This window comes from Monodon monoceros, unplaced genomic scaffold, assembly GCF_005190385.1.
Source record: "Monodon monoceros isolate NGI ecotype Baffin Bay Population unplaced genomic scaffold, NGI_Narwhal_1 Super_Scaffold_14, whole genome shotgun sequence".
NCBI classification, from domain to species: domain Eukaryota; kingdom Metazoa; phylum Chordata; class Mammalia; order Artiodactyla; family Monodontidae; genus Monodon; species Monodon monoceros.
In genome coordinates, this window is record NW_021703770.1 from 62,981,937 (window position 1) to 63,423,511 (window position 441,575).

Below are 441,575 nucleotides of genomic sequence, written 5' to 3' on the forward strand. Positions count from 1 at the left end.
TTTGTAATACTTAATGAGAAAACTTTATAAGATAGATTGGAATGTTTAAGATTTATTGACCATGAATGACTAGTTAACAAGTATTTATGAATCAGTCCCATATTAAGAACCAAAATTTCTAGGTGTGACCTTCCCTTTTAGGTGGAGAGAGGCAGATGTCCAAACTCAGAACTTCAAAGTCATCAGAACTTGGAAGAACTGTTAGCAGGCTTTTGTAATGTTTAAAGGTACACTGCTTGCAGAGGAGTATGTGAGCATTGAGGTAAACCCATTCTAAAAACTCAAGGCCAGTCTATGGTCATACCACCCTGAACATACCCGCTCTCATCTAAAAACTCAAGGTCAGTTAAATGTCCGATGTCACACAGAGGTACATCATGGTGCTGAAGAGTTGTCTTTATTAATTCACTCATTTGACATTTTTTACTGTTATCACTGTTTTGGAATCATAGTCAAATTTTATATCATGTACTATTCCAGACTTTCAAAGCATATCTAAAACTGTTATCTTCAATTATGAGGGATATATCATGTTTTTTCAGATTGCAACAGCATTGGGTTACCTCATAATGTGTATCCAGAATGGTAAAATGTCCAGGGAATCCTATGGTTTCCATATATTAAAGGCATTTTACACATTTCAATTCACTTTTTTCTCAGTATAAGATGTATAGTTTAATGGCCCACACCACACATAACTCCAACTTTACTAACAAATAATTGGCAATATTACATTTCCTATATTAATAAGGAAAAGCAGCACAATGTATTAAGAAGACAGACTTCCTGGGTTCAAACCCTGCTTCTACCACTTGTCAGCCATGTGATCTTGGGCAAGTCACTGGACTATTCTTTGCTTTACTTCCTCAACGGTAAAATGGGGGTGATGCAAAGAATATCACCTCAGATCACCATTAGGGTTAATGAAGCAATAACAACAAAGTATGGGTGAAGCACCTGGACGTATTGCTTGGCAGGTAGAAATTACTTAGGTTTTAGCTACAGTTTTTATTACAATCAAAAATCACAGTGACTGATGGTAATATAAGTCATCACTAACTTCTGAGATTTTAATAAGTGCCAAGCACTCTGATAAGATGGTACACTTACACCATGTTTAACCCTTAAAACAATGTTAAGTAACCCTATTATATAGAGATTTGTAATACTAAATTATGCTAATTTGTAAATACTACAATAGCAGATGGTTTTCCCCGATGAAACAGCAAAGTACGACTGAAATGTTTAAGTGATCTCTTCATGCCTCTAATAAGGAACACTACTTCTAGGGTAGTGATTAGCAAACAGTAATGACAACATGAAAAGTACTTGCTAGTTAATCAGTTTTACTCACTCATTAGCCCTGTGTTAAATGTAATCAAAATTTCAGTACAGGAAAATCACAATTTACTAATTTCATGGACCTTCAGGATCACTTGCAATAGTATCAAGAATGTTAAACCCCTGAAAGTGAAGAATATGTTTCATGTAGATATTTATATTAAGGTCATATCTTCATTAAATTCAAAGTGTTCAACTTTTTCTCTGAAATCTCTGATGTTGGTTTATTTTTCATTATAGATGTGTACTTAGCATAAAAGTCTTAAGTGCTTCTGTGCTGAATAACATTTGTTATTAATTTGACCAGTATATAAAGGCCTCATGTATATGCAACGCAGTATTTGTTATTCAATGCACAACTGCTAGTGATGAAAGTTTGTTTAATAAGTGTTTGAAAACTATTATCAAATTTCATAAATTAAAATTTCATAATGGTTTGTATATACTTTAGTTATGAAAAGCATTTCACGTAAGCAATTAATCTAAATCCACCTAAGTATCACAATCACAGTAAGGGCATAATTGTTTTGAAAATTACAGATTTAAAATCAATATTACTATATTCATTATGCTAAAAAAACATGTTATTTTATCAATGTAGAAAGGATAAACATTATGTAAACTTTAGCATGAAAACAGAATACACCTTGTACTTTCATAAATTATCAAGGTCTCTAACAGTCCTTTTAAAGTTCAACAAATAAAGCTTTATTTTCTCATCTTATATATATATTACCTTGATAGAAGAACATTCAGCATGGTGTATTCTTTTAGGAGTCTGACATCTCATATGAAAGCCTTTAATAAAATAAGAGCTTTAGGTATCTTTCAAATTTAAAGGTTGGCTTTTTAAATAAGCTTATTTTTCCTTCCTTCACCCTAGTCTTCCTTCCAACCCTCCCCCATCCCTGCCTCTCCCCATCTCCTGGACACCTACGGCACAGCATCAGGACGCATCGCCCAAGGAAGCCACGCCCACTTCAGAGGCCAAGGACAGCATGGTTCCCTGGAACTGTCCACGAGCATAAAGGGTCCCTGAAAGCAGCTGGAAGAAGGTCTTGCTGGAGACCTCAATCAGCTCTCTTCTCCTCTACTGAGAAACACTCCCTTAGAAAGAGTAAAGGATGCTCTTCACCTTTCACCCGCAAGCTACTTTCTCAGATGCAAGTGGGAGACAGAAAACCTAAGACACCCAGTCTCTATCGTCTGTCACATTTCTGTGTGATGATCTGGAGAGTGTGACCGCATTTCTTCAATGACAGACTTCTTCAAACGGAAATATCCAACATAACGTGCTCCATTTGGAGAAGAGGAAAGAAAACACAATACAATAATTTTAATAAATGGGAAAGGAGGCACAATGGTTAATGTTTTATCTCTGATATTTTTTTATGTAATCTCCAGGGATGGATCATTCACGTTAACACACATGAAAGATCGGTTTGTGAAGCTGAGTTGTCTGAATGGACTTCCATCCATTTCCAGCACAAATATCTACGTGCAAGCTGAACATTAGTTATTTACACCATGATGAAAGACCAAGAGAAAAAAATCCATTTTTTTATGTTGAGTGGAGAATGTTTAGCCAGCACATCCTTTGTCTAGTCCAGTGTTCAGAAGCTTCTGCTTGCCTGGTTCCTTGGAGAGTCTCCTCATTCTTCTCCAGCTGGGGGAGGAGGCTCGCACAGCTTGTACAGCCTACAAAAGGCATGGGAAGGTGTGACAACAGCCCGGCATATTGACATTGCTTGACATGTTTTTATTTGTTTAACAAATACATTGACAATAATTTCTTGGTTTGGGAGTCAGTCACGATCATATCACCAATTTCACTAAAACTGGCCTGTGCATTAGCAAACTCCAAAATTCCGGTTCTGTTATTACAAAACACCAACGTCTCTTTGCACATCTAGATGCCTATTGATGCTGCCGCTTTTACACCAGCTGCTTCTGTTGCAGTGCTGCCAACCCAGGCTGCTCACCTTGCTGGTAGCAAAAGTGACTCTCCGAATTCTAGGAGATAATTACCATCATGTCTATCACGATTATCTTGTAGCAAGACAGCATCTACCTCTTACGGGTTACTGATTTTCTGACTTGTCTTAGAAATTTGCTTCCTTCTGTGCCATCCTGGGGGTGCTGGCAGCTGGTCATGGCTAGGCTGATGTGGCACAGTCCTGAGGCCTGAATATCAAGGCACGATTAGCTGGTGTTTCCTAAGGAATACCTGTCCAGCTCTGCCCACACTGTCACTCATCTGTCAGTAGAATCAGGTGGAGATTCAAGTGGACTAAGGAATCCATTGGAACTGGCAGAGATGCTCCAAGATGCTCTCTCTTTGCATCGCAGGTCTAGTTTTTTGAAACCATACGGCATTGAAGGCAAAGCTCAGGGGACTGAACTAGGAGGATTATACAAGTTCTAGTGGTCCACGTTTCTCTGAATGGTTGAATCCTAACTCCAGAACTCAAATAAAGGGGGATATAACCACTGCAACGGTAATACCCAGGGCACACCCACTATTAAGGCAGAACCTGAGAGAATACAAGCTGATCTAAGGTGGCTGGTTGTAAGCCTGTAGTCCTCAGAAATGCCCACGGCCACGCTGGTCCTACTTCAGAGCTTTGTCTGATGATCTAAAAATTTAAGGTGCAGATTTCAACTCTGCTCCATTTTAAAAGCACTCCAAGCCCAGGACTTGCTGCCGTGACTCACTCTTTTACAGATGAAATTGAACACACTTTAAATGAGTTGTTGACAAATTTATCAAATTATAAATTTCCTCTCCCTTCCACATTTAATCCCATGGTCATTCGAAATCAAAGGGGAGAGAATGAAAAGGATGTAATATCGAGTTAGAAACCTTGTTAACAAAATGAACTTTCCTACTCTGGAAACACAGAGAAGTTACTGCCTTTGGAGTCTGGAAGGTGGTTAATACTGTACATGTCATCTCCATGGAAGAAAATGAATGCTGAAATGAGGACATCTCACATCAGAAAACCTATTTCATCCTTCCCGGAGAAAAGAATACACTAAACTGAGCTGATATTCTTAAAAGCTGCTTTTGCAGCTGAAGGATATGGTGTTGCTTCAAATTGCGTTCCCAGTGCTGGAATAATAGAATGATGGGAAAGTTCTTCTCCTCTTTTACTTCTAACATTTTATTTCCCTGAAAGTGCTGCTTAATGAGTGAAGAGGCACAGTGGACTTAGGTAGAACAGGAACAGTCAGCTGGGTGGCAAATGTCCTAAGTCTTGAGATCTGGGCTAAGACGTCACTTTCCATTACCTTGCACTGCATGTTTCCACACAGCATAACTAATGCCACTGGGTAGAGCAGTCTTTGCAATATCTGTCTCGCAAATTGGAGAAAAGGCTACGCCCTGTGATCACCTAATAAAGTAATAGCTCTGGGTACCGTAGAGCTGGGCAGATGCAGCTTTTGGGGGAGGCTTCTTGGAAGTAACTCAGGGTTATCTGAGTTCAGACACATCTGTCGTGGAAATGGTGGGGCTTCGGGAATTGAGCACAGGCAGATGAAGTTTGTAAGTCAAATGTAATAGGTACGAGTTGGACTTCTGCTCTCTGCTGAGGCATCTGCTTTTTGTCAGCTAAAGAGTTAGGTCACGGGAGTACTTTGCCCAACATTTTGGAGCCCCTGCCGTATTCACATCCCACTCGTGCACATCGGGCCCTGCACGAAAAACGTTTGTTTCTGGGTCCACTTTCTCCTTTTCCTGTTGGGCTCAGGAAGCCATCCTGGAGCTGGTATTTCCAGCCCCAATTTAAGTCTGCAGAGAATAGAACTTTCCAAACTTCAGTCTATAGATCATGCCCTTCATCTTTCTACATGGCACAAATAACACCTATGTTAAAGGAGACCACAAAGTGAATGCCTCTATTCAAGGCTAAATTATCAATAACACTCTGACCCGAGGCAATTCTCCCAATTCAACAGAGGGCAAAAACTGTCTCAGAGAAGATAAATAACCTGACTAAATAAGGTCACTTGGCAGGAACGGGACCCAAAGTCATTTTTTTCACTTTTAACCACTATAATATGCTGTCTCCCAAGTATGTAAATAAAGGAAATCAAATTTTCATTACACAGTAGTTTCCAAAGTGTGTAATGCGATAGAAAATAAGCCCAGGGCGCCATTACATCTGGAATGTAATATCTGGTTCTTGGTGAAGATATGTTCATTGTTCTGGCCAGTCAATATATGCTAGTTACAAGGAGGAGGAACCTCACTTGTATCAAAAACATCTCCACGTGGATGCCCAGCTGCACTTTACTGCCATACCACCAAGTCAAGCTCATCATCTTTCCCACGCACGCTCTTTCTCCTCCATCTACTATCTCAGTGACTAGAACCTTTCACCATTGTCATCCAAGCCAAAGATTTGGTGGTGCTCCTACAGTCTTCCTTTTCACTAACCTCCTACATCCAATTAGTGTCCAAAGCATCTGCTGCCTTCAGTCTTAGTTGCCCCCAAATGGCTCCTCCTAATGTTGCCAGACATAAATTCTAAAATCCAAATCTTCCAGAAAGATGGTTTATTAATGGCCCCTTATTGTCTTCAAGTTAAAATCAAGACTCTTCAATATCTTGCACAAGTCTCTTCCTGATCCAGTCCCTGCCTATGTCTCCAGCCTCACCCTGCATCATTCTTAAATCACATCCAACCATCAGTCCTAGAGATCTAGGCGTAGTTCTCAGAACGTGACGTGTTCTCTAGGCATCGGTGTCACTGCATCAGCTGAGGAAGACACTGATTACCGTGCTGACTGGGGAAGGAACACTCTGCAACCTCTCCCCTCCATCCTTACGCTGAGCTATGTGCCCCTTCTCTGTGTTCCCATGGCAATCTGTGCCATTCCTGTGATGGTTCTTTTTTTTTAAAATTGAAGTACAGTTGCTTCACAGTATTGTGTTAGTTTAAGGTGTAGAGCATAGTGATTCAGTATTTTTGTGGATTTATTCCATTATAGGTTATTACAAGATAATGGGTGTAGTTCCCTGTGCTATACAATAAATCCTTGTTGTTTATCTATTTTATATATAGTATTTGTATCTATTATCCTGTATGTCTAATTTGTCCCTCCCTCTTCCCTCTCCTCTTTGGTAGCCACAAGTTTGTTTTCTATGTCTGTGAGTCTCATTCTGTTTTATATACATATTCATTTGTATTATTTTTTAGATTCCACATATAAGTGATATCACATAGTATTTGTCTTTCTCTGTATGACAAATTTCACTCAGCATGATATTCTCCAGGTCCACCCACATGGTTGCAAATGGCAGAATTTCATTCTTTTTTATGGCTGAGTAATATTCCTGTGTGTGTGTGTGTGTGTGTGTGTGTGTATACACACACACACACATATACCACATCTTCTTAAGTCAGTTTGTCTGTTGATGGGCATGGGTTGATTCCATGTCTTGCTATTGTAAATAGTGCTGCTATGAACATTGGGGTGCATATATCTTTTCGAAATTAGTGTTTTCGTTTTTTCCAGATACATGCCCAGCAGTGAAATTGCTGGATCATATGGTAGTTCAACTTTAGTTTTTTAAGGAACCTCCATACTGTTTTTCATAGTGGCTGCACTGTCATGGTTCTTATCACACACACACACTGTATACTAGTTTCATTTTATTCAGTTGTTGCTCTGTGACACCTCACTGACTGGTAGAGGGGATTATGTCTTTATCCCTAGCTTTTATCAAAGTGCCTGACACCTACAAACACACAGCAGAAATTCAATAAATGTTTGCTGAGTGAGTTTTTTAAAAATGAAAGGCAGTGAATGGAGAAAGGAAAACTATAATAGAGATTCGTTGGGGATATGAGTCAAATACTATGTCAGTCAGAGACAGCAAACTTTATCTCCGTGAAGATGTTTCCAGAAACATTACCTGAGTCTTGCCTTGGAGGGCCTGGCCTTGAGAGACAAATGTGTTCACTTCGCTCTCTTTGGGATAGGAATCCTGGTTACCAGATGGGAGGGATCCCAGATGCTCTGTGGTCCTTAGCATCCTCTCTGCACCCTCACAGAGTGTTTCTCACTTTCTCCCTCTTCTTGCGGCTGTGTTTCACTCATCCCTCTTTAACTGAAAGTTCCTTGAGGGCTGGAACTATTTGTGTCTCATGCTTACATTCTCCACGGGGCACAGCGGAATGCTTTTCATTTCTTAGGTCCTCTAGAAATGTTTGTAGAATGAATGAAGGCATAACTAAAATTGAAAAATTACTCTAGATTTCTCTCTCAGGGCTGTTACCCCCTTGTACAATATGTCAACTTTAGAACTGGCAGGTTTTATTGTGTTTCAAGTGTTTGAAACGTAACCCAATAGAAAACAAAGTGAGCTCACCAGCTTCTTTTCTCACGTTGAGCTTGCACATCGGTTTATCGATCAGGATGCTTACGTCTTATCCCCACTCTTTACTAGTGTTTATAAGCCCCAGCTAAGAAGACCTCGCTGAGCCATTACATTGTTTTCTTATTGGAATTTTAAAGCTTCACTGGGTTTATTATCCAAATATACCATGACTGCTAAGGTGCTGGAGAGATAATGCCTATGTGAAATGATTCTTTAGCAACAGAAAGTCTTAGATTCTAATCTCATCAACTATGAAAGATAACATTAGCAAGACTTGAGGATGAAAGAGAGTTAGGAGCCAGCACTGAAAATAAATGCGATTAGAATATGAGCACTCCATCTACTTTCAGGGGGAAAATGTTTTCCCTTTTGCAAGTACTTTCACTGCCCACATAGTTTTTCAGAATGAAATAGAACTTCCTAAATGCTGCAGTCATCAATCTCACTCTGGTAGTTGCTTTGTAAATAGAAACAAAGAGTGTCTCATCTGTGACAGTGCTTGGAGGGGGCTACTTTTTGTTAAAATGCAAATGTAGAAAAACAACCAAATGTAGAAGAAATTATTTAACTTTGCCCTACTTCAAGATAGATGGCTGCCTACCCTAATGTCACCAGGGAAGTCAAATCTTTGATGGCTGTTCCCATGTTTATTTATTTTAAAGGTGGATTACAGTCCTTTCTTATGATGATACGTGCACTGTGAACATTTGGTAGAATAACGAACCAAAAGCTCATTCATTCATTCATTCATGCATTCTTGAAATCAGTTCAAATATTCTATGTAGGCACAAAAAGAACATTCCCTGACTCTAAAGCATTCTTATTCAGGTTAGGCAGAGAGACATGGAGCAATACACTGCAACACATCAAGGCTATAATGGATCAATATACAAGATGCTAAGGGAACACAGAGAGGAAGAAAACTCAACCAAAGCTTCAAGGAGAAAATGGTACCTAAGTTGGGTTTTGCGCTTATGTAGCAGTCTTTCATACAGACACAGATGGGACAGGTGATCATGCCAGAGGGAACAGCACATGCGATCAGAGAAGTATAAATGGAAATGGCATCTTGGTGGTTTGGCACAGTTGGAATACAAATTTCAGTAGTACTTGTGTAGATTTTTGTTTTTGAATTCATGAAGGAACTTGAAAAATAGAATCATGTTGATAATGTTACCTCTAAGCTTGCTTCACCTAAAATTTCATTTAATATGAGAGCATTTAAGCCTAATCCCATTTTGCCACCGAATGCTTACAAGGCTGATTTCCATGAGTATATTCAGTACTACACTGGGTGTATCGTGGGGTCGTTGCATTAGCTGTAAGTGACACTGCCTGGGAAATGGTGGCAAGTCCTCTGGGAAAGAGCAGACATGGGGAGTCACTCACCTCGGAGCAGACTGTGGGGTCCGGTCCCTGACTCCCAAATTCTTTGCTGTGTTCTGAACTCTTGCCCCCTGAAAGAAGTAAGGACAATCACTTCTAGCTCTGCACTGTATTACAAACCATTTAACATACCATTAACATTTGAGTGTAGAGTATTGACTGCAACAATATATTTATGTTTAACATCAAGAGAGACTGGATGAGGAGAAAGAAATCATCATCTGAGCATTTTCAGAATTAATGCTTTTAAGAATCAAAATACACTGATGTATTGTTTCAAAGGATTGATACTTATTTCAAAAGCCGTCTAAATCATTTCAAAGTAAGGTAAAATGACAGCTTCCCGTTTACTATCTCATCTATGTCTTTATTAAATATTTAAGCAATTAACTTTTAAGACACTGAAACCAGGAAAGGAGCAGACTAGAAATACCTGCTCTGTGTCCCCACTTTCCTGGAACAGAAATCACAGTTCTATCATATGCATACAGCCTGTTTTGTCCTTAGCTGAATATTTAGCTATTTTAAACTTCATAGTATTTATCAAGAAAATCTTTCCTTAAACAGTTTAAAGCAATTTCTGGATGAGGCATATGCATGTGGATCTCTGAAATATAAGAATTCTGCCTCAAAGTTTATAGTACAAAGATAAAATGCTTTAGCAATGAAAAAGTCTTTGCAAATCTGTCAAGTTCATAAATATTCATTGTTCAGTTCCTGAGGGGAATGAGTTACTACATAGAAGCAAACACCAGGGTTTGGGGCTGAGTATAAATGGAGGAGAGTGGTTTAAAAAACCCAAACCTCTCTCCCTGCTACTAAATTCTGATGGATGGGAAGGGAAGAAAGAAAAGGAGAAAAGAAAGAAAGAAAAAGAAAAGAGTATATTCTCTCAAGATGGACCAAATAAAGGAAAGCAAATAGGGAAAAGGGGATGTGTATGGCAAAAAAACAGATGGGAAGAAATTTAGGAACTGCAATTATGAAGTTAAAAAAACCTCTTTATTTTGAAGTAATTTTAGACTTAGAGAACAGTTTACAAGCAGAACAGAGAGGTCACATACTTCACCCACCAGGTAAACTCCCTCTAATTTTAACCCTTCACTTAATCACAGCATCATGATCAAAACCAGGAAATGCTATTAGCTAAGCTGCATGTCTTATTCACATTTCCCCATTTCCCTCCACTAATGTCCTCCTTTTCTATCCCAGAATCCAATCCAGGATCCCACACTGCATTTTGTCGTTGTATCTTCATGGTCTCCTCCAATCTGGGACAATTCCTCAGGCTTCCTTGGTCTTTCGTGACCTTAATACTTGGCGTGAGTACTGGTCATTGTTTTGCAGAATGTCTCTCATTTTGGGTTTGCCAGATGTCTCCTCATGATTAGATAGAAGATCTGTATTTTGGACAAGAAAATCACAGAAGTGATGCTGTATCTTCTTAGTGCATCATATCACTGAGGCTGATCATCATCACATCATATAATGTCCAGATGTCTTGTCACCAGTGACATTAACTCTCATCACTTGGGTAAGGCTGTGTCCACCAGATTTTTCCACTGTACATCACCAGCTTTCTTTTTGTACTTAATAAATCTGTTGTGAGAGAAACTGTGAGACTATGCCCATATCCTGCTTCTCTTCAAACTTGTGCTCACTGATTTTAGCCTCTATTGGTGCCTCTTGCCCGCATCAATACCACTGTAGTGTTTGTGAACTGGAATGCTTCTGTAAAGAAGAGTTATCCCTTCTCCCCAAACTATTTATGTATTCAAGTATTTATTTAAATCAGTATGGATTCATGGCTATTTATTTTATCCTATGATTATAATCCAACATTTTTATTATTAGTAACATTTTGTTCAAATTGCTCCAGTTTTGGCCGCCGGGAGCTCCTTCAGTTTGCTTCTCGTGTCCTGTTCATAGATCCACCATCATTTTTGAGTACCTGTTTATTTTCTGGAACCTCAAGATGCTCCAGGCTCATCTTTCCTGTCTCAGCTGGGAATTAACCTCTTCACCAAGAATCCCTGGCTCTTTTTTTTTTTTTTTGAATAGATCTTTATTGGAGAATAATTGCTTCACAGTGCGGTGTTGGTTTCTGTTGCACACCAAAGTGAAACAGCTGTACGCATACATATGTCTCCATGTGCCCTCCCTCTTGAGCCTCCCTCCCACCCTCCCCAGCCTACCCCTCTAGGTCATCGCAAAGCACCGAGCCGATCTCCCTGTGCTATGCGGCTGCTTCCCACTAGCTATCTATTTTACATTCGGTAGTGTATATATGTCGATGCTACTCTCACTTTGCCCCAGCTTGCCCCTCCCACCTCGTGTCCTCAAGTTCATTCTCTATGTCTACATCTTTATTCCTGCCCTGCAACTAGGTTCATCAGTACCATTTTTTTTCTTTAGATTCCATATATATGCATTAGTATATGGTATTTGTTTTTCTTTTTCTGACTTACTTCACTCTGTATGAAAGGCTCTAGAGCCATCCACATCACTACAAATAACTCAATCTCATTTCTTTTTATGGCTGAGTAATGTTCCTTTGTATGTATGTGCCACATCTTCTTTATCCATTCATCTGTCGATGGACACTTAGGTAGCTTCCATGTCCTGGCTATTGTAAATAGTGCTACAATGAACACTGTGGTACATGTCTCTTTTTGAATAATGGTTCTCTCAGGGTATATGCCCAGTAGTGGGATTGCTGGGTCATATGGTAGTTCTATTTTTAGTTTTTTAAGGAAACTCCCTACTGTTTTCCATAGTGGTTGTATCAATTTACATTCCCACTAACAGTTCAAGAGGGTTCCCTTTTCACCACACCCTTTCCAGCATTTATTATTTTTAGATTTTTTTCATAATAGCCATTCTGACCGGCGTGAGGTGATACCTCATCGTAGTTTTGATTTGCATTTCTCTAATGATTAGTGATGTTGAGCATCTTTTCATGTGCCTCTTGGCCAACTGTATGTCTTCCTTGGTGAAATGTCTATTTAGGTCTTTTGCCCATTTTTTAATTGGATTTTTTGTTTTTTTGATATTGAGCTCCATGAGCTGCCTGTATATTTTGGAGATTAATCCTTTGTCTGTTGTTTCATTTGCATATATTTTCTCCCATTCTGATGGTTGTCTTTTTGTCCTGTTTATGGTTTCCTTTGCTGTGTAAAAGCTTTTAAGTTTAAATAAGTCCCATTTGTTTACTTTTGCTTTTATTTCCGTTACTCTAGGAGGTGGGTCAAAAAAGATCTTGCTGTGGTTTATGTAAAAGAGTGTTTTTCCTATGTTTTCCTCTAAGAGTTTTATAGTGTCTGACCTTACATTTAGGTCTTTAATCCATTTGGAGTTTACTTTTTGTATGGTGTTAGGTAGTGTTCTAATTTCGTTCTTTTACATGTAGCTGTCCAGTTTTCCCAGCACCACTTACTGAAGAGACTGTCTTTTCTCCATTGTTCTTGCCTCCTTTGTCATAAATTAGGTACCCACATGTGCATGGCTTTATCTCTGGGCATTCTATCCTGTTCCATAGATCTATATTTCTGTTTTTTGTGCCAACCATACTGTCTTGATTACTGTAGCTTTGTGGTATAGTTTGAAGTTGGGGAGCCTGATTTCTCCAACTCCATTTTTCTTTCTCAAGATTGCTTTGGCTATTTGGGGTCTTTTGTGTTTCCATATGAATTGTAAAATTTTTTGTTCTAATTCTGTGAAGAATGCCATTGGTAGTTTGATAGGGATTGCACTGAATCCATAGATCACTTTGGGTAGTAGAGTCATTTTCACAATATTGATTCTTCCAATCCAAGAACATGGTATATTTCTCCATCTGTTTATGTCATCTTTCATCAGTGTTTTATAGTTTTCTAAGTACAAGTCTTTTGCCTCCTTAGGCAGGTTTATTCCTAGGTATTTTATTCTTTTTGCTGCAATGGTAAATAGGAGTGTTTCCTTAATTTCTCTTTCTGATTTTTCGTTGTTGGTATATAGGAATGCCAGAGACTTCTGTGCATTAATTTTGTATCCTGCAACCTTACCAAATTCATTGATTAGTTCTAGTGGTTTTCTGGTGGCATGTTTAGGATTTTCTGTGTGTAGTATCATGTCATCTGCAAACAGTGACAGCTTTACTTCTTCTTTTCCAATTTATATTCCTTTTATTTCTTTTTCTTCTCTGATTGCCATGGCTAGGACTTCCAAATTTATGTTGAATAAGAGTGCTGAGAGTGGACATCCTTTTCTTGTTCCTGACCTTAGTGGAAATGCTTTCAGTTTTTCACCATTGAGTATAATGCTTGCTGTGGGTTTGTCATATGTGGCCTTTATTATGTTGAGGTAGGTTCCCTCTATGCCCATTTTCTGAAGAATTTTTATTATAAATGGGTGTGAATTTTGTCAAAAGCGTTTTCTGCATCTACTGAGATGATCATATGGTTTTTATTCCTTAATTTGTTAATATGGTGTATCACATTGATTGATTTGGATATATTGAAGAATCCTTGCATCCCTGGGATAAATCCCACTTGACCATGGTGTATGATCCTTTTAATGTGCTATTGGATTCTGTTTACTAGTATTTTGTTCAGGATTTTTGCAACTATGTTCATCAGTGATATTGGTCTATAGCTTTCTCTTTTTTGTGATAACTTTTTCTGGTTTTGGTATCAAGGTGATTCTGGCTTCGTAGAATGAATTTGGGAGTGTCTCTCCCTCTGCAATTTTTTGGAAGAGTTTGAGAAGGATCAGTGTTAGCTCTTCTCTAAATGTTTGATAGAATTCGCCTGTGAAGCCATCTGGTCCTGGACTTTTGTTTGTTGGAAGATTTTAAATTACAGTTTCAATTTCAGTGCTTGTGATAGGTCTGTTTGTATTTTCTAATTCTTCCTGGTTCAGTCTTGGAAAATTGTACCCTTCCAAGAATTTGTCCATTTCTTCATGCTTGTCCATTTTACTGGCATAGAGTTGTTTGTAGTAGTCTCTTATAATCTTTTGTATTTCTGTGGTGTCAGTTGTGATTTCTCCTTTCTAATTTTATTGATTTGTGTCCTCTCCCTTTTTTTCTTGATGAGTCTGGTTAAGCGTTTATCAATTTTGTTTATCTTCTCAGAGAACCTGCTTTTAGTTTTATTGATCTTTGCTATTGTTTTCTTCGTTTCTATTTCATTTATTTCTGCTCTGATCTTTATGATTTCTTTCCTTCTACAGACTTTGGGTTTTCTTTGTTCTTCTTTCTCTAGTTGTTTTAAGTGTAGGGTTAGATTGTTTATTTGAGATTTTTCTTGTTTCTTGAGGTGTGATTGAATTGCTATAAACTTCCCTCGTAGAACTGCTTTTGCTGTGTCCCATAGGTTTTGGGTCATCGTGTTTTCACTGTCATTTGTTTCTATGTATTTTTTAATTTCTTCTTTGATTTCTTCAGTGATCTCTTGATTATTTAGTAGCACACTGTTTAGCCTCCGTGTATTTGTGTTTTTTACAGTTTTTTCCTGTAATTGATGTCCAATCTCAGAGTGTTGTGGTCAGAAAAGATGCTTCATACGATTTCAATTTTCTTAAATTTTCCGAGGCTTGATTTGTGACCCAAGATATGATCTATCCTGGAGAATGTTCCATGTGCAGTTGAAAAGAAAGTGTATTCTGCCACTTTTGGGTGGAATGTTCTGTAAATATCAGTTAAATCTATCTGGTCTATTGTGTCCTTTAAAGCTTGTGTTTCCTTATTTATTTTCATTTTGGATGATCTGTCTGTTGGTGTAAGTGGGGTGTTAAAGTCCCCTACTATTATTGTGTTACTGTCAATTTCTCCTTTCATGGTTGTTAGCATTTGCCTTATGTACCGAGGTGTTCCTGTGTTGGGTGCGTAAACAATTTATAATTGTTATATCTTCTTCTCGGATTGATCCTTTGATCATTATGTAGTGTCCCTCCTTATCTCTTCTATCAGTCTTTATTTTGAAGTCTATTTTATCTGATATGAGTATTGCTACTCCAGCTTTCTTTTGATTTCCATTTGCATGCAGTATCTTTTTCCATCCCTTCACTTTCAGTCTGGATGTGTCCCTAGGTCTGAACTGGGTCTCTTGTAGACAGCATATACATGGGTCTTCTTTTTGTATCCATTCAGCCAGTCTGTGTCTTTTTGTTGGGGCATTTAATCCATTTACATTCAAGGTTATTATCGATATGTATGTTCCTATTACCATCTTCTTAATTGTTTTGGGTTTGTTTTTGTGGGTCTTTTTCTTCTGTTGTGTTCCCCCCCCCCACCCCCAGAGAACTTTCTTTAGCATTTGTTGTAAAGCTGGTTTGGTGGTGCTGAATTCTCTTAGCTTTTGCTTGCCTGAAAAGCTTTTGATTTCTCCATCAAATCTGAATGAGATCCCTGGTGGGTAGAGTAATCTTGGTTGTAGGTTTTTCTCTTTCATCACTTTAAGTATATCCTGCCACTCCCTTCTGGCCTGCAGAGTTTCTGCTGAAAACTCAGCTGATAACTTTATGGTGATTCCTTTGTATGTTATTTTTTGTTTTTCCCTTGCTGCTTTTAATATTTTTTCTTTGAATTTAATTTTTTGTTAGTTTGATTAATATGTATCTTGGTGTGTTTTCCCTAGGGTTTATCTTGTATGGGACTCTCTGTGCTTCCTGGACTTGGGTGACTATTTCCTTTCCCATGGTAGGGATGTTTTCGACTATAATCTCTTCAAATATTTTCTCAGACACTTTCTTTTTCTCTTCTTCTTCTGGGACCCCTATAATTCGAATGTTGGTACCTTTAGTGTAGTCCCAGAGGTCTCTGAGATTGTCTTCAATTCTTTTCATTTTTTTTCTCTTTATTCTGCTCCTTGGCAGCTATTTCCACCATTTTGTCTTCCAGCTCACTTATTTGTTCTTCCGCCTCAGTTATTCTGTTATTGATTCCTTCTAGTGTATTTTTCATTTCAGTTATTGTGTTGTTCATCTCTGTTTGTTTATTCTTTAGCTCTTCTAGAGCTTTGTTAAACATTTCTTGTATTTTCTCAATCTGTACCTCCATTCTATTTCTGAGATTCTGGATCATCTTTACTATCATTACTCTGAATTCTTTTTCAGGTAGATTGCCTAGTTCCTCTTCATTTATTTGGTCTTGTAGGTTTTTACCTTGCTCCTTCATCTGTGACATATCTTTTTGCCATCTCATTTTTTTTTTTTTTATGAGTGGAATTGTGTTCCTGTCTTACTGGTTGTTTGGCCTGAGGCTTCCAACACTGGAGTTTGTAGGCTATTGGGTAGAGCTGGGTCTTGGTGATGAGATGAGGACCTCTGTGAAACCTCACTCCGATGAATATTCTGTGGGGTCTGAGGTCCTCTGTTAATCCAGTGGTTTGGACTCAGAGCTCCCACTGCAAGAGCTTCGGCCCCACCCCCGGCTCATGAACCAAGATCCTGCAAGCCACATGGGATGGCAAAAAAATAAAATAAATAACAATAACAAAGTAAAAAGTAAAATTAGACTAGGAAACTAACAGATATGTTAGAAAGAATCTAAAAATAAAAATATAGATGAATCAACAACTGTAATGTACAACAGTACCACAATAATAACAAAAGAGGGGGAGGGAAAAGAAAAAAAAAACGGGGGGGAAGGCCTTGGCTGTGGAGGGCGGGGTCTAAGCAAAGGTGAGGTTTGGGTGGTGGGCGGGGTGTATACTTAAAAGACCTTCCAGGCTGGAAAAGGCCCTGAGGGCTGTGGGGGGGTGGGAGGGGCTTAGGCTCAAGAAACAGAAGCTGCCAGGCGTGCCCCCCACCCCTGGTCTCAGAGGGCTGGGGACCTCACCTCGGAGCCTAGCAGGCTCCCTGGGCCCAAGTGGATGGGGTAAACACCCTCCGTTCTTCTCCCGCTCCTCCTGGAGGGCACCTCCTGCGTGCCTCTCCTGATCTCCCCGGCCTCAGAGGCACCGATCCTGTCTGGCCTCCACTTCTCCTCCCCCCTTATTCCCCCCACATCCTACCGGTTCATTTGGGGGTTCCTCCTGTCTCCTTGGGCCTCAGGGTCTCCCACCAATGGCTAGCAGGCACCCTAGTTGTGGGGAGATGCTAACTCGGTGTCTTATCACACCGCCCGAATCACTAGCTCTTTTTTTTTTTTTTTGCGGTACGCGGGCCTCTCACTGTTGTGGCCTCTCCCGTTGCGGAGCACAGGCTCTGGATGTGCAGGCTCAGCGGCCATGACTCACGGGCCTAGCCGCTCCATGGCATGTGGGATCTTCCCGGACCAGGGCGGCACGAACCCATGTCCCCTGCATCGGCAGGCGGACTCTCAACCACTGCACCACCAGGGAAGGCCCTCCCTGGCTCTTTTTAACGGAGAATGATATTTAGAACTCAAGATCTGGACAGTGGGTATGCCCATTACTACTACTGGTGTGTAACTGCTTCTAGGTCTTCTCAGTGGGCTGAGCTAGTTGATTAGTGTAAACGTACTCAAACATCTATATTTCTTTCTACATCTATCTATATCTCTGTGTGTATGTGTCCATGCATTCAAGCTGATACTTCCGGTTCCAATCCAGTACCCCAGGGTTCATTCTAAATTCCAGGCTTCTCCCTTTCCTTATTTGTAACTTCTTTCTCAGACAGTAAGAAACCTGACTCTCAATATTCACAATATACTTACTTATTTGTTCAGTCCTACCAAAGACATTAACTAGTTTTAGAATCTCTAAATCGTATCCCTGTGAGAAACAGATTTACTAACTGGAATATGGTATTTTTGTATAATTATTTTTGTCTTTAGTCTCATGATATTCCATTAAATAATTTCTAGAAAGATTTTTGCTTAAAAGATTTCAAATAAAATGGAAGCTCATCATGCTGAACACATCTGCTGGTATACTCCATTTGGAATTCAGCCGTATAATTCTTCTTATACTCAATGTGCCAGCGACTTGCATTTTTACACCTTGCTCATGTTTTCCCTCTACTAAACACCCTCTCTGTCCTTTTCCCTATATGTCTGCATCACATTTATCCTCCAAGGCCCAAATCAATTATTGGCTGGTCATTCACTATATTAGGTACTGTTTTAAATACATTCAGTATTCAAGCCTCAAAACAACAGTATGGAGCAAGCATTATACCATTATTATCTTTGTCTTAATAATGAGGAAACGAAGCAACAGAGAAGCTAAGAGTCTTGCCTCAAATCACACAGACAGTAAACACTAGAGCTGGGATTCAAGCTGAGGGTGCGTGGCCCTAGAATCTGTGCTCTTGGCTACTATCATATATTTACTTTCTGCATGCAGCCTTTTTCTAGTTCTCCTAGGTAGAACTAATTCATTGCCTAAACATCACTTAGCATTTCCTCTATACTGGGCATTAATGTAGAAACCAGTGATACCATCATGACATACACTCGGTGTCCCAGCCATTCAGGGGCTCACAGTCTACTCGTTTACTTGTTCCCTGTTTTACGTCCTCATGCACTGACGTTGTGCACCCCGGAGAGCACTTGCCTGTGGGTGCACCATGATGATGTGCCCATACATGTCTGCCATGAGGCTAGGCAAGAAGCTGATCATCCTTGGTCTTTGTCCTCAGTGCTCAGTATAAAGCCCTGATACTGGAGGTCAGGAGACAGGATTCTTCAGAATCCAAATTTTTATTAAAAAGGTCAGAAAAGAATTTGGGGTAGACTTCTACCAAAAAATACTTGGAACATATAATTTAGAGGATAGGAGACTTTAAGCTTATAATGTAAATTAGAGCTTCTACCTCAAACCATTTGTGTTTTTTTTGGCCACACTGCACGGCATGCAGGATCTTAGTTCCCCAACCACGGATCGAACCCGTGCCTCCTGCATTGGAAGCACGGAGTTTTAACCACTGGACCTCCAGGGAAGTCCTCAAACCATTTATTAATCATATCAGTTGGTTATGTAAAAATGCTGCCTAGGATTACTATAATCATTACACACAAATTGCATGGGGCATAGTACCTTTCCCTTCTTTTATCTTTTCTTCTAACTCAACCAGATAATTAAAACAACTCTATTAAAACTACATACATGAAATCTGTTCATGAAAACTATACAGTTGGCTACCATATTTGTGGGTTTTGCATCTGCAGATTCAATCCACTGTGTCATTGATCCACAGTTGGTTGAATCCATGGATGTGAATGCATGGACTCAAAACCCGTGGATATGGGGGGCCAACTGTATTCATTGTGCTCCTCCACCATTTTTTGTAAAGGACTTAAGCATCCAAGGACTTGTTATCTGTAGGGGCTCCTGGAACCAAACCGTGGCAGATATGGAGGGAGGTCTACACTGCAATTAGAAATAAAAACAGCAAATCATGCTGAAAAGCTCCTTGTTCTTCAAAAAGAAACTAAAGATCTTAGAAAATATTATTCATTAACCAGGTAAGCATTCTAACCATTCTGTCTCTGGAAAGCTGAATCTAAACGATTAAAAGACAGAAGGGTCAGAAAAGTTAGAGTTTTGATTCACACTTGTGTTCGAACTACTCAGATCCCACGTGGGTAAGAGTTGGCTTGTAGACTGGATCCCAGCCATTAATCCCACTGCCTGTAACTGCTGAATACTTGAAAGAGGATTGGCCACAGAAGGAATATTGCAAAAATCTCCTCTGGGCACCAGTCCATCCCAATTTCTATGAAAAGAGGACCCAAGGCTCCATGATCTTTCACAAAGAAGGCAGAAATCAGGTCTTTGTCTGGGAACCACTTGGAGGTGTCATAACTTGTAGCAGAGAAACAAGCAACAAAGGTAGGAAGCTACCCACCCTAAATGGATTTATTAACAAAAAAGAGGAGGAGGGAGTGATAAACACTGAAAAATACTGCAGTTTAGAAATCAACTTACAAACTTCCTAAGTTTTCAGTCTTTTAAAATTATACTTTATAAATATATAAGATATATTAATAACTATAATTAACTAATAATCATTTATTGTTAATTAATATACAAATAAATTTTAAAGAGGCTTGAACAAGTTAAATAAGTCATTAAGGCCTAGGTAATATTGTTTTTAACTTTTCCCATCTTTATTTTATCTATCTCAGTTTTCAGTTGTAAGAAATTAAAGCTTTTGATTATTCAAATCCATGTAGTAAGAACGTATATGTAGCCAGCTCATAATGACCTCTTTACTGGATTATTCTTAAAAAGATCAATTATCGGGGCTTCCCTGGTGGCACAGTGGTTAAGAATCCGCCTCCCAATACAGGGGACATGGGTTTGAGTCCTGGTCCGGGAAGATGCCACATGCTGTGGAGCAACTAAGCCCATGCGCTGCAACTACTGAGCCCACGTCACACAACTACTGAAGCCCGTGTTCCTAGAGCCCGTGCTCTGCAACAAGAGAGGCTGCCTCAATGAGAAGTCCACACAACTGCAATGAAGAGTAGCCCCCACTTGACGCAACTAAAGAAAGCCCGCACAGAGCAACTAAGACCCAACACAACCATAAATAAATAAATAAATAAATAACTTTATTAAAAAAGAAAAAAAAAGATCAATTATCAGTCTCTTAGTCTTCCCTTGGAGAGGGCTCCTCCAAGTCTTACTGCAAACTCACTCTAACAGCAACAGAGTGAAACAGAAAGCTTAATCTCTTGCTGTATGTTTTAGCATCCAAATCCCAACCCTGATATGGATAATCACAAGTTTACTTTGATCTACTTTTTTAAAACCAAATTTGAATATCTACCCAAAAAATCCTTCCCAAACCTGCTGGTATTTGCATCTGTATTTGCCCTTTTCCAGCCGAACCACACTGTGTCACGTGCTTCTCACGGATCTGACCTTTACTTAGCAAATCCCTCTTGGACCTTGTGAGATCTTGGTTTTCAGTATTCAGCTCTGCAGTTCTCAACCCGAAGCAACAACGTACATGTGCTTGCTCTACCTCATCTCTGCAGACCCCAGGCTGGGCACTGGCCTCACTCAGGACTGTTTCCATGAATTATTCTTTTGACTTGGTTGACATTCTGTAGTGTAATCTTGGGAGCAAATCTATAGGGATTTATATGTTTGCTTGAGAGTTATACATTAAGTCTTTAGTAAATAAAGCAGACATAATTACAAAAGTATGTCTTAAAAATTAAGTCACTCACTATCACTGGATAATTCAAACCCAATCAGCAAGTAGAGAGATTTGTTAAATCAATTTTCTGAGGTAGCCCTAATAAAAGGTGGAAGAATAAAATATAAAATTGATGTCTTTTAACTTCTTTTGTCTCTCTACTGACTTGTGTTTTCTTCTACTAGATTAAGCACATTTTCCTAATAATCGGTACATTGGAGGTTAGTGCATTTTTGTTAGCCTTTTAAAGAATCTTAAGGGTTCAAAACCAAACTACCACACTTAAAATACTACTGAGCTATTGTACAGAAAGTTCAGGGAATTCTCTGGTGGTCCAGTGGTCAGGACTCCGAGCTTTCACTGCTGAGGGCACAGGTTCAATCCCCAGTCAGGGAACTAAGATCCCGCAAGCCATGGGGCACAGCCAAAAAAAAGAAAGTTCATTCACTTTGTAAGAGTGTGTTCTCACCTATAAGTACTACAGTGACCTAAAGATAGTCCAAAGGCAGCTCTTCGTCTTCTGCAGGAAAATTTGAGGTACGTGCTTTATCTTCAGAATAAGGCACAAACTTCTTAGCATGGTGCGGAAGTCCCTTCGAGATCTCCAGAAGCAAGCAGGGCCCTCAACTCTGTCCTCTTCCTCCTTGCCCCTCCCCCTTCCCCAGTCTATTCCCCAGCCTTCCTAAATCACCTGCCTTTCCCAGAAAATGTCACATGTCATTCTTTTTTAAAATTAATTAATTAATTTTTGGCTGCATTGGGTCTTCGTTGCTGTGCGCGGGCTTCCTCTAGTTGCGGTGCGTGGATTTCTCATTGCGGTGGCTTCTCTTGTTGCAGAGCATGGGCTCTAGAGTGCAGGCTCAGTAGTTGTGTCTCGCGGGCTCTAGAGCGCAAGCTCAGTAGTTGTGGCGCACGGGCTTAGTTGCTCTGCAGCATGCGGGAGCTTCCCGGACCAAGGCTGGAACCCGTGTCCCATGCATTGGCAGACGGATTCTTAACCACTGCGCCACCAAGGAAACCCACATGTCCTTCTATCTTGTAGCTTACGCTGCCCCAAATCCACTCCTGTCCATTTGCCTGGCCACCTCCCTGTCTTCCATCAGGATACCTCTTAGACTTCCCTTTTCTCAGGTTGTCTAAGCTTCTTGGAGAACCCTCAGAGAGATGCCTGCGTGGTCTTCTTCCCCGGGAATCAGTGTTTCTTGTTCACCACTCACTTTCTGAGCCTGGAAAAGTGCCTGCCACATCCAGGTACCTGTCAGACACCTGATAAATGAACCAAGGAACCTTCAAATCCAGGGCGTGAGAAACAACTTCCTAAAATGTGTTGTGAGACTCACCTGCTTCCGCATCACGTCTGTAGCCTGCATGATGTAGCAAGGAGGCAGTCCGTGGCTTCTGGCCAGAATGATGGCCTGCTCCAGGGTCACGCTCAGGGTGCACCTGCGGGCAAGGGCAAGGGCAAGTCAGACTCCACCGGTTCCCGTTAAGCTCTTCAAGACATCTGGGGCTGCTAATGAAGGGTGGAACAGTATGCCTCCTGGGAGAAGTACTCATTTTTCCCTGGGTATCTCCCATGTACTCATGAGGTACCCATGTTAATAAACTTCTGTCATTTTTCTCTTGGTAATCTGTCTTTTGTTACAGGGGTCTCAACTGAGAAGTCAGAAGAGTAGAGGAAAAATTATTTTTCCTCTCCCACATGAATATCAAAATCAAATAGCACCAGCCAAGTTCAAAACAACTAGACAACAGACCACTGATTTTTCTACACAGAAACACCTGTTTAAAAATAGATTATAGAGGTACACTGCTGGGGTCCTAAATTAAGTATTTAAATTGAAAACAAACCCGTAATGAACTCTGTTGAGGAGAGAGTTTATACACAGAAAATTAAGTAAGCAGAATTATAATAAATTTTATCGTCAGATATGAATTTTTACTGGTATTTCATGTAATTTAAAAGAAATGACTTACTAATATCTTTCATTCATGCTTACATATTCATAGTTAATAGAATTATACTGATTTATACCCAATATCTTAGAAAAAAGTGAAATTAATATTCACTAAGATCAGAATTTTTTTTAAAAAGTGTGTTTCTTGGACCCAATCCAAAAGACTAACATTTTGAAAAGGAAATTTTAATGAGTTATCCAGCAATGTGGTGCCCAGAGCAGCCCCAAAGAAAATTCAGAATTCAGCACCCAAATTCAGTGATTGGTGAGCCTTGGTCCTCCTTCCCTTTAGGGCATTTCTTCCACATTTTTCTCTATGGCAACTCATAGGGAGCTAAGAACCCTCTACATTTGATAATATTTTCAGGTGCTGGTCTCTGAATTGTTTTTTTAGGGGTACCTTCTGCATACATTCCATAAAAATGTTCGTTACTTTTTTTTAGATGTTTTGCCTAACATCTACATTAGTGGACTTTGTTTCACTTCATTTTTCAATTTATTAGTATTTTGATTGTTTTTTCTCCATTTTTGCAATTACCTCTCTGTGGTTCGGTATTTTACAAATGTATTTTTCTAGATCTGTTTAGTTTTTCCCTACAAATGAAAGTTCTACAGTGCAATTATATATGAGGAATGTCGAACTCATTTATCCCTGGTTGTGAGGCTGTACCACAGAAGCCCAGTACACCTGGCAGATTCAGATACTCATGACTTGCAGAAAAGAGAAACGGATTTAAAAGATTACTGCTGTAATTTTAGAAAGAACCTGACAAAATGCAACTTTATTATTACAATAATTGCATTCTAAGGAGAAACAACGATCAGTTCCATTGGCTGCTAAATGACGTGAAAAGCAGCTTCCTCGTTAACATTAACAGAGAACTCTTTAGAAAGCATTAAGAACACATATTCACATGGGCTAAAGTTTTATAATTAACTTCTAGTAGTATACGATGTTTATAAATATTTAATGTACGAGTCTGACAATAATATAAAATTGTATATTACATGTACCTGCATGCATATGCCAATGCAAGCCAAGAGCTATAACTGACAGTTCATGTTCAAAAAATATCAAATGTTTACAAAGCATTTCATTGTCAGCTAACTCAACACACCATAACCTTTCTCTCCTCCTTAAGGTCTCCTCTCCTCCAACTTTAAGTCCTTACTGATCTTAACATTTTAATCAATACTGGTCATTACACCAGCTGAATGAAGCTAAGAAAAAAATCTTGATCTTTTTCTAATCACTGAAATATGTCTCTGCTTCCAGATAAAGCCTCACTTGCCCTCATCAACTTACAACAAACACTTACTCATTGTGAAGGACCTTTAACAGGAAGCCTGTAATTTTTATCCATTTTCTTAACCTTTTTAAACTGATTTATTTCTCTCTACTTCAAGCTGTAGTAAACAGCAGTACAGCAGCAAATTATCTGCCAGAGACTTTAAAAGATTTTACTGTAATCTCCTGATCAATCAACGCGACCCGTAACATGCTCTCGGACAGGGTGCCTCAAAGTGTCACACCTTTAGAACCAATCACATGTACATCATCTAATAGAAAAATCTAGCTTAAAATGGATACATAAGTTTTATTTCGCCAGCATATCAAGAGAAGATGGCTTCGTCTATACTTGCCTTTTTGTACTAACCGCTGTGTATATTCCAATTAGGTCCCACCATTAATTTGAAATTTTTAAAAAGTGATAAAATTTAAAAGAGACAGCCAGGTCAATGAGAGAAATATTGCCTATTCGATTCACAGTTGATTTATCCAATGGAGGCCTAGTTTTTCCATCGCAGCATCACAGAGTTCCATTCTCCTAAATTAAGCATGTGGAAGAGCACCAGCACTAAGCCCACAACTCTGCTTCCAACATAGCATTACTCGCCTCATAGTTGTTTTGTTTTTTTTTTTTGCGGCATGCGGGCCTCTCACTGTTGTGGCCTCTCCCGTTGCGGAGCACAAGCTCCGGACGCGCAGGCTCAGCGGCCATGGCTCACGGGCCCAGTCGCTCCGCGGCATGTGGGATCTTCCCGGACCGGGGCACGAACCCGTGTCCCCTGCATCGGCAGGCGGACTGTCAACCACTGCGCCACCAGGGAAGCCCGCACCAGGTTTTTTGATGGTGCAGAGTCAGGCTTTACAAGGGATCATTTGATTTTATAGGTACTTCTCTGATTACCAGTGAGACTGTTCTGCTAATTCTTGGCAAGAGAATGAAGGAAACAGACCAAAGGCCAGGAACCCTAAGCAAATCCCATTCCATACGAGATTTCTTATCTGACCTGCGAATTTCCTTTCTAGAACTATCTCTGTTCTCACATTAGGCAGTTAAATTAAAATTTAAATAAATCTACATTTTTACTCCGTCCTGGAAAATACGGGCTCTCAATTGTTCAGCTCCTTCTAGCTGCAATATCATTTTAAAAATTTAGACAATTCTTTCTCTCGGAGTCACAAAAATGAAATAGTAAAATAAAGGTAGCAGTGTAGAATTTGTCCTTCATAAAAAAGCAAATATAACATATACACTGAGGAAAGTTGTTCCATGATTTTAGTAATAAGACATCCCAAGTAACAGCTCTGCTTAGGGTATACTCCTGAGAACGTGCACTTGACAGGGCTGCAAAATTATGCAGAAATTGTGCATTTCCTCATAGAAAGAAAAAAGGAAAGGGTCAATACACCTGTGCTTATAATGAATAAATCTTCTTGACATATTTCATATTAAAAACAGATCCCACATCACTCAGGGATTTAGCATAGTTTTAATATGATAAATGTAACCTGTGGCCAATGGGTCCAATTTAATTTGAAAAGCACTTTGATTTAGCAATGCTATGGAAGAGTCACAAAGAGGTAACTTTCTATTCATCCACTCATTCAACAAATATTTTTGAGTGTCTACTTTGTAACTACAAGTACCATTAAGTGCTGGCAGAAGTAATTTACTTTCAAGCTAAAATCGTTGAGTTTCGGAGTCCCTTTTTCACAGGATCCCTAGCAACCTGTTCACATAGTCATATGCTTTTACAGATTTGCAAAAGCCAAATGTTTTGACTGCAAATGGTTATGACTGCTGTCTTTTTATGTCCCAGCTTTCCTCTGTCATGTTCTGCAATGTTCCAATGGCCATAGTTCTTTCTGGAACTGAGCTAAAGGAAGTAGAATTAGGGATCCATTTAGGCTAGGTTTACTGGGACCTATGGATATGATTCACAGTCACTTATAGTTAGGTTATTACAATATCCTAGTGTAGGAATGGACTCCAGAGTATTCCCACTGCGCATTGTACAGACTCACCCAAGGTTGAAAAGGACGTGCAGGGCCCAAGGCTGTAATGCAATGTGTTCATATCCTGGTGCACCCAGGACTCTGTGTGGTGCAGGAGAAACAAGGTTGGAATGTATAGAGCCAGATGCTACTCTGTGGAATATTCTTCCAATACATTATGGTCCTCATGCTAAAGAACCTTCTGGAGGTTTTCATATTTGACAACAATTTTTAAATTTAAAATAATGTTGATGTTGAAATGTGTTGTCAATTCTTCCGTAAGATTATGATGTTATTAGATTATGATAATTACATGAAGTTCATGACAAACTTCCACCAACATCTCCTTCATAAACTGGGGTTTGGTTGAAATAGAGTTCACATGACTATCATTTGGCACTTGCTAATATGATTCTCTGTGATTTTTATTTCATATGTTTGTCCCAACTGATCCTAGAACACCCGGTATCAACTTTATTTTGTGTCGAACTGTAGAGCTTAGGGTCAGGAAAAGCATGTGAAATGGTCTCCTGTTTGCCAGTCCTATTTCTCGATGCCAGGGGGCTGCAATGAGCAATAACCAACACCCCCTCCCTCCCTCCCTCAACTCAGTCTCACTGGAGAGACAAAGCTTAGTTTTCCTAAATTAGTTTAAATTTAACATATTGTATTTCAACCATTTATTAACTCATATCTATTATACTACATTCAGTTCACTTTTAAGACTTCAATTCTTATTTGAAGCAGGTTATGTGTTAATCTTTTTATAAAAACATGGTAATCTTTTCCTTTAAGATGACTCATCACATTTCTATAATAAATCAGATAAAAGATTCTCCAAACCCGAGGACCTTCTACATATTTGGTCATTTACCATGATCACAAAAACACCAGTTTTACTTTAATTACAATTTAAAACCTCCAGAGCTCTAAAGCCTCATTTAATGTTGATTCGAACGGTACTAACAAGGAAGCCAATCTCCCAAGGGTTGAAGTGCATCAAATTGAACACTTGAGGAGATGCATCATCCCTTTCGGGCCACCAGGGTGATGCAGTAACTCACAGTGAAACTGACATGGCAAACCAGAACAACGGTATGTTTATGGCTTTGCGCTGTGGATTTCTTTGCTGACTTTCAGCATGTTCACTGCCAGGAACTCTGATGTTTTGCCTGGCAGCTAACCATATTGTTCTCTCTTGGGTGGTCCCAAACTTTGTTATTACTAGTGGAGGAGGGGCATTGAGATTCTAATTATATAAACTGACACCTTAAATGAAACACATGAAAAACTAGTGTAATGAGGATCTCTGAATTTGTAGCCACAATAATTTGCCTTAAATTCACATTATGTAGATGTTGAAGTGAAAAACAAAAAAAACTTAAAAGGTAATTAAAGAGAGAAAAATGCAATCTTTCGCAAGGGATAGTTTGCTTTTATTTCTCCATATTTTAAAAATTGAGAATGAGACTGAATATTACTTTGAAAATTTCTATTGTATCCCTCAATAATGTTACATACTCAATTACCACTAAAAACTGTGCCCCAGAACAAACCCCACTGGAGTCACTGAATTTAGGGATACATGTTTCAACTTAAAAAGTTACTTGAGCAGTGATTTTTTCACTCTTTTGTGCCATAACAGAATTGAGGCACTTGGATAAGTTATGTTCATTTTTTTGTGTGTGTGCTAGCACAGTATAATTAGCAGGATAATTTCCTGTTAGAAAAATATGATAAATGGAAGACACACACCCACAGTTGAAAGGCATGTGTTGGGGTCTCTGAGTTTAAAGGACCATATGCCAAACAATGGTTTTGACCTGCTCTGGAAAAGGCAACATCAGACATGTCCCCTAACAATCTATATAAACTGGCTAAATATTTCAATATTTACTTCAACATTTCATTTGGAATTATTTGCATTCATATACAGGTTAATTTGATTTTGTGCTAGATGAATATAAAGTGAAATAATTATTTAACCATTCTGAAATCAGTGAGTTTTGCCTCAATGTAGAATTCCACCCAATGATCAGAGTCTTGATTTTGTTTTTTAGCTCCGGATTTCCATGTGTATTGCCTCATTTTCACCATCCTTTCTAACTGTGATACTGCCTTTAGTCACAAAAATAAGAGGGAAAAAATTCCCTTAGGGAAAATGCATGGCTCAGAATCTATGTATAAAGACAGCCTGAAGACCCTATTCTTTGATGACATTCTTCCCATGAATTCTTTGTCTTGATATAGTTGCAGCTGCTTATATTTAGAATCTTACAGATTTAGATCTTAAAACGTACAATCAATTTCCCCGTATTCTATGAAAGTCTTTTTTGCTCCTTTAATTAAAAGCCAGGTCCATTATCCTTGTTCAGGTGACTGCCACTAATAAGTTATTAGGAATCTAATCAGCTGTGGTTCTCCAGGCTACTTTATTAAGGTGAAGTTACCTGGGCAGCATTCAAATTCTGGAGAGGATAATAATGACTATTTCAATCCCAAGAGCGCGAAGTAGGTGAAATAAGCTGGAATATCGGCAGATACTACTGCTATTTGCCCACCACTCTTTCATACCCAGCTTCTTATGACAGACGGAAGATCCTGTGATCACCTGGTCTTATGCACTTTGCAGCATCATCTGAACTTCAGTCCTACAGAGCCTAAGGCAAACTAGTTTCAACCATCTTTGAACTAAAGACACATTTTCTCCCTGTTGGAAAAAATGTAAATGATTCTGCTCAGTTTCCAAACATTTTTACTTCTTCCTTGTGTTTTTCTCATAATCCCATTTAATCAGACAGTAAAAACAAACAGTTGTAGGAAATACCTGAGTTAGAGATTCTTCATTAACATTTTTCAAATTTAATCTAAATGTTAAACTTCTTGAAATGTGCTACCAAGTTACTATAATTTGAAGTGTCTGATGAGTTAGTTTGTAGAAACATTGTTTAAAAGACACTGTGTAGTAATGGGTATAGTAAGTATGGTGAAATCCCAGATCCTCATATTTACTAATTTTTAAATGTTAAGTGCCAGCATTCAAAGAAATAAGAAAGTTGTTTGAAGAAATAAGATGCAGAAATTATCTAATTCCTTAAAGGTGTATTGTGCGATATTTTTAGTGTCTTCAACCTTCCCATTTTTGCAAAGCCTTCCCAAGGAAGAAGATGTGGTCGAGATTAAAATTATTGCTTTCCTAAAATCTTTGTCTAGTCTTTTATGATGACCCCCTGTTTCACCTCCAGACTGAGATATAAGCTTCCAAGCCGTTCAAACCAAACTCATCAATTACAAGAGATTAATGTATGTGCGGCAGGTCCACGTGCTAATATACCTACTCTAGTACCTTTCACACTTATTAATTTCATATTTCTTACCATCCCTCAAACCTCTCCTCTCTGCCGCACTGCTAATATCAACTCTTTGCCTAGATTGGTGCAACCTGGCTCAGACTCTTCTTGTCTTGCCTCTTCCCACTATTCATCAAAGGTGATCTTTTAAAAATGCAGATGGCTTTCCATTGCGTAACTTGAAATACGAAGTCTTCACAATATGGTCTCTGATTTTCCTTACTTCTACTCCATGCTTCAACTATACTGTTCACAGTTCTCTGAAGTCACCTCCTCTCAGTTCTCATATGCTGCTCTCTTCCTGATATGATCTCAGATGCCCTGCTTTGGGTCACATATCATGCCTCTGGTCATGCTATATTATACTTGTCTGAAAGGTGTAGGGATGAAGAATACGGGCATTAGAGGCAAACTTCCTAAGCTGGATCTTAAATTTGCTAATAAACTCCGTGACTCTGGGCAAGTAACTTAAGCTACTGAAACTGTTTCCTCATCTGTAAATTGAGTTTAATGATAGTACGTACCTCAGAGTGTTGTTTTCAGGATTACAGGAAATAATTCATATATAGTACTTAGCACAGGACATAGCATGTAGTACATTCTCAACAAATGTTAGCAATTTTCATTAATATTACTACACCACCACCAATAGGCCAGACTAGTGTCTGTATTGATTGTAACCTTCCTAGACCCTAGCATACTTCCCAGGATTAAGTAAGCATTCAATATACAGTTATTGAAAAGAAATGACACGAATTCCTAACTCATGCCAACAGTATTATACGTAACTCCTAAAAGATACAATTCATTTCTTTATACTCTGCATTTGCCATCTATGTGTTCAAGAAGTGTTCACTTATTAAATAAATTTGGCAAAGTAATAAATGAACTGTAGAGACAATAGATTTTAGTAAAAGAACAACCACAGAGTCCCCTACAACTTCTAAATGGTATATAGCTTTTCTTTCATGAACACTGACTTGCATTTCCCTTTCTCAGGATTTAATTACTGCTCGTACCATGGCTTCTGATGAACAACTCTTGATGAGTTTTGTTAATGCTTGGAAATTATGTATTAAAATATACTGATTCATTATTCTTACATTAACTCTATTAATTAACACTTATTTGCTCATCAAAATGGTCTATGTAATCATTTACCTATTTTCCAGGTTCAGAAGAATACGTTTGGAACCCTTGCAGAATCAATTCTTTAACACTGTCAAAATGACATGTATGCTTCCCCTCTCCTGTAGTTTCAAAAACATGTGTTCATTTCTTTGAGTCACTTCATGAAAAACCCAATCCTTTGGCTCTCTTTCTCCTATTGTCCATATTAAAGGAAACTGGCGCCACACAGTATGGCTGGCTGGCTTCCCAATGTGGGCCCCTTGTCAAGACCTCAGAATTGCCGGGAGAGCAAGGACCTCTCACTACCCTAGTTTGGGGTAGCACAGTGCATGCCCCATAGCAGTGCTCCATAAATAACTCCTCTGTCCTTCAATGAATGAATGCACAAATGCCAGCACCTGATTCTTTCCAAGTCCTAAATACCTGTCGTTATTCTAACACATACTCTTGATTTTTGACACGAGGGAAGAAGACTTCCTGTCTTTGAATTCAAGGGGATCCCGTTCTGCTGTCCTTGAACAACTGTCTACAAGCTATCAATGGAGGATTCTAAAAATAAGCTCTAACAGGGTCCAGTGCTTTGTGTATTCTACTTCTTATAGGTCAGAGGAGTGAATTCGTATTTTTCATACTCTTCTTACATCCTATCGTGACTCACCACTGTGATTTCTCCAGCTTTACTGAGGTATAATTGACATATAACATTGTGTTGGTTAAAGTTGTGTATGTTGACTTGATACACTTACATGGTGCAAGACGATTACCACTAGTTAGCTAACACCTCCATCACATAATTACCACTTCTTTTTTGTGGTTGAGAACATTTAAGATCTACTCTCTTAGCAACCACTGTGATTTTGTTTTACATACAAAGGTTTCCCTATTTTATTTTATTTTCCCTTTACATATAAAAGGTTTCCCTATTTTAGTAGGTATGATCTAGTCATTTTAAACAGATGCATTTCATATTTCTACCTCTGCAATGAGAAGATGGATTCACCATCAGAAACACAGATGAAGATAGAAACAACTGAGTGTACACTATTGCCAGGTCCTGCAGTAGATGTTTTCACATATGTTACTCACTTAATCCTCATGCCACCTTTTGCAAAAAGAAATTATTATTCCCATTCCACCAATAAATCTCTGAGAGACCATGACGGAATCATGGTCACACAGTAAGTAACAGGATTCAAAACCAGTTTTCTAATTCAAAATCCAGAGCTCTTTCCATTATTCCAAAATCACATCACATAGATCTCTGCTTTTAGAGAATCCCAACTCCCCACATCCATAATTCAACAGTCCCAATCTTGGTCTCAGCATTGCATGCTAAATGCAGTGTTTTGGTAGAGACTAATGCAGCCAGACCAAACGACTTCACTACGAATGCAGACCTCATCGTACTGAAATGTGTTCATGATTAAAAGAAACTAGATTTGAAACCTGCTGAACAATTCTATCGATTGTAAAGCAATCACGTAGTAAAAATAAACTGAAGGAAGACTGCGTTCCTTCTCTACTACAGATGTGCATTTTTCTATATAAAATGCACTGTGCTGGGTAAGGCGTGTTCATTCCTGCAGTGATCTCATTTATTCTGGTTTCTAATTACTTCTAACTACTGAGCACAGGGCACCACTGTGAAAAGTATACTGACAACTAGAAGGAAGCGCCCGATTGAAGAAACTAATTGTTTACTGTTGCAGGGTTTTATTTTCCCTGCCTCCTTTTATTACCTCACACGGAGGAAGAACTACACATCTGAGGGCTAAGGCAGTATGTTAAATAGGAATCAATGCCAAAGTGGCTGCTATGGCTCAACACAGGCAGAGTGTCTGCACAATTAATATGGAAAGGACCTCTGCTGATCTATTGGTCCTGCCCAACTTGGTCACCCTGAGCAATGTGTTTGTGATAAATGAAAAGCTTGAGAAAATTGCCACCAGTCAGCAGGGATTTCAAAAACCCAATACCTCTGTCCTTGTTCCCCTATAACAGAGAAGGCACTTTTCTTAATGAAACACGGAAGTACTCTTACGTGAAAAAAGGGCAAACAGTTATTTGTTTTCAAAAATACAGAGTTCACTTATAGACACATATGCATGGATAATAAAATATTAAATATTTACATTCTCCCTTTAGGAGAATTTGAATGGCTGTCTAACAATAGGTGCAATCCAAAAGCCAGTGATCGTTCAGGCAAGTTTCCAGTACACTTTATAGACACAACTTCCGGGTGTCTATTGATAATTTCAACATTATTATGTGACTCCTGTCAAAGAGACAGTACTGATGAAATCTTCCCATGACTGTACTAACTCCTATGTCTCATAGTCTGGAGCTGAAAGACAAGGGGTTAATGAGTATTTGAAAAAAAAAAAGCAAAGAGATGGCAAGCAGAGATGGGCACCATGGAAAACAACTGAACACAACGGAAAAGCAATGGGCAACAGCTGGAGAGAGATCCTGGCAGCAGCAGCAGAGTCAAATTGAATACGCGGTTCACTCCATATATCTTAAGGCAAAAAATAAATCACATTTAAGGGGCACATTTTCAGCATTGCACAGGGAATTAGCCATGAAATTCCCATTAAAGATAACAGGACTTTCTACTGCAACTTTCAACACATTCTTGGAAAGTTCTCAGTGTCTAGCTTTAAACCTAGGCTTCAAAAACATTCCACATCCCTCCTTCCTTTCTCTTCAAGCACATTAGGGTGTGTTTTTCTTTGACACGTTTCATTGCTGAGGTGTGCACAGAGGTAACTGAAGACCTTTGGGGATGGGTAATTGAGCACTTAGGGGCTAGAGGAGGTATTTGCTCGGCTGAAAATGTGTATGAATATGAAACATCTGTGTGTAAGGTAGGACTCTACCACTGTCACCAGGTTTGAATCTGCTCCTCTGCATTTTAAATTCTTCCGCCTGGACTCTTTCACCAATTGGTTTTATTTCTGTTTCATGTTTTTGGAATTTAACTGAATAGGTCGGGTACCTATCCCAGCTACTCGAAGTTCCTCAACACTCCCTCCCTAGTTCATCTTTTCTCTTGGCTCTCTGACTTCTGTCCTTACTCCTTGTAGGTTCTTTGATGACACCAATACTTAAGGGGTGTCCAGTATGCGATTTTCATCTGTTTCCCCCATACTTTGACATTGTACCATAATTGTTTCTCTTTGACCTGTTTATCCAAGATACTAAATAGATTTGTTTGAATATTTTTCACTCCTTTCTCGTGGATCCTACAGTGTTTTATTCTGAGGCTCCACGGGTGCACAGAGGACAGGGCAGCGGAGAACCAGGGAATATTAATACTCTCTCTACACTCCCTGGTGATTTTTTCTCACCTTCCACAATGGGCAGCCAATTATTCTTTGCTTACACTTCTGTGCCTTTTCCTGGAATACCTTTTCCCTGCTCCTAACACCTGGTTTGTTCCCAGAAAATTCCTAGCAGTGTTTTTCCATTACCCCTTGAGATTACATATATATGTTATTATTTATTGTTATTATAACCATTTGTACTCATATATACTTCTAGTCCTTGCTGACTATGAATCCATCAAAGTACATCCCATATAGGTACGTTGTGAGCATCTAAAACTGAACATGTAACAGATTAATTCAACATCCCTCTCCCCAGTCCCCTCAAAGACAAATGCATATTCCCCCCTCCACTGTGGCATCTTCCCTCCCCCAATCTTTCCCAGCTGGAATCATCAGAAACTCTCCCTCTCCCCTGTTCTCTGTTCCTCACCAGTTCATCTAGTTCTGTTTACTGCCTTTTCATACCTTTCACATCTGTCTTTTCCCTTCTAACCTCTGTGCCAATACCTTAGTTTTGTATCTCATCATGTCACTGTGCTCCTGTAAAATCCTAGCTGTCTCCCTGCCTCCATCCTTGTCCCATCATAGACCATGGTACTGATCTTTATTTTTAAAATATTTTTTAAAACATCTAATCATGTTATTCTTTTGCTGAAAACCTTTCATTGGCTTCCCAGGGCCTCTAGGAGGGAGTCCCAAACCCTTAACCCAGCAGGCAGGGCCGTCCATGCTCCAATTCCTGTCTTTCTTGCTCCTTTCTTCTCACTGCTTCCTTCTCATTTCACCGCCCAGAAACAGCCAGCTCTTTCTTGTGACCTCCAGCCCCGTCGTACGCTATTTCACACCTCGATATTGTATTTTCATACTATTCCTTTACACGGAACGTCCTTCTCCATTTCCGTCACCTGGTAAACGCTATTCATGCTTTAAAACCTATAACAGGTGTTACATTCCATCCTTCCTGCTTAACAGGATTTAAATCTCACTCCTCAGTATTCCTCCCCAGGATGTTAGATGACCTATTGCCAATTTAAAATTAACATCTTAGAGGCAGAAATTGCTGCTTCCTCCCTTCAACTTCCTCCACACCACCTGCTCTCCTGCTCTAGGTCACAGAGAAAAAGAGGCAGTTCAGAAAGTGCTGGCAAACGAACCAGTTATATTGGTGAGATACCCATATTTCTTCCCTCCCTAAGGAGGACAGAAAATTTGGCTCATGTCATTTATTACAGCACTTATAAACCCACTAGCATTGAAGCCCTCAGGAAGAGATCCTAGAGAATGACTGGAATTTTACTTTGCTTTAAATATCATTTTGCAGGTTTAGGAAAAATAACTTAAGTTTCTTTAAAAGAAAATTTGAAGAATCATGCCCTATTTAACGCTTTTTAAAGTCAATTCTATCAATACATTTATCACTTTTAAATAGCTACATTTTAAAAATGTAAATACTTAAATTTTACTAATATAATAATAAAATTGAGTTTTGCAAAAACAGATGAAATATCACTCCAAATTACGTATTTAGATTATTTTATCAAGGTATGTTTAATGTGCCTAGAATTTTCCAATCTTAATGATAGGAGGTAATAATGTATAAGCTCTGGCTTTATATGTACTTAAATTAAAGCATGTCTGGCCCATGATTACTGGCTGGGAGAACTAGAAATCATTGCAATAAGAAGTGACTCTCATTATTACTGTGTTATTCTTCTTTCATAGTAAACTAATGAAAACAACGAACATTTTAAAATAGAATAATTTAATGCACTAGTTTATCAAGATTCATATCAATTGCAAAGAAAAATCTAAGGAAGGAAACAAATATATATGTAAATCTGGCCATCTACCTCTTCAGGGTAAAGAACTTTTATAAAAGATAATGAAACAAGGTAAAAGAATAAAACTTATATTTGAAATATTTGATTTCTTCCCATAATTTTAAGAGAATAAACTTATTTATCTGTTTGTTTAAATTAACATAAATCGTGGAGTTTTATTTGCCTACTTTACAACTCAGTATAATTTGAAAATCTGCGTTTACTTTTCTTTTTTCCCCCCAGCTTTACTGAGGTATAACTGACAATTAAATATGGTATAAATTTAAAGTATACAACCTGTTGATGTGATATACATATACATTGTGAAATTTTCATCACAATCAAGCTAATTAACATATCCATCACCTCACATAGTTACCATTGTGTTTTTCTTTTCATTTTTGGTGGTGAAAACACTTAAGATCCACCCTCCCAGGGCTTCCCTGGTGGCAAAGTAGTTGGGAGTCCGCCTGCCGATGCAGGGGACGCGGGTTCGTGCCCCGGTCCGGGAAGATCCCGCGTGCCGCGGAGCGGCTGGGCCCGTGAGCCATGGCCGCTGGGCCTGCGCGTCTGGAGCCTGTGCTCCGCAACGGGAGAGGCCACAGCAGTGAGAGGCCCGCGTACCGCAAAAAAAAAAAAAAGATTCACCCTCCTAGCAAATGTCAAGTATATAATACAGCATTATTAAGTATAGTTGCATTGTTGTTATGTGACATCTCCGGAATTATTCACCTTGCATAACTGAAACTTTGTACCCTTTGACCAGTTGTCTCCCAGTTTTCCCCTTCTCCCAGCCCCTGGTAACCACAATTCTATTCTCTCTTCTTTGAGTCTGGCAGAGTCATTAGGATTTATGCTTATAGATGAGTAGGATATATTCTGTCTTTCTCCCAGAGCCCCATTATTATAGCATCTTATTTTTTCTCTTCTAAAGATTAGTACACAATTTTATATTTTCATTTTTGAGGTTTTTTTGGTTTTCATTCATTAATGATTTTATTAGATATCAAACAAATGAGAATGGTTGCATTGATCATAATCAAATTATAACTGTTAAAGAAAAATAATCAAAACTGCGGCCATATCGAATAACAATTTTAAACACCACCTCTGTCATTGCTACTACTACCTTTATATAAAAGAAGTGTTTTAGACTAATGTGTTTCAGATTCCTGACTATACAAGCATAATTTTAGGACTGCTTATTACAAATGTACAGGATCCTGGCATCATGAGTTAGCAGTTTCTTTTGTTCTATTTAGCCATCTTTCTGGAGATTTAAAATTCAAGATTTCCACTAATCTTGCTGCTAATCTTCCAAGTCATTTTTGGACAGAAAAATAAATGGATACATTTCAAACCTACATTTGCTTATTGCAGTAATTTATTTTTGCCCTCCCATACCTAGAGTCTAACCTACATATGGAAATCCCCGGAGTAAATCCACTCCTCTTACTTGATGTGTTCTTGGCTGCACAGTGGAGAAAGATGCAGCTTCACCATCTGCCCTGTTAGGACTCTCATCACCTAAGCCAGGTTACCTTGAGTGCTCTACTTTTATAAGATCCTGCATTTCCTTAATCTGGGCCTATTTGTCAATTTGTCCATGGTGATGACAGAATAAAATATTGCTAAGAAAGAGTCCTTAAATGTCAAACAAAAGTGGTTTTTAAAATTGTTAATTGATAGTTACCTAAAAAATGTTTTTTTTAATTGCTTATATGAACCAAGAATCACTACACTGCTTCATCTGAAATGAAAACTGTTTCATTAACCAAATTGGTAATACATATTTCCCTTTAGCTGTTTTTATATTTTAACTCCTGGATCTCAGTTTTCTAACAAACGCTTATAATCATACTTTGGGTCCTATACTATGGTCACATGATAGGTTTTGTAAGTTTCTGCTGGAAGAGGGATGATTCTAAGAATTCAACCACCCTCTGCAGTCCTGTCCAATGTGAAAAAATGTCTCAATTTCTAAATAACCAACTAAGAAATGCATTTTGGAAATATACCCTTTTAAGCTGGAAACTTCATATTATATAGTTTATTAGTTCCTAAAATTTTATATATGTTAAAGTGAGTTTCCACAATGTATAAAAGGAAAAGCAGTCTAACGCTGGAATACATAGATGGCAGCCAACTTGATGCTCATCATCATTATGCTTTTTAATAATGAGAACAGGCTGACCTTGCCACAGACTGTTTCCTCCTCACACCTGTGTGGGGTTCAAAACAACATGATTACGATGCTGCTGTTACAGGTGCTGGTGAACCCCTGACACAGTGAGCCCCTCCTGACGCTGCTGTTCACATCCCTCACTGATGACTGAACACCAAGTATGTTAGCTAAGGCAGGGCCTTGTTTCCTGGAAGAGATTCATCCTCACAACAAAACATAAAGATAAAAGGGAATTTATGTGTACAGATCTCCAAGGTTTTGGTACTAAGACGTCACAGGTGAGTCAGACATGAGGCCTGTGTTCAAATCACCCCACCTTCCTGCAGGACCATCCCAGGACTCCGACACTGCTGAAAATCCATTATTAACAGGTACAAAGAGTACGTGTACAAAAAGTCCCTGGAACAGGTCCTTAAAGGGAAACACTGTGATTCCAGATTCCTTGCCCTCACTAGAAATTTTCTTGACATAACCTTTCAGGTAGCCTCTGGAAATGTCCACCTACTGTTTCCACTGGTGAAGGAAGCAGAAGCAAATGTAGTGCGAGGAATATGGCGTCTCTGTTTTCGGATGTGATAGGACTCATGCTTAGGCTTTACAACATTTGCGGTATGCTGATTCATAACAGTTAAAGGAAAACAGTTGGCTATTAGGCAGGGATGGGAATAAAGAAGCAAAACAAAATGAAATACCGCAGTGAGTGGAAGGATGCTGCAGTAGGAAATAAAAGGGAAATTTAGAACCCATGTAGCATGCTTGTGGGTCTGCAGCAAATAACTGCATGGAACAAAAGAGAACGTTAAAAGCCACAGTGCTGATTCAATACTTTACAAGCTTTCAAACTGGCAAAAAATAATTTTGCCTAAAAGGCAGATATATGGACAATATAAAGCATGACTCTTTGTGGGAAAGAAAATTCAAAAGATATTCAAATGTTTGTATTTGCTAATCAAAGAAGTATAAATTAAAGCACTGAGGAAATACAATATCGTTGTACACCCAGTAGAGAAGCACAATAGGTAAATGGGTTCTAACACCCTCTGAAGACAAGGTAAAGATGGCAAACAACTATGTAACCTTCTGTTGGGTTTTTACAAGGACAATCCTTTTGGGAACTTAAATAATAATATATTAACCAAAGGGGTTTAAGCTCTTTGACACACTCATTGTATCTGGAGGATATTTTTGTTTACTTTTAGCTTAGTGGAAAATAAAATTGAAATCTGAACAGCTACATAAAGATGTCTCTCTGCATTAAGGGCAGTAGAGAAAGAAGATAAACCACTAAATTAATAGTTTAGTAAACTGCGGTGTATCAAGTGGCTAGAATATTATGTAGCAAATAAAAGTGATCACGGGAAAGTCTGTGCGGACGTTTTAGATAGATGATAGACAGGTAGATAGGTAAATAGATACTATGAGCGTAAAGCAGATTATTAAACTATACTAATAAAACTATGATCAGATGTATGTTGTTTGATAGAAGGTGCAAGAGATGATTCAAAATGAAAATGAAAGAAGGCAGGTCAGGACAGGAAATTTTGGAAAATTTCCATTTATGAAACTACCTTTTAATATCATGTATACTGTTTAAAAGGCAAAAATCCTGAACTTAAAAAAAGACAATCTTCTTTCACTATTTAATAGCAATGGAGATATTTAATGTAAGTAAGTGACTGAGGAAAGTGTGTGCAGGAAAGTTCATCAGCAGAATTGTAATGCACATAAAACACTGCCCCAGGAAAGAGAATTTAATACACAAAGCTGGGCTAAACGCTCTGAAAAGATTTTAATAATTCATCCTGAATCCTATTCCTCCTAATCTTGCATTCACTATTGTATGCCACCCTGCCATCTAATTCAGGTTGGCATTAAAACGTCTAAACATTAATGCTAATTAAATCTGCCTTTTCATTCTGAAAAATCACATTCTTCTCTTTAATGTCAAACATAAGCCATAGAACTCTATACTTGAAAAAATGTTAGATTCCCTTTTTTGGTGAATACAATCAGAAAAGGCAGGAAGCTGATTATCTAATGTGGATACCATATTGTTAACCATTTCTCATCTTAATTTCAGAAGCAAATGGTAAAAGAGTGTGTGTAGTATTAATTCTGATTCATATTATCAACTTCTCCCCTTTGCCAGAACCTGAGGGTAAACCTCCACGTTCAGTGTTTAGTGTAAATGTGGATCTACTCGGGTTCCTTTCTAGCTGTCTGAATGATAATTACTAAAGAATTGTTTTAGGAACGGTCTTATGTGAGATTTCTGATTCCAATATAAATTAGCACACATTTTATCACCATGAAAAATCTAAGTATAGCCTTCCCTGAAAGACTAAAGATAATGTTAAACTCCTATTTTATTCTGCATAATAGAAAAATAAAACCGTACTATTTTCAAATAGTTTTAACCTTAATTTCGGCATCTGTCATGGGGAGTTTGTGCCTACACCTCAGTAAATGTCTCTGAAATGAACTAACTAAAGCCATATTTATTTTGAACAGTAGAAATGGAAAAAGTCAAAATACTTTGAAATTTCAATGTTATTTGTGATTCCAACACACCAATCAATGAATACAGCAATTATAAAATGGTTGTGGAACATCGATCTGTTTCTCCTACCCATCAGTAGTTAAATTCTAAAATTGTTCATGGGGTACCTCAGAGAATAATTTGGACAAGTTGGTCACGGTTCTAGGATTAAATGGCAATTAAAAAAGAATTTTTTTTTTTTTGGTCTCACTGTGTGGCTTTCGAGATCTTAGTTCCCCGACCAGGGATCGAACCCAGGCTCCCTGCACTGGAAGCACAGAGTACTACTGGACTGCCAGGGAATTCCATTAAATGGCAAATTTAACTGCATTAACTTCCAGTAAATTCATGTGGAGATAAGAGCGTATGCTTGTAGTTTGAAGCCTGGAGTGTCCCTTGGTTGTCACAGTCCTCAGATAACTATGATCTTGCACCAGAGTAGGATAAGAACATTAATCAAGGGGATGACACTTTGCCGAGGCCACAGTGGCTGCTGTGCTGGTCCTTGAGCACATCATGCCGGTCCCCACTCGGCCTCCCACATTTGTACTCTGCTCCCTAGATGGAACGCTCTTTCTCTGAGATATATGCATAACTCACTCCTTCATTTCACACAGGTCTCTAATGAAATTTCCTCCATGGAAGGTGCCCACCCTTCATCCCATCTTGTCCGTTTTTACCTCTCTGACTTCTGTTCTTTTCTGTATTTATTCCACCTACTGTATTACTCATTTATTTGTTTACTTGATCATCTGTTTCACCCCAACATGGTTTACATTATATGAGAGAAGGGAGGGTTTTTTTTCAGTGCTTTATCCTAGCAACTAGAACAGTGCTGGCACATAAACAGTGCTCAACGCATATTCACTGAGTGACTGAATAATAAACGAATGAATGAATGAATGGGAACAGAATGAATGAATATGACTGATCAGAGGGAGAGAGCATTTCTCTGCTAGTAAAAAAAATGATGAAATAATATTTTACTCATTTAGTTACAGATGATATTTCAATTAAGCTCTTAGTAAGCTTGCAATAGAGCACAAAGTACACAGCCATTAAAATAAAGCAGAAAACTCTGTATATTGTATCACCCACAAAACTTTAATTCTCCTTGTAGTGAAATAAGGTCTTGTCACACTTCATAAGCAAGGACATGCTGCGTAGGACTCGTAAACTAGAATTCAGGCACATCAAGTCGAATGGAATGTCACAGATGAGAACCTGCTGATTTGAACTTTCTCCCTCTTTCTACCTCTTTAAAACCCTGACCCATCAAAATCCATTTCAAACGCTACCTTCTCCACGGCAAGTTCTAACCATCTCAAAGATCTATGTTCCTTCCGAATCTTATTTTTTAGCTGTAACTTTCCTAGATCATTTATTTTTCTTCGTAGTCTAGGTAATCTGTTATTTTTGTTACTTTTCATTATGTTTTTGTCATCTTATTTTGTCATACGATTATTTACTATGATTTTTGTTGTTTGTTGTTCATGTTTTATGTCTCTAACATGAATATCACCCATTTATGACGTTACCCAGCCAATAGCACCAACTGCAGTCCTTTGCATGGGTTAATTAGCAAGTAAATTTGAATAAACAATAACCACCATCCACTCAAAATCTAACTGGCCTCATACTCAGAAGAGACTATGAGTGGTGACAGCAGATTCTCTGCTACAATGAGGACTAAATGCTGCCCTCTTGTTTCCACCTACATGGTTTCCTTTCGCTGTGAAAACGGAGAGGTGATAGAAGAGGAACAAGTGATGATGAAGAAGGACCTGACTCGGGGTTCTCCCCTCACATTTGCGTCTGATGTAGCTCTAGGAATTTATGCACCTACCACAGCTTTCCCAGACACAGCACTACTGCTTAAGACAGACCAGCTGAAGAGGACCTATCTAAGACTTCTCCTTACATTTTCAGGAAGAGCATATTGTGTGGGCTCCTGGAGTATGATTTTTCCAGGAGCAGGAAGACAGTAGTAACTCCAAGGCAGCATCTAGCTCACCACAGCTGGGTAACAGGGATCCAAACCACTGAAGAAAAAGTTTTGTTTTGCTAGTCACCAGCCCCTACCAAGTTAAGTTCCTAGAGTGAATAAAACAGATGCAAAATTTTGTACCTAAAACATAAATCTTAATATAAGTACAAGGGTGATAAGATTCTAGGCCACAGTGATATAAATGTGGGACTGCATTCATTTGTATGAATAAACAGTCACTGAAAATAGAAGAACCAAAGCCAGAAATTACTGTGCAAGAATTATCTGATTTCTAAAGTCTTATTCCAAATATATCTGAGCCCTTTCAATGTTTCCAGCTATAATTTCATGGAGCTAAATGTAATAAACAAGAACCTCCGAATGTAATAAGGTATAGCAAAGATGCAGGCAAAGATGCAGGCAAGGGCTTCCCTGGTGGCGCAGTGGTTGGGAGTCCGCCTGCTGATGCAGGGGGGCGCGGGTTCGTGCCCCGGTCCGGGAGGGTCCCGCGTGCTGCGGAGCGGCTGGGCCCGTGGGCCGTGGCCGCTGGGCCTGCGCATCTGGGGCCTGTGCTCCGCGGCGGGAGGGGCCACAACAGTGAGAGGCCCGCGTACTGAAAAAAAAAAAAAAAAAGACGCAGGTAAGGCGGGAAGTCACGTACCGATGCACGCCGCTGTTGCACATGATGACGTGGCAGGCCCCCAGCCTACTGCACAGCTCCGAGGACACCGACAGCAGCCCGACACCGGAGGCGCTGCAAGCCGTGTTCGCACAGGCAGCTGTGCGCTTGGATCTGATAAACGAGGCTACCAGTCGATACAGTTCATCCAAAACGTTGAGAGGCCTCATGAGCTGCAGAAAAAAAAGATGCCCGTAAGGTTCAACATGTTTAGTAGAAAGAAATCCTGTTAGATGGGATGTAATTCACACTTTATAACTTATAGTGAACAGTCTAAAATATTTCATTACGGAGATAACAGGATCAGAGACCACGATGTTTATAAATTACACAGTGCTCCAGAACACCAGCAAAATTAAATAAGGGAGGTGAATGGCAAAGCAACAGTCAATGCAATCTTCTGTTTTTACCTTATCTACATAAGCGGCTTTGGATGTGGAGTTTGGTGGTGAATTTGACTTGTCCAAGTAGAGTGCCCTGTAAGAATACAAAGAATAAATGATCATTTATTGTTAGTAAAATTAAAAAGCATGAAGACATCCAAGTTTCACTGACTTCCTTTTTTTTTTTTTTTTTTTTGCTGTACGCGGGCCTCTCACTGTTGTGGCCTCTCCCGTTGCAGAGCACAGGCTCCGGATGTGCAGGTTCAGCGGCCATGGCTCACGGGCCCAGCCGCTCCGCGGCATGTGTGATCCTCCCGGACCGGGGCACGAACCCGTGTCCCCAACCCGTGTCCCCTGCATCGGCAGGCGGACTCTCAACCACTGCGCCACCAGGGAAGCCCAGCACTGACTTCCTTTTAAAGACAAATGAATAGACAAATGAGTGGGACTGCAAAGAACAGTCTTCCACTCAGAAAAAAATGATTGAACCTACCATCAGCTCCATTACTTATCGTATGGCTTTAGAGGGATTACTTAGTGTGTGTCTCAATTTCCTCCTTTGTAATTTGGGGATCACATTAGTTTCTACTTCACAAGGTGACCAAGAAGATGAAGTCGGCGCTAATAAAATGCTTAGGATAGTACAGAATAAGTGCTCGTTGGTAGTTACAGTAATTAATATTATTATAAAAGTTGAAAAAAAGGTATTTTCTAAAAACATCCAGTTTTCACTTACTGTGCAAATGTCCGATGCCAAAAATAATACTCAAAACACAAATTTTAAACAGACTGCTTAGTTGGATTCTTTCAGCCACTAAACTATGCTCAGATTGGAAGTAAAACCCTCTTTGAAGATACACTGGCTCTTTTTTGTCACCAGGATGCAATACGCCAACAACTATTTTAATACACTAAGTGGAACCCTAGTGGCCTGTAATAATTAGATGTGATTTCCAAAGAATTACTGCTGAGTTCGTTTAGCTATTGGCTCAATACTAAACAGAAATTGTAAGAGAATGACCCACGAAGACAGGACATTTAAGTTATATTTAAGCGATTATGTTTTTAATGAAGTGAAATTATTTAAAAGCTGTCAACACTTAACACTGATATACCAAAATAATATTAGAATGATTGTCAGACTAGATATTGAAATAAAACTCATTAGACTGGTGTTTCAGAGCACCTTTTAGGACCTCAAACTACTGGTGGATCATTAACCAATGCATGAGTAGCAATGGGCATAATCAGTAAATCAGTGAGGGAGAACTTCATGCCCAACACTGGTATTTTGAGTCCCACTAGAGACACACACACACACACACACACACACACACACACCACTGCTATTCCAATTACTAGAAGTAGCAAGCAGTAGTGCAGCTTGTTTTTTTGTCTTTTTAAGCTAAAGTAGCATGGATTAATCAAAATTCACACTTTAAATTAGGAAAGCTTTAACTTCTTCTAACTTCCAAAATGTAAATTATGTACATTCTCACCGAGAATGTCTGTTCATCTCTCAAACACAAATTCAAACTACAACAGAAATTTGACAACAGTTCAGCATCCAAAGCGTTTTGAACTCCTAGGAGATTTCCATGTAGCATCTTGAAACAGAGGTGGTGCCTCAAACCTGGAATCCACAGAGATACCTTGATCAGATGTCCCTATGCCTTTCCTCAACTGTGCTTGGTAGAAAGATGTGGCGAAGAAGAGTCCACAGCAGGGATGAATTATTCCCTCAGCCTGGATCCCAGAGCTACCTACCGCTCCTGAGCATATAATGCTGACAGGAGCCTGGGGACTACAGCAAACCCAGGCAGTGCCCGGCTCATGACAATTGGGTTACCATGACAGGTACCACTGCAAAGTGGAACATCCATCACGTGCCATGAAAATATAGTTCCACTCAGATGGCTGCACCAGCAGCTACTAAGAGTACTGGATTGAGAGGAAAATCAAAGGGATTTGATACATCTTAAAATGTTCTAGATCTTCCCCAGTCTCAGAAGGAGATAACAACAATCTAAGAGGATTGCTGTTAAGAGGAGAGGAAATGAGCTTGAATTGTGAGAAGTACAGAAACATGCAATGAGGTTGAAGCTATTGGAATAAATGAGCAACTTAGAGAAGCCAGAGGGGGTAGACTCTGTATGGCCTGATAGGCCCTGATAGAGTTGGGTTTTAACTAAAGGCCCTCATTACCAGAAGACAGGGTATTTTATAAATTTTACTGCTGTGCATAACAATTCAGGGTCTCCTGAAAGTTCTGTCTTTTCACTTCAATTATACAGGTACGTATTTAGGCTGATGCTATGAAAACCGATGTACTCACCTCCATGCTTTATCAAATTAGTATTTTGCACTTTTGCTTCCCCCCCACTTTTTTTTTTTTTTTTGGTACGCGGGCCTCTCACTGTTGTGGCCTCTCCCGTTGCGGAGCACAGGCTCCAGACACGCAGGCTCAGCGGCCATGGCTCACGGGCCCAGCCGCTCCGCGGCATGTGGGATCCTCCCGGATCGGGGCACGAACCCGCGTCCCCTGCATCAGGAGGCGGACTCTCAACCACTGCACCACCAGGGAAGCCCTTGCTTCCCCTTTTAAAGGAATGAAACCTTATAGATACAGGTGATCCCTTGTATCACACTTGTCCACTCCCATTGTTCCAGACTCTCCCCTCCCAGGGTTAACACCACCCAGAAGCTGGCATTTGTCACTTCCATGCTTTACAAGGTCACCCACACAGTTGGCCCAAGTGGAGGCACCAAGGAACAGGTGTGATCATTGTTCCATATCCTTGTTCACGTTGATGGCATTAGAATTTCAACCTTTGGTGTTGTAATTTTCAATTTGCACATATTTGTCATCCATCTGGATTTCTTCTTCTTTTATAGCCTTCTCATATTGCTTACTTTCGTGCAGTCACATGTTTTTTTTTTTGGCTGTGCCTCATGGCTTGTGGGATCTTAGTTCCCTGACTAGGGATTGAACCTGCGCCCTCAGCAGTGAAAGCTCGGAATCCTAACTACTGGACCGCCAGGGAATTCCCAAGTCTCACCTTTTTTATTTAACATAGAAATTTGTTACTACTTTTTATAGCAAGAGTTAAATTTGATGACATTTAGAAGTTTCTATTCCTCTTTATTTTTTTAAAATCCAGACTTTCTTTCTACACTTACTTCCTCAAGAATATTCAGTTTTTCAAGTTCATTATTCAATTAATATTTTTGATCAGTGTCTGTCAGTGGTATACTCTGGCATAAAATTTCTAGAATCTAGGTTGACAGTGAATTTTTCCCCGCAATACTGCTCTTGGTGTCTGCTCTCAATTAAGTTGTCTTTGTTTGGGGGCTAGTCTATATTTTCTGATAGGTTAAGATTTTGTTTTTATCCTCAATGTTCTAAAGTTTTACCACAAAGTGTTTAGGTGATGATTTATTTTTATTTATCCAGATAGGTCCTTAGATTGTACTTTCAATTTAAGGAGTCTTGTCTTCAATTCTAAAATAATCTCAGGTATCATCTTTCCCCATAATCTCATCCATTTTCTCTCTCTCTCTCTCTCACACACACACACACACACACACACACTCATAAACACACATACACTTTCTTTTAAGATCTTATTTTCCCATTACTGCAATTTTGTTGATTTCCTAAATAATATTTTCCAAATGAAAAAACCCTGTCTTTGCCAATCTAGAGTTTATCCTTTCTACTGGGAATTTTATTTCAATGACTATCTTTTTCATTTCCAAGATTTCTGCCTATTCTTATTTCATTTCTGTAACTAAAAGGTAAAACTCCCCACAAGAATGTAAACTCTCTATGCGGATATGGATTTGATTTACTTATGCTCATTGCTGCATCTCTAGCACCTATAACAGAGTGTAGAACATGGTTTGATCTTAATAAATATTTGTAAATAAATGCCTTTTTTTTTTTTGCGGTACGCGGGCCTCTCCCTGCTGTGGCCTCTCCCGTTGCGGAGCACAGGCCCCGGACGCGCAGGCTCAGCGGCCATGGCTCACGGGCCCAGCCGCTCCGTGGCATGTGGGATCTTCCCGGACCGGGGCACGAACCCGTGTCCCCTGCATCGGCAGGCGGACTCTCAATCACTGCACCACCAGGGAAGCCCATAATTGACTATTTTTATCGCAGGATTTTCTACCTTCTTCATGAATGGCGATCCTTTGTTTATACTTTGAGCATCCAAAATACACTTTGCCATGGTGTCTCAATATTTTCATTTCTTTGGGTCAAATTTATTTCAGTGGTCATTTTCCTTGGCCCTTTTGTAGCTTTAGGCTACCTCATGTGCTTTGGAGTTTTGTTTTGCAAGCTCATTTGAAGTGGGAGGATTGTTTTTTTAACATCTTTATTGGAGTATGGAAGATGTTCTGTTCAGTTGTTTTTCTTTTTTTTTTTTTTTTTTTTTTGCGGTACGCGGGCCTCTCACTGTTGTGGCCTCTCCCGTTGCGGAGCACAGACTCTGGACGTGCAGGCTCAGCGGCCACGGCTCACGGGCTCAGCCGCTCCGCGGCATGTGGGATCCTCCGGGACCGGGGCATGAACCCGTGTCCCCTGCATCGGCAGGCGGACTCTCAACCACTGCGCCACCAGGGAAGCCCTGTTCAGTTTTATTTAGTGCTTTGAAACAGCTCCATCCAATATCTCTCATCATCTTTTTCTTACAAATGATCCTGTGCTCATTTTGTGCCCAGAATTACCCATCGGTAATCAGTTTCACATTGGTGATTTGAGTATTACATTGTCCAGACATCTGAATTATTACCAGTCACGTCACTGAACCAGCGAGTGATTTGGTTCAGTTCTTAGTTTAACAGCCGTGTTGTCTTTCTCTTGCCATCTTAACGTCTACAAAAGTGATAGAGTCCGGAGTTTGCATCCTTGCTCAGAAGTAGAGGGGCCCTTCTCTACAACCTGGTTTCAGAGTGAGGCTCGCTCTGGATCTCCACCTAGTGTAGGATGACTTTAATTTCTCATTTCCCTGCACAAGTTGTACCGGCCCCTTGTCCACCTGCAGAGCCCAGGAGGCCAGAGGCCTCAACACAGCTTACAAATCAGCACTTGAATTCCCGCTCCATTTGTGGGCCACTGAGATGATAAATTATGAGCTCAGCTGCGACTCCTGCATTTTCTGTTTTCATCTTTTGTCTAGCATTGCTATACGCTTGGAACAGAGAGGATGCTTCACAGCTGGAACCCACAGAGAGAATACCGATCAGATGTCCTCACGCTTTTCCTCAAGTGTGCTTGGTAGAGAAAGTAATGTGGTTAAAAAGAGTATGCAAGTCCATGGACAAATTATTTAGCCTCATGTGGCCTCAAGTCCCTCATTTTTACAATGGATAGTAAAATTGTCTAATATATAGGTAGCATAATGTTGAAGATGAATCAGTGCATATGAAGTGCTCAGTACTGTGGTGAGCAAATAGGACTCATGCAATAGACAATAATAATCACTATTCATGTGTGCACAGTAGGAGGGGACTCTGGGAACATTTTTATCCATAGCCAGGAGTAAAATAAGGCCAAAACCTTCTGCTTTCCCCTGAGGTCATCTAGAATATTTTATGATACATGTAAAAAATGAAAATTAAAGTAGATATTTGGAATCTACATAATTCCATCAGTGTACAGAGTTCAAGTCTAAAAAGAAAAGAACGTTTTTAGGTTAAAGAAAAGGAGAGTGTCAGTTAAATGGCTTAATCAGGTGCACTGGTTGTAAAAACTGCAGTTCTTCTATACCTTGAATAGATGGGGAAGAAATATATTCTGTAAAAGCAGTCCATATCATCAACACCACCTGAGGAAAACGTCACTCTAGAAACCTACCACTACAGCAGGCCACACTGAGCCCTCTTCCTGCTTTCTGAAAGAGATGTTCCTTTAAAAAAAAAAAGTTGTCACTGATTCAGCCCGTTTAGAGCATGATCATGTTGATCTAATCCCGCTATAGTCACTTAAACTGACTTGGAAGAAATCTTCAAATTTTCCTTGGGACAAAATCTTTAAAGAAAAAAAAACATATTTGATGAAGCGAGCCAACAGAAAACTAAAATTAAAAATTTTTATAGATTTAAAATGTATAAATGCTCACATCAAGTTAAACCCTTATTCAGAAAGAATCTTGTCTTTTCTAAGCTGCTATAGAGCAAAACTAAAATAGAAAAAGCATCTAATGATATAACTGCACCATTCAAAATACTTTTAGAAGATAAAAGCCTAACAAGTTCAGAGTTAAATGTATTGGCTGATCCAGACTTGTGAAAGTAGTTAATATTTGTTAATCCATGATTATAGAAAGCAACAGATTATTATAAAATATATCTATGGGCTGATGACATCTAGAGAATAGAACCATGAAAAACAGCTTCTTTGTGACTCCTGTGAAATTTACACAGCCAAGAAATATTTTAATTCAATCAATTATTTGTTAAAATAAAAATTAGGGCTTCCCTGCTGGCGCAGTGGTTAAGAGTCCCCCTGCCAATGCAGGGGACATGGGTTCGTGCCCCGGTCCGGGAAGATCCCACATGCCGCGGAGCGGCTGGTCCCGCGAGCCATGGCCGCTGAGCCTGCACGTCCGGAGCCCGTGCTCCGCAACGGAAGAGGCCACAACAGTGAGAGGCCTGCGCACCGCAAAAACAAAAACAACAAAAACAAAACAAAAATTTGGACTTGAGCCTTCAACTAGTTTTGGGTACTCCCCCCTCAGAAAAATGGTTGTTCAGCCATGTATTTTACCATCCCTAAGGTTTACAAGCATTCATAGGACTTCAGTATTTTTCAGAATATGACAAATAAATTCTCACAGGGAATAAATTTCTAATGCAGTTCCCTTAATTACAAAAGTCCTGCAATACCCCTTAATCAAAATTTACAAGAGAGTTAATGGTAAAACTGGATTAAGGCCAAAACTGACTGTGGTTTATTATGTTTCTGAGGTTAGTAAGAATGAAGTCATGGTTCTCTGTCTCAATACAGCAAATCTTATTAAGACCATTTTGAAAGCACTCCTGCTACTTTATGTAGGAGGAACAGTAAGTTTCCTTTCATGCAGGCATACATCAGGCTTTGTTGTCACAACTTGTAAATGAACCCTGCCATATAAAATGGATATATTATGATATTTTCCATTTAGTCCCTATAGAATAAAATACCAATGAAAGAGGTGATAATGTCATGTTACAATAAATAGTGGTATAGATATATCCAAATTAAATAGTAACTACAATGGAACAAATCTTGGGAAAATATCTCATACAATCTAGCCGCAAAGGCAAATACACAGGTATCTAGAATGCAGGGCAGAAAGTGATAGGTACCTTAAAAGGTCCATAAAGTTATTGCGATACACCCACATGAGGAAGAAGGAAGGCCACATAAGCATATGGTACATGAGTTGGATTTTGACGGATGGATGGGACAGGTCAAAATGGGAAAACAGCATTTCAAGTGGAGGAAACGCCATAAACAACAGAACAGAAAGAGCAATAGATGGAGCCAGGCTGGCCAAAGAGCAGGTTCATGTAAGGCAGGGAGAGAAAGTGCTGGGTAAGTGGGCTGGATCCATATTGTGAGGAAATTAAATACCAAACTAAGGAATCGTAATGAATTTGTTCAGCAGTAGAGAAGCACTGCACAGTAAAAACTTTGCTACCCGTAAAAAAGTAAGAATAAATGGAAAGAAGTACATGACCCATAAGATATGACAATTTAGGGAAATTAGAGATGCAAGAGACCCTAGAAATGAAAAGACTAGTTCAGCATTCGTAACAAGACCATGGCAATGGACATAGGGAATCGATGTTTGCCAGGAGAGAAAGAAAATGAGTTTGGAGAACATCGAGATTAGTTTATGGAGAGCTGTGCAAGTTAATGTATTGATACTAACAAGAATTAGGAAAATGATTTCTCCAACAAGTAAAGAATTAGGGTCATAGCTCTATAGGGTCAGGCTGATGCTCCAGGAATGGTCAGGTTTTTACATAAAGAGAGACCACACAACAGCCTGACCTGATATAAAATTTAAACATATTAATTTTGTCATAGGAGATACTCAGAGGTTAAATCAATGACAAAAGTGATTGGCATTTGGCAATCTCATTTGGCACTTCTTTTTGCTTTTTCTGGGCATGCTGGAGGATATCCAATTTCTAAGATAGGTGATTAAGGCATAAGAGCCACTGGTGTTTTATAAATAAGGAGGAACAAACTATAGTATTCAGCTCAGGTCTCTACTATATTCTTGTTTCTTCTCCAGATCATTGCTTATGAGATCATCTCTATATTTATAATAATTTATGGAAATTTCTCACTTAGCCAGACTCATATATACTTCTCCTAATATCATGTCCTACCCCTAAATATTCTAAACTGTATCAGGTAGCTTTGGGATTTTAGCGTTTACTCTGCATTTCAAAAAGGAGCTATGACAATGGTCAATTATGGACATTAACCATAGACATGGTTATATATGCCATTATTACAGTGGTACAGCAGTCGACTATAGGTGTGACTGTTTCATTGAGTATTACTGTTAAACTGCATTTGACTATCATAGCACTTAAGTTAGGAAAAAAAAATTCCACAGAAAATCTCATTAAGATACACCGATCTTTTGTATAAAGGAGAATCACCGGACAGGTTCAACCTGTGCCTACATATGGGCAAAGAATACATGATGAGTAAGTAGGTAGGAGAATGTTGATTTGTCCCTTCATCCCACCCACCTTCTGTGTCCATAAACATTAGCCTGACTTCTCTGGACTAGGCTTTATTTAAAGTTACATGAAGAGAAACTCTGAATAATGAGATAGACTTGGATTTGCTTGGATAAATTTGTCTTTTGGCTTGTCAAAAACAGAGCACCTAGGGTTATAGGTGTTGTTACAAAACTGCCTGTTATCAATTAAGAGCTCCATTTCTACTTGAGGGAAAAAAAATTCCTGGAAGGTTAACAAGACAACATGTGTGACCACAGAGAGCAAGACTTTCTCACATTATAAAAAAAAAAAAAATTCCTCTGAGATTTCTCTTAGGCACTGAAAACAGAATTATGGTGTCAGAGACGGTGGAGACGTACCCCACTCCTCCCTACTGCTGTTGATAACCCAATTTCACTCTTCTCCTTTTTTTTTTTTTTTTTTTTTTGCGGTACGCGGGCCTCTCACTGTTGTGGCCTCTCCCGTTGCGGAGCACAGGCTCCGGACGCGCAGGCTCAGCGGCCATGGCTCACGGGCCCAGCCGCTCCGCGGCATGTGGGATGTTCCCGGACCGGGGCACGAACCCGTGTCCCCTGCATCGGCAGGCAGACTCCCAACAACTGCGCCACCAGGGAAGCCCCACTCTTCTCCTTTTTGACAACCTTCACTCAGTGAGTTGACTGGATTAAAATCCTCTTCTCTGCTTCCCAAACTCTCCTTTACTCCACGAGGAATTTTGCTCTTTTCATGAGTCCTCTAGGGTGATATTCCTTTCCTGCACCTGCAACATGTACATACCACCATAGGCACCATCTACTGTTAAAATTCTGCATATAAACAGATTTCCCAATGGCAACACCAGGCCCAGCCATTACAGAACACAATCTTCGTGAAAATGGACAGAAAAAGCAAATCCTTAAAAATAGGAAATCCTTCCCAAGAATAAAGTTTAATTATATTTTTAAAAATCTCATTACACCCAGGAAAAACCATAAAGTCAAGGAATATTTCTATTTTTAAACTAATTCTATTTAATTTAATAACAATTATGTTTCCAGAAAGTGTGGCATGCCCATATTAAAGGATGCTTTTTTAGGTTTAAACTCATAAAAGTCTTATAAATGGCTCAACTGACAAGAAGTTGACAGGTCAGTGCCTTCTGCACATCTTTCTGTGTATTCCTTACTTGACTCCAGTCGGCCTTCAAAATTACCTTTATAAAGCACAGATATGAGCATTTCATTAACTTGCTTAAAGACCTTCAAATTCTCCCAGCACCCAAAGTCTACACCTGGGGTATTCAAGGCCTCTCTTAACAATTCAGCAACAAACTTCCCGTCCCATCTCTCACCTCTTCAGCCTGCCATGTTCAAGTTCGAGTCCTCTTAACATACCATCCACATGAAAATCTCTCCACCTTCTCTCGTGTTACTCTCTCTGCCTGGAATGGCCTCTCACCTCCTCTGCTTGGCAAAATTCCACTGATCCTGCAACACCCTGCTCAAATATGACATCTTCTTGAGAACCTCCCCACTGAAACAAATTTATCTCACTGTATGACACCAAGTTGCACTCATTCTGTCCACTCTGCTAAATTGCATACTCTCAGTGGGCAGAGACCCTTTTTTCTTTTAACATCTTTATTGGAGTAGAATTGCTTTACAATGTTGTGTTAGTTTCTGCTGTATAACAAAGTGAATCAGCTATACGTATACATATAATCCCCATATCCCCTCCCTCTTGCGTCTCCCTCCCACCCTCCCTACCCCACCCTTCTAGGTGGTTTGCTTTTTTTTAAATAAAAATTTATTTATTTATTTATTTTTGGCTGTGTTGGGTCTTCATTGCTGTGCACGGGCTTTCTCTAGTTGTGGCGAGCAGGGGCTACTCTTCGTTGCGGTGTGCGGGCTTCTCATTGAGGTGGCTTCTCTTGTTGCAGAGCACAGGCTCTAGGTGCGTGGGCTTCCATAGTTGTGGCTCTCGGGCTCTAGAGCGCAGGCTCAGTAGTTGTGGTGCACAGGCTTAGTTGCTCCGCGGCATGTGGGATCTTCCCAGACCAGGGCCCGAACTTGTGTCCCCTGCACTGGCAGGCGGATTCTTAACCACTGCGCCACCAGGGAAGTCCAAGACCCCTTTTTTCTGAGTAAGGATCAATTTTTTTAATGTTCATGCTGTTTTTAAATTGTGATATAGTGGATGTACAATATTATATGTTACAGGTGTACAACACAGTGATTGACAATTTTTAAAGGTTATATTCCATTTAGAGTTATTATAAAATATTGGCTATATTCCCTGTGTTGTACAATATATCCTTGTAGCTTATTTATTTTATACATGATAGTTTGTACCTCTTTATCCCCTGACCCTATCTGGCCCCATTTTTAAAAATTTTGTGATCCCATACCCAAGACAGTGCCTGACTCATAGCCTGCAACTAATACTTGATGTAGTACTGAACTGAATTGAGTTTTATTTTATGAGAGCTATAAAGGAATTGGGGTTTCCACACTGTCAAGCAACTAAATATATGTGCGACCTAATAGAGAAAAAGAAATATATTAAATATGTTAATTTTTAAAATAGATAAAATTATTATGCACATTTGAAAAAGAACTCTTTGTAGGAAGGGTTCTTCTTAAGTTTATAAATATTAGGCTACATCTCAATTAACACTGAAGCACAATACTTAAAGGATTTAACAATCATCAGAACTTAAAAATAGGGAGGGGCTTCCCTGGTGGCCCAGTGGTTGAGAGTCCGCCTGCCGATGCAGGGGACACGGGTTCGTGCCCCGGTCCGGGAAGATCCCACATGCCACGGAGCGGCTGGGCCTGTGAGCCATGGCCGCTGAGCCTGTGCGTCCGGAGCCTGTGCTCCGCGGCGGGAGAGGCCACAACAGTAAGAGGCCCGCGTACCATAAAAAAAAAAAAAAAAAAAAAAAAAAAGGGAGGAAGGGCATTTCAATATTCCCTCCTTGGTGAAAGACAACTATGATTAAGAGAAAAATATTCATAAGGTCTCTTGCAAGACTCACAGGAATGCTGTTTTACCTATAAATGACTAGCAGAAATGATACAGCAAAATTCTTGTTCAGTTCTAAATAAGAAAAGACAAAAATAAACATGATTAAGTACTATCACATTTAGATGTTAAATGCCTAACTCTTGGCTATTATACTTTTACACTAGAACCTATAAAAAGCTGTGATTTCCTTTAAGTGGCAAAATCCAAGGCCCTTAGTACAATACTTGACACATAGCAAATTACTCAATATTAGCAATCATTATCATCATTTTTATTCATTACTTAACATTTTTAAATTTTTTAAATAAAAATTGTATATATTTAAGGTACAGAATAAGATGATCTGAAACACATAATGCAATGAGTACTAGAGTCAAGCTCATTAGCATATCATTACCTCACACAGTTACCATTTTTTGTGCATGTAAAATTTCCTGGATTCTACTCTCTTAGCATGCTTCCAGGGTTCAATACAGTATCATCAAGTATAGACAACATGCCGGTACATAAGCTCTCTAGACTCATTCATCCTACATAACTGGAAATCTGTACCCTCTGACCAACATCGTCCTATTTCCCCCACCTCCCTATTCTACTCTGTTTCTCTGAGTTCAACTTCTTCTTCTTCTTCTTCTTCTGTTTTTCCAGATTCCACATATAAGTGATATTATACGGTATTTGTTTTTCTCTGTCTGGCTTATTTCATGGAGCATAATGTCCTCCAGGTTCATCTCGCTCTGTCCTGGCCATAAGGTTTCTGCTAAGAAATCTGCTGATAGCCTCATGGGGGTTCTCTTGTATCTGAGCAATTTTTTTCCTTTGCTGTTTTAAAAATTCTCTCTTTGTCTTTGAGTTTAGACAATTTTATTATAATGTGTCTTGGAGAAGAACTTCCTGGGTTGAAACTTTTTGGAGACCTACAAATTCATGAACTTGGATGTCCAAATTCCTACCCAGATTTGAGAAGTTATCAGCTATTATTTCTTTAAAAAACCATCCTGCCCCTTTCGTCCTCTCTTCTCTTTCTGGGGCTCCAGTAATATGTAGGTTGTTTCTCTTAATGGTATCCCATAATTCATGTAAGCTTTCTTCACTGTTTCCCTTTATTTTTTCTTTTTGTTCCTCTGACTGGATAATTTCAAGTATCCTGTCTTCAAGTTCACTGATTTTTCTCTTCTTCTTGGTTGAATTTGTTGTTGAAGTTCTCTATTAAATTCTGCAGTTCAGTCATTGTATTCCTCAACTTCAGGATATTTGTTTGGGTTTTTTAAATGGTTTCTATTCCTTTGTTGGACATCTCATTTTGTTCCTTCACTGTTTTCCTAATTTAGTTGTCTGTGTTTTCTTATATTTCACTGTATTTCTTTGAGAATCCTTCTGAATTCTTTGTCAGGAGGTTTATAGATCTCCATTTTTTTAGAGTCAGTTATTGAAGCTTTTTTTTCCTTTGGTGATGACATGTTTCCTTGATTATTCATGATCCTTGTGCTCTTGTGTTGGTGTCTATGCACTGGAAGTAAGAGGCAACTCTTCCAGTCTTTACTGACTGGCTTCAGCAGGAAAAGCTTTTCACCAGTCAGTCCCCAGAGAAATTCTGCTGGAGCCATCTGGTGGAATCTGTAGGCAGGCAGGTCTCGTGCCTGGGTCAGCAAGTGGACAGGCTTGGTGTTTGGGTCTACAGGGACCAGCCTGGTACTTGGGTCTGCAGGAGCCCACCTGGATCCTGGGGCCATGGGGGCTAGACTGGTGCTGGGGTCCACAGGGAAGATGGGTGCTCACGTCACTCTCCTTCCCCCAGAGGGAGGGTGCCTCTCTCCACACTGGGATGGCCAGACTTGAGGGAGGGGTGATGGGGATACTGTGAAATGGCCTCTGCTATCCTCTTCAATGCATCCTTTCTTATTTATGTGCTCCATTCAGGTGCTGTAATCCTTCACCTAGAATCCTTAGCTCTTATGAAGTCATTTTTATTAATAGATAGTTGTTCAAATTGATGTTTTTGTGAGGGGAGGAGCATTGGAAACTACTAAACTACCATCTTGCTGCTGTCACTACCCCAGTATTATTCATTCTTTAAGACCCATCTTTAACAACACCATCTCTCTCAAACTTCCTAAGGATCTTCAGAGTCAGTGGCTCTTCCATGGACCCCAGCAGCTACTGCATCCCTACACATCAGTACCTATTGTTGTGATCTGAAAGGCTTTGTTTACATGTTTCTTTCCCCCACTAAACTATAAGCACCTTGTAGACAGAGACAATGTACAGTGTACCTTTATTACTTTATCACCTTACACAGTGCCACGCACACTGTGAGTATTCAATACATTCTGGTTGAATAAATAAACGAATAATTAACTTTCCTAAAATTCCTGCTGAATAACAGGTCTAAACCATTTCCAAGAAGAAAGTGCCTTCTTTCAAGAAAGAGTCTGTGTCCAAAAGTATTAGAAATCATCTATCACAAATAGCTGTTGGTCAAGAAAAATATTGCCAAGCATAGTAAATTTTCCCCATCACAAAGCAAACATACACTCTCACTATTTTGCTTATGAACCTTACTTAAAATGGAAAAATATTAACTGTCTGAAAAAGACAAACCGGGTCACTGCCCTATTTTGAACTCTGAAAGTGTTTAATTAAGATCTGCTGAAGCAGTGTGGAACTATCACTGTCTTCTAAGATATTAAGGCAGACAATTCAAAAATGAGTCTCATCTCGTAAAAAACTGCACACATCTGCTTCAGAAGGAAGGCTTGGGAAATTGTAATATGACTAGAAATACTGACATACAGACATCTGAAAGATGTCATTAGCAGAATTCAGAAATAGTGAGTATGGTAAGTGAAAATACATTAAGAAATTGAAGGTCCCTCGGGACTTCTTCTTTGTAATTTCATTCCTCAGATGAGCAAACAGATCACAGGTAAGTTTTAAAGAACTATTTGGAATTGAACATGATCTCTGTGAGGGCAGGGGCTACACCATGTTACCACTGTATGCCTAGCACCTAGAATATTGCCTGAGCCAAAGCAGTTGCTCAGTAAATACTTGTTAAATGAATCATTAAGGAAAAGTGAAAATCGTCACGGATAGACAAGAAATCAAGTCGTCCACTACTGAGTCCTCCTGCAAAGAACTGTAAGTTTGATCAAGTGCATTCTAATAAAAATGTAAACTGAGTGAAGTAAGTCAGACAGAGAAAGAGAAATATTGTATGATACTGCCTCTATGCGGAGTCTAAAAAAAAATAAAAAATAAAAATAAAAATAAATGATACAAATGAACTTATTTACAAAACAGAAACAGACTCACAGACTTAGAGAACGAACTTATGGTCACCGGGGGGAGAAGTGGAGGGGAGGGATAGTTAGGGAGTTTGGGATTGACATGTACACACTGCTATATTTAAAAAGGATAACAAACAAGGACCTACTATATAGCACAGGGAACGCTGCTCAATATTATGTAACAACCTAAATGGGAAAAGAATTTGAAAAAGAATAGATGCATGTATATGTATAACTGAATCACTTTGCGGTACACCTGAAACTCACACAACATTGTTGATCAAGTCTACTCCAATATTAAATGAAAAGTTAATAAAAAAGTAAGTACGTCTTCATCTATCCATGTATCTTTTAGACACTGTCCAATAACGTCCTTCCTCTTCCAGTCCAAATTTCTCCCAAAAAAGTCTACCTCGGTAATTCTCCTTCCAAACCTCTGAACCACTCCCCTTAGCTGACCGCAGTCAGATCTCCACCCATCACACTACTCACACCGTTCTCCCTATTAATGCCAAATCCAGTGGACATTTTCCAGGTGTTATTTTCTGAATCTCTTCTTACAGATGCACTCTTGATCACCCACTCCTTCACATTCTCTATCCACTAAGTCTTTTGACATTGGGCTGGTGCCTTGTTGGTTCCCACACAATTCCTTAACTTTGCCTTTCTGCCTCTTCCATGGGCTCCTCTTCCTGACCTGCCCCTTCAGCATCTGATTCTGCCTCACCTCACTATTCTCCCTCTGAACCCTCTCCTGGGTCATCTTTTTTTCCTCTCAGGGACTCAGATCTGTGCATCTCTAAGCTCTGGATTTGTGTGTTTACTTATGTGTTCAATAAATAAATACTTTACAAGCCAGGCACAGTACCAGGCACTGGGATAAAAGGTGAAAAAAAGACAGTGTTTACCTGCAAAGAATTTATGTTTGAGAGTGAGGACGATAAATAGGTAATTAAAATCCAGCGTGATGAGTGATCTAAAAAGGGTTATTAGCAGAGTGTTAGAAAAGCACATCAGTGAACACATTAGGACAAACAGTGAAGTAAGTCAGAAAGAGAAACAGAAATACCGCACGCTAACACATATGTATGGAATCTAAGGGAAAAAAAAAAAAAAAGGTCATGAAGAACCTAGGGGCAAGACGGGAATAAAGACACAGACCTACTAGAGAACGGACTTGAGGATATGGGGAGGGGGTAGGGTAAGCTGTGACAAAGTGAAAGAGAGGCATGGACATATATACACTACCAAATGTAAGGTAGATAGCTAGTGGGAAGCAGCCGCATAGCACAGGGAGATCAGCTCCGTGCTTTGTGACCACCTAGAAGGGTGGGATAGGGAGGGTGGGAGGGAGGGAGGTGCAAGAGGGAAGAGATATGGGAACATATGTATATGTATAGCTGATTCACTTTGTTATAAAGCAGAAACTAACACACCATTGTAAAGCAATTATACCCCGATAAAGATGTTAAAAGAAAAATAGGTACTAGGCAAAGGGAATGAAGGGTCTTTAAGGCATAAGGAAAATTTAGGAGTGAGAATAGAAGTTGTCCATTTAGATCGTGGAACTTAAGTCTCTGCAAAGCTTCTTACTTCCCTCCAGAGAGGCGAAGGCATGAGAAATGGCAGTTGGGTGATGACTCAGCAGATCTAAACAACAGTTGAATGAATGAATGAGTGAATGAAAAGGTAAAGAAGGAACAAGGGGGGGGAGGAGGTGATAGAGAAGAGAGGGACAGACACGGGGGGGGGGGGGGGTGGGGGGCGGACGACAGGGAAGGAAGGGGGGAGGAAGAAGGAGAGGGAGGGAGAGGGTGCCTCACCCTTTATTTATCATGGATTCCGCTATGTTGTTGTAGATATAAATGACGAGGCAAATGATGTAAGACTTACAAGATTCTTCCATTGTCCTGACTGTTGATAAAACAGTCTAACCTTCCTGAAATCCTTGTAGCATTCAGCAACAGGGACTTGAGAATAATAAGAAATACTAACCCTACACTATGGATATGAGGGCGTGTTCTAATACTTTCACTCAATTACTTCAATACTCTTTAAGCAACTATTTAGGTATAAAGCCATGTTCTGTTTTAGGAATGCGGCAATGAGCAGAGACAAAGCTCCTTCCCTCAGGAAGCTTGCACTCTAGCACACACGAGGGGTGGTGAGAATCTGTCTTTCTTCCCTGGTGAAAGTCTGAAAAACCCGACTCCAGAAGCCTTTCTGTGTGGGAAAACAGCGATTCCTAATGCTGGCTCTTCCCACATCTGCGTTTCTACTATAGGCAGCCCTGTTCCCTATGTGGTTTTCAAAGACATTTCTTCACCCAGACGTGAGACAAGCTTGCTCTCCCCGCTTCAGAATCTGCTCTCAGTTCACCTTCCAATTGCCACCTCTGTTTAGGGAACACGCACACATATATGAAAGACCAAAGCGACATCTCTCACCAGCAATTGTTTACTTTAAATTCTAGCCTATGTGGTCTAGCTTAGTACCTCTCAAAATGTGGTTCTCAGACTTAAGTAAAGAACTTGTTCCCAAGAATTCAGAAATTGCATAACAATTTATATTGCCTCAACATGCAAATAATTAACAGTACTTTTGTTATTGAATAGGAAATTGATCAGTCCAGTAAGTCGGACGTGGCGTGAGCTGCAGAAGAGACACGCACAGGAGGGCTACAGGGCGATAAGTGATATCTGAAGGTTAGTTTGTCAACCATAAACCAAAAGGGTATAAAAACTGAAATCAAACATAAACATTTGTTTTTATTTACAACTTATCTCTACTGTCACTTTGTCAATCAGAATTTTAAAAATTGATGGTTTAATATAATTAACTATATGAGAGAAATCAAATTGGTAGAATTTATCCATAATTTATGGATGACAATACAATTTCATTTTATTTTTGTTAAGAAATTGTGTTTAAATCTTCCCTTCCTGTGAATATATATCTCTGTGAGACTGGTTTTCTTCTATTAGGAGGGTTACGGGTTATTAAAACAAGCATTGAAAGAGTTTAGAGGCGCATTTTCCCCTGTAAGCTAGGCTGCCATCCCAACCTAGATTAGTTACCAAACAAGAAACTACTCATTTCTCACATTTAAAACTTTCAATATTGGTATATGCAGTGTTTGTTCAAAGTATACATAAAGATGTTGAATATGGGGAATCACTATTTCTCTCATAACTTTAATTTTGATTTTGCAAAATAACAAAAATGACCTCAATGGCAATACTTTACTAATTGCCCAAAGAATCTGGGAGCATTCGAGGTAGTGTAGAACAGAGCTGAATGTGATACCTTCCATTTAGCTTTTAATTACAAATTGTATAAAAAGTTATTGCTTCTAATACTGTCATTGGAGGTATGTGGAAGCCTTCTTCTGCTTTGCTCATAGCAGTTGGGCAATCACCGTTTCTGTCTTTGGGCTAAATCCAGGCCTGGAAGCATAGCTGGGGCTGTACATCCTTCTGGATAGTTTTTCACAATTGCCTCTTTTATAGTTTTTCTGGTGTGAAATCGAATGAAGCATCTAGGTTGCTTTCAGGAGTATCTCTGTGTACAAATAAAACTCTTCCAGCTCCATCTTGAAGAGTTATTTTATGTAGATTCCCTCTGTCTTCCCCACTGGGCAGTGAGGTCACCTGCTCCAACACTGAGTACCCTGGGAAGCCCTTGATACTAATTTTATTCTCCAAGTAAGTTGCTCTGCAGGAAACCCACAAAATCCACCATCCATGAAGCTCACCTTCAGGTACAAGTCTTTGTGATCAGCTACCCCTTATGCTAGGCAAATACTGAGGACTGTACAAGCCTCCTCTCAGCTAACACTCCTGTCAGCCTATGAGGCATCACTTAGCTCCACTGGACAAATAAGGAAATCAAGGCTCAGATATTGAGAAATTGCCCCAAGTCAGACCACTAGTCAATGCAAGAGTGGGGACTGGAATCCAAGTGTGACCAACTTTCCCTCCTCTAGTATATTACTGCAGCAGGCAATTCCAGATCATTAACCTTCTGGTTTTTCGCATTTATATCACTGTACAAATTGTAAACCAACTGAAAAAAAAATTTTCCCTTGACCTAAATGTAACTTGGTCTATTAAGCATATTTCTGTTTTCTCTTACTTAGCTCATAAGAAATGCAATGAGCATCACATTAGATCTACTAAAAATGCTTCTCCTTTAGACTAGGAAGGGATTTGTTCATTTTTTTTCTGTGTTTTCTGAATGTGTCTGGTGTTACATCTGACTTCACTGATTTCTCAAGTATCAAGATGAAGTTCAAAGTTTATATCAATGGAAGCACCTCTAAGAAGCTTTTAACTTATTAATGTGTACACAATTGTATGAAATATGCTATGAATGGAACAGAACTATAGGTTTTTAATTTTGCATGATGAACATGTCAATATTGACTAGGCTTAAAAGAAAATATCCTATTGAGTTCACTTTTATTCTACTAAGATATTTTATATTTAATTATAGTGTGTCATTATTATATAATTAAATTATATTATTATATCTAATATTACTTAGTATATATTTCAATACTTTATTTTGGGATTTGATGCAAAGACCATGGCTGATAATGCATGCTGATGACATTTAAAATTTATGCACGTGAATTCCCCTTCCCTGACAACGTGTAATATCCTATGAGGTGCCTTCATTATGAGGGCAAAAAGAAATACATTAGTGAGTTTGATTCACAGTCAGACTCCAGACATAATTTCTTTCATTTCCAAGTAACAATAAGACTCCAACTATTTCAGCCCCTTTTACTTCTACTCTGGTCTTTGGTCATAGCTTCTTTTCTAGTCCTACAGCTATGAAACTACCCCTTTTCAGAAACAACAAATCAGAATTCTTCCTTGTCCTTTGAAATTCCCATTTTCTTCAAAGGTTTTACATATTTGTGTTGTACTTAACGCTTTTATTGTAAGTGATTAAAGTTGCATTAAATCACTTCCCCAAGCCAAACACATTAATACTGGGATCATTCCCTACTTCAGAGAAGTAGTGGAGTGCTGTAATAAAAGTGAGTGTTGTGACAGGGAGATCAGCTTGGTGCTTTGTGACCACCTAGAGGGGTGGGATAGGGAGGGTGGGAGGGAGACGCAAGAGGGAGGGGATATGGGGATGTATGTATATGTATAGCTGATTCACTTTGTTATACAGCAGAAACTAACACACTCTTGTAAAGCAATTATACTCCAATACAGATGTTAAAAAAAAAAAAAAGTGAGTGCTGTGGAGCTGGAAATAGCTAGTTTGAGAGGCTTGGTGTCATCACTGCCGGATGCCTGCATTTGAGCAATTCACCGACCCTCTCTGTATGTGAGGTGTTACCACCCGGGAAGTTTCATGCCTTATTTTGGCTTTAGCTACGTCTGATCTCTATGTGAATGACTCCAGCCTACTGGACCGAGACTCTTGGATGTCAGTCTCACATCTCAAATCCAATTCAATTCAGTATCTTGCACTACAACCCCAAAGGAGCTTCTCCGCTTGTTTCCTCACGATATCAGAGAATAATCCAGGCACCCAAACCTGTATGTCTGTGTCTCCCTCTCAACATACCATGCATTTAGTGGAGAAGATTTTTTTCCCCTAGTTCTCATATATTTCTAAAATCTATGCCTTCTTCTCCATCTCCATTTCTATCTGCATAGGGTTTTTATTATCACTTGCCTGAACTATTTTAAAAGCTTCCTAGTCTTTCTGACTCTAGTCTTGTCCTCACCCCTAACTGGTCCTCAGTGGTATCCCCAAGGCTGCTCAGTTAAAAATGTGTTGCTCCCTCGCCGCTGAGAACTCACAAGTGAATAGTGTCACTTACAAGGCTTCAGCCTAAGCTCCTCAGCCGGCGGGCATCTGAGGTCCCCCGTGGCCTGCGCCTGCCCACCCCCCTCCTGCGTCCTTTCTGCCTGTCCTCACCTGTCACGGTTCTGCAATGCCTTTGCTCTTATCACTCCCTCCCACTGAAACAGCCTGTCTCCTGTCCTGCATCTGGCCCGCCAGCAGTCATCTGTCTGAACTCCCCCATCCTCGGTCTCTCCTAAGTGATCCCCTTCTACGCTCCCTGGGCATCCTGTAACCACCATGATGGTTAGCAGAGAATTTCAAAATTACCTGTTCACCACATCAACTCTTCCTTACCTTTCAGATTCACAAGGTCATGTTGTCTAACTCATCTCTGTATCCCCAATACTGTACACATTTCTGCAATTGCATACAGGTGCACAATAAATACTGCTGAGACATAGGGAATATTTCCAAACCCATTCAATACTGACATCAGAGCCCACACCATTCACCAGACATTCTGTTGGAAATCATCATGAGGTCAGTCAGGACCCCACTACTGTTGATGTGCTGTGTTCTGGTTTGCCCCAAATCATCTACATACAAGCATTCATTAATCACCTATTAATAGCTACCTTATCAGCAACGGGTAAACCAAAAAGAGAAAGACAAGGTGAAAAGGAGAAACAGATACATATAAAAAGAATATAAAGCATAATGTGGTAAATATTATAACAGATGTCTAAAAAGGGAAAATAAGGAAAAAAGACTAGCCTTAGGGAGGTGGGAAGCCCTCTCAGGGAGGATGGATTTTGAGGTGTACCAAGAAAGATGGGAAGGAATTGGTTAAAGCAATGGAAACTGAAGTCCTTGTGGCTGAAATTACCAGAAGCCAAGCAAAGATGTGTTTGATTTTCTTCCTGAATGACCGACAGAACTTCACCAACTTGAACCTATGTAAGATAGAACTTTGCCCTCAGTTGAAGTTGGGTGGTCTATATAACTAGACAGCTAATTTACAAACATAAGGCTCTTACTCTTCACATAAATTATGATTTTCAATAAATCCATATTAATTTCTTCTATGTTACAATTATGTCTTTTCTCTCAAAAGCTCTGGGCCCAGGCTAAATTTCCTGACTGGTGAAGGGGTAAAGTTTTGAAAGGATAATTTGTGATTCACTCACTTTCCATGGTCCATCCACCAAACCAAAGAAGTTTGAAATGTCAGCAAAAAGGAACCGAACAAAAGCAATAGGAAAAAATATTCACTAAAAGAGCTTGACTAGGATGCTTTGAATATATTTTTTAAAGACTGACTGTCCTCATGATCAGCTAGAAAAGTCAGCAGAGTTAAAAATAAGAATCAGTCTTGCTTCCATAAGCACGGACCATTTTTCCTCAGAGTGTATTTCTCTAACTGATTCTTCAGGGTGTGCTTATTTTCTCTTTGATACTTCCAGCTCTAATTTATCCTTTGGGAAATTCGGAACACAAGGTACTTTGATCTTCCCTTTGCTTTGGTGAAAACAATAGCTTTCCTTAGCTTGCAGAGAGATAATTCTCTTCAAATGTTTCTTATTGAAGACGATTTTACTTGCTTCTATTTGTCAGCCAGAAAATCTATTCATCCTTGATAAACATCATCACAGTGGACTTATCACAAAAATGTGAAAACTCAGAGTTAAGTCATTCTAATCTCTTTTGTTGCCCTTATCTTAAAAATTGAATTAAAAATTCCTTTAATGTAAAAGTAAAATAAATATTAGACATAATTACAACTTCTCAAGGGCAAACGGATTAGTTTGAATTCAGACAGAAATAAGTACAGTTCAGATAATTAAATGAGATTATATGCATAAATACATAGGCAACTATATCATATTTTCAGAAAGTAATGGTGGCAACGTTTAATGGAATTATAGCATTTTTCAAATAAAGAAGAGATATGTTGCTCTCAAAAGTGCCACTATAATTTCAGCTTTGCCTGATCTTGTCTCATGTGAAATGTATGAACCTTGGCTATGCTGATGAATTTTCTCGGAAGAGGTCTCCAACAGAGTCAGCATCTGTACCATTCAAATGGCCCAGAATCTTCTGAATAGAAAATGAAGCAGACTGGATACTGGAATAAATTCAATAAAATACCCCACCCAAAGAAGACCAATACATTGCAATTAATCTGATTTCCAATTAAATTCAACTATTTTTACGGTACTTACTATGTACCAAACACTGTGGGGAACTAGGACCTGGCTGCCCTCATATATACATAGGCAGGTAAATAGCCCACAAATCAAAATCAAACAAATGAAAACAAAGAGGCTTTCAAAGAGGTTTAAGGAAGAAACCCAAGTAATTCCAGATAAGGCTATACCTGAAGGCTTCCTACAGGAAGACAATTTTGAGATGGGTCCTAAATAATTATACTCTTTCGGCACAAGGAAATAGGGCTGGAGTGTGTCCTGAATGAACTGGGTTGAAAGAAGCTGAGGAAGAGCTGATGGTAAACGAGGGCATATTGATTCTGTTCCTATATTTGTTTCATGCCCCTCTTTCTCCTGAATTCCAGCCTCTGGACCACTTCATCTTTCTCCTCCCCACTTTAGGATTTTCATACATACTATTCTCTCTGCTGGAAAATACCCGCTTCCCCACAACTTTATCTCCCATCCCCTCTCCCTTAAACACTGTAACTCCAACCTCTCTTTCAGAGAAAGAGTCACTTCCTCAAATAATTCATTCATGTCCCTGATACTTGGTGGGGGTGAAGGGTTTGTCAAATACAAGTATCCAGCAATTCCTTTAATTTTATATTGTGCAAGAATATGACACTGAAGTATAATTCTATTTTGTAAATATAGATCCTTTATATATGTCAGATATAGGAAAGAAACCTTGTACACTTTTAAGCATTGTAAACAAATTCAAATTCTTTGTGGATTTAGTTGTTTTCTCCTTCTATTGAAGAATCACTTCCCACGTTAAAAAAAAAAAAAAGTACAACTCTGAAAACTCCATACTCCTAATCTGAAAGCAGAAATAAATTGAATATACATATTTAGTTTACAGCTAGTCTTCGAGAAACAGAAATGTGGTTGTATCTTAAGGTATAAAAAATGGAATTCGGCTGAAAGATAGGATGGAAAGCAAATATAAAACTGCTCTAGAGGAGATAACTATGCATCTGGAATGTTTCCAATTAATTAAAAAAGAATAACTCTAAAATCTGCACCTTTATAAAGAGAAACAATTGAAGGACAAAGGCATTATCTGTATTTTAATTGATCTTCTCTCTGTCTCTCTTGCTCGCTCTCAGATTTTACTAAGTTCATACTCTTGTTGATTTAAGGTAGCTTCCACAGCTCCTCGTCAACAGAAGCAAAATTTTCTGTTTCAAACGTGGGTATACTGTTTGCTATCAAAACAAGGAACAGGAAAGCGTGTTATGAATTGAAGACTCTGACGGAAGAAAGAGATGGGATGGAGGATGTACCTGTAACAGAGCAGGACCCTATAGGGCCTTTGGGGGACAGACTCCTGCCCCCAACCATGTCCTCCATCTGCCTCTTGCTTGTAGAAAAGGCCTCCAAGGCCTTCCCCAAGTTCCAAAGAATAAATTTAATCAGAGAAGTGAGAAAATGCAGAAACAAAGGAAAACAGCCAAGCAAGACAAAATAAAAATTGTTTAGCCATTAAATAAAGTCAAGTGTCTTTAGCTCCTCCTCAAGAGCTACAGAGAATACTCTGAACCATATCCTTAAGCTGTTTTGCAGATACTGAAACCCCCACCAGCTGGAAGAACTTCACTGTATGCTGACCACAAGCACAAGCACCAGACCCCAGACAGGTTGGAACCAGAAGGTTGATGATGTCGACTCCCAATTACCTCACCACCAACCAATCAGAAGAATGTCCATGAACTGATCACACACCCTGCAAGCCTCTCCCTCACCCTACCTTTAAAAAACCTGTCTGTGAAAGCCATCGGGGAGTTCGGGCCTTTTGAGCATTAGCTGCCTGGACTCCTTGCTTGGTGCCTGCATAAAATGCTGAACTCTCCTTGATTCTCCTTGACCACAACCCAGTGTCAGTGGATTGGCTTTACTTTGGATTAGGCAAGGGGACCCAAGTTTTGCTTGGGAACGTGCCTAGGATCGCAGATTGGATTGAAAGGCTGATGTCCTGCTGTTCTTGACTTTCTTATGCTGGTTGATAGTTGTAAAGACATGAAATGGTAGTAAGTCCATGCCATTCTTCATATCTGTCTCATGCCAGGAGAACATACTCACTTTTTTTCCCTCCAGAGGTAGAGAGAAGTGACACATTTCACAGAGGTGCTATCACGGGAATGGCCAAAACACATACATATTTCTGGCCAGACAATTCTCAGTTGAAAAAATTGTTCAAATATATGACTCTGAGATTGATATTTGTGTAGCATTTCTTGTTAACATAAATAAAATGTCTATCTTCTTTCTATTTGTTACATAAAATATATTTTGGCTTTTTGAAACTTTCTTTAAAGAAAATGTGCCATTCTTTATCAAAAAAGGCACACCTTAAGGGAATATATGCTTTGAATAATTTATTTGTCTGCTTTCTGTAAAGATGATGAATTTACATTTAGATATCCCAAATCATAAGCCCTAAAAAATTCAGTATGGGCTTCCCTGGTGGCGCAGTGGTTGAGAATCTGCCTGCCAAAGCAGGGGACACAGGTTCGAGCCCTGGTCTGGGAAGATCCCACATGCCCGTGAGCCACAACTACTGAGCCTGCGCGTCTGGAGCTTGTGCTCCACAACAAGAGAGGCTGCAACAGTGACAGGCCCGCGCACCGCAATGAAGAGTGGCCCCCGCTCGCCGCAACTAGAGAAAGCCCACACACAGAACCAAAGACCCAACACAGCCAAAACTAAATAAATAAATAAATAGATTTATTTTAAAAAAAAATTCAGTATGAAGCTTTACCAAAATAATAAAGTCTCAGTAACTAATTATACAACTTGTTTCCTTTTGATTTTTCTTTTTAACGTTGACTTTATACTGAAAATAATATGTGTAAAAAGCTAAGCTAGACCCCTCGAACTGAAAGGAGTACTTTAATATGAGGAATATTATTCACATTTACATTTATCTCATTAGTCACCATGCAGTGATGCCTTCTGCCAATAAATAGGATACATTAAAATGAAAGGGTTTGGTAATGATAAATTACATTTACGTAAGGTAGGAAAAAATGAGGCTAACGGGGATGATGGCTCATGGACAGAGGAAATACAAAGGAAAGCCTCAGTTAGAAAAGAGAGAATAAAATAGCATGAGGATGGTGAAGGTAGGGAATAAGAATGCCCATCCTCCAGAATTCCTTGGTTAGAATTTCTGAGTTAGACATTTACATGCTGGACTTCTTAAGAGTCTGAAGGAAATCTATCAAGAACTTTACCTGACTTGACACAGGAGGATATATTTTAGAAACAGCTGTAAGACATTTCTGCTGGCTCGATCCTGTTCACTGGGGGTAACAACTAACCCAGGGTGTCTGCAGGCAACCAGTGTCAGGGCTCTGACGCACGTGGCAAAGAGTCCCCCAGGTGCACAACCTCATCTGAATTCCCCTGGAGACTGGAGGAGAAACTCTCAGAACAGCCAGCTGGCCTCGGCATGCTTCACTACTGCTTTCTGAAGACTTCAACCAGTTGAATTTTTATTTGCAACAGATGCATGAGATATAATTGGACAGCAGGAATTCAATAAAATCCGTTCCAATGGCTTCTTTCCTTACAATAAAATCCGAACCTCCACAATGGCCTACAGCCCTACATAATCAGACCCCTACACATTTCTCTCAACACCTAGCATCCTTCTCAATGTGCTAGGATCACCCTGGCCACCTCTGTCTTCCTCACACATGATAAGCTATTGCCATGACCTGTATGCGTCAATTCTCTGCTTTGGGAAAGATCTTCCCCCATACTCTGGCAAGGCCATCTTGCTGTGATTCAGGTTCCTTTCAAATACCACCTAAGGGACTTCCCTGGTGGTCCAGTGGTTAAGACTCCTCGCTTCCAGTGCAGGGGGCACGGGTTCGATCCCTGGTCGGGGAACTAAGGTCCTGCATGCCACGCTACATGACCAAAAAAAAAAAAGAAAAAGAAATACCACCTAATATTTAAGTCCTTCCTAACCACCTGCTCTAAATGACCAACCTCTTACTATAGAAACTAGTTTTAGATTTTCTTCATTGCACTTTTCACTATCTGTAATATGTTGTTTATGGATTGATTTGCTCATTTTTTTGTCTTGCCCGTTCTCACAAGAATGGAAACCTCATGAACATTCAGTGAAGAAATGGTACGGAATCAGAGCAATTGGAGGCATTTGATAATATCTGGCACCAAACCTTCGTAACAGAAAACTGGTTTGTAGTGTATAATGTTCACTCCATTCAGTGAGATGGCCAAATACAGTACAAAACTTATGGACTTTAAAGAGAAAAACGTCTTTGATTTAAATCCTGGTTTCACCATTTCTTATCTGGGTAAACTTGTGTAACTTCTCTTTAAAATGGAAATGATAATATGGAACTCACTGGCTTATTAAATAATCCAGATAACTTACCTAGTATTGTTACTGACTTCTAACATGTTCTTAAAAATTGGTAGGTATTATGGCTACATTATATTTTTTTTTAAGTAGCAAATTATTTCCACCTATTCTTTGCTGTTCTGAAGAAACCTCTGTAACTGAAGTGGAATCCATTATTTCAGCTTGTCCAGTACTCTTACCCTGTGTTTTTTTTTTTTTTTTGCGGTACGCGGGCCTCTCACTGCCGCGGCCTCTCCCGTTGCGGAGCACAGGCTCTGGACGCGCTCACGGGCTCGCGGCATGTGGGATTCCCCCCAGATTGGGGCACGAACCCTCGTCCCCTACATCGGCAGGCGGACTCTCAACCACTGCGCCACCAGGGAAGCCCCCACCCTGTGCTTTTTGTGACAGCCCATTGTTCTTCTGTGATGCTAAGCCCACCTACGAACAGGCACATGACTCAGGTCTGGCTAATAAGACCAGGTCCTTTGCTGGAACCTTTAGTTGTTGGGGGTGGGAGGGATGGAGGGGGCACCTTCTCTTCTTCTTTGAATGCAACACTGGTCTGTAGTGACCATCTTTACCCAAATGTGAAACAAGTCTGCCTGAAAATGAAGCCCACAGAGGAAAGGAGTACCAAGAAGAGACAGGGAGAGAAAGAGTATCTTGAAGACGCATAGCCCTGGATCCAGCTGTGCCTGAAGCAGCCATATCCCCTGGACATACCTGTTAAATAAGCCAATCCATTATTTTGTTTATGCCAGTTTGAGTTTGGTTTCTGAAACTTGTAATCTAAACAATGCTTTCCAATAAAATATTAGCCTATTTATGTTTGTTTGTTGTAAGGCCTTTGTATGTTTGCTTCCAGATAATAATTTTAAACCATGTGTCTTACCATGTCACTCTTCCACTCAAAGCATTTAGTGATTTCTTATTTCCTTACGTTTGCTTGTTGTAAGGCCTTTTCTGATGTCTAATTAGTAAAGTAACATCCAGAATGAAACGGTTTTCAGTGAAAGTGTTAGAAAGGCTCTGGGGCTGTGAGGAACTAGCAACACCTGAGGGCTATTTTTTTTTAAGGCGGACATTAAGAGCTCCTTTAAAGAAATGGTCAATGTCAGCCTTTGGCTCGGAAGACCAAGAACAGATTGTTCAAAAGCAATCTCTGAGTCTTTGTGGTTACAAGTAACAGGAAAAATTAAGGGAGAAATTAACACCCTCATTCAAGAAATCAGCAGGAAGAGAAGGCATTACTGGGAGTAAAGAGGAAGATAATTGTCTTCCTGTGCAAAGGAAATCTAATATGCATCAAGAAGGATATATAGCTGGTAATTGCTGACAAAGGCACACACTTTGTACGGAGGAGTCTGTACTTTTAAAACTGCTTTCTTCAGGAAAGATACATTAAAATGTTTTCTTATGTGAAGAGGATAGCATGCAATTAATGCACACAGGCTGTTTTTCTTAACAAAGTATCTTAAACATCTTTTCATGTACCTGTTATATATGAGCATATATTTCTGTTTAAAAAAAAGATCCACAGGCATGTGAAAGCTATGCCTCATCCCCTGCTTCTCTCTGTTAGTTATAGCTAGATAATTTAATGCAACTAAACATATACTCATGGAGAGCTTCCTATGCAAAATACTTTGATAAACACAATGGGAAACAGTAAGATAAACTTAACCCTCATCTCAAAAGAGCTTACAACAGAATAAAGAAGGTAAGGAATCTGTACACAGTAACTGTACCATCAGGAAGAAGAACTGAATTCTACAATAGCCATAAAGTAAAATGAAGTATTAAAATGGAAGACTGGAAGGGAAATCTGACATTCATTTAGCCTCAGGCAGTGACTCTGAAATTTGAGTGTGAGTTGATGAAAATCACCCGGAAGGCCTGTCCCAACACACACTGCTGGGCCCACCCAGGAGATTTTTTTAACAAGTTTGCAAATGATACTGATGCTGCTGGTCTGAGGATCATACTTTGACTCCCCTGATCTAGGGAACTGGTTTTCAATTCTAGCAACACATTAGAATCTCCCAGGGGACTTCTACAAAATTGGATGCCGGGGCCTCATCCCAGCCCAATAATAGAAGAAAAGTATTTTATGAAGGACACTATCTTAGAGTTGGACATTGACTCATATAAATAGTAGCTTTATAGACATTTGGAGACAGGAAGCAGATGCTAAGTGAAGTGTGTGGAAAGTCAGGGAAGAAGGACAGGCGAGGGTATGGTTAGAAACGAGGAGAGTACGGCCTGGCTGGCGCACAGGAAGAGAAAGGAAGTCTTAGACCAAGTCATAAAAGACCTTGACTGCCAGGCTAAGGAGCTTGTGACTCCTTTTGGGGGAAATAAGAAATCACTAAATGCTTTGAGCAGAAGAGTGACGTGGGAAGACACATGGTTTAAAATTATTATCTGGAAGCAAAATCCTAAATAGATGAGAACAACACTGGTTCTTAGAGACGGGAGATTGTTTAGTATGCTATGGCAATGGTCCAGACCCATTTTCTCCAACTGAACTCTGGGGATGTATTCTCAGGGCCCACATGTTCTATATAAATGCTTTCATTTTGTATCCTTATTTGAAAGATAACCTAAGAATATATTTTATCAGTTATGAAGGCAAAACTTTTCTTTTGTGCTAACGGTACTCAAATGAGAGATGTTCACAAGATGCGACTGATCTTCTTAAGTCAGTATTTCTTAGGAGACACAGTATTGAAGAATTCACTTTTCAGTTTTTTTTTTTTCTGTGAAAGGGGTCAGTCCATTATATGTCTTTGAGAAATAGTGATCTAGACAAGGTAATAAAACTAGGGCAGTCTAAGAGATATTCTAGTCAGAATCATCAGGATCTCCAACTACATTTTAAGAGCAAAAGAAAATGAGAAATCAAACAGATATTGGGGGTTTGAGGCTGAGAACTTGAGAAGATGACAAAATGATGGTATGAAATAAAGAACCTAGGAAAAGGGACAGGTTTGTGTGAGGCGAGGGTAAGGGGGTAGTGCATTCAAAGTGAAAAAAAGTGGACCCGGTGGTAATCACAATAACCAACACCTCCACACACCAGGACTTTTAGGAGTTAATTTATCTTCACGGTTTAGCCATATCGAAGACAAAACCAAAAAAAAAAAAAAAAAAAATCACAACAGTATTTTTGAGTTACTAAGGCCTACGGTAGAACAAATGTATTTTTCTTTTAAAAATAAAAGCCATAATCGGTTAGTAATTTTAAAAGGTGACCTGTTAACACAGTAACATAAAAGGGAACTATATATGCTAATAATTGGTTAAAAATTGAAGCTTCTAAATTATAATACATTTCCCTTTCACTTACTGTGTTAATTTTTCCCTTCCATTGATCATAATACCAGCAAGATTATTTTTAGAGGAAAAAACAATAAAATGTAATATTATCTGAAAGTAGATACTTTTTCCAATATCAAGTAGTACCGTTTTTTTTCATATCTTCCATGTTAAACATATTCATCTCTTGGTGTCAGGGTGCCTGCTGTTTAATGGTACATAAAGGAACCTATTTTACCTTTAATCCACTGAACCTCCTAGGAGACACCACTATATTAATTTATTTATTTTTGCTGTGTTGGGTCTTCGTTTCTGTGCGAGGGCTTTCTCTTGTGGCAAGCGGGGGCCACTCTTCATCGTGGTGCGCGGGCCTCTCACTGTCGTGGCCTCTCTTGTTGCGGAGCACAGGCTCCAGAAGCACAGGCTCAGTAGTTGTGGCTCACGGGCCTAGTTGCTCCGTGGCATGTGGGATCCTCCCAGACCAGGGCTCAAACCCGTGTCCCCTGCATTAGCAGGCAGATTCTCAACCACTGCGCCACCAGGGAAGCCCGGAGACACCACTATAAAGCAATGCTTTTTATCCTGGAAATGGTCTACTAAATAATTAATCTCTTGATCTTCTTCAGAAATTAAGACAACAGCATGAAAAGGTTAAAAAATTTTTTCTACTTTATTTGCAAGAAGTGTACCCCTTGGAATATCTGAAACATTAAACCCTAAATAAGAGGACTTTATATCAAAAGAAATATCATCATCCATCATCTAACACAATGAATAACATCAAAAGCTTTATTCATCTGTTCTTGTTAAAACCGGAAACTCTTCTGTTAATTGAACAATAACATACCTGAGCTTCTGGTTGTACTGTTTTACCTTTTCCAGGGAGGCTGCATTTATTTGGGCTTGAAATTCTTCCACCAAAACATTGTCTCTGTAATAATATCCTTCCATGCTCTCCAGTGCTGTGAAAACAAGTAAATGTACTTTTCATGTGATTTTATAACACAATTTCTCCACAGCTAGTGCAATCTTATTAGTAAATGTATTAAACAGTACCAAATATGACCACATATGCAAGAAACAAGCTTTAACCAGTCTAAAAATAAATAAAAATCATTTTTCTGCTCAAAATAAATATCAAACATTTGGTAATTATCTCTGTTAAGTAGGTAAAGGTAATTTCTAACTTACACTGTCTTCTATTCTTTTAAAAATTTTGTATATGTTCTTTGCGAAGCTAAACTCAAACTTCATATATATTATTTATACACATATAAACACACAAATGTATATATACACATATATAAACACAACATATATATACATATATATGGACATGAATGAGAGGCAGAAATGTGTATTAACATACATAACAGTAAAAAAATTGAAGTTGTCACTCTCCATGCATATTCATATTCTCTTGCAGCTGCAATGAGATTATGAAATAAGAAGTATAGATAAAGGAGGAGGACCTTCAAGATGGCGGAGGAGTAAGACGTGGAGATCGCCTACCTCTCCACAAATACATCAGAAATATGTCTATATGTGGAACAACTCCTACAGAACACCTACGGAACGCTGGCAGAAGACCTCAGACTTCCCAAAAGGCAAGAAACTCCCCACGCACCTGGGTAGGGCAAAAGAAAAAAGCAAAACAGAGACAAAAGAATAGGGATGGGACCTGCACCTCTGGGAGGGAGCTGTGAAGGAGGAAAAGCTTCGACACACTAGGAAGTCCCTTCGTGGGCTGAGACGAGACTGCGGGTGGCGGAGGGGGGGAAGCTTTGGAGCCATGGAAGAGAGCACAGCAGCAGCGGTGCAGAGGGCAAAGCGGAGAGATTCCCGCACAGAGGATCAGGGCCGACCGGCACTCACCAGCCCAAGAGGCTTGTCTGCTCACCCGCCGGGGCGGGCGGGGCTGGGAGCTGAGGCTCGGGCTTCGGAAGTCGGATCGCAGGGAGAGAACTGGGGTTGGCTGCGTGAACACAGCCTGAAGGGGGCTAGTGCACCACAGCTAGCCGGGAGGGAGTCCGGGAAAAAGTCTGGAACTGCCTAAGAGGCAAGAGACCATTGTTTTGGGGTGCGCAAGGAGAGGAGATTCAGAGCACCGCTTGCTCCAGAGACAGGTGCAAGCCACAGGGCAGACACCAGAGACGGGCATGGGATGCTAAGGCTGCTCCTGCAGCCACCAAGAAGCCTGTTTGCAAACACAGGTCAATATCCACACCCCCCCTCCTGGGAGCCTGAGCAGGGTCCCGGCATCCAGGAACAACTTCCCCGGGAGAACGCATGGCGCCTCAGGCTGGTGCAACGTCAAGCTGGCCTCTGCCGCCACAGGCTTGCCCCTCATTCCATACCCCTCCGTCCCCCCAGCCTGAGAGAGCCACAGTCCCCTAAACAGCTGCTCCCTTAACCCTGTCCTGTCTGGGTGAAGAACAGACGCCCTCAGGCGACCTACGTGCAGAGGCGGACCCAAATCCAAGGCTGAACCTCAGGAGCTGTGCGAACAAAGAAGAGAAAGAGAAATTTCTCTGCGCAAGCTCAGGAGTAGCGGATTAAATCCCCACAGTCAACTTGAGATACGCTGCATCTGTAGAATACCTGAATAGACAACAAATTATCCAGAAATTGAGGCGGTGGACTTTGGGAGCACCTGTAGACTGGGAGTTTGATGTACGTGCCTGACTACTTTCTGATTTATATGTTTATCTTAGTTTAGTTTTTAGCGCTTGTTATCATTGGTTGATTTGTTTATTGGTTTGGTTGCTCTCCTTTTTTATTTTCTATTTTTTATTACTTTTTTATTTTAATAATTTAAAAAAAATTTTTATTTTAATAACTTTATTTTATTTATTTTTTTCCTTTCTTTTTTTTCTCACTTTTCTTCTGAGCTGTGTGGCTGACAGGGTCTTGGTGCTCTGCCGGGGTGTCAGGCCTGAGCCTCTGAGGTGGGAGAGCTGAGTTCAGGGCATTGGTCCACCAGAGAACTCCCGGCCCCGTGTAATATCAATCAGTGAGAACTCGCCCAGAGACCTCTGTCTCAACACTAAGGCCCAGCTCCACTCAATGACCAGCAAGCTCAAGTGCTGGACATCCCATGCCAAACAACTAGCAAGACAGGAATACAACCTCACCCATTAGAAGAGAGGCTGCCTACAATCATCATAAGGTCACAGACACCCCAAAACACACCACCGGATGCGGTCCTACCCACCAGAAAGAGAAGATACAGCCTCATCCACCAGAAAACAGGCACCAGGAAGCCTACACAGCCCACTGAACCAACCTTACCCACAGTGGGCAGACACCAAAAAAAACCGGAAGTATGAACCTGCAGTCTGCGAAAAGGAGACCCCAAACACAGTAAGTTGGCAAAATGAGAAGACAGAGAAATACGCAGCAGATGAAGGAGCAAGGTAAAAACCCACCACACCAAACAAATGAAGAGGAAATAGGCAGTCTACCTGAAAAAGAATTCAGAGTAATTATAGTAAAGATGATCCAAAATCTTGGAAATAGAATGCAGAAAATACAAGAAACGTTCAACAATGACCTAGAAGAACTAAAGAGCAAACAAACAATGATAAACAACACAACAAATGAAATTAAAAATTCTCTGGAAGGTATCAATAACAGAATAACTGAGGCAGAAAAACGGACAAGTGACCTGGAAGATAAAATAGTGGAAATAATTACCGCAGAGCAGAATAAAGAAAAAAGAATCAAAACAATTGAGGACTGTCTCAGAGACCTCTGGGACAACAATAAAGGCACCAACATTTGAATTACAGGAGTCCCAGAAGAAGAAGAGAAACAGAAAGGGACTGAGAAAATATCTGAAGAGATTATAGTTGAAAACTTCCCCAATATGGGAAAGGAAATAGTCAATCAAGTCTATTGAGAGTCCTCAAGCGCAGAGAGTCCTGAACAGGATAAATCCAAGGAGAAACATGCCAATACACATATTAATCAAACAATCAAAGATTAAATATAAAGAAAAGATATTAAAAGCAGCAAGGGGAAAACAACAAATAACATACAAGGGACTCCCTATAAGGTTAACAGCTGATCTTTCAGGAGAAACTCTGCAAACCAGAAGGGAGTGGCAGGACATATTTAAAGTAATGAAAGGGAAAAACCTACAACCAAGATTACTCTACCCAGCAAGGATCTCATTCAGATTTGACAGAGAAATTAAAATCTATACACACAAACAAAAGCTAAGAGAATTCAGCACCACCAAACCGGCTTTACAACAAATGCTAAAGGAACTTCTCTAGGCAGGAAACACAAGAGAAGGAAAAGACCTGCAATAGCAAACCCAAAACAATTAAGAAAATGGTAATAGAAACATGCATATCGATAATTACCTTAAATGTAAATGAATTAAATGCTCCAACCAAAAGACACAGACTGGCTGAATGGATACAAAAACAAGACCCGTATATATGCTGTCTACAAGAGGCCCACTTCAGACCTAGGGACACATACAGACTGACAGTGAGGGGATGGAAAAAGATATTCCATGCAAATGGAAATTAGAAGAAAACTGGAGTAGCAATGCTCATGTCAGACAAAATAGACTTTAAAATAAAGACTATTACAAGAGACAAAGAAGGACACTACATAATGATCAAGGGATCAATCCAAGAAGAAGATATAACAATTGTAAATATTTATGCACCCAACATAGGAGCACCCCAATACTTAAGGCATAGGCTAACAGCCACAAAAGGGGAAATCGAAGTAACACAATCATAGTAGGGGACTTTAACACCCCACTTTCACCAATGGACAGATCATCCAAAATGAAAATAAATAAGGAAACACAAGCTTTAAATGACACATTAAACAAGATGGACTTAATTGATATTGATAGGACATTCCATCCAAAAACAACAGAATACACTTTTTTCTCAAGTGCTCATGGAACATTCTCCAGGATAGATCATATTTTGGGTCACAATCAAGGCTTGGTAAATTTAAGAAAATTGAAATCGTATCAAGTATCTCTTCCAACCACAACACTATGAGACTAGATATCAGTTACAGGAAAAAGTCTGTAAAAAATACAAACCCATGGAGGCTAAACAATACACTACTAAATAACCGAGATCACTGAAGAAATCAAAGAGGAAATAAAAAAATACCTAGAAACAAATGACAATGAAAACACGACGGCCCAAACCTTATGGGATACAGCAAAAGCAGTTCTAAGAGGGAAGTTTATAGCAATACAATCCTACCTCAAGAAATAAGAAACATCTCAAATAAATAAACTAACCTTACACCTAAAGCAATTAGAGAAAGAAGAACAAAAAACCCCAAAGTTAGCAGAAGGAAAGAAATCATAAATATCAGATCAGAAATAAATGAAAAAGAATTGAAGGAAACAATAGCAAAGATCAATAAAACTAAAAGCTGGTTCTTTGAGAAGATAAACAAAATTGATAAACTATTAGCCAGAGACATCAAGAAAAAAAGGGGGAAGACTCAAATCAATAGAATCAGAAATGAAAAAGGAGAAGTTACAACGGACACTGCAGAAATACAAAGGGTCATGAGAGATTACTACAAGCAACTCTGTGCCAATAAAATGGACAACATGGAAGAAATGGACAAATTCTTAGAAAAGCACAACCTTCCAAGGCTGAACCTGGAAGAAACAGAAAATATAAACAGACCAATCACAAGCACTGAAATTGAAATTGTGATTAAAAATCTTCCAACGAACAAAAGCCCAGGACCAGATGGCTTCACAGGCGAATTCTATCAAACATGTAGAGAAGAACTAACATCTGACCTTCTCAAACTCTTCCAAATTATAGCAGAGGGAGGAATACTCCCAAACTCATTCTACAAGGCCACCATCACCCTGACCCTGATACCAAAAGCAGACAAACATGTCACAAAGAAAGAAAACTACAGGCCAATATCACTGATGAACACAGATGCAAAAATCTGCAACAAAATACTAGCAAACAGACCCCAACAGCACATTGAAAGCATCACACACCATGATCAAGTGGGGTTTATTCCAGGAACGCAAGGATTCTTCAGTATATGCAAATCAATCAACGTGATACACCATATTAACAAATTGAAGGAGAAAAACCATATGATTATCTCAATAGATGCAGAAAAGGATTTCAACAAAATTGAACAGCCATTTATGATAAAAACCCTCCAAAAAGTAGGCATAGAGGGAACTTACCGCAACATATTAAAGGCCATATATGACAAACCCACAGCCAACATCGTTCTCAATGGTGAAAAACTGAAACCATTTCCACTAAGATCAGGAACAAGGCAAGGTTGCTCACTCTCACCACTATTATTCCACATAGTTTTGGAAGTTTTAGTCACAGCAATCAGAGATGAAAAAGAAGTAAAAGGAATCCAAATGGGAAAAGAAGAAGTAAGTTGTCACTGTTTGCAGATGACACGATACGATATATAGAGAATCCTAAAGATGCTACCATAAAACCACTAGAGGTAATCAATGAATGTGGTAAACTAGCAGAATACAAAATTAATGCATAGAAATCTCTGGCATTCCTATACACTAATGATAAAAAATCTGAAAGAGAAATTAAGGAAACACTCACATTTACCATTGCAACAAAAAGAATAAATACCTAGGAATAAACCTACTTAAGGAGACAAAAGACCTGGCTGCAAAAAACTATAAGATACTGATGAAAGAAATTAAAGATGATACAAATAGATGGAGAGATATACCATGCACTTGGATTGGAAGAGTCAACATTGTGAAAAATGACTATACTACCCAAAGCCGTCTACAGATTTAATACAATCCCTATCAAACTACCAATGGCATTTTTCAGAGAACTAAAACAAAAAAATTCATAATTTGTATGGAAACAGAAAATACCCAAAATAGCCAAAGCAATCTTGAGAAAGAAAATTGGAGCTGGAGGAATCAGGCTCCCTGACTTCAGACTATACTACAAAGCTATAGTAATCAAGATAGTATGGTACTGGCACAAAAACAGAAATACAGATCAATGGAACAGGATAGAAAGCCCAGAGCTAAACCCAGGCACATATGGTCACCTTACCTTTAATAAAAGAGACAAGTATATACAATGGAGAAAAGACAGCCTCTTCAATAAGTGGTGCTGGGAAAACTGGACAGCTATATGTAAAAGAATGAAATTAGAACGTTCCCTAACACAAAAATGTACTCAAAATGGATTAAAGACCTAAATGTAAGGCCAGACACTATAAAACTCTCAGAGAAAAACATAGGCTGAACACTCTATGCCATAAATCATAGCAAGATCCTTTTTGACCCACCTCCTAGCGAAATGGAAATAAAAACAAAAATAAACAAATGCTACCTAATGAAACTTAAAAGCTTTTGCACAGCAAAGGAAACCATAAATAAGGAGATGGGAGAAAATATTTGCAAACAAAGCAACTGACAAGGGATTAATCTCCAAAATAAAGAAGCAGCTCATGCAGCTCATGTAGCTCAATATCAAAAACCAAAGAACCCAATCCAAAAATGGGCAGAAGACCTAAATAGTCATTTCTCCAAAGAAGATATACAGATTGCCAACAAACACATGAAGGATGCTCAACATCACTAATCATTAGAGAAATGCAAATCAAAACTACAGTGAGGTATCACCTCACACCAGTCAGAATGGCCATCATCAAAAAATCTACAAACAATAAATGCTGGAGAGGGTGTGGAGGAAAGGGAACCCTCTGGTACTCTTGGTGGGAATGTAAATTGATACAGCTATTATGGAGAACAGTATGGCTATTCCCTAAAAAACTAAAAATAGGGCTTCCCTGGTGGCGCGGTGGTTGGGGGTCCGCCTGCTGATGCAGGGGACGCGGGTTCGTGCCCCGGTCCTGGAGGATCCCACATGCCGCAGAGCAGCTGGGCCTGTGAGCCATGGCCGCTGAGCCTGTGCGTGCGGAGCCTGTGCTCCGCAGCGGGAGAGGCCACAACAGTGAGAGGCCCGCGTACCGCAAAAAAAAAACAAAACTAAAAATAGAACTACCATATGACCCAGCAATCCCACTACTGGGCACATACCCTGAAAAAACCGTAATCCCAATAGTGTCATGTACCACAATGTTCACTGCAGCACTATTTACAACAGCCAGGACACGGAAGTAACTTAAGTGTCCATCGACAGATGAATGGATAAAGAAGATGTGGCACATATATACTGGACTCTAGGACACGGCGAGGGGGAAGGGTAAGCTGGGACGAAGTGAGAGAGTGACATGGACATGTATACACTACCAAATGTAAAACAGATAGCTTAGTGGGAAGCAGCCGCATTGCACAGGGAGATCAGCTCAGTGCTTTTTGACCACCTAGAGGGGTGAGATAGGGTGGGTGGGAGGGAGACACAAGAGGGAGGGGATATGGGGATATTTGTATACGTACAGCTGATTCACTTTGTTATACAGCAGCAACTAACACGAGAATGTAAAGCAATTATACTCCAATGAAGATGTTAAAAAATAAATAAAAACAACAATGACAAACCAAAAAAAAGATGTATAGACAATGACAAACAAGAAAAAAGATGTATAGATAAAGAGAAATCTTAGAATACTGCTTCAACTCCAATGGTCAGTTACTTTAGTTAAAAATAAATAAGCATAAACACATATATAACTTCCCATTAATTTTAAATGTCTTTTGAGTAATATATATTTCTTTCATAACTAACATTTTTGGTTGTTTCTTTTTCCTTTAAACTTTATGCAGTGGTATTTTTAACCTTTTGGAGAGGAAATGAATTATAGGAAAGTGCCTAGAAATACAAGATTTCCTTTCGAGAGGCTGCCAGGAATGGCAGGAACGGTGATGGATCCAATTTGGAAATGTAAATTATTTCCCCTTGAAATTATTACTATTAATGAGCCTCAATTTTCAGCAGACTATGTCAAAATGGATAAAAGAATAATCTTTCAAAATCGCTAAATGCAGTAGTCTCTAAACTAATAACGTTTCCTCAAATTGATAAAAACATCACCATTTTGGTGGCAAAAATAGGAAAGTCACTGCTAATTAGTTTTAGCTGTGTTGTGTTTCTATCTATTCAGATTTCTAGAGCATTGAAGAAATGACAAAAGTTTTAGAGTATTGCTAAATTTAATTTTTTTAATGGCATTATTGGCTTATAACTGAGCAAAGCACTTGTGGAAAATTAGACAGAAAGCTTCCTACGTTTGCTTTAGTACAGAAAATCGAATTTGTGGGCTTCTTTCAAGGATTATTTATTTGTTTATTCCTTATGATTTCTGCTTTCGTTAGAATATTCACAACTGGTTCAGCAAGCTTCTGGGCCTGAATATACACAAGAAATACAGGAAGTCTTTCTGATAAAACAATCCTTAAATACATGCCACATTCCCTTCAGTTAACAAAGTGTTATTTGCGAAAGGCCAATATTCCAGGAGGATTCAGTCTATCAGCAGTCATACTTCAATGTGAATTCCTCTTCCGAGTTGTAAAGCTAATAATGAAAGCCCTTGCACTGGAGTAAAAGCATAACTTTCACTGCTTAGTAACTTAGTGTGACCCTGGGCATGTTAATTAATATCTGAGATCCTCAGGTTCCTCGTTTGTGAAATGGAAAATAAGAGCACTTACTAATTATGGTTCTTGAGAAATAATTAAATTAAATAATAGGATTAAGAGAGCCCAGGACTATTCTTATCATTTATGGAATGTATTTTCTGTACAAGGCAAGGTGCCCAATGCCCCCCAGGCATGATCTACTTCAACTTCCACAGGAGATATAGATGACGCTTGAGTGTGCTTAGCCAAACAGGGAGTTTGGGGATCTAAGAGTAGGGTCCATGCAAGGACACTTGAATTTGTGATTTAATAAGGTCAGAAAGACTAGAAGGCGACCACCAGGAAGGGGCAACAGGGGAACTAGAGGCAGGGGGTCGGGAGTGGGCGGGAACAAGAAAACCCCTGGTATCTAGTTTCTATAAAGTCTTGATGGCTCAGCTTTGGCCAGAATGTCCAGTCCTGCTCTAAAAGCTTGTTACAATAGAAAAAAAAATTTTCCTTATATTTCTTAATGATATTTTCAAATTAACACCAGTTAAGATTCACAATTATGTAATTTTTTTAAAAAAATGAGAAAAGAGTTTAACAGTGTTGTGAAGAGTCTCAGCAATATTTTATAGCTCATGTATAGGGTTTTAGGAAAATGAACTAAAAAAAAGATGTTTTATATTTAAAAAGTAAACTGTGCATGGCAAAGTAGAGGAAGGAGAACAACATTCCCTTTTTTAGGTGAATAGTTTGGTTATTTATAGCTATTTTTTTAATAAAGAGAGTGGAATGACATTTTACCAAACTAAATTTCTATTCTCAGCAAAAAAAAAAAAAAAAAAGGTTAAATATATAATAATGTCCAAACTTCAAAGTTTGACCCCTCTTTTGCACTTTCTTGTCTACTTTTCTTAATTCTCATCCATATAATATTTCTTAAAAATAGTATTGACATATTTGAGTAAATAAATATTTAATTTATTTAAAAGCACTTAATTAAAAGCAGTATTTAAAATACAACTCGAATTTCTTTGCTTGTTTTACTTCTACTACTTTTGAATTTAGAAGCAAAACATTCCATTAAATGTAGGTATAGTCCGTAAAAAAGGAAAACATAATGAATGTTAGCAGAAATTAAAAATTAAATTATTCTAAGACTGAAAATGAGCCTCACTTCCACTCACTCAAAGTGCATTTCATGGCTTTTACAAGAAAGGGATTAATCAGAAATCTCTGAGGAACAATTTTAAGAATAGTTTCAATCAACTAACACCCTCTTCTGATAGTGCAACAATGGTACTTTATTGGTTAAATAAGACACTACATACGCACTGTTACAAATCTCCGGAAATGGTCACAATTGGTCAGAATTCCTCAGAATTGGTTGCAACGTTTGTGAGGAAGGCAAGTTTTGTCCATGTTGCCATGACCAACATTGCAAAAGGCTGTGCTGCTTTGTAAAGAGAGGGGGGTTCACAGGCTCATGTACCCACTCTTAACATTCAGGAAATCTCAACTCTGGGAATTGTTCCTTCCTCTTTTCAAAAGGTATTTAATGTTTTGTTTATAAATACTGTGCAAAACCCAAATGGAAAACTAAAGGATTCATCTTTTAAAGGATCTTAAGAAGAATTCTGCAGGAAAAAAACCCCCACATGAATGAAGGTAACTTAGAAACTGACACTGTTTATAACAAAATATTCCCTTTTGTTTAAAAAAGAGAAAATGCTCAAGTTTCTGGGTGATTTTAATTATTCTCTGAAAATAGAAAGACAGCTTTTAAAGAGGTAAAAGTTAGGAGTAACAGTTTTGGGTGCCAGCTTTTTGCATAGGGGGTGAAGAAACCAAATAGCCCCAAGAATGTGCTTGTGGAGAAGGAACCAGCGTTGCACGTCCCATTTAGTTTAAGGAAAATCACCACCAGAGACTCAGGGAATAGGTACTTAACAACACTTTACAAGGAAGGGATACCACATTCCAGGACATAGTACATAACTAAAGACATAGTACATAACTAAAAAAAAGACCTTTATCTGATGCCATGTCCCAAAGAGGTAGAATATAGGGGTCTAGAACCAAGGGTAGAAGCAGAAATAGCCATGCTAGCATCTGTGGAGGGTTAAATTGTATCCCTGAAAAAAATATGACAAAGTCCTAACCCCCGGTGGCTGCAAATGTAACCTAATTTTGATATAGGGTCTTACAGATGAAATCAAATTAAAATGAGGTCACACTGGATTAGGGTGTGCCAGAATCCAATGACTGCTGTCCTTTTAAGAAAAGGGAGATTTGGACAGAGACACAGAGACAGACACACAGAGGGAAGAAGGCCATGTGAAGACAGAGGCAGAGACTGTAATTATGCTGCCACAAGCCAAGGAATGCTGGTAACCACCAGATGCCAGAAGGGGTAAGAAAAGATACTTCCTTAGAGCCTGCCAAGGGGACATGGCCTGTGAACATCTTGGTTTCAAACTTCTAGCCTCCAGAACTATGACAGAATACACTTCTGTTGTTTTAAACCACCCAGTTTGTGGTCATTTTTATGGCAGTGTTGGGAAACTTATCAATTCCAGTGGCTCACTTGGGGTATGTGTGCTTCCCATCCCTGAAACTCTGGCTCCATAGTTTTAAGGGTCCTGATCCCCAAAGGGGCACACTTTCCCTAGGAGACAAAGAAGGGGCCCCACTGAACTGTAAACTCTGGTTGACACCCAGGCACCTGAGTCTCCTTGTGCCAAGGCACCATCCAACAAGAAAAGAAATCACTATCTTGACAGGCTAATCTACCCTGATCATCGTAAGGCAGTAGGGCTACTGTTACATAACGAGGATAAGAAGAAATATGTCTGGCATTCAGGTAATCCGCTCAGGTCCCTCTTGGTACCCCCTCGCCCAAGTTTGATGGTAAATGGACACACGCAGCAATCCGGGCCTGAGAAGGGCATAGTGACACCAGGGAATCAGGCCTCTTGGGGCTGAAGGTCTTAGTCGTGCCACCGAGACCAGCAGAGGTTCAGGCTGAGAACGAGGCTACCGTACAAAGGATGGCATAAGAGGGAAAATGAGAATCTGTTGTAGCCCCAAGACCCTCTGCAGCAAGGACTATAGCTTGTCCCATTAATATGCTGCTCAATTATCCCCCCAGGAACAGAGGCCCATCACAGTCAGGAAGGACACCCTCCCTGCACAAAGGAATAGATCAAGATGCGGACTATGGCACATACTCTAAAGCTACCCACTCAGAGCCCCTTTCAGAAACGAAGGGCTCTTTGCCCAGCTGCTGTGATTGCCAGAAGACATCCCTCAGCTGTCAGCTCTACAGGGCATCTTCAGCCTCTGCTAAAAAAAAACTGTCCCACCCAAATCACATCTCCTTCTCGGTGTAGCCCAAGTCCTAATGAGCTAACAACGCGGAAGCAAAAAGGTCCAGCTCTCATTGCCCCGGCTCCTCAGAATCTAGAAGTGTCAAACACTTGTGAAATGGATTAATGTAACTAAGCAAAGATTAACTAGATAACTGCACAGTGGTTTATAATCCACATAGCTCTGTGCTTTCTCACTCTTGGTGGATAAGCTTCTAAAATATACTGGTATCTGTGCCCCACTTCCCAGAGATTCTGACTTCATTGGTTCGGCGTGGAACCAAGGAACCAAGCATGGGTATTTTCTAACACGTTCCCAAGGTGATTATAGGGCAGCCAGCTTGAGAACCACTGAGAGACAGCATGAAAGCAAGCCAGGGACCCTGGATATCGATCTTCCTTGGACTCCCATTTTCACCCAGTTTATAGTTACTTGCTTTATCTTACCAAGGGCTCAGGGAACCTAAAAGGATTAATTCTCTGACTTGTAGGAAGTAATTCTAGAAGACTGCTTTAGTGTGATCTTTACCTTCTAGCATTTTGGTTATGCTTTGTGCTGACTTTTCTGTCTGGCTGTTCCTGTGTTCCAACCCTTGGAAATCTGCCTTTTTGCCATTTTGTCTGCCTAGACTCTTTTTCTCCAGCAGCTCTGGTTTTTAGCAATGTACGTTCCCTAAAAGTTTACCCTGCTTGCCTCCAACCCTGGAATTCCTGATTTACTAGTTGGTCCCATCTCTGCAGGGGGCCCCATTCATCCATGTGCCCTCCTTTGCCCAAGGATCCATGCAGACAAGAAAAAACGAGAAGGCAAGACATTTGCTTCTTGTTCTAGGTACATGGTACCACGGACAACCTTAGGAGCGCTGACTCTAATACATTTCCCAGGAAATTTTCAAATTCACCTACTTTTCTCTTTATTATTTGCTAACAAAGACTCACATACCCACAAAACTAAAATCCTTCCATTAAACTTTCATCCCAGGAATAGACTCCATTTGGAATCTCTCCCATTTACCACCACCTTCAAATACCAGATGGTAATCGCCGCTCAAGCTAGGGCTGAATTTCCTGTGCTTCTCTCAAGCTGATGAAAACTCAGAGTTACTAATGATTCCTCATGGGAGTTTTATGAATGCGGCGGAACCTCTGCAACTCCTTTAAATAAACAACCTTATCACTGACAGATTTTTAATGAGACAGACTATTTTCCAGTCTTCTTTACCTATCTGTGACCTCCACTGCAGAAGTGTTTCCACTGTCGCCTCATCAAATCATTTTTCATATTTTACTGCTGTGTGAATGCTAAAACCTAATGTTTGCTAGAGTTTTTCTTTACATTACACTGTAAAAGCAACAGTGTACTCAATGAACTCATATATATTTCAAGATTGTTTTTAAATTAGCTTTAGCCACAGTTATAAAATAGAGGTTACTTGCAAAATCATTTTCTCCCTATGCACACTGAATGCTGGGTATGAATATTCAGCTATTTATGGATGGTGTGTCACAAATGTAATCACTTTTTTAGAAAAGATGATTAATGCCATCTGTCATCTCAGTAATGATTTCAAAGACAAAATTTTTTAAAAGAGAGAAATAAAGGAAAAGAAATGAAGAGGCTTTAACAAGGGCAAGGTCTGGTTAAACCCTATAAAAGTTAATATTCCAGACCAGCAGCCTTTCCTTTCTTCTAAAACTACTGATCTCTGTAATGGCTTTTAACATATTTTAGGCTAAACTATTCTCCTAACATAGTTCCAAAGGTCTATTTCTGCTCAATTTCTTTTTCTTTTTTATTTCTTTTCATTGCAGATTCTTTTATTACCTACATAGACCCTATCACATAAATGAAAATACCTTCGAATAACTCCTAAGATCTCTGTGCTGAAATTTTTCTCTGCTTAAATGTATTCTTGCCAAGTATCTGAGGTAGTCATTTTTAAACTATGGCAATTGAAGGAAGAGTAATCTATCTTTTAGAATTATAACAACATGCATGTGGTACAAAGCAGAATTTTCACTTGGCAGTGAATTTAGATTTCATATGCCTCTCTGTTCTTCCGTTACTGAGATGGATTTTATTCCTCTACTCTTCTCATTTTTTATTAGAATATAAAAATTCTACAGCAATAACAATGCAGTCTTAAAAACTCAAAAGAAAAAATGAAATGTTCTGTGGTACCACTCAGGGAAATTGATACAATCTTGATCACAGCATGAATTAAAAAAAAATCATAGACAAAAAGATACTACACAATAATCTGAATTTCTGATCTTTTCTGGCAGCATCTGTGACCACAGAAATAAAAAAGATCCAGGACCTTCCCTGGGAAATCACGTCACTGCAAGAATCTTCTTATTCGTGTTATGCTTAATTTCTTCTACTGCAGTTAACACTCGTTATTTGCCAAAACGATTTTTTTACTATGAAAGGAATACATTTTTACTGACAAAAAAATTGACACAATGCAAAAAAACTTAAAGATCAAAATATCATCAATTTAATCATCCAATGATACATTTTACACACATGTAAGTATATACATACATGTATGACATAATTGACACTATAATATAAATTCTTTTTTGTAATCTGCGTGGGTATATTATCAAACTTCTTCTACCTCATAAAATATCTTAACCAACCAATTTTAATGGTTCTACCATAATTTACCTAAGCCAAATTAATTTATCTTTATTTAAGCCACTCATGCCTTATTTCTTCACTATAAATAATGCTGCAATCCTAGTTGATAAATATTTAAACCATACAAAATTCTTTCCTTAACAAACATTCCCACCAGTAAACATATTACTTAGGTACTATGAATAAATTTTTGAATTAATGAAAAAAAAAGGATAGTCACAAGTACATTTTAAAAAATTGATAAAGATAAAATAATTTAAGTACATGAAGTATAGTAAAGAAATCAGTTTACCTTGTGCAAAAAGAACAGGATGAATTTTAAACCCTCCTCCGTTTTTCAACCTTTGCGGCAGTTGTTCAAAATGGTAACTATCGATGTAGAAGTAAACTTTCAGAGCTTGCCGGCTTCCTTCAGCTTGATAAGTAAGAGGAACATCTAAAATGACATTTAATGTTATATTACTTCCTAAAATCAGGATATTTTATTTAGTACATTTGTTAAGCTTTAAAAAGAATCCCGGGGCTTCCCTGGTGGCGCAGTGGTAGAGAGTCCGCCTGCCGATGCAGGGGACGCCGCTTTGTGCCCCGGTCCGGGAGGATCCCACGTGCCGCGGAGCGGCTGGGCCCGTGAGCCATGGCCGCTGAGCCTGCGCGTCCAGAGCCTGTGCTCCGCAACGGGAGAGGCCACAGCAGTGAGAGGCCCGCGTACCGCAAAAAAAAAAAAAAAAAAAAAAGAATCCCGAAAATTACTAGAAACTAATATATTAAAAGTACCCACGTGTATTAAAGCTCAGGTTTGGCATACTGACAGTGCTATTTGGTGAAAGAGTATTAAATCAGGTTCTCATTAGCTAAAGTAACAGATTTATTACTGTACTGTATATAAAATTCTGTAATAGAAAACTTCGTTACACTTTAACACACCAGGTGTCTCACTTAACTAAATGAGAAGTTTAGCTACACATGGTTTGGAATCACCATTTCCCAGGACAGCTGCCTCATTCATATTTTAGTCAAGATGAGTCCTTGGGGTACACTTCTGAAGCGGTGTGCAAGAAACTGAGCACATAGCAACCATTATCACAATTAGCACATGTTTTGCAAGTTCCATTCCCCGAGCACCAGATCAAAAATGCCCTACCTGTCCCTTCATTTTCATCCTTTGCTCTTTTTCTATTTCCTGTCATGCATTCATATTATCTTCTAATTTATTATCAAAATAACTTATTTATCTCACTTATTATTTATCTCTGTTTAGTTCTCTATTGTATCCAACACTTGGCCATAAGTAGGCACTTAAGAAGTTTTCGATGAATAAATGATTATAATTTCTAGATAACAGATTAAATGAATATTTATTGAGTCCCTATTTATTGTACTAGACATTGGAAATGTGCAAATAAGTAAAAACCTTTCCCAGACCTGAAATATCTGTTTAGATCTTCTACCATAATACACAGGGGATCCTCAGACTTATGAACAAACAAGAAACAGAAAAATAACAAACTGCTGAAGATTTCTTGGATCGATAGACACATTTTAAACCTATTTGTAACAATGTTGAAATGGTAGATAAATGATCATAACTTGCAGAAACTAAAAGATATAGAGATTAAACCCTAGGTGTTGCTATTTCTCTGGAGGTATACTTCTAAAACAATGCCTTTGTTAGGTTTAATGATGGCCAATTGCTAAAGGAAAGGGATACTTTTCAATCTTTCAATTCAATTTCATAAAGTAACTTCTTTGCAACATTAGATACAACCAAGTTCTGTTGAAATTCTATTCTTCATTCTGCACAGCAAGTTTGTTTATCCTTCTACGTTTATAACCATAAAGCCTTTCTGCCTGATGCACTGTATAAACTGAATTGATATTTGTTCATCCATTTACTTGAAAAAAAAATATTGGCCTTTTTGTTCCAGGCATCTCTTGAGTGCTGGATATACAGCAATGAACAAGATAGGTTGTGCCGTCTTGGAAATTGTACAGGATGAATAAATGAATCAAGATAGTTAATGTGATTATATTTGTACACACTAAATTTTTTGACACTTGGATAATTTTTAATTTTCATTTTTAAGCTGGCAAAAATGTAGACTCTGTGTCTACTTCAGAATTAAATTATACATTTTATCAATTATTGTCAGATCAAACAATTATAATGTCTCTGTATATTCTTGGCTCTAAACACTGTTTTCATTGCTTGCTAACACACTGTCTACAGGATCAACTGAAGATAAGGAGTGGAAACCCAATTCAATCAATTTTGCTAAGTAATAATTATATATTTGAGTGAACGTTCTGCTGGCCTCAGAGATTATCCACATAGCCAGAAATGTTAGGGCAGTTCTTTTATTAAAAGAAGTCTTGACATGAAAAAAGCAGCAGAAAGGACAAATGTTCTGTGATTCCACTTATATGAGGTACGTAGCATAAGCAAATTCAGAGCCAGAAAGTGGAAGAGAAGTTACCAGGAATTGGAGAAGCGGGGGAGGGTAGTGATTGTTTAAGGAGTATGGAGTTTCTGTTTGGGAAGATGAAAAAGTTCTGGAGACGGATGGTGGAAATGGCTGCACAACATTTTTTTTTTTTTTTTTTTCGGTACGCGGGCCTCTCACCGTTGTGGCCTCTCCCGCTGCAAAGCACAGGCTCTGGACGTGCAGGCCCAGCGGCCATGGCTCACGGGCCCAGCAGCTCCGCGGCACGTGGGATCCTCCCGGACCGGGGCACGAACCCACGTCTCCTGCATCAGCAGGCGGACTCTCAACCACTGCGCCACCAGGGAAGCCCCAGGCACAACATTTTGAATGAACTTAATACCACTGAATTGTACACTGAAAATGGGTTAAACGGTAAATTTTATGGTATGTATATTTCACCACAATAACAAAAAAGAAAGAAAAGGCAATCTTGAGTAGCACAATATTTGACACACACACTCCGAAAAAGTTTTAGAGGTCAGACTAATAGCTAAAAACAAAAGTATAAAATTAGCTGTAAATTTAATTTATATATACTTTCTATCACTTCCCCAGTTGGTTATTACTATTTTACCCTAAATATAATATTTTATATAAAACTTAAACTGCATATCAAATATATTCATATCAAAGTTATGACATATGTTGTCATCTGATGCCAAAGAAATTTTACAAAACATACATGAAATATTTAACTACTTACTTGCAACCAGTGGTTCCTCTTCTGATGGTTTAAAGTAAAAAGAAACCTTTTCCAAATCAAATAGTGCAACCAGTGTATCTTCTAGCATGGCTTGTTCATCTGTCTAGAAAGAAATAAAAACAATACATGATATGATAGGATTGTTTGGGATAAAACATAATATAACATAATACAACGTAACAACTCCAGATCAAAACTAGGTTCACTTGTGTTTTATTTAAGTACAAACCAAATTATCAACACATCTAAGAATTTACTGCCTAAAATGAAATTAACAAATCCTCAGTTATGTTTCTTTTGTAGTTTTATATTTTCCCTTTTCTCGGCTGTCTAAATGATTTTTTCAGTCTATTTTGTAGCTAGATTCTAGTTCTATTGATTTTGTTTATTAGTTACAAATGTGTACACACACAAAAATGCTATTTGCCTCTAAATCTCTATAATCTGACAAATATAACAGCTGAAAGACAAAAATATTGTTTTCTTAAAAAGCCCAGTACATAATGGTCATCGTACTTTACGATAAGATAACCTGTGCATTATTCAATTTGCAATTTGTGAAAACTGTGATAAAAGCAATTTGCATGTATGTAATGATTTTTCTTCCAAAGAGCCTGGGGACAAGAATCATTTTCACTTGCCTTTATGGGGCCTTAATCTAGAATCTTGTGAATATGAGATTTGATTTGTTTTAATCATTCATTTCATTCCTACAGCATATTTTACAGCTGAGGCAGGTAAGGCCCAGACATGGTAACAAGTTCACTGCATATCTCAGTGACATCATCTTTCTATTATTGGATCTGGCCTTCCTATTAGCAGTTCAGTGCACTATCTAAAGTCTTTTACTAATTTCCTCATGAAAGAATAATTAACCTAATCATACACAACTTTTCTTTCAAAGGTACATTTGTTTCCTTAAGAATGTCAATGATCCTTTTTTTTTTTTTTTTTTGCGGTACGCGGGCCTCTCACTGTTGTGGCCTCTCCTGTTGTGGAGCACAGGCTCCGGACCCACAGGCTCAGCGGCCATGGCTCACGGGCCCAGCCGCTCCGCGGCATGTAGGATCTTCCCGGACCGGGGTACGAGCCCGTGTCCCCTGCATCGGCAGGCGGACTCTCAACCACTGTGCCACCAGGGAAGCCCAAATGATCCTTTTTAACAATAATTTTAACATGCTTTACCCGCATTTTAAAAGTTGCTGTAAGCTTATAGCCATATTTGGGGGGCAGCATGAGTAGAGGGTGAAGGAGATGGTAAAGAATTTCCATTGTGTATGGGAAAAAACCCACTAAGGCAGCCTCAGACCCCAAAGAAGGACTGCATGGATACCAAAAGGTTAATAGCATCATCACCTTTGTACCTTAGCTTGGTACTTAATATAATGGATGGTACACAGTAAGTGCTGGATAAATGTTTATAAGACTGTTACTTTTTAAAGTCCTTTGAAGCAGCAGAAAAATGCCATGAACCTGGAATTGTAGGGACAGGACTAAAGAACCAGCATTCTTCCAATTGAGAGGAATACACACAGGAAGAAATGTCCCAAACAGGTTGCGCTCTGATTGTAACTTGCAGATGTGGCTAAACCCATACCCAAGGACCTAGGACTGTGCTCAGAGCCCAGGAACACACAGACCGCCAGTGCCTGCAGCTCCCAGGGAGCTCTTCACAGTTTTAGGAGGCCCTAAGCGCTCTTGTTACAAAGGCAGAAAGATTACAAGTTTATTTGACTTTTTTTTTAACTACCTTTGAATTTTTTTAATCAATTCTTTAAATAAACTTAAGGGTTTCATAAGACCTATTTAAAACAACAAAACAGCTTTCTGGAGATATAATTCACATACCATAAAATTCACCCATTTTAAGTATACAGCTCAGGGGTTTCTAGTATATATGCAGAGTTGTGTAACTATCACCATCATCCGATTTTAGAATATTTTCACCACCTCAGAAAAGAAACTCAGTAGCCATTAGCATTCATCCTCCATATACCTTCCTCCAATCCTTAGCCCCAGGCCACCACTAGCCTATTTTCAGTCTCTGAAGTTTGCCTATTATTACATAATAATGTAATCAAATAATACGTGGTCTTTTGTAACTGGTTTATTTCTCTTAACATGCTTCCAAGGTTCATCCACGTTGTAGCATGTATCAGTACCTCACTCCTTTTTACTGCTGAATAATATTTCATTGTATGGATATACCCCAACTTGTTTATCCACTCATCAGACAGCTCATGCACATTTGGGTTGTTTCCACTTTTTAGGTATTATGAATAATCTTGCCAGGAACATTTGTGTACAAGTGTTGCTAGAATATAAGTTTTCTTTTCTCTTGGATATTACCTAGGAGTAGAATTTCTGGGTCATATGGAAATTCCACATTTAACAATTTGAGGAACTGCCAAAATGTTTTCCAAAATGGCTGCACTATTTTCCATTCCCCCCAGCAGTGTCTGAGGGTTACAATTTCTCTACATCCTCACCAACACTTGTGCCTGTCTGTCTTTTGGATTGTAGCCATCCACATCACTGTGACATAGTATCTCACTGTAGTTTTGAGGTACACATCCCCAATGGCTAATGATGTTAATCGTCTTTTCATGTGCTTTTGGCCATGTTATATCTTCTCTGGAGAAATGACCATTCAAATCCTTTGCCTGGGGCTTCCCTGATGGCGCAGTGGTTGAGAATCCGCCTGCCGATCCAGGGGACACGGGTTCCCGGTCCGGGAAGATCCCACATGCCGTGGAGCGGCTGGGCCCGTGAGCCATGGCCGCTGAGCCTGCGCATCCGGAGCCTGTGCTCCGCAACGGGAGAGGCCACAACAGTGAGAGGCCCATGTACCGCAAAAAAAAAAAATCCTTTGCCTGCTTTTTAATCGAGATGTCTTTTTATTCTTTAGTTTTAAGGATTCTTTATATAGTCTGGATATGTCACTTACCAGATGTATGAATTACAAATACTTTCCCCCATTCCTTGAGATTTCAAATAAATGTACCAGCACTTGCCTAGACAATGGCAGTTTTTAAGTAAGAAAAGAATAGAAATGAAGCCTCATTCATTAATTTGTTCAACAAATACTTAAAGTCTACCATGTATTAGGAAGAGTGCATCTTATCTTACGTAATTTTTATTTGATAGGCAATGATTAATAAGTATTTATTTTGTTTTTAAACACTTTTCAAGGGACTTATTTCAAAGTTTTCATTAATTAAATCTTTCTTATTTGGTTATATTAGCAACCAAATAAAAAACTGATCACCCACATGGAGTGTATAGAGTCTTTTCAAAAGAATCTAATCCTGTTTCTCTGAATTTCACTCAGCTGAATGGACTTTCCTACCTTACCATTCCAGAACTTTTTATGACCGTGCAGTACAGCAATTACCCCCTGTCCTCAATACCATTGAAGAAAAACATTATTTTGACGTATAAACTCATATACATTCGTTTAAAAACTCAACCATGTTACTTGGTAGCTACATTTTCTATGTGTACTTTAACAGATAAAATAGCGTCTCGTTTCAAATCAAAATTATATTTAACACGCACCTTAAGTTTAAATAAACTGAACATATTTGCCTTTATACATCATGACAACTATCAGAACCACAGGAAGTGTATGGGAAAAAACTCTAAGTTCACCACAGTTTTATCAAATATTTCGAGATGCTTTCTTCATCTCCGCTGTGGACAAATGATGCATAAACACGGAATATTTTACAGTAATTAAGGCAATGTTCTTAGATTTAACAGGAAAAACATGCACACAAAGGAAGGAAATAAAATCATTTAACACATGCAAATTCTAACCAGATTGTCAGACAGTATGGCATGCAAGTTGTCAGAGCTCTTCTAAGAGCACGTTCCAGAACATCAACCTCAGGGGGAGCTCGGGTCTCATGGCAGACTCTTCCTTCTGGACTGCAAATAAGCAACCGCAGCAGATACTCTTTCCTCTGCTGACCTTTCTCGGCCGGTGCTTAGGGATACAGGAATTGGTAACAGATGGAGGCTTTCTCAGCTTTTAGCAGCCATTGAGAATAAAAATCAGGAAAGATATTTCCACATACTTATTAAAGCTATATTTGCCCATGGAAAAACATATCCTTTTAAAGGAGCTGGATGACTGTGGATACAATAACGAAGAACCATGTTTTATTGGGAACAGGTCCCAATGTACGTTCCAGTTGACACAGCCAGTGGGAGGCATTGTGGTTCCTTACCAAGTTTGGTGACAGAAGTGACTGAAAGTGAAAAAGAACTCCTGCATTCGCTATCTGGTCCAGCCACCTTCTGCTGGCTTCCCAAGTCTCCATCTCATTTTCCTTGCTGTTGTCAAACATCTGGTTTAAGGCGGCCATGAGCTGCTCGGAGAAGGCACAGACTGTGGCCACAAGACTCTGGCAGAAAACCATGTCTCTTCGGAGCTGTGTCTCACTGTCTGTGATCCAGGAGAACATAAAGGCAGTTTTGGAAAACGTCATAGTTGAATAAGACCAATTCATTCAGCATTTGCATTCACTGTTATTTCATCCTTTCCCTAAACTCACACCATGGGAAGAACGTGAATTTGAGCTCTATTCATGAGCACATACGTTTGAGCAAGTATGCCTTTTAGAAAACACTGAACACCCAAAAATGTTAGAAACATTAAGCTCATTTTTCTTAATTGATATTGTAACTTTATTTTGCGATCACTAAATTGTTTTATAAAACCCAATACAATAAGCCTTTATTTTATTTACTTTATTTTTCATGATGGAACACAATTTGTACTAGTACATGACACTTTCCTAAAGAAAACTCAAAGTCCAGTTTTTCAGTTTGTGCTGGTAAATGAAATAAAATATTATTAGTACTAAATTTTAAAAAATTACCTACTAGACCTATTCAAATATTAATGTGAAACACACATGGGGAAGAGTATCATGTCCAATTGCTTGTAATAATATGCAAATCTGCATATCTTAAATATGCAAATGTATCTCCTGAAGTCACCTATTCAACTTCATAAGGTATAAACAGGTCCAGTTCATAAATTCCTATATATTTTTTGAAACAGGTAAAATATTTGCAGTTCTAGCATAAATTGATTTTTACTAGCATTCTTATTCTGCAATTAACCGGACTTTTGATTGACCCACTTTGAAGGTATGTTTACCCTGTGAAGTGCCAGTCCTGGACCTCAGGTTTTTCAAATGGAAAGCAGCTGTGCCCCTGAGAACCTGATCCCGAAAGGTTCACTTCTCTGGGGCGCTGGATGTAACACAAACTACATAAACAACATGAGCACCAAGCCATACATTCTGTACACTGAGAAATCTCTTGTACTAGAGGAACGGCACAGGTAAATATCATCGTACTCCCAAAAGTGCACTGAATATTTTGAGAGCTCAGAATCTCCTGAAATGAAGAAGCATTGTCAATAATCAGTGTATAACGTAGATAAACATGCTGCCTTTACTCAGCAATGAGTTCTTGCTTTATTGATAGAAAGGCATAGTTTTTAAGTTGTTTACCAAGAACATGGAACACCTGTTTTTAATGACCCTCAAAGCATGTGTACACATAATTGCTGCTTGTTACTTAGTTTCACTGTTAGTAAAAGCTACTCTTGAAAATTTTGTTAGAAACAGGATAATATATTAAAAATATTTAATTATATAATAAAAATATTCATTGACTAGGTGGAACTATATGAACTTGCTGTTTTAGTAGGTCAACATGATTGAATATGGCAACTCCATATAGTTCAACCTCTTAATTTAACTAACAACATGTGTCAGACATTTCCTTTAAGTAGTTATATACTATGTTCCTGTTCTAATAGACAGAAAAGAGCATTTTACAGGTCACTATAAAATGGCTAAACTGGGAAAGAACTTTTTCCAATTCTCAACTAAGAAAAAAAAAAACACTTATTCCGTTGTGCATAATTTCTAACTGGGTGTAGACATTCAACAAATATTTACTGAATGAAAATAATGAACCAGTAGAGCAACTAACAAACAAATGAATTAAGTGAAATGAAAATGTATGAGCTCATTCTCTGGCTTCTTGAAATGACTGGGTTTAGTTTGACTTAAAAGGGTGATCCTTGGGCTTCCCTGGTGGCACAGTGGTTGAGAGTCCACCTGCCGATGCAGGGGACGCGGGTTCGTGCTCCGGTCCGGGAAGATCCCACATGCCGTGGAGCGGCTGGGCCCGTGAGGCATGGCCGCTGGGCCTGCGCGTCCGGAGCCTGTGCTCCGCAATGAGAGAGGCCACAACAGTGAGAGACCCGCGCACCGCAAAAAAAAAACAAAAAAAAAACGGTGATCCTTGGTCCATGGGCCCTCTGGCTGCGGGCCACCCTCCTCCCCTCACCACCCAGCAAACTTGAAATCATTCTTCAAGAGTCAACTCATTGAACTACTAAAATATTATCTCCCTTTGGGGAATGTCCTCTCTCCTTCAGGAAGTCTGTGCATTTCTTTCTGCCCCTGCAGGTCTGGGGGTGTCTCCCCCTACTGAAGGACTAATGACCTGGCATTGTGAGAGTCTGCTCACATGCTTCTTTTCCCCCCAGGGACCGTCAGCACATCAACGCCAGGGGAAGTGGCATATCATGTGATTTATGCTCAGGGACTTGAGAGGCATATAATCTGCTTTCAACTTCCCATTCTGCCAATTTTAATCTATAAATTCTAGGTATCAGATCCCTATTCGTAAAATAGGGGTTATTCCTACTTCTTAGATCTGTGATGAAGATAAATGAGATAAAAACATTTAAAGCACTTAGCAAGGTGAAAACGGACAGTGATATTATCATGATTCTTCTTCTCCCTAGCATCTAGCATGGTGCCTGGCACATGCGTGCTTAGTTTTATTGCTAAATAGAGAAGGAACATCGTGATAAAGAAAGAAACCCAATAAGCAAACTTTCAGCAAAAACATACAGGTCTTTTCCTTTTAATTATGCAGCTGTTCGAAAGTCACAAGTGTCCATCCTTTACCAAAGCTATTCTCATTCCTCATTTTTATCAATAAGAACTACAGCAAGAATCACAACAGCTGCTCCCAGCTTCTAGTAAAAGAAGAAAAGCAAGTTCTGTTTTTTTTGACAGCTCGTTTATTTTCGCCAAGTAAAAATTCCCTTGTAGTGGGAATACACTCAAAACAAATGGATTTTTACCTATCAAAGGCTTCCGTTTCATTTCAGTATTTAAGCACCTACTTAAATTCATCTTCTACAGACATGTTTAAAAACATTAACACTTAATTTAGTCTCAACTGTTTAAAAAACTCAAATTCCATTGTAAGCTTGCTGATCTGAAAAGAATGAGATGGTTTCTAGACATGCAAGTAATCTGTCATTATTCTGAGATTGTAGGGGAAAGAAAGCAAAAAAACCAAAGAAACAAAAAGAAGAGATCAGAGAGACAGAAAGACAGGAATAAAAGACAATTAAGAATAATGTTTAGCAGACCCAGTCCACCCTTTTCAAGTGAAAAGCATAATTTTATAGCCAACAATATGGAGCAATCTGGCTATGTTTGGTATCATTCAAATGTAACAAAGAAAAAAGGAGTAAATCAAGTAGGAAAAAGGAGAATTATGATAGAAATAGAAAAATGAAATTGAAATCAAAATAAGAACAGCCATCTGAATATTAATAAATAAAGCAATGCATTCCAGGACCATTTCTGGAATTGGCAGAACTAAGTTTGAATTTCAAAACTGCACCTACTATTTATTTATTCACCCAGTAAGGCACCTCTATGCCTAATCTTCTAGATGTCCCAAAGTATGTGTTGATTGACTACCACGTGCTAGTTATTCATCTGCTTGAATGTAGATTTCTTCACCTTTAAAACTGTGGAAACAATAATAATATTCTCACAGAGTAGCTGTGAGAACTCAGTGAAATCCATAAAAATGAGGTCCATCGACTACGCTGTCATTATTAAAGCTCAAAAGATGTAAGATACTTTTGATATTATTACTCAGTCAAAAAGCAAAGCAAAAACCAAGCATCAAAAAAAACAAAACGCCCTCTTGGTTAAGTTGGCTCGTTCATTCGTTTATAATTTAAATTTTCCAAGTGTGACAGATTGTAAAAGTGCTCACAAATTCTTCCCCTCTCTGTGTCCATGCCCTTGCAAAACGATTTCAGATTGAGAGTCCTCCTATCAAAAGCACAGTCTGTTTCTCCTTAAATCTGAACCCGCCTACATCCTTGTTATAACAAAAGTTAGACACAGTTTCACAAAAAAGCCTGTCTGTACAATTAACTTTACCAAAACCTCCTCCCTTTCTCCTTTTAAATTATATTTTGTAGAAATATACATTTATATGTTTTCATGTTTTTAACCTTTAATTGAAGATGAGCATATGTTTTATGTTTTTATCAAAATACTATCTAAGTATTTTTTTAATCTCTGCCAGGCTTTAGAAAAGGTAGAGATCATATTTCCATCTATTTTGTAAACAGTTGAAGACACTGCCTTCATATCATAAGACATCTAAGGTCGTGGGCTATAATAATCTCAAATAGTAAAAATAATGTAAAATATTACCTGAATATTCAAGAAGAGCCAGGAGTATCCTACACTTTACCTCTGCAGAGAAAGAAAACATACCAGTCAGTTGTTCAGTCTTTTTCTGCAACTAACATCACATTTTAACTGTGTAGTAAAAATTAGCACAACCTTATTATATACATTAGATAATAAAAATCCCATTCACTTGACATGCTATTTTTGCCTATCTACCTATATAAATTCTCCTCACTGCTCAAGACCCTAAAATCTCTTCCAGATCTGAATTACATGAGCCTATGAAACAGCATTCAAATCCTGCTACCGTTGTAGGTCATCATTAGCTGTTGTAGCTTGCGTGATGTTCTCTGAACACCTACAGCTATTCTGGTCTTGATCAATAAACTGTCAAATAGTATTTTTAAAATTTAAATTTTAAAAATTATATATACAATATATAAAGAATATATGTAATATAATATATAAATATATATTAATAAATACGTGTACATGATATTGTGAATTATCTGTGTATTATTATTAGAAATATATGTATATATTGTGGCTTTCCTATCTGTAGGTCAAGATACTGCCCTATAAGACAGAAAAATACTAAGTATTTCCAAATACTCTTCTCACCCCATCCCCACACAGGGTCAATCACAGATGTCTGATAAATGATGTGTATTAACATCATACTGATTGCTATGTGCCCAATGAGCTCTGTGTCCCTTTGCTTCCAATTGGTAAATAGTTTACTTGCAATAGGAAAATATTAAAACATAAAGAGTTCATTTATGTAACCAAGATTATGGGAAATAAAAAAGGCTAGGTTGTACCTTATTCTAAATAGGTTCACAGCAGAATCAGAGCAACGAAAGTAACAGGTAAGAAATGCAGGAAATGCCTGCAAGGGCATTAAGTTTTACAAGTGAGACACAAGAACAAATGGATTTCAGAGGCAGAAAAGTACACTGGACTGAGTCAGGAGACCCATCTGTTATACACTAGCTTTGTCATCTTCAACTCAAGACAGATAACATCTATCTTATCTATTTTATAGGACTGTGTATAAAAAATAAATGGGAATATATATTAAAAGCCTTGGAAAATTAGTTAAAGTGCTGTGTACCCGTGAAGCACTATTATTATTGTAACCTGGATATGGCTAAAATTGGTATCGAATTTTTTTTAAGAGAGTCTCAAAATTTTTTAAATTTTCAAAGTTCATTGTCAGGGGACTAAGTACATATCCTAAGAGTGGGAAATAGTGCTAGCAAGGGAATAGAGTAGAGAATAAATGCCAAACATTCAACAATCTAGCATAGAAAAGATTTTATTATCTCATTAAGAGATTGAGGTTGGGATACAATTGGAAAGCCCTATTGAAAAATGGCTTTCAGCATCAGATTGATGAGTTCAGATCTAGCTAACGGAAAATAACTCTAAGGCTCTGAGGCAGGGTACTGAACATGATATTTTAGGAGAATGAATCTGGTGATGGTGTATATGAACCAGAAAAGATAGAGACAAGGGATTAGCTAGAAAACTATTTTAGTAACTGAGATATGAAGAAAAAGGGAAAAACTGAACAGACTTTTGAATTAAAAAGAAGAAGAAGAAGAAGCTCTTTAGGATATTAGGACAAAGGCAGAGAAAAAAATGAAAAAAAGTAGGTTGCTAGAGAAATAGGAGCTTTTAAAAGGAGTATAACTTTTGTAGGCAACAAAGAGTTGAAATGTCACTAACAGACATTTGAATTTAAGGTGATGGTGGATCCAATTAGATGTGTATTCTTCCCCACACCACCAAGCAACTCTTCAACCCCAGTTGGGTGTCCTACGATTCAATTCAGTTCTGACACTATCTACCTGTAGATCCCACAGGATAAGGGCTCAGCCCCACAGGACTGTCTCCCCACCCACTCACCCTCCTTCAGACACCAATCACAGGTCCAGGTTATCATCTGTGCTTCTGACCAACTGGCTGTACACAGGAGGTTCCAATGATCCCCTCCTTGGGTTCGATTAATTTGCTAGAACAGCTCACAGAACTCAGAGAAACATTTTACTTACTAGATTACCAGTTTATTATAAAAGGATGTAACTCAGGAACAGCCAGATGGAAGAGGGCAAGGCACAGGGCAAGGCATGGGGAAAGGGCACCGAGCTCCAGGCACCAATGCAAGTTCACCAGCCTAGAAACTCTCCAGTCCTCTCCTTTTGGGTTTTTATGGTGGCTTCATAACATAAGCATGGTCGATTAAATAATTGGCCATTAGCAACTGAACTCAATCTCCAGCCTCTCTCCCCTCCCCGGAGGTCAGGGGTGGGACTTAAAATTCCAACCTTCTACTCACAAGGTTGGTTCCCCAGGCAACCAGCCACCATCCATTGGTGATTTCCAAAAGTCACCTCATTAACATAAGAAAAGACAGCTTTATCCTCTCATCACAGGAAATCTCAAGGGTTTTTTGATCTCTGTGCCAGAAAAGGGGATGAAGACCAAATATATATTTTTTATTATAAATCACAATACCGCAGTGGGCTAACCACGTGAAAATATCTTCAGTTAGCTGACACTGATTCTGTAACTCAGCTGAGGAATTGAGGAGGAGATTATCTTAGTGATACCACACAATGACTCTGTCCCCCATTTAGTCCACTATTTCTTCTGCTCTCCTCTACCCTCAGTTTACAGGCTTTGAGTGAATGGCGTGCAGTGTGATAACTTATGGATGGCACCGGAACAGTCCCTCCTACATAAAGACCATACACTTATTATACTTTGATATCGTATTTGGTATATACTTGCTAGGATATTTTGAAATCAGAGATGAAGGAATGATGGGGTTTGGAACATGCTACCCCCAAATACGGCACTTTGGCATATTGAATTATTTTAAGCTGAAGGAATCTGAGAAACAGTGAGGGCAGGAAGGACTCTCTGACCACCTCCCTCTTCCCCAGAAGCAGGTCATAAGCTGCTCAGGAGAGCGATACCCAAAGGAAAGGAGCATCCTTATCTCCAAAGAGGGAGGGATGCCAAGAGGAACAGGCCTTGCTGAACACCCGCCCCCCCCACTCCGGTTACTACACTTAGCTCATACCCTTTTGTTCTATAAATTTTTCCAGGACTTTCTACTCTTCTTCAAACCTAGTATAAAGACACTCAGGTTTAACCTTTTCTTCTGGTCTTCATTTCCTTATGAAGGCTCCCGTGTTCATGTGAAAATTATAATAAATAAATTTATGTGCTTTTCTCTTGTTAATTTGTTTTTTGTCAGACTAATTTACTGGAAGAGTTAAAGAAAAAAAGGATATTTTCTTCCTCCCCTACGGGAACATCAGAATGGGGTCATCCCAGCTGTACATAAACACCCTGACATTCCGGCAAGGTAACATTATGTTAAACTTCCAGCCCAGACCTAACCTTCCATTAAATCAATCCTTCCATAAAGACAATTTGGGAAATAGAATGAAAACCACTTTAACTTGAACAGGATGAATTCATGCTGAACGGGTGAGGTTACTTCTGAGTCTGTCCACAGAACAAGGATCCCAGAGCTGCTGCTTCCACCCCATACAACAGGACCAGACACCACACAGATCACCAGGAAATGGTAGCTCATCCCCTCCCTTGATGGTCCACTGAGCTGAACTCCTGATTAATTGTTTTTAAAGACTCACTTAACACGGTGACAATCACAGCTCTTACCCAAAGAGTAACTGCATCTCTCTGAGACTTGCAGCCAGGGATGCAACTTAAATTCTGCCAAGAGCCCTCCCTCTGTTGACTCTCTTGACTGGAGGACTCAGCACAGCCAACCATGCTCGATCAGCTGCTGGGCTCCCATGACCAAGAGTGACACTAATATTCACAACATCTATCAATCAATCAATATATGCAGACAGTTGTCATTGCAATGACCGCTCATTGTGAAAAGAAGTACTGAGTATATAAGGCAGGACTTGAGATGAAAATGTAAAATTCTTAACAAAAAAACTTTTTAAAAAATAAGTTTTTTGCCCCGCATTAGAAGTGACTTTCTTAAAGATAAAGCTCTTCAAAAAACAAAACAAAAGAAAAAGTTTGAAGGGTTTCTTTGTTCTCGATTGATAATTGCATTTATTCTAAAAACAAATATAATGTAAAAAGAAAAAGTCAGAGATGATGAGAATAACTGCATTTAGATTCACAAATTATAACTTTTAGGAGTGTTATGACACTGGCATCCACTCAGCGAAAACATACCTTTTACTCAGTAAAGTATATGCTTAAATTCCTTAAAGCTCGCAGCCTTTAAAAATATGTTTGTCATTTTTGCTGTTCATTATTTTGGGGGGTTTTAAATTCAGACTTCTGACTGAACGTGATGTTACAATGTGTCACAAATAATCATTATATTTAGCTATAAAATAAAGATACAGTCAAGAAATCCAGTTGTCAAGAATAAAAGATTTCATTATACAATTGTTGTGATTTATTTGGAGTTTTCCATTTCTGTACAAATTTCTTCTCTATTGATCTCTAAACAATATCTAAGCTGTTATACTTGAGTATATTTTTAGGCAGAAGACCGGGTAATCACAGAACATTTACACCATCCCTGTCATTTAGTAAGTGAACACACTGAGGCACGAAGGAGTGACATCACAGGCTCAGACCCTACAGGGTGTAAGAGCTGTCTTCCATCAGCAAAGTACGCAACTCTCTCTAATTTACCCTAAAAAAATGGTAGTGATGGGTTAAAAAAAAGTGGGTTATGATGTAATTCGGCTGAATACTATTCACCACATCCCAATGACATACAAATGACGGGGAAATACAGCCATGATATTTATTGTACAGGTTTCTCAACCTTAGCCCTATGGACATTTAGGACCAAATAATTCTTTGTTGTGAGGGACTGTCTGGTACCTTGTAGAATGTTTAGCAGCATCCCTGGCCTCTACCCACTAGATGCCAATAGCATGCCCACGATTGTGACAATGGAAAAATGTCTCTAGACACTGCCAACCACTGGTCTAATACTGGGAAGAAAACCACTGATTTAGACATTACAAAAAAATTAAACAAATTTCTCATTTCATCTTTTTCACCACAATCACTTTAGAAACTCTCAGAATTTTCTACTTAATAACTCTGACCCTAAACAACATGCAGCCAGGCTCACTAGAGTTGTCTTGAAGTCTTTTATATCTCCAATCAGAGGCTGTATCAGTTATGGGATGCTGAGTAGACAAACTTATGCTAGTTAATAACAATCAACTTAGACAAGCGCTTCTGAAAGAGAAACTTAGAAACTAATGATGCAACCTATGTCATTATTTTGATTCTCACAGACTCACGATTGATTTTGTAGACTTTCCATGAAGTATAGCTTCATACGTTTTGTGAACCCTTTAGGAATTTTTCTCATACTGTTTCATGTTATAAAATATGAAAATCCCTCCACGTTCCACTTGTCTTCCTAAGAATGAGCCCTTACTTTATTGCCTGAGAATATTTTCTGTGATACAGTCCACGTCATTTAGATCCTTGGGACACAAGGTTCTGTCATCTTATTCCTTCTTTCCCTCCTCCGCCTTCACTCACCCTTTTCAGTCCTTTTATTTTCCTCCTAACATGAAAAACTTCAAAAAGTAATCAAGGCATGATGGGTTTTTAAATGAGTATTGCTAATGTCACGGTATGTTCTTTGCTTTTCATCCTGACCTTCAACAAATTTTCTGATGTTCTGAGCAAGATTCCGGACACTGCTGGGAAGATTCCAAGGATCTTGCTTGATGTGAAGCCTTAACCTTTTTGGACAACTCAGCTTTGGTTCCATTTCCTGCTGAAACTCTAAATAAACACAGAAAAGCTCTCTTAAGTCTCAACCATTTACCAGTTCACAAGCCCATAAACAAAGAATCCTCTTTCTTTCATTCCTGTGGTCCTAGGCTATTATCATGGTAGCAATTTCTTTAGCTCTATCACAGGAGAAAATCTGTTAAATCTAAAACGAAGTCAAATCTTATTATTCTCTTTTTACAAATGTTTAAACAGAGGAGCGAATTTAGATAAAAACTCTATTTCAACATCCTAAACTAGACGTCAGAAAGTGGCAGCTCTAGATCTTGTTCTGTTTGCCAACCGCCATTCCCCAAACCCCTCCCCCCATCACTGGGCTACCTACCACCAAGTAGGCATTAAGTCTAGTTTCAGCAAAAGCAACTCAACGCTTATATTTCTTCAATTAACTCATTCGGTTTGGCCCCTACAGGCACTAAACGTTTTAAACTTTCAAAGAACTCTAAAAGGCCTTGATTTATATATATATATATATATATATATATTCAACAATTATCCAAATAGTAGTATTAAATGAATTATGAAATGAGCACCCAGAACTTTTGTTCTCATGCCATGCTTTTGCTTCACTATACTGTCTCCCACTTTTGTTTCCCAGTTGCCTCTAACAGTTACTTTGTAAACCTTACCTTGTAACCCTCGACCTGGTGTCAGGTACTTGGTTTGCTCAAAGGCCCTCACAACAGCTTGGCCTTTCAGGAGATTGGTAATGGAATCCACCTATCATAACAGCAGAGATTTCTGGGAGTTACATAACTTCTCAATATTTCCAAGAGTCAACCTTGTAAAATACTTTTTTCCTCAAAGCAACAATTATTTTTGAAATCCCACGCTGCTTGCAAAATCTATCTTTAAATAAAATATTAGGATAAATTCACCTGATAACATTTACAATGACATCTCTTACTATCCTACCAAATATTCATACAAAATATAAATTTTCTTTATAAAAGAAGTAAGAGTTCTAGAATTATTTTTTAAAAACATCTAAAAGTTATCATAATCCTTTTCAAAGTGGTAAAAGCTTCTACACTATGAATTTTGGTTGTGGATATAAATTTTTAAAAAATGCAAAATACAACATGAGCACAAGACAACCCTGTCCTTCTTGAGATTAGGAATGAAGGTGAACAAGAAATGTCACGGAGGAATCTGAAAACCCACAAAGAAACAAATAATGAACAGAATAGCTCCTGTTTGTAGGACACTTTATAATTTTCTAAGGACTGTGAAATACTTGACATTCATAACAATCCTTTGGGTTAGCTGGCTGAAGGAATCTCTTTTCCATTGTAAACTACAGAAATTAAGGTACAGGGGATGTAGGAACAGATTCCGTTCTAACTCCAAACTCCTTTCACTATGTCTGAAAAACGAATTTCCGACAGTTTAGTCTGTGGAAAAAATACCCACAACTGTCCCAACTGTACCTGGCTGAAAAGATGCTCAAGGCAACTGTGGATCTTGTCCTGTTTATCACGAGAAATGCGAACATTCAGGGGAAGCTCATCACCTAGATATTAAAAATAAATCATTCATCTTATGTTTAACATTCCAAAGCATTTTAATGTCAATAAAGTAAAAAAGAATTAAACACCAGCTCTTATTCCATACATTAGTTCTCATGTTCAGAAAAAGAATTCCAAAAGCTTTAATAACTATTAGGATGTCAGATTATTGGTCCTTCAAAACTGAGATGAAAGCAGAGGGTCTCACAGAAAGAATCCTGTGGTACCCACACTAATGATTCTTTCAAATGGTGCATTTTTCTAATGGTCAAATAGTTGGAATAAACTGCGCATCTCAAAATTAAGATTTTTCCTAACTCGATGGAAAGTCTTTTTCTTAGCACACACAAAATAAAACATTTATAAGGTATTTATTTCAAGCAGTGTTTTTCTTATCACTCCCTTCCCCACTGCCCGTAAGGCTAGCTCAGGTGCATCTGCTCCCTTCAAATCCTGCTTCAAAGCCCATCCCATCTCCTCACACAATCAGCAATGCCTAGTATCCTAGAAAACTGGTTTCTTGTGTACCTATCATACAGGTACCATGTAGTAACACAGAAATATCATGAAACATCATTTATTAACATAAAAATGAGTTTGTTTCTTCCATCTCTTTAAAAATTCACTCTGTTTATAATGGGATTGGGAAGCTGACTTTCTCAAGCATGTAAAACTGAAAGGCAATGTGTGTGGCCACCGAGAACGGCTAATGACAGGTAAAAGTGGATCAGGCAAATTAATCCCTTAGGCTCGGCATCATCAAAGCGTCCGCGTGCCTTCACCAAACGCACCTGAGTCCATTTCATCGCTGTGAAAATACGAGCTGCACTGGCTACTGCAGATGCTGGTGAAGGAGGTGACGGAATTCCTATTGCTGTTGCAGTCGCTGCGAAGAATGAGGTACGTGTCACTTTAGCAGTGCATCTGGCAAAGTTTCCCTGCCACTTCTTACTGGATAAACTTATTATGTCACGGTTATATGTGTTAATATGCTTTACAGAAATTTATGAGAAAGATAAATTTGTTCAACTCACATTTTATCTTACTTTAAACGAAAGTATTTTCAATTCGATCATATTTCAACTTTTCTTGTCATATAATCTAATCATAATTGAATTTTAAAACGCATAGCTATTTACAGGAGTCAAACCAAACTTAAAATTCGTTATAATCCATTTGATGGTATATGTCTGTAGTTGATTTGCTAAGAGTGACAAAATCCTGTTTCAAGAGCTCTGCCTTTCAACCCTTTCTAGTAACTTAAAGGATAACTTATTAATTGCACTCTGAGCTCCCACCCCTCCCCCGCCCCAGGAAGATGGCATCTTGTCTCCATCCCGGAGCCCAGCACAGGACACCACACCTGCTAGGTGCTGGATAATGATGAACATCAAGGGAAAGAAAGTTAGAAATGTCTGTGTGTGAATATGGACACATGACAGATTTCAGAAGTAGTGCAGGAGACATAAATATTTTTTTCTCTCAGAATAAGTAAAAGGGACTTATTTAACTTTAAATGTACGTTTAAAATTTCTATTTTACCCTAGAGAGAACCTGAGAGTAATGTTAATTATCTGATAACTAGAATTTGAGGGAAGAAAGTATTTTTAGATCTGTAATTTCCCACTGGAGAGGAACCACAGGTTCTTATTAAAGAGCATACTGGTCTCCTTAGAAGCTAAAAGTAAGTGAAATGGTAAAAGTGGTTAATTTGTTTTATATATCATTAAATTTCTAGGAATAATTAACTCACGTATTCATCAAAATCCTTTTCACATAGAAATTGGAATAGTAGAGTGGTTAATAAACTGAGAGCCAGGCCACCTGATTTCCTAGGTAAATTATGTAACTCCTGCGGGCCTCAACTTCCTCAGATGCAAAATGCAGTTAATATCCGAACCTGCCACAGAGGGTTGTGGGAGGAATTCCGTGAAATCATCCTGCTTCCCCGTGTCTGGTAAGAATGTTTTAATGTTAGCTACTAGTTTGTGCTAAACATCTCTGATGAAACAACTTCGATTTAAAGATAATTACTAAATATCTTTTCATTGTAAAACACTGTATAATAAATAAGAGTAAGAGAGGTTTTGTCTTCAGTTAATGTAAATAAAACGGGAGGTTCTGAAGCTGCGCGCTCAGCCTACGTGGCAGGTTGCCACAGGTCTCAACGAGGTTCCAGGTGACACAAGGATTCAACGGAGAAAAAGCACTTTCAATTAAGGAAGTTCATTGGAAGAGCCATCATTTGAGAGTCTGGTAAGAAGATGACTCGACAGAGTTTGGAGGGAAGGTGTTATGGGTTGAATTGTATCTCTCCCTCCCCTGCCCCTAAATTCATATGGTGAAGTCCAACACTCAGTATTCCAAACTGTGATCTCATTTGGAGGGAGGGTCTTGACAGAGGTAATCAAGTTAAAATGAGGTCACTAGTGGGGGCCCTAATCCAGTATGACTGGTGTCCTTATAAGAAGAGGAAACATGGACACTGAGACAGGCTTGGAAGGAGAAGGATGGGAAGAGACAGAGGGAGAAGACAGCCATCTGCAACCAAGAGATTGAGCCTTCCTTCACAGCCCTCAGAAAGAACCCAACCCTGCTGACACCTGGATTTCAGACTTCCAGCCCTAGAACTGTAGGATAATAAATAAATTTCTGTTGTTCAAGCCACGTGGTTCTTGGTACTCTGTTACAGCAGTCCTATCAAAATTGTACAGAAGGCATGTGAGGGAAGAAGAAACGCACAAAGCTGGTCACAGAGGTAAGCACGTGAAACTAGTTCAATTAGCTTGAATCACAGAACATAGGAAGGAGGAAAAACAAAACAGAAAGAACTCCTATTCACTACCCAATAGTCCAATAATCAGAAACAGATATTTAAAAAAAAAAAACCTGTTAATATAGGCACAACTTGTTTATTTGCCATACGTGTTACACAATCCATAAGAGAATAACAAATCTCCTAAATTAGGTCCACTCGGTTGGAGAAAAAATGTTTTTTCCAAATTACTCAGATTATAAAAGGGAAGAATTTGAAAGACAGTGATGTCTCACTATGCTTTGTCTGAGGTTGGTAACAGCCAGCAGTTATTTTGTGGGAATAAAAAACAACAGTCAAAAATTTTTTCAAGGGCTTCCCTGGTGGCGCAGTGGTTGAGAGTCTGCCTGCCGATGCAGGGGACACGGGTTCGTGCCCCGGTCCGGGAAGATCCCACATGCCACGGAGCGGCTGGGCCCGTGAGCCATGGCCACTGAGCCTGCGCATCCGGAGCCTGTGCTCCGCAACGGGAGAGGCCACAGTAGTGAGACGCCCGCGTACCGAAAAAAAAAAAAAAATTTTTTTGCAAGACCTTTGTGGAAAATACAGAATCACATTTGACTTGGTCGATGAGATGAGTTTCAGGAATGAATGAATTACCTGTAAGAGTCTCTATTGCTGATGGTGTCGTGACCTGAATCTTCCTGCTCATCGCCTGCCACGTTAAAACAGACGCGTTTGCTGTTTCTCTCTCCTTTCTCGTTGTCACTGTCTGTTGGGACTATGGACTCTGATGCCTTACGTTCTAATTTAGGAGAATATGTTATTGAACACAGAAGGCTGCAGAGGGATATAAAAAAAAAAAGAATAAGTGCACATTTTCACACTGGTGGCTACAGATACCTACCTTGCTCATTGAATATGATAGGCTTACAGATATTTCTAGAGCTTCTTCTAGGTGCCACCTGAAATTAATACCCTGTTGCATAAAACGCCTGTCATGCACAGTTCACTTTTTCCTCTCAGAATAAGTAATGGAAACAGCTCACAATTTTGATGAGAAAGCTGTGTTCAAATCCAGGTTCTGCCACGGACTAGCTATGCTCTCTTGGCAAAACCAGGATGGTTCTCTCTGACATCTATGAAATGTGGATAGTAAGAATAGCTACCCACAGGGCTGCTGTGAGAATGAAATGCATAGAACATATTGCTGGTACTCAACGGGCATCACCTCGCTCCCAGCCATTGTCACCACCACGTGAAAATACCTGAGAAACTTTAAAGTGCTATCCAAATATTAAAATAAACACTAAATGGGCTTAAACCTCTGCACTGGCTTACCTTCAGATGTTAAAATCCCACTGCCCCTCTCCGCCTGCCCTGGGTTTCCCCCAGGCTTTCTCTATTTGTCAGGGAGAATATCATGTGGACAAACTGTCCTCACACTCATGTAAACAGGAGTCCTGCCCGTCCTGACCCTAAGACGCTAAACAGAGTCACACACAGGTGAGGACAGGCGGTAGTAGGGGCTACCCCAATACCATCCACAACCCAGTCATCATGAAACATCGTGAATCTGCCCAAACGCAAAGCTCTTCCACTGGGCTCAAGGCTAAAACACACTTTCAGACTCTGAATTGGCAGAAAACTTGATGCAGACCCTAGGCAGCACTGATTCCACCAGGCTAGACTTGCACGTTTGGCTGTAAATTGTTTCTTATAGAACTAACTCAAAATGACACAAAAATGGAATCAGTCTTTACTATCAAACAATGTGATATAGAATTTGCAAAACAAATTAAACCATAACTGAACAAAGGGCCCAGGCATAGTTTCTCCAGCCCACAATCATCTTCTCTTTTATTTACCAAATACCGATGACATGCTGTTCTAGTCAACAGCACATATGCGCATATCTTGACACTCATTTTTCCACAGCAATGTCATGTTTATTTTATTTCAAGGCCATGAAAAGATCTTCTACCTCTTATTTATATCCCATAATGTCAAACCCAAAGCTGTGCAGAGTAAATATTTGTTAAGTCATTTCACTAATGAATGAATTAAACACATTTATCGAACCATGCATTGCCCTTGGTGCTGTGCGTGCAGCAGTTTACAAAACAAACAGAAGTCCGTGCCCTCCTGGCGCTTAAATTCTAGTGGGAGGAAACAAATGGTGACCAGATAAGCTGTATAGTGTATCACATGGTGACAAATGGGAGGGAGAAAACTTTCTAAAAAGGGAATGAAGCCAGGGCTGCAACTTCAAATAGTGGCATCAGGTAAGGTCTCACTGTGAGATGACATCTGAATAATATTTGGGTAGTTTATAGTTTTTAGACACCTGGGAAAATCAGGGAGCTCTGCTAGATTGCTCAGGGCCCTGCAAAGCTATGAATTACTTTAAACACACTTTTTCTATTTGGAAAGATATGTTTATGTCTCCTGAGACAGACAGTGTATTTCTTCACTCCCTCCACCCAAAAGATTAAAGCATTAGATTAACTCCAATTACCCAAGCTGCACGCTGCACAGACAGATGAACTCTGACTACCAAAGAGGAAAGAGATGCAGGAGTTCTCATTCTGCAAGGAGTCCTCTGTGCTCTATGGACCTTTTAAATGAGAAGTCATGGGGGCTCAACATAAACATTTTTTTCAGAGCTCTACGAATTGTGTTCACATATTTGCTTTTCATGTTAAACAGCTGCAGTCATGCTTGCACTGACCCTGTGGGAACAAGTGTTAGGCTAACAAACAAATGATAGAAAAACAATGTTTTTGACACCACGTTTTTGCATAAAATCTCTCGATTCTTAAAAGTAATAATAGGGCTTCCCTGGTGGAGCAATGGTTGAGAGTCCGCCTGCCGATACAGGGGACACGGGTTCGTGCCCCGGTCCGGGAGGATCCCACATGCCGCGGAGCGGCTGGGCCCGTGAGCCATGGCCGCTGAGCCTGCGCGTCCGGAGCCTGTGCTCCGCAACGGGAGAGGCCACCACAGTGAGAGGCCCGCGTACCGCAAAAAAATAAATAAATAAAAAATAAAGTAATAATAGAGCATAAAGCTTAATATTTGTGCTCGCAGAAATATTTTCCTTTACCTTTGCTTGTATGTGGTGTTAAGCTCCCTCTGACAGTGTGTAGGTCTGTTGATTCTGAATTAACATCCTGAGCTGAGTACCATTTCTGGTCAATCTCCACCAAATGCCCTTGATGAATAAAGATTTCTGTATATGGTGGATTGCATCTACCTGTGCGTTTTCTATTTGACTGAGATTTCAATATCACCATCACCCTCTTCAGCACAGCTAACGTTTGTTGAGCTCTTATGCTGGTCACTTTGCTAAGTACCTAACAGGTATTAATTCATTCAGACCACCTTATGAAGTGGGCATCCTCGTTATTATTATCAGTATTATTATTGTTATTCTCATCTTAGAGATGGGCTGAGTGAGACACACTCATAATACTGTGCAAACTAAGCAGAACACCCCTCCCTGCATATCGCTCACCCGCTCTGGAGGGCAGGGGTGGGCATGAGTGCCACCCACCACATGCCAGTTCTCTGGGACTCATGACTGGGTGGCTCCCCTTCCCCTGAGAGGGTAGGAATGACCACGTGCCTTGCTTTCGCCAATGCAGCGCGAGTGGAGGTGACACGGGTCCCTCCCGGGTGGACATCTTCATGCAAGTGTGCTCTCTCTGCCTCATTCCCTGCCTGCTGTGACCGTCAGAGGCGCTCCAGCTAATGGGGCTTGGCCAGCCTAGACCTGAGTGAGGCTGACGTGGAGCAGAGACCCCGGGACCCACTGGGCACGGAAAGCGCGCAAGAAAGGAACTTTGTTGTCTCAAGTCTGGGAGGCTTTAGAGTTTTGGTGAACGTAACAGTGAAAGGGGTAAAAACCAGTTGTAGAGGAAGCAGGAAGTCCAGAGGAGGAAGACACGAGTGACTGGGACTCAGGGTACAGACTGTGTCCCGGGGAAGCTGGCACCGTCTCTCCACAGACCGGCCACCAGCCTGACACTTGAGTGCCTAGAAGGCCAGCCACGCCGGCCTTGGGAGCAGGGCTGACCAGGCAGAGGTGTGTCACGTTCCGGGATCAGAAAGAGACTGATGCAAGAGGAGCTCAGAGAAATGGGTTTGGAGAGAGGGACGGGGGCAAATTGCGTAGAAATGTGCAGGCCACAGTAACGCATCTCCCATGATTCTAGTTGCATTGCAATGCCATTAACTGGCTTTAAGAAGGGGACTAGCACAATTTACCTGTACAGATCCCTCTGGCACCTGCCAAATGTAGAATGTACTAGATGGAGAGGCACAGCTGGAAAATTCTACAGCGGGTACTAGGGAGGAGACTATGGTGACCCCGTCTAAGGTGATGTGGTGGACACATTCTGAGGTATAACTGGCAGGACCTGATAAGGTACTGGAGGTGAAGGGAAAGGAAAGAGAAGAATCACAGCTGATACCTAGATTCTGGCTTCATAAACTGAAGAGATGGAGAATACTGAGAAGGGGGACAACCTTGATGGGGGAGGGGGCAAAGCAGATTTGAGTATGAGGTCAAAGTAGATTTCAGTTTCAGAAACAAATTTAAGTTTGAGGCATCTGTGAGACAGCCCAGGGTTTCATAAACCAACTCACAGCTGGTCTGTGAGAACGAAAGCCATCAGTGCACGTAATCATGTAACTGTGCCCGGCGCATGAGCCCCTATAATACATGCTAGTTTTTATGAAACTGTGCCCAGTTTTTTACATTTACCAGAAAAATGCTTGGGAAAACCTCAAAGATAATTCCACCACCAGCCCTACCGTTCCTATCTGTAACCCCCAGCTCACTAACCGTCCTACAATGTGTTTTGGTTGTCACTCAATCCTGGGACGTGTGGCACCTGCAAAATGAAGTCTATTCTCAAATTTCCTGCCTTACTAGCCCCCAATACTCTTTATTCATTTCCTCTCTGTGAGAATACACAAACCCTGAATTTTAAAACCCTGTCAAAGGTTCTGGACTCTCCACGAATTATTTTTTCCCTTTACTTATATCTAATACCCGAGCGTCATTAACCAGAAAATCGCCCATTAAAGGGCTAAAGTATCTAGCTTCCTGAAATGAAACAGGAATCACAAAATCTTGATGAAATTCATAACATCACCTTACTTCCTGTTACTACACAGCACATCTGTCTCTAGTTCTATTTTTGGATCTGAACAAGGTAGGAGGATTTAGGGGAATGCCTGTGTGTCAAAGGATGTGTTCCCAAGTGACTGGAAAACCAGACTTCACAATTAGACAGGCTCAGCACCAGGACCTTTCACAGGAATGAATGACTCCTAGAAAGGCTAGCAGGGAGATATTGTGAGGCAATTCTCTTAAAACTCGGCACAGCAGCTGAGATCTGCTTCTCCACTCTGCAGAGGCACCTATGTTAGACCAAGAATAATTTCTACATGGTGAGAAAACTGTTTAGTAACTAGCTTTTTAAATAATTTGTCAAGCTCCACTGCACTGCAGCATTTCTGAACGGGGCAATGGGGCATCCAGGCACTTGGACAATGGTACTGTTTTAAAGTGATTATGTTACACACTGAATTACGGTGGAACATATTTATATTTAGAATTAAATTATATGGTGCACACAGGGAAGACCAAGGAAGTGTCTCAAATCACTGGCTCATTTCATGTCACTTTCCTAATAAACAAGCACAGTTGGTAAAGACTTTTAGAATAACAGAGTGGCGAAATCACAAGTAAAAATAGGTAATCATTTTAACTAGTTTTGGTTAATAAAAATAGCTTAACCCTCTTTCTGAAATTAGTGCTTTAAATATAAAGCATTTTAAACCAAGTAAAGGGAGCCCCTTGGCTCTAACCATTTCCTTGAAAATATATCTACATTAGCTGAACTTAAAAAAAAAGAAGTCAATAAATTCACAAAGACAGACAAACTCTGGACAAGTGCCAGGAAGTGCTGGGTAGTCAGTGCATTAGAGAGCCAGTCTCCAAGGCAGTGTTCACTCAGGCACATCAATAATCCTGCCATTGACAAAGGACTCATCTGAAAAGGAGGAATAATAACTCTTGGTTTAACTGGAATCATGGGATTGGTCCAGATGCTCTCCTAGAATCCCTTTGAGATCTAGGATCCATGATTCAATGCTACTATCCATTGCCTTATTAATAAACAGTCTTCCTCTTGAACCTCCTGAATACTTCAGGGGGAAAAAAGAGACTGGTTTCTAAAATACAATATAACATATATGATAAAATCAATTTATTAAATAAAGCAAAATATAATGTCCTAAAATATTAACTTCTCTGTCACAAGGTCATTCTAAAACAATTTCAAATATCATATGTTTGTTTAAAAATAACCACCTGTTCTCTCAGTAACCTCAAACTGTTTAAATTGTCTAGGAATGGGGTGGTCCCAATATAATACACCAAGTGTCGTAAGTAATTTTAAAAAACTAGTGTATTAGACAAAGGAAAACAGAATTTCAATTCTAAATTAACTCATAAAAATGTCAGAAAACAGTAGGCACAGTAAATAGTAACTACTTAAAGATAATCTTAGAAATATGGTGCACTAATACGGTAATTTTGATCTCTAAATTTCAAAGATGTATAGAGATCATGTCAATTAAAATTTCATTAGTGTAATGTCTAATTACAACAAAGCCTTAGAATCAGTTCTAAATATTTTATGTGAAATCCGAATTATCCGTGGAAGTAGGGATGATGTGTGTGTGAACTAAATAATACACATTTGATAGCCATCTAAATCTGCAACTTCATAAAGGGAGTACATTAAAAAGAGGAAAACGGTCCTTATACCATTTTCAGATTTTTCCCACTATGATATGTTCAACAATTTCAATCCCCTGAATGATAAGCAAGCATGTCAAGCCCTAGGCTGATTGCTTTTCGTATTAATTTTTATATTTTTCACCACAAATAGATAATTTGTTATGATTATTCACCCTCTTCTATACACGAGAAACTGAGCTACCCCAAATCCCATTCTGCCTTGACTAGATGTGAAGCATAGTCACACTCCACGATGTAGCAAACCATCCTACAGAGTTCAGGCAATTCTCCAACCTTCAAATTCTTGAATAAGAATCAGAGTTGACCTCTGGAAAAATTTTATTCAACTCCCTCCTCTTCTCCGTTCTTGATAAAAGATTCCAAATTACTGGCACAGTGATTTGGGTACTTCCTTAGTAAACCATTAATTCAATCAGAAGAGAAGAAAGGGTGTTGGTCATTGGTCCTAGGGTTACGTACTTTGGCTTTTACTCATTTAACAAGTATGTTAAGGACTCGGTATGCTTTACATTTTTTCATAAACATCTATTGAGTGCCTATCCACCAAATGCTGTGTTCTGGTCTGTAAAAGGTACACAAGGAAATCCCTACACGCAGTTCGTACTCTTTCAATCATATTGTTCAATTTAACATTGGCACACTGAAACTTAGCGTTTTCTATATGAAAGAACCTTGTTGTTCTCTTCCCTGGTATTAAATGCTTCCTTAAGATACAGATCTACAGAACTGCCACGTTTTCTCATTTTTAAGGTGTTGGCATTAAGAGGATGTATACGCTCAGCAAAAATTCCTACATTTTCAAACAGTAAAAAGAATAACGGGTATTCAGGAGCACCATTTCCTACAGCTATTGTGTTACGTACATTTAAAAGTACAGTAAATAAAATGCTTACTCATCTGTTTGACAAACACACATCTCCACCTCCTTCAGTGCAGTCTGAAGTTTGCCCAGCAGTTTCTGATAGATATCTTGGGTTTCTAAGTCGTCTTCTTTCAACAAATACCGGAGACCGTGCCCATCTTGCTGCCCCAGAGACAGACCTGAAGGGGCCGCCATAGTTGTAATCGTATGTTGAATGTACACCATAGGGCTTAGTTTCCCTGAGGAGTTGAAACCATTCCATAGCAACCGTTATTACCTTTAGCTTACAGTAGCAATCCAGCGCCATTCATTTTAGACGTCCAAGCTTACAAAAGATAAAATGCCAATCTAATGTTGCATTTAATTCAGGAATTAAAGCTTATGGGGAGTTGTGATTAAAAACTAGGAATACAGTTCGATTCCATGTCCCACTGGGATGGCATGGGATGGTACTCTGCATCCCTTGCAGCTGCTCCTCTACTATTTTTCTCATAGTTATAGGGCCATCTCAGATGAGTGATTTCACAGCAAGATGAGCTGTGCCTATCAGGCATGTAAGGAAGACAAAAACAATTATTCTTCTTAGAGGAAAACTAATGAACACTTATGCATAATTATCCAAATGATTAGCGTGAGGAATCCTTTCTTTATAAAATTTCAGACTTGCTGACATGCTAATTTCAGGGATGCAGGAATAGGTATGATTGCCTAAGTTACGTGTCATAATTTGATAAAGTTGAAAAAGCTAACATACCTTGTTCCGATTTATTTTCTTTATCATGAGAATTATGCTTCCTGCTATCCAACTGAACACCAAATGCACTCCCCAGGTACGCTGATGTTTTGGGATAAGAAACTTCCATCACATTGACATGGCAGTTGGTGGGGCAGAAATCACTGCTGTGCAGTGGGGAGATCTTAGATTTGGCCTGTTTAAAGGTGGGCCAGGCTCTATTCTTTAGTACACGAGAAAACTGTAGATGAAAGAAAAAGCAGTTGAATGCAGTGATAATTCAAACATTTCACTCCTGTCATCCATAGCAAAATCAAAAGAAAATTAAAACGTGTCAACTGCAACGGGTGAAATAAATTACAAGCTGTCAGAAATTAAGTCATTATTTTAAAATTCACACGTTCTCAGAAAAGCAAAGCAATATAGGCAGCAAATGCGAAGGATTCTTTTGAAACACTGATTGCAAGTTAAGCGCTAAAAGAGATGAATTCAAGCGATCAACACCACTTACTAGGACTCAAATCCACAGGCTCCCAGCAGCTGAGAGTCAGAGAGAGAAACTGAATCAGCGTTCTAGGACACCAAGATAGGAGAAGGTGCAAGGTGGTAGAACAGGGTAGCTGTCAAGTCAAGGATGGAAGAAGATGGATTATTCCAAACATCGTCAGAAAGCTGACCCAGACCTGAGTCTGGGAACAGGTTAGACAGCAAAGCTTGGTGGTGGGGACCCCGAATGGCAGGACAACAGGCAGAACAGACTTTACTTCCCACCCGTGCTTCCTGCTAATCACTGTTGAGCTTTGGGTCAGGGTCAGCCTGAAGACCGGCGTGGATGCTGCTTCTATGCCATTGAGAATAGTGATGCTCAAGGAAGTTACACAACTTGCCTGGAGAGCCACTCCCCTACTTAAAACCTTGCCATCCAAATCCATGGTCTACACTTGCCATGGTCTATACAGCCTCCCAAAGTCCGCTCCATACCCGGTTTATTTATCTCAAGTTCTCTTCCCCTTGTTCCCTGTGCTCCTCCTGGCTTTCACCCCGTCCCTCTCACATACCATCTACTCGTTCGAGGTCTTTGTACAGGCTGTTCAGTGTGCCTGAAATGTTCTTCCATCGTTTCCAAACTTACTCCTATGCATTTTCAAGTTCTATGAAATCATCAAGAGGCCTTCCCTGAGCCCTAGTCTAGGTTCAATTTTCCTGTTTAGGTGCTAGGTTACAGCACCCTGTAATCCTCCTTACAATTATGAATAATTTTCTTTTTATTTATTTATTTTATTTATTTATTTTTGGCTGCGTTGGGTCTTCGTTGCAGTGCACGGGCTTCTCATTGCCAGGGCTTCTCTTGTTGCGGAGCATGGGCTCCAGGTGCACAGGCTTCAGTAGTTGTGGCTCGCGGGCTCTAGGGCGCAGGCTCAGTAGTTGCGGTGCACGGGCTTAGTTGCTCTGCGGCATGTGGGATCTTCCCAGACGAGGGCTTGAACCTGTGTCCCCTGCATTGGCAGGCAGATTCTTAGCCACTGCACCACTAGGGAAGTCCCATGAATAATCTTCTTATTTCTCTCTCCCTTAGCAGATGGTAAACTCCATGAAAGTCATGCTTACATCTGTCTTGTGCATCACACACAAGCATCTCATAGAATTGAAGTGGATTGTAGTTTCAAAAACAAAGGACTGAGAGCCACCAGCTCCCTGTGTTTTAGTTATGTCGTCCGCATAACTGATGTGATGCTGGGCAAGTCCCTGTCTCTTTGTCATTTCTAGTAAAATATGGAATGTGGATTAAATAATATCTATGCTCGCTTCTTCCTTGGAAACTATAACCAGATTCTATCTATTTATTCCACTAGTAGAGTAGTAATCTGGACATTGAAGAGAATAAAAATTAAGACTACTACCGGTTACTGTCTAACTTTTCTAGGTTAAATTCAAGAATAAAGATATGATATAAAAAATCATATCTAACTAGCTCACCATTAGAATATGAACTATCTTACAAGTGTATTAAACTTTCTTTTCAAATCACATGTCAGAAGCTATGTATCTCAGCAAAGGGCTAGCGCATAGTAGGACTCTAAATAGAACTGGACAGAAATGCAGGAATCTATTAACAGAATTACTAACACATTTGATAATGATACATAGTGAAAATAGCCTAAACACTGAAAGACAGGAAGGCATTTAGAGAACTCCTGAATTATCACTTTCTCTTTATTAATAACGAAACTGTGACCTGGAGACTTATCTCGGAAAGACCTAGAATTTAAGGCCAGATGAAAACTTTCATTCAGAAGTTCTTTTCCACTGTAGTTGCAGGATAAAAATCTCAGATAAGGCTCCCACGGCACAAAGACACAGAGATCGATTTTATTATGTCACAGCATCCATGGTAATAGGCAGTTACCCTTCTGTTGCTTTCTTTCATTTTAACCAATTATTCATTTATTCAAAAATATGAAAAGAAGCATCTATTCTGGATCCTGTGCTATGCTGGAGACACAGCCCTTGCCCTCATAGAATTCACGGTCTAGTAGGGGACACAGGTGAAAACAATATATCACCCTTATATATAACAATTATACTATTACAATTATATGTAACATATATGTATAAACATATATACAACTGTATATGCGTATATACACATATGTAACAATTATATAATAAATATGATAGCCAGATAATTAGAAGTTTTGGTAAGTGCTGAGAAGGAAGTGAACAGGGTGATGTAATGAAGTATCACCACAGTGATCAGGCAGAGGAGGGGGAAGATTCCATTTTCAGTGGGACCCATTTCCTGCAGCTTTCCGACATCTATCTCAATACAAATGTCTTCTATGCCCTCTCCCCATGCACTCAGAACGGTGCGTAGCCACATGTCTGAATGTGCCTAGTTTCTTTCAAAGAGTAAGTGGAGGGCTTCCCTGGTGGCACAGTGGTTGAGAGTCTGCCTGCCGATGTAGGGGACACGGGTTCGTGCCCTGGTCCGGGAAGATCCCACATGCCGCGGAGCGGCTGGGCCCGTGAGCCATGGCCGCTGAGCCTGCGCGTCCGGAGCCTGTGCTCTGCAACGGGAGAGGTCACAACAGTGAGAGGCCCGCGTACCGCAAAAAAAAAAAAAAAAAAAAGTAAGTGGAAACTTCTTTGATACGAGCCTCTCTTGGAGAAGGAAGAGCCTTATGAAAGCAGTGCTGTCTTCCATCCTGGGGTATCCCTAGGAAAGGGGGAGGGGGCGAGGGGGGCCCATAATCATGGGTCCTGGAAATGTGGATATATTTTGAAGATCAAAAATGTGCTGGCAGACGGCATGCCCTGCTATTTAATGGTGAGCCCTTTCTGAAACACAGACCTGAAATGAGGAAGGCAGAGTTCTTGTACTGACCGTGGTGGGCACGTGAAATGCTCTGATCATGCCATACAGTAGTAAAGGGCCCTGGAAATGTGGACCTGTCATCTTCTTTAGCAACATCAAATGAAACACTGAGCTCACTCATCTGCTTTGGAGAAGCTCACAAGGAAAGACAAAAGTTCTTTTCCATAAATAAAAACTGCAATTTTGCAATAAAGAAACGTACAGGGTATGGGATGGGGGGTGGGAATGAGTTGGGATGGAAAATGCTTTAGACCTATTGTGGACCAAGCCTATTACCAGCTTCATTCATTCATCCAACAATGACCTATCCAGTGCGCTCTAAACCAGGCACGGTTCTAGGCACATTGGGAAACAGTGAATGAACAAAGATTCCTGTCTTCTGGGTGGTTACGTTCTAATGAGGGGAGAGGCAAACAATAAACATAGTAAGGCAAAGTCAAAGGTACAAGCTCAACTGCATCAGATGCTACTAAAACAAGGACTACAATGACAACAGTGAATAAGATGTGGCAAAATATAGGTCACCAGTGACCTTAGGAAGGGCCAGTTCAGTTACATGGAGGGAACCAGAGCCCACCTTCAGTGTGCTGAGAACGAAAGGTGAGTGAGACAGCAGGTGTGGACAGCGGGTATGAACAGCGGGTATGGACAGCGGGTATGGACAGCGGGTGTGGGCAGCAAGTGTGGACAGCAGGTGTGGACAGCAGGTATGGACAGCAGGTGTGGATAGCGGGTGTGGGCAGCGGGTGTGGGCAGCAGGTGTGGGCAGCAGGTATAGGTAGCTCTTTTTAGGACAGAGATCAAAGATGTGGAAGAGGAGGTAGAGAGGAGTGTGGCGGGCAAGGGAAATATTTATCTTTAATACAGATATTAAGGCATACTTGTGTATTGACAGGAAGAAGTCATTCTTGGAAAAGGAATTTCAGGTTTTTAATGCATTGGTAGTTAATTCATGAATTACTGAGCATGACAACAAATTTAGATCCAATTACAGTCATTTGACTACAAGTCAAAAAAAAATACAAAGGTAAGCTATTATTCTGCAGACAGTCTCCCATTTCAATGAAGTGTAAAACCCCACTGGCATGGACCTACAGAAATTTTGTATCGGGGAAGAGGACATGGGGAGAGATTTTACCCACAGTTTTCCCAATCCATACATCCGTTTGGGGATTATGTGGCATTCATAACTAAAGATACTCAGAAGAGTCAACGTAAAACTTAGATTCCTACAGATAGTATTTTTGTGTAAAAAGGAACTATCTGTTAAAAGCTCATTAAATATTTATATGGAAGAAGTATCCCCAATGCCAAAAATAAGGCCAATTATGGAATTATTTGGAAACAGGAGAATGAATCTAGAATTTTTAAAAGTTCTCAGGACAACAGAGACTGAGCACGTTCCTCCAAACAGTGCATACTTTTATGTCTGGAACGACTGCCCACACTTCCTGCCCCACAGAGATTAAATACCAGCTTAGGGTTCATTCAGGTCCCCAGTAAGGTCTGAACATCTGTGGCCTATAACGCTGGCCAAAAACTTAAATGTGATTGCAGCAGCCTGGCTATGGAAACTGTAGAAATATCAACTGGTTTCTATTTCTAACATGTAAAACTTTTAGAGTCTAAATAATAAGGGAAAGCCAGCCTCTTTGAGATTTTAGTTTCTATGGATACATTTTATTTTATACAAAGAGGGCTGTTTGAAGCTTTCATCTGGGAGACAAATAGGTTGCTAATAATAGTTTAAAAGTAAATATGTGGAAATTAAAAATATATATTCACAAATGCCATAGTTTCTGTTGACATACATCTGTTACGTGGATGAAACTGACCTTACCTGACAGGCTGTTACCGTAGGTATCGACATTTTGTTCAAACAGAAAAGGTCCTTGAAATGTTTTCTTGCTAACCTTGTTTCTCTATTTCGTGAGAAAGATAGCCAGTGATTCTAAACAGGTTTATGGTCAAGAAGGGATGATGAAAGGACTGCTTTTAAAGCACTCATGTCCTGGTTAACTACAAGTTTCTCTTTATTTCTAAATTAAAAATAAAGATAAAAATAAGTGAGACGGCACTCCATAGGACTGATACCTAGTTGGCTACCTGCCACGTATGTGACTTGAAGCAAATTCTTACTTCCTGAGAAAGAAGCAGGATAATAAGACTACTCAGTACACATGGCTACTTGGAGGCTCAAACAGCAACAATGTGCGTACGAGAGCTTTCCAAACTTCAGTGACATTCTTTTTATCATCTCAAATCACTGCCCAGTAGCCTGTCCACCTCTCATTTAAAAGCTTCCCAGGTGCCCAGTTACTCCTGAGGAAATGGAAGATGCTTCTCACTCCCCGGGATAATGTTGTTGAGAATCCCCGACATTTGGGGAAATACTCTGCTTATAATCCCCCAAAACATACATCTCTCAGTTTATTGCAAACCAGGTTGTTGTTAGAAACCAAGAAATAACAACTTCTTTATCACCATAACCAATTAATCATAGATGGTATATATTTTCCTCCTACGCACAGCTTGAATTGATCTTTTTCTCTCTGTCCCGAATGCTTCTACATGAGTCCAAGTCCCCTCAACTTGGACATCTTACAAACAAATCTGATGATTATGTCACTTCAAAACATCACTGGAGGGGCTTCCCTAGTGGCGCAGTGGTTAAGAATCCGCCTGTCGGTGCAGGGAACAGGGGTTTGAGTCCTGGTCCGGGAAGATCCCACATGCCGCGGAGGAACTGAGCCCGTGCACCACAACTACCGAGCTTGCACTCTAGAGCCCGCGAGCCACAACTACTGAGCCCGCAGGCCACAACTACGGAAGCCCACGAGCCTAGAGCGTGTGCTCCACAACAAGAGAAGCCACTGCAATGAGAAGCCCACGCACCTCAACAAAGAATAGCTCCCGCTCACCGCGACTAGAGAAAGCCCGCGCGCAGCAACGAAGACCCAACGCAGCCAAAAATAAATAAAAATTAAAAAAAGAAAATCACTGGAAAAAAATCACATTTTGTCAGGTTTCCTTTTTAACTGCATCCAACTAAAATCCTCCTTTCTGGCTCAGGCAGTACGTCAACTCTTCATCAATCAGATCAGTCTCATTTCTAAGTCTTTGCCTTCATTTATGATCTCTCCCTTTACTTGAGAGCCATCTCTCTTCCTTTTCACTCTGACAGATCTTTCCAGCTGACAGCAGCTAGCATCTGCTGACCACTCAGTCCGAGATGATTTCTCCATTACTGAAATGCTATTGCCCTTGCAGTCAGAACCATACTGTTCAGCACATCAGCTGTGTAGCAAAGTATCAACTACAGGTAAACAACAACCACCAGTTTTAGAATAAAAGGGAGCAAGGTTCAAATTCCACTGCCGCTCCCAGCTGTGTGCCTTTGGGAAAGTTACTTGATCCCTCTGAGCTTCAGTCACTTCATCGATGAAATGGATAATATGTCTCATATCACTGTGTTGGTAAGATTATACAACACAGGCAAACTGTAAAATATAGCCAGCATGCAATGCCTGATATAGACTGCTATAAACTGTTGTGCGCTCTATAATGGCACAGAGGACCAGCATATACAGCAAGGTGCTGGGTGCCAGCATGTTCAACCATTCATGGCAACACCTCCTAGTTGGCTAAGTAGTATTATTATTACTTCATGTATTTTGACCTTTCCTCCCAAGTAGATTGTACGTGGGGGAGGGCAGACTTCTTCAAATAACTGACGTAAGCCCCTATTGCCTATGTAAAAGATACACATTTAGTAAGTATTTCCCCAGTCTTCCTGTCCCATCCTGCAACAAACTTGCTTTTGTGAACTTGAGTTTCTAACCAATGCTCTTTCATTAAAGAGTATCTTAAAAATATGTTCCACATAAAACAAATTGCCGCTTCTCTTGCAGGGCTATGTTTATGGACACACGGCCCTGACACTCCTGGTGTTGCCTCTTTGAAATCCAGGGTGACAGATTTCCTTTAGAACTTAGACCAAGAAAACCTTTACTTCTCTTAAGAAACATGTATGTATCACAGGGTTGCTGATAAATAAGTAACAGACTGTTTCCCTTTTCATTTTGGCCATCAGGAACTTGAAGGCCAAATATAATATTCCACTTTAGCAAGTAAATAGAGTCTTAGGACCTGCTTACCTATAGCCCCTTTTTCCCTGATGGTCTATACCATCTGTTCTAATATAGCTTTACCTCTAAATTTACCTACTCATTTTCCTCCAATATTCATCCTCTCCTTCTTTCTCTTAGTAATAAAATTCCTTGAGTTTTAGTTTGGCACATGGATGCCTAGTTTGAGACTACATTTCCCAGCCTCCCTTTCGCTAAACAACAGGATGTGAACAGTAGTGATGTGCACAACTTCTGGGTCCTGCCCTCAAAAGGAAGTGCTTTACTCTCCACTTCCTGTTTCCCCTTCTAAGGAGCATTCACTTAGACATGGTGGTGGTGCACCAAGTTTGGCTTTGCGGAAGAGGGCAAAATCCTAGGGGAGAAAACAAAAATATAGAAGGATCCCTAGAAGATCATCAAGCCCCACTTCACTGGACTCCTATCAGATTGTACTTTCACATGAGTGAGAAATAAACTTTCTATCTGGTTTAAGCCTCTGTTGTCTTGGTCCCTCTTAAAGCAGCTGAATCAATACCCTATGTAATATACCCTCATCTTAATGTTTTATTTTTATTTCTATATTTTACCTTTTCTTATGTGTATTTCTTTAAGCTACTTCTACTGCTTTTGCTGTTTGAATGAATGGAGAGAAGAAAATAGGAACAAAATCCAAAACAGGTAGAAAAATGACACACGCAAAAGTGACAAGCTTGACAACCAGAATCTGCCTGAACCCTACCATACTTTATACAGATCCATCTCTGAAGTAGAATGACTCTCTTTTCAAAATGTGTTCAAAAGGTGACTACTAATTTGCATTTTTTTAGAGCTTTTAAATTTAACTTCAAAGCATTGTCACCTCTCATAGAGACAAGAGAAGTAAAAAGAAAATCTTCCGTTCTTCAGCTTCAACGAGACATATCCATGGAATCTTTCCCAAACTTAAAGAGGTCAACAGCAATCATGGAAAGAAGGTGAACAGATGTGACACTTATGCAGTGATCTTGAATATCATTTTTTCTTCATGTAAATGGACTTATGAAAAATTATGACATCAATACATATTCAACTTAACAAGCCTAACAGTGTAGGAAAGGCTTAAAGAAAAACACAGTGAGCCTGCTTCCCCTTCCCCTACCTGAGGCAACCAAACTGAAATCCCTTGGGTATTCGTTCACACATTTCCCTGTTTTTGTATGGACATATCTGGACACATATTGACTTATCTTTTATTTGCCATACCAAACACAGACAGTTAACTCATATTCATAAACAGTGGGATAAATAATATTTCCTAGTATGACTACCAAAATGTAAGCAACCAGCCTCACTTTGAGGGAAATAATTAGCTAGCCTCCCACTGACACAAACAGAAAAAAAAAAAAAAAAGAAAGAAAACCTACTATATGTTTTAGAGATCAATTTTTATTTATTCTACCTCTAAAATATATCCTCGAGTTCACCAAATGTTCTCTGTCTCCTCTGTCTTCCCCAGAGTCCAAGCCATGACCGCCACTCACCTGGACTATTGCAATCGCTTCCCACCCCTCTCTACGCCTCACTTCTTGCCCCTTGCAATCCATTCCTACAGAGGAACCGGCATCATCTTTCAAAAACCTAAATTAGATGAAGTCATCCTTCTATCTAAAATTTTCCAACTGCTTCTCATCGATGTAAGAAGAAAATCCAAACACCTTCCGAAGTCCCGAAAGGTACAAAGAGCTTCCACGGCACCTCATATCTGTCCCTGCCAAAGCCTCTGCCCTTATGACTGACTGGTCACTCTTCCCCTGACACCCTGACCTTCTTTTTGCTTTGGGGCCTCTGTACCAGCTGCTCTGTCTACCTGGACGCTTCTTCCTCCCATTTAAAGGAAGAGTTCTACCTGTCATTCAGACACAAGTTTCCCAGAGAGGCTTTCTCTATAGCCACCCAGCCTAGAGTTCCCACCCTGGCACTTCCCACCGTAGCTCTCCTCATAACTCTCTCCAATATTTGATTTCCCCCTTTGTAGAGATTTATTTACTTCGTTGTTGTCTCCCCCACTCAAGTGGAAGCACCGTGAAAGGAAAGACCTTCTCTCCTTGCTGCCGTATTCCTGGTACCAAGAACACTGCTTCACACACAAAAGGTGCTCAATTAATACGTCAAATGAATGAGGCAATGAATCCATTTAAAACAGCTGATGTTCCATGTACTTTCTGATTGAGGGCTCTGTTCCCTCTGTCAAGAGAACAGGGAAAGAAGAACTATAGTGTAATAATAAAAATCTGATTTCAGAATTAGGTGGCCTGGATTTAAACCCCAACTCTATTCTTTCCAGTAAGTAATTTAATTCTTTAGGTCTCAGTTATTATATTTGGAAAATGTGGAATAATGGCCTAGCTTACAAGTTTGCAAAGATCAAATGAGGCAAAGGATGTAAGGGCATTCAAAAAACTCTAAAATGTTACATAAATGTTATCATTATTTCAATAATGCGGTACATAAATAATGAAAAATACCAAGAATTGAATTAAATTTGACATTAAAATGATAATTTAAATAATAATTACTTGTAAAATACATACATAGAGCTTTTACCTTTTTATAACTGGATATTCTCTGACATATGCGCTCAATTTTTTCATTGCAAACAGCACTGAATTTACTCTGAAGGTCAGTAGGAATCACCTCGTTCAAAGAGTTAAGGCTGGTGCAGTTCTGTACAAAATGATCATCGCTTTTAGCCAGGGCTTCAAGAATCTGTAGACACACATACACACACACACACAAAATAGAACAAGAAAATAAAACCTTCAAAATCAGCCAAACAAAATCTTCACGATTCCACAGCACAGGGTGACTTTCCCCAGTGTGCTTCTTTTAGATGCCCAGGATTTGTATGTTCAATAAACCCTGGCAGTGAAGTGATGGACTTCTGTGTCTGGCATCTCCTGTTTTCCCTTCTGCTGGCTATGAAAGGCTGCCTGAGGGAGGTGAGGGGGCTTCAAAGACTCCCTGCTGGATAAATCAGTACACTCTGATGTGTACACTCTCACATTTTAGTCAGAGTTACTCAGAACATTTTTTTCTCTCAGTTTGGTAGTAGAACAACAAAAACTAAGGAAAACCATACCCTTGCTTGCTACTGAGAGCCTGGTACAGAGAGTGCGTTTAACAAATGTTTGCTGAAGGAATGAATACATGAGGCTTTCTCTTGATAAAGTAAAAAGCAATGTTGCTTTCAGTGTCTGAACTCCATCTGATAAAAGTGTTAGATAAAAGCATCCATATGATGTATTCAACTAGTAAATCCTTTTGGCTGTTTTAATCAATTATAAGGCAGCATGTGTGTGTGTGTGTGTGTGTGTGTGTGTGTGTGTGTACACCATGAATCACTGAGAACTTCCCATGAACTTGGAGTTAATTGTTTATTATTTATATGTAGCATTCATGATTGTTCAAAGATCACAAGGATTGATTACACCCTTACCTGACAGTTCTATAATATTGTGTGAGACAACCTACAGATGCTGTGATTATTTGACCTCCTTCACCACCTCCATTTCCCTGTCTTGCAGAATATAGAGTGTGAGCTTTTTGTTTAATCACTAGTCTAGAAATTAGAGCTCACTTTATCATCAGCAGTGTGATCTTGGTTAAATTTCTTAATTTCTTTGATTTTCTTTTCTTCACGTGTAAAATAGAAATCTGTGCAGACTAAGTTGTACAGTTGTCATATATAAAGTAATCCACGTAATCTTGCCAATTTGAAATAGCTAGAAAATGAGATAAAATAATTACAGTAACCTGATCCCAAACTCTTCCATGGATCCTCTTAATAGTATAATGTAGCTGGGAAGGGGTTGCATTTTGAAAATACAGACGCTCTATCAGTAGGTACATATAGTGGTACAATGCCATCAGAATGATGGGATTTTTTTCAAAAGTTAACTTTCAGAATATAAAACAAAAACATAAAATAATTATTTTTGAAATAGTGCGTTTGGATTTTTATATTATTTTTCCGCTAAAATAAAAAAATACATGTTATTAATGCTAGATCTATCTCAACTACACACATTCAAAACAAGAATTGAAATGAAGAAATAAAGGTGGCAAAGCTATACAAAAGCAGATGGAACACTAAAGCTCCAACCTGTGGAGGGTCCAACAGGAGTCTGATCGATTTACCTTGTGGAAGGATCATGAAAAGCAAACACAGGGTTGCCTCTTAACTTAGCATATGTTTTATCCATTTGGATGAAGACCCCCTTTCTCCCTTCCTGTTTTGCTGTAGTCTAAGGACTAAGTACAAGATCCTTTGCAACTAAGAATTGTATAAATACCTGAAGATTTATTCATAAACTGATCTCTAAGCTTCGAGCAATTTTATGAAATAAACATGAGACTTGCAGAATTTGAATGCGTTTTACGACTTCAAATATTCTTCACAAGATTATGTACATTTAGGAAAGCACCACCTGTCATGAAAACCATCTGAAATGTATTCATGATACTGAGTTAACAGACGTAGTAAACTTACTAAATGCAAAGACACCTTTGCCAAATCAACTAATGCTCGCCTGGGCAAACGTCCCATCTAACATGACACTGTGCTCCAAGAGATCAATTAAAAAAAAAGACTGTACATAAACTGAGTAATGGGGGAAAAAAGAAAAAGAACTTCAATGAGTGGACAGCTGAAACATGTACAGCTATTTACATTTTTTGAAGTGGGGGTGAGGGAGGGTTTTAGCTGCTTAACCAAGAACAAAATCCCTTCTTTGCAGGGATCGCTTGTACCTTGGCAGTGAGGCTGAAGAAACCTTTGGGCTCGATCATCTTCTCCACCACATTGCACTTGATCCCGGCGGTGCTGTCATACTCGTACACGACGCCATACTCTAGGTGGACGTTATCCACCGTCAGACTCACGTGCTCCTTCTTCCCGTCGATGATGGCCATGGTGTTGAACTTGTCAATTACCTCTGGAATAAAGATAGCTTTAATTCAGCAAATTCAGGAAGGGTTTGTTAATCTCTTCAAATAATTTGAGTCTCTTTGAATAATTTTTAAAGAGTTCTTTAAAGGGTGACTAAATCTGCTGTGCTAAATGAAGCGTCTATTCTTGTTAACATTTTAAAAAATAAGAACATTTAAAAAAATACATGATTGACCGATCCAAATCTTACCACTCTAATATGACTAGTCTTATCTTCGCACACCCATTTTGATCTATGGACCATATGTATGCCTATTTATACCTATATCAACATTAAACGTACAATTTTTTCATTAAAAGCATGCATAACTTAAAGTCAGGGTTCCTAAAACTGCGTCAAACATTGGATGAATATTTTCTCAAAGCAGAAAAAATACAGAAAACCATATTGAAGAAGCAGAAAGGAGATGGAATAATTATTTTTTTAAGCAGGGAGTGCCTGAATTTTCCCAAACAGCATCTTCTGAAGCTGACTCATTGCAAAAATGTGTCATTGTTCACTGTAATAAAATTTCCATCTGGAATGTATTCCTATAGGTTTTTGGCCAACGTTCAGTCAACTAGGGGAAAAAACACCTAAAGTCTCAAGCAAGAAACTGCTGAGGAATCTAACAGTAAATATTAAATAAGCGAAAAGAGAATATTAGCTTACTTAACACAATTAAGCCCTAGAATAGCAGAAACAGTAAATATAAAATAGGCAAAAGCAGGGCTTCCCTGGTGGCGCAGTGGTTAAGAATCGACCTGCCAACGCAGGGGACATGGGTTCGAGCCCTGGTCTGGGAAGATCCCACATGCCACGGAGCAACTAAGCCCACGCGCCGCAACTACTGAGACTGCGCTCTGGAGCCTGTGAGCCACAACTACTGAGCCCACGCGTCACAACTACTGAAGCCCACGCACCTAGAGCCTGTGCTCTGCAACGAGAAGCCACTGCAATGAGAAGCCCACGTACCGCAACGAAGAGTAGCCCCTGCTCTCCGCAACTAGAGAAAGCCCGCACGCAGCAACGAAGACCCAATGCAGCCAAAAATAAATAAATAAAATAAATAAATTTATTTTAAAAAATAGGCAAAAGCAGAAAAATGGTTTTCTTTAAAATAATTAAGTCCAAGAATAGCTATAAATCAATTTCCAGAGCATCTCATTAACCCATTCTACCTTTCACCGCGGCACCAATGATGATTAGCAAAAACTAACTATAAATGAGGAATAAAAGCCTCAAGGTAAGGTCCTGAGATTTGTCCTGGTTTGAATAAATAAAAGAGCTGATTTAGCACTACAGCTTTGCTGCTCCAATGAGATTGAAATATTCCTGATGTTGTTCATGATCTGAGAAGCTCCTCCCAAGTGCCCTTCCAGGAATGGAGGGAAAACCGCTTTTCCTAAGTACCCCCATATGATTCAGTGTGCATGGCAAATTCTCCAGCTATGCTGGTTCGGAAGAAACTAGTAGTACAATAAAAATGTCCAGAGACATCCACCAATAGTATAAGTGGAAAGATACCAAGAAAATGTAGGAGAGGATTCAAGGACTTCCATGAAAAAGTTTATACTGATATTTCAAGGTATTTGTTACACGCAAACGTAAACGTAGTTGCCTCAGTCCCTTCACCCTTCACACTGAATACAGTGACCTGCAGGTTTCCTTCACTGAGAAAACAGAAATGGTATGAGTCCTTATCAAAAGATCTCTCTCCCCGTCATACTCACATTATTAGTTTGCCTCCTTCATTACTGTAAGAATACAGTAAAAGTTACTTGAATCAAGAAAGTATTTTCAAAACAAGGACCTACTGTATAGCACAGAGAACTATATTCAATATCTTATAATAACCTATAATGGAAAAAGCTCTGAAAAAGAATACATATATACGTATAACAATCACTTTGCTGTACACCTGAAACTTACACAACGTTGTAAATCAACTACATTTCTATTTAAAAGAAAAGGAAAAAAAATGTATTTTCAAAGGAACTATGGACCTTCTAAACTAGGGCTTCTCATATTGTAATGTACATACAGATAAGATCTTGTTAAAATGGAGATTCCCATTCAGCAGATCTGGGGTGGGGCTGAGATTCTGCATCTCTGTCTTACTCAGGTGATGCTGATACTGCTGGTTTGTGAACCACAGTGGAGGGGGAAGGTGCACACAATGCTTAAACTCAAAATAAGGAAACATCATAACTTGGGTTTGAATCCTCATTCCACTGCTTCCTAGCTTGGGCACGCCCACTCACCTATATGGGTCTCTATTTCTTCTCCCATAAAATGAGAATGATGATAATCACACCTTTAATAGATTTTCGTTTTTGATGACTCGATGAGATAATCCATGTAAAACATTTAATAAGGTACCTAAGAAAGTGTCATAGCTATTCTATGTTAGTCACCAGCAATTATGACTTAGGGATTTGACGTGGTATCTATTTGAGATGACTAAGAAGTGGCTTGAACATATAAGGTTTTCAATAACTGGGATGCGGCAATGGCACAACGACAAAGAATACTATAGGGCAATGAGGAGAAAAAGGAGGAACCCACCTTCTACTTTACAGTCAAAAGCATCCCCTGCTTCATCTCCTGGGGGTTTGGAGTTAGACTTCTGAAGGTCTTCCTGAGCGCTCTCAATGCTGTTATAAACCCACTGAATGGAATCTTGCTGGAAATGAGGGGGAGAAAGAAACCTCAGAGGTATTAGTGCTTCCTGAAATGCATATCCATTTCATAAACCTGCTTCAAAAGGAGAGTCGACAATCTTACTTATTCTTTTAGTTTAAATACAATAAAATACAATAACATTTGAAAGAGAAGGAAAATCAATGTCAGAAACTAATAGAAAGTCGGTGGCATTATTTTTCAACAGGGACCTCCCTGGTGGGGCAGTGGTTAAGAATCCGCCTGCCAATGCAGGGGACATGGGTTTGAGCCCTGGTCCAGGAAGATCCCACATGCCATGGAGAAATTAAGCCCATGAGCCACAACTTTGGAGCCTACGCTCTAGAGCCCACAAGCCACAACTACTGAAGCCTGCGCGCCTAGAGCCCATGCTCCGCAACAAGAGAAGCCACCGTAATGAGAAGTCTGCGCACCACACCAAAGAGTAGCCCCCACTCGCCACAACTAGAGAAAGCCTGCATGCAGCAATGAAGACCCAACACAGCCAAAAATAAATAAATTAAAATAAATAAATTAAAAAAAGATTAATAAGTCAGTGAGAATCTGATAGGATGATAAAGCTAAAAAAATATATTTTCAACAAACTGACAAACTTTCTAAGCTTGAGATTTTTTCTTCCAAAGATAGATAGGCTTCTAAATAAGATGTATTTCCCAAATGTTTACATAAATGTTAGATGGGTACTTTTCTGAAGAAGCAATGGTCTATAATTGTACAAATGATTTAAATGCTCTCCTAACAGTCACATATGTTTCAACACATTTAATGGTTTTTGTGAATCAAACCAATAAGAAAATTGAAAGAACATCTTTCATCTCATGGGGTTCCCAATTGATATAACTATCTTTTAATCCTTCCACGTCATAAATCATCCTACATTTTCATTGAAGTAGCAGTTCCTGTCTTATTTAGATAAATGAGAGATGAAATGGCTACCAAGTAATGCTTTCAGGGTTGCATTACTACTTTAATGTTTGTATTTTTCCTAGGTAAGATGATAAGCTGAGTTACATGACTGAAGTGTGATATGATTGGTACTATCCATTTTTCTCTTGTATTAACTTCACAATTGTGTTTGATTATTATATTGCTATCCATCATTAAAATGCTAGTTAACATTTAATCATTCAAGTACACCTTGGTGACCTGTTGTGGCCTCCAAGTAACCACTTCCCCCAGAGTCCACACCTTTGTGTAGCTCCTTCTTACACTCATCCTGGGCTTGGTCACGTGATCTGACTCTTCAAAGGGAGAGCAGTAGCAAGCATGATGTAAAGAGTTGACTGCCTGTAATATTCCCTCTTGAAACCCAGATACCATGCAGAAAGGAGAATTCTGCTAAGGAATGGAAAGGAAGGCCAGGTGGAGGGGCTCTGGAGTGAGAGGACATCAGGAGGGGAACCCCAGCACTAGGCAGTTCCCAGCAGAACAAAGCCACATCAGGACGAAGCCCTCACAGGAACCAACACCCAGTCAACCCGGAGAACCAAGAGAAACAATTAATCATTGTTGTTCTAAGTCACTACGTTTCGGGACAGTCTGTTTTGTGGCAATGGATACCCAATAGAGCATGTTAGTCACTTAGTGCCTTTTTCTGTCCGTTTATTGCTTTTCTTAATTATTTCACTGATCAACACCTCTCCAACAAGGAAGACAGGGGAAATGAAAAGAAATGAAACTCAAATCAATTTGGCTACCTTTTAAAATTTTGATAGAAGGGGAAAATTTTGATCATTTAAGTAGTATCTTTTTAAAACTTCATTTACTAATACAGTTCAATAAATATTTATTAAACTACTGTCAACCCAAATAACCTACGCTTCTACGTGTGAATTCCAATCTGCTGTGCTCTTTTGACCTTACTAGTAAGCAAAATTCATCAGCTATTTTCTTGTGGGCTCAGTATTTTGCAGGATGTCAGTCCTGGCCTAGGAGAAAATAGCCACTCATCTTTCTGTTTTGGACACAAAGTCGTATACTCAAATCTAGAAAAGAGTACTTCACCTAGCATGACAGAAAAAAATAGAAAGCCTGTCCTTTAAAATTCCTTTTGCACTCAGTTAATTAATTTGAGAGAATTTTCTCTTATAATCCAACACTCCCTTGTATCTCATGAGATAATAAGCTTTACTTATCAATTAGGATTCTAATTTTATTTTTGTACAGCACTTAAACTTTGGATCAGAGGACACTGCTTAAGATTTTAAGTAATGGCAAGCACATATTGGTATTTTCTTTTAAAAGCTAAATCCAGCTACCTAAATAAAAATATATCCAACAGTCAATCACAGACCCTATAAAACCCACAATTTTTTCTTTTTCACAGAAGTTTTATAATAAACAGTGTAAGCATTAATAACTCATATATACAGATGGAGGTACAGCTGACCATTATAGATTCTAAGGCAATCACAAGAGTCAAGACCTTTGGATTTCAATTTGATAAACAGTTAGCTATTTGAAAACTCATCACAATGAAAATGAAAATAGCCCAGAGCACTTTTTAAACTGGTGACAATACTGTAGCAGCAAAATGTGGCCATTTAAGCAGAATCGATTATAACTAATTATGCAGATAAAACAAGCATTATGCGATTGAAAGTTCTGCACTTAACCGTGAACTTGTCAGTGGAAACCACAGACAGCCCTGGCACTATCCCATGTTGTCCCCGGGGCCTTCTGTGCAAGTTTGTGATCACAGCTACACCAGCCAAGGGTAGTTTACCTTCGTTGGTCTCCTGTACTTCCTGCAGGCCGTGACATGGGCAATAACACTGGCGTGTGTCTCTTTGCTGACATTGATCCCATTTACTTTGATGATACACTGTCCAGGGTGAAGACCAGCGGCTGCGGCCACAGTTCCTTTAAATACAAATGAGAAAACTGCCAAAAACTAATTTTAGGAATATGATTCATTTTTATCCCATATACCGTAAGGAAAGCAATCTTAAAATATGATAAACATCTAGCTAGCATGTTCTTGATGAATCTGGCTCTAACGGCAATGCCCTCTCAAAAATTCCCTGCTTGGGCTTCCCTGGTGGCGCAGTGGTTGAGAGTCCGCCTGCCGATGCAGGGGACACGGGTTCGTACCCCGGTCCGGGAAGATCCCACATGCCGTGGAGCGGCTGGGCCCGTGAGCCATGGCCGCTGAGCCTGCGTGTCTGGAGCCTGTGCTCCACAACGGGAGAGGCCACAACAGTGAGAGGCCCGCGTACCGCAAAAAAAAAATTCCCTGCTTTTTAACTGGCCATTCAAACTGTGTTGAACAAATATCTTCCCACCCCCTGAAGAATTAGTTTGAAGAGATACTGTGAAGAAACCTTTATAACGCTAATCAGTTATTTTCCCTTTCAAATGTCTAATCGATCTAATTTTCTAAATATGCATATATAATGGCACAATGAGAAAGCCAGAAATACAGGCCTTTTTACACTTCCTTTAGTCTACAAAATCTCTAAATATTTAAACAGTATTCAGTTTCATTTTTTAAAATGCCAACAATTAAAAGAAATTCTTAAGGAAAAAAGTCAATTAGCAAATAGGAGTGGACTGGATTTGCTAAGAAAAACAAGACTTCAGGATATGTACAAAGGGTCAGGAACCAGACAATCTGTGGAGAATAAAATTAATCAGAAAACATCAACTGTCCATCATTTATTTGCAGAGATATAGTGGCATATCCTAACAGGTGAGCTAAGATTTTCAGAACCTTCCAATCATTACTATTTGATATTCTGAGCAAATCAACATTTACAAAGCACCATTGCTAAATACAATGTACATAATTAACATCAATGATTATAAAACTTATCATAAGTATGTTAGAAGAGCTTTCCTTTGTAAGCAATTTCTCCCATGAAGGAATTATTAAACATCTTAAAGAACATAATTTATATTCAAGAAGACAGTATACATTTCTTCTCACTAAAATTCACTCCCAGAAATATTAAGTGGTTTTCCTGGATTGAGCTGAGTCTTGAGGGAGGGAGGGAGAATCGCAGCAGAAAGAACAGCCTAGAATCTAAAAAAAAGGGTACAAATGAACTTATCTACAGAACAGAAACAGAGTGACAGATGTAGAAAACAAACTTATGGTTCCCAGGGGGTGGTGGCAAGGAGGGACACCCTGGGAGACTGGGAATGACATATACATACTACAATATATGAACTAGATAGCTAATAAGGACAGGGGACTCTATAGCCCAGGGAACTGTACTCGTCTTCTGTAATGGCCTATATGGGAAAAGAATCTAAAACACAGTGTATGTATGTATATATATAAGTGATTCACTGTGCTGTACACCTGAAGCTAACACAACACTGTAAATCAACTCTACTCCAATAAAATTTTTTTAAAAAGAAGAAGGAGAAGAAAAAGAGCCTGAAAAAAGGCACTGAGTCAAGAATAACCTGGACGTTTGGGACCACAGGAGCAGTCAGTGTGAGCTTAGAATGAAAGTGGGTGAGAGAGACTGGAGAGCAAAGCAGAGGCAGGTTGTGAAGTCTCTGTGCGCTTTGCGTGAAGTCCTGAGTGTGAACCTTACTATACACGCAAGAGGAAAAACATTTAAGAATTTTAAGCAGAGAAGATGATCGCTCCCAACCCCCGCCTACACAGAGGATGGATCATCGGAGTTTAAGTCAAAAATCAAAATCACAGCAAGCATCCACTGCAACTTCCCAGGATGGAATTAACGTAGCTTTAATTATAAAGGGGAGAACGAGATCAAGTTTCTGATGTTTGATGATGGTGTTGACGGAAAGGCTCTAGTCTGCACTCAGGATCACTCCTGTGCCTTCGGACTCAGTGGCTGAGTAGACGGAGTTATTTAAATAAAGAGAGAATACAGAAGGTAAAGCAGCTTCAGAGAATAGATAAAAAGTTCAGTTGGGGATAATACTGGGTTTCTTAAGGTGCCAAAGGTGCATTTAGGTGGAGATGTTTAATAAACAATTAGATCTAGGCTATAGGACTCATGAGATCTGGGCGGGAGAAAGAGATTTAGAAACCCCCAGCGAAGAGGGTCAATATGATTGTTTATGGAGAACAAGAAGGCAAAGAAGAGAAGAGAGTGCCAACAGTTCAGGGGTCAATAGATGAAGAGCTGGCAGAGGAGGGGTAGGAGAAAAATCTGAAAAGTACCATCTCAGAAATCAAGATAATGAACGTTTTAGGCCAACGGGAGCAGTCAGTTTAAACAAATGCAACAGAATATTCAATTAAGACAAGAACTCTCAATGTCCATTGTAATTTCCAGTTAAGTCCATGATTACTCTTATAAGACATGGGTTACTCTTGGAGACATGGGTAGGAGGTGGGAGGAGATGTCTATAGCCCTGGGCTAAAATTCAAATAGGAAGTGAGGAAGGGCCAGCCAAAATAAAGACCAGCATTTCAGGAAGTTTGGCACGACAAAAATAAGTTCTGAGAGCATTACTCTAGAGCGAAGGGTCTCAATCTTTGACATGCATACAGATCACCTGAGGATCTTGTTAAAATACAGATTCTGATTCAGTAAGTCTTAGATTGGGCCTGAGATTCTGCATTTCTAACCAGCTCCCAGGTGATGCCAACGTTGTAGGTCTGTGGACCACACTCTGTGTAGCAAGGATCTAGAGAGGAAAATACGGGAAGAGGGAAGGTTTTGTATTTGCTGTTCAGTTTAAGACAGTTTTGTTTCTTTGTTTATTTCAATGAGAAACAACTGAGCATGTTTATAGCCTCTACTATAGTAACCCAGTGAAGAGAAACATTGAAAATTCTGGAATCGGAATATCTGACAGTGTAATACCCCAGAGGAGGTATCTGAAGGGGTGGGCTCCAGAATATCTGTAGGGATATTAACCTTGAACTCCAGAGAGGAAAATGGAAGACCTCTTCCTCTAGACTAGGAGAAAAATTGGTGATGGTAAAACAGCCAACAACGTGTGCAAAAAAAAGGTGTGGGACTTGGAGGCCTTCATACCTGGGAGCCTGAATATGTCTGTGAGGTGAAAAAGGAAGTCATCATGGGGGACAGGAGGCAATAATGAACAGAAAAAGAGACAGCTGATCAGACACATAAAAAGACTACTGAGTAGTGACAGGGGCTCAGTAAAAGATAAGACAGTGAATTGGGATGATACTAATTCCATATCCATGATAGATTTTTCCTAGCTGCTCAGGAGCAAAAGCGAAGAATGTAGTTAGGTTTATCCAAAGCTGAAATAAGGTGGCCTGGATGCACTTGAGGGATAAGCACAAGAGGACCCTGGATGCACCTGAGAGACAGGGATGAGAGGACCCTAACAATGCTGAGAAGAGTGATGGAAGTGCCCCACCACGGGGATAAAGCTGGCTAAGGAAGGAAGTGGCACTTTGAGGGATATAATTAACCAGGAGAAAAGGAGAAGGATCCCGAGACTGGAGGTCCCAGCGGAATTCTGTTTACCATTTTTTATTGAAGAAGCAACCAAATTTCAAAGCAACCAGATAAGAGACCCAAAAAAAGAGACTGTAGTCAGAAAATGGCATATTAGAATTGTAGATTCCACAGGTGAAAGTCCCATTATTGATATGCTCTAGTGTGTGACCATGGGAAAGGGCTGAAGAAGAAAAATGGGAAAGAAGTTTCTTTTTCTTACGGCAAAATTACAGTGCAAAAGGAAACCACAGACTGATACCATATTTAATACACACTCGAAAGGAAAAGCACATGAGTCTTTCTTTTACTCTTCAGGAGCAAAAAGCATAGTAACCAGAATTGGCCCTACCCTATGATTAAGTTCCCAAAATACAACCCTGCTCTTTAAAAGATACTGTAATAGGGAAACAGACACAGTTTGATTCACTTAGGTTTTCGGTTATTTCATAGTATCAATAATGTGATTGGCTCCTTTTTGGTTTAGTGAAAATGAAGGAGATATTTGATGTATCAAATATCCCATTTCGGTATGCAATGAATCCCATTTCAGTTTTATAATTTTAATGAGTTACTGGACACATTTTAAATGTCTATTAATCTATGTGTTTTAAAATTCTGAGTGAAAAGACAAGTTTTGAAATAAGATTAATTTTTATCATACATACACTAATGAAAGCAATTTCATAATCTAATAGGGGTCTAGCTAGTATATTCTTGATAAATGTGATTCTGATAGCAATGTCCTCTCAGATTTTTCCAGTCTAATATTGGAGTGATCATGTTAAGATGCTCTGCAGTTCACATATCTTAGTAATGAAAAGCATGTACGTCTCTTGTTAAGATAAACACATGGCTTCGTATGCTTAGTGATCCTTCTTGCTACAGCAGCAATTTATTTACTACGGTCAGCAATGTGGGATCTAACAGTTATTCCCTTAAATCACATTACTGTTAGCATAAAATTTAAAAGTACATATGTTAACAAGAGATATCAAAGGCTGATTTGCCTATCAAACAAAAAGAGAATAAAATATAAACATAAGTTTTGGGTCACATAAATTATTTAATTTAAAATGCATTTTATGCTTTATAAAATGCATGGCTTATGAGAATAAAGTAATCGTATAGCAAAAGACGTTATATAAAGGAAACAGATCATTCTTAAGCCCAAACACTCACATCTCTGAATTGCCGACAAAAATATAATAATTTGCCGTCAGAGAAAAATACAAAACCTTAAAGTCATCATATCCTTTGATTAAACTAAAGCATGCAGAAAAGTGAGACTGGGAAGCATCATTCTCTTATGAATTTTTAACAATGATAAATATGTCTTACAATTTGAAGAGCTTTTTTGAAAATATTGCTTTAGAAATATACTATCATTGAGCTAATACAGTAGAAATACCAGTGAGAAAATCCACAGCGACATGATTATGCACTTTTAAACATACTGTTTTTCAGCAGGGAGTATCCACACCTGCTGGCAAGCTGGTTATCACACGGGATGGATTTCTCACCTCTTCCCACCGCATGCACCACCGAAGGGCCGTATCCTCGGATCTGGAAGCCAAGTCCCTCCGCTGAATCTGGGATTTTCACTGTCCTAAAGCCAATCAAAAATAAGGTAAGATGATTTTAAAACAACACAGTTGGTTGAAACAATAGTTGTCCACACCTTTATTCAGTCCTTCAGTAAATGCGTATCATAGTCTCCCGTGTGAAAGACACTGGCCTGGACAAGCATGGAGGGTGCCCTTCCAGGGGCCCAGAGCAGGCACGTCACCCTGAGTTCCTCCACGGAACACAGTCGTTGTGTAGAATATCCTGAACAAAGGCTCTGGGGTCAGACAAACCTCGCTTTGAATCTTGATTTAGTCACTTCATAGTTGGATAACTTGGAAGAACTCCTCAACTGAGCCAGTTTCCACGGAAAGATGATGATGTTAACATTACTTTGCAGGGTGTCAATGGAGACGAAAAGAGAAAGCTCTGGTAAACTGCCCCGCTGTGAACTATGTAAATACTTAGTAAAATGGACGCTTCTCTCCTTAGTTTACTCTGACAAAGAAGGCATCAGTGCGCTGCAAAATCTCATCGTTAAAATTAATATAAAAGAAACACAGGGTTCACACGTTTCTACCTGTTGGGAACTTCAGCAAAGAGCGACAACAAAGAGCTGGTTTTAAAGAACAGATCTGTCAAACACAACATCAAAAGAATTTAACAAATATGATTAACTTTTGTGTTTATTCAGTGGAATTTTAAAAGGATAACACACCAAAAGGTAAACCAGAATAAGAAAAGCTGTATTTTTTGTTTTTTGGGTTTTTTTGCGGTACGCGGGCCTCTCACTGTTGCGGCCTCTCCCGCTGTGGAGCACAGGCTCCGGACGCGCAGGCCCAGCGGCCACGGCTCACGGGCCCAGCCACTCCGCGGCACGCGGGATCCTCACAGACTGGGGCACGAACCCGCGTCCCCTGCATCGGCAGGTGGACTCTCAACCACTGCGCCACCAGGGAAGCCCGAAAAGCTGTATTTTTAATGAATCCACATGGAAAAGAAGATGAAGAGATGGAGACCTTGAGTCAGCCATCATGACAAACCAGGGACGGATGTCCCACTGGTAGTAATCAACAAACTACTCCACGGAAGGAAGGCAGATATCAGAAAGCAACCATGAAAAGCAGAGAACATGAGACAAGACAGAACATCATAACAATAAAAATGAGTTTAAATAAACTGCCAGGGAGAGCAAAGACAAATGAATACAACCCAGTACATTTCGACGGATGGCCCCTGACGCCCCAGAAACAAGTGTTTTCCAAAAGACGATGAATTAATCATGAACTAAAAGTTGGCAGCACTTCAAGGGCACATTAGACAGAATCAGAAGTTAGGTACAACAGCACTTATTTGCAGTCTATGAAAGAGCAACACCGCATCTAGAAAACTCGAGAAAGCCATACACGGCCCTTAGGGCTGAACGCAGGGGCTGGCCCCGCAATTTAAAATATAACTCCGGGGCTTCCCTGGTGGCGCAGTGGTTGAGAGTCCGCCTGCCGATGCAGGGGACAGCGGTTCGTGCCCCAGTCCAGGAAGATCCCACGTGCCACGGAGCGGCTGGGCCCGTGAGCCATGGCCGCTGAGCCTGCGCGTCCGGAGCCTGTGCTCTGCAACGGGAGAGGCCACAACAGTGAGAGGCCCACGTACCGCAAAAAATAAATAAATAAATAAATAAATAAAATAAAATATAACCCCAGCAGGCATTCAGGCATTCCGTGATAGAAATGCAAACTGTCTGTTCTAGGGAAGCCTGAAAATGTTACTATAAATTAGATTACACACTATGAAGTGATCTGTATATTGGCGGCACAGAGGTTACGGGACTAATTCATCCTGTATCCTTAATTAAACACTTTGATGGATAAGGCTGTATCTGCTTTCTTTGAACATCACCTTGGCACTACTGTGTGTCAAAGGTACACTGGAAGATGGAAGACAGAACTGACTGAGGAAAAGAAAAGGGAATAAATACATCTTCTGAGCATGAAATCAAAAATAGAGGTAACTCATGCTTCTCTATGCTACAAATGACAGTTCACTTTTGCTGAAATAACTTGGAGCTTTCTGGCCATGGTGAATTACTGTTGCTTTTGGACTGCGAAAAATTCATAGTGAACTCTCAAAACTCTTTCTGAGTAAGGTCTTCTATCTTCTATTGCTAAGCAAGGCTGATCTTACTCTAATCTTCAAAAAGATGATATTTTTTCTTAACAAAATTTATACAGAGCACCGTGAGATGCATTTTGTTCATAATACTGGGCTCTCTTCATAAAACGACCTTTGGAAAACATGTTCCCCTGCTGGGACCACTATACGATTAAAAGAAGAATTAAATTTATACAAGAGGAATGCTCATTTCCTGTAGGAAAATAAGTGCACTAAATTATCTGCTACAAAGCCTTCTGAAACATTCCTTGATGGTATCAAATGTAAAATACAGCTAGGTTCAAAAGAAAAATTCTGTTGTATTTACCCGTCGTATTTTGCCTTTTTCCCCCCAAACAGGATACTACATAAATTATAAGTAGCTATTATAAGAAAATATGAGAATGGTTTATAGGAATCATATGTTAGAATAAGGACATATGAAAGGAAAGGTTATAATACTTCAGACAAATTAAAAATAAAAAGGAAAAAATTGAGTACTCCATCCTCAAAACAGTTTTGAAGTAAAATGTGCTCTTGATGTAATAAAGAAGCAGTGAAAAAAAATAAAATGAGAGAATAGATAAGCGTCACAGATAACATCACTGGAATACATACTATGTGTGGAACACCTGAATATGTTATTCTTTTTTTTTTTCTTGTTTAATGCTACCTTTCATAATGTACCCAGCACCTCACAGGTGCCCAATACATTTTACTTATTTATTTATTTAACATCTTTATTGGAGTATAATTGCTTTACAATGGTGTGTCAGTTTCTGCTGTATAACAAAGTGAATCAGCTATACATATACATATATCCCCATATCTCCTCCCTCTTTCATCTCCCTCCCACCCTCCCTATCCCACCCCTCTAGGTGGACACAAAGAACCGAGCTGATCTCCCTGTGCTGTGTGGCTGCTTCCCACTAGCTATCTATTTTACATTTGGTAGTGTATATGTGTCCATGCCACTCTCTCACTTCGTCCCAGCAAACCTAGATTTGTTTAATATTCTTAGCACCTCTGTGACATAGGCACTCTTATTATCCCCATTTTTTATGGATGAGTTTGTTGAAGCAACACAATTAGCAAGCAAATGGTGAAAGAGAGGCTTGAACCTGGACGGGAGATATCGGGTTTCAGATACTGTGCAGCAAACATGGACGGAAGAGAGTCAAAAGACCCAGGTTCCAACCCTGCTCATCTAGCAATTAATTCTAGGACTGAGGATCTGCCCCTTTCTATTCAGTATTGAAGCTGATGACTTCAAAGTCCTCTAAATTGAAATGTCTATGATCAGTGAAATGTATTTGCCGGGTTAAATCAGGGGGCATGGGGCCATGGAGAGGGCCTTTAGTTTACTAATGATTGCTTTGGAATACTACTGCCTCAGTCCTTTCCAGTCTGTCCTTTTCCTTTTAAATGCCCTCAAATTGTCCAGAGGTTGGCAACTAGATAGCCTCATCCTAGATAGGGTTGGAGAAAGGGTGACTAATAGATCATAATTAGGTTTAGAGAGAAGACACTGTCATGGTTATTTGCTGCCCTGTATCTCAAAGTCTTCCTAAATTACTAACTTTATTGAGTCACTCTCACTCCTTCAGACCCCTTGGTAAGCTGTGGGTAGAAGCTAAAGCCTCTACCTTGATGACACTGCAGAATCTAGCCCATTGCACTGCACTTTAACTCTTAAGATAAATGATGGACCCAGCTATTGCTGAAAATATATACTAAGGTAGGGAAGAATACTATACCATATATACTTAGAATATTTTTATAAGTAGTTAAAATAAACCTTTTTGTTTCTGAAGTGGTAACCTTCATTTATCTTCAAATTAATGAAGTTGCTTATTACTATTAAAATAATATACTTCAATTTTAAAGAGTAATATTGATATAATCATAGTACATTAAGACATTATGCTAAGCACTTTATATATATTCTCTCAATTAATAAATTAGTTAAACAAATCATGGAAATCTAATACAGGAACACGAGACCATCAATGATTTGCAGACAAAAAGCTAATGTTTTCCAAGTATATCCATAATATCTTGTTAATTTTTTTCAGCCCCCCCAGATCATTAATCACGTTCCCATTTTATAAATACTTGATTGTATGTACGTGTGTCAATACTTAGAAAAATCAACTAGCACTGAATTTCAAAAAAAATAACAATGGTCATTTATGGATAATATGATTATAAGAAAATGTCTTCCTTTAGAAAAACCTGTACTCACTAACTTTTCTATAATAAACATAAGTTTTTTTCTAATCATAGGTAGGTAGACATATTTTTTTAAAATAATGGACATGTTACTAAGTACATGAAAGCATGGAAGTGTCTGTCACCCAGGTTTGATCCCACCTCCTATGAACATTTAATCATAAATGGTATCATAGTCCCTGAAATTCTTAGAGCTGAACATGGCGGAATAAAGTTTTCACTGCCAAGTGTCCTACTAGTTTTCTTCACTCATAATCAGACTCAACCCAACCCAGACCAGAAAAGTTGGGGCATCAAAAGGAAAATATTTTTCTGTTGAAACTACCTGATTTAAGTAGCAAGCATTTAACCATCATAAGCAACGTATTTTTTCCCATTATCTACAGACCAGTATCAGTGATGTTGGTGACGTTTAAATGTGCCAAGCAGTGAGATGCTTAATTCCAGATGTTCACTCTTAACTTTTCTATTTTATTCACCTATGTCTAATTTTTTTAAAAACCGCACATAAATTATACAACTTACTCTCTTGGCTTTGTGCTCACAAGAACTCTTAGAGGTTTTCTGCTATTTAAGCATGATTTCAGGAAGCAATCCACTTCATTGAAAGGTCTCATAAAAACCAGGTCACCATTAATAGCAAAAATCTTTTTCCCAACTTCCATGCCAGCCATCTAGGAGAGAAACAGCAAAAAAAAAAAAAAAATCAAATTTTATTTTAATAAGGAACCTATTTTTTCACAGAATTAGAATCTGAAAGGGTCTAGAACTTAGAGATTTTGACATTTTAACACATCTGCAATGTTTTCATACAATGTCACAATACAGAACTGTGGAAGAGATAACACAGTTATTCTCTTTGACCTACTTTTAAATTTGATCACCCATCTCTACTGAAATTCTCCTCCCTCCCTCCCTCCAGGACTTAACACTGTACTTCTCCTGTAACCCTTTTTTCTGTTGTATTTTATAGTTCTTATTTCATCCTTTTAACTACAGTCAAACCCCAGGTTAAGTTTTTGCCTGTGTTTTCCATCTATATCCAAATAACTGAGAGAGTTTCAACCTCTATATAGACATGGATAACAACCAAATATACATCTCTAGCCTGACATAGCATAGGGGACCACAGGGCAGGAGAGAGAAATGGCCTGGAACCAACGAAGAGCTCCAACAGGCACAGATCACAAGATGCTGGAAAGATGACAAGGAAGACATTATCTCTCCACGCCAACCAGGCCAATCTTCTTAACCAACCCTACTGCCTGTAAACTATATACTGTTTTGGTTACCAGCCAAATGACGAAAACCCGGGAGAGGGCATTTTATTGGTGGCAGAGTCAGATGAAGCTGGGCTCCAAGAACACCCTCTGAAAATGACTGGGGAAAACATTTCCTCATCATAGAAAATAATAAAAACAGTCATTTGTTGGCCAGGCCTACCAACAGAGTATGGGCTGAGCAGAGTTATTTTGTTTGAAATTAATATGCTGTACATAGAGCTTTGTCTTGCACGAGGTTGGTAAAAGACAGAAACCTTGGGCGCCAGCAAATAGGGTAAGTGACATTTTGCTACTAACTTTAAACAGGCTCAAAGTTAAAAAGCCATGCTTCATTCATTTTCTCATTCTTTATTAAAAATTTATAAATTGAGACATTTGCTTGAGGATTAAGCATTTTATAAGCCAGGCAGAGGTAGGAATACTTTTAACCTGACATACTTGGGATATAACATTAGAAGGTACGTTCCATGAGGGCAGAGAACTTTGTTTTGTTCACTGTTGTATTACCAGAGCCTAGAACACTGCTAATCACATAACAGGCACTAAATAAATATTTCTGAATGAATGAATGATCAGGAGATTCCTTTGTTTAAAAGTCTGGTAAGGTGAGAGTACATTAATCAATTTATCGGCATTAACCCAATAAGAAAATAAACGAAAGCATGTGCTTTACTCATGGAAATTGTACTTAAATAAGACAATCAAAAGTGATAGGAAAATAGCAGATACAGCCCTAGATTTAATGGAAGAATCATGTGACATACACAATACGGTCCCACCCTATGCAGTCTCCACAGGGCTGCAGGCTAGAATCAGACATGGAATAAGCCACCTGGACTCCTAGGAGGTCGACAGTTCAAGCTGTAGATCTCTACAATACCTCCTCCCACTAGCCTTAAGTACCCAGACAACCTCTGTCACAAACCCAACAGTATTTAAAAGAACCTCAGAATAAGATTATTCAGAAACATTATTTTCCGTCAAGATACTTAAAGGCTGATTTCACTTTGTGTAAGACTTTTATGTTTGTATGTTACGGACAAAGTTAAATAAAAATGCTAATTTACATTACCTCAGCATTAGACCCCTTTTCTACCAACTTTATTATTGGAACTTTATTTTTGTCTTCTAACCCAAAACCATAGCTGCCTTCATTGGATTTAATCTGAAATGCAAAATATTAACACTATTAATAAAACAACTACGAAAAAACTTACAAATCAAACAGAATAAAATAATACGTTGCATCACTGTCAAACATGTTTATGGAATCTCCTGTTAATGTCTAATCAAGAAGAAAACCTGCATAGCACAGTAACAAACTTACCAACAATGATTTGGCTATAACATTTTCTACAACTTTTAAATCATGTTTCATCAGTCGATGTTTCATATTCGATCCTTCCACTTCCTCATCAGCAAAAAAGCGGAAAAGTAAGGGTTCGTCTTTGAATTCACTTTTTTCAAGGACTATGGAAACAGAGAGAGATTCAAACTGTTTCAATTACCCCCAAACTGACCTCAGTTTCCATACTGACAGACCCTTCAGACCCCTAAATTAATACCCTGTCCCATTACCTAGAACAAGTTACATTCACAAATATCCCAACAACCCTTTTTTATTTCTTTCTATAATTTCAAGCCAATGTTTCCTTTAGATTACTATTACCTAAATAATTTTGAATTTTTAAAATAAGTAATATTTTTTTCATTGTTAACTTTTATTTCTTAACCAAGTCTGCCACCTTTCCGGATTAAAACCCAACTTTAAGTCAAAGATTATATTGAATCAAAAAATGTATACAGTTCAAAACATAGAAACCTACAGTGTTTCAAATTTGTAGTAAACATTTTAAGTAAAAGCACAAAAACATTTCTGTTTTTAATATCCTGCACAATTATGGGAAAATTCAAATGGGTTAACTGTTGCCCTTACGTGTGTGAGCAATTCCCACTGTGGTTGCTTTTATTCCAACCCTTCAAACCAGAAAGATGTCTTCTGGGTGAAAAGTGATTTTAGTTCCCACTAATTCCTAGTTCTTTTCTGTAAAAACATTATTCTCAAATAACCTTATTTCTGCAAAGGTCAGTTTCTTCCCTTTTATCTGAACATTAATATTTCCCCCCAAAGTCCCTAAGCTTCCTGGCACGCTCTCATGATATAAGGTATATGTTTTGTTAGCCTTTTTAAAAATAAAGCTAAATACTAATAGAAAGAATTTGTACTCAGTGAGGACCTGACAACTGTCAAAGTGTCTTAAAAGAGAAATCTTCTCTATTTCTCCTTATCTACCCTTATACCCTAAAGCTTACTTGTTGAGACAGGTTGAATCACTGAGTCAGGGATCTAAGATCTGCAGCCCCAGGGCACAGAAGAATTTTAGGCTTTATCATAAGACAGACCGGGAGCTCAAATTCCAGGTCTGGGACTGATTCTGAGTGAAACACTAGGAAAGTTACTTAAAACTCCTTGAACTTCAGTTTCCTCACCCGTAAAATGCAGGCAGTAAAACCTTCTTCATAATGTTGGACAAAACTAAAATGAGGTAATAAGTGTAAATAACTTGGCTTATAGTAGGCAACCAAAAATGACAGCTTTTGATTTCATTATTTTAACGGAGGTCCAAATAACAATTGTTGACTAGTTGTATGTACGAACTGACCTTTGAATGAAGGACTGGTTGGCAACGTGAGTTAACAAATGAAACTACCAACCACAAATTAAAAGGTAACACAAGTTGTACGTGACAAGAGAAATGAGGATATAATTGAGATCGAGTTAGGTCTTGCCTACATGACCTAAGCAGTTTCCCAAAACTCACATGGTGTTTCTGCTACTACTGTTTTCCTCCACCAAATAGTCAGTCTAAAGGCAGGGAGAGAGAACATCAGTAAGGCCAGGAATGAGCGGAACTAGCTGTGCTTTACCGACAGAGACTTTCGTAGGGAAAACCTTTATTGTAACTCAATATTAAAAAAAAAAATATTTAGATAAAATTGCTGCTTGTTGATACTTTAAAGAGAAAAATAATCAAAACCTTTGAAGGTTGATATTATAGTTTTAATCCCCTATAATAACGTCATTCCTTCCATTCCATTGTTGGCTCTTCAAAGACAGATATTTCTCCTATCACAACTCATACAGTGGTCCAGAGATACTAGAATGTAATGGAATTCCCAAAGGAATATACGATAACCAAGGATGCTCTCAAAATCGCTGTTAACTTTTGCTGTACTTCTTTTCTTTGGAAAGAGGTAACAACTTTCTGAGTGTAATTGACAAATAGGTACAAGAGCTATCAAATATACACATATGCAAATATTAACAATGAAAAGAGATTGTTTGGGTTTATGGAATCTATAAGATGGTATGAATAGAGAGGGAAAACTAAGTCTCATTATTTTTATAAATTGAAGGGAAATGAAGTCATCAAACAAGAAAGAAATTCAATCTTTAATTAGTAGCCAAAAAGAAACAGATTTATAATTTTGTTCTCTGAGATAATTTTGAAAGCATTTTTCTAAAAATAACAATAAATGTTCAGATTAAATGCTCTCATTTAATCATTTTAATATATACTGGCATTCAAAAAAAAAAAACATGGGTCTGACCTAAAATAGTTTCAAAAAGATATATCAGCTTTTTTTTTTTTTTTTTTTTTAGAAACTTCTAGTTCAAGCTGTTGCTTTTTTGGGATCAGTCGAGAAAAACAGAAGAGAAGTAATGGCAACTGGTAGACAAGAGTTGTTAGACACAGCAAAGGCACCAAAGTGACATTGAATGCAGACGTGGTGACCCAACAGGGACACATGGCAAGACCCAGACAGTCTTGCTGGTTTGTCTCTAGATGACTTCCCTGGAACACTGAGACACTCCCAGTGTCCTAACAAAACAAAACAGTGAAATACATCTGTAAGCTTCCACAATAACAATCCCTACCATGGTGCATAAATCCATTGTCACAGAGTCCAACGCCAAATATCATTGCCTCTTCTCGGGTGCGGCAATCCCCCTGTTAACCACAAAAGCCCCGTACAAGTTAATAGGCAACTGAAGATTCTGCTGCATCTTCACCGCGTTTGACATTTCAGCACTGTACTGACAAAGCCGTTCATACATTAGGACAGACGCTGCTTTCATAAGGCCACGATCCATCTAAGGGTTATAAAACATTCACTTGATTATGAAAATATCTTCTTCTGACATTACATAAAAAATAAAGATTTCATACTTCTTGAGAAAAATCATGTCTCATTTAAAAGGAAAAATACACAGGTAACTAAAATGTATTGCTACCACAAATGATCCCTTTCTCTTATTTCTTTGATCTTATATCGCAATTATGTATCAAGGAAATATCCTACATATTGAAAACTCACTAAATAAAACTTGCTAAGTAAAAATTATTATGCGTGATCTCAGCTATCACCTCCCTTCCACAAAATGGCCTTGCTCTTTAAGTACCCCCCCCAAAGAAACCTACTAATCTAGGGTGACTCGTAAGACCCTAAGAGTGTGTTGTTCAGTGAAGTCAGCAAATGCAAGCTTCTCTTTCTCTATCTTGCCAAAAAAAAAAATCAGCTCATATAACTGATCCCCAAAAGAAAGCCCAATGCAAACTTTTGTTATGATTTTTATCTAGAAAACATCTATTTTATTCATTTAAGTATGAATTCATATACAGTCTGCCCTCTGTCACCACGGGTTCAGCATCTGAAGATTCAACCAACCACGGATCAAAATTATTCAGAGAAAAAAAGTCCAGAAAGTTCCAAAAAGCAAAGCTTGAATTGCAGGACCAGACACTGTTTACATAGCATTTACATTACATCAGGTATTATAGGTAATCTTGAGATTACTTAAAGTACATGGGAGGTTATTTGCAAATACTACTCTATTTTATGTAAGGGACTTGAGCATCTGTGGATTTTGGTATCTTCAGGGGTCCTGGAACCAATCCCTCGTAGATCCCAAGAGGGCCGACTGCATATGAATATATATGTGTATGTGTGTGTGTCTATATGTCATGACAGTTGTATGTTTTACAGTTTAAGAAGTGCTTTCGTACATATTATCTCATTTTTCCAAGTCCTATGTTTTAACTCTTAGGTACAATACTCTACCAAATCCATCCCCTCTTCTCTCTGGCTTCTATTTCATTTCTGTCTCAACACCCTAACCCAGTGTTTCTTCATTTCACTTCTAAATTGCCATAATTTTTTCCTGTACTTTCTCTAACTTATTGCCTTTATAGAATTAAACTTCCTTACACAGGAATATCATGTTCCAAAACTTTACACTGACTCTCTTTTTTAATAATCGTAAAATATCAAAATTTTCTGTTGGGCTTTCCAGGCCTCCCATAATCCTAACTTCATTCTACCCCTCCAGCCTCATTTTCCAAAGGTGGGGTCACCTTCACTCTTGTCAAGCTGACCCCCCCAATTGTTACCCTTCACACATTTAAATTCTACCTATCTGTCTATCAAGGACCAAAACAAGTGCCACCTCATGCTGTGACAACTCCACCCCTCACTAATCCTGTTAACTAACAAGACATGTATAATCTGTATCTTTGGACAACGCATCTGTGCCCTTTTCAAAATATAGCTGTTACGTAACTTTTATGAATTTACTCAAAAGATTTTTTTTTCTGCCACAAAGTGTGCCAAGTGCTACAGAGAGTAAAGCACTCAAACAAAAAATACTTCCCTGCCCTCCAGCAATTCAAATCTGGTGAAGAACTTAGTCACTTAAAATATGGTATATAATAAGTACCATCATCCAAAAGCTATCAGATCTAGACTATACTCCAAACAACACATAGACTATCACATTGGAGTCAGTTCTCTATTTGGTCCCCTTAAGCTCTCCAAGTCAACTCAGTGTCCCGGTCAATGCTAGAAATTAAGTTTTATTATCACTTGAGAGCCTTGGTGGAAAGAGACCCTTACTTTTAAAATATCTCTTTTTCATCTTAGATTAAGAACTGTAACTTATCCTTCTCTTATCACACCATTACCATGTCTTTCTTTTCACAGCGAGCCCATATTGTCCTAATCTGAAGCTAGAGTTAATCAGGTCTGATACGTACATTTGGATACGTTTTACACCATCAGAATCATAAAGCTTAAGTGACAGAGAAGAGCTGACATATACAGCTAGTCCAGTAAGCAGAAAACAGCTGTGAATATAAAATCTAGAGAGATTAAGTGACTCAATCAAGTTTGCAGAACTGCTTATCAGCAGAACTGTCATCACACACCAGATTACCTGAATCCCAGTCCATTTCAATTTCTATTACGTACAATTTCTACAGATGCTGTCATAACAGACTACTAGGAAAAGCTGAAGAAAAAAAGAATTGCAACTTGGTCCGTTTTTTGAGCAACTTATTTTAGTCTTCTAATATTCACACTTGGAAAGTAAATGTGCCAAAAAGGAAAAAAAAAAAAAAAGTTGATAACTGACTTCCTGAGTCAGAACTTTAAATATTTACTCAACATCAGCTTTTGCTTCAAAAAAACTTTCTTCAGTTTTCTCATATAATCAACATATAGTACAAGAATTCATGTGAATTCTGGAACAGTTTAATTTCTAGGTGAGATTCCAACTCTGTTACCAAACACAGAACCAATCCCAATGACACACACTGACCATAGTGTTATAAAAGGCTCTCACACTAGTAAACCCCCTGGACATAGGAATTTGGGTTTTATCTAAAAAGAACTGTTTGGTTTAATCTAAGATCTTAATTTCTAGATAAAATAAATCTAAGTGCCATAAAATGCAAAAATAGGTGGTCTTGGATAGTGTAGAAGTTAATATTAAAAATAAAAATCTCAAAATGTATGTGCACAGATGAATCAAATGGGAATTAAACATTAATATTTGAAACAAAAAATAAACATTTCTATGACTGAGCATCAAACGTTATTATCCACTTGCAACAAAGGAGGTAGGCTAATTTCTTCAATAACAGAAAAGTAAATTGACTCAAATATCCAAATGTAATGAGAACATTTCAACCAAGCAATATCCCCTTTCTCAAAATAGTAAGTTCTGTCAAAGTGGATATCAGTTTTCTTAGCCTTTTCTTCAATCCCTGGAAAACATTTGACTATTTATTACTTGATCTAGTACAATAACACATTTAAATAAATTTATATTTGAATATCTATTATGATGGGCTAGATGCCTTGAGTTGCAAATAACATTTTCTCAATACCAGCTATCAGCTCCCACATTCTAAGAAGCAGAACAACAACCACAGCAAGTTTTATACTTTCCTATTTACAGTGTATGCAGATGGATACTGTATTTTTTTGGGGGGGGGGGAGGGGAGTGAAGCTTGAGAGTGGGCCCGTGGGGAGGGGTAAATATTTTGTGATGCTGTCTACCTATGGGCTTATAAACTTTACAGCTGCATTAGGAGGACAAGCATTACCATTAGCATGAAAAGTAGGGCAGATCTCAGTTGCAAAAGCTTCTAGCCATACACATAGGGCAATACGTAAACGATACATCTTATCGCATTCACCCATTCACCCTCCCCTGTTCACACTAATTGGAAATTTCAATCCATTTCAGAGAAGTAAAGCTCATATTATCAAAACACAATTATTATCTAACAGAGAAGAAGGCACAGGGAGATTAGAATATAACCTGCTAGGACTAAAAACCAGATACCTTAAAACAAATCAGTGAACAAAGCATACAAGTAATTTTAGTACATGCACATTTATTTAAATTATACTTCGTTTCTTGATGGATCTCAGATGATATTTTTGAATCCAGAAACACCTTCCTCTTGAAAGACAATACTGCATAAAAATCAACTCTGGGACTCTGAAGTCAGATGATCCAGGTTCAAATCCTAACTCTGCTTCATTTTAGCTGTATGAACTTGGTCAAGTTATTTCACTGTCTCATTGGCAAGTGGGAGTTTTAAAAAGTACCTAAATCACTTCAAAGTCTAAAGCAGCAATGAATGTAACTCAGTAACTTCTATTTGTCTATTTACCTGTGCAATTAACCAGTCTATCAGCTTGTTGGCCATAACCACAGATTTGTAGGTTCTTAAGTGGTAATCTTTATCTCTATAAAGGAAAGAGAAAGAAAAAACATTAAGCAAGAGGACAAGTAAGCACAAGGAACCATTTCATTTCGTATAAGTGTGCAACAGAAGAGTTTACTCAATGTAATTTGAATTGACTGTCCCACTTATGTGTAAATAAGACAGCTTTACAAGGTGTACACACCTGAAAATTCCCTTCACCAGCTCACACCAGAAGAAGAAACCCACAAGGATACCAAAACAGGACATTTCTTCTTTCACATTTTCCTATATCCAAACTGATTGTTAATGTTATGTTACCTGGTGATAACTTGGCTAGAAATACAATAGCTCATTAGTAAAAGAATAATAAAATAGAATTCCCTCCCTTTAAATCAAGACAGAGTCTACGAAAAATCTCCTCAAAGTATGGGAAATAAAGCAGCCCCTTGTATTTCTGCTCCTAAGTTCTCCAGGAAGGCAGGATTTGCCCCAGAGGATTATTCATTAGGCTCAGCTGTAGTGGGAGACCTGAGGCCTGTCTTGAGGGAAACACACCGAGAACCTCGTTACTCATTTTCTCTGATCAGAGCACGGACTCAGCCACGCTGCATCCCCAGGCAGCCCCGGGAATCCTGGCTCTCCACAGCAGACTCTCCTTTCTGCAGACTTCCCAGCTCTGAGAAACGTTTCAAAGTCTAGTTAGATACCAACAAAGTGCTCATGATCAGAGTAAGGTCCCAAGGGTGGAAACCTGTAATTCATTTACTTTGCAGGCCTGGATCAAAATGGAATGAGAAAACGACAGTCTTTTCAACATGTCAAAAAAATCCAAACTGCAATCAACTTGGCGTGACAAATAATTACTGGCTATATTCATGGTTCTTTAGCTTCTGTCAGTAGTTTACAATTAATATTGACATCATTTCATCCATTTTCATAAAAAGCTCCCTGAAACATGAATGAAATTTCTGAGAGTTCAACAGTGAATGAACTAGTTAGCCAGTAATCAAGAGCATATTTTTAAAAATCTTTTTAAGTCTACCTCCTTACTTCTGATACCTCATCACCCATTTCATCTTGGTTTCCATGTGTCAATAAGAAGGACAGGGTAGTCTTTTATAGACCACACGTGGGTCTGTGGATTCTTCACCCAAGTCATTTTTCTTTTCATAAGCTGAGTTTACACATGACTATCGTACATTCCATCTGTTTTATGGGGTTTTTTCTCGTAAATTTACCTTGCACAACTCATCGTCATTTCTAGCCAAAGAACAATTCCTTCTTATCAGCTCTTTCAGAATGTAACTTTCTTGATAAGAAATCCCACATGGCTAAAATATATTTTCAGAACACATTTTCTCACATGTGAAACCTACATATACATACACATGTGGCCTGAAAAAATTATCCAGTATCGTTTTCTATTAGTTTAGCAGAAAAAAACCTTAAGTATCGAACCATCTTTTAGCATTACGTTATCCAACATATTCACAGAGTGCCTGTGCCAGGAATATAGCAGAGAATCAACGAATGTTGGTTCCTTTCACCTCTTTTTACTTTGTGAAGCCTGCTTGTGAAAGTGGACAGGGCATTTTCAGGAGTAACAGGTAAAATTCTGTCTTCTCCTTCGGGACCTGCAGTGTGGGCATTCCAACACTTACCAGCAACTTTTGGAATCTTTTTTTTTTTAAGCTCTGCATTTCCTTGGAATTGGAAAGCAGAGTGAAAAACAGAAACACTGTCCATCAAACGTTTGGATTCTACAACCACGACTGAAAAGCCTCTATATTCATTTTAGAAATAGTATGTTCATTTTTCTGTTTCGAAAAGTATGTTTTAGTCAATAAACTCCAAATGATATCTGGCCGTCTGAAATTAGTTTTACATTACATTACATCCTACCAGTTAGTGTATACCAGTGCATATTACAAAAGTACTGATGATCTCTATTAGTAATCATAACATAGAACTCAAAGTTTCCTGCTGTTTTTCTAAAGAGATAAACTGAAAATGAATCCTGATTTCTCTTTAAAAAACAAAAAGGCATCTCTTCAGAAGTTAAAACATGGTACAGAAAAAAAATGAGAAAATTATAATTATTAACTCCAAATCAATTCTTAATTTTCAAGTGCAAAATTTTTTCTTTGGATAAAAGATGATTAAAAAATTATTGTGAAATAAAATACATATCCAAGATTTGATTACACAGTCTAATGAAAAAAATTAGTATACAAATAACCATAATGGTAAATATTTATAGTAAACAGTATTTTGGAATCCTCTACCAACCAGCCAACTATTATTTATTAAATATTAACTGAAGGTGGATCATTTCAAAATCAAGCCTGTAATTTACTATGAATTAATGGCAAATAATTTTAGAAATCAGAATAAAAAGAGCAGAAGAAATGGTATAATTAGAGCCTCAGAAAATTCAGAAATATTTTCAGATAAATTGTGACTTAATCTTTAAAAGTAAAGTTTTCACTTTGGGAAGAAAAACAAAATAAGTTAAGTTCCAGCTTAATAATATTTATCTAATATGCAATATAAATATTTCCATTTAACCTCCCAGAACTTAGAAACTAGACTCACCTTATCACTGGAGTAAATAGACTATGAAGACGGCAATATAATCGTACGCCCTATTGTAAAACAAAAATATGTCAAAAGCAAGTAAGATCACTCAAAGGACAAACCAATGAAATTTTGAATAAAACAGATTCACTGTCAACATGCTGAAATCATTACCGTATTATTCAAATGATACATTACATCATAAAAATAATATAACTTAAATCTTTAAAAACAGGATTAAATTGTGCTATGAATTTTTCATATACATATGACATATACATACACAGAGGACTTTTAAAACTATTTTCTTAAAATATAAAATTTCGAGATATAATGTAAACAGAATATAAATCTATGTAGTGGTCCATCACACTACTTGATCATTACATGTCAATATAAATTTTGTCAAGTGTACAAAGAAAACTGATATTACATAAATTTTATGTATTTATCTTTTTGTTAAATTTATTCAAGTATCATGACCACTTGTTGCTACATGTGAAACAGTTTTCAACAGATATAATCTTCTGAGTTATGCAATTGCACTATTCCCTTTTAGAATTAGATAAAGAGAATAAAAACAATGATCTAACATTCTAATTCTTAAAATAGCAAGAAAAAAATCAAGAGGTTTGCTTACGTACGTCATGTAAAAATTTTCTATACCGGCAGAATTATTTTAAGTCTCTCTACAGGATTTTATCTTGCTGAAGATAAGAATATAACGACAACACGAATTCTTTTATTGATAAAAGGTTATGGGAGAGGTTGTTACCTTTGAAATCACATCCTGCATCTCATTTCTTGGATAAAAGGTTCCATCATCATAGCGAAATCGATATAACATCTGTTCTGGTTTGAATTGATGTTTATCCGTAACTAAGAACATAAGAACAGTATATTAAAATCCTGACAATCTAAAAACTGGCAGATAAAAAACATATTCCCAAATACTGAAACTTTTAGTTTTATCAAAAGCTTTCATTTTCCTAACATAGTAATGCTAATCCAGTATTTTGATAGTAACATTCATGATAAGATTTTGTTATATAATATAGTTACAACTTCCATGTAATGACTGAAGAACTAAATTAAGGTTAGCCACATTAGGTAGCATAGCGTATGCATTTGTGCGTGTGTGTAGTGATTTACACTTAAATAGACGAGTTTGTGTTTTCTATTTCTTCACAATGCCACAAGGTCAAGCAAAAAGTGCCCTTCGAATAGCAGATACTCCAACTAGTGGGTTATAATTTGATTCTCAGCCCCAGAAGTGAATTTTAGCATTTATCTGTCTTATCCCACAGCGATCAGGCCAAGACCACACATATACCAATCTTGACCATTTATCCTGTGTTTAGATCTTCAGAGTAGATTAGATAAATTCAGTATGTAACTGATTCCAAAATTTTAACAGTTTTCTTACACTGACAAATGCTTTTCTTACACGTCACTTAATTTTTTTTTTCCTCAGTGGAAAATGAGAGTGGTCAACCTTCACTTCCATCCTTAAGATAAGACTTTCCATTCATAAAGACTCCTACTAAACTTTCTCTCAAGTTTCCTTTTTTTCTAGGTAGTCTGATAAAAAAAAAAAAAACTGTTCTAGAAAGGAAAGACCTCAAATTAAATCTCAAAGAGTTTACATTTAAATGTTTTATTTACAGGGAATGAAAAATTTGCAGAAGAGATAATTTTTGCAATCGGCTCTATTTTCACGATTACATAGAAGACTTTGACCTTTACTTTTTGCTAAAAATGTTGAAGGGGGAGAAAAATCTGTCAGAATTCTCATGAACTACATTGGTGAATCCAGAATAAAGCCAAGAGACTTGTAACACACACATACACATACACACACACACACGCACGCATATGCAAAGTTTCAGCAATTTCACCCTCATCTATCCAAACCAAATGCATGGCTTGCAGCCATAAAACTGAGACAGGCTTGCTGCCAAAAAGGGATAGACAACACAACTTTTGGCATCTTTTTTCCAGATTAAGCCAAAAAGAAAAAAAAGCATATGTGAAAGAAAAATAAAATCGGAAGAAATATTTTGAAATCCTACGGCATGTTTCAAGACCAGTTATTTATTTCTCCTGTGCAATCTACCTATTCCCATTTTTATCCCTTAAGATTCATTGAAATAAGTTATTATATTGATGTTCCAAAATTCAAGGAAACTTGGGCCCAAAGGTATCTTGCCACAATAAAAGAAGTGGTGGTTCAACCTGTTCAAAATGGAATGCTTCACTGTAAGGTAAACTCTTGCGACTTTGCTAATGAATCTTGGGCTAATCTGCAACTCTATGCTGTTGCCTTGGAAAAACAGTGAATAGTTCTGCATACAAATCCACTCCCCCAACTTCTCGAGCATGGAAAATGGGTTTATAACCTTTATGAGAAAGGTTGCTGAATGACATTTTTTAAACAACTCTGTGATGCTGGATATTACCAGGGATGTACTGGTAAATGATGAACAGCTTGCTCTCTAGTGTTGTGGAAGAAGGAGCACTGATGTGTAACATTCGCCAGTTTCCACGGTATCAAATACTCCCACGCTGGCCAATTTCCAGCTACCAAAATAAAGTCACTGAACACAGAATGAGATGTACAGTGACACACTATTATTTAGTATTTCCATCATACAAAAATAATAGACATAAGTAACACCAAGACCACAGATAACAATAAAATGTAGTAAAATAATTAGGAAGTGATGAGTTCTAATGATATAGTACCTTTGTTTATAATTTAGGTACTTATATGTTTATATAATTTAATTTTAATAATAGCTGTGCTTAACTACAAGCTTGCAATTTTTTAAAACATTTAATCACCAGCTCTCTACAGCTTTGACCAGCCAACTTCAGCACACCACTGGCTATAATGAATGAGCTCTCTGAATTCCCACATAAGCACTTATAATGTAAATAATAAAGCCAGACAAGAAGAACATTATCAACATATCACAGAGAAAGCATATGCTGTCTCAGCCCAAGAATTCCCAGTACAGCAAGGCTTTGCCCCTGATGAAGTTCTCAACAATATTTGCAATGTGAATAATAGCATTAACAGTCAACTTTTTTTTTTTGCTGGCTCTTTATAAAACAGATGGCTCATTCAACTTTATTTTAGGAATTCTATTTTCACTAAAATGCAGCTGGAACCACATACTAATGAAACTAGCCTGCTTGGCCCATATTTCTTCATTCTAATAAAATTATTAACGTGAAATTGCATAATATGTTCTCTTATCCTAGGCTTGGGAGAATCTCTATTAGTTAACTTTGGACACTAAAAAAAAAAAGGTTACTTCCAGCAACAAAAGTTCTGTATACCAAATCGGACATTACAACTGATCAGATCCTGATAACAGTGACAGCACAGGCCCCTAAAATCAAACTGTGACCAACAGGACTTTTAATACAGTGTACTCAGTGCTAAATTTCTCAGCAAAAGAGTTAAGCAGGTTATAAATATCATTGTTCAAAAAGATTTCAATTCTTTTAAGTTAAATAATAAACTGTTCTTGAATTTGAAATTTCAGAATAAATTTTAATACAGAATTTACTACTTTCTTTTCAAAATTGTATTATTGGAAAAGGTGGTGTCTGAGGAAGGGGAGGAAAGTTGATTAGGACTGAGATTCTGATATCCGTTCCAAAAAAAAAAATCTTATGCTGTTGAATTTTTCTCTTTTAAGAGGAAGCAATTAAAATATTTTGAGACATATGTTAACAAAATAAGTAAGGGTGGTTCTCTCTGTGATTCCTTCCAGATCTTTCAGCAGTCCTGAACTGAAAAGGTCAGACTCTAGAGTACTATGTTCATGAAGAGATTGAATAAATATTATTCCAACTCCACTTTGTACTAACTTAAAATTGACTTGAATGTGTCTGCCTAGCTACGCATGTCTTCAGGGAAAGTAACAACAGTTTTGTTATTGTAAAGTAAGTAAAATTCCACCCATAATAGTTGTCTTCAATTTTCAGAACCTAATTCATTAAGTAAACAAGCAACTCTTCCTCATACAATTGCTGGATGACCTGTGTTGAAAGATGAAAGCAAGAGTGGATGGGTGACTTGAAAATAATCTTACAGCTCCTCTGAAAGGATAACCTCTCCTTGCACCCTGACCTTTCCAGCTTTGGGAATAAAGCTTCTCTAATATCCTGTTATCCGTTACAAGGTACCTCATAGTCAAAAAGGAAAATACTGTGACAAACTTAGCATAGCTCTTTCTAGAATATAGTTAAGTAATCCCATAGAAGTACAAAAACTTACATATCCATAATTTTTTAAACAATTTAATAGCAGCATCTGTTGTTGATAGATAGCTTTAAACCATTTTTTTCTGTTATTTCTAATTCATAAAAGATTAACGTGACTCAAATTAACAACAGAAGTCACAATAACCTCAACTGAAAACAGAAATGTTAAGAGTGATTTTTGTGACTATTATGTGCTGATATCATTGTAAAACATTAACAAATAAATATAATGATTACTCTGTCTTTCATATGATTTCATAGATCTTATACTGACCCAGGAGCTAAGCCTCAGGGGCAGAAATTGGGTAGTTTTTTACCAAATTGGTTTAGCTTTTGTTTTTCCCGCATATGCACATACAGGACATTTCTAGGAGCCTCTTGCAGCCAAGGGTGACCACATATCTGAGTTGTGCCCACGGACATGTGCACAAAAGTGATGCACAATGGGAAGGGTACAAACCCATTTAAAACAAACAAGAAACTCCACCCTTCCTTCAAGGTGACCTTTAGGAGCACTGTATTGAAGATGGAAGAACTTCTGTCGGGCACCAAAACTCTGCATGGAGCAGGGTGCCACCACCTCATCCTCCACCACTGACTGAACTGTACATGAGTGACAAATTAGCTTCTATAATGTAAGCCACTGTATTGGGGAGGTTTATTTGTTACAGCAGCTAGTGTTAACCAATACAGTTTTCCTTCTCAATAGTCCTTGCAAAAAATTAGTTCTCCCATCCTAGTAGATTTCTGTCTTGTCTGAAAGGAAATATTCCAGCAGCTGGATTTCTTGATGGACAAGGTAAAACGATAGGCTTAAAACTATTAGACCGTAAGAAAAAAAAGGTCGAGGGTTCATATTTACATACCTTCAAGTACCTAGCATAATATCTTACATGTAGAATGAAGGAAAGAATCAGTAAGGAAAGGAGTAAATAAAAGGTATCCCTAAACAGATTTTCCCTTCCTTGCTCTATTGGTAATACACAGGCCCTGGAAGTACACAGTCTGAATGGGAAAAGAATAATCACTTCTGAAGGTCAATGATTGTATACAAAACCTCTTTACATGCCACCTACTTCAGCTTTAATAGATTGCAGGATAAAACAAATACAGTCCATTCTTGTCCCAAATATATACTTGATCATGGGGTTAGAAGAAGGGAAAGAGAAGCATAAAGAGGAAAGCCATCTAACTCAACATCTTTTCATTTTTACTTATAAGATACTGGATGACGCTTCTTAGCATACTAGATGCTAAATGGTGTTTTAATGGCATTAATGAACCAAGTACAAAATCAAATACAATTTATCAACATTATCTGTTTGCTCAAAATATAATTATTCATTTATTCACTCACTCAGCAAATAATTTATTAAGCACCTATATGTGCTGGGCATTCTAGGTGTTTGCTGTATATTAACACACAAGGCTCCTGTTCTCACGGTGCTTATGTTTTGACTGCAGTCTAGAGCAGGGATGGGAGATAAAGAGAGAAATATTAAACAAAGAAACAAAACAACATGATAATTTCAGAGAGTGATAAGTAGTACATGAAGAAAATTTCAAAAATTTAAGAAGTAGTTTATTGGAATAACGGGACTGGGTAGGATTCTAAAAGGCAGAGTGTCATGGAAGATGAGTCATAATACAGAGACTTTTGTCGTTTCATTCACTGCTGTGTCTCCAGCACCTAGAAAGGTCACTGGCATATACTAGGAATTAATAAGCAATTGTTGATTGAGAACAGCAAGAGCAAAGATCCTAAATGGGGAGTCATCTTGGAGTGTTCAAAGAAGAGAAAGAAGGTCAGAGTGGCCCCAGTGTAACAAGTTAGGTACAGCACTATGTGATAACTCAGAGAGGAAGTCAGGGGCCCTATCATGTAGGGCGCTGTGGGCCATGGTAAGAGATTTAGGTTAAGATGTCTGGACTTTTCTTTAAGTGTAATGAGAAGCTAGTAGATGCCTGTAAGCAGGAGAACGCCTGAATCTTACATATGTCTTAAAAGGTCTCTTCAGCCATTACCTGGACAGCGTTCTACGGGGATGGAGGACAAATGTGGAAGCAAGGACAGAGAAGGTGGTGACTGGGAAAAAGGTGGAGATCCTGGAAGGGAGAGCGGTGGTCTAATTAGAGGCCTGTTTGGTGGTAGGGCTTACAGGGCTTGATGGCATGAAGGAGAAAAAGGAATGCCAGGGGATTCCTATCTGGGTAGATGGTGGTACATTATATTGGCAGCATCTACTGTGGTGGGGAAAAATTTGGAGGATTTAGTTTGTTTTCACCTCACTCTAATTTAGAAAAAACAATGAACATCAAAACACCATAGCCAAATATCCATATTTATTCACAGTTCCCTGCCTTTTTCTCCTCTCCCACATTTTGCATTAGAAATTCTTCAAGCTTTTATTCTTAGTCCCATGATCACTGCTTTCTTGTTTTTTGTTTGTTTGTAGTCTCTTATAGATGTGCTAAGAACCTCATGCTCTCTTGAAATGATTCCCAAATCTGACCCTCACACTCTCTCTACCCCGAGTGTTACACCCACACATTCTCAACCTCTTGCCGAACGCTCCCCTGCAGATGTTTCATACCCAATCCACCGCAAACCCTTCACCTTCCCCCCAATGCTCATCCTCTTGAATTAACTATGTCTGTCATCCAGACAAAAAGCTCAGAATAATCTGACCTCACCCCTCACTCTTCACCTCCTAAGTCCAAATAGACATCAAATACGCTATCTCAGCTTCTCCAGAATTTCTTGAATGGGTCCCTCTCATCATGCCATGGACACGGCCCTGGTCCTCTCCCTCCTGGGGAAGGAAGGGTCCCCATGGGCAGGGATCTCTGTAATCTCTAACTCTCCACTCATCTGTTATCTCCAAAATCAAGATCTGGTCACTCCTCTGTCTCCAGATGCCCATCACCTCCTCATGTCCCTCAGAAGAAGCACCACATACACAGCCAGCAAGTTAAAATCTGCTGGGATCAGGTATTTGCCTACCTTTCTCACCACACCCCTCATCCCAGCATATTCATCCGTGAAGGATACGGTCCTGCCACGTGAGACTCTGCGTTAGTTCTGAAGAGGCCACCGTGAACCTTCCCACTCCCGTGTCTGAGTGCTACTACTTCCTCAGGGTGGAATGTCCTTCTGTCTTCTGTCCTTGTCAGAGTTCCATTCATTCTACAATGCCCAGCACGAAGGCCAATTCCCTCACAAAGCATCCCAAATACTCTAGCTAGAACTCGTCGTTCCTTCCTCTTCAGTCCCGCATCACTTACCTGGAATTCTGTGTTGGAACTGTCTGTTTCAAGTTAAATATATCACCATAAACCTATACTCCCTGAAACAATATACTATATAGATGAGGCACTCAAAGATGTTGGAAAAAACATAAGCATCCTATAATGTGGAGAAGTTTTATAAACTAAACTGATCAATGCAATGAAGATACACGTAATTTGTGGATAAATAAATAGGCGATTAATAAAATAATTACCATGATGGATGATTCCATTTTCTAACAATGCTTGTCCCAAGTGAACACCTTCCTCAGGCCTGTGAATCTCTCCAATTTCCAACAGCCATGACACAAATTCACTGCAACAGAAATCCAATGAAGTTAAATCATTAATTTTTTTCCCCCAGGAAGTCTATCCTTACCATGCATTAAATTCAAGCAGCTATGAAAGGAGTCTCAAAATATAAAGGAATGCTTGCAGTGCATTTCACATACATTGTTTTCACATATGCAAGGCCCACAGATATAAATTGGACCCTATTCTAGAAAACTCATGTCCATACATTCAGACTTACCTAAGCTATACTTAATAACTATTCAGCTTATTGAGACCTTTAGTAACACAAAGGGAAAATTCTAAAGTAGCTTTAACTATAGGTTATTATGCACATAAAAGCAAATTTGGGACGAAAGAGAAAACAACAGATCCTAAAGACAGCTAAACGACAGAACTAGATAGAGTAATAATGACTTAATATAAGACATAAACTGTCTAAAAGTAGCTTTCCAGGCACAAAGAACCAGTGGGTTTGAAACTCCAAGAGGGCAGACAAAATTAAACTGCATGCCCTGTATGGTAGACAGACTTCTAAAGATGTTCTCCCACCCCCCTATCAGGAATCCTACCCCTTGGTTTGTCAATCAAATTCCAATCTAGGTAGCCCTGTGAATGGACTGGCATATGTAATTAAAATCCCATGTCAGTTGTCCTTAAAATATAGAAATTATCCACGTGGGCCTAACCTGATCAGTTGAGCCCTTTGAAGCAGCATTTTCTCAGGCTGGTGGCACAAGAGGAAGTGAGAACAAGTAAAAGCACAGGAAAGATTCAATGTGCCACTGCTGGCTTTGCAGCAAGAGGGGGGTCATATACCAAGGAATATAGACAACCTCTAATGGAGAGCAGCCCTGGCCAATGGCCAGCATGGAGACGTGGGCCTCACGCTTACAACTACAAACGATTAAGTTCTGCCAACAACCCGAATGTGCTGGAAAGTGGATTCTTCCTCAAACGCTCAAGATAAGGGCCCAGCCCCTGCTCTGCCAACACCATGATTCTGCCCTTGTGAGACCCTTAGCACGGAACCTGGTCTAACTCACCTGGACTTCTGACCTACAGAAATACAGGCTAATACATGGGCATTGTTTTTAAGTCACTAAATATATGGTAATTTGTTTCGCAGCAATAGAAAACTGATACACACCAAAAGACACAGAGAAGTCTGACTACCTTGTTTTCAAATTTTAAAATTACTTGGTAAATTCATTGTTATATCTAAACTGTCATCCATAAGGAATACTCCAACACAAAACCAACCGTCAGAACTGTCTATCGCACACATCTGCTGTGGCTGAGAAAGGCCACTGAGGACCACAGCTCACATCTTTCAGCATTTCGGGAGAGGATGGGGGGCCCCAGCATCTCAGATAAGTAAGAGAAGTGATGTTTTATAACACTTAGGAGAGCTTCAGCTCAGTACTGATTTTTTTTTATGGCCAGGTGGTATCATTAGGAGAACACAGAGACTTATTACAATAAAATATTTAATCATGCTCATATTTAAAAAGCTAACATTCGAACTCTTACATTAACTAATGAATATATTTTAGAATGGTTTTATTTTTTGCACAGAGGCCAGAGAAGCAAAGCTATGGAAAGTGTCAGGAAATTACTTTTCCATTTATTTCAAAACTAAAAGAAACACATATGGTAAAGCCAAATAACCAAGGGATACAGAAATTCAAAACTGGATGTCTAGTCTACAATGCACATTTTAAGGCAGAAGAAGTTGTTAAAGTTCTTTATATGCTTCTATTAAATAAGAACCATCCAAAAGAAAGAAAATAAAAGTAAAGTAGAATATAGTATAGGGGTTAAGATCATGTACTTTGCAATAAAACAACCTGGATTCAAATCCTGTTTCTGTCTCTACCAGCTGCATGATGTTGGGTTAGTAAATTTAGCTCTCTAAGCCTCAGGTTTTTTCCTCAATGACATAGAATTAATAAGACTATCAACCCCATAGTGCTGTCCTGGAGTTAAACATAATAGTGTGGGTAAAGGGTTAATAAAACCCCTTCTTCAATAAGGACAAATTTGACCCTGGGTTAGCTTTCTAGCTCTGCTTCCCTAGAAACCTGATGAAGGTCAGGTGTCAGATGTGTAACTAGGCAGCACTGCTTGTGGTAAAAATGGCTTCTGATGGCTCAACTCCATACTTATATGGTGAGAAGCCATAGCCTGGTATGACTCTCTTGTAAGTGGGCACGTGATCTGGGGACCCTGGAAGTTATGCCCATGAAGTTGTTACGAGAAAGAGCGTCTTCTTTGCAACATGGGACTTAGAAACCAAGAGGGGCTCACAGCTGCTCTTTCCTTTGCACAAGAACCTTCACTTGGGGCACAGCCAACACAAGCAGCTCTAGCTTGCTGGCAGCTGTGTGTCCTGCTGGGAGCACCACCCCACTGAAGAAGAGGCCCCCTGCTGCCCTGAAAGCACTGGGTTTCCTGGCCTGTATTCTAACGGGGTTGGGATTGGTGTGGCCTATGGTGAGCTTGTGTGCCTGCATAACTAATTAAGAAGACATGCTAAAATATAATGAACACTGCTGTAGAGTAAATCCTAAGAGTCAGCACAGGGAAAAAAAGTTTTTCTATTTCTTTAACTTTGTATCTAAATGAGATAATGGATGTTCACTAAAGTTACTGTGGTAAACCTTTCATGATGTATGTAAGTCAAATCATTATGCTGCACACCTTAAACTTATACAGTGCTGTATGTCAACTGTATCTCAATAAAACTGGAAGAAAAGAAAAAAAACCAAGACATTCTGGTAGGTATTACAGGTAAGCACTACAATCATTTCCACTGTTAGAGAGGAAAGAGAAATTTAACTCTCCCCAGTCTCTCAACTAGCCAGTGGCAGGACCAGATTTGAGTGGGGACAGTCTGATTGTGAAGTCTGGGCTATGAACTACCTCTCCAGTCTACTTTTATAGCGTTGACACTGGCATTTACTAGCTGTATGAACGTGGGCTAGTCACACTCCCTGATCACTAGTTTCTGAATCTTTAAAAACTATAAGGTTTTTTGGGCTTCCCTGGTGGCACAGTGGTTGAGAGTCCACCTGCCAATGCAGGCGACACGGGTTCGTGCCCCGGTCCGGGAAGATCCCACATGTTGTGGAGCAGCTGGGCCCGTGAGCCATGGCCGCTGAGCCTGCGCGTCCGGGACTGCGCTCCGCAACGGGAGAGGCCACAACAGTGAGAGGCCCGCATACCGCAAAAAATAAAAATTTTAAAAAAATAAGGTTTTTAACTCCTAAGTATGTATTGGAGGATTGGAAATAATTATTGAAGAAGCCAGCACAAAGCCTGCCCTAAGCAGAGCTACCTGAAGGCATCCCCCCCACCTGCTTAACCAGGGACTCCCACTTGCAGCCGTGCAGTCGGCTACAGAAACCAAAGGACATACAATCAATCTGCTCTGGGCTGAACAACCAAGCGACCTCCTTGCCTGTTCCTGTGTGCCTGGCCCCTCGCGTGACCCACTTTTTCAGACTCTCCATCTATATCCTTTCATCCTTAGCCCAGCTGTCTAAATTCTGAATTGGTAGTGTAGACTGTGTGCCCTTCAGCGTAACTGACTCTCAGGCCCTGTATTCATGTCCCTGCCGGACTCTGTCCCTACAGGCAAACCCGCCTGCCCTCCCGCCCCTGCCTGACCCCAGCCTCTGCTTCACCCCTGAAACACAGTATATCAGAAATTACTGAAGTCGTGGATAAATGGATGAATGCCTTAACTTTTCTGGTCAGGATTCCTGGCTCTATGTCCACTCCCTCATCCCACTATGGCCCAGGAAATGCTGATAGTAAAGAAAGATTCAAAAACACTTAGGAGAATATTTTTTAGAGAAAAATGAGTGACTAAAAAAAAGTTAACACACGAGATCATGAAAATATGAAAGAAATACATGCACCCGGACTACCAACCCTACCTTCCAAGAAAGCATTTAGGGAACGTAGTCAGTTTTCTTTTTCTGTCTTTGATCAGATTTCCTTGTTTGCACATCATTTTATAAAGTTTCTCACCCTGTTCAGAGATCATTACCCAGGTGTCTTGCTCCATTCCTAATTTTAAACCTATCGAAAACGAAACACAGGACAGGTAACTGAAAAAGTCTCTTCACTCGTTCATGTCTTCGTTAAACAAACATTCATTGTGTGTCTACCAGGTGCTGGGGGCTGTGGATACAGAGCTCCTATGATAGGGCCCTGGTTGTCAAGAAGCTCATAGGGTACCAGGGAGACAGTCAGGGCAAGATGCCCGGGGCCATATGGCACCTTTGGGCAAACTGTGCCCCAGAGGCACACAGTTTGGCCAGCGGAGGAAGAACAGCTGTATCTCAGACACTACTGAACCCCTTCTGTAGGACTAGATCAGCACAGCTGGACACGGTGGCCCTGGAGACAGCCTTAGAGGGAAAACTGTGCCACAGCAGAGACATATTCAGAGAACTTCGCCTCTATCTGAGAAACAATAGGAAAAGTTTCACAGAGGGCTGTGTTTGAATGCAAAGGTATGAACAGGATTTCCAGAGAAAGAAAGTATTCACGAGGGCCTCTGAGGGATGCAGCATGGAGCCCTGGGTTTCAGGTGACAGGACAGGAGGTGGATGGAGGGGTGAGCAGGGTCCATACTCAACTGCAGTCTCAGCGTATTTCATTCCTTCTCTACTGGGAGAACATCTACATGTTTTAAACCAGAGGGAGGGGGAAGGCAGAGTAATGAAGGAAAGGAAGTTCAGAGGACAGTGTAGGGAACAAACTGAAAGCGGGAGGGTTTAAAAAGAGGGAGACAATTAGGAGAGACCCGCCGAAGTTCAGGGAAGCTCAAGTCTCTGTAAACAACAGCAGGTTTGGAAGTTCAAGTGGAGTCCAAGGGTCAGCTGATTAAGTGGGCATGGAGCTCCAGAGAGACGACAAGGCTGGACATAAAGATTGAGAACCTGGCAGTGCAGAGTGGAAGTTAATCTGATGGGAAGAGACAACGCAGAGCAGGCAAGGAAGTTTAGAGGTGACCAGTGCCAAAGGGGAAATCCTGGGAACACTGACAATCAGCAAATGGGACTGATGAAGAACTGTGGCAGAAGAAGAAGAAATTCTTGGATTATTTTTAGTCTTCTAGCTACTAAATTCCTTACTAAAATTTTATTCTTTACTATGGAGAAGCCATTAACATTGGTCAGTAATAGTGAATAAGAGTAAAGCCTGTTGGGGCTTCCCTGGTGGCGCAGTGGTTGAGAGTCCGCCTGCCGATGCAGGGGACACGGGTTCGTGCCCCGGTCCAGGGAGATCCCACATGCCGCAGAGCAGCTGGGCCCGTGAGCCATGGCCGCTGAGCCTGCGCGTCCGGAGCCTGCGCGTCCGGAGCCTGTGCTCCGCAGCGGGAGAGGCCCGCGTACCACAAAAAAATAGAGCCTGTTAACATAAGCAGAGTTATAGAATGTGCTTTCTTTCTTCCTTTTTTTTTTTTGGTCTTAAGGGTATTTATATGCATAGCCATTCTGGGAAGAGTTAAGGTTCAACTTGATGAAAAATTCAATTTACCTTCTAAATGATTTGTTATGCTATTTGAATTGACTGCTAGATTCAACAAAACTTAAAAGAGCCAATTATGCATTCATGATCTCTGTTTTAAATTTTTCTGTCTGGTTCTTCATCTAAGATCAATCAAAGGAGTAAGTATTTTTAAATGTTTTGGAGATACTTATAAAAAGGTATGCTATGCATATTTTAATCAAGGTAGAAACTCTCTACACCCTTCATGGGGAAATACCTAAAGATGGAGGAAGCAACTCTTTGTGTTCCAAAATTTTGTCACCAGTGAGATATTTTATATCTAGATCTCTGAGAAAAGGAATAAACACTGTCACGTTTCTCATCAATTATTTGGTAAAGAAAATAGTAGTTATACAAGCATTTCTATTTCCTAGCTGAATTACAGAAATACGAGTACTTGCAGATAAACGTCATACAACTGAGTATCACCAGACCAAATACTGTTTGCAAACCTTGATAAAAACATGAAGTGAATTTGAGCTAGGCCTCCTTGTGTGAACAAGCTCCTTACTGAGTTACATTACATTCTGTGGCACTGTAACAATATTAAAAAGTTAATATTCATCCAAATTGCCTTATTTTATAATTAGAATACCAAAATATGTGGCCTAGGAATTTCCAGTGTACTGCTAAATATAGAGGGAGCAATTGTTGCAGGCCCCACAGCACTGCATTATATTATTAAAGCATGTTTCTTAAAGGAAAACTCTATAATGATGCTTTAGAAATGGCAAGAATAAAGTGCAAAGAAAACGGAACAAATTTTAAAGCAGGTGAAACTATTTGCTGTAAATTGAATGTCTGTGTGCCCCCAAATTCCATATGTTGAATCCTAATGCCCAATGTGATGGCATTAGGAGGTAGGGTCTTTGGGGATTAGCTCATGAGGGTGGAGCCCTCATGAATGGGACTAGTGCCCTTATTCAGGAGACCCCAGAGAGCTTTCATCCCTTCCGCTAGGTGAGGACACAGTGAGAAGATGGCCATCCATGAACCAGGAAACAGCCCTCACTGGATACTGAATTTTGGCCTTCCCAGCCTCCAGAACTGTGATAAATGAATTTCTGTTGTTTATAAGCCACCCAGTCTAGGGTAATCTATTACAGTAGCCTCAGTAGACTAAGACATTATTTAAAAGACACCACTAGCCACAATATAATTATTTTGCTAACTATATAATGTTTTCTTTTACTTTATTTCAGTAACAACATTGGAAGTATTCAAGAAGTATTTTAGCCTGGCCTTACATCACATAGTTAATCTAAGTGAACATCAGACACCATCTACTTTCTCATAACTTTTGCCCATTTTCTGCTTTCTTGTTAAATTGGAACCTTCACAAAGTATAATAATGCCCAATTCACACACCCACCTTTCCGCCGTTCTCTTTCTTTCAAAATAGCTTCAAACCATTCATGTTTCTCTTCAGGTGTTTTTGCCATACACACAAACCATTTATTTTTGGCTGTGTTATGTATCTTCCACCCATTAACAACAATGTGTCCACTGCTGTGGAAGTCAGCTGAAAATTAATAGGTAAAGGTGAATGAACAGATATAACATATATTCGAGTAATGCACTCATTCAAAAAAGGTCCAAAACCATGGAATTCTTCAAAATACCTTTGCTTTATATATGTGTATTGAAGACCATACAAATTTTAAAACTTGAAGAAACATTTATATATTAAATGCAGTCAGAACATTTCTAACTCACATTAACATATTACAGGAAATTAACCACCCAAACTCATTAACATTCCTTTCCTCAATGTCCAAAAATATTGTTCAAGTTCCTAAAGCAATAAAACTTTTTTTAAGATTTTTTTAATGTGGACCATTTCAAAAGTCCACATAAAAAGAATTTATTGAATTTTTTACAATACTGCTGCTTTATGAAAGAAAAAAATTCTTCTTTGAGTGTGAATTCACATTTAATTGTCTTTTTCTAGATCTCACCATAATTTTGGCTAAACTGACATCTTGGATTTGAAAATGTCATCAGCAAACCCTTTCTGGCAGCTCCCTACCTAACGTCAGGCGGAGAATAGACATTAATTGTAACCAGCCTTTACTGGCATGAGAGTCTGCAAAGCAAAGATTTCAAGACAGAAACACATACAACAAATGCCTGACTCAGCATCTGTCTCAATTAAAGTGACATCTTCCACTGTCTCCCCCGAGAGACACTAAGAAGCTATGGTGGATTATAGGAGGTAAGCCACAGAACATAAAAGGTCGTGGCACTACACCTGTTGTTTGTTTCTTTTGATCTATTTTATTTGCTAAGTTCTGAGTAGAGGGAGAAATGGTTTGGTACTCATTCTCCCAAAATCTGGTTCTCATAGTCTTTTAGCTCCAAAATCACCATAAATTATCTGTGAACAGAATGTTCCAAAAATGCATTATCGAATGATTCTGTCTAGGTGGGGGAGAGGGCTACTTTAAAAATTCCAGGTTACATTTGAGCCAGGATAGGATTATATTATATATATCATATATTAGCTAGATATTCTTCTAGCCATGATCTCATGAATACTCAATAACAATTTCTGTTAATACAGAGATTTAACCTGACAGAGGATTTTCCCTTTTAAAGAAATTACCATCTGTTTTTAAAAGGAATTTTTGTACTTTTCTTCTTACCTTTACTTATTTAATTCATATTCACAATGCACACAAAATAGCAGAACCCAATAATACACGTCAGATAAGCATCATTGGAATTAGTAAGGTAATAAAAATTATTATTATAGTTCCTAATTAGGCCACCATCCCTCCTTAATATCTATAAAAATAACCGAGAATTTATTATAAATTGCTGGAAAAAAAGAACAAATTATACGTGTTTCCACACCTCCCTCCCACAAGCTGTCACCTTACAAGGCCATTATCACAAACAAGAACAAGCTCTTCAGATTCTCTCCCCTCTTCAAAAGCCAGGCAAAGATTGCTAAGTGAACCGTAGCACTGCAGCTTAAAAGATCCCACATTCCCACTAGCGTTATTACCCCTTTACCCATACCCTAGACAAAGAAAACCACAAGAGCCACCTGCAGCCTGCAGTAATAAAACATCAGACTTACTTTAAAATGAGCATAATGTATTCCGCCCACAGAACATAGGGGAACTCAAGTTCAAGTGCCAAACTCACCAGAGTGATGCTTCTGACCTTGTAGAGTATGTGCCCTGGGCAAGCCACCTCTGTAACCTTCCTTTCCTCCTGGGATTACTTGAGCCTGGCACTGCCCTGTTCACACCCCGCTGACTTTTCCTCCAATATTTTTCATTAGCAGCCATTTCTCAGCTCAAAAGCCTTTGGTAGCTCACCACTGAATCAAGTCAACACATGTAGGTTTGCTTTAGAGATTCTCCCTAGACTGACTCCACCCTACTAGCCAACTCCATTTCCCACTACGTTCCAGTGTGTTCCCACCACTCTTCTTGTCTGCTGCTTTCCTTCTTGTCCTGAGAATATTCATGTGTCCCCCAGGCCAAGGCTCTCATCAAGCTATCCTGCTCTGCTCTCTGCCTCATGGACCCTTACTTCTCTTTAATAGGTACCCACATATTCCAGGAAGCCTTGCCTGACCACTCCAGCCTGTGCATTCAAACTTCCCTTGGAAACTGTACAACTGAAATCAGAACCAGCATGTGATTGCACGTGGCTACTGTTTCATGTACAAAGAGCAAGATCATTAGCTGACTATAAAATCTATTATCTCAATAACAGATTAATTGCTGTATCAATATAAGGTTTTCAAAGAACAGCTGTGTCACCCAATAATTTACAATGAAAGGATAATGTTCCTTTTTAACATTTATGTGCTAGCTGTTCTCTACCATGACAATTTAAAAAATCATAAGCAATTTAAAACACGTATACACACATGTGTATATATATGTATGCACACACATATATGTAATACATACAACAGACCTCAAAATGCAGTATAAGTATTTTGTAACGATATCAGTTACTAAATTATCAATGTTGTACAAAATAAGCAATTTATTTTTATTTATTTCAAAAGACTTAGTGATATATAAACAGCTTCATAATTTTAATCATAGTACCTATCTCAATATCTTCATTTAACAAAATAAGAATTAAACTCATCTATAAAGAACACCCTCATTAAAGATCACAGAAAAGTCCAACAATGCCTTTCCTTAAGTAGGAATTTTAAAATATTTTTTGAATGAAAGAACAAATAATCTATTCATTGCCAGTAAACACAGAAATCTGTAAGTTTCAGTGGATCTAAAATATTAATTTTATAGGAAGTGTCAAGAAGAAATGGAATTAAAACTGTCATTCATTAAGTGTGGAATATCCAAGTTCAACAGTCTCTAGTCACTGACTTTTTTTTTAAAAAAAAAAGAAAAATCCAAGAGGCAGCCCTGAACAAGTTACTAATTATTTTGAAGCTATCCAGTTTGCAAATTCCTTACTCTTAATTCTGCAAAGCTTTATACAATGAGATGGGGTTTTTCCAAAACTGATACAACTAACTATAAGCCTCATGGGATAGTCTGGTATCCTTTCAATAACTTGCATTTTAATAAGACGAACAATAGCCAAGTATTGTATTGTTAGGCTAGAAAACAGAAGAAACTGACAATATATTATTTAGAACATCAAGAAATTGGTGTCTAAATAATGTATTTAACCTGAATTCTGGTGATCAACAGTGGGAATGCATAAATTTCTAAGAGAAGGTTTTAAAATTACAATACACTCACATTACAAGTATTTAATGTTGAGAAAATTATTTTTTTAATAAATGTTTGATTTTGTCAAACAATAAAAGAACATTTTTCTGGCATCCAAAATAACATATGACATTATTTATGGGGAAAAAAATGTTTCTAATTTTTCCTTTTAAAACTCTAAAAAGTAGCTTCTCCATCAACCTTTTTAAATTCCCAAAACACTGCCTCAAATTAATAACACTGAAAATTTAAGTGTATCAGAAAACAGCTATTATATTCTCGGTACTCTTTTCAACATTGTAAAGTTATGCCACTTTTTAATTAAGAATGTATTAAATCCAGCTTATGAAACAATACTAGTTGTTAAGGTAACTATGGTTTATCTGTTTAATTGACTGTTATGCAACAATAAAAACTATGTTTATTTGGTGACAAGACATGAAGATAAAGAGGACTATCGTTAAGATAATGCTTTTATTTAAATGGAAAAGGATACAATATAAAGTTCATATTTCAAGTATTTTTTTACCTATGCACCAAAGGAAAATTGAAGACATTTTTTAAAAATTTTCTCATTTATTTATCTTTGGTTGATAAGATTATCTACTACTTTTCACCTATTTTTCTGCAAATTCCAATTTTTTTAATAAGCAAAATTTAGTTTTATAAAAACAATGCATTCAGTATCTTAAATACATTCAAATATTTATATTAAAAATGACAGCTGAACCTTATCTTTGAAATATCTTTTCAAGAACGCCTTAAGAATAAAGAATTTCCATCTTATCCAATTCAAATTTGACTACTGTATTGCAATCTATGGTTTGTCCAACACTGCATTACAGACCACATTTTCTAGAGGTCAAACATTCTCGCCCTCTGTCCAACCACACAAATAAACTAGTAGTCAGGACAGAATACAAATGATCTGGTGCTACTTTTTGAATGGCTTTCCAAGCCTGTACCATGAAAAGTAATTCTAGGAGGTTCAATGCTTTCCTACGATAGCTCTTAAGCTGGACAATTTTAATAGCACCATGATCAAACAAATATGTACATTATGGACATTACTACTACTTTATGACACTCCCAGCTATTTTTGTATCTCTGTGTTTAATGCTAGGGTTTAACATGTTTCAGCCGAATGTAATTTTCCATTTTATAAGAGTCCTCCTCTCCCTTATCTTGCCTTTTTCCTGTGACTGTTCTACCTAACAAAGTATTTCTAAGCTGAAAATCACTGCCAATGAATTATTCAAGTGAAAAGTCTGTCGTACAAGGGAGTTTATTATTGGCATTCCATTTTAAATCTACCAATCACTTACCTGTGCCATCATCCACATTCTCCACCTCCATCACCTCTGTATTGATCCGGCCACGAAAAACGTACCGATGTCCATCGGTAGATGCTTTGCTATTCTTCAACCGTCTTCAATTGAATGAAATCACAAAAACTTGGTTACTAAACTTAATGCAAAACAGTGTTAAAGCAATAATTCTTTGAAAAAGAGATACCAGTTCAGTCAATAATATCAAATGTTAGGCTCTTGGTATTTTTTACTTGTGTCCTCCCATTCATAACAGCACAGGTTGCTCTATAAGATGTGACTTGTGTGCTATTTTTTTAAATAAACTGAAGCTGTAGGCTAAGGACAACATACAGGTAGGAGGGTAACTATGTACTTTTGCTCAATATATGACATCAAAGATGCCTAATCAAACTCTGACAGACACTAAAATTGGTTATTCACAATTTCATTTGATTTATTTCACCTTCATTTCTCATTTTTCAGTAACCAGCTGGTAATTCCCATTTTTTCTATTAAGCAATATCTAGCCATAAAATATTTCCCTATATTGTTTTTATGATATGATAACTGTATACTTGAGGGATAAGTCTCTCAATACATTTATAATCCTTCATAAAGATCTTATTTATTTTTAAAATAGTCCAAAACATTTCAAAATTTTGTGTATGGTACCAGCCTTTAATCTTAAAACCTATGCAACACAAGGTAAAAAAAAAAAAAAAAAAAATCCAGGTTTACAGATGAACATTTGTAAGAATGAATTAGGCAGTTATGTATATTTATACTTGAATCATTGAACACTCAGGGATAGTGTTTTCAAAATTTAAATATATTAAATTAAAGAGGAAAGATTCTAAGAAATAATTCAAGAAGATTATGTAATACCTAGTCATTCAAGAGACTTCAGTTGACCTGAACTGTTCAATTTGACTCATTGACAAAAGTCTGCTAACAATTGAATATACTGAAATAATTATTAATGTATTGTGTTACAAAGACACACCGAGCAAAAGTTAAGATGTCAAGTACATTAATGCAGTGCCCCCTTCCCTCCTCTCCTTTGCATTTGACACCTGCCCTGGAGTGGAAGAGGGACGTGAAGGGAGGGGAGTCTCAAGGTGCTATCATGCTCCCTGAGTTCTTTTAGAAAAGAGCATATTCCAGCTTACATGTCCTAAACCCTCATCAAAACTTCATAATCCTTCATCACCACTAAACAAAACTAAATTGATTAATTAATCTGACTGACCGTCTGCCAGCCCTAGGCCTTCACCATCCTGCACACCCATGCTCATTTTGAAAGCGACCTCTAAATGTCCTTTGCAGAAAGCCTAAATAACTGCTTTAAATTAAGGATTCAGGCCAGGTAGCTATGAAAGTTGGCATCGTTGGAGGCTGAAGAGAGAAGAATGCAGAGCAGAATAACAGGCAGGCAACTGCGTTGTCTCTCAGGGAGGAAACAGTGTCATGGTGTCTTGCAGAAAAGAATTTCTTATAAGTTGGTACATCATACTTAAAATCAATCATATTTTTCAAAGCTTAATATCCCCAATAGCAGTTTTAGTCACAGGCAAAAAATTATGGCATGTTTATATATTTTTTTATATATTATAATCAATATATATATATGTATACACACACACACACGCGCGTGCGCACACACACACACACACACACACACACACACACACACACACACTACAGAATCTATCTTTGGGTCCTATTTTCCAAAGCATTAATTTTCTTTGTGATCTTGCTGTGATCTCTTTCCAGGTTTTTTATATTTTTCTTGACCTGTAGATATTAATACTCAAAATGAAATCCAAGTAAGTGTCTGACCAATACTGTAACACTTAGCTTAAATAAAAAGATCTTTGGTCCCTTCAGAAAATAACCCTATTGAAGTATCAAAATTGAAAAACCTTTGGTTTCAAAATAATTTTGCTCTTTATTGTAGTGTTGAGTATTTGCATAACTTGATTCTATGACTTCCCTCCTGATGAATTTTAATGGTCACCAGGATATGTGTACAGTAATGTTGCAATAGCAGAAAAACTGGAAACAACCCTAAAGTCCATTGATAGGAGAATGAATAATTAAATTGTGATATATTCAACCAATGAAATCTTTTTTTTTTTCCCTTGGCCGCACTGCACGGCATGTGGGATCGTAGCTCCCCAACCACGGATTGACCCCGTGCCCACTGCATTGGAAGGTGGAGTCTTAACCAATGGACTGCCAGGGAAGTCCCTCAACCAATGAACTCTTATGCAGCAGTTAAAATGAATAAATTATTGCTACACACAGGGATATATAGTTTACAAACTAGTTTACAAACCATATTGTATACAAAATGTAAACTGCAGAAGACAATACACTGTGATACTATCTTACAAATATCATAAACACGCCAAAGGAAGCAATATCATGTTATATGTATCTAATATCGCACAATAAATTGTTTTTAAACTAGTTTCTCCTAAAATGAATAGCATCAGAAATGTCCAGAGTTGGGAGGCCTAATCCAGCACTCTGCTCTTTAAAGAATGTAGCTGTAGAATTAAAGTAAAATCACCGGTCCCTGACTCCTATAATTACAAAATTATGGAAGTTTCAGAAAAGGTTCAGTTTACTCATACTCTCTGAAAGATCTTTAGAGCTTAGAAAGTATATGGTAACGGAGATGACATATTCTAAAATGAATGAAACAGATGGTATATTCACACCATTCCAATTCAGGAAGGGAATGGACATATAGGTTTATTTAGTGATTTCCGTTTTTAATCACTATGTATTTGGTCCACGTTCACTATACATACTTTAAGGCTATTTGCTAAACTGCATGATTTTAATTTTGTAAAACTTTTCCTATTGCTTACTTTATTTAACAATTACAGCTATGAGACCATGAAGGTTCACGTCATTTGTACACTGTTAATTTTGCAAAAGCTTTGGCCTTGGGGGCAGGCATATATATAAGGATGAGATAACTCTAATGAAGAAAAGATCTCATTCTCAAACTGATGCCTTTAATAATCGCACCTAGATGGATGTGTTAATTAATTCAATGGGGGAAATCCTTTCACCATGTATACATAAATCATCACACTGTACACTTTATCTTACAATTTTATTTGTCAATTATACCTCAGTAAAGTTGGGGGAAAAATAATTGCACCTAAACAACTTGAATCACCTTATAATTTTTTAAAGAGTTTCATACAGGTAGAATTAACAGCCTCTTCTAGATCTTCCTAAAGCCCATTTCTACTAATCCCAATCTTGTTACCAAACACAAAGAATTTAGGAGAGCATATTACAAGAAATAAACAGGTTCATTTTCACGGATGGTAAAAAGGAATTTTTTAAAAAGCTCATTAAGATAGAGAGACAGCAATTTAATTATCTCTTGGCTCTAATCCTAACCCGTTCCCTTTCTTCAAGGTGCAAGGAGAGGAAGCTAAGAGTATGTGGAAGTTTACTGATGAGGTCATGAGTTCCTGGGAACAGAGGAAAGGTTGAACCTGTGCGATGGATAAACAGTTTCTGAACTATTACCTGTCTATATTCTTACCTGTGTTTTCGTTTGCAATACACCAAAAGGTTATCGAAAAGAAAAAACACCCGTTCTTGAATATTTCCAGAAGAAATTTTTAATAAGACTCCACACATTAGCATTTCAGTACAGGTGTCGGTAATGTTGGACCCCTAAGTCAGGAAAAACGGAGAAAGTAATGTCTGATTACTTAACAGAAACTTTCGTGTGTAATTCTTTTTTCTCCTTAAAAGTGGTTTGTTTTTATTTTAAGATGCAATATATGGACAGGATAAAAGTTCAAATAGTATAAATATTTATACACTGAACGTAGGTATCCTTCCCTCCCAGTCTCCTGGTCAGTATCACTAAATACAGCTACTCTTAAGAGATTCTATGTCTCCTTTTAGCTGTTTTATATATGTATGCATACACAGCATATATGACACATTTCACCTTTGTTCTCTAAAAAGGAGGTGATTTCAAACTAACTCATAACATTCATGTCCCTAATATTCCGTTCATCCTCCTCCTTTCTTTCCCTGGTCTGGAAAAAGAGCTCCATGAACAGATAGCAAAGTACATGAAATTGTCTAAATGTTTAGCAGGTCTCAATTTATATACAGTCATCCCTTTGTATCCATGGGGGATCACTTCCAAGACCCCTGAAGATACCAAAATCTGAGGGTGCTCCAGTCGCTTAAGTAAAATGGTGTAGGATTTGTATATAACCTATGACCCTCTTCCTGTATACTGTAAATAATCTCAAGATTACTTCTTAGAACTAATACAATGTTAATGCTATGTAAATAGTTACAAATACAATGTAAATGCTATCCAATAGCTGCTGGTGCAAGTTTCGTTTTTGAAACTTTCTGGAATTATTTTTCCTGAGTATTTTCAATCTGAAGTTGGCTAAATCTTCAGATGCGGAACCCGCAATATGGAGGACCATCTGTATCCACTTCTAGGATGGAGAGGAAGAAAAAAGAAGAAATAAAAAGAAAAAAAATCTATGTAAAGAGAACAACATTCCATAGGACCTCTTGCCACAGTTATTAATAGTTGCATTGGCAAACTCATTCATTAAAGAAACCTTTATGGAGTGCCCACAAGGTCATGTGATCAGTGACAAAACTGATGCTTAACACAAGTGCTTACCATTGGAAGTTGAAAGGAACCTCAAGAGGGAAGGAGCCTGGGTCCCTGAAGTATCAAAAAAGGAAAACTGGGACTTCCCTGGTGGCGCAGTGGTTAAGAATCCACCTGCCAATGCAGGGGACATGGGTTCAAGCCCTGGTCCAGGAAGATCCCACATGCCACGGAGCAACTAAGCCTGTGCACCCCAACTACTGAGCCTGCGCTCTAGAGCCTGTGAGCCACAACTACTGAGCCTGCGTGCCACAACTAATGAAGCCTGCGCACCTAGAGCCCGTGCTCCGCAACAAGAGAAGCCACCGCATAGAGCCCGTACTCCGCAACAAGAGAAGCCACTGCAGTGAGAAGCCTGTGCACCACAACGAAGAGTAGCTCCCACTCACCGCAACTAGAGAAAGCCCACGTGCAGCAAAAAAGACCCAATGCAGCCAAAGATAAATAAAATAAATAAATAAATAAATAAATTTATTTTAAAAAAAGGAAAACTGCCCACTGAGCAGAACACACACATTGGGTTGTTGTGTGAGCTGGTCAAAAACGCCTATTTTGAGCCAATATAAATGCTGTAGTCTACTCTTTTCTACAACCTAGACTAGCATAACTAATGCCCTGAGTCACTGAGTTGGACCAAAAACAAGGAAGTTTTCAGTAGAGATCTGTTAAGTGTGCTCTTCAAGAATACTTCTGTTTTAAATATAAACATGCCTGGTCTCTTTAAATCCGGGAACAAATTTCTGATTCTTTTTAAACTTAATGCATTAATTTCAATTTTTGATATTTTAAACTCAGAACATTAATGTTAATTTCATATTTTTACCATAACAATAGGTATAGTTTTTCTGATCAATTATAAAAATTTAAATTAAAAGGATAACTCATGTTTGGGGTTGGAAGATGCAAACTATTGCATTTAGAATGGATAAACAACAAGGTCCCACTGTACAGCACAGGGACCTATATTCAACATCCTGTGATAAACCATAATGGCAAAGAATATAAAAAAAGACTGTCTACGTGTGCGTAACTGAGTCACGCTGCTGTACAGCAGAGACTGGTACAGCATTGTGAAGCAGCTATAGGTCAATAAAATTCTTTTTTTAATTAAAAAATAAATTTTTTTCAAAAGATAACTCATATAACTATAATAAGAAACTTCCCGAAAGGGAAGTTAATTAAGACAGTGTTACTGTGTTAATCTGAGTATCTACATTACAAACACATTTTAAATTTTAAATACTTCCCTCTCTTCTTTCCTTTTGTCAAAAGGGTAGATATAGAAATGGAGATCTGTGAAAAATTTACACTATTTCATATACCGTGTCATGTGATAATTAAGCAAAAAATGTCATCAAATATCAATATAAATCCCAGTTTCAGTGGCAATGATTTCTAATTTATAGTGAATACCATCCTCTCTTAGAAAAAAATTAAGATACAATAGTATTAAAAATGTAAAAAGTGTAAAAAAAAAAAGGAAACCATATTGATCCTTGCACAAGGGACCTACACAACCTTACGAAAAGTGGCTTTATTTGTAGCAATTTTACAAAAGGTACAAAACACTTCACCTTAGACTATTCCATACAGCAGCCCATAAGTGCCAAGGCAGGAAAATAATTCATTACATTATAAAGGGTTACTGCCAGTATTAGGCTAATTTTCATATTAACCAGTCTTCCAAGTAAGTTTCCCAAATTAAATATGTAGGTATTTATTTATAGATGTATTCCTAAATGAAAGAATTACTAACAATACATTTTCTGACTTGTTTGTGGTTATTATCTTTGTTAATAAATATAAGGAGAATTTAATGTGAATTTGAGCGAACTATAATGACTAGAGGCAATTTATTCCATCCTCATATACAGCCTCCGGGGAGATACTGTCCAAGAAGGACTCATGGGGACCAATGTGTAAAACAGAAAGCGGATATATTATTCTTGATGATAACTGACATACACGCTGAATGGTCCCATGAGTATGGCTAAAACAATCTCCCTTTGTAAACTTAACCCATTTGGAAAGCCAAACATCAACAGAAAGAATCTTGGCGAGGTGGATTTAAGGGGAGCTTCTGTAAGCACTGGGCTAGGAGACTCTATCCACCACCTGGACAAGACTGTCCAAAGTCTATCTGTCTCTCTGTGTGCCTCTCCCTCCTAGACCTTTCTCTCTTTTCTCTACTTTCAATGCCAACAAGTCAAACATCTCATTGGCTCCTTTGATTCTGTAGCTATGTTCATATACCTTCAAACCACTGTAGAAAAGGGATAATCAGGCTTAATGTATACAGTCAGAGTGAAAATAAAGCAATATATGCAAAACTCCCGGCACATGCCTAACGCATAGAAAGGACTCAATAAAGGCTATTACAATTATGATTACTAACAGTGAAGGTGATCTGATTCTGCAAGGTTCCTTCCTTTATTTCTGATCTCTGCTGTGTTTCACTCTATGTTGACTCTATGGTTTAATTCATTAAAGACAGTGTTATTTCTCAGGTTATTGAGGGTGGACACATCTTGCTGCCTCAGAGAACACCGACTCCTGCCTTGACAAAAAAAGGCCTTCCAGCTTGTATCTGGATACTTCCAGTAAAATTAAGCTCCTTCCTTCATAAGACAGTCCATTTCTTTATTTAGTCTAATTATCAGAAAGGTTTTTCTTACTGTAGAGCCAAAATCTACCATGATTTTCACTCGCTATTTTTCCTCCTAGGATTGGGTGGATATCCTCTTCGTGAAAGGCCGACCAATATCTGAACATAGCTAACATGCTTCCTTCTGCCTTCCAGGCTCTGTAACACCGTTGCCTTTTGACCATATGGCTTGATTTCAGAAACCTGGAAGATCCTGCCAGGTCTCCTCTGGACCTTCTCCAGTTTGTCAGAGTTTCCCTTAACATGAACACCTCCAGAAGTGAATACAATCATTTGGATGTGAGCTGGCAAATGAAGAATATAGCAGTGATACTATTATTTCTCCAGTCCCCTACAATACATAATATTAATTTAGCATAAGGTTATATTAGCATATTTATGGCAATCCCATCCTACAATTGATTCAAAGTGCCCCTCTAGTCAAAGTGCTCCCAGGTCTCTTTCCTCTAGCCTATACTTGAATAGCTTGACTTTTGATTCATTTAATCCAGATTGATATCACAGCAAGCTCTCAAAACTCTCACTAATATACAGATACATTATATTGAAGGCATCACCGTAAGTTCCCAACTCCTAGCTCCCGATCAAAACTCAGAATAAGGACTTCCCTGGTGGCGCAGTGGTTGAGAGTCCGCCTGCCGATGCAGGGGACGCGGGTTTGTTCCCCGGTCTGGGAAGATCCCACATGCCGTGGAGTGGCTGGGCCCGTGAGCCATGGCCGCTGAGCCTGCGCGTCCGGAGCCTGTGCTCCGCAACGGGAGAGGCCACAGCAGTGAGAGACCCGCGTACCGCCAAAAAAAAAAAAAAAAAAAAAAAAAAAAACCTCAGAATAAGATTAACTGACCTCTTCGAGGTAAACACTTCTTTTCATAAGCAACTCAAAGCATCTGCTTAATTATCAATTAATGTAATTTTATGGGGTGAGGACATCAAGCCCATATTGCCACAAATATACAAAGTATATCTTACAATACACACGTAACACACGCTTTACTAAATCCTACTGAGACGTTTCTATTACTGAGGTGATGTCTTTAATATTTAACAGCAGACTTCAACAATTAATACAGTATCACCTTTACTATCTTCTACCATAGTAATCTACTATCATCACATGAAATATCTTCATGAATAATTTAAATAATTCCTAGGGAAATGCTTACGTACTTAAAAAACTCTGTGTCAAAACATACAGATTTGTCTAAAAACCTCATTCTAAAAGAATGTCCACTGTGTCTTTGATTTTACCATGATTTGACCTGTGTATTATTTCCACGACAATGGTGACTAAAAATCATTACAAAATTTTGAAACGGAGGTACATACATTATTATAAATATTGAAGAAAATCTGATGAAGTGCAGATATAGTCTCTCGTGTAATCACGATATGCCTCTCACTTCAAATTCATCCTATCTGCAAGCAGACACTTAATAAATGTCTGTTTTTGACTAATGTGTCATATTTCTCCCTCACTTACATGATATAATCTACCTTTCTCTGTAGTGGAAAAAACTCACAGCTTTGTCTGTGAAATGCATGAGGTTTATGATATTTTGAAAATTACGTGCAATTTTTTTTCATCATCTAGAAATGGCAAGAGAGTTTCTGGGGTTAGGGATAAAGAAGCGAGGCTACAAAATTGAAATTGAATGACTGAAATTGAATGATTACAAACATCGGATTGCTAGGAAACAGTCAAGAGCACTAGAGTCTATCAAAATGAGCATGTCAGACAAATTAGCTAGAAAACCAAAAATGTGGAAGCAATAAAACAAGCTGGGCAGATTACTGGAAGAGAGCAAAGCCTCTAAGACAATGGTGCTCAAATTTCAGAGTTTGGAAGACACACCTGATGGGACTGCTAAAAACTTTTAGGTTTCCTGGCACTATCCTCACAGATGGAAACTGAGTACATCTGGGGTAGGTCCCAGACCATTCCAGTAGATTCTGATACATTGTCGTATTCTGTCAACACTTGAAGCAACACTGCTTTGGAAGCCTGAGCTCAGGTGCTCAAGTGCACAGTATAGCAACCCTGCTAACATGGAGATGAAGGTGAGCACAGGGCCCTGCCAGGTAGTCCCAGCTGCTTCCCAGAGCCCAGCACAGAAAAGATGTTTATCATATGTTACAGATCACAGTTACACCTATGGTACATTTCATCATCACCGAATATTCATTAAAATCTGTATAATGTTATTTTACCTGGTTAGTATTTTATCTTCATTTTGAAAATGGATGCTAATTTTTAAATCTAGATATCTATTCTTTGGCCAATACAAATTTAGTCATTGAGCAACCATATATAATAAACACTGTGATCTAGAGGAATACTAAAGTCAGGTTTTTAATATTTCTACAATGTGCCAGGCAATGTGTTAAACATTTTCTCCTAATATAAATCTCCAGCAAGTTGGCCACTCCTAGTTCTAAAATTTTAAAAAGCGTGTTTATTTTATTAAATTAGCTTTGTAGGCTGTTTCATGGGTCATTCTGTAGATGTCAGAGGCAGCAGACTATGGTATTGTGAAAAAATTGTGATCGTGAAGAAAAAAGTGCCCAAGAAAATGAGCTATTTTAACAGTGTAGTGATATATCATCAAACCAACATTTGAGAGGGAAGGTATGAAAGAACTGTTTTTAAAAAATAAGAGGGCTTTGTGTAAATCATTAATTTTGAACTACCCTAAAGCCGTTACATACAGTGTAATGTGTATCTGTACATATTTAATGAAGATATTTTTAAATAATGTTTTTACCCATATGATTTAGAGTCCTGCTGTCTTTTAGCAATTCCTTAAAAAATAACTAAAATAAGGTGATATCTCATTGTGGTTTTGATTTGCATTTCCCTGATGATTAGTGAGCATCTTGTTATGTGTCTGTTGGCCATCTATATTTCGTCTTTGGAAAAATGTCTATTCAGATCCTCTGCCCATTTTTAATCAGATTTTTTTGTTGTTATTGTTATTGAATTGTATGAGTTCTTTATATATTTTGGATATTAACCCTTTATGGGGTATATGACTTGCAAATATCTTCTCCCATTCAGTAGGTTGCCTTTGCATTTTGTAGATGGTTTCCTTCACTGTGGAGAAGCTTTTTAGTTTGATAACTCCCATTTGTTTTTATTGCTTTTGTTTCCCTTGCTTTTGGAGTCAGATCCAAAAAAGCATTACTAAGAATGATGTCAAGGAGCTTACTGCCTAAGTTTTCTTCCAGGAGCTTTATGTTTTCAGGTCTTACATTCAAGTTTTTAATACATCTTGAGTAAATTTTTGTATGTCACATAAGATAATGGTCCAGTTTTCCCAACACCATTTGTTGAAGAGACTGTCCTTTCCCCCATTGTATATTCCTGCCTCCTTTGTCATAAATTAATTGACCATCTATCTGTGGGTTTATTTCTGGGCTCTCTATTTAGATATCACCTTACACCTGTCAGAACTAGGACTATTAACAAAAAGACAATAACAAGTGTTGGCAAGGATGTAGAGAAAAAGGAACCCTTGTACACTGTTGGTGGAAATGTAAATTGGTGTAGCCACTATAAAAAAAAAAACCAGTATGGAGGGCCTTCAAAAAATTACAAATAGATCCACTGTATGATCCAGCAATTCCACTACTAGGTACCTAACCCAAGAAAACAAAACCACTAACTCAGAAAAGATTTAGGAACCCCTATGTTCAGTGCAGCATTATATCCAATAGCCAAGATATGGAAACAACCTAAGTTTCCATTAATGGATGAAAGGATAAAGAAGAGATGGTATATGTATATATAATAGAATACGACTCAGCCATAAAAAAGAATGAAATCTTGTCATTTGCGACAACACGAATGGATGTTGGGGGGTATTATACTAAGTGAAGTAAGTCAGAGGGAGAAAGACAAATGCCGAAGATTTCACTTATATGTGGAATCTAAAGAATAAAACAAACAAACATACAAAATAAAACAAAACCCAGACTCACAAATACAGAGAACAGATGGTGGTTGCCGGAGGGGAGGGTGGTCGCGGAGGGGGATGAAATGGGCGAAGCAGATCAAGAAGTACAAACGTGCAGTTATAAAATAAATAAGTTATGGAGATGCACTGCACTGCACAGGAATACAATCAATAATATTGTGTTAACTTTGTACGGTGATAGATCGTAACTAAACTTAGTGTAGTGATCATTTCACAATGTATACAAAGGTCAAATCACTATGTCCTACACCAGAAAGTAACGTAAAATTGTACGTCAACTATACCTCAATAAAAATTTATATATAAAATGTACGTAATAGATTTCTGAAAGAGCCAAAATAATATACTTTTATCATCAATATGATTTATCATTTTTAATTCGAATTTCCCTTTAGAAAGCTACATTTACCATGTAAAAATCAGAGACTGTCTGCTTGTGATGAATTACGTATATAGAATTAAATACAGCAAAACTCCAACTAGGAAATTACCTGCATGGTTCTAATCCTGACTGCTTTTATTAGACCAGGAAAGGAAGGTTAACTGGTAGGTCAAGGTAAGAAGTAATCATAAATAAATAACTGTGACCAGTGGTGGGAGATGTACCCACCAGGATCCTCTCATTCCAAAAGCTTCTCTCTTTCTACCCCAAGCTGTGCAAACCTATTTATTCCTCCTCCGTCACCACTGCCCAGCAGTGGGAAGGGTGAATTGTAGACAGAGGAAACAAGACCTGTACTACAGAAATTAACAAAGACTTTACAAAGACTGAATTTCAAACACTTGCAGGGTGTTCAACTTTAATACAAAAAACTGAAAAATCTTGCATGGTACATTTGTGAACCATAAACAAGAACAGGATGCTAAAGAGGATTGGAGAACTTCAAAGCAGCGGGATAATGAAACAAATATTGGACTCTGAACAGAACCACATCAGAATCATTGCCATGAACCAAAGGAGCCAAAAACATAGTGAAAAGACAATGACAATTAATACATAACTACGAGGTAATTATATCTGCATTCAATTACCAGTCAACCAGCTATGTATCAGACACTGTCCTAGATGCTGGGGACCCTTAACATGAGACACGACCCCTGCTCCCAAGAAACACACATATTAGTGGAGAAACAGATATGTAAACACAGAATTAAATGCTGTGTGATCACAGCTATAATTTAACATTAATGAAATGAGAGTTGGCATGAATTAACAGTGATGAATATCAGGGATGATGGCTGTGTGTGTTTATGATTATGTATATTTATTATTAAACATTTATTCATACAGTTCATTCCATGCTGTGGTTTCAGGTTTCAATCATTTTCCAGTAATTTTCCTTGTCAAATTTATGAAGGACACCACTTAAATATCACTTCCCAATATGGTTAAGAGAGCAATCGAATGGATGGATCCAGCAGTGACTTCAGACATACACACTGGGACCCAGAGGCGTCCATGTGGGCAACACGCCTCACCAAGGTCCACTTCTTTTTGTGTGTGTCTTGTGTTAACAAGATCCAGCAAGAAAAGAATAACAATTCAGAGTCTAATTTAAGAAGTTGAATGATTTTTGAATCTATAATTTGAGGTATATAATGGGCTGCCTATTATATGGTCAGTATACATGAAAAATGAATTTCAAAGCATCATCACAGAATGTAAGGTGGAAGCACGATGAATTTCATAAGGGGACACATTAGATGACAAAGCAAGCTTTCAGAAGATGATAATAGCCAAAAAAGACAATTAGAAGCACGTATGTTTATTTTATGGCTTTTTTCTAATTTCCAATGTTTCTTCAAACATTGCAATCATGATTTAGGAAGAACTGTAATAATAGAACAAATCCCCTCCTCTCAATAAACCCAATAAAAATAATATTGCTAAACCGTATCTAGACTGTTTGAAAGGGTACATCTTTTTTATGTCAACAAGTTCTCTTAATGTAAGTTGCATAAGGGTTCATGACTGATGTGTTACAGCTATGAGGTGGCAAAAATCACTGTCAAATGAAACTGCTCATTAATTATCTGACCCCAGTATCAGCTCTCCCTGCTTCACACCAGGGTCTATCTAACTCATCTGGTCAACTAAATGCTGAATGTCAGTATCAGGAAAACACAGACTGACTGCAGAGAGGAAACCATAATCTTGGAAAAGGTAAAAGATGACAGGCCTTGGAACTTCCCCACTCATATACAAGGCATTGGCAGATGAAGGTCTATCAGAGCTAGACCCATTCATGATGCAAGAAAAGAAAAATGACTAGAATGACAACGAGATAGGTGTCTCATAAGAGAACAGTTTCAATACCAGAGGAGTCTCTTGAGAAAATTAATGAAGCATTTGAATATTCTTTCAAAAAAATCTTTTTAAAATACTAGGAAAGTCAAACATGAAATGAAGAATATCATATTGTTTCATCAGAGTCTTGTCATAAAATGTATGTCCCCACCCACCCCAAAAAAGACTAAGCATTTGATTCACTCTTTTTGAGATTCAAATTATTAACTGAAATAAAAACCTAAATTCTGTTACATATTAGATTAGCTAAAACAAACTAATAATATAACTTTTCATTTTACCACGATAAAGTCCCAATCAAACTTTCCTCCTCTCCCACTTTTTGTAAAATTTTGGTCTCCTTTCTAAGTGGATTCACTCTCAATGGTTGTCTTCCTAAACCTCTTATCCTTAAATAACAAGAGCCATCTATAAATCAATTCAACCTCAAGGTAGTAGACAAATTTGTATCTACCAAATCACCTTGTAGAGAGGACAAAAAGAAATCAGGTCTCATCACAACCTATGGAAGACTCACACTCATAAAATAACAAGAGAACATTACTTTGAGGTCAATACACTGTCAGACACAAACTGAATCAGATGTAAGCAGCAAGGAGATTCCAAAACCAACAAGAGGTGATTTTAAAATGGTCTTGTAGCACTGTATTTCTCCACGTAAAAAGGTAATCACGAGGTGTCAAATTTCAATTCTGTTTCTTTTTATTTCCTAAAACACAAAAATTATCCTGATCTTATGTCTTCCGACACCTTCATCTATTAATAATTCCCACTCTTTTATTGTGATTTTTTTCCAGATTTGAGAGATCAGTTCCAAACAGTCCTATCAAGGACATAATGCTGAATAACTAAATGACATAATGTTTACGGATACTCCCTTATCCATGTTCAGTATGACGCCAAAGAATTAGTTATCATGACAATACTATCGATCAACCCAAAAGCAGACTGAGCATGGTCCTGTTCTAAGAAATGAATCAGTCACTCTGATTAAACAGCTAACAAACTTCTTTCCAAGAACACGATCACCGCCCTACAATTACCTTCAGTAGAATATGTGGTGGAATGTTTTAAATGTTGGGTAAGATATATGACTGAGATATAATACTAATCAAAAGCAGAACTTCAAATATGACCACGTAAACTACAGATCTTCTGTGGTACAGTCACTATGTAAATGCTGACCGCAAGCCTAATTTCTACTATCAACTCACTTTTTAAAGGGCAAGCAGCAAAACCAACTTCATGTAAAGAATGTGCTAAACTTGTACCTGAGTGGATAGAATATTACACGGTGATGAGGAATAGAAACTTTAGAATCAGTCTGCCTATTTTCAAATTAAACTCTGCTCTCTGTTAGTTGTAAGAACTTGGTTAAGTTATATAGCCCTCATTTTAAAAAGCTGTGTAGTGGGGATTATAGTACTGGGTTGGCCAAAAAGTTAGTGCGGCTTTTTCCATAACACCTTATGGGGAAACCCGAATGAACCCTTTGGCCAACCCAATACTTCAGCAAACTTTTCAGAGAGACTCACCAGGATTGCCTACAATGGAGGATCAGCATTTCCCCAAAAGGAAATTGGTTGATGGACAATCAAGGGCCCCTGCCCTCCCCTGAGCAAATTTACCCATGCAAGATTGGTGGAATCTCGGATTTTGATCTTGAATCTTGAATGGAGTAACGTAAGGATGGAAAAAATGACTAGTGCCTATTCATTTTAGCTAGGGCATTGATAAGACCACCAAAGAGCTTCAACTGCCTAGATACCCTTTCGAGTCTGAGAGGGTAGCTTTTCTATTGATTCCATGAGCTACTCAATATCTTTTAAATTAATTTTCCTTTTAGTTTCTGTTGCTTGGGACCATATAACCTTAAGTAACATAAACTTAGGTGCATAAATTAGACAAATAAAGGGGATTTCTCAAGGGTAAAATCTAACGGTTGAACCAAAGCTTTAAAATACTACCTGTTATCTGCAGAGCCTTTTACAGTGCTCAAAGCACTTTCATTTGTTTCACTGACTCCTGTAATAACCCAAACTGTACGTCGAAGAGATCTGGTGCTTCATCCCCATACTAAGGGGTCCAGACTGGAAACCAAACCTGCACAAAAGCCAGGCTTTTTTCATTATATCATATGATTTAAGAACAATAAATTTCAATTGCTTGTTTACTTAAATTCAATATAAAAGGAATGTAATGATAATTTAGCAGCACAAAATGCCAGAAAGGCAAGTTACAGGAGAGATTTTACTCCCCTTCATTTGATGAATGGGGAAATAAGACCCTAGATAATTAAGTGACATACTTGAAATAATAATCCACCAAAAGTGGAAATAATGCAAAGTCATGGTGTATCAGACTCAGATCCCCATTCAAGAGAATTTTAGTTACTGGAGCAAGAGTGTCAACTCTAAGATAGTCCTAAAAGGTCCGCAGGTGCTCCTGGAAGGAGTTAGAGAGCTGTTACCCAACATTAGCTCAAGGCTGCTAACCTCCAAAACTCTTGAAGGAACTCTCTGTTCTGTGACTGTCATGCCATCAGACATTTGTCCTTGGCCTTGTCTTAACCTCACGAGAGTCACTCTGAACATACATAAAGCTGCCTGTAAGCTGAGCAATAATCCCTGTTAGCGATTCACAGAAAGCCCTAACCATTCCCACTCCCTTCCAGGGCCTGAATTCATCCTATATGGCCGCATCCCTCCCTTTGATTTGTGCACTTTTGGAGTCTTACCAGATAGTAGATCCTCCTAAACTTCCCAGAAGGGACCAGGCCTGAGTACTATAACAGCTTTCCCCCATCTCTCCAAAGTGGCGGACTGAGATGTGAAATCAGGTTCTTATCACAAGTTTCCAGTCAACTGGCTGGACCCTGCTCCAAGCTGCATCCCCTCAAAGTACCAAAACTCCCAAGTCACTGTATGGCTGTGTCTTACGCACTCATTTTCAAATCCTACTCAAGTAGAATTTGTGTTGCCTCTCTTTTTGGAACCCGACCTTCATTTTATCTCCCCTGTGCCCACTGGAACTGTGGTCACATCAGATTTCCTCTCACCAGTCTCCTTTGTCCCCAGGCTCCATTTTTCTCTCCCACTCCAAGTGCTGTAAATCCACCAAGGCTGGTGAGGTTGAAGCACCCACCGCTATAGGCTACAAATGACACAGTATGGACCACATAGCACTCTTCCTTTGAGTAACTGGCCATGAACAGAGGAAAAAATAGCAACACTTTTTAAGGATTCTCCCATTTCTAAAGGAGGCTCAATTTTTAGGATATACTGATACATGAGGAGGAAACAAAATTATGACAGATTCCATTTCCCTAGAGAACCTAAAAGAGTTTTATTTTGGTCAAAGGCCTGGCAGAAGTCACTGACAAATCCTGCAATTTAAAACAAGTTCTGTTTTTCTTCTGATGTTTGAGTGACAACAGAATGGCAAAAGCAAACTTTCATCTATTTTTCTCAGCCCAGCAGGACAACTGCCCCCAGGAAAGGAATTATCATCATGAATCAACTGTAAAACACACAACCATTTTAATTGATTGAAATAAGTAGCATTCATGCTGAAATAAGGGGTCACCCTGAACACTTGAAATGAAAGAATATAGATGAGGAAGAAACTAAGTCAGTTAGCATTTTAAAAGATTAATGGCAAAGAATGGATAAATAGGAGCATTCCCTGGGGTCAACGTTTGAGGTTTCTTTGCAAATCTGAATGGATGTAAGGTTATATCTAAATGGAAACCAACACTGAAGATAAGAAATGTACCAGTCAATTATATAGCCCTAAAGATAAAAGCAATCCCCTTGATTTGTGTGATACAATATTTGGTTGGACATTTTAAATCTTCTTTACACTTTAAAAATATTATCTTAATTGCTTACTTTATAACCATAAGAAATTATCCTAGTTGAAAGCTCTTGATCATGTAAATTAAGTCAATTTAAAGAAAGAATTTTAGTTTATCCTTTACATAGTGCTAAAGTAATATAGGGCTCCAACTCCATGAAATAACTGGGATACAAATTACTGTAGCTGAAAACATATTACAGATTCTGAATATCACTCTTCATTTGCTTTTTTGTCATTTAAAAAAATCTTTCTTTAGCGAATCATGAAACCATAAAATTTTTCATCTTGAATGGACCTTAAAAATCATGTCATGGCCAGTTCCTTCATGTTAGAAATGAAGAAGTTCAAATTTAGAGAGATGAAGTGGACTTAAAATGAAATTCTTCATCAAATACCTAACTTAGAGTCTGAAAATAATAATATCACAGCACAGGTTTGGAGCCTTACTCCCCTTCTTTACTCTCTCCAGGACTCAGGCTACGATTATGTATTACTGACCAAAGTTAAGACAGGAGAAAGATTTGTCATGATGCACAAATACTGAACTATTTAAGCTTATAACACACACAGTTTTGATTGGCTCTATCGTAAAGCTTTCAGGTTGAAGTTAAGTCAATTAACTGCCCCTTTAAAGATATTTAAAAAGAATAATGACAGCACTTTTCGGAAACAGTTAGAGCCCTCTAGCATTACCTAGGAAAACGACCATTTATGGTTCCATCCAATGCCAGTAACTCTACGCACAGCAGAAGACATAACAAAACTATTTTAAGCTCAATTGTTGAGTACAGTGACTGTACCTCCCAGCCTTCAATGTGAGACTGCCACTCCTCTAAAACTTCCAACTTCTCCATCTGTCTCTTGGCCTCGTTGATGTTGGAACAGACGGCTTTCATGGCTTGGAGGGCTTCCATCACTGCTGCATAGTCACTGTGTTTCCTTGGAGTCCGCTTCAGCAACTCCTGTTTATACACAAAAAACAAACCGCCCTTTGATCTTCAGCTTTCTGGGACAGCAGGTTCAGACTGACCAGGAAATGAAAACTGCAAAGTCCGTGAGAGCCAATTTCAGAAGTGACATCACAAACTCCACCAAATTAAGATCAAAAACAAAAGGCTGCATCAATGAATAAGCGTTACCCTCTGCACACTTTGCATTCACTTTAATGTTTCCCTCAAAATGATGTTTTTTCAAAAAACTAAATTAGGCATTTCCTTTGGAATTGTCAAATATCTCACCTACTGCATGGAATTTTTTATAAGTTGGAGCTTTGCTCCAAAAGGAGGACATCTTTATATGTTGATTTCATTTTCCTAGAGCCTTTAAAAGAATAGTAAATATTTAAATGAATATGTCCTATAATTTCAAAAACAATTTAAGTTCCTTATTTTCTAATATTTTTTGAGAAACTATAAAAATGTCATAAATAAAGCAAATTTTTAAAATAGTCTGATACTCTAGTAAAATAAACAATTTATAAATTCCACAATACTCCATCATTAAAGGAGGAATTTATGCTGTGTTTGCCAACAACTCAGGTTCATTCTCTGCAATGAATGAACTCCCATACACCCTTCAACAGCTTTCTTTTTGCTTTTATTTTCTTTTTATTTTTTTTTCCATTCAGGATATCAGAACTAGAATAATCTTTAACCTTATAAAAGGTCTTGTTTAGAAGCACAAAATTAAACATCTTCACCCACTGTCTAGACAGTTGTGACCACGTTACTTTTTAATTAGTCATTTGTTTCTTTACTACAGTTGCTATCATCATGTAATTAAAACAATTACAGAAAACCTGAGGCAAGTCTTTAAAAGAATTTTCTTAATTGTTAACATACAGTGGGAAAATATGCAGTTGTTATACTCTCTTGATGTCTGTTATTGTTGAAATTTCTGCCATAAACTTTGACCCTGCATTCAAAATATTCACACTCTATAGAACTAACACCAAAAGAATGCACATTACGGGCTTCCCTGGTGGCGCAGTGGTTGAGCGTCCGCCTGCCGATGCAGGGCATGAGGGTTCGTGCCCCGGTCCGGGAGGATCCCACATGCCGTAGAGCGGCTGGGCCTGTGGGCCATGGCCGCTGGGCCTGTGCATCCGGAGCCTGTGCTCCGCGGCAGGAGAGGCCGCAGCAGTGAGAGGCCCACGTACCGCCAAAAAAAAAAAAAAGAATGCACATTACATCACTCCCAAGAGCAGGCTTAAATAGTTATGCTGGACATAAAGGAGATATGCAGGCTTCTGCAGAGACTCTCAAGTGTAGAATTATTTGTAAATTACGTGAAGTGGCGAAGGCAGCCTGCAGTCTATGTGCCCGGTGGGTATCTCTGGAGTTGAGACATGAATTTAGATAATGTGAGACAGCAGGAGAAATGACTAGTAATAATCTGTCAGTTACTTGCTATGAAGCTTGTGCTGATTGGCCAAACCCAATAATTCCAAGTTCCACAAATAAGACCAACGTATCTTTTCTTTAACACACGGCCTAATCCCCTAATGTTTTTCTCTGAATAAATAAAACCATTGCAGATCATCCCAGAATACCAGCTCAATTTTTCAGCCAATGGTACAACAAAGAAAACCATCAACACCAATATATCTACTACACAAGTAGCTTTCTCCTGTTTCTTTGTGAAGATAATCTTCCAAAAAAAGGGAAAAGATGTCATTCCTCCACTTCTTGAAGATGCTCTGAATCGACCTCTTTCTTCCTAAGCAAGGATATGCCCATGTTCCTATCTGTGAGGTCACCTGAGGTCATCCTTCACCAGAAAGGAGTTGATTTAGAACAACCACTTAACTTGATATATTTCTCTTAATATCACTATCCTTCTGACTCTTAAAACAAACAAACCCTCGGGATTCCAAAATCAGGGCTAGGAATAACTGGAGTGATGAGAACGCATGCAATCTGAGTCACCAAGTCAGAGGTCTGAAGGGACTTCCAGAAAGATGGGAGTCACATTTGCACCAATCTTCCCATGCCAAAGCTCTGCAGACCTGGACATCCCTGTGCCAGCTTCTCCCTACATTAGCTAAACAAGCAACTTTAACTTGTTTTTTTAATAAGAAGAAATCCTTTCCAAAGTAAATTTTCACTGAGACCTAATTTATGCAACTGACAAAACCTGTAGTGAAAAAACGCATTTTAGTTCAAATTCATAACATTTATTTCTCAAAAAGTAAATCAGTAAGAACACCAGTTAGTATGTCCATAACATTTCTGAGGTTTTTTTTAAATTTAGAAGCTAAGAAGTAGTTAATATATTAATATATTAAAAGAATCAAATATACATGAGTAATAATGGCTAACATTTATGGAGTACATACTATGCTAAATGATGTGTATAAAACACCTCAATTAATTATTAGGTACTCCTTTATGTATATGCATACACATGTATACACAGAGATATACATATGCATACATATATACATTCTTTTAGATACATGTTATAATTTCATCATGTCATCATCATCTTTTCTGTTTCATAAATAAAGCCCATGACTTTAAGAGGTTAGATTACAAGCTCAGTCATGCAGCTAGTAAGCAGAATGCATAGGATTTGAACTCAGAACTCAAATGTTCAACCACCACCCCAAACTGTCTATTCAGATGCTACATTTCCAAAAAACATCCTTCCCAGAACTGCTGTTCTAATCTATTCATAGACCCTTGCAGTATAAGCAGTAATTAGTATATTATAATATGTTTCTGATAATAAAACTTTTGGTCATTGTAATGAGGCGATGGACCTACGACCGTAAGACATTTCCTGTTTTCCAGAGGCAGTGTTGTCTTAGCACTGTCTTTCCACTTTCTATCATTTATTATCCCATGTGACCCACACCATTCCCTGTAATAATGATTTAAAAACCAGGCTCTGAAATTATGTAACTTGGCCTTAACTTCATTAGCATCAAGAAGTCACCAATGTTTGGGGAAATGAAAAATATATATACCAACAGCAAATTTACTTAAGATAAGGAACCCTGTAGGCAAAGCGCTATATAAACTGATCATAATGTACTTAATGGGATCTATCTTGAAACTAATGCATTTACGCTGAAGGAAACTCAAACAAGCATATTTTTTACAAAGAGCACTAAAAGTGTTTTCCGAGGACATTTGCTTCCCACTCTCTATATAAATTACTGACAAAATAGCTATTTTTCCCAATAACTGTATTTGCCTTTTCTTTGGAATGTCACACTATTTAAAAGAAAATTTTTTTAAAGATCATCAGCAAAAATATGCAGGTACAAGGGAAATGCGACAATGAAGTAAACACATAAAGTACCTTCAAAAGGAGAGGGTACTTGCATATTCTTTGTATTGGTGTTACTAAGTAGCCTTCCAGGGGGACATCTGTGTTCTTCCGTCCTCCAAGTAGCATGCAGTTCTGGGGTGGAAATAAAGACAATTATGTACATTTTTAAGCCTGAGGTGGTGAAACTTTTTTCTGTCATAAACTTTTCTGCTGAAAACCTGTGAAAGCATGTCCCTATATAGCTTCTCTCTCTGAGAAAAGCACATTCAGTCACAAAGAAAGTTTACAGGAGAAAAAAGGAAATACTTTTGCCTTTCAGATTAGTTAGCAACCAAAATGTGTTTTGAATCTTTATCTTGAAAATGAATTCACATACATTCACCTGAGTATGAAGTCTGAGGAAAAAGAAAGAGACAGAGATGGAGGAATGAATTAATGGATAGATGGATGAATGGATGGATGAACGTACTGATGAAAGAATGTACTGATGGATGAATAAATAGACGTACACATACGTACATACATCCTGCTTATAGGGGGAGGTCACGTGGTGTTGCAGAAGATCAGGACTGAGGACAACTGGGTTCTACCCATGCTCTGCCACTGGCCCGTGATGCAACTTGGACGGATTTCAAAATTGTAATTTTCCTCTCTGTACAACTGGCCTGTTTTAATCCAGTGATCTCTAAGTCACTTCAAGCTATAATACCTCACCAATGACACTGGCCAGGCAGTCTCAGGGAAGGATGTCAGATATGATCTCCACAGAGCCAAGATGGAAGGAGAAAGCTCAAAATCAATCACAGTGAGACGAAATAGAAGCAGCTTCCATTTACTGAAAGTAATGGTCAAGGGAACCGACTCGATAAACACAGGCTTGATCCTCTGAAACACCAGGTCTTTATTCTGCGGTCTAAGCAGCAACGCAAAAAAAAAAATTCAAATAAAGATGTTAAAAGCAATTTTTTAATTAAAAAACTTTAAAAAACAGATTTTTTTCTTTGGCCACGCCACGCGGTTTGTGGGATCTTAGTTCTCTGACCAGGATCGAACCCGGGCCCTCGGCAGTGAAAGCTCCAAGCCCTGACTACTGGACCGCCAGGGAATTCCCTAAAATAACAGACTGGAGACTTATGTCAAAACCTGTTTCTGCAGTGCCTATCAGGGTGACTGGCACAGAGGAAGCCGATAATAAATATTTGACTAAGGAAGAAAAGAGCTCTTCAAACATCATACTGATAATTTATAACCTTTATACCACTATTCTTTAAAATACTGTCCTACATTCCTTGAGAGGAGAGACCGAGTGCTGAGTGGGAAAGGAAGCAAAAGGAAGAGTGATGCAAGCAGACCAGCCCCCCACTGCCCTGAGCAACTGAGTTCAGCTCCAATTTGTTCAACCAACTCGGCAAAACCAGCACCATGACTTTCACTTCACCAGAAACCTTAGAAGACACAGCAGCAAAGAAGTGTCTCATTCAAACAGGCTCTTTGGGGGTTTCAACCCCTACTGCAATCAGGTCATCAAAATACTCTTTCCACCTGTGTATGGTACTGTCCCCAGAGGAACCCTATGTAACACAACGATCTACATCCCATTCTATTTCCAGTGATGTCTCAGTGTCCCCGTATGAGTGAGCACTCCTTATAAATGCGGCCACCCCCTCTACCTAGCCCTGGGCTGAAGCACCCTGAGGAACACATGACTGTCTAACCCACTTTTATTTCCTTGTCTATTAGTACTGTATAGATTACAAACTCTCTTCATAACAGCCACTTTATTTCTTTCACTTTTACTGGAGTAGAGTTAATTTACAATGTTGTGTTAGTTTCTGCCGTACAGCAAAGTGAATCAGTTATACATATACATGTATCCACTCTTTTGTAGATTCTTTTCCCGTATAGGTCTTTACAGAGTATTGAGTAGAGTTCCCTGTGCTATACGGTAGGTCCTTATTAGACTGGCTTATGAGAGCCAGCTTTCTCCTTATGTAGACAGACAGAATGTTCCCTACATAAGCTGCTAGAGATTCCACTGATCCTAAAAACTTACTCAGGTGACAGTATATGCAAGTAACCAAAAATATAATATCATCACCCCAAATATGTAAATCCTTAATGTTTTTCAAAGGGTCATTGTTATTCTCCCCATTTTATGAGTATGGAAAACGACATCAGACATGTAATGAATTTCCTCAAGTCATCCAGGTAATTAGTGGCCACTTAGTGCCAAGGCAAGAACTATAAAAGCCAGGGTCTTCCTACCAGACTATGCTGTAGGATTTTGTAAAAACCAGCACTCTGGAATTGTGACATTTATTTAGTGGAGAGCCAGCTCTGCTGAGAACAGAGTGCCCTCAGTAAGACAGCAAAGTTCTGATAGTTCAAAGAGAGCCCCGTTGGTCCAGGGGCACAGGAACTTCCTCTGGCCATGGCAGAGAGAAGAGATGAGTAAATTCTCTTCCCCAAAACAACTGTTATACCGAGCAAAATTGTAAAAAAAACACAACAGTTTAAGGGCTCTGGTAATCAACTGAAGTCAAACAACAAACTGAGAAATGTTTATTCATGAAAAACTGCTGAACTTCAGGTAAGAACAGGGGAGTTGGTGGCATTCTTGCCTGGGCTCCTCCCATCCTGCCCCTACATGCCCCCAGCCCCAGGGCCATCCTCAGCTCATCCTGCATGGTAGTCCTGTCACAGTAGCACTGGCCCTGCAAACCTGCTACCAGAGGGGACTGCAGAGGGCAAAAATCCCACACCCAGGAGTGTTGTCAATAAAATTAGCACGCTGTCCAAGAAAAATGGGGAGCGCTCACATTTCTGCTAGCCTGAGATTGCAGTCCAGGGCAAACGTCAGACTATGCACGTGCAGAGAGGACCTGAGATGGCCCCAGGAGAAAAAAAACCCAGATCTGACTTGAAAACTGCCTGGCCTGTGAATGTGTCGCCCGCGACACTCACACACAGACCCACAAATCATATGGATTATGATGTTCGATCACCTCTTTCAAATCCCCAGCTGCCCACTAAGTTAACCAGTCAGAGGAGTGACCCCTAAAAAGAAAGGCTAAGCTATAAAACAAAAACTGAGCAGACATAGCAGCAGCTGCGTATACAAAAGACACAGATTCTCAAATTAAATCGAGACAAGTTCCTGAAAACAAAACCAACAAAAAACAATAACCAACCTGAGGGAAATAAACTTCCTAAGTTAAGATGCATATTGTAGTCCCTAGAGCAATTACAAAAAAAAAAAAAACTGAACATAAACTTACTCTGATCCAGCAATTCTACTCTTAGTATTTACCCAAGAGAATGAAAATGTATGTCCACACACAGACTTGTACATGAATATTCATAACAGCATTCCTCAGAATTGCCCAAACTTGACATTTCCTGACTTTACTAAGAAATCTCTCTCTCTGAAATGACATCTCATATGTAGGATCTTCAAGGTCCATCATTATCATAGTCAATTGTTGACCCAATGTTCATAAACTGGCAAACGGATAAACAAAATACAATGGAATATTATTCAGCAATAAAAATGAATAGAATGTGGATACATGCCACAACAAGGATGAACCTCACAATCATTTTACTCAGTAAAAGAAGCCAAGCATCAAAAGATTATATTGTACAAATCATTTATACGGAATCTCCAGAAAAGGCAAACCTATAGAGATCGAAAGCAGATCGATGATTGCCTGGAGCTAATGGTGTGAGTGGAAAAGAGCTGTAAATGGGCATTTTATTTTTCATTTTAAATGAGCTGATCCAGGCTCTAAAACTGGATCGTGGAGATGTCTGTTCCACTCCACAATTCGTTAAATATCACTGAATTCTATTTACAGTGTGGTTCTCACTGGCAATTACAATGTCCAAGAAACTGTCAAACTATGCATTTATTTGTACGATCCTGAAGAAATTAAATACAGATTCTTGCGCTTTTTATGAACACTGAATATGGAACGTATGTAGGAGAAAAGTCAATCTTGAAAATTCTTTTCTACCATCCCCATGATGCATTTCCTTCCTGTCACTGCCCTACTTAGAGCTCTCTCAGCAGAAGTAAATGAAGCTCTAGGGAGCTGAGGGATATAAAAGCAACTGTGAACTCTGGCACAAATGTCTTCGCTCACTAAGAACCTGCGGTTTCACAACTCATAATCAACCAGGAGAGGGCATGACAGTGTTTCCCCATAAACAAGCTTCTCCCAACTCTCACTTCTTTTCATTTCGTTCATTTCATTTGTGTGTGTGTGTGTGTGTGTGTGTGTGTGTGTGTGTGTGTGATTTTAAGAGCATATATAGAGAGAAATATAGTTGATTTACAGTCTCACTTCTTACATTTCTCAAATGACTCTCTAGCTTCCTAGCAGGGATATGTTAAAAACAGATGTCGTACAAGCACTTTTTACACCACACGGATGCTATTCCTTGGCTCTCAGTGGGGCTATCAACAAATAACAGTATACAGTGATACGTAAATATGTACTTACCAAAAGAAATGTCCGGATTGTTCTTATTTTGTTAAGTTCAAAAAGCAATTTCTGTGCCTTCTCGTGATTACTACAATATTCGTCGTAGATACGAAACTTGTCTTTCTGTGAATTCAAGTAAGAATAAGTTAGTCATTTTATTAGCCATTTTGAAATATTAAGTGTGAGTTTATGAACAAACTTTATTAAATGTTTACTATGTTTCAAGAGCTATACTATGTGTATATATAAGTATGTTTATTTTCCCTGATCCATGAAGAATGGTCTAGGAAAGGAGATAGACTTATATTAATTACAATCCAATATGATGTATGCAATAAAAATTAAATGAACGACGTGGTAGCAGATTACAGAGAAGAGAGTACTTAGCTTTGCTGGGAGGATTCAGACACAGCTTTAAAAAAGATGTCATATGTGGGCAAGATACAGAGACATAAATCCATGATTCCCTAGCAGGGAGAGGGAAGAAAGTATTTTTGGTGGAGGGAAAAGCATGTGCCAGACCATAGAGCAACAGGACATAGTACCCTGCAGGTCATATGCACCAATCTGGACAGTTGTGTTTAAGAAGGACACTGACAAAGTGGAGAATAGTCAGCAACAAGCGACTGAGATAATGACAGACCCTGAAAATATTACATCTGAGAGGTCATCTCAGAGAGAGAGATTTGTTAGTACATAAAAGTAAGGAATGGTAGCTACTTCAAATAGCTGTCCTATTTATTGTAAAGGATTTACAACTCTTTGTAGCTCCAAAACACAATACTAGGACCACTGGGTGGAAATTGCAAGGGTCATGATGGGCAGTGATAGGCAGATTCAGGATTAATATAGAGATTTTCTAACAATTAGAGCTGTAACTAAAAGTGATCAAGTAAAAACAAGATCAACAACCTTCACAGATCCTATAGAAGGGATTCTTTCATAAAAGGAGAAATTTCACACCATCTTGATCTCTAAAGCTCCCTTCCATCTGTAAGATTTTCTCCAAGTATCTATGATCAATATCTATCAAATATCCCAGTAAATATATCCCAGTAAAAGAGGCAGACACAGAAAATGTAGTGACTGAATAGTGGAACAGAAGTGCGTCCTCTAAAATTTCAAAGACGTGTATTTAGAAACACAGAGTGCTGTTTTATACAGCCAGGAGAAAATGTATTGAATTACTTATTTCAAGAGATGGGATAAACCTGAAGAAAACAAACTTCAGAAACAGTTTAACTAAATTCATGGCTGACAGATTCATAGTGTGTTACTGAGGAAATGGATGTCAGGGTGCAAGATTCCCATGTACAGCCCAGCACTGAGATAGCAACTACTCCAGCTGGCAGGAGATGTGCATTCTTTCATGAAAGGGAACAGTCTGGATTAAGTGGATACAACACACGTGGTTTATAGTTTTGCCCAACGAAACCTTGACCTTCCTATACCCAAGGAGTCTCTCTCCCTTTAATATAATTATTTTTATGGAATATTTTCTGATTCTAAAAATAACATTTACAGAGTCTGCTCACCACATACAGAAATATAGATCTAGAAACTCCATATCATTACTTTATAAAAGACTGGAAATCAAAAATAAATGAAAATTGATTTCTATGACAAAATACTCCTATACATTTTTAAATAAAACACTAATTGCATAGCATTTTGATAAGTAAGTGGATTCAAATTGGTATTCTGAAAATTAGCATCAGCAGAGTGGTAGAAATAGCAGCATTATTTTTCTTTTGTCAGTATGAACGCCCTTTAGTTCTGAAAACGATTTTCACCGTACCGGTGGCTTTGTACCTTGCAAATCGATTGCATAAATAATTTCAGCTATCATGTGCAAAGGGATGAAAATGATCATACAAGCATGACATATAATTTGAAATAACCAACTACTGGCTTGTTCTTCTTCGGCACTGTTCAGTACAAGCCTCTGAGAAAAATTCAGATGCAGGCTATATGTGTACCTAGAGGGACCAGGTCTGTTCACCTCCAGGTTAGTCACAAGTCGATTAACAAGGGAATGTTTTGACCAATAAAAGGCTCATCGCATCATTGTAAAAGTAAGGATTTTCTGCCTCAAAAGAGAAATGCTCTATGTTTGAGGGAAACATAAAAATCCATTCATTATGAAACAGCCTGAATATTCATTAGAATTCAAAGCTACAGAGGATGCAAAAAACTAACTCGTTGGGAAAAAGAAAAGCCTGTTTATTCTTCGCTGAATAAAATGGATGATGTGAGGCCCTCTCCCCTTTTCTGGCTCTAAGTGGAAGATTTCATTGGCCTTAAAAGACCCCAAACTTTTGGTGTCAGATTTTACTTCTAATGCTGAATTCCCACATACTACTGTTCCAGAAGTGAAACTTGAAATTTTAGGGGGAAAAGCTTTTAAAATAAACAGAAATTGATCCTACAAAGTGAAGAAAGCAGGTTCCCACTTCTTGCTGAGCATTAGGTTCTGGATGTAAACATTCCTCCACGACTTTTAAGAATTCTTTATGTACTGCAAGGATATCTTCAATGTTTGAGAACAGCATCTGTAAATAAATGTGTAAGTGCAATAGTGAGGCAAGTTTTTAAAAAATTCTATGGGAGTGGAGTATTTTCTCTTCAAGTTGAAAATGTCGGTGGAGAGCTGTCCTTCCCACCCCCCCACCCCCGGCTGGCAGAGCACCCATTCTGTCTGGACATCCTCTACCCTCCCACACAATTCTGGGAACCGGGAACCTAGTTCCGGCTCTCAGGACAATCCTGAGTAACTGAACCCAAGCATGGTCGTTGTCCCACCCCATTAAGGACAGCGGGCTGCAGGTAAAACAGTGCGGGCAGAATGGCTGGCAGGCTCTGGGGGAAGGGCTTCTTTGCCCATAGAAGTCCCTGCTATGGGAATCAAAGTACCTTCATGTCCCTTTGAGTAACAGGTGTCTTTTGCTTGCAACCAAAAGCACCCAAACTAAAACACTCCATGGTAAGGAGAATGTAAACGTTACTATTGAATTTAATGGTAAACAGATGTGCCTATAAAATCCTTGGGAATTATTTTCCGTAAAATAAAACAGCAAGTTGGCATCCAAAATAAATATCAATGATGATTTATACAGTTTCAATGAATAATGACTAGAGCACAATTAATTTTCATTTACCATCCCCCCCTTTTTCCCCCCAAACTCTTCACAATTTTCCTTCCCTACAGTTTAAAAGGAAATGCTTATACATTTGTGAGCTGAAGATACTGTGTGGACGTTTTCTGCCCCAGTGGACCCTCCAAATCGTTTGCTCTGCAGGGGTCAGAGACTAGAAGCTGCATGTGCCCACATCCTGCCGCCCAGGCCCTCTAGCAATTCCCTCACACATGGTTCAGCTCCTTTCCCCTCGAGAAACATGAAGGTTCTTGGACTCTGGGTTACCTTTTTCCTCCTTTCAAACGTTTCCAAGGTCTTGGCAAAAATTCCTCTCTGTCTTCTACACCATCCTCATAACCCCCGTTTCTTTTCCCAAACCCTAGTTTCCCTTTTTCTCATTGCTGGCCACACAATGACTGGTGACTGGTACAGAACTTATCCCGGAAGTGGAGACAAGTTGACGAGCCCTGAGGCAACATCCCACGGGTAACATTTCATCTGAGGGGACCTTGTGCTGGGGTCGGTCGAGGGCACCTCCTCACCTTCACCGTTTCTTCTGTTACATTTTTGTCAAGTTTCGACGCAGCGCACTGGTTCATCCGGTGTAAGAATGCCTGCAGAAAGCAGGAAAAGATACTATGAAGGCAACATTGGACTAAATCAAATGAGCGTTGATCTGAATTAATTGTTTTTTATAAGAAACCAAAGTTTAAAAATCCAATAACTGTCGAGTGTAACAGTTTTGTTGTACAAGGCAGAAATCTTGTGTGTTGCTTCTCCTACCTGGGAATTATATTTCCTTTATAGTTTGGGGGCAGGACCAAAAGTGATCACGTAGATATGAATTAAACGTATCCACCAAGATCTCAAAGTTCTGCGGTAAAACACACAGAGTCAAGTGTTTCCTAAACTTCTAAGTCTTGTGAAGCACAAAAGACCAAAATCTAGCCAAAAATGGGATTTCTAATACAAACAAAAGGGCCAGAAATTCTAAAAGGAGCCCTTTAGAAGTGAGAGAAATTGAGGAAGTGAGGGAGGAAGGGAGAAAGAAAGGGACCTTCAAGAAGGAATGGAAGAATTTCCCATCCCCTCTTGCCCCATTCAAGTTTTAGGAAGCCAGAATTTGTATTTCTGGGAACAGGTCTGAGCTCTCCACAGCCCTATGGTAGGCAAATGAGTTCATTTGTATTTCAAAGATCTGGACTCTTCCTGATGGCCATTAAGCCCATGACTAAATAAGCTATTAATTTAGCAAAGAAAAAAAGGATTAAAAGAGTTATTTATACTGAGCCTTAAAAGAGAAAGTTTAGAAGGAAAAAAAGACGAGACTTTCTATCCAGCAAATACAAGACGTTGTCCTCAAGACAACGTCCACTAACTACCTAGTGACCACGTGAGATCATCCCTTCCCTTGTCTGTCTTAAGAACTCCAGCCACTACCTGCCAAGTCAGGGCACATAGAAGCTTGAAGCAATCTCAAGATACTGCATCAAACAAATGAAAATTAATGTAAGAATTTCATTTTAAAAAAAAAGTTCATTTTTGACATGCTATATTTACAAAGATTTAAAAGATTAACAAAACCCAGGATTATGCATAATATTCCAAAATTATCACCCTCAAGACATTGCTAATAACAGTATAAAATGGCACAACACTTTTGAGGACAACTTACAATATATCTCAAATTTTTAAGTGGGCATTCCCTTTAACCCAGTAATTCTACTTCTGGGAATTTATCCTAAGAAAATATTCAGACAAGGGGTTTCAGTGTATTGATTACAACAGTGGAAACCACCTAAATGCCCATAATTAATGGGATCATTTAATATATTATGGTACATGCAAACTACAGAATACTGTGCAAAAGTATAATCATAAATGGAATGGGATGAAAATTATATATACGTGTGTGTGTGTATACAACAGATGTCTATAAAATACTGTTTGGCAAAAAAAATTACTAAACAGCATACTGGATGTGTGCATACCTACACATACACACTTTCGTGTATATATACATATATATATACACACACACAACTGTATGTGTGTACATATACATATATACGAATATTACACATGTATATAATATATACATATATACACATGGGTAATGTCAGTGTGCGTTCATACTAAGAAAAAATATGTAGCATATACCAAAATGCAAACAGTGATTACCTCCAGGTGATAGGAAGATGACCTTTGTACACTTTCTTATTGTCAGAATATCTGGCTGTGTGCATGTTGTAACTTTTGTAAAGAAAAATAACAATATTATTTAAAGGAAACAAAACAAATCGGCCACAGATCGCACTCCTAGCTTTAGCTTCAGCACCATCTTGATTCCTGATTCAATGGGTTCACGTTTCAGATTCCATAACTACAAAGCCACATCAGTACTGACAGCTTCAAATGAATGAAAGAATTCAGCTGAATTAAATAAAATGAATGTGAAAGTACTGGATGTCACCTTAACTTTTTTATTGGAAACGTGATACAATCTTTTGAAATATTATCTAAAGTTAGGTATAATTTGCAATGGAGAGAGATTTTCGAATTTTCTGACTTTAAGTGCCCATTTTAATTAGTGTTAGTCTAATTTTTAGTTTTGTTTTTCTTGAATAGTTTTCCATATACCTATACTAAAAATGCTCCTTAGCTCTTTCTGTTTAGTCTTAAAACAGCACGGTTGCTTTGGCTGCCCAGTTTACATTTCGTATTAACCACATAGGAAACATAACCTCTCATGCAAGCAAAACTTAAACTTCACTTCTACATGCATAAACCTTATCTTCATAAACTGAACTCAGTCACATTCTGAAACCAACAAATTGAAGACAGGAGGTAGTGAAAATGAATCAAACTAGGAGGTAGAAGGAAACATACACGCTAATAAAGTAAACTCTATCTTTATCTGACTTTTTATCTTCAATCCTCCGTGACAATAGGGAACTTTTCGTTTAACTGCATATGAAAGAAAACCTGGAACTTCTTAGCATTTCTAACCAAGCATTTATTTTTCCCAAGAGCCTCATTTTATACAACAGTGAAGGCAGATTTAAGACAGTGTGCCCAGAGGGCAAAATCATGAAAACTGTTTGACATTTTTTACAAAATGTGTAAGTCTTCCTCTCTGAAGATAAACAACGTGTTCTCAGAATCATCCTTTAACAACCAGAATCTACAGAGTCCTTTCAGACTTTGGTAACTGGGGCATTTAATCTTTCTCCTATCAATCAAGGAAGCATTAATACCCTAGTCACAAAAACACATGAAATTTAATATGTTGTTTTATCTCTGTACTCATTCATTCTCCCTGGTTCAGAATTTCATCAGAATTATATCATCTTCATTCTGATACAAATATATGGAAAATAAGTTCCAGAAAATGGCTTTTAATGCCAGTGGTTCTCAAACTTTTCACTGTGTATGAGACTTGGAGAGTTTCTTCCAAATGCAGATTCTCCAGCCCTGTCCCCAGAAGGCCTGATTCAGCAGATTGGTTTAGGACCCAGAAATCTGCATTTTGAGCAAGTTCCCTAATACACTTGGTCCAGAGACCACAGTCTGATGATCTTTATGTTTATTCTTCCAAAGACTAAAGAAACAGACTGGGAAACAAATAAGTAAGACTCAATGGGAAAAACGGGTTCACTTATTTCACCCTGACTTTCAACTCCAGGTCATACTCCCTCTATGTACAGTACCCTCTCGCTCAGCCACTTGGAGTTCCTGATACCTCACCAGAGGACCCTCCTCCCAACAATGAAAATCACAAGCTGGGCTGTGTAAACAGGTGATAATAATCTCTGAAGGCTCGTGAGATGCAGAGACAGGTGAGCCAGGTAAGACAGCCTAGGTCACCTTTGGAGGAAGGGACCTCCAGCTTGCAGGTGTGTAATTAGCACAGCACACACTCAGCAAACCAGCGCTCCCCTGACGATGATGCTGCACGGTGTATTCCCAGATATCACTCTAGTCGTGGGCTGCTTTCTTCCCTTTCAGAGAGCTCACCTCACCTTCTCTTCAATTTGGTCCACGTTGTTTTCCTCTCAGCAAGAGTTTGATAAAATGTATTAAATGTGATACATTAAAGTTTGAGAAAGCTAAAAATGTCACAAGTTTGCTACCAAGAAATCAAAAGAAGGAAGAAAACTCTTTCAGATATAATAGGGAGATGACAGCAATCCCCTTTGGCCTTGTCTGTCCATCTGGGCCACTACCAGCTCAAAAGTCAAGTCCATGATGAGTTTTATTCTCAGAATGCATTTGCTGATCTTATAATTTCAGTGTACTAAATGATAATCTTTCTCAACTCATTCTTGTCCTTCCCACTCTTTTCATCAGTCAGGCACACACAGATCACTCTCAAATATCGCACAGATTTTAACAGTTTGCACTTTTAATTCTAGATACCTGATGCCAATCTGAATTTCATATCATACAGGGATTAAACCTTATTACTCCTATAAATATTCTACATTCAGAATGATTTTAGCAGCAACTGTCACCTTGAAACTGTGGCTATTTAATATCAATAGAGATGGATAAATTTTACATATGAAGGATTTAAGAGGAGCCGCCCTATTGCAGGAAAAAGTGTACTCATTTCATGAAAATACATGGAAAAAATAAGAGTAAATATTTTCCTTTTACCTCTTGAACTTAAAACAATATTATGACATCAAAATTCTTTGGAAGGCAGTGTTTTGTTTTGTCTTCCTGAGAAAAAAACAAAGTCCTATTAAGTGAAAAAGGCTTGTCATTTGAGTTTGCCTTGAATACCTGGTTGATCGTGGTGCCATTTTATTGGAATGGAGAAGTCGAAATGAGGAGTAATTGTTGGAGTGGGAGGGTCAGCTTGTCCTGGCCATGTTGAATTTGAGATGCCTACTGGACACCAATGTAGAGATCTCAAGTAGGGAGGTAGCTGTACTGATCCTGGTTTCTGAGGGGAGTTCGAGGCTGAAGTTAAAGAGTTGAATGTCCCTGGCACAAAGACATAACTCAGGGAAAGTGTTCATAACTCAGGGAAGAGAGAAGAGACAGCTGGCCCCAGTTCATTGGAGAAAGTATATAGATAGAGAAGAAAAAAAAGCCCCAGGACATAACCTTGGGGGCACTCCAACATTTAGAGGTCAAGCAGAAGAAGAGAAACTAAAGAAGCCAGTAAGGTAGGAAGGAGCAAAACCAGCAGTATAGTGTCACAAAAGCCAACAGAGAGAGGGCTTCAAGAAAGAAGGAGTGGTCAATCGCTTTAACAGTGCTGAGAATTCAGGTAAGGTACAAACAGATATATGACTTGACAACACAAGGTCGGTCACTGGTGATCTTGACCATGGCACTCCCAAATGAATGGATAGAAGGAGAAATGGAAAATAGAAAGATGGAGTCTATAACCACAGAAAACGTTTAAAAGTTTTTAGAGTTTTGCTGAGAGAGGGAGCAGAGATATGGAGGTGAATTTAGAACAAGGAACAGTTTATTTTTTAAGCTAGAAAATACTAGCTCAATTCATTGTTCGAGTTACATTTTATGTTCCCTTATTATACTTTTGGCAAATCTTTCATAAATTCTCCAGTCCACTGGATCTCACTTTTTCCTGAACACCCATTGAGTCCCAATTTTTTGAGTAGGACTCCTTTATTTAACATGAAAAAAAGTAATAGACATGCATATTGTGGTGTTAAGGTCTGTAAATTTAAATACATATTAACTATTAACCACTAAACAAAATTCAATGATAGGCATTGTTCTTGGCAGTGGTTCTTAAACATTTTAATCTCAGGACTCCTTTACACTCTTAAAAATTACGGAGAACCACAAAGAGCTTTTATTTATGTGTATTATTATCTAACAGTATTTAATGTTAGCAACTAAAACTAAGGAAAATTTTAATATTTGCTATCCAAAAAATTCATTTATTTACAAATGTATTTAAAATTAACAATTATAAACCCATTACATGTTAACATATATAACATACTTTTATGAAAAGCAGCTATCTTTTCCTAAAAAATTGTAGTACGAAGTATGGTACTATCTCATAAGAATGCAAATTTCTTTAACATCTGGCTTAATAGAAAATAGCTGAATTCTCAAATGCTTCAATGCACTGTGATATATTGTTTGGAAATGTATTTTCAATGATAGTTGGAAAAGGGAAAAATATGTTCATTGCTATAACATTTTCAGTGAGTTGTGAATATTCTTCTTTAATACAACAACAAAATTCAATAAGTGGTAGTTTCTTAAAGGCAGTCATGATGTGGAATCCGAAACCGTATCAGTGAACCTTTCATACTCTGTTACCTTAAAACCCATTGACCTATCTTGGAATTTGAAGAGACCTTTTAACCATGTTTGATGTTGTACTTTTTTTTTTTTTTTGCGGTAAGTGGGCCTCTCACTGTTGTGGCCTCTCCCATTGTGGAGCACAGGCTCCGGACGCACAGGCTCAGCGGCCGTGGCTCACGGGCCCAGCCCCTCCGCGGCATGTGGGATCTTCCCGGACCAGGGCACGAACCCGTGTCCCCTGCATCGGCAGGCGTACTCTCAACCGCTGAGCCACCAGAGAAGCTCAATGTTGTACATTTTTTAATAGTAATTCACTGAGAGTTATGCATATCTTCCAAATATTAACACATTTCATTATTCAATATTTAAAAAACACATCACATTAGTTAATCTCAGTATATCCAACTCATTAGAAAAGTCTTTAAGTATAAGGAAGCTGCCAAGCTCACAGTGATAGACATAAATTTTCCAAACTCTAAATTCACTTGAATTTATCACCATAAGCAAATACTACCAGTTTTTTTTCTTGCAATGACAGGCTCACTTCATTCTTTTTTGAGAAAATATCTTCCAAATACCCAAATACCCCAAATCTGAAACCACAGTTCATCCCACAGCTGCTGTTTCAAGTAAATATGATGTTCCACAGCAACTCAAACAATCACACCCAGTCTTTCCCTGGAGACAACCATAACACTTGCATATGCAGAAAAGTACCTAGCTGTATCTCCCATCTCATCTCACAGAATATTAAACAGATGTGCTTAAGAGCCAAGATTTAATAAAATTAATAATTTTTACAGCTTTATCCAGAACATTCTTCAATGCAACCGGCATTCCCAACCACCCACGCGAGTGGGCGACAATGAAGTATACAGTGACAACTAGTACAGTTTGGTGCCACTGCGTTGACTCACGCTAAGGCACTGGCAGCTTTACACATCATTGCTTTGCACCATTAGTGCAAACATCAACACACAAACAGGTGAAAACAGAATTACAATTTACCAGATCACAAACGCCTGAGCTGAAATGTTTGCCAGAAGCAGTACAGGTCAGGAGATCCTGAACTGTAACTGACAAATTATTGAAGGCTCAGTATGGACAAGTCTGAGGATTAAAACTCCAGGGGGACACAGTCAAAGGAGGGAGGGGAGGGCTCACACTTTTGTGAGTTTTACCTCCAGGAGCTTTACCAGTTTCTCACAGTGAATATCAGAGTGAAATCTTCTCCTGTGCCCATAGAGGGAGGGGAAAAGTAACCATTTTGAAATACATCAGAGCATTCTGTTCTTCTTAATGAGGCCTGCTTAAGAAGAAACTATTTTAGGGAGTCTACACTATTGGGGTTATAGCAGAGCCTAATTGAACTGTGGGAAGAGAAATGGTGACTCCTGCCTGCTCTAGTCTTCCAGATGGGAAAAGAAAAATACTCAACCCTCACTTACACTTGCCAACTTTTTCCATATAAGGAGGGGGGACTACTGAGAAAAAATGGTGAAGGTCACAGCTCAGGGACACAGGCTCACCAAAAGACTTAATCATAAGACTACAGAACACTTCCCATCCCCCCACATCTTCCTTACCACACACTAAAGGCCTATTTACCAGAGTTCCTTTCACATAGTACATCATGTCTGGCTTTCAACCAAAAATTACAAGGCATACTAAAAGACAAAAAAAGCAGATAGAAGAGACAGAGCAAGCGTCAGAACGAGACTCAGATATGGCAGAGATGTTGGAATTATCAGACCAGGAATTTCAAACAACTAGGAGTAATATGCTAAGGGTTCTGCTGAAAAAAGTAGACAACATGCAAGAACAGATGGACAATGAAAGCAGAGAGATGGAAATTCTAAGAAAAGATCAAAAAGAAATCCTACAGATTTTTTTCAAACTGTAACATAAATGAAGAATGCCTTTGATGGGCTCATTAGAGACTCGAGTAAAGAATCACTGACTTTGAGGATATGGCAATAGAAACTTCCAAAACTGAAAAGCAAAGGAAAAAAAAAAAAAAAAGACTGAAAGAAATGAGATAGAATATCCAAAAACTCCACAGTTCTCCACAATGACATATGGTATAATATATACATAATGGGAATAACAGAAGGAAAAGAGAGATAAGAGAACAGAAAAAATATTCAAACAATAATGACCAAGAATTTCCCCAAATTCATGTCAGATACCAAACCACAGATTCAGGAAGGTCAGAATACCAAACAAGATAAATGCCCCCAAAACCCCACAATTAGACATATATTCAAACTGAAAAAAATCAAAGATTAAAAGAAAATCTTGAAAGAGCCAGAGGAAAAAAACACCTTACTTACAGAGGAACAAAGACAAGAATTACATTTGACTTTTCCTCAGAAACCATGCCAGCAAGAAGAGAATGAAGTGAAACATTTAAAGTGTTGGGAGAAAAAAAATCACCAACCTAGAATTCTGTACCCTGTGAAACTATACTTCAAAAGTGAAGGGGAAATAAAAACTCTCAGACAAACAAAAATGGAGTGGTAGACCTGTCTTGCAAGAAAGAGTAAATGTTATTAAAACAGAAGGCAAATGATATGGGTCAAAAATTTAGATGTACATAAAAAAAGAAAAAAAAATCAGAGAGAAGCAATAAATGAAGGGAAAATAGAAACTTTTATTTCTCTTATTCTAAATTGATCTAAAAGAGAAAAGTTTGTTGAAAAGAATAACAGCAACAATGTATTCAATTATGTATGTATATGTGTGTGTATACATACACATGCTTATGTATTCTTATGTACAAGTGACATGAATGACAGCAATGATACAAGGAAGAAGAAGGAGGTATCAGGAATATTTTGTTATTATAAGGTACTTGCACTACCCATGAAGAGTTATAGTGTTATTTGAAGGTGTACTTGAATCACTTGTAAAAGCATATTGCAAACTCTAAGGCAACCACTAAAAAAAAAGTTTAAAAAGAAGTATAATTGATATACTAAAAGAGAGAAAATGGAATCAATAAGATGCTCAATTAAAGCCACAGAAAGAATGGAAGACAAAAACAGAAAAAAAGGGCAATAAATAGAAAACAGTAAAAAATATGGGAGATATTAATCCAACTATATCAAGAATCACACTGAATTGTCAAGGGTCTAGATACACCAATTAAAAGAGGTTGTCAGAGTGGATCAAAAAACAATTCCCAACTCTACATTGTCTAAAAGAAACCGACTGTAAATATAAAAACACATATAGATTGAGAAAAGGGATGGTAAAAGATATACTATGCTAACATTAATCAAAACAAAGCAGAAGAAGCTATATTAATTTCTGACAGAGCAGATGTCAAGAGCAAGACGAGTTCTCAGAGATAATTAAAAAGATGTCAATTCTCCAAGAACACATAACAACCCTTAACATGTATGTGTCTAACAAGAGCATCAAAATACATGAGGCAAAAACTGATAGAACTGCAAGGAGAAATAGATGAGTCCACTATCATTGTTGGGGACTTAATTTTTTATCAGAAGTGAAAATATCCAGCAGGCAGAAAATCAGTAAGACATAGCTAAACTCAACAACATTATCAATTAGCTGGATATAATGGACATCAATTAACTATATCCAACTACGCAGAAAATACATTCTTCTCAAGCTCACATGGAATATTGACCAAAACAGAGCATATTCTGGGGGATAAAACACATCCTAACAAATCTAAAAGAATAGATATCATAAAATATCTGCTCAGACCACAATGGAACTAATTAAACTAGAAATCAATAATAGATAGAAGACCCCCAAATGCATGGATATTAAACAATACACTTCTTAATAACACATAGGTCAAATAAGAAGTCTCAAGAGAAATATGAAAACATTCTAAAAAAAAAGAAAATACAGCTCACCAAAATTTGTGGGATGCAGCAAAAGAAGTGCTTAGAGGGACATTTATAGCATTGAGTGCATACATTAGAAAAGAAGAAAGATTTGGACTTCTCTGGTGGCCCAGTGATTAAGACTCCGTGCTTCCACTGCAGGGAGCATGGGTTCAATCCCTGGCCAAGGAAATTCCACATGCCATGCGATGCAGCCAAAAAGGAAAAAAAGAAAGAAAGAAAAGAAAAGAAGAAAGAATTAAATCAATCATCTAAGCTTTTGCTTAGGAAAGAAGAGCAAACTAAATCCAAAGTCAGCAAAAGGAAAAAATAATAAAAATTAGAGGAGAAATCAGGAAAACTTAAAACACAAATCAACAGCAAAACTCAACAAAACCAAAAGCTGGTTCTTTGCAAAGATAAATAATATTGATAAGCCTCTAGCCAGATTAATGAGAGAGAGAGAGAGTAGAGACGTAAATTACTAGTATCACAAATGAAAAATACAACATTATCACAGATCCCATGGACATAAAAAGGATAATAATGGAATATTATGAAAAACATTATGACCACAAATGATAACTTAGGTGAAATGGATCAATTCCTTGACAGACATGATCTGCCAAAATTCACACAAAAAGAAATACAATTTAAATAGGACTATATCTATTTAAAGGAACTGAATCAATATTTAATAACCTTCCAAAATAGAAAGCACCAGACCAAACGAGTCCACTTGTGAATTCTATGAAACATTTAAGGGAGAAATTATATCAATTCTCTAGAGTGTCTTTCAGAAGACTAAAGTAGAAGAAATACTTCCTAACTTGTTCTGTGAGGCCAGCATCCCTAATACCAAAATCAGACAAAGATTTCACAGGAAAACTACAGACCAATATCACTCACAAACTAGATTCCAAAATCCTAAACAAAATATTAACAAATAAAATCCAAAAATGTATAAAAAGAATTGTACACCACAGGCAAGTGGGATAATCCCAGATATGCAAAGCTGGTTCAACATTTGAAAATCAACTAATGTAATCCATCACATCAACAGTATAAAAATAAAAACCAGGGCTTCCCTGGTGGCACAGTGGTTGAGAGTCCACCTGCCGATGCAGGGGACATGGGTTCATGCCCTGGTCTGGGAAGATCCCACATGCTGTGGAGCGGCTGAGCCTGTGAGCCATGGGCACTGAGCCTGCGTGTCTGGAGCCTATGCTCCACAACGGGAGAGGCCACAACAGCGAGAGGCCCACGTACCGCAAAAAAAAAAAATAATAAAAAAAAGAAAAACCATATGGTCATAACAATAAATGCATAAGATGCATCTGACAAAATCTAACAGCCATTCAAAAAAATGCTCTCAGCAAACTAAGAACAGAGGAGAAAATCCTCGACATTACAGAAAGTCTTTTAAAACCCTACAGCTAGCATTATACATAATGGTGAGAAACTAGAAGCTTTCACTAAAAAACAAAACAAACAAACAAATATAACAAAACAGAAAAAGACTTACAGATACAGAGAACAAACTAGTGGTTACCAGAGGGGAGCGGGGTGGGGAAAGGGCAAAACAGGTTAAGGGAATTAAGAGGTACTAAATAAATAAGTCACAGGGATGTAATGTACAGCACACGGGATATAGTCAATATTTTATAATAACTTTGTATGGTGTGTAATATATAAAAATATTGAATCACTATGGTGTACACCTGAAACTAATATAATATTGTAAGTCAACTATACCACAATAACTAAAAAATTAAAATAAGTTTTAAAAAGAAGAAACAAGAAGCATTCCCACTAACATCAGGAACAACACAAGGATGTCTCCTCTTACCACTCCTGTTCAGCACTGTATGGAATTCCTAGCTAATGCAAGACCAAAAAAAGGAAATGAAAGGCATATAGATTGGAAAGAAAAAATGAATTTGCCTTTGTTTGCAAATGTATAATTGTCTATGTAGAAAATCCAAAGGAATTAACCAAAAAACTGCCACAACAAATAAGCAATTATAGCAAGGTTGTAGGATACAAGGTTAATATACAAAAGTCAATCACTTTTCTATGTACCAACAATGAACAAGTGGAATTTGAAATTGAAAACCCAATACTTGTACATTAGCACCTCCAAAATTAAATACTTAGGAACAAATCTAACAAAATGTATACAACATCTATATGAGAAAACTACAGAACTCTGAATAAAAAATATCAAAGAAGAATTAAATATTCCACATTCATGGATAGGAGGAGTCAAGAATGTCAAGATGTTAGTTCTTTCAACTTGACCTGTAGATTTAACACAATTCCAAATAAATTCCAGCAAGTTATTTTGTGAATCTCAATGATTCTAAGTTTATCTGGAGAGATAAAAGACACAGAATAGACAATACTGAAGAAGAATAAAATCAGAGAACTGACGTTACTTGACTTCAAGGCTCACTATAAAGCTACAGTAATCAAAAGAGTGTTGTATTGGCAAAAGAACAGACAAACAGATCAATGGAACCCAACAGAGGCCCCAGAAATAGACTCACACAAATACAGTCAACTGATCTTTGACAAAGGTGCAAAGGCAAAAAATGGAGAAAGAACAATCCATTCAACAAACGGCGCTGGAACAACTGTATATCCACATGCAAATTAAAAAGAAGCAGCAGCAGCTAGACATGGACCTTACATCTTTCAGAAAAGTTGACTCAAAATAAATCATAGACCTAAATGCAAAATGCAAAGCTAGAAGATAACATAAGAGAAAATATAGTTGACCTTGGGTAGGGTGATGACTTTTTTACATACAACAACAAAGGCATGATCTATGTAAGAAATAACTGATAAATTGGACTTCATTAAAATTAAAATTTCTGCTCTGTGAATGGTAAGATAATGAGAAGACTAGCCACAAGCAGGGAGAAAATATATGCCAAACATATATATGATGAAAGACTGTTACCCAAAATATACAAAGAACTCTTAAAACTCGACAAAAAGAAAATGAACAACCAGATGCTTAAAATGGGCAAAAGAATTGAACAGATACCTCACCAAAGATATGTAGGTGACAAATAAGCATATAAAAAGATGCTCAAATCTTATGTTATTAGGCAATTGAAAATTAAAACGACAACAATGAGATACCACTACACACTTACTAGAAAGGACAAAATCCAAAGAAAGGACAACACCAAAGGCTGGTGAGAACGTGGAGCAATCAGGAATTCTCATTCACTGCTAGTGGGAATGCAAAATGGTACAGCCACGCATGGGCATCCATCGCTCTACAAACCATCAAAAAAAAAAAATATATATATATATATGCGCTACATCTGGATTATTCAGGTGCCTAAAGAGATCACAATGATACCTAAATAGCATATCACAAAATCCAGTGAAAGCCCTTTTTTAAAAAAAATTTATTTATTAGTTATTTATTTTGGCTGCATCGGGTCTTAGTTGCGGCACATGGGATCTTCTTAGTTGTGGCACGCGGGATCTTTAGCTGCAGTTCTTAGTTGCGGCATGTGGACTCAGTTGCGGCAGGCGTGCGGGATCTAGTTCCCCAACCAGGGATCGAACCCTGGCCCCCTGCATTGGGAGCACAGAGTCTTACTCACTGGACCACCAGGGAAGTCCCCAGTGAAAGCCCTTTGAATGTTGTTTTCTTATGATTCAGACCCAAAAGGATTTGTTGTGTCATAATTGTTGAGGACTGTTTAATACCTGCTCAATTTTACATCAAAAGATGTTTTACTCTCTTTCAGAGCAACTATTAATTCAAAGTGAACATCATCACCATCTGAGAGCCTAGGTAAAGATAATTTTTCATCATACCATCCAGATTTTTTAAACTCCTTTGGCCGAAACTTCTCCCAGGATTTGGAGATAATTAAAACATTATTTAGTGTCTTCTATTTGTCTTCAGCACGCCAAACGCAGCATGATGAACCGTGATCTTCAGGAGTTTTCAGGGAAAGAATTCATCTTTGTCAGCAGCTAATTAGTGCACTAACTACACACAAGACACACAATTTTAGAGGTGTTTAATAGTTAGGTGGCTGGAAAGTCAAATGGACAGAAGATGAAAGAGAAATCAGAATCATTCTCAATGCAATTATAGTCATGTGTAAAATTATTAAAAGTAAAAGTGAAAATTTAGGAAATTTATTGAGATGTTACAATAAAAACTACAATAAATGCAAACATTTCTGAAGTGTGTCGCTTGTTAATTTTTAAAGTTTTGCTAAGTTTTCGTTAAGTTTTTTAAAATTTTTGCTTATGTTTTTTGTGATTTTGATTCCCACATCTCATACAGTTCAGCCTGTAAAAATAGGTATATTGGAGCTGTCTTTCTTGGATATTTAACTTCCATTGACCTAAGACAATGAGTTAGTCTAAAGCAGAGATCAAGAACAGTAGTGGTATTTTTTTTTAGTAGAGGTATTTTTAAACATAGCACAGAGTGGTTAAAACATTGATTCAATTGCTAACGTTTAAAGAAATAACAGCATTCACATAAAAGTAACTATAGTCTCTCTTCAAACACTAGGGAAAAATCAACACAGGTCTCACATTCCTGAATGGTTACAATGGGCTAGAGCAAAGGCAGCCACAAGTTTTCATTTGCTGCAGTCACCACTATTCCTTATTATCCCTACACCAAAGTGAAACGTTACCTGTTATTTATTTTTACACTAATGTTGTTATCATTCTTACACAAAAATCCATTTTATTCATGTTTGTGACTTAGAAATTTCCACAGCCATTTCAGTTTACAGCCCATAGTCTTGAGGTTTTGCGATGGCCCTTTTGGCTCTGATAAATTTTTAATACTGATCATTCCAGAGTTCTAAGTTTTAAAATAGCATTTGATCTTAAAGTATTTGAGTGAAAAAGTACTCCCAATATAAGAGAGACATAAAAACCTTAAATAGAAAAACTAAGAAAACGTAACACCTAGTTACTTAACACCTAGTTTTTCAAAGAATTCGCAATCAAGTTAGATGCTAATTCTTAGAAGTGATATTTTCTACAGACAACTCTGCAAACCATGTCTACAGCTAGTTTTCTCAAAGAATGAAAAAACTCTAAGTCTTTTATTTTAAACTATTAATTTTTAAAAATAAAGTGACTTTTTGGGCAATAAACTCTTCTTGGCTTAGACATTCTAATAAGTATCATTTGATTTCTAATGATCTTCTGTTCTTTATATTGTTTTGGGTGATGGATCTCTCCAGAATAGTCAGGGATACACCAAACTTTAGGGAGAAATCAACTAAATAAAGTAAATAAGATTAAGAAACACCCAATGACTACAGTCAGCTGTTTTGAAACCCCTCAAAATTAACCCTCCATGTTCCCCCCTAACCCACCTGCAAACAGCTACCCACAAACCTAAACAGACACAGGATGCCTCCTAGATGTGGAGTTCAGCCCTATGGTTAGCATCTATGAAGGAAAAGGCTCTAAGCTTCAGTTTCCTCACTCAGTAAATCAGGTTAATCCTAATAATATCTATCTTTGGGACAGATGAAGAACTTTTGCACAGGTCATTTTTGTTGGCACTTGCACAATGTTAGTGCCTAATTAGGACCAAATAAATGTTAGCCAGCCAACACCACTGATGAACATAGATACAAAAATCCTCAACAAAATATTAGCAAACAGAATCCAACAGCACATTAAAAGGATCATACACCATGATCAAGTGCCGTTTATCCCAGGAAAGTAAGGATTCTTCAATACATGCAAATCAATCAATGTGATACACAATATTAACAAATTGAAGAATAAAAACCATACGATCATCTCAATAGATGCCGAGAAAGCTTTCAACAAAATTCAACACCCATTTATGATAAAAACGCTCCAGAAAGTAGGCATAGAGGGAACTTACCTCAACATAATAAAGGCCATATATGACAAGCCCAGAGCCAACATCGTTCTCAATGGTGAAAAACAGAAACCATTTCCACTAAGATCAGGAACAAGACAAGGTTGCCCACTCTCACCACTATTATGCAACATAATTTTGGAAGTTTTAGCCACAGCAATCAGAGAAGAAAAAGAAATAAAAGGAATCCAAATTGGAAAAGAAGAAATAAAACTGTCACTGTTTGCGGACGACATGATACTATACATAGAGAATCCTAAAGATGCTACCAGAAAACTACTAGAGCTAATCAATGAATTTGGTAAAGTAGCAGGATACAAAATTAATGCACAGAAGTCTCTTGCATTCCTATACGCTAATGATGAAAAACCAAAAGAGAAATTAAGGAAACACTCTCATTTACCACTGCAACCAAAAGAATAAAATATCTAGGAATAAACCTACCTAAGGAAACAAATGACCTGTATGTAGAAAACTATAAGACAATGATGAAAGAAATTAAAGATGATACAAACAGACGGAGAGATATACCATGTTTTTGGGTTGGAGGAATCAACACTGTGAAAAAGACTATACTACTCAAAGCAATCTACAGATTCAGTGCAATCGCTATCAAACTACCAATGGCATTTTCCACAGAACTAGAACAAAAAATTTCACAATTTGCATGGAAGCACAAAAGACCCTGAATAGCCAAAGCAATCTTGAGAAAGAAAAATGGAGCTGGAGGGATCACGCTCCCTGACTTCAGACTATACTACAAAGCTACAGTAATCAAGACAGTATGGTACTGGCACAAAAACAGTACCAGTGGATCAGTGGAACAGCATATAAAGCCGAGAGATAAACCCACGCACATATGGTCACCTTATCTTTGATAAAGGAGGCAAGAATGTAAAATGGAGAAAAGACAGCCTTTTCAACAAGTGGTGCTGGGAAAACTGGACAGCTACATGTAAAAGAATGAAATTACGGCTTCCCTGGTGGTGCAGTGGTTGAGAGTCTGCCTGCCAATGCAGGGGATGCGGGTTCGTGCCCTGGTCCGGGAGGATCCCGCATGCCGCGGAGCGGCTGGGCCCGTGGGCCATGGCCGCTGAGCCTGCACGTCTGGAAGAGGCCACAGCAGTGAGAGGCCCGCGTACCACAAAAAAAAAAAAAAAAAAGAATGAAATTAGATGACTCCCTAACACCATACAAAAAAATAAACTCAAAATGGATTAAAGACCTAAGTGTAAGAACAGACACTATAAAACTCTTAGAGGAAAATATCGGAAGAAGACTGTTTGACATAAATCGCAGCAAGATCCTTTTTGACCCATTTCCTAGAGAAATGGAAATAAAAACAAAAATAAACAAATGGGACCTAATGAAACTTAAAAGCTTTTGCATAGCAAAGGAAACAATAAAAAAGACGAAAAGATAACTCTCAGAATGGGAGAAAATATTTGCAAATGAAGCAACTGATAAAGGATTAATCTCCAAAATATACAAGCACCTCATGCAGCTCAAGGTCAAAAAAACAAACAACCCAATCCAAGAACGGGCAGAAGATCTAAATAGACATTTCTCTAAAGAAGATATACAGATTGCCAACAAACACATGAAAGGATACTCAACATCACTAATCATTAGAGAAATGCAAATCAAAACTACAATGAGGTATCACCTCACACACTGGTCAGAGTCATCAAAAAATGTACAAACAATAAATACTGGAGAGAGTGTGGAGAAAAGGGAACTCTCTTGCACTGTTGGTGGGAATGTAAATTGATGCAGCCACTATGGAGAACAGTAGGAAGGTTCCTTAAAAAACTAAAAATAGCACTACCATATGACCCAGCAATCCCACTACTGGGCATATACCCTGAGAAAACCATAATTCAAAAAGAGTCATGTACCACAATGTTCATTGCAGCACTATTTACAATAGCCAGGACATGGAAGCAACCTAAGTGTCCATCAACAGATGAATGGATAAAGAAGATGTAGCACATATACACAATGGAATATTACTCAGCCATGAAAAGAAACGAAACTGTGTTATTTGTAGTGAGGTGGATAGACCTAGAGCCTGTCATACAGAGTGAAGTAAGTCAAAAAGAGAAAAATACCACATGGCAACACATATTTATGGAATCTAAAAAAAAAAAAAAAAAAGGTTCTGAACAACATAGGGGCAGGACAGGAATAAAGATGCAGATATAGAGAATGGACCTGAGGACAAGGGGAGGGGAAAAGGTAAGCTGGGAAGAAGTGAGAGAGTGGCACTGACATATATACACTACCAAATGTAAAATAGCTAGCTAGTGGGAAGCAGCCGCATAACACAGGGAGATCAGCTCAGTGTTTTGTGACCAGCTAGAGGGGTGGGATAGGGAGGGTGGGAAGGAGACGCAAGAGGGAGGGGATATGGGGATATATGTATACGTATAGCTGATTCACTGTTATACAGCAAAAAGTAACACACCATTGTAAAGCAATTATACTCCAATAAAGATGTTTTTTAAGAAAAGAAACTACTGATATTAGGGGATATTTGTCGTTTTGCAGTAGTTGAGAAAATTTTCTGCATCTTGGTGGATATGTAACAAAACTCATAGATAAAGTTTGAATAGACATTAGCTTTTTCTTTGTTAGTTTACATATCCCAGGTCAGAACAAGATGCATAAAATATTTTTTAGTTATCATAACTTTTTTCTTTTTCCTGGAAGGAATGTTTTCTTCTTTACCTGCACCCAACTTGCCTCATGAATAGTCAACTGTTGACAGCACTGCAAGCCAATAACCATGGAAGTGAACTCATTAATAACAGTTTGGTGGCTCTTATTTGCCTTATGAAGTATGTAGAAGTAATTATGATATTCCTATTTCATTTTCTTCTTGGTTTTTGAAATATAATGGGATTACTGATAATAATGTTACCCCAGATTTTCACAGTCGAGTTTATTTTTCTCCTACTTCTTGAATGTATAAGTAAATGCTTTCAGATATTTGCTTCTTGCAGATTGTTAATATAACTTTTATGAAGAAAATTATGAATAGAAATTATGAATGGTTAAAAACCATTTTAAAATGTTAAAATATTTTACGTATTTATACAGACACAATACCTATTCCTCTTATTAGTGCATTGATTAAAACTTGCTGGGTGGATATTGTGAAAATGAATGATCCTTCTTGAAGGTCCTATTTCACAGATTAAGTATGCTGTAATTAAGAAAGCATCTGGCAAGTGTATTTGGTGATAGAAAATGAAATAGAAAAAAAGTAGTAATAATGGCAAACAGTTATGTATTGGTCCTTAATGTGCTGGTTGCTTTAATATATTAATTTATTTAGTCTTTACAACAAGTCTATGAGAGTGGATGCCATATTACTCTCATTTTACAAATATGGAGACAGCCTCAGAGGGGTAAAGGTGATCGTGAGATGTCACACATCTAGTAATTAGCAGAGTTGGGATTTGAACCCAGGCAGACTGGCTCCAGAGTTCAAGCTCTTAACTGCATTACATTCTTATCTTCTATTATATTTTGCCAAACAGGATTACCCACAGTCTGAACACCTGTGCATTCTTTCCCCGTTGATTTAAAGTACCACTGGTATTTTAAATACTCAATTCCCTCCTACTTGGGATTTTTCTGAATTCTCTTCTGTTCCATTAATCTACTTGTCTATATTAGCCCAACACTAACCATTTTTATTACTATACATTAATTCTTTTTAGGAATAGAGTTGGAGTAGAATGAAATAAAGAAAAGGAAAGAAAACTGCTAAGGAGTGAATGGTCTATTAAATATTGGGGCATGAGAAAAGGAGAGAAGGGGAAATGGTAAGTCACAAGTGCAATGGGATGTGGAAAAGTCATATGTGTTTTAAGGATAAGAGTGGACAATTTTAGAATCAGTTTTAGAAGGTAAAGTAGATATACAAATTTCTCAATAAAATTTTTCTTTACATTAGTTGAAACAAATATTTATCATGAAGAGAATTTAAAAATCTTTCTTTTGTACCTCATGGGGTCGCACAGTGAGCCAAATCCGCCTGTGAGAAAAAAGATGGGGGTAGGTGTCAGGCAGAGACGGATCTTCCAGTTGGGATCCTCATTCATTTCTCTGGGTTGTTTTCCAGCATTAAGTACTTTTCCTTCCCCCACTGCTTACATTTCCTTTTCATGGGAATTGAATTCTCTATGAATGACTTAAACAGGAATAGTGTTCTGCACTTTAAATTCGGGAAATGACAACTTTCCTGCGCCAGAGAAAAATCTGTGCTTGAGAATATTATCTATATAATGTGCTTTGTACTTCCCGCTTAGCCTTTTCTTTCATTGTGCTGTTTTTTGAGTTATCTGACATCCATGTCAATTCCCGAACAGCACAATATGAAGTATTATACTGGAGACACAATAGTCTGCTGGCATCTCTGAATAAATATTTGTATAATATTAAAAATGGCAATTTAGCTGACATTTATTACGGAAAAATTTCACAATTATGTTCATGTAAGCTCATGAACTGCCTTTCAGAAATTTGTTTTATCCCATGTTGATCACCAACTGACACCACGACACATACTTTTATCTGAAATGCCACCCAGAATTGTGGGATATTTGAAAATCTTTATTTTTTTTGTTGTAATTCTGAACGTATAGAAAAGTTCATTGTTTTCATCTGACTTTAAGCTCTTTTATCAATACAAACATTATGATTTGTGAATTATGAAGGCATAGATTTTAATTTAAATTTTGCAGCCTAGCCTAATACATTATCTTTGTTTAATAATTCTATTTGTGCTCTAAAGGGTTGATAGCATCTAGAAGAGCTAAGGCAACTTCAAGAATATTAGTCTTCTTTTTTATACCTGACTCTTTTGTAGGTGTTTTCAGATTGCCTGACAGATTACTTCATCATCCTGTGTGATTCTTCTCCACACCCAGATCAAGTAGCAGCTCACTGAAATCAAAGCAGTGGTCTAGCCATGCTTCACATACATTGTTCAATTTTTATGAATACCTTGTGTTCTAAGTCCTCTCAAGGATTATGGAGATCAGCTCCAGCCTTTATTAACACCTTATAGTTTGATCTTGAATTGATTTTTTTCTACCTTCCATTTGATAATTTTTAAATTTTTGGAATGTTTAGAAAACATGAATAGAGAGATTGACATGAACCACATTTGAGGGCCAGCCTGGAATCCTGAGTAGAAAAGATCCAGTACAATTTGACAATATGCAATATATATGTATATATTAGATTTTCCCCCTACGAGTTCCTTGAGTTATTTGTTTTAAAATCAACGAATTCTTCCAAAGTTAGAGTTAGTTGGATCGGCTCACTATTAATAGAGGAGCAGAGAGGGGGAGGGAGGGGCCTTACCCTTTACTTCTGTTCTCTCGTATTAATTAAAACCAGAGTAGAAGGATGATACAAATGAAATTATTCACAAAACAGAAATAGACTCACAGACATAGAAAATAAACTTATGATTACCAAAGGGGAAAGCGGCAGAAGGGATAAATTAGGAGTTGGGGATTAACAGATACACACTACTATGTATAAATTAGATAAACAACAAGGACCTACTGCATACCAGAGGAGACAATATTCAATATCTTATAATAACATAATGGAAAAGAATCTGAAATATATACATAATATATATGTATGTATAACTGAATCACTTTGCTGTACACCTGAAACACTGTAAATCAACTATAATTCAATTTAAAAAAATGAAAACAAAAACATGGTAGAAGTAAGAGAACTGTGGCGGTACATGTAGTACTCGTAGCAGAAATGCCAGCTAACACTGTTTTTTTCTTTAACATCTTAATTGGAGTATAACTGCTTTACAGTGTTGTGTTAGTTTCTGCTATATAACAAAGTGAATCAGCTTTACATATACATATGTCCCAATATACCCTACTTCTTGCGTCTCCCTCCCACCCTCCCTCTCACCCCTCTAGGTGGTCACAAAGCACCAAGCTGACCTCCCTGTGCTATGCGGCTGCTTCCCACTAGCTATCTATTTTACATTTGGTAGTATATATATGTCAGTGCTACTCTCTCACTTCGTCCCAGCTTACCCTTCCCCCTCCCCGTGTCCTCAAGTCCATTCTCTATATCTTGATCTTTATTCCTGCCTTGCCCCTAGATTCTTCAGAACCATTTTGTTGTTGTTGTTTAGATTCCATATATATGTGTTAGCATACAGTATTTGTTTTTCTCTTTCTGACTTACTTCACTCTGTATGACAGTCTCTAGGTCCATCCACCTCACTACAAATAAGTCAATTTCATTTCTTTTTACAGCTGAGTAATATTCCATTGTGTGTATGTGCCACATCTTCTTTATCCATTCATCCGTCGATGGACACTTAGGTTGCTTCCATGTCCTGGCTATTGTAAATAGAGCTGCAATGAACATTGTGGTACATGACTCTTTTTGAATTATGGTTTCCTCAGGGTATATACCCAGTAGTGGGATTGCTGGGTCATATGGTAGTTCTATTTTTAGTTTTTTAAGGAACCTCCATACTGTTCTCCATAGTGGCTGTATCAATTTACATTCCCACCAACAGTGCAAGAGGGTTCCCTTTTCTCCACACCCTCTCCAGCATTTGTTGTTTGTAGATTTTCTGATGATGGCCATTCTGACCAGTGTGAGGTGCTACCTCATTGCAGTTTTGATTTGCATTTCTCTAATGATTAGTGATGTTGAGCATCCTTTCATGTGTTTCTCGGCAATCTGTATATCTTCTTTGGAGAAATGTCGATTTAGGTGTTCTGCCCATTGCTTTTTTTGCTATTGAGCTGCATGAGCTGCTTGTATATTTTGGAGATTAATCCTGTGTTAGTTGCTTCATTTGCAAATATTTTCTCCCATTCTGAGGGTAGCCTTTTCATCTTGTTTATGGTTTCCTTTGATGTGTAAAAACTTTTAAGATTAATTAGATCCCATTTGTTTATTTTTGCTTTTATTTCCCTTTCTCTAGGAGATGGGTCAAAAAGGATCTCGCTGTATTTATGTCATAGAGTGTTCTGCCTATGTTTTCCTCTAAGAGTTTTATAGTGTCTGGCATTACATTTAGGTCTTTAATCCATTTGAGTTTATTTTTGTGTATGGTGTTAGGGAGTGTTCTAATTTCATTCTTTTACATGTAGCTGTCCAGTTTTCCCAGCACCACTTATTGAACAGGCTGCCTTTTCTCCACTGTACATTCTTGCATCCTTTAACAAAGATAAGATGAGCATATGTGCGTGGGTTTATCTCTGGGCTTTCTATCCTGTTCCATTCATCCATTGGTACTGTTTTTGTGCCAGTACCATACTGTCTTGATTACTGTAGCTTTGTAGTATAGTCTGAAGTCAGGGAGCGTGATCCCTCCAGCTCCGTTTTTCTTTCTCAAGATTACTTTGGCTATTTGGGGTCTTTTGTGCTTCCATGCAAATTGTGAAATTTTTTGTTCTAGTTCTTTGAAAAATGCCATTGGTACTTTGATAGGGATTGCACTGAATCTGTAGATTGCTTTGGGTAGTATAGTCATTTCCACAATGTTGATTCTTCCAATCCAAGAACATGGTATATCTCTCCATCTATTTGTATCATCTTTAAATGCTTTCATCAAAGTCTTATAATTTTCTGCATACAGGTCTTTTTTCTTAGGTAGGTTTATTCCTAGATATTTTATTCTTTTTGTTGCAGTGGTAAATGGGAGTGTTTCCTTAATTTCTCTTTCAGATTTTTCATCATTAGTGTATAGGAATGCAAGAGACTTCTGTGCATTAATTTTGTATCCTGCTACTTTACCAAATTCATTGACTAGCTCTAGTAGTGTTCTGGTAGCATCTTTGGAATTCTCTATGTACAGTATCATGTCCTCTGCAAACAGTGACAGTTTTACTTCAATTTTTCCAATTTGGATTCCTTTCATTTCTTTTTCTTCTCTGATTGTGTGGCTAAAACTTCCAAAATTATGTTGAATAATACTGGTGAGAGTGGACAGCCTTGTCTTGTTCCTGATCTTAGCGGAAATGGTTTCAGTTTTTCACCATTGAGAATGATGTTGGCACTGGGTGTGTCATATATGGCCTTTATTATGTTGAGGTAAGTTCCCTCTATGTCTCCTTTCTGGAGGGTTTTTATCATAAATGAGTGTTGAACTTTGTCAAAAGTTTTTTTGGCATCTATTGAGATGATAGTATGGTTTTTATCCTTCAATTTGTTAATATGGCGTATCACATTGATTGATTTGCATATATGGAAGAATTCTTGCATTCCTGGGATAAACCCCACTTGATCATGGTGCATGATCCTTTTAATGTGCTGTTGAAATCTTTTGCTAGTATTTTGTTGAGTATTTTTGCATCTATGTTCATCAGTGATATTGGCCTGTAGTTTTCTTTCTTTGTGACATCTTTGTCTGGTTTTGGTATCAGCTTGATGGTAGTGGCTTCATTAAATGAGTTTGGGAGTGTCCCTCCCTCTGCTCTATTTTGGATGGGTTTGACAAGCATAGGTGTTAACTCTTCTCTAAATTTTTGCTAGAATTCGCCTGTGAAGCCATCTGGTCGTGGAATTTTGTTTGTTGGAAGATTTTTAATCCCAGTTTCAATTTCAGTGCTTCTGTTTGGTCGGTTTATATTTTCTATTTCTTCCTGGTTCAGTCTCACAAGGTTGTGTTTTTCTAAGAATTTGCCTATTTCTTCCAGGTTGTCCATCTTATTGGCATATAGTTGCCTGTAGTAATCTCTCATGATCCTTTGTATTTCTGCAGTGTCAATTGTTACTTCTCCTTTTTCATGTCTAATTATGTTAATTTGAGTATTTTCCCTTTTTTTCTTGATGAGTCTGGCTACTGGTTTATGATTTCTGTTTATCTTCTCAAAGAACCAGCATTTAGTTTCATTCATCTTTGCTACTGTCTCCTTCATTTCTTTCTCATTTACTGCTAATCTGATTTTTATGATTGCTTTCCTTCTGCTAACTTTGGGGGTTTTTTTGTTTTCCTTTCTCTAATTGCTTTAGGTGTAAGGTTAAGTTAGTTATTTGAGATTTTTCTTGTTTCTTGAGGCCTGACTGTATTGCTATAAACTTCCCTTTTAGAACTGCTTTTGCTGCATCCCATAGGTTTTGGGTCATCGTGTTTTCATTGTCATTTGTTTCTTGGTATTTTTTGATTTCCTCTTTGATTTCTTCAGTGATTTCTTGATTATATAGTAGTGTATTGTTTAGCCTCCATGGGTTTGTATTTTGTACATTTTTTTCCTGTGATTGATATCTAGTCTCATAGCACTGTCGTCAGAAAAGATACTTGATATGATTTCAATTTTCTTAAATTTGCCAAGGCTTGATTTGTGATCCCAGGTATGATCTATCCTGGAGAATGTTCCATGAGCACTTGCGAAGAAAGCATATTCTGTTGTTTTGGGGTAGAATGTCCTATCAATATCAATTAAGTCCATCTTGTTTAATGTGTCATTTAAAGCTTGTGTCTCCTTATTTATTTTCATTTTGGATGATCTGTCCATTGGTGAAAGTGGGGTGTTAAAAGTCCCCTACTATGATTGTGTTACTGTTGATTTCCCCTTTTGTGGCTGTTAGCATTTGCCTTATGAATTGAGGTGCTCCTCTGTTGGGTGCATAAATATTTACAATTGTTATATCTTCTTGGAACGATCCCTTGTTCATTATGTAGTGTCCTTCTTTGTCTCCTATAATAGTGTTTATTTTAAAGTCTATTTTATCTGTTATGAGAATTGCTACTCCAGCTTTCTTTTGATTTTCATTTGCATGGAATATCTTTTTCCACCCCTGCACTTTCAGTCTGTATGTGTCCCTAGGTCTGAAATGGGTCTCTTGTAGACAGCATATATACAGGTCTTGATTTTGTATCCATTCAGCCAGTCGATGTCTTTTGGTTGGAGCATTTAATCCATTCACATATAATTATCAATATGTATGTTCCTATTACCGTTTTCTTAATTGTTCTGGGTTTCTTATTGTCTTTTCCTTCTCTTGGGTTTCCTGCCTAGAGAAGTTCCTTTAGCATTTGTTGTAAAGCTGGTTTGGTGGTGCTGAATTTTCTTAGCTTTTGCTTGTCTGTTAAGGTTTTAATTTCTCTGTCGAATCTGAATGAGATCCTTGCTGGGTAGAGTAATCTTGGTTGTAGGTTTTTCCCTTTCATCACTTTAAATATGTCCTGCCACTCCCTTCTGTCTTGCAGAGTTTCTCCTGAAAGATCAGCTGTTAAACTATGGTCAACATAACCTTGAATGTCATTTGTTACTTTTCCCTTGCAGTTTTTTATACTTTTTCTTTGTATTTAATTTTTGATAGTTTGATTAATATGTGTCTTGGCATGTTTCTCCTTGGATTTATCCTGTATGGGACTCTCTGTGCTTCCTGGACTTGACTGGCTATTTCCTTTCCCATATTAGGGAAGTTTTCAACTATAATCTCTTCCAATATTTTCTCAGTCCCTTTCTTTTTCTCTTCTTCTTCTGGGACCCCTATAATTCGAATGTTGGTGCATTTAATGTTGTCCCAGAGGTCTCTGAGACTGTTCTCAATTCTTTTCATTCTTTTTCTTTATTCTGCTCTGCAGTAGTTATTTCCAGTATTTTATCTTCCAGGTCACTTATCCATTCTTCTGCCTCAGTTATTCTGCTATTGATTCCTTCCAGAGAATTTTTAATTTCATTTATTGTGCTGTTCATCACTGTTTGTTTGCTCTTTAGGTCTTCTAGGTCCTTGTTAAATGTTTCTTGTATTTTCTCCATTCTATTTCCAAGATTATGGATCATCTTTACTATCATTACCCTGAATTCTTTTTCAGGTAGACTCCCTTTTTCCTCTTCATTTGTTTGGTCTGGTGGGTTTTTACTTTGCTCCTTCATTTGCTGTGTATTTCTGTGTCTTCTCATTTTGCTTAATTTACTGTGTTTGGGGTCTCCTTTTCGTAGGCTGCAGGTTCATACTTCCCATTGTTTTTGGTGTCTGCCCGCAGTGGGTAAGGTTGGTTCAGTGGGCTGTGTAGGCTCCCTCGTGTAGGGGACTAGTTCCTGTGTTCTGGTGGATGAGGCTGGATCTTTTCTTTCTGGTGGGCAGCACCATGTCCGGTGGTGTTTTTGGGGTGTCTGTGAACTTATTGTGATTTTAGTCAGTATCTCTGCTAATGGGTGGGGTTATGTTCCTGTCTTGCTAGTTGTTTGGCATCGGGTGTCCAGCACTGGAGCTTGCTGGTCGTTGAGTGGAGCTTGGTCTTAGCATTGAGATGGAGATCTCCGGTAGAGCTCTCACCAATTGATATTACATGGGGCCAGGATGTCTCTGGTGGTCCAATGTCCTGAACTCAGCTTTCCCACCTCCAAGGCTCAGGCTTGACACCAAACCGGAGCACCGAGACCCTGTCAGCCACATGGCAGGGCTGCCAGCTGGGATATCCCACTAGGCCATCCACTTCTTGGTCAGCACCTCCCTGCACAACTGGTACCCAGGGCCCAAACCACTGATCCATCAATAGTTTCTTGGTTTCAGAGGACTTGAATCATCCTAGGTCTTCAAGGTGGCCTTTTGAAGATGTAAATGAAATTATTCAAGGCTGAGTGTGGATAACTAACACTGTTTAGGGCAATTATCTGCAGAGCTTGGAAATGCAAATCACATGTAAAGGATAAACTGAATGGTAAACTGAAACCTAATCTGAATAAGGCCCAACGACTGGGGGTGTCTGGAAGTCCTAAGTACCTCAGCAAGTAGACTTCAGGCAGCAGTGAAGTATTAATGGAAATGGGAATATGTAGTGCATGGTCACTGGTCCAAAAGTGACCCCAAGGGATGCTGCTTGGAGTGGAGTGAGATGAGTGGGTGTGAAGGAGGGAGGGCAGGATCTCATGAAGAATAACTCTTGTTGTCGTGGCCTCTTCCTAATGCGGTAGGCTTTAATGTCAGGCCCCAGACCTGAAAATGAACTGGGATAAAAAAGCAGAAATGAGGTAGAACCTAATTTTATAGTCTGGCTGTACACCATTGGGGAAGATTATCAGCCTGAAGCTCAGTGGGGAAATTTGTGTCCCAGCTCATTCCAGGACACTCGATTTGGGACAGAAAAACTAATTCCAGACCATGCTTCCCAGGGTGGGCAGCGATCCCCTTTCCCTTCCAGCTTGGTCAGGACTGTTTCAGGGGCCCTGGGGAGGCAGAGGGCACAAGAGCTTAAAGGACCAGCAAACTACAAATGAGCTGCTTCCTCCATGTCAACTATAAAATTGTACTTTCCTATCAGAGAATAATGGCGGGAACTGCATTTCAAAATTTCATATTCAGCCATATATCCTGAAATCTATAGGGAGTGGACATCTCATTGGGAAACTAGCACATATGTCCTGAAGTATGTATACAATTTTACCTCTTGTCACTAGCCAAAAAGGAACAATATCCTCATAGGATGAGATAATCATTGTCTATCGACCCTGTGCCATCTACCCTGTGTATATCTACCCTGTGTATATCTGTCCTAGGTACTAAATAGATAATGATAACAAGGCCAATTCCCTCCCCTCAAGGAGCACACATTCCAGGGACCAGATATGCAAAAATAAACCACCAAATGTACAACTCAGTTTCAGGTGGTGATGATTACTATGAAGAAAAATAAAACAGACTAAAGGGAAGAGTGAGGAACTGAGAGCCAGGAAAGAGTTCTCTGGAGCGGTATCATTTGAGGAGAGACAGTAAGGAGCTGAAAAGGGGAGGCATGGAAATATCTGGGAAGGAAGAGTAGGCAAAGGGAACAGCAGATGTAGATGAAGCTGGGGTATGTGGACCCAAAGGAAGGGTAGAGTGGGTGAAGTGGACCACGAAGGATGTGGGGGTCACAGTGATGACTTGGCATTTTATTTTCAGTGTGATGTGAAGCCCTATGCAAATTACCTCAGTGAATGCTTCAGTAATCCTGTAGAGTTGGGTATAATCTTGGCTCCATTTCAGCAGTGGAGAAACTGAGTCCCAAAGGTTAAGTAACTTCTCCGAGGTCAAACAGCCAGGAAATAAAGGAGCCCAGATTCAGTCCCTGCTTCACTCAGCACTACGTCTCCAACCGCTCACTGGATTGCTAGACCCACACTTCCCCACAGGTAAGTTACAACTGTCAGGTCAGGAGACCTCGTGTGGAGGCTGAAATAAAACCAAATTATACTCAGTTTCTAAATTTGATTTCCAAAGTTCCTATGACTGCCTTGGAAAGGATGTCATTGTTTTCATATATTTTAGCAGAGAAATTGAATAAGTCTCTTCTGTTCAAAGCTACTTGACTTTGATTGTACTGGATTTTTCCCTAACTGAATAAAAATCACAGCATTTGAGCAACCTTATATTTCTGTAACAGAATATTGCTTATGGGAGAAAATTCTCCGGAAATCCTTTCCTCTTATCCTAATTACAGCATGTAAGTTAAGAAGACCACAATAAAGAACACAATACAATGAGTACGTACTTTCAGTTAACAAGTTACAGCTGTTCCTAAGGGCATGCTACAGTCTTTCTGGTGACATACTACTCACTGGTTTCACCTAGGAAAACTGTCCCATCTGAATTATCTTTTGCCCTCTGAGGAATTTAGATACTTAAAGGGTCACCTTGCTTTAATCAAAAGTTATTGTATTAAGAAACTACTACTTAGAGGAATATAGCAGCTTATAAGGGTTTAGGATATAGTTAGGAGAAATCCCAGTCCCCAGTCTTCAGAAATCTTTTTTAAGACTAATGTACTAATGAATTAAAAGTGGCATAAAAATCTCCTTTGAAGCTGACTGATGCAGTTGATAATGATACTAATTAAACATCACTCTCCAGAGAGCTAACTGTTCTTGATACAACGTGAAAATGTGAGTTCCTTAACTAGTATATTTTCCCTAAACTATCAGAGACCCAAAATTCCTAATTCAAAACTGTCAGATAACTATATTTAACCAGTTATCAAACTGTAACATTTACCACTAATGGTGGTAACTAAATGGTGGTAACTAAATGGTGAAACTAATGGTTCAACACACTGTTTTCCACCAAGAAATTAGCATTATGATTTTAAACAGATTAGTGACATTTTCCAAATCCCTTAAAATTAGTAAGTACCACACACACTCTGCAGTACAGTTTTAGGAAATGCTGCTCCAGAAAAAATCCATTAAAAAAGCTAGAGTAATCAAGATAAGGCATCATGGGCATAGGACAGACAAATAAATCTTTAGAACAGAATAGAGAGTAGAGATATAACCTCAAACATAAAGTTTAATTGATTTTTCACTAATATGCTAATTGGAGTCAATGGAGAAAGAAATGTCATTTAATAGATGTTTCCAGAAGCACTGTATATCCATCTGGAAAAAATAAAAAAACCTTAATTCCTTCATTCTTTATGTAAAAATTAATCATAGTTTTATCACAGACCTAAATCTATAAGAAATACAGAACTTGCAGAAAAAAATAGAAAATACATCAGCATCTTGGGATTAGCAAACATTTTAGGACAAAAAAAGTACTAATTTTTAAAAAAATGTAAAATAGAATTTATCATGATTAAAAGCTTTTGTACCCATCAGAACACAATTAATTAAGGAAATTAACAGTCAAGCTACAGACTGGGGAATTCTGTAATACATATATCTGACAAGGGACCCTTATGTAGAATATATAAAGAATACCTACAAACCAATAATAAAAAAGAAACACTACCCAATTTTTTTTAATGGGTAAAAATGTGAACACAAAAAAGATATGGAGGGGACTTCCCCGGTGGTCCAGTAGTTAAGAATCCGTCTTCCAATATAGGGCACATGGGTTCAATCCCTGGTCAGAGAACTAAGATCCCACATGCCACAGGGCAATTAAGCCCGTGCACTCTAGAACCTGTGTGCCACAACTAGAGAGCCCGTGCACCACAACAGCTAAGCCCACGCACTCTGGAGACTGTGCACCGCAACTAGAGAGAAGCCCATGCACTGCAACGAACAGCCCACGTGCCTCAACTAAGGCCTGATGCAGCCAAATAAATAAATAAATATTTTTTTAAAAAAGGTACAGAAATGTCAATAGGTACATGAAAAGGTACTTCAGATCATTAACTATCGGGAAAATGAAACTTAAAATGAGAATAAGATAACACTAACTAAACACCATGATCTAAAAGTATAAAGACTGAGAATCCCAAGTGTTGGCAAGAATGTGAACCTGGAACTCTCATGCCTTCCTCATGAGAATGCAAACTAGTAAGCACAGCCACTCTGAAAAAGTTTCCTATAAAGTTAATCATACATTTTCCATACCACCCAACAATCCAACTACATGGAATTTAACCCCCCAAATGGAAAGATATGTCAACCCAACGATTCATGTCCAAACATTCATGGCAGCTTTATTCATAGTAGATAAAAACTGGAAACAACATAAATGTATATCAAGTAGTTAATAGATAAACAAATTATGTTCTCACTCTGTACTATTAACACAAGTGAGCACAACAAATTTTTTTCATAAATACTATCCATTAAGATGTATCTTAAGTTATAACTGATGAAGTAAATATTTGCCTATCATCTAACAAAACAACTCAATAGTTTTTCACTCATGTTGACAATTTGAAAGTTTTCAATGTAAATAGTTCTCTCAAAAAAAATAGGTTCAACATGGTGTGGTATCTTGGATAATGAAGCACAGTAAAAAGAAACTAATTTTGTCTATCTGTTATGTAAAGATAACTATTTTCAAGTTTCAGTATTACTTAAGTACATATATCTAGTTTTATTTAGGACTACAAATGATACTCTAAAAATAAGTTAAAGTGTCAATCATCAATTACCTTCAAACCAGGAATTTATATCATATTCTGTTTGTGATATATATCAGTGAAAATAAAAAATTAAATTCAATAATCAAAAGGGCTTTTAAGAAAATGTTATGAATTATACTAATCATAAAAATATTTAACCATGAAAACCCATGTAAATTATATTCTGTGGCTTTACAATAACTCTAAAATGTATACTTTCATTATCCATAAAACATTTATTATGTAACATTGTGTATAGAGCACAGTGGATGTAAACAGTGTACCAGAATTAGTCTAAAAGAAAAGAAAAGGTGTGAAGAGAAAACTGTGGAGGGGAGAGAATGGGAGACAGAAGAAAAGAAAATGAAAAAAGGATAAAAGGAAAGAGAAATCTTCCCCCTCAAAACATTTAAAATTTAAGTTTAGGGTAGAATTATACACATATCAAATTATGTTAAAACTTTACAGAACTTTTTAGCGTAAAATGTCTTCTAGGCTCTAACCCCTATCTCCTCTCCAGGTACAGTCCTTACTTTTAAAATCCCCCTAGATGTTATACTGACTGGCACATAGCTCAAGATCACAAAGATGTGTTAAATCATTACCTGGACCTCATGGTGAAGTAGTTCTCCTAAAAGTTTAGTCAGCAAAGCTACTTATTGAGAAAATTCTTAAAGACTAGGATGAAATCTGTTTCTGATTCTCCTAAAGAATCTAGCCCAGAACCTTACACATAATAGTTGCTTAACAAAAGCATACTAAATCCATCTGGCATAACTATTTCTTTTCTCCAGTGTTCTTCTCTGAATTCAAATTTTTCAACAATTGCTTAATATATGATTATGTGAAAGTAATTCATAATCATCTTTCTTATCTTCTTCAATCACAGGAAGCTATTTCATTCAAGGTTTTTAAAAACCAATTAGTTGACATCAAAACGCTGTAAAGTGAAAGAATCTCCTCTCTTCTCCACCACAAAACTTACAATAATATGTTCAGTAACAACATTAAGACAACCCCAACAACGGGATTTTGTTATAGTGTCTATGCCAATAAGATGATTCTCGGGCTGGGCCTTTCTCCTGTCGCGAGTCAGCGGCGGTCTCAGCCAGCCCACCCAGTTATGACCAGTTATGACCAGCACAACACATTTCTGAGACAGTAAGTGCATCTATGGCCTTGGAACAGAAGAAAACATGTAGGTCTTGTTTGCATTAGATGTATGCTTTAACCAGTAGAATCACCCAGGACCAGATGACAGCAGATAAGCAATAATCAGTTTAAAGTTATATATAATTATTATGCATCATTTCTACAGAACTTAATCAACCCTTTTTAATATTATCTCTCAGCGGTTTATCCTCCTCAAGTCATTCTGTGACTCCAATCACTTCTTCCTTTAGTCACCAGTGCTATTTATGATGAGAACTGCATCTACCTATCTGTATAAACTCAATCCATCCTTCAGGGCCTAGACCAAAGCCCTCTTTGTCCATGAAGATTTCCTCTAATCCTTTGACCTATATTTTATCTTAATTAAATGGCCAACTGAATTTATTGGATAAAATGTTTATTGGACATTTAATCTTATATTTGGGTATCTCCATGGTGATTAGCACTGTATAAAATGCTCAATAAATAGCTAGTGAACTGAAGTAATATTCTAAAATTTCAAAAAGTAGTTGTAAGATATAGTATTCTTTCTAAGAAACAAGAATTATAATTACAAATTAGACATCTCATCCTCAATCATCCGATTCCAAATGGATGCTATTATCTGGAGAAGGGATACAGTCTAATAAAATATGCTACATGGTCAGAAATACAGCCAAAGAGGGGCATTAATTTGAGAAACTATCTGTTTTTAAAAGAACAGAATTCTCAGATGATCAAACATCCATTTATAAATACTTACATATCTAGAACCATTGTTAATAATCGTTTCCACATCATTAAGAAAAATTAAAACATTGCAAAATCTGTTTGCAAACATAAGCGAAGGACAATTTCAAGTGGTTCAAGTTCTGAAATAAATAGTTCACAACTTTCAAATATTATTTTTAAAGTAAACACTGCAATTTTTTCATAAGCTCAGAATTTCCAATTGAAATGTGTTCAACTACTGTTTTTCTTTCAGAATAACTAATTACATTGTCCCCGTTCTTCTAAGGCACCAGTTATGAGCCCCTAAACCCTCTGAAAGAACTCACTTTGGTTCCTCTAACAAGAAGACAGTTCCTATTATAATCAGATGAATAACCCAAACTAATGGAATTCGAATCGTTACTAAAGAGGCTACAGAAAATAAGCTTTGACTACTTCTAAATCAAGGTGCTAACATTCAGATCCTATGGTTGTGATGCCGTTAACAATGATTTTTCTTGGAAAACACTGCCCTGTTTTTAAGAACGCCTAAACCATTATATGCTGTATTAGAACATTAAAAAAGAAATCTGTCTTAAAAATTGCTTATCATTAACACTCAGTCTCAAACGTTTTTTTTTAAGACTCAGTATCTGATCTAACCAAAGTTTAAGCAGTGTTCCATAAAATTCTGAAACACTCTATTTCTCCAAGTTCTTAAATGTTTCTCAGCCTACATGCTTGCTGAATGAATAAACACTAAGGAAATGTTAATCATACTTCTCAGCTGAGACTAATTAATACACAAGCACTAAAATTTGGAATTTATCCATGAAAACAGAGAAAAACCAGGATGTTAGGTTGGTTGGGGAGGGTTATATCTTAACACCTGTGTCTATGACATTGCGATACCCTCATCCTTACTGAACCACAGAAATGGCAAAGAAACTGAGCAGATGTCCTTGATTTAACCTTCAGACGTACGTAACATTCCTGCACACGCAGCTTAGCTTTGGCCTCACAGAAGACCAGTCTATACCAGTTCTGGAGAAAGTAAGACAAAGACTTAGTGTAGGTCAATATGGGCCCTGTCTATGGAAAAACCAGTCTCTCATCAAAAGAATCTACATGCTCCCTTATCAAAGAGCTTGATGCATTGCTTGTACTATCTTTTCAATACTTCTATCCTTGACTAGGGCTTTCCTGAAGTAAGGACAAAAAGCAGTATAATTTGTAACAGGGGCTTGCTATGTTTAAAAACTGAGAAAGATTCATGTTAAAAATTCCAGATTTTTAGATTACCTCTTTAAAAATCAGATGTTCTGGCTATACTGAGGGCCACATACCTGCCTGGCAGCAACTGGCTAGAGCTGAGTGGTGGTGCCCCTTAGTGTGCCCCAGTCCCCACCATTCCCTGTTTACCCCCGAGCAGCTTTGCTCGTTTTTGTTCCCTGCCTCACCCTGTAAATGTTTAATTTGAACTCCTTGGTATGAAGGTTAAGCATATGAACTTAAGTCAGACTACCCAGGTTTAAATTCTACCACTTATTGGTTGTGTAAGCTTGGTCATATCATGTCCCTTCTTCTTTCTGCTCTTGTTTTCTCCTTGTAAACTTATAATAATTACAACTACTTTGCAGAGTTGTTGGGGAAATTGAATATAATTCCAATATGAAGCACATAGCCCAGGGCACTTATTATTAAGGAAAACACACAACACAGAAATAGGGATAGATCCAATTCCCACTATTGCATTGCATCGGGCGTACAGAGCTGTAACCTCCAGAAGGCTTCCAAGCTTAGGCCAAGGCAGCAGACCTACAGCCCATCCAGCATGATCTAGGTAGGCTGCCGGGGACCTTGAGTGAGGGGTACTCACCGCTGAAACTCAGTGACACCGTATCAGTCACGCCGTCATTCTCCTCTAAGGTCAAAGCTAGTTCGTATCCCTGGCTACACATTACAACCATCTGGGGAACATTTAAAAACAAAAGAAAAAATTGCCCAGGCCTTACCCCAAGCCAAGTAAATCAGATCTATTGCGGGTGGATCTGGATATATTGGAAAAGCTTTCCAGGTGATTCTAATGTACAGACAGGCTTTAGAACCACTGATACACAGCATGGGCAGCACCAGCCCTACCCAGCAACTCTAAGACGCTCACAAATTCAGTGCAGAGGTTCACATTTTTACAGATGAGCAACTCGGGAAGCTTTAAAACCCAGAAATTATTGCTTCATCTGGCAGAAAGTATTCATTTTGTAAACATGTCTGCATTTTGGATATGTGAGTTACATATTTAGAAAAATATGGAGACAATTTTTACGGAATGTGGTATTTCTTAAAGTGTGCCCCTATGTAGGTTATTTAAAATGCCTATTTAGGACATTTCCACAGCCTTAGGGGTAATGATTTTAAATCTTCAGGAGGTGATTGAATTTAGCAATACCAGATTAAGTAATTTTAAAAGGACAGATAAGCTATTTTTACTTAATACTAAAACAACTTTAAAGTCCTATGGTAAAGTCATAAATTTTCTACTTAAAAATGGCAAAATCTTCAATAGATTTGCATGAAATATAGAGCAACATTATTAAGATATTGGTAATAATGTGTAAGCTCTGTGCTAATCTGGTTAAACGTTCAAATACTTATAATACTACAGGAATGTATCCAGAATGGCAAAGTAATAAAAACACTAGTCATTCAAGTAATTTTATGTTAAGAAAAAAAAAAAAAAATTTAGTAGTCTAATGTTTAACCAGATCTGGAAATTTTTAATTCTTAGAATATTCAATATTTAAAAGTTCTAAAAAGACATTTAAAAACCATTCTTAAACAAAATTTAGCAGAGAGATAACTATTTAATTTGGAGAAAAAATATTTTAGGCCCTCTAATATTCTTTCTAGTCACTAAATTAAAATGCCACTTATATTTAAATATACATTTCGACTCCACTTACTTTAGCATGAATCTTTTTTACGAAATATTAGCTTTCTTTTCTTTTTCACCGTTATCTATATCTCATTTATTAATTTTGCTCTCCTTTCTCCAAGCCACGGGTCACAAATCCAGATATCTAGGGGGCAGGCAGAGCACATGAAGTAGCAGCCAGCAGTCAGGTTCCCAGGCAGAGGTCACAACACGGTAGCCTGGAAATCTGGTCCCCACCCAATTGGTTTGCTGGCTCTGTGTTTTAAAAATTTGGAAAACTCAGATTAAAATCCAGAATTCCAGCTTATTCTGGAAAAGCAGGTGTTCTGGGAACACGGGGGCCACACCCCCACTTAGCAACATTGTCTGGAGCTGTGTATCTCTGCCCCTTTGAACGGGACACAGGCTCTCTCCGATCTGCCAGTTACCGCCACCTACTTGTCATGTATACAATCCCTGCTAGCTTCTGGAAGCTTCTGAGATTCCAACTTTTCACAAAAGGATAAGCTAATCAAGTAAGAGACCCCCTTCCTTAGGCCCCAGACTCCACATCTAGGCTGGGGGCCTGGAAGATTAAAGGTGAATAGTGGGCAGCCACCCCGGGGACATGGAAGCCAGGAAACACGTCCTGTCTCTCTTCGGGGTTAGTCGGGAGATGCTGTGATGGAGACAAGAGTCATGGGCTCCTCCACTATCCACAGCAGGACCTCGGTGGGTGGCTCGCTCTCTGCATGGTGGGGCTCTCAACCCCTCTCGCAGAGGACAGTGGCAAGGACGCAGTAGGGTGAGGAGTCCTTGGCACCAGGCAGAGAATCAGGGCTCGAGGGTCGTAGGGAGAGTAGGGGAGAGAACACGGGCTTCGGGTAGAGAAAGCTGGCTTCACGTCCCAGCTGCACTCCATCAGCACCGCGAGCTTCAGTTTCTTCATCAGCATAACTGAAATAATGCCATAGGGGGCAGATAATAATGCCAGAGGGGCACCGGCCGCAGCCTGCCTTCACTCTCATCCACTTCCCACCATCATCAATCCTACTGCTCTAAATTTAGTCCGGGTTGCACAGCAGGGGGAGGGGGGGAAGGAGGAGAGCTGAGAGGGAGGAGGTCGGAGACAGACGCTAGGCAGTTGTGGCCTCTGCAGCATCTTGGAAATGAAAAGAATGGGAAGAGAGATGATCCAAAACTGTAGGACTAGAAGGTCGAAGTGCTCATATCTTTTCTGTGCTATCAGGACGAGGCTTCCGTTATGTAAAGAGGCAAAAAGTGAAAGGGAAGGGTGGAGGTGGTCTTTCAAACTGAAAAAGCACCTTCGAGTGGCTGCGCTTCTGCCTTATGGGCATGGCAGAGACGCTGTGTGCACATGCATGTGAGTTCACACGTGCACACACACGTACAGACACACACACACAATCTCCGGTCCTCCAGAATCCCTAATGACGAAGACAGACCCGTTCACAATATCTGATTTGAGGTTTGCCTTAGGAAGAGACAGTCTAGAAATGAGAATCATCAGAGTACAGGAAAGGGACGGGTTAAATGCAGGGGATCCTGGACAGCTGCTTAGAAAAGATGGAGTTGGAGCCTCCCAGACTGGGAAGGGCTTCCACAGGCAGGAAGATGTCGGGGAAAGGGCATTTCTAGCAAAGAAAACCATGTGAGGCCCGACCCAGAGGCAGAAGCTACCAGGTCTGTTTGAAGAAAGACCATCAGTCCAGTGCGTAAGGTGGAGGATGGGGGCAAGGCTGGACACATCTGGTAACTGAAACTCTGTACCCAATGCACATAGCTCTCCTCATGGAGACATAACCCCAGAATCCCTGCAGGATCACAGTGGGTTGGAGAGGAATAATAAACATTCTAAAGGCGCCCAGACAGTACACAGAAAAAGAATCAAGCTTAAAATGCCAATAGTAGCTCTGAATTGATCTATTTAGCACTGCCAGCCCAATGCATCACTAGCTTAACATTTACGGAGAGTTGACTGACTTTACACCGTCCTGGAAAGATGGAAATATTGATGATAAAAGAAAGCAGATCTAAACACATCAGAAATGAGTGATTTGGGGATTTTTAAAATCATCTTTACCTTTGGTTTCAGTGAATTCTAAACTGTGGCACAAAATAGTATCCCTAGTCCCCTGACAAGAGCTGAAAAGGGTCACAGGGATCCTTGAAGCTCCACATCTTCCTGTTATTTTCAGCCCCGGGTTGCTGGCACCATGTCCTACAACTTCATAAGGTCGCTGGCGCCAGCGTAGTCCAAAGTCCAACCTCTGCAGAATGACAGAAGTCATACAAATGGAAATCAATGTCTTTAACCCAGTGAGATAAATGCTCCATGCAAGTGCTACAGAGAGCTCAGAGACCAATCCAGACACTACAGATAATATCTATAACCCCTGCATGCCCAGGCACTAGAGTGCACTGGCTAAGAGCAGGGACTCCATCGCAAGACATGGTTCAACCCAGCGCTGGGTGATTCTGGGCAATTGCCTAATCTCTCCGAACATCAATGTCCCATCTGTAAGAAAGGGAGAATAAGAGTGTCTCTACCTCACTGGATTATTGTGAGAATTAAAAGTTTACTCACACAAGGCACTTGGTACTGTGCCTGGTACCCTAAATCATTCTCATTAGTATAACCAGATTAGCCCAAGAGATCCTAGAAAAATATATCAATCTTTTCCCCATTTCTCCTGTCTCTAGCCAAAGGAAGCGTTATGAAAAGGAACTTTTCTCTCAATACTTTTTTGCCAACCAAGTGGCATTAACCTTGAGCTTCCATCTCCCAAGCAACATATGGCCAGAAATCTTCCCACCACTACATGTGTCTTCCTATTCACAAGGCTTCCTGAAAGCCTCAAGGAGAGCTCAGTTCCCTGCTAGAAACCTCATGGTCCTGAGAACAGAATTAAAGAGACATCACTCTGGGTATTTCTGTTGGGTACCACCGGTTGCTTGTGTGGATGGAGCAGCTCCACGTCCACAGGTCAACGAATGACCCCAGCAGCAGCCAAGCCTGAATGCCCTGCCCTGACATCCCTCTCAAACCACCGCCTGCAGCTTCATCGTTCCTGCCCCTTCCAAATGTGTCTGGCCATCCAGGGAAGAGATGCCCTTCCTCCTTCCCTTGCAGTCACCGATACTCAACAGGCATCCTAGGAATTCTCCGCCTCTGATTTCAGGATTCACAGGGTGTCCTGCGTAGCAGTGAGAGCTCCGGAGTTCCACAGCAAATAGTTTTCCCATCCCTGACAATAAGGAAAATTAGCTTTCATCAGCGCACAAATAAATCACCAGAGCTCATGATTAGAGATAAACTGCTCTAATCGTGATGTTTAGGTCCAAAGTGAAGTACCTCTCAATAATTCATCAGATTTTTAAAAAGATAACTTGGGTAATATCCCTTGCAGATATATTAGCATCAAGGTTAAGTATAATCTAAAAACTGCATGTGTTAAAACAGACATAGCCAGAAGCATTAACATCTGTAACACTGTGTCAAAAAATCAGAAATAACAACTCAAATAGAGAAAAGTCAAATTTCCCACCAAGCTACTGCTTTACCGAAAGCATCCCCTTTATCCTCATTCCTCTAACTCGAAATCTGTTAATGAGCTTGGCAGCAAAACCTACCAAACACCAATGAGTGTTCAGGATGCTATTGTGGTTGGCTGTGAAAACAACTCATGATTAGGAAATCAACATGGGAAGCATACAGCAAGTATCCAAAAGCATTTTCGCTGCCTGGCGACTGGCAAGAACTTGGGGTGTTTTTTTCTGCTTCTATGTCGTGTTGCTCTGGTCACTGGAACAACGTGGTCGCTACAAAAGGAAAAAGAAAAAGACCTTCTGCGTTTAAGCAGCGGCACCAATTCTGCCTGAAAGCCGCCGTGTGGGGACCTGTGTGACTGGGCGGAATGCCTGCCTGTGACTTGCCAAGGAAAGGACAAGCAGTGGGCCCCTTCCCCGCTCAGTCCTTGGTTTCCTCCTCGCCCTGCACTGCAGCTAGGGACCTTCAGCGTTTCCTCTTCTGGGAAGGCTGGGAATGGACTGCTTTTATGAAACGAACATGACCCAGAAAAGCACTCAGCATGATCTGTCCGTGCACTTGAAAGAATCCTCAGCTGTACTTCCCATCAAGGAGTGTCTGAGCGCCTGTTGATTAAAGCACAGCTTGAACCTGCCAACATGTGCGTCTTCCAGGGGAATAGCAACAGATCCTTGGCCCCGAATCACCACGACTCCTGGCTGGCATGCCTACATGGGAATTCAGAGAAATTCACGTCCACCAGAAGTAGTTCAACATATGGAAAACTCCCAGTAATGATTTTATTTAATTGAGCATATACTAATCAAACCACACACGCAGAGCTATGTATATATGTGTGCTTAGCAGCAAGACATGGTGACAAAGTGCCCTGGATTTGAGTCCAAAATCTTGACATTCAATACCACCACTTTATGTCAAAAAGTGCTTTGCTGTTCAATTCAAAAAACACAGTTCAACATTATTTACTGAATACTATGTGCCCTGCACTGACCTAGCTTCTAAGGAATGAAGGAGAAATAAATCAGTCTTTTTCCTCTTGAGTTTAAAATCTAGAAGGGAACACTGACATGTATAAAAATACTTGCATTAAAGTGTGTTGCATATAAACTTATTTTCAAGGCACAGAAGATGGAGTGATCAGATCGTTCTGAGGATGGAAAAGGTGACATGGAAAGGCTTTACTAAGAAGCTGATACCTTAAGAGGATTCTGAACAATAGATAGAAATTTTTCAAAGTGGGATGATACAGGTTCCCAGAGCAGGACTGACCACAGGGTGAGGCTGATGTATGTCTACGATGTGCCAGGCACTGTGCTAGGCTCCTGACATGTATTAACTCAATCTTCTCAACAATCTAGACTTGGGCACTAATATCAGCCCCATCTGACAGGTATGCAAGTTGAAGGAGATAGAAATTAAGAACCTCTTCTACCATCACACAGCTTCTACCTAGACTGTGTGGATCCAGAGCCCATGTCTCTAATATCTACATAGAAGGCACACAGTAATATTTAGTGGATAATCAGACAGTGAGTAAACAAGTGAAAAAAACTACCTTGTACTTCTGCAGCACAAAGTTAAAGGGGTCTGGCAGAAGCGGGAGGGCGGGAAGAGATGCTGATGAAAGGTAGGAGAAGGATCATGGACGGCCCTCTGGGCCAGCTTAATTGCTTGGAACTTCCCCTGGGGACATTCTAGGCGAATGAACATGGTCACCTCTCTGTATAGAAATTTCACTATTACAGAGGAGGGGACATTTTGAGTTGAGAATGGATGCAGAAACCTCAATCAGGAAGCTATTACAATAACTCAGGTATGAGACTTTTAGAGTACAAACTAAGTGATCTTGAGGATGGAGAGAGGAGAGACATTGCAAAGCACTTGTACGAGCAAACATCACTGAGCAACATGGCTGGGCAGTGCTGGGGAGAACCTGTAGCCTGGGAGATGCAGAGGTCTTTCAGTGTTGTCTAAAAGGATCAGGAAAAAAGGGATCAAGATTAAATCTTAATAATGTGGCTCAATTCAAATAAAGACTTGAGTATCTGCATACGAAAACTGAGGTATTCCAAGAAATAGCACAAAGAACACGCTAAAGGCCAGACCAAAACCGAGTTTTAGGTGCTCCGAAGAGGATAAGTCTACAAGTAACAATTATTTGAGGCAGGAAAATAATAAACACATAAGAACATTCTAAGGGGGTTTAAAGAAGGACATAATCCCATTCCATTTTGGGGATCAGAAAACAAAGTTTTATAAAGTAGGTGGCATCTTAGATTGGTTTTGAGAGGTCATGTACACGAGAAAGGACCACAAGCTGTTTTATACAAAAAAATGTAAGTCTATCCACGTGATTGTCAACTCCCACTGTTGACTCTACCAAATTCTCAAATGGGAAGCACATGCTTCTCTAACATTTTCCCTGTAAAGAATAAAGATTCTGGAAGCATCTGGGAAGATGCTTCCCTGGTGGCGCAGTGGTTAGGAATCCGCCTGCCAACGCAGGGGACACGGGTTCAAGCCCTGGTCTGGGAAGATCCCATCTGCCGTGGAGAAACTAAGCCCATGCGCCACAACTGCTGAGACTGCGCTCTAGAGCCCATGCTCCACAACAAGAGAAGCCACTGCAATGAGAAGTCCGCGCACCGCAACCAAGAGCAGCCCCCGCTCGCCACAACCAGAGAAAGCCCGCGTGCAGCAACGAAGACCCAACGCAGCCAAACATAAATAAATAAATAATTAATAAAATTTTTTTTAAAAGAATGAAGATTCTAATATTTCTCAATATTTCTTTTGTTAACTGTCATATTCCTTTCCATCCACTGCTACCTGAGGGGGAATTAAAGTGCTGCAGTACAAACAGCATGAGCTTTGGAGCCATAGTAAAAATTAGAATATGATAGCAAACTTTTTTTAAGCATCTGTTAGGTACCAGACACATTTAACGCTCACAACATACCTACGTGGCAAGCATTATTATTATCCACCCTTTTAAATGGTGGAACGGAGGCACAGAGACACTACCTAGCTAGGACACAGCTAGGAAATGTCACAGCTGGACTCCAATTACTTAACTTCTATGTCTCTCCTGATCAAAGGAGGGGTGGATAAAACAAAACCCACCATCCAAGTTTGTTGTGATGATCAAGTCAGACTGTGTATTAACTGCCCAGCTGAGAATCAGGTACTAACAAGCACTCATTTCCTAGTGGCTGCAATGATGACTGAATACATCTCAATTTAGCAACTCATTTCCCACCAGTCATCCTCTCGAGGACATCAAGAGTGTCACCTTTTACAGTCTCAGACGTCTTCTGTCAACACTGAAGGTCATTAGATAAAACTCCCACAACGCGCAAGTAGGCACCCATTCACAACTCGAACACCTCCAGTCCGCAGGAACTCGTTATCTTAGAGGCATTTATCCCAATGTTGTTAACCTCCCTACTCACAACGAAAATCATTAGAAAAATCATCTTATCATAGAACTCAGTCTACTCCCTGGATTTTATTTAGTGGTTGTTGTCTTCCCTCTGGACAATTCTTGTTTTCAAAAACTGTCTTGTCTTTTATTCAATTAGAGGGTTTACAGCCTCCGTTTCATTATCTGTTTTGCCTGCAATATCGTTCCCACACCTTTGAGGGCCCCGGCTGCCTTCCCCTGGCCATTCTCTTCTCTGTAATGATCTCTTAAAATATGGGGTCCAGAACAAAATGAAATGTCTTGATGGAGGGCAAGAGACACTTTCACCCCCCTTTATCCAGGGCTCCCTGGGAAGATGACATTTACTTACTTAACAATCTCATAATACTGTTCCCTTCTTTTAGACATTTGCTTAAAACACCTACATCTTTTTCCCAATAAGTGTAAAATTTTAGAAAGTTGTATTTGTGCCTTTAAATTTTACTTTCTCCGTTTTCAGGCCACTGTATCCTCCTATTAAAAATCATCCTGTTGGGCTTCCCTGGTGGCGCAGTGGTTGAGAGTCCACCTGCCGATGCAGGGGACACGGGTTCGTGCCCCGGTCCGGGAAGATCCCACATGCCCCGGAGCGGCTGGGCCCGTGAGCCACGGCCGCTGAGCCTGCGCGTCCGGAGCCTGTGCTCCGCAACGGGAGAGGCCACAACAGTGAGAGGCCCGCGTACCGCAAAAAAAAAAAAAAAAAAATCATCACGTTGCTGCACCTACTCCATCCAATTGCCCTCTGTGACTTCATCCAGGTCACTGAGTAGGATGAAGAAATAAGGCAGACCATGCTCAGTGTTCCCCCCAGCACTCCATGCAGGCATCCGTCCTAAGGGTGCTCCCATTTCATCTGGAGCACCTCTACTTTAAGAATGGTCAGCTGATCTACTTACTGTGCTGAGCACAGTCTGGGGTTTTCTCCCCCATTTTTCATATTCTTTTTTGTTTGTTTTTTGGAACACTCAACCCTATTCTCTCTGCTGGTCAAAAGCCTACCTTCTCTTCAACTCCCGCCAATTCCACAAAGGATTACCAGGTCCCAGATTACTGCCATATTTCAAGTTCAAGAGGATGGGAGACACCTGGGTGAAGACTGACCCTTCGTTTCTGGCAGTGAGATGAGAACCGTAACCTACTTCATCCCCACTCCTCCCCCCTCCTCTTCACTCCAATGTGCCTTAAGCTCTAAGCAAATGGAACTTACCACTGCTTCCTGAACATGCAAACCTTTCTCAGCTCTGCACCTATGTATTATGCTACTCCCTTTGCATAGAAGATCTTTCCCTCTACTTCTTTGTTCAAATTCTTATACTTCCTTCAAGTCTCAGTTGCAAGTTTATCTGCTCTGTAAAATTTTCTTCCCTAACCCTAACCCTAAGCCCTAGGCAGAACAAGTTGCTCTGATCCTACTTTGCTCTATTCAATGATATCTAATATCTCTGTGATATCTATTAGATGTCATGTGGTAAATATCTGTCTACAGACCTGGTATTCCCAGTAGACTGTAATCTCCTCCAGGCAAGAGCCATGTCTATGAAAATGGAAGGACCCAGCGTAGTATCTGCTCCACAGAAAACACTCATATTTATTATGCTGAATAAATAAATGAATGGGAAAATGCAAGAGACATCACAGTACTAAAAGCTAAAACAAAAAAACTAGCAATTAAAGGAGCAAGGATAAACCAAGATAGAAAATGCACGGCATTTGTTTGTAAACATATATATTTTAAGCTTGGTAGTTGAAAAGATTCTTTAATCTTTTTATATGTTCCGATTCTTCAGAGTTAATGACCACATTAGAAAAAAAAAACCCCACAGGCTATAAAACCATCTGACATTAATTTGAATCTCCATGTCACTTATTTTTTGTCCTAGGGGGAAGAAAAAGAAAAAAAAGTCTGGCATACTGGAGTCAAACTTTTCCATATGGTATTGGCATTTAAGTAAATGTGCTGGGATTGAAAATAATCAGACCTGGCTTATTTGGAATGGTTTTATCACTGCAACTTTTAAAGTAAATATTACAAATGTTATAACAAAGAAGCAAAGAACAAGGAAATTCAAGTTGATTAGATATGAAGAAAATAATTATAATTTTAGTACCCATTAATTTATATTACAGTAAACGATATGATACATCTCTAAACACATAACTCATAAAAATGGAGAATATGTACTCTAAAGACTATTTTCAAGTTACATCCACCAATATAATTTATTAGTTCTAACCTAACAAATAATTCACTGAAGCTTAAAACCCTTAGCTATAGTAATACACAGAAACTTGAACTGTTTACTAGTGCCCTTTCTTTTATATTATAAGAAACAAACTAATTTTTTCTCATGCTATTTGCAAAGAAACAAACAATAGCTCTGGGCAGATGAAAAATTTTCCAATAAGCTGTTATTAATTCAACAGAAATGTCTAATTAAAAGGATATTTCCTATCTTTTGTACTTAAAGACTGGCATGTAAACTCTATGATTAATTCAGAACTTTCTAGAGAAGCCAAGCATATGTGCTTTAGAACTTCCAAATGACTAATCAACATATATTTCCTGAATAACCACTCTAAACTCGAACACTGCTTGCTAGGCACTACGATGAGAAAGAAAAAATAAATCCTAGTCACTATACTCTAAAATGACACACAGGTGACTTATAGAGATAAAACTAACAAGTACAAAACGGTCATAAAACAATCCAAAACCACCCAACAGAAAGGCAGACATAGGTTTACCAAAGACATTTATAAGAATGTTAATAGCAGGACTGTCCATAATAGTCAAGAACAGGAAACCACCCGAATGTCCATCAAGAATAGAATGGATAGGGCCTCCCTGGTGACACAGTGGTTGAGAATCTGCCTGCCAATGCAGGGGACACGGGTTCGAGCCCTGGTCCGGGAAGACCCCACATGCCGCGGAGCAACTGGGCCCGTGCGCCACAACTACTGAGCCTGCACGTCTGGAGCCTGTGCTCCGCAACAAGAGAGGCCGCGACAGTGAGAGGCCCGCGCACCATGACGAAGAGTGGCCCCTGCTCGCCGCAACTAGAGAAAGCCCTCGCACAGAAACGAAGACCCAACACAGCCAAAAATAATTAATTTTAAAAAAAAGAATAGAATGGATAAATTGTGATATATTCATAGAACGGGATATTAAAGAGCAGTGAGAATGTCTGAACTACAACTATGCTCAATAATGCGGATACTCAGCACAAACATTAAGTGAGAGATACAGGACACAAAAGAGCATATACTGGATAAATCCACTGACATAAAAGTCAAAGCCAGACAAAACTAATCTAGGGACCTGGATGTCAGAGCAGTTGTTACCCTTGGAGAAGGCTGTTACTGGAAGGGGACAGGAGAATGACTTCCAAGGTGCTGGCAATGTTTTGTTTCCTGATCCAGGTGCTAGTTACACAGGTGTGTTCAGTGTGTAAAGTGTATTGATTATGTACATGCTTCTGTATGTTATGTTTCCATTATCTGTCACTGCATAACTAACTATGCCAAAACTTGGTGGCTTGAAACAACCATTTTAAAAAAATTTTATTGAAGTATAGTTGATTTACAATGTCGTGTTAATTTCTGCTGTACAGCAAAGTGACTTAGTTATACATAGTTATATTCTTTTTCACACTCTTTTCCATGCTGGCTTATCACAGGATACTGAATACAGTTCCCTGTGAAACAACCATTTTTGCTCATGATTTTGTGGGACAGGAATCTGAGGAGAGCTCAGCCTGACATTTCTCTTTGCTGCATGCGGCAACAGCTGTGTGGCTGGCAGATCCGCTTCTGAGACAGCACCATCCCTTCATCCCTCACATGGCACCGTGCTGTACCCTGGCTTCTCTCCCCCCTTCCCTCCTCCTCCCCAACTCTCTCCGTGGTATTTCATACTTCAGGCCTCCCTGCATGGCTCAGCCTTCTCAAAACATGGTCATCCCAGAACAGCCACACTTCCTACATGATGGCTAGTTTCAAGGGGAAGCACCCCAAAAGCAAATCTTCCAGGAGACCCAGGCAGCCGCTGCAAAGCTTCTTAAGACCTATAGCCTTGGGAGTCACTGGTCACCAGCAGTGTACGAGGCCAGCCCAGAGTAAAAGGAAGGGGGCTATACATGGTGTGACTATGGGAGGTTTGGTTCATTGGGAGCAAATGCATTATCGTTTAATCAAAAGTTTAAAATATATACAAGAAAGATTTCATGCATTTGTTTAATTGAAAACCAGGTACTGACTGAATTCCTGATAAATACTAAGTATACTAGATGAGTAAGATATGGTTGAAAAGATAGAATTACATGCAAAATATAATACTTAGGCACTGCTTCCCTGCCACACTATCTATTGATAATAATATCCATCAACTCTGTTCAGTCCCACCGCTCTCATTTTCTCCTACATTCAGTTTATTCAGAGACTACTATGCACATGGAAATGTAAGAGATAAAAAAGATAAATACTAACACTGATTTGCTTCACTTAAAATGCATGTATTTGTTCCCTCATTTCATTCTCCAGGTTCACTACAGGACTGGCACTGCATTAGGAATTGATTATAGGGAATAAAAATGCCAAAAAGGCAGAGTTCCTGCTTACAGATCCTTGGAGAAAAACATAATGAGTAAGACATAGAGTCAGAAAAGTACAGACTATGGGCAAGCAACATCAACCAGAACCATTGGTTCATTTCTTCACAGGAGTTCAAAAGACTGGGAGGTCCTGACCAGTAAAGGCCAGGAGTTTGTACAGGTTTTCAGTAGGTCATGGTGAGTCAATACGTTTTTTTGAGAAAGAAGGGAGTAAAATAAAAGCCATATATTCATTAGAAAAATCTAATTTCTTTCAGTGCAAGAAGGAATAAGAAAGACTTAAGGCAGAAACCAGTTCAGGGGGAGGTGCAGAGGCCCAGACCAAGAAGTGGCAGGAGAAATACACTTTCCACATGCAATCAGGAGCTAGTCCTGAGATACACCAGTCAGGATGCAACAGAGATTGCAGGTGAACGCAAAAACTGTCCGTTCTTGTATCTGTTTTTTACAACTAATTTAATATCCAATTGTTTATCTCCTTACATGAAGAAGAGAGTAAAACTGAAAGAGACTTAAGCAATAAATGGATTTAAAACACAACTCTTTTTAATGGCATCATTACAGAATCTCTAGGTTAGGAGAACTGACTGTCATAACCCTTCACAGCAATAAAAGTAGCTTCTTCTTTGTATTAGTTTTGTACAATCAGTCCGAAACAAATTCTCAGAATTTGCATGATTAATAGTAGGAACATTTTCACACCCTCATACTTGGCCAACCGTACAATTTTAATCTACCAAAAAAAACAATTTTAAAAAGTGAACTCCCTTCCATTTATTATTTTGTTATTCTTTATATGGGAAAATTAACTCCAAAACTCATAAAAGAATATTTCTACGTAAGACTTTAGCTAACTCATCTCATGCCATGTTATAAAATAATATCTATTAAAATGTAAGTGTTATATATTTATATATAGAAAGATAATATGTATCTATTAAAGTATATTTTTAGGACATGACATGAAAAATGCTTATAAACTTGTACTTTTAAAATCAAATTTATTAGAATGCTTTAAAAATTCCACAGATTTTTTTTTTTTACTTGTTTCAATCTAGCAACCATGCTGTTTCTTCTTAACCAAGGTACCAGAAAAGTTATATTTCATCAGTTTAAGTCCTGAGTAGTATCACAAAAGCAACACTGAGGAACTTTCAAACATGAGTTTCTATAGTTTATTTTTAGAAAGCTGTTTGTCAGAGCACATCAAAGCAGTTTTTTGGAATAATTCACCTTTTCTCCAATTTTCTATCTGTTCTAAGTGCAGAAAGGTAAACGTAAGTACAACTTTATAATTCAGAGAACATTTTCTTGATTACTTATAACATATACTACAATCAGCCAATAAGACATGTAACACCGGGCTTCCCTGGTGGCGCAGTGGTTGAGAGTCTGCCTGCCGATGCAGGGGACATGGGTTCGTGCCCCGGTCCGGGAAGATCCCACGTGCCGCGGAGCGGCTGGGCCCGTGAGCCATGGCCGCTGAGCCTGCGCGTCCAGAGCCTGTGCTCCGCAACGGGAGAGGCCACAACGGTGAGAGGCCCGCGTACCGCCAAAAAAAAAAAAAAAAAAAAGACATGTAACACCTACTATGGAAAATATAAAAAAAAAACTGTGTTAAGTTTTACAATAAGTGAAAGCAACTTGAAAGTTAGAACAATTGAAAAAGCACTGCACTTGGTGTTAATACTTAGGTTCTACTTCTATTTCGCATTTAACTCTATGTGTTCCAAGACTCTTACTAGTATTACTGTTCCCAACTGTACAATGTCTGACTTGCTTTATTATCAGGCACAAATATGAGAATGTCATAAACTGTGATGCCCACACAAATAATTCTTTTTTAAAAAAAACATATAAATGGTAATGCAAGACAGATAATATTGAAGTGTTGGAAATCTGTGTTATGAACCATAAAATATATGTTTCGGAAGGTAAGAGTGGTATGCGACAGATTAGGAAGGATGTCATTACAGAAATAAGTGAACTGGGTCTTGAAAGGCAAGTGGAATATGAATATTCAAAAAGAGACAGATTATTCCAGTAGAAAGAACAGCCTAAGCAGAGACAAAAAGGTAGGTCAGCAAGATGTTTAACTGTATCACCTGAGAAACAAACTAACCTACAGGAGGGATTCTTTACGGGGAGCTACAATAAGTAAGTTTGGACAGATACGGTAAGGACCTTTTTATAAAGGCTCCAGAATGCCAAGTTGGGAAATCAAGAGGTGTGAGCACCAAGGAGGTGAGGTCTGTAACAAAAGAAAGAAAAAGATGAAAAGACTATTTTGGGAAGATTAATTTGGGATGGCTATCACTCTGCTGTTATCTCATTGTTATATCTCCCCTGAAGAAAGGGAGATTAATTCATAGACTAAGCAGTGGAGGCCTGGGGACATTCAGAAATGTCTAAAGACATTTATAAGGGGGAATCAATCAGGAATTCAGACTGGTTAGACGGGATGAAAGATAAAGAGCCACAGATGACAAGAAGCCTTCCAGTCCAGGGAATGACAATTACAGAAAGGAGCTGGGGTGAAAGAAAGGGAAAATGATGAGCCCAGTTTTGTACATGCTGAGTTGGAGGTGGACGTAAGGCTTCCAGTGCGATGTCCTGTATGTAGAAGACATGACTTTGAGACTCAGGGTCATAACTGGAGCAGGATTTTTGAATTTGAATTTATTTATATGAAGGTAATTATAGAGGCCACGAGGAGTTGATAAGCACAGTGAAAAAAATAATAATAAAGTTGTGTAAAGATGGGAATGAGAAGCTGGGAATGAGAAGCTAAGAATGAGAGTCAGAAGCAATGGGGTAAGTAGAGAAGTTTATCATGAACCCAAGGGATGCCCCACAAGAGGGAATTTGAAAAAAGTTAACACTGATGAGCAATGTCAAATGCCACAGGGAATCAAAGGGAGATCAACATTGGGACAGAGTTGAGACATATGGTTAAAAGGTGATCACAGGAAAACTTCAGGAGTCTTTCTTCTGAAGAGAGGGGTCAGGAAACCAGGCTGGGAAAGGGTTCAAAGAGGGCAAGGAAGCAGTAGATGCTACAGCAAATACAGCAATAGGGTCACGGAATCCGAAAGCCTTGGGAGGGAATTTCTACAGCTGCCACAACCAGCAGGGAGGCTCAGATGGGCTTTCACTCCTCTTTTTCAACACAAAAGCCCTGCTTAACCTGATGGCATAAAATAATCCCATAGAGAGAAAGAAAGTAGAGTGACACTTTTTTCCCCCTTCTTCATGTATGCTAGCAGTGGCCTAAATTCTTTGGAGATCGCCAATGGACATTATTACAGGAATTACTGCAACTGGAAATCAAACTACTACTATTACAGACAAAATCAAAGGCATCTGAGCCTTTCACAACAGTGAGCCTGAATTATACCTTTAGACATAAGGATTGAGATGGAAACAAACCAAAACCGTTAAGGACATCCCTTGCATCAAACCAGTGGCTTCACATAAATCAGTTTCTTGTCTTTCAAATCTCCCTTGGCCTACATATGCTTATGTTCACAAACTGGCCACATGGAAAATAGCCCTCCATATCCCATCACAATACAGAACTTTAGAAAATACATCAGTCCCCTGTGGAATCCTCTAAAGATTTTAAAATATTCACTTCTACAACATCCTTACTTCCCAAAGTAGCATAATTCCTTTCCCACATCAAGAATACTTGCCACCAATCGCTGTTGTCTTAATGCTTTGCTCAGACACATGGAAAATACCTAGTTGACTGCTTTCATCCAAGTTAAATCGAACCTTTAACAATAGCATTTCTACTACCACTATTCCTCATTACTATAGAAAACTGTTATTGGAAAACACCTGGATGAGATCTCCTTATAAATGCAGTCTCTAGCTAATTCCATTTCTCTTTAACTTCTTCCATGTTTAGTGACTTCTTAGTTTTATAATTTTGTCAGCGTATCCCTTTTCATAATTCATTTTATTATCGGTATAACCAATATTACCTACTTTGTTAAACTGTTAATATTTACAGATCTGACTCAAGTTTGGATACCTTCAATACCTTTCCAATATATGGCAAATGTTTCAAGAATTTTTCTCTACAAAGGGTGTTTTATTTATTTATTTAATTTATTTTTGGCTGTGTTGGGTCTTCGTTGCTGAGCACCAGCCTTCTCTAGTTGCGGCGAGCAGGGGCTACTCTTCGTTGAGGTGCGCGGGCTTCTCATTGCGGTGGATTCTCTTGTTGTAAAGCATGGACTCCAGGTGCGCGGGCTTCAGCAGTTGTGTAACACAGGCTCAGTAGTTGTGGCACACGGGCTAGTTGCTCCACAGCATGTGGGATCTCCCCGGAGCAGGGCTCGAACCCGTGTCCCCTGCATTGGCAGGCGGATTCTTAACCACTGCGCCACCAGGGAAGTCCCAAGAAAGGGGTTTTTTAAAAATACTTCTATACCTTAACATGATATTGAGTATGACCCACGCCAATTCATTCAACAAACATTTATGAACACCTACTAAGCGCTAGGCGTTGTTATGAGGGTTGAGCAGAGTAATAAATGGTCATGACTCCCCTCCCTTCCCTTCCCTACTGAGCTCACTCTTCTAGTGAGAGAAGCAGCAGACACAAACCAACAAAATAATTAAGGCAGTAGCATGTCAGCAAGTGCTACAGAGAAATTAAAGCAGGGAAGGTGGATGGGGAGTGTTGGGCTAAAAAGGGAAGGGTTGCAACTTGGAATATGGTGGTCAGGGAAGGCCTCGCTGAGAGGTGACATCTGAGCAAAGACCTAAAGGAAGTGAAGGAGCTGGTATCTGAGATGAGAACGTGCTGAGCAAAGGGAACAAGGCAGGAGCACACCTGGAGTGTCTGAGGATCAGTCAAAGGCAACTGTGATTAGAAGAAGGTGAGGGAAAGAACAGCAGGAAATGAGATTAGAGAGGTAAAGGGGGAGAGAGCAGATCACAGGGTCTCCCGGGCCACTGGAAGGACTTTGGCTTTTCCTTTGAAGGATATGAGGAGTGTTTAGATTTAAAGCAAAGAAGTAAAATGACTTGACATGTTCTAAAATGACTTGACATGTTCTTAAAGAACTCCAACTACTGTACAAATCCCTGATTGTAGGGATGCAGGGAAGCCAAAGAGGAAGCTGCTGGATCAGGTGTGGTGGACAGAGGTGGCAAAAATTGGTTAAAGGCTGGATGTTTTTTCAAGACAGAGCTAAAAGGACTTGATGTGGGCTGTGAGAAAAAGATTAAGCTGTGGTTTACTGATATGAGCAAGATCTCAGGAGGATGAGGCTTGGTGGGGAGAGAGTGGGATGCAGGGGCGTGAGGGGGGGTAGGAGATCATGAGTTTGGTTGCGGCCATGGTACGTGTGAGACGCCTATTAGACATCCAGGAAGAGAGGCAGAAATTCAAGGCTGAAGTTCAGGTGATTGTCAAGGGAATTAATGTAGGTAGAAAAGAGAAAAGGTCAGAGCAATGAATCCTGGAGTCCAGGAAAGATATCCTGTAGCTCCAATAGCTACATATCATGGCAAATTAGAGCAAGCAGCAAAGGAGACCAAGAGGGTGGAGCACAGAGTCAGGAGGACAGTCAGGAGAACGTAGCAGCCTGGAAGGAAGTGTCTCAATGAGGGGAAGTAGGTGAAGTAAAATGAGGACTGAGAAACTGACCACTGGATTTAGCACCACGGTTATCACTCGTGACTCGGAGAGAAGCATTTTGGGTGGAGAGGCAGAATAAAAGCCAGTAAGGTTACTAGTTCAAAAGAAAATGGGAGGAGAGTAATGTGAATTGACTTGTGTCTTCAGCCTAACTCTTCTTTCTGTTCTCGGGGTACGGTCACTGGACTCTGTTTTCATCTGCACAATCTTGGCCTCTGTCACTTACCTTCACTTAACATAGAACGAGCCATCCATTTGGATTATCTCTACAATAACTAATCATGACAATAATAATACTAGTCTTTGTGATCTCCTTTATCACGAAGCACTCAAAGTTCACCTCCACTGTTGCTCCCCTGTGCGGAGACAGCACAGGGGAGATAAAATAGCACAGGCTTGGGAGCTAGAGCAGATGTGTGCTTTCTGGAAAGCTAGTGACCCTCTTTGAGCCTCCTTTTATTTCCTATAAAACTGGGAGGTTGGGCTTCCCTGGTGGCACAGTGGTTGAAAGCCCGCCTGCCAGTGCAGGGAACGTCGGTTCGAGCCCTGGTCCGGGAAGATCCCACATGCCACGGAGCAGCTGGGCCCATGCGCCACAGCTGCTGACCCTGCGCGCTGGAGGCCGCAAGCCGCAACTACTGAGCCCCCGTGCTACAACTACAGAAGCCCACGTGCCTACAGCCCGTGCTCCACAACAAGAGAAGCCACTGCAATGAGAAGCCCATGCACCACAACGAAGAGTAGCCCCCACTCGCCGCAACTAGAGAAAGCTCGCGCACAGCAACGAAGACCCAGTGCAGCCATACATACATACATACATACATACATAAATAAAATTGGGAGGTTAATCCCTACATCACAGGACCCTTATGCAGGTTAATGATAATGGATATAAATGCCCATCATATGGGAGTTGCTTGGCACATACCAGTTACTTTCTCCTTTTCCTAGTAAGTAGTAGAAGGACCAGAGGTCAGGTCTCATTGTACCAACTAATCAATTTAACTCTCCCACCGCATAGTACTTTTTCTTTATAAAGTATTCCTTTTTTCAAAGTTTTATGTATCTGGAGAAATAGAGTAAAGCAATGATGAAATAAAAATTCATATTTTAAGGCAAGATAAGAAAACTTTAATCAAAATTTTTTCTTTGCCTGTTTGGGCTTCCTCCCTCCCCTCTGGTGTTCATCGTGCGTGCATCTACTTTACGCCTTGACCAGACCTCCCTAAAGGCGGAAATACCCGCAACCATAAAGATCCATTTTTCTCCTTCTGGCATCAGCCACGTAACTCCTTAGAAGATGACATTCATTTCTCAATCCTGTAAGGGGTCACGGTGAGCCACCACTCACCCTGTACGTGCAGACATCTTTGGGAAATCTTATGTACAATGCCAATATATCATGTCCCTTAAAGACAGTGATTGGTGCAGAACAGACTGGGTCAGACGACCTGGTGAGACAGTGGAAGCTCTTAGCTTGAAAACTTACTCGTGAGTTTATTAATGTTACTAACTGTATTACTTATATTCTGCCGATTTTACAAGATTATTGTTTCTTGCATTACCAAACGTGTGACTGAGTTTCAGATAAAATTAACGATGATTAGGCAACGTGAAACAACTGACCAAATATATCGTCCTATAAGATCAATGACTGTGGTACTGTAACTCTAGATTTGGGAAGAAGCAACAAGAGGGAACCATTTCCAGGACCATAAAAGACTAGTGTGACAGGTGGTCTAGAGGCTTCTGGCTACTACTGACATGTCTAAGTCCAGTAACAGCACACTGAGTGGCCCATCGACAAAATCCTCGCCTGACCTCGGAATGAGCATTCCTAGCACCATGGGACAAACTGGTCAAGAAATGCCTCCCAAACCTTGGTCAAAATTAAGACTGAGAGGGAAGGGATTGTGAAATAAAGCATGTTGGGCTTCCCTGGTGGCTCAGTGGTTGAGAATCTGCCTGCTAATGCAGGGGACACGGGTTCGAGCCCTGGTCTGGGAAGATCCCACATGCCACGGAGCAACTAGGCCCGTGAGCCACAACTACTGAGCCTGCGCGTCTGGAGCCTGTGCTCCGCAACGAGAGGCCGCGACAGTGAGTAACTGCAGATAGGGCCAGCTGTGTGAGCACGTGGTGGAGGAAAAGGGCCCTGCACCCCTGCTCTGTCCTAACTCCCAAGGCTCTAGCTGGCTGTGAGCCTCACACACGGCACAAACCGCTCACCATCTCAGAAGAGAAGACTAATTTCCTCTTGATTTATTTCATACCCCTTACTCTAAAGACAAAAGACGGTTACTTCTCGATCAAGAAAACAGGAGTTTGTAGCCACTAGTGTGAGCACTGTTAACTCCAAGTATTTTTGGTGTATATTCCCAAACTGTCAGCCCAACCGAATCTCCAGAGGGGATTGGCGGGGCTGAGAACTGCAGAGCAAAATGCCAGCCTTCATGGGTAAATTAGTTCCATCAGAGACACAGAAGCCTGAAAACAGATTAGGGGTATTGTTATTTTTACTGGGATAGATAATCCCACGTCACTGAAAGGCTGATGATCATGACAGTATTTCTTCCTCTGAATAGGAATTGCTTCTGTTTGAGGTTTGGGGTCTTTTCATTCATTTTTGGTTTTGATGGGGGGGTGGCTGTTTGAAGACCAAACTGTGTCCGAGCCTTCCACTGTTTTACATGAAATTTGGAGACTGGGATTTCAGGAAACAGATCTTAACCTCACTCTTAGCAACGGCTACTCAAACGTAACACCATCAAGTCGATCAACAAAGCCACTTCGCTCTGCATCTCCCAAAATGGAGGCGACTCATCTCTCTCATTATTTTTCCAAGCTTCCCGAATCTCTAAACAAATAACACAACAGTATAAACAATCAAGGAGAAGAAGAATTTAAGGTGATGGGAATTAGAAAAAATTGAACTACAGAAACTTGAATTACAGGGCATTAAGACGGAGTCAGGCTCAGATGATGGGCAAAAGGTCCTCCAACTCTGTTCGTTTTGTCTGGAGCCACCCATCCCACCTGTGTCCACCTGGGACCATAAGCGAACTGAAAGACAACCCTTCTAATGTTTACACAACGGCAGCAAACTGAACTTGCTGACCGAAATAAACAGCAACTTTCAAACAAGTCGTCAGGAAAGTTTTCAAGCTTTTCCTAAGGGCACAGTCTCTAGATTAGTCAAGACTTGACTTATTAAGAAAGGTCCTGGTGGCTGGTAAGTATTCTTCTAAATTACACAAAAATCGTAAAACATTAATAAAACTCCCTCAGTGGAAAATGAACCAAGGGAGCAACTATAAACCAACTGGCTCAAATGATTATTCTCATCACCTAAGGAAACAGGTTTAAGAAAAGCAGTTATAATCTGCTTCTCCTTGGGTTACAAATATTGGTCCTCATCCTGATTATTACAGGATCACCTGTCCCTCGGAAGTCATCATAAGCCTAAAGTCCGTACCGGAAGCTACCCTGTGATTCAGTGCCAGAGGATCCTGCAAGGCAAGGGGTAGGGGATGACCAGACAGCGTGGGAAGGGGTCAAGCAACAGGAACTACATTTCTCAAGTGTGAGAGGTGGCTGAGGTCCCCCGAGGCTGCTTCCTTGGCTCTGTGTCACAGAGTGCAGAGACCTCAGCTGTGTTAACCCTTGACCCCAGTTCCTTTCATGACCCTGTGGCTTGTCCAGATGTTATCTTAGACCAAATTCTACATCCAGCCTCGCTTCCCAGTGACCACCCCCACGGCAGGCATTCGTTCGCTGTGCTCTTGAGCAATGAGCTCCATCAGCGCTCACGGCCTCCTCCTGGGACTCTGGGACTCAGGGCCCGGGCAAGGACTGAGACACCGAGCAGAGGGAGGGGCAGAAAATCCCAAAGCCCCCAAGGCAGAGCTACTGACAGGACTGAACATTGTTACAGCGTGACGTTCTATATCTGATTCTCTCCCAGGCACTGTATCTTGCATTACATCATTAGACAAGTCTACTTGCCTTTAAGCCCGCTGCGTATACTTTGTACTAACTCTTGTGGTTGGTTTGCCACAATGGCTGTTACCGTTAAGGCGGACTGAGTCCCAGTTTTGTCAGCATCACCCCACACTCACAAAACCAGTGCCACTGATAAAGGAGAGATAAGAACCCCAAGTTTTTCCTTACTTTGAAAGGAAGAACTTGGGGTTTTCCTTACTAGGCAGACAATTCACAAATGTCACAAAGAAGTGAATGGAAAAGGTTTACACTTTCTGTGGTCATTGTGTTTGCACTTCCTCTTAACTTTTATGATGTATTAGCCATAGAATGGTCTCCAAAGAGAAACGGAAGAGGAAGGAGGCACACAACCTTATCAAAAAAATCCAGCCAGCTCAATCCCTTCCCTCCAGTTACACTTCTGTAAAGTCGAGTATAATTATTCACCAGTTTCTATTCTGAAGTTGGTCATGACGATAGTAATAAATCTATTTCCCTTCCTTCAAGCTACAGATTTCAGGGAACTAAAGAATGAAGCCCCACAAAAGGCTGATTCAAAAATATCATTTCTAGAATGAACCCTGAAGAAAAATTCAGGATCAGTATCTGAGCTCCCAACTCTCTTGACAGCAAGGCAAGAAACAAGGTCCCAGGATGCTGAGGAGAAAAGGAATATTTTCCACAGTCCTCAAGTGACCTCCCACCCTCCCAGCCTCTGGCAGTGGTTCCCAATCACACTTCATAGGCCAGTAAGGATCTGCATCCAGCTGTCCACACTGCTCAAGGGAGTCCTTCTGTAAGGCCACCAGGGAGACAACACCATGGGAACAAGGAGGGTTGAGGGTTGCCAGGTACATTCCTTACCTTCCTAGGCCCTCTCAGGAAAAGACCTTTTATCAGAAAAATGTATGGAAAGGACTTCCTACCTCAGCTTTTAATACATCTGAGGTCATCTAAGGTAAGGGTTAGAAAACTGACTTCAGATCATGCTGTGCATTAAAGATCTCCAGCCCCTCAGACCCCGTCCAGGCCTCCAGCCGCTCGGGGCTAAAGGATACTTCCTTTCCAGCAGAAGCTTCTCTGCCAGTGGAGCACGGCACAAAGCACCAGGTTCCCACCAATGCTGTATTCTAACATCGGCTGCAGTTCCCACCAGACGCCAAGCTGCCGGGACCTGAAAACCTATTGGCAAACACTCTGTCAGCTCCTCAGCGATAGGGATACGTCACAGAGTGAGGAAGAAGATTTTGAGTTTGCACCTCCAAAAAACAAATGTTTATTATATTAAAGTTAGGGTACTAAACGGTGACAGCAAAAAATTACCCAGTTAAACCCTTAAGTCTTCGAGTCACCATGCTTTTGCTAATCTGTTCTGTTAACTCTATTAGCAATGTATAACTGGGTGGAATTTCACCACTAAATTATAATTATATGGAGGAGTTAAAACAAGTGACCTGATTAACACTTTGCCCTTGAATATTGCCTATTAAGGTTAACAGTAAAAAATAAAAGTTATTTTGAAATATTTTTAAAGAAGGACGCTACATAATGATCAAGGGATCAATCCAAGAAGAAGATATAACAATTGTAAATATTTATGCACCCAACATAGGAGCACCTCAATACATAAGGCAAATGCTAACAGCCATAAAAGGGGAAATCGACAGTAACACACTCATAGTAGGGGACTTTTTTTTTTTTTTTTAAACATCTTTATTGGGGTATAGTTGCTTTACAATGGCGTGTTAGTTTCTGCTTTATAACAAAGTGAATCAGTTATACATATACATATGTTCCCATATGTCTTCCCTCTTGCGTCTCCCTCCCTCCCACTCTCCCTATCCCACCCCTCCAGGCTGTCACAAAGCACCGAGCTAATATCCCTGTGCCTTGCGGCTGCTTCCCCCTAGCTATCTACCTTACTACCATAGTAGGGGACTTTAACACCCCACTTTCACCAATGGACAGATCATCCCAAATGAAAATAAATAAGGAAACACAAGCTTTAAATGATACATTAAACAAGATGGACTTAATTGATATTTATAGGACATTCCACCCCAAAACAACAGAATACACATTTTTCTCAAGTGCTCATGGAACATTCTCCAGGATAGATCATATCTTGGGTCACAAATCAACCCTTGGTAAATTTAAGAAAATTGAAATCATATCAAGTATCTTTTCTTACCAAAACACTATGAGACTAGATATCAATTACAGGAAAAAAACCTGTAAAAAAATACAAACACATGGAAGCTAAACAATACACTACTAAATAACCAAGAGATCACTGAAGAAATCAAAGAGGAAATCAAAAAATACCTAGAAACAAATGACAATGAAAACATGATGATCCAAAACCTATGGGATGCAGCAAAAGTAGTTCTAAGAGGGAATTTTATAGCAATACAATCCTACCTCAAGAAACAAGAAACATTTCAAATAAACAACCTAACCTTACACCTAAAGCAATTAGAGAAAGAAAAACAAAAAAACTCCAAAGGTAGCAGAAGGAAAGAAATCATAAAGATCAGATCAGAAATAAATGAAAAAGAAATGGAGAAAACAATAGCAAAAATCAATAAAACTAAAAGCTGGTTCTTTGAGAAGATAAAGTTGATAAACCATTAGCCAGACTCATCAAGAAAAAAAGGGAGAAGACTCAAATCAATAGAAATGGAAATGAAAAAGGAGAAGTAACAACTGACACTGCAGAAATACAAAGGATAATGAGAGATTACTACAAGCAACTATATGCCAAAAAAATGGACAACCTGAAAGAAATGGACAAATTCTTAGAAAAGCACAACCTTCCAAGACTGAACCAGGAAGAAATAGAAAATATAAACAGACCAATCACAAGCACTGATATTGAGACTGTGATTAAAAATCTTCCAACAAACAAAAGCCCAGGACCAGATGGCTTCACAGGTGAATTCTATCAAACATTTAGAGAAGAACTAACACCTATCCTTCTCAAACTCTTCCAAAATATAGCAGAGGGAGGAACACTCCCAAACTCATTCTATGAGGCCACCATCACCCTGACACCAAAACCAGACAAAGATGTCACAAAGAAAGAAAGCTACAGGCCAATATCACTGATGAACATAGATGCAAAAATCCTCAACAAAATACTAGCAAACAGAATCCAACAGCACATTAAAAGGATCATACACCATGACCAAGTGGGGTATATCCCAGGAATGCAAGGATTCTTCAATATACGCAAATCAATCAATGTGATAAACCATATAACAAATTGAAGGAGAAAAACCACATGATCATCTCAATAGACGCAGAAAAAGCTTTCGACAAAATGGAACACCCATTTATGATAAAAACCCTACAGAAAGTAGGCATAGAGGGAACTTACCTCCACATAATAAAGGCCATATATGAAAAACCCACAGCCAACGTCGTGCTCAATGGTGAAAAATAAACCATTTCCACTAAGATCAGGAACAAGACAAGGTTGCCCACTCTCACCACTATTATTCAACATAGTTTTGGAAGTTTTAGCCACAGCAATCAGAGAAGAAAAATAAAAGGAATCCATATCGGAAAAGAAGAAGTAAAGCTGTCACTGTTTGCAGATGACATGATACTATACATAGAGAATCCTAAAGATGCTACCAGGAAACTACTACAGCTAAGCAATGAATGTGTTAAAGTAGCAGGATACAAAATTAATGCACAGAAACCTCTTGCATTCCTATACACTAATGATGAAAAATCTGAAATTGAAATCAAAGAAACACTCCCATTTACCACTGCAACGAAAAGAAAAAAATAACCTAGGAATAAACCTACCTGAGGAGACAAAACACCTGTATGCAGAAAACTATAAGACAATGATGAAAGAAATTAAAGATGATACAAACAGATGGAGAGATATACCATGTTCTTGGATTGGAGTAAACAACACTGTGAAAATGACTATACTACCCAAAGCAACCTACAGATTCAATGCAATCCCTATCAAACTACCAATGGCATTTTTCACAGAACTAGAACAAAAAATTTCACAATTTGCATGGAAACACAATAGACCCAAAATAACCAAAGCAATCTTGAGAAAGAAAAATGGAGCTGGAGGAATCAGGCTCCCGGACTTCAGACTCTACGACAAAGCTACAGGAATCAAGACAGTATGGTACTGGCACAAAAACAGAAATATAGATCAATGGAACAGGATAGAAAGCCCAGAGATAAACCCACGCACATCTCGTCACCTTATTTTTGATAGAGGAGGCAAGAATATACAATGGAGAAAAAACAGCCTCTTCAATGAGTGCTGTTGGGAAAACTGGACAGTTACATGTAAATGAATGAAATCAGAACACTCCCTTACACCATACACAGAAATAAACTCAAAATGGATTAAAGACCTAAATGTAAGGCCAGACACTATCAAACTCCTAGTGGAAAACATAGGCAGAACCCTCTAAAATATAAAATCACAGCAAGATCCTTTCCGACCCATCTCTTAGAGAAATGGAAATAAAAACAAAAATAAACAAACGGGACCTAATGAAACTTAAAACCTTTTGCATAGCAACAGAAACCATAAACAAGATGAAAAGATAACCCTCAGAATGGGAGAAAATATTTGCAAATGAAGCAACTGACAAAAGATTAACCTCCAAAATTTAAAAGCAGCTCATGCAACTCAATATCAAAAAAACAAACAACCCAATCCAAAAATGGGCAGAAGACCTAAACAGACATTTCTCCAAAGAAGATACAGATTGCCAACAAACACATGGAAGAATGCTCAACATCACTAATCACTACAGAAATGCAAATCAAAACTACAGTGAGGTATCACCTCACACCAGTCAGAATGGCCATCATCAAAAAATCTATAAACAATAAATGCTGGAGAGGGTGTGGAGAAAAGGGAACCCTCTTGCACTGTTGGTGGGAATGTAAATTGATACAGCCACTATGGAGAACAGTATGGAGATTCCTCAAAAAACTAAAAATAGAACTACCATACGACCCAGCAATCCCACTACTGGGTATATACCCTGACAAAACCATAACTGAAAAAGAGTCATGTACCTCAATGTTCATTGCAGCTCTATTTAGAATAGCCAGGACATAGAAGCAACCTAAGTGTCCATCGACAGATGAATGGATAAAGAAGATGTGGCACATATATACAATGGAATATTACTCAACCATAAAAAGAAACAAAACTGAGGGACTGTAGTGAGGTGGATGGACCTAGAGTCTGTCATACAGAGTGAAGTAAGTCAGAAAGAGAAAAACAAATACTGTATGCTAACACATATATATGGAATCTAAAAAAAAAAAAAAAAAAAAAAGATGGTTCTGAAGAACCTAGGGGCAGGACAGGAATTAATACACAGACGTAGTGAATGGACTTGAGGACAAGCTGGGACGAAGTTAGAAAGTGGCATGGAGTTATAGATACTACCAAATGTAAAACAGATAGCTAGTGGGAAGCAGCCGCATAGCACAGGGAGATCAGCTCGGTGCTTTGTGACCACCTAGAGGGGTGGGACAGGGAGGGTGGGGAGGGAGACGCAAGAGGGAGGAGATATGGGGATATATGTATATGTATAGCTGATTCACTTTGTTATAAAGCAGAAACTAACACACCATTGTAAAGCAATTATACTCCAATAAAGATGTTAAAAAATAAATAAATAAATATTTTTAGACTTACAGAAAGAAATATGAAAGTAGTGGATTCCTGCATTTTCATCCTATATAAAATATCAAAAGACACACAGATTTTTATTCACCATATGCTTCATTCACTCTCCTTGCCATTTAGAGTAACTAATATATTACACATTTTACTCATTTCTCTTGTATCTCCTGGATTGATTGGGAGCCCCATGAAATTAGGAATTTTTAATTCTTGTCGTTGATATATCCCCTGAACCAAGAACAGTGATTGGCACACAGTAGGTGCTCAATAAATAGTCCCTGGAACATTAAGAATCAAAATATCTAGACTCTATGTTTTTTAAAACAATTATTGGAGAGGATAAATCATAAGGCTTATCATATTAGAGCTATTATTTAAATTGACCTGACACATAAGCTATACTATGCTGAAAATAAGGTTTTTCGCAAATTAAACAAGTTGGTTTTGTAAACAAATAAAAAAAATCACTCTGATTCCATCCTCTGTTGTTCCTTTTTTTTTTTTAGAATATTCTGAATGTCATTTATTGAAGTATGGTGCTATACAACATTATGTAAGTTACTGGTGTACAGTACAGTGATTTACAGTTTTTAAAAGTTATACTCCATTTACAGTTATTATAAAATACTGGCTATATTCCCCATGCTGTACAATATATCCTTGTAGCTTATATTATACCTAATAGTTTATATCTCTTACACCCCTACCCCTTTATTGCTCCTCCCCCTTCCCTCTCCCCACTGGTAACCAATAATTTGTTCTCTGTATCTGTGAGTCTGCTTCCTTTTTGTTATATTCTCCAGTTTGTTGTATTTTTAGATTCCACATGTAAGTGATATCATACAGTATTTGTCTTTCTCTGTCTGACTTATTTCACTTAGCATAATGCCCTCCAAGTCCATCCATGTTGCTGGAAATGGCAACATTTAATTATTTTTTATGGCCGAGTAATATTCCACTGAATATATATACCACCTCTTCTTTACCCATTCATCTGTTGATGGACACTTAGGTTGCTTCCATATCTTGGCAATTGTCGATAATGCTGCTATGAACATTGGGGTGTGTGAATCTTTTCAAATTAGTGTTTTGGGTTTTTTTTTGGATATATACCCAGGAGTGGAATTTCTGGGTCATACAGTAGTTCCATTTTTAGTTTTTTGAGAAACCTCCATACTATTTCCTGTGGTACTTTTTAATAGACTTTGTTAGTTCTGTATTTATTAAAAAATTACTGCAAATTTCACTTAGACATTAAATACTAAAGAAAATACTATAATATCATAGAATTGAATTTGAAGTCTGGCAGACTGGAAAATAATTTGTAGGGAGGATATATAATATAATAGAATAAAGCTATTTTTTTCTTTAAATCTTGTTAGCAGATTTTCCTTTTTAAAAAATGTATTCAAACATCCTGGCTGACTACCTGGATCTCTCCTAACATTTGCTTATATTTTCCTAATGCCACGAAAGTTGAATCTGACCTAAATCCTCAACTATAGAAATGTGTATGTTTAAAATTAAGAATCCATTCAAGTATCAACCTAACTCTCAAATTTTCTGACAGTCCAACTGATCACGTTCCTTATAACTAGGTCACCCTTAAGTACAAGCTAAAAAAAAGGGAAGTAAATCCCAAAGAATATTTGCTACTCTCAAAAAATTTCACCATACAGAGAAGGTACAATTTATATGTGAGGATTATTAGCTCACTGAAAAATGTACAGGAGAAATGTCAACTTCTCATATTTCAGTAGAAAACTATACTCATCCATCCATAGCATGATTCCCTTTTGGACTCTAAGATTATACAATTATACGGTTGTACTAATTGTCCTTGGTAGAAACTAAGGAAAATGCCCCTATCTAAATAACAGGGCCTATCTATCAAACTTCATTCTGTGACTACCTGAAGGCCAGTTACCTTCCCTCATCCAACCCATCAAAAGAAGTAGGCTTGGCAAACAAAACACTCCAGGAATAATGATCATTTAACTCTGGGGATTCACTTCATTTGTATTTAAATTACATTAATGCTTTCTACCAATGTGATCTATACAATATCCATTGAATGCCAAGCAGTACATACATTTTGGAGACTAGAGGGGTGTGTGTGCATGTGTAAAATTGACACTTGTCTCAAATATTTTATGATTTAATCATATATGGAATAAAACATGAGCTATATTTAACGCTATTTATATTTAACTGCTTCAAACCTGCTAAGAAGTACTAAGTAAATAAGCACATAGAGATCCCGACTGACCCAAAAGGAATTCAATTAAACTGAAACTAGTCTCAGGATTAATGTATGTTACCAATGCGAGAGCTAGAGCTGTCTATTTTTTGAAGGTCATTGCATTTCCTCACTTCTGTGAGGGAAACTCCTGACTTGTGGGTAATCTCTGGCTCCTGAGTGCTTGCCTGGCTCTGACCCCTGTCTTGGGTTGACAGTGAGCTTCTGCTGCTCGCTTGCTCTTGAAGGTTTGCCTGAAACAAACTACTGTTCCTTCCTGTCTTTTAGCCTCTGTGTACCTCCGGAGTCAACAAGTTCTGTGTCCCGGTCCCAACACCTGCCTTGGTTTTCCTAGTCCTGATTAATCACACTGCTCCCACCATCTAGAAATGCCCAGGCCAGCGAATCACCAGCAACACAATGGATCTGCTCAGAATCCCCACTCTCCCACTTAGGAGCTCATCAGGGTGTCCTCAGGTGTGAGTTACAAGGATATAAGCCTTGAAGGGAGTTGTGAGTTACACAGGAATATGCAGTGCCTGACACGAAACAAACACAGAATAATGATTTCCAGATTATCCTGGGACTTTTTTTTTGTCACGGGGAGACTTCCAAAAAATTTTTAAATCACACAAAATCTCCAAATCTCTCAAATTCTTCCTGTAGTCAAAGCCAATGGGGGAGGGGGGAACCCTTAGGGAACCCTTACAAACATATGTAAAGAGATACATATATAAAATATGAAATGGACTTCTATATGGGCAAGAATATATCATTTTAGGGTAAAATAATCCAAATGGTATTTTAGTACAATACGTTCTTACAGTAAAGGAATCCAAGAATTAATATAAGTGATTTTCTGAGGAATGAGCCTAAAGTATCACTGACTCCGAAAAGGTGGCAGAGGCTACTCTTTGTCTCTCAGTATGAATTCTCCACTTCTTAATTTTAGTATAAAACTCCCCACATCTCAGCTGTACACATGGCTGCCCAACTAGACACTACATTTCCCGGCCTCCCTTGCAGCTGATTCAGCCGTGTCATGTTCTGGCCAAGGGGATGACAGTGCAAGTGATGTGTGGAATGTGTCTCCCACCATCAAGTCCCTCTGGGGCTGGAACATGAAAGCGGTTCTGGCAAGCCAACTTCAACCATATGGATACTGGCTCTCTGTCCTACAGACTCTGAGTTAGTCGGTCCTAGGGGACGGTGGAGCAATAAGATAGAAGGACCAGAGAGGTCTCTGAATGACTTGATGGAGCTGAGCTGCTCACTCCCCTGGACACTGTTGGGCAACAGTATTGAAAAATTAAATAACCAGAGCGCCAAGAGAGGATGCAAGAAAGGCATGTTGATTACATACCACTTCCATATGCACAAATCATCCTTCTGTGTTGTTTAAACTACTGTTGTTTGGCCTCAGAGAAAGCAGCTGAACAAACATCCTTATAAATATATATAATAAACACAAAAATTCTGGCCTTCCGGAAAAAGAATTATTAAGTACAGCCTTAAAAAACAAAACTGTTCTTTTTCCAAAGAAAAAAACTAAAATATACCAGTAGAAAAGAAGAGAGCAGAGTTTTAGCATAATCCTGGGAAATCATTGCTGAGCTAGAGAAGATTCATTAAAGAAAAACTACAAATAAATTTTAAATATTAAGATTACTCTGTTTGACAAGACAAAGGCAAAAAAATATATTAAAGTTTGCCAATTTGTTAATAATTTGCATAAATCAATAAGAATTTGGAAGCAAAATGTGAAGTTTCAAAAAAATGACTAGGACAGAGTTAGATACAATAAATACTGATTTATCTTATAGGCCCATTTTTGATACGCTACAGGTTAGATTTCTTTAATAAAGAAACGACTCCTTTTTTGTTCCTCTGTCATCCTCAACATGTGACTTCTATTTCATGGTCCAAAATGGCTGCCCCATCACCTGCCATCAACACCTCATACCAGCCAGGGAGAAGGGGGAGAGTGAATAGTCTTTTGTTATAAAAGAATACCTTAGAAGTTACCCATGCTGCTCCTGCTCACAATCCGCTGTCCAGAACCAGAACCAGGACACGTGCCCACACTTAACTGCAAGGGAGGCTGGGAAATGTAGCCTTAAGATGGACAATCATGCTAAAACTTTTATTACTACAGAAGAAAAAAATAACAGATATTGGAGGTAATTAGAAGTCTCTGCCAGAGATCTCATTATTAAGAGGGACAAGAAAAATTGAGATAAAGGTATATCTAGAATATTCCAGAAAATGTGTGAAATGTAAAATATATAAATAAAAAATATTTCTATATATATTAAAGTTATACAAAGTAGTCAAACATGACATAGATATACAGTATATAAAATGGAAGTCCCCTTTACTCATAATTTCACCTCTGAGAAAATAATGAGTTATTAAAATAATCTTGGAATGTGTGGGTGTGGGACTAACGTTTAGGTGAAAATAATGTCTTTCCATAGCTCTTCCCCTAGTGTTACTGACAGAAATAAAACTTTGGAATGTGAGATGTCATTTTTGGAATCCTAAGATTTCTTTCTTTGGGGCAATAGTCTCAAATAAGAAAAAAACGAGAATCCAAGGGAGCAAGAAACTAAGGCCAAGTGGAGGCATTACAAGGCACTGAAGGAAAACATCAATGTTTCTTGCATAACCACTGAAAATGTGTCACCATCTATAAAGCCTCTCCTCCTGGCAAGAAGACAAGTTAAATAGATAATTAAATTCACAAAAGTGGCAAAGCAAAGTCAAACATAGATATCAACCCTCATCTGACCTTCTCAGAGAAATGAAGCTTTAAACTGAATAAAAATGCTTACCCATTCATATTCTATATTGCTAGATTTTTCCTATAAACTCAGAAAATAGTTTCATATCAGTATTCTAAATTTAACCAGCTGGAGTCATTTCTTAAGTATTATACCATTTAACCTTTTCAAATGAAGGGCTTGCCTTTTCATGGAAAATATGCATTTAGCATTAATGACAGAACATAATGTCCTTGGGCTTAGATATTCTCCAATGAGATAGGTCCTTTTTTGTACACTATACTTAGCTATACGGCAAGGCTAGAATTAAAAAACAAATTATTCACAGATTCAAAGTCTGAAATCATCTATACTGATCAGAAGTGTTTAAATATCAGAACCTCAACGTATCAATTTTCTTAAAATCACAATCACTGAACTCATGGATCAAATGCAATAGTTCATGAGAATGGGGAAAAAATTAGGAAAAAAATGTTTTTATTAGATGTGTCAGGATTTGAATGATTTCACTCAAAACCATTGGAAAAGTGACCCAACCACACTTTCAAGCAAAGAAACATTTACTAAGTTGAGAATAATAAAAATGCATCTGTTATGAAAAGTAAATATTATAAATAAGATTTTTAAAGAATTAATAAAAACAAGAACAACTATTTTTAGGTCAAATAGGTTATACCCAAAACTCAAGCATAACAATCTTATTTGGTATTAAAATATAATGCCAGGTATGGAGTAAAAGAACACTCAAAAGACAAGTACTAAGAAAAAATGTAATCAGACTAAAATGTTGTCAGATAAACCAGTGTTTCTTGTTTAAAAGTGTGCACAATGCTTGCTATGTGCATTAAATGTAATGCATAAATTTTACACAATTTGTGTCATGATTTTAAAAAATGATTATGTCATTATTTCCAAGATTTGAACCTAGTCATAACAGATGTAATAATAAATCAGGGGAACTTACTTCCCTCTTCTGACTTCTAAATTTGTATGTTGCATTTTAAAAAGTCACATTTCACACTTCACAGTTCACCTACAGAAGCTGATTTAATTTTAGGCCAGCCCTGTGAGATAGTATCGAATGTGTTTTCCAAATATGCAAGGAGGCATAAAGAGGCTAGGTGAGGCGCCCAAAGCTACACTGTTTGTAAATTTCAGTGCCAAGCCTTCAACCCTGGGTCATCAGGCCCCCTAACCTAAACCCGTGCTCTATACCGTGCTCTTCACCCCACTGTCCCAATGCAGGAGAGAGAACTGCTGGTGAGCTGTCACAGGGAGATGCAAAGGCCACCCCAGTAATCTCCGAAAGCTCTAGACTAAAGAAGCGGAATTTTAAAAATATACGAGAGACAGCTTGCTTGTTCTTAGGCTCTGTCATGACATTTTGCTGTGGGTATGTTCCTTGGCATACCACGGAACATACCAAGTGCCTTCCTTGCCTCCCAGTGTCACGGGGACTCTTGATTTACCAGAAGATTCATTTGACTTCCACAATGCTCTGCTACAGCTGCTTTAGTTCCCTGTTTTTATCTATCGTCTCCTTCTCCTTGGCTATATTCATCTCCCTCAAACATCCCTAGACAAAAATTATCCCTTTATGTTAATAACCTATCTCTCCCCTTGCATTTATCACCAACCTCCTTGAATAGCTTTTCCATTCGTCTTCATCTCCTCAGCTTCCACTCATGTCATGTCTTCCAGCTCATTCTTAGGCTTCTGCTCACACATGCTCCTGAAGCCAAAACCCTAATGATGTTCTAATTGCCAAATCCAGTGGCCTCTTCAGTCTTCACAGTACCTACTTCTGTAAAACTCTGAGAGTTGAAAGAAACCTTTCCTCTGGCAACCAGATCCTTCCTTGGCTTTCAGGAGATCACTCTCTCCTGGTTCTTTGCTTCAACCTTCGACAGCTCAGTTCAAGTCACCAGGGCACTCTCCTCTTTCCCTAAACTTTAAATATCAGCTCCCTACATCCTACTCTCGGTTAGCATGTTTTCTTCCCTGAATTGCTCCCCTTGTGCCATCTCATCTACCTGATGGCTTCAATATATATGATTAGCTATCAATACTTTGTAGATCTCTAAATTCTTGCCTAAGTTCCAAATTATTATCTTCAAAAATCACAGCAGAATTTGTGGCTCAGCAAGTTGAAAACCAAATTCACTCTTCTCCTCTCCACACTGTTCTGTCCCTTGCACTCCATTTCTGAATGAATGACACACCCCATCCTACCTTCAAACTAGAGGCCACCCTAATGTTCTCCATTCTACCTAAACCTCCACTTCTGAGTGAACGTAAATGCTAAAGGTGCTACCCAAGAAATGTCTCGTGGCTGTTGGGTGTTTGACGTTTTGTGGTTTGGTTTGATTTTGTTTGCGTTTTCTTTGGGTTTAGTTCTTTATCTTCATCATCGTTTCTACCTTAGATCAAACATTCCACAGTTCTTACCCGGACCAGTGAAACGGCAGAAACTCCTAATGGGTAACCAGACTTCAACTTTTGCTCCTCAACCCTGCTGACAGAATTCTCTTGCCAAGAAACGTAACTAATCTCAATAAAGACTACTCATTTTAATGTCATCAAATTATAACACAGTATAATTACGCAGATGAAACCTTAAGACTAAAGACACATCCCTCTGTACAGAGAGTCAGTTCTAGCCACATGATTAACACTCCAAACATCAGAATTATGCCAAGAGCCCCATTTAATTCACAGTATGTTTACTACAAGAGTCAAGGCATCTTAAGGGCTGCTTCCTGACACCACCCTCATGAATACACATTCAGGCTAACGACTAGAAAAACAGAACCCAGTCAAGTCAGCCCAGGAGTAGTGCCCAGTCAGGGGGATCAAACAGGAGCTGTCTTAAGGCTTAGGATAAAAACAGGGCAGGGTCTGCAGACCCTGAGAGCAAGATCACTTTGCTAGGAGCAGAAGTCTGTGTTACACAACTAGACGATGTTTGTGTTTTGTGTCGTCTCCGGGATTACTGGTCTGTACTCCCCTTTAGTAAACAGTAACAACTTTTTGAAGGTTATAACCTGTCCCAGATTAAGATGAGCATGTGGATGACCAAACAGGCAGTGTAGGCTGAGGGCCAGGGAGGTGGCGGAAATAGAGAACGAGCAGAAGGAATCCCAAGGCCAAATGCAAAGACACAGATTCAGGGAATCTTGGCCTGGCAACTTCTTCCCATGAGAGACCCCCTTCCCAGTGCCAACCTTGGAGGTCTCAGACTTGTTTATTATTATTACTTATTTTTTTATTTTTTGGCTGCATTGGGTCTTTGTTGCTGCAAGTAGGCTCCTCTCTGGTTGCGGCGAGCGGGGGCGACTCTTCGTTGCGGTGCGCGGGCTTTTCATTGCAGTGGCTTCTCTTGTTGAGCGTGGGCTCTAGGCACGCGGGCTTCAGGAGTTGTGGCTTGCGGGCTCAGTAGTTGCAGCTCGCGGCTCTAGAGCGCAGGCTCAGTAGTTGTGGTGCACGGGCTTGGTTGCTCCGCGGCATGTGGGATCTTCCCAGACCAGGGCTTGAACCCGTGTCCCCTGCATAGGCAAGCGGATTCTCAACCACTGCACCACCAAGGAAGCCCTCAGACTTGTTTATTATTAATAAGAGAGCAAGCGTCCCCTCACAACTGATTTCCCATTGGCTTTGGTTGAAGTCAGAATTCTTAAGAATGGAACTCTTCTCAAACTGGCCTGAACTTACCTTATCTCCTACCAAGAACCAAAAAGCATACAGAAGTGTTTATCCCCATTAATGAAGAATGTTTCAGCATCTGGAGCATGTCAGGGCATGCCAGCACCCCCGGGCTGCCGTACCATGGTCACCCTCAACGTGGTTACTCTCTCAGGATGGATCATTCTCTTCCAAGTCTGGCACATTCCTCCTCATCCCTCAGGAGCCAGCTCTATTATCACCTCTTCCCCAAACTTCCCTCGACCCCAGGCTGAGGGCGTCCCTTGATGCCTCCCTGACTCTTTGCTTATTACTCTATCATTTCACCTCCCACACGGCATTGTGCTTATTTGGAGACTGAAGGTTCGCACTGCAATGTATGACTTTGAGGGGGATACAGATCAACCCATAACATAAGCCTAAGCATAATGTGTTGAATCTATCTATCTTTCCCTAGAAACGTCCGGATCATGACTGAAAGAAGCTGTTTTTGGATTCATTCAAACCCCTTTGTTTGCTCCTGCTTTATTTGTCCGTTTGTTTTCTTGAGCACCTGCTATTTACAAAGCACCGTGATGAGGCCAAGAAAAGCGTACAGAGGAAGTAAATGCATCCCTGTTCTCTCAGAGTTTACCATACAGAGGAGGGGTTTTTCTAACTGTTTTAACAATAACACAAATCAGAAGGTGGGGCTGTGCTAGGAGATGCCAGGGTGGAGAGCCTGAAGTCACACAGTTCAGCTCCTCCGACCTTTTGTGAGGACCCCTGAAGCCAAACCCCAGAACCCAGAAGCTCTCAGGAGTACCATCTGAAAGAGCTAAGAGATGCACATACATGAAGCCAAGTCAGATAAGAAATATGCAGTTGCTCAGTGTACACTGTAAAGCACCGTACTAACTCTGGCTGTCGTCACATAGAATGCAACCTGCTGTCACTGTCTTGAAGCCAAGATTACCATGGAAAGGGCCAAACTGACCAAAGGGAAACACACAGAGAAGAAGCAGAGACTCAGAGACACAGAAAAAGGGCAGAGGAGAATATAATAGAGACAAAAATCAGACACTCGGCATGGCCAACATCTGTGGCTCTATATAGCAATTAGAGACAGGACTCAAGATTCTGGGGTATCTGAGGTCAAAGCTCAGACAGCTAACAAATTTCTAAATTTTTTGCTTACAAGACACATAGCTCAAAGTTTTTGTCTTAATGTGCCCATAACAGGGAATAACCATGCTTTCTGATTTGCCAGGAACAATCCCAGTTTACATCTGTTTCCCTGTGTAGTTATTAATAGCACACCCTTGCACCCTCAGAAGTGTCCCAGTTTAAACAAAAATGATACGATCACCCTGCCTCAACGCCACTTGCCACAGTGAAATGTGTCTACACAATTTTCCAGGCCTGGTGCAAAATTCAAACGTGAGACCTTTTATTCAAAAGGCAAGACAAAAAGTGCTATTAAAGGTACTAAGGTGTAAAGCTGGTTTTTTTTCTTTTGTGTATCTGCTCTGCTCACACCCTGTTGTCCCACTGGACTTCACTTGCAAAGCCCAAGTTCAAAGATAAAATTAGCAAGAATTTCAAGGCAGTGATGGCAGAGCATCAAACTAAGCTTGAGGTCCTTCAGAGTGGGTAGCCCTGTGCGACTGTATAAGATGCATCCTTGAAATCGGCCCTGGTTGGTCTTTTCTCCAGAAAACCAGTTACCACCTACGACTGTCCAGACTCTGGACATCAAATACTGGAAATTAGGTCCATAAAATCATTTTTTTGAAAAAAAATGTTTTCGAGTACTCTAATGAAGAATTTCATTTCCCAAGCAAAACAAGAACATAAACTCAAACAAATTCCATCACTCTCTACCATTTTATCTACAACCTAAAAATAATGAATCCAGATAACGTCCATGGTCCCAAATGAAAATTTAGACTACAATGAACTGAAATAATAGTGTGTTACAAAGCCTTTAATACCTAGATGCCAGATTTAAATCATGTTTCTCTTTTTTTTTAATAAATTTATTTATTTTATTTATTCATTTTTGGCTGCACTGGGTCTTCGCTGCTGCGTGCGGGCTTTTCTCTAGTTGCAGCGAGCGGGGGCTACTCTTCGTTGCGGTACGTGGGCTTCTCACTGCGGTGGCTTCTCTTGTTGCGGAGCACAGGCTCTATGCAGGTACTACATGTTTAATTTAAAGCTTCTTATTACATAATACATATGTGCCTGAGTGAAACTTAAGTAACTTCCACTATCTATACAGACCCAATGGAAAAAAAACAAAATCAGAAATTTATGGATCATTGAGGAACTGTCCTTAAAAATGGGTGGGAGGTTTAGAAGATGGATGAATTCACTGATTCCTCCATTCCTTCATTCAGTAAGCATTTCTTGAGTACTTACAGTGTCACAAGGACTACACAAAAGTCCAGGGAAACACAGACGAGTAAAATGTGGCCCTGTCCTCAAGGAGCTTCCATTCTAGAAGAATGAGACAAAAGTAGACAAATCCTGCCTACGCCTGCTTTGGTGCCATGGAAGCAGTGACTACAGGGAAGAGTGGGTACCAAGCAGTGAGCACTCCAGCCTGGGCAGGAGGGAGGACGGGATCATGAAAGTTCTACTGAAGGAGATGAAGAGCCTTGAAATGACAGTAGGAATCCAGCAGGTTGCTAAGTGCTACAGAGGAGCAGAAGAAGAGGCCTGAGGGACTTCCCTGGAGGTCCAGTGGTTAAGACTCCAAGCTTCCAATGCAGGGGACACGGATTTGATCCCTGGTTGGAGAATTAAGATCCTGCATACCGCACAAGAGGCCTGAGAAATCCTGGCACATGGGAAAAGTGCGCCACTCTAAATGACAGCAGCTTCAAGGTCAGAGCCTTGTTCAATCTAGAAGTGTGTGCCTGGGTGGTGACTAGAGAGAAGGTGCATATAGATCATACATATTGATACATCTGGGGGAGGAAAAAGGCAATGTTCACGGACTATCTGGGGGTCGGGGGATGAGCGGGGAGGTGCTCTCTCTTTAAAAGGCCAAAGGTTGGAAATGAGAAGAGAAGGCATCTTATTAAAAAAAAAGTTTTCCCCTCAGGCCATATGATCATTTAATCAAGAGCAATAATACAAATTGTTTGCTTCTTTATGGGCCTGTAAGTAAAAATATGTTCTTGGTAAAACCAAAAATATTTTTTTTCATCTCTGTAATAAAGATGAGAATTACCTTCACCCATACTGATGACTTGAAGCACTGGCAGAAATCAAAAACAATGACTAATCTAACAAATATTTAAATTTGACTTAGGAATTCATTATCCAATTTTTGCAGCAAATTTACCACTGCACTTATTTAATACTACAGGTATTTTTTTAAAAAAATAACTTCTTTTGTTTGTCTGCATTTCTGACCATTCCCTTAGGATGGATTCCTAGGAAAGGAATTACCAGGCAAAAGGGTTTGAATATTTTTAAAGCTCTTGGTGCATATCAGTTCAGGATAAAATTAAAACTACATTGACTCTATCCACTGAAGGTAACCACATAAAATAGGTGAGAATGAAATGTTGCTATAAATAATACCCCAAAAAAGATATAATGTATTATAAGTAGATCTTAGACTCTGAACGTTTATAAGACTAAAAGGAAGTCAGGGTTAACCCTTGTTTCGGAAGACTTTCAGGCCAATTAGTGTTTGTGTGTGTGTGAACGTGTACACAAAAAATAGCAAATAAAGAAAAGGAAAAGTGGAAGAGTCCATAATTTCTGAATGAGATAAGAATGAAATCATAAAATGATCTTCTTGTAAAGAGTAAAATGCAATTTATTTTATGCCTCCCATAATTTTTGACTTAACTCTATACAGAATTACATTATCAATTTTAATAATCAGATGTTAAGATCAGAGGAAAAACTGATGTTTTAGATAAAGATCAACAAATTGGTTTTTAAGGTAGGTTAGATTAGCTGTCTATTTCTGTAAATTAGGACTTTTTTGCTCAGTATTTTTTCATACACCTCCTGAAAGGAGTAACTAATGCAACTTGAAGAGTCACCCAGATTCTTCAAAAGCCAAAGGACTTGGTCACCAACAAAGTTTCATGAAAGCCAAATCTGAAGCTATGAAAAGTCAAATTTCCTTAAAAACATGCTTTTTTGACATTGCTGCATGGAAGTGTACAACAATTCTATTTATCACCAATTACCAGTATATTCTCAAACACCCATACCTTTCCAAAGAATGTGGCCCCTGGGGGCTCAAGTATATTGATTTTAATCTGAGACGTCAACCAGAAGCCAACCTGTGCATCTCACATCACTTGAGACAGTGTTCTTTCCTTCTTGCCTGAGCCAAGGAGGGAATTTCATGAGTTTCAGCAGACAGCTTACCTCTTTTACAAAGCTGAGCAGGAAGTCTGGCCTTTGAGACATTCCCCTTCAGACCAAGGGGGTATGGAATAGGGTGGTGGAAAGAGGAAGTCAGAAGATTTGAGGGAGATTTTAGCAAAGGCTAAAGGTCCTCAGTCTCTGAATGATGCTCTCCCGCGCATCTGGGCAGAGAGGAACCAACCCTCAGATTCTGTCTTTGCAGTGGCGAACAGAAAAAAATTCAACTTTTGAGTGACGTCTAAGAAGTTTCCTTCACTCAGTTTTGCCCCTCCTGGCCCTCACATGAATGAAACATTTTCAATGCAGACTTCCAGTGAGTCAAGCTGAAACTCTGAAACAAAGTTCCTGCGAGTTCTACGAAAGCTTGAAGTTGCTGGATGGGAGTTTTATTCTGCCGCTTTCCTGGGCTCAGTGTGAACACGGGACCCGGGAGCTGAACCCACGGGGGCGGGGGATTTAAACAGCAGATTTAAACCCCGGGGTTGGGGTGGAGGGAGCAGACAGTAGGACGAGGATGCGGTGAGCACTACACGTGGCTTTCATATCCAACAGCTGCCGGACATCATAGCCCCGCTGCCCTCCGTACCCCTCACCAGAATCCTATGCTCCAAAGATTATTATAACTAAAGGGACTTCACTGCCATGTAATCTGAATTATGAACTCAAGCTCCAGAAGAAACAGGATTTTTTTTTTTACCTCTAGGTACCTGAATGTAGCAGACAGACTTTAACCACCCTGCCAGAGTCTTCAAACAAAATCCCCGGGAAGGAAGACAAGGGAAAAAATAAAAATAAAAAAATTAGACAACGCACTCGAGCAGACCAGGGAGGGGGGTAGAGAAGAGTGAGGAGAGACGGGGCAGCAGGGATTCCCTGAAACACAGCCTTCTCCCACGCGAGCTAACTTTTCGCCCCGGCCAGTCGGCGCGTCTCCAGGCATTAAAAACGACCCCCGCCCCCGGGGACCCAGCGTCGGCGCGCGGATTCGGGTGCCCGCGATGCCCGGACGGGTCCCCGGTCCCCGAGCTAACAATGCCGCGCGAGCCGCCCGCGCCCCGTGTCGCCGAGAGCCCCTCACCGACACCAGGAACTCCAGCGTGCCCACGTAGTCGCGCTCGGTCTTCTGCAGCTCGCTGAGCACGCACACGCGCAGGCGGAGCTGCTTCTCCAGGTCCCGGGCGCTCTCGGCGCGGCCGTCCCCGCGGCTCTCGTCGCTCATGGTGGGCGCCGTGCAGCCCGCCGCTGCCCCGCGCGCCCGCCGCTGCCCCGGCCCCGCGCGGCCGGCAGGGAAGTTGCCGCCTCCGCCGGGTCTGAGGTGGGCCGGGCGACTTTACGTGCCGGGTAGAGGCCGGGGCGGGGGCGGAGGAGGGGGCGCCCGCCGGGAGTCGGGCGCGGGAGACTGGGGGCTGTGCCGAGGCCACTCCCTCCCGGGGGATGGGGCTCCCGCCCGGGACCTGCGCACCGCGCCCCGCGGCTCTGGCCTCGCACTGCCGGGGCTGGAGGGGAGGCGGCTCCGGCAGCCCCAGCGGTGACTTGGACGTTAATCAAATGCTTTGTATCCCTGTGACTCCGACCCTTTACCCTTCGCCAAATCTCAGGAAAAAGGAAGCACAACCCTGGGGAAGTGTGTTGCGTGCCAGCTAACTAAACACACACACGCACACGCACACACATGCACACGCACAGGCAGCGCTGGAGATGGAATTGGAGATTCCCAAACCTAGGAGGACAGACTCCAAGACACAGCTCGAGGGTTGCTCCTGTGACTCCCGCCTATTGTTTAGCTTTCATGTGTTCTGTACAAATCCCGAAAGCAAAGAAACAAATCTCCACGGTTACATAACTCATGGGAACAAAAACAACCATGGTATTGACCCTCCCGTCTTTGAAAAGAAGCACACTGATTTTTGGTTTTATTCAGGTACAAAACAGGTTTGCTTCCAACCCCCCCACACACACACCCCACCCCCCGCCAGCTGAGAATATTTCACAAGGCGGATACCCTCCTGCCTGCACTTGGAAAGTCAATTAGCATAATAAATGAAGGCACTATGGGAAAGGGACAGCCTGGCCCATACAATAAACTCCAGATACAATAAGCATCATCCTTGCACAGTGCTGTTTTGGAGGGAGAGGTTTTGCATGTCTGTAACTTGTTTTCAACATCAGGATAGAATGTAAATTCAACCAGAGGCAAGAATATTTGCGCCGGTTTTGTTTCTGAGCTGCTAGGATTTAAGACAGTGTCACTAATTGAAAAGGCAAAGCTGCTACTGAACGCTCATCAAAAGATATATAGATGCAGGTATAGATACAAATACATAGATGTAGATATAGATGTAGAGTCTTAGGATTTGAAAATGGTAACACAGAGCGTGTCCTGATTTTAATGTTTCTGTTGATTGCCTTTTCTGACTTGGAAACAGAGCCAGGACCTAATGAGCACTGAATATTCCCAATTAATTTAACAAGCAAGCAAAACAATCCATATATATCTTTGCCTTGATATTAACCATGTATATCTTTCAGAGTCATTTTTTCCTACTTAGAACAACTTTAAGTAGGAAAGTTCACCCTAGTGACATTTAAATACATGGAAGAGTGAGGTTATGATGCAGAAAGTGGCATGTTCATTTGTGCCGTTAGAAGCATTAACAAGACAAAAAAATTAAGATGCTTTCCCCGTTATTCACATCAAAATAATTACCAGGTTTCCAGATGATGTCTTTTCTGAGCACGGTTTGTGATGAATCGCTATACCTCTCTGTAATGAAATAAAGAGGGACTGTACTTTTCTTATATTAAGGGCACAGTTTTTGAATGATGTGTGAGGAGCTGACGAACAAGATGCAATTTTCCTCTTTCTTTTGCGCATGGCTGTTTAGAGGTAGCATGAGCAGAGGACAAATCGGTAAATGTCTTCACACCCTGTGGCAGAAGAACAGGACGAGGCACATTAAAGAGCAGACCTCACAGCACCTAGTAAACAGTAAACAAAAGAAACCAACAGAAGACTTAGGAAACACACACCCAGTAATGAAGGGGAAAATGAGACAGGACTGAACCTTTTCACCATGTACTACAGGCAGCAAGGAATGAATACATTTCCTCCCCCCTAGTCTGCAGCCTTCTCTAACGTAAAAAGTTAAGTAAATAAATCATGTTTTCCATCAGGAGTTCTTCTAGATAAAATAATATTTCTCTCTTACCGACTGTCCCAAGTTGAAGAACTGTTTATGCAATTTTCTTCCATCAAAAAAAAAGTCTATACACAACCCACTAGAGAATGCTTCACACACAAAAAAAAAAGGCAATGGAAGCTAGCAGGAAAATATTCATTTAAGTGTACAGATTCAGATTTCTCTCAGAAGTGCTCACATAGAAATTATTAAGATATTAATAGTTTCTGCTCAGTCCGCAACATCATTTATAATTAATGAACAGCTTCAGGACACTGTGTAGTGCCTGCTGCCACGCACCTCTCCCTGTCTTCTGTAGCCCTGGCTGCAGTCCTTAATTCCTCATCAAAGACTTAAGATCATAAGAAAACAGAGTGGGAGTATCTGGAAACCTTCACTTTGATGGTAAGTAAGATCTTTCATAAACTCTGAATGTGTTGTATCCCTCCCTGCTTCCTCTATTGAAACTTTAGGCTCCGTCTGCCAGGAAAAGGAAAGCAACAACCAAAATGATGGACAGGGTCCAGTTTTTTCCTGAAATACTAATGAGGTTGAAGCATCCCATAAAAAGGAAATGCTAGAAAAAAAAGATAGAGAAACAAGGCTGAGTGTTAAACTAGCTCTGCCATTAAATTTATTTCATATGGATGCAGTGGTATGGTTAGAATCTAGTATCACACGGTTCAAAGAGCCAAAGCACAGTACACAGTAGCTCTCCTTTGGTCAGGCCCAGAGCAGGACAACTCCTGCACTAAAAGAAAATCTAAGGCCATCTCTTTGCAGGAAGAGGGTCATATTTCAGATAGAGGTCATTTTAGCCTCCTTGCCCTTTCAATGCTAGTGTTGGCCCAGGTAAAGTAATAGGTCAAATTTGATGCTGAAGTTCATTAAAAGATAGCAACACTGAAAAAAATGGAAAGATTGATTGATATCATGGCAATCTTGTTAAACTGAGAACTCTACGCATCAGACTGTTCTTTGTTTGCAAGTAAAATTGATTCTGGCATTTCCTTGTCCACTCTGGCTTCTGATAGACTATAGAGCACACTAGCATAAAAAATATCATGGACACATTAGAGCTATAATAATGTACAATTAAGAGTCCTGGACAAGAAGTCTAAAAATATTTCTTAATTTAGTTTATACTTCATGCTTAATCCCTCAGTTACTTCCACTTAATTTTGGTGGTAATTTAGTCATCAGAAGTACAGGGTATACTGGAGCATGTAATGAATTCTATCATTCAATAAAAGATTTTAGAATATGTATTGCCTAAAAGGACAAAATACAGTTTTCATAAGCCATATTTTAATTTTAGAAACAACGTTTATGGCATAGCAAACTAAATAAATGTTTGGCTAGGATTACTTTAGCAAGACTCTAAAGTTCTTAAAGTTCATTTCAATACTATCTTTTTGTTTTTTTGTTTTTTGCGGTACGCGGGCCTCTCACTGTTGTGGCTTCTCCCGTTGCAGAGCACAGGCTCCGGACGCGCAGGCTCAGCGGCCATGGCTCACGGGCCCAGCCGCTGCGCGGCATGTGGGATCTTCCCGGACTGGGGCACGAACCCGCGTCCCCTGCATCCGCAGGAGGACTATCAACCACTGCGCCACCGGGGAAGCTCCTCAATACTATCTTGATTAACCCCAAATCATCCTCATGGCCATAATCTAACATGTAATGCATAATCACTTTCCCATGACAGAAACTTAACCTACAGGTAACCCAGTAAAACAAACAGCCAGTTTTTGACTGTGACTGGTCTCGGAAGGATGTCATCCTTGGAGTGTACCATCTGCCTGCTTCCGTTCCTGTCACTTCCTTTAAAAATCCTCCCCAACCTTACATACCTCAAGCACACCCTATTTCCCTGCTCCCTATAAAAATTTCTAAAGAGTTCTACTCATTGCCTGTGGTAGGCAGAATAATGCCCCCCTCAAAATACCCATGTTCTAATCCACAAAATTATGAATATGCTACTTTACATAGCGAAAGGTAATCTCATGCAGATATGATTAAGCAAAGGACCTTGCGATGGAGAGAGTCTCCTGGATTATCCAGGCAGGCACAGTCTAATCACTTGAATCCTTAAAAGCAGAGAATCTTTCCAGGGTTGAACACAGAGGGAGATGTGATTAAGGAAGAATGGTCAGAGAGTTGAAACACTGCTGATTTTGAAGATGGAGAAAGGGGGCCACAAGCCAAGGAATGTGGGCAGCCACTAGAAGCTGAAAAACTCAAAGAAGCTGAATCTCTGGAGCCCGCCACAAGGAACACAGTCCTGTTGAGACCTTGATTTTAACCCAGTAAGATGCATATTGCTCACATAACCCACAGAACTATAAGATAATCATTTTGTTTAGTTTTAAGACACTAGGTTTATGGTAATCTGTTACCATAGCAATAAAAAAACATGTTGTCCTATTTCTTTATCTCACAGTCTTTTCTCAAACCCCTTTAATATGACTATTTTCCCATTCCTGCAGTGAAACTGATCTAGAAAACATCACCAATGTCTTTATGTTTCTAATTCCAGTGGGTGTTTTTCATTTCTTGTCTTATTTGACCTTCCTGTAGCATTGCATTGACTATCTCTCATCCTAGGAAAGCTCTCTCTCTCTTTGCCTTCTCTGATACCATTGTTCTAGTTTTTCTTTTATCCCTCTCTCCTTTCCTTGCCAAGTTCTCTTTCTTGGCCCATTTCTAAAAGTTGGTGTTCTTTAGAGTTTGATCCTAGGTCTTCTTCATACTCACTTTCCCTGGCTCATGGCTTCAAAAGGCTATTTGCACGCTCATGACAGCTACATCTTTTCCTCCACCTCAGTTCTCTCTCCTGGGTTTCAGAAGTTCATTATCAACCACCAGGGCTATTTCCTCTTGACTATACCATAAAAATCTAAAACAGAACATGTCTAAAATAGAAATCATTATTTCTCCCACCAACCCTGTTCTCTCTTCTCTACACTCTAACTCAATAAAGGGTACCAACAATTACCTAGGAATCATTCTTGACTCTTCTGTCTTACCCCCTAAATCTTATTAGCTGCTATTCTATCTCTAAAACTTCTCTCAAATCTTCCCACTTCTCTTCAGCGCCACTGTCACTACCCAAGTTCAAGCCACTCTCATATCTCACCCATATCACTACTTCAGTCTTCTACTTGGTTGCCTTATCTCCTATATTAACACTCTCTACTATGTTCTCCCGGGTTATCACTAGGGTGTGTGTGTGTGTGTAGACACAATACCTAAAATACATCATTCCCTGCTTGTCTTAACCTGGTTTCCTCAGAAGGCAGAGAGTGAGACAAAAGCTAATATAAAAATAATATATATGGCAATGTATTCCTAGGGAGCACAAGTGAGTGGAAAGAAGAGAGAAGGAGGGAAAACCAACACAGGGAGGCATAATAGACTTGGCCATCCCTGTGGGAAACCGGATGTTCTATCCTACAGGACCTACTGTGGAGGCTTGTGAAATACATCTCAGAACTGTCCACCTGAGGGGAGAAAGAGGGAAGCATTTATTCATCAGAGCTTATTCCCAGTTAGTCAAGGATTGCCCCACTGGGCATTGATTGGTCCCTGTACTTCCCAGCTGCCCATGCATGAGTGCCTAGAGGTTTTCACAGAGAAGATTCGAGTCAGGAAACAAGAAGGGTGAGGCAGTCCTAGAGTGTTCCTGTATGAGGTTGGTCTAAGCCCTTGAGGAACTGCTTCCATGGTCATCAGGAATAACAGAAGAGGTCAAGAGAGTTTTTCTTGGAACTGAAGAGGGGTCTGATCCTGCTTCAAATTTGGATAAAGGCAAATGTCATTTAGGGCTCAGCCTCTCTGGCTTCATTTCCCTGCCACACCCACCTTTACAAAATGCACCCAAGCCACACTAGATTACTTTCAGTATTCTTACAGTGCCAAGCTCCAGAGTACACTTCTTCCTCTCTATCATGTCACTGATTAGACTTTATCAAAACTGACAAATCAATTAATGGAATTCTGTACCAGACCACAGTGTCTTGAAGAATAAGACCATGTCACCAATGTAGCCCCAGAGCCTCTTCAAAATCTGGCAAGTAAGTGTAGTTAAATGAATATTTGCTGATTGAATATATGAATTATTGAATGGAGGAATATAATGCATTGAAACTCTGTTGGTCTCCCAGAGCTTAATCATTCTATTTCTAAACAAAGACAAGTCTGACTCGGCTTTTTGTTTCTCCTGTAACTTTTCTTCAATAGGAGAAGCCAACATAGATACACTTTTAATTCCTCAGAGAAAAATTTTCTGTATGTAAAGGAGCCTCACTACAGATTGTGAGCCTTTGGAGGATAAGAAAAAACTACAAATATTAAATTTATTTTTTGTATTTTCAAAGAACAAGTATCATTCATCTCACCTGAAATGTCCCAACCACATAATCAAATCCATCTAATACTCTTCCCAAACCAATCACAGAAAGCAGGGAAAGAAATATGTGATAACTACCAAAGCAGGAAAGCCAGTTAACTGAAAACTCATATAGAATGTATTAGGCTACTCTTAGTGGTGGAGAAGAATTTCATTTTTGCTGGAATACTTCTGGACTCACATAAATATAAAAATAGAACATTGTAAAATAGCTTTTTGTAACTATTTTTAAAAATTATTGGGCTTTTAATATTTTTAAGTGGTTTTAAGTTTATAAGAAAATTAAGCGGAATGTACCGAGAATTCCCATGAATCCTCTTATACTCTACCCAACCCCCCCACCAGTTTCCCCTATTGTTAACATTTTGCATTAGTGTGACACATTTGTTACAGCTAATTAGCCAATATGTATATTTTATTATTAATGAAAGTCCATGGTTTACTTTAAGGTTCATCCCTGTGCTGCACATTCTGTAAGTTTTAATAAACGTATGACATTATATCCACCATTACAGTATCATACAGAATAGTTTCACCACCCTAAAAATCCCCTGTAGTCTACCTGTTCATCCCCCTCCCTCCCTCCCCAAAAGACCCTGGTAATCACTGATCTTGTACCTGTCTCCATAATTTTACCTTTTACATAATGTCATATAGTTGAAATTATACAGTACGTAGTCTTTTCAGATTGCCTTCTTTAACTCAGAATATGCATTTAAGGTTCCTCCACGTCTTTTCGTGGCTTGATGGCTCATTCCATTTTGTCACTGAATAAAATTTCGTTGTCTGGATATACCAGTCTTTTTATCCATTTACCTGTGGAAGGACATCTTGGATGCTTCCAAGTTTTTACAATTATAAATAAAGCTGCTAAAAACATTCACATGCAGGTTTTCGTGTGGACATAAGTTTTCAACTCATTTGGGTAAATACGAAGGAATGTGATTACCGAATCATATGTTAAGAGTATGCATAGAGTTTTGAGTTCTTTGTATATTTTCTATAGTAGTTCCTCATCAGATGTGTCTTTTGTAAGTATTTTCTCCCAGTCTGTGGCTTGTCTTCTGAACCTCTTGACATGGTCCTTTTGCAGAGCAGAAGGTTTTAACTTTAATAAAGTGCAACTTGTCAACTTTTTCTTTCATGGATCATACTTTTGGTGTTGTATCTAAACATTTTTGTATTTATCATCACCAAACCTAAAGTCACCTAGATTTTTCCTATGTTATCTTCTCAGAGGTTTATATAGTTTTTCCTTTTACTTTTAGGTCTATGATCCATGGGTTAATCTGTGTGAAAAGTGAAAGGTCTGTGTCTAGATTTTTTTTTCTTTGCATGTAGATGTCCAGGTGTTCCAGTGCAATTTGTTTAACACATTGTCCTTTCTCCATTAAACTGTCTTTGCTCCTTTTTCAAATATCAGCTGATTATATTTGTGTTGCTCTATTTCTGAACTCTTTATTCTGTTACCTTGATCTATTTGTCTATTCTTTCACCAGACCACGCTGTATTGATTACTCTAGATTTATACTAAGCCTTAATGTCAGGCATTATATCAGTTCTCCAACTTTGTTCTTCTCCTTCAATATTGAGTTCGCTATTCTGGGTTTTTATCTCTCCAGATCCACTTTAGAATCGGTTTTCAATACCCACAAATTATCTTGCTGAGATTTTGACTGGAATTATGTTGAATTTATAGATCAAGTTGAGAAGAACGGACATCTTGACAGTATTGAGTGTTTCTACCCGTATACATGGAATATCTCCCTATTTATTTAGATCTTCATTGATTTCTTTCAACAGATTTTTAAATTTTTTCTCATATAGATATTATAGGTACTTTGTTACATTTACACCTTTTACTTTGTTTGTTTGTTGCTAATGTACATGGTCTTGTGTTCTTCATTTCAAATTCCAATCATTCATTTGTGGTATAGCAGAAAGAAATTGACTTTTATATATTAACCTAGTAACCTGCCATCTTGCTGTAATCACTTATTAGTTCCAGGAGTTTTTGTTGTTATTGTTTTGGGATTTCTATATAAACAATCATGTCGTCTGTGAACAAAGTTTTATTTCTTCTTTCCTAGTCTGTATATCTTTTATTTCTTTCTCTTGTCTTGTTGCATTAGCTAAGACTTCCAATACAGTGTAGAATAGTAGTGGTGATAGCCGATATTCTTGTCTTATTCCTGATTTTAGTGAGGAAACATCTAGTTGCTCATCATTAAGTATGATGTTAGCTGTAGGTTTTCAACAGATGTTCTTTATCAATTTGATCCATTTTTGATAGTTATAATTTTAGTTATTTTTGATAACTTTTGCACAAATAAATAATACAATTAAATTACTCCTTCTTATTTTAGAAAATTTAGGCAATGTCTCCTGACTACCCACTATATTATGAGACTATTAACAGTTCTGCCCTTCTTTCTCCTTCTCACCACCTTCCACCTTCTACCTGTTGAGCAGTATCTTTAGTTTTGTATTGTTAGGATTGATAACATTTATCTTATGTTCTGTGACCACACTTAAGTCTCTTTCTAAAAGCTTAAAATCAAGAAGCAGAGCATATATAATATGACTACTTTAATAATCCTCACGGCAGAAACAAGGAGTGTGATAAAATTACATTTCATTTTCTCTTGGTCCAAATTCATAACCCTCATGACACTCCAGGGACCACTTCTAGGTTCAATGATTTCTGTTTCATAACACCATCAACTGCTGAAAGACACTCATGATATTTCTTGGTTTCCTTCATGTCTGCATGATTTTGTTACACAGTCTGTTAGTTTTTTGATTTGTTTTCCATTTTTGGTGGAGATCCTAATTTTTTGTGAAAAGAAGAAACATACTCTTTCTTCACAAGTCACTAACATTATCTAGCCCCTTGGGTGCTATCTGTTATTTTGTTTTGTTTCTGTTCTGTTCTTCATTCTTCTTGGAGCCCTCTGATTTCATTCCCAATATGGACTGGTTGTTTAAGGACCTGCTTGAAAACTGTCATTCTAGAATACTTATTCCAAGGCCTCCACGTGAATTCCACCATCGTGTCTATCAAAAATCTTTTGTCTTGGTATATTAGTTTTCTAGGGCTGCCATAACAAGGTATTAATATCTTATAGTTCTGGAGGCTGGGAGTCCAAGACCAAGGTGTTGGCAAGGTTGGCTCCTTCTGAGATTTGTGAGGGAAAGTCATGAAAGTCACAAAGGCATGAAAGTCTGTTCATGCCTCTCACCTATCATCAAGCATACTTAGACATTCCTTAGCTTGTAGATAGTGTTCTCCTTGTGTCTTCACATCATCTTCCCTCTATGCCTGTCTGTCTCTGTGTTCAAATTTTCCTATTTTAGAAGGACACAGTAATAATAGGATTAGAGTCCACCCTAATGACCTCATCTTAACTTGGTCACTGCAAAGACCTTATTTCCTAATAAGGTCACATTCATAGGTACTGGGGGATAGAACTACAAAACTGGGGGACAGGCCCACAATTCAAGTGACAACACTTCATATCTACACTCATTTTGCTGAATTATATCTGAAATGACTTCCTTAGAAAGGGTGCATGGGATATAAGTTTCCTGAGTCCTGGTGTGCCTAAAATGTATCTGTTTTGCCATGCTGCTTAATGGACAGTTTGTGTAAGAATGCTAGGTTTAGAATTATTGCCCATTAGAATTTTGAACGCATTGCTCCTTCTTCTACCATTTCTGTTGGTGATTGAAAGCTCCATGTTATTTGACTCTCTATCCTCTGCAGAGGACCTATTTTATCTATCTGGAAGTTTTTAGGAATCTTCTCTTTCTTTTGTGTTCTGACAAAAAAAATTCAGGACCATGTTTACAGGTGGGTCTTCTTTCAATTATTTGGGAGGAACTTGATAGACTCAAACAGAAAAGTAGTCTCTTCTGATCTCTGGGACAGTTTTTTGCATTATTTCTTTAAAATTCCTTCCACTTGGTAATTGTTTCCCTATTTTTCTGGAATTCCTATCAGGTGAGTTGGCTTTGTTAAAATTATTCTCTGTATATCTTATCTATCTCAAGTATTCAATCTCTTTGTTTTGTTTTTGTTATTGTTGTCTCTTTGTTTTGTTCACTCTCCTTGTTTTGTTCTCTATGTTGTAAGAGAATTCCTTTTATTCTAATCCTTCTTTAGATTTTTCATTTGGCACATGATTATACATGTAATAAATGTTCTAATTTGTTCCCTGATTGTTCTTTTCACCTAGCATTCTATTCCTCTACTCTGAGGGTACTACCTTCTCAAATCTTTCTCTGAAGTTTCTTTGTTTCTTCTAGACAGGTTTTCTGGGTTTTGTTTTTGGTTTTTGGTTTTTTTCATCTTATTCTTTCTTTACCTTGCCTTGCCTTTTAGCCTGTCCTTTCATGATGTTGACGGTCCTTGGATATTCATTCTATTTAAGACAGGAGAATGGAATAATTTCTGCCTGTAGCAGGGGTGCGTTTCCTCTGTGGTTGTATGTGGGTCTGTTTTCTTACTTGGTCTCTCTCACTAATAGGAACACTGACTGGAAACTTTATGGATGTGTTCAGGACTTGTCTAAATGAAATGAAGCCTTCAAAGGGAACAGGCAGGTAGCAGGTCTTTAGCTGTGGAGGTTCCAGTGGTCAAAATGGGAGAACTTCACTCTGGGGGGCTGACACCAAAAGTTCTAATTCCGCCTGTGTAGATACTTATATCTGATTAGAGAAGAATCCTTAGGTATTTTTAGACTGAGATTGATGCTTGATTCCTACACTGAGCTATGAGAACACAGATAAGGAAAGCAAAGAAATGGACTTGGCAGGAAGAAAGCATTACGTTGCTCTGCAGACAGGCTTCTCAATTAAGCCACTGTCCTCAGTCCCGACGCCTTTACCGCCACTGACTCTGCTCTGCCAAAGCCTCAATCTCTTTCCCTCGTCAGAAAACTTCCGTTCTCTTTTTATCTTTCAGAAGTTTGTTGAAATTTTTCTCCTATTCATGTCTCTCTTTCATTCTCTTCATGGCAGTAGGTGTTTTCTCTAACTACCTAATGGTGGGGGTACAGGGGAGAGTTTGAAGAGATTAAGGGAAAACCTCCTCATGCCACTATCTTGAACCACCTTTAACTAGAAGTTTCACATTTAACTAGAAGTTTCACATTTGATATAACAAAGCTGCCAGTAGACCATTTAAATAAAAAGGTTGATGATATCCAAAAAGAAAGGACTTGTAGTGTCTTCATACCTTGATTAACAGACATGTGAATATACACTTAACTAAGTATACAAACACAGAGATGTGGCATAACAGAAAGCCAGTTCTGAAGGGGAAGTTATGAAAACTGGTGTTTACTAGACGGAAAAATCTACAGACTTTTAAAAAGATGATACTTGGCGATGGGTTATACAACACACGATATTCTGACTGCAGAATCAGCGAGAAAGGAGAGAAACCTTGGTGCACTGTGGCGGAGCCAGGGTTTTAGGAAGTCTTCTGAGCTCCTGGACACCGGCCACCTCTGTCACCCAGAACGATCTGGGAGCCCGCCTTGCTTGTGACACCCTGTGGTCTCTGAAGAGGGGCTCTTCACCTCCGGGATCTCATTCCCTAACTTTCAGCTGCCAGAGGAATTTTCTCACTTGAACAATGGCTAAGCCCTAGGAGGCTGTGTATGTTCCAGCTTCTTAGGTGTGGCTTCAGCCAATGTGCAAAACGGCTCGGAAACCAGCTCAGGTTCACATGTGGACTGTAAGAGTCCAAGGATGCGGGAGGGGAGTGAAAAAGGAAAAGAGGAGGGAAATGCTCCCCATAAACAACTGGCAACAGTGCAGATTTAGGGCAGGTTTCTCTCATCTCTTACATTCTTGCCTCACACACTAGTATGTGTTCAAGTCATCTTTTCTTCTTTAAAATACGGTGCCAACGTAATCCACTCTACTTGGTATTATTTAATGTTATAGGAATTTGCATCCATAGTCATAAGAGCACTGGATGAGCAATTCTCTTTTTGTGTTCTCTTTAACAAGTGTAGTAGCTAAGCTGCATTTTTTACATAAGTGAGGAGACAACTCAAAAAATCTAGGGTCTGAAATAGTTTAAATAACATTGAAAGGATCTGGGGATTTTTTAAATTTTATTTTATTGACGTATAGTTGATTTACAACATTGTGTTCATTTCTCCTGCACAGCAAAGTGATTCAGATATATATATATATTCTTATTAATTTCTTTTCCATTATAGTTTATCACAGGATATTGAATCTAGTTCCCTGTGCTACACAGTAGGACCTTGTTGTTTAATGATTCTGTATATAATAGATTGCATCTTCTATGAAATGATGTTTATAAAGGTGAGCTATATAAAACTCTTAGAGGAAAGCATAGACAGAACACTCTATGACATCAATCACAGCAAGATCCTTTTTGACCCACATCCCAGAGAAATGGAAATAAAAACAAACAAACAAAAAAATGGGACCTAATGAAACTTAAAAGCTTTTGCACAGCAAAGGAAACAGTAAACAAGACAACCCTCAGAATGGGAGAAAATATTTGCAAATGAAGCAACTGACAAAGGAGTAATCTCCAAAATATACAAGCAACTTGTGCAGCTCAATATCAAAAAAACAAACAACCCAATCCAAAAATGGGTGGAAGACCTAAATAGACATTTCTCCAAAGAAGATATACAGATTGCCAACAAACACATGAAAGGATGCTCAACATCACTAATCATTAGAGAAATGCAAATCAAAACTACAATGAGGTATCACCTCACACCAGTCAGAATGGCCATCATGAAAAAATCTACAAACAGTAAATGCTGGAGAGGGTGTGGAGAAAAGGGAACCCTCTTGCACTGTTGGTGGGAATATAAATTGATACAGCCACTATGGAAAACAGTATGGAGATTCCTTAAAAAACTAAAAATAAAACTACCATACGACCTAGCAATCCCAGTACTTGGCATATACCCTGAGAAAACCATAATTCAAAAAGTGTCATGTACCACAATGTTCATTGCAGCTCTATTTACAATAGCCAGGGCATGGAAGCAACCTAGGTGTCCATCGACAGATGAATGGATAAAGAAGATATGGCACATGCATACAATGGAATATTACTCAGCCATAAAAAGAAACAAAACTGAGTTATTTGTAGTGAGGTGGATGGACCTAGAGACTGTCATACAGAGTGAAGTAAGTCAGAAAGAGAAAAACAAATACCGTATGCTAATACATATATATGGAATCTAAAAATAAAAATGGTTCTGAAGAACTTAGGGGCAGGTCAGGAATGAAGACGCAGATGTAGAGAATGGACTTGAGGACATGGGAGGCAGAAGGGTAAGCTGGGACGAAGTGAGAGAGTGGCGTGGACATATATACACTACCAAATGTAAAATAGATAGCTAGTGGGAAGCAGCCGCATAGCACAGGGAGATCAGCTCAGTGCTTTGTGACCACCTAGAGGGATGGGATAGGGAGGGTGGGACGGAGATGCAAGAGGGAGGGGATATGGGGATATATGTATACATACAGCTGATTCACTTTGTTATATAGCAGAAACTAACACACCATTGTAAAGAAATTATACTCCAATAAAGGTGTTTAAAAAAATGACAAATAAAGGTGAGCTAGAAGTTAGTTATAAAACCATCCAACTACTCCTGGTATTTTTTCAACAGTAGAGATTAACCTAAATTGCAACTTCTATTTATATTTTCTTTCTTCTCTTGTAAAAATTTTGGTAGTTCACATTTTGCTCAGTAATCTTTTATTTCTTCCTAGTTTTTCAATTTGTTGTCATGTAATTGTATGCAATAATATCATATTTTTATTCCACATCAGTGTTATGTCATCTTTATTTCTAATATTTTATATATTTGCTCTGTGTCCTGTTCTTCTTAACCAGGTTTATGAAGGGGTTTTCTGTTTTATTGGTCTGTGCCTACAACTAACTTTTGGGATTTTTGGTCTTTGTAATTTTTTTCTCTTTAATTATTTTTGCCTCTTATCTTTATTAATTTCTTTTTCCTGTTTTCTTCTCATTTTCCTTGCTGCTGTTTTTCTAATTTTCTAGGTACTAAAAGCCTGTATAATCAGTAATTTTTCTTTAATTATGAAGCCACTTAAGGCTTTATATCTTCCTCTGTACAGTTTTTTAAAATGCATCTTGATAATTTTAACACTTCTTTACACTGCTTCCTTAACAGTTTGTAACTTCAATTTTGACTTCTTCTTTGATCCAACAATGATTTAGAAGTGTGTTTCTTAATTTCCAAGTCAATAATTCAGTTTTGTAGGACTGAGCCCTTAACCTGTGGGATCTGAAACTAGCTCCAGTAGGTAGTGTCAGAATTGAGTTGAATTGTAGGACACGCAGCTGGTATCACAGACTTTGCAATCAAAAATTGCCCTATTTTTAAGTAAAATGTTCATATAGTGCCTTAATATCAAAATATGCCTTAACTGTTGTCACAAGCAAGATGCTTATGTATTAATGTTGACGTTACTCCTTTTTTTACAATTTCTTTTTTTAAAATTTATTTAATTAATTAATTTATTTTTGGCTGTGTTGGGTCTTCGTTGCTGCGCATGGGCTTTCTCTAGTTGCAGCGAGCGGGGGCTACTCTTCGTTGCAGTGTGCAGGCTTCTCATTGAGGTGGCTTCTCTTGTTGTGGAGCATGGGCTCTAGGTGCGCAGGCTTCAGTAGTTGTGGCACGTGGGCTCAGTAGTTGTGGCTCACAGGCTCTAGAGCTCAGGCTCAGTAGTTGTGGCACACGGGCTTAGTTGCTCCGCGGCATGTGGGATCCTCCCGGATCAGGGCTCGAGCCCATGTCCCCTGCATTGGCAGGCGGATTCTTAACTACTGCACCACCAAGGAAGCCCCGACATTAATCCTTAATCTTTATGAATAGAGGAATTTTTTTTTCACTTTCTATTTCTTTTCTGAAATTCAAAATAATCTGCTAAAAAGAAAAACACTATTTTTGATATGATTTACATGGTCTTGAAACATTTGTAGGCATTAGAGAATATATCTGATAGTGCCTTCTGAGATGTCTTTGAGAGAAAGTTAATACTTAGTACAAGTTTGCCTTTCTTTTCAAGCTTTTTTTTTTTGAAAAAAAAATGAGGAAAATACAGTCAAATTAGATGTCATGTAAAAGTTGTCTGTAATTTTAATCAGAAGTTTTCAGCAAGCTCATTTTCATAGGAGCTATTGCTCACGTGTATGAAGAAAAGAATTTTTAAACCTTCCTTTTAAAGGGAATACTTTTTTTATTAGACACTAAGAAAATTTTTGGATGAATGAAGTGTGGGATTTTTTAAAATATGCTTCTTTGTTTTTCACAAAAAATGAAGATGGCGTATGAAGCTGCTTTAGGCCTTTGTGTGGGCTTCTCACTAAAGCAAAGATGAAGGTGTATTTGGGAAGTTCAGATGATTCTTATTTTTTAAAAGTCTACTAGCTTAGCACACAAGTCTCCTAATTAAGGAAAAAATTATGTTCTTGACACTAAAACTTGCCATTTTACTTATACCTCTTATCCTCTTTCTATATCAGCTTTACCATAACCGTAATCTCTACCATCCAACAACCACACCCACCAGAGCCCACACATACTCTCGTCACCCCCGTTCTTTGTTACATTCAGTTGACTTTTCCTCAATTTCATGTAACGTGCTGTGTAATCCCAGCTTCCAGCAGGTCCCCAAGTTTTCCCACCCTATCTGGTTCTGCAAGCTTTCCTTTACCCAAAGGTAAGGCTGCCACTGTGGTCTTCTTAAGACACTTCACCTGACTTGCATTACCTGCTAGAGTTTTCCTTACCTCACACTTCCTCTGTGATGAGGAGCTATTATTGGTTATCCAGGGGTTTTAACCCCATATGTGAAAAAGATAAAAGAAGATAAAAGAAGCAGATCTCCGGGCTTACCTGGTGGCACAGTGGTTGAGAGTCCGTCTGCCGATGCAGGGGACACGGGTTCGTGCCCCGGTCCGGGAAGATCCCACATGCTGGGCCCGTGAGCCATGGCCGCTGAGCCTGCGCGTCCGGAGCCTGTGCTCCGCAACGGGAGAGGCCACAACAGTGAGAGGCCCGCGTACCGCAAAACAAAAAAAAAAGCAGATCTCCTTCCATCGAAACCAAATATATCAGTGGCAATACTGACACTATTAAAGACAAAAACTGGATAAAATAAGCAACCTAGAAACCAAATTTGTAACCCAAATCTTAAGAGACCCTGGGGCCAAAGATATATTAATATGCATATATATGTATAATTATTAGTAATATATTTACTAATATGATAGCTACTTTATTCAGGTTAGGTTGATGATATCAACACAACCATTTGCAATTAGCAATTGTGTTTTAAGTAAAGAAACTGTACTTAAAAATATTTATTTCATTTCAGAAATGCAATTAATTCAGAAGAGTGTGGTTTCCTAATAAATGTCATTTTGTTTGGGCTTCAATGGTCCTGGATGATGTGTGTGTGTGTGTGTGTGTGTGTGTGTGTGTGTGTGCGTTACTATAACCAAAGACATAAAGTATGCTTCTGGTTATGATATATTTACTACTTAGGAATGTGAACACAAACAATCTTGCCTTCTAATTGGGATAAACAATGCAATGTTTATGGCAATACGTGTTTTGTTTTGTTCTAAATTTATTTATGTATTTTTGGCTGCATTGGGTCTTCGTTGCTGCATGCGAGCTTTCTCTAGTTGCGGCGAGCGGGGCTACGCTGCGTTGTGGTACGTGGGCTTCTCATTGTGCTGGCTTCTCTTGTTGCGGTGTGCGGGATTCAGTAGTTGTGGCACGTGAGCTCAGTAGTTGTGGCTCACGGGCTCTAGAGCACAGGCTCAGTAGTTGTGGTGCATGGGCTTTGTTGCTCCATGGCGTGTGGGATCTTCCCAGACCAGGGCTCGAACCCATGTGCCCTTCATTGGCAGGTGAATTCTTAACCACTGTGCCACCAGGGAAGCCCCGCAATATGTGTTTTTAACATAAGCTCTGAACAGCGTCATTTTCCTGTCTCACACAGATGACAAGCCTTTCAATCCTCTTGCTTCAGCTTCTGCGTGATAAAATCTCCGTCTTAAGATGAGTTCAGTTTATTCAAACTGCAAGCAAATGGAATTAGGATAGTTGAATTTAGAAGTAAAGTCTCTTTTCCTCCAGAATGATGAGTTTATACCCAGAATTAACATTAGTGGGAATTGTCAGACATTTCAAGTGGAGGATAGCCCCCTGCAGAGATGGCAGGAGTATAAACCCAGGAAACCTCAGTCTCAGCCACTTTATATTGTTTTCTCCAATTAAAGGCTAAAATTGCATCTCTAAAATAATGGGTGTTGGGAGTAAAAACATTTATATAGAATAGCTTAAGGTAAGTAGCCTAATTTGCAGAATGTCATAAATAAGACTAAGAAACAAAATTGTAGCTTGCCAGACACATGCAGTATAAGAGAAGTAAATGCATTAAAATTAGAATATCATTTCATGGAAATGAGCTTCCTGAACTCGTAAATGTGCTGTTCAAAGGCATACTTCTCTACGTGATTAAGATTCTTTACAATTAAAAACCTCTGTCTTAAATATATTCGTCAACTTCAAAGGCACTGCTAGTCAGGAAATCCCCCTGGACTCCTTGGTGACGTTTCTCTTTTTTTTTCAGTGATAGGAAATTACAATACCAAAATACAGCAGAGCCCACACATCTGTTGCCCGCTTTTGCTGTAGGTACTCAATTGATGCAAGATGTGCACTTTGAAGCATGGGGGAGGGGGCACAAAGCAAAGGAATACAACCTGCAAACTCAAGGGCCAAGTCCAGAGACAAAATGATAAGAGAAAGGAAGAAAACCGAAATCGCCAATTTGTATCCATTTGAAAGTTAATGTGTATCTGTGAGTGTGTATGCTGGTATTTTGTCTGGGGACAAAGGTACTCAGTAAACATTGGTTGACTGATCAGTTTTCGTTTAGCAAAATAGGGATCCCTCTTGAGACACAATTGGAATAGTCCCTTCCAACTCAAAAGGTAGCTTTCCTATTAATGCAATCAGGATCAAAATGGTCAAACTAGGGCTTCCCTGGTGGCGCAGTGGTTGAGAGTCCACCTGCCAATGCAGGGGACACGGGTTCGTGCCCCGGTCCGGGAAGACCCCACATGCCGTGGAGCAGCTGGGCCTGTGAGCCATGGCCGTTGAGCCTGCGCGTCCGGAGCCTGTGCTCCGCAATGGGAGAGGACACAACAGTGAGAGGCCCACATACTGAAAAAAAAAAAGAGGTCAAACCATTTACTCAATTTCCTCAATATGTGTGAAGATACAAATTAAATGTGTTGAGAAAAGCTTAACAATCTTTCAGTGATATCCTCCTCCTCATCAAACATTCAAAAGAGTATCAACAGCTTTCATTTATTGGATACATCCTCCGTTCCAGACACTGGGGCAAGTGCTTCATTCTAAAATTCTAGCAATAACCCTACAGAGTAGCTATCAATCCTCCATTTTACAGATTAAAACATTGGGCTGAAGTTCTCAGAGTGTATTGGTAGCAGATCTACACCTATCACAATGTCCTGAATAAAGTCTGTCTCACCATCTTTAACAAGTTTCACTGAATATTTTCTCTTTAACAAATATTTTTTTCTTTAACAAATGTGCACAAATGTATTAGGCATGATTCAAGCTATCTAGAAGCTTAATCATAATTTACATAATATCAGAAATATCCCTATAAGTGGCAGTAAAATAATTTTAAGAGTACCCAATCTAAAACTGATTCCAATAATTCTTATTAGCATTTTAAAAACAAAGAAATTGACTCTATACATATTTGTCACAACTGAATTGAAATATCCAGGGTCTTTCTCTTTTAGTATGTCATAAGATAAAAAAAGAAAGTTAAAAGATAAAATAGGGCTTCCGTGGTGGCGCAGTGGTTGAGAGTCCACCTGCTGATGCAGGGGACGCGGGTTCGTGTCCCGGTCTGGGAGGATCCCACATGCCGCGGAGCAGCTGCGCCCGTGAGCCATGGCCGCTGAGCCTGCGCGTCTGGAGCCTGTGCTCCGCAGCGGGAGAGGCCACAACAGTGAGAGGCCCACGTACCGCAAGAAAAAAAAAAAAAAAAGATAAAATAATTCTGAAATTGAAATTATATTTGTTGACCATTGTTAATCAGTTTGACTCCTGATTGACACTTATTATCAATGTACAGACATCAGCTTACATGTAGATGTTTAGGTCTCCATAGATTAATTGTAATCAGCCATAGGCACTACATGTAGCCAACCATTCTAAAATTTCTTAAATATATTCATCTATTTATAGTATATTATTTATTAAATATTATTTATATCATAAATACATATTGTATATTTATATCATAGTATTATTTATACATTATAAGTATATTCATTTATTTAGATTGACTATATATTAAAATAGACTGTTTTTTATATATCACACACACAAAAAACCTATTCCCAGATTGATAAAGGAATGAACAATGTACAACTACTATGAAGAAAGTAAATACTGCAATTTTAAGAAATCATGCCGACCAATATCAGCATTTTATAAACTAAAAAAAAAAAAAGGTCTAAGGAGATAACATGAACTTTCCCCAAATAGCATAACCTTTACTTTGCATGCAGTGAATGATTGCAACTACCTTCAATGGTGTCCTCCAACCAATTTCTTCTCTCCCTATATGCACATGCCACTCCTCAAATCAAGAAGTGGAGCTTATTTCCTCTCCCTTTGTTTGAGGAAGCCTTTATTTTTCTTTCCCTTTTGAAGGTTACTTCCACTGGATATAGATTTTCCTTCAGCACTTAAAAGATGTCATTCCACTGTCATCTTTCTTGCATGGTTTCTGACAAGAAGTCTACTATCTATCTTGTTCCTGTGTTGAGGTCTTCTCTGATGCCTCTCAAGATATTCTCTTTCTTTTTAGTTCTCAGCATTTAAACAGGATGTGCCTTGGTTTGTTGTTTTGTTTTTCGGATTGTTTTAAAAGTTTATTTTTCTTGGTATTCTTTGAGCTTCTTAGATCTATGGTTTAATGTCTGTTGCCAACTTTGAAAATATTCCAGTATTTATTTATTCAAATATTTCTTCTACAACATTCTCTGTTCCTTCTCCTCTGGGATTCCAATTATGCATATGCTATATCATTTTATATTATCCCACAACTACTAGATGCTCTGTTCAGTGTTTCGCTTTTTTTTTTTCTCTTCATTTTCCAATTGAGTGATTTCTGTTGACCTGTCTTTAAGTTCACTGATTCTTCTCTAGGCTATGTCAAGTCTACTGATGAGCCCATCAAAGTCATTCCTCATCTCTGTTATTGTGGTTTTGATGTCTAGCAGTTCCATTTGATTCTATCTTATAGTTTCCATCTCTCTGCTGAAATTGCCTGTCTTATATATTTCCTTTCCATTAGAGCCTTTAATACATCAATCATAGCTATTCTAAGTTCTCTGTCTCATAGTTCCAACAACTGTGTCATATCTGAGACTGGTTCTGATAACTGCTATATCTTTTCACACTTTTATTTTCCCTTGCTTTTTTTGCATACCTTATGTGGGTTTTTTGTTGTTGTTGAAATCTGGCCATGTTGTATAAGATATTAGGTATTGAAGTAAATAATTTTTAAAGTTTGGAAATGAGGTTGCCTCTCCTTCTGTAAGGCTTTTAGAACAGAGTTTTGTGTTAGTCTAGTCAGAAGCTGGACTGGGCTTGAAGTTTGTTGTTGCTATGATTACCCTCAGTGCACTAGAGCTTCAAATTCCTCTATTGATATCTTGTGTTTATGGTATGGGTTAGTTGCCGATGGGTTTTCTCAACACCTGCTCCCTGTGTGGCCCTGGGTTCTTCCCTTTGTACTGGATTCCCACTGTACATTCCACTGTTATTTGTACTTAACACTTGTTAGAGTGATGGTGGTGGGGGTGGGGTGTCTGTTTTCTGATGTTCTGCTTAAGTCTCAGTCTTAGGCAGGCAATATGAACCTCGGGAGTATGCTCTTTACAAGTGTTCCTGTATCGTCTTCAGATGTAAAGCTGGGCCTAGCACATATTTCTTCCCTTCACTAGGGCGAACTTTTCTTTTCTTGTTTCCCTATGCCCGTTACAGTAGGTTTCCACCAGTACCCTCATGCTACAGTTTTTGTTGCCCTTTCCCCTATGGATCAAGAGTTTGTTCCATAAGGGAGACAGAGGAGATAGATCTGGGCAGAGCTATGGCAGTGGCTGCTGTGCCCTGCCCAAACCAGAACTTCAGGGAAGTTTTCTCAAGATTCTCCCTGGTCTCCCCTGTGAGCACCTGGTGGAGTTCTTAGAGGAAAAACCTGCAAGAGGATGTAATCCCCTCTAGGTCTGCTTCAGGGGCTTCATACTTTCCTTCAAGCCCTTACTTGGCTTTTAGCAACTCATTAAAAGTTGCTAGCTGAATACTCTTACCAACATAGCTGGTGTTTGGTGGTGTCTGTCCAAGGTAAGCAACACTCAAATTTTATTCCTCCCTGTAGGTGCATATCTCTCTCCAGATTTCAAGTAATGTTTTATCCAGTGACCTTAGTTCTTGGAAGGGCTCCCAAAATGTCATTAGTATGTAGTTTTCCTGCTTTTGTCTTGTTGTAGAGGTGGAAGAGATGTTTTATCCAGCTCTCTAATCTGAGCTAAAACCTTCATTTTCCTCCTTTAAAAATCTTTTGAAAATGACCTTATCCTGTGATTGGCTTTGACCAGTAGCATAGAGTGGAAGTGATGTCCTGGGACTTTGAGACTTGCTGAAGGGTGGTAGCTTCCACTAACTGCCTCTCAGAGTTCTGAGCCACTGTGTAAGAAATCTAGGCAACACACCGGAGAGACCTGCCACGTGGAGGAACCCCTAGGTGCCCAGGACGTGAGTGAAGAATCCACCCTGGATGATTCTGACATCTCACTGCAATCTCATGAGAAACCCCAAGCAATACCAGCAGAACAACCACCTAGCTGAGCCCTAGCCCTCACACAGAGTCATGCAAAATAATAAGACTGTTTTTCTGAGCTACCAAGTTTTGAGGTGGTTTGTTACTTGGTAATAGATACTGAAGCTCAGTAAACATTTGTGGAGCGAATACATGAAAATTTTAGACATATTGCCTCAACCATAATTCTCTAAATACCACATCTTCCTCCTTCTAAGAGCGTTAGGTAGCAAAGCATGTAAGGCAAAGGGCTCCTGAGAGGAAAAAAATCAACCAAAAGGATCTTGAAAATAAAAAACTGTGCTGTTATTTTTCCCCACTGCATTTGAAAGGGAATCAAGAAGCAGTTTAGAGATGAGAGAATCTGCGTTATCTCGACCAAAACATAAACTCACCAAAACGGTGCCACATTAAGCTCAAATTTAGTTTGGGTGCAACCTAGAAGCCATTCTATTTGAATTTAAGGATCTTTCAAAGCCGATTTTGTAGATTCATGATTAAAATGAGATCTAAATAAAATATTATTATTTCAAGGAAATTACCCACAAAGTATATATAATATTCTAAAGATATTTCCATACTTATTTCAATTGTGAACTTGCCCTATTTACTTAAAGAAAATTTTGTTTAAAGTTTTAACAGAAAATGACTAAAAATGACCAGCACAGAGACATTTCTACCAACTCAGACAACAAATGACACCACATACAATTAGTGCTATTTTCTGACCCTGGCCTCTCTTAAAACTTAATTAAAGTTTAACAAGAAAGACTAATGAGATAAATGAGTTGAAGCCTGATCGGCACAAAACAAAAATAAATTCCAGGAATTTAGAAAAATAGGGCAAGTTCACAACAGGGATACATTTAGAAATCTCTCTGAAGTATTATATTAGTTCCCTTATCAAGATTACCTTAAAACAATTCCTTCTACAAATCTTCTACTGCTGATAACAGAAGAAAAAGTATAGCCATAATACTACTGATTTTCTAAGACGGTGCTCCTGTCTGCCCCGGGCCTACATAGATGAAAGTTAATGAAGCATGCCTTCCAACAGAGACTGATTTCTGGGGCTGCAATTGAAAGAACTATATACACTTTTATGGCACTAGAAATAAAAATTGTCCACTTTACATTTAACTTCCAGAATGTAATCTCTGACTTCCTAGTTTCCCTAGCCTAATTCAGCAGGACTGGCTAGTGCAAGCACTGCCATCATCCAGGTTGGAGAGCAGCGATAGTACTCGGCTTTTCGGAAGAAAAAGGATCATGAGGGACTTCCCTGGTGGTCCAGTGGTTAGGACTCTGCGCTTCCACTGCAGGGGCATAGGTTCAATCCCTGGTTGAGGAAATAGGATCCTGCATGCCGCGCAGCACGGCCAAAAATAAAAGTAGCAGCAGGTCCCAATGGCAGACAGAAACAAGAAATTAAAAAAAAAAAAAATCATGAAACGAATGTTTCTCTTTGAGCTGTAGTTAAAACAATGGTTAAAGCAGTAAAAACAAGTGAATAGAAGCGACTGTGAGAATTTGTGCTTGAAATTTCCTGTGGAAGTTGTAGATCTTTTCCCCCCCTTTTCTTTTTTTTTGTTGGTAGTCAATGATTAAGACTTTGTTTATGTGATATAATGCTTCCTGCACAGGTGTAGCTTGAAATGTAGGGAGGAACTTGAGAATGGGAATCTACAATTTGTTTTATTGTCGCAGATGGTTGTGTTGTGGCAGAGATTTTAAATTCTTCCTCAGAGAGAACAATGCAAATGTAAATTGTATCGTAAGAATCATTTTAGAGTGAGAGTGATTTTCAAAAAAAATAACATGACGTTTATTAAAATATTATTATCTGCCAGACACTGTATATGGTTTAGCTATTCTAATTCTTAGATTCATACACTAAAAATAATATTGCTCCCGCTCAAAGATGGGAAGACTGAGGCTCAGAAATAAGGAATTTATTTAAGCTCCTAAAACAAAATTGATAGCCAAATTATAATAAGAAAACAGTTGCTCAAAGCGTGATGTTTTATTTCAGGACACACTGTGACAATTAGGAGAGGCTTAAATCATACATATGTACATACATACATACATAAAATCATAAAATAAGTATTTAGTGCATGCCCACTATATTCCAGAACTTTGCAAAGCTTTAAGGAGGCAGTAGAGAATTAGCCAGATCTCATCTTTTCCTTGGGGAACTTATGCTCTAAGATCTCTGAATGTATGTCCCAATGAACTGATGACTCATCTCTTCTTGGTATCAACATTCATTTATTCATTCATTCAATACAACTGGATTCAGAACCTATCCTGGGTCAGGTCCTATTTTAAATACTGTATAAGTACAGAATAAAACAAATTAGAAAACAAACAAACACCTGCTTTCCTGTAACTCACAAGGTAGTGGAGGAGACAACTAATAAGGTAAATAAATAAAATGTTTGCAATATTATTTAATCATAATTACTAAGGAGAAATGAATAGATGATGGAAGGGGGAAGGGATGGGAGGATTGCAGTAACAGAAAAGGTAGCCACAATGAGACAATGCCAATGCCAGAAGGCCTTAAGGACATGAGGGAAGGAAGTATGAAGATAGATAGATGTCTGGGCAAAGAACCTTCTAGGCAGAGATGGAGCAAGTGTCAAGGTCCTACGATAGGAGTTTGTCTGGGGAGCCTGATGTGACTGAAGCTGAAGGGTGGGGAGAATGCAGTAGTAGATGAAGTCAGAGGGAAAAGAGGGCCAGTAGTCGTGCAGGGTTGTGTAGACCAGAGTGAGGATTTGTGTGAGATGGGATGCTATTGGAGATTTTGAGCAGTGGGATGGCAGGACCTGAATTTAGTTTTACAGTTGATTCAACTGCGAACGCTTGTGTTCTGGAGCCCAACACAAAGAAATATATTTCTTTTCATTTAAAATGCAACCAAAGGGCTTCAAGAGTGGTTTGGATTTGGCAGAGATGAGGCTGCCTGAAGAAAGGACACACCAACTTCTCCTGAATGAGGCATTTCCTGTATTATTTTCAATGTGCCCCTAGCAAGTTGAAGGCTCTGAGCCAAGGGATACAACGCTAAGCACCATTTTTAGCAACTGCTTTAGGGAATATGTATGGAGAGGTGTGGAACTGTTTTCCAAATTTTGTGAAAATGCATCCTTTCAGCATTTCCCCTCTCTCCCAAGGCAACCTATTTTTAAATAGTAAATCCCCCCCTCACCCCGCAAAAAATGACCATGCGATATTTTTTCCCCATGGGAAGAGCTCAGCCTGGGAAAAGCTCAGCCTGGCAATCGTTGATATTCTCACGCAAAGGCACTTCACATTTGTTGAGAGCCTCACGACTGCGGTTACCGTTAGACCGTGCAGGTTTGAGTAGTGATAGCAACTTCAGTTTAATCGGCTTTCCTAAAGTTACACAATTGTTGGCGGAGGTTCATATCTAATTCACAATGCCTCTCACAAATGAGCACCTTCACCACGCTAGCCGCCATCCCATGTACTTTAGGGTCAGGAACAATGAATGAAATTGTACTGTAACTTGATGATATGTCATTAGTGTCCTCGATTTGCAGGTGTGCAAAGTGAGACTCAGAGACCAAATAACTTTCCAGGATCACACCCGGTAGATGATAACTCCAGGGCTGACGGACTACAAAGCCTATTTTCTTTTTACCAGGCAACCCTCCACTTTAGAAAAATAGCAAGGATCCTTGGAGATCACCATGTTCCACACTCTCATTTTAGGTATGAAGGACAATGGTCCAATTTCACAATCCTAAGGTCTCATCATCTAGACCATCTTTAGGACCTGCTGCACCTGTTATAAAACAATACCATCCTTGAAGACGAATAACTAGTCATCTGACCCACAGCAAAGCCTCCATTTCCAATTAGAAATAGCCACGTGTCTCTCCAGAAAGTATTTCAGTGAGTTGGCTTTATAGTACGCCATATGAACTTCAAAAGTAGCCCACAAATACCAGCAAGGAGACAATTCTTTTCAGAAAGGAGTAAGACCTTTCAACCCTATTAAAATCTCCTTGTTCTTACATGTTTGTTCTCTCATACACTGAACACTATATTCCAAAGACTGGAACTGCACCACATAAGGATGTGTTTCAATATTTACTTCTTATTTGCTTTATGACAGAAGTGAAGTAAATAGTGATATTTGGCATTATGGGCATTACCAGCAATTCTGTATTTGAAATCAGTTTAGATTATCCTCACCAACCATCTCTAGAGTCTCAGAAGCTATTCTTTAAGATGCGACCCTGACTCAACTCATCCACTGACTTTAATAAGTGTGAACCAGGAAACTATTAAGATATACCTTAAAGGCTTCTCTGTTTACTCTTTCAGTTACCCATGAGGGTGCTATTCAGGGTAGAGTTTCTTTGTTAGAAATCATTCAATGATTTGAAGGAATTCACTAGCTTTTGATTATCTGTCAACGTTTTTTTTCTGGAATAAATGCTTTTCATTACATGAAAAGACAACAGGTTTGGCAACGGGAGAACATACTTTCAATATCCAAATAAATAAACGAGGCCAGTCTTCCAGGCCAACTCCAGAAGACTCTGTGTACTATTCACCAGCACACACATGAAGCAAAACGAATAATGAAGAGGCTCATTCAAAATTAGTCTAGTTACAAACATCATCTTACCCGCACCGTCATCCTCCTCCTGAAGAAAATCAGTGATGCTAAGCATTTACTGGTGTGCCATTTCAAGTAATGCTTTGAAATGAAAACCCATGGGCAAAAGATGTTGCTTTAGTATTGTCGAAAGAGGGGAGACGTGCCAAAAAAATGTTCCCTACCCTCGAGGATTTTTTTCAGTCTTAGAGTCAAACTGAGGAAACATCATGACCGTGGATCAGTCATTCTAAATGACAATTCGAAGCTGATGTAAAGCAAATAGGGAACATATGCATTCAGTAGACATTTGTTTTTACACTTACTGGCCTATTGTGCTCCAGGCATTGGGCTTAGCTAAGAAAAAAGGGATTTAGTGAGCTATCACTCACTGCCCTACTTTTCCAGTACTTGGGGGTTGGAGGGAACATGACCGAGGAATATCAGGCTGTTAGGTGAAGGGCTGGTGTAAAGGTAGCATGGGGTCACAAAGAAGGGATGTGAGACCTAGTTTCGGGATTTGCAGAACACTCACGGGAGGTTATGTCTTGTACTGAAGAACAAACAGGATGTAGCCCAGTGAAGATGATGTGGGTGGAATGGTAGGAACTGGGGAGAGGAGGGGGGTGCAAGAATCAATTCTGGAAGTGAGAAAGAAAAAAGATGCTTTAGGATTCCAAGTGTTTGTGATGACGACGAAGGTTCTCAAACCTGAGCCTGCCGCAGAATCCCCTAGAGGGCTTGTTAAAGCACAGATTGTTGGGCTCCCTCCCGGTGTTTCTAGTTCAGTGGGTCTGGAGTGGAACCCTGAGGAATCTGCTTGTCTAACAGGTTCCCAGGTGATACTGATGCCGCTGGCCAGAGGATGCCACTCCGACATCCCCAGACGAGAGCACAGTGTGTGCAGCGAGTCACGGCATGAGCTGTGGCCAGAGCCGTCAACTGGGCTTCTGTCCCTTTCCAAAGGAGCTGAGTGGAAAGATACCACTGAAGTCTTGATGGCAGAGAAGGACCTGTTGAAATTTGGGCTTTAAGAAAGATTATTCTGAGGGGGGAAAACCGCGGTGGGGTGGGGATGGTGGTGTGCTGAATTGGGCGATTGGGATTGACATGTATTCACTGATGTGTATAAAATTGATGACTAATAAGAACCTGCAGTATAAACAAACAAACAAACAAAAAACAACAACGAATACTAAACTTTCTTTGGGTTATGTGTATGGGAATATGTTAATATAAATGTTTCAGACATTACATGAAATTTCTAAAAATCCTATATGTCCTGGTATAATGTTATAAGTCATAATTCTAGTTATTACTTTAAAATGTATGTCTCAGAAATAACTAAATTTCCTTGTCAATTGCATTATTATGAACTTGCATCAAATCTTTAACCGTGGTCATTTTTAAGTCTTTTGTCATTTACAGACAGTTCTGGGTGCACTCTGATGGTTTTGCAAAAATGTTCCTATAAAAGGGTTTCATCTTCAAGGAATTCATGGAAAAGACTCAGACAAGTACAGGTTTCTGGTAACTGACTATACTGCTGAACTGAATGAATAAGCATTTTCAGAACTCTAATGGAAAACTGATGAACTCATAAAAGTGCCAACAAAAGATCAAGATAAAAAAAATTAATGACATGAGACCGAGTGAACTGATGAGAATGATTATAATTTTTGTGACTTTCTGTTTGAATAAAAACAAAATCCCACAAGGACTCAGAGGCAAAATATATACAAATCAATTTTCACTGCAAAGTAAAGGAGCAGTTACCGTGGAGGATTCCTGGACTGAATGTCAATATTATGACATCGTGTGAGTGTGTTTCGTGTTTGGTAATTGCAATCATTGTTGCTTTTGTTGTGGTCATCCATTTCCAATGCTTGGTGTCAGTTTATTTATCTCTTGTAAAGATAAAATACGGTATGTGTGTGTGAAAAAAAAAAAAAAAAGAAGCTTACACAGCTCACCAGGATTTTGTTACAAACATGTGATAGCTGAACGAGTTCATATTAAACAGCCCACTGTGTGGCATTTGTGCAAGTACCTTATAAAATTGATTATTATAAAAAATCCTAGCCTGTTAAACAAACAAAAAAAGAGAGAGATTATTCTGCATGCACTGAAAAGAATGGAGAACTGCCAGACTGAAGGTAACTTTTGGCTTGTATAGTAATTCAGAGGAAATATGCGGGTCATTGTAGAAGGACAGAGAACCTGTGATTCGAAATTTGGGGGGAAACCAGAGTCAGAACAATATGCCAAATTGAGTCCAGGAGGCCAGAGGGGGGAAGTCTAAATGCATCACCAAACTAAGGCTCTGAGAGTATAAGGGCCATGGAGACAGGCAAGGTCAGAGGGCACAAAGGTCCTGGCCATGACCTGAACAGGCTCCTTCTTTTCCTCCTCAGAGCGGTCAGCCATGTCAAGAAGACCAAGGATGAAGGGAATAAAAGCTGGTAAGGTGTTTCCCTTAAGGAAATTAGTAGCTTTGGAGCATTTCAAGACTCTTTCAATTATTGATTTGTATGGTAGGCTTCTCTGAGTTCCAAATAAACTGTAAAACAACCCCAGATAGTCAAAGAAACTGAAACTACAGCAAGGTGACAAGGTGGCTAGACTAGTACTGTGTTTATTCTCTCTGATCTCTGGGAGGATACGGGTTTGGTCAAAACTACAGTTGCCAAATTCTGTCACAGTCAAAAGCGAGAACTATTTGTGTTACATCTAACTGTAATTAGAGCATTTAACCAAAAATTGGGCAAAGGGAGGTCTTGAACTAACAGGACATAGTTGTTAAGAATGTCAAGGGACTGCTGTTCTCATTAATCATGCTAAAATAATCCAAACCTCCAAAAATGAAACAATGGCCCAAGGTACTTTCCTTTTAAAGAATTACTATTATCTAGAGGAAATATGCCCTTGTTATTCTGTATTGATTTCCAAAAAAGGACAAATGACAGTTTAGACAAAAATAATCTTATGAGTCTACAACAGATGCAGGAACACACACACAGACACACACACACCCCACACACACAATAAAGGAGTTTGTTGCAAGTACGTATTTTTTCTTGATGAGGATGGATTAAGCCACTAAAGAAACTGAATTCTTAATTTAATACATTTTCTCATCACTTATCTACTCCTGTATGGGCACTAAGTAACTTGCACCAAGATAAAACCTGCAAATACTTGGAAGCTATAAAGAGAGGCGTAAGCTTTAAAGTACATTTTAAATCCACCTAAATGCATAAGGCTGGAGAAGTTTTAGGAGTGGCAGAAAGAAAATATCCATTTTCCAAAAGGAAAAAAGACAGTTGGCAAATTGGGAGAAGAACAACGTGGAATTGTCATTAATGCTAATGAGAATGGCATTCTCAACAAGAGAAAAATATAGACTCCATCAAATGTTATAAGATAAGCTATCCAAACACACTGATCATCGTACAAACAGAACAATTTTAAAAGCCCTCAAAAATGAAGACACCAATATTCCTCAAATAACATAACAGGGGCGCCCCCAAAATAACACATCTCCGTGTTTTCCTTTTTCTCTCCTTTTCATGTTTGTTCGCTTTCCTCCTGACCCTCAGCCGCAAGCAAGGGCTGCTAAGGAGGCTCTTTCACCAGCAGCGAGAGGTCCCTGGTGTTGAGATGGCTCTGGTCACCCATTACCAGGTCCTGTCACTGACACTTGTTAAAATCGGAGTCGTGTTCCCTCACTGAGCTTCAAGATGAGATTCTACATCAAGTTTGTGAACATCAGGGAGCAATGTGCAAATGAAAACAAGTTCTTCAGGAGCTCATTTCCCTTTCCAAGGCTAGAAAAGTGCCCAGTTCAAGAAAACTCTCACTCATCTTGCAAAAACTCTGTTTCAGTAGTTTTGAGCTGGGTCGGGGTGCAAAGGAGTTATTTCATTGCAAGAGATTCTTAGGACGATGGATTCAGAAGAGAACGATCTTCCAAAGGTCCACATTGCTTATTTAACTTTTCCATGCCTTTGTTAAAACATGCAAGTTTAGGAATTATCCCCATGCCCGTTCTCTCATGCCAATATGTAATCTCCCTGACTTCTTTTGATGTTCAGATTTGCTCTAAATACTAAACAAGTGTTTCTGTCTTAAGCTACATTAAAACGAACACAGTGAATATTCACAACCTGATCACAATGTTTCATAGAGTGTAAGGTCCTATCATTATTTTCCAAGTGTAGGGCAAAATGTGTGCTTCAGTGGAAAACTGTTGTTTAAAGTTTCAAAGCACAGCCTTCAGGGTTAACAGACTCTGATTCCATGGGGGCTCTGTAATCTTCATCATCTTTGGGCTATTTGACCACCCTGTAAATTGCAGAACACTAATAGCGGTGCAATAATGCTTGTCTATAGATATACAAATAAATACTCTCCAGTGGAGGGAAGCCCCTCCCCACTCCCCCACTCCCAGAGAAGATGGGGGGGGCTGTGCTGCATCCATTTGCACATTTATTCAATATTTTTGATCTGTAAAGTCTCTGTTTTTTGACATCTTTGACCACTTGTAACATCTTTTTGTTTCCTCATTTAATTAATGAGATAAGTAAAATCTCTGACATATGCTCATTTTATATTTGTATGAGTCATGACTTTACCTTTTGAAAAAATTATTCTCTAACAGAACACTATTTTTTTAAAATAATTCCAGATTACAGCAACTGAAACTAATCAGATCCATTTTTTTCTATGCGTGTTATTTTCTTCAGACTGCAGTAGTAGTCTAGTTAAAAACAATAAACTGTCTAATTTACCAAAAAGCTTTTAATTTCAGTTATGTTCTCATATTGTCTATGTGCTATACAGAAAGTTTAAAGCTCCATTAAGTAGGTGGATGAGAAACTAAACTCTGAAGGGGTGTGTGTATGTGTGTGCATGCGTGTGTTGGGGGTAAAAGGAAAAAGAAATTGATTACACACTAGATATTAACAATACTAACACAGGAATAGGATCTGAAATTGGCATATTGCAATGGTCAACATTCTAAAACACTCCATCTGAAGTATCAGAACAGCTAAATTATATTGAGCACATATATTTATCACATGAGAGATCATCTAAAATTCCCTTTGCTATCTTAAAAGAAGTTATTTCCAACTCTATTAAAAATGATTTAGTGCTATAAGTATCTTCCAGCTTTCCTTCAGTTTGTACTACAAATAGGTTTAATATTTAATTACTTTGCCTATCATAAATAAAAAAGTAAAAGAATTATTAGGTTTTGCCACACTTAGTAATATCTTAAGTGGACCCATTCATTTGACAACCATGAAAAATTTATTTTGTGTAAAGCATCATGCTGAATATTATTATAATTGATCTAAGACTCGTTTCAACCTACACAGACCTGACTCAATGAATACACTATAAGGTAATGAGACACTCTGATCTCACCATCTGGCTTGGACACTAAGCTAGCTCGGTGAGCTTGAAAAGGATAGCAATTCCCACACTTTACCTTCTCATGCAAAATAGGGACAAGTCCTGCAAGGATAAAACTACATAGAATATGTAAAAAGAGTTGCAAAATCCTGTACACATTTAAATTATTACTATGTCTAACTGGAAATTCATCCATTTCAGAAACACATAACTATCTAGAGGAAGCTTTTGAATCTGACTTGGGATTTCAGTATTATTATTACTTCCACTACCAGGTATTTTCCATTCATTATTTCACCTAATGATCAAAATAACCCTATGACATAAGCATAATTAAAACCAATTTATCCAAAGCAAAAAGCATCAGAACCAGATGGCTTCACTTGTGGATTCTACCAAACAGTTAAGGAAGAAATTATACCAAATCTCTATAATCTTTTTCAGAAGATAGAAGCAGAAGGAATGCTTCCTAACTTATTCTATGAGGCCAGCCTTACCTTAATAACAAAGCCACACAAAGACACTGCAAGAAAATAAAACTACAGACCAATATCTCTCATGAACATAGATGAAATACCCTCAGAAGAATTTAGCGAATCAAATCTAAAAACGTGTAAGAAAAGTTATATACCATGACCAAGTGGAATTTATCCCAGGTATGCAAGGCTGGTTGAGCATTTGAAAATTAATTAATGTAATACATCACATCAACAGACTAAAAAAGAAAAATCACATGATCATATCAATAGATGAAGGAAAAGAATATAACAAAATCCAATTACCCACTCATGATAAAAACTCTCAGTTAATTAGGGATAGAGAACTTTTTCAACCTGATAAAGACTAGCTACAAAAAACTTAATGGTTAGAAATTAGAAGCTTTCCCACTAAGATCAGGTACAGAGCAAGGATATTCCTTCTCACCACTCCTTTTCAACATTGTACTGGAAACCCTCACTAATATAATAAGGCAAGAAAAGGAAATAGAAGCTATACAGGTTGGGAAGAAAGACACAAAACCATTGTTGTTCACAGATGACGTGACTGTCAATATAGAAAATCCAAAAGAATTGATTTTAAAAATTCCTGGAACTAATAGCAAGGTTGCAGGATACAAGTTTAATATACAAAAGTCAATTGATTTTATGTAAGCCAAAAATGAACAAGTGGAATTTAAAATTAAAAACACAACACCATTTACATTAGCACTCAAGAAAATAAAACACTTAGGTATAAAGCTAACAAAGTATGTACAAAGTCTACATGAGGAAAATGACAAATTTTTAATAAAATTAAAGAAGAACTAAAATGAAGAGATATTCCATGTTCATGAATAGGAAGAACTGTCAAGATGTCAGTTCTTCCCAACTTGATCTACAGATTCTATGCAATCTCATTCAAAATCCCAGCAAATTATTTTGTGGACATCAACAAATTAATCCTAAAATGTATTTGAAGAGGCAAAAGATACAGAATACGCAATACAATATTAAAGGAGAAAAACAAAGTTGGAGGACTGATGCTATCCAACTTCAAGATTTATTATAAAGCTATAGTAATCAAGACAATGTGATATTGGTGGGGAAAAAAATAGGCAGATAGATCAATGGAACAGAATAGAGAGCCCAGAAATTTACCCACATAAATAATATAATCAACTGATCTTTGACAAAGGAGCAAAGGCAATAGAGCAAAGATAGTTCCTTCAACAAATAAAGCTAGAACAACTGGACATCCACATGCAAAAAAATGTACCTAGACACAGACCTTACACCCTTCACAAAAATTAGCTCAAAATGTATTATAGATCTAAATGTAAAATGCAAAACTAAAAAAATTCCTAGAAGAAAACCTAGATGATGTTTAGTATATTGGTGCCTTTTTAGATACAACATCAAAGACATGATCATGAAAGAAATAATTGATAAATTGGACTTCGTTAACATTAAAAGCTTCTTCTTTGTGAAAGAAAATTTCAAGAGAGTTAGAAGAGAAGCCATTTACTGGGAAGAAATATTAACAAAAGATACCTCTGATAGAGGACTCACATAAAATGTAGGGAAAACACTTAAAACTCAACAGTAAGAAAACAAACTACCACTTAAAAAATGAGCCAAAGACCCTAATAGACAGTTCACCAAAGTAGATACACAGGTGGCAAAGAAGTATATGAAAAGATGCTCCATATCATATGTCACCAGTGAAATGGAAATTAAATTAACTGTGAGATATCACTATATATTCATTAGAATGGCCAAAATCCAGAACACTGACAATACCAAATGCTGGTGAGCAACCAGAATTCTCATACATTGCTGTTGGGAATGCAAAATGGTACAGCCACTTTGGAAGACAGTTTGGTGGGTTCTTACAAAACTAAACATACTCTTACTATATGTCCATCAATCACATTTCTTGGTATTTATGAAAAACGTGTACATAGATGATTATAGCAGCTTTGTTCATAACTGCCAAAACTTTGAAGCAACCAAGTCCTTCAGTAAGTGAATGGATAAACAGTGCTATATCTAGACAATGGAATATTATTCAGCACTAAAAAGAAATGTGCTATTAAGCCACTGGGGGGGGAAATTAATAAAAGAACCTTAAATGCATATTATTAAGTGAAAGAAGCCAGTCTTAAAAGGTTTCATACATACTGTGTGATTCCAATTATATGACATTCTGAAAAAGCAAAACCACGGAGACAGTAAAAGATTAGTGGTCTCCAGCGTTGGCGGAGGTGGGGAGATGAACAGGCAGAGCACAGAGGGTTTTTAGAGCAGTAAAAATACTCTGTAGGATACTGTAACGATGGATATGTGTCATTGTACGATTGTCCAAACCCACAGAAGATGCAACACCAAGAGTAAGCCCTCAGGGACTTTGGGTGATGACGATGTGTAGGTTCAGCCTTGGTAAAATGTACCGTTTTGATGTACCATTCACGATGTTGATAATGGAGGAGGCTAGGCCTGTTTGTGGGCAGGGAGTATATAGGAATCTTTATACCTTCCTCACAGTTTTGTGTTAAACCTACAACTGCTCAAAGAAAAATCTTTAAAAAAAAAAACCCAAAAAACTAATAAACAGGTGATAAAGTGAGGTGAGGATCAGGAAAGTTAAATCATCTCCTAATAAATATCACAGTTAACAAGTGGCTGAGTCACCACTGGAACACAGATTGGCCTCGTTCCAAAGCACATGCCTTTCTACTGTTCTACATAATTGCTCATTATAGTGGGAGATTTTAAACTGATTAATTGAAGAAGTCAAAATTCCTTAAAGAAATCTCACATCAAGGAACAAATAAGATATATAGTTAGCACATCATAAAACTAGGACTTTCAGCCTGATTAATTCAGCAGCAAACAGTCCTCATTAAAGAAGGACTCCTTCACACCACTGGCATTTCTCAAACATTCAAACACACAGGGTCCTAAGAAACATTCTTACGTAAAGTTTTCTGACATGATTGAAGTAACCGTACCATCTGTCTAGTCCATTCAACTACAAAATATTACATTGCACTAAAAAGTTTTAAGGAATTTTCTAGTGTAAATATTCTAAATGGTTCTTCCAACAGAGAGCTAACCTGTTTTTTTTAACATCTTTATTGGAGTATAATTGCTTTACAATGGTGTGTTAGTTTCTGCTTTATAACAAAGTGAATCAGCTATACATATACATATATCCCAGTATCTCCTCCCTCTTGCATCTCCCTCCCACCTTCCCTATCCCATCCCTCTAGGTGGTCACAAAGCACTGAGCTGATCTCCCTGTGTAGAGAGCTAATCTTGATTAAGTAATGTCTGAAAAAAAGGAAAATGGTTATCAAGTATCCTGGTAATAAAAATAAGTCAGATTATCTAAAGCCTAGAAATATGTCCCCTCCTTGGGGTGAAATAAGCAATGATCCAATGTAAGAATTAGCCTTTTTGGGGCTTCCCTGGTGGCGCAGTGGTTGAGTGTCTGCCTGCCGATGCAGGGGACGCGGGTTCGTGTCCCGGTCCGAGAAGATCCCACATGCTGCGGAGCGCCTGGGTCCGTGAGCCATGGCCGCTGAGCCTGCGCGTCTGGAGCCTGTGCTCCGCAACGGGAGAGGCCACAACAGTGAGAGGCCCGCATACGGAAAAAAAAAAAAAAGAACAGGCCCCAATATTGGAGATAAAGAAAAGTAAAATGATGCTTTCTGGTATTTTTTTTTTTAAATCAGTTCATCTTAACAGAGATGAATTCATTATGGAGACAGATTTGATCAGAAGCACAGGGAATCAAGGTTAACTATGGAAAATCTTTGAACTAACACAGAGGAGCCTTTTAAATTAATCTGTGAGAGTCAGCAGAAAAGAAAATTGGTAAAATAATGACAGTGAAGAACAAGACATAGGAAAAGGAAATGGAAGATGAGTTAAGCTCTAAATTCACTTCCATGTTATGAGGGCTCACTGCCAAGAAATGAAATTTCTAGCTATGAAGAAGAAAAACTGGATAATGGACAGGTAACAGGAAAAATCAGATAGATGATAGATAGAAAATGGATGGATGGATAGATAGAAAGATAGAAAATGGATGGATAATGGATGGATAGATAGATGATGGTTGGATGGATATATAGATATATGGATAGATACATAATGGATGGATGGATGTATAGACAGACAGACAGACAGACAGAGTGGACAGAGAGCAAATCTGGCATATATGCGTAACATAGTTACGGTTTTTTTTTTTAAGTGAGACTAAAAATCACAAGATAAGGGAAACAATGCACCCTGTGCGTAATGGAATCAGATTTTTCAAAAGCCTTATTTAATATGGAACTGGCCTCATGTTTGAAGCATGGGAAACTCACAAAAAAGCATACCATTCATTAGATGTAATTAATTTCACACAGTTTTCTGAAAGTAACTAAATGAGAACCAAGCCGTGGCTTGCACTGAACATGCTTTAGGTTAAAATAATAGAGGTAATCAGCCATTAAAAAAAAAAAAAAGGCACACTTAAGACTTGGGTTGGTGAGGTGTTGCTAGAAGTACAATCTACATATCAGCTGGAGCCTCCTACTCTTTTGAGATCTAAACGGGTCCTGGCTTGAACTCTCATTTTGCACAGTGTGGAAATCCAAAGCCTTCCCATTCCTGTTAAGGTCAAATCTGTTTCTGGGTTCATACTTCTGGGGCCTGCTGTCTCTAACATCGAGCTGACTAAGGCATAAAAACCACCTGCATCCTCAAGCCAATTTGCATGTGCGTTTATGAGTGTGGGGTACTTTAAGATTTGGTATGGGATGGGCCCGCAGAAGATTGCGTGCTGGGTTGTAGAAATGCAGAGAGTTTTTATTGAGGCCTCAACAATCCTTTTCACAGAAAATCCTCCAGCCACCCTGCTGCTTCCACCAGCTGCTCTACCTCCCATCATTCAGTGTGTACCATAATTTCCTCTTCCTAGTCTCTGCTCTCTTCCCTCTCTTCTTTGCTTCCCTCTCTTCCCCACCTCACCCTCTGAGAAACAAAAGTAATTCCTCTCTAATTCTCATAAGAGCAATTTAACCAGCTTCTTTTGTGGCTTTGACTTGTTAAACACCACACCCTACAGGGCCCCATCTTCTACCCAGTAGCTAATCAAGGCGTTTCCTCAAAGGTAGTTTCTTCCCCAAAAGGCATTCTGGTGCCAATTGTTAAGAAAATGAATCCAGTACCTAAATGAAATGTGTACTTCAAATGAGTGGCTTTGTCTCAGAGGAAAATCACCAACCGCTTGAAAAGCTCAGGTAACATGATAGCAATATTCAATGTAGCCTGCAATTGTTGAGAGTAAAGTCTGTTGGAGAATAGGTAGTGCCTCTAAGGGAATTTTTCCACTTTAGGAAATTCTCATTGAAATTGGAGGTCACATACAAGAAAGCTTTCCAAAAAATAAATAAGACTTGAGAGAAGATTGTACTTTGTGGGTGGGGATAACTTTCGTTGGGTAACCGCAGCACACACTCCCACCAGCTTACAGCCCTCATCTGCCTGCATCAGTAGGCAGCTAGCCAAGGCCCCACACCAAGGGCTAAGTCAGGACCAGGCTGATTGCCCACCTTCCGGCTGGTAGTGAGGTTTTCACGCCTTTCAATCCTGTTTACCCCCTTGTTTCCCAGCACTCAAGACTCCTTACTTGTTCCACATCTTCCCTTTCTTTGCTACACAGCTGTCATGCAGGGATTTCCTTGCCACCTGGGAATTCTCTTCAGCTTTCCCCCGTATTGGATATGCTCTTCCCTACATCCCAAGGTTTCCTAATGTTGTTCAGAATCCCTATGAATGACATTCAAAATCTAACTTCTGTATAAGACCTGATTTTTTTCTCTCTAGAATCTTCTTGTCTTTATTTGACTCTTTATGTATACGGCTGGACATTCAATGGGTCATTTTAATCTAGAAATTCATGTCTTTCAGTTCTAGGATTTTTTTCAGTTTCAGGAATTCTCATATTTTCCCTCTCTTTTCTTTGGAGAACTCTTAGTATTCAGATATTGGTCCTTCTACACAGATCTTCTAAATTTGTTTTAACTTTCTTCTCCTATTATCTACGTCTTATGTTTTCAATTTTTTAAAAATTGAAGTAGAGTTGATTTGCAATGCTGTGTCAATCTCTGCTATACAGCAAAGTGACTCAGCTTCCTATTATCCACTTCTTTTTCATTCATTTTCAGAAAGATTTTCTTGACATAACCTTCTATTGATTTGTTAAGTTCTCATATATTTTTAATACCCCTAAACCCTTTCTTGTACTTTGATAATTCACTTTTTACAACACTCTGGCCTTGCTTTGTGAATGCAACACCATCTTGTAACTCTTTGAAGATACCATTAAAATAGTTTTGAAGTTTCTTGATTCTTCCTGCATTTTCTATTTTCTCTCTCTTTTTTCTGTTTGTTTGCCTTATATTTTCCTTCTATATTTCATGTTAGGAACTCTATTTGCATGAGCAGAATTTGTCAGTGGTGGACAGCACTTGACCCTAAGCTGGCTTTTTCAATGAAGGGCACACAAACATCAGTGTCTCTGTGGTTTCTACCAAAGGCCAGTCCGTTTTCTCTGAAGGAAATTCTCTGTTCTCCTACCTGGTGTGTGTAAATGAGGCTGCGAGAATTCTCATTATTGTTTGGGGGAAGAGTCAACCTGCTCAGAGAGTGATGTTCCAGTCTTCTGCTGGTATGAGGACAAGACATCCATCGGCTGAAGACTGAAGGAGAGGATGTGAGGACCTATTTCATAGTCAAATTTTCAACGGATCTTTAAAAGGTCCCTAATACCACAAATTTCCAAGTTCTTCCAGAGTTCCGGGTCACGAACCATCTTGCTCTTTGTCTACCTGCCCCTCACACTACTACATTCACTTTGACCTTTTTCTAGATTATGTCAGTTACCCCTGGTCTGTCCATTTTCCATCTTTCAAAAGCTGTTGAAGTCTCTTATCTGTTATTGTCTTCCATGTAGTTCTTGAGGTCTTCTGGGTTCATCATTTTTTTTGCTATGTTTCAATGATGTTAGAAAAAAAAGGGCAGAAGTAACCACTTGTGTCCAGTATCCCTTGTTAACCAGAATTACAGTTCTCTCTTCAATCCTTATAATCTGTCTCCCATTCTTACCACTCCAGTGAAGTTACTCATGTGAATGTCACATCCAACCTCTGTATTGCTGTATACGTTGGGAATTACCTTGACCTAATCCTCCTTGATCTTCTGGCATTGAATACAGCTGGCCACTCCTTGAAATTCTCTTTTGGGGGTTGAATGATATCACATTCTCCTGGTTTTTCTCTTTACCATCTAGTCTTCAGTTTTCTTTGCTTCCTCTTCCTGTTTTGGCCATCTCCTAAAGGTTTAAGTACAAGTCCCTAGATATGCAGTCAACAAACTGGAGACCTAGGAGAGTCGATGGTGTAGTTCAAGTCAGAGCCCAAAGGCCTGAGAACCAGGAGAGCTCATGCTGTAAGTTCTAGTCTGAAAGCTGGCAAGCTTAAGGCACAAGAGAGCTGATGTTTCAGTTTGAGTCTAAAGGTAGGAAAAGACTGATATTCCAGTTCAGGTAGTCAATACTCATTGGAGAGTCAGGCTTTTTGTTCTATTCAGGCCTTCTACTGATAGGATAAGGCTCACCCACATTAGGGAGGGCAATCTGCTTTATTAAATCTACCTAATCAGATGTTAATCTTGTCCAAAAAGATCCTCACAGGTACACCCAGAGTAATGTTTGACCATATATCTGGGCAGCCCATACCCTAGTCAAGTTGACATATAAAATTAACCATCACACTTGGTTAATCAAAAAATGTCAGTCATATTAGACAATCATAAAAGAAATACATAGAGAAATGGAAATTTTAATTTTACACCAAACATAAATACATATCCATTTACTTATCTTTTATAGTAGACACAAAGCATTTTCTTTGAGTGAATCTGGTCTTTCTCACAAAACTATACCCATAATTCATCTTCTTCCAATGTGCGTTGCCTTAAGTAAAAAACAGAACTTAAATCTAAGAGCAAAAATTGCTCTAGACCATTAAAGTTTTTCTCCTAATTCTTTATAGTTATTTGATCTGATCTCATTTCAAAAAAGCCATTTGCTTTGTGAAGTATTTAACTTACTTTTCACAGCAACAGCATTTTTATTTTAAAACTTGTCATTTTGCGTAATAAGTAGTTGCCAAGCTGTGGAACACGTAGTTGTTCTACTATTACAATGACAAGGTTTGGAATCAAACACAACTGGGTCTAGGGAAGCCTACAATTCAACCAATGGGAGCACAAGTGCATGGGCAGAGTGGGGTGAGCAGTGTAGCAGTAGCGAAGGTCAGGGCTTGCCTAGGATTAGGTAAGATCACAATTGAACACTTCAGGACTCGTGGGTACAGCAAGAGGAAGGCTTTGAGGCAAGGTTATGGAAGAGTCTTAGAAAGCAAAGGCTTGTTTGATGCTATCTATTGAAAAGCCAAACAGTCTTATGTTCACTAAAAATGGATTTTTCAGGAAGTTCCTGAAAGGAACACAAGTTATTTTTAAGTTTTATCTCTCTGGACAAAAATTTCCTGCAACAGTTGTGACATTGTGATGAAGACAGTGACAGAGTAAAATCATGACAATGTAAACAGTAAAATGTATTTGTGTGTGCGTGAGGGGGGCAGGATTGGGAAGAGATGCTTTTGATTTGCCGAATGGGAACATAATAGTAAGTTTATAGAGGATGGTGCTAAGTACCAACAAACCTAGAAGGAAATTATACATAGTGAAAGGAGCAAGGGCTTGGAGTCAGTCAAATCTAGATTTAAATCTATAATGTGTTACAATTTTTTAGTAGTATGATCCTGGTTTGGGACCTTTGGAGTGATAACTCTGTGGTGTTATGGGAATTAAATAAAATAATGGATGAGAAAAGAATGCATGGGAGGTGTACGTATTTCAGGCAGGAAACCTATGGTTCATTCAAATGGAAAAACTGAAAAGTGTTTGATGTGGGGACTGATTGTGGAGGATTAAGGAACCAACAAAGGATGCTGAGGCCACAGCAGGAAGTCCTGTTAGACTCCTAGACCTGAAGGAGCAAGGAAAGGAGCTGTACCAGAGCTGTAACCCTGTAAGAGCTGTAACCCTGGGAGGGAAGCCACCTGATAATTGCTGAAGCCACAGGTAAAGGGATGCGGACACTGCCACCCCAGGCAGGGAGCGGCAGGAATAAATACGCTGACCTCTTCCTCCTCTCCCTCTCTAACCTGCTGCATTGCATTTGTCAAACCAACTAAAAACCAGAGTGCAGATGAGCCTGGATAATGCAGTCTTCCCAGGTCAGCTTCCTGGGGCTTGGAGCAGGATGGAGAAGAGCAAACAATGTGTCAGGAGAGGCATACACACAATAACCAGCCCCAGCAGGGACATACAGAAATCTTAGTTCCCCTGCCGTGATCAATTTAGGCCTGAGATTATGTTGAAATAGAGGTATGTGCCAGTACAGTGCTAAAGAAATCTCTATATATCTATTTTGGGGGGAAAATTTTTAAGCACTAACCACAATCTTGGTGAAATAATACTTGATTGATATAAGAATGTTAACTTAATGGGCCCGTTCACTCTATAAAGGGACCAATATTATATCTGCTTATCAACAAATCAGGATGGAAAAATATACAATGTTCATTAGGATCAGAAATACACTATCCATTCACAACGTCCATCCAATTCAAGAATCTCCCCTTAACAAAACCTATAGGTTTTTAAAAAAAAAAAACTTGGGACAAAAAAAAAATTAGTTGTATAGAAATGAACTCATGTTATGGAATAAACATACCAAAAGACACAGGTAACCTATGAGAATGTCTATACATGGCAATGATGCTAACTACCAATGCACCATCATGGCATATGCTGAAGAGCTTGGTCAGAGGACTAGTAGAGTGCCTTTCTGGAACCTTTCTGTGTCCTGGTTCAGTGTTATTCTCAATCTAATTTATTTTGAATCTCAACCCGCTCCAGAGAGGGTGTCCATTTACTTGTAGCAGTGCTTCTGGTTGATCACACAGAGTTGATCACCCTTACTTCCTCTTGTCATCTAACTCCCTTTGAATGTTCTTGAATGCCCATGATATCCTATGCAAATGCTCTCTTCTGCTGAATAGGAAGGCATTCGACTACCCCTCACTCCCACCACCACCACCCCCCAACAGTTCTAAGCAGGAAAGGAATATCTTCTAGAATGAGTCTTCTCAACTCATTATTCAAAGTCACTTCCTTTGGTGTGTGGTTGTCTCTTATCGCAAAAAAATGTCCACAGTGTGGGATCTGGGCTTGACCTAACCTCCTGAACAGGACTTTAGCAATCAAATATTCCTTTTATATCAGCTATTCTGAATCTTGTTCTTGTTTTATGTAGAAAATGTTGAAGGGAGGATATTCTCCTTTAAGTAGATCATGGAAAGTATTCCTTGAGGGTTGTCACCCCTTGAGAGACACCAATTATCTATATTCTGGGCATTTCACATCCCAGCGCCTCTCCGCGACACCATTTCCATTACTTTATCATCACAACTCATTTTTTAATCCAGTCAGCTTTTGAGAAATGACTGTGTATATTTTCTAGGGAAACTTTTTAAAGGAGACAATACTAGTTTGGGCATATAAGTCCAGATACGGTCCTGTTTCTTCATGGTTTGCATGAGTATTTACATACTGCATACTCTTAAATACAAATCTATTCATCTTCTCTAAAAGATTGCAAATTTCTTCAAGGCTGGGATTATAATTTACTCATCTCTTTTTTCCACCAAATGTATTCTTCTGCTTAATGACTTTGATTCATTTGTGAAATGCTGCCACCAAGAGAAGAGCCATTAAATGGAAAAAAAAATCCATTATGTTTTTTTTTGTTCTCAAATAATCAAGTTTTAATACCACATATATTTAAGAACTGATTTAATGCATAAGTAAGAATGATTTATTATTAACATGACATTTACCAGTATATAAATAAATGCCACTAAAGTGCTTGAAACTATTTACTCATAGCGTTTATTATCTTTACTTTTATTTATTTTTAAAACCTCACACCACCCCCAAGGGCAGATTTTATTAGCATCACTTTATGATGAGGAAAGGAAGGCTCAAATAAGTGAGTTTAGTAATACGATTGAGGTTAAAGTTCATTAAGTGTAATAGGAAGAAGTATGATGCTTTTATCAGAGACCAAACCCCAAGATACCCAAAAACTCTTCTTAGAAAAATATGAGTTGAACAATAAAAACAATGTCTTGTCATTAATAAACAGATTAAAGTAAATAGATAGTTTACATTTAAAATGTACTGTAATACAATAAAAGACACAGTGGATGGTGGGTGGTAGAGGAAAGATGTGAGAAAGATATTCTTTGGAAGATGGGTTCTTTCTATGTCCTTCTCTTTGCCAATTTTTCAACCATTTCGAGGCTCATGGTTGCCCAGAACTCAAATCTACACTTGAAATTACAGCACAGAAACATAGCTTTAGGGCAAAATAAAGCCTAAATAACCATGAGAACACTTCAAAACGCTTCAAAAGAGCCCACGTGCATCACTAGCTGAAGACAGCTGCCTTTCATCCCTTTGCTTGTCTTATGTCCACAAAGGAAAACATTTTGGGTGCATCCTTCCCAGTGTGCAATTTAAATTTGTTCCACGCACCGTTCTCTGACTAAAAACTTGTTTTGAGTGAATTGGTAAAAGCATTTCTTTGCCTGAAATCACACTGTTGAAATAGCACTTCGTATTGCATTTTTATTCAGTGTGTTTTACAGTGAAAATCTTGTGATTCTGGGGGGAACAAAGAACCAGTGTCTGAAAAGTAATAACAACTTTTCAAGATATATTGAAAAGTCATTAACGAAGCACTCTTCAAGGGAGGTAGGTCATCGCACATCACAAAGCATGTACTTGTATCAGTGAATGGAGAGATCAATGACAAAACAACTATTCCTATAACAGCCTTATTAGAAGATGATTTGAAGCAGTGGTCAAATTGGTCAGTTGCTTCTGGTGAAGCAGCTGTTTTGACTGCAACAGTTCAAATGGCTTCCAAAATGTTAACTTGCTACAAAGGCTATTTATCCTTGTGTATCGGAGGTGTTTTCAACTTCTTAGACTGGAGCCCTCATACTGGTTTTCAACAATTTTGCAGCAGAAACTAGAGCAACAAGAACATGAATGCTTATAGATTCTGGAGGGTGAGAAGGCTCCTGAATTTATGGAAGTGGCAGAGTGAAGAAACAGTCTTGAAAAGCCAAAGACCGAGGTAATGGAGCGCTACCACACTCCAGACACTTGAAAACATGAGACAAAGGCACCAGCGCCTCCCTCCCATTCATTTTACATGGATCTTCCAAGAATCCCCATTTTTTGGTACTCATCTTTCTTTACTCATCCTTCTTTTATGCTCACCCTAGCTGTTTTCTTCCTGGTGCTAATCAAAGTCACTCTACCCTATTTATCCTCACCCAATTTCTGACATGATAAACACTTCGCCTTACTTAACATGTGTCTCCCTCCTCCTCGTGTCTCAGGCTTCCGTCATCCCTTTCGAAGACTACAACAGGAGTATAATCCTGAGAGACTGTCTGGGACTGTGAGGTGCCTGTGTTTATTTCTCTGTGTATACTTTTCTCTCTAGTGTGTCACTCTATATTTATGAAGCCTTTTTATGATTACACAGACAAGTGCTTACAAATAATTTACTTCCAACAAAAAAACTTTATTGAAGATCACAGTAAGACTTTCTTAGCGTCGAGAGGCACAATCCTGAAAATTTTTTCAATGTGTTGGTCAGTTGCTGTGTAAGTGGATAGAAATGTTAGTTATTGGCTGTTTTTAACTATTTCTCCCTACTTTCATCACTGTTTTTATTCTCCAAAATTGTTAAGACTACAAGACAAACTGCAACAGAAATTAGTCCAAGGATTTCAAATTTTCCTGAAGGAAACTCTTACATGGTTACGAAGTTTGAGTTCTAATCCAAGTGGTCATCCAAGCCCCTATAAGGTAATTATTTTAAAGTATAAATGGGTCCTATTACTAACTTCACACAGCAAAGAAAGGGAGAAAAATTGACCAAAGACTTCTGCCTCTTCAGAACTATTATGTTTTGTTGATATTGACAAAGAAGATAAGATATAATATCTAAGACAAGCATATATAAAAATTTTTAAGGAACATTTTTAAGTTCCTATAGAAAAACTCACATGAAGTTCCACCAACCCAAATATCCTCTGGTGTGGGATGTCTTAATCACTGTTGATGACAACAGAGCTCAAGTGGAACTTCCATGCTTTTTTCAGAGAATTCTCTTCTAGAAACAGAAGCCTACTGGACAAAGGATGAAATACTTATTTCTTCTCATGGTTCTTATGAGACAATGCTCTTTCCATTTCACCCTTTAGTATTGCTCCTAACTTATCTTCCTGGGAAGAAATATCCATTTTCACTAGCCTTAAGCTAATGTTTACACCCATGTTTCAAAATCTGCTCGTCTACTTGGCACAGGGAAATGAATCCACCTATTTATTTAGTTGCTGTCATTTTGCCGGTTTTTAAGTGTACAATCCAGTGGCGTTATCTTCACAATGCTGTACGACCATCACCGCTATCTATTTCCAAAGCTTCTTCATCATGCCTAACAGAGATTCTGTAATCATTAAATAATAACTCCCCATTCTCCTCTCCCTCCAGCTCCTGGTAAGCTCTACTCCACTTTCTGTCTATGAATTTGCCTATTCTAGATATTTCATATGAGTAGAATCATACAATATTTGTCCTTTTGTATCTGCCTTATTTAACTAAGCATAATATTTTTAAGGTTCATTCATGTTGTATCACATATCAGAACTTCATTCCTTTTTATGGCTTAATAATATTGTATCATATTTTGTTTAACCATTCATCTGTTGACAGACACTTGGATTGTTTCCACCTCTCAGCTATTGTGAATAATGTTCCAATGAACATCAGCATACAGGTAACCATTTGAGCCCCTGTTTTTAGTAATGTGGGGTATATTCCGAGGACTGTAATTTCTGGGTCTTATGATACTTCTACATTTGTCTTTTTGAGGAACCACAGACTCTTTCAAAGGAGCTCAACCATTCTAAATCCCCACTAGCAATGGATGAGGCTGTAATTTCCCTACATGCTCACTGACACTTGTTATTTTCTATTTTTAAAAATGAAAGCCATCCTGTAAGTGTAAAGTGGTATCTCATGATGGTTTTGATTTGCACTTCCCTAATGATTAGAGATGTTGAACATCTTTTCATGTGTTTATTGCCCATTTGCTATCTCTTCAAGTCTTTGCTCATTTTTTAATTGGGTTGTTTTCTTTTAGCGTTGAGTTTTGGGAGTTCTTATATATTTTGGATAGTAAACCTTTATCAGAAAAACGATTTACAAATACTTTCTCCCGTTTTGTAGGTTGTCTTTCACCTTTTTTATAACATCTGTTGATGAACAGAAGTTTTTAATTTTGATGAAGTTCAATTTATCTATTTTTTTCTTTTATTGTTTATGCTTTGGGGTGTCAGATCTAAGAATCCATTCCCAAAATCTAAGGTCATGAAGATTTATCACTATGTTTTCTTCTAAGAGTTTTATGGTTTAAGCTGTCATATTTATATTGTTTGTCCATTTGAGGTAATTTTTGCATACAGTGTGAGCTACCTATTTGTTTTTGAAGATTCTATCTTGACACAGGAAGGGCAACACATAGATTATTATAGGAACCCCCCAGATACACAAATTCATCTCTATTTAGTGGTGCGTCCATGATTGCTCTAAACTGGGGACAGTAATAAAGGAAACAGAGTTAAAGTTAACAATAATTCTGCCTTTTAGGCCGAAGACTAGATTCAGATGTAGAAGAAGAAAAAAAAATCAACGTTTCAATTAGATAAAACTTACATTCCCTGTCATCCACAGTACACCATTTCCCCATGCTTGATAAAATGCTTCGAGCTGAAGAGAAGTCAGAGAGGAGATTTTAGATTAGGGAAGGTCCCAGAGAAAGGAAATCTTTGCTCACTTCCAGGCTGATTCCTAGCAAGAGACAGAGATAAAATCCTATATTTGGGGGATCTGAAAGCAGAAGGAAGAATATTATGCTTCCTACCTGGCTACTCATGGAGGCTACAAGACCCACTGAAAGTTTCTTGCGTCCTCATGATGAAAAACAGTACAGGAGATGGCTACCTAGTGTACCATTTATACAGACGTATGGGCCAGAGAGGAACCTCCGACAATATTGGCTGAGCCTCCCTCCCACAGGGCATGGGGAGCTGCCAACCTTCTGACGTGAAACATCGTGCATCACCCTAAGAATACAGAGTTACTATTACAATGACTTTAAAATTAAGTTCAATTATGTCTTATAAAATTTTATACAACCTACAGAGAACTATTACATTTTTCAGGAATAGAGAAGACACAGGTGAATATTATCTTCACCATGCCTCACCTTGTGTCTGGAAGATCTCACCAAACTTCACTACTCTCTAATTTGGAAGATTAGCCAATTTAAATTATTCTACGGCAGCTGGTGACTAAATACAGTTGAATGCATTTATACAGGGTTGTCTCATGATATTTTAAAAGAACACCAATATTTTCAGATGATGCTTTCACAAAGCCATAAAAGGACCATTTGAGACACTGTTGTATGCAAATAAATTCTCTCATCAGTTTCTGCATCTCCAGTGCAATCTGACACATAAATGCAGGCAGAGTGGAGGACTGAAGGCTAACAAAAAATTGGACATGGCCCGAAGTCTCCCTCTTCACATCATAGCTTTATCGCTGTCAAGATGAAAGGAGGATCCTGGTCTCTGCTCTCACTTCAAAGCCGTCCAGGCATTAAATCTTTAACATGCTCATGCCTTTAGCAGAAGGCTTTTGAAGACAGGGGAAATTGATGTGAATTCCAGGGGAGTAAAAGGTGATTTTTCTCCACGAAAACGTAAATCATTCTGATGGATCTTAACAAGTCCAGTAAGAGGGGGAGTATGTTGAGATAATGTAGAAAATGCTGCGACACATTGAGGAGGAGAATGGAATGTGAAGTTGAGTGTCCCCTTTGGAAGAAAGCTCAGAAAAGAGTCAAAGAGGTGAGATCTGCCTCTGTGCTCATAGAAAGTAGTTATAATTTCAAATTTAAAGACTCAGTTGACTGGTCTTAAATCTTTATTGTTTGTCTTTTTTTCTTCCCGTTTTATTCACACATAATTTACATACAGCAAGTATATAAGTTTAAGGTGTACAGCATAATGATTTGACTCACATACATCATGAAATGATTACAAGTTTAGGAAACATTCAGCATCTCACGTACGTACAAAATAAAAGAAAAAATATTTTTAATGTAAGGACTCAGGATTTATTCCCTTAACACCTTTCATATATAATATACAGCAATGTTTATTGCATTAATCATGCTGTACATTACATCCCTAGTACTTGTTTGTCTTATAACTGGAAGGTTGTACCTTTTAACCACCTTCAACTAACTCCCCCTTGCCCCTCCCGCCCCGCCTCTGGCAACTACAAAATGATCTATTTCTCTATGAGTTTGTTTGTTTGTTTGCTTTGAAGTATAATTGACCTGCAACACTATGGTGGTTCCTGGTGTACAACATAGTGATTTATTATTTCTATACATTACAAAATGATCACCATGATAAGTCTGGTTACCATCGGTCATCATACAAAGACACTACATTATTATTAACTACTTTTCCTACCTTCATTTAATCCCCGTGACTCCTTTATTTTTTAACTGGAAGTTCGTACCTCTTACTTTCCCTCTCTTATTTCACTCCTCCCCCCACTCTCCTCTCCTCTGGCAACCACCTGTTGGCTCTCTGTAGCTAGGACTTGGTTTGCTTTGTTCATTTGTTTTGTTTGTTACATTGCCCGCATAAGTGAAACTGTGCAGTATTTGTCTTTCTCTAATCTGACTAATTTCACTTAGGTAATACCCTTTAGGTCCATATATATATGTATATATACACATATATATGGGAGAGGGGCAAAATAGGTGAAGGGGATTCAGAGGTACAAACTACTAGGTATAAAAGAAATAAGTTACAAGGATGTAATGTACAGCACTAAGGATATAGTCAATATTTTATAATAACTTTGCATGGAGTATAATCTATAAAAATATCACATTACTATGTTATATACCTGCAACTAATATAATATTGTAAGTCAACTATACTCCAATTTTTAAAAATTAAAACAAATCACATTTTTAAAAAAAGTAGCAGCTCTGTTCTTTTTTTTTTCCTGAAGTGAGCTTTTCCTCTTGGCGAATGTTTGCTCTGCCTGAAGCCGTTTGTCACTAGGGTGGGAACAGAAGGGTGGAGTTACCATGTCTGCCACATTCTCAGCATCTCATCATTACAGTTTAATTCTTCATGTCTGTTTCCTATGGGGAACCCTCTCCACAATGTAGCATCATCTACTTCATGAGTTAGGGTAAGAGGTGAACAGGAGTGCTGTTCTATGGTGGTGGTACAAGTTATCACAGTGATTTCCTCATTGTCTTGATATCAACACTTCACCTCATCATGGTATAAGCTGATATCAACATGGCCGGTGAATGCTTACTGAATATTCATTATAAGTTTACCAAGGAGAATGCGAAGAGTACTCATTCTTGATTGCTATGGGCTTTCTATTTGGGGGAAAGGGCACATAGATAAAAGCAATCCAGTTTTCTAGACTGTCAGGTCTGGATTTCATTGTATCCCACTTATAAGCTACAAACAGTTTCCTGGGTGCTTAGAAGACGACTCGAGATCCTGAGTCAGAAACAAAGGACTTTGTTATTCACAGCAGAGTAAGCATCAGTAGACCTTGGGGAACCCACTGCTTTTCCAGCCAGAGGCAAGCTAGCCTGCTCACTGTCCAAGGCGGATACCTTACCTCATCTCACAGGTTACCAGCTGCATAAACAAACATGAAAAATGGTGGCTTCCCTGGTGGCGCAGTGGTTGAGAGTCCGCCTGCCGATGCAGGGGACACGGGTTCGTTCCCTTGTCTGGGAAGATCCCACATGCCGCAGAGCGGCTGGGCCCGTGAGCCATGGCCGCTAAGCCTGCGCGTCCGGAGCCTGTGCCCGGGTAACAGGGCCTTGCAGTCTCAGCATGCCCAACAAGACATATAGGAACTCGAGAAGCCCAAGTAAGACTGTCTTTCTCAACAGAAGCAGAAGGTCAAATGATCAGTATGACAGCACCACTGACATCTGGAGATCAGAAGTAAGAGGACCCTCATGACTTAGGGGAATTGATGATGACATTGGCTACAAAAAAATTGCTGGTTACTGTAACATGTTTATTACCAGCTTACCTCTATAGGCAACAGTGGGTTGCTTATAAGGAAAAAAAAAAAAAAAACAGGGAGGAAGAGGAGGAATGGGTCTTCTGGAGTTTTAATACTGTACTTATTAGTTGAGATTGGACTAACCACATCAAGAGATCCAATGTAAAAATATCATTCTGAACATACATCCTCAACGATTTGAAGGAAGGGGTGTTAGATGCAGGAATCTGATTATAATCAAGTGAGTTGAAATGTTATCTTCATCCAGACATTTCGCTATATTTTCTATTATATATCCCTCCTTAGTGACAATAGAAACAATGGGAACAATGCCTGTGTTTTAAGTTGCAATTAGCTGCGTAGTGGTTGATGGGAGGATGGGGATTTTAAACCCCTTATGCTCCCGTTAGATAAAAATCTGACATGTAAGTCATCATTGCTCAGCAGCATGAGGCCAGTTCCTGCTCCACACCCATGTCTGTCTGGCCCCGTTCCCTCAGTGAGGTCCAGAGCCACACAAGAGATTGTAGCCAATAGTGACCTTTTGTTCCAGAAGCTCCGCTGATTCTAGCAGGAAATGGGGTTTCCTCCACTTGGTTTCAGAGGACACTGCATGTGACCTTGAAGGATTTTGTGATCCTATTTTGAGGCCAACAGCAATGAAGCAGCAACATTTCCCAGACGAAAGTAGTTGACATCAGGCCTACACGAGACTGACAGACGGTTATGAAGCAGACCAGGACTCCTTGTTTTAGAGAGGAGATCTGTATCCATGATTACAGCCCCTGTCTCTCTCCACTATCAATTTATGGAAGACAGAACGTTGAAAGGTGGAAGTCATTGGCTGGCACTATAATATTGTTTAATATGAATAAGTGGCCCAAATAAACATATGAAAATCAATGTTTTTTTCAAAAGAAATGTTGATCAACTTTCTTATTCATAGTTTACATACTGAGTCTTTGATCAGGAAAAAGCTCTCTTCTCTCTTTGTTCGTGTGTGTGTGTGTGTGTGTGTGTGTGTGTGTGTGTCTCAGGAATTCCAGAATCTATTTGTGCATTTTTTACTAAAATCCCTCTTTAGGAGAAAAAAGTAAGTTTTCATTTGCATGCAGAAGAAAAGAGCTTTGGGAAATCTGTGTCACTTAATTTGAGGAGCTCTTTGCCACTCCCTGAAACTGCCTCTTCTCTCCTCCTGTTTCTTTCTAATTATCCCATTTCCTTGTTCACAGCCTGCTCTTACTTACCCAAACACCTAAACATCATTTCTTCAGTGATTTTCAAGTATATATATATCACCAAGTGCTGTGACCACCTCAGCTGTGTTTGCATTTTAAAAGAGGAAATTTGTATTTCAAAAAAATATATGGTCTATTACTAACAGTGGATTTTGGAGGGGTATCTTTGGTGGGAGGGAGGGTTCTTCTCCCAATTCTAAAGCTACAAAGCCTTTAACAAAACATCTGGTCTGCTTCTGCATAAGTCAATCTCCAGTCCACTTGACCAAACAGAGGATTTCTGTGCCCAAACAGAGACCAAATCATTGACTTTAGGCCTATTTATGGACAATATTAACTATCCAATGAAAAACTTTGCAAGTCCAGCAGCCGACCAGATATTTTGTCTGATATCAAGTATCCAGATGCTATTTGAGAACACATAGACCTTTGGTTGAAGTTTTCAATCGTCATCGGGTATTTGGCACTAAATACACACAGCCTTTAGAAACCACAGAAGGAACTCATTCTCCAGGCATTTCGTGTAATCCGCCTACAATGTGGTCTTTCTGTTCTAAAAGAAAGTTCCACTGTCCCTCGAAAGTGGCAGCAGCTAGCACATCTGTCACATTGAGAACTTGGATATTTAGGAGGCTCTTTTGATCTCTGGGGAAAGCTGGTGCCACTCAGGAGGCGAAGCTGCCCCTCGTGTCATTCGGGACAGGCCAGCCGTGGTAACCCCAAATGCTTCCGATTTCTGTGGCTTAAACAACAAAAGTTTACTTTTCACTTACGCTACAGGTCCAATGTGGGTCTGGGGTGGTAGTTGGGGGGACGGGGGGGGGGGTTGGAGGGTGTCCACTCCGTAGTCACGCAGGGCCCCAAGTTGAAGGAGTCTCCACGTCAGCACATACTTCTGCGTTTGCCTCACAGGGAGGAGGAACAGAGCTGGAGGGTCTCTTATTGGCATTTTGTAAAATCTCAACTGGAAAGGATCCTCCCCATTGGCCAGAACTGGTCCCATGGGCAGCCCTAACTACGAGCAGTCAGGAGAGCACAGTTCCCCTGCCTGTGCCCCAGAAGGAGGATGGAACCACATATCAGGCAACAGTAGTAATATCTGTCACGTTCATTCAGGTTTAAAAGAAAAACAAATCACCAAGATAGAATTTCCTTAAAGCTGGGTTTCTTTCAAGGGCAAAATCAAGCACTCTTTGGTTCTCTCAGACTAAATACAAGGTAATAAGTTATCAATATGTTATTACACTGGAAACATGTTTTATTTAAAACTTAAAAGTTTATTCTCTCAAGGACCTTCTCTTTACTCTGCACCCCATCAAACCGAAAAAGAAACAACCAAAAGCAAGAGAAAGAATACATGTTAAAACTTTAGTTCCTCATTTAAAAGCATGCAGAGGCTCTAACTGTAGATTCAAACAATGGAAAAACAAATCTACTTGCCTACTGGCAAAAACATTACTCTTTAATGAGAACATGCCCTGTGCTTCAAAATCTCATCACCAGGGGTAACCACTGTTCCATGTGGTACACAGTCAAGTTTCTGACATGTAGGCAAATACGCATTTGCTTTTATAAAATAGGGATTATACTCTATACTTTGATATCCCACTTTTTAAAATATCCAGTGTTCTTGTAATCATTTTACAATTATTTGAAACAATTTCAGTAGCTACATAAGATAAATAAAAAAATGTATTTATTTCACCATTTTCCTTTTGGGCATTTAGCTCGCTTGTCATGTAAATTTATATTTATTTATGTGATTATTTGATGAACATTTGTTTGCCTCACCAGATTGTAAACTTTTGGGTTTGTTTTTTGTCACCATTATATTCTTATTCCATATATAGATATATCCATATATATATTTCAGATTCTTTTCCCTTAGAGGTTATTACAAATAGTGAATATAGTTCCCTGTGCTATACAGTAGGTCTTTGTTGTTTATCTATTTTATATATAGTAGTGTGTATATGTTCATCCCAAACTCCTAATTTATGCCCCCCTTCCCTTTGGTAACCATAGTTTGTTTGCTATGTCTGTGGATCTGTTTCTGCTTTGTGAATAAGTTCATCTGTATCACATTTTTTAGATTCCACATATAAGCGATATTGAGCATCTGCCGAATGAACCAGTGGAACCACTTTTCAGTTCTTATCAGCCTCATCCACAAAACATCTCTGATCCTCACCGCAGCTCTACATGATGGTCTCTCCCTCTTCTAAAACTTCCCTGTCGTTCTTTTTTTTTAAAACTCCCTTTCAGGATCAGAGAAAAAAAAATACTATTTATTGAGCGCTATTATGTGCCAGGCACTGTTCTAGACATAGTCTAGTTAATTTGGGGAAATTCTCAGTCATTATTATTCCAAATATTTCGTCTTTTCCTTTCTCTCGTTCTTCTCCTTCTGGTAGTCCCATTACATATATTGGATTGGCCAAAAAGTTCATTCAGTTAGCAGTTCTGTTGTTCAATAAAGTTCTTCGTGAAAATGAAAAATGTCTTTTATTTTTACTCCAAACCGAATGAACTTTTTGGCCAATCCAACACATCATACCTTTTGTAGTTGTCCCACAGCTCTTGGATAATCTGTCCTGTTTGTTTCAATTTTTGTTCTCTTTGCTTTTCACTTTTGGAGGTTTCTACTGCTATACGCTCAAGCTCAGAGTCTTTCCTCCGTGTGTCCACTCTATCTGTAAGTTCACCAAAGGCGATCTTCATTTCTGTTTAGTGTTTATATATATATATATATATATATATATATTTTTTTTTTGGCTGTGTTGGGTCTTTGCTGCCGCACACAGGGCTTTCTCTAGTTGTGGCGAGAGGGAGCTACTCTTCGCTGCGGTGCAGGGGCTTCTCACTGCGGTGGCTTCTCTTGTTGTGGAGCACTGGCTCTAGGCACGCAGGCTCAGTAGTTGCACAGGCTTAGTTGCCCTGCGGCATGTGGGATCTTCCCAGACCAGGGCTCGAACCCATGTCTCCTGCATTGGCAGGCAGATTCTTAACCACTGTGCCACCAGGGAAGCCCTCTGTTTAGTGTTTTAATCAATGGCATTTCTTTTAAATTTTTTCTTAGAATTTCCATCTCTCAGCTTGCATTGCCCATCTATTCTTGCATGCTGTCTACTTTATCTGCTAGCGCCCTTAGCATATTAATTATAGTTGTTTTAAATTACCTGATAATTCCAACATCCCTGCCATGTCTGGGTCTGATGCTTCTTTCTCTTCAAACTGTGTTTTTTACACAGTCTGTCTCTTGAATTTGCGGGGGGGGCAGAAGTTTGCCCTATGACATTAATCCTCTTATGGATCTAAGAAGAGTTATTGATTTTTCAGTTTGTTCAGTTTTTTTATTTATTGTTAGAACAGAGTGGTGACTTTAGGCTTCAGTTTCTGCCTCTGTTGAATCTGGGAGGGGCTCCCAGGGGTGTAATTCAAGTTCATGCCGTGCCCACACACCTTCTAAGAAGGTGGGCCATGACTTCTCGCCATCTCACACGAGGAGAAAGTGCTTGCCTGATGAACAGCTAATTCAGAGGGTGGCCAGGGTCTTAGGAGATGGACAAGTACAAGATCTCCATCCAGCAGGAAGGAGAGTGACTATCTGAAGCAACCAGATCCTTTGAATTTGAGTTTGGTTTGAATTTGTGACCTGCAGAGAGCATCAGCCCTTGCCAGTCTAAGCAGAAGCATAAATCAGGCAGAGAGAGTAGTGGTAGAAAGAAGGAGTCAGGACAAGCCATGAACAAGCCTCAGCTGGAGCAGCAGCCCCTGACCCAGGAGTAAATGCTAGGAGTTGTTCAGTCACAGAGATGCTGTCAGAATCTGGACATGGTGCTGCCATCAAATGACCTTATGTTCAGGCCCCAGATGGCCTGGTGAGGGCTATTTCTGTTGTTTCCCCTCCTGTCTCCTTAGCTAACCTGGAAGAGCCTAATTAACATATGTGTAAGTAAATGAAGCTCTTCTCTGGCTCAAATATTCTAGAATTTTGCTGAGCACAGTAAAAACTCATTAATCCAGATCACTTCTTCCACATTTCTAATTATCTCATTTGGACAAAGCTGAAGTTTATTTTTGCTTAGAAAAATTTTACTATGGATAGCTCAAATTATAAAGAAAGTGGGTAAAGGAATTGTTTAAAATATTTAAGGAGACAAGCGGTTAATTTAATATATTAATTTAAAACTATTTTATCTGTTTACTAAAAAGATATGACCCAAGGAACTTCAATTAGGTAGAATGAATGAATATTGTTTACCATTACCTTTTTTTCCCCAAAATACCTACTGATTCTCTCTGTGGCCTAGGCACTGTGCTAATACACACACACACACATACACACACACACACACACACACACACACACACACACACATAATAGACCTTGCCATTCAGCAGCTTAGAGACTAACGGAGAAGACAAATTAAAAAATACATCGGTGTGATAAATGCCAAGATACAGGTATACACACAGTGGGTTAACAAGCATAAAAGAGAAGCATCTAAGGTACCATAGAGGTTGAGGTCCAGAAAGATTTTCTGGGGATGACAGGGTGTATAGGAAAAAAATTATACTCCTCCTCCTGTGTGTTTCTTCCCTACTCTCAATACCCTACTATCACACTCACAGCACTTCTGACACCAGATGTGTGGCTCTTTTTATTCACACACCAAGAAATTCTCTGCAACACCAGCTGGTTGTCCTACAATTCAATTCAAGTCTGACATTAAGTGGGGTTAGCACAGACCCCGCAGGTTAAGGGTTCAGTCCCAAAAGACTGCCTCCCCTACTTCAGATCCAATCGCAAGTCGTAGGACCCCAGGTTACTCACAACTTCTGTCCAACTTGGCTACAAACTGGGGATCCCTATGACTCCCCCCTCCCTTGGATTCATTTACTTCCTAGAACAGCTCATAGAACTCAGGGAAACACTTACATTTACCGGTTTCTTATACAATAAAGGTTCTGATAAAGGATGTCAATGAACAACCAGATGAAGAGGTATATAGAACAAGGTCTGGAAGGGTACCGAACACAGGAGTACCTGTCTCCATGAAGTTGGGGTACTGCCACCTTCCCAGCATATAGATGTGCTCACCAATCCAGAAGATCCCTGAATTCCATACCTTTGGGATTTTTATGGAGGCTTCATCACTTAGGTATGATCAATCATTAAGTCAGCTTCTAGCCTCTCTCCCTTTCCTGGAGGATAGAGGATGGAGCTGAAAGTTCCAAGCTTCTAATCATGACTTGGTCTTTCTTGTGACCAGCCCTCATCCAGGAGCCCACCAAGCATTGCTTCATTAGAATGAAAGACACTCCTATCACCCAGAAAATGCCAAGGGATTTAGGGGAACCAGAGTCAAAGACCAAATATGAGAACAAATGCTCTTAGTGCTCTTAGTTAGGAAATTACAAGGGTTCTAGGAGCTTTGTACTAGGAACCAGGGGCAGAGACATAAATTTTGTATACATAAAATTTCACACGGGGGCTGCAGTTTAGTAGATGAATCTAAGTAGCTAAATGAAGAGGAGAGGGTAAACCAGGGAAAGCATTTTCAGGCAATCACAAATAGTTCACTGGAACTGAAGTCATATGGCAGTAATAGTGGAGCGCACAATCAAGTCTCATTATTCATGGAAGTTATATTCTTTAAATTTGCTGTGAACACTGAGTTACTGAATATTGAACTATTGCTTTTAGGGGAAGTACAGGGTTAGGTTTCTGTAAGCCTCTGGTCACAACATTTTCATCAATTAAAATGCCATTTGTGATATACGGGTTCATTTGCCAGCATCCTTGTAAAACAAGCCAGTCTCTACAGCTTTGAAAACCTGTTCTTCCACATAACACTTTTCTTGAATAACACTTAGCAGGTAATTTAAAAATTCTTTTGCAGTCTTCTGATTCCTTTCACCACATTTACCTCAGGGCTTTATAAAAGAGAAATGGTATTCTATTCAACATAGAGCTTGAAGTCCTAGCCAGAGCAATTAAGCAAGAAAAAAATTAAAAGACGTCCAAAGTGGAAAGGAATAAGTAAAATTTTCTCTGTTCACAAATGACAAGATTATATATATATATATCTCCCTAAAAATTCTGTCAAAAAAAAACCCTGTCAGAACTAATAAACGAATTCAGCAAAATTCCAAGATACAAAATCAGCACATAAAAATCAGTTATGTTTCTATACACTAACACTGAATGATACAAAGACAATGTTAAGGAAAAAAATTCATTTACAATAAAGAATAAAATAATTAGAATAAATTTGACCTCAAAGGTGAAAGTCTTGTATGATGAAGATTAAAATCATTGCTGAAAGAAACTAAAGATACAAACAAATGGAAAGACATGCCATGTTCATGGATTGGAAGGCCTAACATTTTTAAGCTGTGAACACTACCCAAAGTGATCTACAGGTTTAATGCAATCCCTATCAAAATCCCAATGGCTTCTTTTTTTTTTTTCAAAAAGAGAAAAATTCACACAGAATCTCATAGGACCAGCTGAAACAATCTTGAAAAAGAAGAAAAAGTTTAGAGGTCTCATACTACCAGACTTCAAAACTTATTACAAATCTGCAGTAATCAAAGCAGTATGTTAATGGCATAAAGACAGACATATAGATCAATGGAATAGAATAGAAAGCCTAGAGATAAACCCTCTCAGATATGCTCAAATGACCTTCAACTGGGATGCCAAAACCATTCAACAGGGAAACATGGTACAACGTGGATGAAACTTGAACACATTGTACTAAGTGAAATAAACCAGACACAAAAAGTTAAATATTGTATGATTCTACTTATGTACAATATGTAGAATAGTCAAATGCTTAGAGACAAAAGTAGAATGGTGGCTACCAGGGCTGGGGAAGGAGAAATATGGGGAGCTATTGCTTAATGGATATAGATTTTTACTTTGGGAGGATGAAAGGTTTATTGAAATGGATGGTGGTGATGGTTGCACAACAATGTGAATGTGCTTAATTTCATGGAGCCACTTTCAAGTGGCTAAAGTGGTAAACTTTATATTTTATATATACGAAATTTTTACCACAATAAAACCAAATAAAACACAATTGTTCATAGACGTGATAGGCCCTCAAAGAACATTGTTGATGAGAATTTATGTGCACCCATGACCTACTGATAATACTATGTAATGCTATTTGCTACATGAAAAAAGAAAAGTAAGTGTTATGAAACCCAAACTTATATTTTAGAATCTTTTGTTTCCTTGTTTAGAAAAAGAAACCTTTTATTTCTTGGCTTTTTTTCCCCCAGAAATTCCAAGTTTTTAACATAGTAAGTCTCTATACAATATTAAAATTTCCATAAGTTATAATCAATCAATCCCACATATTATGTGAAATAGATTGAAAAATTAATACATAAAAAGGATGGGTATTTATTTCCCTTCCCATCATCAGCTGCGAGGTATAGGAAGGACATTTTTTTTTTTTTTTTTTTGTAGCGGTACGCGGGCCTCTCACTGTTGTGGCCCCTCCCGTTGCGGAGCACAGGCTCCAGACGCGCAGGCTCAGCGGCCATGGCTCACAGGCCCAGCCGCTCCGTGGCATGTGGGATCTTCCCGGACCGGGGCACGAACCTGCATCCCCTGCATCGTCAGGCGGACTCTCAACCACTGCGCCACCGGGGAAGCCCGGAAGGACATATGTTTAAGTACCTTTGAAACTATAAAGTTTTTATCCACCCCATTTGCAGATGTCTAAACAGTCCTCACACATTCATTGGAAAAGGAAAAATCAATACCAATCTGCTTCCTGCAGCTGGATTCAGAATTGAAAATCATTGTCTTTTGTCTCTAATTTGGTAGAAAACTCTCACTAGCACACGAAGCCATAATTGAAGTTTATTGAAATAATAATCCCCCTTCTAAAACATCAGAATAAGAAGCCAATTCAAAATTCTATTTAATATCAAAATATCCTGAAACGATGCCAAAATCTCATTCTAAACCCAAACTATATCTAGAGGGATGTTCGAAAATTCAGATGATGCTCTGTGGTTTTATTTTTATGTTCCTTCACCACTGCTATTTTTGTTCTGTGATATAAATTTTTCTATACTCCCAAATGATCCAATTTTCAATGACATTTCTAATCAAACCAACTCAAGCTGGGGAACCTTATAAGAAAGTCTTCATTCTTGGGATTTCACGTTACAACTTAAAACAGAAAACTGAATAAATAACAGAAAGTTGGCTCTAACTCATGCAAGTCGACTGGGCATTAAAACCTTTAGACTTCCTTGAATATTTGCACTTAATATGAATTACGTACTGAAATAATTAGTGAAAAAGATAGCAATACAGAGTTAATTGTGCCCACTTCATATAGAGAAATCAGAGGCAGAGGAGGCATCATGCAAGTCTCTCAGCATCTCAAATAACACATTAATAGATGCAATACTTTCTATAAAGTGTTAATCTTAGCTCATCAAAATAAGTTATTTCCCAGACATTTTCTCAGTTCTTTTTGGAGCCCTTCAAATGTATAAAAGATTAAGAGAATGCATCATAAATCAGTAATTACTTAAGACAATATAGAAAAAGCTGTAGCACCTACCTCATACCATATAAAATTGTCAATAATTGATTTAATCACAAAATGAAACTCTAAAGGCACCACAAGAAAATAAGTACTCTTGCGTTGGGAAATGCCTAAGAATGGAAAGTAGACATTATGAACAACTGCCAAACCTAGGGTTAAAACAAACAAAAGAAAAACAAATGAACAAAAAACCTGTGAAAAATCTTAAGAGGTAGGGCTAGAATATGAGTTACGAAGCACAATCTTAATTCAGCAGTTATAACTTTTCTGGTTTACATAGTGAAGGGACGGAAAGCCCAAAGGACCAAAAGTTCACCCACCAGCCTATGGATCTGATCATTCTTATCCCCGTGGCAAGAATGTCCCTCTGGAAATAACCAAATCTGGCAATTGTAGTTATGGATGTTAACACTAATAACTGTCTTTTCCTGTTCTAATTCTGTGTTCCTCAAGCAAACTTCTATTTAGAATATGACTTGCCATAAACATCTACTTTAGGGAGAGAATGTGTTGTTATGGTGACACAAGTTTTCTGGTACATAAAATAACCAAATACCATTCATTCATTTATTTATTCATTTAATAAGCATGGAGGAGAGCATACGCTCTGTGCACAGCCCTAAGATTATTAAGTTAAATAAACGTTAAAACAAAAATCCTAGTTGACGCCAAACCAAGGGATAGATATGGTGGAGGTAACTTAACATCTTGCTTTGTGATTATGCACCCCAGCCTTAAAAATGTTTCAGCATGCACACCCACGTCCAGATCACATATTTGTGGCCTCCTACACTAATATATTGGACAGGTTGTAAAATGAAAAAAAAAATCTAACTCTAGGGTGATCTGATGTGACTTCCATTTTCTTCCCAGGAGTAATCCAGATGTGGTTCTGTTCATATTTTGCGTGTCCTTTTTTCATTCCATCTGCATCAGATCCCTTGGCGGGAGAGTTCAAGGAAGCAGAAGTGATAACTAGGATCCACTGGATGGCCAACTAAGGGTGCACCAGGACAAGTAAGGTGAAACGAAGTTTAACTTCTCTGTGTAGAGACAGTGTGAAATAAGGATGCTTCCAGGAATTGTAAAAAAAAGCAAAAATTCAGAGAAGGGAATACAATGCCCCATGGAGAGTCAGAGGTCTTTTTTTTTTTTTTTTTAACAAAACAAAAACTGAAAATTTAACACAGATTTTTACTAGTAAGCACTTAAAAGTTGAAAAAAATAAATAAGAAAAATATAAACAATATCCTTTGTGGGCTAAGCTCAAAAAAAGGAAGAAGGGCACTGGCCCACAGGGAAGGAGGAATGATTATTCCAATTGTTAGAGCGTGACTTGTCACAAAACTTCTAGAGGGGATTTCTGCAGGACTTACATTAAAAATGTTTTAAATCCTCTTAGTCAGAAATTCTACTTTATGCTCAGGAAAAGTTTCAGGATATGCGCAAAGGCTTACTTAAATATTTATTAGGTGCTAACTACATGCCAGGCACCTGTGACACACACAGCTGGGTCACCAAGATGGCTCTGCAGGAGAGGACTTGTTGTGTCCGACTGTTGGCCCCTGCAGGCATGGCCTTAGCTGCAGAGACACCTCGCCCAGGGTGGGTCACCCCAAGACTGATGGAATTGGGCTGTAGAGGCCCAGCCATTCTGGCTCCACTGGGATGACACCAACAGGTCATTTGACCTCAGGAGCCAAGGCAGCTGGGCCAGCATTGCAGCTCAACTACTCCCTCTGCTGGATGTTGCTTCTGCTTTCTCCCTTGCACAGGTGTTGATCCAAAGGGCTCACCCTAATAAGCAACCTGCACACTAAAGTCTGCCTCAGTGTCTGCCCCCGCCAAACCCCACCTGCAACAGCTCTCTTCTAGAAGTTGGGGACACCATGGTGAACAAGAGATAAAGATCCCTGTTCTTGGCACTCACATCTGGCTTAGAGGAAACATAAAATAAACAAATAGATGAACAAGGTAACAGCAGAGAATAATTAGTGTGGTGAAGAAAATAAAACAAGATAATTTGAGGAAGCAACCAGAGCTGTGTGGAGGTTATTTCTTGATTGAGAGGCCTGATAAGGAAGTCACATTTAAGCAGAGAGCTGAACGGCAAGAAAGGACCGGCCAGGCACAGATATGGTGGCAGGTGTTACAAGAAATTGCAAGAGCAAAGGCACTATGGTATAAAAAAATAAAAATTTAAAGTTATTGAGAGAGAACATCAAAGAATGTCTGCATGATCTTAAAGTGGGAAAGGGTTCTTTAAACAAGTCACAAAAAATGCAAACCACACAGAAAATTGAACTGCATTTAATATAAAGCGTCTGTACTACAAAATATACTATAAACAAAGGGAAAGGGCAAAACCACAGACTCGGAAAAAATATTTGCAGTGTGTGTAACTGACAAAGAAGTATTGTCCAGAACATGTAAAGCACCCCTCCCACCCATAAGAAAAGCAACTCTAGAGAAAGAAATGGGATCAGGGATTAGGGCTTTTTATTTGTAGCGCCAATGTTTCATTTCTATTGAAAATGATTTGAAGCAGCATATCTGACAGCTGAAAATTAAGATTCAACAAGATGAATGGGGGAGTTGATATTCATTTTAAATTGGTCTCTGCCCTTTTTGAAGCCTGAAATATTTCATAAGATTTTAAAAAAGAGATCCCATGTACCTGGAGTTTAGGGAGCAATGGGAAGAGATTGCAGGACAGAGATTGGATTTCATTCTGATTGCAATAGGAAGCAAAATGGAAGGTCTTAAACAGGGATGTGAGATCATGACTTTAAAAGAACACTCTGGATACTGTGTGGAGAGGGGATTGAGAGGTGCCAGTGTGAATGAAGGAGACAGTTGTGAAGCTGTTGTCACGGTTCAGATGAAAGATGATGACAACTTGATCAAAGATGGTAGCTAGGGAAAGGTGGACAGACTGTTTTGAAATAATTTTGGACTTACAGAAAAGATGGAAAAATAGTACAGAGATTTCCGTATTATCTTCATCCAGCTTCCCCTAATGTTAACATTTTACATGATCATAATACAATGGTCAAAACCAGGAAATTAACGTTGGTATAGTACTATGAGCTGAACGATAGACTGCACTGGATTTTCATCAGTTTTTCCACAAATATCTTTTTTCTGCCCCAGGAGCCAATCCAGACTCTCACATTGCATTTAGTTGTCATGTCTTCTTAGTCTCCTCCAATCTGTGGTAGTTCCTCATTCTCTACAGTCTTGTCTAACTTCGAAATTTTGAGGAGTATTGGTCAATTATTTTGTAGAATGTTCCTCAATTTGGGATTGTCTGAAGTTTTCCCATGCTTAGATTGAGGCTGTGCATTTTTATCAAGAATACAATGAGGTTATGCTGTTCCTTCCTCAGTACATCTTATCAAGTGGTACATAGTTACCTTTTGCGTGTGTGTGTGTGTGTGTGTGTGTGTGTGTGTGTGTTGAGAACACTTAAGACCAACTCTCTTAGCAAATTTCAAGTAAACAACACAGTATTAATAACTTATCATCCAACTACCTACTTTTTTCAATCATTTTTCCCCTCTGGCAATCAATTCCCTAAAAAAAAAAGGATAAAATCTTTGGCCGTATTGGGAGGCCACAAACAGTAATCATTAGTTAGAAAAGTCATGATGATCTTAACTACAATATTACCAGGCTTTTTGCTTCCTGACAATAAAGTTCGGTGAAGCTATCTCACTAGCTTCCTGCAAATCATAACCACCTTATCATGTCATCAATATCAGAAGAATCTCTGTAAAACCATCCTAGAACTAGTTAAGCTGTTCTTCATAAAAATGCAGACTTTTACCAAGATGTCCTTCAATAAGTGAATAAAACTGTGGTACATCCATGCAATGTAATACTATTCAGTGATTTAAAAAAATGAGTTATCATGCCATGAAAAGACACGGAGCAGACTTAAATGCATATTACAACACGGAAGACGCCAGTCTGAAAAGGCTACATATTGTATGATTCCAACTATATGACATTCTGGAAAAGGCAAAACTATGGAGATCAAAAGATCAGCAGCTGTCAGGGTGGAGAGGAGAAAAGGGAGTGAAGGATAAACAGGGGAAGCACAGGGGATTTTTAGGAAGTGAAACTCTTCTGCATGACTCTATAATGGTGGACACATGACATTCTGCACTGGTCAAAGCCCATGGAACTACACAACACAAAGAGTGAACCCCAATGTAAACTATGGGCTTTAGTTCATAATAGTGTACCAATATAGGTTCAATAACTATAACAAGTGAACCACACTAATGAAAGATGTTAATAATAGGGGAAATCGTAGGAGGGAGCATATGGGAACTCAGTACTTTTTATTCAATTTTTCTATAAACCTAAAACTGCTCTAAAAATTAAAGTCTTATTATTTTTTAAAAAATGCTTTTCAAAGCACAGATAAAGCTACAAAAGTTAAAGTGAAAATATTTTGCTGGAGAAATCTGGTTTCTCTCCCTTGAGATTTCCAGTAGTATAGATTGACTTTATTTACCTTTCTTTTTTCTGAAGTTAGGTCATTTCTTTCCAATGTGTTGGTGAAATACGAGAGTGACAGGTCATTGCTGTGGCCTCAGGTATGGGAGGTGTGTGTACATTGTCACCGAATTGAAAGAGGGTGACTGCTAGTGAGATGTGCAAAGCAAGCGCTCACGGATACTGGTTTTAAGGTTCCTGCAGAGGCAGGGAGCAGACAGGCGTTGAGACCCCACCACAACAAGCTACTGCTGTTTGCATGTGCCCAGCCTGTGTGCCAGACAGTGAGCTGAGAAGCCATTAAGTCATCAAGATGACTCCAGCCCCTGCCACTGTCTGACTATGACTGCTTGAGGTACCCTCAGTGAAAGCTGTCTACCTGTCCAATCCATCCTCAGATCTGTGACAGATGCTAATAATAAATGATCGTTGCATGTCAAAAGTTTGGGGTGGCTTGTTTACAGAAAGAGACAAGTGAAACAGGTAGTAACTGCTACCATTCCTCTTACTCAGTTTTACTTTCATCTTCTTCCTAATAGATGAGCCTTTAATATTTATGTCAGTTATTTAATAAATTTTAAGTTTTATCACTTTATCTATGGCAGAACTAGCTTTTTACCTAAAGGCTTTGCTTTTGTCTGAATGATCAGTTGAACATACTTTTATCTTTTGAAAAATCTGCTGCTGGGAAAACTCAAACTAACACTATGATCTAAAAGTCAACTGTACAAAAGTCTAGGAAAAAAAAACACTCCCTGATAACTTTTTTATTTCCAAAGCTCTGCATGGCATCTTTACAAAAGAAACATAGGAGAAAATTAAGGCATGTTATGACAATCTTATAATAATTTTAAGTACAAAAATTTATTTTTTATTGTTTAATGTTATTCACTTAAATGTTAACCTATTTCTTCTGTTTAAGTAGCAGTAAAAATAGAATTTGCCTTCTACATACTCTGTTGAGCAGATCTTTTAGCGCTGCTTTGTCACTTGTTCTATTCAGACAATTCACTTCTTAAAACTGAAAATAGCTTCCAAATGCTATTATCATTTTCTAACTTTCATAGACACTGAACAGAATGCTAATTAAATTCTAGTTATAATTTTCATATTTTTAATTAATTCATGGCGCCAACTTCAAAGTCTTATCACAACATCACTTTAGTCAAAGATTACAAATGTAATAAATAGCCTTCTGGCTCAAGACGAGGAAGGTTTTATAAAGGCTTCTTGATTGAGTGTAGAGCAGCCCATTCATTTGTACTCAACTTTATAGAACAGTGGATGAAAACACGGATTTTATAGTCAGAGAGACCAAGGTTCAAATGCATTTCTAAGTCTTATTTCTATATGATTTGGAGTACGTTTTTTTAATATTTCTGAGTTTCATTTTCCTAAGGTGCAAAATGGGGAAATAATAATAACATCTACTTCACGGCGTTGTGACAGGGATTGAATGAGATAATGTATGCAAAGTGCTTAGCAGAGAGCTTGACACATAGTAAGCAGAGGAAGATATTAACAAAAACAAAGAAATGCCTTTTGAATAGTATCTCTATACTATTGAAGAAGATAATTTGTGAAATTGCTACCCTTTTCTTTGATATTTCAACATCTTTATTTTATGAATGGAATTTTTACCCTCTAGACATAGCTTCTAAAAATGCTTAATAAAATATATTCTTAAAATTCTTTTGAAAAATTGAATAAGCCTGGGAGAAAATGAGAAAAACAAACAAACAGACACGGAGGGAATTCCCTGGTCGTCCAGTGGTTAGGACTCCACGCTTTCACTGCAGAAGGCACGGGTTCAATCCCTGGTCAGGATTGAACTAAGATCACACAAGGTGTGGCCAAAAAATAAATAAATAAATAGCAGGATTATTTAAAAACAGAAAACAAAACAAAAAAACCCACAGAGAAGAGGAGCAAAGGAGAAGCATGAGTTGAGGGAAGTAGTGAGCACTGGATCTGAGAGATGCTTAGGGACCACCACCCCGAAGCCTGGAGCTTCAGTACACGAGGGTGTGGGGAGAAAGCCTGGGGCCTTTGTAGAAAAGGGGGCTGGATCAAAGGCCACTTAGAGGCAGCATCCTGGGAGAAATATACTGTTAGGAAGAGGACAAACTAGGAAAAAAAATAACCTTTCCACAAAAGCAGTTCCCGAGAAAGTTTTCTCTCTTGGTCTTCGTTCTAGATAGAGCTAAAAAAAAAAAAAGAGTCTTCCCTGAAAATTCTTGATCACTGGTCAGACCTCATGCAGGTTTGGGGCCTGATTCGTAGTTTTTTCATAGCCCTAAAAACTGCTGACCAAAAATTGTTGTTTAAAGTGTGTGCAAGTTTATCATGCCCCAGGTAATGGTAGGAGCAAACATAAGTACTCCCTAAAAGAACACATGATTGAACACTTTCAGTCTTTCAGACTGAAAGATTCTCAGAAACACTTCCAACAAATGTAAGTTCACAATAAAAAATAAAACACATAAGAAAAGCCACTGTGAGTGAGAGTCAACAAAAACAACCAACAACAGAATCAGACCTGCAGAAAATAAGACACTAGGATTTTCAAGCGCATAATACAAAAGAATTATGTTAAATGTGTTTAAAGAAACAAAAAAGTGGGACACAAGAGCAAGATACCATTAAAAAATAAATAGGCAGATATTTTAAAGAACCAAAGAGAAGTTGTAGAAATGAATGATGTAATCATTTAATTTTAGAACTGTCTACAATGGTTAAATAGCAGACCTGAGATAAGAATTAGGAAACATGGAGGTATTGGACAACACTACACAGAAAGCAAAGAATGTAGACAACAAAGAGATAAAAAATGTTGAAAGCAGATTCAAAGGAATTGAAGACCTACTAAGGAGATGTAACATGTATAACATTTGGACTTCCTTTTCCATTGCCCCTGCAACACTAGAAGTGAAAGCAACTTCCTGCTATTGTTCACCTCTGAATTACTGCCCTCTATATAGCTTCTTTGCATTTTCATTACCTCTGTAAGCAATCCCCTGTAGTAAATACCCTCTACTGAAAGGCTTAAAGTGGTTCCTCTTTTCCTGGCTGGACCCAGAATGATAGAAATACTGCTTAAATTTTAATTTTCTAAGTTAAATATGCATGTTATGAGTTTAAGAGTAAACACAGGGGGAGAAGTAGAAGAAGGAAAAGAGCTCCCAATCAATTAAAAATAGGCACGAAATGAAGGGGGAAAAAAAGAAAGAGAAAAAACAAGAAAAATAAAAAGCACAAAATTAAAATGGCAGGGATATATATATTATATATATATATTATATATATAATATATATATATTAGCTCTTACAATATATTTAAATGGATTAATGGAAACAGTTGAAGTTTTCAGTTAAATGGCAGAAATTTTCATATAGGGAGTCAGAATTCAGCTACATGAAAAAAGGAAGAGACACGTAAGGGAAAAAAAAAAAGGTTGAAAATGAAGGGATGAAAATAATTATATAAGGCAAATACCAACCAGTAGAAAAGGTGGATAGCTATACTAACATCAGACAAAACAGAAATTAGGGCAAAAACACTTTTGCTATGTTATGATAAAAGTTTCAGCTCACCAAAAGGATTAAACAATTCTAAATTCACTTGTACCTAAGAGCATAATTTCAAAAATATAAGCAAAAATGATAGGAAACGTGGGTGAATTCACCATCGCAAAAGGAGATTTTTGACTCATCTCTCATAATCGATAGAATAAGCAGGTTTTAAAAATAAGTTAAAAAATCATGAATGTCATGATTAACATGCTGGATCTAGTAAACATGCATTGAACCCTAAATCAGGAATTGGAGAATATCCATTTCCTTCACACATGGAACATTTCTGGATGCCACATCTTGAATTATTATGCCGTAGCGGAAACACAGCTCTGGCAGGATCCGCTGGTCTCTACCAGCTTTGCTGAGCTACTGCCCCTACTCTGCAGATTGAAATGCCAGCAGCCACTCTGGAGCAGTCTAATTCACGCGGTCTAATATTTTTCAAACTGTTATGCATAATATCTAATCTCCCTGGGTCCCTAATGTTCTCACAGGTGCTAAACAAAGTCTTCCTCTGCCCTTGCTTCCATAAAGCGCCTCTTCAGAGAAAGCTAAAATTGCCCGTTTTAAGTAGATGACCAGAAGTCCTGGCCCTTGTTCACCCCTCAGTCATAGCAGATGCTTCTAGAACATGTCTCTTTGTCCTTAACATCACTCAAATTCCTCACCCTGCAAGTTCAATGGTAACTAATTTAAAGATGGTTTTCTGTTTAGTAATTTCCATTTCAGGTCATCTCTAAAAATGTTTAGAAGCATGAAATGGGTTTTTTTAATCTTCAAATACACAAAGTCATGTGGTGCCTAAAAAATCGTTTTGAATGTTACAAAATTTCCACATAGTACCTGACATTACAAGGCATGGAAAGCCCTCCCAAAGATTATTATTATTATTATTATATCACCTGCCTTGTGCCTCAGGGTTCCATAGTCAAAGAGCTGGTGAAGCAAATAGCTTATTATAAAGTGACAATGCTGGACTTCATCTGAGCCCTGTGCTCCTGGTAAGCAGTGACAGTTGAGAAACCTCCCTACCCTTTTGTAACTCTTTCATGTTTGAGAAATGGCAAAATGGCTAAGTAGCTAATGGGTTGACTACAAAGGACCACCATGTTCCTGCATGTTCTAAAGTAAGACCCACCTCCACCCTTCCTTAATGACTGTCATTTTTTTTTAAACCTCAAGTTTTCTCCCTCTGCTCTGAGACATTTATCACTAGAGAATGCTCTCTCTGTTGCAACAGCCTGAGTAAAATCATCTTAATTGGTGCATTTTGTCTTTTAGGATTTGATGCTGTGACTCAGATGACATTGGTCTTAGCTTTATGATCCCATTGTCTCCTACCAGGTAATGAGGCTTCTCAGAGCCTTTAGTGCTCTGTTCCTGAGTGACAATCCAGGGACCCAAAAGTGAGCTCAGCTCCTGATCCTGTGTTCTGGACTCTTGTCCACCCATAGCATAATAAAGATTTGATTTGATTCCTTGTGAGTACTTGTTTCATATCTGGTGCTGGTTTCTTTTGGTTTCATGGTCTGATCATTTTGTGATTTCTATAAACGTGTTAATGATTTATAGAGATCTTGTTTCTCTTGGTTGAAAGACAACAGAGAATCTGGTATGTTAGCCCTTTATGCTTCTCTTTTTGTCTATTTTGAGTTCAAACAAATTAAGAATTTGTACGTCCTGGTGATAAAACCCTCTTAGATTTAGACTGGTGAGGTTTGTACTTCTGTGTTTATGCTTAACCCATGGCTGAAATTTTTAAAAAATAAAGCTATAAGCCCTCTATTTGTGTCTGGTTGTATGTTCTTTGTGTAAGTACATAACATTTTCCTACCCTTTCATGGTATTAATAATTAGACTATAAAATCTCTTAAAGGAGCCTTATTCTGATTGGTATAGTGATAAGAAGCACTTATAATTTAAATATTCCTAAAATTTTCAGATATTAAGGAAATTGAAACTCCTCAAATGTAAAAAAAAAAAAGGTCTCCTTACAGAAATGAACTAAGAAATGTTTTAAGAAGTTCACATAATGTAGGTCTATCCTTGGCAAACAAGGCTAGTTTAATCATTTTGATTTAATTAAAAACAGCTATGTATTTTCTATTAGATTAGTGTAAGTATAATTTACATGGAGACTTTTATTCTACTTGGACATGTTTTCCCTAACCATATGCAAGTTTGCTGATTGAATAAGATAACATTCCTTCTACTAAATGTTTAAGATTACGAAAAATGTAAATATGTTTAACCAAAATTGAATCACTCTTCTGACAAATTTTATTTCAATAGTGTCGTGGACCCAAAATGTGGTTAAGATTGGATGCTGAGGACTTCCCTGGTGGCGCAGTGGTTAAGAATCCGCCTGCCAATGCAGGGGACACAGGTGTGATCCCTGGTCCGGGAAGATCCCACATGACACGGAGCAGCTGAGCCCGTGCGCCACAACTACTGAAGCCCGCGCGCCTAGAGCCCGTGCTCTGCAACAAGAGAAGCCACTGCAACGAGAAGCCCGCGCACTGCAACGAACAGCAGCCTCTGTTCGCCGCAACTACAGAAAGCCCGTGCTCAGCAACGAGGACCCAGCCAAAAATAAAAAATAATAGTAATAAAAAACGATTGTAGGCTGATGACGCTACACAAACACCAAGAAGGTAGGAAAAGGTTTATTACTCACAGAAGATGCCTTTCTGGAGAGAGCAGGGCAGGCCTCCCAGATAGGTCCAAAATGGCTTACAAAAGAACAAGGAAAGGAGACTGGCTTTCCGTTTTCAAGGTGGTTAGGGGCAGGGCTGGAGTGCAGTTTCCCACGTGCAGGCAGGGGCTTGCATGGATTGAACTCCTGTCCCACAACCCCAACCTGGGCACCAAAGGAGGAAGCACCTGGGCTTCCTGATCAACCTGCCCAAAGGTGGGACAGAAGGAGGGAGAGGGAAAGGGGAGACTTAAAAGCTGTCAGCACATCAGCTTAGGGAGACTCTTAATTATAAACAGTAGTATGTCAACTTGAAGACAATTCCCAAGATTTTTAGGCAATTTAAACCTTGCACTGGTATTAACTTGAGTTAATCAATGGTTACTGGATGTCTAGATAATTTCTCAGATAGAATACTGAAACATCGGTTACTAAGCATAATTTTAAGTTTATATATTTCGCCTCTTATTCTTATGATACAGAGAGAGGGTATGTACTTGGGTCTCTTAAAGAGCATTTTCATTTTTGCTACTTTGAGAAGCTGTGCTATAAGGGATATGTTTGTGTCAAGGAAATGACAGTAGCTTTGTCCTAAAGTGGAAGGATTTTCCAGAATGAGGAGAGAAAAGTGTAGGGCACACCCTGAATGAGTATAGAAAGGTGTGGAAGTTTTGCTGAAAGGGAATTTTGTTGTTGTTGTTATGATCAAAGTGGCCTAAAATTTGATGGGTGTATTAGTCTCCTATGGCAGCTGTAACAAATTACCACAAATTTTGTGGCCTAAACTGACCCACATTTATCATCTTATGGTTCTGAAATTCAACATGAGTCTCACTGGGCAAAAATCAGGATATCATCAGAACCGCATTCTTCCTGGAGGGTCTAGAAGAGAATCCATTGTCTTTCCTTTGCAAGCTGGTAGAGGCTGCCTGGAATCCTCAATTTACCGCCCCCCTGCAGCTTTAAGGTCAGCAACAAGTGGTGAGTGTTCCTCACATTGCATCCTCTGACACTCTCCCCGCCTGCCCCTTCCACATTTAAATGATCATCATGATCACACTGTGACCACCAGACAATCCAGGATACCCTTATTATTTTGTCAAATGACTGACAACCTTAATTCCATCTGCAACCATAATTACCTCTCACCATGTAACGTAACATATTCACAGGTCCTAGGGATTAGGAAGTGGACATCTTCAGGAGGGGCCATTATTCTGCCTATTGTAATGAATTTATTTATAAGGTTTTCAAGAGGAGATTTCATATCAAACAGTATACCGGTATTGCAATAGAATTTGGCCTTCTCTCTGTTAAAATGGAACACCTTCCTTGGATTACTGGTGTGTTCTCAGAAGAGGCTATAGAAGGTCATTTTATTATCTGTGTAATCTGCCTAGATAACGATCCGCCCAGATCCCTAGGGGGACTCTAGGTTGCCTAGCAGCTCACCTTTTCCCCCAGAATATGAAGAAGCCCCGCGGGCTGAAATCCAAGGACTTGATAAAAACCTCAAAGGACTCAGCGCCACAGCAGACCACGCATGGGCTAGATTTCCTCCTGGATGCAAAGGGAGAGTCCTGTCTGGACTACTAGGGAAGTCCCATGAAATACTAGGGTCATGCATTTTTGTATGCTCCAGAACTTCGATAAACTCCACAAGTAGTCCTGCAAGATTTTTCTCCACCAATGCTTTGGAATCCACTGATCTGGTTACTCTCAGAGTTCAACTCCTGGCTTTTTGTTTTGATACAACCTTTGATATTAATATATATCTTTTTTATTGTAGGCATCCCTCTCTGAAGATACCTGATCCAGCCCCTCAAAACTGCCGACCTTTGCCACCACCTCCCAACAGATAATTCAAATGATTTTGCAGGAACAAGGCCAACCAGAGTCCTCTCAAGACTATTTCCTAGCCCAACTTCGTTCCACTTGGGAAGTTTATGATTGCCTCTCAGCTATTCAGCAAGGAATGGGATTCTACGTGTTGAACAAAAGTGGGGATTGACAACGTTGAGCTTTATCTGAGCCCGGTGTTCCTGGAAAGTAGCAACAGGGTCAAGAAATCCTTCCACCATGTTGTGACTCTTCTGGGTTCCAAGAAATGCCCAAACAGCTAACACAAGTGAGTCTGCCCTTGCAGATTGGGAGATAAGACCTAGCCCCACGTTTCCTCAATGACTGCCTTGTTTTATGAAATTCTAAGTTCTCTCTTTCTTCTTTGAGGCATTCCTTAATGAACATTCTTCCTACTGCAGTAGGCTGAATAAAACATTTCCTTAATTGCCTAGTACATTTTCTCTTTCACAAAAGCACAAAGCCATCCTCAAATTAGCTATTTTCCAAGCTGACTTTTGCTTTACTTGGAACCCCTGCTCTTGAGGAGAAATGTACCTTGGTTAGCTGTTCAGAGCATGTGGTCTGGAGCAAACCTCAAACTCTGGCTCTGCCACTCATACTATGTGACCACAGCCAAGGCACTTGATCTTTCTGTGTTTCCATGTACTCATCTGTAAATGGGGATGACGATGACGATGACGATGATGGAACCTATCTCACAGGGTTGGCATGTAGAGAGCTCATAATTAGCGTCTGGTTCAGAGAGCTATACACACGTCTGTTATCACTGTTTGAGGAAGACCTAAAGTTCACCAAGTCTTGATATTCTGAGGAAAGTTTTTCCTATGCAATACTTCTGAACTGAAATATCATAATCACCTTGCAAACCCAGGGCTGTAGAGCACATTTATTGTAGAAGAACAATAAATACTGAATAAATTAATGGATCGATGGATGGATAGATGGATGGATGTAAGCATGGATGTAAGGATAGATAGATGGATGGATGGATGTAAGGATGGATGGATGGATGGAGGAAGGAAGGAACTATGGGTGAGGGGGCAAGTACTATTATAAGCAAAAGATGATTTTTCAATCAAATATAGTATTTCTTTACAGTTAAATGAACAAACTGAATTCTAAGCTCTATCTTACAGGTGTGTCTTTAATGTGCAGAAATCAAATTAAATACATTTCGTCGTGGAGGGAGTGGGTCCTACACAGGCAGCTGTTACGATCCAGAACATTGCACTCAGTATTCTGGGGTGAAGGCATGTGAGGCAGTGTGACCTAACTTCAATTAATGACAGCTGTCTCCAGAAGCCCAATTTCTTCCCTAGGGAAATAGAGTATAAATTAAAGTCTAGCCAGATTGAAATACATCACTGTTCAATGAGTGCAGAAACTTGAATTCACACTTTTTGATTTATCAGTAAGACAGAGATGCTTTCAACATATAATCAGCCCCATCGTTCTTCACACCCAATCGAAATACACAGATTAATTCAGGCACTAAATGTGGGAAATCTTTTTAAACTCTAAAACAGACAGCAGAACTGTATGTCATTTAAAAAAATTGAGCAGTAATGTGATATTCAGTTTACGTTCTGAAACAAATCAATATTCCAGGCAAGTCATAACTCTTACTACATACTGCCCTCCAGTGGATTCCTGTCAGACATAACCTCTGAACATTTGTAATAACCTATATATAAGCTTTCTTTTAGAAGCGATATTCAACCTTTGACATAAACTTTTAAAATGCTCTTGAAAATACTAAACAATGATCTTCAAAACTGTTTTTAAAGAGACTTGTATTTAAATTACCTGATATCAAGGTAAAGTACCTGTTCATTTCCCCCAGAGCTTGACTATCCTTCAGTGCTAGTTTATTTTTATTTTGGCCCATCTCATTAGTGGGCCTACTACTGAGCCTACTACTATGTAAAAAATTAATAAACAGAAACCTCAATTAAATAGAGCCAGGAGACCAGCCATGGAGCTCTCACACCCTGCAACTGTAGCAGAGCCCAATAGGAAGTAGACTATTCTTTCCTGCCAAGGACTCAGCCAATGAAAATGGACTCTTTGTGCACTACAGCCCTCCCAGCTTTCTTTTCCCCCCCTCCCCCCACCCCCGACTGTAAAAATGTTCTCCTTCTCTTGCCCTGGGAAAACTTGCACATGGCTCCCCATGGTTGCAGACCCAGAATTGCTATTCTCTGCTCATTCTGAATAAACCTGTTTTTGCTGGAGAAGTATCTGGCAGTCTATTTATTGCAGGTCAACAGCGATTTCTATCCAAATTCACTTTGGGTAAAAGAGAAATGACTTTGTACTTGTTAGAAGATGTTTAGATTAATTTCTTTAAATGCTGCCTTGACACTACTGGGTAAGCAAACAACTACTTCTCATTTTACAAATGAAAGTCACAAATTCATGGTAAAGTTGAAAATAAAACTTAAATGGCCCATTTCTGGTGACTCCTGGATGTGTGAAGTTTGATAACAACAAGATGACCTCCAACACACTATGATTTGACTTGTTCCGCTTAGAATTTGGTTTGGTGAAATGTCCCCATTTTTCAGTGTCTACCAGCTTTCTCACTGACTCCATTTTAGTATCTGGAAACTGCAACATTTTCTGTTGTTTCAAAATAATACCTCAGCACTATGCTGTATGCCTGAAACTAACACAATATTGTAAATCAACTATACTTCGATCTAAAAAAATAAATAATAATACCTCAGGGTAGGGCTGTTCCTCATAAGGTAATTATCTTCCTTGTTTTTCTTTGGTAAATGTTATAGAGTAAACATTCCACAAGGGATCATGAATTTAATCCATGAAATTTCCTCAGGGCAGGAATTTATGATGAATACTAATGGCAGGACTCTCACAGGTTAACTAATTACATGGAAAAGAAAATGACCAGGAGGACATTTCGGGAAGAAAGTGATTGTTTTTTCCTTTAAAGTAAGGAGGACCGCAGTTAAGCTCAACTTCTCTTAAATGTACATATAAAATATTAAATCATCTAGCAGAAACTAGCCTCTTTCTAGTTGGTAAAAGACCTTTTCAGAAGCAGGTTTTAAAAATATTGCTCTAGTAGTGATTCACCAGATTACTGGATACTGCAAATGTGCTTGCTGTCTAATGACACTGAAATAACACAGCCCTTTAAGTCATGCTATTTGAGTTTATTTCGAATACACTTTTACATCCTGTTTGCTTATCAAAATATTCCCTCAATATCCACAAAACTGAATATAGAAAATTGTCTGTTTAGCTTATAATAATAACCTCAATTATATTTTAAATATGCCACAAGCAAACTTTGAGATAAATCTCTTTACAGAACGCTTTGACAAAAAAGACGAAGTTGATTAAGACGAGCTCTTGAAAGTGACTGATTAAATTTGACTCTAGTATAATTTTTACATATTCAACATGTATTCACTTACTTATTCTCTGGCTCTCCAAATATCTGTTGAGCATCTACTACACACCAGAAAATATATAATATATGGAGGATTCAAACATGAACAAGACAAGGTCCTCATGAACAGGAGTCCAACACTCAGTGGCAAAGTCAGATGGGTAAATAGATAATTAAAATACAATAGAGTTAAGTGTTGTCATAGAGACATGCAGAAATTATTATGAGAACGTAGAGGGAATATATAACTGCTAGTGGGGACAGTTGACAGAAACAGCATTATTTGCATTTTAAAAGATAAGTGAGTTTATTGAGCACACAAACTGCAACAAGCCTCCTCCAAATGCAAACACGGCCAGGCACAGAAAAGGCTGTCTAGGGAAGGAAATTACAAATAGCTCTGTTTGGTTTGAGGCTGCACAGCCTGTAGGGGGAGGGACAGTTACAGGATTGGCAGGGGTCTTAACATTTTTCCACAGGTGCTTTGGAAAGTTAATGGAAAAGTTGAAGGATTGTAAGCGGGATAACGGCACAATCAGATTTAAATTTTAGCAAGTGTACTCTGGTGGGGAGAAATTGTGAGGGACACTTCTTTAGCAGCAGGTAAGCCAATTAAGAAGACTGGAGGTTATCCAAATGTGAGATGATGAGAAATGCAAAGCTAAGACAATAAATCCAATAAAATGTCTTTAAAAACTTACATTAAAACCTCTTTCCAGATTTTTATAAATTCTCCAAAGTGAATGTTTGTATAAATCATATCCAATTGTTTCTAAGAAAACATAGGCAGTAAGCTCTTTGACATTGGTCTTGGCAATGATTTTTTGTATTTGACACCAAAAGCAAAAGCAACAAAAGCAAAAATAAACCAGTGGGACTACATCAAGTCGAAAAGCTTCTGCACAACAAAATAAACCATCAAAAAATGGAAAGGCAACATACTGAATGGCAGAAAATATCTGCAAATCATATATCTGAGAAGCAGTTAATATCCAAAATATATAAAGAACTCATTCAACTCAGTAGCAATAAAATCCAAAAAATCCAATTTAAAAATGGGCAGAAGGATCTGAACAGACATTTTTCCAAATAAGACATACAGGTGCCCAACAGGTACATGAAAAGATGCTCAACATCACTAATCACCATGGAGAAGCTAATCAAAATGACAATGACATATCACCTCACACCTGTCAGAATGGCTATTATCAAAAAAGACTAGAAATAACAAGTGTTGGGGAGGATATGGAGAGAAGGGAACCCTTGTGCATTGTTGGTGGGAATGAAAATTGAAAAACAGTATGGACATTCATCAAAAAATGCAAAAATTGAAAAACAGTATGGACATTCATCAAAAAATGCAAAAATAAAATTACCATATGATCCAGCAATTACACTTTGGGGTATTTGTCCAAAGAAAATGAAAACACTAGCTCAGAAAGATATCTGCACCCTCATGTTATAGCAGCATTATTTAAAATAGCCGAGATATGGAAACAACCTAAGTGTCCATTGACAGATGAATGGATAAAGAAGATGTAGTGTGTGTGTGTGTGTGTGTGTGTGTGTGTGTATACACACACATACATACAATGGAGTATTACTCAGCCATAAAAAAGAATGAAATCTTGTCATTTACAACAATATGGATGGACCCTGAGGGCATTATGTGTCACAGAGAAAGACAAAAACTGTATGATCTCTCTTATACGTGGAATCTAAAAAAAAAAAAACAAGTTCACAGATTAGTGGTTGCCAGAGGCAGGGGTTAGGGAGTCGGTGAAATGGGTGAAGGGAGCTAAAATGTACAAACTCCCAGTTGTAAAATAAATAAGTTCTGGGGATGTCACTTACAGCATGGTGACTGTAGTCAAAAATACTGTACTGTATATTTGAAAGTTGCTGAGAGAGTAGATCTTAAAAGTTCTTGTCCCAATAAAAACATTCTGTAACTAAGTGTGGTGGCAGTAGTTAACTAGACTTACTATAGTGATATTTCACAATGAGTACAAATACTGAATCATTATGTTGCATACCTGAAACGAATATAATATTGTGTGTCAAATATAGCTCAATTTTTAAAAATGGTTTCTTCGGTGAAAAATATTTTAAGAGTGAATTTCTAATCAGAAATATGACCACATATCATTAATATAAGCAGTTGTTACTTTTATTTGCTCATTTTTTTCCTTTCTTGTAGGGTGTCATTCTGTACACCTATTTGCATCTACTCATGTCTCTAATTTGTCAAATCTATAATCAGATCTGAATCTTGCCTTCTCAAGTACATCCCATCATTTCTAGGTTATTTTAGTCATTTCAAAGCATTATTCACGAGCCAAAAGAAATCTCTGAAATAAAAATTAGTGGAAGGAATGAATGGACCAAAAAAAAAAAAAAAAACAAGTGGCAAGAGACAATGACAGACACTCAGGATAATACATGGGTATGTCCACAATGACTGAAGATCTAGAACACAGTGCACTCATCCTTAAATAGATGGAGCCAACCTGAGAATCATTTCTAAAAGCACTTCACTCCTGAGCCAAAAATAAAATTCAAATGAACCCAATTTCAATACTTAAATGAAATTGTATTGGAGGGAAAATAAAAACAAACAAGCTCTTTACACTCTATATGACAGCTGAATCAATATTAGTATGGCAAAGTTAAGCAAGCATGCTTAGTTTATGGAAAAAAGTCTGAACTTGGGCATGGCATCATGACCCACAGGCCCTTGGGCCTGCATCACCAACTGGGTGAAGAAACCTTTCTTTCCAGAGCCTTCTGGGGGTGAAGTGCTCCTCAGCCACTAGCTGGCTATGGGTCCTTGGACACATTATTTTCTAGTTTCTTCCTGTAACAGGGTTTCATGGCACCACTGACAGTCTGGGCGAGACAGTTCTTTGTTGCAGGGGACAGTCTGGAATCTAATCAAAGGTTAAGTTTAGCCAAGCGATTCTGAGTTTATTTCCTCTAGAGTGAGGGCAAACTCCTGCCTACGTATGTTCAGCCTTGTTTCTCTCTGGTGACGATTTACACACATTTTATATATATATATATATATATATATATATATATATATATATATATATGATCTCCACATTATAGACACCATGTACCCAGGTGAATTCTTTGCAGTGAAAACCAATACTTCCCAAAGAATTAAACGTCTGCAAGAATAGCACTCCAGCTAAAACAAAAGGAGTCCACGTTACGAAGAAAATGTCTAGGTTTTCACTCTTAAGTGTCTGCATTCGGGTCACTTTACAATTTCCTTAAGAATAGTAGAGTGGATTATTATTATTTTACCTGAAGAGTCCAGTATTGTCCACAGAAACAAATGCCCAGTTCAAGTTCAAGTTTGGCTCTTTTGCCAGGCAGTAACCATGGGCAGGCGAGTTTGAAGTCAGAGTTTGCCTTAACTTCTACCATCAACAGACTGTATGCTCCTTGGGTTCATTGGTTGATTTTGGGAACAGAATTTTGGTCTGAGCATCTTGCTACAAATGTAAATTTTAGCCTTTTTTGTGTATTTTATTTATTTTTTATTTTTTTATTTTTTGCGGTATGCGGGCCTCTCACTGTTGTGGCCTCTCCTGCTGCGGAGCACAGGCCCCGGACGTGCAGGCCCAGCGGCCACGGCTCACGGGCCCAGCCGCTCCACGGCATGTGGGATCATCCTGGACCGGGGCACGAACCCGTGTCCCCTGCATCGGCAGGCGGACTCTCAACCACTGCGCCACCAGGGAAGCCCCTTTTTTGTGTATTTTAAAATTTGAACCACATATTAATTTTGGCTTCTTTTTAAGTCTTGCAAGCTACGAAGCCACATATGATTGCCAATGTCATGTAAGAAAGCTCCAGGCTCCACTGTTATAGGATTACTTTTGCTTCTTTTAGTCACATTTTCCAACTTTTGCCCAATTGGAAAATGTCTTGAGCTTTTGTTTCATTGTAACATCTTCTCTATTATTACTTGCTCTGGGAGAACTGCCAGAGCTAAAAGATGGGATAAAAAGATGGAGAGAGAGAGAGAGTTATTTATCAAAAAAATGAAGATTTGTATTCGCCTTCCCAGTTTCTAAAATGCATTTTTAAATAAAATATGTAGAATTTAAAGCATAAGTAAATAAATAAACAAACAAAGGGACTTGTGTGGCCAAAGATGCAGTTGAGAGATTCCAAAATTCCTCCCAAGATGTCATGTGCTGTCAGCCGCTAGTCCTTCATATATAGCTTCAAGTGTTGGAAGAACCCACTCAGAGGGAGCTAAGCCGTGCAGGAAGCAGGGGAAGGTATTTAAATGTCTTCTTTTGTGCCAAGCACCATTTCTCTAGACAGAGCCACTCAGACATGTCCACGTGTTGTAATCGACTGGGTAAATAGAAAAGTCTCAGAGAGCTATAGATATTCATCTTTCTGCCCTTGTCAAGAATAGCAGTGTTAACAATTGTAACCCAAAGTCCACTCCAAACTTTATGAAATATTGATAGTCTCAGTAAGCAAATAACCCTTGCCTAGTTACTCATCCTTATAACCATGTGCAGATTTTGCCCAAAATAGGAATGCTTAGTTTCCAGCAAATCTAGCTAGCGCCCACCTCTGTACATGGAGACTCAGTTGACAAAATGGGATGAGTTTTCAGGTACAAATAAGAGTCTCCTCGCCCAAATACCTCTGGTACCCTTCTCCCAGGCATTTAGCTTTCATTTATTTGGGGTGAGGGACTTCTTTATCTGCAAAGGGGGAGTAGCAATAGGTACTCAGCTCTTTACCAACAAGACAGTGAGATGAGGTGTACTTGGAAGAGCAGAAACTTTATGGGCTAGGCACTGGTGAAGGAGGAGAAGAAGGTAACCTAACAAGACTGTAGGCAAATGTTGAAGATAAGCTTGTTCACCACACAACTTTTACAAGGGCTACTCCATTCCAATTCCCATGATTTACTTCTTACTTTTAAAGTTAAAATTGTGGGCACTCAACCATACTGACCATGTTCTACTGATCAGGTCTACTGCTAACTCTATAATTCATCACTTGAAAGGAATAGTTAGAATATTTTTATAGCCACCAGCAGCATTAAGGATTCAAATGGTCTGCCACCTGAAACTGTCATAGAGCTTGGAGTGTGTAACACCCCAATGAGATTCCAAAATTCATTATTTATTATTATTTTTCTGCAAGAAATGAAAAAAATCATTTTTATTAAGACAAAGGCATTTTCTCTTAGCATTTGATTCAGGATCTATTTCCCATTGAAGCTTGATTCAGAGACAGATATGGCTTCTGAAAATTTTCAGGTAACACAATTCCAATATATTACCTTTTCAACCGAAATCAGAAATAATATTGTTTCTAGGAGACAAAAGACCCTAAAACAATAAAGTGAAGAATTCCAGTTATTAATGTGCTCATGTACCAAGTGCTTTGCACATGGCAGAGACTTTAGTCATCCTCAATATCCATGATATACTTCTCATATAATATTAGTAATAGAATTCAACCTTCTAAACTGAGATAGTAACTGTCCAATCGAAGACTACAATTTTAAGACTATACTTGCAGCAGAAGTGTGAAAATATGACTAACTTCTAGCCAAGAGCGCTTGAGTGGAAATGATAGGTACCACATCCAGGTCTTGCCCTTAAAGGACAAGCCACACCACCCACTTTCCCTTCACCACTGGGTGCGAAGTGGGCATAGTCATCTTAGACCACAGGTGGAAACTGAATGTTGACAATTGTCAAGCAACAAGGTAGGAGCCTTAACTCTGAGGATCCTGCAGCCACTGCACCAAGCCTGAACCGCACATTAGCACATCTGCATTACAGAGAAATAACTTTTCATCTTGTTTAAGCGACTATTATTTTGGTTCTGTCATTAGCCAAACCAACTTCCTAATAAACCACTCCATCTTCAGAACAATCCTAAAAGGGAAATGTTATTATCTCCATCTTACAAATGAGGAAATTTTAAAAAACCTACCAAGTTTCCATGACCAGAAAGGTCACAACACCTTAGAGGGGGCCAGGAGATAGCTGCTCCTACTGCTAACCCAACTGTCACTAAGCTGCTTCACATCATTAAGGTGACAATTTGAAGGCAAAGTGTACCCAGAACCTCAGCTGCAAAGGAATCTGGGAAATGTAGTTTTTATCCTTCCAGAGCCTCTCCTCCTTACGGGGGAAGATATAGGAGGAAATAGAGATGAATGCACAGAGAACATTAGAAGAGATGATCTCTAAGAACCCTGGCCCCACTTCTTACTTGCTATGTGTCCTTGCGTAAGTTACTTAACCTATCTGTGCCTCAATTTTGTCTAGAAATAAGGATAACAATGGTGCCTACTATGCAGGGTGTTGTGAAGATCAAAAGACCACAAAAATATGCAAAGTATTTAGACAGTGACTGATACATACTATTATATATGTTATCTATTATAATTATTACCATTATCATTAATCCTATTCTAATTCTAAAATCCTGTATTTATTCTCTAGTGAGTCCAAAATGTAAAGTACATAGGTCACCTACTTCAAAAAACTTGAGCTAAAAGTGTAGAATTTTAGAGCTACATTTACCTTCAGTTTAAGAAATTGCAAGAAGAATCACCCAACATCCTCTGTTGTTAGCTGCATAGAGAATCTTTGACTGTTCAAGGAAGTCTGTGATGTATCTCTTCTCACTTATTATATTTTAAATGCTGAAATTCCTAAGATCCTCTCAGATAAAATTCATTCAGATTTCTGGTCAATTTTTAAATGATAACATGGCAGAGGCTGATGGTTTTCCTACTGTAAAAAGTAAATTCTCTCTCTCTCTCTCTCTCTGTCTCCCAGTGATACATTCTCCTGGTTCTCTGGCTGGATAGATGCTGTCCAGAATACACACAGCATTCCAGCCTCCCTTGCATCTAGGATGAACATGTGACTAAGTTCTGACCTATGAGGGTGAACAGAAGTGGAACCTCATTTTGCCCTTAAACAGAAGGTTGTGCCTTCTCTTTCCTCTGTGGCCGTCTGCTGCCACCCACTAATACTGCCTTACAAGAAGTGATTGTTAAATATGCAAGAATTTTGAAGCCAGTTGTTAAACAATTGATAGTTTAACAGCAGCCACTGAAGGAATATTTACAACATGGAAATCCACAAACACTACAAATCAGGCCCCTGCTCCCCAATCAGGCTCTTTTTTTTTTTTTTCAGAGAGTGACTTTACCAACACACATTGCCCTTGCCCCCCTAGAATCAGGTTACTTGAGGGAGATCTATGGGTTCACATGATCACGGCAGGTCCAAGAGATGACAAAGCTCAGAGTCTGGCCCCAGCACAGAGCAGAGCTGCCACGCCAGCTTGGACTCCCCATGAGTGAAACATACATTTCTATCCACCTCACTGATTCTCAATAAGGGAAAACTCTGCCCTTAAGGGGACATTTGGCAGTGTCAGGAGACATTTTTGGTTGTCACAGCTGAGAGGGTATGGTTGCTTCTGGCATTTGTGGGTAGAGTCCAGGGATGTTGCTAAACATCCTACAATACACAGGACGACCCCGCCTACCGAGAAGTCTATGGTTTAAAACATGAACAATGCCAAGACTGAAAAGCCCTGACCTAGTTTAAGCTACTATTATGTTGGATTTCTATTATAGAAGGAAAACCTAGAGCCTAACTAATACAAATGTATAACTGAAATCTCTAATATCCTTATATAAATATAAATGCCTACATACACTCAATAACTACAGATATATGTACATACAGACATACAGTAAGCTGTATTTAAAACAAAATTTGAAAGAAACCACTTTCATAATGGGTTTCTAAGTATTTCTCACCTTTAGAAGTATTCATTCCTTGAAATCTCTGAGCACTGTTCTGGGTAATGGAAGAGGTAATTTACCAAGTGACTAGAGAGGTATTAAGGAATTAATGCCCTTTCAGAAAATGAGTAACTCACTCCTAGCCAGAATCTTATATTGGGAGCAAGAGGTGAGGGTGTTAATATTTCCCCTCCAGGAGAGTGGCAGACCTGCAGTGCTCTCTGTAATTTCCTCCTGAAATTATGCCGAAGATGTTAGTGAACTTGACTGATAGAGGTCCTCTGGTCACATACAAGTAAAAATGGATTCCACAGAAATGTTCCCCGGGGAAATAAAAATGTTGACAAAGAAACAAAAATTCATGGATGTTCTGTTGAAATAAAACTGAAAATACATATTCTGTGAGATAAGAGTGAACCTGAGGAAAAAAATAAAAGCAATAAATACTTTCCAGTTTTTATGTGAGGGAAAAATGGGCAGATTTCTGATTTCTCCAAGGCAAATGGACGATTTTGTTATTAAGTATTAACAAAAGTTTATTTCTCAATTACTTATATAGCACAAATAGTATATCTATAATATAAATTATATAGGTGTGTATTATGTGTATATGTGCATATAAACTAAACCAATGAGTTCTAAAATTTTAAACATAATTATAGTTTGATAGTTATAAAATCAGTTTAACCTGATTTTGTTTCTTATACTTTACCTAATCAAGGAACCACACTTTTGCAAGTAATGATAACTTTTCTTTTCATCATTCCAAATACATCCTATGATTTCTACCCCTTAACTCTGTCCTTTTTTTTTTCTTCTTCCTTTTTTTTCTTTCTAAAATTCATCCAGGCCCTGAGGGATTCATCTATCCCTCACCTTGATGAGAATTATTCCTCAAAGTTCTCCCATTGACTCATTCTGATATTTTCTATATCTTTTACTTGTCTTCTATTTGATGCTCAAAGTTATCAAGTATGCTCCCCTCAAAAAATGTCTACTATTCATCACCATTATCATTTCTAATCAAGAACTTCCTCCCCAGACCCTCAGTTCAAATCTTTTACTCATTTATCAAGTTTTAAAGCTATTATTAATCTAATCACCACCAAACATACATTTATTGAATATGCTAATGCTCTGGAGGAATCAGGTCCTCCTCTAAAGAAACAATCTAGTAAGGTAATTTAGACATGTTAAACAAATTACATTTCATTTATACCATGCTTCAAGGGGAAGCTTTTATGGTTTACTGAATCGGCATGATATTAAAGCAACACATAGTGATTTGTGATCGTATATTCTTGAATGTTGATGCTAAATAATTAATTAAATATATTTCGATAGTGCTCGCTTTTCCAAAGAAAGATAATCATTGAATTTTAAAGAATTTCAAATTTCTCTTTAGAATTTTCTCTAAAGCAATTATTAGTCTTGGTTTCCCCATTTGTGCCCAAATTCGGCCTCATGGATATTAACATATATGTGCAAAGAACAAACAAAACTGCAGCCTGCATCCCACACATGACTCTGAGGTTGCAACCCGGTACCCAAGGAGTCCCTTCTAACTCCAGGTATTCATGGCTGAACATGCACCACTGTGCGGTTTCTTTAAAGTATTATTATTTTTCATACTGCATGCAATTTATCATGTCTTTTATTAGTTCTGTGCCTTTTCTTCTGTGGTTCCTCGACATGCAGGTCTAGCCCTGGCCCTCTCTTTTCAGCTATGCAAATCCTACCCATCCTGCAACACCTGGGGACCAGAGTCCCACTATGAAGCCTTTCTCAGTTATGCCAGTTTTCACTGATCTTACTCTCAACCCCTTTCTATCATACATATCACATATTCACAGTCCTCTTTTTATATGTGAGGCCATTTATTGAAAGCTTCATTAATTCCTCATCTCCGGAAGGGGTTTTGCCTGCAGAGACAAACTACCACTATTCACTACAGGAAATCCACAGTTAGGACCACTGCCCCGCCATCTTGAAGCACAATGGGTGCAGTTGGAAAGCCATGGCCACTCAGCATCTTGCATTAAAATATACCTGGAGAGACTGTTGACGGGAATGAAGTCTCCATGTGCAGAGCCAGGATCTTCATAAGGGAATCAGCCCTGCAGCACCGATGCACCCTCCTTAGGGTGCCAGCTCTTCAGGGCACACCTTCTGCTCTCTTATCCCTACCTGCACCCCCAATTACAGCTCCAGAACACCCCAATACTTCCAAACCTAACCCTGCCTCTATTTGTGTCAGCCCTTCCTGGGGCTTTTGAAGGCTGCTTTATTCCACCCTCACTCCTGAATGAAAGGCTCTATCCTTTCCTAGTTACACGTGTTAGAAAACACTTAATCAGGTTTGTAAAAACTTTCAAAGATATTATGAAATTATATAAAGTGAACATTATCATCTGACACGTGGTGCAGTTGTTATGCAGTATGACGTTATGACATCTGACACCAACAGAAGCTGTATTTTACATGTTACCAAACCAGGTTCATTTGCCTGACGCGCAGCAAGCCAAGCACTGAGACAATGAGGTTTGCAGCAAAGAAAGGGTTTATTCACGAGGCAGCCGAGTGAGGAGGTGAGAGAACAGATTCCAAACCCACCTCTCTGAAAGCGAGAGGCCCAGGATATTTACTTGGGATAAAGCCGAGGCATGGGGAGCATGGGGAAAGGTGATTGGAAATAAGGAAAATGTGAGTAATCATTCTGTGCAGGCTTAACTAAGCTACATGATTCTTCTTGGCACGCATGCCCAGAACATCACCACCAGCCCACCACCTCCCCCCACCCAACGTTTTGATGGTGGAGCTCCTGGCTCTCTGACGTCATAGGTCACAGAGTGGACACTCGCGCATGCCCAGTTGGAGGGTCTGTGGTCCTAACCAGTCCTAACCAGTCTTAACCAGCTGGAGCTTGAACTGGACAGAGCTGACTCCAAGCTTCTGAAAAAACAACTTGGGCAAACATCTTATTGTTTAGACTACGTGATGCTTGGAGGATATACAAGTTTTTGAAAAAGGGAGCTGAAGTCAGGTGACAGTTTATTATTTATTAACGACTAATTAATGACAACCCTTCGTTTCTCAAATATTCACAAAATTCCCCCAGAAGGCTAACCTGTTTTTTTTTTGGCGGTACGCGGGCCTCTCACTGCTGTGGCCTCTCCCGTTGCGGAGCACAGGCTCCGGACGCGCAGGCTCAGCGGCCATGGCTCACGGGCCCAGCCGCTCCGCGGCATTTAGGGATCTTCCCAGACCGGGGCACGAACCCGTGTTCCCTGCATCGGCAGGCGGACTCTCAACCACTGCGCCACCAGGAAAGCCTGGCTAACCTGTTTTAAGGCACCTTTTGTTCTCTTCACTTCCTGTCTTTCGAGTGTCTTCCATAATCTTCGAGTATGTGACTGATCATGTGAGCCTAAGACCCATACTCTGAGGGTTTCGAATTAAGAAAATGTACACCTGAGTCTCGGTAGCTTTTTTCAAACCCTGAGGAATGGAATATGCATTACTTCCCTAGAATAGAAATAATCACTGCCCCAAAGGCAGCGAAAAAATTCCCAAACCACTTTTATGGTACCGTTTTTTTCTTCCCAGCATTTTATGCATTAAATAGTTTTCATCCATTACCATAAGAAAACAACCTCTTGATCTTTTTTCCTTTTATTTTTTCCCTTTCTTTAAAATCCTAGTTAAGATTTGAAAGAACACATGTTTTAATATTTAAATTAGAGACTAAACATGACCACTAAAATGGTCTGAGCAGTCAAAACGAGTCCAAAAGGCCAATCAAGGGGAAATCCAACCAGAAGGACCGATTTCAAGAGATCGTGACTGTCTTAATGCTCCATTTGTGTTCTAAATGCTCTCTACTTACATTTGATTTGGGTGTCGCCCAGATATTGTATTTGTTGTTACTTCAGGTACTATCTGTGTATGTGTGGATTTATGAATATAAAGCGTAATGATCAGAATAATTTTTAATTAATGGATAGCTCTGATATATTTCCAGCCCTGAATTATAAACATGGCAATTATGTGGGAGTTATTAAAAATGTCAAAGTATTTGATTTATTCAATATGCCTTTCTAGTTCCCCTTTTCAATGACTGGTGAACTAACTTTCATTCTCTGATTTCAAAAGAGTGTGACTACCTAACCAACGGCAGTAGGAGCCTGATACCAAAAGTTCTAGGGAATGCAAGACCATCATATTGCCAGAAAATTTTGAAATTTACTACTTTGAAAAATACATGCTAGATATTACTAATGTGGCTATAAATGACAGTGGAACGACACAAATCATTTTTTCAAGTGGTGTATCCAACACACAGAAAAACTAATTATGCAGGTATAATTTAAATTATTAACATTATTCACGAAGAAATATTTTAATTCATTACATATAATACCTCACTATTATTACTTACTAATTCCTTAAGAGTCACATATATCTAAATACAGTACTTATGATGGATAAATACAAATAATCACTTGGTATAAAACCAAGAATAAAAGTATGAAACAAAACAACCTCGCTCTCTCAAAAATAAAATGAAATCCATAGCCCTTATCACCTTTTAGATTAGAATACTTACTGAAAAGTTTTCAGCTTGTTTTTATTTTTTAAATTAAGCTTATTTCTTCCCGGCACTATGTTCATAAGTCTTCCTCAGGAGGACAGCTACTCACTGACACCATTCACTACACTAACTATAGGACAGAAGTCACACTCTATGATGAATGCTCTGATTTAGTGTTGACCAACTCGCTGGATTCAGACAGCAACAAAGAGACCAGATCCTACAGGCATCCAGGCTCTGCTTTCTGAAGTGAAGAGTTGGGACGGAGAGGCAGGTGTGCAGGTGACTCAGGGCAGGTGTACATAGAGGACGTGTGACTCCGTGATAAGATCTTTTTTTTAAAAAATGCGTCACCAGCTTTATTTATTTATTTTAAAAATTTATTTATTTTTGGCTGCGTTGGGTCTTCGTTGCTGCACGCGGGCTTTCTCCAGTTGTGGCGAGTGGGGGCTGCTCTTCCTTGTGCTCGGGCTTCTCGTTAAGGTGGCTTCTCTTGTTGCGGAGCACAGGCTCTAGGCGCGCAGGCTCAGTAGTTGTGGTGCGGGCTCTGCAGTTGTGGCTCGTGGGCTCTAGAGCGCAGACTCAGTACTTATGGCACAGGGGCTTAGTTGCTCCACAGCATGTGGGATCTTCCTGGACCAGGGCTCAAACCCGTGTCCCCTGCATTGGCAGGAGGATTCTTAACCACTGTACCACCAGGGAAGCCCCGTGGTAAGATCTGTCCATGGATGTGCACCAGCATCGACTAGGCTGAGCTCTTCTGGACAGAAGCAGATGAACCTTCTATGTTGCCTTTTCCTCCTTCAGCAAGGAGATAAAGACTTAAGACCACAGGGAATGTTGACACTCAAAGATTAAAGGAGCCTTTGTCCCCAGATCATCCATTGGAGAAAGCTGCCCCCAGACCGTGAACATACACACTTGACCTTTACAGGAGCAGAAACATCTATTTTGCTAAACTACTAGTTTTTGTTGTTGTTGTTTTTATATGTATAGCAAATACAGTTAACTAAACCGCAGACCTTTTTTTTTTTTTTTGGAAAGCAACTGGTCAAGTTGACAACAGTAATACTGATGATGTTTATACTACTGGGTTGCACTATAAAGTCATGACTTTCAACAAATGTTAATTTTCATGATGCTAGTCAATTCCAACATAAGGTCCTTATTAAAATAGAAATAATTTACCCTGAAGAAAACTCAACATCCTCTAATTATATAGTGTGTAATTTGTATCTGCACAAATGAAGTTTTTAGTACCTCTCATGTAAAAGATTCTGTTTTCTTCCTATGTCCTCTCATTTGAAATATATTATTACTATAATTCAAAGAATAAAATATTTCAACAAGTTTTTTCACAAGCATGATTGTGATGGTTAATTTTAAGTGTCAGTTTGACTGGCCGTAAGGTAGCCAGATCAAGCATTTCTGGGGATGTCTGGGAAGGTGTTTCCAGATGACATTAGGACTTGAATCCATGGACCCCATAAAGCAGATTTCTCTACCTAATGTGGGTATTAAATCATCCAATCTATTGACAACTGGGATAGAAGAAAAGATGGAGGAAGGAAGAACTTGTCCCTTTTTCCTGCCTCACTGTTCAGCTGGGACATTCATCTCTTCTCCTGCCCTCGGACTACGATTTACACCATTGGCTCCCCTGGTTCTCAGGGCTCAGACTCAGAACTTCAGGCTGAAGTACAGCACTGGCTTGTCTGGCTCTGTAGCTGGCAGACAGCTGATTGAGAGCCAATTCCTCATAGTAATTAATAAATTACAATGATGATCTTTCTTCTCACATTTGTTCAAATGACTTTAAAACAAAACTTCTTAAAAGACTGTATGTCTTTGACAAGATTATTAGCAGTTCCTTTTCTTCTGAATTATGAAAAACTAGTTGGCTTACATGTAGTTTTTTTTTTTAACATCTTTATTGGAGTATAATTGCTTTACAATGGTGTCTTAGTTTCTGCCTTATAACAAAGTGAATCAGTTATACATAAACATATGTTCCCATATCTGTTCCATCTTGCGTCTCCCTCCCTCCCACCCTCCCTATCGCAGCCCTCTGGTTGGTCAAAGCACCGAGCTGATCTCCCTGTGCTATGTGGCTGCTTCCCACTAGCTATCTATTTTACATTTGGTAGTGTATATATGTCCATGCCACTCTCTCACATTGTCACAGCTTACCCTTCCCACTCCCCATATCCTCCAGTCCATTCTCGGGTAGGTCTGTGTCTTTATTCCTGTCTTACCCCTAGGTTCTTCATGACCTTTCTTTTTTTCCCTTAATTCCATATATATGTGTTAGCATATGGTATTTGTTTTTCTCTTTCTGACTTACTTCACTCTGTATGACAGACTCTAGGTCCATCCACCTCACTACAAATAACTCAATTTCGTTTCTTTTTATGGCTGAATGATATTCCATTGTATATATGTGCCACATCTTCTTTATCCATTGGTCCGATGATGGACACTTAGGTTGCTTCAATGTCCTGGCTATTGTAAATAGAGGTGCAATGAAGATTTTGGTACATGACTCTTTATGAATTATGGTTTTCTCAGGGTATATGCCCAGTAGTGGGATTGCTGGGTCATATGGTAGTTCTATTTGTAGTTTTTTAAGGAACCTACATACTGTTCTCCATAGTGGCTGTATCAATTTACATTCCCACCAACAGTGCAAGTGTTCCCTTTTCTCCACACCCTCTCCAGCATTTATTGTTTCCAGATTTTTTGATGATGGCCATTCTGACTGGTGTAAGATGATATCTCATTGTAGTTTTGAGTTGCATTTCTCTAATGATTAATGATGTTGAGCATTCCTTCATGTGTTTGTTGGCAATCTGTAGATCTTCTTTGGAGAAATGTCTATTTAGGTCTTCTGCCTATTTTTGGATTGGTTTGATTATTTTTTTGTTATGGAGCTGCATGAGCTGCTTGTAAATTTTGGAGATTAATCCTTTGTCAGTTGCTTCATTTGCGAATATTTTCTCCCATGCTGAGGGTTGTCTTTTGGTCTTGTTTAGAGTTTCCTTTGCTGTGCAAAAGCTTTTCAGTTTCATTAGGTCCCATTTGTTTATTTTTGTTTTTATTTCCCTTTCTCTAGGAGGTGGGTTAAAAAGGATCTTGCTGTGGTTTATGTCATAGAGTGTTCTGCCTATGTTTTCCTCTAAGAGTCTGATAGTTTCTGGCCTTACATTTAAGTCTTTAATCCATTTTGAGCTTATTTTTGTGTATGGTGTTAGGGAGTGTTCTAATCTCATAGTTTTACATGTACCTGTCCAGTTTTCCGAGCACCACTTATTGAAGAGGCTGTCTTTTCTCCACTGTATATTCTTGCCCCCTTTATCACAGATAAGGTGACCATATGTGCGTGGGTTTATCTCTGGGCTGTCTATCCTGTTCCACTGAACTATATTTCTGTTTTTGTGCCAGTACCATACTGTCTTGATTACCGTAGCTTTGTACTAGAGTCTGAAGTCAGGGAGCCTGATTCCTCAAGCTCCATTTTTCGTTCTCAAGATTAATTTGGCTATTCGGGGTCTTTTGTGTTTCCATACAAATTGTGAAAGTTTTTGTTCTAGTTCTGTGAAAAATGCCAGTGGTAGTTTGATAGGGATTGCATTGAACCTGTAGATTGCTTTGGGTAGTATAGTCATTTTCACAATGTTGATTCTTCCAATCCAAGAACATGGTATATCTCTCCATCTATTTGTATCATCTTTAATTTCTTTCATTAGTGTCTTATAGTTTTCTGCATACAGGTCTTTTGTCTCATTAGGTAGGTTTATTCCTAGGTATTTTATTCTTTTTGTTGCAATGGTAAATGGGAGTGTATCCTTAATTTCTCTTTGAGATTTTTCATAATTAGTGCATAGGAATGCCAGAGATTTCTGTGCATTAATTTTGTATCCTGCTACTTTACCAAATTCATTGATTAACTCTAGTAGTCTTCTGGTAGCATCTTTAGGATTCTCTATGTATAGTATCATGTCAAGTGCAAACAGTGACAGCTTTACTTCTTCTTTTCCGATTTGGATTCCTTTTATTTCTTTTTCTTCTCTGATTGCTGTGGCTAAAACTTCCAAAACTATATTGAATAATAGTAGTGAGAGTGGGCAACCTTGTCTTGTTCCTGATCTTAGTGGAAATGGTTTCAGTTTTTCACTATTGAGGATGATGTTGGCTATGTTGAGAAAAGTTCTCTCTATGCCTACTTTCTGCAGGGTTTTTATCATAAATGGGTGTTGAATTTTGTCAAAAGATTTCTCTGTATCTATTGAGATGATCATATGGTTTTTCTCCTTCAATTTGTTAATATGGTGTATCACATTGATAGATTTGCATATATTGAAGAATCCTTGCATTCCTGGGATAAATCCCACTTGATCATGGCGTATGATCCTTTTAATGTGCTGTTGCATTCTGGCTGCTAGTATTTTGTTGAGGCTTTTTGCATCTATGTTCATCAGTGATATTGGCCTGTAGTTTTCTTTCTTTGTGACATCTTTGTCTTTTTTTTGTATCAGGGTGATGGTGGCCTCATAGAATGAGTTTGGGAGTGTTCCTCCCTCTGCTATATTCTGGAAGAATTTGAGAAGGATAGGTTTTAACTCCTCTCTAAATTCGCCTGTGAAGCCATCTGGTCCTGGGTTTTTGTTTCTTGGAAGATTTTTAATCACAGTTTCAATTTCAGTGCTTGCGATTGGTCTGTTCATATTTTCTATTTCTTCCTGGTTCAGTCTCGGCAGGTTGTGCAGTTCTAAGAATTTGTCCCTTTCTTCTAGGTTGTCCATTTTATTGGCATAGAGTTGCTTGTAGTAATCTCTCATGATCCTTTGTATTTCTGCAGTGTCAGTTGTTACTTCTCCTTTTTCATTTCTAATTCTATTGATTTGAGTCTTCTCCCTCTTTTTCTTGATCAGTCTGGCTAATGGTTTATCAATTTTGTTTATCTTCTCAAAGAACCAGCTTTTAGTTTTATTGATCTTTGCTATCATTTCCTTCATTTCTTTTTCATTTATTTCTGATCTGATCTTCATGATTTCTTTCCTTCTGCTAACTTTGGGTTTTTTTTGTTCTTCTTTCTCTAATTTCTTTAGGGGCAAGGTTAGGTTGTTTATTTGAGATGTTTCCTGTTTCTGAAGGTAGGGTTGTATTGCTATAAACTTCCCTCTTAGAACTGCTTTTGCTGCATCCCATGGCTTTTGGATCGTCCTGTCTCCATTGTCAGTTGTTTCTAGGTATTTTTTGATTTCCTCTTTGATTCTTCAGTGAGCACTTCTTTATTAAGAAGTGTATTGTTTAGCCTCCATGGGTTTGTATTTTTTACAGATCTTTTCCTATAATTGATATCTAGTCTCATAGAGTTGTGGTCGGAAAAGATACTTGATACGATTTCAATTTTCTTAAATTTACCAAGGCTTGATTTGTGACCCAAGATATGATCTATCCTGCAGAATATTCGATGAACACTTGAGAAAAATATGTATTCTGTTGTTTTTGGGTGGAATGTCCTATAAATATCAATTAAGTCCATCTTGTTTAATGTATCATTTAAAGCTTGTGTTTCCTTATTTATTTTCATTTTGGATGATCTGTCCATTGGTGAAAGTGGGGTGTTAAAGTCCCCTACTATGATTGTGTTAGTGTCGATTTCCCCTTTTATGGCTGTTAGTATTTGCCTTATGTATTGAGGTGCTCCTATGTTGGGTGCATAAATATTTACAATTGTTATATCTTCTTCTTGGATCGATCCTTTGATAATTATGTAGTGTCCTTCTTTGTCTCTTGTAATAGTCTTTATTTTAACGTCTATTTTGTCTGACATGAGAATTGCTACTCCAGCTTTCTTTCGATTTCCATTTGCGTGGAATATCTTTTTCCATTCCCTCACTTTCAGTCTGGATGTGTCCGTAGGTCTGAAGTGGGTCTCTTGTAGACAGCATATATATGGGTCTTGTTTTTCTATCCATTCAGCCAGTCTGTGTCTTTTGGTGGGAGCATTTAATCCATTTACATTTAAGGTAATTATCGATATGTATGTTCCTATTACCATTTTCTTAATTGTTTTGGGTTTCCTATTGTAGGTCTTTTCCTTCTCTTGTGTTTCTTGCCTAGAGAAGTTCCTCTAGCATTTGTTGTAAAGCTGGTTTGGTTGTGCTGAACTGTCTCAGCTTTTGCTTGCCTGTAAAGGTTTTAATTTCTCCATCAAATCTGAATGAGATCCTTGCTGGTTAGAGTAATCTTGGTTGTAAGTTTTTCTCCTTCATCACTTTAAATATGTCCTGCCAGTCCCTTCTGGCTTGCAGAGTTTCTGCTGAAAGATCAGCTGTTAACCTTATGGGGATTCCCTTGTGTGTTATTTGTTGTTTTTCCCTTGCTGCTTTTAATATGGTTTCTTTGTATTTAATTTTTGATAGTTTGATTAATATGAGTCTTGGCGTGTTTCTCCTTGGATTTATCCTGTATGGGACTCTCTGTGCTTCCTGGACTTGACTGGCTATTTCCTTTCCCATATTAGGGAAGTTTTCAACTATAATCTCTTCCAATATTTTCTCAGTCCCTTTATTTTTCTCTTCTTCTTCTGGGACCCCTATAATTCGAATGTTGGTGCATTTAATGTTGTCCCAGAGGTCTATGAGACTGTCCTCAGTTCTTTTCATTCTTTTTTCTTTATTCTGCTCTGTGGTAGTTATTTCCACTATTTTATCTTCCAGGTCACTTATCCGTTCTTCTGCCTCAGTTATTCTGCAATTGATCCCTTCTAGAGTATTTTTAATTTCATTTATTGTGTTGTTCATCGTTGCTTGTTTCCGCTTTAGTTCTTCTAGGTCCTTGTTAAATGTTTCTTGCATTTTGTCTATTCTATTTCCAAGATTTTGGATCATCTTTACTATCATTATTATGAATTCCTTTTCAGGTAGACTGCCTATTTCCTCTTCATTTGTTAGGTCTGGTGGGTTTTTACCTTGCTCCTTCATTTGCTGTGTGTTTTTCTGTCTTCTTATTTTGCTTATCTTACTGTGTTTGGGGTCTCCTTTTTGCAGGTTGCAGGTTCGTAGTTCCTGTTGTTTGTGGTGTCTGTCCCCATTGGCTAAGGTTGGTTCAGCGGGTTGTGTAGGCTTCCTGGTGGAGGGGACTAGTGCCTGTGTTCTGGTGGATGAGGCTGGATCTTGTCTTTCTGGTGGGCAGATCCACATCTGGTGGTGTGTTTTGGGGTGTCTGTGGCCTTATTATGATTTCAGGCAGCCTTTCTGCTAATGGGTGGGGTTATGTTCTTGTCTTGCTTGTTGTTTGGCATAGGGTGTCCAGCACTGTAGCTTGCTGGTCGTTGAGTGAAGCTGGGTCTTGGTGTTGAGATGGAGATCTCTGGGAGATTTTTGCTGTTTTATATTACGTGGAGCTGGGAGGTCTCTTGTGGTCCAGTGTCCTAAAGTAGGCTCTCCCACCTCAGAGACGCAGCACTCACTCCTGGCTGGAGCATCAAGAGCCTTTCATCCACATGGCTTGTATCCAGAAGAAAGCACAGACAGACCACTGGGAAAGCCGCTTGGCTGCAGAAACAAGGCTACCTAACCTGGCCGAACAAATCTTGAGCCGGGTCAAGTTTCACTTGCTCACAGGGTGTCTCATGCAGAGGCCTCTCACGGCCCTTCAGCCCAGAGTCCCTAGTGTGAAATGGCTGCACCAACACCTCAGCTCAGTGGGCTGCGGGCCGTGTGCAGAAGCCTACATGTAGTTTTAAAAGTATAATACCCTTGGGAAATAAATTTATAAAACACCTAATGACATTTTGTCTTAAATTCATGAGTTACTTTCTTAGGAGTTATGCCCTCAAAGCTTATTCACTACCAAGCCTGTTACCCCTTCATCCTCAAAGCGAGAAGATTTTTTGACTAGAATCTCTGCAGTTAATTTAGCTGCTGGACACTTGGTTGGGAAAATATACGCCTTACCACACAAAACTATCACTAAAATAAACACCATCTTTTTCCCATTGATTAACATAAGGCCTCTGAATTGCTTGTCTCATAAGCTCAGCTTTTCATGTTTTGGGAAGTTGGTGGCATCACACAGTATTATACGCCACAGGCACAACTGTTTAGGGTCTGGGGTGTCCCCTCCATTCTCAAATGTCTCCCAGCTTTGACTCTATAAACCCAATATAACAATGCAACCTCAGATACCTTGGGACTGTCCCAACCTATATATATTGTTACCTTGTACTTGGAAGGTTTTGTTTTTTAAATTTTTATTTATTTATTTAGTTTTGGCTGCACTGGGTCTTCATCGCTGTGTGTGGGCTTTCTCTAGTTGCGGCGAGCGGGGGCTACTCTTCTTTGCGGTGCACTGGTTTCTCATTGTGGTGGCTGCTCTTGTTGTGGAGCACGGGCTCTAGGCATGCAGGCTTCAGTAGTTGTGACACACGGGCTCAGCAGTTGTGGCTCACGGGCTCTAGAGCACAGGCTTGGTAGTTGTGGCACATGGGCTTAGTTGCTCCATGGCATGTGGGATCCTCCCGGACCAGGGCTCGAACCTGTGTTCCCTGCATTGGCAGGAGGATTCTCAACCACTGTGCCACCAGGCAAGCCCTACTTGGGAGGTTTTCATATGACCCTTCTTATCCAAGAATGACGAGTGGGGAGAAGGTGGCCTAGAGAAAGGCATCATCCACATCACTGGGGCCTGCTTAATCGAAGCACACCAGTCATGATGTTCCTAGGTACCAAGTTCACCTGGAGACTATGAGCTTAGAGCCCAAAGCCCCAAAGAATAAAATGCATATCCTCCCTCAAGAACCCAGAAGGAGGATCGGCAACCCCTCCAGTTCCCTGGTCCTGGCCACTGCTCATGGGTGTCCTCTCTCCCTACCTCCCTTTGAATCTGCGAGCACTCTGAACAGCTGGGGAGAAGCAGGGCATTCAGGTTGCTGGTGATCTCATGCTTCCCCTGCACCCAGCTTCACCTTGGACTTGAGACTAACACTTATTAATGCACAGGCTTTAAGAGTTGAATTGGAGAAAAGGTGGGAATAGGAAATATTAGCTAAAATGAGACGTGAGATTATCTTGAGTTTTCAGTGACGTGTGCTTTTTCTCTCCTGTTTTGTATTTGTCTTTGTTCGTTTGAGTTACTACTGGTGCAAAATAGTGTGAATTAGAGTGGTAAGAGGAGAAAAATATCTTAACCATTACAACACTCATTTATTTTGCTGCCAGGGCAACACCAGAACCTTATTCCAGTTTTGAAATGACAAGTGGACCTCTGGTCTCCCCGGCCCTGATCTCTCTGCTGTGAGTGGCAGAGGCTCACCGGATTGTTCCAGGGCAGATGTGAGATATTTACGCTCATCTCCAGCTCTTTTGCCTGTTGTCCTCCTCATGGACTTCACCAGCCCCCCAGCAATATGTGACCCAGAAGCTACTGAATGTCTGTTTTTCAACTTGCCCTAGTCGATAATAATCCAAGCCCACTGCCCAAAGATAAAGATCTAAAACCGAGTACCACGCCCTCTGTCAGGAATACAACCAGGGCACTCCAGCGATCGGAAAGGTTTCATGCAGTATCAATGCACAAAAATGCGTAGCAAGGCTTAAAGGAATAAGGGGGCCTCCTGGTAGAACACAACTTGTCCCCTGGTATTAAGAACACTAAAGGACTCCCACACAGCCAAGTTTAACAAACCATTTTTCAACAGATGCTTCGCATGGAGACATTTCCAGTGTGCTTCTCATGCTCTAATGCTCCACAGCTGCAGTGGTAACCCTCGATGCGTTCCATATGGAGCTGTGGTTATAATCAACTCCTTCTGGAAAAGCTCTCTTGGACTTCTTTAATTAGGATTAAAATGCGCTGAGGGCCCACAGGAGATGCGAGAGAGGCCTTTTATTTCAGGCAGTATCATTACTCTCAGGCAAGATCAGCTTTCAGAAACTGTGTAGATTCCCTCTGTAATCTTCACAAAAAGAGGTCCAGCCTGTTCAACTAAATTCCCTCATGTTTTAATAATCTGAAAATGACTTCAAGGCAGCAAGCTTCAGCAGAAAAGCAATTATTCATTGCTCCACTAAAAGGCGCTGCTGGGATCAACAGTGGGTTGGGGCATTTGTAAGAAAAATAAAAGTGTAGCTCATTGAGAAGGGCAGACACAGAAACCTCAGAAAGAAAACTGACAGGTCATTTTAATGAGATAATGTTCTCCCAAACATTATCTGTGACAAGGCAATTATGTACATTAACATATACTGAAGGCTTGAAAAATATAAGTGAAAGAGCCACCAGAAATCAGCTATGCATGCAAAAGCAGAATTCATAAAAGGAATAGATACATTAACTTGACTATTAAAACTGTGAAGCATCTATATGAACAAAACACTATAACATTAAAATACAAACAACAAACCGGGAGTTAGAGGAGATTGCCAGACAATATATGTCAAACTGAAGGTTAATATCCTCACTATAGGAAAAGCTCTTACAACTCAACAAAGACAAAAATATATGACACCCCAACAGAGAATTTAGCAAAGCCAAAGAATAGGAAATTCACAAAGGAACAAATGCCAAGTATATAAATATAACAAGAAAAATTAAACCTCATAATTAAAGAAATTCAAATTAAAACAAGGAAAGATCAGTTTCCACTATTAAATGGGCACAGAATTAAAACAACATTTTTAAAAGAGGTACTTCGCAGGAATTTTTTTGAGGAACTAAAAAAAAGACCTACTTCCAATATGACAGGCGTGTCGGGAAGAAAAATTGAGAGGAAAATAGAAACTTTTTGAAGGAAAACTTGGCAATAAATATTAAAAATATTAAGCTGTACCTCTATCCCGGCTGGAGGAGGTCATCCAAAGGACATGAGGGCTGGCTGACCCTTGAGCTGCACCCGGGCAAGAGGTTCCTCACCCCTCCCCCATCCTTGGAGGGTATATTCTGCCCACCGCTGCTGCAGTAGGAGCCGGTTCCGAGAACTCGCCTTCAGAGAGTAATGTGTTGTTGAGATCACCTGGACCGGGTACGTGACTGAACCCTGATAAGGCCTCTCTATAAGCTTTTTAAATTTGGTGGGCGGGGGCGGAGATCTACTCACTGTGCCTCCGCCCAAGTCGAACTTGTTAAGTTTCCCTGCTTATCCGACCCGCCTCCTCGTCTGCCTCTTTCTTCCCTCTCTCGACCTCTGTGTACAGTGGCCAGTTTCAGATTTCACCCGGGAAATTCCCAGGTGTATGAACGAACACTCCTTCACCCAGCAATTCCACTACAGGAAAAATGTAATTACTTGCCTTTAATTGGGGGTTTGATATTGAAATTTACATTTTTGATGTTTAAATTTAAAGCCTAATGGATTATTAGCATTTTAATAAGTAAAAGTCATATTCATTTAAGTGGACTCAAAACATCTAAGCTATTAATTTCTTGATACAATACCTGTATTTTCTTGAAAATAAGATGAAAAAGAGAAAGATTACTTCATAAATTTTGTCCTCCTGACCCTGTTTTCATTTTCCTGTGTTTCCATTTCTCTCCTGCTAGAGACTCAGCTTCATTATCTTAAAGGCAAGAAGAGGCAGCATGACAGTGGCCCTGATGGTAGAGGACTTGATTTGGCACCTGAGTCTGCTTCTTACTACCTGTGTACCTGGGGCAAGTTTTCTGGTCGCTGTCAACTTCAGTTTCCTCATCTGGCTAATTGGGAGTACAGGTATATCTCATTTTATTGCACTTCGCTTTATTGTGTCTTGCAAGTACTGCGTTGTTGCAGATTGAGGGTTTGCAGCAACCCTGCACTGAGCAAGTCTATTGGCACAATTTTTCTAACAGCATTTGTTCACTTGTGTCTCTGTGTCACATTCTGATAATTCTTACAATATTTCAAACTTTTTCATAATTGTTATATTTGTTATGGTGATCTGTGATAAGTGATCTTTGATGTCACTATTGCAAAAAGATTATGACTCGCTGAAGGCTCAGATGATGGTTAGAGTTTTTTTGCAATTAAGTCTTTTTAATGAAGGTATGGACATTGTTTTTACACATAATGCTATTGCACACTTAATAGACTACAGTGTAGTGGAAACATAACTTTTGTATGCACTGGGAAATCAAAAATTTCATGTGACTTGCTTTATCTTGATAGTCATTTTCTTGCGGTGGTCTGGAACCGAATTTGCAGTATCTCTGGGATATCCTGTAATCCTCCAATCTAAGCCCTAGGGCAAGTATAAGGGTTACATGAGATATTATGCACTGATCCCTTAGCACAGGATAGTATGTACTGCCTCAGACTGAATATTTAAGGAAGGGTAATTCTTATATAAAATGTCTCTAAAAAATATTATGCATGCTTTATATGTTACTGACTACTGATACCTTAAATGTGAGGTTCTAAAATTCCATTGCTGATATATTATTGAAATTCTGGTCTATCGCATGTAAAAATAGCACTGTCTCAATTCTACAATGAATGGTAGTCTGAGGAATTGCCATAAAAGCAACATTTTGAAAAAATTTTTAACTTTCTACAAGATGGAATTCATTAAATCAGTTATTGTATCTATATAGGATGGACCACTATGCAGCTATTAAAATTATGTTATAGATAAGTATTAAAGGTATTTAATAGGTGTTTGCATGGCCCTTGTTTTCTCATCTGTGAAACCAGAGACCTAGGTTAGAGATGATTCATAGTCACTTTGAGCTCTTTTCTCCCACTTTTTCTGTAGGTTTTCATTGTAGTTTATTTTTTTTTAGTTTGTTATTAAAATGGATTTGGAGGTATTATACCCACATGGAAAGAAAATAGACAGGAGTGAATAGGAGAGATCATCGTGATAACTAGATTTCCAGGGAATAGTGAAAAACATTCCATCTCTCATACTGCAGCAAAGTGAATGATGCCTTGGAGTTGTGCAATATGGCAGCCCTACAGGTGACTCCACCTGCTTCTAGTAGGAGAAGCCCTTCCACAGCATATGCACATAATTCTGAGATGGGTCCAACCAAAAAGACATCAACAGGGCTTCCCTGGTGGCGCAGTGGTTGAGAGTCCGCCTGCCGATGCAGGGGACACGGGTTCGTGTCCCGGTCCGGGAAGATCCCACATGCCGTGGAGTGGCTGGGCCCGTGAGCCATGGCCGCTGAGCCTGCGCGTCCGGAGCCTGTGCTCCGCAATGAGAGAGGCCACAGCAGTGAGAGGCCCACGTACCACAAAAAAAAAAAAAAAAAAAAAAAGAGACATCAACAATCTGAAGCCTGCTCCAGGAACCGGCAGCAGAAATTCAATAGGCCTTTACCTATCTAGCAAATAGAAAAATATTTTGTTTTAGAAATTTGTACTCAATCTTGGTTTCCTTGTCAACTGTAGGAAGTTTATCCTGGGTAGGTATCCAGCAGCCCCTCCTCCCTGAATCTGTCTCCCTCACTGGCTTCTGCTGGTTTGCCTTGTCCCCAGGGCCCCGGTCATCCTCCCACAGCCCCCGGTGAGGAAAGCAGAAGAGCATTCCTAGAGCGGGGGAAAGAGCAACGTTCCGCATAGCTGGGCAGCTCAGATACAGCCAAACTTTTCTCAAGGCCAAAAGGTCAGAATCAGAAAAGTCTGAACGAACAATTCTGGAGCAGAAATTCTGAGGTGGTGCCCAGCAACCTGTGTTTTCACAAGCCCTCCAGGAGGTTCTCATGCCCTAAAAATTGAGAGTTACTCATCTACTCCATTCTGTTGCTTTGCTCCATATTTGGCTGAGTCCAAATAGGTAAGCTCACGAGGATATCATCTTGATAGCATCCTATGAAAATAGCCCTACTTATTTTTTGCTCTCATCTATGCTTATGGGAAGCTATCCTCACCTGAATAATATGTTAAATTAGATAAAGTAACATTTATTCTGCCACAGTTGTGTATGTGTGTGTGTTTGTGTTTAAACAGACAGAGGGAAGTGAATGAAAAACTGAAGCTTGAGGTCCTTGAGATTTTAAATATGTCTTCTAGTGAATTGAGCACCCGATTAAGAAATTGAGGATTCACAATGCATGAACATGCTCTATTTCTTTCCTCCAGCTTCTTCTTGTAGCCCACCCCCAATTCCACTATTATAATCCCTAGTAATAATGAATTCAATATCCGTTTCATGACAACATTTTTTGCAGCACAATGAATGCATTCTGAAGCATTTGGTGTTGATCTCTAGCTTCTTTATCTGCATGGTGCCAGTGAAACTTAGGTGTGATCTTCTAATGATGAAGGATTCCAAGCCGTGCTTCATTTTTAAAAGCCTGGTTGCTTAAAGTTGGAGAGGTGAATAATTCTTGGGTCTTTGCCCCACAGTAGTGGCATTTGCTAATGGATCCCATTGTTACATTTGTGTGTGCTCTAGTCTTAGATATATCCCAGCCACCCTTCAAGATACTTTCTTTGTTTGGGGGTAAGAAGAGCACACATTTAATAATTTAATAAGACTTGAAATAGTTTTCCAAAGGCACTAGCACCAGATTGATACAACTCTGGACTGCTGAAGTCTGGCTTTATTAAATGAATGTCATACTATCTTTGCAGTTAGGTTCACAGGAGAATGAATTTATTCATGAGGGATTTGCTTCCCTTTCCGATGGCATTATATCCAGAAAGCAATCTCCAGTTAAGCCTCACAGCAGGTTGTGAGGGACGATGTAATTCACACACTCTGCCCTCAGCGAAGCACGCGCTGTTTCTTTGGCTCAGGAATGGTTTTCCTTTTCAATCTAGGAGCAAAACATGTAGCTCTGTGTGCTTTCCTCCCAGATCACTAAAACCTGGAGGCACAGGGCTGCTTTCTAAACTGGCTCTTGCAGCAAGAACTAAAATATTGGGCTTAAAAAAATCTCCACAGAAATACATGCTTTACAATAATAGACTGCTCATAATTTTGATGGGGTGACTGAATAGCCCGACTCCATCCCATCAGTGTCTAAAGTTGAAGGAGCAGCTGCCGGGCCTGCCAGCAAGATGGTGGGTCACTGGCCTCCACCACCACTTGGCATCACTCACGGGTTAAACTGCTGCACCCCGTGGATTGGAATGTAGAGCTTTTGCTCTGTGGCCTCAGAGTCCCCTACTCCCCCTCACCCAGTTCTCCAGCCACGTCTCATTGGGATTCCACAGGTTGATATTCAAGGGAATGCTGCTCCCACCTCCATGAGCCTTGTAGTTAAACCCGACAGATAGAAACTCAATGGGGAGGGAGCTTAGGCCCCAAAGGCTGGTTCTGTGCCCCTTTAAAGACAGTCGACAATTTCCATGTGCCCTAGCATGCAGCTTTCATTCCCCACCCCTGCCGACCACCCAGTCACATGCCAAACACACCTTTGACCCCACGACTTCAAATTCACAATAAAGACACGGTAAGAATATTCATGCCAGAGGAAGATCCAAGTCCGGCATCTTCTTGCACTTGAAGTAAGTGGCCTTTGGCATTCACAGTTTTATGTAGTATCATTCCATTTTTGCCCTCAACCTATATTAAAGTATCCTCCCTGACACTGTTTTCCCCCCTTTTTCACACCATGACAAATGCATAAACTTGCCAGGAGAAGCAGGAGGTGGAAGGGGGCAGCCCAGCCCACCTCCTTGCCCCCATCCAAGGGTCGGACGTCTGTCCCTCCATCTTGCCTCCACCTCCAGTCTCTAGGTGTAGTGGTTACGAATCTGCCTGCCAATGTAGGGGATATCGGTTCAAGCCCTGGTCCGGGAAGATCCCACATGCAGCGCAACAACTAAGCCCGTGTGCCATAACTACTGAGCCTGCGCTCTAGAGTCCGCGAGCCACAACTACTGAGCCTGTGTGCCACAACTACTGAAGCCCGTGCACCGAGAGCCCATGCTCTGCAACAAGTGAAGCTACTTTAATGAGAGGCCTGTGCACCGCAATGAAGAGTAGCCCCCATTCACTGTGACTAAAAAAGAAAGCCCACATGCAACAACAAAGACCCAACGTAGCCAAAAATTAATTAATTAATTAAAAAGGAAAAAGGGGAAAGACTCAAATCAACAGAACTAGAAATGAAAAAGGAGAAGTAACAACTGACACTGCAGAAATACAAAGGATCATGAGAGATTACTACAAGCAACTCTATGCGAATAAAATGGACAACCTGGAAGAAAGGGACAAATTCTTGGAAAAGAACAACCTTCCGAGACTGAACTAGGAAGAAGCAGAAAATATAAACAGACCAGTCACAAGCACTGAAATTGAAACTGTGGTTAAAAATCTTCCAAGAAACAAAAACCCAGGACCAGATGGCTTCACAGGTGAATTCTATCAAATATTTAGAGAAGAGCTAACACCTGTTCTTCTCAAACTCTTCCAAAATATAGCTGAGGTAGGAACACGCCCAAACTCATTCTACGAGGCCACCGTCACCCTAATACCAAAACCAGACAAAGATGTCACAAAGAAAGAAAACTACAGGCCAATATCACTGATGAACATAGAGGCGAAAATCCTCAACAAAATACTAGCAAACAGAATGCAACAGCCCATTAGAAGGATCATACACCATGATCAAGTGGGTTTTATCCCAGGAATGCAAAGATTCTTCACTATATGTAAATGAATCAATGTGATACACCATATTAACAAATTGAAGGAGAAAATCCATATGATCATCTCAATAGATGCAGAAAAAGCTTTCGACAAAATTCAACACTCATTTATGATAAAAACCCTCCAGAGAGTAGGCATAGAGGGAAATTACCTCCACATAATAAAGGCCGTATATGACAAATCCACAGCCAACATCGTTCTCAACGGTGAAAAACTGAAACCATTTCCACTAAGATCAGGAACAAGACAAAGTTGCCAACTCTCACCACTATTATTCAACGTAGTTTTGGAAGTTTTAGCCACAGCAATCAGAGAAGAAAAGGAAATAAAATGAATCCAAATCAGAAAAGAAGAAGTAAAGCTGTCACTGTTTGCACTTGACATGATACTATACATAGAGAATCCTAAAGATGCTACCAGAAGACTACTAGAGCTAATCAATGAATTTGGTAAAGTAGCAGGATACAAAATTAATGCACAGAAATCTCTCGCATTCCTATGCACTAATGATGAAAAATCTCAAAGAGAAATTAAGGATACACTCCCATTTACCATTGCAACAAAAAGAATAAAATACCTAGGAATAAACCTACCTAAGGAGACAAAAGACCTGTATGCAGAAAATTATAAGACACTGATGAAATAAAGTGATACAAAGAGATGGAGAGATATACCATGTTCTTGGATTGGAAGAATCAACATTGTGAAAATGACTATACTAACTAAAGCAATCTACAGGTTCAGTGCAATCCCTATCAAACTACCAATGGCATTTTTCACAGAACTAGAACAAAAAATTTCACAATTTGTATGGAAACACAAAAGACCCCGGATAGACAAAGCAATCTTGAGAAAGAAAAACGGAGGTGGAGGAATCAGGCTCCCGGCCTCAGGCTATACTACAAAGCTACAGTAATCAAGACAGTATGGTACTGGCACAAAAACAGAAATATAGGTCAATGGAACAGGATAGAAAGCCCAGAGATAAACCCACGCACTATGGTCACCTTATCTTTGATAAAGGAGGCAAGAATATACAATGAAGAAAAGACAGCCTCTTCAATAAGTGGTGCTGGGAAAACTGGACAGCTACCTGTAAAAGAATGAAATTAGAACACTCCCCAGTGCCAGACACAAAAATAAACTCAAAATGGATTAAAGACCTAAATGTAAGACCAGACACTATAAAACTCTTAGAGGAAAACATAGGCAGAACACTCTCTGACATAAATCACAGCAAGATCCTTTTTGACCCACCTCCTAGAGAAATGGAAATAAAAACAAAAATAAACAAATGTGACTTAATGAAACTTAAAAGCTTTTGCACAGCAAAGGAAACCATAAACAAGACCAAAAGACAACACTCAGCATGGGAGAAAATATTTGCAAATCAAGCAACTGACAAAGGATTAATCTCCAAAATATACAAGCAGCTCATGCAGCTCAAGGTTCAAAAAACAAACAGCCCAATCCAAAAATGGGTGGAAGATCTAAATAGACATTTCTCCAAAGAAGATATACAGATTGCCAACAAACACATGAAAGGATAGCTCATCATCAGTAATCATTAGAGAAATGCAAATCAAAACTACAACGAGGGGCTTCCCTGGTGGTGCATGGTTGAGAGTCTGCCTGCCGATGCAGGGGACACGGGTTCGTGCCCCGGTCTGGGAAGATCCCACATGCCACGGAGCGGCTGGGCCCGTGAGCCATGGCTGCTGAGCCTGCGCGTCCGGAGCCTGTGCTCCGCAATGGGAGAGGCCACAACAGTGAGAGGTCCGCGTACTGCAAAAAAACAAACAAAAAAAACTACAACGAGGTGTCATCTCACACTGGTCAGAATGGCCATCATCAAAAAATCTACAAACAATAAATGCTGGAGAGGGTGTGGAGAAAAGGGAACCCTCTTGCACTGTTGGTGGGAATGTAAATTGATAGAGCCACTATGGAGGACAGTATGGAGGTTCCTTAAAAAACTAAAAATAGAACTACCATACGACCCAGCAATACCACTACTGGGCATATACCCTGAGAAAACCATAATGCAAAAAGAGTCATGTACCAAAATGTTCATTGCGGCTCTAGTTACAATAGCCCAGAGATGGAAACAACCTAAGTGTCCATTGACAGATGAATGGATAAAGAAGATGTGGCATATATATACAATGGAATATTACTCAACCATAAAAAGAAACGAGGGCTTCCGTGGTGGCGCAGTGGTTGAGAGTCCACCTGCCAATGCAGGGGACACGGGTTCGTGCCCCGGTCCGGGAAGATCCCACATGCCGCAGAGCGGCTGGGCCCGTGAGCCATGGCTGCTGAGCCTGCACGTCCAGAGCCTGTGCTCCGCAACGGGATTGGCCACAACAGTGAGAGGCCTGCATACCGCAAAAAAAAAAAAAAAGAAAGAAACAAAATTGAGTTATTTGTAGTGAGGTGGATGGACCTAGAGTCTGTCACACAGAGTGAAGTAAGTCAGAAAGTGAAAAACAAATACCGTATGCTAACATATATATATATATATATATGTAATCTAAAAAAGAAAAAGTGGTTCTGAAGAACCTAGGGGCAGGACAGGAATAAAGATGCAGAGTCAGATAATGGACTTAGGTACACAGGGAGGAGAAAGGGTAAGCTGGGACAAAATGAGAGAGTGGCATGGACATATATACACTACCAAAGGTAAAACAGATAGATGTGGGAAGCAGCCGCATATCACAGGGAGATCAGTTCAGTGCTTTATGACCACCTAGAGTGGTGGGATAAGGAGGGTGGGAGGGAGACGCAAGAGGGAGGGGATATGGAGATATATGTATACGTATAGCTGATTCACTTTGTTATACAGGAGAAACTAACACACCGTTGTAAAGCAATTATACTCCAATAAAGATGTTATAAAAAAAAGAATAGGGGCTTCCGTGGTGGCACAGTGGTTGGGAATCCGCCTGCCAATGCAGGGGACATGGGTTTGAGCCCTGGTTCAGGAAGATCTCACATGGTGCAGAGCGGCTAGGACCATGCGCCACAACTACTGAGCCCGTGCTCTAGAGCCCGCGCACCTAGAGCCGGTGCTCCAAGATGAGTGAGGACACCGTAATGAGAGGCCCGCGCACGGCAATGAAGAGTAGTCCCCACTCACCGCAACTAAAAAGAAAGCCCACGCACAGCAACGAAGACACAACGCAGCCAAAAATAAATAAATTTAAAAAAAAGAAACGTATTTCCAAAAATTTTTTAAAAAAATAAAAACACATAGAATAGAAGGTATATGATAAAAACTATGATTTAGAAATTAGTAATAAGTGTTCTTGTTTCTGTAATATAATGCTTGGAGACACAGCATCGTAAATGTGATAAAACATAACACTTAACATTGTACATCTCCTTGCGAATTTTTTAAACCACTACACATAATTTTCACAACCACGGCTATGTACTATGGGAACGTCTAAGCCAAAGCATAGAGGAATGGGAGCCAGTGAGTGAATAGGGTAGAGAGAGAGATTGATGTATGCTAAGCTTACGAAGAAAAAAATTGAGGACTTTCCAAAAGTGCAGACCTAAATTCAGTCCTACAGCTACATAAGGAAACTCTTAACTAAAATAGACATGCCATTCAGTATTTTGAAATTATAATTGGTCTTGCAGCATTATGTTGCCTTGAGTTAGCCTCCTTTAACTATTAATCCAGAAATAGCAGCCCCAACCAATGCATTTTCCCTGTACCCTGAAAATTTGATAAAGATCATTACTTTCTTTAGTATATGTGAATTTCAAATGTTTGCTGAATTATGTCCTAAACTGCATTCTAAATAGGATTACATGCGTTGGCACGCAGGAACGCTAACGAGAGGCTACAGGCCATTCCCAATTTAAAACTTGATTGCATTACAAAAATGTATTGGAAAAGTTGACTAATTGGAACTCAGAATGTATCCTCTTGTGGAAATAAATGATGGATAATTTCCTGGACGGCCCACAGCAATTAAGCCAGACCATGACACAACTAAGCCATTGTTCTAACCGCAGGATTCTAGGTCCAGGCAACAGGGCGTTCTTGGGAGAACAGGAAGAAAGGAGATACAGTGAGGTTTGCTTTGTTTTAGGATTGATATGATTATATATTAAATAGGCTAAGAGTGTCCTGACCACTCTCTCACATCTCATCCAGCATCTCTGCACTCCTCGCTGGTGCTACTGTCCTCAGAGCTACTGTGTGTCACCAGGTAGCTTCAGTGGTGCACCCCCCAGAAGTACCCCCGCCCCAGCCTGTCCCCTGCAAGTAAAGTGTCTAAGGTCCAAAAGTACCTTCCCTCCCTCCACCCCAACCCAGCCCCACGGTCTTCATGCCGAGAGCTCAGCAGAACGGGAGGCAGTGCTAGGGACACACTTGCAGTTCATTAGATCGGCCCCTTATACGCTCTCTTATTGGCCAGAATTCTTTTAGGAGCAGCAGGTCCTCTCATTGCTGCTTCGGGCTTTTGAGAGACCAACTTGTCATTAAGAAGAAAATCAAGAAATTTTCAGATGCTCCGTTCTTGGCAGTAAAAGCCCTGGCAAGTTCCAGACAGCAGAAGCCCCTGCTGCCATTATTTCTTGCTTCCGTGCCAGTGTTGAATCGGTTAAAGAACAGCTGTCTGTGGCTTTTCTCTCTCCTTGAATGTTCTCTCGGCCCACTGTTCCCTTTAAGTGAGATCTGTTTCTTTTGAAGCAGGCACACTTGTCACTGTCCTATTCTGGTCGTGAGGTCCGTTACATGAGACCAAGCTGTCCTTGCATCCAGGCTGAACCTGGGTGGAGAGGCAGCAGGTGAGGAACAGGTGTGGCAGGGAGGGCTGTGCTCAACACAAACTCCAAAGCTTCGTAGGGGTTGCCCAGAAAGTGCCAGAGAAGGATTCCAAGGAGGAGATCCCAGTTCCGGAGCAAGAGGGTCACGGTTGATTGTTGATGCGGGCGTGAAGATTGGCCAGTGGGTGGTGAGGGACCCCACACACTCACACATACACTCTTTATCCCCGGCAGAAGGGAGTAAGGCCAATCTGGGTTCAATTCCAGGTTTTTTCATTTACTAGCTGTGTGACCTTGGGCAATTTAACCTTAGTTGCCTCACTTGAAAACTGAGATAAAATCTACATCAAAGAGTAAAAGTTAACATTTGTAAAGATGTAAAAGTGCTAACACCATCTGCCACTGTCTTTTTTTTTTTTTTAAGTTACAACCAGCATTGTAACTTTATTTATTTATTTATGGCTGCGTTGGGTCTTCGTTGCTGTGCGCAGGCTTTCTCTAGTTGCGGCGAACTGGGGCTACTCTTCATTGCGGTGCGCGGGCTTCTCATTAAAGTGGCCTCTCTTGTTGAGGAACACGGACTCTAGGCACGCGGGATTCAGTAGTTGCGGCACGTGGGCTCAGTAGTTGTGGCTCGCGGGTTCTAGAGCGCAGGCTCAGTAGTTGTGGCGCACGGGCTTAATTGCTCTGCAGCATGTGGGATCTTCCCGGACCAGGGCTCGAACCCGTGTCCCCTGCATTGGCAGGCGGATTCTCAATCACTGTGCCACCAGGGAAGCCCCTGCCACTGTCTTTTAATCAACTGAATTCGTAAATATTGGTCCAGACATAGGTTCTGAGCCCAACCTCGGGCACAGTCTCTCTCCATCAGTTACCTGTCTGTAAGTGGGAATGTTAACACCCACTTGACAAGGCTGTTGTAGGGAGAGAGATGCTGATGTAGAGTCACATACATAGGAAATGTGCAGTGAGTGAGGGCCCAACATGGAGCGCTTGTCCCTAGCCTGTCACGTCCGAATAGGATGCCACCCCACTCTACCCTACTATTCACGCAGGGACAGTCACGTGGAAAGCCAGGGGAGAGCTCGCACCCTTTCAAGAGGCCTTCTGGCTGTGCTTGGTAAAGGGAGGCCCTGTAGCCCCACTGTGATTGCCAACGAGGAATGGCCACAGAAATAGCTGGCCCTGGAGCTCACATTTCCATCAAGGCCCTCCAGCCCCAACAAAACATATTCCTCTCTGTCCTAACCCGTGTGCCCCACGAGGTAGGGAAAGGGGGTTTAGAAGATCGCTGCAGATGAAAAGCAGTAACCCAGTCTGTACTACCTCAGAACATGGTGTCACCATCGGGATGCAGGAGCCCAGAGCTCCATCAAGGCCCGGGAGTACGGCATGTTGAATGAGTGCCTTCACCTTTGAATTCAGTCATTTAGCACCAAAGACAGAGTCTAGCACAGAGTAGACATTCAATACACTTGTTACTGATAAATTAATAGCACAAATACCATACATTCCTGTGCCCCAGGAATGCCAAAATGTTCAATGATAGTAACAATGCAGTTAGTAATTAGAATACCAAAAAATGTGAATGTCACACTTAATCAAATCTAGCAGTTCTACCTTGTTTAGTCCTATTGTAATCATCAACCAGTTTGATTACTTTTATCTCTAATTTTAACTCCCCAGCTGGTTATCCAACTGTTTATTGCCTGGACTTAAAGATTCAGATGAATACAACATTGAGGGGAATTTTTAGAATTAGTAAGTTTCCTTCAATTCTGATATTTAAGATTAACGATATTAAAATTGTCAATTTCCTGGTTGTTGCCAGGGTTTTCTAAAGTATATACCCTCTAATTGTAAAGATAGAGGTCATAGATAGCCAGGTGATAGCTAGAAAAAACACATTGACCTTTACTTCACAATTTTAAAGTCATCTATTTGAATAAAAATTTTTGCCAAACAAAAATGGTTTTTATACATTAATAATGATAGCCAGACTCTATTTTCTGTCCCCAAATTCTCTAATTTTGTTACTAACAGAATTTGTTCAATATAAAGGCATGAGTGCATTATTTTTGTCACTAGAGGGCAGGAAATTAAAGTACATTGTTTCTAAAATCCCTTAAAGCTAAGAGTATATTTAGTGAATTATAATGATTTCCCAAAAGAAGGAAATAATTCAGTAAGTAAATACTATCCTAACAAATAATTCATAAGCACTAATAAATTCAACAACTAATACTCAACTGTTTTTGCTTTAATAATTTTTATAAGAAAGAAATATGAAATTCTATTGGATGACAATTTTTTAAATGAGCATTTCTCCTGGAACAATATGTCTTTTGTTTAATAGTTCTCATTTGTTATAAGAAAATTCCTTCTCGCTTTCCGCCGTGGTTATTCATCATGGGATGAGTTTCTTTTCTCAGAAGTCTCTGTAACCTCGTTAAATCCTAGCGAATGGTTTAAATCTTGAATAATGGAATTTTATCTATTGATTTCCAGTCATCTTCCGAATTGGCTTTCCAGGTGCTTTTCCACAGCTGGCACATCTGTGAATGCCTTCCTGAACAAGGTCTCCAGGTCAGTGCCCTGAGAAGTTATGCACACTTAACATTTCTTTAAGTACTTACCAGATGAACCAGCAGAGCTGAGTCCCTTCCTAAACTCCTTGGATTCAAAAAGAAGGCTAAAGTTAGAAATTTGCACAACAAAATAATGCAAAGGGAAATGATCAAATATGAATTCTGTGAACATAGAATTAGACTCAAGTGATCTATTTGTCTCAACCTGAGTATGGTAGGAAGAATGGCTGCCTCACAGACCCTGCAAATATGTTACCTTCCATGGCAAAGGGACTTGCAGAGATAATTGGGGTTAAAGACCTTAAGAGGGAGAGATTTTCCTAGACTGTCTCAGTGGATCAGTCTAATTACATGTGTTCTTAAAATCAGAAGAAGAAAGCAGAAGAGGCGGGGCCCGAGAGATGAGCTGGAAGACGCAGCAGGAGAGATCAGAAGTGTGAGAGGGAAGTGCCCCACTGTTGCTGGCTTTGAAGGTGTGGGAGCAGGGCCACAGGCCAAGGAATGTGGGTGGCTTCTAGAGCCTCTGAACAGCCCTCAGCTGACAGCTGTAAGAAATGGGGACCATGCTCCTCCAGCCACAAGGAACAGAATTCTACCAACAACCTGAATGAGCAACGAAACGGTTTCTCCCTTAGAGCCTCCAGGAAGGAACACACCCTGCAGACACCTTAATTTTAGCTCAGGGAAACATGTATTGCACTTCAGACCTGCAGAACTGTAAGATAATAAACATGTATTGTTTAAGCTTCTAAGTTAGTGGGAATTTGTATGGCAGTCCTAGGAAACAAATGCACCTGGCTGCTGCTGATGGGATGGGAGAGTTCCTCTTTCCGGTCCCACTCAGTGCCTTAGCTTTGCATGTTCCTCCCAGCTTACCCACACCTCCACCAAGCTTTCCTGTAGGAGGCAGTGCCTGAACTGAGTCTTACAGAGGAGTTAGCCAAAAGAAAGGGGGGTTGTTTCAGGCAGAACGGGCAGAGTAAGTAAAGGCAGAGAGACGGGAAATTGTACGCCATGTGGAAAGGAGGTGAAGGCTGCCCTGCATTGTGCAGTGTAAAGTGCAGCAGGGAGTACAGAGAATGAGGCTGAAGAGGTAGACCAGGAGCAAAGCAAGGAAACAAACACCATGTTAAATACCACCTGCACCTGTAGGCAATAGGGAGCTATTCATGGACCACTAGGCAGAGTTTTAAACAAGGTTTAAGCATGTGCTTCACAGTTGATCATTCTTGCAGCTGTCAGGAAATGAAACATTAGAATATTCATGCATAATGCTGGGTAAGATGTGATACCTAACCTAAGACAATGGTAGGAAAGACGTCTATTTGAGGATGAATCCAACAGTTATTTAGCTCAAGAAATCAGCAAAACTTAGTGATTGATTAGGAATGGGATTTGAGTGGGAGGTAGGGTCTTGATTAACTTCCAGGGTCTGAGTCAATGGTGGTACCTCCAACAGAGATGAAAATATACAGAAGGAAGAGCTGTTTAGTGGGAAAGAGGGTAATGTGCTATTTTTGGCATATGCTATGGAATTTGAGATGTCCATGGAAAATCAAGGATGAGCTGTCCAGCACTCAGCCGGATTTTTGAGTCTGAAATGCAGGGGAGATGTTATGTTTTAAATATAAACATGGACATCATCAGTGTATGGCATATGTAGAGTAGTGAAAATCGTTAAGGGTGGTAACAATTCCCAGAAATAATATGTGGAATGAAAAGAAATAAGGATCTCACGTTAAACCCTTGAGTACACAATACGAGAGCCACGGAGAGAAAGAAGAACCCACAAAAGGACCAGAAGAGCAAAAGTCAGTGAGATTGGAGAAGCCACAAAGTATGGTGCAAGCAAAGGAAAAAGAGAAGAGATTCCAGAAGAAGGAAGTGGCCAGCAGTGAGGTGAGACCTACGACATGTCCTTGAATCCACCATGTAAGAAGTCTCTGGTGATCTGATGGCAGTCCCAGTAGCACAGGTGACGTTGAAGCAAGTTACAGTGAAATGAGGAGAATATAGCACATGAGAAAGTAAAGAGAGTGCTATTTCTTCCTTAATATTGATTGCATTTTGGCTCTGAAATCTATTCTTGGTCTTACCAGGACATAGGCTCTTGCCTGCTCCATTAAAACTAGAGTTTAAGGCTTCCCTGGTGGCGCAGTTGTTGAGAGTCCACCTGCCAATGCAGGGGACACGGGTTCGTGCCCCGGTCCAGGAGGATCCCACATGCCGCGGAGCGGCTGGGCCCGTGAGCCATGGCTGCTGAGCCTGCGCGTCCGGAGCCTGTGCTCCGCAACGGTAGAGGCCACAACAGTGAGAGGCCCGCGTACCGCAAAACAACAAAAAAAAACCACTAGAGTTTAGTGAGCACCTACTCAATGCCATACACTGAACTATGGAGAAGGCAAAGATACGTAAGTGTAGGGTCTTCCCATTAAGGAACTTACAGTTAAAAGGCAAGATAATGCATAATAAAAACAATAGCTGGCCTTTATTGAACATTTTCAATGTGCCAGGCACTGATTTCATGAATTCTTTTCATCTTTATAACAAACCATGTTACTCACAATTATTATCCTTGTTTTTTTTTCAGTTGAGGTAACTGAGGCACAGAAAAATTATGTGACGTGCCCAAGGTCACTTATCTAGTAAATATTCACACAAGAATTTAACTTCAGGAGATGGCTCCAGTGTGTGCATTTAACTACTACGACCTATAAGTATAAGGAAAGGACAAACATAAGAGGGGTCAGGAGAGAGGAACCACGAAGCAATTTGGGTGCTCAGAGAGAGAAAATAACTTCTATTGAAGGAATCAGGAAAGAGTTCATGAGGGGGAGGCATTTGGTTAGCTTTGATGGATGCGTGAGTCATGGTGTGCTGGGAAGGAGGACAGCTAGGCTGCTGAGGAGCCGAACAAAGGTCCAGAGGTGGAGGTGGGATTGCATGTGGGATGCACAGGACCAGGCGTGTGTCTGGCTGGATGCAGAAGGAAAACAGGGAGCGATATATGGCCGAAAGGAAGGTGTGGCCAGAATTTGGAGGACGCTAATTAGACCTTTTTAAAGTCATTAAAAAAAAAACCAAAAAAACAACCCTACAGATGGTTTTGAGAAGGGTTAAGAATATGACTGGTGTTGTATTTTTAGAGAGATTAATTCAGCAGCAGTGTTTAGGGAGAGCTAAAATACCATCTTTCTTTAATCCCACCTACCTCCCCAGATTGCCCTATAAGTTATCCAGGAATTCTGTCCTAGTTTCCTAGGGCTGCTATAGCAAAGTACCACCAACTTGGTGGCTTAAAACAACATTCATTTATTCTCTTAGAGTTCCTGAGTTCAGAAGTGCAAAGTTGGTTTCACTGGGCCGTGCTCCTTCTGGAGACCGTAGGGGAGAATCTGTTTCCTTGATTTTTCCAGGTTTTAGAGCTGCATTTCTCACACTCTTTGACTTGTGGCCCCTTCCATCTTCAAAACCAGTAATGTAGCATCTTCTTTCAGTGGCCACATTGCCCTCCTTGTCTGTCTCAAGTCTCCCTAAGATGCCTCCCCCCTTAAAAGGATATCTGTGATTGCATTTAGGGTCCACCTGGATAATCCAGGGTCATCTCCTCCTAAAATCCTTAATTTAATCACACCTGCAATGTCCTTTTTTGCCATAAAAGGTTCACAGGCTCTAGAGGTTAAGATCAGTATATCTTTGGAAGCCATTATTCAACCTAGAATAGCATCCATTTAGAACAACAATTCCAAATCCTTTGGCTGATTTTCCATCCTTGTCCTTGAGTGACAAAACTATTAGCCTTCATTTGGAGCAGTGAGCTGGAACTGGCAAGAGGGCAAGGGGAACATTCAGACCCCTCCATCCACCCCTGTGGTGCTTTAGGAAGGGAGAGAAAAGACAGCCCCTACTGAAGGAAACAACAGATTCCATTTGAGCAAGAGATTAGTGAGAGGCCCACTGCAGTTCATGGGGGGAGGTGGAAGGAATGCTGGTGATGGTGGCAGGGGGTTACTTATACAACATGTGTGTATGGCAATGGTGGAAGAGACTGGTACACAGGTGTACTGTGGTGGAAACACCGCTATCATTTAGGACTAAGCTGGATGGTGACATGGAGTGTGAGAGAGAAAGCAGTGAGGAAGGGCCAGTACCAGGGCCTGAATCAGTTACAAGGACCATGTGCAGAGCCCCTAGGTGCTGCTGGGGCACATGGAGAGGACAGAAATCCTCGGAGGAAGGAAGTCCGGAAAACCTGGACACCGTGAAGAATAGATTTGCGAAGAAGAGGTGAGTTCAGCCCCTGACGTGATGACCAGAGATTTGAATGTAAAATAACCAGCTCATGAAATGTACAATATAATTGGCTCACCTTTTGCTCTCTTTCCTCCACTCTTCCACTTTTCTGCAAAATTTGAATTTTTGAGCTTTTTATATTGATCTATGCAATATGAAATAAGTGCACATGTCTAACAATTGTGAGTTAAATAGGCAATTCATTTATATTAAGGAAATATTTACTAGTGAAAAAATATTGCTGAAAGAGATCAAGCCTTCGGAGATTGAACTACAATGATCTTCCATTAAGACATTCATTTCATTTGGGCCAGGATCAAAACTGGAAATAGTTTTGTGGCTGTCTATGAATACTCTATTAAAAATGTAAAGACATTATTTCAGCCTGATATAAGATGCTATCATATTGATAAATCTCAGAAATGGAGATGGGAGTTATCTACTTTGGAAACCCAACTATCTTACAATAAAGATGTTTGCATGCAAGGTGTTTCAGTCAAGGTCCTGGAATTAGATAGAAGGCGTCTCAGCCTGGGATTTTTGAAGAAGGCTTTTTGGTAAAGGAATTGTTTGCAGTGGTGTAGACAGGGTTAAGGGACCATGTAGACAGGGGGTGTTGGAGCATGCTCAAAGACTAGCAACAGCTGGAGACCATTACCACCCATAGGCCTGAGGTGTAACAGGAGGCAGACTTTCCAGGAACCAGGGACAGCCAAGGCCTTGGGAGACAGAATAATTATCACACACCCCAGTAACACGTATTTTGGTAGGGTTGGGAGAATCCAAGAACTAGAATCACAGCAACCTCACCCTGCCTCCCACCAGTCGTGGCATATAACATCCTGCCCTGAGCTGTAAGAGTTGACCGCAACCCAAAACAACGCTAATCTGTTCTGGAGATCACCTTTGAAAAATTATGTGCAATTTCAGCCAAACACAGGAACTAAGACGGTCTTAGCAGGCTCCTAGTTACCAGAGCTCTGACTTGGTCTGACCCAGACTGGTTAAGATTAGAGCAACCTGAAGCATGGGCAGTTCCATCCTGTGATCAACCCTGTATATACAACCTCAGTTAGACCCTGAACAACAATTTTAACTCCATCTACTGGAGGAAGAGAATGTACCTTCTTTCTCATTTACACAGCCCCAGGCAGTGAATCCAGTGCATCCGTAACGGCAGGCCTTGAATACAGAAATTGAGAAGAGCTGGTCATCCTCAGGGCGGTGAACAATTCCTCCAGGACTTGAGCCCCGAAGAGGTATCCCTGAAAGGTAATAGAAAAGTTTTCAACAGGAAACACTTCTGCTAAAGGGTTCCATACATTCTAAATGGGAAATGTCAAGACTGAAGTATTATTTTTATTGCTATGATCATCACTTTTGCTGGAACAAGCAAATCACCACATATGGACTTTACAGCTGAACAATTTTTTCCAGCTTTTCAATTCCTCTGTCAGGCCCCAAATAAGTAATTACAGAAGCAGATGAAACCCTTTCTACGATCCAAAGGTTTTGAGGGAGCCATCACATGCTGGGCAGCAGGTCCTCTGGGAAACATTCGGTGTGAGCCACATCTGAATGAAAGTGGAAACCAAGTTCTGGCTTTGGAACATATGGTGCAGTAAATTGTCAGCGTGCAGTCTATAATTAAGGACACAGCTTCTCAATAATAACACCTAAATGTGCATGTACTCAGCTGCACATCGCCTCCTGGAACAGAATCAGATATGGTCAAGCTTTGGTCTGAGGCAACGCTGATGCTTTGGTGACTGTCATGAACAGCCTCAAAATTATAAATGCCTTCCTCATCCACTCCTACCAGCCTCCACACGTTTCACATCTTATATTATGTGACCCCATCATCTTGGCCACAAGCAAATGGGATCAGGGACTGGGGTCTGAGTTGGTGACTATGATCAGAAGCCCACAAGGTGATTTAGCCTGAGAACCCCACAGAAGCATTCTGCGCTAAAGAGTGTCAACCCAATGCAATTACATGCTCTCTCTGGAGAAGTTTCAATGGAAGCAGAGGCCAGGCAGGAAAAGCCTCCGGGTGCAGACACAAGCCATCCAGACAGAGAGTACAGGGCAACAGGGAAGAAGGCAGTAGGAGGTGGCAGACAGGCTGTAGCTTGGCATCAAGCACAGCAATGGAAACTGAGGCTCCAGAATTTCTGGAGAAATTCTTCAGTATCACTGCCTAATAATGATGTACCGAAGAGAACTAGTGAGAAGCAGTGCAGTACAGTGAAACAAACTGGATGAAACCCCCTAATTGTAGCTTGCCTAGTATTTTCTAAGCACCTACTTGTGTGTCAAATTCTACACAGAGATCCATTCCCTGCTCTCTGGAATGTCTCGAGTCCAGAGTGGGACTCTGGACTCTTCCCTTTTGCGTCTCCCTCCCTCCCACCCTCCCTATCCCACCCCTCTAAGTGGTCACAAAGCACCGAGCTGATCTCCCTGTGCTATGCGACTGCTTCCCACTAGCTATCTATTTTACATTTGGTAGTGTATATGTCAGTGCCACTCTCTCACTTCGTCCCAGCTTACCCTTCCCCCTCCCCATATCCTCAGGTCCATTCTCTAGTAGGTCTGCGTCTTTATTCCCATCTTGCCCCTAGGATCTTCATGACCATTTTTTTTTTATTCCATGTATATGTGTTAGCATACCATATTTGTTTTTCTCTTTCTGACTTACTTCACTCTGTATGACAGACTCTAGGTCCATCCACCTCACTACAAATAACTCAATTTCGTTCCTTTTCATGGCTGAGTAATATTCCATTGTATATATCTGCCACATCTTCTTTATCCACTCATCTATCGATGGACACTTAGGTTGCTTCCATGTCCTGGCTATTGTAAATAGAGCTGCAATGAACATTGTGATACATGACTCTTTTTGCATTATGGTTTTCTCAGGGTATATGCCCAGTAGTGGGATTGCTGTGTCATACAGTAGTTCTATTTTTAGTTTTTTAAGGACCCTCCATACTGTTCTTCATAGTGGCTGTATCAATTTACATTCCCACCAGCAGTGCAAGAGTGTTCTGTTTTCTCCACACCCTCTCCAGCATTTATTGTTTGTAGATTTTTTGATGATGGCCATTCTGACTGGTGTCAGATGATATCGCATTGTAGTTTTGATTTCCATTTCTCTAATGATTAGTGATGTTCAGCATTCTTTCATGTGTTTGTTAGCAATCTGTATATCTTCTTTGGAGAAATGTCTATTTAGGTCTTCTGCCCATTTTTGGATTGGGTTTTGTGTTCTTTTGATATTGAGCTGCATGAGCTGCTTGTAAATTTTGGAGATTAATCCTTTGTCAGTTGCTTGATTTGCAAATATTTTCTCCCATGCTGAGTGTTGTCTTTTGGTCTTGTTTATGGTTTCCTTTGCTGTGCAAAAGCTTTTAAGTTTCATTAAGTCACATTTGTTTATTTTTGTTTTTATTTCCATTTCTCTAGGAGGTGGGTCAAAAAGGATCTTGCTGTGATTTATGTCAGAGAGTGTTCTGCCTATGTTTTCCTCTAAGAGTTTTATAGTGTCTGGTCTTACATTTAGGTCTTTAATCCATTTTGAGTTTATTTTTGTGTCTGGCACTGGGGAGTGTTCTAATTTCATTCTTTTACAGGTAGCTGTCCAGTTTTCCCAGCACCACTTATTGAAGAGGCTGTCTTTTCTTCATTGTATATTCTTGCCTCCTTTATCAAAGATAAGGTGACCATAGTGCGTGGGTTTATCTCTGGGCTTTCTATCCTGTTCCATTGACCTATATTTCTGTTTTTGTGCCAGTACCATACTGTCTTGATTACTGTAGCTTTGTAGTATAGCCTGAGGCCGGGAGCCTGATTCCTCCACCTCCGTTTTTCTTTCTCAAGATTGCTTTGTCTATCCGGGGTCTTTTGTGTTTCCATACAAATTGTGAAATTTTTTGTTCTAGTTCTGTGAAAAATGCCATTGGTAGTTTGATAGGGATTGCATTGAACCTGTAGATTGCTTTGGTTAGTATAGTCATTTTCACAATGTTGATTCTTCCAATCCAAGAACATGGTATATCTCTCCATCTCTTTGTATCACTTTATTTCATCAGTGTCTTATAATTTTCTGCATACAGGTCTTTTGTCTCCTTAGGTAGGTTTATTCCTAGGTATTTTATTCTTTTTGTTGCAGTGGTAAATGGGAGTGTTTTCTTAATTTCATTTTCAGGTTTTCCATCATTATTGTATAGGAATGCGAGAGATTTCTGTGCATTAATTTTGTATCCTGCTACTTTACCAAATTCATTGATTAGCTCTAGTAGTTTTCTGGTAGCATCTTTGGGATTCTCTATGTATAGTGTCATGTCAAGTGCAAACAGTGACAGCTTTACTTCTTCTTTTCTGATTTGGATTACTTTTGTTTCTTTTCCTTCTCTGATTGCTGTGGCTAAAACTTCCAAAACTATGTTGAATAATAGTGGTGACAGTGGGCAACCTTGTCTTGTTCCTGATCTTAGTGGAAATGGTTTCAGTTTTTCACCATTGAGGACGATGTTGGCTGTGGGTTTGTCATATATGGCCTATAGTATGTTGAGGTAAGTTCCCTCTATGCCTACTTTCTGGAAGGTTTTTATCATAAATTGGTGTTGAATTTTGTCAAAAGCTTTCTCTGCATCTATTGAGATTATCATATGGTTTTTATCCTTCAATTTGTTAATATGGTGTATCACATTGATTGGTTTGCATATATTGAAGAATCCTTGCATTCCTGGGATAAATCCTACTTGATCATGGTGTATGATCCTTTTAATGTACTGTTGGATTCTGTTTGCTAGTATTTTGTTGAGGATTTTCACATCTATGTTCATCAGTGATATTGGTCTGTAGTTTTCTTTTTCTATGACATCTTTGTCTTTTTTTGGTATCAGGGTGATGGTGGCCTCATAGAATAGTTTGGGAGTGTACCTCCCTCTGCTATATTTTGGAAGTGTTTGAGAAGGATAGGTGTTGGCTCTTCTCTAAATGTTTGATAGAATTCGCCTGTGTAGCCATCTGGTCCTGGGCTTTTGTTTGTTGGAAGATTTTTAATCACAGTTTCAATTTCAGTGCTTGTGATTGGTCTGTTCATATTTTCTATTTCTTCCTAGTTCAGTCTTGGAAGGTTGTGCATTTCTAAGAATTTGTCCATTTTTTCCAGGTTGTCCATTTTATTGGCATAGAGTTGCTTACAGTAATCTCTCATGATCCTTTGTATTTCTGCAGTGTCAGTTGTTACTTCCCCTTTTTCATTTCTAATTCTATTGATTTGAGTCTTCTCCCTTTTTTTCTTGATGAATCTGGCTAATGGTTTATCAATTTTGTTCATCTTCTCAAAGAACCAGCTTTTAGTTTTATTGATCTTTGCTATCATTTCCTTCATATCTTTTTCATTTATTTCTGATCTGATCTTTATGATTTCTTTCCTTCTGCTAACTTTGGGGTTTTTTTGTTCTTCTTCCTCTAATTGCTTTAGGTGCAAGTTTAGGTTGTTTGTATGAGATGTTTCCTGTTTCTTAAGGTAGGGTTGTATTGCTATAAACTTCACTCTTAGAACTGCTTTTGCTGCATCTCATAGGTTTTGGATCGTCATGTTTTCATTGTCATTTGTTTCTAGGTATATTTTGATTTCCTCTTTGATTTCTTCAGTGATCTCTTGGTTATTTAGTAGTGTACTGTTTAGCCTCCATGGGTTTGTATTTTTTACAGATCTTTTCCTGTAACTGATATCTAGTCTCATAGCATTGTGGTCAGAAAAGATACTTGATACGATTTCAATTTTCTTAAATTTGCCAAGGCTTGATTTGTGACCCAAGATATGATCTATCCTGGAGAATGTTCCATGAGCACTTGAGAAAAATGTGTATTCTGTTGTTTTTGGGTGGAATGTCCTATAAATATCAATTAAGTCCATCTTGTTTAATGTATCATTTAAAGCTTGTGTTTCCTTATTTATTTTCATTTTGGATGATCTGTCCATTGGTGAAAGTGGGGTGTTAAGTTCCCTACTATGAATGTGTTACTGTCAATTTCCCCTTTTATGGCTGTTAGTATTTGCCTTAAGTATTGAGGTGCTCCTATATTGGGTGCATAGATACTTACAATTGTTATATCTTCTTCTTGGATTGATCCCTTGATCATTATGTAGTGTCCTTCTTTGTCTCTTGTAATAGTCTTTATTTTAAAGTCCATTTTGTCTGATATGAGAATTGATACTCCAGTGTTCTTCTAATTTCCATTTGCATGGAATATCTTTTTCCATCCCCTCATTTTCAGTCTGTATGTGTCCCTAGGTCTGAAGTGGGTCTCTTGTAGACAGCCTATATATGGGTTTTGTTTTTGTAACCATTCAGCCAGTCTATGTCTTTTGGTTGGAGCTTTTAATCCATTTACATTTAAGATAATTATCGATATGTATGTTCCTATTACCATTTTCTTAATTGTTTTGGGTTTCTTATTGTAGGTCTTTTCCTTCTCTTGTGTTTCCTGCCTAGAGAAGTTCCTCTAGCATTTGTTGTAAAGCTGGTTTGGTTGTGCTGAATTCTCTTAGCTTTTGCTTGTCTGTAAAGGTTTTAATTTCTCCATCAAATCTGACTGAGATCCTTGCTGGATTGAGTAATCTTGGTTGTAAGTTTTTCCCTTTCATCACTTTAAATATGTCCTGCCACTCCCTTCTGGCTTGCAGAGTTTCTGCTGAAAGATCAGCTGTTAACCTTATGGGGATTCCCTTGTATGTTATTTGGTGATTTTCCCTTACTGCTTTTAATATGTTTTCTTTGTATTTAATTTTTATAATTTGATTAATATATGTCTTGGCATGTTTCTCTTTGGATTTATCCTGTATGGGACTCTCTGTGCTTCCTGGACTTGATTAACTATTTCCTTACCCATATTACGGAAGTTTGCAACTATAATCTCTTCCAATATTTTCTCAGTCCCTTTCTTTTTCTCTTCTTCTTCTGGGACCCTATAATTCAAATGTTAGTGCATTTAATATTGTCCCAGAAGTCTCTGAGACTGTCCTCAATTCTTTTCATTCTTTTTTCTTTTTTCTGCTATGCAGTAGTTATTTCCACCATTTTATCTTCCAGGTCACTTATCCATTCTTCAGCCTCAGTTATTCTGCTATTGATCCCTTCTAGAGAATTTTAAATTTCATTTATTTTTTTGTTCTTGATTGTTTGTTTGCTCTTTAGCTCTAGGTACTTTTTAAACGTTTTTTGTATTTTCTCCATTCTATTTCCAAGATTTTTCATCATCTTTAGTATCATTATGCTGAATTCTTTTTTAGATAGACTGCCTATTTTCTCTTCATTTGTTGGGTCTGGTGGGGTTTTACCTTGCTCCTTCATCCACTGCGTGTTTCTTTGTTTTCTCATTTTGCTTAACTTACTGTATTTCGGGTCTCCTTTTTGCAGGCTGCAGGTTTCTAGTTCCCATTGTTTTTGGTGTCTGCCCCCAGTGGCTAAGTCTGGTTCAGTGATTTGTGTAGGCTTCGTGGTGGAGGGAAGTAGTGCTTGTGTTCTGGTGGATGAGGCTGGATCTTGTCTTTTTGGTGGGCAGGTCCACATCTGGTGGTGTGTTTTGGCATGTCTGTGACCTTATTATGATCTTAGGCAGCCTCTCTGCTAATGGGTGGGGTTCTGTTCCTGTCTAGCTAGTTGTTTGGCATAGGGTGTCCAGCACTGTAGCTTGCTGGTCGTTGAGTGGAGCTGGGTCTTGGCATTGATATGGAGATCTCTTGGAGATTTTTGCCATTTGATATTACGTGGAGCTGCGAGGTCTCTGGTGGACCAATGTCTTGAACTTGGCTCTCCCACCTCAGAGGCACAGCCCTGATGCCTGGCTGGAGCACCAAGAGCCTGTCATCCACACCACTCAGAATAAAAGGGAGAAAAAAAAGAAAGAAAGAAAGAAAGAAGAAAGAAAAAGATAAAATAAAATAAAAAAGTTATTAAAATAAAAAACAAAAAATAATTATTAAAATTTTTTTTAATGTATTTTGAAAAAAAGAAAGAAAGAAAGAAGGGAACAGTCAAACCAAAAAACAAATCCACCAATGATAACAAGCACTGAAGATTATACTAAAAAAAACAAAAAAAAAAACCAACAAAAAAAGGGCAGACAGAACCCTAGGACAAATGGTAAAAGCAAAGCTATACAGACAAAAATCACACACAGAAACATACGCATACACGCTCACAAAAAGAGAAAAAGGGAAGCATATATATATATCATTGCTCCCAAAGTCCACCTCCTCAATTTGGGATGATTTGCTGTCTATTCAGGTATTCCACAGATGCAGGTACATCACGTTGACTGTGGAGATTTAATTTGCTGCTCCTGAGGCTGCTGGGAGAGATTTTCCTTTCTCTTCTTTGTTCCCACAGCTCCTGGGGTTCAGCTTTGGATTTGTACCCACCTCTGTGTGTAGGTCACCTGAGGGCATCTGTTCTTCAGACAGGACAGGGTTAAAGGAGCAGCTGATTCGGGGTCTCTGGCTCACTCAGGCCGGGGGGAGGAAGGGGTACCGAGTGCAGGGTGAGCCTGCAGCTGCAGAGGCCAGCATGACATTGCGCCAGCCTGAGGCATGCTGTGCGTTCTCTTGGGGAAGTTGTCCCTGGATCCCGGGACCCTGGCAGTGGCAGAGGCTCCCAGGAGGGGAGGTGTGGAAAGTGACCTGTGCTCACACACAGGCTTCTTGGTGGCGGCAGCAGCAGCCTTAGCGTCTCATGCCTGTCTCTGGGGTCCGCGCTGATAGCTGCGGCTCGCGCCCGTCTCTGGAGCTCCTTTAAGCAGCGCTCTTAATCCCCTCTCCTCGCGCACCAGGAAACAAAGAGGCAAGGAAAAGTCTCTTGCCTCTTTGGCAGGTCCAGACATTTTCCCGGACTCCCTCCCCACTAGCTGTGGTGCACTAGCCCCTTCAGGCTGTGTTCACGCAGCCAACCCCAGTCCTCTCCCTGGGGTCTGACCTCCGAAGCCCGAGCCTCAGCTCCCAGCCCCGCCCGCCCTGGTCGGGGAGCAGACAAGCCTCTCGGGCTGGTGAGTGCTGGTTGGCACCGATCCTCTGTGCGGGAATCTCTCCGCTTTGCCCCCCGCACCCCTGTGGCTGCACTTTCCTCCACAGCTCCAAAGCTTCCCCCCTCCACCACCCACAGTCTCCGCCCACAAAGGGGCTTCCTAGTGTGTGGAAACCTTTCCTCCTTCACAGCTCCCTCCCACTGGTGCAGGTCCTGTCCCTATTCTTTTGTCTCTATTTTTTTTTCTTTTGCCCTACCCAGGTACGTGGGGGGTTTCTTGCCTTTTGGGAGGTCTGAGGTCTTCTGCCAGCATTCAGTACGTGTTCTGTAGGAGTTCCACATGTAGATGTATCTCTGATGTATCTGTGGGGAGGAAGGTGATCTCCGCGTCTTACTCTTCTGCCATCTTGAAGCTCCTCTCCAAAGTTTCTAAATTTAAAATTATCGTAAAATATTGGCTCTATTCCCTGTAATGTACAATATATCCTTGTTGCTTATTTATTTTATACATAGTAGTTTGTACCTCTTAATCCCTTACCCGTATCTTGCCCCTTCCCCTTTCCCTCTCTCCTCTGGTAACACTAGTTTGTTCTCTATCTGTGGGTTTATTGCTGTTTTGTTACATACATGCATTAAAAAAATTTTTTTTCAGATTCCATATTTAAGTGATAACAGCATAATACCCTCTAGATCCATCCACACTATTGCAAATAACACAATTTCATTCTTTTATATGGCTAAGTAGTATTCCATTGTGTACATATACCACATCTTCTTTATCCATTCCTCTGTTGATGGACACTTGTGTTGCTTCCACATCTTGGCTCTTGTAAATAGTGCTGCTATGAACATAGGGGTGCATGTATCTTTTTGAATTAGCGTTTTCATTTTCTTTGGATATATACCCAGGAGTGGAATTTCTGGATCATATGGTAGTTCTATTTTTAGTTTTTTGAGGAAACTATATAGTTTTCCATAGTGGCTGCACCAATTTACATTCCCATCAACAGTGTGCTATGGTTCCCTTTTCTCCACATCCTTGCCAACATTTGTTTTTTGTAGACTTTTTGAGGATAGCCATTCTGACAGGTGATATCTCATTGTGAGGTAATATCTCATTGTGGTTTTGATCTGCATTTCTCTGATGATTAGCCATGCTGAATGTCTTTCCATGTGCCTGTTAGCCATCTGTATATCTTCTTTGAAAAAATGCTTATTTAGGTCTTCTGCCCATTTTTTAATCAGGTCAGTTGTTTTATTGATATTAAGTTGTATGAGCAGTCAATATATTTTTGATATTAACCCATTATTGACCACATCATTTGCAAATATTTTCTCCTATTCAGTAGATTATCTTTTCATTTTGTGATGGTTTATTTTGCTGTGCAAAAGCTTTTAAGTTTAATTAGGTCCCATTTGGGGGTTTTGCTTTTATTTCTTTTGCCTTAGGAGATAGATCCAAAAAAATATTGCTATGATTTATGTCAAAGAGTGTTCTGCTTATGTTCTCTTCTCATCTTATGGTTTCAGTCTTACATTTAGGTCTTTAATCCATTTTGAATTTATTTTTGTATATGGTGTGAGAAAATATTCTAATTTCATGCTTTTACATGTAGCTGTCCAGTTTTCCTAGCATCACTTGTTGAAGAGTCTGCCTTTTCTCCATTGTATATTCTTGTCTCTTTTGTCTTAGATTAGTTGGCCATAACTGCTTAGGCTTATTTCTGGGCTCTCTATTCTGTTCCACTGATCTGTGTGTCTGTTTTTGTGCTAGTATTATGCTGTTTTGATTTCTATGGCTTTGTGGTATACTCTGAAGTCAGGGAGCATGATACCTCCAGCTTTATTCTTTTTTCCCAAGATTAATTTGGCAATTGAGGCTCTTTTGTGGCTCCATATAAATTTTAGAGTTATTTCTTCTAGTTCTGTGGAAACTGTCATAGAGATTTTTGATAGGGATTGCATTAAATCTGCAGATTGCTTTGGGTAGTGTGGACATTTTAACAGTATTAATTCTTTCAATCCAAGAACATGGGATATCTTTCCATTCCTTTGTATCATCTTCAATTTCCATCATCAGTGTTTTATAGTTTTCAGAGTATAGGTCTTTCACCTTCTTGGTTAAGTTTATTCCTAGGTTTTTTTTTTTTTTTTCTGATGTGATTTTAAGCTGATTGTTTTCTTGCTTTCTCTTTCTGATAGTTCATTATTACTGTATAGAAAAGCAACCAATTTCTGTATATTAATCTTGTATCCTAAAACTTTATTGAATTCATTTATTATTTCTAATGGTTTTTTTGGTGGAGATTTTAGGGTTTTCTTTATATAGTATCATGTCATCTTCAAATAGTGACAGTTTTACTTCTTCTTTCCAATGTGGATGGCTTTTTATTTCTTTTTCTTGTCTTATATGACATTTTAAAAGTATTGACTTAATTATATTCTGTAGGCAAAGGGAAATTAGTGAAGAATTTTAAACAGTAGGCTGACATAGTTTTAGTTCATTTGGGCAACTAAATGAAGGGTGGTATTGAGGAGGATTTACTGAGGTCAGGGACACAGGTTAAGAGTTGAGAGGCTTTGTATACTTTAAAATAATTGAAATAATAAATTTATTATCTATATTTTACCACAATAAAAAGAGTTGAGAGGCTGCTTCAGGGGTCCAGGGAAGAGATGATTAGACATGAATTGGGGAAAGGTCAAGGGAAACTTAATAAGGAAAATTTATTAAGTCATCCATCCTCCTAGTTATTCTAGCTAGAAACACAGGAGTGATCTATTTTTTAACATTTATTGACCTGATACTACATGACAGGTACTGGGCTGAGACACAAAGAAGGGTAACAATCTCTGCTCTCAAATTGCAAAATGTACTCAATTATCTAGTGAGATAAAAAAAATACATATGCAATATTCATAATACAACATGTCAGGGTGGCATTTGATACAAGTAAAGGATATTATGGAAACACAGTGGAGGGCAACTAATAAGTTACATGGAATAGTCAGGGAAGGGTTCTGAGACCTGGCATCTCTTGAATTGGGTCTTAAACAGTGAAGAAGACCTTACCAGGTAAAGGGGAGTTGGAGGAAAGAGGGGAATTCCAAGTAGAAAAGAGCATATGAGGTGTTGCTGAAACATTTGCTGGGAGGCATAGAGGAACAAAGAAGAGACAGGATGTCCCGGCAACTGAAGGACTCCTGTTGCTCCAGTGTATCTGCTCCTTCCATGATGGGGCCCACTCCTTTGGCCCACATGGGTGGTGATGGAGCCCAGAATCCTCAACCTTCCCAGCTGGAGAGAGAAGCCTCATCAGACAGAATGGATGCCTAGTACCTTTGGGACCTTTGGGAAACAGTCCCCATAAATTGCCTGGGTCCCCGTTCAGACGGGGGAGCAGTGGAGAGGGCCCTTCAGAAGATTTTGACGATGGTGTAGACCTCAGCAATGGTGTAGTTATGGGAGATTAAGAGTGGATAAATGAAAGATTCCTGGAGCTAACTCTAGAGTGTTATTAATGAGTTCCTCTGGGACACATCTTAGAGACTCCCAGAATGAATGCAGGAGTCATTTGAGGGGAACTGAACTTCCAGGGGTGTCTTTAATGGTGGTTAAGGTCAGAAAAGCGTATTGTATAGTGGATAAGAGCAGGCCTCCAAGTCAGGCCCACTTAGGCTCTGCCAGTTAATAACTATGTGAACTGGGCAATTTTGTTAACCTCTCTGAACGTCTTTTTCTATAAATGACATTCACAATAGCACCTGCTTCATGGTGCTGCCATGAGGACTGAGTGTAACAACACCCCTGTCCTTCTCACAGCACCTGAAACCTGGTGAGGCACTCACTGTAGTTACTACAACCACTACTATTAAAGTGACACCAGAGAGGTGGAGTCAAGATGGCGGTGTGGGAAGATACCTAGTTAGCGTCTCTGCAGAACTAGGGCACCTGCCAGCCACTAGTGGGGTACGCTGATGCCCAAGGAGATGGGAGGAACCCCCAAGTGAACCGGTAGGATGTGGGGGGACTGAGGGGGAAGGAGAAGTGGAGGCCAGGCAGGATCGGCACCCCTGAGGCTGAGGAGAGCAGGAGAGGCAGGCGGGAGGGACCCCCTGGGAGGAGCAGGAGAGGAGAGGCGGGCATTTTCCCTGTCCACTCAAGCCCAGGAAGCCTGCTGGGCTCCCAGGCGATGTCTCCCACCCTCTGAGACCAGGGGTGGGGGGCACACCTGGCCCCTTCTGTTCCATTGAGCCTAAGCCCCACTCCCCACAGCCCCCAGGGCCTTTTCCAGCCCTGTGGGTCCTGAGCATAGGCCTCACCCACTGCCCAAACCTCACCCTTGGTTAGGCCCTGTGCTCCACAGCCAAGGCCTTTTCCCCCTTTTTTTCTTCCCTCCTCTTCTTTTTTACTACTGTGGTACTGTTGTACCTTCAGTTGTTGATTCATCTATATTTTTACTTTTATATTATTTCTAAAATATCTGTTAGTTTCCTGGTCTAATTTTATTTTTTACTTTGTTATTTTTCTCCCTCTGTTTTTTTTTTTGCCACCCCACGTGGCTTGTGGGATCTTGGCTCACAAGCTGGGGGTTGGGCCAAAACTCCTGTGGTGGAAGTTCCAAGTCCAAACCACTGGACTAACAGAGACCCAGACCCCAGGGAATATTCATCGGAGTGAAGTCTCACGGAGGTCCTCATCTCAGCACCAAGACCCAACTCTACCCAACAGTCTACAAATTCCAGTGTTGGAAGCCTCAGGACAAACAACCAGTAAGACAGGAACACAATCCCACACATAAAAAAAAAAAGGAAAAAAAATGAGATGATAAAAAAATATATCACAGATGAAGAAACAAGGTAAAAACCTACAAGACCAAATAAATGAAGAGGAAATAGGCAATCTTCCTGAAAAAGAATTCAGAGTAATGATAGTAAAATGATCCAGAATCTCAGAAATAGAATGGAGGCATGGATTGAGAAAATACAAGAAATGTTTAACAAAGATCTAGAAGAACTTAAGAACAAACAAACAGAGATGAACAACACAATAACTGAAATGAAAAATACACTAGAAGGAATCAATAATAGAACAACTGTGACAGAAGAACAAATAAGTGAGCTGGAAGACAAAATGGTGGAAATAACTATCAAAGAGAAGAATAAAGAAAAAAGAATGAAAAGAATTGAAGACAATCTCAGAGACCTCTGGGACAACACTAAATGCACCAATATTTGAATTATAGGGTTCGAATTATAGGGCTCTTCCCAGAGGAAGAAGAGAAAAAGAAAGAGTCTGAGAAAATATTTGAAGAGATTACGGTCGAAAACTTCCCTAACATGGGGAAGGAAATAGTCACCCAAGCCCAGGAAGAACAGAGAGTCCCATACAGGACAAACCCTAGGAAAAACACACCAAGACACATATTAATCAAACTAACAAAAATTAAATTCAAAGAAAAAATATTTAAGGCAGCAAGGGAAAAACAAAAAATAACATACAAAAGAATCCCCATAAGGTTATCAGTTGATTTTTTCAGCAGAAACTCTGTAGGCCAGAAGGGAGTGGCAGGAGTGATGAAAGAGAAAAATCTACAGCCAAGATTACTCTACCCAGCAAGGATCTCATTCAGATTCAACAGAAATCAAAAGCTTTTCAAACAAGCAAAAGCTCAGAGAATTCAGCGCCACCAAACCAGCTTTACAACAAATGCTAAAGAAACTTCTCTAAATGGGAAACACAAGAGAAGAAAAAGACCCACAAAAACAAACCCAAAACAATAAAGAAAATGGTAATAGGAACATACATATCGATAATACCCTTGAATGTAAATGGACTAAATTCCCCAACCAAAAACACAGACTGGCTGAATGGATACAAAAACAAGACCCGTACATATGCTGTATACAAGAGACCCACTTCAGACCTAGGGACACATACAGACTGGAAGTGAAGGGATGGAAAAAGATAGTCCATGCAAATAGAAATCAAAAGAAAGCTGGAGTAGCAATACTCATATCAGACAAAATACACTTTAAAGACTGTTACAAGAGATAAGGAGGGACACTACATAATGATCTAAGGATCAATCCAAGGAGAAGATATAACAATTTTGAATGTTTATGCACCCAACATAGGAGAACCTCAATACATAAGGCAAATGCTAACAACCATGAAAGCAGAAATCGACAATAACACAATAATTGTAGAAGCCTTTAACACCCCACTTAAACCAATGGACAGATCATCCAAACAGAAAATAAATAAGGAAACACAAGCTTTAAATGACACAATAGACCAGATAGATTTAATTGATATTTATAGAACATTCCACCCAAAAGTGGCAGAATACACTTTCTTCTCAAGTGCACATGGAACATTCTCCAGGATAGATCACATCTTGGGTCACAAATCAAGCCTCGGAGAATTAAAGAAAGTTGAAGTCGTATCAAGCATCATTTCTGACCACAACACTATGAGACTGGAAATCAATTACAGGAAAAAAAACCTGTAAAAACCACAAATACATGGAGGCTAAATAGTGTGCTACTAAATAACCAAGAGTTCATGGATGAAATCAAAGAAGAAATTTAAAAATACATAGAAATAAATGACAACAAAAACATGACGACCCAAAACCTATGGGATGCAGCAAAAACAGTTGTAAGAGGGAAGTTCATAGCAATTCAATCTCATCTCAAAAGACAAGAAAACCTCATATAAACAATCTAACCCTGCACTTAAAAAAACTAGAGAAAGAAGAACAAAGAAAACTCAAAGCCAGTAGAAGGAAAGAAATTATAAAGATCAGAGCAGAAATAAATGAAATAGAAATGAAGAAAATGATAAACCCTTAACCAGACTCATCAAGATAAAAAGGGAGAGGATGCAAATCAATAAAATTAGAAATGAAAAAGGAGAAATCACAACTGACACCGCAGTAATACAAAGGATTATAAGAGACTACTAAAGACAACTATATGCCAATGAACTGGAAAACCATGAAGAAATGGACAAATTCTTGGAAGGGTACAATTTTCCAAGACTGAACCAGGAAGAATTAGAAAATATAAACAGATCTATCAGAAGTAATGAAATTGAAACCATAATTAAAAATCTTCCAACAAGCAAAAGTCCAGGACCAGAGGGCTTCACAGGCGAATTCTATCAAACATTTAGAGAAGACCTAACACCAATCCTTCTCAAACTCTTCCAAAAAATTGCAGAGGGAGAAACACTCCCAAATTCATTCTATGAAGCCACCATCACTCTGATATCAAAACTAGAAAAAGATATCACAAAAAAAGAAAATTATAGACCAATATCATTGATGAATATAGATGCAAAAATCCTGAATGGCATACTAGCAAATAGAATCCAAGAACACGTTAAAAGGATCATATACCATGATCAAGCGGGATTCATTCCAGGGATGCAAGGATTCTTCAATATATGCAAATCAATCAATGTGATGTACCACATTAACAAATTAAGGAATAAAAACCATATGATCATCTCAATAGATGCAGAAAAAGGTTTTGACAAAATTCAACACCCATTTATGATAAAAACTCTCATAAAATGGGCATAGAGGGAACTTACCTCAATGTAATAAAGACCATTTATGACAGACCCACAGCAAACATCATTCTCAATGATGAAAAACTGAAACCATTTCCACTAAGATCAGGAACAAGACAAGGTTGCCCACTCTCACCACTATTATTCAACATAATTTTGGAAGTCCTAGCCACGGCAATCAGAGAAGGAAAAGAAACAAAAGGAATCCAAATCAGAAAAGAAGAAGTAAAACTGTCACTGCTTGCAGATGACATGATGCTATACATAGAAAATCCTAAAGATGCTACCAGAAAACTACTAGAACTAATCAATGAGTTTGGTAAGTTTGCAAGATACAAAATTAATGCACAGAAACCTCTGGTGTTCCTACAGACCAACAACAAAAAATCAGAAAGAAAAATTAAGGAAACACTCCCATTTACCATTGCAACAAAAAGAATTAAATACTTAGGAATAAACCTGCCTAAGGAGGTGAAAGACTTGTATTCAGAAAACTTAAAACACTGATGAATATCAAAGATGACAGATGGAGAAGTATACCATGTTCTTGGATTGGAAGAATCAATATTGTGAAAATGACTATACTACCCAAAGCAATCTACAGATTCAGTGCAATCCCTGTCAGACCACCAATGGCATTCTTCACAGAATTAGAACAAAAAATTTCACAATTTGTATGGAAACACAAAAAACCCCAAATAGCCAAAGCAATCTAGAAAAACGGAGCTGGAGGAATCAGGCTCCCTGACTTCAACCTATACCACAAAGCTACAGTAATCAAAACAGTATGGTACTGGCACAGAAACAGAAATATAGATCAGTGGTACAGGATAGAATGCCCAGAGATAAACCCACACACATATGGTCACCTAATTTACGACAAAGGAGGTAAGAACATACAATGGAGAAAAGACAGCCTCTTCAATAAGTGGTGCTGGGAAAACTGGACAGCTACATGTAAAAGAATGAAATTAGAACACTCCCTAACACCGTACACAAAAATAAAGTCAAAATGGATAAAAGACCTAAATGTAAGATGAGACACTACAAAACTCTTAGAGAAAAACATAGGAAAAACACTCTTTGACATAAACCACAGCAAGATCTTTTTTGACCCACCTCCTAGAGTAATGGAAATAAAAACAAAAATAAACAAATGGGACTTAATTAAACTTAAAAGCTTTTACACAGCAAAGGAAACCATAAACAAGACAAAAAGACATCCCTCAGAATGGGAGAAAATATTTGCGAATGAAACAACAAAGGATTAATCTCCAAAATACAAACAGCTCAAGGAGCTCAGTATCAAAAAAGCAAACAATCCAATCCAAAAATGGGCAGAAGACCTAAATAGACATTTCACCAAGGAAGACATACAGATGGCCAAGAGGCTCATGAAAAGATGGTCAACATCACTAATTATTAGAGAAATGCAAATCAAAACTACAATGAGGTATCACTTCACACTGGTCAGAATGGCCATTATCAAAAAAATCTAGAAACAATAAATGCTGGAAAGGGTGTGGTGAAAAGGGAATACTCCTGCACTGTAGTTGGAATGTAAATTGATACAACCACTATGGAACTCCAGTAAAGATCTATTAAAAAATATTATTATACTCCAATAAAGATCTATTAAAAAAAAAAAGTGATACCATTTTACCTTCCCTAAGCAGAAGGACAAGACAGTCAGAAATGGAGATCCCAATGGTAACATTTTCACAATTATAATGTAAATCAGCATTTTTTAAGAGTTAGCTTTCTAGATGTTTCCTTTCCACAGAGTGAATCACACTCACGTAATTAATCTTTTTCTAGCTGAATATCTCCTTACGAAGCAAAAAAAGGGAAGTTACAGGTTATTGAGAAATTGCTTTCAGTCTACTGCCATATATTGACTGTCTGAACATTAATTTTGGAGTGAACTAATTAACAAGAAATTTTCTTCCTGTCTTTATTTTCATAGTTCTTTGTTTGGTACAAACCAGGCAGTCCAGTTAATGACCTTAGTTCACTAGACAGAGCTGGTGTCCTGAGAGACCACTGTAGGGGGAGGGCGGGTATTTCACACACAGGGTAAAGGAACACAGGGAAGCCATTTCTGAAGCTGAAAAACAGGAACCTCAACACATTTCTGTGAGTTTTTTCCCTGAAAATTGTGCCAGGTACACATTTTATATTTTCACATGTCAGGAAGCTGAATATCTTAAAATATGGGAGTGAATTCAACTCCAGTGCTCTAGATTAAAATCTTAAATCACTCTTATCATACAAAGGATCCAAAAGGTAAGTGAAATGAAGCTTTATAATTTTTTTAATAAAAGAAAAATAAAGCCAAGGGAGGAAAATGAAATCTAATGAGTAAAAGTATAATTTATAGGGAAAAACATAAATTTTTTCTCAGTGAAATTAAATCTGGTAGTCTTATTGGAAAATAGAACTCCCAGTTCTGTACTGAAACTGATGCCTTAAAAGAACTGGGAGTACAAAATTATCTTGCGATGTTCCCAATTTCTACCTTGTCTATTAAGAAGAATGCTCTTCAAACTGTGCAGATAGGACAAACATTAAGTGGGAACTGAGATACAGAGAAGGGTAAAAGAGTATGTGGTCATAGTAAATGTTATCATGCTTTCAGACCAAGATATATTATATTTCAGGATATAAAAGGAATGTGCAGGTACAGTCAAGCACCCAAATGGATTACTAGTGAGAAATTGTAGAGAAATAGAGAGGAATCTTAAGACTTGAGGGGAAAAAAATGTCTCTCTCTTCCAAAAAGTAAGCCCAAGAAACTACCAAAAAATAAACTTCGTATATCAATATATACACGGCAAAATCCTAAAATGGCTTGCCAATACTTAGGAAACTGATAGAAGGTCAAGATGATCCATAGAATCCAAGTGGTTTCACTAAGGGAAAAACCTGCCCAACTAACCAGCAGTTAGGGAGTGGTCACAGACACTGTAAACCAGGATTTTAGTTATGCAGTTTAAGAGCTCCTCAAAAAAAACCAAACCCCCACGGACCAATTCACCTACACTGCATACTCAGTGTAGGTGAATTCATAAATGGTTGAACAATATTAAATATGGATAAGAATCCACTTAGAGGTTTAAGGAGTTTTGTATCTGGTCTCGTTCTTTTCTGTAATGTTGTCCATGACCTGAATGAACACTGGCATATAAATCTCAATTGCATGATTATCTCATTAAATTACAATAAGTACTTTAAAAGATTTTTGCCTTTTCCCCCAGATGGGTGGAAAATTGGGTCCAAAATAAATAAGATGAAACTAATGAAATGTAAATAGGAAATTTTACATATCACTTCAAGTGACAAGCATACAAGGCTTTTCTCACTTTATCTCCAGAATGACCCTGTGAGGCGGGTCACATCTGCCACGTTAGAGATGATGACACTGAGGTTTGCCGGATTAGTAACTTCCCCAAATCCTGTTCCAACCTCTTGCTTCCATTATCACATCTTCATTTAGTCAGTGTAACTCTCCTGTCTCCCTCACGTAAGGAAACTTGTGATTGCATTGGGCGTACCCAGATGATCTCCTCATCTCAAGATCTTTAACTTAATTCCACCTGCAAAGTTTCTTTTGCTACATTGAGTAACATTCACAGGCTTCAGGAATTCGAACCTGGACCTCTTTGGGGGCCGTTATTCAGCCTAACCATACTGCTGCATGCTGAGCAGGGTGGAGAGTTGTAGGTGATGAGGTCAGAGAGGTGACTGGGAACTAAATCACATGGGCCTTGAAGGCCGCCCTAAGAATGTTGGGTTTTACCATAAGTTAAGTGGAAAGCCACACAGAGGAGTGACAGGGTTGAGCTGTGTCTTTAAGGACCACTCCAGGGGCTGTACTGAGAAGAGACTGCAGGGAGGCATGATAGGTGCAGGGGGAAGAGTGAGGAGGTGTTTGCAGTGATGTAGGTGAGAGATGATGGCAGCTCACAGCAGGGTGGTATCAGCGGAAGTGGTCAGAGGTGGTTGGATTCTGGAGATACTGAAGAGTAGAGCCAACAGGATTATCTGACAGATTCAATGTGCTCAGAGAAAGAGGGGTCAAGGGTGCTTTCTTTTTCATCTGAGCAGCTCAAAGAATGGAGTAGTCATCAACTCAAATGGAAACTTCTGTAGAAAGAGTAATTGGAGGGGTAATTAGAAAAGAACCATACATTCTGTTTCAGCTATGTCAATCATCATGACTATTAGACATCCAAGCAGAGATATGTAATAGAGTTGGATTTAGGAATCTGGAATTTAAGAGAAACTTTGGAGCTAGAAATATAAATCTGGGAATATGAGAATTGTCAGCATATAGAGGGTGTTTTCAGTCACAAGACTGGGTGAGATCATCAAGGGGGTAAGTGTAAGGTAAAAAAGAGATGAAGAAGGCCTGAACTCTGGAGCATATCCATATTTTCAGGAAGGAGAAGGGAAGCTATAAACAGAGGCTAAGAGAAAATCAGGGTGCAAGTGTAGTTCCTGGAAGACAGGTGAGAAGAGTGAATAGATTAAGGACGATAAGTTATCATCTATGACACACGAGATAAGTACAGAGAAACAGACTGACCAACCCATATGATCTGGGGTAGCCTGATAACTCTGAGTGTGAAGGGCCAAGACAGCGAGTTGATGTAGATAAATCACTTAGAACAATGGTTTCCAAGCTTTGCTTCATTTTGGAATCACCTGAGAAACTTTCAAAAGTGGTGACACTTGGCTCCCTCCCCCAGGCACCCCGATTAGGAGTTTTTAAAGTTCCCCAGCTGAATCTAATGTGCAGCAAAATTTGGGACACACTAGTTTAGAAAAATGCCCAGTGCATCAAAAGTTTTCTCAGTATAAATTAAGTTGCGGAAGCTTGTGGGAAGAGAGAGGGTTTAAGGGGAGGGAGGGGGTGGAAATCAGTATGCAAGTAGCAAATTATGTGGACAGTATAATTGTAAACTAGGTGCTTGTTATTAAAGGGTTGCGCTGGCAGGCGTAATTACATTTGAAAAACATTTACATTACAAATTACATTTGGTGCACCAAAATTTTTGGTCCTTATACCAAAATTAAATAGGTATTTGTTTCTGCTCAGCATCTGTTGCACAAAAGCAAAAAAAAGTCTCTAAGCGTGAGACTTATGCCTCCAAATGGTGGGCCAGACCCCAAAAGCCACCGACTGAAAGAAGCCAGTAGAGTCACCCTCAATCCCAGTGACAATTTGTAGGGATACTTCCCAAGCAGTACGAAAAGCGATTTCTGCCACCACGTCAGACTGCCCGCAGAATAAGGTCACAGATAGGTTTTCTTTCTTTTGTAGCTGATGTAACCCTATCCAGACTGTTTTTTTTCTCCCTCCTAGAAAACTTGCAGCTGTGAGTTTAATGCCAAGTTGCCTTTTTCAAATAAAGTTCAATAAAGAAGGCCTAACTCAGATAACAAGAGGCTCTAGGAGATTCTTTATACACCAGCTGTTAACTTTTGTGTTGAAATTCTGGTTGGATATTTGATGCTGTCCTTTAATTCAGAAAAGCACTTAAAGCGCTTAGGGAAGCACCAGATTGATTTTCAACTTGGGAACCCCCAGTCCGCAGAGCAACTCAGAAACAGTTTTGATAACACTGTGTGAGTGTTTTCCGCTCTATCAAGCAGGTAAAATGGAGTTATAAATGCATTCTGGACAAAGAGTTTGCTTACGATGCAATAAGGAGTTTATACTGGAGGAAATGTGGACAAAACCAGGAGGGAAATCGCATGGGAGTGACCTGACTTGATAGGAGGATTCAGAGATTAGTAGAGGGGGTGCTGACGGCTAGGAATTGGGGTGGCAATTGGAAAGGAAAGACCTGGTAAAAAAAAAAAAAGAGAGAGAACGCTGATGAGAGAGAAGTGGTAGGTAAAATAATAAACTAATCATCAGGAACAGGAGAGAGAAGAAACAAAAGAAAGAGAAAAAGAAGACAGTCCCTGAACAAGGGAGAAAAGGAACAAGCCAGTTAATACGGAAAACTTTGGGCAGGGAAAGGAACGGGACCAGCATAGAACCAGATGATGAGGTGGTTAGGGCAGAAGCTGGGAGAAGACTGCCCAGGTTCTGATGTGAAGGAGGAAATAGGATCAAACTCGCTGTTTTCTGCCATTATTGGCAACTTTTCAAACTGTCATACCTACAGCAAAAATGCATCAGAATAATACAAAAACTATCTGTAGATAACAGAGATTCAAATAGTGGTGGTTAATTTATCACTGATATGTTTCCAATGTGAAAGGTCTGATGAATGTCCATAACAAGGATGATGCAACTGACAGCAAATTTGGTTGTACATGTGGCGTGAAGAACAAGATAATAAAGCCATTTCAAAACACTTTGGTAAAATGTCTCCTAAGGACCATGATTAAGCCTATTTTCAAAGAAGTTAGTGAAATGTTACATCTGATTTATAAAATTAGAATGTACTCTTTACAGAGGAAATAATTTCAATATATAAAATAATAATCCTGAGACATAATGCACATAACATACCAATAATATGCAAAGCATATGCTAAGAATATCCCAAGATTATTAAGTAAAGTGATTTAGTAGGTCTGGAGTAGAGTCTAGACATCTGTATTTTTATAAAACCTCATGCATGCATCTGATGTATATACAATCCCCAGAGCCACTGGCCCAGGAGGTATCAGATTTAAATGAAGAATAAACTTGTGGCCAATAAGCATTTTAAACAATAACTGAAATTTATGACTAACACTTTACTGTTGATGCCTAATGTCATCAATCAAAACTGCACCAAGACTTTGATAAATAGAAGAATGTCATGGACCACAAGGGCATTGACACATTCCCAGGAACCTCCCAAATAGGATGCAGTTTCTGAAATATTTATATTAATAATATTTTACTCATAAAAATTTTACTTAGGGGAGGATACACATCTCTTTTGATTTGACATCTCTTCTCATGCAACCCATCAATAGGAATATAGATTTTTTTTTAAACCTAATTATTTCTAGTGCTTTACACGGTGAAAGAACACATCTCTGTGATTTTGCAGGGGCCCTCTGGGAATCATAAATACAGTTTTAGATACAAAAGATATCCTGAGAGTTTTACTTTCTGTTGTTGTTGTTCTATACTGTCTGATTTTGGGAAGACAAAATAAAAAATATTATCAGAGGAGATATAGACACTTGATTAAGTGGGTGCCTGAGAAACAATACTTGTTACCTATTTAATTGAAGTGACAAAAAATTAAAAATAAACATGGAAGGTAACATGATTGTAAAAATGTTAGCTCTTTCAGAAGTGAGGATTCTTCTCTTTTTTGTTGTTGTTTTCTTAAATAAGCCAGGATGTGACAAAGTCAGCATAAAGCACAGAAAGTTCCTCTGATAAGACAATCTTTGCTATGTAGGTAGATGACACTGAAAGATTAACCCTTCATATTGTAAGTGAAAGCCATAAATGGTAAATCAAGGAAGCAATTTCTTCAACATTGAGCAAATTTGCTAAGCCATTAACACATTCCATAGCTTTTCAGACTCAGGTATTATAAACCAGGGCAAATAAAATTTACATTCCAAGCTTTGCCTTTCCTTGTGCTCTTTAATTTTCTGGAACATACTGCCTGGCACTTGAGGAAAAATCCTGCGAGACCACGAGAACTAATTTCAGAAGATGTTATTAGCATAGGATGCTTTCATCATTACTACCTTCAAGTAATCAATAAAGAAGCGTTTTTAAAGGTTCTCAGTTTCAATTTCCAATACTTGTAATCAATAAAGAAGCGTTTTTAAAGGTTCTCAGTTTCAATTTCCAATACAGTCAGTACCAGTAGCTACAACCCCCATAAACTCTTTGGAGTCCTCAATAAGTTTTAAGAGTGTAAATGGGTTTGAAGAACAAAAAAAGAAAAAAAGAAAGGAAAAATGACAGAGGAGTACTATTTTAGGGGAAAACTATTATTTTCCTTGAAAAATAGAAGCACATTTGTCATCGTATTTTCTCTGACACTGTTGCTCCTAGAGTAGTCTCAAACACCAATATTAATTGTAACTTTAAACCGAACCAAGTGACCAACTTCTATTTCATAGAGAAAACTTCAAAGTAGATAATGGAGAATTGCCTGTCACCAGTCAGCGTTTTAGCCAACAAGGAGAACTCATAAATACATCTAACACAGCTTCCTAAATACACACACTTACTACAACTTTATATCCCTTCTGAAAGTGGCAAAAATTAATGAAAGATATAGCTTATCTGTAGCATGTTAAAAGCAAAAGCATATAAACATAAAATTATGCTCAGTGATCAATGTTTCAGGGGTTTATCTTATTTTGAAATAATTTAGGTGTCCAGTGATTATCCATTAATTAGCTCTATTTAATCAGTCTAAGGATTCAAATTCCCTAGAGTTCTTTTTGTAAAATTGAGTTATAATTCACATACCATAAAATTAGCCTTTTTTTCTATAAATCATTTTCACAGTTGTTCTCTTTTTTTAAAATTTATTTATTTAATTTATTTATTTTTGGCTGCGTTGGGTCTTCATTACTGCATGCGGGCTTTCTCTAGTTGTGGTGAAAGGGAGCCACTCTTCGTTGCGGCGTGCGGGCTTCTCATTGCGGTGGCTTCTCTTGTTGCGGAGCACGGGCTCTAGGCACGTGGGCTTCAGTAGTTGTGACATGTGGGCTCAGTAGCTGTGGTTTATGGGCTCTAGAGTGCGGGCTCAGTAGTTGTGGCACATGGGCTTAGTTGCTCTGCGGCATGTGGGATCTTCCCGAACCAGGGCTTGAACCCGTCTCCCCTGCATTGGCAGGTGGATTCTTAACCACTGCGCCACTAGGGAAGCCCCCAAATTAGCCATTTTAATGTGTACAATTCAGTGGTTTTTAGTGTATTCACAAGATTGTACAACCATCACCAATACCCAGAATATTTTCATCACCCCAAAAAGAAAACCCATATCCATTAGCAGTCATTCTCTATAATTCCCTTTCCCCTCTATCTCAGCAACTGCTAATATACGTTATGTCTCTCTGTTTTACCTATTCTGGACGTTTCACATAAATAGAATATACAACATGTGGCTTTTAGTGTCTGGCTCCTTTCTCTTAGCATATTGTTTTCAAGGTTCATCCATCCTAGAGCAAGTATCAGTATTTCATGCCTTTTAGGGCCAAATAATATTTCATGGTATGGATATACCACATTTAGTTTATCTGTTCATCAGTTGGTGGACATATGGGTTGTCTCCACTTTTTGGTTATTATGAATAATGCTGCTATGACCATCTGTACACAAGTTTTGGTATGAAAATATGTTTTGAATTTTCCTGAGTGGAACCTAGGGGTGGAATTTCTCGATCACAAGGTAACTGTATATATTTAATTTTTGAAGAACTACAGAACTGCTTTCCACAGCAGCTGCGTTATTTTATATTCAGACCAGCGGTAGCTGAGGGTTCTAAATTCTCTACATTCTCACCAACACTCATTATTGTGTATTTGATTCTAGCCATCTTGGTGCACATGAACTGGTATCTCATGGTGGTTTTGATCTGCAATTCCTTAATGACTAATGATGTTGAGCATCTTTTTCATATGCTTATTGGCCATTTGTATATGATCTTTGGAGAAATGTCAAGTTAGATCCTTTGCCAATTTTTCAATTGGTTGTCATTTTATTATTAAATTCCCTAAAGATCTTGGAAATTATCTTCAAGCTGACATACTACAAAACATGATTCCTATTAAAATAAAGCATCTGTCAAAATAATGATTCAATTTAGTTGTAGAAAAAGTGACATTTTTCATAACCAATCAGTACACCTGCGTAAGTTTAGAGAAAGCAGGTCCAAATAGAATAAAAATGTGCTTTTACATTATACGTGATATTGATAAATCAGAGAAAAATATTGTTTTTTTTATTATACCAAAATTATTCAACTAGTCGTATTTGCCAAAGGTTTACCTTAATTATATCAACTTGGATTCTTAAAATGTTTCTGAGTTAGTTTCTGCAAGAGTACATTTTATTTTAACTGTAGCATATTGAAAGTATTATTAGTTCAAGCTCCCTGTTTTCTTGGAATTTTAGAGACATTGAAAGGACACTTATCTCTACAAGCCAGCTGGAATAGAGCTCCTTTATTTTTCTATTTACTCTTTCCCTGTCCTTCAGCACTAAGACGATATTCTCATCTCTTCCCCTCTGAGCATCTAATACGTCTGAAGGTGGAACATTGCTGTCTGTCTGACTTTTCTCATTCCTCGAGACAGCTCTTCTTTCTTAAAACGAGTTCTATCACCTATTCTTCCATCTTTGTTATATCTTAAATTTCCACCCCCCCCCCACCGTTAGTCTTTTTGTTTAAAATTGAATCTTTTTCACTGTTACTGTTTCCATTCTTATTTGTTTTTGTCTTTTTTTAAAAATCATCTTTCACTGCCTGAGGCAAATGGACTGGAGAGTGGTTCTGCAATCCTTTGTTTATTATTGCTTTTGACTTTATCCTAATCAAACTTTCTTAATCTCTCTCTCATGCTGCATCCAGCTCAAATGCCTCTTAATTTTCATTAGAACACAAACGGTGTAACACAGACATCCTTCTTCTGTCGTTCAGAATGGTAATTTCTAAAGTATTCTTATCTATGTTTTCTCTACCTCATTTCTTCATAATCGCCTTAGAGACAGGTATCAGGAAGGAAGGGGAAGCAGCAGGGAGAATGGGAGAGAAGGAGGGAGAGAAAGAAGGAAAAGCAGAGATGGAGAAGATGGAGGGAGAAATCTGCTTTGCTGCTTGGAAGCAGCGAATAGGACTCCTCATTCCCACCTTCCTACATTAAAAAACTTTGGTTCTACTCTATAAATTCTATAAAACACGTTTGTAACTTAATTACAGGGGCCTAAAACATAATAATAGGCTTATCCATCAATCACACTTGTTATTCAAATTGCTTTTTCACCTGATTGAGGAAGACTTCTTTTGTGAGGGACATGGCCCTCACAAGAGGAAGGAAAACCTGGAGGAAGGAAGAGATACAGAATATTCAGGGAATATTGAAGAAGATAAAAATTAGAAAGTTTTCAAGGGCCGTAAATGCCAAACTGGGAGGCTGAATGTCACTCTTTATCCTGTTTTGACTTAACGAAGGACAGTAAATTCTGAACAGGACTTCTTTGCATATGCTGTTCCCTGTGCCTGCAATGGTCTTGTCTCCGGCCCTGACTCCCGGCACGCTACTCCCCTTTTCTCGGTAGAGCTGGCTCCTTCTCATATTTGACTTAAATGTTTACTTCCTCATGACACCCTACACATGTGATCCATTCCCTCCTCACTTTTTAATAAAGCATCTGTGATTTGTTTCTATATAATTAATTAAACCACCAAGTGTAACGATGTGTTTATTTATCTGCCCAGCCTCCCCACTGGCACAAAGTGTCACAAAGTTAGGGACCATGAGTTTCTTTACAATGTTTCCTTAAAAATAATGACCATCTCTATCCAGCATTCATATCCCCATCCAGCCAAATCCTTCCCTCTCTCCCAGACCCAAATCAAGTCCATCTCTTCCAGGAAACTGTTCACCCCTTTCTGTCCACGACGCATCAAGAAGAGGAGACGGCAAAACAAAGACCCTCATAAAGCATCTACCTTTTTAAGCAGGCAAAAAAGAGAGATGGAACCCTAGGAAAGAGAGGAACAGAAGAAGTCAATGTCCCTGACCCCAAGAGAAAAGAGAGTTTCAAATAGAAGTTGGTAAACAGCCTTAGAAACTGCACAGATGCAGAATGGGCTGTGAACAAAAGCTTTTCCACTTGGAGATCACCACTGATCTTTAAGAGAAATTTGCAAGACATACTGTATGATCTCACTTATATGTCAAATCTAAAAAAAAACAAAAAAAGCTCTATGGATACAGAGAACACATTTGTGGTTGCCAGAGGCAGGTCAAAAAGTCCAAACTTCAAGTTATAAAATAAATGTCATGGGGATGTAATGTACAGTACGCTGACTATAGTTAATAATAGGGTATTGCATATTTGACAGCTGCTAAGAGAGTAGATCTTAAACGTTCTCATCACAGGAAAAAAATTTGTAACTACGTGTGTTAACTAGACTTACTACGGTGATGGTTTAGTAATATATCCATATATTTAATTATCATGTCATACACCTGAAACTAACATAATGTTATGTCAATTATACCTCAATTTTTGAAAGAAAAGGAACATTAAAAAAAAAAAGAGGATGCTTCATCGGGGTGATAGGGTTGGAAAGCAAATTGTCAGGGTTCAAGAGCGCGCTTTTGAGAAGCCAGGAAAAAAGAAGAAAAAGGAGAAGGGAGGAGGAGGGGGAGGGGGAAGGAGGAGGAGGAGGAGGGAGGAGAGAGAGGAAAGGAAGAAGAGGAGAAGTAGCTTGTGTCTGAGGAAGAAAGAGATGTGGATAGTTGACAAGAGAAAGATTAAAAACATAGGGGTGGGCTTCCCTGGTGGCGCAGTGGTTAAGAATCCACCTGCCAATGCAGGGTTCGAGTCCTGGTCTGGGAAGATCCCACATGCCGCGGAGCAACTAACCCCGAGAGCCACAACTCCTGAAGCCCGCGCGCCTAGAGCCCGTGCTTCGCAACAAGAGAAGCCACGGCAATGAGAAGCCCGCGCACCACAACGAAGAGTAGCCCCCGCTCGCCGCAACTAGAGAAAGCCCCTGCGCAGAAACAAAGACCCAACGCAGCCAAAAATAAATAAAAACAAAACAAAAAAAACCCATAGGGGCAAGACGGTGCTGAACGAGGTTGGGAGGGAACTGTTAGTGATGTGTTGTTAAAGGAAGCTTCAGAACTTCCTTACAGAATTGCCAAGACCGCATAAGGCAGTAACCTAACTTCACATTTGCTCTTTCCTCACATGTTGGAACAATGGCAGAAAGCCATAGAAGAAAAGACGGCACTAAGGTCTCTGTCAATAAGACACTGAGGCCTGAGCACAAAACCAACTGCGAGGGGAGGGTTGATTGTACCGCAAAGCCCAAACCCACCCATCCACCTTCTCATGAGGTCTTTACCAAAATTCATCTACATGGCTCTCGCTCATATCCCTAAGAAAGGGATTTGCAAAATCTTCCCCCATAGCATCACAGAATTCCAGATCTGGAAGAGACATTAAAAATTATCTCATCATCCACCACAATGGACCCAAATCAAGGATGATGTTTTCCTTTCCCTATTGTAGTTTCCTTTTTTCTCTGCAGGATAATATTTCTTTTAATAAAGTTCACTCTTCAACCAAAATATGACAGAGGCATAGCCGATAAATAGAATGTCTCATCTTTCCATCTCTGAGTCTCTAACTGGTTTAATAATTCACTCCCTCTCAGTGCCTTAAAAATGGAGCTTTTATCTTTGAATCCATCTATAAAACCATTCTCTTCTCCTCCCACTTGCTAAATGGACTCCATTTATCACTCATTTTATGGGTGCTTATCTACTCCAAGGGAAGTCTGATCAGATAACCTGGTCCTTAGAAAAGCAGAGGAAGGTTGTTAGGAATGGCTTCTATTGTTTGAGAACCTCTCTTTGATCTGAAATTTTTAGGAAGGTTATAGGATGTCTCCAGGGTGTTTTGCATTTGTGATAGCCCAGGAAATTATTACCTCGGTCTCAGAGTCTGGAGAGCCTTTGCTAAACATGTTCGCTGGATCCAACCCTTCAGGATGATTTGAGAATGAGCTTAATCCCCAGTCCGAGACTGAACATTCCTGGTTTAATGTTGTGATATAATATGACAGATTTATACATTGCTCTGACATGACGAAATGCAACGAGATGAAGTGTTTTATTTACACAGTAACCTCTTATTTCAACAGCTCACTGACTGCTGTATAGGCTTTCTTGGCCTTGTAGAAAAGGCCCCAGGAAACATCCCTGTGAGCCTTGCAGCACAGCCTCACCAGTTCACAAAGACCAAAGCACTAGGCCAGGAAGTCAGGAAGGAAGGAAACAACAATATAAACAAACAAGAAATAAAACCAGGAGGCCTGGGCACATCTACTCCTCAAAGGGACCCATACAGCTCTCGGCTGCCCAGGTGGCCTCTCCTCTATCCAGATACAGAGACCACAGAGTAAATGTTTGTTGAATGAATCCCTTCCCAAGTTCGGCACTCACTCAACAAACACAGTTAATCATTCCTTCAGTGAACACTGTTCCCTCTAGGAGAGAAAAGGCAGCAGTACAAAGATGAAAGAGGTATAGCTCTGCATTCAAGGAGAAGGCAGCCTTGTGAGGAAAGCAGACACTTAAAATCGAAGTGCTGTGCCCTACAGGAGCAGACATACTGGGTGTTAGGGAAGGGGATGTGGAGAAGAGATTAAATCCTGGGGTAGCTGTAGAAAACTCTAGAGAATCATCTCAGATGAAAATCATTTCAGCTGTTATGGACCAAACTCATAGGACTCAAACTCAACTCCCCAGGTGGAGAACATGGGGAAAGATTTGGTGCCTTCTACCAGGGGCTCTGGCTATCATATTAGAAAGTACAGGAGCTCTTGGTCACGACTCTTCAGGAAATTTGAGAAGTAAATGAGTGAGTGGGATAGAGGGACGCTGGCTCACCATCTTCCAGAGCACGACCAGGACTGGGTATGGAGGATAGCAGGGGACACCCTAGATAACAATGTTCTTATTTACTAGAGCAAAGCATATCCTGGATGGGTTTTCCAGTGTATTGGGGTAGAAGCAAGTGAACGCAAAAAAGCCTTCTTCATCACCAACTTGGGAAAAACAAGAAGGAACTGGCTTGTTCCAAGGTTTCCCTCCACCCTCTAGCTTTTAGAGAGAGAAGAAAAAGCAGACCTCATTCTAAAGTAAAGCCTGGCCCCTCGAAGTGTGACTGAAGGAACAGCAGTCCAAGCATCAGCTGGAAGCTTGTTAGAAATGCAGAAGCCCAGGCCCCAGCCCCAGCCTGGTGCCTCAGAAGCTGCGCTCTAACGAGATCCCCAGGTGATGTGCGTGCAGGGCCAAGTTTGAGAAGTCCCGCTCTAGACCAGCAGGGGGGCTAAATATTGGAATCACCTGGGGGGTTTTTCAACAACTGATCCCACCCCCAGGAATTCTGATTTAAATAGCCCATCTCCCTAAGTGATTCCAAATGTGCAGGAAAGGTGGTTTAGCACCCAGAGGCCTCCAGTTCCCCCATGAGAACCTTTGAAATAGCCACGGGTCTGGATGCTGCAGCCATGGAATCAGCACAGGGGCTCCCTGAAGCCCAGGGAAGCCGCTGCCCGTCCCGGTGCAGGTTGGAGCGGGGACCACGACCGGCTGGCCACACCCAGGGGCCACAGCTTATCAAGACTGTTCACTGTGCATTTCGGAATGTGGACTCCCTGTAGAAATTTGCCATGGTAGATCAAAACACGAAGCCTGGAATGTTCTATGCCTGCGTGTTTAGCTCATCCTCAAACAAGTCTTTCGCAATTAGGATAGCAGGAAGGTTGTCCAAAAAAGTTAGGGGCCTAAATTTGAAGAGCCAAAAGAAAAAAGCCCCAAAAAACAAGAGGACAAAAAGAGGAGTTACCCTAATGAAGCGACACCCAGCAAACCCCTGCGGTGAGTCAGCACGGGGAGGCCCAGCCCCTTCGAGGGGAGCCTGGAGCTCAGCGCGGGGCTGGGCAGGGCTGTGTGTGGGCAGAAGCTGCTGCTTCTCGTCCCAAGACCAAGTCTGAACAGCAACTTCCCTCCCTCAGCTGCTTGAACTTTTTTTTTTTTTCCTCTGAGGCTGGAAAGAAGTGTCACATTTTGCTCCCTCCTAAGCCCTCTCCCCACGCTTTCCCAGGGACCGTGCGCTGTGTGGAGGGCGCGCTGGGAGCCACCTCCAGCCTCGGGTGGCTGTGACTGCCGGAAGAACTTTCAGCCCCTCTCATCCTCGCACTATGAAGTTCCTCGGGAAGCCCAGGAGCCAGAGAGCTGCTTTTCTGCCTCTTTGCTTGCTCTTTTTGAAGATTCTGCACCCAGGGCACAGCCATCTTTACAGCAGCCGCTATGCTGGGTAAGTGGAGAGGCTCTCATGCCCCCATCAGCTTGGACTCCGGTCAGGGGGCTGGTATGCGCCTGAGTGTGCCTCACTTTCTCTGGTCTGTAGACTCTGCGTGAATCTGTATGCTTTCCTGGTCACCTAACATTAAATGTATATGCAGTCCCTGGCTCTTTGTGGTGGACGCAAGTCTAGTTTCTCATACTGTTTATGACGTGCCAACCTCAGCGGTGGACCACTGTTGATGGGGATTCTGTCTCTGGAATAGCCGTGGTCAGTATGTGCAGTATTTGCCTTGGTGGTTGCTTGGCAGGAAGGATGCTGTTGTGACACGTGAATTGTGACCTGAAAACTAAAGCTTCCCCTTTAGGATTGTATGCAGAAGCCGTGGGTGGAAATTCACCAGTGATTAAAAATAGTGTGGGCATTTTTTTTTTTTTTTGAGTGCTTGTTAGCCTACAGAGTGGTTATTAGATTTTATAACCTGAGCGATGCAAATGAGTCAACTCAAAATAAGAATAAACGTAGCCAACTGTAAAATTATGGGTGTTTTTCTGAAGGGAGAAACACAGAAGGGGAAAACCATTTGTATTTCCCCGCTCTGTGGGTTAGCACGCTTTGTGTTTGCTTCGCATAACGAGGCACGGGGCTGCGTGTAAAGCGGCTGGGACTGCGCATGTCCTATTATCCTGAAGAGTTGCTTCGAAATATGCAGCGAGTGCTTTGCTTGAATTTGCAAGGGGTCGTTCTTTGAATCTGGAAATTACGGCATTCCTGTATTTTAGGGCTGGAAGAGCCTTAAATAGCTCCTCTAGTTCAATTCCTTTCTACACAGGAGGAAAACCAGGGTCTTAATTTTTTTTTCTTACTTTAAAAATACTTAGTTGAGGTGTAGTCGATTTACAATGTTAGTTGTTTCTTTTTTGAAATTTATTTAATTTTGGCTGTATTGGGTCTTCTTTGCGGCACGCTGGCTTTCTCTAGTTGCAGAGAGCGGGGGCTACTCTTCCCTGCAGTGCGCGGGCTTCTCATCTGCGGTGGCTTGTTGCGCAGCTCGGGCTCTAGAGCGCAGGCTCAGTAGTTGTGGCGCACAGGCTTACTTGCTCTGCAGCAGGTGGGATCTTCCCGGACCAGGGCTCGAACCCGTGTCCCCTGCATTGGCAGACAGATTCTTAACCACTGCGCCACCAGAGAAGCCCTACAATGTTAGTTTCAAGTGTACAACATAGTGATTGAAAATTTTTAGAGATTTTACTCCATTTAAAGTTATTATAAAATATTGACTATATTTCCTGTGCTTGTAGCTTATTATTTTATTTTTTAACATCTTTATTGGAGTATAATTGCTTTACAATGGTGTGTTAGTTTCTGGTGTATAACAAAGTGAATCAGCTGTACGTATACATATATCCCCATATCTCCTCCCTCTTGCGTCTCCCTCCCACCCTCCCTATCCCACCCCTCTAGGTGGACACAAAGCACAGAACTGATCTCCCTGTGCTATGCAGCTGCTTCCCACTAGCTATCTATTTTACGTTTGGTAGTGTGTATATGTCTATGCCACTCTCTGGCTTCGTCCCAGCTTACCCTTCCCCCTCCCCTTAAATCTTTTTAAATAGACTACAGTTGCTCAATTATGGCCAGTTGAGGAAAACTTTCATATTCATCTGAATGACGGCCAGGTGTTGAAGCAAAGTTGTTCTTTCTAGGAATCGTGTAGAGAAGGATTTATAAGTGTGATCCTGGAAAAGAAAATTGTTTCTGTTTCTCTCCTGAAGAATCTGGGCACTGCTTTAGAGTTCCCCTGAATACAGTACTTAACAGAGGAAATTGTTCCCTCAGTTTAAGGGGACGCAGGATGGGGGTGGAGGTGTTGGTGGGGATAAGGGCTATGGATGGTAATACAATCCCCAAATTTTCCACCCCGGTGTTCCCGGGAGAAACAGAGGAGTTAACATCTGAGGACTGCTTTTACGTCTCTGGGACACACGGTCCGCCCTCGGAGCCCTGGGTAAGGAAAACGTGTTTAGTGACGGTGCAGGCCAAGGTGTGGAGGTGTTTACTCCGACTCTTAATGGATGTCAGGCCTGTGATAAACATATCACGGATTTAGATGCGCCCATGCGATGTAGGACCTCGCTCCTCTGCTCAGAGGTAGCCCCGACCATAATGATTTCCGTGTGTGGCCCTCATCAATGGTAAGTGACCAGGCCTGTTTCAGGGGAACAGGTGTGCACACTTCCCTAAACGCCACTTAGAAGAAACAAGGCCAAAGGCGGCAGCCTTTTCTTAGAGAATTTGGAATCTTTGTGGACGAAGTTGCACCTCCTTTTCTGTTGTTCTGTAAAGAAAGTAATAGTTCCCATTTTCTCTTTGGCTGCTACCTAATAAGTTAGTCCCAAATGTACAAATGAAAGGTGACTGAAAGTTGGAAGAAAAAGATGAAACATGAGACACTGAAGGGAGCCTTCCCTGTCCATCACAGGAGAGCTTCTCCAAAACCAGAGAGTTTCAGAGCGTACTCACCATCGAAAATGGGGGATTTTTACCTTCCCTTCATTAGATACATGTCATTCTCTCATCACCAAAGACAGAAATTCTGCCTAGGTTTGGGATTATTTTGCTCTACTTCCCCAGAAACTACTTTCTGCAAGTCTAGCTAAGAACCTGTTGGAATGACCTGGTGGAATAGTATTGAGCATTATTTTTATTGCCCATACAAAGTTATCATTCTAAACCCTCATTTTTGTCCCTTAAGTAATTTGTTTTGGTAGTGTTGGTAGTAATTATGAAGCAGCCCTATTTCTTGCATTTTTGTTAAAAAAATATTTTTGTGAGTCTTGGTTGAATATAATAATAAGTGATTATCATTTGCAAGACTCTGAGCATGGACAAAAAATAGAACACTCAGGGCAGACCAACGTGCTTCCTGAGAGCATCTAATGAGCCTAGTCTTCTTTCTGCACAAACTGGTAACGATTGTGTGGTGCCAGCTGTATCATAGACGCTTGGGAAACAGCAGATTTAAGCATCTCATGAAAAAAATATAGAGACTACAAGGAAAATCTGACAAAAACGAATATATTTTTGGATAACTACATCAAATTACACACAAGGAAGATTTAAAAATACATAGGAAAGGAATGAAGCTAAGTGTGGGAAATAACTTGACATCAAATAACATTTATTGATACTCTGTAAGCAGGCTTCGAGGGCTGCAAATGCACGTCAAACATTTTGATGATAAACAAACATCAGTGAATGAGACTCTGACTAGGGCAAATATCACTCTGTGTTCTCTCCTCTTCCCTCATCTCCTCATATTCCTGGAAGCAGACCTAGTTATTTATTATACTGTGATCCTGAGAGCAAAAAATAAGGATCTTCGGCTTTACATGAAATTAGGGTAGATTTTTCTAGTGATGGCAAAAGAGAGATCTAAGCCAGTGACACAATAAATTCTGGCAATGCTGTAGAACCAAAGTGGCTGTGATTCTTCAAGAACCACTTATTTGGTACTTTCTTCATGTATAATGTTTATAAGTCCTGAAGTTCAACTGCCTGGCTTTTGATTTCTGCTTTCCCACACCTAGTAGCTCTGTTACCTTGGGTAAGTTCCTTAACCTCTCTGAGCCTCAATTTCTTCACCTGAGACATGGAGACAATATTAGAACCTTCCCTGCCAAGTTGTGGGGATTAAATGCAATAGCATGGGTATTGCGTGGTTCTTGGCACTTAGTGGTCTTTCCACCCTGATAGCACAGAAAGTGGCCATGGGCGTGTGCCTCATTCCTTCAGTGAGTATTATTCCGGTGCCTACGTGTGCCCAGAGCATTGGTCAGCAGAGCTGAGGCCCTCTGAGAGCTTGCAGTTTAGCAAAGAAAGCAGCCCCACACATAAGATGTACACAGTGCTTGAGTGCTGTATGGGATGAGCAGCCTACTGTGGGAGCATTAAGAGAGATCTAGGCACCAAGAAGGAGGGTAGAAATCCCTTCCCAGGCCTCCCCTATTCCGGTCACCCAGCCTTCAGGTACCTGGGTTACGGGTGGAGAGAACACAGACTTTCTGCCACCAGAGCTGCTCCGGGGGACGGAACCCCCTGGTGCTGTGGGTCTGCCTGCGAGGCCTCCCGGACTCCTCCTTCCTCTCCAGCCCTGCGTTTGGTGAAGACCTGTTGCCTTCTCTTTTCTTTCTCGGGGAGAAGCTCCAGTGACCGGCCTCTTCCCCATGAGTACAGGCGTGTGCAGGCTGGTCACAGCCCACTTGCCAGCTGCTGCATCCTGATTAGCCAGTGTCCGTGCTGTACCCACCCCCATCCATGTCCCCCATCCATGACCCCCATCCATGTCCCCCATCCATG

General features: G+C 39.2%; 2 protein-coding genes across 2 annotated transcripts in view; one reads left to right on the forward strand and one right to left on the reverse strand.

Annotated features, from left to right (window-relative positions):
- Window positions 1-2,646: 2,646 nt before the first annotated feature.
- PREX2 (phosphatidylinositol-3,4,5-trisphosphate dependent Rac exchange factor 2) lies at window positions 2,647-286,963 on the reverse strand. The gene is made up of 40 exons (XM_029223229.1): window positions 286,561-286,963; window positions 209,304-209,375; window positions 208,054-208,176; window positions 205,643-205,747; window positions 201,168-201,269; window positions 197,660-197,821; window positions 182,942-183,075; window positions 179,383-179,486; window positions 174,715-174,864; window positions 171,719-171,863; window positions 167,699-167,799; window positions 160,693-160,796; window positions 159,936-159,985; window positions 157,305-157,380; window positions 153,221-153,293; window positions 150,608-150,750; window positions 150,353-150,445; window positions 148,523-148,671; window positions 143,575-143,660; window positions 138,373-138,509; window positions 135,513-135,630; window positions 132,766-132,950; window positions 130,561-130,722; window positions 120,493-120,712; window positions 119,770-119,977; window positions 112,699-112,878; window positions 110,075-110,169; window positions 109,206-109,288; window positions 108,405-108,495; window positions 107,638-107,766; window positions 101,959-102,000; window positions 97,624-97,841; window positions 93,392-93,494; window positions 90,498-90,641; window positions 75,476-75,590; window positions 43,883-43,949; window positions 43,455-43,645; window positions 22,552-22,654; window positions 9,119-9,186; window positions 2,647-3,039 (listed from the first exon to the last, which is right to left on the reverse strand). The coding sequence occupies exons 1-40, from the start codon at window positions 286,699-286,701 to the stop codon at window positions 2,994-2,996; spliced, it is 4,818 nt and encodes a 1,605-aa protein (XP_029079062.1). The 5' UTR covers window positions 286,702-286,963; the 3' UTR covers window positions 2,647-2,993.
- A 149,911-nt stretch (window positions 286,964-436,874) lies between these two features.
- Window positions 436,875-441,575, forward strand: part of CPA6 (carboxypeptidase A6) — a 261,362-nt gene continuing 256,661 nt past the window's right edge. The window contains exon 1 of the mRNA XM_029223028.1: window positions 436,875-437,228. Coding sequence (XP_029078861.1) covers window positions 437,113-437,228 — 116 coding nt within the window. The 5' untranslated portion in view covers window positions 436,875-437,112. The remainder of the gene's footprint in view (window positions 437,229-441,575) is intronic.

Excerpts from the sequence above, each read along its gene's own strand:
- PREX2 (XM_029223229.1), bottom strand. The coding sequence starts at position 286,701 with ATGAGCGACGAGAGCCGCGGGGACGGCCGCGCCGAGAGCGCCCGGGAC. Across the intron at positions 209,376-286,560 it reads CGCTGGAGTTCCTGGTGTCG|GCATTCTTACACCGGATGAA; the intron begins GTGAGGGGCTCT and ends TGCTTTCTGCAG. Across the intron at positions 22,655-43,454 it reads TGCAACAGCGGCGTGCATCG|GTGCACCCTGAGCGTGACCC; the intron begins GTACGTGACTTC and ends CCTTGCCCGCAG.